A 576,716-nucleotide genomic window follows, 5' to 3' on the forward strand; every position below is an offset into this window, starting at 1 on the left:
CTTCCTCTCGCTAGGTCCCACCTCTTATATTTTCTATTACCTCCAAAATAGTGCTGCAGACTGGGGACCAAGCGTTTAACATGTGAGCCTTTGGGGGATATTCCGTATCGAAACTATGGCAAGTGGGTTTCCAGTGGACAAAATGGGTGAGTTTCTTTCTCCCAGAGGACTGGGCAAGTGCCTTGAGAATAATGTCAAAGGTGAAGCAGAGAAGGCATTAAATCCTTGAGAGAGTTGGGTTATCAGGGCCAAAGTCAATGCATGCCCAGTGTAACTGTGCTGGGTTTTCTTACCAAGGCCAAGGAGGAGCTTAATGGGGGACTGGGTCCTCTATTTGGAAGCAGGGGTAGTGTGAAAAGTCTGGGGACAGGGAATTTCCTGCAGGTTCTGAGCAGAGTGTTGGTAGCTTCTACAGTTCAGCCTGTGAGGACTGAGATCTCTTTACTTTTTACCATCTGAGTCTCCCATCACTTAGAACACATAAACACAATTCCCTGAGACCTAATGAGCCCAAATGGGAAAATAACATCCCATTTACAAAGGGCCAGCAGCCAGAGAGAGGATAATCAATTGAAAACACAAAACACATCTCAGCAAGATAGAGCTATGAGAGGAGTGTCTGAGTGGGGAAGGAGAAAGAAGGATGGGAACTTAAATGAAAAACCAGCAACCTCTCTAATGGAGAGAGAGAAATAAACAAGAGACCAAGGGTTTAAGGAAGGGAAGAGAAAGAGAAAGGAAAATGATTCTAAAGCTCCCTTCTTGATGGAGCGAAGAAGCAATCAGGAGGAAGCTGAAGCATCTCCGGAGGAAATGGGACATATTGGTGGATCCCATTATCCCATTAGTGGTGGATGCTGGTTGGGTATCTCTTCTCCGAAATGCTTGGGACCAGAAGTGTTTCCCGTTTCAAAATGTTTTCAGATTTTGGAATATTTGCATATACATAAGGACATATCTTGAGGATGGGACCCAAGTCTACTCACAATGTTTATTTACATTTTATATACACCTTACACAAATAGTCTTAAGATGTTTTTTACAGTATTTTTAATATCCCTGCATTTTGAATGTGACCTGTCACTTGAGTTCAGGAGTGCAATTTTTCTCTTGTGCTGTCATATTGGTGCTCGAAAAGTTTCAGATTTTGGAGCATTTCAGATTTTGGATTTTCAGATTGGGGATGTTCAACCTGTATCATTTTCAAATGGTACTGGAGAAGTATGTGCCAGAATGAAACAAGGAGTAATAATTTGCTCAGTAACCAAAAAGAATATAACAAAAAGAAAAAGAACAAAGAAAAAAAAATTACAGGGAAAAAGTAATTTGAAAGAATATAAATATCAATCATACACAAAATGTGAGAATGAATTCTTTAAAAGACAAACTGTAAGTTTGGCTTAAAAACCAAAACCTGTCTGTGTAAGAAGCACAACTAAAACATAGTTCAAAGATTTTCAGTCAGGTGTAGGAGTGTACACTTTTAATCCCAGCAGCTTGGGAGTCTGAGTCATGAGGATCTCAAGTTCAAAGCCAGTCTCAGCAACTTAGCAAGACCCTGACTCAAAACAAAACATAAAAGGGCTGGAGATGTTGCTCAGTGGTTAAACACTCCTGGGTTCAATCACTGGTACCAAAAAAAAAATTTTTTTTCCAAAGGAAGGTTGGAAATCAAGGGATAATCCAATTCAAGCAAAAATAAAAATAGAAGTAGAAATATTACTACTTCTTTACATATGGTAGAACATTAGAGGAAAAGTATTTGTAGCAGTAATATAAAAGATAATGCATATTAAAAAAAAAAAAAAAAAGCAGACCTGCAAGACACTTGCCTCTAATCCCAGAGACTCAAGAGTCTGAGGCAGGAGGATCACTAGTTCAAAGTCAACCTCAGTAACTTAGCAAGACCCTGTCTCAAAATAAAAAATAAATAAAAGATCTGAATTTTAACATGAATAATTCCTGTTACTTAAATTGCTCCAGAATAATCTAGACTTAGTGGTAAAGCTCCCCAGACTCAATTCCCAGTGCCTTAAAAAATAATAATAAAAAAAAGTAAAGGTAGAAAACAGTCAAATCTAAAGCAAAAACAATCAGTAATGCAAGAACAATCTAACTTTCTCCCCCACCATATATATAATGTATATGGGGAGACTTTTATATATTCTCCCATGATTCAATAAATTTAGTAGATAAAAAGTAATTAAGGACAAAGGGAAATTAGCAATATAATCAGTAAAATTGATTTAATGACTATATTTAGATAACTGATCCCCCAGACAATATGCATTTTTTGTGTGTCAATGAAACACTAACCCTCCCCCTGCACACACACACACACACACAAAAAGCACCTCAATTCTGTATTGGTCATAAAGAAAATACATTTTTAAAAAGTGAGCTCTAACAAATCAACTGATCATAAGTCAACAGAATTAGTTATAAATAATAAAATGACAAAAACACTTATTTACATGGAAATTAAGAAACATTTACAAGACAGAAAATGGATCAAAGAGGAAATTTAAAGGAAAATTGCAAGCTATAAGGAGAAGAAAGGAACAGCTAAGACTAAACCCAGGGCACACAATGAAAGCTTACTCAGAGGATAATTTATAGCTTTATATGAATTCATTTTTAAGGAAGAAAGATAAAAAAAAATAAAGGAACTAAGCATTCGTCTTAAGATATTTGAAAAAGAGCCATAACCAGAGAGAAAAGGAAATTAACAAAGATAAAAATTTACACAGAAAACAAACTATAAAAAAATAGAAGGATAAATCAAAAGGTGGCTTTTCAAAAGACTAATAAAATAGAAAAATGCCACCAAAGTCTTCTAAGAAAAAAAAAATGAGAAGAAAACTATCTAAGAGTTGAAATGAGAAAGGAGATAGAATACACATAAAGATTAAAAGAATCTTGGGAGAATGCTAAAAGAAACCTGGGGAGAACATATATGAAACCCTATTGAAGACAGATGATTTTCTTTTAAAACATTAATTAATAAAGCAGATGCAAGAAGTAGAAAGCCTGAACAGATCAATTGCCACAGAAGTGATTGGAAATGCAATTAGAAATCTATACTGAATGACTATGTAACCATGTTTTATTTGAACTTTCACACAGATAATTCTTGTGTCCCAAACTACTCTAGGCTACAGAAAAAGATGAAAGGCAACCATTTTGTGAATCAACAAAACTGTAATACTAAACCCTGATGAAAGATAGAAGAATAGAGAATTATAAACTGAGCATTGTCGTGCATACCTGTAATCCCAGCTGCTTAGGAGGTTGAGGCAGAAGAATTGCAAGTTTAAAGTCAGCCTGGGCAATTTATTAAGACCCTGTCTCAAAATAAAATGAAAAAAAAAAAGGGTTGGGAGTATAGCTCAGGGATAGAGTATTTGTCTAGCAGAAGAGAGGCCCTGGATTCCAATCCCTGGCACAAAAAAGAAAAAAAAAAAAAAAAAACCAGAAGAAAAAGAACAATTATAAAGTAATCTTACTTATGAATGGGTGTGAATTTGTAAATATAACAGAAATATGTGCCACTATTCTCTCCCCAAACCATAATAAAACAACAATAAAATTACTAAGCAGGTATAAAGCTGAAAGACAAATGGAACAGGAGTCATGGGACTTTGTACATGTGAGGCCTTGGGAGCAACCCCTAGCACCTTCCTCCACTACCACCACCAAAAGAAAAAGAGCAGAAGAGGCAATAGTCCCACAATTTTGGTTGTTTGAAAACAGATATACAAATGGTAACTGACATAAAGACCATAGAAACCTAAACCCAGACCAGAAGTGAATTCACCCCCAGAAAAGTTCAGTATTTGGAGGAATCGAGTGCCTCTGGAAATGGGGGATCCAAGAGGAATTGAAAACAGGAAAATTAACAAAAATCTATACAAGAAACTGTCAGAGTTGGGTGCTGTGGTGCACACCTGTAATCCTAGCAACTTGGGAGGCTGAGGCAAGAGGTTTAAAAGCTCAAGGCCAGCCTCAGCAATTTAATGAGGCCTTAAGCAACTTAGTGAGACCCTATCTCAAAATAAAAAAATAAAAGGACTGGGAATGTGGCTCAGTGGTAAAATACCCCTGCGTTCAAACCTCAGAACCAACAACAACAACAACAAAATTAGGCTCCCAACCTCACTTTACAAAGGCAAAGTAGCCCTCTACTCTTTCTTGGCAGAAGACTCTGGAGAGGCTAAAGTAGAGGGATTCTGGACCAGGTACATTGAAGCAAGGATACTAAATGAATAGTAGAGATTGGGAGGAAGATTAGTTACAGAAAGGTGGGACCTTTGGGCCCTTGTTGTCTTCTGTGCCTTATTTACTACCTTACTAGAAGCCATGTTTATCCCTCCAAGGAAGGAAAGGAAAGAATTCTTCTTGAGTGACCTGACCAACTCATAAGAAAAAAAACCCTAAAGATTCCAACACTTGGAAGCCCTTAAAGAAACAGAAAGTGGTACAGAAAAGCCTACCATCAGCAGGTCCACACACCTGCTGAACTCCCAATGAAATATTTAGGGCGTCACTTAACCATGAGCAGACAACCAAGGATCACAGACATGTTAGGAAATGTAATGCAAAATGGAGAGAGAGAGGGAGAGAAAAGGGGAAAAAAAGGAGTTCAGAGCGGGAAAAAGGAAAGAATAATTGTGTGTAGTGGTGCATGCCTATAATCCCAACTCCTTGAGAGACTGAGATAGGAGGATTGCAAGTTCAAGATCAGCCTCAGCAACTTAGTAAGATTCTGTCTCAAAAAAAGAAAAAGAAAAAGGAAAGAAAAAGTGCAGGCAGCAGATGAAAGGTGTTAAAAAAGCTTTCAATATCTCTAGAAAGGAGAAAATAGTGTACTTAAGAAACAATAGGAATCTGGACTTGGTGGCCTGCAACTGTAGTCCCAGCATGCAGAAAGCTGAGGTGAATGATCCCTGGGAGTTTGAGACCAGTCTGGGCAATAGAGCAAGACTCTGACCCAGCCACAGGGTGGAAAAAAAAGCAAAAAAGAAACAACAGGGAAGGCTGAGGTCAGAGGATTGATCAAGCTCAGGAGCTGGAGATTTTAGTGTGCTATGCCAATCAGCATCCTGCTGTTCCCACAAACTGGTGAAATTTTGCCTATGTATGGCCACTACACTCCAGCGTGGGCAACATAATGAGGCCCCAACTCTTAAGATAAATTTAAAGAGAAAGAAAGAAGGAACACAGAAAAGAAGTTGCTAAAAAATATTTTTAGAAAATCTTGGGGATTAGAAAGGATAGCAGAAAGGAACAATTCAGTAGAAGAGTTGGAAGAAGTACTATTAAACTTGGCAAATAAAAGTTTGGGAATCCCAGTTTAATTTGAATTTCAAATAAGTAACAAATTGCTTTTGAGTATAAATATGCCCCATGCAATACTTAGTTTGAAATTTAAAATTTCCTGGGCATCCCTCTTTTTATCAGCACCCTACTTGGAAGATGAAATTGATAATGAAATCTCCAAGAAAACATAATGAGAGAAAGACATAAAATTCAAGAATCAGTTGAATAAATATAATACTTGAATGATAAGAAGGTAAAAAAAAAAAAAAAAAAGAATAGAGGTAATAAATGATCAAGGAAATTTCTCAAAATAAGGGAGTCTATCCAGAATCAAACTCAAAGGATAAAAATTCTCTGATTCAAAACATCATTGTGAAATTGCATGGTATTGATGACAAAACAAAGAAATATCAAGCCACATACAGAGGATTAGAAATGAAAATGGTAAGCTATCTCTGTAGGAAACATAGAGGATGCCTTCTGAATTCTCAAAGTTGCTTCCAGTCTAGAATTCTATACCCAGTTAAACTGGTCATCGAATATGGAGGCCGAATAAAAAATTGTTTTCCAGGCCTCAGGATCTTCAAATCTAACTTCCATAAGTCTTTTTGTTGAAGGCATCCCATCAAAATATGATAGTAAACCAAGAAAGAAGATAAGGACTCAGAGAGAGAGAGAGAGAGAAAGAGGGATGAAGGAAATCTCTGAGAGGATGATAAAGGAGGATCATAGGATGACAGCTGTATCATAAGCCAAGAGACTCATCAGTCCTGATTGGAGCAGTACAAAAGCTCCAGGTGGAATATCTATTCCAAAAAGAGAAATTTGATAGAATATATGAAGTCTGGCAGCATTGAAAAATGGGATTTTTTATTCTGTCAGAGTCTGGCTATGAATTAGTGATGAAAACAGAGGAAAATCAAGAGAGCAAAAAAGTGAGAAAATTATTATTGCTAGAGAAAACCAAAAGCTGTACCAGAAGGAAATTTAATTATAGTTCATTGCATGACTCAGTTGGGAATATAGTTACATAGTCATAATAATAAACTGTATATTAATCAAAATTATGATATGACTGCATGGCATGAGGAAGAGTTGAGTCTGCCTGGGGGCATTCAGGTGTAAGTGTGTGTATGAGTAGGGTATATGTAGGGGAAAAAGTCAAGTTCCATAATCCAAAACAGAAATATCAAGGAAGAGTTGAATAAGTATGCCATTAAGGAATAGAAAAGCAAATAGGAGAAGCAAGGAATACTATTTGGTCTTACACATTTTTTGGAAAACTTGACTTTTAAAAACTACTTTAATAAAAAAAAATTAATAATTCTAAAATGTAACAAATTTTATTTTACACAGAATCTAGTGACATACTCAAAGAATAGCAATCATGACCACGCAGGATTTTTTCTAGGAATTTCAGGATGAGCCAATAACAGAAAATCTATTGATGTAATTTATTATGTCAATAAGCTAAATTTTGAGGAACAATCAGTGTTGAAAATATTTTGTAGAAAGTTTGATTTGTAGGGCTGGAGTTGTGGCTCAGTGGTAGAGTGCTTGCCTAGCATGCGTGAGGCACTGGGTTTGATTCTCAGCACTGCATACAAATAAATAAAATAGAGGTCCATTGACAACCAAAAATATTTAAAATTTTTAAAAAGAAAGTTTGATTTGTAATTATACATTTCTAAGTAAACTAGAAACAGAAGAACATTTATGAAATATATAGAAGACTACCAAAATTAAGAACAAACATTGAAGGGAAAAAATGGCAGAATGAATCAAACAACATTACCCTATGTAAATTTATGATTACACAAATGGTATGCCTTTACGCCATGTACAGACAGAGAAACAACATGTATCCCATTTGTTTACAATAAAAAAAAAAAAAAAGAACAAACATTATTCTAAATGGCTGAAGGAGAATGGTAAGAGAATGTTCTTGAGAGGTATCAGCTTCTGGGTCATGAGGAAATTTTTCCTGTGAAGTTATGAAATGTCAGCTTTATCTTTTCTGTAATTCCAAAAGGTAAAGGGCCACATATATTAGAAGTGCTTTTTAGAGTCCCAGGAATCTACATTTCAAACAAGAGCTCCAGGTCATTCTGTTTTGTATTAAACTTTGAGAATGCTGTTTAAGCCAATGGAAGTTACCGGAGTATTTGAACTGAGAAGCAACAGAATCAAATTTCCAAAGACCTTTTCCCTACCCTTTTGCTCCAGTGCACCCTTCTGTGACTCGTTGCAATGGAGGCTCTATAGAATTGTTTTTATAAATCAACTGCACTGTTTCCTATGGAAAAGTTGGGTCATTCGGCTCCATGCCAGAAAAGTTAGTGGAAATGGCCCTGGTTCCTGGAGCATCATGCATTACTTGATTTGCAGTAAACAGAAAGACAACATATTCCTGGGGCAGGGAAAGGAATAAATGCTGAGTCTCATCTGAAAAATCTTGAAGCTTGGATTTGATCCAATCTTGGATTTGAAAATGTGTTTGTTTGTTTGTTTGTTTATTTGTTTAATTCCCCAACAGGGAAATGTAAAATAGCTCTTAGAGGTAGTCCGTGCCAGTTTCGCAAATGCTGGAGGAAGTACGCAGGAAAAAGAATTCCTCTGCATGGATCTTAGAGCCTCGCTGGAGCTGTTCTCATTCAGACTTTGGTAACATCAGTCTAGAGAGGCAGATGGGCTTTCTAGAGAGATCCTCGGGAGTTAACAGCCACAGAATGCTATGGAACCTCTCAGCAAACTTAAAATAACCATTAAAAACTGCCCTTCTCTCAACCTGAGTCTAGAGAACAAAGGAAATGACTAAGCAACCCAGAGAAGCCTTCCCCAGCCCTGGGAGACTCGGAGCACAGAAACACAGTGGTTCTTAAAGTTAAGCATGCTTAAGAATCACCTGGAAAACTTGTAAAAGTGCAATTGCTGAATCCCTGGCCAACATTTCTGATTCTATAGAGTTGGGTACAGCTTGAGAATTTGCATTCCTAACAAACTCCCAGGTGATGCTGCTCTGCAGGACCACTGTTTGAGGACCTCAGCCTGATGGCAGGAAAAGGAAAGCCTCTCATCAAGACCTTTTTGCTTGGCCATGACCTTGAGACCCTTCTGAGGAAAAAGAACTAGGAATGCCAGCAGGATGGATGCTGGGGTCACACAGGATTTCAGGGGTATAATAAAACAATTGATTCGAGGACAAGAAATAGACCTGGGGCTGCTTGACCAGAGAGCTATATGCCTGTTTCCATCACTCTAAACCACAAACATCCAATGAGTGCCTATCATAACTATAGCTACCTGCTCTGTTGAGTATGGTTTGTTCCCCAAACTCATGCAGGAGTTTAATCCCCAAATCCATATGTGAATGATATTAAGACTTAATCTAACGAGGGTGTCCAGAGGTGAGGCCTTTGGTAGGTAATCAGGATTACAGAAGGTCATTAGTGTGGAACCCCTAGAAGTGAATCTTGGTGACTTTGTTATAAAAGAGGTAAGCATACTAGATGCACAGAGATGGACATGCCACTCCTTATCTTTTCTATGTGATGTTCTGTGCTGCCTTGGGTTTCTATGTGATGCTCTGTGCAGACCATCACCAGATGTGGCCCCTAGACCTTGCATCTCTAGAACCATGAGCCCAAATGAACTTCTTCCTTCCCTGGCCCCTCCCATATTAGAGATTGAATCCAGTGGTGTTCTATCACTTAGTTTCATCCTTAGCCTTTTTTCTTTTTAATTTTAATATTGTGATAGGGTCTCATTAAGTTGCCCAGGCTGAATTCAAACATGTGATCCTTCTATTTCAGCCCCCTAGTAGCCAGGATTACAGGTATGTGCCACCATGCCTTGCTAAAATGAGCTTCTATTCTTTATAAAGTAGTCTGCCTTGGGTATTTTGTTATAGTAACAAAAAACTGACCAACACTACCACTTATTAAATGCTATCTGTTTGCCAGACACTTCATAAACATTTGGTCTTCACAGCAGCCCTACTACTACCTCTACACTAATCTTACTAACATATTCCCATCTCAGGGCCTTGGCCCAGGTTGGGACCTTGGCCTATGTATCTTTCCTTAAGTTCATAGCTGAGGCCCCTATAACAAAAGAGATATTAATAGGAGAAAATCATAAAACATTATTTGATGTAAGTTTTACGAGATGTGGGAGCCTTTGTTAGGAAACGAAGACCTGAAGGAATTTTTGTACTAGGCTTGATGAAGAAGTGGATAGTCATGGTGAAGTCTGACCGGCTGGTGTGAGTATGATGTAATGGTAATGGATTTAGGGTTACTTAGCTAGGCTTCTTTGTTTAGATTGCTCTCAGGGTCTCTGTGTTTTTAGAGATATGGGTGTTCCTTTCCTCTGAATATAGGAAAATAGGAAGTGCACCTCCTGAATAAGGGTTTTGTGATCTACTTCAAGGGAAGCCCAGAAAATCCTTCCTAGGTTTTAGGATGTGCTGCAAGGGAGTTGGGGGAAGGTAAGCTCACCTAACTGCTTCTGCCTTTTTCTGAAATGCCAGTGTGCCACCATATTATCCTGAACCCCATCACCTGGAACATGCCTCTCCCACCCCTCTCTCCAACTCTAAGGGCTTTGCCCAAACACCCACTTGTCAGAGGATCCTTCCCACCCACCCCGTCCAGGATCTCAACCACCCTGGCCATACTTCCTGTTGCGCTTTGTGCTTTGTTTTCTCTCCTCTGCGATTGTCATGAACATTCTATGTATTTTGCTTGGTTTGCTTATTATCTATCTCCCTCATTAGCACCCAAGTACAAGGTTGAGGACTGTGTCATTGTTATAACATAGTCTGGTACGTAGAACCTGGATCTTTCTAGTATGTAGAATCAATCATTAACTGGCAACATGAACAAATGAAACTTTTAGAGGGTTGAGCCTTGTTTTGCAGGGACATTCAGAATTTGGTGACATGATGATTAAAATCCATCTGTTAAAAAGCAACACATCTGGATTGGTTGAAGCTGCTTACCTGTATGGGAAGAAAATAGGTAGAAATTAAAACAGAAGATGAGAATTGGGATGCGGGGAGAACACACTGGGGGAGAAACAGCTCAATTAGGACACCATTTACTATGACCCTGGGGGAAGTTCTCCCTCAAGTCTCTGTCCAAAGGTGGTAAGAAGCTGTTGAATGTGTCTCCTTGGCTCTTGCTGGGGGCAAAATACAGCTGCGGCAGTCAACACAGGGGGACTCCTGCTCAGTAGAGGCTCTGGAAAGAAGGATTCATTTCTAAAGCGACAAAAAAGAGTTTGTTGCAAAAGCAGCTTTCATTCAGTCAAACCATCTGACTCTGGAGGGAACTAGAACCAGGTGTCCACCCAGAGGTAGCTGCTGGCCCCGCTGGGAGGCGACACTGCTGGTGGGGGTCAAAAAGAGGAAGCTGCGCAGGAGCCCGCTTCCGGCCAGCAACCAGACGATCCCGAGGCAAAGGAAGAATCTAGACCTCTGATTTAACTGAAAAAACAGACTTAGTTGGTTTGGCCACATTGTCTGACAGAGCCTTGCCACATGGAAAAATTAAACATTTCCTCTCCTGGCACCTGCTTCTAATGACAGACTAGAGTATTGACTACTTGGCAATGACATAAATTCAGTTTGTTAATGAACCCCAAGGAGAGTCCACATGTTCTGGCCAGCATGGCTTATCTCTTATTTGAACATAGAAATAAACAGTGCCTGAGCAGTTGAGCTCACGACACTGCACACACAGACAGGTGCTCTGTCACGCTTCTTAGTGCCGAGCCCATGTGCCGAGAGAGGAAAGGAAATATAAAGTAATTTAAAAACCAACAGACTTCACCCACAGTGATCAACTGACCAGCCACTAGATTCATCCAACTGAATTCCACAAACAGTATGTGTAGAAATCGACTTAGAATAGAAAATCCTTTTTTCTAAATAAAGGCTGAGAAGAGAATGTGATGACTGTGTAATAGTGGTCCACTTTAGGCTTTGACTATAACCCTTGCTGCTCAGCCACTGTAACCTATTTTTAAAATGGATATGTTTCTTTCTCTCCTTTCTCCCTGCTCCTCCTTAATCTCTTTCCCTGCCTAATCTCAGGGGAAGAAGGATTACCTTTTTTCCCCATCCTAGGCAGATTTTCTGTCCTCCAATACACACTCACCATAGAATAAAGTAATCCAGACTTTGGGGATGGTACCAGAAGATCTGAGAAATGACCATCTCCCAAATTAACAAGTGAATTACAACTCCAACAGAGAACACGTGGAAGGCAGCCTTTGAATGACCTCTTTAAAAGTCTCCTCTTCCTGCTGGTGGGCAGAATCACAATCTCTGGGACAGGAGTCCCCTGTGTTTCCTCTCTGCTAGCAAAGCAATAAACCTTCTTTTTCCCCTTCCTCAAAACCGTGTCCTTGTTATTGAATTGGCATCAGGCACAAGGACCACGCTTTTGGCAACAATTGGACTTCCCATGTTGAAGGTTCTCAAGGCACGGAGTAGGTAATTGATAATTCTCACTTCCATCTCCAACAGAAAACCGTCAAGGACCTACTGTGTGCTGTTGAGTAACGACTATGAGTTGTATAACAGCAGTCCCAGGGCTAAGATACAGCAAGCTGTGGGGAGCCCAAGAGAGGAGGTGCCAGGCTAAAGGCTGGGTCAAGGGTAGCAGAACTACTGATAGAGGTTACTTAACACAGGGTTTCAAGGTCAAACATATTTGGGACCTGTTAAGTTGAACCAAGTTAAACCCATCATTGACTGTGTTCTTTCATAGACTAATGTGCACTTGGCATCTACAAAAGAGGACTAGGAATGTGTTTCTCAAATGTTTGACTATTGATGCCTTTTTCAGAGCACCCACATTAGAAAAAACTGCTCTAAACTCGTTTATCCAAGTGTACACATGCTGGGAAAGAAGGCTGTGGTCTGTCTCATTTCATAAGCAGATTCATTAGGTTTATAGGGAAAGGTTTTGTCACAACTGGATTATTGAGTTCTTGAAATAGAAATTAAATTTGGGTCCCCCTCCAAACAAGACTTGAGGGTGATCTTCCTGGATACACCTGACAAAACTTCAAATCAGACCTGTTGTTGGATCCTAGTTTTAATTGTTTGTGTTTGCTTTAAAGTGCTGTTTGCAACCCACCAAACTGATTTTATTAACCTCTAAAAGGTTAGAATCTGCAGTTTGGAAAACACTAAACTCTATCTAAACATAAGCATATTAAAATTTGTATATCCCTTTCCCCTCCAAAATTCTGTGTTCATTATTTTATGAGGTAAGAGAAGAGCAAAGCAGGACCTGGAGAAGTCTTCAGGCATGTTTTTCTTTTAGGAAAAGTACTAAGTACCTAGTACTGTACTTTCTTCAGGTAGTACAAGATCCTGAGTAGACCCCTGGTTTGGGAAGGGAACAGGGCGAATTGTGGTTAAAATTGTCATTAACATGCTGCTTTCAAATTAAAAGTGTAATTTCATATTCTAATCTTGTTTCGTATAAACAATTCATATCTAGTCCCTCTGTTAGTTCTAATGGGGATCACAGATGAAACCCTGGATAATGGGATTGATATGGTCTGCTGCACATCTGTAGGGCTTCTAACAGGTATAGGGGAAGACAACTGTCTTTCCCATCTCAGGTTCAGAGGCCCCTCTGTAAGGCAGATTAACAAGAGAAAAGCATACAGATTTATCTAATGTAAATTTTGTGTGACACAGAAACATTCAGAAATGAAGACCCTAAGAAAGAAGGAAACCTGTGTATTCGTATGCTAGGTTTGAGGAAGATGCGGATAGTTGTGGAGAAGCATGATTGGACCACAGGGTTATGATGTACTGCTACTGTCCTGGGGAACTTAGCAAGGTCTCTGTGTTCCGATTCTTCTCCATGATGCTTGTCTTCAGAGATGAGGCTGTTCCTTTCCTTGGGGTGCATAGAGAGCATCTCTTGAATGAAGTTTTTAGGACATCCTTCAGGGGAGAAGGGCAAGGGAAAATAAGAGTGAGCTTTCTGCTTCTACTGTATTCTCTCACATGCCCTGGGTGCCATGTTTTGGGGTAGTATGTTTGGACCCCATCAAAGGCAGGTAGCCCTCCTATAGATGCTCTCCCCTTTGCTTCACAATGAGAGTCTTAATGTCAGTCCCTTGACCTTGAACCCAGGCTCAGTTGCTGAGAGAGAGTAGACTCCAGACTCAGGCACCCATGGCCTCCTGCTGCCTGAAGAAAAACAGGAAAAATTAATGTTAAAAAAAAATTCTGTTAATACTTTTCTACCACATCAGAAAGGCCCTGGTTCTGACCTTGGGATGCAGTTTCTAAGACCAGCCAAAGCCTCCTCCTTATGCTTTGGTGCACCAAAAAAACATGTCCAGTGTCCCTTTTTTTTTTTAACTAGCCATCAAATGTGATATTTTACAAATGACTGTGGATTTTCAAGCCTTCTGTTTCAAGGGGTCTAGAAAATACTTGTATTTTCAGTTTTCCTTTTCCACAGTCTTCTCTTTTTGATTCACTTGGTTTCCTTTTGCTCATTTTGACTGTGGAGTTCCTCATTATTTTTCCTTGGAGTAATATCTGAAATATAAAATGCAATCTTGTTTGGAAAATTAAAAGGAAAATGTAAGGGCAGGTAATGGGGCTTGAGGAACAGCAGGGGGGAAGTGGGGTGGCAGAGACGCCGGAGGGACTGTAGTCCACTCAGAATGGCAAATGATTTGATGTAATTTCAAGACTGGGAAAAAAAGTGGATTTTAGTGCCCTAAATCAATTTAACTGTTCAAATGATTATTGCTCCCCTGGTGTTTATAAAGATATGGAATGAAAGGAGACAGACTCAAAAGAGTTTTCAGAAATTATTAAACCCACAAAGTCTGTTTGGATTGTGTCTGATGTTAGGAATCCTAACCTATCAACTTTACGGTCGGCACAGAATGGACAGGAGAGCTTTGTGGTAAAGAGGGTGACTCTGAACATTGCATCTGTGATTCTGGCTCCACCGCTGACTACCTGGGTGACCCTGGACAGGCAAGTCATCTCACCTGGCCAAGCCTCAGTTGCCTTCTTTTTAAATGGGAATCATTCACAAATCTACTAACCACAAAGGGTTATGGTTAGGATTTATTTAAGTAATGTATAAAAACATTTACTAATAGTCTGTCATATGTGAACACCTAATATGTTTTTGTTATGAAACTACATAAACAGAGCTGCTCTAATTAAGCCAAGATTTGGTCCTTGGCAGAGAGGTTCATAGAAGCTGTGTAAAAGAGGCCAGTTTGGTGGACCTTTTGCTCTGAATCCCAAGCAAAGCAAATTTTAGTCTAGAATAATTTGCCCTCCCAGGAGACCTTTGCAATGTTTGGAGAAATTTTTTTGTTGACCTATTACAGACTCTCCTTGATTTATGATGGGGTTATATCTCAATAACACATTATGAGATGAAAATATCATAAATTTATAATGCATTTAATATACCTAATCTACTGAACATCATAGTCCACTGTAGAGCCTGGGTTACTTCCCCTCCTCACTGAGTGGTTAACTGGGAGCTGTGGCTCACTGCTGCTACCCAGCATCATGTGAGAGTATCATGCTGCATCATCATTAGCCTGGGAAAACATCCAAGTTCAGAGTTTGAAGTACAGTTTCCACTGAATGCATAAAGTCAAATCATAAGTCAAACCATCCTAAGTCAGAATCTGTCTGTAGTATGTGGGGGTAGGTGTAGGACTCCTGGCATCTAGTGGATAGAGGCCAGGGGTGCTACTTAACATCCTACGTCACACAGGACCATCCCCACAATAAAGAGTTATCTAACCTCAAATGCCAATTGTGCAGAGGTTAAAAACAAACAAAAAATTGACCAAACACAGTCCCTTTAATATCTTAGGTCCAACAGCAAGGCTTTCTTTTATGTCTGGGAAAAGAAAGACAGAAAATGAACAGAAAGAAAAAGAAAGAAATGAAGGAAGGAAGAAAGGAAGGAAGAAAGAAAAGAAAGAAAAAAAAAGAAAGGGAACTGTAAATGAAATCTGAAGAGACAAGATAAAGAGGTCTCAATTCCCTAGGAGGCAAATCCCATTGAAAAGGGGAGTTGGGGAAGAAATAGCAAGTGCAGATATTATCTCAGGAGTTAGTACTAGAGACAGAACCCTGCCAATTAACCACATTCTGCTGCAGGCTCTCGGTCTGGAGATGAGTGGGTGGGAGCCCAGAGGCCCACAGAATGAGATTTAGTTTGGTTTAGTGGGTTTAGTTTGGTGGAGTGAGACATTTTTTATGATAATCTGTGTCCTGAGATGAGAGCACAGATATGCTGACTCTAAGGGGTGTGCTTTGACTAATAATTCCTTAGGCCCATTTGAAGGTAAATATACATCAAGGTGATCCTTCTGGAAAGGCATGTTTTGACTCAAACAAATGCACTAAGTTGTGCTGTGGTTTTCCTGCATGTGTGCGAATTAGATCCAAAGATTTTCTGGATTCCTGTTGACAAGACCCCCAAAGAGGAAACTGCATCAGAAGGTCTTGACAACTTCCCACCTTCAATTTGAGATCAAAGAATAATAAGGCAAGGACAGAGAAGTGGGCTGAGAAATGTTCCCATCAGGGTGTAGCCATTTCCCCTGTCATCCCATAAGCAGGTGTGTGTCTCTCAATTAAATGGAAGATAGACTGTTCGGTTTGTGAGATGGAAACCTATGCACTTGAGAGCCACTCCTTGCTTTTATCTAGCAAAGAGGAGATGAGGCAGCAATTAAACATGAAGGGTGCAGATGGTGGCCCAGTAGTCCTTTCTCCACAGCCTCTGTGGCATTAGCCTGATTGCCTAAGAGTCAGCCTGAGGCTTGGTGCAAGGGAGACTGGAGGATGACATGCCTGACTGAAAGAGTTGAGAACAAGACCTTTGCAAAATGGCACACGACTTTCCCATGTCAAACCAGGGAGGCCAGCGTCTCACTTGAACTGCCATTAGGGCTTATTTCTATTTGTGAAATACTCTTGAATTTTTCTTTCTTTTTTTTTTCCAATTTAAATTTCTGTGGGGACTTCAGAAAGCCTCCAACTTCTCTGATGATAATTTAAAGCTGAAGATATTTGAAATATTTGAAAATATTTCAAAAGGATACAAAAATTGGTTTGGGGAGGGGGTGGGTGGTGGCAGCATAAGGGATATATGGACCTTGTCACTCTGAGTAGGCAGGTTGAGTTTATGAAATAATGTTTCAGAATCTCCATAGGAAGTGAGTAAAAAGCACCCAGTTGTCCCACCTGAATGCTATGGCACAGTTAAGAGTGCCAAAAAATTTGATTATATTGTCACCTTTGTTGCAAGAAGGGAAGTTCAAGTGATCCTCATAATGTTGGTAGAAGTGGGTTCAAGAAAATATTTTACAACTAGAATGCTCCTCAGAGCACAGAAAATCTTGATCTTCGGGAATCATGTGCAAGCAAATGACTTTAGAAGAAACATTATATTTGGAGGAGCTCCCTAACTAACCATGATGTCATAAAGACTCCTCTCTTTAAAGCACTTAGACCCAGAAAGGCTATAATGGAACCTGGAGATCAGTACGGCCAGAAAGAAATCAACTTGTGACACCCACGTGAGCAAAAAAGGCAACAAGAAATAATGTGCGGTGGTAGAGAGCCTGGCCCAGGAAGCCCAAGAGCAGCCAGCTTCCTCCTGCCCCTGTGATCTTAGAGAGTCTCCCGACCCTTCGAGTCCCATCAGTAAAATGAGGATGGATGATGGCATCCTCTGTGTGCTTCCCACTGGGCTGTGAACATTTGAGAAAGCTTCACGAATCGTTGACTCAACAACCAGTGTCTTACTGTTCTTGTCAAAAGGTAATGAGAGTTAGAATCAAATTGTATCCTATTAAGGAAATATGTTTATAACCAAATTACTTCCTGAGAACTTCATGTTTCCTGGCATGGTCTTTCATTTCTCTCCTAATACAAAATCTGTCAGGAAACCTATGTTTTCCTGAGTAGAAAATTGCACAGCCAGTAAATATATTTTAAAACATTTTATGGCCATCTCCTTGGGTCATCTAGATGGGATCTTTTGGAGGGGTTCCTACCCAGAGGATTTTTTTTTTTTTTATTACAAGGGACAGAAACCCATTCAAGTCAGTACAAACCAGAAAGAGTTGTTATAAAAACAAAAACAAACAAGATAAAAAATACCAGTCGGTCATCTCCCAGGCACTTCTTTTAAAGTAAAGGCACTCTGTGCAAATCCCACCACAAGCCCATAAATCATAAATTCAGCCCAGTAGATGCCCCAAGTCCCCAAGTCTATCTGATAATTAACTTATGAATTGGAGGGATTAGGTTTCTAGTATATGAATTTTGGGGGACATACTCCAACCATAGCAGTATTGTTTGGGGAGCTATTCTCTGCTCTGTGGTTGGAGTAGATGAGATTTTGTGTAGGATTGGTCTGAGGTTGGTGTGGAATGAGTGGTGGGTCATTCATGGTGGTTGCTTAGCTGGAATCTGCAATTTCTCTCTACTGTCCCAGAAATGGAAAGTTCAGGCCTCCCTTCTGACATTACCTTCCTTCTAGCATTATCCCAGAGGACTGGTGGAGTCCAATTGTGTTAGTCAGTTTTCTGGCACTTACAACAAAGACCTGAGATATTGAAATTTTGAAGAGAAAAGGTTTATTTTGGTTCACAGTTTTAGAGATTTTGATCCACAATCAGTTGACCCTGTTACTATTGGACCTGTCATGAAGCAACACACCATGGTGGGAGCTCATAGCAGGGCAAAACTACTCACCTTATGGCTACTAAGCAAAGGAGGAAGAGGAAGGAGCTGAGGTCCCACCAACCCCTTCAGGCTTACCTCCAATAACCTGAAGGCCTTCCACTCAGCCCCATCACCTCCCAATAGCGCTCCCTGGAGAACCAAACCTTTAACGCACAGATCTTTTTGGAAACATTAAAATCAAACTATAGCACCCAGGGAAGGTATCACCCTTACGTTAATTAACCAAAAGGACAAAGTCCAACTTCACAGCTCCTTGTCCGGAAACTACTCTAGCAGGGGGGAAAATGCCAGGAAACCAGCATTCATACTGTGCTGGAGCTGGTCCTGAGGTTTCAGCTGTGAGAAGTCCCAGGCTCCTTCCATGCACCAAGGCTGCCTCTTTAGTCATTTTGCCATTGCCTCTGCCTCCTCAGGGGGCAGCTGTATTACTCCACTGGTGCACCAAGCTCTTTGAAGATTCCATCCCTGTTCCCCTTTCTTCCTTCAAACCCTCAGATCTCTCTGTGGTGCCATCAGAATGTGAAATATTTGTTTCAAATGCACAGGATTTTATTTTAAGTAGTATTAGTTGCAGGGTTCATTAATTAAGATATCACACTTAACTAGAATGTGAGTTTGTTCATGGTTAATCCTCAGTGCCTGGCACAGAGTAGGAGCTCAGTTCATAGTTGTTGAATGATGCGTGAATATCAACCTGCAAGGAATGGCACCCTGCTTGGCATTTTATATTTTGTTCCCAAAGTTTGTCCCCTGGGACTTTTCTCCCATCACAGACTGTATCCAGGGAAAACAAGAGCTGAGTTTCTTAGAAACAGCTCTGTCAATAGCCTCCCCCCACCCTACCTCCTCTGCCAGAAGTGGCAAGGCTGTAAACAGCTTTTATCAGAAAACTGGCACTTGGAAAATATAAAAGCAATTAGGGATCTGTGAAATGCCTCAGGAGAGCATTATTAGAGAGGTAGAAGGGAGAGTACACACATTTTGGACAAGACTTCTAAGACATAACCTTTTGGAAGACAGCATTGATTGTAAATAGTCAAGTTTAAGTTTAATCATTTGGCAGCCACTGAACTTTATATACATCCTTTTGTGTTTTGTAAGATGTTGGACTGAGGGGAATTATCAAGGGGAAAGTTTAGATATTTCTTGAGGGGGTCATTTTATATGATATTCTTCTGCCTCATGGATTAATCTCCTCAGCTGCCAAAACCAAGTACCACATACTGGGTGAGTTAAACAACAGAAATTTAATTTTCTCACAGTTTGAGAGGTTGGAAGTCCAAGATGGAGGCATTGGCAGGGTTGAGTTCCTCTGAGGCCTCTCTCCTTACATATGACCACCCTCTTGCTGCTTCTTCACATGGTTGTTTCTCTTTGTGTATATACCTCTGGGCTCTCTCCTTGGGACACCAGTCAAATTGGATTAGAGCCCATGCAGAGGACTTCATTTAACCTTACTTACCTCTTTAGAGTCCCTTCAACATATGGATTTTAGAGAGCCACAATTTAGTCAATAATACCTTACTGTTTGTGTTAGATGAAAAGTAGCATCCTTTCTTCCCTGCATGTACTCTTTCTGCCAGTTTCTGGAATTGTTAAACCTGCAAACAGGTGTGAGGACGTACGGGGGACTTTAGGAGGGAATGTGGGAATGTGCATGCAGTTCCGCGCATCTTCAGTCCAGGCATTGGATTCTTTCTTTTTTCTGTTTGTCAGAAGATAAGAAATTAGACTGGGGTAGGAGAAGACGTTTACTTAACTCCTAACAGTCTTTTCAGAAGTCTTGGTACTACGGTAAACACCCAGAGGGAGGTCACATTGCGGTATTTCCATCTGACTGTAAGACAAGGAACTGGCTTGCAAGTTCTAGGCCCTCCCCAGTCTAGGCATGTGTAACATTTCTAGTCTTTTGTCTTGGGAGGGTCTTTTGCACCTTTTGAAACTAAAGCTATTGACAAAGGAGGAACTGGAGTGGATAGTCATGTGACACTCCAAACTTGCTAGGTCCAGACTTGCTTGCTGCCATAGCCAGCCACCTGAAAGTTCCCTTCCAGGATGACCTCTGGCAGGAAGCTGAACCTTAATTGACCTACAGGAACCAGATGATTGACTTTGCTTTTCAAAGGAAAGAGATCATGTGAGAACATCTGATGTTAAAGCCCATGTCATTTTATTTTATTTATTTATTTTCTTTTGCGGTGCTGGGGATCGAACCTAGGGCCTTGTGTTTGCAAGGCAATCACTCTACCGACTAGGCTATCTCCCCAGCCCCTTTATTTTGTTTTCTAATTTATTTTTATTGTAAACAAATGCGATACATCTTGTTTCTCTGTACATGAAGTAGAGGCATACCATTTGTGTAATCATACATTTACCTAGGGTAATAGTTTTTGATTCATTCTGTTATTTTCCCCCCTACCCCTCCCATCCCTCTTTTCCCTCTATACAGTCCCTCCTTCCTCCATTTTTGCCCCCTTCCCACCTCCCATTATGTATCATCATCCACTTATCAGTGAGATCATTCGTCCTTTGGTTTTTTGAGATTGGCTTATCTCACTTAGCATGATACTCTACAATTTCATCCATTTGCCTGCAAATGCCATAATTTTATTATTCTTTATGGCTGAGTAATATTCCATTGTGTGTGTGTGTGTTTCTTTATCCATTCATCAATTGAAGGGCATCTAGGTTGGTTCCACAATCTGGCTATTGTGAATTGAGCAGCTATGAACATTGTTGTGGCTGTATCTCTGTAATATGCTGATTTTAAGTCCTTTGGGTATAGGCCAAGGAGTGGGAGAGCTGGGTCAAATGGTGTTTCCATTCCAAGTTTTCTAAGGAATCTCCACACTACTTTCCAGAGTGGCTGCACCAATTTGCAGCCCCATGTCATTTTAAAAGTACAAACTTGAACTGGGGGAATAGTTCAATGATAGAGCACTTGCTTAGCATACACAAGGCCCTGTGTTCAATTCCCAATGTTGCAAAAAATAAATAAATAAAATAAAATACAAGGAGAGAGCGAACAGGACATATGCTATTTTTGTAAATTTCCCCATTTATATTATATATGTTTTTTAAGGTACATAAAATTACACAATAGCCTAGAAGAATATGTTTTCTTGAGATGACAGGATTTCTGATGCCTTCTTTAATCCACCTAAATTTTATGCTTTTTTTAACAAAAAGATTGATATACTTAGTAATAATTTAAAAATTATTTTTTCAAGGATGAGAGAATTTTCGATTTGCTATTTAAGTCTCTCATTTATTTCCCTAGTACTTGACAAGATAGACATATATTTATTCAATGAATTTGCTCATCAGTGTCATAGATTAGAATTTAATGAATTATCTGTGTCACAGATGAAAATGACTAGAAGGAATGACATTGGCATAGCTGCAGGAAACGTATTTTCTGTGTCACTAGGGTGCAGGGGCTATGCATTCAGCTTCCAGGTCATGGTTAGACTTTTTTATTTTGGGCCACAGTGGGTACTGACCCAGGATCTCACGTGTGCTAGGCAAGTGCTCTACCTACTGGGCCACACCCCCAACCCCATACCACTAGACTTTCTAATCTCTTTCTTTTTAAAAAAATTCTTTTTTAGTTGTTGATGGACACAATACCTTTATTTTACTTATTTATTTTTTTAATGTGGTGCTGAGAATCAAACCCAGTGCCTCACATGTGCTAGGCAAGCACCTAGCCACAACCTCAGCCCTCCAATCTCTTTCCAAAGGAAGAAACTTCCTGATAGTATGAAAATTGATTGAATCTTAGTCAACCGATATCTTTTATTCGAAATGCAATTATTTTTACTTTCCTTCTTTATGAGGATGGGAAATGGCATCCGTGAGAAATGGTATGGTATATGGTATATTTTGGCCTTTTACGTCAAGAACTACTTAAATAATCAAGTTTTGTGATCATTTTATCTTTAATAAATGCTACAGTGACTGAGGCTTACATTTCCTTTTCAGGCTACCTAAATACTTTTCTCATCAAATAATAGCAAATGAAATTATTTACACAATAGAAGGAATTATTTAACATTGCTTACACAAATTTATCAAGTTCTGCTTATGAGGTATTTCTCTTGTGTTTTTGAGAACCCTGGAGGTTCTTCATAGAAAAGGACACATCTGAAAATGTCAGGGCAGTATGTGTATAATTTTCAACCAGATTTAACTTTTATAAAGGGCAGTTTAAATTAAATATTTGAAAACATTATTTACTAAAAGGGAAAATAGTTTGAATTAAAGTCAGAAAAAAATCTTAAAGAATAAATTTATAAATTGTTCCTTAAAGCTTCATTTTTTAGGGCTGGGGAGATAGCTCAGCTGGTAAAGTGCTTGCCTTGCAAGCACAGGGCCCTGGGTTGGATCCCCAGCACCACAAAAAAAAAAAAAAAAAGAGCTTCATTTTAATTTATATTTCATCCTTCTGAATTCATAAAACTCCACCATTCTTATCTTACAGACATATGCCAAAGTCTTTCTTGAACCACAGTGATTGATTCTTTCACTTAATTTTAATTTTTTTTCCTTCATAGGGAAAGTATTAATTTCCCAAAGTACATAGAAAAAATAGCAATGATAAACCCGTATGTTCTTCCTTCCTTTCTTCCTTCCTTCCTTCCTTCCTTCCTTCCTTCCTTCCTTCCTTCTTTCCTTCCTTCCTTCCTTCCTTCCCTTTCTTGTGGCGGGGAGCAGGGGGTGAATTAAACCCAGGAGCACTATACTACTAAATTACATCCCTAGTCCTCTTTTTTTTTTAATTTTGAGACATGGTCTCACCGAGTTGCTGAGGGTGTTGCTGATTTGCTGAGGCTGACCTTGAACTTGCCATCCTACTGTCTCAGTCTCAGGATGACTGGGATTACAGGTGTGTGCCACTGTGTTTGGCAATCTACACGTTTTTAATGCTATTTTGTACTCTAGAACAATTTCTTTCTTGGTGCTAAGCATGTGTTCTACCATTGAGCTATACCTTCATCTAGAATAAATTTTAATTGATTTTCTAAAAATAGTTTTTATTCCATTGAAATAAAGTGGATTTATTCATGTGTTAAGCACTTCATACAAGTATTATAACTTTTTTGTATGTGTGCGGTGCTGGGGATCCAACAAAGGTCTGCTGAAGCCAGGACCTCACACAAGCTAGGTGAGTGCTCTACTTCTGAGCCACAGCCCAGCCCCAAGTGTTATACTTTTAAGTGAGATGCTGTAACAAAATGCCAAAATACATTATATACCCAGGGTAAACTTTCTGTGGTCACATAGAGCTTTTAGAGAATGATGGGTTCTTACCTCTGGAAGGAACAGAGTCTCTGAGCACAAACTAAACAGTCTCCATGCTGCATTTTTAGGCTCAAGCTACTTAAAATTCTCTTTATTGGTGACTTACAAGGTTTCTGTCTTAAGATTCAGGGTAAATGCAGCAAGTCCTAGGTAATCTAGTTTCATTTTAAGCAAACTCCACTGACCAGGACAAGCCAAGGAGAAATACCAATAACTCAGAAAAGTGTGGTAAGTTTAAACAATGATGTACAGAAGGGCAGAAAGGGTTGCCAAATGTCCTGTACAGAAATCTGGCCAACTCCTATGAAGACTAAAGAGTATTTTTACATGTCAACTGTAGTTATTGCTGTCTGCAACTTTCGTTTATGGGTTTAAAATTTTTTTTAATTGTTTTATTTTTTAAAATTGCATAAAATGTTACAAAAGATACAAAGTCCATTTCTAGCGAATTCCATGTGCATTGTGTTTAGTTCTTTGTTTAATACATTCTTTCTAATACTAAACATTTGCCTATGCCACTACTGGAGACAGGAATTATCATAATTTCAACAAATAGAAATACAAATATCACCACGTGAGTTCTGGTTAGATGCGTTAGTTAAATGATTGTTTTCTATCACTCCTTCTAGAAATACTCTTAGATGACAGTAAAGGATTTAAAAAGGCATACAAATCACAAAAACAAAAAGAATGAGAGGAAAAAAATGAGGTAGCATCAGAAAACTGAAAGCTGGAAGTGTTTGCACTAATGATTAGGGCAAGTTTCACAGCCTTGGTGCTACTGACATTTGGGAACATATGCTTTTTTTTTTTCTATTCTTTTCTGTAGGTGCATTGTAGGATGGTTAGCAGCCTACATTGGCATTTAGTGGGCCTGCCTGTACCCACTAAATGCCAATGGAACCCTCCCACCCGCCAGTTACTGTCAAATGTCTCCTGGGGGCAAAACTGCCCCTGTTGGAGAATCATTAATTCAGGGAATAAGAAAAATCATGAAGGATTCCTAGGGGAAATCCAGAAGCAAACTTATGCTGGTGAAATAACCTCCCATAAGTTCAAGGGCTAGAGAAACTAGGAAGAAAATAAGACTGGCTAAACCTCTGTATAAAAGGCAGGCTGAATCCTCTGTATCCCCTCTGCTAGAGAATCCTTCTTTGAAAAGGCTGAGTCTGGGGGGCTCCAGACTTGAAGGTGCAGCTGAGGGTACAGGTTCCATACTGAATGTATTATATGAAAATCCAATATGCGAGCAGGATCCCAGGTCCTTGTTCCAGTCAGCTCTAAGAACATTGGTTCCCAGATGCATATTTTCCAGGCAGGAGACTGGAACATTTTTCCAATTAAAAAAAAAAAAAAAAAAAAAAAAACTGACCAAATCACATAAAAGTAAAAAAGATCTATTGTTATTCAAACTAAGTGAATTGACCAGATCACCCTAAAACCTTAAAGTTCATGAATCATCTCTCCTTCCCTTCTCCACCCATATCTTCTAATCAAAGATTTTCAGGACCTCACACTGTGCCGACAGCCAGCCAAGGAAGGCCAAGTACTCGGAGAAAGCCTCCAGTAAGAAAGGGGAAAAATTTTAAAAAACAAGAAGGAAGAATAAACTTAGAGAAATATTGTAGGGAGCCAATGAAAACTTGCAACAAGTTTTAAGTAAAGCTCTCCTTTCCAGATCTGGTTTCTATACCCTTCTCCCCTGGTTGGGGGCATAGACGCAGCCTCTTGTGCTACAAAAGAAAGAAATCCTCAATGAATGAGGAGGCCATGAAAAAGAATACACTGACAGCTTGAATGGTGTCCCCTGGCCAAACTGAGGGCAATTTGAGCATAAAAATAAAGGGGAAAGTATGAAATTGTAACTCTCAATAAAATTGGAATCCACGAGTCCACAATGACGTAAACAAATAAGGCAAAGGAAAAGAGATCATCAGTGGATACTATGGCCAGTAGGTGGAGGTTTGGTGAGGAACAGGTCACGGCAAAATCTCAAGATGTTCTGCGCAAAATACCAGTCATGTACAGAGGGAGAACTGGTGACTTTATGGTGGGCAAAAATAGGTAGACACAAAATAACAAGTGATAAAGGTTAATATTACCAAAATGGGATAGGTTGGCATTATATGCATGATGTGATGTTCTAAGAAAGGGCACAGTATGTTGTTGTAGAATCCATGGTACTGGGGGAAACATTGAACATGTAGGGTGGATGATCATCCTATGCAGTGAAAAGCTTGCACTCTGAAGATATTAGAGGCAGGGAAAGACTGCAGAACTGTTTTACAATGACCCATCATGCAATGTATGACTCCAAATAGGAGCCCTAAACCTTAACAGAAAAAAGAGGTTAGGGTTAGAATGGCTATTACCAAGAACACAAACAATAATAGATGTTGGCGTGGATGTGGGGGAAAGGCACACTTTTACATTGCTGGTGGATTGCAAATTGGTGCAGCCATTCTGGAAGGCAGTATGGAGAATCCTCAGAAAACTTGGAACGGACTCACCTTTTGATCCAGTTATCCCACTCCTCGGTTTTACACACAAAGGACTTAAAATTAGCATACTACAGTAATGCAACCACATCAACGTTTATAGCAGCTCAATTCACAATAGCTAGATGTGGAAACACCTAGATGCCCTTCAACAGAGGAATGGATAAAGAAACTGTGGTATATATACACAATGGAATACTATTCAGCCATAAAGAATAATGATATTATGGCATTTCCAGATAAATGGATGGATTGGAGAATATCATGCTAAGTGAAATAAGGCCAATCCCAAAAAAACAAAGGTCAATGTTTTCCCTGATAAGTGGATGATGAATATATAATGGGGGTGGGGGAATGAGAGAAGAATGGAGGAACTTTAGATTACGTAGAGGGAAATGAGAGGAAGGAGGGGATGGGGATATGAAAGTGGTGGAATGAGACAGACATCATTACCTAAGTACATGTATGATTACACTATGGTATGAATCTACATCGTGCACAACCATAGAAATGAAAAGTTGTACCCCATTTGTGTACAATGAATCAAAATGCAGTCTGAAAAGAAAGAAAAAGAGGTGTTGTTCGGACAGTAGGTAAAGTTTAAATGGGGTCTTGCAAAGATACCACATTTGGCACAGCTGCAAAATCAGAGCTACTTCTTGGATGACTTTTTGTTCTTCTTTTTTAGTTGTTGTTTTTCTTGTTTATTTGTTTTGCTTTTTGTGCTGAGGATCTAACCCAGAGCCTCATGCATGCTAGGCAAGCATTCTACCACTGATCTACACCCCCCCTCCTTGATTAAGTTTTAAGTAGAAACCTGTTGCTCTTCAAATTCTGTTTTTTGTTTGTCTGTTTGGTGAATTAAGTGGAGATAATATAGGGTCCACTCCTCTCTGAATTCTTGAAATTTTTAAGGGTGACACTGATTTTTGCCAGACCCTCAGTGATACAGTATTGGTTGTGATTTCCTCATCCTGATTGTGAACATGTGTGTGCATTTGATGGGGTGTTAGTTTCAGAGGTATCCCTTTGCCATTTAATTCCCATAGCTTTTACCCTTCAGGCCAGGGAAAGAGTGTGGGATGTGTCAGTTCCAACTACATTCAGAGACCAGGAAATGCTGTGCATGGGTCCTGCAGAGTCAAGGGACTCACTGTCACCAAGGCAGAACTCCATTCATTATTGAACTCCATTGCTGAGTCCAAGGTGAGGCAGAATATCATGGCAGAAAGGTGTGGTGGAGGACACTCCTTCCATCATGGTGGGCCAGGAAGCAGAGAGAGAGGTAGGGAAGGGGCTGCAGGGGAGATAAACCTTTCCAGGGCATGCCCATGGTGACCACCTCCTTCAGCCACACCCCACCTGCTTACAGTTCCCACCCAGTCAGTCCATTCAAACTAGGGTGGACTGATTAAGTTGCAGCTATCACAATCCAGTCATTTCACCTCCGAACATTCCTGCACCAACACAGGAACCTTCGAGGGATGCTATATATCCAACCATAATAATAACTCTCTGCAGGTCAAGCCCTTTGCCTGTCACTCAAACTCTACCACTCATGACAATCACTGTATCCATCCGGCTTCTGATGGTTACATACTAACCTGGACTTTATTGAGTAAGAGAGGCTGGAGATGGGGTGGGGTGATAGGCGCTATCCTATGATCTTCATTACTGGTCAGGGAGCCCAGTTGTGTAAAGACAGAACTTCATCCCTGGCCTCCAGAGGGACGTTACCGCTGAACTCTTAGAGATGGTGGTGCCACCCTTTCCAGCACATTCCCTACTGCTCTTGGTCGGTGATGTTTATTCTGGGTCCCCTGACCCTGCATAGAGCAGTTATCTGGGTCTTGCATGGTCTATCCGCTCTGGCATGCCTGCTTCTCTGAGCCTTGTGGTCCTGCTTTTTGCACCTGCTAAGACAGTTCTCACTGAGTGGACCACTGCTGTTCCCTGGCTTCTTGGAGCCATCCTAACAGCACCATGTCACCATCTCCTGCGCGATAGCGCTCCCAGTAAGCATTCTCATGGAAAGTGATGCTTTGCCTGCCTTCATCCCACGCCTGCAGAAATCCCGTGCCATGGGGTTCCCTCCTGGCTCCTGCCAGTATCTGCTGCAATTCCCTTTGTGTCTTGTCCCTTTCCTCTCCTGATGAGTATGTTGTGACTTAAACCTAGGGACTGGCCTAGGGGCCGGGATAGGAGGTTGTAGCAGATCCGAGAGGTATGGCCTCTGCATCGTCTTTAGAAGTGGAGCGTACTGGCCCAAACTGGAGGAAGGATGCACCAGTTGTGCCAGCTCAGTTCTCTAGGTGCCTTAACCCAGATGCCCCCATCCTATCATCAGCCTCCTACTTGTCAACCAGGGCCCTGGCCTTGGCATAGCAAACCTGCCTAATTTGGGGACTAACTATTTTTTGGAGCTACCTTCATCATAAGTTCTGAGTCTGGTTCTCAGCTTTCTCTGTCTCTCTGCTACAGGAGAAAAGATTTATTATATGCAACCCAAGAGGCCCTCTTGTTTTAACATTTAGCTTTTGTGAAAGTCAATTAATCCTCTTTGTCTTTAATTATCTTTTTCCAAAATATCAGTTTAGCATAGCAATCGTCACTTTTATTATTCTTGTAGTTATTTGCCCCACATTGCCCCACACTTTTATGACACCCCAACTAGATAGAGCATTTACTGCCACCAAAGCGGGTTTTAACATTTGCGCCGTTGCCTTGTGTCTCCCGTCCTCTCCCCTCAGTCTCATCAGTGACATCTTCCTTGCTGACTAGACAGCATGGGATGCAGCTCAAAATCCCATCTTAGCATTGTGTTGTCAGACCATTGCTGGTACCAGATTTTCAACCGGCTGGATATTGGCAGGCAGGAGATTGACTAGGGAGAACTCTGAGGATCGATACTTGTGGTAGAGAAGGCAAGGCAAAGAAGCAGGACTGGACAGAGAGAGAATGTGGCTGATTACACAGGGGGCTCAATAACTGAGCTAGGCCCTCTGGAATTGTCCCCAGTTGCAGAAAGGGCTCCAGCTCCCTGTGTTCAACAATCACTGAATCATGGCCACTCTGGGAGGGGTCGTGACCATGTCTGAAGCTCAAGTAATTCCCAAGCAGGCAGATGATGGACAGCTGTCTGCCAGCAGCACTTCAGCAGATGGGGGACCAAAAATCTCTACTCAGGAGGGACTTGGTGGCCCATCCAAGCATCTACCCCATCATACGCGTAGTAACAGGAACACTCAATTTTGATCTCACCAAAATGCATGCTGTGATTGGGAGAAGAAATGTGTGTGTTTTATGTGCATGTGTGTATGTGCGGATGGGGTTGAGGAATATAAAAATGAAAATCCTCTTTTTCATGATTAGTTCTCAAATATTGTCCCCCAAAATTAAAATAAAAATCTGCTATGAAATAAGTTGCACAGATGGTGTAATTTACTCAGGTGTTCCTGTCTTCCCTTTATGAAGGACACTACTTTTTTCTACCCACCAAGAAAATGTTATATTTCTAAAAGTTTTTTTTTTTTTTCCCCAATGAGTTTTAATAGCAAAGAAAAGCATTTTGCATTGAGTTTTCACCTTTTTGTCTTCCTGGACAGGATGCTAACTATCAATCCAGAGCTGGTCCTCTCACAACCTTAGTATCGGTGAAGATGGAAAGCATTCACTGGTTGCCTCTTTTTAAATTTTTATTTAATAAACTTTTTTGTTTTCAAATGCATAATCAGTTTGACCTGTTCATGAATCTCCACCAGCACCTGGGGCATCTCCACCCTTGCTGTTTTTGGTGTAAATTACTTGAGCTTTGTGCTTCCAAACCAGTTTGATGAGTCCTTTATTAAGAAGCTTCTCAGGGTTGCCCTGGCCAGGGAACCATGACACTTCTGTCTCTCAAAGATCACAGCTGGGATTATAAGCTTATATTTGAGAGCTTCCTCATAGCACTGGCCAGAAGTAGCTTTGTGGGTAAGCCACACAGATCTCTCTTGATAAGGCCTGTTCTGAACTTGGCCTTTGGCCTTCAGCCTTCTTTTGGTCCTTGATCCCAGATTTGTTCATTGAGTCTTTTTCTTTTTTCTTTTTCTTTTAATTTAATTTTTATTTTTACAGGCTGCATTTTGGTTCATTGTACAAAAATGGGGTTCAACTTTTCATTTCTATGGTATACACGATGCAGAGTCACACCCTTCGGGTAAACATACACATACATAGGGTAATGATGTCTGCCTCATTCCACTGTCTTTAACTCCCCCATCTCCCCTCATTTCCCTCTACACAACCCAAAGTTCCTCCAATCTTCTCTTATCCCTGACTTATCAGTGAAAACACTATGCCTTTGGTTTTTGGGGATTGGCTTATCTCACTTAGCATGATATTCTCCAACTGCATCCGTTTACCTGCAAATGCCGTAATTTTATTCTTCTTTATGGCTGAATAATATTCCATTGTGAATATATACCACAGTTTCTTTATCCATTCATCAATTCACCTGGTTGGTTCCATAGCTTAGCTATTGTGAATTGAGCTGCTATAAACATTGATCTGACTGAGTTATTTATAGTATACTGATTTTAAGTCCTTTGAGTATAGGCCAAGGAGTAATATAGCTGGGTCAAAGGTGGATCCATTCCACGTTTTCTGAGGAATCTCCATACTGCCATGTGCCACCTCAGGACCCTGGCCCTTGATCTTTTTCTTGTTTGACTTTCCTGAATTGCCTCCTGGTCCTCCGTGAGCAGCACTGGGAAGCTTGGAGGGCAGTGGTAACCACTGCACACCTTGCTAAGATGATGGGCAAAAAGCAGTTGCCTCTTTTTAATAAGGAATGATAATGGTCAGTTTAAAACTGTTTGACATATTTCAAATTCCATTCACATCTCCAGTTCTCACAGTAATTCTCCAGTGTCAACAGAGCAGATGTTATCCCCATTCGGTGGATGAGGAAACTGAGGTTCAAGGGGCCTATGCTTTAGAGGTGAGATCTGTGTCTAAATACTGGACAATGAATTCAACTAAAGACAGAATTCCTTTGTGTTTCAGTTGTTTGTCTAGAATCTTAAAACAACTGCTGATAAAAAGAAATCATTTAAATGTTAAATTGTGTTAACAGGGAAGATATTTTTTCTACCCAAGGGTTTTCTAAGGTACTTTTTGATAGAAAATAAGCTTATTCTGGAATAATTTCATCAGGCTTGAAGAACTTCATGTTAAATAGTTATTCTGCCTTTTAAAAGAGTTACATTGTCAAACAGTGAATGAGGGAATTAGACAATTCCATCCCTATTGGCAAATAGTATATGATTTTTGCTGGAGATTGTTGGATGCAAGTTTAGAACCTTTAAAGCAAAACAGAAATAGTGAGGAAGGTGGAGGAGGCTCCCGAGGCTGAGCAGGATCTTAGCAGTGGTCGTTGTGGAAAGCACCATCTACACGTGTTCCTTGGTATCCATGGAGGATGGGTGTCAGGATCCCCCAAAATCATGCTGAAGTCCCTCCTACACAATGGCACAGCATGTGCACATAACCTGTGCACATCCTCCTATAAACTTCATCTCTGTGTTATAATACTTAAAACGATTGTAAATGCTATGCAGACAGTTTCGCTATACTGTTTTAGGGATTAGTGACTGGAAAGAAGTCTGCACATGCTCTCTACAGATCCATTTTTTTCCCTAAATACTTTTGATCTGTGGTTGATCAAAGCCAAGCTTGATTGAATCTGGAAACTTGTGGATCCCCAAAGCTGACTGTGTGCTATGTACAGGGGAAAGCACTGGAGCACATTTGAGTTCCACTCTGCGAAGCACTCCTCTGTGTAGACTTCTCTGAACTGGTTCAGCAATTTGTCATTTCACTCATTTTTACTTTTACACTGCAGACCACTTTGGCCCTTCACTTTTGCTATAAAACAAAGAGCCCATTTTTATTTGCTTCCTTTTTGTCTGTCTTCTTTAAATAATATAAAATTACATCTGAGCACCACTAAGTACATTAATGTCAGATCTCCATTACTTGCTGAACGCTTATTAAGTAGATTGCCAAATTCTAACCTTCTAGACAAGTTTATTGCTCTGAAGCCTGAAATCACTGCCCATAGACTTTTGACAGCTCTTACATAAAAAATGACAATGAACTTGGAGCAGGGTGAAAATAAGATAGGGAAGATACAACATTTTCTATAAGTTTCAGGGTTTGGTTTTTAAAATAAACTATTTGACTTGTTTTTAAAATAGTTAATTCACATATATTGTGTTAATTCAATGGCACAAAAAGTTATCACTGAAAATCAAGTCTGCTTCTATGAAATTATAATATATACTCTGGTTTTTGAACATGGGTCCTGGCTTATGCTCCTTCCTCAAGACAGCTGTGGGAACTAGAACTTCCCTTCTTCAAGACAGGTCATAGAAAACCTCCCCCTCCCCTGCCCCATCGTCTCAGAGCTGGTCATAAAGAATTCTCTCATCTATCCTTGTCCAATGGTCAGAAGAGAGAACTCAGGGATCCTGCCCCATACTCTAGAGGAAGGGAAGCTGCTGCCCAGAGAGGCCATGGATAATCTGAATAGACAGGCTTGCTGAGCCCCCCATCCCTCCCCTGCCGTCAGGACTCTCAGCAATCATTCCTATGCAATGAAGTCTCTATAAGAACCCCAAATCAGAGAGTTCTGGGACCTCTGGACAGCTCAGCATGGTGAAGGGTCCAGGAAGGAGGAGTGCTTCCATCCCCTTTCCAATGCCCATCCTGTGCAAATGAGCCCTCAACTTGTGGGATCCGACTTGAGCTCTGTTGTCAGAACTGACTTGAATTGGACCCTAGCTGGTGTCCGCTACTGCAGAATTAATTGCTTGTTTGGTATGTGGGAAAACTCCAGAAGTCCTTGTGTTATGGTGTGAGAGTAGATGAAAAATAAGACCCTGGTTCTCACACACACATCTTCTCATCATTTCCCAGAGCTCAGTTTTCCTCTCTAGTGGAAGCAAAGTTTTTGCATTTCCCTTTTCAGAGAAATTCTCTGTATGCACAATCCTGCACATAGACCATACACAAATTGTCAGCTTGCTAAATCTACTTTCTTCGATCCAAATCAGAATATAATACAGCTAGAAAATTCCTTTCCCAGTGGCTAAGTTGTATTAAGTGGAAGGGATATGCACTTAATTATTAAAGGGCGCCTAGGTTGTTTTCAATCTTTGACTGTTACAAGCAATGCTGTAATATCCAGTTATGTGCCCCAGAATGATATTTAGGGCAATGATGATCAAATATATGACAATAATCCCATAAAGTTATGTTGCCTAGTAATGTCATACCTATCTTAGTTTGTGTAAGAATGCTCTATAATTATGTTTACAGAACAAAAATACTTCCCTAACAATGCATCTCTCTTTGCTACAGTGAACTTATTTTGGAGTAAGGAGTAAGGTAAGTTAGTAACAGAATAATTCATCTTTTACCAATTGATTTAAAAGACCTTCATCACGACTGAGATTTTTATGTGTTGGAATAACACTTCTGAAATTTTTATTGCTTTATTTATGTCTGCCTATGGAAAGATTTTAGTTATTATTGTCTTATAATGTGTTTAATATCTGTTAGAGTGGTCGCCCCTTATTATGATTATGATTTTTCAGAATTTTCCTGACTTTTACTACTTTTTTCATATGGGCCTGTTAAAATTTCATTTAGATTACCTATTTCCCCTCAAATTTCAAGTGTCTATCAAGGTTGAAAATGTGGTTATGTTGCTAGTGAAACAAATATTAAATTTTATTTAATTTTAATTATTTAAAGAGTTAGATGTGGTTAGTGGGTACTGTGTTGAGACAAGGGAACTCTAACAGGTTCTTGTTTGCATATAGAAAGGGTATTAATTTCTGAATACAAATTTTGAGCCCAGCCATTTATTCAAGTCTTCTATTAATTGTAATCATTTCAGTCCATTCTCTTGGTGTTTCCAGGCACACAATTATATAATCAGAAAGTGACAACCTCTTTACCTCTTTCCTTTTTTTTTTTTTTTTTTTTTTGTGCTGGGGATTGAATCCAGGACCTTGCACAAGCTTGGCAAGTGCTCTACCACTGAGCTACACCACTGGACCTTTTCAAATTTTTATTTTGGGACAGGGTCTTCCTGCATGGCTCAGGCTGGCCTAGGCCTTGTGATCCCCCTGCCTCACTCTCTGGGATTACAGGAATGCACCACAATCCCAGTCCCAATTAAAGTAACTTCTATTTATTTATTTGTATCTTTTAATTTGATTGAAACAGTGGTACATTGACTTCATGAAATTAATTAAATCATTCAACAAACATTAACTGCCTTTTAAATGTTAAAGAACATGGAAGATACAAAATAACTCAGACATTTTCATTCCCTTGAAAAAATTGTTTGTAGTGTGGTAGATAGGATCATCTTACAGGAAAATGTAATACAAGCCAGGCATGGTAGTACAGGCCTATAATCCCAGCTACTCAGGTGACTGAGGCAGGAGGATCACAAGTTCAAGGCCAGCAAACTCTGTCTCAAAATAAAATAATATAGCTCAGTGGTAGAGCACTTGGCTGGCATGGATTCAATCCCTAGTACTACAAAAAAGAAAATCAAAAACTAGAGAAGAGTGATACAGTACGATAAAACCCACAAGAGATACAAGTAAGGTTATGTTTCTTTGGGGAAGTAATGGCATAAGAGAGGAGTTCCTTAACTGGTGTGTGTGTGTATGTGTGTGTGAGATCAAAGGTGGAAGAGAAGGCATGGATTTTGGACAAAGGAGATGACAACTGATCTATATGAAATATCTTAGTATTATTTTTCTTTTTGATTACTCTTTATATGTGGTATAGACATTTGATAAAATATTTACATAAGATTTATCAAATCTTTTGAATATTATATATTGTATAATATAAATATTATGATAGATTATATTTTGAAATAATATATGTTTGGAAACTCAGTTCTCATTAAAATGGCACATGATAAAAATAAAAGTGATATTTTCAACTAAGGTTTTAAGTTACCTGCATATAAGGGTTGCAGTACAATTTAGCTTGTAGGTTAATTTCAAAGTAAATTTTATAGCAGGCTTAACTTTTCACTAGTAATTATTTCACACTGCAAATCCATTATACCTCAAAATGTATGATCTCTTCTTAGGAAAAGTGCCTTCACACCAGGAGGTTTTGTGTTTCATACAGAGTTGAAGAGATGAACTTAAATTTCCTTTGAAATACTTAGCTATATTGTTTCTTCAAGAAATGCTGAAATTCTAATTAATCATTCCAGCAAAACAAAAAGCCAGTGTGCATTGGAACTCTTTGATACATGATGTTAATCCTCTCATTCTCTAATATCATCTGGGTCATGATCATAAAGGCTCTAGTATTATAAAAGCTCTAGGTTAAAATGTCAACTTGTAAAGTGACCAATTTATCAAGTTATATACATACTCATTTTTAAATATTAATTGCTTATAAACTGTGTACCAGTGTGCTGAGGCTTCGATGTTCAGTGTATTTAGAGGATGGATGTATCATGATTGTCAGGGTTGTAAACGTCTACCAAATAGAAGGCCATGGACTGAGTTGAAAATGGTATATATCAGTCATATCTGTCAAATTTATCAAGTGAATTCCACACATTCTTTTCTTTATCTACTTTTTATTTCAGTGCTGGTAATCAATCCAGGGACTTGCAGCAAGTCAGACAGCATGGTCAGCCAGCATTCTACCACTGAGTTACATCCCAAGTTCTTACATTTCTTTATGGGGATTGTTCTAGGCTCAGTTGAAGGTTTTGCCTCCTACTAAAAAATGTTGTTATTGTTTTCCTTCTCTGTAAGTTGAGGATTTTTTTTTTTCCTTTTCCTTTTCTTTTCTTTTCTTCTTCTTTTTTGGCGCTTCAGATGGAACCCTGGATCTTTTATATCCTAGGCAAGCACTTTACTACTTTACTACTGAATTATCCATCCAGTCTCTTCCTCTGTAAATTGTGGATTTTCAATGGACCTAATAAATATTTCTCTTATTTTTATAGAAATATTAATTTTCCAGGCATTTCACTTTTTGAACACTAGAGCACTTCTGAAACCCTCAGCTTCTACATAGGGCTTACCCTAACATGTAGCTGAAGTTATGTCTCTGAGAGAGTGAGGATGCCAATGTAGCTCACTTCCAGGCCCAATTTCTTCATGCTCTATCTGAAATTCTTCCTTTACTTCCCCTCAAGAAAGCAGACCAGTTGGGCTGGGATATAGTTCAGTGGTAGAGCACTTGTCTGGCATGCCCAAGGCCCTGCAAAACAAACAAATAAATAAACAAAAACAAAGGAAGATGAAAGGTCAGCAAACAAAGAGATGTAGGAAGGATGGTAACAGGTTTATTGGTCAGGACAGGCACTATGCTATGCTTCATCATATTCAATCCCAAATTTCAACAGCTTAAAACAAAAGTTTTAATTATCTTATTTCTTGGATGCTACTTATGCATTGGATCGACAGAGGAGGTCTGTAAACTTTAGTGACTCAGGAACTTGGACCAATGAGCAGCTAACATTTTGAACATCGCTGTAGAAAGAAAATTCTAAGGCATCAACCCACACAACACATGACTGAAACTAGGCCCAAGATCCCACCTAACTATGGATGATCTCAAAGTGGAAAGAACTCAAAATATTTGATAAAGGAAACTAATGATTTCTATAATTGTATCGAAAATGCGGAAAGAGAAGTTTGGGCAAGAGCAGAGATGATCTCAGCACAAATGGAAACAATGTGAATGAGGAGAGATCACAGTGTTGGCTGGTCTGAATTAGTCACACTTCCCCCTTTGACTCTTTTCCAATTCAATTAGATTCTATCAACATTTACTAAATGCTTTAGAGTGCAAAACACCTGCTTTGGTAAAGATAGGCAGAAGCAAAACTGTGGATATCACATTTCTTTTAGATGTTACACTCAGGCTACTTTGAGGTTACCTTAAGAAAAACCAACAAAGATTGGACAGTGGCCCCCAAATCAAACTTAAGTATACATAAGCATTTGGACTATAAAAATAGTGTGGATAGGCATTGGGTTAATTGATACTTCAAAAGGAAAGTTAGATTCCTTCTTCATATCATTTACCAACATACATTACAGACACACCTGGCACATGACACCAAAGGCAAGAGCCACCAAAGGAAAAATAGATCAACAAACTTCATCCAAAGGAAAAACTTCACCAGTGTCTAAGAGTCATCTCATAGAATGAGAGATAATAATTGCAAACCATATATCTGATAGGGAATTTGAATTTGAAACACACATACATCCACATTCTTCAGCTTAAGATGGGGTTGTATCTTGATTAAGCTCATCATAAACTGAAAATATTGTTACATGGAAACCAAACCAACTGAACATCATTGTTAGCAACATAATCCTTCTCTTAAATTACTGGCCTGAAGCACAAGACTCTGGGTTCAATCCCCAGCACTGCAAAAAAAATGACTGGCCTGTTTTCTTTTTTTCTTTGTTTTTGGTACCAGGGATTGACTCAGGGGCACTCAACCACTGAGTCACATCCCCAGCCCGATTTTTGTATTTTATTTAGAGACAGGGTCTCACTGAGTTGCTTAGCGCCTTTCTTTAGCTGAACTCTTGACACTCTTGCCTCAGTCTCCCGGATTGCTGGGATTACAGGCAAGCGCCACCATGCCTGGCTTTCATTTTCATTCTCCTGTTTTTTGTGGTGCTAACAATAGAACCCACGTGCTCTACCACTGAGCTACCCAGTGCTACTGGTTTGCTTTCTTGAGTGGAAGGTAGAGTTTCAGGTAGACTTGAAGAAATTGGGTCTGGAAGTGAGTTCACATCGACCTCTTCATGCACCCTTCTCATAGGCTTCACTTCAACTACATGTTAGGTAGGTCCACCAGTTGTATGGAAGTTGGGTTCCAGACAGAAGCACTCCAGTGTTTGCATGGCTGACATTGGAGGGGGAGTTGCAGCTCGCTGCCACTGCCCAGTGTTGGTGGTGGTGGGGGAGATCATAGTTCATATTACTAGCTCCAGGAACGATCAAAATTCAAAAAAAGATTCAAAATCAGAACTCAAAATTTGGTATATCTTTTACTGAATGCTTATCATCTTCACAGCATCGTAAAGTTTAATATCATTAAAAGGAACCATCCTAAGTTGGGAACCATCTGTATTTAAAAACCTCTTTAAACTCAATAGTAAAAAGACAAACCAATTTTAAAATGAGCAAAGGATTCTCTGAAGAGTATAAATGGCTAGTAAGCATGTGAAAAAATACTCAACTTCATTAGTCATTAGAGAAAAGCAAATCAAAACCACAGTGAGATGCCACTTTATACCCCATAGGATTGGTAGAATTATAAGGTCAGACAACAAAAGTGTTGACAAGGATGTCAAGAAACTTTGAGCCTCATACATTATTGGTGGGAATGCATGATGCTGCAGCCAGTTGAAACAGTTTGGCAGTCCTTCAGAAAAGTTAAATACATGGGGCCAGGTGATGTAGCTCAGCGATAGGGTGCCTGCATAAGGTCCCGGGTACCATCCCCAGAACAGGGGGAAAAAAAAGATATAGCGTTACCATATGATCCAGCAATCCCATACCTAAGTATGTATCCAAGAAAATGGAAGTGTGTTCACAGAAACACTTGTACACACATGTCCATACTATTATCCGCAGCAAAGTCAGAGAAACTGCCTGGTTCCCTGCTGACTGGATTCAGCTGCCCAACTGCATAAGAAACAAGCAAATGATATAAAAGGAAAATGAATTTAAGGTAGTTTGGACAAAACAGTCTCCATTGGTCTTAAAAAAGTGGTTACAATTTATAAAAACAAATGTTGGAAAATATACACATGTAGACTTAGCTAGCTGTGCTAACCAGAGAAGATGTCACAATTCCTGCTTTCAATCCTTACTGCCACTATCTATACTTCGTGCGCAAGTTTTGTTTTGTTTTTTAAATCTCCTTTTAAGATGGAGAAAATAACAACCAGTAAGTTGAGGGAACAAACAACTTGGGTTTTTAATTTTACCAGGGTGCTGTTACAACAGCATTATTATTATTATTATTATTATTACTATTTTGGTACTGGGGAGTGAATTCAGGGGCACCTATCCACTGATCACATCCCAGTCCTTTTTTGTATTTTATTTAGAGACAGGATCTCACTGAGCTGCTTAGTGCCTTGCTAAGTTGCTGAGGCTGCCTTTGAACTCTCCATCCTCCTCCTTCAGCCTCCAGAGTCACTGGGATAATAGGCAAGCCATGCCACCATGCCCAGCAGCATTATTCTTAATAGTGAAAACATGGAAACAACCTAAACGTCCATCAACTGATGGTGAATAAACACATTGTAATACTTTTCCACATTGGAATATTACTCAGCCATAAGAAATGAGAAATTGATACATACTGCAATGTGGATGGACCTGAACACATTGTGCTAATCAAAGAAGCCAGGCACAGAAATTCACAGGTTGAATGATTCCATTTGAATAAAATGTCAGGAATAGGCAAATCCATTGAGACAGAAAGTAAATCAGTAGTTGCCAGGAGCCGGGAGGAGAGGGGCATGGGGCGTAACTGTTGATGTGTATTGTTTCCTTATAGGATAGGAAAAAGTTCTGGAATCTAGTGGTGATGGTTGCACAACTGCTAAGTCTAACACCAGTTTTATTATTGAAATACATATAACTACATTCATATATACACATTGTTAAACAAAATAGGAGGTCATTGGCATGAGGTTGTTTCTATACAAAGAGCTGTTAGGTAAGCATATAGGAACCTAACTTGGAAACACTTCTTGTAACTAATCGATTTTTAAAAAGACCTCAGGCCAATTGCAGGCAACCTGTCAGTTGGTTCCATAACTAGGGACCTCCCCTCAGAACTACTCCAATAAGACAGAAGCTTCACCATACCAAGTCCAAATAAGGCAGAAGCCTCGCTGAAGGTCATCAGGTGATTTCCAGACTTTGCTTCTACAGTCAGCCTATGGAAGCCAAATGTTCCGCTGTGAGGTGGAGCCCTCGGGACCTCTTCTGGTTCCAAGTGCTGCTTGATTCATGAACTGTTCTTTTCTTGAATAAATTCTGTCAAATTTATTTTGTCCAAAGTTTTAACAATGTACTGCATGGCAAGATAACAAGTGATTTTATCTTTTCTTTCTCTAAACTTGCAACATACCTTTGTAATTAGTAAAAGAAAATCCTGTTAAACAATTTAGATCAAATTCAAAAGCTGAAATCTTGCATTCTCTAATAATCTTTTAAGTGATCTGAGGCAGATTATATATCTATACAAAGTTCTAGAATAAGCAAAACTAAATTGTGCTGGGAAAATTTTCTGGAAGAAGTGGTTTCCTCCGGAGGGACAGGGCAGAGATTAATAGGAGTGGGCATGAGGAAATTTGCTGGGGTGACAGAATTGATAGGGCTTTGGGTTATACAGATGAGTGCATCTGTCAAAATTCAGGGAATGTATGTTTAAGATTTGTGAATTTCATTGCATATAAATTTCAGATAAAAGCCATAAACATTGAATTCAAGTTAATGATAGGAATGCCACACCATTTGGGGAAATGTACTTTAAGGTATATATTTAAATAATAAAGTAGGTTAATGAATCAATAGAGGTGACAGTTATATGATAAGGCAAATATTTTTAAATGTTAATAGAATATAGGTGGATGTGTGGAGTATTCACTGCCTTATATTTGAAACTTCTGAATAAAACATTGCGGAGAAAGAAACCCAACACTTCATATGATAGTCTTTACTTCATTATCTGGCCCTTGATTCCCCAAACTCCATCTTACTTAATTGCCTGTTTTCCCTGTTGGCATTTCCATTGGTTATAGAATTCATCTTTAGCACCTACAAATTATTTGTGCTTTCTTCCCCTTTTTATTAATGGCAACATCATTCATCAAGTTGTGAACATTTCCCAGGATAAAAATTATTCTTTTCTCCTTTCTCCCATATCCTCCAATCCAATTAAGCTCTAATTTTTTCTGGTTTTTTTCACTTTTAGTGTCCTCGCTTTTACCATTAGCACTATTCAAAATCTGCACCAATTACCAGTATCTAATGACTGTTTAGAAATAAAGTAGCATCCTAAGAATATAATTTTGCACATAATTTAAAAAGACGTAGATTTTTACATGCTTGCCTATACAATGGTTTCTGATACAGTATTAGAATTAGAATATACTGGATTCTTGGTAAGTCTTCAAACTCTGAATTCCAGTCTCACTTCCTTTCAGTTTGTATGCTAATGACTTGAAGTCAGTTTTGGATAATTTAGATGTGTGAACCTGCATTACAGAAAGCAGAATGATAAGTATTATGAATGATTGGCCTCTGCAGACAGTTGGTCCTGCTAAGTGGACTATGCTAACATTGTCAGTTATCATTTGGTGAGTATGTTACCTCAAGGCCCATCTTGGACAGAAATTATCTAGGAAGATTCACCAAGGAGTGAAATTGCTTACAATTAGATGTCCCATGGGCACTTCATTACTTCTTTTTCTTGATGGATACACAAGTGGGCTGTTGGTAACATCTACCTTACAATTTTCCCTTATTAAAGTAATTACAGCTGAGATACAGTATTTGGGAACCTTAATTATCTGGCTGTATGTTGGAATGGAACTTATTTTTATGAGGAAGAACTTGGCTCTTTCAAAAACATTTTCCTCTCAGGCATGGCTGCACATGCCTGTAACCCAGTGACTCAGGAGGCTGAGGCAGGAGGATCTTAAGTTCGAGTCCAGCCTGAGCAACTTAGTGAGACCATGTCTCAAAATAAAATTAAAGAGCTGGACATGTAGCTCAGTGGTATAGCATCACTAGTTTCAATGCCCATTACAAAAAAAAAAAAGCTTGATTTTTGCAGAAACTTCTTTTTCTTCTTGCAGCACTGGGGATTAAACCCTTGCATAGTCAGGCAAACATTCTACCACTGTACTACCTCTTCAGCTCAACAGGGGCCTACCTTCTTAAGGAGTCAGTCAGTCAACTGTTCTTCATTTAGTTGTCAGAGTACAAACGATGTTGAAGACCTCCAGATTTCCTTCTCTGTGGTAGCCAATTTTTAAAATCAAAAGTTCAAGGAAATTACTTTACAAATTCGTCCAGATATTTTAAATTTTATCTTCAGAGGAAGCCACAGCATCAGGGAGTCATATCACTGTTCTCCAGAAAAGCTTTTAGCAAATTACAGTTGTGCCATATGTCATTAGTTTACCATGAGGTCTCTAAAGAAAATGAGCTGAATTTATGATTGCATGCATTGCTGTATAGCTTCAAATTATTGACTGCCTATTCTGTCAGGATCATGCCAGGTGCTTCGAGTGCGCCATTTAAGTTCAATCTTACTCTGTGGAAGAGATGTCATCCTTATTTTACAGATCAAGGATACTGAAGCTAAGTTATACAGCTCACAAATGGCAGTAAAAGGACTCAAACGCAGGTTTGTTTGAGTTTTAAAATTTGGTGAGCTTACCCCACTGGAAATTTCCCACTTTATCACACCACTCTACAGCCTTGAGCATCTGCATTGGTACCTTCACAAGCATTTTTGCCTTTCATCTTTTTCCTGGTTTTATCCTTCTTCCTCACCTTTACTATCATTTTTGCTTCACTGATTTCCTCAACTGTTTACTTTAATACTTTCATAATAATATATTTTTAAGAAAGTGCTTAAAATTTTTGTGGATTTATATCCCATGTAAGTATAAAGAAAAGTAATTTTAAAAGCCCCTCTAAAACCCTGTAATAATTGCTTTTACCTAATGTTGTCTGGGGTTTTCTCGTATTATTTGCTTTTATTAAAATTTCAGGTTTCTGTTCCAGTGTACATGTTGCTTCAGTTATGAAATAACGGAGGAAGGCCTTCTGTATTAAACTGCTTCTGGTGTTTCTGAACAGTGAATAAACTACCCAAGGCTTACACAACACACGCATTACACTTGGTATAGACAATTACATTTGAGGAAGGAAGGGAGGTTAAAGTAGTTAATGAATGAATGTCACAATAAAAGCCACTTTAAGATTGCATTATTTGTCACTGGGTGCCGGGGTGCACACCTGTAATCCCAGGAACAATGAAGCCTGAGGCCAGGAGGGTTGAAAGTTTGAGGCCCTCCTTGGCAACTTAGGGAGACCACATCTCAAAATTAAAAAAAAAAAAAAAAAAAAAAAAAGGCTGGGGATATAGTTCAGTGGTGGAAGACTCCTGCGTTTAATCCCCAGTAAAAAAAAAAAGTATTTTACAACAAGTATTTTATTCCCTTGTTTCAAATGTGACAGAGCATGACATATAGTTTGCTAAGGTCTACTAATTGGTAAACTGGAACCATCTCTCTTTTCACTGTCCTTCAGATTGTTCTAAACTTCTGAGGGTACTTGTTTAAATTAGAAGGTGCAGGTTACTTTCTAATAGAAACTACCTTTTTTTTTTTTTTTTTTTTTAAGAAATTCCTCTTCTGTACTACCCTGCCTTTTTCTAGATGGCCCAAGCTTGTTGTCATAACAAAGGACATGGTGTCAAGTAGGCATTCAAAGGGAACATTCCGCCTTCCTGGTTTCAAGTGATTTTCTTGGTAACGTTAAGCATGGGCTGACACGGAACAATGGTTTTCCCATTTGCTCCTCTGGCTCTATGTGGCATCAGGGTGCCAAGTTCTGTGACTGCATCACATTTTTTTATCCTGGCATAACTTTTTCCTCTTTTCTGTTTGGTTAGTTTGGTCTTGCTGGGTCTTATAAAAATACTCATTTTACACTTGAAGCCACCTTTGCCTTCCAGAATCTCTCTGTTGCTGACAAGTTCAGGGGTTAATTAGGTGAGGCACAGAAAATGTCACTTGAATTCCCAGTGATTTAGCAAAATGAGGTCTACTAGGTTTAGGGTAAAGATGGAGGAGAGACACAAATTAGGTATCATTTCATGCTAGTCCGATATTATTACATGTGAATAGTAAATGTTGCACTTCCCCTGTTTACAGATTCAAATCATAGTGCAGCTCAAGTTGAGATACAGGAACAACAGTAAATATTCTTTGGAAGTTTTTCATTTCAAATTACACATACATTAAAAATAGATTGGGACAAAGATTATTTGCTTGCATTTACATCATTCAACTAGATGACTTCCTACTTCCTTCCTACCTCTGGCGGATTGGCTCCAGGATCCCCACAGATACCAAACCCACAGATCTCAAGTCCTTTATATAAATGTCCAAGATTTGCACATAATTGACACACATCATCCTATATACATTAAATCATCTCTAGATTAGATATCATGTCTAATACAGTACCTACCTACCACTTCATTTGCATAGATCATGTGTCGTACTCAGTGCAAGGCAAAGTTTTCAAGTTCAGCTTTTTGGAACTTTCTAAAATTCTTTTTTTCTGAGCATTTTTGACCCATGGTTAGTTTGACCTGGCAATGTGGAACCCATGGATATGGAGGGCCAACTACAATACAATTTTCTCTGTCATGGATTTCTTCTTTCAGGGATTTGGAGTCAAAATTTGTAAGGATATAGAGAACTGAGCTCATAAAAGTATATATATATATATATATATATACTTTTATGTATATATATATATATATATATATACTTTGATAGTGGGAGGATGTCAGGAAGGGGGAAAAACTATTAATAAGTAACCAGGCAGATGAAATTCCTTTGATAAAACATTCCAGGGGTTCTCTTATTTTTTTTCCTCATATAATTTAATATATATATATATATATTTTTTTTTTTTTTTTTCTTTTTGGCAGAGGGGCTACTGAGGATTGAACTCAGGGGCACTAAACCACTGAGCCACATCCCCAGCCCTATTTTGTATTTTATTTAGAGACAGGGTCACATTGAGTTGCTTAGCACCTCCCTTTTGCAAAGCTTGGCTCTGAACTCTAGATCCTCCTGCCTCAGCCTCCTGAGCTTCTGGGATTACTGGAGTGTACCATGCATCTGGTCTGTACTATTTATTTAGAAAAGAATTTTTCTTAATAAAGTGAGTTTATTAAATAATAATTGAGTTTTCTACGTTTACTTATCAAGAATATATAAGTGCCAAGTCAGAAAGTCTGATCAATCTGAGATGACAGTGGTGTCCTAGCAAAGACAAAGATATCAAATGATGAAGCCTCATAGTGAGTAAACACTGATTTCCATTAGATTTGGTCAAATACTGAATACAAATCTCCATTAAGTCTCTTTGGACTCCAAGGAAATAAAGAACATTTATAAAGACAGTCAGAGGGTCAGGAAACTAAAAGGAAGAGAGAGTCCCGGTAAAGCAGGATCTTGCTAGGGCCTCATCTCTTTGGCATCCTCACCAGATTGTCTGCAAGTGTTTCCTTTCTCACTAAAACCATGCTCCACCATCTACCAACTTTCCAGTCCAATATAGTCTGTTAGGTTATAATAAATGTTTCTAAGACATCAATGAGCTCCTGTGTGATCAGTAAATAGAATGAACTCAACAGTAACACAGAGTTGTTCTGGCTCCTAAGCACAGGCTCTGGGACAGCAGAAGTCAAAATTTAACCCTAAGGAGGAAAGGAAAATAATTCTCAGTCATTTCAGTTCTATTCTTAGAGAAATAAAAGGAGCATCTGCACCTGGGGCTCCTCCCTAGAGAGGTGTCCCCTGAAGTTTTGCATGACTCTGGGCCCTGGCAGGTTGCACTTCCTCCTATGCTCAAAGCTTCCCTCCCACCTGCTTTGTGCAGCACTCAAAAGAGAAAATACTGTTTGACTGCTTTTGTGTGGTTTTTAACATTCCCTCAAGCAGCCTCTACTGCTTGATGAGAGGTCACGCAGGTTATCCCTGGAGATACAATTACTGTTTTTGTTAGTGCTTTAGTTATAAAGATATATGTTTTGAGACTTTTTTCCTAAGCTTATTTTTACTGTAAATTCTGTTTTTTTAATGAACATTTTTGCAGAATGTACTGTTTTTCAGGAATATATATATATATATATAGCATTATAGTAGAAAGTCTGTACTTTATACTTATCAGACAGCTTATTATAATTAATTGTATCAGAGGAATTTTAAAAATGATTCCAAGCAATGACTGTGTTGACAATGAACCAAATTGCAAGAATTGAGTAAGATCATTTGACTCTCTTGAGTTCAGAATCTTTGAGTCATTTTAATTTGCAGGATATATTATTGGTTACTGTTTTAGAGAAGTAGAAGCTAACTTTTCATTTTCAAGGCTTAATGAACAATCATCCAAGAGCTGTGGAAGTTGAATAACAGGAAACTGCACTTGTTTTTCAAACCATTTGGCGACTGTAAGAAGCTGCTGGTCACAAAATGCCCGTCCAATAAATTGTAGTCCTATTGGCAACCCTTCACTTGAGAGGGACACAGGGATACTCACTGCTGGCAATCCTGAAGAAAAGAAGAAATTCATTAGTTGATTAATTCTCCGTCTTAAGAAACAGAGACCTCTTCTATTTTCTAGTGCTAGGAGGTCAAGGCAGAATAAGGTTTAAAACAATGAATAGTATACTATGTATTTTGCACAATGTTTTGTTTACATAACAATGTATCTTAGAAATCACTATCAGTTCACAGAGACCTTCATTTCTTTTTTATAGTTATATAGTACTCCATATTATGTGGTTTGCCATAATTCATTCAACCAGGCTTTTATGGTTGGGCATTTAGGTTGTTTTTAACATTTAGCTATTTTATATAATTCCCCAGTGTATAATACTTGTGTACACGCTTTTTGCTATTCTTGAAAGTTTTTTAGATGAAGAGGGATTACTTCATCAAAGGATAAATGCATACATAATTAGAAATTCCACTTCAAAGTAGCTGTACCAATTTGAATTTCCACCAGAAAAATGAGTGCTTCTTTTCCTACAGTCTTGCCAACAGAGTATGTTGTTGAGATTTTGAATTTTTTCCCATCCATTAGATAAATAGGAAGTAGCTCAGGGTAGTCTGAATTTCAGGTTTGAGGCAGAGAAAGCACAGGATCACAGGGCATCTTGCTATGCCATTAAAATAGTTTTCAAAAATTAAAATGGGAACAGGTCTAAAGGACTCATACAACTTGAAGTAACTTCTACTGGCCAAATTTAGGACAATTCAAGTATCAAAAACAATGACAATAATTGTTTATAATAAATTCAGTTTTGTAAAAAGAAAAAAGATTTCATTTAGAGAAATCTGCTCATTAATAAATGGATGCTAAATCTGGGTTCAAGATTACTAGGGAAGAAGATATTCACATGGTCCCAAGCATCACTTCATAAATTGCTTACAAACCATAAAAGGAAAAATGTACCTTTATAAGGATATTCTGGCAGTTAGCTCCTTAACCAAGTGGGACAAAATGATAGTAACTGTTTTGTGACATGAAAAGTATGTAGTATTTCTGCCAAAAAATGTTTAACTCAACCCAATTAGGAAGAAATTATGAATGGGATATTCTATAGGACAAGTAGACAGAACTCTTCAAAAAAAAAGAAAACAAACACTCAATGTGATTTAAGAGAAAACATTTTAACGATGGGTGATTTCTCATTAAAAGTTAAGCAGGACAGAAGAAAATGGCATGGCATTTTTTTGTGCCAAAGGTAAGAACTGTTGAACCAGAATCCTAGACCTGTAAAAAGAGTCTGTCTCTAAAAGTGAAAGGGAAATCGAGACATTTTCAGAAGGAAATCTGAGAAGATTTGCTGCCAGCAGGAACTACCCTAAAAGAATGGCCCCAGCAACTTCTACAAAAGGAAGGAAGTGATAAAAGCATCTTCATACTTTAGGAAGGAAGACTAATGCAGAAAACCCAAATATGGGTAATAAAATAGACTTTCCTTTTTCTGGAGTTTTTACATTATGTTGATGATTGAAACAAAAAATTCTAACACAGCCTGATGTGGCTCTAAAAAAAACATCAGAGGACATGGGGGGTGATATTCTAGATCTTAAAAAGATAATCATAAATGCAATATGACTGGAGAAAAAATAACACATAAAAGACATACAACATAAGAGATGTGAATATGAAATATATCAAATTATTACTGAATTATTATTTTCTTAGGTGGGACAATGAAATTGTGGTTATGTAGAATGCCTTATTCTTAGAAGATTCATGCTAACTTCTTTAGGCATGAAGTGTCATGATATCTAAAGTTTTCAAATGATCCAGTTAAGAGGTGTGTGTGTGTGTGTGTGTGTGTGTATACAGAGAGAGAAAGAGAAAGAAATGAGGTAAAACGTTAACAAGGATGATCTTAGCAAAGGGTATATCAATGTTCGCTATAGTATTATTTTTAAACTTTTCTGTAGGTTTAAGTATTTTCAAAATAAAAGTCAAAAAATACTAAGTGTATTAGTTCAGAAGGTATGTGTATGTTTGTGTGTGTGTACACACTGTGCACATAAGAATACATGCACACACACTCCTAAGTATTCCAGAAGGATAGGCTATTTCTTTGAGGGAACAATCTATCTAGAACCTAAATTCAAGACCAGGGCCCTGCCTAAAAATTTGAAGAAAATCAGAATACTCTTGAGGGATTCTCACCTGCCATATTTACAGCCTGTGTAAAATATCATCCTGGGCACTTCGTGTTCCTGTTGTCTTCTTTGATAAACTCCAAGTATGGTACTGCCTCACGCAGGGTGGTGGTGGGTGAGCAAGACATCCACGCCAGAGTTAAAAACATTCACAAAATCATTGCAATGAGGCGCCGCACCTTCTGTGCTTTGATGAAATAATTCTCATAGTTTCTGTGGGAAAAACATAGACAATATTTGAGGGACTTTATTTTTTTTAAAATAAATTCTCTTACATTAGGCTTCTTAGAGAACCACTGGATTCTTGACTTTTATGAGTAGGCCACCATTAAGATTTTTGGGGCTGGGGGTACCAGGGCACTCAACCACTGAGCCATAAGCCAGCACTATTTTATATTTTACTTAGAGACGGGTCTCACTGAGTGCTTAGCAACTCATTTTACGGAGGCTGAGTTGAACTCTCTATCCTCCGCTCAGCCTCCCAAGCCACTGGGATTACAGGTGTGTGCCACCATGCCCAGCACATTAAGATTCTTAATACATAAAGATGAGTTGTGTTCAACTCTTTTGTTTCTTTGAAAATTCATACATCTGGGCACTTAATTAATCAGAATTCACTACTAGATGCAATTTTACACATACAATCACAAAATATTAATTGTTCTAGAGACACTGCTAAACAAGAACATTCATTTGGGAGTGAAAAGATTGGATGCACAGCCATTAAATAAGCTTCCAAAAGTCATAAAGCTAGGCAGTGGTGTAAAGCAGGTAAGAACATAGGTTTCTAGAGGCTCATCCAATAAATATTCTTTCTATTATAATGTCTTATTTCATCTATTGTAAAATGATTCATTACAAGGACCCTCAAGTTTTGTAAAATTCTTATGTGCTATCTGAATTTGACACTGGGAAACACATCTAGGAAGAAGGTTCTACAAACAGAAACTGGGAAAAGCATACAGTGTTTGTCATTTTGAGTTTCATGGATAGCATAGTTTGAGAGTGGAGATATGAGATACAAGTAAGGATGCTTACTTTACTAAAAGATTAAGAGAAATGCTATACATAAAAGTGATCATATGTCAATGATGTAAAGAAAGGGAAGAAAACTTCAGATCTTTCTGAAGCTATTAAAGAAGGCTGTCAAAGGAACTAACTATTCTAATCCTCAATTTCCTCTACTGTAAAAATGGATATAGTATCTCCAGTCTCACCAAGGATCAAATAAAATGAGATAAAAATGTGAAATCTTTCTTACCCTAGAAAGATTTAGAGTACTGTAAAAATCGGATTCCTTACTACCACCATCTGACTACAGTGTATGGAGATACAAATGAAGGCATCACATGGAATTTACACAATATGTTGGGTATAGTGGCACATGTCTATAATCCCAGTTACTCAGGAGGCTGAGGCAGGAGGATTGCAAGTTCTGGTCAGTTGAGAAACTCAGTGAGATCCTGTCTCAAAATAAAAAAGAAAAGGACTAGAGATAAAACTCAGTGGTAAAGTGTCCCTGCGTTCAATCCCCCGTACCAAACCAAACCAAACTACACAGCAACAACAAAAGTTGGTATTTTAAATATTGTATTTGGGTTGGGGGTACAGCTCAGAGATAGACCTGGATTTGAGCCCCAGCACTAACTCCAAATATACAAAAATAATAGCATTCCCCAAACCTAAATTTTATAAAACTGATACTTTCTACTAATTTCCTTCCTATTTCATTTCTTTTTTCTTTTTCTTTTTGGTCTGAGGATTGAACCCAGGGTGTTTAACCACTGAGCCGCATCCCCAGCCCCCTCTTTTTTTCTAAATTTTAAAATTTTGAGACAAGGTCTCACTAAGTTGCTGAGGCTGGCTTTGAACTTGCCATACTCCTGCCTCAGCCTCCTGAGCCTCTGGGATTACATTACAGGTGTGTGTCGATATGCCCAGTCTCTTCCTACTTTAAATATGGTTGAAAAATAGCACTTCTGCTTCCATACATGATAGAGTATAGGAATGAGAGTTATCCTGTCTTCTTAAAAAACCCCCAAACTGAACAAAATATGTGAAACAACCATTTTTGGATATTAGGCAAAAGGCATCTGGGAGACAGTATACTTATGAGGAGAGGCAATGAGGTGAACCCTATCATTTCCCCAGCCTAATGCCTGGAGGTACTTTTTCAGCCCTTCATCCAGAGAGGAAAGACGCATACGCAGTTGGGGTGGAGGTAGTCTGAAGTTCAGGGAGAAAAAGATGGCAGCAATTTTCAAGGCGGTACTGAAAGGGAGAGTAGCACACAGAGAGCACAAGAGATGTGCAGAGAGATCCCTCAAGTCTCTGGCTCAGTATTGACCTGTGCATGAATAAGAAGACATCCCCAAGGTTGAGGAAAGAATCCCAAAAAGCAGGTCAAACATTTCTAAGCTCACACAGGCCTGGAAATAGTGCATGTTCCTAAAAGCCAAAGTAGAAAGACCTCAAAATGCACAAAGCATCTGGGAGAGTCTAGAGGATATGGCCTTAGAGTTAAATTAGCCCTACTCAAAGGTTTTCTGGATTCACACTAATGGAGCTTAAAAGGGAGGTTTGAAATGATCAAAAAGATTCCAAGCAACCACACCTTAACAAAGTATAACACTGTTTAAAAGAAACAACAAAAACCTGGCACATGACCATGTGAAATTCGATGTTTGGGTGTACAAATAAGCAGAAATATGATTCATAAGGGGGGGGAAGCAATTCATATAAAAGGGAAACTGAATAGAAATAACAGAATGTTGGAAATAAGAGCTAAGAACATAAAAAGGTATGTTCTGTATGTTCAAGATGTTAGAAGAAAACAAAATGATAAAGAAACTGAAGAGATAAGAAGACCTACTTGGAAATTCTAGATCTGAAAAATACAAAATATGATATAAAAAATATACCGAATAGAACTGACAGAATATTGATACTGTATAAGAAAAGATCAGTGGATCTCAAGATAATAATGGAAACTATCCAAAAGGAAGCACACACAGAAAAAAGATTAGGGGAATGAGCCATGAGACAACAGCAGCAGATTAACATACATACAAATGGTGTTCCAGAGGAGGGGAGAAGATTGAAAAAAATATATTAAGAAATAATGGTCAAAATTTCCCCAAATTTGATTAAAATTATAAACACACAGATTCAAAAAGTTCAAAAAATACCTAAGCAGAAGAAATATTCAAGAAACCACACCAAGGCACATCCTAAATTCCTAAAAACCAATGATAAAGAGAAAATCTTAAAACTAATCAGAGGGATAAAGTCACATTATACATAAGAAACTAAGATAAGAAAAACAATAGACTTCTAGAAACTAGGCAGGCCATAAGACAGTGGAACAAAACCTTTAAAGTACTGAAAGAAAATGCTTAACATCAATTTAGAATTTTAGATCCAAGAAAGTATCTTTTTCCAAATTAAAGGCAAAATAAAACCTTAACATATAAACAAAAGCTGAAAGATTTCACTGATAACAGGACAACACTATAAGAAATGTTAAAGGAAGTTCTTTAGACAGAAAACTATAACACAAGGAAATCTGAATACACACAACAGAGTAAAAGGCACCAGAAATAAATGTGTAGGCAAATATAATGCCTCTTGGCTGGGCCTGGTGGCACGCACCTTTAATCCCAGCGGCTCAGAAGGTTGAGGCAGGAGGATCATGAGTTTAAAACCAGCCTCAGCAACTTATCGAGGCCCTAAACAACTTAGGGAGACCCTGTCTCTAAATAAAACATAAAAAGGGTCAGGAATGTGGCTCAGTGGTTAAACACCCTTGGGTTTAATCTGTTACCAAAAAAAAACAAAACAAACAAACAAAAAAAAACCTCCCTTTTTCCTTGTTTTAAATTTCTTTAAGAGCAAATTTTATAGAAAAATGAAAGGCAGGAAAAGAGATTAGGAGAAAGAACTAGAAGACAGATAACAAGAAGACGACTTAAATGTGGTTAAAAAGTAATATTTATGCTAATTTTAAAAAAGATAAGCTGGGTACATGGTAATACCTGTAATCTCAGCTACCTCAAAAGCTGAGACAGAAGGATTCATAAGTTTGAGACTAGCCTGGGCAACCTAGGGGAACCCTATCTCAAAATAAAAAGGGATGGGGGTATAGCTCAGTGGTAGAGTGTTTGCCTAACATGCACAAAGCTCTGGGTTTGATTGCCAGTACTGCAAAATAAATAAAGAAATTTGAGATTCCTAACTCAAAGGTAACAGAATGATAAAATTCAAACAGAAGTAAATAAAGAAGTAAAAATGTTAAGACTTTTTCTATTTCTGGACATACAAGTTGACTTTTTATGATAAAAAATAACAAGTATCCCAAATCCCATTTTTCAAATCACTCATGTTCACCCCCACCCCATCACAAAACAAAACAAAAAACGAACAAGTTGACCCAAGTTGTAACTGCATCAGAAGCTAGGAAAACTACCAGTAATTCTTCCTTTTCTTAATAACCCCAGTTGGTAATCATGGAAGAAGCTTGCAAACTCCTCTCCTTCAATTTCTTTTTATGCTGTTACAGTGACCTATATAATCCATCAACTTTTGCCCTGACACATTCAATATGATTCTAATCAGTAATACATAGCAAATGTAACATCTTTAGCTTAATAAAGTCTTTGCTTAGAAAACTTCTTTACAATCTTTCACTTTTCCTACTCTAAGTCATTACAAGTACGTGGTCAATATGGAAAAGTGTCTTTTAATATGGAATATGATTAAATAATTTGGAAAAAAATGATCCTAACTTTGGTCCTGAGGGGATACACAGATGAATAAAATGCTTTCTGCCCTTGAATGCACAGAGTAAAACTTCAAAAAGCTACTCATTACAAAAACCATTCTTGCTTTTTCATATTTTTCATGTCCTCTAGACTCATTTAGTCTAGGGAGAAAGAATCCTATTCACAAGATCTTGAATAAACTTATATTAGAGAAAATTTAAGTAAGGGTCTCGGTAACTTGGAATTCTTTCTTGGAATAAACAAATACGTAGAACAAAGGAAAATTGAGTTGATTCACTAAATTTTTCAACAGATCACACTATAACTCCATGTTTAAGGCTCTAAAAACAAGCTAACAGCGGCTGGGGTTGTAGCCCAGTGGTAGAGTGCTTGCCTAGCACATGTGAGGCACTGGGTTTGATTCTCAGCACCACATATAAATAAATAAAATAAAGTTCCTTTGACAGCTACAAAAAATATTCAAACAAACAAACAAACAAACAAAAAAAACAAGCTAATAGGCAATAACAGCCACAGAATAAGTAATGAGGTTAAAATCTTCCAGGGTTTTGTTTAGTTTATACCAATCATTTAGCTAGAGCATCAATTAAAAAACATTTTTTTAATAACTAGCAACTGAAAGTGCCATAAGTAGGCCTTTTCTAATTCAAATCACAAGGATTTTATTTTAGTAAATATCTTGGCTTATAAGACCTGATAGACATACTAATAACTTATTCTTGACCTTTAAGAATGGGGAAATGCTTAAACTAATTGTCTTACTCTTTTAATAAGAAAAAGTTTCCCGAGAGAATTCTTCCTCGCACCACATCATTGAACCCTTCTCTTCTGGTTGCAGCATACATGGCTTCAGTAGACACATTAATGTCACATCGGTGACCTGAAAACAAAAAAAGAGATGTATGATACTTGCAAAAAGAAGTAAAATTTGGCTAAAAACTGGCAAAGATTCAGACTTTTATGACCAATACTATAAGTTAGGGAACATAATTACTAGTTTCTTTTCTCTATCAGTGACAGAACTGATCATGGAGAGAAAGAAAAACAATCAAGAAAGAAATTTCATTTGCTTACTCCCTCATCCATCATCTACCCACCCATCCATCCATCATCCAAATATTCAAACATTACTAAGCTCCTCCCATATTTCAGGTACTACATTAGATGGGTTTAACACACAAAGACAAGATACTATTCATTCAAAATAGTCAAAGTCTAGAGAAGTGAAAAGAACATCCTGAGACATTTAGATGAATAGCATATGTACAATGTTAAAATGATAAGGTAAAACGATTCACTGATTTACTTTCTGAATCATTAATACTATCTCAGGCAAGAATTCTTTATTATTGTAAGTTAAAATTTCAAATGTCATAAGAACAGCTATGCTAAAAAATCCAAAAAACTAGCTGGGCCCTGCGGTACATGTCTGCAATCCCAGCTACTTGGGAGGCAGGAGGATAACAAGTTCAAGGCCAGACTAGGCAACAGATTGAGACCCTGTCTCAAAATAAATTAAAAAGGGCTGAGGATGTAGCTCATTGATAAAGTGGCCCTGGGTTCAATTCCCAGTATCCCCCCACAAAGGGAAAAAAAAAAAAAAAAAAAAAACAACAGAAACAGCCATCTTACCATATTCTAGCCCATCAAATCTTGCCATATTTGATGCCACTTCTGATGTGCACAGTACATGGTACAGATAATTGAATAACAGTGTGGGGCAGGGATACTTCTATCACTTTGGCTCCCTCAGACTCAAAGAGATCAGCAGCTTGGACCAGAGAGATCGTACTTCGCTTGATAATTCTGGTACAAGATATTCCTTACAGAAAAAAATCAGATACAGAACTGGAACACTGGTACAGTTTTATAAAAATTTGTATACCAGGACTTCTGGCAATACCTTTGAAATATGGATTGTATTGCTGGCAGGTTGCTAGAAAGACCAAACTAAGATTGTTTAAGACATGATTAACCTGGTACTAAATATGAGCTGGATATAACAATTTAAAAATTGGAGATCTGGTTGGGGAACTCATATCTGTTAAATGTACATTATGTTCAGAGATGCAGCTAGATGCTTTTAAACATTCTCTCATCCTTTTATGAATTTATGAAGGAGAAGTACTGAAACTAGAGAAGTTAAGTAACTTTCCTAATGTTATATAGCAGGTTAGTAGAGGATTCTAGGATTCTAAACTAGGTCTGCTTATAAAGCCTATATGCTCTCATTCTTTTAAAAGAAGGTAACCTCAATGGAAGACTTTAAAGAAAGTAGCATTTCTCAAAAGTACTGGTCACCTGAGGGCAATTTTTGTCTCCTTTTCTCAACCAAGGAACATTTGTAATGTCTACAGACATTTTTGGTTGTGAGGTTGTGGTGGTGGTAAGAATGATATTTGGTATCCAGGGGTAGAGACCAATGACGCTGTTAAACTTCTTATAGTGCAGTATAGTCTCCCACAACAAACATTATTCAGCCCCAAACACCAATTGTACTGAGATTGATGTTGGGGGTAATTCTAAATGATTTCTGAAAGGTTTTAAGCATTATTATATTACTAGGTTTAATTATTTTTATTTTTAAAAGGTCAGTAATTTAAAATTATATCTACAATATAATGACTTATTTAACTGTAATTATAATAGGTATAGTAGTAGTAATAATAGTAAAGATAACATTTAATAAGCTTTACTATGCAAGGTATGCTTTTGGGCTACATCTTTTACATTAGGGATTAGCAAACTGTGGCCTGTGGGCCAGATGTTACCAGTTGGTTATTTTTTTTTGGCAGGTGGGGGGACATTATTGGGAATTGAAGCCAGGGTTGCTTTACCACTTAGTTATGTCCCCAGTGATTTTTATTTTGACACAGGATCTAAGTTGCTAAGGGTCTCACTAAATGCTGAGGCTGGCCTCCAATTTGTAATCCTCTTGCCTCAGGTCTCCAGAGTCTCTGGATTATATAGCTACTACACCTGGCCAGTCAGCTATTTTTGAAAATAAATTTTATTAGAACTGGTTATGGTGATACATGCCTATAATCCCAGTGACTCAGGAGGCTGAACCAGGAGGACTCCAAGTTTCAAGGCTAATCTGGTAACTTGGTAGGATGCTGTCTCAAATAAAATCAAAAGGGGTAAGGGAGGTAGCTCAGTGGTAGAATGCATGTCTAGAACATGCATAGTCCTGGTTTCAATTCCTAGTATCATAAAAAACAAACAAAAGTTTAATTGGAACATAAACATACTCTGTTTACATGTTTTCTGTAGCAGCTTTTTCACTATTTTTTATTTTTCACATCTGGTTCTGCTTTTGCATTATAATGGCTGAGTTAAAAAGACTGTCTAAAAAAAAAGATTTGATTTCAAGATTTTATGTTTATGGTAGCTTTATAGCTTTTATAGATAACTATTAAAGGAAAATATGTCATAGTTAAAAAAAAAAAAAGACTGTCTAGTCCACAATAATCTATTTATTATCTAGCTTCTGACAGAAAATGTTTACAGACTCTTGTTTTACATGATAATCTAATTTAATCCTCATGACTCTCTGAGGTCAATATTTTTATTATCCCATTTTGCAAATGGGGAAATTGGGTTTAGAGAGATTAAATCATATGTTCAAATCACATGGCTAATAAAAATGGCAGTATAGGGATACGAAACCAACCAATTGCCTCCCAAGACTGTGCTCTGTATTTGACTTCATAGTTTTTCTGTGGAGTAATGAAAGAAACAAGTTACCTTTGGAATTCCTATACATAGCTTGCTCACATCTGTCAAAGTGGGAAGAATAAATGATTTAACAGGTTCCTGTACTGTGGTAGAATCTTTGGGTCATGTCCAGCCAGTATATCTATAAAGGGAACACTTATGAGTGACAGATATATTATTCAACAGTAAATAATTTCAAGTGATAAGGAATAAGATAAATACCCAACACAATTGCTGTATCATCCACATATCTGGTTAAGATTCCTGGCACATCCATTGAATTTACCAGGGGAATAAGACCATGACGGGACACTAATCCATAGCTTGGTTTGAAACCAACAAGCCCACAGTGGGCAGCAGGATTTCTGGTTGATCCTCCAGTATCTGATCCTAAAGCCCTGGAATTTAAATGGAAGAATGACATATCTCTAATTATATTTGGTATCTATGCTTTTAAATGTATATTTTTAACATGTCATTTCCCTTATTATAAAAAGTAACACATACTCAGAATTCATAATGTATAGAAAACGGTAAAGAAATAATGAAATATTCTGCAAACAATGTTAACATTTTGGCATATTAAACTCCTTTTTAAATACATTTTTCTTTCATAGCTGAGATCATTCTATAGTCATAAGTTTCCATCTTTTTTGCTTATCATGAGCTTTTACTGTCATTAAAATTCCTTCAGATTTAAAGTATATATAATATTCCATCTTATAAATTGGTGATTCTCAGTATTTTAAAGCACAACCTCCTATTGATACACATACTAATTTTATATCTTCCTTTGATGCTACTTATATTTAAGATAAATCAAATTAAGGCAATTTTATAGTATGCTTCTACAACCTAAATTCAGATAGAGCCCTTTTCCTACAGAGATCAAATTTATGTAAACATTTATGTGGGTTCCAACTGAAATAATAACTATGTAACGAACGACTATAATGAACATCTTTAAACATAAATATTTGCCCATATGTCTGATTACTTTTAGGCTGGCTTCCAAGAAGTCTGCTTAATGGATGAAATGATCTGTTTCTTGTTGTGAGAATTTGTGATATATATGATCAAATTAGTTGTCAGGAAAATTCTGCCAATTCATATTCTCAACTGGAATGAATCCAAATGTTTTAATGTTTCAGTACCATCACTAAATATTAGTGATTCAAAATTTTTTTGTTAACTCACTAACCAAAATTTTGTATATGCACATTTCTGAATAATTTTTCACATTTACTTGTATTTGCATACCCAACTATGAAAAAGGACTATTCATTACTTTTTTCCCCCCATTTCTTGCAGTACAAGGGATTGAACCCTGTGGTGCTCTACCACTAAGCTACACCCCCAGCCCTTTTATTTTGAGATAGGGCTTTTATTTTGCTAAGTTGCTGAAGGTCCTCCTGCCTCAGCTTCCCAAGCAGTTGAATGGGTGTGTTCCACTGTACCCAGATGTGCCTGTTCTTTCCTCTGTCCACTCACCTACGAAGTGTGTGCTATTCTTATTTAAAAACAAAAACCAAAAAACTACCCTTGAGGACATTATGCTAGGTGAAACAGTCCAGTCACAAAAATACAAATGCCCATTTACACGAGGTACCTACAGTAATCAGATTCAGACAGCAAGTAGAGGGGTGTTACCAGGGACAGGGAGGAGGGTTAATGGTTACAGAGTTTCCATTTTACAAGATGAAAAGGGGATTATTTGTCTATTACAGAACTGCACATTTAAAATAGTTAAGATGGCATATCTTATATGCATTTTACCATAATTAAAGTAAAATTTTAAACATTATTTCAGGAAAAAAAAGTTTGTTTTTTTTTTTTCAGTAGAAAAATAGTACTTATCTACTGCAAAAATTAAAATGTAACTATATGATAGAGAATAACATTTCCCTTCACACAGTCCCCATAATGGTCATGTACTACTTTTAACATACTTTATCTAGACACTTCCAGGTAATGACTGATATCCATACCTGTGTGATTATTATTTTAATAGAAACAGGGTCACACTGTACATACTGTTCAGTAACTTGTTTTCACTTAACAATGCATCCTGGATCACTTTCCATGTCACTATATGTAGCCCTATCATTCTTTTTAGAGGCTACATAGTATTCCAAGAATCTTTCTGTTATAAAAACTATGATAGAAAGTTGGGGAACAAAACAGAATACTTTACAGTTTGGAACACATTCACTCCAAAGTTATCTTTGGTCAGTGCTTCTACAGATTATATTTAAAGTGAAGTGTTGGCTAAGTGACATTCCTAAAATAACATGACACTTGTGCTCTATAGAAAATGGAATTTATATTTCCTTTCTCACCAAGTCCATTAAGCCACAAAATCAGACTGTTGCTTTAACAATTTAAAAAGATACATTCTCTTATTAGCATTCACTGACGGCTGTGTAAAAGTGAAACCTACATTTCCATAGGAATTATGTGTCAAAATGCCATCTTCTCAAAGCACATTCAGAAAGATGGAACACTAAGTGGGCTGATGAGGATAGGAAAAAAAAAAGCACCTAATCCTGCAATTCTAACTTGTCAGAACTCTCATTAATATTAATGCAATGCTATAAAAATTCCACAGAGATAAAATGAAATGGGTTTACTTGTTAACAAGATTTCAGGAAAACTAAAAAAAAAAAAAAAAAAAATTCTAAAGAAACTAAATCTCTGTAGCTAAAGAATAGAAATAATTTATTGGATGCAATGTTTGTGAAAGAGCTTAGTTTTGGTGGATAATTAAAGAGAGATAAAATACATATAGTATTACTGAAGAAACACATTCAATTTGGTTAAAACTGAGATTGATAAAATAATAACAGCCATAATTACTTACTTTCATTTAGGTGGTTAAGAAATGCTTTAAAAATGGGACTTAAAATACAATGGATGGATTCTTACCAAATACAAATATGACAGACAAACAGAATCAGCTATTAACAAGGTTTAAAAAACTTTACCTAATGATAAATATTTTTAGTTGTAGATTTATGAAAATATTTTAAATATCCAATTGATAATATTAGGATTTTTTTTCTTTTTAAAGTCAGATTTAGCTGAAGGATAAACCATTTCTAAAAGCTCAGCAGCCTTGACCTAAAACCATGGAGTACCTAAATATCTGCAGTGAACAGACATTAAAATAAATTATTTCAAAAGTAAAATTCAATGTGGTTCATTTATGCTCAACACTTAATTCTGTAAGATCCATAAAATCTGTTTTTAAGAAAACCGGATATTATAGAGGAAGAGTTTAAATATTATTTTAAGTTAAGTTAAATGTATAAGAGCAATAGTGTGAAGGACAGTGAGTAAATGCAAAAGATATAATTTGATATATGATTGAGGCACAAATAACTGACTGAAAGAAATTCAAATGCCAGGGTATGAACTGCTCCGTTGTTGGGTTGTGCATATGGTTTGTGGACTATTTGTATTTGCATGGGTCTTAAAGTACAGATAAAAGCATCTTACGCAAAGCATGTGAACGTTGATACGGCAGCCGCACTCCCGCCTGAGCTTCCTCCAGTTATTAGCCAGTTTGAATCCTCACTCTCACCGTGGGGGATTCTGCTGCTTCTTTTCTCTATTTGTTTTGAGTAACTCCAGGGGTTTTTAACTGGTCCAAATACACCATCTGTGCTTCCAGATCTGAGATGAAAAAGTGAAGTGATTTACCTTAGTAGAAGTTCATTTATGTGAAAATCTCATCTTCTGAGACAATTATTTGTTTCTGACACTCACTGCGCTTTCCAGTTAATCCAGTGCAGCTTGAACTGGAAAGGCAGGAAGCCTGCTCAGATGTAGCTGTCACTAATTACAGTTGAGTTGGGAGATGGGAAAGGAGAACACTTGTGGTATTGAGAAAACTAGTCTGCTCAGAAGGATTTTATACCAGTCAACTAAAAATGATCTCCCTTGTAAATTAAGGTCTTTCAGTTGAAAAGAGACACATTCAAATAGTTAAGAAGTCTTATTAATGGATCCCTCCATTAATAAGAAGTTTTAAGAAAAGCATTAGAAGTGGAATATTAACTTATTTTTAAACAAATTTTATTCTTAAATTACAAAAATCAATATGTGAAGCACTTTGTACCCTTGAACCAGATGCACCTATTGTTAATATTTGGTCCCATTTGCTTTATCACTTGCACACTCTGTGTACATAAACACTTTTTTTCTGAACCACTTAGAGGTAATGTATAGATAATGTGACCTTGACCTTTAATACGCTAGTATGTATTTTGTATGCATTTCCTAAAAATAAGAACATTTTGTTATACAGTCCACAGTACAGTTATCAATCACATTAAAATTCATATCTACAATAATCTACTGTATGTAATCCAACTGCCAGTTGATTCAGTAATGTACTTTATAGCATTTTATTCTTTTCCAAGATCAAGTCTAATGGCAGGTATTGTATTTAGTTATTATTGTCTCTTTAGCCTCTTTCAATTTTCTTTTAAAAAATCCTTTATCAGTCAATAGACATTGGGTTATTTCCAGTTTGGGACAATTATCAATAAAGCTACTATAGATACTGTATTGAAAGGTCCTAGCCAGTGCTTTTGTGTACATATAAATCTTGGGTAAATACATAGGACTGAGACCACAGGGTTGTATAGTAAGTATATGTTCACTTTTATTAGAAACTACTGAACTTTTCCAAAATGGTTATACATTTTGCATTGCCTACCAGCATGTGAGAATAATTTTTAGTTGACTGGGATGATCAATTGGGATAAAATCCTTTCTGAGCAGGAAATTGCTCTGCATTCTGGTCAATAATTGATATTGTCATTTTGTCAAGACATTCTAATAGGTGTATGTATTTCAATGTGGTTTTAATTTGCATTTCCCTAATAACTAGTGACATTAAGAATTTTTTCGGGCTGGGGAGAGCTCAGTCGGTAGACTGCTTGCCTTGCAAGCACAAGGTCCTGGGTTTGATCCCCAGCACCGGAAAGAAAAAAAAAAAAAAAAAGAATTTTTTCATGCATTTATGAACTACACATCAACTTTAATGAAATGTCTATTTAAATCTTTTGCCCATTTTGTAAAAAATTTGATTTTTTCTTATTGTTGAGTTGGAAAAGGTTTTCTATAGTTTGGATACCATTTCTTTCTCAGACATACTTTTTCTTTTGTATAGATGTCACTATATCTTTATTTATTTTTATGCAGTGCTGAGGATCGAACACAAAGACTCACACATGCTAGGCAACTGCTCTACCACTGAGCTACAGCTACAGCCCTCAGACATACGTTTTCTCTGTTGCTGATTTTTCATTCTTTGGTACTATATTTTGAAGAACAGATTCTTAATTAATTAATTATTATTATCATTATTTTGAGTGCTGGGGACCAGACCCAGAGCCTTATGCAAGCACTGACCACTAAATAATATTCCAGGCCCATAAGTTCTTAATTTTAATAAAGTCCAATTTATCAAATCGTTAAATGAATTTGGTCATTACGTGCCTTTAAAAAATCTTTGTATACCAAATTCATTCTACAAAGCCAGTATCACTCTGATATCAAAACCAGATAAGAATACATCAAGGAAAGAAAACTACAGACTAATACCCCTGATGAACTTAGATGCAAAACTTCTTAACAAAGTATAAGCAAATTGTATTCAACAACATATTAAGAAGTTTGTACATCATGACTAACTTGGTTTTATCTCAGGGTTGCAAGGATATGCAAATTAATAAGTATAATTCACCACCTAAACAATAATCATAGTCATCTTAAGAGATGCAGAGAATATCTTTGACAAAATTCAGCATCCATTCATGATAAAAACACTGAAGAAATTGGGGATACAAGAAACTTACCTCCACATCATAGAGGCTATATATGACAAACCCAAAGCCAACATCATAGTGAAAGGGGAAAATCTGAAAGCATTTCTTTTAAAATTTGGAAAAAAGACAAGGATGTCCACTCTCACCATTTCTACTCAATATACTACCAGGAATTCTAGTCAGAGCTATTAGGCGAGGGAAAAAATGGGAAGGAAGAAGTCATATTATCACTATTTGCAGATGATATAGTCCTGTAGTTAGGAGATCTAAAAAGTTCCACCAGATGACTGCTAGAGCTAATAAACAAACTCAACAAAGAAGCACATAACAAAATTAACACACAAAAATCAATAGCTTTCCTATACACCAAAATGAATCTGCTGATAAAGAAATCAGGAAAAAAATTCCATTCACACTAACCTTAAAACAAACAAACAGACAAACAAATAGTAACAATAACAACAAAAAAATTAGGAATAAGACTAACCAAGGAGATGAAAAATCTCTACAATGAAAAATATAGAACACAGAAGAAAGGAATTGAAAAAGACACAAGAAGATGGAAAGACCTTCCACATTCATGGACAGAGGCAGAATCAATATTGTTAAAAACGGTCACCCTACCAAAAACAATATATAGATTCAATCCAATTCTCATTGAAATACCAATGCCATTCTTCCCAGAACTAGGTAAAAAAAAACCAAAATAGTACTTAAAATTCATTTGAAAAAAATAAAAGACCCAAATAGCTAAAGCAATTCTAAGCCAAAAAAAGCAATGCTGGAGCCAGGTGTGGTTGCCCATGCCTGTAATCCCAGAGGCTCTGGAGGCTGAGACAGGAGGATCTCAAGTTCAAAGCCAGCCTCAGCAACCACAAAGCACTAAGCAACTCAGTGAGACCCTATCTCTAAATAAAATACAAAATGGGGTTGGGGATGTGGTTCAGTAATCAAGTGCCCTTGAGTTCAATCCTCGGTACCAAAAAAAAAAATTAAATAAATAAAAGCAATAATGCTGCAGCATCACAATACTTGACTTCAAATTATACTGCAGGAGTATAGAAACAAAAACTGTAAAACTGCATGGTACTGGCATAAAAAAGATACATAGACCAATGAAAACAGAACAGAAGACACAGAGACAACCCAAAATCTACAGTCAGTCATCTGATCCTTGGAAAGGTGCCAAAAATATATAAACAATGGTGCTGGTAAAACTGGATATCCATATATAGAAGAATGAGACTAGATCCTTATCTCTCATCCTACATAAAAGTCAACCTAAAATGGAATAAAGACCTAAGAATTAGATCAGAAACTATTAAAACCCTAGAAAAAAACATAGGGTTCACACTCCAATGTTGAGGTACAGGCAACAACTTTCTCAATAGGATCCCTAAAGCTCAGGAAATAACATCAAGAATCAATAAATGAGATGGCATCAAATTAAAAGATTCTGCACAGCAAAGGAAACAATTAACAATGCGAAGAGAGAACCTACAGAATCAGAAAAAATCCTTACTAGCTACTTTTCTAACAGAGGGTTAATATCTCAAAGAACTCAAAAAAAACTTAACCACACACACACACACACACACACACACACACACACAAAACCCTAATTAACCCAATTAGTAAGTGAGCAAATGAATTAAAGACATTTCTCAAAAGAACACAAATAGCCAACAAATATATGAAAAATGTTCAACGCCTTTAGCAATCAAAACTACACTAAAGCCAGACAGGTGGTATATGCCTGTAATTCCAGCAACTTGGGAGGCTGAGGCAAGAAGATTGCAAGTTCGAGGCCAGCCACAGCAACTTAGCCAGGCCAAGCAACATAGCACCACCCTGTTTCAAAATAAAAAATAAAAAGGGCTAAGGAAGAGGCTTAGTGGTTAAGTGCCCCTGAGTTCAATTCCCAGTACCAAAATCAAAACAAAACAATACTAAGATTTCATTTCATTCCAGTTAGAACGGCAGTCATCAAGAAAATAAACAATAATAAATGCTAGAGAAGATGTGGAGAAAAAGGAACACTTTTACACTGTTAGTAGGATTACAAATTAGTATAATCACTCTGGAAATCAGTATAGTGGTTCCTTAAAAGAGTAGGAATGGAACAGCAGTATGACCCAACTATACCACTCTTTGGTATTTATCCTAAAGAATTAAAGTTGGTATACTATTGTAATATATGCAAATACATGTTTATAGCAGCACAGTTCACAATAGCCAAACTACAGAACCAGCTTAGGGGTCCATCAATGGATGAATGGAAAAGACAATGTGATTATATATTATATATACTGTATGTGTATGATACATATATAATTATACATATATATACACAATATAACAATATAATTTAGCCAATATCATTCCCCAATATTTTCCCTTTCCTTCACCTCCTCCCACCCTCTGGTCCCTTTCCTCTGCTCTACTGATCTCCCTTCAATTTTTTTGAGATCACACACACACACATTCACACACTTACACACGTTTCATTTCCTTTTTCCTCCCTAATTTCCACATATGAGAGAAAACAAGACCCTTGATTTTCTGAGTTTGGCTTATTTCGCTTAATATAGTATTCTTAAGTTCCATCCATTTTTCTACAAATGACATAATTTCATTCTTTATAGCTAAATAAAACTCCATTGTGTGTGTATGCATATGTATGTATAAGTGTGTGTGATTATACATTATATATTATATATTATATGTGTATAATATATATATTTTGAAAAAAAGAAATATTTGCCTAACTCAAGGTCACAAAAATTTTCTCCCAAGTTTTCTTCTCTAAATTTTATAATTTTAGGTTTTACTTTCTTTAACCTGGAACCTTTTCACAATCTTTGTTTTTATGATATGATGCTTTAATAGACTGCTTCTCATTATGGATTTGTCATATGTTTTCTTGTTATCAGATTCAGTTACATATTCTCAGCTGGAATATTACATAGGTGATAGTGTGTCCTCACAGAATCACATCTGGAGGCACATGAAGTCCACTTCACCTTCACTGGTGAGGTTAATTTTGATCAGCTGATGAAAGTAATGGCCTAAAAACCTATGTTTAAGTTTATTCCCATGGATTAGGTCATTAAACATATATCTACTTAATAGCAAGAGGCAGCACTGTGAACATAATAGTCAAGGGTTCTGTTTCTATGAAACAGAGCACATAGAGCAAGTTAATATCATAAATGTGACAAGTATAAGAAAAGGAGAAATTGTAAAGTGCTTTTGGTGAAAGATTGAATACTTTTGCCCCAAGATTAGGATTAAGGCAAGGGTATTTTCACCACTTCTATTCGACCTTAAACCCAAGGTCCTAACTGGTCCAGTAAGGGAAGTAAAAGAAATGAAAAAAAATAAAGCCATCTTTACTTATAGACTACATGATAATCTACATAAAATATTCTGAAGAATCCACAAAGATCAACTAGAACTGAAAAGTGAGCTTTAATAAGGTCATAGGACATGCTCAGTGGAGAAAAATCAATCATATACCTACATACAGAAATAAACATTTAGAAATTGAAAAATACACCATTTTCTATAGTATTAAAAAACATTAAACACTTGGGAAAATTAAATTATATGCAAAATTTATATTAAAGGTTCACAAATACAATTCTGAGAAAAAGTAAACAAAATCTCAATTAATGCAGAGGTATAGTGTGTTCATGGATTGAAAGACAAATATAAAGATGCCAATTCTTCCAAGTTGATCTAGAAAGTCAATACAATTCAAATCTCATCGAACTTCCTTGTAGAAAAGAAGCTGATTCTAAAGCTTATATAGAAACACAAAGGACCTAGAATATGAAAATGATTTTGAAAAAGAGGAACAAAGCTGGAGAACTCTTCACTACCTAGTTTCAAGACTTACTATAAAGTTTCACTAATCACGATGGTATGATATTGGAGTAAATACAGATAGAACAGTGACCAGAAACAGACTTAGATGTGCTTGATTTCTGACAAAAAAACAAAAAACAAAAAACAACTATGTAATTTCAGGAGGAAAGGATTATCTTTTTAAAAAATAAATAATGCAGTCACTATTGGACACCCATGTTTTTTTAAAAAAAGAACTTTATTCACACCATATACAAAAAAGTAACTCAATGTGAATTACATGTTTAAATATAAGAGCAAAAACTATAAAACTTTTAGGAGAAAAATCTTTGTGGCGATATTAGGTAAAGATTTCTTAGGACACATAAAGCATGAATATTAAGAGAAAAAATTAATGAACAGGACTTCATCAAAATCAAGAACTTATACTCTCTGAAAAGCATGTTCAGAGAAGGAAAAGCCAGAGACTTGGACAATATACTAGCAAATCACTTATTTGTAATGGACATGAATTCAAATATATGAATCTTACAGCTTACTTACCCCATAGCAAACTCATCTAAATTGTTTTTCCCATTAGTAGAGCTCCCTGATCCAATAACTTCTGAACTACTGTAGCATTATAAGGTGTACATAACCTGAAAAGTTAAGTGTTTTATCATAGGAGAGAAAACAATGAATATATAAGTCATATGCAGGAAATAAGATTTTAAACCACAATTAGCAATTAATATTGACATGGGTTAATTATTACTAGTTTAAAGAGTAGTTGTGCTTTCTTCTAAGAGTTATTTTCTTTTTCTGCTAACTGTACATGTTTTCCCAAAGACAGTCTATATACTATTTTTATAATTTAAAAACATATTTAATAGTAAGTAATACAACATATTGCATGACAGAGATATACCCAATTCACTGAAAGAAATTTCAAATCATTATTTTGCTTTGTACTTGTTTTCCTTCTGAGATATTATATCACATAAATTTTTATGTATTTCTTATTAGAAAGAGCCCTTTATTCTCAAATAAAATTTCTTCTACCTTTTGAAAAGCTCTAGTGTATATTCCAAAACAACTAATAATAGTCTATTAGAAGACCTTGAGGCATATTCCTTATAGAACATTATTTTTAGTGTGTAGTAGTCTGAATAAACTTTTTTCCTTTTCTTTTTCTTTCTAGGACCCGAATATCTTGATAAACATGTTTGCTTTTGACCTATTAAATTATAAAGAATAAAACTAAGCATCACTATTCTGTGTTACAGGAGATGGAGGAGTCAGGAAATAAAAAAATAACTGGTGAGGAGATGCTAATGAATTTTCACATCATCCATAAAAGGGGATAATGATAGCCCAGCTCACACTTACTCCCATATTTTCAATGAGCACGAGTTAGAGGTCACTTAGTGTGTTTGTGGTCAGTTGCTAAGTCTTCCCTAAATGGGATTTCTAAAACTTCTGAAGTAGCATTCATTCATAAACTGGCCTGCCTCTAAAAATAATTCTGCATTCTGAATGAGCAATAGTAAAGAGGTAATAGTTTTCCTAAGTATTTCCTTCAAAGATATAATTAGCCTGAGGTTATCTTGGTGCTTAGTATCTGAAAAATACCTATTTTAATAAAATTATTAATGTTCTCATCAGTTATTCTTTACCTTTTAACATATTTGATGCACATGTTGTCTCAATCCCAGATGTGCTAAAGTTGTCTTTTACTGCAATAGGAATTCCATCTAGATCCCCAAGCGACTGACCTGCATTAAAAAACCAACAGAGGCTTATGGGAGATGATAGTTCAAAATTTAAAGTTATTTATAATAACTACTAATTTTGGAAATAAAATTTCTTCAGAGATCAAATTTATGTTAGAAATTATTCCAGTTGAATATTACAAAGCATCACATACCTATCGACTTCACTTATTATACTTCTCTAAATAAGAGTAGGTTTTACATTTATAGCTTCACTTCCCAAATGGAGACTACTGCATTCAATTTAAACTCCTTCTCCGATGATAAGACAAATTAAGCAAAATTGGAAGTAATTTACCTTTCTTGTATCTTTTCTCTGATTCTTCAGCCTGCTTTAAGGCCACCTCTTCTGATACAGTAATATAAGCATTTAGAAACTTGGTCTTCTGGATAAGGGAGAGACATTTCCGACAGAGCTCTGTTGGTGTAATTTGGCCTTGCTTCAGTGCTGCAGAAACCTATACAAACAATTCAAAAACCGTTACTGAGTCTGTGGAAGTTTGACTATTATACTGAGGAGAAAACAAAGTGGCTAAACATAAAATTTTGAAGTTAGTCTTTGGTTCAAAAATCAAGAGAACCTATTAACCTTACACTTAAGAGAATGAATAAAGAATAATATGTCGATCAGCTTGAGTAGGAGCCTGGTGACATGGGATTCTTCTTAGCTGATTAATTTTTTGTTCCTAAGTTAGGCTTATACAAATGATGACAGTTTAAGTAAGTTATCCTGGAAAGAGTTGAGGCCCAGCCTAGGTAAAAACAGTTGAATGTCGTTAAAAAGAAAAGAAATTAGATGATTTAAGTGGTGTTGATCTTCATTAGGATCACTTTTAGAAACTCCAGATTTAAGAAAATCAGAAAGGGAATTGGAAAAAAGAAGTGAGAACAAGGATGCTAATTAGCTAGAATGTACCACGCATGAAGAGCATGAAATGTACAGTGTATAGTTTTCCTGGGTCAAAACTGCAGGTGTTGTATCTGAATATAAAATAAAGTCAACTTTAAAATTTTTTGTTAAAAAAAAAATCTTTGCCTGGCACTTCTTTTATCTCTAATGGTAACCGGGGTTTCCCTTGAGGCCACTGCTTCCATTTCCATGTATCATAGAGTCCGGTGTCCAGGAGGGCAGAACGCAGGCAGGTGTCCTCCTAGTTCCTCGATTCCTTTCTCTTCCCCTTTCTCTCAAAAATCCCAAGTCATGTGAAGTACACACCTTGGAGATTATATCACTCTCCCGCCTCTTCCTCCTTGGAGTTGCTTTCCTTCACGGACAATTTTAGCACCCAGCTCCCTGTCGTCTTCGTTACTATTGTAACTACTATCATTCTTGTTCAATTCCAACTTGAAGTCCTTTCTGTTCTCTGACCTCAGTTTGCACAAGCTTTCCTTTCCCTCACCCCAGTTACCCAGTTTGCTCATACTACAGCATGGTCCATATCTGCAAAATCTTCCAAACCTTAATTCTTGTCATTCCACACCTTTTGCCCCCTTAGCTCATTTATTTTACTACCCATGAAGCCAGCAAGTAGACAGTGACCTCAGTCCTACAATCATAAGGACATGGATCTTTCCAATAATCAGTGAGGTCAAAAGAAGACCCTCAGACTGCTCCAGATGAAAAACTCAGGCCCAGCTTAAGTCTTGATTTTAGTCTTGGGAGAGTGAGTGAAGAACTCAGCTACTCCACACCTGGATACCTGACCCACAAAACTGTTGGATAATAAGATTGTGTGATTTTAAATTGCAAAGTTCATACTCATTTGTTATGTATGCAGCAATAGAAAATAAATATATCACCTTAGAAAAATTGAGAAATCTTCCTTAGGAACCATTCTTAGAAAGTATAGAAAGTAGGATAAGGGGAAATTGTAAATACTTGGCAATATTGTCCTATAACAAACATATTTAATAATAGTTATTTAGCATTTAGATATAGGCATCATCCAAGATGCTTTGAATTTCATTTAATCTTTACATTCATACTGAGGGGTTGATATTATTTCTCCACCTTACAGATAAAGAACTGATTTCCTCCTGAGGTCACATAGCTAGAAAGAGGCAGAGCTGAGATTCAACCAAGGTCTGATCTTGTTTTCAAAGTCCATGCTCTTAAAGCACATAATACTTCTCTACACAAGGCATTAAGGCATATACTTCTCTAACAAAGTGGAGAACATTATTAGTTTTAGAAATAACATCAGAGGTTCACTTAGGAAAAGAACTGTCTTTTAAAAAGAATTGCTTTGATAAATACAGAAGTAGAGCTTTTCAGGGCTGAGTGTCTTGTGGATGGGCACTCAGTCTCTCTTTGACACTCTAGTCATGTTCTGTCTTCAGTGTCCCATGCAATTGCATGTCAAGCTCACCAGCAATGTGCACATTCCTAAATCCAGTAGTCAATACTCAATCCCCATTTGATAGCATTTCTTAGCAATACCAACATAAATCATAGTTTCCTCCTTGAAACACTTCTTCACTTGTGTTCTGGCACTTGCCAAACTGGTTTTCCTGCTTTCTCCCTGATCACTCCTTCAAGTTTTGTTTGTTTGTTTTTTTCTGTCAGCTGTACTTACTATTACTGACCCCTAAACACTGGAAAATTTTAAGTCTTCTTTTATTTTTATACTGAACTTCCAAAGTGACATAATCTAGCCACATAGCTTTAATTATCTTCTATATTTATATCCTCAATATTTATACCAATATTTATGTTTATACCAATTTATATCCTCATATCCAACCTTTTTCCTAGGTGAGCTCTAAATTTACCATCCACTTGCTTAATTAACATCTTATATATCTAGAAGGGATTTCAAAATTAACATCTCCCAAACAGATCTTTTTTCTTTTCTTCTGAGACAGGGGTCTTGCTAATTGCCCAGGCTAGTCTCAAACTTGTGATCCTCCTGCCTTAGCCTCCCAAGTATCTGGGATTACAGGCACGTGCTACCACACCCAGCTCTAAAATAGAACTCTGGAGAACCTCTTCCTTCCAAATATACTTCCTTTAAAAAGTCTTTTCAATCTTGATAAATGCCACCATTTCAGACAATTGCCAGGTTAAAAACCCCAAGTATTTTCCTTGATTCTTCTCTTTCCTCAAACTCCATATCCAACCCATCAGCAAACCCTAACTTAAAAAAAATACCCACTCACATTACTTCTACCATTGCCACCCTATTCATAATGCCATCATTTCTTGCCAATACAAGTTAACAGGTTTTCCTGCTTTCTCACTTGCTTTCCTATAGACAATAGTCTCTGAAATTTTAAAATTTTAAATCAGATCATATCCACAGACTCAAAACTTTCCAGAGACTTCCCATTGAACTTGGAATAAAACCTACATTCCCTACTATGGTCTCAAAGATTCTTCATGATCTGTCCCTTTTTTCTCTCCTCATTCACTTCTCTCCAGGAATGCTAGCCTTGGTGCATTCCTTGAATATGTCAGGCTTGCTCTTGCATTTTGGTGTTTGTATCTACTGTTTCTCCCGCCTCAATCATCATTTTCCCAGACTTTCCCAGTGCTCACCCTTCATATCTTTCAATGTCCCTATTTAAATATAAGCCAATCAGAGAAACCTTTCCTGACTAAACCATTAGCAACCCAACTAATGCCCAACTCCCCCTATAGCCTGCTTAATTTTTCTTCACAGTACTTATACATAAGTACCTGAAATTATGTAATTTACTATTTAAAAAATTTATTTAATGCCTGTTTTCTTACCAAAAAATATGTAAGTTTCACAAAAGCAGGAATTTCTGTCCAATGCTAACTCCAGTGCCTGGAACACAGAGGTACTCAATGAATGTTAGTTGAATGAATGAATAACTTGAGTTTAAAATTTAGATCCTATTCTGGTATAGGATCAATGATTAAATCTTCTAGTTAAAACCCTCAACGAGTCAACTAAATATAACATTAATTAAGCTTTCAGATTTGTATAGCCTGGTATCTGACTCCTAGAAACACTGGGATTATACCACAAAAGAAAGGTAAAATTGAGTCTCCTCCAGCTTCCTGAATGTATTTGGGTAAAATCTGCAAATAGGAATTTGACCTCCTATTTGGCATTTGACCTCCTTCTGGTACATCTTCCCAGTGCTCCTCTGTTGTCCTAAGCTTACATTACCTAAATTGCCTCAGATGTTCAGTTTTTAGCCCCTCATCCTAACTTCTTCCCCAACAAATTTTCTCCTTGTTCAATTGGTTGATTATTTCAACGAGAGTGTTATGAAGGAGGGAAATGTGATTTGGAACAGAGAAAGAACAAATTGTATAAACTTCCCGGACATCTGCACATATTTAAGAAAGAATGTATACTGAATTAATTAGTCACCAATTGGTAGAATTTGGGGCATCATTATGACAATGTGGAAAAAAATGAATGGACAGAAGATAATTTTGGGGCTGGGAAAATAACCAAATGTTTTGCATACGGTAGGAATTAATAAATAACCAAATGTTTTGCATACAGTAGGAACTAATAAATATTTGCTAAAGTAGTGATTAAGTGAAAGTGATTATGCCAAGATAACCTTTTAGTCTTCCCTTGTGTTTGTTCCCCTAAATGGTTCTTTTTTTTCCCATGAGGCAAAAGTCGTTTCTCACAATTACTCAACATCAGAAAGGATCGCACAAAAAAGAAGGGTAAAAGATAGAAAAAGGAAATAACATTTTTATAGATTAAATTTTATTTTTAAACAGGTTTTGGGTTTGTTTGTTTAAAGAACAAACTTGATTCTTTACTGGCAGCACTGTATGCCAGATGCAATTTAAAATGGTAAAATTATGATGTGTTTGGGGGAAGGAATATTTATTATTTAAAACTTGTGTATTTAAAAGTCTCATAATTGATAGCTTTCTACAAGGCTGTCAGCTAGCCCTTTCTTGTGGCAAATCTTTCCTCCCTCCCGGGGTCCCCACAAGAAAAGAGACTTCCTAGGTGGAGATACCAAAGGAAGACAGAAGACAGGATAGGTTCTCAACCTCAGAAATTACCTGGAGACCCCATTAAATTACATACTCTGGGCCTTTCCACCAGATCTGTCCTGTGGCAAACAGTCTAGTTCTAACAAGGGCCCTAAGAGACTGATAGCAGTGGTCTTCTGACAGTTCTAAAGGTAAGCTATCTGGGCCAGAAAATAAGCAGACCAGAATAAAAGTCATAACAGCAGGAATAAGAGAACAAATTCTAGTCATATTTACAAGATGGAGTTAATAAGGCTCGGTGATGTTGGATGTTAAAAATGAAGAAAAATCTCATAACCAATAGGATAAAGGCTATGCTAATTTAAAAAGACTATATTAAGAATTCAGAAAGAGCAGGATTTTTGTTTGTTTTGAAGATGGGAGCTGTAAAGGGGTGGTACTGTTACAACTTCGGTTAAAGTGAGTTTGCTGATTTTGGAAGAGATGTCCAGAAGGCTTCACAAATACAGTTTAGTGTTCAAAAATGATGTCCAGTATATGGAGACAGGGGTAGTGAATCATAGATATCTTGGTGGTAGCTGAAGCCTTGAGAATAATTTTCTAAAAATGAAAAGCCAACAATTATTCATTTGAATTTTGCAACCCACAAATTCGCCACATCCTTCAGCAACAACTGACGCAGTTGGGACATAAGTAATTAAAGTGGACCAGTAAAAATCATCCTCATCTGGCAAAGTCCATTCTGAGAGATCTTGGGTCTGGGCTTGACCCAAGTCTGAGCAAAACGTCTAATATAGAGAAGCCAATGGATGTACACTTCCACTCCACAGTTCTGCGGTGTAGACATCTCCCCTGCTGAGGGCCTCCCTCCAGAATGGGCAATGCAGGTACAGCCTAAGGCCCACAAAGTCTGAATACCCCACCCAATTCAAGGAAAGAAGGCATCTAGCAGGAACAAGATCCTTCATCGGGCCCCGGGACTCCTAGTCCACGGAGTCCGCGAATCTTTTCACCCTCCCGGGGTCTCCCCTAGGCCAGTTCCACTCACTTCTCGGAGTGTCCGGCCCAGCATGGTCTTTCGGCTCAGCCTGCCACCACAGGGGCCAGATGACAAGGAGAAACAAGAGGTCAACAGCCGCCACCAGTACTACTGGGCGCAGCCATCTTCGCTCGTCACGGAACTCTTCTACACCGCGCGCTTCGATTGGCCGAACTGCAACGCGGGGGGAAATGATCTTCGCGCACGATTGGCTGTCGCTGCACAGCCCCGCCCCCTCCGCGGCGAGGAGAGCCGGCAGGCGAGTGGAGCCCGGGCCAGGGTCGCGGCGGGACTCGGGCAGCGGTGGTTTTACTTGGCATCGGGATCCCCGGCAGTATCTGCTCGTCTCGGCAAGGGTTCCAGGACAGGATAGGAATCTAGGGAGGTTACACACCTGCTTGTTTGCTTTTTTTCTTTCTTTCTTTTTTGTTGCCTTTTAAAGGACTGTCGGGGTTTGGGGGAGGGAAAAGAATGGACAGAATATTGACTAGAACGTTACTGGAGCATTTCTGATGGGAAGAATACAATAGCAAGTCTATATATACTCTTCATTTCCTCCATTAGGTTAATTTCATTTCAGTTTTGAAATAGGTTAATGCGTTTGATTGAACCCAGGGGTGAAATTTGAACTACTCCAGGTGCGTTTTATTGGAGCACAACCACTGTTCCCGATGGAAGTTTTGAAGATTTGTGTACTGAGAAGAAATATATGTACTGCTGCCTGCTTCTGGAGAAGCAAACTGTACAAAAACTTTCAGTTAGAAAGATTAGTACTACCTCTCCAAGGAACACTGTCATGCCCGCTTGGGTGATAGATAAATATGGGAAGAATGAAGTGCTTCGCTTCACTCAGAACATGATGATGCCTATCATACACTACCCAAATGAAGTCATTATCAAAGTCCATGCTGCGAGTGTAAATCCTATAGATGTTAATATGAGAAGTAAGTTTGAAACGACTTTTTCATTACCTTTTTAAAAACCAGAATCTCATCAGGCGTGCAGTTTAAAGAGATCAGTTGTCATTTGACAACATTTGGGTTAACACAAAGAAGTCATTTAGGTTCTTATTAATACCCCTACAAATAGTTATTCCAAAAAGTTTGAAATCTCAATGGTAAGGTTATACTTTAATCTTTTACAAAAATACAAATTTGTTTCCATGCTTCCTTAAAATGTAAATTGGGACTTGAGAATTTTGTCTGCAGCAAACTTGCATGTGTACTCTCCTGGGAACTTTGTGGTAATCTGCGATATATCCCAGGCTTCAGAGGTGTGGTTATGTTTCCACATCAGTTCAAAATTTGCATTTTTGTAATAATTCCTGTCCTCTTTGCTCTTTCATTACGGTTTCCTTTATTGGCTCAATAGACAAAGCAAACAGAATATTGTATCCAGGATATGGATAACATTTTCCTCATTTGTACTATTATACTCTTCTTTCAACAGTTAAAATATACTTTCCTGTTTTCTCTTTTTAAAATCAAAATATTATCCTATTAATTTCTGCTGGGGTGGGGTTGACAAAGCTTGAAAAGCACTACATTCTTTTTTTCCTTTTTTTAAAATTGTGGGTCTAGGGATTGAACCCAGGGGCACTACCACTGAGCTATACACCCAGGAATTCACCTTCCCAACTTTTAAAATTTTTGAGACAGGGTTTTGCTAAATTGCTCAGGCTGAGTTAGATCTTGTAATCATTCTGCTTCAGCCTCCCTGGTGGCTGGGATTACAGGTGTCTACCACCTGGCACTATATTCCTACATGTATACATACTATATGATGACTATATTTATTAGAGTGCTGAAGGTTTGATTAGCATTTGTGAATTACTTTAACTTTGGAAAGTATTGACCAAAATGTCAATCTTGTTTATGAGAACTCATCTGTATCTTTTGAAGAAATTGAGAAACATCTTTTGGGATGATTAACCTTGGTGTTAATTACAGGGCATTAATTTCAGTGTTTTAAGTTAACAGCCAAATGCAGTTTAATTTAACCATGGACAGATGTTTCAAGGGACTTATGAGTAGACCTATAGTTACATTCAACATATTGCCTCATTAACAACTCTCATATATGACCTATGTGTGGTGAATTGAATTTCTTTGTTTCTATATACATATAATTACAGAATTAAGATTAATAATAGATAATCATTTTGTGGAATTTATAGAGCTGTGGAATTTGTGAAACTGTTGAGACTTTGACTTTACTTCCTTCTCGTACACTGAGAACTAGTATGATAGGTTAAAGGAGCAATTCTCAAATTTTTTTTAAGACTACTTTGCACTTAAAAATTACTGGACAATGTTATCTGTAGTTATAAATATTTACCTTATTACAAATTAGAACAAAATTTAAAATATTAACTTATTTTAAAGTACAATAACTTTACAAAATTAAGTCAGGAGAAAATATAAAATGATATAAAAATAATGACGGAGAGACAACTACATATGTAAAGCACTGAAACAGGTAGTAGTTGATAGAGGTTACAATAAAAAGTAACTATTTTCCAAAATAAGGCAAAAAGTTAGAAGAATAGCTTTGTTGTAAACTTCTGCATACTTCTTTGCTGTCTTGTTCAATAAGATAGCTGGATTTTCATACATACTTTTGTATTCAGCCTATCGAAGTATGTTATTTGAAGTAATGAAGCAAAAAACAGCCCACAAAGATAAATTGCTGGAAAAGAAAGAACCTCTTAGAGTCCTTGAAAAAGAGTGGGACAGGGGCTGGGGAGATAGCTCAGTCGGTAGAGTGCTTGCCTTGCAAGCACAAGGCCCTGAGTTCGATCCCCAGCACCCAAAAAAAAGACTGGGACATACCAAACTTGAACAAGTTCTGAATTAGGGAAATAAAGTCCAGATTCACTGGCATTAGGTCATTTTATTCCAATTTTGAATGCTGTTCTTTTTAACTTAGTGACTATATAGACTAGTGCTTTTTCCAATATCGGAACCACTAGCCAAATGTGACTGTCGAACAGTTGAAAGTGGCTAGTCTGAATTGAGAGTGCAATCAGTATAAAAGACGTAATAAGACAAAAGAGAATGTAAAATATCTTATTAAGAATTTTATATCAGGACTGGAGGTGTAGCTCAGTGATAGAGCAATTGCCTACCATATGTGAGGCCCTGGGTTCAATTCCCAGCACTTGTCCCCCAAACCCCGAAAGAATGGTGTATTGATTACATGTTAACCCAATAATATTTCGATATTTTGTGCAAAATATTCCCAACACTAATTTCTGTTGTTCTCTTTGCTTTTTGAATAGCCACTAGAAAATTTTAATTATGCACATAGCTTGCATTCTATTTCTATTGGACAGCATCTATCTAGACAATATGACGGAAGTAACTGTTACACATTTCTTTGGGTAAAGAAATTTGGCAAATGGCTTTGGAGGCTTAAAAGTATTTGTGGCTAGAAAGCTCTATTAAGAATGAATTGAAATGACTTTGTTGTGATTATCTCATTAAATTTACATTTGTGTTTTTGTTTTGAAGTAATAATTGCTGTGACTATTTGGGCATGTTGTTTTAGTTTATTCTTTATTCTTTTTACATTAGACTTGAAGGTAATTTCATTTTGCAAGATAAGCATGCACACTCTGTGTTGTATACATTTTTATTTCAGTAGAATGGCTGCATCTGGACCTTTCTTGGCTGCTGTTTAATAAAACACTGTAACACATTTTACTTTTATATAGTATTCTTGAGACATCTTAGTGTTTTATGACTTGACTGAGTTATATTATTTGCAAGTTATCCTCCTGCCCATGGATTCTTTTTGAGCAAGTGTTGTTGTTGTTGCAGAAGATATCTGAAATGGTAGCTTGGGGAAATAAAATAATGAGTAGATGATTGCAAACTTTCAGAAGCAGTTATTTCCCTTGATAAGAAAACAAGAGTCATGTCTGTTTTATTTTGAAAGATGAAGACTGGCTGTTTTTCTGAAGATGGCCACTGCAGTTAGACATAAAATAGTTAAGTCATAGCACTGGGTAAGGCAATGAATCGTTTTAAAATAGGAAAATAATACTACCAACAGGATTATATCAACAAAGTTTGGTTTTCTTTCCCAACAAAGTTTTAAAATGGCATTAAAGTCTTTGAAATTGGTGACAGATTTAGGACTTTTTAAAATTGGCCCATTTCTCTGAACAAGTCAAACCTTTGTCAGTGGAATGGAACTCTGAAGGGCCCCATTCATTTGTGTCATCAAGCAGGTTCTCCTACCAGCTAGCTGCATTCTGGATCTGGGGCTACTTTAGATAGTACCAGTGTGCTAGGGCTACTCAGCTGATATGTGGGCATATTAGGGTTACCAAGAAAATTCTAAAAACAACCTTGAACTGCTAGCTGTGTACCTCAAAGAGGACTGAAACCTTGCAACAGCTAAACTTTGACATGGCTAATTGCCTGCTTCTGTTGCTCAAACCACATAAGGGTTTCAGTGAGTAGTTGTTTGTGTTTTAGCAGTGGAAAAGAAATGTAAGACAGGAAGAGAGAAGCATGCAATTTTTATGTCACATGTGAAGGTTTTTTTTTTTCCCCCTTGATAACATGCAATTCTATCTAATTCTAATGTTAGTATAATGGCCAGCAGCTTAGATTTTTTTGGAACTATCCCAACTTTCAAACACTTTTCCATGTGTCTTGAGTTTTCATTAGGAAACCAGCTTCTTGCAAGCTATGTACCTGTCAAGGTCTGTCCCTGTATCTATCTTCCCTCCTGCTGTGATTAATTGTCATTGCTCCCAAGTCTAACTCTCCATTTGTGTTCTTCATACCATTCCCTCACTTGCTCTGGAGTTTCATTCCAGAATTGTCTCCTGCATCATGAGTGTTTCCCTTTCTACTGGATCATTCTCATTGGCATACAAATTTGCTATTATTTCTCCCCTTTTAAAAAGGAAAGAAAAAAAAAAAAAAAGGACACTGAAAAATCCTCTCTCTGTTGCCCTGTCCAGCCGCTGCTCCATCTGCCTGTTCCCCTTTGTAACACAACTGTTTGAAAGAGTTGATTCTTCTCACAGTTTCTAATTCCTTGCTTGCCGCTCTCTCATGCATACATTGTCACAGGAACTGCTTTTACTAAGGTCACCAAGGTCTCTATGTTGTTGGACAAAGTCTTGTTAAAGCCTCTAGCAGCTTCTGACCTTATTTGAAAACCTATCTCTTCCCTGTCAGTAGCATTTGGCATCTTGAAAGAACCTTCTTCCCTTGGCTTTCAGGGCATCTCCTACTTTACCAGCCAAGTCTTCTCCTTTGCTGGATGCTTCCCATCTTGAGATGTAATATTGCCCCCATCCCTAACCCCTGGCAGAGAGTGGGTGAGGGGCAAGGGGAGACTTGGAGAGGGTTGGTGATTCTACAGAATGTTGAGTGGCAGGGAGAGGTATGTGACACTGGGGAGTTAGACAGGGTGCCTGTCTCGAAGAACCGAATATGTAACAGGCATGTTCTCAGAAACATTCAGGCAGAAGGAAGAGTAACACGATAGTTTTGTGTCTTAGAAAAGGCATTTTATAGATTGAAGCTGTGTAATGAACTACTTGGGATTATTGCAGATAGAGTAACCAGTTTATTTGAACCAAAGATTTGCAGCTTTATTCATTTGATATTTATGTAAATATTCTTAGAAATAAAGTAACTGACCTGATTAAACATATCAGAATAGATGCAGCTTAGAGTCTCTCTTCCATTTTAGGAATCTTTATACTTACTCCAAAATTGTTTTTTTAGAAAGGTATTTTAGGAGATAGGGACTATCCCTTATAGACCAGTGTCAGAATCAAGTACTTTGTAGCCATGCCTTGTTTGTTTGCTAACAATTTTTTACTATACTAGTATCTTCTGTTTATTAACTTTTTTAAACTTTAAAAAAATTATTGTAGATGGACACAATACCTTTATTTTATTTAGTTATGTGGTGCTGAGGATTGTGCTCCACACATGTGAGGCAAGCGCCCTATCCCTGAGCCACACCCCCAACCCTGTTTATTAACTTTTGACAGCATTAACATTCATCTTCTTCACCAGACTTGGCACCAAGCATCTTTATTGTTTATAAAGTTCATGAATGAATAAATTAATAAAGATACTACCTTCAAAGAGCAAAATGTATAAGACTGCTAAAAATACTGAAGATAGTTTCAAAACTTGAGTTTCAAAGAGATTTCGAGTAATGGTGACTTTAGTTTAATAAGTGATCATGACTTTCCAACTGATTTTCTTTGAATGGAACAGCACTCATTGTTTTTATACTTTTCCATAATGATGTAGAATATTATACAGTTTTTGTTTTGAATCTTTATTTTGAGATTAACAGTTTACCTGGGCTGTAATCTTATATTAGTATTAAAATCATTCTGTCCTTACTTTTGGAGCTAGATAAACTGTTTTTTTGTAGGTGGTTATGGAGCAACAGCTTTAAATATGAAGCGTGATCCTTTACATATTAAAACCAAAGGAGATGAATTTCCTCTGACTCTGGGCCGGGATGTCTCTGGTGTGGTGATGGAGTGTGGGCTTGATGTGAAGTATTTCAAGCCTGGAGATGAGGTACGTTAATCCTTTAATTCCTTATTTCTTATTCCTTTTCTAAATATGCATATTTCATTTTACCTTTTTTGGAAGTATATCCTGTTACCATTGACCATTTTTCTTCTCTTTGATAAATATACTGACCTTTGGCTGTAGCCCTCATTTCCCTGGTTCAGTTACATTTTTTTTTCAAGTAATTAAAAAATAGCTTGACTATACTTGAGTTTCTAAGTTTAGTGCTTAAGAATCAAAAGACTTGAAAACACATAAGATTGGGACTATTTTTCTTGAAAGAACCTTGAAATGACAATTATTACCTCCTGGATTCAATGGTTTTAAAATAACTAAAATTTGGTGTGATTTGTCATCTGTCACTTGGAACATTTGTGCCAAGAAATTGTTGTGAGCTTGTAATAATAGCTAGCAATGTTCTGATTACTTTTTTTTTTTTTTTTTTTTTGGTGCTGAGGATTGAACCCAGGGCCTTGTGCTTACAAGGCAAGCACTCTACCAACTGAGCTATCTCCCCAGCCCCCTGATTACTTTTTAAATGACAACTAATCCCTGTGAGATAGGTACAGGTAGGCTCAGTGTGTAGACAAGGAAGTCAAACTGTTTAAAAAAGTCCCACACCTAGTAAGATTAGGTTCAGGGTTCAAACCCCAAAGACTGTGGTCTCTCTAGAACTCTTAGTAGTCAGTACTGCGGGATACACTGGCGTCTGCTTCCAGTGTGGTTTGACTTATTTCATAATCATACTAAGTAATTTACCACATGAAAATACCTCTTTTGCTTAGAGCTATCTCAAAGGGCAAATAGGTATCAGGGAACACCTTCATGCAAAACTTGGATCAGAACACAGGCCTGTTTCCTTTGAAGCTGTTTCTGTGTGTGTTTCAGGTCTGGGCCGCAGTTCCCCCTTGGAAACAAGGCACTTTCTCAGAATTTGTTGTCGTCAGTGGGAATGAGGTAACTCACCATCTCTGCTGAAGTGCCATTAGGAAGTATAAACAAAGACTGACAAATATCTCTGCAATAATTGGTTGTTTTTCAGATTAGGTTCATGTTTTATGGGCAATTTCGAGAAAGCTAAAATAAACAATAGGAATTTTTGAAAAATTAAAAAGTTCTTGGCCTCATTTAATAGCACTGCTTGCTAGAGCAGTTAGCTTTGCCTCATGGAACAGGGATTTAGATGAGATCTAGAACCCGGCTGTGTTTCTTGGTTCCTCCCAGTATTAACAGACCCAGAGGGAATATGGATTAATCATAAACAGAGGCATGGGAATGTCAAGCTGTTTTGAATAACTTTAAAAACAAGAGTCTAATCACATATAATCAGGAGACCTGACAATTTGAATAGAGAGAAAGGGGTTAATGTTGAGGAAATTGGCTACAGAAGGGAGACAGGAAGGGGAAAGGGGGTGTTATTGAGATTGGAAAAAGCCTAGAAAGATTACTTTTCAGAAAATGGGAGTATCAGAAGCAGCTAGTTGTAAACATAAATTAGAATATGTGTATGAGGGTTCAAGGTTTATTTGGGATTATATCTGGTATAGACAGGACTACTGGGATTATTGCTTGTGGTCTTTTTACAAACAGTGAAATAGCTGTATCTAATAATGTAGCCTATAAAACATTACTGAACCTCTGTGAGGCAGCTAGACAACCATTTGGAGAATATTCTTTAGTGATAATCTTGGGATAAGATGTTTAATAAACACTGAATCTGTAAGACTTTTCCACCTTTACCTCTGAAAATAGTTGGATTTCTGTGAAAGTCAGTGTGCTTAATTGTGTTCATAGGTATGCAATTTCTGCTTATTTTTTACTATTGTCTTCAAATCTAGGTCTCTCACAAGCCCAAATCACTCACTCATACTCAAGCTGCCTCTTTGCCATATGTGGCTCTCACAGCCTGGTCTGCCATAAACAAGGTTGGCGGCCTGAATAACAAGAACTGTACAGGAAAACGGTAAGTTTCTCAACAGTGGCATCTAAACCTCCCTTCTTTTCTTCTGTTCTTTGTAGTAAATCTGTCAGAAGAATTATTTACATGACCAGAGTGATGCTAACATTTGAAACAATTTCCAAAGAATTCGGTGTTGGCTTGCACTTTTTAAACCTCATTTTGTTGATTCTGTTATAAAATTTCCAGTCAGGAATTTTAAAACTGAGCTATAGAGATGTGCTTTAGGAGTCTGAACATTCTAAAATAATGCAGATTTTGTATGTGAACCTTTGGGATGGAGAGCCATAGCTTTTATCAGATTCCTAAAAAGGTTAAGAATTACCCCATTGCTGGCAGTGATGGCACACACCTGTAAACCCAGAGACTGAGGCTGAGGCAGGAGGATTGCAAATTTGAGTCCTGCCTCAGCAACTTAGCAAGACCCTTTCATAAAATTAAAAATAAATAAATAATAAAATAAAAAGGATGGGGGATGCAGCTCAGTCATACAATTTCCCTGAGTTCAAGCCCTCATGCCCCCCCCCAAAAAACAACAAAATCAAAAAAAAAAAAAAAAAAAGAAAGAAAGAAAAGAAAAAAAGAATTACCCCATATGCATTCTAGAGAATGATGTCAAGATAGAGGTGATTTTTTTTCCCTACATCTACCATTTGTGTATTTCTATGAAAATCGGATATGAAGGGACAAAACACTATTGGATATTCTTGAATGTATGCCTGTTTAAGTTAGCAACAATGCAGGGACTAGAAATGTCTGAGTTGCCCCTACTCTTTGTGGTTTCACCTTCTGTCGTTTCATTTACCAAGATCTGAAAGGGTGAGTATAGGAGAGAGAAAGAAATGAGAGACAACATTCATACAACTTTTATCATCATGTATTTTTTCTTCTTCTTATAAGTTATTATTAATTTCTTATTGTGCTCAATCTATAAACTAAATTTTATCAAAGGTATGTATGTATAGAAAGAAAGTAGTGCATGTAGTGTTCATTACTAGCTGTGATACTGGTCTTGAAGATCAGGAATGGATCCTTATTTCCCACTGTTGAAGATTAAACATCCCAGAATGCAGAGGCAAGCATAGAAAGCAAGTTTTATTTAAGAAAGTGATAACGACAGGCTTCTCCAAAGAGAAGGGGCCCCAGAGATAGGTGCCTTTGGGAAGAGATGGTCTTGTCTCTCTTGTAGATCTCAGAACCCCCGCTTTTAATCACTGCCTTCTCTTTCTTCTCTATGTTCGTGCCTAAGGGCAGGAAGGAGCAGGAGCACAGGGGTTAATCATTAGCAACCCATTGTGCTGGGGATTGTAATCCTAGAGGTTAACTGTTAGCAATTTTGTCTTTTCTTTGATAACCTGCCTTCTTCTTCTCCACCCGCACTGATCATTCATTTCCTACTTTGACTACTTGACCTTTGCCCCTGTCTCAGCTGGAGATTTAAGCATCCCTGGGATAAGCAGGAGATATATTATATTTGAGTTCATTTAGTTTGAGTTCATATCAATTCCCACTTTCTAGCTGGGTGACATACTCAATTGATTTTTTTTTTTATGAGTTTTGTTTTGAAGATTAAATGAGATCACAGACAAAGCTGGTGGCACAGATTGTAAGAGGCATTCAATAAACCAGGTGAGTGGTGCACACCTGTAATCTCAGGGACTAAGGTGGCTGAGGCAGGAGGATCACAAGGATCACAAGTTCAAGGCCAGCATCAGCAACTTAGCAAAGCCCTAAAGCAAACTAGTGAGACTGTCTCAAAATAAAAGGTGAGGGGGGTTGTAAAGCACCCCTGAGTTCAATCCCCTATACCAAAAAAAAAAGGTGGCTCTGAATAAATGGTGGCTACTATTATTATCAAGGAGATTATAATGTTCTTTGTATTTTAGAAAGTTGATATCATAGAGAAAACCAATGAGTGTTTTTTGGTGAGAAAATGAGGTACTAAGAACCATTTAATGATTGTAAGAAAAGAAAGAGCTATAGGTCAAATTATAAATTAAAATAATGTACTTTTTGTTACTAAGGCTTATGCAAATAAGATAACGAAAGTGTGTCATTCTATATTCCTATTGTTGTGAAATATTGAACTTTACATTTAATGTGTTGAATGATAGAACATTAAATTTAAAGAAAGTTTAAGCTGTATTCCTGAAAACATTGTGAGGTTATTCATCTAATGAGATGCTACCCATTAATCTTAAAATTCAAGGTAAATACTTATTCTAAAGGTCAACCTTGCTTATTTTTTAAACTTTTGTGGCCTTTTTTTGAAATTACTGTTTTGGTCAAACGCTTTGTTCAAATTAAATTCATTTCACCAGAATTTTTTCTAATGGTCCTTCTTAGTTAATAACCTTGCAAAAATTTCATTCCAGAGTTTTAGATCTTTATTATTATTGTAGGCTTAGCAAACAACATTGGTGTTTTTTTCTTTGATTCCCCTCCTTCCACATAAAACAGTAGATTTTCTATGCCTGCATGATTGTACACATACTGTTAGAGAATGCTTGTTTCTTTTGCTGGTTCAGGGTTGTCTGGGCATACTTTTGGTACGCTGTAAAAAACAATTTGGAGACAAAGATCTAGCTGTTTTTCCTTGGATACATAGGTGTGAACTCTCAATTTATTGCTGGCTTTGTGGATAATTCTTTAGTATACTGTTATTGTCTGTTTAAGCAATAATGATCTGACACTGAGAAATTGGAACCCTGGGTCCTACTCTTCATTCTGCCATTAGCTAACCAGGTGACAACATGCTGCTCCTGTTCTCTTTGCAGTTTCCTTTCAGTTACTGAGTGTAGGATACTAGCTTTGGGCAGTAGATAATTTTATGTCTTACTAGGCCATTTTTTATATACATATTTATATGTTTTATATACATATACATATATATATATATATATATATATGTTTGTTGATTTAGCCACTTGCAAGCCAAACTAGAATGAAATCCATTGTAAAGCACCTCAATAATTCATACCATGGACTTCTGCATTCTCATCTGCATAGTGACCTGTAGGATGCCTACGTCATGAGCCATAGTGAGAGCTGGGTGTCATAGTTTCTTTAGGCTGCTACAACAACAGAACATAAACTGATGGCTTATAAACAACGGGAATTTATTTCTCACAGTAGTTCTGGAGGCTAGAAAGTCAAAGATCAAGACACTTACGGATTCATTCTGGTGAGGTTCAACTTTCTATTTCATAGACAGTACCTTCTTGTCCTCACATGCTAGAAGGGGCCAGAATCTCTTTGAGATCTCTTTTATAAGGGCACTAGCCCCATTCTTGAAGGCTTTTCCTGTATATGACATAATCATCTCCTATCATCACTTGGGGATTAGGATTTCAGTACCTGAATTTTGCAGGACAGAAACATTACGACCATTTAAACCATAGCTCTGTACTTGGTGCTCCCAGAAATGTCAGTTTATTGAAGTCACTACCCATGGGTTATAATAATGGCCTGTCTCCAGTTGCTTATGAGAATCTCAAGCAATGTGAGTACTTTAAAATGTTAAAAATACATGTGTGTTGAGGTGGTCACTAGGGATGGATCCCTGGACCTCTTACATGCTAGGCAAGTGTTCTAACTAGCTTTTTTGTGCTGTGATGAAAAGACTTGACAAGAACAACAACAGAGGAGGAAAAGTTTATTTTGGCTCATGGTTTTAGAGGTTCAGTTCATGGTCAGCCAATTCGATAGCTCTGGGCTCAAAATGAGGCAAACTGTCGTGATGGAAGGGCATGGCAGAGGAAAGCAGTTCATGACACGACAGCCAAGAAACAGAGAGAGCTTTGTTCACAAGGGACAAACTATAAACCCCAAAGGTATACCCCAAGGACCTACTTCTTCTACCACACCCTGTGTGCCTGCAGTTACCACCTTTATTCCACATCAGTGGAGTAATGCACTGATCAGGTTACACCTCTCAAAATCTAATCTTTTCAGCTCTGAAAATTCTTGCATTGTCTTACACATGAGCTTTTGGGGGCACCTCATATCTAAACTATTACAAGTTATATCCCCACTAAAAATAGTCTTAATGAAGAAATTATATAATGGGATTTTATAATATGAAAAACTCATAGGTTCTAAAGTCCAAAGTGGATTTTTTTTTTCAATTTGATTATTCATTGTGATTGATGGAGCACATTTTGATTTCTCTGTACCGTTCCAATTTTTAGTATATGTGCTGCTAAAGTGAGCACACATTTTGACTTCTCTAAGCAATAATTGTTCTTTTTCTGTTAGCTATTAGCATTAAGGCTTGCTTTAGTTTGCACAAAGCAGGTCAGTGTTTGTCATCAAGGTCTAACGGTGTAGTTTTTTTTCTAACCACTTAAGGGGGAAAAAAAGCAAAATTAACAGTAACGAAAACACCCATTAGTACCTTGAAAGATTTTATAGGATTTCTTTGTTACTAACAACTTTTTTGAAATTTAGACAAAGCTTTCTAAGGATTCAGTGGTATTTACCTTTTCCTTCTTTGTTGTCTAATTGTATTTCACAACTGAGCCTCAGTGAACCAAGGGGATGATTCAGTCTTGATGTTACATGCTGTTATCAACTTTGGCCACACTTGGGCATTACTAGAAATGTCAAGTGAAAGTATTCCCTTTCTATCAGCCCATCCACGGTTTCCTTATGGTTTATTTATAGAAACACATATACAATTAGGGCTCTCAAGATGAACAGAGGGCAGGTGATGGACCTCAGTAGCAGAGTGCTTGCCTAGCATATGCAAGGCCCTGAGCAGGGTGAGGAAATTAATAGAAAAAAAAATTTTTTAAGTTGTTATATCTGATATTTTTTAATATGGTACAATCTTATGGTTTCATTTATTGATAATGTCCTGGGACTTGAATATTTCACGCTTTTCCTGAGAAAGTTGTGTACACTTGAAAATATAGTAAAGTTAGGCACACTTTTCAGTTTTTCTTTCTTTCTTTCTTTTTTTTTTTGGTACTGAGAATTGAACCCAGGGGCACTTTGCCACTGAGCTACATGAGCTACACCTTCAACCCTTTTTTAAATTTTTTATTTTGAGTTAAGTTGCCCAAGCTGATCTTGAACTTGAAAACCTCCTTCCTCAGCCTCCTGAGTCAAGTTGCCAGAATTAAAGGTGTAGGCTACTATGCCCAGCTTGAATTTCTTTTTTGAGATTAGGGTCTATTTCAGTGAAATTTTGTCAGATAAGTATAAATTAGGTGTCTGATTAATTTTGTTTATAGAATTAGACTTTACTCCCCAGCAATAGCTTATATTGAAGTTAAAATGATTACCTGGTAATCCTAACAGCTTCCTTCTTTCAGATGCCTTCTCTTGCCTGTTTTTCACCTCCCCACTCTGCTCCTGCCTCCACTGTGGGCTTTGTGTTTTTTTCATCTCCACCTGACCGCATTGTGAAGAGAAGAGCAGGGGTGGAGTCTTTGGCCTGGTAGTGTGATACAAATGAATCTTCCTGAATCCTGCTCTGTGTTCCAGGAAACCTCCTGGAGGAATAGTAGAACCCTCCCTGCTGAACTTTTACTTTTTTTTTTTTTTTTTTTTAAGAGGTTAGAAGCCATTTGCTCTTCAGTTCCTTGTAATCTAGCTTCCAGCCTTGCCATTCAAGGGCAGCAGTTCCCATGGGTTCATTAAGTGGCCAAATCCAGTGATGCTTAGCAGTTTTTATTTCAATTGATTCCTCTGAAGTATCAGGCACTGTTGGCAACTTCCTTAATACTCACTTTTTCTGTGGTTTTAAGACACTAGACTCCTTTACTTTCCTTCTTGCCTTTTTGACCATTTCTTGTCGTTTGTTTTTTTTTAAAGGCCTCCCTTCTTCCAGCCCTTTAAATGTGTTTTCCCTGTGTTCTCCATCATTCCTCTCTGTCTCCCAAGGTTGTCTCTTCTACTCCCAGCTTCTGTTTAGAGTTGGGTAACTTGCAGATCTTTATATCTAACTCTAACCTCTCCACTAAGTTCCAGTTAGATGTTCCATTTGAACGTCAAAATCAGCTTGTGGAAAACAGAACCTAAGTACCACCCCAACTCTTCCTCTATATTCCTAATGTCATTTAAGTGTTATTTACCTTAAACCTGATATTAAGGCAACTGAAACCTGATATTGTTCCTAAACACCACTCCCTCTTCTTCTCTGCACAACTTATTATTGTTCGTCTAATGTAAAATTTAGGTTTGTTGTCAACTTTGGAACAGCGACTTCCAGGTTTCTCTTACATATGAATTGTAAGATTTCAAGGCATTTTGAATTTTCTTACATAGCAAATAAGCCAAAAAATACTATCGGATTTTACTTAAGAACCCCTACTAACTAGTTCATTGTTATGTCTTTCATATGGTGTTTTAGAACTTTTTAAGTGTTCTAATTAGAAACATTTTTTACAGACTGGCTTCTGGTTCTATACATCTCAACCTTGTTTAATTTAATCTTGTTTGTTCTTCTTCACTATCACATAATCCAGTGCTAAATGCAGTAATACTTGGTCTCCTTGTATTGGTGCATTATAGTTGTACATAGTGGTGGGATTTGTTGTTACATATTTGTACATGCACACAATATAATAATATAATTTGGCCAACTTGGTCTTATCTTAATAAAATGTTCAGAGGCTTAGGTAAGTTGATTTTGTGAGAAGTAGGAACTATTCTTAGAAGGCATTCTAAAACCAGGACTGCTAGCAATAACTTAACTCTTTGCAAAAAGTGACTGTGAACCTTAACAATGTTTCCCTCTAAACCCCAAACAAATGTACTATAGTCCCTCTTTATCCATGAGGGGGTACATTCCAGGACCCCCTGTTGATGCCTGAAATCACAGACAATATTGAATCCTATATATACTGTGTCTTTTCTCATACATATATACCTCTGATAAAGTTTAATTTATAGACTAGGCACAGTTCAAGATTAATAGCAATACTAATAATAGAATAACCATAAAATATACCTTAATAAGAGTTACTTAAAACAAATGAATTATTTATTTCTGTAATTTTGTGTTTAATATTTCTGGACCACAGTTGACTTGGGTGACTGAAACTGCGTGAATAGGAGAGGACTACTGTATCTCTAAATCAGCTTCCCCTTAGTCAAATCTAGTATGACCTGACAAGAGGGCAAGTATGTAGGAGTAGAAAGAGAGCCACCATAACCAATTGTGAGGGGTTTATCTTTCTTTTGCAAAGTTTACAAAGAATACAAAGTTTACAAAAGAATATATCCTTGAAAATATATTGCTAGGGTTCCTCCCAGGACCAAGGCCTGAAGCTGTAGCTTCATTGGATTCATGATCAGTCCTCTGATCAGACTACTTTTCTTTCTGATCTATCGTACTATCACTCATCAAATGAATTCCTTCCCTCCAGCTACTTCTGTGTAAGATTGAAGAAACTACAGATTTGGGGACGGTCTTGCTACCTTCTTCCTTTGGGAAGATAAATTTCAGTACCTTGAAATTCTAAATACATCTGAGATAATAGAGGTGTTTTTATCTTGGTTCATTATGGGTTAGCTAAACCTTTAGAAACAACTTCCCTGGCTACCTTGCCAAAATGTATGAGTAGCTTTGTTTTCATGGGAAATGTGTTAAATTTCCAAACATCCTATTCACAAATGAACTATCCTGTAAATTGGGGAGTTGTCAACATGAATTACAGAGGCTTAGAAGAAGAGGTCACACAAATCCAAGCTGTCTTGGTCACATTTGGTTGATTTGTTTTATAGCTCTGTAAAACAAATTATGCTAAGACTCTTTTACTCATTTTTCCCCCCAGATTTAAAAGCTGAGAAATGAGATGTATTTTCAGCACCATCCTTATTTCTTCAAGATCATTTGTTTCTACTAATGGAAGATTTAGCCGTATTTAAATCATCTTTTTTCTTAAACCATTAGGACAAAATAGATAGCACTCTAATCTTGTGATTTGTCTTTTTTCCCCTCCATAAATATGTGATCTAGGGAAAAGCATGAAGATCTTATGGTTTCTCTGTTAGAAAGATAGAAAAATGAAATATAAGCTTAAACTGGATTGAAAGCACCAGTTGTTTTTCATTGACTCTCAAAGTATACCTCTGTGGGCATCATGTCATTCTGAGGAATCTGGGGCCTAGGGCTTCCATTAGTGAAAGAGCTGAGACTAGAACCTGAATCACCAGAGAGCCGGCCCTGGCATTCAGAGATTTCTGAGCTCAAACCAGAATATGGAAATTTGAAAGGTGATTCCCTCCTGTTTCTTATGCTAGTCTGTGGTTTCATTATTTTTTTGTTTGTTTGTAAGGCAGTTGATGACCTGCCTCAAAAGATTGTAACACTGACAACTGATTGCAAAGGACTTAGGTCCCCAAATGCTAAATAAAAAGTGTCTCAGTCATGAAAAAGAAGCCAACACTGCTTTAGTACCTTAATGTTTGTTTAGGGAGAATTCAAAGATTAAATAGAAAGTGTCAGAGTAAGATGAAATTTAGGGTTTAATAATGCATAGCAGTATAATAATTATTCATATGCCCCCCATATTTTCTACACAAGCCACTAGTGCAATCCCCACTAACTTCAAAGGAAGCTTTCTGCATGGACCAGGAAATAAGAGAGGCATGTGAATAAACATCATGACAATTTTGAATTAGAGTGCTTTTTGCAAGTATAGTATTTCTTGGGTACTTTTTAAAATATAAACCAACAAACAATACAGGACACCTTTCTTCATGTAGCAAATAGCCTTCTACTTCAGTGATGTTAGAGTGTGCAGTGTGACCCTTACAGCAGGCTAGGTAAAAGATACCCCCCCCTGTCTCCCAGCAACAGTTCTTAAGTGAAGGGCCATTGTGAGGTAAGCTCTGAAAGTGCTCTGAAGAGTCCTTAACCACAGCACTTTAAACCTTAGAGCACCAATCAGTTTACTGCTGGCTTAAAAATTTATTTTGCCCCCTGTCCTTTTGGGAGCTTTGTTCAAAAAAGTATGAGCCCTGGTTGACCTTGCCTAAAACCGAGTTTGCAGGACCAGAAAATGAAGCTTCTCCTGGGCTGCCGGTTTTTTTGTTGTTGTTGTTTGTTTGTCTGTTTGTTTTTTAAGTTGTAGATAGACTCAATACCTTTATTTATTTATTTATTTTTATATGGTGCTGAGGTTCAAACCCAGGGCTTCACAAGTGCCAGGCACGTGTTCTACCACTGAACTACAACTCCAGCCCCCTCTGGGCTTTTTCATAAGCAAACAGCATTTCCTTGGGCCTGCCCCTTGCCTCTTTTGCACTGTGGGGTGCCATCAGGTGGCAACATCAGGAACTGAAGTTGCTACTGCAGAACCACTCCCTCTTCTGCCAAGCCCTGCTGAGAAACATTTTGCTTTTTTATTTGAGGAAATGAGACTACTTTGAATTAAGAGTTATGGGGAAAGAGATAACTAGCAATAATGAGGCTAGAGATGTGTCTAGCAGTTGAGTCCTTAAATAGTCATTAAATTTGGTGTCCTTTTAATCTAGCTTTCTCTGAGAGAACTAGAAATTAATTTCATGCTTTTCTTTACTGGAAAACACTTTGATACAGACTTTCAAGTAGCCAGATGACCCCCTCGCTGAAGGTGGTAAAAATTCGTTCTTGCCCTGATTGTAGAAGATAGTGCTGACTGGATGATTTTTAAAGTCAGGAAATACTGATGAGGTATTGGCCATAGTAGAGCCAGCAGGGCATCATAGGAGGTCTCTGTCCTTGAGTACTTGCAAAAATAGCGTGGGAAGCAGAATGTGTGTATGAGTTAACTGTGTGGCAAATGCCAGTGCTCAGTGTAGATATCAGGTTGTGGATTCCATTAGATGTATTGTAGAGGAAAACTGCCTTTAAAGGGGAAAGAGACCTTAGCAGGTAGTGAAGGCATTTTGGAGCCTGGAGGAATGTGCCACGACTTGGGGTAAGGAGTGAGGGGACCAGAATCATCAGGAAAGGAATAGTAGAGAATTCAGATGATTTGATTGTTGTGAAGAACTTGAAGGAGAGTTTGACTAGCTGCATTGCAACAGGAATGGGCAAAATGGAGAGGATATTTATTGGGTGAATTAATTTTTGTTGTATCTGTGAGGCAGTTTTAATACTTTCCCCCTACTTAGGAAATACTAAAGCAATAAACTGTGTGAATTGTAGGGTCTTAGAAGAGAGGATTTTCAATTCTTCTATACTTCATAATTGATAATTCTGTGAAATTGGAAGCAACTCTTCTAGAAGGAACATAATTTGCAAGAAGAGTTCTTTTAATTACATTTAATGCTACTGATCTAAAAGGAAATAGCTGGTTTAGAAATTTTAGCAGTAACTTTTAAAATATAAAGGGTAATACTCATCTTTCTGTGATTGGATAAAAAAGAAAAAAAAAATGAAGCTAGGGTTGATTGTTGACAGCATGCATATTCCAAGATCCAGTGTACTTGTTAGAGATAGGTGGCAAAATTCTTTGCACTTTGTAATAGCCAAGACAAAAGGGAACTACAGCCAGCAGTTATGTAATTTATAGTGACAGATATATAGTACAGATACTTCCATCAGTCTTCAGAAAAATATTTTTCTGTGAGTACTCAGAATTCTCATGAAGAATTCTCTCAACAGTATCCCCTTAGCTAATGTAGTGTCAAATACCATGTAATCAATTTTTATAATATCCCTCAGCCTCCCCTGGTAGCATAACACCAAAGTGCAGTTCAGTAAATACTATTTTCTGGGCACCTGAAGCCTTACAGTTCAAGTAGGCAATTCTTTGAAGTTCTAGTTTAATTCAAGAGTAAAATATAAGTGTATGCAAAGCAGTGATTTTTAACCATTGATTCTTTTATAGATCACAGACTTCTTTGGAAATAGATGATAGGTGTAGATCCCCCTCCTTGCCAATACCTCTGTCCCTAATTATACCAAATTTTCAGTGTCATTTTAGGAAATTCACAGTTTTAAAGTGATTAGGATCTCACTCTTCCTCTATATCCCCCACCCATTTATAAACTTCAGGCTAAGCATCCCTGGTCCCAGGAGGCAGGGAGGCTGCAGTGAGTAGACTTGATAAGAGCCTGGAGCACAGGTTGATTGTACTGATAGGACACGTTCATCTGCTTTAACAGGACAATGAGATTATTTTCGTTTATGACAGTTCATGAGCTTGGCAGAACATGTCTGAACACAAGATGTTTATTCCACTTTGGCAGGAATGTGGTTAGGAATGTGATTTTTTTTTTTTTTTTTTTTTTTTTTTTTTTTAGAGATCTGCTAAGTCTAAACACTGAAAAGGGTTCAAATCTCTTGTAGAGGAGGCTGTGGTGATTTTGGTCCAAAAAAAAAAAATTGTAAGGCAGATGATGACTTACTTTTTTTCTTAACCTAAAAGAATTATTATTACTATTTTTGATATTTGGTGTTCTTGGGGAAGGGTTCATAGACTGTTTTATTTTAAGCATATATAATTTCTGGTTAATCTAAAATAAAAATCCTTGTGTAATATAATCTTGGGAAGCTGAATAACTTTATTTGCTATGAGGATTGTCATTGAGCCAGTTACATTTTGAAATATTGATTTATCCAGTTATATCTGCTGAAGATTCTCAACTGTGGTTTCTTTTGCATTACAGTGTTTTAATCTTGGGCGCTTCAGGTGGAGTTGGTACTTTTGCAATCCAGGTAAAATAATTTTTAAATATTGTGAATAGAAAAATGTTGTTTACATGAATTTATAAGTTTATAAATTCACATATTATAAATAACTTACTTTCCCTGAAAAGGCAAGAGATACAGGTCTGGTGAATATACTCTAATTTCACTTGCTTTTCTAAGAGGAACATGTTCTAATGTAGTAGGCAGTGTTAACTTATTCACTGGTTTAAACTGAGTGAGTGGGTGATATCTCATCAAATAAATAAAGAACTTTTAGCAGGGAAGACCATGCACAGTGCAGGTAGATGGAAATTTACAATTTAGTAGAAAATAGCCAATGCCGAAAACCATTGCTGATTTCCAGTCAAAATTTTTCAAGCTTTTTTGTAGAAATTGATAAGCTGATTCTAAAAATAGATAAAAACATGTAGCCAAAATACTGTTAAGATGTCAACACTCTCTCTAAATGATCTACTTATTCAATGCAATACCAATCAAAATACCATCTGCTTTTTTTTTGCATAAATGGACAACGTTATCCCAAAATGCATATGGAATTATAAGGGACCTGACATGCCAAACAATATTGAAAAAGAAAGAAGAGCACTTATACTTCCCAATTTCAAATTTTCTACAAAGCCACAGTAGTCAAAACAATGTAGTACTAGCATAAGGATAGACAAATAGGTCAGAGAAGTAGAATTAAGCATCTAGAAATGATCTGTATGTCTGTAGACAATTGATTTTCTTTCTTTCCTTCCCTTCTCTTCTCTTCTCTTCTCGTTTTGCAATGGGGATTGAACCTAGGGGACTCTACCACTGAGCTACATCCCCAGCCCTTTATATTTTTTATTTGAGACAAGGTCTTGCAAATTACCCAGGTTTGCCTTGAATTTGTGATCCTCCTGCCTCAGCCTCCCAAGTCACTGGGATTACAGGCTTGCACCATCATACCCAGCTTGATTTTTGACAAGGTTGGCAAGACCATTAAATAAGGTAAAAACAGTCTTTTCAACAAATGCTGCTGGAGCAAATAGCTATCCACCTACCCTACCTTACATCACCTACAAAAATAAAAATAAAAAACTTAAAGTGGATCAAAGACCTAAATATAGGAACTAAAATCATAAAACTCTTAAAAGAAAACAGGAGTAAAAATATCCATCACCTTAGATTCGACAACAGATTCTTAGATATGATACCTAAAGCACAGGTATAGAAGGAAAAGAATGGGTAAATTGGACTTTATTAAATTAAAAACTTTGGTACCTCAAAGGGCACTATCAAGAAAGTGAAAAAACAGTCCACAGAATTGTAGAAAATATTTGCAAATCATTGATCTGATAAAGGTCTACCATCTAGACTATCTAAAAAACTTTTAAAACTCAATAAGAAGACAAACAACCCAATTTAAAATATAGAAAAAAAATTGAAAATTTTTAAAGAATGTATTAAAATGTCCCAGAAACCCATGGAAAGATCCTTATTCTCATTAGTCATTAGGGAAATACAAATCAACACCTAGTACTAGGATGATTGTAACTAAAACAAAAATAAAATAATAAATGTTGGCAAGGATGTAGAGAAATTTGACCCTGTGTTCATCAGCTTTCTGTTAGTTAACATATGTCTGAGACAATAAAGTTAAAAAGAGAAAAGGTTCATTTTGGCTCAAGTAATAGAGATTTTAGTCCATGATTGACTTGCCCTGTTGCTTTTGATCCTGTGGTAAAGCAGTACAACATTGTGGCAGTATGTAGTAAAACTTTTTCTCAAGGCTAGGACATGAAAAAGGAAGAAAGGAAGAGACTAGAGTCCCATGATCCCCTTCAAGACTGCACCATCAGTGACTTGAAACCTTCTATGAGACCCCACCTCTTAAAGTTTCCACCACCTCCCAATCTGGAAGTAAGCCTTTAACAAAAGATCATTTAGGGGACATTCAAGATAAAACTATAGTCAAGTACAGTGGTACATGCCTATATTCCCAGCTACTCGGGAGGCTGAGACTGGAAGATCACTTGAGCATAGGAATTTGAGGCCATCTTGGGCAATGTAGTGAGATCCCATTTCAAAAAACAAACAAAAAATATTAAACATGGAATTACTGTATGATCCTTCCAATTCATTCATAGGTATATACCTGAGAGAAATGAAACATACTTCAAGCAAAAACTTATATACTGATGTTCATAGCACTATTCATAATAGTGAAACAGTGGAAATAGCTCTAAAGCTCTAATGTCTATCTACTGATAAATGAATTAACAAAATGTGGCATATACATATAATGTATTTGTTCAGCCACAAAAAGGAATGAAATTCTGATGTGTGATACCAACTTGAATGAACCTCAAAACATACTAAGTGAAAGATTCCCAATAAAAAGTCACATATTATATGATGTCCTTTATATCATATTTCTAGCATAGGCAAATCCATAGAGATGGAACGCAGATTAGTTGTCTGGAGGAGGTGGGGGGCAGATAGGGAATTACTGCTTGATGGGGGTGAGGTTTATTTTGGGGAATGATAAAAATATTCTGGAATTAGTGCTGATGATTGTACAGCATCATGAATGTACTGGAAGCCACTGGATTGTATGCTTTAAAATGGTGAATTTATGCTATATAAGCTTTACATCAAAACAAAACCATGCCCCAAGCATCCAAGAATAGGCTGGAGCCCAATGACTGTTCCTGTTGAGGTCAAATGTTCAACTGGCTGCCTCCTGTGGGAGGGAGCTTGATTAAGCCTCCTTTGCAGTCGGGGAAAGGATCTTTCCCCAACATGGGAGCTGGTGAGCACCCTAAAAGTCTTGGCTGCATCCCTTTCCTGGAGGGATGCAAAGGGATGCAGCAGATTCTGTGCACTTCCTGAGAACCCTGCTGGTGGTTATTGCTTCTTAGAGAGTGAGGGGGGTTTTATTGGGAGGCTCAGTCATATGGTGGTTTTCAAGTTCACAATCTTGAGTGATTCTTGCAATGATGTTTGCTTTGTAGTAATTTGTTAAGCTGTACATTTTTATTCTGTGCACTTTCCCATGTATTTCACAACAAAAATATTTTAATAAAATGAAAAAAATGAGTAATAGAAGCCAGGTGCAGTGGCACACACCTATAATCCCAGCAACTGGGGAGGCTGAGATAGGAGGATCTCAAGTTCAAAGCCAACCTCAGCAAGGCCCTAAGCGATTTAGAAAGATCCTGTGTCAAAAATTTTTTTAAATTTTAAGAAGGGCTGGGGAATGTAGCTTAGTGGTTAAGTACCCCTGGGGTTAATCCCTGTGCCAAAAAAAAAAAGGAAAGAAAGAAAGAATAATGGAAAAGTATCAAGGTTATAAATCACATATAAAATTATGGGGAAAATGAGAATAAATAATAGAATAACATATTTGCAGATAATAAAAGCACACAAAAAACATGCTAACAGTTCAAAATGTAACCTACTACTTCAAAACAAGTTAAAGACATTAAGAGTGTGATGCAAACATGAAGAAAAAGTAAATCAGTATTGGAAAACCTTAGGAAAAGGAGATATGAATTAAAAATCATTTCATAATGAAACTAGAAAGAATTCAGTGACAAGCACAATGCATAATATTTCCATATAGAAATAGAATGCAGAAAATAAATTACAAAAGAAACAAAGGAAAAGGTAGCAGATTTAAGAAGAAAGTATCAAATATTTGAGACAGGTAAATAAGATTTATATATGGAAAAGCAAAGAAGGGAATAAAACAGACACTAAAATCTATAATTAAAGAATATCCTAAAATTAAATGATTTGAAACTGTGTATGCATAGCCTCATCACTGCTCTAAGAATATGAACCAAAATGAGCATTACCAGTGAAAGTTGCAAGTAAACTGGCCTCTAAAGAAAAATAAAAATATTCTTTAGACATCTAGAAAACAGAGCACATGACTTATTAAAGAAATAAAATTATATTGTTGTCAGACTTTTTTTTTTTTCCCTGTTCTGAGGATCAAACCCAGAGCCTCTCGTATGATAGGCAAGTCCTATACCACTGAGTTATATCTCCAGGCCCTATCACCAGACTTTTTGATAGTAATAATTTAAATGTTTTTTAAAAAATGAAATAACATATTTAATATACTCAAAGAAGAGCAGAACAAGCATTTTGTATACAACAATACTGGCCTTCAGGTGCAAGGGCACATATCAACATGCATGGAATTGGAAAATATTGTTCTTCGGATCCCTTTCTGAGGAAGCTACTAGATAATGAGCTTCTGATAGCAAATGGTGAGGGAGACACTATTTAATGACTAGTGGCAAATGTTAAATGTAGTCATCTGTGGAACAAAACTAAATGGGGGCTTGGAAGGTGAGAGTATAGTGTGTATTGTAACTGTATACTTTGAAAAGGCAAATGTCGTATAACTTTTTTAAAAAGGGGAAAATAAAGAGAACATGTGTTAAAATGTAATGCTTTCATCGTGTTGGTAGTGATATTAGTACTATTATTCAATACTGTTATTTGTGTAATATACAATTGAGCAAATGGATATTGTATATTTTAATTCTCTCATCCGCTGTGTCTTTGAGAAGCAGAATTCTCAAAGGAGGTATAGAAGAAAGGGGATACAGATGTAACAGAAAAGGGGTTAAGTAAAAACTTTGTAGTCTCAAATTTTAATTGTAAGTATTAATATGAATTCAGAAGGTAGTTTATATTTGTATGTAAAGCCACCTCTTGAAATATCTTTTCTCACTCAAAGAATGCAGGGCTTCTTGGAGAAATGGCAGAGTTCAGATCTAGGGCACAAAACTTACAAGAATAAACCTGGAATATATTAAATAGCAAGGAAGCTATCAAAGACTAGTCTGATCATCTCAGAAGAATGAGCCAACTTGAAGAAACCCCCAAAGATGTGACAATTTGAGCTTTAAATAATAACAGTGATAATTAAATTCATGAGATTTTGATGATACTTCTTTTAAGTGGTCACTTTTGGAAGATGATAAAAAACCAATTTATTATCTTATAAACTGACTAAGGGAAATAAGTAAGCATTTGTTCTACCTTTTCTACATAAATTGTATAGCTGAATAAACCCAGTAGCTTTCAAGGGGAGGTGTTTCTCTGTGAAAGTATTCCAACTACTAAATGAAAAGAAATAGAATTTGAACCTCGCTATTTTGCAATCACTAATAAACAGATGCAGATATCGAGCATTGATAACTGCTGAGATTATAAAAAGAGTGACAATCAGACATAATGTGCCTTGTGTAGTTTTGCCAGACACTCTTCATGGTTTTGCTCAAGGGTTTGAAACTGAATCTGATCCAGTCTCCAGATCCATCTGCCAAGTTGCAGAAAATACAGGGAGCAGAGCAACATGCAGAACTGTCTCTGAGTGTGCAATCAGAAATTCCAGTGGTAAACTCTGCAGGTCAAATAGCCTGGATTTTTCTACAGATAAAATATAAGAAAAGCCTGTAATTTAAGAGAAATTTAAAAGGTATCACATTTTTTAAATGCACAAGACTATAGCATCTAGAAAATGCATATTTGATTGAGAAAATTTTATTAAAATGCAAGGAGTGATTACTGAAAAAAATAAAGAAAATAACTTTTGAGAGAGGCAGATGAGGTAGTGGTTTAGGACAGATCACATTAAAAGAACTTTTGGAATGCTTGCTGGTATTGCATTACTTTTCTCTTTTCCCTCTCTTCCTTACCTCCATTCCCTTCTCCCTCCTTCTCACCCACCCTTCTTCCTGCCCTTTTTTGTATTTAATAGATGTTTTTTGGTATTTAACAGATACAACCTTGTGGTGCCTTTGAGCAGGGATTCACAGTTGACAAAACATAATTCCCTTGTATTTTTGTGACCTTTTGCAGTTTATCTGAAGGAAACATAGGAAATTGATACTCAGGACAGAATTAAGAAAACAACTGATCTGTTATAACCTGCAACTATCAGCACACAAATTTCTTGGTGAACTTCAAGTAGCCATTCTCCAATTAGATTTTTAATTTTATGAAATTGGTATTATAGAAAATAGAGGAGTTTTAGAGTGGATGCTTTCTGGATACTTAATCCTGAATAACCATTAGAATTTAACTTTAATTTTTATTTAAATCTAGTTCTTTATTTTAAAATTAAGTCATTCTACATTTTTAAAGCCTTTACACATTTATTTAGGTCTTCTTACTCCAGAGGAAATCCCTGATCCATGTTTTAAATATAAAGTAGCCATACTTTCTTCCCTCTTAATAGCACCTTTTCAGATATTACCAAGCATCTAATAGCTGATTACTTTGAGGTACTTAAGACTGCATTAATACTTTCTGGAGATACAAATGAAGAGATGTTGCACATTAATGTTCTGAACACATTTAAAATATTCATTTTCTGAGCATGTGCAATTATTTTTCATTCCCATTGATTATAGCCATTTAACTTTATTATCATTGAAAGTGTAAATTTGAGGCCCTCATCTCTTGTCTTTTTGATCCTGGTGAGACACTGAGCCCTTCTTCAAGTAGACTGGTTAAAACTTTATGCCATCAAGGTGACTAGCTGTCTTGTTTAAGGAAAATGAGATCTCTTTCTTGGGATTTTTCTTAGTAAACAATAGTTAAATCATTTTCACTATTATTTGACAGAAGACTTCCTATAGTTCTTGTTTAGATGAAGATCTTAAAGTTCCCCAGAAATTAGTGCGATACATGTACACATGGTGCCAACTTTTTTTTTTTATGCAATCAATTTTTCTACCCTGACCCCTTTTGGCAGGTAATGAAAGCGTGGAATGCTCATGTGACAGCAGTTTGTTCTCAAGATGCAAGTGAACTTGTGAGGAAGCTTGGAGCAGATGATGTAATTGATTACAAATCTGGAAGCGTGGAAGAGCAGTTGAAATCCTTAAAACCGTGTGTATCACAGCAATGTTGCCATTGGGAGGGTAGGCACAAGGCCAGTTGATAATACAGGTCTCAGGTGGTTTGGTGGCCTCACAGTCATATTAGAATCTGCAAGAGGAATCTGAAAACATTCTGTATCAGTAGAAGTCATTCATATGGGTTCCATTTTAATTTCAGAGGTTAATACAGCACAGTGACATGATGTGATATATACTGAGGAAGTTATTTTGCTTACATAGCCTTTTGCTAATTTTCAAGTTAACGTACTTTTATTGCTGGCTAATAAGAGGTCTGAAGGCAAAATTGGAAGTGTGTTCCCTTCTGTGGCATCTGTCACAGGAAGAATATAGAGTAGTACTTGAAAACACATGCTTAACACTACACATACTTTCAGCGTTCCATAAGGATGTGAGAGTAATACTGGTAATGGAACATTGTGGATGCCCTTAGCATGTCTAGGCCAGGTTTGGTCTGGCCAGAGGGACCAAAGAGGAACAGATTCAGGAATTCCCACAAGCTCTGTTGCTCTGACTGTGGCTCCAATTTAATCTGATCTTCTTTAGCCCAGGAAAAACTGAAGCTGATAGTGCAACTAGGAGTATTTGGAAAGCTAATAGGAGAATTTTACTGCTGCTATTTCAAAGTTTCTCCATTTTTAAAATTTAGTTTTCAGAAGTCAATTATTCTTGCCCACATTGAATAGAAATATATTTTCATAGATTAAAAAAAAGGGGGGGGGGAAGGAACCCTATCTGACACTGCTTAGCCTTTCTCATCCAGCACCTCCAACTCCAGCAGTAATATGGCATTGCTCCTGGGAGCCACCAGACCATTGTGACTCCTGCTCTTTGTGCATCTACACTTGCCAGACGCTGTTCTAAACACTGGATACAGTGGTGAACAAGACACTACTCTCCTCATGGAGCTTACATGCTATTTGAGAAGGTTTTAGGGGTTAGCGCTCTGAGGAGAATTGATGCAGGGAAAGGGGAGGGTCAGTGTTGGAGAGGAGGTTGTTATAGGTGGAGTGGTTGAACAATGCCTCTTTGAGGAAGCAACATTTAGACAGAGGTTTCAGTGAACAAACCATGGTAATGGGAATTTTTTTTTTTTTTGTCCTGCTTGCTGCTGTCTCCCTCTACCTGGTAGTATAGTGCAGTGCACATAATAGGTGCTTCATAATATTTTTTTTATTAATTATCGAGGGAATATATGAGAACAGTTGTTGCAACTAGAGAACACAGTGAATATTAAGCTCTTCCATCAGCAGCAGGTGTGGCATGGTTGAGGACTCACAACTGCCCTCTGAGTGTCAGAGTCTAAGCCCATGTGGGCTACTCGGAAGTGAGGAAGTGACAGGTCTCCACAACTGGGCTTCTGGATTGTGGTAGTTTAAGTTATCTCATATTTGCCACTGCTAGGAAGAGCAGCATGACCCTGAGGCCAAGGCCAACTCGTTTCCCTCTATCTACTCTAAGTGTTAGGCATGTCTCGAGTTTGTTTCCAGAGACTAGTTGAAGGAAAGCTGGAGGACACTCAGTCTAGCCCCCCAGCCCGGTGCTCCAGTTCCCCTAAGCATCTCCTGCAAGTGGTCATGTTCCTTTTGCTTGTGCTTTTCTGGTAGGGCACCTCACTGACTTATGAATGCAGGCCATTATTGTGACTACTACTTCTCCTTCTTTTCCTCCTTCCCCCTCCTTCCTCCTGTCTCTTCTCTTCCCTCTTCCCCTTCCTCCTGCTACTCCAGCTTAAATTAAATTGATCTTTATAACTTCTGCCTGAGAATTTCAGCTCTGAATTTACCTGTAGTAATTTGTTCTTCCTTCTAAATGGCAACCTCTTAGATACTTGAACCTTAAGTTTTAGAGTAAGAAGAGGCTTTAAAATTCTTCAGTTCACCCTATCATGTAGTTGAGAAAATGAGGAACATAGGAACAAATTTTTTGCATGCTCAAGGTCACACTGTGAATCCTAAATAAGAGCTGGGTCTTCAACATGGTCTGCAGACTCCTTTTCAGACAGTGCCTATTCTATAATATTAGGCTGCCTGTAAATTTTCTTTAAGTATCTTATATTTTTTAAATCAAACTTTGGAAACAAAGTAGGAACTTTTCTAATGAGAAGAATAATCATCTGGTAAGGTCATTGTACATTTTATATCTGTTAATTTTTATTCATCTTTATTTAATTTAATCCCTTGAAAGACTCAAAAGTCTCAAAGTTGGCCAAAGTTGGTTTTAGAAGCTTTGATGTTTAACTTTATCCAGATGAATTGGGAAGTGAAAAAAAGATTTATCCAAGAGGAATTCATCAATTGATTTACTTAATTTATACATATGCATTCTCTAAATAGATCTTTATTTTCAAAAGTATTTAAAAGCTTTAGTGGGATTTTCTCCCTTTTAAGTAGAATTTAGGAATTATAGCAGTTTTAGGTTAGATTTAAGGATTTGAATATCTGTCAGTTCCTGTGGATTCCATTATGATGATTTTTTTTGACTTGTTAGAACAGAATTGAAGACAAGAGAGGGTGTTGATATTTATGCACTGTCTTGATGCAGTACATGAAACCAAAAGGTAGAGAATTCCAGAAAGTAAACAGGATGCTTCTACAAGTATTTCTGACTATGACAGGAATAAAAGCAAATTGTTCTTGTGGATGAGAACCCTATATGCTTTTCTTTCAAGTTTTTGTATACACTGAAGTATTCTTTGGGCTGAGGATATAGCTCAGTGGTAGAGTGCTTGCCTAGCATTGATAAGGCTCTGGGTTTGATGCCCTGGTACTACCAAAAAGCAAACAAACAAAAAAGAATCCTTTGACTTACACTGAATGGATTGCTTTGTGGTTTTATACAGAGCTTAGATCAGGGTTCCTCAACATTGGCCACTTAGTTCCTCAACTATTGATACTTGGGGCTGGATACTATTTTGGTGTGTGAGGGTCTATTCAGTGCATTGTAGAAACCCCACATCACCCGCAGTTCAGAACCACTTACTCACATCATTCTTAAAGTATTAAAAAATGGTAAGATTTTGATGACAAAAAAAGATTAGTCACATTTGATTTTACCTTGGAGAAAAGCCATCAATGCAGGGAGTGGCTATGTCCTTTCTGTCAAAAGAGCCATGGTGAGCTGAGTGGTGTAGTGCAGCGTGGTTTTGTGAGCTGTCGCTGAGAAAAACCCTGTAGCCGACTGGTGATAGGAGTGAAGGGGATCAGAGCCTAGCATGAAGACTGACAAGAATATTTTGTTTTGATTCTTTCCCTCCAGATTTGATTTTATCCTTGATAATGTTGGTGGATCTACTGAAACATGGGCTCTCAATTTTCTCAAGAAATGGTCAGGAGCCACCTATGTGACTTTGGTGACTCCTTTCCTCCTGAACATGGACCAGTTGGGCATAGCAGATGGCATGCTGCAGACAGGAGTCACTGTGGGCACCAAGACATTAAAGGTAGGAAGCAAAGTCTCGGTGAGAGCAAGCAGGCACCTCAGGCTACTAGAAATTGCTTTGTCACCTGGCCCTCTCTTCTCTTGGTGGCAGCATAGTGCAGCAGCTGCCAGCATGGACCTTGGAGTCACATTGACTAGTTTGAAATTCTGACCTCACTTAATGGCTATTTGACCCTGTACAAGTTACTTAATATCTCTCAGTCCAATTTCTTTACCTATAAAATGAGGCTAATAATTCTTCTACCTTATTGCCTTGTTGTAACGACTAGATGAGAAAATCCATGTGAGGAATGTGGCACAATGCCTAGTATATAAATAGCTCTTATTAAATGTTAGCCTTATTATTATCTGTTATTACCTTTTTCGATTCTATCTGATATACCATCTGCTTCCTTTCTGCCTGTGTACCTGATGGTCCTCTCCACTTCACCAGCCTTAGCACATACATCCTCTTATTTATAAAGGTGGAAACTTTATTAAGACAGCATATGGCTGCTGTTGGAATTTACCACTAATTCCCAGATTTCTGACCTTTAGAGGTCTTAGAGGCTTTTTATTGAATTTCAGAAATCTGAAGGAAATTATGCTCTTATTTCAGTGAGGCTACAAAGGCCAATGGAATGATCATGCTTTTGCCGAGATTATGGTAACTTGTCCTAACACTGCTATCCCTGTGAATGTGAAACTCTACCTATTGGTGACATTATGAAAGTTTCTGGTACTCAGTTAGTGAGATTGACCATTGATAAGCCACTGTTACCAGGGCTGTTTGAAAATACATTACTCACACTGAAGGCACCTGGTGAGTGATGAGCCTTGCAGGTTGGTACACATCAGCCTTGGTTACGGCACTGATTGACATCATAGCCTATTGTCATCACAATGGGGACAAAGGCTTATATAATTTCAGATTATAAAATTTTGGTAATTATAGATAATCGAATTAGTGTTGAAATAGAACACATGATAGAAAAAAATAAAGATAAATTCTACTCTTTTAATTAGACAGAATACTTCAGACTCTGGAAAAAGGCAGTCTTCCCACCACTGAAGTCTACCCCAGCCCTTTAGCAGCTTCTTTATACTATGGATTCGTTCAGGACTTTTTAGGGGGTGAAATTTAGGACTTTGCTCTCTTGAATTCTGTGCATGAACTAAGTATTTAGAGGTAGTATTGAAGAGCTAGTTGTGATAGAGCAGATCATAACACAGTTCACATGAAATACGTGTGGGTCACAGAGATGAGCAATCCAAGCTAGGCTTTCTGGTGTCTTCCATTTTGGTTTGATTCAGACAGCAGCCAGAAACAATGCCACAGGATACTTTGTGGCAGAGAAAGGAATCATCACTGTCCTTTATCTCTTCTTTCTCTTTTCACACAACCTAGACTTTCTAGTACTTTAAAGTACAAGTTTAACTTTTATGTAAGATTTCACAGTTTATACTCCAGTGAGACTTCTCTCACAAGTTAACCTTTAGAGTTGTCCTGAAAGTAAAGCAGGCATTGCTTCCTTTATTTTCCATTTCCCCTACTTGAAAGACCCTCATGGTCATCTCAAGCAGTTTATTTCCAGCAGTCTCCACCGTCTTTCTGAGACTGCACAAAGCCTCACTGTCATGCTTCCAGCTCTCCTGCCTGGGTTACTTCCTCTCCTGTAATGGCCTGGGAAAAAACAGACCCCTTTTATCAGAATATAAAAATTCTGCTATTACAGACCAAGTTTCACTTTGCAGAGTAGCGTGCTTGTAAAGAATTATAGATGTGGCAGTTGTGACCATTTCTGTTCCTTCTTTAATACCCTAAACAATTTCCAGAATGTTTTAATTGTAGCCCAAGAGGCCAGACCTTAGGGCAAAGTACTTGAATAGGTCTCTTGAGGTGGTCATTAACTGGGCCTACTGTCAGCTTAGGGCATTTGCTTTGCTTCTGGTATCTAGCCACATAAGTATTCAGACTGGTTTTTTCTTTTCTTTTTAAGTTAGTTGCCTAGACCAGTGTTCCCCAGCCTCTGTCATGCATTGACACACAGAAAACGATAGTATTTGAACAACATATTGAGGCTACTCTGAGCTAAAAGCCACCTATCTGGAGACTTCTACTAGCCTAGGCTTCTGTCATGTTATGCTGAGGATTAACAGGAGCCAATATCTCATCACAACTATTCTGGAGTAAGCTTGACTATTTCTACCTATTGTCCGGGGGCAGTTGTTGTTGGTGACTCTTAACTCAGAACTTTTCCAGATTGGATGATAAACTATATGGTCACTCAACTGGTTAGCCATTGCCAGCACACTAGGCGGGAAGCTTTGCCTAGGCAACAGCTTAGTTTAGTTGTTTTTTTTTTTTTCCCCTACATTCTTAAACCCTGATTTGGTATTGTCCCAGCCTTTACTTTTTTTTTTACTGGACAAATACTTATTGGATACCTTTTATATGTCAGGCATTTTATGTACATTCTTGTTTAATCTGTCCCATAACTCTGTCAGCTACGTGGTGGTGGTATTGGTTCTCTGTAGGCCAGGAAACTGACTGAAAGAGGTAGGTTGACGAAATAACAATGGTGTGTACCTGAGCTAGGGTAGCAAGGAGTTCCATTACATTGCCAGCCTTATATTTTGGTGACTTATGCCATGCTACAGGATTGTCAGGCTGAGAGTGAGCCCAGTGGAAAAGAAGTCCCCGCTCACCTAGCAGGTTGGGGTAGATGCAGGGAGGGCAGCAAGCAGCATAGTACTGATTGACCCCCACTCCCTCTGCCATTTGGTCAGACAGGTGGTTGAGATATCATGGAGAACCTCTCTTTGCTTCTGCCAAGTGGACCACCTACTTCTGGCACCTTCAACCTACCTTTGAACCCTCTTGGTGTTAGATTTTTGCCCATCTTGTCTCATAATAGATTGTATGGCTTGGTATTTGCCATAAGTGAGGCAAAAATCCAGCCATGATGTATGCAGAACTTTTACACTTTGTTTTGCCTTTAAAATTGCTGTATTCTTGTCAGAGCCAGGGGGAAAAAAATGCAATTGGGTTGTCTAAGATCATATTTTAGTACCGTATTGCCCCTAGAGCATTATTGAATTTGGTAAAAATCTCTTCTGGTACTTCTGAGCTCTTTTCAAACCTTATTAGAGAAAGCCTAGAAGTCCTATCCCCTAATTCCCCTTTCAGAAGCAATCCACTGTCAAAGACTATTTAGACTGCCATTTAAGGAGTGCTTTTCTGTGCTTACTTGTTAATCAGTCACAGCTTAGAGAAGCCTAGGTTGACATGGACGTCTCTGTTCATTTACTTCTTAAGCATTTTGGAGCATCTGCTCTCTGTCAGTCACTGTGCTAAGGTGCTGGGCATATAGCTCATATGTCAGCAAGAAATGGGAAATTGATTTGTCTTACACATCCAGAAAATGCCTTTCCCTGAATTTACATTTAGTCCAATTTTATCCTTTTCTATACTTGACTTTTTTTTTTTTTTTTTTTTAGCATTTCTGGCAAGGAGTCCATTACCGCTGGGCCTTTTTCATGCCCAGTGGTCCATATCTAGATGAAATTGCAGAACTTGTGGATGCAGGAAAGGTAGGTACATCAGGAAAACTTTTATGTGGAAACCTTGGTGTTGCTGGAGCACCTCTGATGGACTCGCCCACCAAGTCTCATCAATGGAATTCTCCAGGGGTAGGCCTGACTGGGACACACACTGCCTTACATAGCCAAGTTAAAGTGCTGTATTTTTGTCTCTGTCATCATGGAAATCATAGATGTAGACTGTTTAGTCTGGAAAAGAGTTTAACCATCTCGTTCACCCTCCTTGGCTTGCAGATAAAGAGGCAGACCTGGGGAGGTTATATGATTTTCCCAAAGGCTCTTGGTTAGACAGTGGCAGAGTTGGGATTTACAATGGACTGCTAACATTTTGGTGGTAGTTCTGAAATCATGGCACTTTGTGAGGGCCATCTCTGCACAAAGGTGAGAACACCCCTGTGAGTTCAGTTGAACTGCTCATGTAGCTGACTCAGTCTGAGGGCAGGGCTGCCCTGAAGGTAAACCACTTTCCAGATGAGAAGGGGAATCTCAATCCCAGCACAGCTGGATAAGAATTAGATCCCCCAGTCTCCTGATTCCCAAGTTAGTGTGATAAAATCCAAGGCAAATAAACAGTATATTTGAGAAGGTCAATGACCAGGTTGTGGATAAGGATTGACGAGGGTTGTGTAAAAGACAACTGATTCATATTCTCGGCTACTGGTGCCTACTTTGTGGAAAGGGACTGTTACTTAGAGGCTGGTCATCCCTTGCAGGGATCTTGGTAACTGAGTCTTCTAAGCTGACATCTGCTCATTTAGATTCTTACAGTGTCTTTAACTGCCCTAACATTCCATCGCTGGAGGAATAACCCAGAAAATAAACTCATATTCTGGTGCTGATATTTGCGTTTTTATTGAGAGATTATATGGAATTATAGAATGCAGAACATTTTATACCTTAGAGGATTGCATGAGATCATAACCACAATGATTGTCATTTTACAGATAAGAATACTAGCTTAAGGAAAAAGGAACATGCTCAGCTGGCTAAGCATGGGAGTAGATCTCAGATCTCCTGATCCCAGGATTTTTCCCCACCATTCAGCTACCTTCTTAGTGTTTGGGGCTGATTTTGGCTGAGCTTACATTGTCTTGTCTTAGTCATTTTACAGTGGCGGAGAAAGGGGTTGGAGCAGGGCCAACATTGCCATCACATGATTCATCCCTCACACTTGGAAAACCCATCCTGGAGGGATGACACCCCTACCTAGAGATCTTCTGCCTCCCCCTGCCTCTGGCTGGCCCATTTCATCATCCATTTAGATTTTGGAAAAGCAAGGTTTTAGGAAGTACTGACTGTTTTTTGTACATTTAAGTTTTTTATTCTAGTATAGCCAAGGAACTATATGATAGGACATGTCCTGTTATTATCTCCCAGATTTTTTGGTTCCAAGTTTGTGAGCCTTTTCGTAGATGTCTAGGTTTCAGTGTGTCCTGAGTAGAAACAGGGGCTCAGCATTATTGCGATTGTATAAGTTCCTCTTTGATTACAGGGGTCTCTCACATCCCATAGGGATGTTTATTTTGTTTCTAAGAAGAAGGAAATGAACTATGGTCAAATAAGTAAGTGCTTCATATGACTAAGCCCATTATTAGAGATGTCGCTGTCTTCCAGAAGTCCACCATGTGATTGTGCATGTCCTAATATCTGCTCCAAACTGTCCACATGCTTACCATTGCTCTTTTGTGTTCAAAATATTGTGACTCTCTCTCTCTACCTGGAAATTACTATTTACCCAACAAAGATGAGAGGTGATTTGTGTATATCTACCTATTAAATTTGGCAGATAACCGGTAGAATGGCTAAAAAAGTACGTGATAGAAAAAGATGTCCTTGAAATATCCTTAAAAGGAGGGTGACCAAGGAAATATTCCTCGCCTTCGATTCTCCACTCTCCTGCCCAAGCTGTTGGATTTGAGAGTCATTTCTGATGATGAAGGACTCTGGGACTGTGCAAGTTGAGAGGTGACACTGGATGCTGTAATGAAGTTGGCCATCCTTTTGCATCCCTGCTTCTCTGTGGTTGTGAGAAGTCATTGTCTGTCTACCCTGGGAAATTGGGAAAAATAACAAAGCAGATCTTACATATCATGCAGTTAGTAGATATTTGCTCAGCTGGACAAAAGCATTTAAGTTCTTCATGTTTTGGCTGGGTGCTTAATGAGTCTAATTAGCAGGTATCTGATAGAGGAGCAGTATTTGTTTTTTGATAGTGTAAAGCTAGGAAATCACAGAGCCAACTATTTGAAAATATGTATACGTTTTTAGATAAAATACTTTCACAGGATTCAAAATCCAAGAAGTAGGAAGACTTATTTCAAATAATCATCCTTTGACTCCTGTCCCTCAGTCACTGAGATTCTGTATGTCACACATAACCAGTGTCACATTTCTTGGGTATTGCAAAGACAGTCTGCTTATCCAACAGGAAAATTCCTCTCTCCAACACAAATAGATAACATGTTGTTCTGCTCCTTGCTTTCTATTTTAACAACCTATCTTGAACTTTATTTCACATTAGGATACAAAAACTTTCTTCATTATCTATATTATAAACAGCTGTGTAATATTCCTTTGTACAGGTGTATTATCAATATCATTCCAGTCTTTTTGTAGATAATGCTTCAGTAGTTAACCCAGTATTTATTTTAATTACCTAATTGTGAGTATATCCATTTGTCTTCATTGGAATGGCATTGTTGAGTCAAAAAGTACATGCATTTATAATTTAATAGTTTTGAAAATCAAGTTTGTATATTTAGTGTGTGGATTTTTTCATGAGGCCTAGCTTCTAGATTCCTTTTCTCTTTATTTACCTATTATCTTATTCTCTTGCCTGTTTTATTTCATTAGAGACTTGGAAATGTGAAGACAGTCTGGCACTGGTCACTTATAACTTAAACTGTCCCGATTGAAAATAGTACCTAGATTAACAAGTATTATTGGTGGATTCTTGTTGCTCTGTGTGGCCCAGTGAAAATGGAGAAGGCCCAGAGTTAATACCCACACTAATGAGTACTCTGAGTCACAGCAGTAACATCCTCACGCTGTCTAACCATCAGCTGTGCCTTTGCCTTCTCTCAGGGTAGCACTCAGTAGATATTTTTGGAGTTGTAGTCTCCTGCCTTTCATGTGTCCACCATTGTCAGTCCCCAAAATGATGAGGAGCTAAATGTCAAACGCACATGGGGATCTCACAATTCATTTCTCCTCTAGATCTAGACTTGGCATTGTCATCCTGAGATTGTTTTCCTTTTTTAAGGTTGGATCGTACTCTGTTGACCAGGTTGGCCTTAAACTAGGGATCTTCCCCCTCAGCATCTTGAATAGCTGGGATTACAGGAGCACTGGTGTCTAGCTCATCATGAGGTCTTGCTGGACACAGTAGGATTTCACATTCATACCCATTCCAGCCAGGCACAATTGCAGTCTGAATTTTAAGAAGTGTATAGTATTTTTATTGTAGCTTAACCAGGGGCTGGTCAGTTACATATGGTGGGCCAAATCCAATCTGAGGTCTTTATTGGTACATCCTCTGAGCTAAGAATGGTTTTTATGCTTTTAATAATTTGTTTAAAAAAAAAAAGAAAGAAAGAAAGAACATAAACCATGTGTAGCCTGACAAGCCTCAGATTCATGTTTATCTCTTTACCAAAAGTTTGCTGTTATTTACCTTAGCCTAGTAGTTAACGTTTTTAAATTGCAAAAACCGTTCATACCAAGTCCCAGTTTTTAAAGTAGAAGTAGCTCTGCTGGCAAAGTCATGTCAGGGAGTGTCCTCCCCTGCAAATGTTCCCTCTTTCCTCCATGGGCTCTGTACAGCCAAGGAATTCTGGGCTTGCAGAAACCAATTTGAATACCTCTGTTCTGCTGGACAGTCTCAAAAGGAATTATTTATAATTAGCATGTTGAGTATAGGGGGCTGCCACTGAAATTCTGCCTTGGGCCTGCGGTTTATTGGCATTTTCTCCTGAGAACAATAAATATTTCCTATTTTTATACTATTTAGCAAACCTTTTTGGGTAGAAAGTGGGACACTCTTGTCAAAAATTATATTCAGGCCAAGCATGTGTCATTGATTAGCATTGGTTAGAAACAAAAAAACAGTACTTCTCTAGTTTCTGTCCCTACCTCATCCTTATGTCACACTTGAAGAGACAGTGGCCCGAAGAAATTAAATAACATGCTCAAAGTCATGCAGCTAGGTCTCTTGACCCCTAGTTCCTTCTTCTGCTGCCTTTAAGATTGCAGCAATATTAGTTAAATAATAAATCCCTCATTCAGCCTTCATTGTTTTCTGCTTGTGTACATAATCATCCAAACATTACACAGGTGGAGTTTGAATTCTTGGTATTTTATTATATCTTCTTCTATATCCTTCAGAACTTTGAGGAGGTGGCGAGGCAGATTCATCAGACCATAGTCTGCTACTGATAAGAACAACTGTGTTTTGAGGGAAAATATTTATACATATTTGCTTATTGGTTTCGTATTGCTGTAACAAATTACCACAAACATGGTGGTTTAAATAACACAAACTTATTATCTTATAGTTCTGAAGGCCAGAAGTCAAAAATGGGTGAGCAGGCTGCGTTCTTCTGCAGGCAGGCTGGAGGGAGAAGCTGTTTCCTTGCCTTCCCCAGCTTCTGGGGGCTGCTCCTGCATTCCTTTACTTGTGGCTACATCAGTCTGCTTCTGCTTCCACTTCTACCATCAAATTTCTTTCTGAACTCTCCTGCCTCCCTCTTAGAAGGACCCGATGATTCTACTGTGCCCACTTGGATAATCCATGATGATCTCTCCGTCTTAGGATCTTTACCCGAATCGCATCTGTGAAGTCCATTTGCCATGTAAGGTAACTTATTCACAGGTTTGGTGATATGAATATTCTTGGGGACCACTATTCCACCTTCCATAAATATATCCAAAAGATAGGAAAGGATTTTGGAATATTGGTTGTCCCTGAGAAAGAAAACTAGATGTCCAGGGATAAAGTATGGGATCTTTTTATTTTGAGATGGAGTCTCATTATATTGCCCAAACTGGTCTTGAACTCCTGGGCTCAAGTGATCCTCCCAGCTTATCCTTCCCTATAGTGGTACTACAGGTTTAGAACCACCATACCGGCTCCTTTTTACTTTTTAAATATACTTATTTGCATATATGTATATATTCTTTATACAATTATTAAAACCTTCTGATTTCATGCACTTAATGACTTAATGTTCACAGGTCTTTTCAGAATCCTAGGTGACCAATCAAGTTTCTTGGTTAAGCAATGATACAGACTTTATAAAGCTTATTATTTATTTTAGCCAGTATCAGAAAAAATGCTACATAACATTTTTGAGTTCAATTCAGAGTATATACTAAGGGCCCCTAGTATTCTGCTTCAACCAGTAGGGTGCGGAGAGATCAGTTGGCCACATCAAGTTACCTTTTGAACAGTGCTATCCACTGGAACTTTCTGTGGTGATTGAAATGTTCTCTGTCTGGAACTGTCTGGTACAGCAATCACCAGTCACATGTGACTGTTGAGCACTTGAAATGTGACTAGTGAAACTGAGAGACTCAATTTTTCATTTCATTGACCACTTTTGGGAGTTTCTGAGGATTGAACTCAGAGGTGCTTTACCACTGAGCTATATCCCTAGCCCTTTTTATTTTTTATGAGACAGGGTCTCACCAAGTTGCCAAGGCTGACCTTGAACCTGCAGTCCTCCTTCCTCCCAGGTCACTGGGATTATAGGCATGTGTTAACCTCCTCACTTTTGATTAAGTAGCCACATGTGTCTAGAGGCTACTGTTTTGGGACTTTCCACCTTAAGCACTCTCTCTCTCTCTCTCTCTTTCTCTCTCTCTCTCTCTTTTGGTACAGAGATGGTATCCAAGGTTGCTTAACCACTAAGCCATATCCTCAGCCCTTTTTTTATGTTTTATTTTGAGACAGGGTCTCACTAAATCCTTAGGGTCTCCATAAATCGGTGAGGTTGGCCTTGGGCTTGCAATTCTTCTCAGCCTCCCAAATCTCTGGGACTGTAGGCACATGCCACCACACCTGGCAACACTGCCACTTTAGAGGAAAATGTAATGAGTTCTGAGGTAGGTGATTTCCCAGACCCCTCTTGAATGACCTAATTTAGCAGAGGACTGTGTTTTAAGCTCTAATTTTCATGTTGCAGCTGGACTTTGCTCCATAGAAAGTGTAATGATTAGAGATTGAATGCCAAGAACCAGTAGAAGATGGCTAGCTTGCCAGATATGGCAGGTATCTCATGAATCTCTTAACCTTGGTGCTTCTGAAGTTCTTCTGGTACTGCTGAAATTGTTTCTATGAGGAAATGTATATCAGGTTTTTCCTCTTTCTAGCTGTAAGGAGTGCCTTTTCTTAGGGGAGTACCTAGGGACAAGTACGTATTCTTTCCAAAACTCCCTTGGCAAGCACCCTCATCTGCCATCTCCTCCTATCTTACCACCATTCTTGCAGCTTCGAGTTTTCCATGGGGGGCAGGAAGTATCTAAGAAATAGCAAATTGGAGCAAAACTCACCTCTTCCTTTGTCCTCTTCTTATCTCGGGAAACTTAACGTTGCCATCTTCCCCTTTACACCAACCAACCCTGGACACTGAACCTATCACAGAGGTCAGGGCATACCTGTCTGAGAAGTAGTGCTGGGGCTGTGCCTCTGCCCATCCACAGGTGTGTGGATTGAGACTTTTACCAGGAGCCCTCAAGTCTTCCTTGGTGTCTGTCACCTGTCAGCCTGTCCTCACACTCCACCCTCAGATCTGCAGCTTCTTTGCCTGGTGGAGGATGAGGCCGAGGGGTGAGGGAAAGAAGTAGGCAGACTGACTTCCCAAACCACATCCATCCCATTTGGCAATGAAACCAGGGGTCCTGTGTCCTAATTTTGGCTCTGCTCTGATAGCTCTGACTTTACACGTACTGCTCAGCCACTGGCGCATCAGCTTCCTAATCTGTCAAAACAGGCTTGCTCAGATGTTTAGATCCATTTTGGTTCTGATGTTTTGTATTTCTTATTGGGAAAATGGGAATGGAGGGAAACCCTCTTGCTGCCGCCAGTGCTATCTGCCATGTCCTCTGGCCATCAACAATCCCTCATTCTTGTGGTGGTAAAAGGTCCTCCTGTACCTTCCCCTCAAGGAGTGGAAAGGGTTTCTGCCCCAGAGAGGAGGCTTGCCCAGCAGCCAGTAAGCTGCAAGACTGTGAGGCCATATTTAGAGAGGGTAAGGTCCCCTTTGTCCCCATGTTGTAGATGTCAGGCAGCAGGTGCTAAATCTTGGGGTCTGGCTTGGCACAGCCTTTAAGGGAGGTAAGGTATACTCAGGAGACCCCACACTTGGACCAAGACTGAACAAGGGCTCCTGCAGTGGACATCTCCCAGTCGACTGTGAGCCCCGGTGTCTGTGTGGCGGGAAGCCTGGTGTTGAGGCTGCCTGCTTTATAACAGGGCTCCCTGTGCTGGGTGGACTATAGCAGTGTCATCACATAAATGTCCCCACTTCACTATGAGTAACCTTTCTTTCCCCTCTCTGGATTTTAACTCTGATCCCTTTGTTCTAACAAACAAGCATTGGAGATCTGATGTGAGACTGTGCATAGACACTGTCTCATTATCCAGTTAATCTCCATTTGCTGTCACATATTCAGCCAACAGTGGCATTTGCCTGCCTGTAATTCGAAAGCTTTTTTTCATTGTCACTTACGGGAATCGCTGAATGACTCATTATGCCATGGTCAGCCTCCTGGGTTATTTGCCACAATGGGCCTGACCAGCCAGATCAAAGTGTGCAGTCACTGCAAGCTGCCTGGGTCATCAGTTCAGCCTCTGTGGCTCTGGGCAGAGCTCTGAAGTGAACATGGCTTGATGGCTCGGGCAGCGCATTCTGGAGTGGAGCCTGTTTTGTGTTCCTGCTCTGTGTTAGTCCTAGCACTTAGGAGGCAGGCACTTAGTCGATATTTGGAGAATGGATGCATATGTGTTCGATACAAGTTCAGAACCTGAGAATATGGCAGAAGGCTGCGGCGACTTCACTGTAGTGTATGCACATTTCCTGGGAAGCTTGTGTAAGATGCACTGTCCTCTTCCCTGCCCCTAGAGATTCTGATTTTGTTTTTCTAGCAGGTGACCTAGGACGGTGCAGTTTAAGCATGCAATCAGGTAATTCCTTTTCCAGATAAACAGTATCCCCAAAACAATGTCCCAGAGGTTCAAAAGGTTTCCCGTGGGTTATACAGAAATCAACCTGAATGCCTTTCATCCTCTGACCAGAGAATGAATAGGTTTCATCTAACATGCCAGTCACATCAGTTCTTAGTGGTTGCGATATTGAAGATTTTTGAGGTCATGCTCAGCACCCTGGGGAATTATCAATTGGTGATGTCCTCCATAGGCAGATGGAAGGGTTGGCACAAGTACTACACATCTGTCATCTTGGTGGCCTAGACACAGGATCGAGAGGCCACATCCTCAGCTGGCACAAGTAAGACAGGCCAAGATGCAGGCTGTGATGTCATTATTATCCTTGGCTTCCTTTCCCTTCCTTCTAGGTGTAGAAGTAGAAAGCTGCAGATGACAAGGAAAAGTTCAGCTTGTAGTGGTGAGAGCAGATTTGATGATGCCAGATTGATCCTGCCTTACCACGTTGGCTGTGACGTTAGCAATTTATTTAACTCAGTGCCTTGATTTCTTCTTTCATAAAATGATAATAATAGTAATAACTGCCTCAGAAGGTGGCTATGGGTTTTAAATGAGGTAAAAATATAGAGAACCCTTAGAAGAGTCCCTGGCATATGTAGTAAGGACAGAACATGCCAGGTGTTGCTTTTATTATGAGCTTATTGTGATTTGTGGCTACAGAACTTTTAGCTCTTAGGAGAAGGAATGTTTGAAGTTTGAGATGCTCTTTGGGTGTCTGGGTTCTGAGAGTCACACAGAAACACGTCTTCTCTTGTAAAAATAAAATGGTTGTCAATTGTATGAGTTGGCCTCTGACATCTTATCCCTGCCAGTGGAGCTATGGAAGGAAGGCCACAGAGGTATGCAGTGGATAATGACTAATTTCTGCTCGAAGTTTTAAAAAGGAAGAGCACAATTGCATTTTTGCATGGGAAAAGGGTGTTACTGGGGACCTACTTTCAGAAGGAGGTTGCTGGCAATTGTAATGGTATGGTGAAAAGAACCAGCAACACTAAACATCAACGAGCTGGCTGAAATGGCTTTCCTGTAAATTCTAACCAACTGTGCTACTGTTTAGCAGAGGCTCCCAGGGCAGCTATAGCCTGGGACAGTTTCTCCTGAAGGCCAGAGAACTCACATTAGACTTTTGCTTCCCACATTTTGGTTTTCACCTAAGTGACATTTATGAAGCTCCTACTACATTCTTAGGTGTTGTGGAGGGGTACAGAAGAGATGGCTCATATCACAGGTGCTTTATACTCTGGTTGAGTAGATAGCCAAATATTAAACAAATTTAAAAAAATAAAAAAACTGCTACTTACTCTGCACTATCTGTAAGGGGACCAGAGGGATATATACAGCAAGGAGCTTGGGGCACCAGGCTCCTTTGGTATTTTCCTTACAGGGTAGCCCACATGTGTTCTCAGCTGTAACAAGTGTAGCTCTGAGGGCTGCCTCGTCCCTGGAGCAGTTCAAAGGGAGAACACACTACAGGCTGGGGGATGAGGAAATGGGTGTGAGGTCAAAGCCGGGAGGGTCAGAGAAGAGGCATTTCTGGACTTACTGACTTGCACTGGCAAAGGCACCAATCTAGTGTGTTCAGATAATGGTAAGGAAACCATTTTGGTAAAGCATAGGATCTGCCTGGGGCTGAGGTCCAGAGTATTGGTCTTCTAATGCCTGTCTTGGGAGCTGTTTAGGGTTCTGAGTAGAAGAGCAACGCGACAGCATAGAGCAGAAGTCTGGTGGAACAAAGTGGAGTTGGGCCACTCCAGAGAAAAGAGAGGCCATGAGGCAAGAGTGGAGGCAGCAGGTATGGCTGGGCATGAGCTCCTCACCTAGGCAGGATGGAGAGAGACCTGAGAAAGACCAGCCTTAAGTGATAGTGTGAAGAAACTAATTACAGGTGTCATTTGCCTTGAAAGATGTGGGTATTCTGATCCGTCAGTTTCTTCTTGTATTTTACAGATTCGACCAGTTATTGAACAAACCTTTCCTTTTTCTCAAGTTCCAGAAGCCTTCCTAAAGGTGGAAAGAGGACATGCACGAGGAAAGACTGTAATTAATGTCGTTTAAATAAATACTGTATGTGGCTCACTGATTGTTGACTTTTTTATTTGGTGAGTGCTGTGGTCCAAACATTTTCTAGCCATCCCCCTCAAACATTTTTCCATATTAGATTATAAGTTCCATGATAGGCTTAAAAAAATAAACACACCTTTTTTTTTGCCAATAACTTGCCAGTAGTTTATACAAACACATCAGCACTTGGACTTGTCTGTAGTCAGTGAGAATTGCATATTCTTTTAAAGCTGCTCTTTGACATCAGCTTACAGATTGCTGTGGTACCTTCTCTTTGAGCAACTCAAACCTTGTTTTATTATCATAGTATTTATGAGATCCTAAAACTTTCAGTTTGTGAATGAAAAGTTATTTTAAAAACTTGCTCTGGACTGGGAGTATAGCTCAGTGATAAAGCACTTGCTTGTATGCATGAGTTCCTTGCTTCCATACCTGGCATCACAAAATAAATGTTTGTTAATTGAGTAGAACAAAAGCTAGTTTCTTCTTGAATTCATCAGTGAACACTTTCTAACTGGCTGCCACAGTTTGGATCTGGATGTCCCCCAAAGGCCCATGGTATTATTGGGAGGTTGTGGAACCTTTAAGTGGTAGAATTAGTAGGAGGAAGCTAGGTCGTTGGGAATGTGCCTTGGAGGAGATACTGGGATCCTGGTTCCTCCCTGCCTTTCTTTGCTTCCTACCTGCCATGAAGTGAGCATTTTCCTCCACCCTTTGCTTCCACCATGATGTGCTGCTTCACCACAGGCCCCAAAGCAACAGAGCCCAATGACATGAACTGAAACCTCCAAAACTGAGCCAAAATAAGCATTTCCTCCTTATAACTTGATTATCCCAGGTATTTGTTACAGTAATGAAAAGCTAACACAGAATATTGGTACTAAGAAGTAGGAGCATTGCTGTGACTATACTTTATTCAGAAGCCTTGGGAATTGGTTTGCATGGAAAATTTAGAAAAGTTTGGAGAAGCAGACTATAGAAAACTAGAATGCTGCAAATGGAATTTAATGGGTGAGCCTGGCGATGGCTCAAGGCTAAAATGCTGATAGGAATGCAGACAGTAAGACTTGCTGATCAAGCTGCAGATTAAGTAAAGACACTATTAGGAATTGGACCAGCAGCCATCTGGGTTAACAGTCTGGCAAAGAACTTTGTTATATTATGTCCATTCCCTGAGACTTTGTATAAGGCTAATTTAAAGGCAATGGGTTAGTTTATCTGGAGGAGGAAATTTCAAGGCAGCACAGTATTCAGACAGCAGCATAGGTATTATTGGCCTCTTTTAGTCAGATATACAGTGAGAATCAGGAGCAAAGAGAAGTGTGGAAAAATTAGGAAAAACTGCATTTCAGCCAGAAAAGAAGCTCATTTTAGGGGCCAACAAGGAGGGTGCTAAAGAGAGCAGCATAATTAATAAGAAGCCACGTACTTCGAACTTGGACAATAAGGAAGATGCCTTTAGGGCATCTCAGGAATTGATACGAGTTTTGTTTGAAGAGAGAGCCCTGGGGACACTCTGTGCACAGAGCCATCTAGGGAATTGTTTCCCAGGATTTATTTCCTGTGTTTGGCCGGAACTCGGGCCACTGCAGCAGTGGTTTGAACCAGCATGGACATGGTTGCCACCTATCATTGCCCTCATGATGCTGGTTTGGCAGGCATGCAGAATGTAGGAGGTCTTGGGTCACTGAGTCTTCCTTCTACCAAGATTTCAGGAAAGCCTGGGAGGCTGGGCAGTGGGTGGCAGGGTCAGAGTCCCTGCAAAGAGCTCCTAGCAGGGAGATTCATGAAGTTTAAGAGTGAAGCTGAAGTCACCATGAAGACCCCAGGAAGTTATACATGCCAGGTACGCGGAATACCTGTCAGGAGCTACTGGCAGGAAAGAGCCTGAGAGTGGTCGTGGGGGCTGCGACTAGTAAGTCTGTACTAGTAAGTCTTGGGTGGTGCTGTCCAAGCACTTTGGCCCTCACAGCATAACATCATGTGTCCTGGTGGATATAGCTGTAGGATTTAAGGTTTTGCCTTACTGGGTTTCGGTTTAGCTTCGTTCCAGTCCTACCTTTCTGTGCCCCTATTCCTCCATATTGGAATGGGAATATTCCAATATTTACCCTGTCCCATTGTATCTTGGAACCATATGTTCTTTTGATTTTTATAGGGGCTCACAGCTAAGAGTTTGTCTCGAGTCTCAGAGGAGACTCTGGACTTGAATTTTTGATTAGTAGTAGAACTGTTAAGATTTTGAGAACTCTTGGAGATGGATGGAATTCATTTTGCCTTGTGAAATGGAAATGAGTCTTTGGGGCCAGGGTGGAATGCTATAGTTTGGATCTGGAATGTCCCCCAAAGGCCAATCTTTGTCCCCAGTCTGTGGCCATCTGGGGAGTGGCAGAACCTTTGGGACCTAGTGGAAGCAAGGTAGGTTGTTGGGATCATGACCTCGGAGGGGATATTGGGATCCTAGCCCCCTCCTGCCTCCCTGTTTCCTGGCCTCCATCAGGTAAGCATCTTCCTCTACCGTGCTACCCTGTTGAGCTCCTCACCACAGGCACAAAAGCAATGGAGCAAACTGACCATGAACTGAAACCTCCAAAACAGTGAGCCAAAATAAACATTTCCTCCTTATAACTTGGTATTTTGTCATAGTAACAGAAAGCTAACACACTTTCATTTTGTCATAGTAACAGAAAACTAACACACTTTCATTTTTATTCCCCTGCTCTAGTGTGGTTATCATAGAAGTTTGGAATCTCTTACAGTCATCTATTAAAACCTGGCCTGTGATTTGATTGCTTGCTCTCTTAATATTCAAAGGGTTAAAGCTAAAGTTTCTAACTTCTGTAAACCCTAAGTTTTGCATAATGGCTGGGCCTCTTTCAGCAATGGAAACATGCTTCTCTGGGGACTTTTCTGTGGAAATTGCCACCATTCCAATGGAGTCCAGTTGGCTATTATCTGACCTCCTACGACTGCATTTAGGTATTTCACCAATACACCCATCGCAGTATGTACTTCAGAATCTCTAGTGTCTCATTAACATGAGTGTTTTTTATTGACTCACACCCATTATCAGACCTTTGAGACTTGTTTTGAGAAGATTTCACTTTGTTTTTTCCTGTTAGATGCTCATTTGGTAGCAGGTTTCTCTAGAGTTGTCTTAGTACAAATTTACTTCAAAAGAAAAAGATGTTTTTCCATTTGTAAATACTAACTGCTCTTAACTTCCACTTGGAGCAGTCTCAGCTCTTGTCCCAGAGGGCAGTAGTGAGGTGTCAGGTACTCAAAAGCGCGTAGGTGAGCCAGGACCTCACTTGCTGTCTTATCCGGTTAGAGGGTGGTCAGCAAAACCTTCCCTGCCGTCACACCAGGACCCTTGAGCCAGCCTCATCCTACTCTGTCAGACATTTGTTTCTAATCTGCTGGCTGACTCTTGGAAGTTTAGATGAGGGTTCTGAATGGACTATAGGAGATTTCACCAATATAGTTAACCAGAAACAAGTTTATTCAAGAGGTAAATTCAGCACAGGTTATTATAGAATATCTTACCCCACCATTCTGTAATGATATACACAAAATGCCTAAAATCAGAGCTATACATCTAAGAATGAGACAGACCTCTTGGCGCGGTTGTACATGTGCAAACATTATTTTAAAACTGAAGGTAAATTATTCTAATGACCACAGTTGCCTATGGACTTCAGGGAGGATCACATTTTAGAAATGGAAACACCTGAACAGAGAAATGGAAACAAGATTTGTTCTACTTGTGACAAGAGCACCGGTATTCAGTGACAAGGACAAAAAAGAGGAAGGAGGTACTCAAGGAAACATTTAGCAGTTTAGTTCAAAACAGAACCAACAGAGCAGCAAGTGAAATAGTTCCTTTGCATTTTTGAATTGCTTACAGCATTCGTGGGCTTGCAGAGCTCCAACATTTGACCACCACCAGCCTCAAGGGTCTCTTCTCCTTTACTTTCTGGACATGAGTGCTGGCCATCCCCTGGAGCTTTGCACACCTCTCTTTCTGCTACCAGAAGGAAATATCAGGGCTGTAGTACCCCCAGTACCTTCATATCTGAGCCTGTCCCACTCAGTAGTGCCTGGAAATTAGTTAAAAGGTCTGACTTTAGCAAAAAAAACTATAGAACATGGCTTCAGTACTTGCAGATAAGGAAGGAGAGGCTAATAAATTAGGCCATGATAATACTGTTCCAGTAGCAGCTTTGAGAAAGGCATTGAACATTCACTTGTGACGTTCTAGGGCAGTCCCTAGAATAATCCAAATTCTGCTAATAAATGTTAGCAGACATGGACATGAAATTCCATCAGTTTACTAATTTTTAAATATTAACTGAAAGAAAATAGTATTTGTGTATACTTATAATATTTCTGAATATATATAAGGCTTTCCCACTTTATTATCAATGATAATTAATGGTTCCAGAAAACATTAAGGCCAAGAACCAAAGGTACAGGCCTAATAAAGCATGTTTCTCAGATGCTCAATAGTCTTCTACCTTACAAACTTAGGTTTCTATCCTTCCCTTTAAAGTGTAAGAGATTTTTAAGTCCACAAAGTCAGTAAATTTGGTCCTGTTCTCTCCATTACTATCTTTGGAAATAATTTTAAATGTCCATATAGTCTTGAAGTCTTCTTACAACATCTTAAACACCCCAAAGCTGCTAATGATGCAACCTGTTTAAGTAGCTACTGAGAGAAAATGAAAGGCAAGAAATGAAAGGAAGACAAATTATTGGTTTAAAATTATTACAGTCTTTTGAAAAGATGAGATGATTCTCCCAGACATGGCAGTGTCATTCAAGATGGAAGAAGGTGTCACTCCATTTGGCTCCTCCATCACCACTGTCCTTTTGTGTTTCTCAAATAAGGCAGCTGGAAAGACCTCCAGAGAGATTCCCCCTGCATCCGTTCTTCAGGTTCATAGGACCATGGCTTCCCACACTTGTGTTAACTTGTCTCTGCTGATTGTGTTGAGGATAATGTGATTTTGGTCATACTGCGCACCCCCTGAAAGAAAGAAAAGAGGAAATATGACCAGGGTAAAGGAGCAATAGCAGAGACATTTTATACTAACACTCCAGAGCAAAAGCAATAAACAGGGCATAAAACTGTGTGCTCCAAGGAAACAGCAGGAAGGAAGCCCTGAACCCCTGCGGGATGAGAGGCTCAACCCCTTACAGGCCAATCTGTTACGATCTGCATGGGGCTCCAGCCGCTCCACACGGCATAGCCTACCTCTCAGGGTTCCTTTTCTACCTGATTCTTAAAGGTCAGTGTAGATCACTCCTACCATGTCTGAAACTGGGAGCAACAGGGAAAAGTCTAGAGAGGCAGAAAAGAGCAAAGAGACTACAATGGAGGCTATGGAGAGATCATGAATTTGAGCTCCTGGTGAGGAGTAAGCAGGCAGACCTGACAGTGGCAGAAAGCCTGTGGGCGTGGCTATCAGAGGGAACAAGATATTGAAAAAATGGTGGTACTAAGACAAAGGGGAGGGTTTAATGACACCCAGAAGTATGCACAGGGACAGGAAGCACTCCCACCTCTGGGAATTCAGCATATGAAAATACCTAGCAGTTAAAATACTGAGAACCATCGTACTGTAAAAGTAGTACATGAACCCTGTAACTCCTTTTTCACCAGAATGTCTGTAAGAAGACTTTCCAAGGATACTTATTTGAAACTTCTGATACTTAACTCCTTTCAATGGAGAAGTATCTTTTTACCCACAAAGGACAAGTATCATTAACCAAAAATAGGTTATGCGATTTTCTTTCCAGTATGGAATAAACATCCTTTCAGAAACCTTATCTTTTTTTAGCATAAGCCTCTGCATCAAGGTGCATCACCAGGGACTTCAGTGAAATAAAAATCTGTGTGTCTGGATGCAGGACATGACTGGTATTGAAATCATGCTTCATCATCAGGCCAAGAAGAAATAGACTTCTCTCCTCTTTAAAATCATTTGCAAAGTATCAAAAAGTTCTGAAAATTTACATGATAGACCTAAGCAGATGGGGAAGGAAGTCATCTCTGACACTTCTGTAAGAAACCAGTTTGTCATCGCTAGTAGTCAGAAGACTCCCCAGGTACAGGTGAGGTGCCTTGGGCCTCTGTATCCCCAAGTCAGCAGTAGGTACTAGCAAATCGTACACTCTCCACCAAGGCAATGTGCTCCACTGAGGTTCCAGAAAGTACTCAGGGCACAGGGCCTTGTTTTTTCAGTCTTCAAGATTATAGTAGTAGTTGTTGATTTGAGGTACCGGGGATCAAATCTAGGGGCTGTGCTGGACTGCTGGAGTCCACAATTAGAGTATTTTAACATACTTTTTGTGTGTATTACACCAATTCTAATTGGACTCATGAAGACTAGAAAGATCTTGAGAAATAATCTGAGTCATTCATTTGCCTTCGGGAAGACTTTAATCATCCCAGACTTTTTTTCTCTCTTTCTGGAAAATTAGGTATATTTCAGGGCCAGAGGTGTAGCTCAGTGGTAAAGTGCTGGATTCAACATGTGAGACCCTGGATTCAATTCCCAACAACACGAAAAACAAAAACAAGGAAAAACCACATAGATTTCTATTGGACTATTTGATACAGAAGATAGTGTGGGATGGATAGAGATTATAAGCACAAACACCTTTTTTTTTTTTAACAAGTGTTTGGAGACAGGAGGACACTGTGGGTTTTTTGTTTGTTTGTTTGTTTGAACTTACCTTCCCATATAGCAAGTATAATGGTATAAAGGAGGCCACTGTCACCAGTGGTCCTTTCATCACACACATGCCTGCCAGGATAGCTGGGAAGTGACTAAATCCTAACTTTTCTAACATTTCCAATGTTGTCACATTTCTTTGTCTTCCGGGGATTTTGAAGCTATCTTACATAGAGGAGTGCTAGTGCCACAGAGTTGATCAAATAAGAATAAAGGCCTGCGTCACTGATTCTCAGCCAGTTACATTTGAGTTCTTGGCAAATAGGACTGAGAAACAGTAATTTGGAACAAATTTTCCATCCTATTTAAAAGAAATCAGTACTATTCCCTCAAAACACAAAACAACACAAAGATATTGCCTGGAAGATATCCTTTCCCCTTCGGTTCACTTTTAGTTTTTGTGATGCAGCTGTTTCATTCACCTATGTATAGTACAATCCTGACAGACTTTTGATGATTTTTAAAGTGAGTGTGAATCAGCTTCCACTGTTATCATAAGATACGTGGTCTGGAATAATACAGGACCATCTATCCAAACAACGTCCTCCCCAAACACAAGGAGAGAAGAGAGACACTCCATCTAGTAAGTCTGAACAGCAATTTTAACAGGTTCTGGCAATTTTAATGCTCCTGGGGTAGCTCACGAAAACCACAGGCTCCTACTAAGTGCGTGGCAAAAGAGAGATGTGCTTACTGTTCTCCTTGCATGAGTGTGGGCTGTGCCCTGCTCCTTCCTCTCCAGAAGATGGCATCCTTCTCCCACATGCTGAGAAGTTCAAATTCAGTGTAACAAGAAGTTAAGTAATTATTGCAGCTGCCATACTACATATTGAGGGTTCACAAATACACAGGCCACTGTCCTTACTCATGAGGCGTGTGACTAATGAACAACCTATTCTCGGAAGGAGCTTTGGAGCTTTAAAGTGAAGCCCTAGAGAGAACCTCCTAGAGTCCCAAGTGCAGGTCAGGGCCAAGGCAGAGGTCACCATTCACTTTGGTATCCCAGGGTTCAGCACAGAGCCTGCCACCTGGTGGGTACCCAGTGAATACCGACTTGCAGAAACAAAAGGAGAAGTGCTCTAAGGATTACAGTGACCTTAACCCTGGACGTAGGGAGCTCATCACACCTGTAAGAAACATGTAGGTCTGCTCAGCCTTCTTTTGGGGACTAAATATCTTAATTTTTCTAATATTTCCAATGTTGTCACATTTCTTTGTCTCCTCTGGGGATTCTGAAGCTATCTTACATGGAATGAGGAGTGCCAGTACCACAGTTGATCAAAATAAGAACAAAGGTATTAGCCAGTTTGAATTTTGAGTAATCTTCCATTAAATGGGTATTTTGCCTGTGTATTAAGCGAAATCTGTTGTAGCAGATGTGATATGAGGGTTGTATACTATATAGTTCATTTTCTGAATGTTAGATTTATTTTCTTATATCCAAGGGAATATGTAAGATATAGTCCATGTATGTGATCTTTAGTTCCCATCTGTCCTGCAAGCACGTTGCTTAATTTGTGCTCAGTGTGTGCCCTCATTCAACTTGGTTTGTCTGCCTGTCTGAGCACCTTTCCAACTTCTCAAGTTATGATTTTAATTCCACTGTTAAGTGGGTTGTCCACTCTACCTACCTGGACCCAGAATTGACAGGCACTTCCAAACCCAAGCAGCTACCAAAACCCATGATAAAAATGTTCTTGATGAGAAGTAAAATCAAGAATCAATAAATGGTATCAAACTAAAAAGTTTTTTCACAGTAAAGGAAACAATCAGGAGTGTGAAGAGAGAGTCTACAGAGTGGGAAAAAAATATTTGCCTCCTGCACCTCAGACAGACAGGGTGTTAATTTTTAGGATATGCAAAGGATTCAAAACACCAAAAAAAAAAAAAAAATCAACAACCTGATAAATAAACAGGCAAACGCTTCACAGAAGAACTACAAATGGCCAACAAATATATGAAAAATGTTCAACATCTCTAGCAATTAAAGAAATGCAAATTAAAATTACACTGAGATTTCATCTCACTCCAGGCAGAATGGCAATTATTAAGAATATAAGTAACAACAAATGTTGGTGAGGATGTTGGGGAAAAGGTGCATTTAAATATTGCTGGTAGAACTGGTGCAACCATTCTGGAAAGTAGTATAGAGATTCTTCAAAAAACTAGGAATGGAACCACCATTTGATCCAGTTATCTCACTCCTCGATATATATCCAAAGGAATTAAAATCAGCATACTATAGTAACACAGGTATATCAATATTTATAGCAGCTCAATTCACAATAGCTAAGCTATGGAACCAACCTAGATGCCCTTCAACAGATGAATGGATAAAGAAAATGTGGTATATATACACAATAGAATATTATTCAGCCATAAAAAAGAATAACTATGATATTTGCCAGTAAATGGAAGGATCTGGAGACTACCATGCTAAGTGAAATAAGCCAATCCCAAAAAATCAAAGGTTGAATGTTCTTTCTGATATGTGGATGCTAACACACAACCAAGGGGAGGGGGGATAGAAGTTCAGTGGCTTCAACAAAGGGGAATGAAGGGAAGGGAATAGAAATAGGAAAGACAGTGGAATGAATCTAACATGACTTTCATATGCCATATATGAATACATCACAGTGGATCCATATTGTGTACAATCACAAGTCTGGGATCCTAATTAATAATAAGATAAATTCCATGTATGTATAATATGTCAAAATATACTCTACTGTCATGTATAACTAAAAAGAATAAGTAAAAACAAGTTCTTGCTGTATTTTCTGTTATCCAGAAGTGCCTTAAACACCAGATTGCAATTGTTTCTTTACCTTTACATCTTAGTTTTTAATGACAGCATTGGCCTAGAGCCCTGATTAAAGTAAAATTGAGCCAACTTCTAATGCTGATTTAGAATGGAGTATGCAGTGAAGTATGTTTACATTATCACTGTTTCATGTGTAGCAAAACAATCATGCCAGGTCTCTTGACAGGAAATAGAAAAGTGTTCATTAATAATTTAAAACAAAATTGCCCCAGATGACATGAATACACAGTCTTCATTGGCTTGTAATTGGCAACAACACTAGTTCTCTGAATTCTATTATGAGTCAGGTCAGTTTTGTTTTGTTATTCTTAAAGTATCATCAATAGTTCTTTAGTTTGGTCCTCAGATCAGCAGCACCTGGGAATTTATTAGAAAAGCAAATTTTTGTCCCCCACCCTGGAACCTACTGAATCAGGAACTGTAAGGATGAGACCCAGCAGCCTGTGTTTAATAATCCTGCAGGTGATTCTGCAAACAGATATGGTTTGAGGACCACTGACCCAACTCGCTATTCCAAGAAGCACCATCCATTCACCCTGGATAAACTTCATTGAACATGTTCTACTGAAATCATCCTGTGTTATTCCCATTTAGATCTTAGATCTTTTCAATGAAGGTCTACATGTGTATACATGAGAACTATCAATTATACTAAGATCACAGCTTTTTAGCTTATTATTTTTAAAATAAAAACAGGGTTGGGGGTGTAGCTCAGTGATAGAACGCATGTTTAGCATGCTTGGACCCTGGTTTCTATCCCCAGCACCTAAAAAAAAAAAAGGTTTGGAAAACAGCCTGTATCCAGATCCCAGCTCAGCACTCCCAGGTGTGAGATCGTGGCCAAACTGACTAATGCCTCTGAGCCTCAGATTTGGGGCTTACAATGGGAAGAGAGAGAGGAGGGAGGAAGTTCTACACAGACCTCCTAGGGCTGCTATGAAGATCTCATAAGCTAATGTATGTTTTGAACACAGTGGCTGGCACCCAGTAGGGGCTCTCTTACTGTTATGGTTTGGATTTAAGGTGCTTCCCCAAAACTCCCATGTTAATGCAGGAATGTTTGGAGGGGAAATGATGAGAGCTATGCCCTAATAAGTTCATCCTAGTTTGAATGGACAGACTGGGTGGTAACTGAAGGCAGGTGGGGCATGGCTGGAGGAGGAGGGTCACTGGAGGAGGTGCCATGGAAGGATGCATCTCTTGTGGCCCCTTGCCACCCCTCCACCCCACCCCCACTTCTTGATTCCTCCATGAGCTGAGCAGCTTTCCTCTACTGGGCTTTTCCCCCATGATGTGCTGCTCACCTAGGACCCAGATGGAGTCATCCATCTATGGGTTGAGTTCTCTGAAACTAAGCACCCCCAAAAAACTTCCTCCTTTAAGTTGTTCCTGTCAGGCATTTTGGTTATAGTGATGAAAAAGCTAACGAAAACATTTACTATTCATAATGTACTTACCAACTGCAGAGATTTTTTTCTTAACTGAAGCAAGTTACATTATAATAAAGGAAATGATCCTTACCTTTGATATCTAAAACTAAATTGGGCTTCAGCTTGCTGTGGATCCTGCCATCTGGCTTCATGCACCAGAGCTGACTGTCAACACTCTGGTCCAGCGCCAGGCCCAGCTTTGAGCCAGATGTTACCAGGCTGCCCACAATTGTCAGGCAACAGTCTTCTGCTATCTGTGTAGTGGAAAAAACAAGGCACTAGAGAAGGAGATATATTCAAGCCTCACAGCAATTATTCCTCTGGTTCTTAAATTATTGTAGTTCCTGACTTCATTTATCCTGCATGAGGCATTTCAGCTTTTAGCCAGAATAACTAGAACCAAACAACAAGGATTTATGTCCTTTATTTCAGATCATATGAGTAATGGAAAGTTCTCAATTCTTGTCCATCATAAGAGACTTCTGCCCTTGGCAAGACTCTGTATTACTGTTAAGACAAGTCTCAGGACATTAAAACTGCCCATTGGGATAGTTTTCCCTATTAGAAGTGACTGATCTGAGGCTGGGTCTGTAGTTCAATCTCTATCCTTCACCCCCACCCCACACACCTGCCACTGCTTGACGGACCTTCTGGTATATGACTGTACTTCTAATGCTATAGCACTGGAGTGGCTACTGTGTATTTTATCATTTTAAAACTTGAAATCACATTTATTAGCTTCTCTTGTCTTTCCTTCATGAGGAATGTCTAAAATTTCCTAAATAGGCATGCTATCAACTGTAAAAAGAGAAAGAAGAAACTATAAGCTCACTACAGGGTGTTTTAATGCAAAGAGTTTAAGAGTCTTTCCCTAAAATGAATCTACCCTTAATATATAAACATTGTATTATAGTCATATGTTCACATACTACTAACAGTGCAATAAAAGTAAATAAAATTTTTAAAAAAGCTCATTAAAAGTAGACTATTCTGGGCTGGGGATAAAGCTCAGTAGTAAAGCACTTGCTTAACATGTGCCAAGCCCTGGGTTCAACCCCCAGCACCTGAATCAATCAAACAATCCATCAGTCACCAAATGTACTATTCTATGTCCAGATGAAAGCATTGTGATTGTGATCATCTGTGATACTTCACTTATCTCACTGACCTAATGAATTAAAAGTTTTTAAACAACATCACCGAAACATTGTTAGAAATAACTGCTGGAAGCACCATTTTCTTGCATTATTTAAGAGTTCCAAGGTAGAAGTGGGTTTCTCTTCATGCTTCTATATTATAACTACTTCTGTTTCTCGTGCTGCTGCTTCTGTGTGTGTCTAAACAGCACTTCTATTTACAAAATGATATTTCTCCCTCATGCATGGCAGACCCAATGAACAAATGTGTCCTCCCCATGAGACTGTGTGCCTTCTGCTGACTCACGGACACCAAGTTTTTAAAATACCTGGAGCCAACAGTCAAGCCCATAAAATCAAGGAGTAAAGAAGATACCTACAATAGAAGCATGAGCTTCTCTCATAAAATCTGTCTACATTCAACTTTTAAATGTCTGTGGGGACAAGAGTGATGCAAGAAGGCGACGGGCCATCCTCCACTTCCCAGCATGTGACTATTAGGAAATGAGGGCCCCCACCCCCGGAGCCATCCCTTCACCCTTCATCTTATGCCATGAGTTCTCCAAAACAGAAACAAACTGAAAATGTTTTCTGTTGATACACTCGGGCTAGAGTTTACTTTTACAATAAGTAGATTAAGGAAGAACAGCAATCATTTACTTTTTCTATTAAAAGATAGAAACCAAGTATAAATAGAATACTCTGTCTTGGATCGGTACTAGATTTACCTCCCATTTTAAGTTCCTAGGACTGATTCTATCAAAGTTGTGAAAATTTTTCATGAAAAAACAACAAAAAAAAAAACCTTCCCATTTATTTGGAAGGTGTTCAGGAATCATGAGTAGTAGCTACTTGAAGAAAGATCAAAAGCATGATAAAGGATGAATCACCTCCTGGCAAAGGTATTCCAGACCCCTGCCTAATCCAAAAGACTTACCCTGCATTTGATGCATCCTTCCTGATAAATCCAAATCTGATCATCAGCACCAACATCTTCCATGACCTGTATTCTAAGAAGCTTCAGATCCTCTAAGTTGCCATTGGTTGACATAAATAACCCTGTTGCTTTGTTTCGAAGTCTGAAATAAATTCGTTTCTAGAAGACAAAACCCCCAGCAATAGTCATATACAAGCTATGCTTTTAAAAGCACTGAATAAGCATTAATATTCAGAAGAAGCCAAAGTGAGGTATGGATAGGGATAATTACTATACTTGAGGTTTCAAGATTTTCTCAATGATAAGAGTTTGACAACATTTCAAAGTGCCAAGGGCAGCGAGCCTGCCTGTGAACTCACCAGAACTTGGGACATACCATTCATTGTCTTATGTTGGTAGCATTTCTGAAGCAGCCACACCTCATGTTGCCCAAATACTGAGCACAAATACTGAGGGGGTGCAGGACAAGCCAATTTCAAACTTTAGAAATTAAAAGTTAACTTGCACTTTCAAAAAAAAAATTTTCAGAGAAGATTCTATTCATGGCATGGAAAAGAAAAACATACCTGAACGAAAGGTCGTAGAGAACCTATTTGGCGACAGCCACTGAATTCATACCAACTCGGTACTTCTGCTGGTGACAATAGGAACTGTCGACCTCTGTAATTGCCATATTCATAAGTAATCCATCTGGTTAGGGGGAAAAAAGGAGATAACCATAAGAAATGGAAATTTCCATTTGACAATAGGCCCTACAATTACATCTATTTTTAGAATGCTTTCAAATTCTGGACTGAACTTTATACTTTAAATATACATTGATGGAGGGACAAAACTATTTTCTAGAATACCTAAAGCAGCCATTTTTTGACAAATAGCAGATTTTTGGTATAGTCTTGAAAATAAATAGATAATCTTTTTCCTCCAATGAAACAATGAAATAAAGATAGTCTTTTAGCAGAACTCCTCAGTCCTTCCTGAGAGCTGTTCATAAAACAGTCTGTTTATGGATCTTTATAAATAAATAGTTAATATTTGCAAAGTTCTTAGTATGCAGCATTAGTAAGTGGTAAGGATTAAATAAAAAATAAATTCTTGTTTAAAACAAGAATAAAATCCACACAAATGTTAAAAAGATACTCAAGTTCCTTCCCTGCAAATGCTGGAGCAGCACACTCCATGGACTGACAGCGGGCAACCCCACGGCCCTCTTCCATCGCTGATATACCAAGGGAGAAGTCATCTAATCCTGGCATACTAAAATGTTATTTTAGCCGTCTCATTATAAAATATTCATTAGAAACTATTGAAAAAAATCACCCATAATTCTATTTTTTAAAATAACTGTGGTTCCCTCCAACATTTGATGCATACAGATAGATGATGCTTACCTTTTTTTTTTTTTTTTTTTTTTTTTTTTGTAGCAGGGATTGAACCCAGTGGTGCTTAACTACTGAGCCACATCCCCAGCCCTTCTAATTTTTTTTTTATATTTTGAGACAGGGTCTGGCTGAGTTGTTTAGGGCCTCACTAAGTTGATACAGCTAGCTTTGAACTTGTGATCCCCCTGCTTCAGCCTCCGGAGTCATTGGAATTACAGGTGTGTGCCACCACCCCCAGCTACTTATTCATTTTTATGTCCTATTCAATTTCAAAATTAGTCAAAGTTGAAAAAAAAATTTTTCCCATCTGTCAGTTACTTCTAGTCAAAGGAAAAGCTTAAGCTTTAGCTCCAAAATCAAAGGACTTGGTCTTTCAAAGGAATGAGAAAAATAAGCTCTCCTCTCTCTCATTCTCTCTCTTCCTTGCTAAAAAAAAGGATGCCCCATAAAATTTGCTGAGCACTAAGTATTCCCCTAGGGACTTCACGGGGTGTTAGACAGTCCTTACCTGAAGCTAAAAATTTGGATAAGGAGACGAAAGATAGTTTACATATGGCTTTTCCAACCAAGAAAAGTGTCATTATTAACACAGAAAAGGAGGAGCTCTATGTTCATTCATTTAAGGTAACAAAGAGGAAAATTTGATCAAACTTAATTTTTGTAAGGCAGGCACAGAGAAACAAATACCATATGATCTCACTTCTGTGTGAAATTTAACACAGTTGAACTCTTAGAAGTAGAGAGTAGAAAGGAAGTTACCACAGGCAGCAGATGGAGGGAGGGGTGCACTGTTGGTCAGTGTATACAAAGCTACAGTTAGGAACAGACAGGAGGAATAAGTTTTGTTATACATAACAAGGTAACTTTAGTGAAGAATAATGTGTATTTCAAAACAGCTAACAAAGGATTTTAAATTAAGTTTCTCAACACAGAGAAATGATAAATATTTGAGGTTATAGATATGCTAATCACTCTTCGTTAGTCATCCCACAATGTATGCATGTATCAAAACATCACTTTGTACCCATAAATATATACAATTATCTCAATTTTTAAAAAGTTTTAAATTTAATTTAAAATATTATCTTTTTTTGCCAGGTGTGGAGGCACATGCCTATAGTCCCAGCTACTTAGGAAGTTGAGGATCCCATGAGCCCAGAAGTTCAGGGCCAGCCTGGGCAACACAGTGAGACCTGCCTCTTTAAGGGGAAAAAAAAAAAAAAAAATCTATTTTATTGAATTAACAAGTAGGCAACTCACTTACATGCCACCAATAACCTTAACAGAGCGTATTTGTGTGTTGAATCCCAGGGATTGGAGATTAACTGTCTCTGCATTAAGTTCAATCTTTTTTCCTTTGAAGTTTTCTCTTTCAAAAAGAATAATTGTTGGTTCAGAAAATTCCTGTTTGAAAGCAAAAATAGTATTCTGTTATTCATCTGTTAATAATTGGAAGCTTATGTGAAAATCATCTAGATACAAAGACAAAGCACAAGACTGCCAGATGTGGCTGGCTCCTAAACTCCCTTTCCTGGGAAACCTGGATGTCTACATGCTCCAAAGCTGAAGGGAAAGCAAACAGGGGATGAGTTTCCCCACTGCACAGAAAGGCAGGTCCATGTCAATCACATTAAAAAGAGGGGGAAAGATCCCAGTCAGAGAAATGGGTATGTGCATGGAATGCCAACACTTTTGACAGAATTTATTTTCAACTTGGCCTTTTTCCATGGGACAAATGGAGGCTAAAGAGCCATGAACATAAATGGCAAGGAACAGAGGACTATGGCAGTCTGGTGTCAGCGGCACAGTAGTGTTCCTGGTTAAGGAGATGTCCCCTTGCAGCTGTTTTCAAATGTCTCTCTCTTTTTTTTTTTTTTCTGTTTTGTTAATAAGATTAGGATTCTGTATGCTCATGTTCCCAAACCTTCCTGTAGGCTTCATTGTCTAGAGGAAAGAAAACAGGATGGAAGCCCCAGTTTCAAACTGTCAATCATTTTAAAGAGCACAATAGCACGTAAGTTCACTGATTTCAGAAAAATGAAACGTTGGCAGCTTCTGTTTGTTTTCAAATTACAGACCCTTATGACCCTAGACTAAGCTCTAATGATAATATTCCTAAGATCATAAATGATACATCAAAAAAGTAGGTGGGGATTACAATTATTTCCCCACCTGCCTAAAGTTCTGTGGCAAGGGTGCGGCACTTTACTGCTTCATTTATGTGGATATGCCCCGACATGTAGGAAAGATTTTGTCCATCAGTCAACACAGCAGATTAGTGTGTGGAGGTGGTTTGCATGGTCTAGGAATTAGGTTATATAAAACATACAAGGAGGAAGCAAGACAAAAATTGTAGTCATCTGACTACTTTGCACGTTTACTGCACTTTTCTCTAAAATGGCATGCCCCAAATGTTCCAAACAGTCAAGGTTATATCAAAATGGATTAAAAAATTCTGAAGTATTAAATTACAATTAAAAATGTATAGGGCTGGGGATGCAATCTCCGTAGTAGGATGCTTGTCTAGCATGCAACAAGGCCCCCAGTTTGATTCCAAGCACTGCCTACACACAAAAATGTATAGTCTTAATATGGATAAAAATGTGTTTCCTCACAATCAAAACTTAAAAGGACATCATCTGTAAGTGTTTGAGTGATGTGAATATAGATGCCAAGCTCTGGTTGAGGAATGGCATTTGAAAACCTCAAAATATATAATTGAAGGTAGCTTTTAGAATTCTAGGCAGGTTAACTATCAGAAAGTCTTATTTCATTACCTGAAAGCTAATGAATCTTACCACATCATTCCACATTTCACCGATACTATTTTCATGTCTCAAGAACATTTTATTATTTAAACAGACAGGCAAGGATAATATAAAGCCGACTCACATATTTTTCCTACCTTTAAAATCATCAGCTACATATGTTTAAAGCTTTTTATGAGATCAGTTACCAAGAACTAATAAAAATTTACAAAACTGCAGACACACTTAGACTTAACTATCCAAACATTATCTTGCAGTTGTGTTGTTTTGAGTATTGCTTGGACTACATCAAAATGGAAAATTTCTGTCCTAAAGGGGGCACTATAACCTGGATTAACACACAGAAGTCATTTGACTGAAAACTTCTCAAACAAGAGTAATAATAGTCTAAAAAACTACCAGGAATTTCTGCAGATCAGAAAAAACATAAAAGACAGAAAATCAAATAAAGAGCAGGACAAAGGATATAAATGGGCAATTTACCAATCAGAATATGACAAATAAATTATATGATACAACTTCACTAACAGCAATGTACAAATCAACCCAATAATGAGATAAAACTTTCTACCCATTCCATCAAACTGACATGAGAATGAGACTACACAGTCGCAGAGTCCATATGGGAAGCAGGAACCAGGGCGTAGAGAAGTGGTGGGACCTGGCAGCACCAAGTGACACCCTGCACTTCCACTCCCTAGACAGCCCCAGAGGCTCCCACAGTCCACCCGATAAGCATATGAGGATTCTGTAAGTAACACAGGGTGGTGGAACACTGTACCTATCCATATGTACATACAGCAACACGGGGTGTTAAATAGTTTCATTTATAGGCATAAGGTTTATATGAATTAAAAGCCTAAATACAGAACTTTTAAAAACATACATTTTATAAGCATATCCAAGCTATATTCCAAAATCACATTATAAAGGGTGCCTGTAAATAGAGATATGATAGGAAATAGGGAAAAACAACACAGGAGAGGGTCCTTGAATTAATCCACGATGACAGTGGCCCATGACTAACCTAACACCCTGCCCCTGAAGACTCAATAAATAGCAAATGGTTCCTACGTTACAGATATATAAAGAGACCAAAAGTGACAAAGTGGAAAGCTGGCTGCAACTGTTTTCTTGTCTTCAACTTTAATCCCCAACTAAGCTCTAGTTGCTGGTTTCCTTGCTCTAACCATCAGCTATGCGGGCCATACATTTCTGAAACTCTGCGTTCACACTGATGTACTTACCACATCTATAAAACGAAGAGACTTGAAAGTTGCTCCAGGCAGGCATCCCATTGCAGAGAGACAAGGATAGTGGCCTTCTTCCAACACGTACTGATTGCCAGAGAAATTTTCTCCATCATATGCAACCCAGCTACAGTAGGAAAAACCACATACACAATATGTAATTTGAGCATTTCTACTCTATAAGTCTGATTTTTGGAGGCAGCCTGCTATGACAAACATGAGGCTTATGGCTAACTGTTCATTCTTCAAAAATATCTGGATATATTTATTGCATTTAATCTCAAGACAAATTAATAGTCATAAGTCAACTAATTTTGCATTTTGGAAATAAAACTTCCTTCTCCATGGAATGACCCCGGATTTTACTTCCCACCTCCCAGCCTTCCTTGCTTCTCTCACAGGTGCCAGCTTTGCCCAGTCAATGTAGCCTAGGAGTCTCCTATAATAATTTTTCTTCAACCATCATAGCTGTCAGTCACCAAGGTCTATTGACATCCTCCCAAAATTTCTTTCATACTTCCCTTTACTCTTTACCCTCATTTCCAACACCTCTGCACTGGGCCAGGACTCAAAAATATCACAGTGACTTAGACAAGTCACTTGTCCTCTCAAGGTCTCAGGATTATTGATAAAATGGTGATGCACTATGCTTCCCGAGAAGTTGTCCCCACACCCCCTAAATTCGACAAATGCTCATTGAGGACAATTGCATGTCAGGCATTTTCCTTATCTAGAGACACAGGAGAGAACAAAACAAATCCCTGCTCTCCTTAAGTTTATGTTCTAGAGAGTTGAGACAGGCAATGAAACCATGTGCACGTCTGGCAGTAATACATGAATCAGCGGGGATAAGGAGGAACAGGGATGGGTTGGAGCCAAGCAGCTCTGAAGCTGCTTACATCAGTGTATGTATCTGAATGTGAAGCCAGTGCTCTTTCGCTGTACAATGCTAACTGATATGGTAGTGCTGCTTAGATCATAAAGAATGAAGAATTAAAGGAACCATTACCATGATCATTAGACTTAATTTCTCATCAATTCTTGTTCATACTGCTCCAACGTTTTCCTGATCAAGTTTCCCAGACCTCAGACTCTCCTTTTTTTAATGAAGCTCTGGTAAAACCATTGTTTTCAGCATGGCCCATTGAGCCTACAGCCTTTCCCATCTTGTGTTTCCTATGGCATTCATAGAACTGAATATTTGCTTAGGGGGAGTCTTCGCAGCCTGAGTCCACCCTCCCAACCCAGGCTGGCTTCACTTCTTTCCTACAAAAGGCTCCAGCTAGGGAGGATGTTGTGCTCCTGGATGAGCATGCAACCAACTCCACTCCAGTCACGTACTTTTCTTCATCTGCCTAGTGTGCAGTGTGCCTATCCTATTCTTGTCTGCCTGTAAAACAATCTACCTTTCAAGGTACCTTGAAGATTATCTAGAGTTCAGCTCTCCTTTTATAGATGAGGGAGCAGGGATTTGGAGTACAGAACTTGACATGAATTCCTTGTACTGAGGATGACCTTCAACTTCTCAACCACTCTCATGTCCAGATCCTCTGGTACCTAGCACTCAGATGCTGCAAAATGTACTTCCAAACTAAGATGGTGGCTTCATACAGTGCCAGGCACCTGATGATTATTGCAAAATTGATGTGTGAATCCTATTTTACCCCAGTGATTCCCACTCTGCAACTCCATTGTTTTGCTCACCTCCCTCCTACAACTCTGCAGGACTTGGTAGAAAATGAATCATCAATTTGATTTGTTGTCTCTTCAAAACTTTGACTTTGACCTTGAAATTGTGGTTCCGAAAACAAGTGAATCTTTGAAAAAGCAAACAGAACACACAAAATTATTTCCCTAAAATATGTTAACATATTCAGCTTTTGAATTGATAACCCAAACATGACCTACTAACCTGTTACAGCAAACTGGTATGAATTTTTTAAATCCTTTAATTTTCTACTTCTATATTAATGATCAATTAGAAACATTGGCTGTGCCATTCATGACTATTTAATTCAGAGACATCAAAGGACAATCCATCAACAGAGGCAACTTTCTATAGAACACCCTGTTGTTAACAAGCCATGAGGCATTTTAAAGCTTTATTGTGGCCAAAAGTAATTGTTCATTAGTTCTAACATTAATAATAAACTGTATTTTGGAAACATATAGTATAGTTTTCCTCCCTCTCAATGGAAGATACTTGCTGACTTATTAGAATCATTCATATGCCAATAAAGGAGACTACAGTGGTATTTGTACCTCTGTAATTATGGCTGTCTGAACATTTCCATTAAAAAGCCTAAATAACAAATTTAACACTGCAGTTGATTTGAGAGTCTGCAATCAAAAGGCTTGAGTGAGACCATATAAAATATTTGTCTAATGCAGACACAGCAAATATAAAAATTCATTTTACCATTTATCACGATAACTATATTCTATTGTTTGAAATATTTATCTAAGTAAATTAATGTAAACTGATTCAATGTAATAATATAAAATTTAACTTTACATATTAATTTACATGATAAGAGTATAAGAAAAATTTGATGGGTCAGTGCTACCAATCAAGTCTTAAAGTTAACATATCTTATTTTAAAAATACAACTGATGTACATAAAGCCTTAATCCCTAGCACAATAAGGAGAAAAGGGAGAAGAAAGAAGAGGAAAAGAAAACAAAAAAATACAACTAGGTTTTCCTACATAAAAATGGGTAAAATTAACAAAATATCCCACATATCTGACATTTAACACATAAGTTCAGCTTTTCAGTAAAAGGTCCCTTAATTATTTAAAAAATGGAATATTTTTTGAATTACCTGGTTTCGTCTCCTTGGGCCAGTGAAAGAATCCTAAAAATTTTTGAAAGGAAGAGAAAATGAAATGAATAGATCAGACATGTTGAGGAAGTTTTCTCTTCCAGATCATTAGCAATTACTGCTAAAATAACCTCAGCTATTTCCTATAGTAGTCAACAGTGTGTGAACCAGAAGCACACATTATGGAAATCCAAAATTAATACAATAAATATTCTCATACAAATAAATAAGTCCTTACCAAACATATGGGTTGGACAGAAGAAATCTTACAATTTTTGCCTCCCCAGTCCTCAAAACTGGTGTAAAAGCCTTTATCCAGAACATACTGTTCTCCAGTGAAGTCAGGATTTTCATAGGCTACCCATCTAAAGAAACAAAAACAGTGATTGTTATCACTCCTATTTTTACATATAAAATTGTCATACAAATATGGGTAAATAAGGATCATGTGGAAAACTTCATTTGTTTTACTAATCAATGACCTTAATGTTTCTGATTCTCCATTAATCTTTAGGAATGGATTTGTTCACATGAGAGATCAAAATGGTAGGCAAAGTCTAAAAAGTCCCAGTTACTCAGGATGCTTAGGTGATGGTCATTTAAGCCCAGGAGTTCAAGACCAGCCTGGGCAAGTCAGTGAGACTCCATTCCCAAAAGACAAAAAAAGCAACAAAGAAATGATAGGCAAAAAAGTATCTTTATATGAACTCTATGGTGTCCTTACTTATCAAATCCCTATTCCTTGAGGAAGCTCCAATAAAGGTATTTCTCTGTATTTTCCTAATTCTTTTCTAAGGAAACAAATTGAACCTTAAAGAGGAACCTATTTATTTTAATAAGCAAACAAGAATTCTTTTTGTTATCAACATTAAAATATTTTTGCAGAAATATTTTAATAAGAAGTTATGTCTCTGCTACACAACAAAACACACTGAAAAAGTCAACTGCTAAAAAAAAGCAACTAATTAAGATTTTGTTTCAAATATTATTTCCAGCATGATACAATGGTATAATAAGCAAAACTGAACAAACTCACAGAAAAACTCAAAACAAATCTCTTGTGAATGTTTTCATTTGTTATCTTTTCAGTGATCTAAACTTGGAGAGGAAAATCAACAAAACCAACTATTCCTATGTTATTTCCTATCAAAGATAAAGTCCTTGAAGGGAAAACAGTTTTTCAATTCTGCTGTATTCAAGAGCGATTCAGTTAATTATTGCTCTAATGATCCATGGCTTAAAGAATAAGCCCCTGGTATTGCATTCAGAACTTTCCAAGTGCTTTCACATCTACTAAAGCGCACTTACCAAAGGCAGTGCTGGTGTGCCCAGTTTACAGATGGGGAAAATTTAAAGACATAGGAAAGTTCATTCATCATACATTCAATAAACACTGCCTGACCTTTTGCCATGTGCCAGGAACCAGACTGGCACTAAGAATACAATGAAAAAAGACAAAATCCCTACCCTCAAAAGTTCATAGATGGGTAAGAAGCATGACAAGGAATTATTTGCTGCTGCTGGTTCTGAATGGGAAGTGACCCTCCAAAATGACACAATCAATCAGGAGCCAGAGCATGACCAAACCTGAGACGGCTCACCAGGCTCTCTTTGCTTTGCCACCCACCTGCCACGTGCCCTGTGAAGTTTCCTTCCATTTACTTTTCTATTAAAGCATACTGAAAGCAGTCTGCAAACTTCATAAATAAAACAGATTCAGATTTTACCTTACTAAAGGCCAATTTAGACAAAAGCATAAGCCCAGACATCACCAGGAAATGAACAGCCACCAAGGAGAAAAAGAACGCTGCAGAAATCTCCACTGGTAGGAGTTGGCACCTGCACGCTCTCCTCTGGCACCTGACAGAAACTGCTATAAACGCCAGTCCCGGGCTCTTTCAGAAAATACGGCCACCCCATTTCTGAGCTTCCTTAGCAGTTTTTAAAACCTACTTATTATCATTATGAGGAATTAGGAGACCTTGTTCCAGCTGTGGTCAGGACATTAACTTTCAGGTGACTTTGAAGAGGTTCCTTAAGCTTTGTGAAAGTGTGTGTTTTCATTTATAAGTTAGGGAGTTGGCTAAGATCCCTGCACTGACCTGGTGAGGTCACAGGGCACATGGGTACCTGTAGTGCTGCCTCTGCACATGCAGCCTGTGGCTAACCAAACGCTGGGCACGGACAGCCACAGGAGCAGGGTGCTGTTTGGTGTGTGTGTTGGGTGTGGGGGGGGTCCTGTTTAGCAAGGAAATCTTAAAAAACAAAATAGGACTTTAAAAAAGAAAAGAAGGAAAAATTTAAATGAAAATTAAATTAAAAAGTCATATCTCAAAAATGTTCTCAGTGCGGCCTTTGTAGCAAATTAGAGAACAAAGGGCTAAAAGGTTTTTTATTCCACCTCAATGTATAGAGGCAAAAAGTCAGTAAAGAGGGAGAGATAGAAGAACGCTCCACAGGAAAGCCGGCAGTCACTGAGCCAGCCTGGGAGAAGTTTCTCGATTCTTTTTTTTTTTCTTTTCTTTTTTTTAAACTAAGAAGTATGAGTACTCCAATTCTCTATAAAACTAAAATAAACTACATGTAAGTAAACACACCACACCCAGGTAAGCCCATCTAAATCACCAAAGTTGAAACAGGAAAAGAATTTATGACGATGCTGCTTGAATTCAGGCTGCTGCTGTTCTCCAAGATGCAGCCCCAGCCAGAATCCATGAACTGTGTGTACAATGGGGTTCCGGGGAGGGAGAAGAAACCCAAACATGCCTTCTGAGGTGAGCATCTACTAAGACTTGGGACTCAAGAAAATCCCATTCTGGGGCTGGGGATGTGGCTCAGTGGTGGAGTGTTTGCCTTGCATGTATGAAGCCCTGGGTTCAATCCCCAGCACCACCAAAAAGAGAAAGAAAAAAAAAGATATGCCATACTGGCCTTATTCAAATGTATTCTGTACATGTGACTCAGGATGCCTCTGTTTAAAGGCTGGCAGGGGGCAGGAGAGAGGCAGGAGCAAGTGCTAGCGGGTCCTGGCCTGGTGAGCACAATGGCTCAGAATTACCAAACCTGCCCTTCTGTGGTAGGCCAAAGGAAAAAGAATTAAAGACAACGGCCTAATTATTTTTATCTAAGCTCCAGAAATACTTCATTTTGCTCTTAATTTTTAAGAAAATTAGCACAGACTCCATTATTTAAGCAAGAGTATATGGCACAGAACTAGAAACTGATAAGCAGAATTGTGTAAAGGAGTTTCTTTTGACTTCCCTATAAGAAATGGAATCCAGTTTCTCAAAACCTCAACTCCTAATCTCATGAGCATCCTTCCTGAAGGCTGTCTCTGTTTCAAAGCTAATAATGAGCTTCCTACCCAGGGAATTTATTACCTATGAGTTTCCTGGGAGATGCTTTCACAGAGTAAGAATTTCAAAAGAGTTTTATTTTTTCTATTGTTCTGACTTTGAATCATTGGAACAAACTAAAGAAATAAAGAACCAACTAACATGCTTATTTACCAATAAAAATAAAGCCATTAAAAATAAAACTTCTTTTCTTTGAAACTGTAAAAATGAATAGACTAGTCTTCTTCATTTTGGCATATCTTACCCTTCCCATCCTGCAAGGCCTAACTCCCATCCTAACTCCTCCAGGCCCGAAATTAATCTCTTTCTGTTGTGCAAAGCATTTAATCTCCACCTGTTTATAGCAATAATTATGTTTTATATAAATACTGTAACTTTTGTAAGGACATAATATAATGCTTTTGCACATGGTAGACCTCAATAAATATTTGTCAAATGACAAAAGGGCATGAAATAATAAGGAGGCAGCTGGTCCTGGTAAGTACAGAAGCCCTGCCTCATCCAAAGCATTAAAAGGAAGTAGTGTGTGTATGTGTGTGCCTCCCTTCAGCTTCCCCCAACACCAAAACTCAACTGCTGCAATGAGAAAAAAACCCCAAGTCAGGAAATACAACTAGAAATGACTAATCATAGAAACATATAAAAGCCACATTTTATAAAGGAAACCAATTTCAAGTAAGCAGGGACTGGGTAAAAAGGAAAGGAGACTGGCTCAGGGCATAGTAATTCCACCTGTGCTAACAGCATAATCTTCATAAATGCATAATCTACATAAAAGGGAATGCTACCCAGCATCCTCTGACCTCCTTTGCTAGGGTGAATGACTGACTTATGACTACTCAACATGCCACGTGAGCATCAAAATATACAATGTTTTGCCAGACTGAATTGGTCACTATGTTTCCCACCTAAATAACTGGTAGCTGTAAAGGCAATCTAAAATACCACAGAGCCTAGCATCAATTCAAAGGATTTCTGCCATACATTTCAGGTAACATCTGCCTTTTGTAGATCGCCAACTATGATTCTAAAATACAAGGGCTTCAGAATAGGACACAACAGGACACTGCTGAGTCTTTTGACTCAGCACTGACACTTTTCTGCTAAGACTGGAAGATTCAGAATGTTATTCTGATCTTCTGATGTTTTTCTGCCAAGATGACACCACAAGCAAGAGGTTACACAATAATCTAGTGAGCATTTCTAACAGTAAAATATTCTACATTAGGAACATCTCAAATATGTAGGGGGAGGCCCCATGAAATACAACAGGCGTGAGGCTAGACTGAGGCAAATAGACTATGTCACTCATGACATCAAAAACCTAACATCAGCCAGGCCACATATGGCAAATGCCTATAATCCCAGCTACTCCAGAGGCTGAGGTAGGAGGATCGTAAATTCAAGGCCAGCATGGGCAACGGAACAAGACCCTATCTCAAAATTTAAAATTTTTAAAAAGGGTTGGAGCTGCAGCTTGGTGGCAGTGCATTTGCCTAGCACACAGGAGCCCACGGCATGTGATGCCCAGTACCACGAAAACGAAAAAACAAAAACCCTAACATCAAACACTTCAATAGCACCACTGTCAAATTATGTCATATAACCATTTATGACAAATTAGAACAGACATCAGCCTGGATCATAAGAACACTCAGGAGGGCTGGGGCTATAGTTCAGTGGTAAGAGAGTTTGTCTAACATGCTGAAGGCCCTGGGTTTATCCCAAGCACTGGGAAAAAAGAATTATTATACAACTCTATATAACAGACACCTGCTGTTTCTGCACACCTGGCATCCATCCTCACTTTTTCTTATGTTCTGATCACATCCAAGTGGCTCCTGCAGGATGGACACTACACCTCAGCTCTAGGGGTCTGCATATCACGCAGGCACAGCCATTGTGTGCACACGATCCACACTTAGGGAATCAGAGGCAAACCTGGAACTTGTGAGGGAAAGAGAAAACCTTTCCACTTCAAACAGTGAGTTGGGAGAACAAAACCAGATGTAAAGAAAGGATGACAGGTGAAATGGGCTTGCCTAAAAGTAGAGCCAGGAAAGAAAAAGTTTAGGTAAGAGATGGGGACCAAATTCTGATGACACCGTTGGATCCCCTGCTTCAGTCATTCCTGAAGCAAAATCTTCTCCAGGACGCTTCAGTTAGCTAAGCCAAAATTTTTATCACTTGAACCAACTGAGCTTGGCTCACAGTTACTGGCCTCTTGACTGGTCATCTTTCAATAAAATCTTGATTTACCATTAATAAAGCATTGAATTGCTAACTCCAGGCAGATTGAAACAATTATTTTTATGTACAAATAATAGTGAAGAAACACTGGAGCAGGTGTAGGAACATGGGAGAACATGCGACTTTGTTCCACCCTTGGGTTTCTAATGTTAGATTACCAATTATTTGATTTCCATCTAAAGAAATTCATGACCTTCCCATGCAGATACCCAAAAGCCTACTCAAACATTTTATTACATGTTACATGAGGCTTTTGTTGTTGTTGATATTATTTGTTCTGCAGTACTGGGGACTGAACCCACTGACTCTCTACCACTGAAGTACATCCCCACCCCTTTTTGTCACACTAAGTTGCCAAGGCTGGCCTTGATCTTGCAATCCTCCTGCCTTAGCCTCCCAAATGGCTGGGATTACAGGGGTACACCATGGAGTCTGGCAATGAGAAATATTTTAAAGCAGCTACAAAAAGGCATGGCAGTAAATATTAAGTGACTGAGTTAAAGGTTAGCTGTTGAGATATTTACTCAGTAGCCTCTTCTGGGTCATGGTCTTATTAGTTTAACACAAACTAAGGCAGAACCCAGTTTAAAATCCCAAATGGATTATTTCACTTACACTCCACTCAGTACATTAATAGACTGTGTCTTCACTCCATATCCAGTCTCCTTTAAATTAGCAACAATTCCTAACACATCAATACTGGAACCTTTGGATCCAAAGTTTTTTTCACTGTACATAATCATGTGAGCATTTGAAAAATCCTGTTGAGAAAAAAAAAATTCAAAATTCAAGGGTAGTCATTTATTATTTTAAAACAAAAAACTAGTTATTAGCTTTCCTTTAGCTTACCCCTAATATGGGTCGTAAGGACTGAAGCTCTCCATTATAACCTCCCCAGTCTTTCCAGTTCTTGTATTCTCCTTCTTCTAGCAAATACTGATGACCTGCAAATCCAGGCTTCTCATAGGCAACCCAACTGCAATGGAAAGAACAGGCATAGAGCAGTGATTTTTCAGACATTTAAAACTCTCGCCATGCACACATCAGTTTCACTGACAAATACCTATGTTTATAAAACTAGATATAAATTTATGTGTTACTATTGGAATTCTCTAAAATTTAGGAAAATATGTTGAAGAACACAACCTAAGACTACAGGGGTGTGAGGGTGTGTGTGTGTGTTTCAACTGACTCAAATGAACCCCAGCAAGTAAAACTGGATAGACTTTCCTATAGTAATAATTCAAATATTAAGAGTTTTTGGTCAGCTAGGGTTGTAGCTCAGTGGTAGAGAGAGCACTTGCCTAGCATGTGTGAGGTACTGGGTTTGATCCCCAGCACCACATAAAAATAAATAAATAAAATAAAGGCATTGTGTCTATTTACAACTAAAAAATATATATATTTTTTTTTAAAAAAGAGTTTTTGACTATTTATAAGACCAGTTCCAGTGTATACATCTAGAGTAAATGGGTAAGATCTATAAAATACAAAAGATCATAAAAATTAGAAAGCAAACTATAATAGTTCAGTAGTTTGGAGCATAATTCTAATAAACAAGATTGCAGGTTTGATCAGTCTGGATGGGTCAGTGACCAGCCTTGCCGTATGACCTCCTGCCTCTTTCTCAAGTGAAGATCATAATGGGTGAGATACAAGGGTGGGTAGAGCTACTGAAATTCATCACAGCATAGAATTGGAAATATAACCTTTAGCAGGGAGACAGGACACATTTATTACTTGTTTAAGGGAAAAAGAAATCGTTCTAGTTATGCCTGTCTACTTACATGCCTCTTAGAACTTTCATAGACCCCACTGACGAAAGGGGCAAGCAACCATCTCCAGTCACTTCTGTCTCCCCAGTGACAACACTACACAGTTCTGTTTCTAGTTCCATACATTTTCCTTCAAAGAAAGGCTTTTCATAAATAACAACCTACAACAGAAATGAGATAGACCAGTACTTTGTAAGAAATTAAATATCTCAACAGTTAAACATGAAATCAGTCACTTAATATCACTAAGTCCTGGAACACAGATTAAAATTTCCTAATCATATTTTTAAAAATTAGCTAAATAATAACATCTGATAATATAGTTTAAAAAAAAAAAGCACTAGGTTTTTTATTTTTGTTTTTGTTTTTGTTTTCCTGATGTGAAATAGCACAGAGCCAGAGCATAAAAGATAGTTTTTAAATCATGGGTTTTTGTTCAATGTTGAGAACTGATATTTAGAACTTTGCTTAGGACAAACTCAGGAATCAGAATTCTAAAGTTGCTTTAAAATTTTTTAAATCTATACCATCAAACTATGTGGCTAGATGTAGGAAATAGGAGTAAGAGTGTTGGGGAGTAGGGAGAACTTATCTTGAAAGTTTCTTCTTGGCTAACTAGCAAGCAGCAACAGGCCCTGCAATTAGTAAATACAACTAAAAATTATACATTGAAGACCACAGTGAATCTTTTGAGTCAGTTACACGTATAGTTAATGATAATTGTGCCATTAGCAGCATTTTCCAGCCTGAAGGTTAGCACATGTAAGTTGGGACATCTTCCTTCGGGGACAACTATGTGTGATGGAGCTTTATATGTGAAGTCACACAAGCATCATCTTCATGGAGATGGAGTGGAATCACACACACACACACACACACACACACACACACACACACACACTTACCTTTGGATCTGTCGGGAATTCAACTTTACGTCCACCCTGAAGAGAAAAATAACATAGAAAACTGGTTTGTGATTGCTTCCTTAGCATTTTATGTTACCCACAGAAGCTGCACCTCATAGTGTGATTACATCCCAGTTTGTTTTAATGTATGTGAGCTAGTGCTAAAATTACCAACAAAGCAATGAGAACAGCCTAGACAGCCTAGAACGGACCCACATAGTGGTCTGCATGCTCAATGTGCACACAAAGTATGTTTTTGTTTTTATTTAACTGAGAAAATTTCTCATTAAGAAAAATCTGGAGGGGTGGGAGGGGTGGGAGGGGTGGGAGGGGTGGGGGGGAGGGGAAAAATATAATAAACATCATTACCCTATGTAAACGTAAAAAAAAAAAATAAATTAAAAAAAAAAAAAAAAGAAAAAAGAAAAATCTGTATTTCTCACTTCTCTTAAAAAACAATCCTAAGATCTGACACCTCTGGACCTAAACTCACACTAGCAACAACCTTCACCTTCTGCACGAAGCTCAGCCTTCAGCAGGACACAGGTTGGGGTTTGCTGTCCCATCCACCTGCTGTGGTTGAACTCCCAGCCAGTCTCACCCATTTGTATTTCCTGCCTGGTCATTGAAAGTATTTGATTTTGCAACCTACAACCTACAAAACTATTGAAATTTATACCAGAAGATCTGGAGGATTCTTGAAATTATAAACTATTAGATAAAACTATTAGAGAAAATTTAAAACATCCCAGCCAGGCAAGGTGGCACACATCTATAATCCCAGCAACTCAGGTGGAAGGTTCCCAGGTTGGAGTCCCCACAAATGTTTAGGGAGCACCTACTACAACATAGCACACACTGTGTCCCATGAGGGTACGAGGGAGACACAGCCAAACCTACAGTCTCTCCCAAGCAGAAGAGACAAAAAACAAGGCAAAATATAAGGATAAGGTAGAGGAAATACAAAGCTAAGGCCAATCTTCAGGAGCACAACTCTTACTGGGACATCTAGCCCCAGGCCCTCCCTGCCCAAGTACCACCCAGCTGAGTCTCCTGTCACAATTGGCTTGTCCTCAGAGTGTCCTGCCCTTTCAGAGCTCTGCACTCTGGCTCACACAGTGCATTCTCTGGCACCTCCACCTAAAATAATCCCACTCATGACTTAAGACTCAACCTGATTTACCATGAAGCTTCCCTAGTTGCCCCCCTTCTCTGTCACATCAACCAGAAGTTGCAATTTTATTTATCTTTCCTCCTGTTTTTCCACGCACACTTAATCCTTCACTTTCTTCACTTTCTACACCAGGCTGATGCTTTGTACACACATCTGCAGGCTTGCAAGGCTGAGGATGCCTTGGGGGCAAAAGGCAGAGTCTTATCCACTTCTTAATCTGTAGCACCTAGCAAGTTATCATTCCTATTATTTCTATCCAGCAATGGGTCCCATCCACTACAGGTTTGTTTTTTAAAAGCCAGTTTTGTTGCTTCAACATCACATCCTGTGAATTATCAACGTCAAGCTGACAGAGAGTCACTGCCTTCAAGAACAGCACATTTGATTACCATTTTCAGAGGCCGCATGGACCCAATGTATGCTTCCTCTGTATCCCAGAAGGATAAGTCAGGGTATATACCAGGTTCCAAGATGAAAGGGATACCTTGAAATCCAGGCTCTTCATAAATCAGCCATCTAAATAAACACAAGAGGAAGAAAGAAACGGACAACTCATATGAAAGTAGTTTACTTCAGTTTTTCCTCTCTCTGGTACAAAGGGCTCCAGTGGCAAGAGGGAAAAGGAACAGAGGATGTGGCCCCATACAACGTACGGTTGCAGTTAGCTGTCAGTATCAGGAGGAGCAAGCTGTGCTCTCTCCCCTTCCTGATCTTCTACTTTTCTACTTGGCTGGCTCTGCTTACTTACTTTTAATTGATATGATTAATTGCTTCCAACTATAAACATCTCTATTACTTCCAAGTAATAAAAGTAGTTATCTTTTTTGCACTGTATTTGGAGAGGCCCTCTTGGGAAATCTCAAGGCCTATTTTAAAAGGAAACCCCTCATTTGTAATCTGAGACTGGGGTGTGCCACCTAATCATTTTTCATGGTGTCAAAATTAATACTAGCTAACATCCCCCTGGAGCTCCTAAGGAGCGCTGCCCAGAATTTCATCTAATCCTCACAACAATGCTACCAGGAAGAAATACTTTTGTCCCCATTTTACAGATGAAGTTAAGTAAATCACCCCAGGCCACACAGCTGTATATACCAAAGGCAAGGCTGATCAAAGCTGACTCCAGAACCAAGCTTCTAATCATTTTTTTATGGTATTACTTTTCTCACTGCAGACAGGTCACCAAACATAATTTACTCTCTTCACAGGTACTCAGGATCATCACCGTGAGCATACTTAATGCACAGTGATGTCCCCGGGGGCTCTCAAGGTCTGTAGGGCTGCTTGCTCCCAGTCTGCAAAGGTTTTGAGTTCTTGGTTCTGATTTTAATGACCGTGCAATACCACACCCTTCTATTGGGCTTGTCAGCTGTCACTTCTGCTCCAGTCAAGGAACCAGCAGCCCCACCCTCCTCTCCTGTGCTAAAAGCAGGAAACCATAAAATCATGCCTGTTAGAACTGCCTCTAAAGACTTCAAGGTCTGCTAAATTTGCTCATTCCAGAAAGGACTCTGGGAAGGTGAGGCTGCGGGAGAAGTGACTTTTAGATGAAGGGGTGTTAAGGTGTCTTTCATGAACCTAGACTTCATAGAGATCACTTAAGCTCTCCAATCTGTTAGTGGGGTTAAAATGCCTGGCTGTGGTCCTCCACTGTGTTATACCCCCCAGACACCATCAAGAACAGGATGACCCTAAATGAAATCTTCTACCAGCAAATTGAGCCTCTTAGCTTTTCTCTTCTTTGTAGTTTGGGCTTAAGCCATGATTTTTAGTGATTTTTTTTCTTAAATATTCCCCTGGGTAAATCAGTAACTTTAGACTCACTAATTACACAGGGATTTACAACTAGAATCCTACCCAAGACCTTTCAACACACACCAAGGAATGTAGGGAGGCCAGGGGTGGTTTACTAGTGGGGATCAAAGCTAATCTACATTGTTAGAAGTCAGGGCAACATCAGACGTGGGGGTGAGCAGGGCGGGGAGGGGGCATGAATGAGGGAACTTCTGAGATGCTAGAATGTTCTATGTTTTGATCTGGTGATGGTTATACTTATGTATTCACTTTCTGAAGATTCACTTAGCTTATGCACTTATGTATATCTTTTTGTACAAATGTTATGCTTCAAAATAAATTAACTGAAGGAAAAGAGGCTTGTCTTTTCAATACCACTGTAATGCCCCTAAACCACATGCAAACAGAGGCTAAAAAGGGGATACTTTCAACTTCCTTATGTTTAAAGCAAGACCGTTAAGGATGCATTATGTATTTTTTGAAGTTCAAAGCTACACGTGGATTCTGTGCCTTAACTAATGGGAGTTGTACAATAAATTCTGTTATTATGCTAACAAGAAGTCCAATTCCTTCATAAGTGAAGGGGCTTAATTTTTCATAAACAGGATATATGGTCATGAAAAAGTTATTCTAAAATTCTGAAATAATGTTTACCCAAGTACCTTTTTATTAGGTCTTTCCTTCAACTATTTTTGAGTTCTGAAGGAATTTATTCATCTGAAACTAAAATTTCATCTTCCTGGAAGCATGTGGGTAAGTCATATAACATTTACAGAAGGAAGACAATTTGGGGTAAGAGGGGATAGTGCTTAAAAAAATAAAACAAAATCTGAAGACATAAACTGTTGTATTTGAAAAGACCGAATTCTAAGGGTACTTCCTTGGCAAAGAAGCCTGCTGGGTAACTCAAACAGACATTTATGACACAGCATGATTCATTTTGTTCCAACAAGATAAAGTATTCATGAGGCTATCAGGAAAGGGGGAAATTATCTTCAGGCAATGTTATTTCAATTTCTAAAGGTGTTCTTTCTCTTTTCCTGTGCACTTAGGTAATGAGCTTTTGACAATATACAAAAAGAAATACTACTTTATAGTCGTGCTTAAACTGTGTAACTATAAAGCATGAGTTTCTTTTTTAACAAACATAAATGTATGCAAATATATTAATGACAAACACATGGATATTGCTGAATAACAATAGTCATCCATATGCATATAAAAATATCTGTGCAATTATTCTTTTAGAAATACCCTTTGAGTCGTCTAAGAATATCCACTTGTTCTTAAATAAGTAACTTGAAAGTACCACCTAGAAAGCAAAGTTGAACATATAATATTTCCACCTGGATCCTAAGACATGGCTGAACATAAGCACTGGCCATTTATAGAAACCAACAAGATACTTAAATACGAATTAAGTATGAATGTGCCAAGCTTGAGATTATTCAAAAGAAGATGGGCTATGAATCTCAAAGGAAAAATACATATTCTCTAATACAGCCAACCTAAGTTCTTTTAACAAGTCAGTGGCAAGGAAAACAGAGATGGGGTACTTCAGAGATTAAAAGAGACTTATAGAGACAGGACAGTCAAACATATTTATATGACTTTGAACCCTGATTTTTTAAAAAGAATTTAACATTTAATTTTTATTTATTCATTTTTATATGATGCTGAGGATGGAACCCAGTGTCTCACAGTGCTAGGGAAGCACTCTACCACTGAGCTACAACCCCAGCCCTGAATCCTGGTTTTAAAACATAAAATCAAACAACTCTAAAAGACATTCCTGAGGCATTGGGAAAATGTGATTATGGCCATAGATTACATATTATCATAGATATGGTGCTAATTTTCTTAAGTATGACAAGGATAGCTAGGCAGGAGAATGTTATTACAAAGAATTTCAGGCTGAAATCAGTACAAGTGAAGGGATGTAATAGCTGCAACTTACTGTCAAGTGCTCAGAAAAAGATAACATACATATGGCAAAATATTACCCATCATTGAATCTGGTGGATGACATGTGGGTTTTTATTGAACTATTCTTTCTACTTTTGTATATGTTTGAAAGCCTTTCTAATAACAATTGGGCTCTGAGGGCTGGGGGTGTAGCTCTGTGGTAAAATGCTTGCTAAACATGCATGAGGCCTTGGGCTCCATCCTCAGTACCACCAAAACAGAAAAACTGAGCTTCAATATGGTATACTCCACAATGAAATATACATAAGGAGTATTACACAGTAATGAAAAAGAACAAAATAGAGGTATATTCGTCAATATGGGGCATCTTAGGAGAGAGGTTAGGTATGGGAATCGGGCTGGGACCAAGGTAGGTGACAATTTTCTGCCACAGTGCTGGTAATGGTCTAAGTCATGAGCTAGCTGGTGGGCCCATGGGGGCTTATTTCATTATTAGGCTCCGTCATTCATGTGTGTGTGTGTGTGTGTGTGTGTATTCTTCTGTATACATTAACTATTTCATAATAAAAAAGATCAAAGAATGGCCAGTGAAAAACAGCCCCTTCACTTCAGAACATCTGTGTCCTAGAACATGTACTGCTAACAACTAATCCTAGTCTAGAGAAATTGACCAGAGCCTGTCTTCCTTGCTTAAATGACAGTATTATACCAGATGCCATATTCTCTATGAAGTTCTAAAGTTCTTTGTTTTTATTAGCGACATGCCAGAAGTAAGAGTGTGAGGGATGCACATGGGTATGTATATACAGTACGCGCATGTGCGTATGTGGTATGTGTGTGCACATGTGCAGGCATGCATGTGTGTATGTATGCATATGGATGCCTTCACCTCTGGAAGGATGGGTGCCAAGGTTGGTCAACTGCTTACAAAGGTTTAAAAACAAATTACTCTCAGCAGAATCGAATGACAAATCTGGTTAGGAATTATTCATTTCCTTAAATAAGAATTTGACAAGACAAGTAATATTCTTGTTTTGTTTACGTGCAGAAGAGCTTAATCTAGAGTGGATGGATCCTGAGATACATATCTTAACACATTCCAGAAAAGAACCCTCCATTCATCATTACCCTATGTACACGTATGATTACACGAATGGTATAAATCTACATTGTCACAACTATAGAAATGAAAAGTTGTACCCCATTTGTGTACAATGAATCAAAATGTAGTCTGTAAAAGTCAAAAACAAATAAATTAAAAAAAGAACCCTCCACAGCAAAGACTTCTCTTGTTCCAGCTCAGCACACTGGTGCATGAACAGAGGCAAAATGAGTTTTATTTATCAGTTAAATCCTCTCCACCCACCCACACTCTCTTGGAGCTTTGTCAAAGTACTGATGTCTGATGCCTTACAACTAAGTCCAGCAAGCCCAAGCTTTAAGCTGTCATCTGACGCAGATTTCATGATCCTAACGACACAAAACAGCTAGAAAAAAGATGTCCATCACCACACAAGCCCATTATAGACTGTAAGCTAGGACAGGCTTGCAACTAGCACCTAGGAGGCAAAGTAACCTTATCACAAAGGTAAAAGAAGTTATTTAAGTGTAGTTTGATCTGCTCCAACATAGCCCAAGTCTGAGTCATGAAGCATTCCAGACGTTGAGATTAAAATCTTATGGCAAACATCCTTTTCATTCTTTCCTTAGGAAAATGACATTGCTCAACACCAATGCTTTGGGGGAGGGGGAAATGTATAGATTCCTTTGATGAGAAAAATTAAAGACAGCAAGACATAAGGGTGTTTTCTTTTGCTTAGATTCCTACTTTTACTCCTAATCCCTAAATACAAAATTGCAGAAGGCTCCCATGGCACCTCATAGCTGAACTACACCCAGTCCCCAGTCCCCCATCCTGTGCCTGGTTTGAACACCTTCTCCATGCTGAGGACTCTAAGTTTTGTCTGTGGCCTCTGCCCTGAACTCCAGCCTGATAATATTCAACTTCCTGCCCGTCTGTGTGAACATGAACTTGGCATTTCAGACTTATGGTTGTCCAAAAACAACTCATGAATTGCACTTTCCCTCCCAACCTGCTCCTCCAAGTCTTCTCCATCTCCGTACATGCTGGGGTTCCAAACCCAGGACACTTCTCAGCCCTTTGTACTCCCCCCCCCCCATACAATCTGTCAGCAAATGCTGTCAGTTATACCTTCAAAATGCACCCAAATCTGCCCATTTCCCACCAATCACATTATTTAAGCCACCATCACCTCTTGCCTGTATGATTGCAATTTCTTCCTAACTGGTTTCTTTCTTTCCACTCTACCCTCTCTACAGTCTGTTTCTACCCAGCAATCAAAGTAATCATTCTAAAATACAAAGTTGACCAAAATTCTCCAAGGATTTCCCATGCCACTTAGAGTAAATGTCAATTCCTTCCCTAAGGCCTAAAAGATTTGGCATGACAAGAGACCTCTTCCCTCACCTTCCTCCTAGCTAGCATGCTGGCCTCCTACCTTGCCCTGCAGGGTTTTTGCAAAGGCTGTGTTTTCTGCCTAGGGCATCCCCTGTCCCCTCTCCTCCATGGCAGACTCCCTCACTTCCTTCAGGTCCCTGCTTAAATGTCACCAGAGACCTTTTTTCACTACCTTATCTAAAATGGCACTGTCTCTGTCCTTGTCTATAATATATTTCTTGTAGCCCTTACCATCTGACACATTACACACTTACTTGTATTTGTCTGGTCTGGTTAGATGAGTGCAGGGACATCCAATTGGAAGTCACACTTCCTATTAAGTTACCTAGAAGTTTTTAGTTCCTGATTTCTGAGAAACAAAAATCAGACTCTATAATTTACCCAGCTGGTACTTTCTGCAAAATCAAATCATTATTCTAAGATAAGAAAATAGTAAACTAAGACTTTTAGTAATCAACAGAACCAAAATAACATGAAGGAGTGCCTTATCACTCACTGTAGAGATATTCTATGTCACTTTACAGGAGAGACTACGTATTCTATTAATAAATACTTCCGCACGTTCACTGGACATATAAATATTTCTAAATGATATGCATTCACACTGAGATAATATATTATGCATACTAGGAAACAAAAATAAAATCCTTTTTTCTTTTTCTACCTTTTTTTATCGTTTCATTACAGTTGTAAATAATGGTGGAATCTGTTGTTACATATTAGTACATGTATATAACAAAAATGAAATCTTAAAAGGAGATTTTAAATAAAATATAAAGCAGTATTGATGGCTTTTCTTCCATGCATCTCTGTGGATGCCTTTCACATGCCTTGGGCTGTGCACTCCACATTATGTGAATTCTTTTGTTTGCTTTCCAGTACTAGGGATTGAACCCAGAGCCTCATGCATGCTCTGCTGCCTGAGCTACATGCAGCCCTATGTCCTCCACTTTATTTTTTTTCTTTTTAAAAATTTGTTATTTTAAGATATACATGACAGTAGAATGAATTTTGGTGTATTATCCATACATGGAGCATAACTTATTCTAATTAGGATCCCATTCTCGTGGTTGTACATGATGTGGAGTTTCACTGGTCATGTATTCAGACATGAACACAGGAAAGTTATGTCAGATTCATTCCACTATCTTTCCTATTCCCATCCCCTCTCCCTTCTCGTCAGTCTAATCCAGTGAACTTCTATTCTTCCCTCCCCACTATTCTCAACTTTAGAGACCACATTCCTAACTGCTGTAGTCTGTACTTTTTATCCTAATTTCTCCCCTATCTGAGATATTCCCATTTCCTTCAAAATATTCTTGCAGTTTCCTGTGATTTGTGACAACATCCTAGAGGCTTTCGACAGCATTGTGTGAAAATGTGAAAGGAAGTACTGTGTGTTGGCTTCCATCCTGCCTGAATTATGGGGGTACATGCTTCAGATCACCTCCTTTGAATTACCATGAAGGTACATTTGCTACTCAGTTTTGAATGTATTGGGGTTCCTCTGATGTGAAGGAAAAAGGCCTACATTAAAAAACCATTTTCCTCCACACTTCCTCTAATAAATTGTTATTGTTTATAAGGGAAATGAATCACAGTAACACGGGTGCAAAACAATCAGGACTTCATGTATCATATTAAAAATACTTTTTAGTCAATAGTTACTTAGCAAGATAACAAATCAGAAACCAAATATCTCTAGTGTTCTCTCTAGTAATACATACACAAAAAAAGACTGATTAAAACTATATTTGAGGGCTGGGGTCATGGTTCAGTGGTAGAGCACTTTCCCAGCACGTGTGAGGCACTGGGTTTGATTCTCAACACTGCATATAAATAAATAAAAATAAAGGTCCATCAACAACTAAAAAATAAATATTTTTTAAAAAACTATTTGAAATACAATACTTACGTGCCCCAGTGCACCTCAATGGAACATGTCTTCTGCATGACACCAAATCCCTGCATTTCTTCAATGTCATCAAAGTAGGAATTTAGGAGTCCTAACCCCTCTGGTTCAGTAAATAAATCAATTTGACTAATTCTGTAATCCTGAAAAAATATATATACACATATATAATACACATATAACAATTACACCATGTATTTAACTCTACAGTAAGCTTGTTATTCTTTTTTCTTGCAACCAATTAAAATAGGCTTCAGGGCTGGGGTTGTAGCTCCAGTGGCAGAACGCTTACCTAGCATGTGTGAGGCATTGGTTTTAATTCTCAGTATCACATATAAATAAATAAAATAAAGATCCCATAGACAACTAAAATTTTTTAAAATTAAAAAAATAGGCTTTAAATGTACACTTAAAAAGCATACACTTTCATGGGACACCTGCCATTTTATCCCTATCCTATTTTTTACCCATGACTTCATAATATGCCTCTTTTGGGGCAGACACACTACTTCAGTAATGTGTCTTAGCATTACATTCAAAAAGATCAGAAATGCATTTTATGAACATTCTGGAACACCATTCTCACATCCTTTCTTGGCTTTCCTTGGTCACAGGAGTTCTGGCTACTTTGCTCACAGGCCATTCTCTAAGTCCAGAGATCCTAGACTATAGAATGACTGCCCTTGGAATTTTCCTCAACTATTGTTTTGTGACCACAAAACCTCTGGGGTAACTCTCTGTGACTAGACCTCTAGGATGTTGGTCTGGTCTAAAATGTAAAGCCAAAACGCACATTCATAGTGAATGAATCTTTCACACTTAGGTCATTGTTCCATGCCCTGCATATTCAGGTTCATCAAATACTCTTCAAAGGGCCTTTCCTGGCAGAGTGTAGTAATCAAATATTTATCAAACCCTTTCTATGCTGCTGAGTTGTGTGAACTACAATACAGAAGAAACATTACCATTTGGGTCAGTTGAGATAAGGCACTTTCAAACATGACCAAAATGAGGAATTAATGAACTAAAATGGTAACCCTCTTGAATATATGTTATGATATGTGTTTCATGTTTCAAGAAACCATGCAGATGATCTGTTAAAAAAAAATGTGTTCCTGCCTTTCAACATAATATAATTCAGAACAATTTAATCCAAGGGACTAAATCAGAAAAATAAATTATTAAACAAAAAATGTTCACACATCATTATTTAAAATAGTAAAAGAGAAAGAAAAGAAAACCTAGAAACAATTTTAAGATCCACTTAAAGAGAAAATAATTAGTGATGGCATCTAATTTATGTCTTGAATGATAAATAACATGTCATTTCAATGAGATATAATATTTAGCTAAACCTCAAACCACATAGCAACATGAAAAGCAGTTGCTACAATAAGTCTGTTGTTATCAAAACAAACAGAGAATATGCCAATGTGCTTCACTTTCTTTACCCCACCTTCCTGGATGCACCCAAATTCTCACCTCACCAGATTCCAGTGCCACCCCTAGTTGCAAGTCATTGAGCAATGTTACCCATGGGAGTGTGATCGTAGGAAAATGGTAATGGAGACAGAGAAAGGATTGGGAATTATAGCGTTAAGTAGAAAAAGCAGAACACTGCACTTGTATATGAGGATTACGGCTATAGAAGGAACAGATGAGAATACAGTCAACAAAGGGTAGAGAATCCAAAAGTGTGAAGGGAGAGGACATGTTATGAGGATGGGTTTCAGATATTTTTAAACAATGCTTTATTACCAATATTATATGTGCAATAAATAAAAATGTAGGTAAAATATTCCATTAATGAGGACATTTAGAAATAGGGTTCTTTATATTTAATTTAGAGCTTTTCACCTTATGTACTTAAAACAAAAGACAAATTATTTAGAATACCAATTATCATTTAAGTCACTCAGAAATGGGAGATGCTTTCCTCTGCCAGAAAGAGTTGCTTATTCTAATTTTGGAGCCTTCTATTGCACTTCATGACACCCATCTCTATTATGCAAACTTGGGGTTTTAATTTTTCACTTGGAAGACCAACTAATCTCATTTTTAAAAATTCTATGAGCCACAAAGAAAGATGTTGATTACACCTTGCTCATCCATGAATAAGAAATCAAGAAATTGTATCTAATCCATAAAGAGGCCTCAAATATGTCAAATAACAGTTTTTAAATTCACACAAAATTCCAGAGTTGAACTATCAACTGAAATATTTTTGGATTATGTTTCCAAAACACAATATCTATAAACTACTCAAGGCAATCAGAAATCATAAAGCAACCAAAAAGACTAAGGGAAAAAAATCTGTTCACATAGAACTTATTACAACCAGGTAACTACAAAAGGTACATTTGGGAGATGAGAACAGGGGTTCAGGGGTGAAAGATTTTTCTTACAGGTTTATTGTAAAAAAAAGAAATCTAACCAGCTGAAAAAATGTTCTACTTTGTTTAAAATATAAAAATACTTAAATAATAGAACATATATAAAGTACCAAATATTTTCCCCAATCATTTATTTCATAAAATGAACACTTCCTTAAAGTAAGAATCAATAAACATTCATACAATAAATATTTGCTATGTGAATAAAATTCAGATTTACCATAACCTACCTGGACGACGTGTCTGATTGAACCAATCACTACAGGCTTATCAGACTCTACCTCCTCATTTCTTTCCAAAATATCTTCTATTCCCCAGAGAGCAGACAATTCCAATTCACCTTCTTCTAAGGGGATGGAATGTCCTTCAAAATTTGGTTTCTCATACAAAATCCAACTAAGAATAAAACACAACAAAAACATTAGCTAGTCTTGGGAGAGAGGTTTTAATTCTAAACTATTCTGGTGTGTGTGTATATATATATATATATATATATATATATATATATATATTCATTTTAATTTATATATATATATTCATTTTAATAGTATATATATATTCATTTAAATTTTATTATTATTATTATATCAGTGACCAATTCTCTAGCAACTAAAATGGCACAAACACTCCCTAAAACAAACTTTACTGGGTATAATAAAGTCTCTGATAATTCAAGAACAATATCAGGATCACAGGAAACTTGTGGGTTATCACTGCAAACATAGGGTTACCAATATTCTATGGAATTGTCAGTTATTGGAGACTTACAAATGATACGTCTGACAAATGGATGTTTATTGTAGTGGGTTTTTTTTTCCCCCTTAGATGTGTAAAAAACATGTCTCTTAAAGGAATTTTAACATATGTTAGAGTCAAATCAATGAATGTTAATACAAAGGACCATATGTATGCTAGTGGAAAAAGCATCTTATAACTACTCTTCCCAATAACAGCCAAACACCATGAAAAACCTCATGTGGATATATGACTGTGCTGCTCTTAAGTGTTTATACTTTCAAGAGAAGAAATAAGCCAACAAAATCTGCAAAAGAAAAAAAAGCACTGTTCTATTAAAAACAAAACTTATGCAAATTTGTTTCACTACAATTTTCAGTCTTCAAATTTAAGAATTAAGTAAAATTTTATTTTGCTAATGAATATGTTGAATACATAGAAAAATATATTAAAGTACCTAAATCCTAATAGGAAAAATGTTACACATTTAATCAAATGGAGACCAAAAGAAAGGCTTACTAATTTTTAAATTCAAAAAATAGAACTCTACCCTTTTTATTTCAAACAAGTTTATAAACAGATACCAAAGATAAGTATGCCAGATCAGTGATTTTTTAAGTTGCTTTCTATTCAACTTCCTGTGCATTTGCAAGATGCAATTAAAATGGTAAAACAATTTTAGAAACTGTCAAATTGTTGATATTCTCACCAGTTTATTTATTTAATCAAAAATATTTTGTAAAAAATTATAAATTAAATTTTAGTTAAATTCACTGAACTGTGTCATATATTTTTGAAAAATCACATGTGGCCCAGGAACATGACTAGTGTGTGCATTCTGGATTGTGGGAAGGGCCTGGAGATTGAATTCAGGGAGACGCTACCACTAAGCCACGCTCCCAGCCCTTTTTATTTTATTTTGAGACAGGATCTTGATAAGTTGCCCAAACTGGTCTCAAACTGCAAACTTCCTGTCTCAGCCTCCCAATTCTCTGGGGTTATAGGTGTGCACTACCACACCCAACTGATTAGTGCAATTCTTATCGACGTCATTTAAAACTCATCAGCTAAACGTCTATTATGGGCTCTGATGTATGATTAACCAGAAGCAATGTTGTATGGGATATGTGTACTGCACTTTTCTAATTTTTCTACAATAAACACGTATCACTCTTATAATCAGAAACAAGTTTAACCATATTTCTTAAATACAAATTCCTTTTCTTACCATACACAGTATTTTCTGCATTTTACACTGATAAAGACATAATCATAAATAAGGAGTGAGGACCAAAAAGGTGCTTAAGAAGGTAAAACACACAGGTTGTGAATCAGGAAGCCCAAGGGCCACCCTTACCATCCTCTGACAACTTTCACGAGTACTACTGGAGAGAGGTTCCAAGAAGTGCAATCTTCAATGTCACTGAAAATTTCAATGCACTCCTCCGAGACATCAGGCTCAATGAATATCACCACCTACAAGAAAAAGGAAGTGGTAGCACTTTGCCTGTCAGACCAAGATGAAATCTAGACTAGAAATAGAAAATAATCTTACCTTTCCAGGTCGGGGATTGAGTTTATTTTGAATACTTCCTCTCGGTGTCTGTAATCAGATGAATAAAAACACAAAAAATAATTACAACTTTACATAGCAGTCCTCTTTTTCCCACCTATAAGTATGATCATATTTACCTCATGGCTTAACAGTTTGAAACATGTCCACCTTTATGCCAAACTTGTATTAAAATTCTTTGAGTTTATACTATTAAAAGCTTCCCCCAGCTGGGCACGGTGGTACATGTCTGTAATCGTAGAGTCTCAGGAGGCTGAGTCTGGAGGATCTCAAGTTCAGCGCCAGCCTCAGCAACTGAGTGAAGCCCTAAGCAAGTCAGTGAGACCCTGTCTCTAAATAGCATATAGAATAGAGCTGGGGATGGGCTCAGTGGTTTAATCCCCAGTACCAAAAAAATAAAAAGCTTCCCTCACCCCCAACTGTATTTGCCATTTCAATTTCCCTTCAATTAAATGTCTGAGATATTTCCACCTATGCTAGAAAATTCAGGGTCCCAAAGCCAGACCTATGTTTTATGTCAATTCACAGCATAAGAACCAACTGAAAAATTCTAATTCAGATAATATCCATGTAATCTCAAATACATAAAAAGAAATTAGAATGTACTAATAACTTATCTGTAAAGAGCTGAGTCAGTTTATGTGTTCAGACACCTTCTACCAGAATCTGTAAATACTGTGTTTTCATAGTAATATCTATCATCATTAACAACTACTGGGTCTAAATAAAAATGAGTATGGCATATTTCACAGCATAGACTGCACATGGTATATTTAATCCCCCCTTTCTGATGGACAAAATATCTTTTTATATGACTCTGAAACTAATTATTTTCAAGACCATCTGACAAGACCAGTAAAGCCAGAAACACATAAGATAATAAAAATAGTAATTATACATGTAAAAATATTACAAAACATGAACTACTTTCAATGCTGACCAGGATGCCTGCCTTTCTAAAACCTGTCTTTGATCTGACTGCTCTTACATCATACCAAAGTGGGATCTCTCCACAAGATCACAGGAAAGCACCACTGGAGCATTATTGTAAATCAAAATGGCATATACTTATATATTTACATGCACACATTAGAAGTGGACAGACCAAAGGAAACACCTACAATTTAAAGTAAAATTCAGGTAAAACATTACAATGGTTCTATAGTCAACAAAGGTTACTACCTACAAAAAAAAAAAAAAAAAAATTTTTTTTTACAAAGTCATAAAAAGTCCTACAAAAAAATACAGAACATTTTGTGTATCCTTTTTACTCCAACTAACTGAATTTTCATAGAGAAATTTTGTATATTCTGTTGTCAGATTGTAGTCAAATAACAGACATGATCTAAGAATAATTCTAAAAGAACAAAGTCATGATGAATGGGAAGTAGACGAGCAGAAATTTTGTTCTTGAGAGAAATAGTTAAGAATCTAATGATTTCTGACTGCTGTAGGCAAATTTAGTTCTAAACGTATGTTCCAGATGTCCCTAGTGGGTCCCCAAGATCCTTTCAGGATGTCCATGAGGTCAAAGCTATTTTCATAATAAGAAGAGGCAATTCCCCCTTTCCATCTCTCTCAGAAGTGTGCAGAGGAGTACAAAGCTCTGTGTGATGTATAACAACACATTGCTTTGAAGGCTAAGGGAATGTGCACTTGTTTTCTGATGCTTCAAATTTTTCTCCATTGTTAATTTCCAATATAGTAAATTCTGACAGGCATAAACCATATTTTATAAAAGCTCTTTGGGGTTATCAATAATTTTAAAATGTAAATGTACACTGGAACCAAAAAGTCTGAAACCTACAAGTCTACAAAATCATATGAAAGAGGGGATCTGTACTGCTGCTGGAAACCCATCTCTACATTTCACAAGAGCTTCCAACTCACACTCTATGCTTGGATTATTGCGCAAGCCAACACAACACACTGAAGCATTGCAGTGAATTGACCAGATAAAGGACAGAGCAAGGTGTTTTCTGCCTGGGCAATCTATGGTGGATCATGGTCCACGGTTGCCAGGTAGCTGGCTCACAGGGTGGGCCACAGGGACTCAGTTCCATTCCTGTTTATTCAGTTCCACTCTTGTTTCCAGGCGGGTAAAGTAGAGCTCAAAATCTGTTATTCTGCCTTCCTCTTTCATTGTCCTCCCTCAACTTGAATATCAAGCTCAGTGGCAAAAAGGCACAAATTCACCAGAAAAAACTGAAAAAAAAAAAAAATTTCTGGCTGGGGTATAACTCAGAGTATATGCTGAGCATGCACAGGCCCTGGGTTTAATCACACACACACATATGGAAAAAAATACTTCAGACAGATGAAGATGGAGAAATCATAAATCATAATTGTCCCTCAAAATCATATGTTGTTATCCTCTCAATAATATTTAAGGAAAGATACAATATAAACCAAAATTTTCTTGCCCCAAAACTTTGCAGGAAAAAAATGTGTTTTTTCCTGATGAAAACTAATTCCTAGCAAACAGAAAATGCTTTGGCTGGGTAGGATTTTCCAAATAGAGGAAGCTACTTCACAAATGTTCAGAATTATAAGAATAGTACTGAGCATTTTTACACCGAAGAGGTAAGAAAAAGTGTCTTATCTGCCTCTGAAATCTTAAAGCAACTTTTCTATACCTGTCGTAATACAACATGCAAATTCACATGTGCCTTAAAATATAGTTTACTTGCCCTTCAAGATCATCAATGTCTTTCTCGAAGAGTCTTTGTACCTTTTTTCCTTGGGCCCTGGCAATTCCTTGTACACAGAAGAGCTTCAAACACATAATAAATAAAAACTATTGCACACAAGCACAACAATTTCTAAAGAACAACATGAACTGCTCATCATCCTCTCTCCTCTAGCTTTATAAATACTCCAAATAAATGTTGGTACTTACCGTCGTATCTGGTAATGACATTCCACAAAAAGAAATGCTGGGGTCATACCGGCTTGATTTGAAAAGACCCATGAAGTCGGTGTCACTGTTTCCATGGTTTGGCAAGTTTGATTTAATAACACTTTCAATATGATTAGCCTTTTCCATACCATCATTGTTTTTTGATTTGGAAAATTTCGTTTCTGGCAAGTGTAGGTTGCATCGTGAATTCAGGTCTTCTTTGTTTTCCTCTTTTTGCAAGTGTTTCTCCATGTGGCTTGGACTTTTCAGATCTGAATGAGATGCATTTGATGAGTTGAAATTGAAGACCTTCAAGGAGTGGTGGGGTGGAAGACTTGGCTGCTCTTTGTCTAAGCCACAGGGTGGGGCACCCTCCGTCACGGGCTGTACCACTGAAGACCGAGACAGAGAACTGTTCTGAGAAGTGCTGAAAGAAGTAGTCATAGTGTTGACTGTCGTCACAGAGGGAGAGAAGACTTTGTCTTGTGGCAAAGAAGATAACATGCTTGAGAAAAGTGCGCTTTTTTCTAACCTTGATCTCTTAACTCCACCGCTGGTAACATCCCTGTTCTCTTTGTCATTTTTTTCTAAAGTGGCCTGATGTTCAGTTTTTCCATTAGTAGTGTTCGTGTGCAAGGACTTGAAGAGGACACTCTGCTCGGTGGATGCACGTTTGGGTCTCAGTTTGGATTTGGAATCAAGGTTCTGCATCAAATGTAAAGCAGGTAACATTTCTGTCTGGCTTTCCTTCTTCTTCCCCAAACCAAAGGTGAACACGTTGGAATCAAACACCTTTTCTAAATTGTCCTCGTGAATAGGAGGCATAGCAAAGTGAGGGGCAGGGGAGTTTGGCATCCTGGCCTTCTTTTTCTTCTGGGGCACACAAATAGTGCTGTCCATATTTTTGATAATTTCTGTGAATTTTTCCATGTCAGAGGAAGAATCAAATACACTATCATCACTACCAGCAGAAACATTCAAAAGACCCGTAGGGGTGTCCTTGCCATTCACCATGTTTTGATCTGGCCTCTGGGAAGTTTCTGAATGATTTCTGCTGGTGGGAGAGTTGGTGGGGCTGCACTCAGCCACTGAGTGTGCTTGGCTGCCCTGACTTTCAGCCTGGATGGGCAGAGCTTTCTCGCATTCTGGTGGTGTGATCTGAGGGACAGATTTTGCCACATGTTCCTCTTTGCAGTGAGTGTGTTTGGGTGATACACCCAGCACTTCCTCTTGCTGGGGAGCACAACTTGCAACGGAAACCACTTCAAGTTCATTATTGTGACAACTTGGCAACTGCACTTCTTTAACTTCAGAACTTTCTGAAATGATCTGGGAGCTCACATCCTGGGTGCTCTCCATGGGAAGAACGAAGGACCTGACCTGGACAAGGACCTTGGATGGACACTCATTTACCATAGCTTCTGGGCTATGCTCTGGGGATGAAGGAGGGTTTGCTTCTCCTCCTCCCTGTTTGGACAGGGGCATTTTCTCACTGTGATGAGAAATAGGCAAAATACGCCCATTATGGTTTTCTGACACTTTGAGATCAGTGCAGGCAAAATTACTTATGGGAACTTGAGCACATTTGTCTTTGGGAACATCCACAGGAATGGGTGCAGGCAGAGGAAGAGAAGGCTCTGCAGATGACTCATCTTGGGGCTGTGAGTCAGTCAGTGTACCCTGGGGCTCTGGAATTGAATCTTTGGCATCAAGAATGGTGGGGATATCTTGTGCTGTATCATTCATATTTTTAAGTTCAAATCTTTTGCTGTCAGCAGTCTCAGAGTTGTCCTCTCCTAAGAGTTTATGGTCCTTGACAGGAGTCAGAGCAGCAACCACTGGTTCTGAAGGACAGCCAGCATCTATTTGCACATCTGCTTTGTCATCTTGGTTAGACTGGGGACCAAGAGCTTCACCTTCAGTGGGCTCCCCTCCTGTTTCTCTGGCTACTGAGAGAATCTCTTCTTTGGGGACAGTGACTTTGGTTTCTGCAGAGGGCTCCTTCATCACCACATCATTATGGTGACTGTTTGGCATTACTTTTTTTTCTGGTTGCTCCATTTCCTTGGCTTTTTTGGCTAAATTCAGCTTTGCTCTCCCAACAAATGTCTTATTTGAGGCAGGAATGTTCCTTGTGCCTCGAATGTCAGTGTGTCTTGGGCTACTGTTCACTCGTTTATTTTCAAATAAGGAGATTTTGGTGGCAGTGTTTCCCTTATGAACTGGCTGGCTAAATGGATTATGTTCATTTCCCAAACTGTCAGGATTCTTAGGAGTTTTAAGGTTTAATTCCACATGTTTGGGTTTGGCAGGTCTGTGAGAAAAAAAGTAGGGTAGTTATTGGCTCAGTTTTAAAAAGCAAAAACAGAAGCCATTTTATTAGAAAAGCATGAAAAACCAATATCTTTCTTGTATATAACATGTTTAATGAAACTTTTTAAGCAACCCTAAATATGTCATCGATTATTTTTAATGGATGTTTTGCTTGCATATTAAGGATGAGAAGGTTGTACAGTAAGAAATTCTAAGGAAAAGGGGTTAAAAAATTTACTAAATACTAACATATATTAAAGCTTGGCAATAAAGTTAGAAGACATCACAGGACTTAAAGAATAGTAGAACAAATTTAAGTGCTTAATGCTTTCCTATACTTAAAATACATAAATGATTTCCCCAAATATCAATGACTTTTAAACTTAATTATTTTTTAAAAATCTTAAAAGATTAGATTATTTAAAATGTTCATATATTTATGAATTTTGTTCAATAATATTTTAGTCCTGTCATTCTTCCTTCATAAAAAATTTTCTGATTACAATGCATTCACTATGAAAAATTTGAGGGACTGAGGATATAGCTCAGTTGGTAGAGTGCTTAAGGCCCTGGGTTCAATCCCCAGCACTGCAAAAATAAAAAAAAAAAATTTGAAAAATACTTTTACAATCACTCATAATCCTACCACTCAGAAGATACCCCTGTTAATATTTTAGGTTATTCCCATCTTTTTATATACATAGTTAAGTACTTTTTAATAGAGTTGAAATAATTCTGTTCATAGAGTTTGGTATCTTGTCTTTTAAAAAAAAGAAAGGAAGGAAGCTTAACCTTTCTGCATGAAAGTTCATCACACATTAACCATAATTTACTTATCATTTATTCAATTGTTGGTTTTGTTACAACTTACCAGGTAAAAAGAGCTTCCCTTGTCTGTCACGTTTGTTGAATATGACTACTCCCTAATGGAAATAATGGCTTTGAATGTACACAGTGCCTTCTTTCACAAAAACAAAATGTGCTCTGTTGGGCATGTGCTGGCTCCAGTCCTGGCTCTCACACTAATTATCTATGTGAACTTGGTCAAGTTACTTTACCTCTCTGGACTCTACCTCCTCTATCTATTAAAAAAAAAAAATCTAGATGGCTTAAACAGAGTTGTTTTTATTTTCCTCCAACATATGGTTGAAAGAATCCTTGAAGTCCTTGAATGGGGACAGTGGGGACTGCAGAATAGTGGTGCCCACCCCCTTTCAACCAGAATCACTCCCACTTACCTGTTTTACATATTGCTTCCATCTAAACTTTTCTAGAAGAAAGGGTTCCAAAGATTTTGTTTTTTAAAGTTGGTCTAGTGGTTTATAAAATGGAAGAAATAAATAATAACCATTAACAGTCACTAATTGCCAAGCTCTTGAGAAATGCCTGGTTTACCTAATGTATGTCTTTGTACATTCTGTTTTAAAGTGAGGAAGTAGAGGCTTAAGAAGGTAAGTAACTTGCCTGAGGTCACACAGCTAGTAACTGCTCTCAGACACCATACTCTCACTATACTATGCTACTTCCCTTTCAAAGTCAGATTCGAATGGCCTGAAAGAGCGCCCCTGGTTCTTTCCATCTTTCTCACTTAAGGACTCAGTGAGTTATCAGGAGATCTACCAGATAAGGTGATCAGATAATGTGTTCTCATAGAACACAAAAGTGGAAAAGCACAAAAATTCCTTGCAGGTGGAGTCTCCAGAAGGGACAGGCAGAATGACTCTGGGTGAGACACCTTATCCTTCTGGATAAAATGAGAAGCCTGGGCTAGATGCCACCAAGTCCTCCCCAAAAAAGAATTTCAATTTTGGTTTTGAACTTTTATTTAAATACTAAGTTTGATATATACTCATAACTTTCTTCCAGGCATTGCTTTCCCTATTATCTTCATAAAATACTGAGGATCCCTTATTTTAGGTCCATATCTTAAATTTAAAAGCAAAATTACCTTATAAGCATTTCTTGAAAGATTAAATTATAAAACCAGTGAAATGATACAGTAAGTTTACAAATGCTATACCAATCAATAAGGGATAGCCACATAATAGGGAATATACATTTTAAAATTCTCACCAATCAGCTCAAGGAACAGTACTCAAGCCAAACATCAAAGTGTACCTTTCCATGTAAATGGAAAACACTACAGGTTAGGCAACAGCTAAGAATAGGAAACATCTGCACATTAAAGATTTACATCAGATCAAAATGCCTTTTTATAACCAGACTTTCTGTGCTATTAAATTCTGCTACCAAGAGTCACTGCAATTAACCTAGTTCAGGCTGATTAAAAGGAAGGCTGCCATAATTCATGTTGTAATGCCTTCATTAAAATGTGAGAAGGGAAAAGAATCTGGAGTCTATAAAGTCAAAGTTATTCTAAGAGGAAAATTCTCCCTCTTTAAACATATCATTTTAAGAATTTCAACATTCAGTATTTGGTAGAGAACTTGAAGAAGTAATTTTTCTAACAGTATACAAATGCATGCAGCTTTATGGTCATTTTTCAGGGCATATACAATGATTTTCTAACTCTTCAGCCTCAAAATTTTTTAAAAATATAATCTGATTAACATGGTTACTTGCAATATAGTCACAGGAAGAATTAAAGGGTCTGAAAACCCCTTTAATTTGACCCATCAAAGAGAAATGGTTCAAAGATCTAAAAAGAATTATTAATTTTCCATTTTGATAGTTTGCCAATTCACCAAGTACAAGGCACTGTGCAGAACGAAATTAAATAAACTGGGTGGTAAAGAAAAGTTTCAGGTAGAAAGTAATCAGTACTGAGAAACAGATGGTAGGTTTAGTTCAATTAGAAAGCAGCAAAGGAAGAAGAGTTCCATTGTAAGATTGGCTTCCTGCTGTTTGTTTACCCTATTCCTTAACAGTGTAACATTTCTGGTTTTGCCACCACTCTCTTCTGATTGGAAGACAGGTAAAGCGTCCTTAATCTGGTATACAGCAACTTCTCTAAACTCACACTTAGGAGGTTTCAGTGTTGGGTCACATTAGTCTTCTGCAAATAAAGAGCATCATTCACAGTTGAAGTCTCCAACACTACCGTTACAGAATAAATAGCTGACTATATCAAAGGTCTCTTAAGTTGGCAGCCCTTAAGGTAGCTCATGTTATTCATTAAGCACATCTTCCTCAAGTGTTTACCAAACAGACTTTCTACTCCAAAGCTTACTTCTCCAAGAAATCAAACAGAAAGAAACCATTCAAGAATGCTAATGTGAAAATACCAGCTCCCTTAACAAATGTGTGAATGTAGGAAAAACTTGAGCACTTTAATCATTTTCACCTGGGCTAACTGGAGTGGGGGATGGGACTTGGGGGAAGTTTTACATCATATCCTGATCCTGCCCATCTATACACATCGCGTTTACCCTCAAGGCACCAGCCTCAGTTCCTCCAAAAACCCCACAGTGATTTCTTCCTTCCTGACACTCTCCCAGCGTTTGCAGCAACAACATCCATTTGGCAGTTTAATCAGGTATCACCTCACACTATTTGATTTGTGTGCTTCTTTTGTGCCAGAGGGGGCCATAAACATTTCAAGGGTGACAGGGTGAATCACAGTTATAGTATTTTCCTCCCATGGTACCTAGAACAATACTCTGCACAGAAAGTACTCAATAAATATTTGTTAAATCAATTAACAGCACATAGTTACAGTTTGTTGTTTGGTGCCTTTTCACATAGCAAATTATTTTCCAGTAAGAACATTTTTTTTTCTTCTTCTTCACTTGGGTAACTGAAAACTGATTTTCAACCTACCATTAAAAATTGCAGGCTCCCTAACATCAGAGAGAGGAAGAGGCAACCAAGATTCTTGTAATAAGGATTTTTTTTTTTTTTTTTAAGTTTTAGGGCAATGCACTAAGTTCCACAGTGGTATGACACAAGGCAGGGCTACTGGGTCATACTGAACACATTAGTGTTTGCTCCATGAATATTTTAAGAACGTCTTATTGGTATGCCCTGTGTACATTTTGAATAAGGGTTATAATTAGCTCGTGTCAAATCATGAAGTCTTATCTCCATTATTCATATAAACAGTGAACCTCAAGGAGGTATCCTATTTTTTTTACATTCATTTAACTTAGATCTTATATTAATAAGAATTAACTGATGAGGACTCCAAAGATGTCATCTTCTTAAAACTTAACTCACGTTATTCATTAAGGACTGGGTCCTTTACTTTCTAAAGTTCAGCACAGAGAAGAAAATTCAGCATACTGACAATTCCACAAATGCAAAGACCCTGAGCTTCTCAGAGCGCCCCACCCACAGCACGTCTGCAGACACACAACTCAAGAGCAATTCCGCAGCTACTCACAGGGTCACTTTAGTGGTTACGGTCGACCTGCCCGCACCGAATTGGTTCCTGGGCTTCAAGCAGTCGGCGTCCGAAGCTCCGGACGATCTGCCCAGTTCTTTGCTTCGGCCTCCCTCTGCCCGGCCGTCGAAGTGGTTGGGGAGCGGGCCCCTCTTGTGCTCAGGCTTGAACTCCGGCAGCAACGAGCTGCTCTTGACAGTGAGCTCACGAGGGATGACCCGGGCCGCCTCCTCCCCGCTGTCGACCACGCCGGGGTCGGACGCCGGCCCCCTCTTGGGTGGGGACTCCTTGGCAGGAGCCCGCGGACCGCTGGCAAGCTGGCTGGGCACAGCCTCCGGGGCGCGGCTCCTGCCCTTCCTCTTGGTGGGGGACGAAGCCGGGAGTGGCTGTTTGCTCCGGTCCGACTCCCCTCGGAGCTGCCCTTTGGGGCCGGGGCTGGACTTGGACTCCGAGCCTGCAGCTGAGGCAACGCCCCCGTCGAGGGCCGCTCGCGGAGATTTCACTTTCTTTTCCGCGGAGATACTCTCTGTAGCCGCATTTAGCGCCACCTCGTCGTCGAACACCGCGTCGTCCCTCGCCGCGCTCTCGGGTAGCGTGGCGTCTGAGCCAGGGGAGTCGGTGGATTTCTGAGATTTCCTCCGCTTGCCCGATCTGCGAGCGCCCGATCTCTTCTCCATGTCGTCGGAATCGCCGCAATCCTCGGTTCCGGAGGTAACCACGACCGGCTCTTCCACCTGCGACACCTCAGTCTTACTCAAATAGATATCCAAAGTCAACACTTTGGAGGGATGGGCGCGATCGCCACGCGCGTCTGTGCCGCTGGCCTGCCCGGTGCTGATCTTATTCTCTGTGCACTCGGCAGGAGAGTCACCTGGCAGAGCAGATGCGCTCTCGCGGGGCTGGCTGCGGGCGTCTAGGGGCAGCAGAGAACTTTCTACAGTACCTACGCTGGGGGCTTCCTCTAGTCCTCCAGCAGACTGCTCCCGGGTGGGCGACCCCGGCACACCCCTCGCATCCCAGGCTGTCTCCTGTTCACCTCCAGCGCCGGGCAAAGGGTCCGCCCCCAGACTGCGGGAAGGCGTCTCTGCGTGCTCTTGCCTAGAGGAATTCCCTGGTGAGGAATGCAGCTGCTTGGCAGCGGTGGTGGCATCTGGGAAAGTCTCTCCTCCTGCCTGCAGAGGTTTTAATTGGGGTGAATCACTTTCATGGCACTGCTGCACGGCCGCTGCACTGCTGCTACAGCAAGGTGACAGATCGGCGTCACGGGGGACTGCCTGGACACAACTCTCTGAGTGCTCGCCGTCTGCCCCCTGAGGGGAGCCCTCCTCGCTCCTGTCTGTCTGCTTTGGTTGGCTGCTCTGAGACTCACTCTTCTCGCCCTCTCTTTCAGGGAGTTTAGAAGAGGTTATATCTTTGGAAGAGACAGATTTGACACTTGAGCTGGTGGGGCTCTCTAACCCATTTCTGGTGCTCCTTTTCCTTCCTGCAGTGAATAGAGTGCCAAGTTTCCCTAAAACAGGCTTCCTTCTGTTGTCTTCTGGTGGTTGTGCTCTGGACTGGAAAATAAAACGGGAGAGAAGATAAAATATGAGAATCTGTTTTTTTCCCCTTTAAGTAGCATATTACAGAACTACTACAAGCTAAATGGAAGTAGAGTTTCTAATTGAAAAGGAGAATGCTGTGTCTTTGTTACTTTTCTCAACAAAATCCTCATTTTACTTTTTGAATTTTTCTTAAAACACCGTGTTTTTTCGCCACTAATTACTTAGAATAGCACTTCCTTTCATTATGTTTCTTGCTTTTTTATAAAAGGAAAATTCGAAAAATCCAAATAATCACATATACAGAAGAAACAATTCCCAGTTTTCGCTAGTTTTTTTTTTTTTTTAACCTCCTTCCTCAATAAAGATGCATTTTCAAAACAGCCATGCAGCTTTTTAGCATAAACACTAACGTATCTTAGGAAGTTTTTCATGAATACCATTCTTTTTGTATAGGAGAAAGGAAGGGCTAAGAAAAACCCTTCAAAGCCTTCTCCAGAATGTTAAAAAAAAAAAAAAAAAAAAAAAAACACACACACACACACACACCTGGATTCAACAGCCTTGCAAAATGAAAACATCAAGCAAACTTGAAGAAATCCAGCACCTGGCCCCGCCCTTGGCAAACCAGCGGCGGGGAGCGGCCAATGGGAGAGGCGCGCGAGCATTCAAACTCCCGCAGCGTTCCCCCACCGCAGGTCCCACCTCTTCCGGGCTCAGCGGGAGGTTTCTCCCTCCTCCCCTTCCACCGACGTCTGTAAATAGGAGAGACTTTGTACCAAAAGGGCGCGAAGATGGAGGAGGACCTCCTCCGAACACCTGTCCCCTTGCCAAGGGCAGAAGGCAGTGAGTGAGCGGGGCTCTGCCCACGCAGCCTGCGCACCGGGCCCGCCTCTCGCACCCTACTAGGCCGCGGGTGGCGCACTGGCAGCGGCCCTGGGACCCGCCCTCCAAGGGAGAGGTCTGAGCCGCCCGCGGACGATCCTCCTGGGTCCCGGGAAGCGGGAAAAACTGAGCTTCTAACATTTCCTGGAGCAAAACGGCCGGTACCAGGTGCCCCTGCCGGAAGCCAGGAGGAACCTCAACAAATCAACACAAGCAAATCCGCCAGTGGGAGCGGCGCTCGCCTGCGTTTGCCCGCGCTGGAAAGACTGAGGCGGTAGAGCCAAAGGGCGGGCAAGAAGAGGAGGAGGAGGGTGGGGAAAGGAACTGGCGAGCCCGACCTTGACTCCATAGGAATGCAGCGCGTGCCGGATAAACGACCCCGGTGACACCGGGCTCTCAGGTGTGGCCATAGTCACTTAAGAATTAACTCTTACATCAAAACACAGAGGTAGCTGGTGTGGCCAAAAAGATTCCCCCACCTTTTCAGGAAGATTCAGGACAACATTGACTACAGGGAGATTTTAAATCACCCTAAGGCAATTCCATTTCATTTGAGGTACAAGCAGCCCGTGGAGTTTGACTATGGTGGGAAATTTTAAAAGACGGTAAAATTGAGCATGCATCTGCTGAGACAAAATCAGCAGTGTAACATCCTGTAGCCGAGCTACACACAGCTTGGTGAGGTAATGCTGTTACCTCACAGAGGGATGAGGAAAGAAAGCTAGGAAAACCAAGTGACTAACACAGTGTGTTTGTAGCAGCAATAAGTCGGAATTCAAAACCTAAGTCTTGCAATTCCAACTCGTGTTCTTTCGAATCCCTCACAGTGGGCCCCTTTCAGAGAACACAGGTGCAGACAGCACTCTGGAACCAGAGTGGGCCCAGAGGAATAGTCCAGACCACCCATCTTGAGTCAGAGCTCTTAAGGAATCGCTCAGAAACTATATTTGCTTACAAACTCCAGGCGATGCTTCAGGCCTGAGAAGCATCTGGTGGAAGTTATGGAACTCTAGAGAGGTGATAGACTAAGGTGCATCCACTCAGGAGCTTTTGTGACTGAGGCAATCTACTTTTACAATCTAACCAGGGTTTTGGGGATCCAATTCTTCAATGGTTTCAGAAATAATAGAGGGAGAATTTGATTGAATGAGACATTATTCTCCATATACATATATAACTATATGATCGGTGGGATTCCACATCATGTATAACCAGAAGAATGAAATTATACTCCATTCTATATCATGATATATGTATCAAAGTGCATTCTGTCATGTATTACTAATTAAAACATTTTAAAATTTTAAAAAAAATGGTGTGATATAAGAAAAAAATAATTAAAATAGTCTGACTTCCGAAACATTTGGATTCTTTCACAGATCAAAGGTATCACAATACATGCTTAATGAACACTATGCCCCAGACACTTGCTACTTAGCAAGTGATTTACATAGATTTTTATTTTATCCTCCCATCAGCCCTCAAGGTAGGTCTTTTTTATGCCCATTTGCCATGGTTACTTATCCCTGTCCAAGGCTCCATGGCCAGTAAAGTCTTTCTTACTCTGAATATAGAGCTCTTTGTCTTATTACTGGACTGACCATCAAACACACCCTGAAAAAGTAGCTGGAGAAAATAGGTTTGAGTCTATTGGTTGAATTCCAGTCCCTGTCAAAATAAAACAGCTAAGTGTATTATTCCATCCTGCCAATGATGTTGAAATCTGTTTTTCCCAGGCTGTGAAGATGCCTGATCAGCATTAGTATTGGCATTTCCTCCCATTTTTGGCTATAGTTGCTTTTACAGAACTAGTTGCTTACTCTTCAACTTGCCTGTAACTATTTGACTACCCCTGGTCACCCCAGGAGCAGCCTATTTATCACTTGCCATATTGTTTTGTTAAATTTCCTAAATTTTTAGAGGTTTGTTTATACACACATTCATAGCAACTTCATTCATAATAGTCCCAAACTGGCAACAACTCAAATGCCCATCAACTGATGAATGGATAAACAAATCTTGGTACATCCATACACCAAGACTACTACTCAGCAATAAAAAGAAACAAACTTTTGAAACATGTAACTGAGAAATAGGTAGACTTTCCTGGAAGAAAAAATGAGATCCTTGGTAGAAGGAGACCTGGATCTATGAGCACTGAAGAATATGGAAAACAAATCCCAGGGCGAAAAGGGAAACAACAACCTCCAGAGAGAAAAGGAGGACGATGGGTCCCAGAGAGAAGAAAAATAATGGGCTTTGAACTTTCACAACTGTTCCGACTACCCAACTGACACATTCTGCTATGATTCAAATCTAACTAAGCCCTATAAAAATCAGACCCCTCTTGTAACCAGTTGCCATTTTCCTCCTGAAAATGTGTCCCTCTGGTGCTTAATAAAGCATCACTTGTCCATGGAGGTCTGTCCCCATTTCGGTTATTTTTACTTTCAAGCATGACCAGTCATGCTTATCTCTTTAGTTAGATGACAAAACCTTCAGCATATGCCTGTACCAAATCAACTAAAACAAAAAAACGTAATTTAAATGCCACCAGATTCAAAGACTTAACACAATGTGCCTACAACAGATTTATGGGTAGACTGCTTCACTGAAAAGAAACCTTCTGAACTCCAAATATCAGATGAATGACATAGGATTTTTCAAAGAAGACTGCCTGAGAACCTGAACATTTCTTCCCAAGAAAATCATATACACAGTCACAGAGCTCAACCCTGGGTGTGTCACTGTCTTCTCCGAGAAACAAGGGGCACCCAGACTCTGGCTTTGGGGTATGTATCCTCTTGCTGTCCTTAAGTAAATCTTTGGTTGGACCTTGCTTTGGACAAGTCCTGGAATTCTTTTCAGCAATTTAAATCAAGACTTACACAAGCCGAGTTGAGGTCCCATCGCCCCCTCCTCTAAAGCCCCCGTCTGGTAACGTAAGAACATGGATGAATCTCAAAAGCATTACTACATTAGGTGGAAGCAGCCAGACCCAAATGGCTACATCCTGTATTGTTGCATTTACACATGTGTGATAATTCAAATCTAATACATAATGATAGAAAGTAGATCAATGGTTACCTGGGATCAGGGCTAGGGTTAGGGATATTGTGACTGGGAAGAGATACAAAGGAAATGTGGGAAATGTACAACATCTTGATTTTAGTGACGGTAACAATGAGTGCATATCCTGCAAAATTCACCAAACTGTACACTTATATTGGGTATACTGGTTAGGTGCTATGGGACATGCCTGTAATCCCAACTACTTGGGAGGCTAAGGCAGGATGATTACTGGAGCTCAGGAGTTCAAAGCCAGCCTGTGTAACATAGCATGACCCCATCTCTTTATTAAAAAAAAACAAAAGATAGCTGGTTGGATAAACAATAAACAGAGCTCACATAATGGACAACCTTAAATGACAGAATAATAATTTTATAAATAATCTGATAACAGCAGAGACTCATTAAAGTTTCTTGGGGGATTAAGAACAATTTATATTGGATAATCACACAGTGCCCTATAACTTTGAGGCCAGTGGATATCCCTGTGCCTCTTATGACTATAATCCTCAGTCACTGCCCCAAATAAAAACCTTTCATTTAAAAAAAAAAATAAAAAGTAGTTGGAAGTGGTGGCACATGCCTGTTAATTCCAGCTATTTGGGAACTGAGGCAAAAGGATTGCAAGTTTGAGGCCAGTCTGGACAACTTAGCAAGTCCCTGTCACAAAATACAATTTAAAAGTTTGGAGATGTAGCTCAGTGTTAGAGCACCCCTAGGTTTAACTGCCAGTACTGTCAAAAAGCAGGTGGTTGCAAGGGGTGGGGATCAATGATGGGGATGAAGCTCAGTGGTAGAGGACTTGCCTAGAAATGTGTAAAGCCCTGGGTTCAATCCCCAAAGTCCCCCCCCCACACTTATACAATAATTTGTTATATAAAATTATATCTAAGAAGTTGTTTGAAAAATAAAGCTTACCCTGAGAAATAGAAGAAATACAGTGTGTGGCACTGTCTGGCTTGGGTACATATTTCATGGTTCTTAATGTAGGGGAGTGGTCCTCAAGTCATTTCAAAGGATAAACTCATTTACAGGGAATGTAGTCTTCTCCCAAGGGACTCAGTCCCTGTAGCTCTCCAGCAGCATGGTATCTTTGAACAGGATCATCTGAGCAGGGCTCACAGAACCCCACTCCTCCTCAGTCACATCCTTAGTCACATCCTTTGGTAATACTACTTCCTGAACAGAATACACATTTCTTTTCAAACAGAGATTGTTTCTTTCCACTATTCATAGATGAAGTATAGCAGTTAGAGAATGAATCAGATGACCTCATGGTTGTCAAAAAGTGCTAATAAGTATGAGCTTTTGAATTTGGAGTCCTAAACCTAGAATGGGAGGCCACAGACCCAGAACCTTCTCCCTCAACCTCTAATCTATTAGAAAGGGGAGTTTTTGCAAAGAGACCATCAGGGCCCATCAGGCTGCTTCAGGCTCCCAGACTCCTTCCGGGCACTCTGAGTCTGACCTGGGCAGCACCCTGTCTGTTATCAGGCTGAAAGTTTTCAGAACCTATGCCATGCTGGCACTTCCTCTGTAGTTAACTTTTTACCTTGTGCCTTTTGCCCACTTTACTTAAGGCAGCCTGCACACCTCACTATGCAGAATCTGTACTTGGCATCCTCACATCCATTACCTGTGCCCTACTGGATGGGAACGATCTACTGTAGCACTGTTAAAGAAATAGCCCAGGAGTTGTGTGCCAGGACCTGTTCTAGAGTGTTCTTGTTGGTTAATATTAAATGGGACTCACTAAGGGGCATCATAAGTATTCACATATGATCAAACTCCAGAAGTAGAGGCCCAGGCAGCGCTGGTTCAGTGCCATTCTGTGAATCCCAACCCTTTTGGTATGGCAGCACCTGCTATCAGCAGATGCCACTTAGTAAACATTACCTTATACTCTTATAGATAATTTCAGAAATTTGTGCTACCTCTCCAATTTGTGGGGAACTAAAGGCCAGGACATACACATAAAAGGTTAAATTGTCAATATATTGCAGTATATCCACAATGTCTAGAAACACAGGCAAAATCATATTTATTGTAATTTGGGGTTTTGTTTTTTTATTTTTAGATTACAAATTGAAGTCATTGCTTCAAATTTAGAAGTATTGAAAGTCATGTTTGGAGGCTGAAGAAAAATATATTGAGCATATTATTTGAAAATTTAACTAACAATCTGTTTAAAAATAAGTCTTTTGTGTGTTCCCCCGCTTTCCATTCCCTGATAGAATGTAAGCCCCTTAACAACAGGAAAAATGTCCAGTCTGCCTTCTCAAGAGCAAGCCCAGAGATTTCCAAGTGGACATCAAGGATTTACTGCTACCAAAGAATTAGGAGCATCCCTCTTTTCTTCCAAGGAGTTATCAACATTCATGGAGATAACTAGAAACGCAGGCCTGTCCAAAACAGAATGAAAATCTTTCCTGCCCAAGTTAGTGTGGTCAAGAATGTGCAACCTCCATCTACCCATGGGAAGATTCTGTACATTGATGTGGCTGCTGGCACACAAACTTCAACTTCTTCAGGTTCACTGCTGGCTCTCAGCCCAACTCTGACTTGAGAAAACAGATCCAGATCTGTATACATGTCCTTACCTGTGCATCCTTTTAGAATGTGGTCACTGATATACAAAAAGAACTCTTTTTGAAACATCAAGAGTTCACTTTGTTGATTACCTTAGCTCTTAACTTCAGTTTAGCTTTGATGAGGAATGAGTTAAATGGATATTATTTTGCATAATCTGGTCATTTGGTTTTAATATGTTAGGTTCACAACATATTTGGGTATTTGATTTTTTTTTCCCTTTGACAAGGGACTTTTTTCTGAATAAATTTTAAAAAATAATTTTAGTTGTGTGGCTTCAAAAATATAAGATTTTTATTTTTATTTGTTTTTTGATGCTGGGGATTGAATCCAGGGCCTTTTTCATGCCTAGGCCAGCAAGTTACAAACCCAGCTTTCAAAATATAAGAATTTAAACTGCTTCATTCTTTATCTTTTAAAAGTAAGAACAGGGCTAGGGGATGTAGCTCAGATGTAGAGCACTTGCCTAGCATGTATGAGGCCCTGGGTTAAATCTTTAGCACCACAAAAAATAAAATGAAAATAAAAACAGGGATCATAAAATTTAGAACCATGTGACAGGTAACAAAAGAACAAAGATGAAGAGTGGGGCAGGGGAGAAAGTTCAAAGATGGGGTAGAAAACCTGATGCAGAGTTATGTTGTGAGAAACAGAAACATATAATCATGGGGAGACCTGGCTCTTAACTTCTGAAAACTTTTAGAATTAAATTCAAAATTACATTTTTCCCACAATAAGTATACAGCTGAATATAATCTCAGTATCAGGAGCAACAGATAAAGTTAAAGAAGTATCTAAATATGGATCTCTGATCCTACAGACCTAGATTTAGAATAGACATCCAAAATCAACTACCCTGCTGCCTCTCTGTTTTGTTGTCCTTATCTCTATTGCTAATAGAGATAATAGACTCAATTCACACACACACACGCAATGCAAAAGAACAAATAAAATATTCACATAAGTCTTGATCTGTTAAGTACTGGAAATTTTCATTTTAATTTTAAAATAAATATTTTTCTACTATATATAACTCAGTTTCCTCTCTCAGAATATACTAAATAAAATTTAGCTAATAGTTTCTTTCTTCTTCTTTTTTTTTTCCTTGTTTTTTTTTTTTTTTTTTTTTTTTTTTTTAATAATGGAATCTTACTATGTTGCCCAGGCTGGTCTTGAACACCTGAGTTTTAGTGATCTTCGTGCCTCAGCTCCAAGTACCTGGGACTACAGTTAGCCACTTCTTCATGATTCTGGAGACAGAACTAAGAACCTCTGTTGTTACATTTATGCTGTAATAGCAATTTCTTCCAAAGTTATTACTAAGTGAAGTACTAAGGTTTGCACCAATGACCACAGTCTATAACACGAATAAACAATAACAAGCAGGCCTCTTTTGAAAAAAACACATAAACTTGCTACACTAACTTTTTTTTTTTTTTTTTTTTTGGTACTCTGAATTGAACTTAGGGGGCACTCAACCACTGAGCCACATCTCCAGCCCTATTTTGTAGTTTATTTAGAGACAGGTCTCATTGAGTTGCTTAGCGCCTCACTTTTGCTGAGTCTAGAGCACTGCCCATTTATGATGGCCCAATTTCACGTGGTGCAACAAGTAACAAGGAATGGAGTTCTGAACTCCATTATTATTCCTCCCAGGAGTGGAACTAAGGTGGAATGCTTGTTTGTCCCTATGCTGTTTCTAACATTTGCTACCTCTTACAATGTCCACATCATCTCTGCTGGTATTTTTCCTTTTTAAAAAATCTCTTCTTTGTGTTTTCCATATTATATGACACATACTTCTCTACTTACACCTCAGCAAGTTTGTTTTTTCCTAATGCTGCCACTTCAGCCTGAACAACAATGGCACCCCACTGTGTAAAATGAAGGGTGTGCTATTGGGTGAAAGAAAGGTGACAGACCTTTTTCTTCCAACCTCCAGGTTTAATGGCATCCTAAGAAAGAAAAGCATCATTGAATATGAAAGACATTGTTTGTGAAAGAGTTCAATTTTCATCGTTCCAAAGAGTTTCTTTTTAAAAAGCAGACTCCTGGTTTCAGAAAAGAATTATCCTCAGGTCATTTATTTTTTAACAGAGTGAAACCTAATTGTTTAAGGTCACTGACACTTGATCAAATAGAAAGAAAGATAAAAGGGCTGGGAATGCAGCTCAGTGGTAGAGTACTTGCCTAGCATGTTCAAAGCCCAAGGTTCAATCCCCAGTACCACACACACACAAGAGATGGATGTATGAATTGTGGGATCATTTACTCATTCATTCCACTAATAATTGAGCATCCAGGTAAGGAGCCAGAAGTTTCTCCTTGCCTCACTAAGGAGTCTAATTTTCCCATGACACGGTCAGACTTTCTAAAAGTTAGCTCAGTAATTTTCCCCATTTGAAATTATAGCATTCAAAAAATAAGACTTTACTCATATAACATGATGTTGGTACCACTCTATAACCGCACTGATTGCATGGAGTGCAGCACACCTCTGTGGCCTGCTCACAGAGACCTGGCAGTACAGTGGAGGTAACAGGGTAAACAGCAGGGAGCCTGAGCTGTGGAGGAGCTCTGCTTTAGAGTTCAGTTAACTGTGTAAGCAGTGTGTGCTGGGTATTCTGCTGGCTCACCCTTCTTTGCCCTTATCTGTGTGCCAGGTCCCCAACCAGGATGGAATGTAGAAACTGACCCCCTTGCCCTTTGGTTTTTGTAAGATTCATCCAGCCAGGGCACTGACAGGAGATCAGAGGGTGAGGCTGGAATGAAGTCAGGGTATTTCCCCACTGTCCCCTCTCCTAGTTAGGCTGAGCTGAGCGTGGCAGGGCTTCCTCCAGGCAGCCTGTACTGCAGCTAGGCTCTCTTTCTGACTTCCAGTAAGGGCTTCCCTATTGGCCCTTCAGGCCTAGGATGAGAGTCTGAAAAGACACCTGCTAGGAAGTGCTTTATTAGTCTTTGTCTGATACAACCAGATTTCTTAGGACTGAAGCTTACATAACTTTGAGAGTTTTCTTCAAGAACAAGTACCTAAAATTCTGGAAAACATATTTAGGCACAGGGCCTCAGAAGACGACATGTAAGTCAAAAACCCATGAGCTTAAGTGTAATTATCCACTCTTGGTGGTTTCCTCAAAACCTAGTCCACACTTCTTCATTATTTTCCTCAATTTCCCAAATTACTGTGCTATCTGCTTCCTGGGTGGGACCCCAACCAACACTATGTGCCTAATTATGGGTGACAAATAACCAGAACTTTCTCCACAGATAAATTAAGCAGTCTCCCTTCACTTTCTTTTTCTCACAAAGATAACTGTCAGGCTGAATTGATTTGCTTTACAGTTAAGGTATGTAATTCTAATCTGGTGAATTTATTTTTCTTACACATAATGTGTAACTATAAGGAGATAGAGGAATTTGAAATTTAGAGCAAACATTTTTCTTATTCTACCTCTTTGGTGCATGTATATCCTGATTAACATAATCAAATGACTATCACGTTTCTAATTAAAGTTTATACAAACTGGAAAATGGAAATGCACTCACTGTGAAGTAGTTAAATTAGTTTTCTTTTTATTGACAGAGCCAAAAAAGCATGCTATTTATGCAATTTTAAAATAATGATATTGCAGGTCAAGGATCAAGAGTAATTACTTTTATGTAACTATTAAACCACTGGCGAGTCTCAGAATCTAAGTACTAAAGGACCCAGGACTTATCTTCAATTAAGTGATGCATGTATAAATGACTCGAAGAAGAAGACCAGGAATAAACTGGGGAGAAAAAGAGGGAGTAGACAGGGATAGGACTAACACAGGCTGCCTGCTTTTCATCAGGTATGGATAGCGGTCAAGTACTAGCTCTGGGGACTGATTGAGACCAGGAAGAGAGAGGGAACGAGGAGCCGGAGGCAGCTCTACAAAGAGGAATGGAAACCTCTCCAACATAGTAATATTGACTCCAGGCTGCCTGTGATGGTTAGTGATCTTGAGACCTCCTAACTTAAGGTTAATTTAGCCACATTTCAAAGTACAGCACAAAATAGTGGATTTATTTCTAGAAAATGGAGTATTTTTTATCTTTTCAACCAATATACACTGCCCAGAAATTTCCCCGTTTCCTAAAATTTCTAGTAAGAATTGACTTCCTAGCAATGCTTCTAAAATGAAGAAGCAGAAGGCATATTTTCATGAAGCAAACTCAGGAATAGTACTAAGTATGAATCAAATCATTCATCCTCTCAAAAATTCCATATGTGTCATACAGGGTATCAAGAAATTCACATAAAATGTTACGTGTGAACATACTTTGCAAAATACACAATGTTCCACGACAGTGATTGTTAACAGTCTGGAATTTCGAGGATGTTTTATAGCCCAAGTTAAAGTTACATATACTAAGTAAATCACTAATAAGATCCTTTTCAGTAGATAAGATGGAGACAAATTTAGCAGCTTCATCTGGTACAGTTTCTACAAGAGTTAATTGTCTGCAGAATGAAGTGTGGTATTGTTCATGAACACTCAACTTTAATGTGTCATGTCTAGAAAAAAAAAACAAGGCTACTCTCTTGCTAACTTTAAAATTTTTTTCTTTTTTTTTTAATAGACTATAATGTTAGCAGATACGTGGCTAGGCAGTGAACTCCTTTGGCTCACCCTGTTCACCCTACATAAAATAGGACCTCACTTTCTATAACCTTATCCTCCTTTATTTTTTTCTTCATTTCACTTATCATTACTCAAAATGTACTACATGCTTATTTGTAAACTGTATTTCTCTTTTTTTGGGGGGTGGGTACTGGGGATTGAATTTAGGAGTACTTGACCACTGAGCAACATCCCCAGTCCTATTTCATATTTTATTTAAAGACAGGGTCTCACTGAGTTGCTTAGTGCCTCACTTTTTGCAGAGACTGGCTTTGAACTTACGATCCTCCTATCTCAGCCTCCCAAGTTGCTGGGATTACAGGTATGCACCATCATGCCCGTATTTCTTTATTATCGTTTGTCTATCTGTCCTTACAGACAACGATGTAGTCCTGTTCACCTCTGTATCCCCAACCCTCCATCAGTGCTTGGTGCAAATAAGCACTCAATAAATATTTATTTACCAAATAAATATAAGGTCAATGATATTTTCCAGAAATACCTTACTCTCCCACTATCAATAAGCAAGAACCAGACAACAGTATATGGTGGAACACCTAGTAGTTGGGGAATCATTTATGACAAATCCTAAGAGCAATTTTCTGATAGGAACAAAGATCTGTCTCTAGTCTTAGCTTCTCAACTGATTTCCCCCAAGTCCAGCTTCTGAAATATTTGTCTGGATTGTTTTAAGGATCTAATGAAATGCTTGTAAAACACCTAACACATTCTCTGGGGAAAGAGACAGGGAATAGAAATAGAAACTGCTATCGTGTGAATCTGGAATGTCCCAAAGGCCCATGTGTTAAAGGCATGGTTCCCAGTTTGGTGCTATTTCTAGTTGGTAGAAACCTTAAAAGGTGAGTCCTAATGAGAGGTCTTTGGGACACTGAGGGCATGCCTTCAAAGCGGATTGTGAGACTCAGGTGTCTTCTATCTCTCAAATTCTGGCACAAAGCAACTAGCTTTACTTGACCATGCACACCCTACCATGAAACAGGCCCAGCTGATCATGGACTGGAGCCTTCAAGACTGTGAGCCATATAAACCTTTCCCTTTCTGATTATCGCAGATATTTGTCATAGTGACAGAAAGCTGTCTAACAGAAAGCATAAAAGAAATACATATTCATATTTAAAAGTCAGAATTACAAGTAAGTGCAATAAAGAAAACATAAATTATGCTTAATGCTTCTATCCCAAAACATCACTATCACAACTTTTTCTCCCTTTCTTTTCCAGGGCATTATACAACATCATTTTATACATACTAATTGGTATATTCTTCTTTCACTGAATTCATGTCATTAATGCAAGTCTGTATTAATGTTTTTAATGGTTGCAATGAATTCCATCATGTCACGGTACCACAATTCCTACAGTGGTTCATTTATGTTACTTTCAATGTACTGCAGGTTGCAGAAAACATATCTGTAGATAGTATCTACATCTACCTTTAATTATTTCCCTAGGATATATTCCTCCTTTGTAATCAGGGGAATGAAAAGGAAAACCACAATGAGGTACAGTTATATGACCAGATTTCCCAATCTTATTTCTAGATTTCCCAATTTTAATAGAATAATAATTTCAAATATTAGAGAGACTGTGGAGAACTAGGAACTGTCATTCACTGGTGATCAGAATGAAAATTGGTATCCCTGTTTTGGGAAACAGTTTAGCGTTACCTAATAGAAATGATGACATGCCTATATCCAATGAGCAGGCAATCCCACCCTTCACTATAGTCTCTAGAATAGCAGCAGCAGGATCAGTCCCAGTATTTAATTTCATTTATATGAAATTCAAGAATATAAAAACTAAGTTGTATTATCTTGGGATATAGTCATATGTGGTACGACCACAAGGAAAAGCACAGGTGTGGCTATCACAGAAATTAAGATAATGGATACTTCTTTGTGGTTTGAATCCCGATTTTCTTAATATTTTGTTATTTTGCCTGTCATGGATTTTTTTGCATTAACTTTTACTCTTTAAAATATCACATTAAGGGCTGGGGAGATAGCTCAGTCAGTAGAGTACTTGCCTTGTAAGCACAAGGCCCTGGGTTCGATCCCCAGCACCCCCAAAAAATAAATAAATAAATAAATAAAATAAAATAAATATCACATTAAAATATTATACATCTTGATTACTGAGGTTTTTGGTGCCTCCTTAAACTTTACTTCTGATGCAAGGACCTCCCTCCCCTCCTGCTAGTTCTGGCCTTGGTGGTGAGAGAGGAGTGTGATCAGACAGACGCATGGGAGGCTTATAAGGGAGCAGAAATATTCTGTTTCTTGATCTGTGTCTAGTTATATATTGCAGCTTACTTTATGATTATCCATTACACTCTACATTTATATTTATAGTGTATACACTTCTATGATTCAAGCTATATTTCACAAGAACTAGAAAACATGCATTTCTTTTTTTTTTTTTCCTAAACTCTTTTTTGTGTTTGCGTGGGGGCGCAGAATTGAATCCAGGGCCTCATACGTGCTAGGCAAGTGCTCTATCACTGAGCTACATCTCCAGCCCTTTTAAAATTTTATTTTAAGATAGGGTCTCGCTAAGTTGCTCAGATTGGCCTTGAACTTGCAATTTTCCTGCCTCAGACTCCCGAGTAACTGGGATTATAGGCATGTGCCACTGCGCCCAGCCTGGTAACATGTGCTTCTTTGGTTTCTCATGGCATTGAACATATTTTATATACTTATTGGTCTTTTACTTTCACTCTTTTATGATGTATTTTAGCTAATAGATCTTACCAATTTACCATGTGCCAGGTGCCTCATGACAGTCCTGTGAAGGGTAATTGTCATCATTTCACATCTGAGAAAAGGGCAGTGTGCAAAGAAATTCACCCAAGGTTCCACCCAGCTGGTTGGACTCAAAGATGCATTGCATTGCATTGCAAAGTATGTGCCACTTCTCTCCTAATTCCTGTTCTGCTCCTTTTGACAGCATTGACACAAACTCCCCCGGCCCTTTCATACACACACACACACACACACACTTAAATGTGAGCAGAGAAAAAGGAGCTAGGTCACATCAGACACAAAGAGCTGAGAAGCAAAGCCTGCTGCAAAGGAAGGTAGGGCAGGAAGGGGAGGCCCTGGGTGGTGAGGGGCAGCTCCAGCAGAGTCCTAAGAGCTGGGAGACTCGGACACTTTAACTGATTAGGTCTATAATATTATGCTTGTAAGGATTTTCATTTAACATCTACTATCTTATCCACTCCCTGCCTCACTTCCTTTCTACCTTTAGATGGAATTCCTCCTGTGAAATTGGGTTTTATTCTTTGCTTCCTCTGTGAGACTCTGTCTTGGGGCAGGTGGAATGGGGTGGAGGTAGCAGAGGTTGGGACTAAGCATGGGTTGGGAATGGGGAGACTGTGAGAAAGCCGTGCTCTTTCAGTTTTGAAAAGTTAAACATTTCATCACCTCTCACCACTCTGTTCCTGGCAGCAGCGAGAGCTGGGATGCCTCCTCCCTGCCTCAGCTTGTGTGTTTGGACTGCATTTTGCAAACCTCACTCCTGTACAGGCTTGAGGCGGACAAGCCTGCACACCCAGGCTTTCCTGCATTGCCCTCGTCCTCATTATGCCTGGAGACACAGGCAGCAGGCTGTGCCCATTTTCAACATTTTGAATTAAAATTCAAATGTCTTTCTCACTAGCCACTACACTATTAGTACCTGCAGCGTGATTACTAACACCATGTGCCTTCCATGTACCTTTATCTCATATCACAGAGAAACTCCAGGGAGAGACAACCTTCAGAATGATCAGCCTGGCCAGGACACCTCCTCCTGCCCTTCTCCACACCCCACCCCAACCCTCCCTACCACTGTTGCTAGGCTATCATTCAATCAATCTGCTTAGATATTAACAACTAGGCACTAATCAAATGGTTGGTCAAAATATCAAAATTTTACTTACTAAACCTGAAATGCTTTTGGAGGTTCATAGTCATGATGCTCTTGATCCTACGTGTTTAATTTTTTTTTTAATTTGGCAAATAATTTCAAAAAGGCATTTAAAAACATGATAGGAATTCTGCTAAGACTTCTAAGTGCCAATCAAGAGCTCACACCTTCATGTAAAGACTATTTGTAAGTGTGATTATTAAGCCATAGTGTCTGAAATAGCAAATGATGGGGAAAGTGTTAAGTATTAAAGCTTTAACAGGGAAAATGAAGGCAATAACGCCCAATGCTTACTCGGGGTTTTATATTTATGCCTCTGTGATCAAACTAGTGAAGCGAAGTTTAATACGTCTTACATAAACTTCTTTTTCTTAAAAGTTTACAAGATTGCTTTTTTCTCTTCACTTATTTTAATTCCCAGCCAGCACTTCTTCAATGATAGGGTTGTAAGAAGCTGAGTTGTTCCCATAAATTTCTGTGTCCTAATAAATCCCATTTGGGGAAAGTATGTGCAATACATAATAACTCGTTATACAGTGGCTGGTGAGAGCAGCAGGCAGCCAACGCCCACTGAGAGCATATTTGAAAGATAACCTACTTTTTAAAAGAGTATACTAGAGTTCTAACTTCTGCTACTATGAAGAAAAATGAAAATCAACCCTTCTCAAAACAGTGTTTCCCCACTAGTTCCATCCCCAACCCCACCACCGCCCAAGGGGCTGGATATCAGTTTGCCTTTGAGATTTGAAAAAGGGGTGGAGAGAGAAGCTGTTTTTTAACTCAGAGAGGAAAAAAGGACTAAGTTCTTTATAGCACACTCAACAACAGGTCTATAAAACAGACATCGTAGGGATGGCTGATGGAGCTAAGTCAAAAGCATTTAACGAGAGTAGCTAGCTAATGATCACCTGCAGTATTTTAAAGAACTAGAACTAGCAAACAGTAGGAATGACATGCAAGGCGTTTTCATTTCCACTTCAAGTCCAAGTCTCTGAGGTGCTCAGACTCCCACTCTATTCCCCCTATTCACAATTGCTTAGGATTTTTAAGCCCAAAGAGTTTGCTGGATGTAGACAATAAATACATTGTGAAGTTAATTGATGTTATTAATAATAGTACTACTACGTAAATTCAAAACAAGGTCTTAAGCAATGAAGAGATAACAAAACTTAGGTTTGTTTCTTACCATGTTGTTGCTTCTTTTTGCTTTCTATAGATACACCAAGAGGATATAGGGAGTAAAACTCGGTTCCCCCGGCATTACCAGTATCGATCTTCCTATTTCTCAAAACAGCCTGGTCTGGTCCTCCGCCTTCCAGTACTTAACTCTTGCCAGCTCACCTGCCAAGGAGTTGCTGTCTCCCAGAATCAGAGCTGAAGGACAGATGCTGACTGTTTATGTCAAAAGCGCTTTTAATAAGGGTGTGTTTGACTCAAGAGTTGAAAGGGTTAAAGAGGTGCGCCCTTTTGTTGGGTGTGACTCTAAACCAAAATTGCTGAAAAGACAACAGAGGAAGTAGTAGTAGGTGGTTTGGGGAAAGTTGTCGTGCATATATTAAATTATATGAAAAAAGCCTGATTACAGGAGGATGGGAAGCAAGCATTTGGAAGGGTATCTTAACTCTGATTTTCTATCTCTGGTGAACAAAGTCAATCGTCTTTAATGCTGAGTTTTTGTTCTGTTTTGTTTTAATTCCAGTTTTTATTTACTTATGCTGTTTTCCCCTACATAGGTGTAAATTATATCCCACAAACCATATCCCATATAACATTATTTTTAAAAGTATGTCCATGTAATAGGAGAGGTAAACATGATGTCCATAAGGCTTATTTTTATTTCTAGAAGCTTATAGACTTGTCTATAGAGTAACCACCAGTGTGCAGGCAGGCATATAATTTACTGCGAAAGTGTGAGGTATAGGTATTTGTGATGCTTTCAGAGTTCAAAGGGGAGGAGACCAGTGAGGGTGTGCAACCAGGGCCCACAGGAAGACACGGGACCAACCCTGAAGGATAGAATTCACGAAGCATGGGGGCGAGGAAGCCACTCCAGGCCAGGGCCCAGCCTAAAGACCCATGACCAGTTATGGGCCAGTTATGGGGCATAATGAAGGCTGGCAGAATAAGTAAGGGGAAGGTGGAAGGTGCAGTAAGGAAGATTAATCTCATCTGGGGAAGGCTGGGGAACATAGAATCTCCACAGGTTTCTGAGCAGGAACGTGACACCATTGGAATTGATGCTGGTGGAAGACAATCATGGCAGCTTCTGGTGGACCCCATGGATGAGGACCTGGGGTTAGTGAAGTGATCAGGGGCCTCGAGTGACCACAAGTAGTGGAAATGGAAGGAAGAAAAGAAAGGGATGTGGGAAAGCAGGGACTGGAAGAGAGGTGAACCCAAAGAAACTCCTGATGCAGAGTCTCACAGCCTGGAGAGGGCTGGGAGACTGGCAAAGGTCACGTGGACTTAAGGAACACAAAACCATGTCAGTTACACTCTTAAAGCTATATACATCTCTACTTAATCTGAACCCTAAATCTGTCACTTATTAAATCACAATTTTATAGGAAAAATAGAAGTAACCAGTCTGTAAATGGCATTATTGGCTCTATTATAGGACAGTGAGTTCTGCTTATTCCCTGTAAAAGACAAAAGACACAGTTACTGCCATCAGCCTCCTTCAGCATCTGACAGTTGTCATCAGCAGTTTGTCCCTGTGTGTCCTTTACAGAGGTGGCTCACGCTGGATTACCTTCGTAATGAGGACTTCACTAATAAGCATAGGTAATGACTACTCTGAATGACTGCACAGCATTTCATCATTTTGTTTAAATAAAGTGTATGAATAAAGGCTACTCTTTGTGATTATCATAATGAGTGAAATAAAAATAGCAAGCTTGTAGTTCTGTTTTTCAATAAACCAGTGAAATCCTTTTGCAAAAAAATACTTCCTTAAGTCAACACCACATGGAGAAGAGAGGCAGCCGGGCCAGTCTTATTTATTTCCAGGCTTACTTAAGGTCGTGTACTTTTTCATTAGTACATCTTTTTAAAGTACAAACTGAAAATTGATTATATATTCATCACTAGCATCAGGCTTTTCAGAGGGTAGAGAAAGGAAGAAGAATTCAACATGCCTTTTATTTCCTGTCCCCTCAGCCAAATTCCCCAGGGATGGATTCTACCCGGGGACCTTCCTCACATGCTCACTCTTACTGTGAACCTATTTCTGCCTCTGACTGAGTCCGGGTTTCTGCAAAGCCCAGGAGTATGGCTAGATGCAAAGAAAGATAAAATCACCAATGCCTGACTTTCCACCCACATTTGCTAGCCCTGCCTGTGCATATCACATAGGAAAAAGTCACACAGACATACTTCATCTAGGAGTCCCCCCATACACACACACATAGAGGGTAGAATTTTGAGAAGAAATGATAACTGTAAAGTGGGAAAATTTATTAAACTAAGGATTTCTTTATAGCTGGGTTTTCTAAAGTCCTGCTGGAGGCTTTAGTCCCTTTATAGAATACAAAATTATCTCTTTTTTTTGAAATGGGACCTCACTATGTTGCACAGACTGGTCGGGAACCCCTGGGCTCAGGTGATCCTTCTGCCTCAGCCTCCTCAGTAGCTGGGACTAAAGGGACATGCTTAGCAAAGAATTTTAAAAGCATATATATATTTATGTATTTAAAATAGGCTCAGGAAAATAGGAAGTAGAGAGCTTCAGTGGGATTGGGGGTTCAGGGAAAGAATGGAAATTTGATGGATCAAAGACTGATCTCTAGAAATATTGAGAGATTGGGACTCAAAGTAAAAAGACCAATGAGAAATTCCTAGTCTGGAATGACCAAGTAGTAAACAAGGCTGTTTTCAATTCTCTATTATGCTGTGCTGAGCTGGTCAAGGTTCACTGTGTGTACACAACTGCATTAAGATGATGGTGTTTTGGGGAAATCAAGGAGACTGGTTCCATGGACAGGGTGACTGGTGGCACAAGGCAGTGTGGGAGGAGAGGTGAGGGGAGTGGTCCTCAGAGAAGAACCAGAGTCAGAGGTGATGGGAGGACTTAGACCTTGACTTGCATGTGGAATGGGGGCTTCTATCTTTTTTATTTAACTGTTCAAGTACAGGCTGTAAGTCTTGGGGGACACCAGATATCTGTATTACACTTCTATGAACTATAGCCTTGGGTTAATTATGTCCCATGCATTTTGCTAAGCACTTTACATTCATAAACTTGTCAAATCTGAAGAAGTACAAATAATTGTCACTATTTTACAAATGAGGAAGCAAGTTCAGGCAAGGAAGGAGAGTAATTTGTCTAAGGGCCCAGAATTAATGAATAGTACCCAGTTCAAACCCAGGACTGTTGGACTCCAAACTATGCTTCTTTTTTTTTTTTTGGTGCTGGGGATTGAACCCAGGGCCTTGTGCATGCAAGGCAGGCACTCTACCAGCTGAGCTATCTCCCCAACCCTCAAACCACACTTTTTTAACCACTTGTCTCTAATGTCAGCTTCCACCACACCCTCTCCAGAAACCATTCTGTCCCTCTGTGGCCCCTTGTGCCTTCCCTCACAACCTTATTGCCTTCACCCCCCGCCTCAATCCTTTTTCTTTGTTAGCCTCACCTTCATCTCCAATTGAATTTCTGTCTCTGGAGGGCACCCAACCATCTCCAGGGCATCTCTCTCAGTACATTTCCCTGCCATAGATACCAAGTCACCTTCATTTTCAGATCAGATACTCAGCCTCCTTGAAGTCACAGGACTTATCTAAGGCCACACAGAAAGAGGCAAAGCTAGGTGCTTGCGAGGGGCACTGATGGTTCTATCTGAGGTTGGGAGTGACCAAGATGGCTGCCAGAACCCCCTCAACCATATTCCTGAAATTCCTGGGCTGTTTCAGCACTAACTACTTCCTGCTTCAACTCTTGTCCCCTTCAGTCTGTTTTACACATGGCAGCTCAGGTGAGCATTTTAAAAGCACAGTCAGATCTTATCACTCTCCTATGCAGAATCTCCAGTGGCTTCCATTAAATTCTGACTGAAATTCAAAGTTCTTACAATGACCCTTAGCTTCTGTTTGACCAGGTCCCTACCTACCTCTCTGCCTCAACTTGTCCTCCTCTTTGCTTCATTCACATCCCTCCAGCCTCCAAGGTCTTTACCATTCCTACCATACCAAAGGCTGCTGCTCTTTCTTCTGGATGCTTCTCCCAGATAGCCACCTGGTCATTCTTCACCTCAATCAAGTCTCCTCAAGAGGCCTCCAAGCCCACACAGCCTCCCTAGACCAGCACTGTCCTATCCTCATCTCAACTCCCTTTCCTGTGCCATTCTTCCTCCTAGCACCTGTCTCTCGCTCACAATCTAATGTGTCCCTCTTGCTCACTGTCTGTTTCTAGCTAGAATGGAAGCTCCTGAGAGCAGGGATGTTATGTCTTGCTCACCCTAAATTCTCAGCACCAGGTTTAACAGCATTTCAGTCACACAGTAGGTGCTTCAGAACAGAATGAACAAGTGCAGTTCACAGAGTTGTTTTAAAGTGAAAGCCTTCTAATCTGGCCTCTTCAGCCCACAAAGGCCTGAGTAGGAGAGAATATGTATCAGTCAGGTCCTAGGAGAAGGAAAGAATGGGAAGAGTAGAATGATTTGATGAGAGGCTAAAAGGGGCAAAGGAGCCAGGCATGGTGGCGCATATCTGTAATCTCTGCAACTCAGAAGGCTGAGGCAGGAGGATTCCAAGTTTGAGGTCAGCCTCAGCAACTTAGCAAGGCCCTAAGCAACTTAGTGAGACCCTGTCTCAAAATAAAAAATAAAAAATAAAAAGCTGGGGATGTGGCTTATTGATTAAGTACCACTGGAGTCAATCCCTGGTATCCAAAAATAAAACTAAAAAATAAAATAAAAGGGGCAAAGGTGTGCACAGGGCTTAGGGAAACCCCTAAGAGTAGTGTCCTAACCTGAGACTAAAACCATACCCAATGGCAAGGAGGGAGCAGCTGCCAGAACAGGCACACAGAGGACAGTGCAGGGGGTGGTGCTGGCAGGGGCTGAGGGACACAGCCAGCTTGTGGTGTCCCTCAGGAAAGGATCCAAGAGAATGAACACCTGACCTTTTTTCCTTCCCTCTCTAATCTCCTGCCAAGACCCTGCTTCAACCCCAGCAGAAAGCCAGATGACCAAGCAGAGAGAGCTGGTTGATGTCCATGCAGGACATGGAATAGGATGGGGGATGAAGTGCCATCTGGAGGAGCAAAGGAGGGCATCCAGAAGCAAAGGTAGAGGAATCGATTGGGGCAGGAGTAAGCGGGGCCTCTGCCTCTTGCTCTTTCCCAGTCAGTGAGTAGAGACAGAGGAAATCAAGGAAAGGAAGAGTGGAGACCTGGGTCACCAGAAAGACCAGCAAGGAGTATTGCAGAACTATGGAGACTCCCCCCCCACACACACAGTACTGGGGATTGAACCCAAGGGCACTCTACCCAGCTATCTCCCCAGCCTTTATTTTAGTTTGACACAGGGTCTCACTCAGTTGCTGAGGCTGACCTGGAACTTGCGATTCTCCTGCTTCAGACTCCCAAGTCTCTGGGATTACAGGTGTGTACCATCACACCCAGCAGCAGACATACATGGACTTTATAAGAGACTGCCAAGTGTGTCTAATCTCACCTCTCATGACTTCATTCTATGTCCAGTATGGTTTTGTAACTGTTCTCTTTGTAAATTTAGTATGTCAGAGACATGGTAAGCTAAACTTTCACCTCCATCATTGCAGTCAAATTTCCTTTAGCACAAAATGCTCTTACTAACTCCAGGCTGCAGTGAGCAATCCTAGTTTGGTCACAGGTCAACCAGGCCTTCCTCTGGCCTGCATGATATTTGTCTGCCATACTGTGCCAAATCATAACCACTCAATCTATAGCATATGAACTTCGAACTTCTCTTAAATCTCGGCAATCAGTTCTGCAATTATGTTTCCTTGGCATCGTGCCATTTAGAAAACAGACTAGGTTCCTAACAAAAAGGATGATTACCCAATCTCACCTTGTATGGCACCTTGGGACAAGCAACCAGTAAATAAATAAACAATTGAAATTGCTTATAGAAATTGAAAATGCTGACCTTGGCCTTCCACCTTCCAGAACTATGAGAAGCAAATGTCCTGTTTTGTAAGTTACCCCATCTGGGGTATTTTGCTATAGCAGCCCAAGCTGACCAAGACACTCAAAAATTCCACTCCTAGGTACATACCCAAAAGGACAAAAAGCATCTGCCCACACAAAAATGTATGCATGAATATTGGCAGCAGAATTATTCATAAAGAGTCAAATCACAAATGCTCATTGGCTGATGATTGGATAAACAAAATGTGACATTCTTGGTCATCACAGGAAACAAAGCAGTGAGACATGCCACAACGGGGAATAACCATGACAACATCTTGCTTGGTGAAAGCCACTGGACACAAAAGTCCACACAGCGTATACTTCCATTTATGTCCTAAGTCCAGAATAGGCAAATCCACAGAAACAGAGAGTGGTTGGGCAGTTGCCAAGGGGCTGCAGGAAGGAGGGAATGGAAAATAACTACAGGGTTTCTTTTTGGAGTGATGAAAAGTTTCTGGAATGAGATTATAGTAGTGGTTGCACAACTGTGTCAATATACTAAAACCCACCGAGTTGTACACTTTAAACAGTAAACTTCATGTAATATGAATTAGGCCTCAATTTGTAAAATAGATGATGAACGATAATGAGGTGAGACCATTCTAGCCCCCTTACTTCCCCACCCCAAGGAAACTGATCTTAGCTGTAAGTAAATCTCTGGTATTCTGGGACAAAGTAAAGACCAAATCTATTAAAATAGCAGGGAAGACTTCTTTGCTATTATTTTAGTGGAGACTGTAGAAAGGGAACTGGAAAGAGAGGAATATGGGAAGACTGAGGCCTCTAACAGGGGATGTAAGGCCTCACATCCCCTGTAAGGTTCTCTTTTTTTTTTTAAGGCCTCGTGTTCTTGAGGGACCTCAGACACAAACTTATATTTCTAAATGACATTAAAGACTCAGAGACAGTGAGACAATGACAGGAATTTTTGTCTCATATAAAATCACATCTCTTGTAACATATACAAACATTTTTAGTATACATACTCAACCTACAAAATTACATAATTATTACATTGCATTTGTGTGTTGAGAATATTCATTTGTTACAAATGGAGCTTTAGAATATTTCAGTGTTTTCATGACTCTGTTTGTGGTCTTTTTGTTGTTCTACTGTGTTCTATTCTTCAGTGCTCTCACTTAGAAAAATAGAAATAGGAATTTGTATATACCCCACAATAATTTTTCATACAACTTTGGATTTTCTTTTATTGCTTTCATTGGTTTCCTTGGTGTGGCATAATAAGGAGTCTAGAATGGTCTCGGCTTATCGTTGTTCATCATCTATTTAACAAGGATTAAAAGACTAAACAAGTTACTATTTTATCCAGAACAGTGAGTACCTGGCATATACCAACTGTGGTATGTGTAAACTTTTGCTGCTAATGTTCTGTACAATTTCTCCAAATCAAACATTACAAGATACTGAGGAGGTATTATGAATTAAATGTTTCTAAATATGTTTCTAAATGTTTCTAAATGTGTTCTTCTAAATTCCCCTGTTGGAACCCTACCCTGAAATGTGATTTAATAGGATGTGAGACCTTTGGGATATGATTAGGTCTTGAGGGTGGAGTCCTCATGCATGAGATTAGGGCCTTCATAAGAGTTACAAAAGAACTTGCTTCCCCTCTCTGGTCTCTGCCAAGTGAAGAAACAAGAAGTTAGTCACCCAGCAGAGGCCCTCAACAGAACCCAATCATGTAGGCACCCCGACCTGACACATTCAGCCTCAAGAAGTGTGAGAAATAAGTTTCTGTTGTTTATAAGCAACTGACTCTGTGGTATTTTGTTTTGGCATCCTGAACTATGAGAGCAGGGGATGTGAAAATATCTCTCTATACATATGTAACAGAATGAGTGCTGTGTGGCTCAGTGATAGAGCACTTACCTAGCATATGTGAGGAGCTGGGTTCAATCCCCAGCACCCAGGTGTTCAATTTCAGCTAAGCCCCTAAAGGATTGAGGCAGGTACTAAATTAGGGGTCCAGCCTGAGGAGGTGACTTGGACCTGAGAAAAGCACAAATGATAAAAGAAGAATTTCTAAACTGTAAGAGAAAGAAGTAGGAGGTTGATACAGAACATAGTGAAATCTGTACAACATTTTAGAGCTTTTTCTAGGTTGTCCTCCTTATTTTAAAAAATGAGAAGGAAAAAAAATGAACATGCAATCATTGAATAGGTGTAAAAGACCTTAGAGATTCATATTTAAATGGTGGAAATGATTTTTTAGTAATGTATATGCTCTTGATATTAAAGCCCATGAGAACTATGTTCATTTATTCATGGAAACATTTGTTGAGCATCTTACTATTGTCCAGTCAAGGTTTCTCTTGTCACAGGTTTATGTCTACGTAGAGGTATCACTGATTAAACTAAGCCTCCCTTAACTGTGAGCTTGGAAAAGGCATGGCCTCCTCAGTGACTCAGTCCATTTGGACTGCTGTATCAATGTCCCAGATCAAGTGGCTTATAAATAACCAAAATATATTTCTCACGGTCCTGGTGGGTGGGAAGATCAAGGACAAGTGCTGGCAGGTCATCTGGTGAAGGCCTGCTTCCTCCCCATCTTCTCACTGTGTCCTCACATGGTGGAAGGAACTACCTAGCACTTGGGGTCTTGTTTTATAAGCAATAATCCCATTCATGAAGAATCCATCCTCATGACCCATAACTTCCCTAAGGCCCATGTCCTAATTACACACATTGTGAGTGAGGTAGATTCTAACTTATGAGTTTGGGAGGGACACAAACATTCAGTCTGTATCACTATACAATATTCAAAGGAGAAGGTACAGGAAACTTACATGTACTATATAGCAATGGTATGTTTGGGGTATAAAAGGCATTTGGCTTGGGTACACTTTCCATTGATTTGTGCTCTGCCAAATGTCACACTGTCCTTAGCAGATGCATGAGAAGCACAACCCAAGCCTTCGGGCATTATCCTATATGGCAATTACTTTTAGCATAGGACTTCACAATTCAGCACGCACATCCATTTCTAGATTGTAGCCATCATCAGTCTCAGCCTAAACCATAGTTTAACTGGCTTTCTTTGGTTACAAACATAATTAGAATTAAGGTTTAGAAGGAGAGATAAGACAGATCTAATCTTAACACAAAAGCAAAACACATACACACTCATTATTTCCTTGTAATTTTTGTGCACCCTCATTATTGAAGAGCTTTCATGTGGCACTAGCCTAACAAGGCAATATGTGAAGGATTATCCTGCAATCTTCTAAAGCTACAGGAGCAATCATGAGACTGATGCCCTTCCACAGTCTGTTTTACCCAGGGGATGGCTGCATCCCAGCTTAAGGGCACAGTCTGGCACCCAAGCAGACCTAGCGCTCTGTGCCAGTGAGACCAACAGCTGTGCTCTCCTCCTTTGTACAGGGGCAGGAACTTCTGCTCAGTCATCCTCTGCCTGGGCACACACTTTCTAATGGCCACACACAGCTCCCTGCTCTGGATCAACCCAGGAACAATATAAACCCTTTTTGTGGTTTGAGATCCTTTAGAAAGGAAGAAAACCTATATGCCACTTCTGATGAGCTGCACAAAAATGGTTCCTTCTCAGTCTAACGGACAGAGAGAGACTTTAGGAAAATCTGGGCAGAAAATGGTTCCCAATAGGACAAATCTGAAGGAAGGGTAGGGCCACAGAAGGACTCATTGTCATGTCCCTCCATCTTTTTCAGTTTTTTTGGTCCTTTAGTCACTGCTCAGCTCACCAGGGGTAACTGAGGAAGATGCTTTGCTAGTTTTCTGAAGCTCAGATAAGTGAAGCTTAATTTGAGATAATCTGAAGTAATTCCTTAACTCTGATCAATCTCAATTTGTTATCTAAAACAAAAGAGCTTGAATTGGACTAGTCTTGGAAACCCTGACTCACTGTTTCAACTGCCCTTGACATTTTAGTTCCTCGAATTACAGCACAACTTTCCCCAGGAAATACCCTTCAAGGGAATATTCAGTATCCACTAAAAACACAAAGTGAACCCAAGATCTACTTCCTTCATCTGCTTCTGCCTCTAAATGTCCTCCTCCTGCCCTCCAGTATACTGTTGAACATTCCTCCTTAAAAGTGCGTATGTGATCATCATGCTAAGTGAAATAAGCCAGACTCAGAAAATCAAGGGTCGAATGTTTTCTCTTATATGCGGAAGCAAGAGCCAAATAAGGGTGTGGGGTGGCTGGATATCACAAGAATAGAAATCAGTGGACTAGAAGGAGATTGAGGAGGAGGGGAGAAGGACATGAAGGGGAGGGAGTGGGGAATCAATTTAACAAAAGTACACTATGCGCATGTATAAATGTGCCACACAGGATCCCACCATTCTGTATATCTATAAAGCACCAATTGAAAATAAATAAAAGGAAGAGGAAGGGGAATCGGGGAAGGGAGGAGGGAAGGGAAAGAGGAGGCACTGGGAACCAAAATGGAGCAAATTAAATTTTATGTATGTATGATTATGTCAAAATGAACCCAACTATTATGTACAATTACAATACACTAATATAACCCCCCCCAAAATGCATGTAACCGAAACAGACAAAAAGAAATAACCACATTTAGTAAAATGCATATATGATGGGACAGTGATTGGAACAATGTCATTTTTGTGGCTTTAAATTACCATGGGATCAACACCAAAAAAAAAATCACCACAATAGCTGAATAGACACTGAAAAAGAAATGGTGGGTCCAAAGAATTATACCTATGGTTCTTCATGCCTTGGCAGAGCTAAAGGCATAATTAAATATCTTTTTATTTGCCTTGTTCAATAATGAAAATATTATACCAAATGTTCATGGTGGGTGGTATTCTAAGTGCTTTACATGTAATAAACACATTGAATCTTCACAATGACCTGATGAGGCAGAAGAGTATCTAAAGCACAGAAAGGTGTAGAAACTAGCCCCAGGTTGCATACCTATCCAATGGCAGAGCTTGAATTTGAAGGTGAGTGGGTGTGACTCCAGAATCCATGCTTTTAACCAATTTTACATGTTCAGACTTTTCAAAGGTGATCGTGGTTCTGTATAAGGAACTAATCACACTTCATGCCCCTCTCATGGACAGCCCCTAAGAAATTCGTAGTAGGACCCAGTACCCTTGAAAACATACAAAGGAGCTGGGTTTGGTGGAGCAAACCTGTAATCCCAGCAGCTCAGGAGGCTGAGCAGGAGGATCGTGAGTTCAAAGCCAGCCTCAGCAACTGAGCGAGGCCCTAGGCAACTCAGTGAGACCCTGTCTCGAAATAAAATGCAAAAAAGGGCTAGGGAGTTGACTCAGTAGTTAAGTGCCCCTGATTCTCCAGTACCAAAAAAAAAAAAAAAAAGAAAGAAAAAAGAAAAAAGAAGAACATCATCCATTAAATTAGTTCTACAAGCTAACCTATTTTTAAGGGTGATTTATGGGGGAAGGGAAATATAATTTCACACTGAATGTCCTAATAAACTTGATAAACAATCAACATTTAAAAAAAATTTTTTTCACCTCAAGTTTCCCATGAATTAATCACTCATAAGTTCATTGCTGCATCATTCTTTGGTGTCACAGCTTCTGGGAAATTCAACCTGAGTCTGACTCAAAGTGTGTGTAGCAATCCATTATATTAAATGATCTTTTACTGTTAGATATAACTTACATAATTATAGAATGGTGGAGATGAGAGGGGCCTGGCAGCTTCTGAACTCACTCTCCTTAAATGATTCTGTCTGAGAGGGATGAATGAGATGCCACAAGTCCTAGAGCTGTGCAGCAGAGGGACCATCATGAGATGATGATCACAGGCTTTCCAGTGTTGGATGCCTTTCTCACTTTGCATACTGCTCACCCCACCTCTATGGCCTTTTTTTTCTTCTATTTGTTCTTTTTAGATATACGTAGAATGTATTTTGACATATTATACATACATGGAGTATAACTTATTCTAATTAGGATCCTATTCTTGTGGTTGTACGTAATGTGGGATTACACTGGTCATGTATTCATATATAAGTATAGGAAAGTTATGTCACTATGACATTTTTTTAATACAAAAGTAACATGTTGGGCTGGGGGGTGGGTAGCTCAGTGGTAGAGCACTTGCCTAGCATGTGCAAGGCCCTAGATTCCATCCCCAGTACAGCAAATAATAAAGTTGCATATGATTTTACTGTGATTAGTGAGTTCTAATTAGCCCAGCCCTAAGTTTAACAAAGAAATTAAAATGTTCTCATGACCTGGGACTAAGGACACTTCTTTATTCTCTGTATAGACAAGGTTAACATAGTTATATTCTACTAGTTGAATTTTGGAAATATATTTGATCTATTTGAAATATGAGTTCAGTGGTGCTTGCCTGTCACTGAGAGAAACAGGTAGCATCAAAAAACACAAAGCACCAGGGGAACAGGAGATAGGAATGTGGAAAGTAGAAAATGGCCATCACTTTTGATCTTGTAGGGGAACTCATTTTCTAATATTCTATTACATTTCATTATTAATTACTTGGTCCCTGTGGAAATGGTTGGTGATATCTCTAAAAAACATCAGAAATCCAGGCGCGGTGGCACACACCTGTAATCCCAGCAGCTTGGGAGACTGAGGCAGGAGGATCATGAGTTCAAAGCCAGCCTCAGCAACTTAGCAAAGCCCTAAGCAACTTAGCAAGACCCTGTCTCTAAATAAAATTTTTAAAAAGGGCTGGGGATGTGACTTAGTGGTTAAGTGTCCCTGGGTTCAATTCGCAGTACCAAAACAAACAAACAAACAAACAAAACCCACCAGACAATGTCTTAAGTTCTGGGAACAAGGAAATGTCAGATCCTGGGCCTCCTCTCCAGTCCTTGAGCTCAGCCTCCTCTGTCTGCCTGCCTCTTGTCTCCCTCACCTGTCCCTCAATACGAAGCCACAAAAATCTTTTTACATCACAGATTTAGTTCCATCATCTATTTCTCAAAAAAATTCAGTGACTGTCCACTCTGTTGAGGACAAACCCCATACTTTCATAACCCTGAGCAGAATGGCTCTGTTCCTCTTTGCAGTCACCCAGCCTCTGTGTGCCTATGCCAACCATCCACTAACCAAAGTAGGATGTTCTCAGTTCCAGAAGCGCACCACATGCTTGCCTGTCTCGTTATCTTTGCCCATGGGGTTTTTCCTTTCAGAATGTCACTTCACCCGCTATGCCAATCCAACTCTGATTCACACAGCAGGGCCCAGCCCAGAGGCCTCCTGCACAACCCATGTACTGACGTTCTCTTAGAGCACTCATTATTGGTAATGCGGATTTCCCATTTGCTGTTCATTTTTCCATGTACATTTCTCCTCATTCCCAGTTTATGAATTTCCTTAAAATAGGAAACATTGCTTAGACTAAAAACATTTCCAGTATGCCTTAAAAACATAAAGAATTAAGTAAAGGACAGGAGATTATTTGACAACTCTCCCCAAATTCTCCTTGAAAACTGATCCTTAAAACACTTAAGGTGATTTTTTAAAATAATTATTCTAAAAATCTAAAAGCTAAGGAATATATCTTTTTTTTTTTTTTTTTTTTTTTTTTGCGGTGCTGGGGATTGAACTCAGGACCTTGTACTTGCAAGGCAAGCACTCTACCAACTGAGCTATCTCCCCAGCCCGGAATATATCTTTATGAAAGGTCTTTTACCTGTAATTCATGGTGAGATCCAAAGATAGCTTATTATAGTGTGTTTATTAATCAGAAGAGAATTAAGAAAATAGGGATAAATGAACTCCTTTTTTTGTTTCATTTTTTTTTTAAACCTACCCAGGTTTGTCCCAACATTAAAGACAAAAGGGGATGAGAATATAACTGAAGGCTCACACACCACATGTTTAAGTATTTTAAAGTTATGAATCAAGCCAACAATAATGTTAAATAATGTTCTAATCTTCTGCCTTTTAAAAATGCATCTTTGAAGTGACCTGAAGCTCAAGTTTGCCTTCTCTTCCTTCCCTCTCCTGTCTCCATTCTTACTACCAGTGGCCTCCACAACTGCCCAGGACATCTCAGCCTGCACATCTGACTGCGTTCCGGGCATATGGTCTCCCCTTGACCAACTGTTGGGCCCATCTATACCTCCTGGCCACAGGGTCTGCCCTCAGAGGGACAAAGAAGGGAACTAAGAATTAGACCAGAAACTATGCAACTCCTAGAAGAAAAGGTAGGGTCAACCCTCCAGCATGTAACCACAGGCAACAACTTTCCCAATAGGACCCCTAAAGCTCAGGAAATAATGCCAAGAGTTTATAAATCACATTAAAAAGTCACACAGGAAAGGAAACAACAAAACATGAAAAGAGAGCCTACAGAACGAGAGAACATCTTTGCTAACTACTTTTCTGACAGAGGATTAATATTCAAAATATGTAAAGAACTCAAAAAAACCAAATAATCTAATTAATTAATGGGCAAATGAACCAAACAGATGCTTCTCAAAAGAATACAAATTGCAAAAGAATTTATGTATATAAAAATGTTCAACATCTTTAGCAATTAGGAAAGTGCAAATCAAAACTATACCGAGATTTCATCTCACTCCAGTTAGAATAGCAGCCACCAAGAATACAAATAACAATAAATGCAGGAAAGGATGTGGAGAAAAAGGAACACTTCTACACTGTCAGGATTGTACATTAATACAACCACTGTGGAAAGGAGTGTGGAGATTCTTCCAAAGACTAGGAATGGAACCACTATATGACCCAGCTAGAAAATGTCATATGATAATGATACGTGCATACCCATGTTTATAGCAGCATAAGTCACAATAATCAAACTATGGAACTAGCCTAGGTGTCCATCAACAGATGATGGATAAAGAAAATGTTCTATAAATATACAATGGAATTTTATTCAGCCCTAAAGAAAAATGAAACTATGTCATTTAAGGAAGATCAATGGAACCTGAGAACATTATGTTAAGTGAAATAAGCCAAACTCAGAATATTATGGGTGGTATGTTTTCTCTTAGATGTGGAAGCTACAGAGGAAAAAGGAAAAGAAAGATGTGTGTGTGTGTGTGTGTGTGTGTGTGTGTGTGTGTGTAATCTAGATTAGATGAAAGGGACTGGGGAGGAAAAGGGTAAACACTGAACAAAGATATTGGTCAAATTACATTGTTATATCATGTATATATATGAATGTGTAGCAATGAATACCAATAGTATGTGTAATTATAAAGCACCATTAAAAAACATGGACAAAATCTGACAACTTAAAAAAAAAAAAAAAGGAAGAAAGAAATGCCTGCAGAGAAGACCCACACATTGGTGTATACATGTTCTGCTTTCATAAATCTTTGTTCTGCCATCCCTGTGCTGGGATCTTCCCTTAAGAACTTTTCTGTGCTTATATGATTTACCTGGGACATTCTGGAAGGCAGGGCCAAGTTGCACGTTCAACCCTGCTCCCTAAAGACTAACACACCTTTCAGATTTAAGTGACATTTTCAAGAAGCTTAGTTCGGATAGCTTCTCTCCCCAAACCAGAAATCACATGATGTGCTTCCCTCTATCCCTACCATCCTACCCTCTTCCCACCAAGTCCCTCTCCTCCAGTTCCCAACCTTGCCAAGCAGAGAGCAGTCTCCTTTCACATAGAAAATCACAAAGGTTGGGCTGAAGTTCTGCAAGCACAACATGTCTTGGGTTATTTCCATTGGGTTGTTTTCAATGGTGATAAATATTGACTCAATAGTACAGGAAATCCAAGTTCAGACTGAGAGGAATTCCAGAACTCCTTAATGAGTCCAGCAACACACTGCTTAGAGTCTAGGCAGCAACACCTTTGCTTTTCCTGGTTTGCAAAGCAGGGATAATGATACCCAACTCAGGGGCTGGAGTATGGGCTAATTAATGATTGCACAGTGCTAAACATAAGGAGGCTTCATGGCACAGGCAGGTAACATGGTCCTGCGGGAGTGATACGTATTAATTATACTGTATTAGACTCCAGCACAGCTGTGTCAATCACTTTGAGGAAGATGGCCTAAGCAGAACTCCTTTATTTCATTTTTATGATTATATACTTGCTTTTGGGTTCCTGCTCTAAACTTATCTTTATAATAGTGCAGAAGTCGTTTATTTATGTTCCTCCATGAGTTCTGTGAAGGAAGGGCAGGCTGTGAGTTATTTTGAATTCTGGGTGTGTCACAGTGTTGCTTTTACCAAGCTGTTTATTGGACAGACTGAAGAGGAGAGGACTGCACCCACGCCTCAAGGCCTAAGGGGAAGAGGGAAGCGAGAAGTTTCCCTGTGCCCCAGGAAATGTCAGGACTTGGCCTGGCAGCCTGCATGCTCAGCAGAGGTGCCGACTCCCCCCACACCCACCCCAACACAGGTGATAGCTTACTGTCTCTACATCACCAGACTTTGTGGACCTTCAGGCAGAGTTGCCAAAACTGTTCTTTACAAAACTGGCTTCTAACAAAAAAAAAAAAAAAAAAAAAAAAAAAAAAAAACAGACTTTCTGCTATATCATATAGCTACAAGGCAAGTTTTTTTTTTTTTCTTTTAATTCTATCAACTGGAGCAGTGAATGAGAAAATTATATTACAGCAGAATAAAAAATCTTTAGAACTTGACTTTTAAGAAAACTTGAAGGGTTAGTTAATCCTGACAGTTACAAAACTAGAAAAGAGAAGTAATGCCCTCTATTTACTATGTCAAATTCAAATTAACACATTAGTCCAGTGGTAGCGGCTCACACCTGCCAGCCTCGGCTGGAGGAACACAAGTTCGAGGTGAACCTCAACAACTTAGCAAGAACCTGTCTGAAAATAAAACAAAAAGGACTGGGGGTGTAGCTTGGTGGTAAAGTGTCCTTGGGTTCAATCCCGAGAAAGAGAGAGAGAGGGGGGGGGGGGGGGGGGGGAGAGGGAGAGAGAGAAAGAGAGATCAAATCAAATTTCAAAACGGAACTCAAATGCCTACTCAGTGTTAATTAGTTCTTGAGAAATAAAATAATCAAGGATATTAAGTTGAAAGCATAAGATACAGAGAAAACACTTACTCATTCACTTCATAAACATTTACCGAGCACCTAGTACATGCCAGACATTGTGCTAGGAAGGGGGATATAGCAGGGAACAAAAGAGACAGAAATCTCTGCTTGTGGAGTTTATGTCAAAGGAGAGGAAACTGACAACAAGCAAACAAGCCAGCAGGGAAACAGGATGTAATGATATGTGCTGTGCAGGTAACTCATGTAGGTGGAGGTGATAGTGTCTGAGTGACCTTTCTGCAGAGGTGACATTTAGGCTAAGATGTGAAGGACCAGCAGGAATCATTCCTCTTAGGACCTGGGCAAGTGCATTCTAGGTCTCACAAACGGGTCAGGCTACATTCCTGAGGCAGGAAAGAGCTTAAGCGATTGCTTCAGGGTGGGGGTGAGTGGTAGGAGACCCGGCAGTGTGTTAGGCAGGGGCATGAGGTCAGTTCACAAAGGTCCTCTAAACCCATGTGCAGACTGGAGGTTTTTTTTTGTTGTTGTTAGTTTTTTGGTACCAGGGATTGAACTCAGGGACACTAACAACCAAGCCACATCCCCAGGCCTTTAAAAAATATTTTATTTAGAGACAGGGTCTCTCACTGAGTTGCTTAGGGCCTTGCTAAGTTTCTGAGGTTGGCTTTGAACTCATGATCCTCCTGCCTCAGCCTCCCAAGCTGCTGGGATTACAAGCCTGCACTACTGCACCCAGCTCAGACTGGAGATTTCTAAGAGTTATGGGGAGCTTGCAGAGTTATAAGCAGAAGAGTAATAGGATCTGGTTCATATATGAAAAGATGATTCTGCCTTCTCTGTACAGAAAGAACTGCAGGGAGTAAAAGGACAAAAGAAAGGGGCAGAGAGAATGAATCTGGCCAAATTATATTGTTACACTGTGTATGTTTGACAATGAAACAACAAATCCCAACATGATACACAACTATAATGCACCAATAAAAAAAATAGGGGGAGCAGAGAAACCAGCTAGGGGACAAAGTATAGTAGTTACATCTTTATCCTGGGATCATTATTTGCTTATTCTTGGGAAAACCAATGACAAATGATCAGTTTTTGTGTATTGTTTTATATGTCACTGGGAGAATAAAAAGACATCATATTTTTTGTGCATCAGAAAATTTCAGAACATGTTGAATAAACAGTCATAGGCAAACATTACCTTGCACATCTGGATTACAAATTCATGGCATTTAATTCTCCCTGGCCCTTTGAACATTCAAAGTTTCCTGTTGATTTCCTTCCATACTTGTGTCAGTATTGCTTCAAAATCACACTCTTCTCAATCACCAAATCTCCCACAGACCCATTTTTTGTGTGTGTGTGTGTGTCGGGGATTGAATCCAGGGCTGTTTAACAACTGAGTCACATTCTTTTTATGTTTCATTTTGAGACAGGGTCTCATTAAGTTGCTTAGGGCCTCACCAAGTTGCTGAGGCTGGCTTTGAACTTGGGATCCTCCTACCTCAGCCTCCCAAATTGCTGGGATTATAGGAGTGTGCTACCGCACCTGGCTCCAGATCCAATTTGGGGGAACCACTTTATATCTTTCTCCACAAGGGAAGTGACTCTGCAGCATGAATTTCTTCACATTCTGAACTTCCTCTTAGTATAGTAAGAAGTGACCTCCTCTCCAAAAGGTTTGCCCATCTGTGTTCAAGATCTTCTCAACCAATGCTCACCTTCCAAATCATTCCCCCATTCTGAAGTGCTTTTAGTATAGTACCTTCTTCTTTTTTCTCTTTTCTGTTTCTGTAACTGCCTACTTTGCCCATCTTAACAAGTCACCCTTCCCTTAACTGTGTTGCCTCTTTGACAAGCCACTAGCCTTCTCCTCCCAGGCTTTGCCTCTCCTTGGATTTGTAAATAAATCTTGGAATCCCTTTCCAGCTACACTGCCCACCTGCCTATCTTTCAACCTTCAAGAACTGTACAAATTCAGCAATGTTCTTCTTCTTGTCAAATTCAATATCATTTCATCTATTTCTTGAATTTCCTCACCTATGATTTATTTTCTACTTGTATGAACATTATTTTTTTTAAGTTGCATCATTCGCTATATCTCTCATCACTTATTCAACACTTGATAAACAACCTCCAGTTCTATGTAAGATTCCCTCACTACCATTCTTTCTCTAAACTTACTACCTATTCCACCACCCCTTATGAAAAGCTCCATGGGGTCAGAGGTACTTTAAGAGAATCTTCAGATTTGGGGCAAATGGTATCTACACATAGCATTGTGCATTGATTTTGTGGTGGCAAAAATATATAAGTATTCACTCTAAGTGGGATAATTAAAGACATCAAATTGCCTCTTATCAGGTGCAGGTCAGATTTTTTTTTGCCAAATCTTAGTCCTCCCACCCTATATTGATGATGGAACCCAGGTGTGGTCTACCATTGAGCTACATCCTCAGTCCCCCGACCCCTGCTTTTTTTTTTTTTTTTTTGAGACAGGGTTTCACTAAGTTTCCAAGGTTGGCCTTGAACTTGCCCAAGCTGGCTTCAAACTGAACTTGAAATCTTCCTACCTCTGTCTCCTGAGTTGCTGGGAGTATTAGGCATGTGTCACAGTGCCCAACTGCCAAATAAGTTTTGATGTTAATTTACCCAAAACAAAAACCTTTGGAAATCTTCAACTCCTAATTTGTTCTGCTGCTATTCCAAATCTATTTATCTATATTGCTTTCTTGTCTCTGTGTTTGCTCCCTGTCATTCTAAAACTTTCTAGCTAGTTTTCAAGTCACTACTTCAAAGTCAACATTTTCTAAAACAAACATACATATAGACAAACAAACAAAAAACTATATTTCCCCTGGAAGCAGTTTCCTTTCTGAAGAATTTCATTTGTTACCCTTTTTTTGGTGGGTGGCAGAGGTACCCAGGGATTGAACCCAGGGGCACTTAACCACTGAGCCACCTTCCTTTATAGTATTTATTTAGAAACAGGTTCTCACTGAGTTGCTTAGGGTCTTGCTAAGTTTCTGGGGTTGGCTTTGAACTTGAGATCCTCCTGCCCCAGCCTCCTGAGCTGCCGGGATTACAGGTGTGTACCACAGCATCCAGCCAAAAGTAAAATCTTGATACTTTTAGTTCCATCCATTTTTGCTTGCATGATACACATGGTCTATCATCCAATCTCTTGGCTTCATTTCATTCAACGGACTGTCTCAATTCAAGTTTGAACTGCTTGATTAGCCACCTGGGCAGTTTTTGGAATTCTGGCCTTATGGGCTTTCAAACTTATTTTCCTATATCTTACCCTTCCACCATGCCAGGAAGACCAAAGCCACGGTCTCAGAATTATTTCATTTATTGTGAAATACCCATTTTTGCTCAAGACCTTACAACAATTTCTCTGCCTGAATTTAATGTCTGGACCTTATGCAAGACACCTGAAAAAAAATTCTATTTCCTAAAGTTCCTTCCTGTACCCTTCACTCCAGCCGAACACATTCTACTTTGGTTATTTATCCTTTCATGTGTTCAGGTAACACCTTGATTCTGCCTTTCCTAATTGTAAGATAGAACAATGTAGTATTAGACGCTACTGATAGATTATATCTTATTTTGTTGGTAATTTATGTAACTGAATTAGCCAGTGTAGATCCAGCAAGTGCCTTCATTCTCTCCCACTTCTGCTGAAAGAAGAAACTCCCAAGGTACCTCATTAACAAGTAAGAAATGAATAAATAAATAGGACATCTACCGAATAAGGAATAAGGAATAAGCCACTGGCAGAATGTTAGCATTAAAATTGCAGAAGCACTAGGGATTTCTGGTGTTCTGAATGAATGCTGAGCACATGGATATCTAAATCCCTTTTATTTTATGTACTTTGACATTCTTGCCCTTCTTTCATTTTCTCCTGTACTCCCCTCAGTAATTCCTTCATTACTACTTAGACTGTGAAAATACATATGGCTCCATTTAGTTCTTCAGGTTTGAGAGTCAATGAATATTTACTCACAATCTTGAAAATGTTTGCTATTTCAAATAGCAAAATCTTTTTAAAAAGATGAAGCTAGACAAAACAACTCATTACAAGATCAGCTAACAACAGAGGAGGGTCAAATTATGAACTTATTCAACAACTCTCTGCCCCAGGAATTCCCACTTGGATATCACTCCATTCTGACTTTACAAATGGCTAGACAGCAGTTATAAATCAAGATATTTAAGGTTGTTAACGCACAGATAAAAATAAAATACAAAACAATTCATTAAATTTAAGAGTGATTCTATAAACTAAAAGAAAGAAAAATCCAACAGACAGAGGTTACCTATAAAGAGCATGTAAAAAATATAACCGATAAGTTGAATAGATAAAAAACAGAGCAAAAAGACCCGTATGGGGAGGGTATATAAATAACAAGTTAGTAATAATCAGCAATGTAATAAGATTCACCTCCCTTCCCAGTACTGGGGCTTGAACCCAGAGCCTCACACATGCTAGGCAAATGCTCTATTACTGAGCTACATCCTCAGCCCTTAAGATTTCTTTTAAAAGGCAGTATAATAATGAGATGAGTTAGTAAAACTGTTGCATAAGAAAATAGAGGTAAAAGAATATTATACATAAACTAGTACAGTTGTTTTCAAGATTTTTTTCAGTACTACAACATTTTATTCAAAAGAAATCTAAAGATTTCAGTCACATGTCAAAATTGACAAATATTTTAATTGACAAAATTTTATATATTTCTCATGTATAACATGATGTTTTGAAATATGTAATCACTGTAGAAGGGCTCAATAAAAAAATTATTTTGTATATTACCAAAAAAAAAAAAAAAAAGCTAGCTGGCTAGGAGAAGAGCTGTAATTTCTAAATAACAATATGGAGAAATTACTTGGGGTATTATTAAATTCCATGAGAAAATGAAAGCTATCAGACAATACCAAATGGGAAGGCAGGAAAACTTTTGAAATAGGATAATAATTAATCGGAATTTCAAACATAAATAAATGTTAGGACTACCACAGTTTAAAAATAAAATAGAGGCTGGACATGGTAGTACTCACACCTGTAATTCCAGCTTCTTGGGAGGTTGAAGCAGGAGGATTGTAAGTTTGAGGTCAGCCTGAGCAATTTAGCAAAACCCTGCCTCAAAATAAAAAATAAAAAAGGGTTGGGATGTAACTCAGTGGTAGAGTACCCTGGGTTCAATCTCTAAGACCATATGCATTCCAAAAACAGAAAGAAGGAAAGAAGGAAAATCAGTCAAAGAAGGTTTTTTTTTTTTTTAATATTTTTTTAATTTTTGTAATGTATGTTATTATTTTGTAAAATATCTGAAAAACAATAAACTTTTGAATTAACAAATACATTTTGGTGAAGCATTATCTAACTCCCTAAACTTCTGGAAGTTAACACTTGGAAGAAGTATTCTGATATTTTTTTTAGTTAGTTTAGGCAAAGGTTGGGAGAGAATCCAAGGGTACTCATTTGAATGGCATCATCATTAATAGGGAGATATGTTTTAAATTAAAAGTTTTAAAGTTCTAGCATCAAGATCCCTACTTCTCTCACTTTTTTTTTTTTTTTTTTTTTTTTTTTTTTTGTGCTGGAGATCAAATCCAGGGACTTGCACATGCTAAGCAAGCACTCTACCACTGAGCGACAGTCCCAGCCCTCTCTCACTTTTTAAGTTGGGCAATCTTCGTTTTAAGATTCTAATAAAGCAAAAATCAAAGAGTGAAAACGTTCCTCATTATTTAGGGTTCCTATTTGGATCATCTTGGGGAGCAGCATGTTAACTTTCAGGTTTCTAAGATCTTTATTCAAAGGCAAGCAGGGCATTAGGTTAGACAGGTGGCCTTGCAATTACTCCTTTTGGTTTCATTTGTTATAATCAGAGATGTCTCATGATCACAAGTTGTCACAAAAACTCTAAGCATTTAAGTTAGAGTTATCTGTATGTCCTCTAGTCACAAATTTCACTTTTCCCCCATGTTCTTCTGGACATTTTCTATGTTGCTGGTTGAAAATCATTAAAAATATTCCCTGGTGGCTGATAGTTAACGAATAATTAGCAAAGGACATGAATCAATGCATATCGACTTTCGGGCCTCTGCATAGATGGTATTTGACTAAAGCTTCCAAAAGAGAGAGTTATCAGGCACATTGGCAGAGAGAAATCAAAGCTCCACCAAGAAGAAATGATGGTAAAATCAATAGACATGGGAATAAACAGAATAGTTAAAATACTAAATCCCTTGAATGCAAGAAATAACTAAAAGGGTCTAAATGATGCAGTCAGCAAACTGTCAACACCAAATGTTTTATTCCATCTTCAACTGTCACTTCCCCATTTACATAGTTTTCGAAAGTATATTTATGTGTATATGCCTACACACACGCAAGAACATGTAAACATATATACATTTTGAAATCAATTACCTATCTGATTAAATTATGGGTTAGATTCTAATCGGTACCTGAGAGGAAAAAATAAATAAAAAGAATAGATGAGAAGTTTACAGGGATGCTTTGTCCTGAGAGCACATTACAAAACAAGGCTGACACACATTCTACACATTCCATTCAATAGCTTCAAAGCTAGGGTGCACAGGACAAAGCAAATATGTACTATTAGAGGTGGAGAAGAAAGGGAAGAAAATGCATCAAAGGGGTGTTCAGGTTGGTGGTGATGGGTACCTTACATTGTTCAGAGTAGCACAGAAGATTTAATACTAACACGGCATACTGGTTTTACAAAGATTTGGATAATGAGAAACCATTAGCATGAAGACCTTGGTTGGCCACTTAACCTTGCGACCTGTCAAATCTGGTACACAAAAGGCAATTCTGAGTTGTTGATTTGGAATCTGAAAGTAATCATTCCCTTCTCAAAGCATCTTTATGTAATTAATTATTAGTTCAAATAAGAACTTGGTATACTGTAAATGAACCCAGGCCAAAGAAAAGTGGCTTTTGAGAGAAGTTTGGTTCTTTTCCCAATACTGGAAGTTTTGAGAAGCCTAATCTAGAGAGGGTTAAGTCTCAGAGAACAAGAGCCTGCAGGAACTGGCTTATCTGATATTAACTCTGCTGATAAAATGCTAAACAAGGCGGGTGTTTAATATGGAGTGGGGAGAGCTAAACAAATATACTAACAGTATACTTTCAAATATATAACACTGAAATAGTCAATAAGGTATCTATAATAGTAATAGACACTAATCCATAATCATATACCTCATATTCAAACATTGTCCCAGAGATTATGGAAAAAATCAATGACTCAGAAGATTTTCCTCAGCAAGGACTTACCTCAAGGTCTCGGTCATAGTACCTGTTCCTGGAATTTTCATATCTATTCCGGGAGTCAGCGCACCGATGCCGAGAGTCGATGCTCCTGCTGCGATTGTTGGCACACCCATTACACCGGCCACAGCCACAGCCACAGCAGTTTCGACCCCCCATTGAGGTGCTGGATTAGATCAGCTTTCAGATTTTCTCCAAGAGAGAATAGCAAGTACTGTAGAAGGCAAGTAGTCTCCCCAGCTACGTAAGCAGCCAGAGAGCCTTCCAACAGTCCCAAATGGGCCCAGCCAGGGACCTTCGTTCTTGACAAACGAAGGAATCCCCAACAAGGAATTTCTGATCAAAAAAAATATTCTCTGATAATTAGGAAAGACCCTCATCAATTCAAAAGAAGACAAACCCTGAGTTTTTCATCTCTCTAACCAAAATGATGCTAAGATCCTCTCCTGATGGTCTCAGGAAAGCAAATGAGCATCACTGACCAGTGACTCCTCTTTATTATGGGGATGATGTCACCAGAGCTTTAATTTTCTCCTATATTGCATGAGCTAGTAGGAATTCAGCTTGAAATTTAAGGATGTCAGAGAACAATAACAGTAATTACCACTTACACAGAGCTTTGTATTTGCCCTGTGGTTTAGAATCATTAGTGATTCCTTACAACAAATGGGCATGCTGGTCACCACCCAGGTGTTGCTGGAGGGGAGAGACCTGTCTCCACTGGAGCTGGACACAGGATCCTAATTTAAATGCTTTCAGTCCCTGATGCTAAGAAAGTTGTGGATAATTTTAGTTTTATATGCAAGAAATTCATTTGAATAAAGGGAGTGAAACTAGGGCAAGTGAGAAGGACACTTTCAGTTCTTCTGAAACCTTCATTTACTCCCTTTGAGTATGAGACACCATAATATTATGTCAAAAGTTCCATTCCTGCTCCCTCTCTCCTCTCATACCCCCTCTAGAGTAAAGGCAGAGAAGCATTCTCTTTACTCAGCATCTCTTTCCCTCGAATAACCTCTTGACTCCCACAAATGCATAACGAATTTAAAGGTGATTGGATAACAGAGAGTTAAGGTGAATCAGGAGATGGAGAAGAATACAAAGATGATGAAATAGTCCACATGAAAACAAAACTTTTATCCACTCTAAATACCAAGGATTATACCTTATACAATATTTCCAGCAATACAAACCAAAGTAAAACCCCACAGAATAGAAAGATAATTCACGCACACCCCTCAAAGGCCAATAAGCATAAAAAAGAGCTCAACCTCATTCTTACAAGAAGCACGGCAAATTTAAATAATGGGGTGGCATATTGGCACAATAAAAAGACTGACTATAGATAGCATTCGTGAAGTGACAGGAAAGTAGTCGCAGTCACCTTTGGGAGCCTGAAGTTGATAAAATCTTTTTTATGGGCAATTTGATATGTACAACATTCTAAAATATGCATGCTTTTAATTCAACAATTCCACTTTTAGGGAATTCAGTTCACAGAAATATAATGATCTACAAAAGAATAGAGACAGTGTTGTTTATGAAAGGAAAAAAGTGGAAACAACTTATATGTGTATAATTAAAGACCGGAAAATGAAGGTACTGTATCACATTATATATAGGGGATACTACCGAGCAATTCAAAAGAGGCATATTTATAGATACTAAATAGAACAGATGCTCACAAAGATTTTCTTTTCTTTCATTTTTATTTTATTTTTGGGGTATTGGGGATTGAACCCAGGGGTTCCTAACCACTGAGCCACATCCCCAGTCCTTTTCATTTTTTTATTTTGAGACAGAGTCCCACTAAGTTGCTTAGGACCTCACTAAGTTGCTGAGGTTGGCCTTGAACTTGTGATCCTCCTGCCTCAGCCTCTCAAATCGATGGGACTACAGGTGTGTGTCACCATGTCCAGATAAAGATTTTCTTAAGTTGGAGAATTGTATGTAGCATATGATCCTTTCCAGTTTAAAATCAAACAAAAACAAAACAAAAAACCCACAAATGGACTGATTCTGCTTATATAGATGCATAGGAATAAAGCACTAAAGGATAGATACAAACTAGTTACCACTCAGGCTGAGCAGTGACTTTTAAGTCTTTATTTTGTACATTTCAGTACCATTGAACTTTTTTTTTTTTTGCAGCCAATATAATAATCAGAAGAAAAATAATAACAGACAAAGACTTGTAGTTTGGGTTAGCACAGGAAATGGGCTGGCTGATATATGTTTATATTTTTATTTATACATATGTAAATAAATAGCACCCACAATCACTACTTCAAAGGAAGACAACATGTGAACTTGGGAAGGAAGGAAAACCAAATCACTCACTGAAATCTCTTTCATCCTGGTGACCTCTGAGTGGAAAGTATCACTGGTCAATACAGAAAACCGGGATTTTTTCAAATCTTGCTGTACATAGGCCATCAATCATTTTTTCTTACAAGATCAGATAGTTAGCCTTTGAGAAAAACAACTTATATACCAAATCCCACTGTTTATAATGCTATATACTCAGTTTACCAAAACAATATCCTCCAGCTACACAATGCCCAACTATGACACTTCCTATGTATGGAAAGGCAGCTCTTGTCGCAGTGAGATCAGGCTTTTAAGAGACAAAGAAGTGCTCCCTATTTTCACTTGGATCTTGGCAATTCCATAGAAAAGTGCTGAAGAAGGGGGTGGTCATAGTTGCAAACTGCCACATTCTTTTTCTGGGGCCCACGCCTAGCTTATTTATGTACACATGTATTTGTTGAGATTTTTCGCTCTACCTATGAAAACCTCAACAAAAATAACATTCACACACTAGAGCTGAAATGGTGCCCATTGTTGTTTTTGTTTGTTTTGTTTATTTGTTTTGGGGGGCACCAGGGATTGAACTCAGGGGCACTTGACCACTGAGCCACATCCCCAGCCCTATTTTGTATTTTATTTAGAGACAGGGTCTCACTGAGTTGCTGAGTGCCTCACTTTTGCTGAGGCTGGCTTTGAACTCATGATCCTCCTGCCTCAACCTCCTGAGTCACTGGGATTACAGGTGTGTGCCTGGCTATTTTCTATTTAAAAAACAAAAGCAAAACAAACAACAACAACAACAACAACAAAAACTGAACAGATATATCCCATTCATGCAAAATTTATAAATCATGCTCCTATCATATAAATGCCATCTGACCCTTGGGACCTCCTAATTTAGTAAGAGTCTAGCAAGAATGGAGACATAAATCAGCATAGTAAGTTCTCAGTTCCAGGCACCCTCAAAGTAACTGGCAAGGCATGGGGTGAAAAAGCAATTTTTCTGGGACAGAGATGACAAAGAAAAAGCTGTCTGAACAAGATCTTAAAGGATGAAAAGTCTGCAAGTATGCAAAAAGTAGAAGGAATTTTTAATTTTTATTTTCATATTTATTTTTTTTTATTTTGAGACAGGGTCTTGCTAAGTTGCTAAGGCTGGCCTGAAACTTGCAATCCTCCTGCCTCAGCCTCCTGAGTTGCTGGAATTCCAGACGTGTACCACCCTGCCTGACGCATGGAAAAATAAAGTAGAAGGACTTTTTAAGGAATGGGAAGGATGTGTGCAAAAGCAATAGAACTGTCTGATAAGGAAATGGGAACACAAGTAGCCCTTCCAGGCAAGCAGTCAGGACTATTACAGTTCACAGCAAATCAGAGAATGGGCAAATCGGAGTATCCTAAAACTATGCATGCATACCTAGACCATTTTGATTTAACTTTCATCACAACATGGCTCAAATTGCTTCTCCATCTTCAAAAATGTTTTGAATAGGCAATACTTTCACAGAGCTCAAAAATGAAAATCTGAAAAAGTCCACAGTGAAAAGCTTGTGTCTCCCGTTCGTGTTCTCTACCTTATCACAGATACTAGTGTTATTAGTTTTTAATGTATACTTCCTTAATGTATCTACAAACAAATATTTGCATGTTTTTCCCTGTCTTTTTATACAAAATATAAAATGCTATACACATTTCCCTCTCTCTCTCTTTCTCTCTCTCTCTCTCTCTCTCTGTCTCTCTCTCTCCCTCTCTCTCTCTCTCTCTTCTTCCTAACAGTGTATTCAGACTTTTAGATCAGTAGAGAGAGATCCCAGAGACTCCTGCCACACAGACATCTATGGCTGAGAGATTGAAGCCAGGTACTGGACCTGTCTATGTTGACAGGACAGTGCCCAGGGTGAGATGGGGTGAAATGATGGCAAGATCTGACTGAAGGACAGCAGACATTTGGGACAAAGTAGGCCAAAGGGCTCAGCCATCTCTGATCACAACACTCAAAGGTAGAGAGAATCTAAAATGAAGTCCTAAGAGGAAAGTGGAATGTTGTGTTGGCTATCCAGAAGGATTGATGCTCCTAAGTTCTAGAAATAAACCACTGTGGGAAAGCTCAAACCTTATTTAATAAATGCCTCAGTCTCAGCACTAGGGTTGGGGTTGGACCTCAGGAGGTCTCACTTCTTGTAGGGTGATTTCAGAAGTGTCCTTGGTTAGGTTAGTAGCCTGGGTGGCTTAAGACACAGGGTGGGAACCTCATGATCAACAGAGCAGTACAGAGTCCTGGGGCAGCCCACTGGTGGAGGAGACGCACCCTCTATGGCCTGTGAGATAAGGCAGGGATTGGGACAGGGCTAATGAGTCTGAGGCTCCTTAAGTACTTTATATTTGAATTTACTCTGTTCAAAGAAAAGAGATGTGGTTGGGCATTGGGCATTCAGTGAAAAACCAGGGAACCTGTGTGTTGCAGCTACGAAGAGAGAGAAAAAGGAGAAACAAAGAGAGAGAAAAACGAGAAACAATGAGAGTAGGAAGGGAAATGGACAGAGGAACACCTCTCAAAGTAGTCAACTATAGGCTGGGGATGCAGCTCAGTAGTATAGCACATGCTTAGCATGCTTAGCATGAGTGAGGCCCTGGTTTCAATCCCCAGCACCAAAAAAAAAAAAAAAGAAAGGAAGAAAGAAAAGAAAAACAAAGAAGAAAGAAAGAAATCAATTATAAAGGAAACATGGAAAATGAAATTATTAGAAAATGTTTTTCCTCTCTGCTACCTTCAAAATGCTTATCAAGTTGAATTGCTGACTTATGGACGAAACTAGAAAAACCAGGAAACTGGAAAACATGCCACTTTGACAATTAGAAGATTAATTGAGCAATGTTAATGCTGTCAAACTCCATGGTGGTAGAACCATCTTGGAGATAGCTGAGAATAAAGCAGAGTTAGGAGCATCCCAACTGAAGAGTTAGACTGGAGATTCGCAGATGTCTCCTGCTTCACAGGGCAGAGATGCACCACAGACCGAGATGTGGATAAGTGACTTCTGCGAAGTGTGCCACTAGTGGCAATGTCTCTCTCCTCCACAGAGTCTAGGTACCTTCATGGTACTGGGAATTGATCCCAGGGCCTAGTACTGCCAGGCAGGTGCTCTAGCACTGAGCCCCAATCCCCAGTCCTTACTTTTGTCTTTGAGGAGAGGAGGTCTTATCTGTCCTTTTAAAATTCACATTACATGTGCCTGCACAAACATGCACTTGTAGAAAATGGGAAATAGAAACTTTTTATCCAGGTAATCAAGAGGGAAAAGTCCAAATGGCTAAAGCAAAAACAGGGATTTTGCTTGAATTAATCAAATAATTGCCATTTATTCCATTTTACTTGTTTAAATGTGGATCCACAAAGATTGAAAATATGACAATTTTATTTATAATCACTACAGTCACATACAATTTTCTAGATCAAAATAAGTGATTAGAACTGTAGGGGGATTAAAAGATTTTTATGCTGGAAATCACTGAAATGCTCATTAAGGTAATTGCACTCTTTGAAGATGCTATATTTTAATTATTAATACAGTGCTCAGTATGCTTGTTTATTTTTTTAAAGACATGCTTTAATTAATAGAGAGTATTCCTTCATGTCCTGGAAATACCTCCAGAGTGGAATTAAGACATTTTCACTACCAAAATGGATTAAACAGTAAATGTAACATAATAAGCACATATATGAAAATAAATACAATGAATTACAAAATAATCTACAATATTAATTCTCTTTTACATGCAAAGAGTTATTCAATTCATGTTTGCCATTCATGATATATTATTATGTGTTTTCATTTAATGAAACCATTTCTTTATGTTTTTCTCTCATATGAAATAATGGCCTGTTTAGAGATATAAATATTTTGCCTCTAATCCCAGTTAATCAGTAAGCTGATGCAGAAGGATTTCAAGTTGGAGGTCAACTGCACTTTGTTTCAAAGTAAAATTAAAAGACTGGGGATGTAGCTCTTGCAGAGCATACATGAGATCCTGGGTTCAATCCCCAATATGGAGAAGGAAAAAAAAAAAAAAAAAAAAAGGAGAGAGAAAAGAAATATAAAAAATAAACACATTTTTTACTCTAAAATTGTCTAAAGATTTAACACAACCACTTAAAGGAATAATTGTTTTGCATAAATAAATATACAATCCCTGGTAACTTCTACATATGGCCTAAATTCTAGTAACATTGATTTGTAGTTACACTTTTTTTCCTAGTTGCTGTACTCAAGAGACAATATTATCTTTGTAATTATAAATCCTTATTTCTGTGTACACAAGCAGGTATATTAAATGTCTTCTTATTTTAATGGAACGATTCAATATAGTATTATCATCTTTAAAGAATGCTGTTATGGCATGTTAAAATTAGCAACAAATAAATAAGTAACACAGAACAGACATAAAGAGCAGGTAAAGTCTGTTTGGGGAAATGTCAATTATTTAGCTTTAATGCACATAAAAAATTTGCACATTAGTTTGAATGGATAGGTGTAACTTAGAGGGCTAGATCAATTCAAGGAACACTCTAAGACTAATTCATGACTTTCTGCCCAGGAAGGTGGCTCTGAAGAACTGCCTCAGAAGATATGAGCCTTCCAAGAAATGACAAGGCTCACTGGAGACAGTGGAATAAAAGAAGGGTAATTTAGATGGAATGGAAGGTGTCCTGGCACCCTGGCACCCCGGCACTCATCACAGATATGAACAAGGATTTAATTAGAATCAACTTTTGTTTCTCAGTAATACTGGCCAGGGTGTTGATTTGGGGGGATTTGGCACTGCTGAACGAATTGTCCAGTTGCCCCTGCCAGCCAGGATCTTAAGAGACTTGGAATGGTCAAGATACCAGTGGGGACCTCCTCCCTTCTCCAACGCTAGGATGACAGCAGAGGGGAAAAGGTGAAGAGAGTCAGGGCTCAAGGGCAAGAGTGAGGGAAAGAAAGAGATGGAGGGATGCCCTAGGCGGGTGGGCGTGAGGGCAGGACAAGAGAGGAAGAGAGACAGCAGGCAACCCAGTTCTTCCTGCCATAGGTATGTGGACCATCCCCAAGGGGAAGGGTGTGAAAGTAGCCTAGAGAGTAGGGGCAGTGCCTGGCTGATCCTACTCCAGGTGACACTGGGAGACAGTACACTCCGCCCTTGTCACTTTCTTCTTGGAGCTCCTGCCCTTCTCTACCTTCTCTGGCTCCTTCTTGCACTGAGATCCCAGTTCATCTCTGTGTGGCTTCAAGTCTCTGCCTTTTCCAGTGTTTGACTCATGGTTTCAGCCCACGGATGGCTGGTTCCATTGCTATAGTGAGGCAGAACATCATGGCAGAGAGGGCAAGGTGCTCACCTCCCAGTAGCAGAAAGCAGGGAGAAAGGAAGAGGCCTGGAACGAGATAGCGTTCCCCCAACGACCCACTCCCTCCAAGTAGGTTCCACCTTCAGGAGTTTCTACCACCTGCCAATAATCCATTCAGCTCTGAATTCCTCTATAGATTAATCCAATGATGAGGCCAGAGCCCTCATCATCCAATCACTCCCCAAAGTCCCACCTCTGAACAATGCTGTGTTGGGGACCAAGTCTTTAATTCATGAGACTTTGGGGAACATTTTAGACCCAAACCATAGCACAAGATATATTTACTGGCCTCCTCCCTTCCCTGACCTCTTAGCTCAGCCTCAGGGTCATTCCTGAGCGCTGCACAGCAACCAGGGAACTTTGGCTGCAGCCTGGGAGGGTGAACCTGGGCTGAGACCATGTCTAGATGCCACATCAGTGCTTTGAAGAGACTGTGGATGGACTGAGGCTGAACTGCAAATCAAGGGAGGGGACACCGCAGACCCTTGTTGCCACTCTCCTCAGGGCATTTAATTTTTACCCCAATTCTGAATGCTGCCACAGATTGCTTCCTGCCCTACAGCAAACATAGGAAATTTAATTGTACTAGACCTTCAGAATTATTTTTTAATTCTAAATTATAGAAGGAATAGTTATTAAAGGACAAATATAAAACTAACTTGAAACCCTAGTGAGGGCCTATGACTGGGTTTATCAGGGATTTTTCCCTCCCGGTTATAAACTACTTCTTATAAAGAAAGAAGAACAAAATAAGAAATCAATTGGAAAGTAAGTATAAAGTACAGTAAACCAGGTTATTTAATTTTTTAAAATTTATATTTGATTTTTATTTCAACATTTTATAAAATTTAATTTTAGGGCCGGGGATATAGCTCAGTTGGTAGAGTACTTGCCTCAAAAGCACAAGGCCCTGGGTTCAATCCCCAGCACCGCAAAAGGAAAAAATTTTTTTTTAATTTTATACTTTTAGTGCTCTCATTGATGTTATGCAATTTTAGTTAGAAAACATTCTGTATTGAATTTCCCTATCCACTTTCATCATGTTCTAATGAAACATAAAATATGAGCTAATAGCCTTATCATGTCTTTTTTCTTACTGCTTCCCGTTACTAAATAATTTTCTAAAAAACATTTTGGTTTTGGTACTGGGGACTGAACCCACCACCTTGCACATGCGAAGCACACTATCACTGAGCTGTACCCCAAGCCTGATTTTCATTTTTAATTGTGGTAAAATAACAAAATTTACCATCTTAACTATTTTTAACTATATAGCAATAGTCTTAAGTACATTCTTATCGTGCAACCAAAATCCACAACTCTTTTATCTTACACTAAGTAATTTTTTTACTCAATAAATAGCATTACTAAAGCAAATGTCTTTTGCATGCATGGGGAATTTATTTCATAACAAAATATCTTCCACTACTAACCCTTGTTGATCTTATAAGCTATAAGAATAAAGATGTTAACCTTCAAAGCCTGGCAGCTCTCACTCCCTCTGTAACTAAGAAATCCTTCTCTTCTCCTCCCCTGCAGACGGGTAAGTAATGAATGAATGTAGTTCACATGACATGCACTACTCCATCTCCACTTGGGGAAAACTTTTCTTTTAAGGCAGTAGAATTCAATCAGAACTTTCTGTGCAAACATTTAGACACTTAGAAGTAAATACTGATAATAGCAACTCTACATGCCTTATAGTAGGAAGAAGTATAAATGCTTTTTATGGGGAAAAAACCACAAATTCCAAATATTGATGTGGTATTACTTTGTGTGCCTTCAAGTTAAAGCACAGCTTGTGTGGAAAGGTATATAATAGTTACAGGGCACTCAGGACAGTGAGAAAGAAGGCAGAGAGCAGCAAAGAGCAGATTCAACTCATCCATTGAGACTCACTTATTATCATAGTACTATGATATATAATATTATATCTGATATATAATGTATATTATCTATTTTATGTATAAACTCTTTCTCTCTCTCTCTTTTGGTAGCAGGGATTGAACCCAAGGGCACTTAACCACTGAGCCACATTCCCAACCCTTTTTATTTTATTTTTATTTTTTATTTTGAGACAGGATCTCACTAGGTTACTAATAGTCTAGCTAATTTCTGAGGCTGGCTTTGAACTCGCAATCCTCCTGCCTTAACCTCCTGAGCCACTGGGATTATAGGCATGTACTAGCATGCTAGCATGTATAAATAAATTCTATAATAATTATACTATACATTATCACATATACTAAATCATATAATATTACATAATATTTGTTTTATATATGACATATGTACAACATAATGTTCCTTTTAAGTTCATGTTTTTCTCTCAGATGGGTTACCTTACAGTACTTTAATTTTTTAAGTGTTTGTTTCCAGGAGACAAATGTTGGAAATGAAGTCTTACCTTTTTATGCAGCCCAGATTCTGCAGGTGAGGGACCAGCCACCTCGTTGGCAGTGTGCAATGTAAATTCCTGGAACTCTTCTTGACTTTCATTAGGTATATTCAAAACTCTATAAAAAGAGTGGAAACAGTTATGTCATTGGGATACAGAGTGCACCACCATGCCTAGCTCCTAATAGACTCTTGATGATTGCCTACCCCCACACACATTTTTCTTTGTGAATAACTCTGATTTTGTTCAGAAACCCATCCTCCATGTGCGTCAGAGGAAACTGTGTCCAGCCCTGGTGGTCAACCATGATTGGTCTAATACTGAGATCTGTTCCCCACACCGGTAACTGATTTAGGCATAGGCCCATGCTTGTCCCTCTTGCTGACATCACCACATTGATGCATGTGTCCCTGACCCTCTAGGGTTCATACTTTGCTCCACTATCTGGTGCAATTCTGACCAATGAGATGTGAGGGACAATTGCTGAAAGAATCCTGGAAAGGTCTCTATCTTAAAAGACAGTTCACAGGAAAAAACAGGTTCTCTTCCCCAAAGGCCTGCGTCATGCCTGCGCATGCTGAGTGTGATGGCCGTTTATGGCCACAAGTGGCATTAGCCAGAATAGTCTAAGGAGAAAGCAGGGCAGAGATCTGATAGTAACTCATTAATGCATTGCTGAGCGATTGAATTAAGCTGTCCTAAACTGCCCCATATCTGAAGTTCTTGCTGTGTTAGATAGTTAATGCCCTATTCTTTAAGGCACTTGGAGTTGGGTATATTATCTGCAATTGAGCATCATAACTAATGCAATGGTTGATAGTTTTTTTTTTGTTTGTTTTGTTTTGTTTGTTTGTTTGTTTAGTACTGGGGATTGAACCCAGGGTGCTCTACCATTGAGCTTTATCCCAGGCCCTTTTAAAATTTTGAAACTTTGAGACAGGTACTTTCTATATTGCTGAGGCTGATCTAGAATTTGCCTCTGGAGTTGCTGGGATTACAGGTGTATGCCACCACATCCAGCTTGATAATTTTTTAAAAAACCAATATAATTAAGGCTGGAATAAAGATGCTAGAGCAAAATTGAGGGTTTTACCTTTTTCTTTTTCTTCCTTTATTTTTCTTTTTCTTTGTCAGTCCTGTGGATCAAACCTGGGCCCTCACACATGCTAGGTAGGTGTGAGCTACATTCCCATGCCTAAATTCAAGGCTTCAAACAAAGAATGCCAATGAAGTATAAAGAATTAAAATTTCAAGACCTCAGTGTTTCATAGGAGAAACAGAAACTTTTGTGGAATATCTACAATGAGCCAAGGGAAAAAAGATAATGAGGGAAAAGTACTAACATTTCAGAATGCAAGGAGATACAAATCAACATGGTAATATCACCAAGGGAGTTATTTATGAGCACAATTTGGGGAATTCTATTCTCTACATTTTTATTTTAAAAAACATTATTCTTGTCAGGCATAGTGGTACACACTTGTTACCCTAGCAACTTAGGAGGTTGAGACATGAGGATCACAAATTTGAGGCCAGCCTCAGCAATAATTAGTGAGGCCTTAAGCAACTTAGCACAATCGTGTCTCAAAAAACAAACAAGGAAACAAAAAACAAAACAAAACAAAAAAAACAGGCTGGACATGTAGTTCAGTGGTAGAGTATTCCTGTGTTCAACTCCCAGTACCAAGAAGCCAAACCAAAACAACAAAACCCAAAACAACATTCTTTGCATTATATAAAATGTGAAGATACATTAGCAGCAATAGGCTACTTTTTGTCTTTCTCCAAATTTTGTACTACAAGAGCAATACTTACACATAATTAAAATAATTTGGACAGTATAGATGAGAACTGAAATTTAAAAATCCAATTTCATTCTGCATATGTAACCATTCTGAATAGATCACTTCTTGAAACATTTTATACCATGCATAAAAATTCAAGGGAATGTAAGTAACAATTGAGAAGTACCTTAAAGTTAGAGGCTATTATAGACCTATGGTGGATATATCCATTTTCTTTCTTTCTCTTCTTTTTTTGGGGTGGGGGGTGAAGGACGAGGGATTGAACCCAGGGATGCTTAACCACTGAACCACATCCCCAGCCCTTTTAATACTTTATTTAGAGACAGAGTCTCAATGAGTTGCTTAGGGCCTTGATAAGTTGCTTAGAGCCTGCTAAGTTGCTGAGGCTGGTTTTGAACACACTACCCTTCTGCCTCAGCCTCCTGAGCTGTGGGGATTACAAGCATGCACCACAGCATTAAGATCTATTTTCATTAATTGTTCACTAACCCTAAACCACAATGTTCATCTGTCCTGCTCACAGTTATGCCAAGAGAAACAGCAAGATATCTATCTATCTATCTATCTATAAATATATGTGTGTATATATATGTGAATATATATATACATACATACATATATATATATATATATATATATATAGAGAGAGAGAGAGAGAGAGAGAGAGAGAGAGAGACTGCTATACTTAATATTTTTCTTTTTGAAAAAAAAATGTCACCATTGACCATTGACTGGCTCAAGAGACTGCAGAGATGAGAGGGATCTACATGTACTTCTGAACCTTAATTTGAAGATGGACACTCAGAAAAGGAGCTCTCTTTCTATTAGACACTTCTGCATTAAATGATTAAATGCTGGCCAGGCTGCTCTTTCTGCACATTTTACTTGTGATTTAATCCCAGTGTGTATTTTAGGATCCTCTTGCCTGCAAGTATGCAAAATCCAACTCAGAGAAGCCTGATAAAACCAAAATTTATTAATACATATAAAACAAGAGGAGGGATTGAGCTGGTTTAATCAGTTTATTCAGTTGCTGCTGAATTCAGTGTTGGCTCTGGTTCTAGATGTCACATAAAGATATGATGATTTCAGAAGATAAAAGGACTTTCTCTGCTCATGTATCTTGCTTAGAAGTGAGGAAATCTTCCCTAGAAGTCACTACTTGTTATGAAGCCACTTTTTGTCATGCCTATACCAAACCAGTCCACTGGACCTATTCCTCTGAGGCTGGAGTCCAAAGGACCTTGCTGTCCAGAGGATGTGCACCTGAGAAAAACCAAGTTTAGGAAAGAAGGAGCAGGGATGCTGGTGTGTGCCGTCTCTTCCTAGTTCAGCCTTGAAACATGTTCCCTGCGTTTTCTACACTGTTGGTGGAGGTAGAGTTGATATAGAGATGATTGAATTTGAGTTGAATCATGGGTACTCCCTGACTAACAAGACTCGGCATCTATTCAAGGGGCATTTCTATATGCTTGGGGTCCTGATCTCTCAGGTGGGTAGGTACAGATTACACTGGTTTACTTCATCAATAGCCAGAGAAGGGGAGAAGTGTCATAGAGAGTTCCAGGGAAGGTCCTTGCTTCACCATGATTCTAAGATTGGAGATGCCATGTGCCGTATATTCAGTAACCCATGGCCTGCTTTGAGGGAGATGGAGGCCAAGGCCTTGGCTAACTTCCTTTTCCTTGTGACCCAGATCCAAGGAGTGCTGCCATGCACCTGGCCACAAATGCCATTGTTTCTGTTTGTTCTAGGACTTGGTTGGCGGGTGAGGCAAAGCCAAGAGATGTGTGGGTTGAAAGCACTTCACAAGCAGAACTCAGCTTCAGGAGAGCCAAGAGACTCAGGCCATCCCGTGAGCATTTGCTTTCTTTTCTTTCTACCACTGAGCCACACCTGCAGCCTTTTTAAGATTTTTTATTTAGAGACAAGTTCTCACTAAGTTGCTTAGGACTTCACTAAGTTGCTGAGGCTGGCTTTGAACTTGTGATCCTCTTGCCTTGGCCTCCCAAGCCACTGGGATTACAGGCATAGGACACCATGCCCTGGCCCATGTGCATGTTCTACTTCCTCTTTAGAGTGTCAATTACAGAACTCCTACTCACAGCAAACTTAATGGACAACTTTGGCTCCTGAAACTGACCTTCTTGTTGTATGACACAGAAAGTATGGGTTTACAGTCATGCTGGAGGGTCTCCCGCTAAGTTAGACAGGAAAGTACATAAGGAGAACAACCCAACACCTGCCCTCAAGGATATAAGGTCTAGTAGATATAGAGGTTCATTAGGTGGGCAGCAATATTTCAGTTCCATTAATAGTTGCATATAGAATTAAACAAGGTTAATTTTTCCTAGTCTAAAAGCCAACCTTATTAAATGTTTGCAATAGTAAAGGCCAATTAGAAAGTTTGTTAATTTTTATTTCCCAAAGAGTAAACTTTAATTTCATTCCCAGTAGACCACAGTGGTCATAAGAAAAGCTAAGCATGGTTCCCTTTGGAGAAATTTAAGATTTATAAATGTTAAAGTTTCCTTTGAAAATAGTCACTACTGGTCACTTATTAAGGAAAACAACCTCTTGGGTTAATAAAATAAAATCCCTAAATGCTGCCATACTGCATTGAAGTCTAACAGAGGATAGAACTTGTTAATTTCTAATTATAAACTTTTGTAATTCCCTCTTTAAGCACAGATATGTTATGCTGTTAGTGACACCCAGAGTTAAATACTTGATTTTGCTCAAACTTATAAATAAGTAGAACATCTGCCAGTTCATTTAATTATTCTTTATGTTTCCTTTTTATTTGGCTTACTTTAAAAAGCCAGATTGCCCTTCTCCCTGGAGAATAAGTTGGTAGCAAAATAAATGGCAAGATTGTTTTCTCTTTCTTAAGAAGAGTCACATGGTTATTCTTGAACAAACCCAAGCATTGTGACGCCTGAGGTTTATATAATGTGGTGGGTCCTCTTTAAGACAAAGAAAACAAAATATCTTACTTTTTCAAAATTGACAGTGCTGAGGTTTCTCTGAAGGCTTTGGAAAGGCTCTACATTTGAACTTCATTTGCTTCCTATAAATTTGCTTCCAGTTTTCGGAACGTTGGTTGACCTCATCAAGTCATTCCATTAGCATTTTAATGTGTGTAGCTCAGGATAAAGCAAGTAAAATGAGTTTCTTTAACCCATAATTCTTGCCTCAGAAATAACATACATGTCAAATCATTAAACAAAACAAAACAAAACAAAGATCAGGCTTAACTATCATCGATGATAGTTAATTGATGCTATACTGCCACCTATTGTCTAGCCAAAGAATTATTACATGCATTCCTGAGCCTCAAAGTTATGATTTCAAAGTTTTTGAAAGTTGCCTCCAGGTACAAAGGATTATTTCCTATGGAGATTAAAACACCACTTTTCTGAATTACGGCATTGGTTGCAAGGCTATGTAAGCTTTATGGCTACAAAAGAAGGAGAAAATTTAATTCACTAACAAACAACACTGATAGCAAGCTTAGTGTTTCTTTACCGTCACTGTCAAGTGGTGGAATGACCATTTACTGTGCAGTCTTCCTGCTGCTGACCTTAGACTCTGTGTGAGATTATGGACACTTGCCATCAGGTAATCCTAGACCTGAAAAGGGTCCTGATGCCTGCAGTCTTCTTACTGTAGATTTGCAGATACTATCCCCGAGCAACCGTGTGACTGGCAGAGCATTGAACCCACTAGTCACCAATGTTCATGGAACTAGTAGCCAGGCTTCAGTGTCAAGGCTCATGAAGAGGCATTTAATGACACCCAGAAGACAGACCATGGAAATCTGACCCATCTCAAAACAAACTATTTCCTCTGGAAAATCAAGGGTTTTGTATTAGTAGAAACTGTTCTTCTTTCAGAAATAAAAGTGCCTTTCAATTTATATTTTTCTCAGCTGATTAAAAGATGAAACGCACAGCCAGGTGTGGTGGCACATGCCTGTAATCCCAGCGGTTTGGGAGGCTGAGCCAGGGGGGTCTTGAGTTCAAAACCAGCCTCACCAAGTGAGGCACCAAGTCTGTGAGAACCTGTCTCTAAATAAAACACAATACAGGGCTGGGGATGCGACTCAGTGGTCAAGTGCCCCTGAGTTCAATCCCTGGTACTCACCCCCCCCAAAAAAAAAGATGAAATGCACAATGTTTACATAGAAATTTCAGAGGCCTGCTAGACTAACCATTAGTTGTGTTATCATGAGCTAGTTCTTAGACTTCTCTAAGGTGAATCTCCTCATCTGGAATTACAATTTAAGTAATACAAAGTGTTCCAATACTGGCACATAGTAGGTGCTCAATAAGTCTCAGCTATTTTTATTTTGCACATCTGAATGTCAGTTGACATTTCTAGAATAACTTACAAGGTATCTTGTAGATGACACTTTGAGCTAGCATATTTTTCAGGTTCAAATATGAAATGATACAGAAATGAGAATATCTGGAAGATGCCTTAGAAATAATCTAGAGATGAAACTTTATTGTTTTGCAGATGAGTTCACTGAGGCCCAGTGATATTCATTGTCCAAGGCCACATGGCAGATAGAAGTAGAGAACCCACTTGACTTTTAGCTGAGACTAATTTCAAATTCTCAATAGGTGAATGTTATGCTCACAAAATCCCCACTGGATGAGGAAATAAAAACAATTTTCCATGCTCATTTGAGCTTTAAAAATTCAAAACATCCTCAAAGTTTTAGCAATATAAAGAACCCTGCCCTGTTGATACTGTTGAATGTCAAAAAAAAAAAAAAAAAAAAAAAGGTAACAGAATGCCAAAAGCCTGCCATCTAGTGGTTGCACAAGAATATCAATCTACTCATCCCTGTTTTAGTAAAAAACAATGCTCCCTACTCCAGCCAGCCTCTGCTCTCTGATGGTATCCATTTTCCTGGGCATGTTGATGCTTTAAATGGTGACTCAAAGACTGGAAGCCATTTCTCAAAACACTGTGTGGACAGAAATGTCCAAATTTCCCTAATATCTAACCAGTACGATGCAGATCATCTCTCCTACCAAGGCTGGGGACCTTTGCGCTAGTACTCCCATTTGGTGAAATCTCAGCTTTTGGGTGCTTCAGAGTCTGTGAAACTTACCCAAACTATCTCAGGACTGGTAAGATGAAAATTTTGGTCTTGTAGGATCACTCTACATGATTAACAAACTAAGAAATCTACCCAGTAGCAGGCAGGGCTCAACAAGGTATTGCTTTCTTAGCATTGGTCCCAGAGGAAGGGTGATCCTATTCCAGGTGAGAGCAGACAGAAGCAGAGACGGAGGATCACACAACCCAGGAACCACTGCCCAAAGCCCCAGGTCGATTAGGAACACAGAGGTCTGTGCCTGGAGGAGGGGTTCGGGTTTACCAAGAGTCTCGGGTTTCGTGCATGATTTCACACGCTCTCAATTAGAAGAGCTGAAGATCATGGTTTTTTTTCTGCTTCCCCTTATAACATTCAAATTGGACAAGTTCAGTTTACAGTTGTCAAAATACAAAAGAATTTCAGTTGTGGAAATTTTCCTTTTAAGGTGACTCAAATTCCTATAATCTAATGGCAGAGAATAAAAAATGTCATTTTTCTTTTGACAGCATATATACTCCCCCTTCCAAAAGAGTAACGACCCAAGTTCAAACATCAAACTAACAATGCAAGGGAGAATGTTTTAAATTGCTGTCCTTGCTGGACTGGGCATGTGGCACATGTCTGTAATCCCCAAAGTTGGGGAGCCTGAGACAAAAAGATTGAAAATTTCAGGCCAGCCTCAGCAACTTAGTAATGCCTTATCTCTAAATAAAAAAACAACAACAACAAAAAACAAAAAAAAAAAACAAAAAAAAAAAAACAAAAAAAAGGGCTAAAGCTGGGGTTGTAGCTGAGTGGTAGAGCACTTGCCTAGCACATGTGAACACTGGGTTCAATGGGGAAAAGGCACACTTTTACATTGCTGGTGGAGTTGCAAATTGGTGCAACCACTCTGGAAAGCAGTGTGGAGATTCCTCAGAAAACTTGGAATGGACCCACCTTTTGACTCAGTTATCCCACTCCTCGGTTTATACCCAAAGGACTTAAAATTAGCATACTACAATAACACAGTCACATCAATGTTTATAGCAGCTCAATTCACAATAGCTAGATTGTGGAACCAACTTAGATGCCCTTCAACAGATGAATGGATAAAGAAACTGTGGTAAATATACACAATGGAATATTATTCAGCCATAAAGAATAATAATATTATGGCATTTGCAGATAAATGAATGGAATTGGAGAATATCATGCTAAGTGAAATAAGCCAATCCCAAAAAACCAAAGGCCAAATGTTTTCCCTGATAAATGGATGATGATATATAATGGGGGTGGGGGGATGGGGGTAAGAGAAGAATGGAGGAACTTTAGATTATGCAGAGGGAAATGAGAGGGAGGGAGGGTATGAAAAATGGTGGAATGAGATAGACATCATTACCCTATGTACATGTATGATTACACAAATGATGTGAATCTACATCATGCACAACCATAGAAATGAAAAGACGTACCCCATTTGTGTACAATGAATCAAAATGCAGTCTGTAAAAATTAAAAAATTTAAAAATAAAGATAAATAAATAAAATAAAGGTATTGGGTCCATCTACAACTAAAAAAAATATTTTTTTAAAAAAGGGGCTGGTTATGTAGTTCAGTGGTAAAGTGCCCCTGAATTCAGTACCCAGTACTGTAATATATATATGATTTATATATATAGTTTTTATAATACATACAAATTATTTTTATATAAAAATTGCTATCCTTTTGTAACACAAAACTACCATGGAGCAGGCGAGAAGGAAGAAGCCTAGCAGAAGATGGTTATAGGTACAGGGAAAAGCGATCACTCTTCAATAACCAGTGGCATTCTGAGGCATACCTGAGCCCACCTGCTCCAGTCAACCCATTTCTGATCACTGTCAAGAGACATTTGCCATCACATGTGAGCTTACTTTGAGGGGCACAACAAGATGCAGCTGCACCATAACTCTTTGCTGGACTCATTACGGGGAGGCTGAGAGGCCATGTTAGCTACCATCTTCCTTCATGTGCTGTCTTTGGGAGTGAAGGGAGAAATACCTTTCATTCTTAAGTTCCGGGCAAAGCTTTTCTTTTTCTAATCCACTGATTTTCAGACAACATGACAGTGAATCAATTTTAGTAATTAGAGAGTTTTATGAATGTATCTTCTGCAAAGTAGTTTCTCTGGCCTTTAGTTTTCTGATCTTTACCTGTCTGCATTTTTAACTGAATATAACCTACTGTATATCCTTCAGAGGAGCAAGTGATACAGTGGCAGATATAAAGACATGAAACCCGTGGCTCATCAAGGGGATGTCTATTTCCCCTTGTCTATTCCAGTCACCACCATCCTGGTTTCTGACTTCAGAACATCCTCAGTTTCATTTCTAGCTATTCTCCGCCATCAGGTATCTCTTGCTGTCTCTAACCCAATCTCACTTTGCAAAGAATTGATCTTCCTGGTGTACTTTCATATGAAAATCATTAGACGACTCAGCCCTGACTAAAGAATAAAGTCCTAACTGCATAGTCTAGTACTCAAGTGCTTCCATCTTTGGGGATCAAGTCTGTTTCTTCAAACATAGCTCCCTGATCCACCCTGTGTTCCAGGCAGTTTTTGCTCTATATATTTTAGCCTCATTAACAGCTCTTACTCTCACCTCCTGGAGTGAACTTCTTATAGGACTTCCTACCATAAGAAGGCTCCCTTTGTTTCTGCTGTGACATATAACCTCTGTCCCATCATAGATGTTCAGCAAAGGTTTCCTGGACAAGTACAAAGCTCTTTCTGCAAAGATGGTGTGATTCATGACTTCAGCAGCTGCTTACAGAGCCTGTTGCTGCTTATTGATTGATTCAAATAATGTCAATAGAAAGCTCTGGTCCAAAAAAGCACCTCCTCTTAACCACCATGGTTGCATGTTAGATGCTCTGCCTGTTATTATTTCCCAGAAGTCTATGTGATGTCACCTGCTTTGAAGTTGACTTTATAGTATATTTAATATGCATCATCTGCCTATTTTGTTTACCTTTGCCCCACCCAAGCTCACTAGTCTAAGACAACTCATGTCAATGGCAATCAATTAGTAAGAGTCTCTGAAACTCTGGGGCCTCTAAAAACCTGTCGGGAAATTCATCTGCCTTCCAGGTACTCAAAGAATTATCTTCATCAAACATTGATACTTTGTGGCTTTTCTAGAGGCAATAAAGTCTCAAGAGAAATTGTGTTACTGTTCCTTCTATCAAAGTTGTTTAACATCTTTATCTTCTGAACTCACAAATGCTACTTTTCTTACAAATCAGATACTCAACATTGTCACAGCTACAATTCAACGATTTAAAGGCTCCCCTCAAAATATTCTCCCATTATGATTGTCTGTAAATCTTAGAAAACTAGAAGTGAGAATTGAGTCTTTTAAGGTTATTTATAAGACATCTAAAACATTCTCAACATCATAGGGTGCTTACAGTAAAAAAAAAAAATAGTTTTTACTATAATGTGAAAATAAATTATTTTAAAATATGAGAGTAGGTTTTTTTTTCCTTAGTTTTTAAGTACTTCTATGGAGGTTAGTTTTTACATTAATTTTCTTGATGTTTCAACATGTTTAACTTACTCAGTTTCAAAATACTTTCGAATTGTTCAATGATTAATGTAAAATGATCAATAATTAGCACATAATTCCTAATTGCCTGAATCACATTTGGTTCTCCTACCTGCAACAGGTGGGCAAACTCCACAAGGGACAGAGTTGCTTAAGGGTAACTTTTTTTTTTTTTTTTTTGCAGTGATTAGAATTGTTATCATATTGCTAATGAGTTAGTCCAATTAGTATTTTTAACTGGTACTAATGTTACAACAGAAAACTCTAATTGAAAATCACTTCTAACATTTCTAATTAGAAATCACTTCTAATTAAAAATCAGTGGGTGTTAGGGGCACACCAAGAAACAAATCTGCTGACGGAAGGTGATGGAAAGGCTAGGAAGATGAATCTGAGACTGATAATTGTTATCTCAGCTCCCATGAATAAAAATTCTCTCCTGTGCAGAGGCAAGATAAGATTATCACAGTGTCTCCAACTCTCCATCTAGTGCAATAAAGTTGTCCTTACAGGGATGCTGGCAACAAGCTCCAAATGTCAGCCTCAAATTTCCCACAATGGATCCTGCCAAAGGGCTCTAAGCCCATCCTCCTCTCTCTCCAAACTCAAACTTTAATTTGTGGTCAGAGAGATTGACCTGCCCTTCCCTCATATACATCTTGCTTCATTATTCTTTGCTTGGGTTTCCTATTAATTCTTTCCCTGTTTCCTTTGCTATCTTCAGCTATCAAATTCCATCAAGTCTAATTTGAAAACTCAATTCTTTCAAGACTTGCCTGATTGTAACAAATTTTGTGTTTCCTTGCCCCTTAGCTATCCCATTTAAAGGAAATCCCAATACCCAGAAGGGTTATGTTCCAAAACTTTTTTGAAAGAGACTGATTTATTATATTATAAATATAAGGTTATAAATGATGTTTTGATTCAGAGACAATCCCCTGAAAGTAATTTCATGCAGCTAAAATATTACATCATAATGACACTCATGCATGTATGTATATATGTATAATGCATATATATAATGCATATGTAGTCATACATATCATTATGAATCATAGTCATTTCAATATTGGTTTGAAAGCAATAAAATAGTCTGAGAAGTAGTATATAGTTTTCTTGAGTACAAATTATTCTTACTTAGATAAGAGATTATTAAGAAAAATCATTTAATCAGAAAGAGATGATGGACGGAGAATTTTTCAGAGAATATAATGTAACTTTCTAGAACTTTCATTGCTACCAGATATTTCTTATTATGATTTCTAATTTCACATCAAGACTCATGGTTTTCCCTGTCCTTCATACAAATATTTCACTAGCTTTCCTCTTAGGTTTTATGGTCATCAACTGAGTGATGGATATTCACAGTGGAATGAATGAAGAAACAAAGATAGAAAGAGGAAGAGGAAGTGAGGGGAAAAAAGAGATTTTCCTTGGGGAAGACAAGAAAGAAGAGAGAAAAGTGTCCTGTATAAGGGGAGGATGTGTTCAGGAGGAAGAAAAGTTCCCACATGAGGCAATGATGTAGCTGCGGAAGGATACCTGAAGGCAGAAGAGACAGCACAGCACACCCGCAGCTCTCCAGAGAACAGCCCCTACCTCCCACTTGCGCCAGGCTGAGCGCCCAGGTTACCAGGATCAGCACAGGCCTCTGTACATACAGCTCTATTTTTTTTCTCAGTTTTGGAACTTGGGCCTAGGAACTTTCACGAGCTAGGCAAGCACTCTACTGCTGAGCTACATCTCCATCCCTTTTTTAAAAAAAATTGAGACAGAGTCTTGCTAAGTTCCCCAGGACGGCCTTGAACTTTGATCCTTCTGCCCCATCCTCCTGAGTTGCTGGGATCACAGATGTGTGACACTGCACCTGGCACACACAGTTGTTGATGTACAAAGAACCGAAGGACGTGCACTGTGCAGGTAAGGGAAAGTACCTTCATGAAGTATCATTTTTGTAGTTAATAAGGCAACTTCCTGTGGCTCAATCTAGTAATATTTGATAAGTGTTCATATCAGATTTTCTGTGAATATATATCAGCTTCTCAAGTCAATTATAGGCTTTTGGGGAACCAAGACCCATATTATCTTCTATCCCTATTATCTGTACTCAATGGGTATAAAATAAATGCTTTTATTTTTATGGGGGATGATATAAAACAAGTTTTTTCTTGTGCCACTGGCTGATTGAGAATCTGAGCTTTTAGCACTGGGAGAGAGTTGAGTCACTAAACCACAAAGCATTCTGTCCCAAGAAAATATTTATTTTGTTTAACAGGATTTTAAATGAGGGAGTGTTATCTCATCAGATGGAATGAACACCTGTGAGTCAGCGTCTCTATGCACACAGCAGACTTTTATTTCTGCTCAAGATTAAAGAAGGGACTTTCACAATATTCGACTGTGAAAATTGGGCATAGTCTAACAGGAAAAGCTAGCTGGGCTCATCTTCTTCCCTTAAAAATAATCTTCATATTGGTTTTATAACAGAAATGTATGAATATTGCCAATAATCCAAAAAGAAAATAAACTTGAAGAAATAAACAGGAGAATCATTGTATATATGAAAATGCTTCTAAAAATGAGTAATTCATGAAGTCAAGAAGGAGATATATAAATTTAATTCAAAATTTTCATTTCCCATATTGCTTAAGATGGAAAAAAGAAATGGCATTTCCCCAGTTTTGGCAACTACTTTTCATCGAAAAGAATGAAAATTTTATTAGCAAAAGCATTTCCTAGACTGTCATCCTTTGTTCCCTTTAAAAGAAGAAAGTCTAAGAGTTCCTCATTTAGGAAATACTCAAAGTATTTGTTTTTTGTTACCAAATCTTATATCACTAAACTTTAAATACGAGAAAATGATAATTTATTTTAATTTATCCATATTTTGAAAGCAGAAATGATTTGATGTCAAACTATTTTATGAATAATTCCAATGGATTACTATTTTATTTTTTTAATTCACTATCAAATAATTTATCTGTTCTACTATTAGAATAGGAAGATATCAACCAACCTAACTAAACAACAGGTAAGAACTTGAATTCCACACTTAATTTGTAAGCAAGATACTGAGAAAGTAAAACACATCTGGATTTATTATTTATCTGATTACAGGACCAGCTGCACACAGATGCAGAGGGAGGAAGACCTTGTGGTAACAGAGGCAGAGATCCAAGTGATGCCTCTGCAGTCCAGGGAGAACATAAGAATTTGCTGGCAACTCCCAGAAACCAGGAATCAAGGAGGCAGCCTTTCCCCGGAGCCTGCAAAAGGGACAAAATCCTGCCCACACCTTGGCACTGTGCTTCTAGCCTCCAGAACTATGAGAGAAATAAATTTATGTTGTTTTAGGTGTACCAGGTTTGTGGAAAGTTTTTAGGGCAGCTCTAGGAAAGTAGTATATTGTGCTATTCCACTGAGATGAATGTGCATTTTAAAAGAAGACTTAGGGAGAGGTTAATATTTAATGCAAAGAGAGGAAGTACCAGGTACTGCTGGCATCAATAATAACTCAGAGGAGGAGATATTTTTAGAGCAGTGGATCTTCTGACTACCTTTAAATAATGTTTGGCATATGCCAGTCTCCTCTCTGACAGTATATGTGAGGCTCAAGTAAAGTTCATTTACTAACCTTTGGAGGGAAGAAGGAAGCAAAAAGATGTGCATCTATTGCCATCCAGGGTCCCCCAAAGATACCAAAAAGCCCAGGATAAAAAAATGTTGGTTTAGGAAATAAGAAACTGTGGAATAAAGTCAAGAATTGGAGTACTAAGAATCTCTACATTAAACAGTGTGTTTCTATACCACCCAGTTCTTTAAATCCTAGCCAGTTACACCTTACATCATAGTTAATTCCTTGTGGCTAAAAGAATCAAGTGTAGAAACATCAAATCACAAAGAAGATTAGAAGTCATATTAAGGCATATTAGAAGATAATGCAGGGTGGGAAAGAACTTCCCAAGCTTAAAAGCAATTGAAATAAAGAGAAGAATATTGGTAATTTCATATGCAAAAATTTAAAAAAATCTCCCCTACATTAAAAAAATAAAGATAACAAACCAAGAAAACATTTTCAACAAATATTCCCAACAACTGGTTAAAAGTCACACCAGACAAAAGAACATACAACAATTTTCAAAGGAAGAAATAAAGGGTTAATGAAATCTTTCCAACCTTACTAGGAACCAAAATATGCAAATGAAAGTAAAAATAGGATGCAATTTTCAAATTGATGGTGTTCAGTGCTTTTACATACTACTAAGGAGTCAATTGTTACTTGTTACTGCCTTTTAGTAAGCAACTTATCAGTACTTATCAAGAGACTTAAAAATGCTAATATACCAAAACTCTGTAATTCAACTTCCTGAAATGATTCTAAGCAAATAATTAAAGGAGGATTTCAAGATTTATTTATAACAATTCTTGCCATCTTATTTCTGGTAGGAAAATCTGCAAACAACTCAACCCTTTCAGGTAATGATTACATTATTGCATAGGTCAAGTTTCTGATATGATTTTTTTTTAAAGTAGGATAAGAAATTGTGCACCAACAATATTACATATTCAGGAACATACTGAAAGGCTAGACACTAAAACCTTTCAGAGATGAAAGCAGTCATCTCTGGCTAGTTGGGTCATGAGGGATTTATATTCTTTTCTGTATTTCCAAAATTGACATACACTCTGTTCTAACAAGAAAAATATCTAATAAAAAAGTTTTAAAACTCCTAATAGGCTCCTCAGGGAAGTTTAAATAAGGATTTTGAGTGGCAGTGATAGAAGGTAAGACCCTGACGATGGAACAGACCTTTTCACATAATCCAATAAAATATTAATGCAAAGATTTTGCCTGCCAGTCTCAATTTCTTTTTCCCAATTCCTTAGGCCAATAATTCCCAACTTCAATCTTGGGCTACTCCAGGTTATCGTCAGTTATCTCAGGAAAACCTACAACTTTTTTTTTCTTGAATGGTTTCTAAGCCACCATTTGTTTTTAAGATTTGCAAGGAAAACAAGATTTGTGGGAAATTTCACCCTGTTTAAGGCAATCAAGACCTGTTTTGACATTTGTCAGAGAACTAAAAATCAATCATGGAAAGTAATTTTGTGGTGGTGGGAACTAGATTGAGGTGGGGGCAGGACAGCACAGAAATTGAAAGAATGATTTTGTTTTGTTTCCTAATGGTAATTTCAAAATCATTTATTATACTTAAAAAGGGGACAAGGAACTCATAATGAAAGAGTATCCTGATTCCATTCATTGTTTCATTTTTCAGTTCTCTGTATCTTTTCATTCTTCCTATACCTCTTTTTTGTTCTCCATTCATATTGTATAGAGCAAATTAATGAATCTATAAGATGAAATTGGGGAGATTTATAAGTAAATCTTTGCTCTTCCACATGATACTGGATAAAACCTTCTGATCTAGTATTCTACAGGGTTTTTGTTTGTTTGTTCTTGTTTTTTAACCTCAGAAGCTGGTGAATTGTGACCTGCTGGCCAGCTCTGGCACATCCACTATTTTTGTAAATAGAGTTTACTGGGAGGACCACACAGTACTTGTAATGCAGAAGTGATGCTTTACTGCTGGAATGGCAGAGTTGAGCAGTTCCAACAGACACTGTATGATTGACAGTGCCTAAAATATTGACTGCCTGGCCCTTTACAGAAAAAAGTTTGCTGACCCCTATTTTAGTTTATAAACTCCTGCAAGGTTGCTTGGCACAGTGTGTTCTTTTTATACGTCTAAAACTTTCACTGCTGAGGAATAAGCACTCCTAAAACTCTAGTAACTATTACCAGATAAATGAAATACAACATCAAACTCAAGTTTCCCAAGTTTGGATAAATTTGAAGATAGGCAAAAATTGTCCACAGTCTTAGTACAGATCAGAAGTCTTAATAATTCTTAAATTGACTTAAATTTCTTGACAATAGCTATCCTCCAAGATATCTCATATAATTCTCACCTCTCAGTATTTTATACTCTCATATAGATCCCTCTCATACAGAAGTGATGATATTCTCATTTCTTTAACTGTGTAATTACACTGTGCACTTCTGTCTGTCTCTCTCTCTGCACTTGCTGTGAAGGAAGCCAGCTTCCACATCATCTTTGGAGAGGCCACATGGCAAGGATCTGAGGCATCCAGTCAGGAGACAGTGAGGAACTGAGGTCTCCTGATAACAGCAGCATGACTGAATTTGGAAGTGGATCGTGCAGTCCTAAGCAAACCTTCGGATGACTGTGGCCCTGCTTGACAACTTCATGGCATTCTAAGTGAGAGTCTGGGTTGCTGCTCCTGAATTCCTGACCTGTTCAAATTGTGAGATGATAAATACTTGTCGTTTTAAGCCAGTGAATGTTGGGATAATTTATTACATGGCAGTAGATAGCTAATGTTCTTACCTCTGCCACCACTTACACATCCCAGTTTCCAGCTTTTAAAAGTAACCTGCATAAGGACTGCCAGACAGTGTTTCCTCTCTATATTAGATCTGGCCCAGGTCACTGTATGAGTCTCATGGACTTCAAACATATAGACATTGTATTATAAAAACTCAAAGCGTATCTCAGCCATGAAAGCAGGTTTTAATCATTTCACTCTATTGCCATAATAACTCTAGTCAAAAGATTTAAATAACTGAAATAAATGTAGGCACTAGGAAGAACACAACATTTATCCTCAGAGGGACATCCCAGCAACCAACCCCCAAAGTTCTGGGAAACTGGAGCTCAAACTTGCCAGAACACTTTAGGCTTCAAACAGCTTTTGGTTTCCTTTCACTTTGGCCAAAAAGGGAACAGTATTGACAATGTCTTACAATTGCAAAACTCTTTATAATTTGAAAGGTAATTATTTACGTACTTCACCTCTTTATCGTCATGGCAACCCTGACTTGCCTGTTTAAAGTGAGAGTCATTTTATTTTACATAAAAACAAAGGGGAGGGAGATTATCATAAGAATGGAAAAGAGCAGTTGGGTACCGCCTGCCTGTAATCCTAGCAACTCAGGAGACTGAAGCAGGAGGATCACAAGTTCAGTGCCAGTCTCAGCAATTTAGTGAGGGTTGCCTCCAACAAAATAAAAAGGGATGAGGATGCAGTTCAGTGATAGAGTGTTTGCCTAGCATGTGGGAGGCCATGAGTTGGTTGAATCCTCCCATACACCACACACACACACATACACACATATATGGAATAGAAAATAGCATCTAATTATTGCTGTTAAATATTAGGATGTTTTTCAGAGAATATGTATCCCTGGGTACACTCACCAGAATAACTTCTGTTTGGGTGACAGTGTTGCACCATGAACTCATTTATTGAAGCCCTCCAGTACCCTTTGAATTTCCCCAAGAACACACTAACTCCCTGGAAGTTGAGTACTGGGTATCCTTCACCTGCGCACCAATGGCTTTTAGTACAAGAAATTCACATAAGAGACACTTAGTAAATGTCTGAGAAGGGAAAGAGGAAGGGAGAAAAGAAGGGATTTAAAGTATAATGTGAATTTTTTTGTTTCCTTCAAGTTATGAAACCTATTATATTACAAAGCATTTTAGAGAAGGAGGAAGGGCAGGAAAAGGGAATACTGGGAAATGATATTGGCCAAATTATTTTGCTATGTATGTATGTATGTATTTTGCTATCCCACTATTATGTATGTTTATAATGCTCTAATTAAAAATAGGGGAAAAAATCCAAAGTTTTTTTAAAGAAGTTGTGTTGTTTCTCTTAATGGACCTCCTTTCATTTAAAGTTTCTGAAGTGGGCAAAATCATGTGGAAATTAGTGAAAGTACAGAAGTAAGGTAAGACAACTCTGAATTAATGGTGATTCGTTTCCCAAGGAATCTAGGTTATAAGGTACAGTTAAGAGATTCTGGTTATTCGAATGTTTCACTTTCAAAGATGCAAAAGATGAGAGGCATTTAGAAGAGAGCAGTGATTTCTGCAATGCTAGAATAAATATCCTGGTCCATTACAATTAATTAGAACAAATAAAAAAATGTTTAAAAAATGAACATACTCAGCATTCACAGCAATGTTTCCTATAAAACAGGGACTGCCCACAAGCATATATAATCTAATTGATGCCTAAGCAAACAGTGTCAAGAACCCCCCATGTCAACACAGTCTGTGGGTGGTGAACTCATTATGTCATTTGCACCTGCTGACAACATCTGGCCCTATGAGACCAGAGTGGACCCAGACCAGCTCTTAGATTTGATGGAACTCCCAGGAGCCAGCCAACCCACTATACAGTTTGTGCCTTAGGGTGCAGAAACATGCCAAATGATCCCTTTCACAAGAAAAGTCCTATCACAAAAAAATTTAAAGTGATCAAAACAAAAATAAAACATGCTGCAAAACAGTGTGACCATTTCTGCATAAATCTTCCCTTTTGTGGTATGAGCTTCTCATCTACAGCTAGAAAGATTAAGACAATAAAACAGAGCCTCATACCATTTTTTCAGGTTTGGGGTATTTGTTCAATTGGAACAAGTAATTTGTTTGTCCACATGGGTCTATAATATTATTTTAGAGTCTACCTCAGACATGATTCCCAAAATAGTTCAGAATCTGAATATTCTGGTTTACTTATTTTTTATTTATTTATTTTTTTTGTGGTGCTGGGGATGGAACCTAGCACATGCATACTAGGCAAGGGCTCTACCACTGAGCTGCATTCCCAGTCCTGAATGGTTTAGTTTAGGAAGACTGTGTGAAAAAAAGTATCTGAATTGAATCAAAGATTAAAGTTTCTACCTATGAGTAAATGCATATAATTCTTGGGCAGGTTACTGATTTTCTAGAGACAGGTTTATTCCAAAATCAGGTTTGGGGCTAGAGGAGGAGTTAAGTGTATAGTGCTTTCCTAGCATGCACTGGGTCCTGGGTTCCATCTCCAACACTGAAAATAATAATAATAATAATAATAATAGTAATAACAATAATAATAGCAAAGCAGGATTGAGCCACATGCAGTGGCATGCATCTGTAGTTCCAGCAACTCAAGAGCCTAAGGCAGGAGGATTACTTGAATGCATTAGTACTAGGCCAGCTTGGTAACACAGCAAGACCCCCATCTCCACAACAAAACAAAAACAAGCAAAAAAATAAAAACCAAGTGGTGCATTAGAAGGCTATCTGAACACCTTGTTAGGAAGACTGTGGTAGCAAGTTTCCAAAGATGGTCCTGACAATTCCCCTGTGCCTACTGCATGCTGCTTCTCAATCAAGCAGGGAATTGGGTTCCTCTATTGAGCTACCTCGTTAGAAGTAAAGATACCCTACCAGAAAGGTCACATGGAGACAGAAAGGCCATGGGACTATGTGGAGAGAAGCTTAGAACCCAGTTAACTGTAAAAACAAAGGTCCCAGACATTTGACCCCAGGAGACTTGTTCTGGTCAGCTCCCAGCTAGTCACGCCACCTTTGCTGAGTAGACAGGCTTAGGACAAAGGAGCCATCGCAGAGGTTCCTGCCTCAGAAGCTATCGTGTGCAGGAGAGTCAAGCTGATCCCACACACCCTGCACAAGCTCAAGTTGCACAGAATCATTAGAAGCAATAAATGATTATTATTTTAAGTCACAAATTTGAGGGTCAATATTGTACAGCAATAGATAACAGAAACAGGCTGAAGTCACAAAGCTTTGTACTAAAATCTATTTTTTATTAATATATCACACTTGGTCATTTCTTGAGGAAATCATCTGCAGAGAACACACTGTTTTAAAAAATTTATTAGATGGGATCTGAAATCTGAATAGGAATACTTTAGAAAGAATAGGTGATGGGAAGATTTTAAAAATAACATGTAATATATTTCTTAATTGATCTCTTACTATTTGAAATTAATAGGGTAGTAGGAGAGGGAAAACAGGCTCAACAAAGTAGTATTAAGGACTTTGAAAATTCTAGTTTAATATTAATAACTACTTTTTTTTCCCTGGTACTGGGATTGAACCCAGGGGTGCTCAACCACTGAGCCACGTTCCCCAGCCCTTTTTACATTTTTATTTAGAGGCAGGGTCTTGCTGAGTTGCTTAGGGCCTCACTAAGTTGCTGAGGCTGGCTTTGAACTTGTGATCCTCCTGCCTCAGCGTCCCAAGACTCGGGATTACAGGTGTGTTCCACTGTGCCTGGCTAATAACTACTTTCTGTTAAGTAAATGCTGTATCCCATGCACTGAACAAGTACTTTACATCTTTGCCCTGTATACTCCTCACAATGAACCAATGAGCTAGAAATTATTACTGGCATTTTACACAGATGAGGAAACTGAGACTCAAGGAGATTACTTTTCTTCACGTCACACAGTAAGTTGTGGAGCTGGGAGCTCCATCTTTAATATAAAATAGTTTGACTATTCAGTAACTTGAATGTTTAGAAAGAGATGTGTCCCATAGTAATAGCAGGTAATATTAAAAGCCACATTTTGGTTCCAAGTAAGTGGCTTCAAGTATTTTGCACCTTCACGCATTTAAACTATTGTATCTGGTCAGTCTTGTGCTACATAACTCTGGGAATATACAGGAAAAATTTTTCACATACATTTTGGACATCTGTCCTTTTGTTAGTTAATCTGATGATCCCCAAGAGTATTTGCTATGCAAAAGGAAGAAATGAGGCACCACCATCTTATCACAATGATTTATCCAGATCAGCCTTCCTGTGAACTCCAGCCTTTGAGGTGTCCTCTACCTCTGTTGGCCCTCATAGTTTCCCTTCTTCCTAGAACATACACTCTCTACCTCACAAAGAACCATCAACCTTTCTTTATTCAGAGAAGGTATAACCCTGATTAGCATGGCTGAAAACTGTGATATATTCCAACACAAAGATGGAAAATGGAAGAAACTGAAAGGAATGTAAGTCTGCCAAAGAATAAAGTTCCTAGGTTGCTAACTCTGCCATCCCTACAAATTAGTTTTTCTACTCCAAAGAATCTAAAATACTGTAAAAATCCCCATAAATAGAAATCCTTCTAATACTAAGGGCCTGGCTAGTTGGATTGTTTCTAGAACCTCAAAGAATAATTTGCATTACAAAAGATCAAAGAAAGGATACTCTTGATCATCTGATAAAAAGGTGGAGCAGCTGCCACACCTCGGAACACCTGATATGCCACTCCACAAAGATCCTTCGCACCCTTTGGCTTTGCCAAGCTGCTCTAGAATTTAGGATGATGATTCAATGACTGGAGAGGACAATGGACTGGAGGACTGAGGTGCCTGCCTTACGCCCAACGTTTCCTACATGTCCTCAGAGTAAAAGGGGAATCTATTTGGTATCAAAAGACCTTATTTAAAATGCCATCTCTGCCACGTTAACTGTGTCTTGGGCAAGACAATTTATCTGATTTTGAGATTCATCACCTGTAAAATAAGAATGATGATAACGCACCACATTTATAAAAGTTAAGTGAGACAGTACTTGTGAAATCACTTTGTAAACTACAAACCTCATTACAAATTTTAATTGTTATCAAGTCCTTTATTGTAATATTTTACTACTATAAATGACATGCATGTACTAGTTTCAAATTTCTAAAGAAAATATACTATATATTATGGTGCATTGTATTTGTTGTTTACATCAGACACATGAAATGCCAGGAGAGTGGAAATATTTAGTCTTTCGTGCCTGCCAATTTATAATACACATTGTGCCATTCAATAGAAATAGTAATTCATTCAACCACAAAATTTTTGAATGACTTGCCACAGTGAAGGAATTTACATTTTGAATGAGAAAGACGTAGAATAACAAACACAAAACGAAGTGGACAAAGAGGAAAAAGTGATGGAAGGTACTGTTTTAAGGGATGTCAGGGCAGGCCTTTCTGAAGGATAATGTTGGAACAGAGACAAATAACATGAGGCAGTGAGCCAAGCGCACATCTCAGGGAACAATATTACTACAGAGGGAACAGTCAGCAGAGAAGCCCGCGCTTGACGTGGTCTGGGAAGTCACAAGGGCCAGTGTGTCTGGAGGGGCTGAGTGAGGCAGACAGAGGCAGCCACAACAAGGGACCAGGTCATAGGCCACGTGGCTTCAGATTTCATTCTGAGTATAATGGGAAGCACTGGAGGGTTTTGGAAATAGGACAGGATTTCAGGAATCCCTTTATAGAGAACAGACTGTAGGTAGAACAAGAGTGAAAAGAGGAAGACCAGGCAGCAGGACACTGGAAACATCCAAGCTAGAGAGGACAGAGTAGGATGATAGTAGTGGTGAATGTGCTAAGAAGTGGGCAGATTCTTGACATATTTTGAAGAAGAGGCATGAGAGGAACAAAGCTGAACAGGATGATTCTAAGATTTTTGTCCTGCATTGTTGGGTTATGGAGATTTACTGAGATGGGGAACAATGTGGAAAGGGCAGGTTTTGGGGGAAGTGAATCATGAGTTGTTTTGGGATGTAAAAATCCCCATAAAGAGAAGTCATTCTAATACCAAGTGCCTGGCTAATTGGATTGTTAGGAAGGCACATTAGACATTCCAGTGGAGATGTTGAGAAGGCTGTTGGATTTGATTCTGGGAAGTTGACACCAGAAATATAAACGCAGCAATCATTGGCATGCAGATGATTTAAAGTCATGAAGATAGATAGCTCACTTAGAAAGAAAATGCAGAGAGAGAAGAGGACCCCACGGGCTGAACTCTGAGGCCCTCCATCATTTAGAGAAGGAATAACAACGAAAGTGGCAGAAAGGTTTCTTAGAAAAAGGAGAAAAAAGTTTAGCATTATGGGAAGCCAATGAGAGGAGGCCTGGAAGCAAAATGACGTTGAAGATACAAGGAGGTGAGGTCTAAGAACCAGTCACTGGCTCTGGCAGCATGGGGCAAAGGACAGCCCTGACCCGGATGTTCCCTTGTGTGTGAAAGAGATTCAGTTAGGTGACATTAGGCCCTCCTCCTCACCCTGCCTCTGTGGAGACAGTGACTTCTTCGGTTGGTGAATTTGGGCAGAGTTAATTAGGCCTGCTGGGTCCACCCACTTTCTCTTGGGAACCTGTTACTCTGCTGGGTTCACCCTCTTCCTTTTGGGAGCCAGTTACTCGTAGAGAGCAGGCATTCTTCCCTGCTTCTAAGTTAGACTTTGCCCTGATGGAGATGCCTTAGCTTTCCTGATCTGTACAGAACCCAGACAGGAAAATCATCTTATTGAATAGGCACCCCACAGAGGACTCAAGGGCCTCACAGAAAGTGTTCCAGATGGGCAGGACTCAGGAAGGATTTAAGAAGAAAGCAGGATGAGAGGAAGTGGAGACAGCAAGTATAAACTATTCTTTTGTAGGGTTTTTCTGTAAAGGGAATCTGAGAAGTGATTGGATGTCAGTTCTAGGAAAGCATGTGGGTTTTTTCTTTTTAGATGATATTACAGCAAATCTGTATACTGATAGGAATGACTGAGCAGAGAGGGAAAGAATAATAAAGTAGGAGAGAAAGGGGTTATTCTAGGGGTAAAAATCCTGAGCGGTGAGAAAGAATGGGATCAAGAGCACATGGGGAAGGTTTGACTTTAGATCTGAGCACAGACATTTGTGGTAATAGAAGATGAAGATATGGGTGCAAAGGAAGAGAAGCTGGTAATAGAAGGTGATGGGATTTCTAAATGATTGATTCTATTTTCTTGGAATAAGAAGGAAGGTCATTAGCTGAGAGACAGTGGGGTTTAAAGACATAAAAAGAGGTGAAGATATGAGAGAATAAAGGACTTAAGGAAATTCAATAGAATTGCCAGGTCAGAACCTGGGGCTCACTTGGCATAGATGATCATGAATTTAAAATGAAACTAGTAGCTGAATGCTGTGGCACATGCCTGTGGTCCCAGCTACTCAGGAGGCTGAGGTGAGAGCACTTGAGCCCAGGGGTTCAAGGCCAGCCTAGGCAATATAATGAGATTCCAGCACAGTAGTGAATTTCTATTCATATTCAGTTAGAAAACACTTAGAGAACTGTATTTGTCAATATTGGGGTTTCCCCAGGTGAATCTAGGATAGGAGGCAAGGAAATTGAGGTTATATACAAAGGAGTGAGAATATATATATATATATATATATATATATATATATATATATAATTTGGTCATATATATGTGTATGTATGTGTGTATATATAATATACAGAATATATATAATATATAGAATATATGTATGTGTATATATTATATATATATATTTACATATAGATTGATATAGATATCAAAAAGTTTACACAGGAGGGAGTTAACTGAAACAATAAAGCAAAATTCAAGGAGTGGGTTAGATTGAGGTTTTTGGAGATGACGAAATTGGTGATAATGAAATATATATAGAATATATATATAATATATAGAATATATGTATGTATATATATTCTATATATATTTACATATAGATAGATATAGATATCAAAAAGTTTACACAGGAGGGAGTTAACTGAAACAATAAAGCAAAATTCAAGGAGTGGGTTAGATTGAGGTTTTTGGAGATGACGAAATTGGTAATAATGAAAAGATCCAGGGTACAACAGTGCCTAGCGGTAAGAACGGTAGCAAATTGAGAAGCAAGGGTGAAAGGTGGGCCCTCTCCCTGCACATCAAAAGCACCAAGAGCAATTCCTGTGACGGCACTGGAAGGAAGTACAGGTGTTGAAATCTTCATCCAATGAAGGGAGAGCACTCAGGACACTGCAGAGTACCAAGGCGGCAGGTGCCCAAAGGGCTGAGGGGGCCAGTGGAACCATGGTCTGGAAAGTACAATGAGGAGCCAGGAAAACACCTCCTTCACAGAGTACAAGGTAGAACTGTGGGAGAAGAGATAGTGAAGGCTGTTGATGGCTAATAGCAGGCAGGTAACGTCCTCAGGGAAGGTTCAGGTAGTGGGTGCCTCAGCGCGGGGGATTTTCCTGATGATGCACTCCAAGTTCCAGAGGACACAGTAGAAGAACTTGAGAGTAGGGTAGAATTGGGGAGTGTCCAGAGAGCGTGGAGTAAAGACCTCAAGGACAAGGAGTGTCCCCAGAGGCTGGACTTGTGATGCTGAGGCAGGCAGGCTTGTAGGGCCTGACAGCATTAGTCCTGATGGATCTCAAGGGAAGAAGGGAATCAGTTCTCAGTGGAGCCTCCTTTTGCCCCTGGTCATATGGGCCACGTGCAGTGGGAAATGAGGATGAGGAAGAGTGTTATAAGCCCTAGGTCATTGTTAGAGATTTACTGAAACAAATACTGCTAATAACTTTTATAATTTTATTTGAATGCTCAAAAAAAGCCAATTGATTGTCTTTCAAAGACAGTACAAAATAGAGGAAAAAGACAATTCTGTGGGTGTTTTGTACTATGTGCTCTTAGAAAAGTTGTTTAGACATGAAATTTTATGAATACAAATTTTTTATAGCTTGCCAAAGGAATTTAAATTGCATTAGAGAATTCTTTGCAATGCAAATACTCCTATGCCTTGTGTCTAAAATTTACTTTTTGTATATTGGTTTTTCTTAGACACGTGGTTGTGATGGGCTGACAGATCTGACTCCATGAGAATGTTATAGGCCAGACTCTAAGGGAAATGACTAACAGACTCCATTTTGCTCTAAGACTCCATGTTATGTAGGAAATAAACTTCTCCCATGGGAACACCTCGCCTCTGTGCCCATCATCAGTTACTTGGTGTGACATGTTTAATAATATACAATGGCAACTCCTATGTAGTAAAGAATTGCTCTCTTTTGATTCCTATTGCTCCTAAACAATGTACCATGTGAACAGTGATTGTGTGGATGTTAGTAACCATTCTCTAGTTTGTACCTAGATAAGGGTCATTTTGACCCACTTCCCCCTCTGTCGATGATCTCATGATGTAAATGTGTAATTTTGAATCATAGCAACAGACACTTATGATTAATGTGATTTTTGGTATAAGAACCCCTACAACCCTGTGGTCGGGGCTGTTCTCCCAATAGCCATTTTTTGGGGCATTGTGAGAGACAGTCAACTGGCCAGCTTAATAAAGACTCTCAAATTTGGACTTCTCAGTGGTGATGGGTCTGTTCTTAAGTTGCGCCCCATAACAGTGGTGTGGTGCAGAAGAGAAGGAGGAAGCAGGACAACTAAGTAAAAATGAATTAAGTCCCAGAAAATTTCCCTAGAGCCAAACTGGCATCAGTCTGGAGCTTCAGTGCACCTCTTCACTGACATAAATAGTATGAATGCTACTTATGTCCGTAGTTGTAATACAAGTAAAAATGTTTCTGCTGCAGGAAGTTTTACATGGAAATTGCTGTGTGGATCACACATTTTTCTTAGAATATTAATCTAAGAAAGATAAAAGAAGAAGTTGAAATGACTGGACTGTGACTGGGAGGTAACTTAGCAACATAAATAGGGTTTGAAAAAATCGCATTGGTAAAAACAATCGACTCTAGCACTTTGATGAGTCAAGTTTCTCTTAGTCTGCAGGTGATATCAGTTCCTCTGATATGGCTATGATTTTTCTAAGGTCAATTCATTATTTGCTGGAGATCAAGGGGTTATTAAAAGGTAAGTGTAGGGCTAGGGTTATAGCTCAAAGGAATAGTGCTTATCTAGCGTGCATGAAGCCCTAGGTGTGATCCCCTGGGGGGGGGGGGAGGGAGTAAATGCATTGTTTCCACACATTGAGAAGTCATTACATCAAGGCAGCAAATTACCAAATGGTGGCCTGGTAGTCTGCAAGACTTTGATGAATTTATCTACAGAAATGATTCACCACCAGGGTGTTTTAATCACCATCCATCTCTGAAGGCTTTAAAAAAGCAAATACTTTTAACAGGATTGTCATTTAGAAGTGACAACATCACATCTAAGAGGAAACTCCTTAAAAAGGGTGATAATGTGAGTCACATTAGGCTTAACCACCTAATCTCCATGCTCCCAAGGCACCTTCTTGACAGCATTATCACATCCTTATCTAGCTGGTAATTAAGTTCCATTACTTGAAAAGAATCCCTTAACGGCAAGGACCATCTTTCATCATCTCCAAAATAAACACTGGAATGGGTGAAGGCATGCAATTATTGTCCCAAGTCACAGTGGCAGAAGAATGAATGAAAAATACACTTTTTTTTATTCTTCAATAAACAAAATGAAACTCTGCCAACTAGAACCTTAACAATGCTGTCACCTAAAGAGTTTCATTTGCTAATGTTTCCCAAATAATATTCAAAATAAGCTTTTAATAAGGAACTGGTGCTTCTAAAGAAATTCCAAACCCTTACATTACTGAAAAAGAAAAGAGTAGAACAGAGAAGAAATAGGTCAGAATATCAAGGGAGGGGGGAAGTAGTATGATTATTGGAGAAAAGGGCAATTATTTTTAAAAGGCTACTTCAATTTTGAAGTCACAAAGATACAGTTTGAAACACTAATGTTAGCGAGGCACTGTGGTGAGTGTGTGTAATTGCAGCTTTTCAGGAGGCTGAAGCAGGAGGATCCTGAGTTCAAGGCCAGCTCGGGCAACATGAGGAGAGCCCATCTTAAAATAACAGTAATGATATTGACAGGACAGCTAATTAGGGACCACACTGTGAAGATACTTGTTATGGTTTGGATGTGAGGTGTTCCTGAAAAGCTCACGTGTGAGACAATGCAAGAAGGTTCAGAGGAGAAATGACTGGGTGTGAGAGTCTTAACCCAATCAGTGATTTAATCCCCTGATAGGGATTAACTGAGTGGTAACTGAAGTGGTAGGTGTGGCTGGAGGAGGTGGGCATTGGGACATGGCTTTCGGGTATATATTTGTATCAGGCCGGTGGAGTTTCTTTCTCTGCTTCCTGATGATGTGAGCTGCTTCCCTCTGCCACATTCTCCTGCATGATGCTCAGTCTTACCTTGAGCCCCAAGGAATGAAGCAGGCTTTCTATGGACTAAGACATCTGAAACTGTGAGCCCTCACATAAATCTTTTCTCCTCTACAATTGTGCTAGTTGGGTCCTTAAGTCGCAGTGGTTAAAAAAGCTGACTAAAAAACAATATTTAAACAAAATTTACCAAGCGTTTTCTTAAAAAATATTAGGATATCAATTTTCATAAGTCATGCAAACAGTGACATTATATTTGTAAATAGGAGAAGTGAGTATTAAACATGAAATAAAAGTCCTATAGTTTTTTCATTTTGGATTTAGTTATGATATTTGATAATCTAGAAATAGACAATTGACTCAGACAATCAATAATAATATTAAAAATATTTAACAACCAGTTAGACACTAAATACTGGTCCTAATATACTGGTCCTATAATGAGATATAGCTATTAACTTTTTTTGAGAAATAATGAAATTGACTATATCAATATATTTTCAAAAGAGGAAGAGTATGATATATATATATATATATATATATATATATACACACACATTAGATACACAGAATACTTCCAGTTTTTCAGAAATATAAAACATACACATAAGCAATAAAAAACTAGGGAGAAAAACCCTGGCAAAATGTTCAAAAGTATATCAAAGGCTATCTCTGAAGAATGGGATTTTTTTTTTCTCTCTGCATTTCTGCACTTAGAAAATCTGCTAACAGAAAAAAAATTAATTTAAAAGAATAAAAGTAAAAATGTCTCAGTCACTGAAGACATTTTCCTTCCTTTCTCTACCCAAAAAAAAAAAAAAAAAACCTCTGGCTGTGACACTGCAGGCTCGCCCTGTGTTCCTCCCATTACCAAACCTGTAAAATCCATCATTTATACTTACTGCATGCATTTCCTCAGCATGTATCCCCACAGTTCTGACCCTACCGTGCTGCAGAAACCCAACTCACAAGTGTTTCCAAAAACCTAATAATTATTAAATTCAGTGCCTTAAATTAAATCCAATGCTTGGTCTTCATTCTTCTTTTTTAAATCATTGAATTGTACATTTCACTTATGTATTTTGAGGTACTGGGGATTATACCCAGGGCCTCTCACATAGTAGGCAAGCCCTCTACCACTGTCTATATCCCCAGTCCTTCGTCCTTCTTGAAATCACTGTAGTTTGTTACTCTGTAAATACTTCATTCTCTAAATTCTTTTCTTCCGCTGCCTCCAAGAAACTGAGATGCTGATTCCCCACTCTTTTACCAACATAGTCTGATTTTCAGGCTCCCACCTACTTCCACTTCCCACCTCAAGGTTCGGTGGCCTTCTCTTCTTCATCCTCCTCTCACTGATGTCAATCTCTGCCTTGTCTTCCCCTCAGGATCCCCTTTGAGCATCCTGGGTTGGGCAACGTGAATTATGAACATTAAAACAGGACATGTACTTAAGTCAGACATCATTCAGCCATCTGTCATTCAACAAACATTTATCGTAATCCTCTGGTGCCAAGAAATACAGTAAATGCCAGAAATTCAAAACCAGAGTCTCTGTACACAGGGTGTGGTAACCCAGGTCCGTAATTAGAGAGATTTGGGAGGCTGAGGTAGGAGGCTCACAAGTTTGAGGCCAGCCTGGGCAACTTAGCAAGATCATGACTCAAAATAAAAAACAAAAAGAGCTGTGCATGTAACTCAGTGGTAGCGTGCCCCTGGGTTCAATTTTCAGTACCCAAACAAGACGAAACAGAACAGAAGGAAACAGAAGTTGCCAGTTGCTTACTCATGTGAAAACTGAGTTCTAACGAGCAATGGGGACACAAAAGAAGTATGTGTGCATGGGCTGTACCAGAGAACAAGAGGGAGGCACCAATCCTGATGAGAATAAGAAAAATCACAAGCTGACATGAAGGCCCAGAACACTGAAAGGAAGTTTAATAGTAGGTGGATGCTAAATGTGGACATGGTAAGAGGAAAAACCTGAAACCAAGGAATTAGCCATGGATTAACAGCACAAGACACTGTCCCACCTGAAGCAGGGTTCGAATAATATTCTGTGTGCTGCTTTCTGCATTTCTTCCTAAGAAATCCTACTCTCCTAAGTCAGCTCTAGCTGTCCTAAAAGTACTCTGGACCCAAACTCCTGAGGAACCTATCCACAGGTACGGGCCTCAACCATCTTGAATCTGCATCGCATTAAAAAAAAAAAAAAGTATGTTTTCCACCACTCCATCTCCTTCACTGCCAAAAGCGATCTTATACCAAGTTTTGTCAAGGACACAGCAAAGGTAATTTATCACCCAGACATGAAACCTTGAACTGCATTCTACACTTCTGCCCCTGACTTATACCCAGTCGATGGTTAACTGGTAGTGATTCTTCCGTCATTATTGTGCTCACATATGACTCATATTTTCCCTTGTTATTGTTGCCTCCTAAATCCAGGATCTTCTATCCTGAGGCCTGAATAATGGTAATCATCTCTTCTGCTTACCTTCCCTGGTCTCCAGTGTATGCATTCCACTCTCCTGGAGGTTGGGGCCTAGTTGCCCTGAGAGGAATGACTTCCTGTTTCTATTCCAGCAAAGACTCACTTGCTCAGAAGCTTCCTCAGATCTCTCCTTCCAGTACACATGCTCATGGTTCTCACCATCCACACCGTCTTATCCTAACTCCTTCTATTTGGCATTATTAACAAGTGAGGTTTTACCCATAGTGAATGTACTAGAAAATGAAAACTTAACCAAAACTAGCTTTACAAAAAAATAATAATAATAACCATTTTGACAAAAATTTTTGCCAAGTGAATGATGTGCCTTTTTGACCAGAGCGTATGGCTAAATGTGATGTGTATAAAACTACTGCACTACACAGCTGGGCCCGGCTGGGAAGACTTCTGGAGGTGCTCATCCCTTCTTGTAAGTTGATGTTGAAAGTTCTCATCTGCTAGACTGAGGAAGGACTGCAGCATAAACCAGCAAGTGTGTTAGATTGGTGACCTCATGGATACACAATTCTAATTCCATATGGGCTAGCGTAGAGATAGCCTAGCTTCCTGTACTAAAAAGAACAGACTTCATGACAGCTACCTCTGCGGCTCACAAGGTTTTGTTTTTTGTTTTTTGTTTTCCTGCCTTGAGATTTCTGACTATAAATCAGAGCTGAGCTTGCTAGAAGCTCTTTTGATAGTGGTATAACAAGATATCTCCGGGCTTAACTTTTCCAGAGTGACCATATTGTCACTTTAACTCTTAGAAGCATTAGAGTTAACTCTCAGATTTCTTTCTTTCTTGTGGTACAACACTCACCTGATTCATGTAAAAAATGTGAACTGAATTCACAGTTATGAACACAAGTCTTTTCCAACAGGTTGAAAAATCGTTTTAAATTGATGGTTAGGCGGTTAAGACTGAGAAATGAAAAGCTGGCCCGATTCCAGCCTGGATACCACAGTTTCTCCCCACTCCCCAAATTTTCAGCTGCAGTTTATACTGTTTCTTAACTATGTTGTAAATTTTTTAATGTAAAAAACTCAATTTTTAAGAATATAAACCCCATCATTTCTTTCTCCTCTGTTGAGTAAAATAAGCTCAATGTAAATAATCCAAGAAGCAGAAATAAATTAGAAATTAAAATTCCTAGTGCAGGCCTTATAGCCTATCTCGTAGAGTGTCTGCCTCCCTTGCTCGAGGCCCGGGTTCGAGTCCCCAGCACTGTGGGTTTGTGGAAATTAAAATTCCTATCATGCTGTGCCTAGACATAACCATTGCATGTTTTTAGTGTCCATGCACACTTGCACACTCATTCACACGGACACACACAGGTTCTACAACAGAAACAAGATTAGGCTATACACTGTTTTTAAAATTTAGTAACACCGTATCACCAGTTTCTTCTGTGTTAATAAACACATACACGTTTGATGAATACCATAGTAAATCCTTGAAGGGCTTTTAGGATGGTTTTGGTTTTTTGCTTTTATAAATCGTTGAAATAAACACTCATTCCTTTATTCAAATATTTATAATTTTCCTCCTTTTTTCAAATGAAATTTTGAAGCCCCACATTTAAGAACAATGAGCAACACATTCTGAAGAAAGGTATCAGAGAGATCTGTGGCTGACATACTAAAATACAGTAGAACCAGTCTGGCAACTATCAACCCCCATCTTTTACCTCAGGCTTATATAAAATAAAACCAGAAGTCTGCAGGAGACAGAAGAGTGCCACCACAGTGAAGCTCATGCTTGGGGGTCCTTCCCCTCCCCACGGGGGAAGACGGTGCTTCTCTTTCCCCAGCAGCAAACCCAGTGAGTGAAAACTCAAGAAAACCCAGAGTGGAACTTAGGAATGCCTGAAGGACAGAAAAAGAGCATTTGCTCCCCTCATGCATACTTTTTTCTTTCTTTCTTTTTTGCGGTATGCACTTTGGGCCCTGGAGCTGCCATGGGTCCACAGTAGAGAGCATTCTTGGGAGAATTTTCCACATAAGCCCTGGAGTTTGGGGACATCCATGAACAGAGAACAGAACTGGCTTCCTGCCAGGAAAACTCTGAAAGCTGAGGGACCAAGAAAAGGGACAGTAGAAGGAACAGTCTCTAGCGGGAACAGATTAAGCTCTGAGGAGATTTCTAGATGGATAATGCAATGCTGTCAGGCCTCCTGCCCCCCTGAGACTCCTGGTGGCTCAGGCAAGGGGAGCTCAGCACCAGGAAGCCATGGTGGGGACTGCCAGAGACAGAGCTAGGGAAGGAATCCTAGGAAGACAGTCACATCACTGTTCATATCAGGGAATGCTGCAGAGTGGTGGCACCTGATAACAGGCTTTTTAAAAACAGGCTTTTTAAAAACAGGTTTTTTGTTACACAGAATTATTGTCATCCACTATTTTTTTATATGATGATGATGATGATGACAACAACCACCACCACTTTCTGAAAACTATTAAATACATTTAAAATGTATGAACATATATCTTGATGAGAAACTTGATGTTATTAAACTTTAAGAAGTTGAAATCAGGGCTGGAGGTGTAGCATGCAACAACGTGAACTTTCCAGTGGTGGAGGAAACGTTATCGGGGCTCTTATCCCTTTCTCTGCAGGCAACAAATACATAGAATCAGTCTAGAACTATTTTGAGAGGTACTTTCCAACCCACGTGACTTTAAAATGGAAAGTGCATTTATAGGTCCCATCAACCTGCTCTGAGAGTGGACTTTTCCTTTGAGAGTGGACTTTTCCTCGTCACTCTGTAAAGAGAAAGGGAAACCTTGAAAAAAGTCAAGAAAGTATTTTAAATTTATTCTCTACAACCAGTGGCGTTCTGTGGAGAAGAGAAGGATTTGATATTCTATTCCTAGTTCTTGGCAAAAAAATTCTAAGAAAGGAAGTAATTCCAGGCTCTGGAGGAGCAGAGAGCAGCAGATGAGCTTCCCTTTGGCCAGGCCTGTGGGAGCAATCCATGCCAATGCAGAAGGCAGAAAACCTTCCCAGTTCGTGGGGGTTCCTCCTCACAAGAGCAAACCAGGCACACTGCTGAGTATACAAAGAAGTTCCAATCGAATACGAGGCAAGAATCATTTCCATTTGAAGTGTTGTCTGGAAAGGTAATATTTCACTATCTCAAAGAAATGGAAGTCTTTGATGTATATAAAAGAGGTTCACAAAACATAGTTTGTTATTCCTTTCTTTTCACAAATCTTTCATTTCATTGTACTTCTTTATCCTGGTGACTGATACTAAGATTTCCTGGGACTATTAGTGGCACTTGAGGAAGGAGCACCGAAATGTTATTTTTGGCAAAATGTCAGCAAGTCCAAAACAGAAATTCTTAGATGAAACAGCACACAGAGGATGGAGAGAAACCAGGGGCTTGTTGTACCGAGAGGTGGCAGTGATATGACAGAGACTCCGACACCCTTTTCCTCCTCTACAACCAGCTCTACAACAGTCTGTGAAGTTTAGAATCGTACAGCTACACCATGGTCTCTCTGATAGCATGTGGCTTCTTTTACCCGCAGGGCTGTAAGAACTTTCAGGATGCTTAAACACAAGGCTTTTGTAATGGATCAAATCCAAATTTTGATGAAGCAAAATCCTTTTAAATTCAGTCACTTGTCTAGGAAAAAAATAATCTGCTCTGTCTGTGGTGGACATCTGTTTACTTTTGCTGTTTATTTTTTGTTTACTTTTGCTGTTTACTTTTGTCCAGAATTTTCTCTGCCTTTCTTCTAGTTATAACATGTTGGTTTCTGTTAGGGAATCACTCTTATCCAGCTCTGACTGTGTGATTCTGCTGGGACTGAGATAATGCCCAGTTCTAGAGGTGGGCATGACCACTGTGCCCAGGAGGTAGCATATACTCACCTCACCACCATGAACAGGTAGCCTAAACCACAATGAGATACAATTCCAAATCTTTCTGGAGCAACTGAGAAGAGAAGGACTCCTTTTGCAGGGGTTGCTGACTCTTGAGGTGATGAAAGTCTAGACATGGGAAGTCATGTCAAGGCAAAGAGTGTTAGCATGCTTACCAGAGAATGCTGTCTTCACAGAGGATGACAGAGTCAAGACATGACGAATGACTTCAACTCCAGGACCCAGCCATTCCTACAGCCAGGACTACCTTTAACTTTTCAGGTTTGTGAAAAGTTCATTTTGTTTCCCTCTTTTAGGATTTGAGTTGGATTTCTGTACTTGGAATTTGGAGAGTCATGAGCAACAAAAAATGTCCAAGGGCTGGGGAGAAAGTTGGTAAAGTGCTTGCCTTGTGAGCACAAGGCCACGGGTTCGATTCCTAGCTCCACAAAAAAAAAAAAAAAAAAAAAAAAAAAAATGTCCAGTTGACTTTGAGATGGACAGAACAAAGGCACTCCTTCAGCTCTGTGGGTTTCATGGTCCTCTGGTAAGAGGTGGTTATGATCCATCATAAGAAGCACTGACATTTGGAATCTCATGTGGTTCAGAACTGAAGGTGAAATAAGGAATAATAATCCTTGTTTTACTTTCTTTACTTCAACATTTACCAACTTACATTAGGCCAATGCAAACAAAGACAGATGTCCCTGATCATAATGGCAGGACTTGCATTTTCTAGTTCCTCTCAGCAGCCCAGTGCTCCGGACATCATAACCTGGCAACAATGACACCATACCCTTCAGCAACAATCCAAGCCACCCTACACACTTGTGGGGTGAAATAATAATGTAAAAACATTCATTCTTTTTCTAACAAAGTCAAATTTTAAAGTAATAGATAGAATTTAAGTGAGATGATATAATGAGGAAATTTAAGACACTGCTTTCCTCCCACTCCAAATATAGAGAAAATATGGATAGATTTAAATTTAAATATTTAAAATGAATAATTACACTCAAAAGCAAGGATGAATTTTAAGGGGCCAAAAAAGAAAAGGTAACTCCAATCATAAGGCAGGGGCCAAATATATCCAGTGGAGATTTTTTTTTTTTTTTTTTTTGGGTGCTGGGGATCGAACCCAAGGCCTTGTGCTTGCAAGGCAAGCACTCTACCAACTGAGTTATCTCCCCAGCCCCTCCAGTGGAGATGTTTTTTGTTTTTTCTTCATTGTTTTTGTTTTGTGTGTGTGTGTGGTATTGAACCCATGACCTCATGCACATTAGTCACATGCTCTACCACTGAGCCATGCTACACTTTTATAAGGTAGGCAGTACAGTAGGGTCTGTTTACATGAGTGTCACCACAAACACACCACAAGGTCACGAGGCAATAGGTTTTCAGCTCCATTATAATCTTAGGGGACCACCATCCTACACATGGTCCAAAACATGTCTTTGACCAAAACATCCTTATGCACTGTAGACATGTATGTGGATCTGCCTAAAAAACTAAAGGAAACATCAAGAATGTCAGGTCCTGATGAAACAAACCAATAGGCAAATGCTGAGCTGCCTCTTAGGTATGCCTCCACAGATGAAAGCACATATGAGACTCCCATGGAAATCAACCCCTGCTAAAGACAAGTTCGTATCAGACAAATTTCCCCAGTCAAAAGTAGGTCAACAGCCTGAAGGTGTAGCTCATGGTAGAGCATTTGCCCAAGGCCTTGGAACTGATCCCCTGATCTTAAAAAAAATGTAGGTCAATATTTGGTGAACATTTTGCTGTGGCCCCCAAAAGCCAATTCCCTCTAGAAAGCCAGCAATTTTTGTAGAAAGCATATTTTCAGCAGATTTTATTACCTCCTGTTAACATACCAGATGCTTTCTGATTACATATATTACTTATTAACTACATTTTTTCTAAAACATTTTTACCTAGTTCTTAAGATTAAAATCAATCTCCCGGGGTTTCGCATTTTTGTACTGAATACACTTTCTAATTTTTGTTCCTACTCTTTTAGTCAAGATAATAGCAAAGATATCATGTGCCTGGGGTTTGGATGTTTAGATATAAGTGTTCATTTTGTAAAATAGAGTAAACATTATTTACATTTCTGAAGAAGCAATTCATACCCTTCAATTGTAACTTCTAATACCAAGTCAATTAGACAGTATTAGGAGCAGAGCTCTTAAGAGTTCTAGCACAGAAATGGACCCTATGTACATGTATGATTACACAAATGGTATGAATCTACAAACTGTACAACCACAGAAATGAAAAGTCGTACCCCATTTGTGCACAATGAATCAAAATGCAGTCTGTAAAAATAAAAAATAAAAAAAGGAATACCTGCTGAAATGCTATGTTATCATCTTATGATCCGAAATCTTTTTTGATGCATATGTATGAAAGAGTGCAGTAGAGTGGGAAGATCACCAGACTAGTGATAGGAGGCCTGGAAACCAGCCTTTGCCTGCCTCTCCCTAGGCGGTTCACCTTGCAGCAAGTTACCTCCTCACCTCGGTTTCTAGATTTGTAGAATGGCAATAACATCACCACAACTCCAAGCCTCATAGTTTGTGAAAAGTGCTGACTGGAGAATCTAAAGGGCAGCATGGACATCTAGGCACGAGTCCTCTGATAGGACTCCCATATGACCTTGAGAAACATTACTTAACTCTGATACTTTTCACCTGGATTCTGTGATGACATCTATTGTGAGTTCCCTTGGTCAAACTCCTAGCATCTCTTCAGATTTCTGTTTGCAATCTTTTTTTTTGTTGTTGTTGGTACCAGAGATTGAACCCAGGGGCAATTAACCACCGAGCCATATCCCCAGTCCTTATTAGGTTTTTAATTTTGAGACAGGGTCTAGCTAGGTTGCTTAGGACCTCGCTAAGTTGCTGAAGCTGGCTTTGAACTTCTGATCCTCCTGCTTCAGCCTCCTGAGTTGGGATTATAGATGTGCGCCACCATGCCTGGCTGCATGTTGTTTTTTTGATTGCTTTGCAGTGCTGGGGAATTGAACCCAATACCTTGTCCATGCTAAGCAAGAGCTCTACTACTCAGCAATATCCCCAGTCCCTGCACATTGTTGATGTTTGGGACTGGGATTAAACCCAGGAGTAACTTAAACGCTGAGTCACATCTTCAGCCCTTTTCATGTCAAGACGGGGTCTGACTAAATTACTGAGGTTGGCCTTAAACTTGCAATCCTCCTGCCTCAGCCTCCAGAGCTGCTGAGATTACAGGTGTGCACCACCATGCCCAACTTACACATTGTTTTTGATGTCAACATATTTTGACTCTTCTTACATCACTTAACATTACTGTTTCCTATAGAATATCCATTCCTCCATTAGGAGTGTTTTCAAGCTATTCTTTTTTTTTTTTTTTTTTTTTTTTTTTTTTGCGGTGCTGGGGATTGAACCCAGGACCTTATGCTTGCAAAGCAAGCACTCTATCAATTGACCTGTATTCCCAGTCCTCAAGTTATTCTTGGTCACAAGTTTTAATCATACTGGTTTTGACTACAGAACAGAAAATAATGGAACACATCATACTTAGGTCCTTCATCATTCATGAAAAAGTATTTCAGATATATGCGTGGATATGTGTGTTTTTCTAGATTGCAAAGTGAGTTTCTTGCTGATGGTAAAGAACTAGAAAACTATGCTCTACATTACAGAACCAATCCAATCAAGTCACACCTTGCTTAAAATCCTTTAATGGTTTTCCACTGATGAGGAAAAAGTCTACCATCTTTAATGTGGGCTATGAGGCTTTCAAAGACCTGACTTTCTCTCAGACTCATTTTATGACGCGCAACCTCTTATTCTCTGTGTCCCAGACAAAAGGGAAACTTTTACATTTCTCCTTCAATGACCATGTTTTGGTTAAAAATGTGCTGCATATCAGATGATGTTCTAGGTGCATGAGACAGCCCTGTGAATAAGACCAACCAATGACCTGCCTCATAGAGCAGTCCCAGTTCCTGAGTGCAGCATCCTGTTGTCCACTGCTGGGTACACTTGTCACACTGCCGGAGCTCTTCTCCCCACAGTCCCTTCTGTAGCCCACATACTGGGAGCTTGTGACTACTCCTTCAGGCCATAAATCAAAGGGTCAGTTATTTCCCAACATGTTGCCATTATTTGTTGAATGATCCTGAGTTTCCAAGAATCATTCATAAAATAAGACAATGGTATAACTACTGATAGAAAATATAACTGAAAAATTCTCAGAATCTAATTTTGTATTGGTGGAAGCAGAGGTTAAACTCTCTTTATAGTAGATAACATTTATAAAACACAAGTCTATTCCAAAGCATTTATCAGTTCTTATTTAAGAGTTGCTTGTTACAAATGAATCCAACATTTCTTCCACTGTGGTGTCCCAAACGTTCTGGATGCTAACACATAATAAGGGTGGGGGAGGGAAGAACAGAAATTCATTGGATTAGACAAAGGGGAAGGAAGGGAAGGGAAGGGGAATGGGAATAGGAAAGACAGTAGAATGAATCAGACATAACTGCCCTATGTTCATATATGAATACACAGCCAGTGTAATTCCACATCATGTACAACACAAGAATGGAATCCTAATTAGAGTAAGTTATACTCCATTATGTATAATATGTCAAAATATGCTCTACTCTCATATATATCTAAAAAGAACAAATAAAAATGAATCCAACTCTATTATTTGCTCTGTGGGCTAAAAAGAGGTAAGTAGATCTTCACAATTTTAGACTTCATGCCAAGAAAAAAAATGATCCTCCTCTTTGCAACTCTGTTTATCTGTGGCAACTTATCAAGTAATTATGAACAGAAAGTCATTAGATGAGCTAGGAGCTTAGAGGAAGAAAGGGGTTCCCACCAGTCATGGCCTTGTCAAAGGACTGACTGTTATCTCAACTAGCTAATGAGAAAGAGGCTCCCCAAAGCCCCCCACACCTCCATACCGATGCTTCTGCTTAAAACTCTCTCCCTCTCACCCTTCTCTACCCGGCCAAATCCTTCCCCTACTCTCTGGCTCAGTTCACATGTCTCCTTTGTGAAATCCTTGACTTTTCCTTAAAGGACTGGACGCCTTCCTCTGTCCTCATAAATACTGCAGGTGGTATACTTTTTACAAGGCATTAAAGATAGGTCTGTCTATCCCACTAGATCATGAGTCCATGTGATCAGGAATTAGATCATATCAATTTTCTATTTCCATTTCTGCTGCTTTGTACAGTACCAGGCACTTGCTAGGGTTTATTTGGTGCTTTATAAACATTTATTGAATATTTACAGAGGCTACTGGAAAAGGGCTCTCCTAATCATTCAGTTTCCTACAACAGCAAGGCAAATCTTTCCATGACTATGTAAAAGATTCTGCCCACTTTAACAGTCAAGCTTCTCCTGTTAGACCTGTTTTTATTGCTATCCTTCTGGAATATTTTTTTGCCCATCCATTGCTAAGATCCAATAAATAAAATAAGATAAGGAGAAAACACAAATACAATTACACTAATATAAAATGTGAAATATTTTATATCATAGTTTAGATATTTTATAAATATATATTAAATATGGATTATATATTTTACAAATATATAAAAAGTGCATTGCCTCAAGTAAGATTTATAATGGCTATTATTATAAGTTCAGGTGAACATATTTAATAAATATTGCATCTTAAAGGATAGTTCTGGATAATCCAGACAGATGTTATGACAAAGAAAATTTCTTTCCAACCTAAAAAAAGAAAACACTAGAAGTTTACCTCCCTGATCTAGACGGCTATTAAATTTCTTACCATGTTTAGCTGGGTGTGGCAGTGCATGCCTGTCTGCAATCCCAGCAACTTGGGAGACTGAGATATGAGATTTGCAAGTTCAAGACCAACCTCAGAACTTAATGACACACTGTCTCAAAAAGTAAAAAATAAAAAAAGGACTGGGGATATTGTTCAGTGATAAAGTGCCCAGTACCACACATACAAAATAATAATAATTTTACCATGTCTCTATTGTAAATCCATAAAGTTGGATGCTCTCAGCAAATTCAAAACTATAACAGAGACACAAACTTCACTTTTTAAGTTCTTGGTATTTAATGACTGAGATGCAATAAGGGCACCAAATAAGTTGTAAAGAAATGAAGAATTACTTTTTTGACCTGAAAAGTTAGATAGGAAAAGTAAAGCACACAACACATACTAATATACCACTGCAAGGTAAAACACTGAAATTCCTTTAAAGCAGATGCAAAAACTGACTGCAATGTTGGACCTATTGACTCATGTCAGGTTTCTCTATATACAAAATAATCAAAGTGCTGACCCAAAGGTTTTCATTTTCCTGAGGTGAAAAGGTTTTGATAGGAAGTGGTAAGGTGATTCATCAGGCTTCTTCAGTTATTTTTTAAATGCCTAGACCCCAGTTGGAATTAAGTTGGGTATTACCAAGTATTCATATAAGTTCATTGGATCCTTCTATGCAAAATAAACTGGCTCTCTCAGCAAAATTCCTCACTGAGAAGTTTTAATGGAAAGGTGAACTATAGCGTACTCAAATAAAAAAACAACAACAACAACAACAACACTAACATCATGTTTTACCAGAGTACTAACTCCCAAATAGTTCTTCATTTATTCAGTCAACAAATCTTTATGAGAAACATACCATGTGCCATGTATCATGTTAGGCACTAAGGATGTTGCTTTTAAGCAACTTATGTTCTGCTGGACATAGTGGCCCAAGTCTGTAATACTTGGGAAACTGAAACAGGAGGCTCACAAGTGCAAGGCCAGCCTCAACTACTTATCAAGATCCTGAACAACTTAGTGAGACTCTATTTCAAAATAAGAAATAAAAAGGAGAGGGCTTGTGGCTCAGTGTTAAAAGCACCTCTGGAATCAATTCCCAGTACAAAAGTAAAAAAGTAAAAGAGAGAGAGAGAGAGAGAGGATCCAGGATGGTGGCACACACCTGTAATCCCAGCAATCTGAGAGGCTGAGGCAGGAGGGCTGCAAGTTTGAAACCAGCAAGGCTCTAAGCAACTTAGGTAGTTAATCAATCAATCAATCAATCAATCAATCAATCAATTGATAGGGCTAAGTGGTTCAGTGGTTAAGTGCCCCTGGGTTCAATCCCCAGTACCAAAAAAAGAAAGAAAAGAAACATATTCTGCTAGAGAGAAAGAGATGTGTAAAGAGACAAATGCAAGAAAGCGTTACAGGGGATGTGACAGAGGGAATCAGAAGAATTGACAAAAAGAAGGAAAGGGGTCCATTGTGCTTGGAGCAAAACAATATTTCATAAGAGAACTGATACTGAAATTATAACATTCCAGCAACTGAGAAGTGGGAGAATAAAATAAATGAAAAAGAGTTCAAAATGATCCAAGTATGGTGGCATACACATGTGATCCCAGCAACTCAGGAGGCTGAAGTAGGAGGAACATAAGTTTGAGCCAGCCTGGACAACTTAGTGAGACTGTGACTCAAATTTTTAAAATAGAAAAATAAAATAAAAAGGACTAGGAATGTAGCTCAGTGGTAGACAGCCCCTTGTTCAATCCCCCGGTACTGGGGACAAAAAAAAGTTCAAGATGGCTTAGAGCTCAGAAAAAAGATCACCCATCAGAAGTCTTTGAATATCTGAGGATATTTTAGTTCAAAAAAATGTACTTCCTGTATGTTCTATAGGAAACAGATTTTTGCTAGCAATTGCTACAATGGTTTCTGAATTCACCGGTTATTGGTTTGTTGGATTTTAAATATTATTGTCACTGCATTCTCTTAGCTTAGTATATATACTATGTGCCAAATAGCAAGCAAGGCACTAAGGTTAAAAAGATGGTATTGGCCTCATGACCCATAACTGTTAGGCCTGAGAATCTTTAAAACCTGGGAATGTGGGCAAGGGTTCAATCCATATGTTCGCTTCAAAACTTGCTGGAAAAACAATGAAAAACAAAAACTGTCATACTCAATAGAACTCAGCTTTTGGGTACTTATCGACAAACTACAAGACTGAGAACCTCTCATGACAGCATTGAGTGCTGGAGAATGTAAGACCATGTATATTTGATATGGAGACGTCAATATGGGAAGCTTCCACTGACACAGAGACACAGCAGCTCAAGATGCCCACATTTATACCAGCGAAGGGCAAAATCTGGGTTTCCTGGAATCATACAGGCAGTGGGTGACTATTACACTTTATCTCTAGTTAATCCTTTGTTACAGACGTTCCAAAGACAGAGATTATCCCTCAGTGTTCGCCGGAGTTAGTGCCGTTCCGCCCCACTGATTTCACAGAGGCAGATTCGAGGTAGCCTTTCACTGACCCTAACCATCTCAGCCGTGCACAATGCTCTGACTCCTGAACTGGGTACCTGGATCCCGCCCTTTCCTTTAACAGAGATGAGAGACCTAAAGCTGAGGATTACAGAAAGATTATGCTGAAACACTGAACTGAATCAAGCTCATTGAAGTGCCCAACCCTTATAACTCTTAAATTCTTACTTGAGGTAATTTCTGAAACAATGGTTCTAAATTCTCTTTGAGTGTATAGTTACACTACTAGTAAAAATAAAATGGTTTCAACTGTGCAGGATGAATAAACTCAGGAGTGCTAACGCACAGCTGGGTGATCGCAATGAATACTACTACCATATTGTATACTTGAGTTTGCTAAGAGAAATTGACCTTAAATGTTTTCATGAGGGAGAAAAAGGTAAACTTGTGAAGTGATGGTTATGTTAATTAGCTTGATTGTGGCAATTATTTCCCAATGTATATATGTATCAATAAACCATGTTATATTCCTTAAATACATATAATTATTCTATGCTAACTATACCTCAATAAAGGTAAAGGACATAAAAAAGAACCAGGATAAAATCAACTGGGAAAAATATAGCCGTTAAACACTGTGACCTCATATATTTGGATGTTTTTGCATACCATGATATAATCAATCAAAAAGGTCAGTGTTTCAATCATGGGAGTAACCCTGAGGTCTTGTTTTTCTGGCAGAACAAGGTGTCACTAAGTCCACAGTCTGCTCATTTGGTCAAGAGGCAATACCATTAGACCTGACCTTTCCCATTATTCATGCAAAGAGTGGCATGCCAGAGATTTTGGGTGTTGGTTTTTCTTTCACTGGTGCTAAAGATGTCAACAAGGATACATGGGTCCTCCTTGAAATGCTGAAATGAAATGACATATCCCAGCAAAAGTTGTAGAATTCTCCTTTGCTAGAGGCTGGCCAAGTCATACACATAGATGATGGTTCTAAAATTCTTTGATGTTTAACTGTGGAAGAATTCTGACGTGCTCTTGGCTTCCCACTGAGTTTGAGTTCATTCAGTGTTCACATTGAAACAGAGGTCAAAATTCTGTTTGGAAAGGATGTGTGGAGGCTAATATGTGATTGAAACCCTTTCACTGTAATCTACAAAAAGAACAATTGAGAAAATCCTGAATTGCAGTAGCAAGTTATCCAAGACCAGGAGCATTTTATTCAGCAGTTAAATAAACCAGTTCAAGGAGCTGCTCAAGGAGAAGAGAGGGGAAGGAGGTAGAAGTGGTCATAGGAACTCAGGGAAAAGGAAGTATGGAAAGGTTAAAGGCATTGGGATTTCCTGAAGGAAATGTGATACATGTGATACATTCTTCCTTGTGAGAAGAATGAAAATTTGACTCCCAAATTTGGCAGAATTGTGATGAAGACTAAAAAGAACGTCCTTGAATCTCATGCTTCACACAAGTTCATTATTAATCTTTTTATATTATTTACATTGTTTTACATTATTACATTGGATTGTCTGAGATGACTTCGGCTCATATCCACAAGACCTGCTATATAGTATTAGATTGTCCGGAATGGGAAGAGAAGGATCTAGGATGTAAGCACAGTGTGTCTGCTTCAATTAGGAGATGCTGCAGATCCACACAGTGTGTGGACTATACAACCCCAGATCAGTTTTTCTTAGGTTTCACACTTTATAGTGTTCTGGATCCAGAAATTCAATGTAATGCCCTACTTTATATTCCTTCCTCCCTCCCTCCCTTCCTCCCTCCCTTCTTTCTCTCTCTTTCTCTCTCTCTCTCTGTTTTGTGGGACTGGGTATCAAACCCAGGGCCTTGCATGTGCCTGGCAAGCAATCTACTACTGAGCTATATACTCCAGCCTCCCTGCTTTTCATCACTTTGATTAACAATGATTTGAGAAAGTATCTTTGCTATCTAGCATTTAGGGTCTTTTTCATCAACATTGGATAATGGCTTTGTGAAACCGAAAACATTGGGGGAGCAACTATAAACAGAAATGCCAAATTATTGTTGCTTATTGTTGCTTCATATAAAAACAAAACTGATGTACAAGGAAGTCCATTCTTTCCTGTTAAATACTTGGTGTGGGGGAGGGGAGAAAGGGAACTTTTTCTGGAAATGAAAATAATTACTGCTATTTTAAAATTTCTTGATCATGTAATGTGAGGCCTTTTTAACATGACCTGAAAAGCTGTAAAAGTAGAAGCAGAGTTATTTTCCTATTTGCATTTCTTGTTTGTTTTGGAGAAATGAAATTGGTGGGTGTCTAATTACTGCTTACTTCATTGTTATATTGCAATAAAAGTTTTAAAACAATCATTTTATGTTTGCTTTTGATGTATCCCTTTGTGAAGTTAGCACTTTGGGACCCGTGGAGAAATGCAACATTCACTCTCCGTCCCTCTCCCCATTTCCTCAGCAGAATGAGCCTATTAAGTTGAACTCCTGCCTTTTTAAGAAACTCACAAAATTTCGATTTGGTTCAAAATTAACACAAATGTTTTAAAACTGGGTTCCTGATACTAGTAAGTTCTTTTACTTATTAGATAAAAATGTATTTCTTTTAAAGTCATATCATATTACTTTTAAAAAGAATGGAGGAACTTTAGATTACATAGAGGGAAATGAGAGGGGGGTGCAAGGGTATGAAAGATGATGGAATAAGGCAGACATCATTACCCTATGTACATGTATGACTACACAAATGGTGTGAATCCACATTGTGCACAATCATAGAAACAAAAAGATGTACCCCATTAGAGTACAATGAATCAAAATGCAGTCTGTAAAAATAAAAATTAAAAAAAGAGTTGGTAAACAGAAATATGATCCAGCATCTTTTAATATGTTGGAAAAACTGGCAAAATCTTTCAGAAATGTTGGGAGATGTGGCTAGAAAAGTACTTTGGAAAATATACAACTAAGATATCTAATGGCATATTTTTTAAAAAATCTTTAAGGACTGGGGATATAGCTCAGTGATAATGTACTTGCCTAGAATGAAACAGGGAGTATCGCAATACCAGAACTTCAATTATACTACAAAGCAATAGTAACAAAAACAGCATGGTATTGGCACCAAAATAGACAGGTAGATCAATGGTACAGAATAGAGGACATGGACACAAACCCAAATAAATACAATTTTCTCACACTAGACAAAGGTGCCAAAAATATGCAATGGAGAAAAGATAGCCTCTTCAACAAATGGTGCTGGGAAAACTGGAAATCCATATGCAACAGAATGAAACTAAACCCCTATCTATCACCCTGCACAAAAATCAACTCACAATGGATCAAGGACCTTGAAATCAGACCAGAGACCCTGCATCTTATAGAAGAAAAAGTAGGTCCAAATCTTCACCTTGTTGGCTTAGGATCAGACTTCCTTAACAGGACTCCCATAGCACAAGAAATAAAAGCAAGAATCAATAACTGGGATAGATTCAAATTAAATAGCTTTCTCTCAGCAAAGGAAACTATCAGCAATGCGAAGAGAGAGCCTACAGAGTGGGAGAATATCTTTGCCACTCATACTTCAGATAGAGCACTAATTTCCAGAATAAATAAAGAACTCAAAAAACTCTACACCAAGAATACAAATAACCCAATCAACAAATGGGCTAAGGATATGTACAGACACTTCACAGAAGAAGATCTACAAGCAATCAACAAACGTATGAAAAAATGTTCACCATCTTTAGTAATAAGAGAAATGCAAATCAAAACTACACTAAGATTCCATCTCACCCCAATTAGAATGGCAATTATCAAGAATACAAGCAACAATAGGTGTTGGAGAGGATGTGGGGAAAAAGGTACACTCATACATTGCTGGTGGGGCTGCAAATTAGTGCAGCCACTCTGGAAAGCAGTGTGGAGATTCCTTAGAAAACTTGGAATGGACCTACCATTTGACCCAGCTATCCCACTCCTTGGCCTATACCCAAAGGACTTAAAATCAGCATACTACAGAGATACAGCCACATCAATGTTCATAGCTGCTCAATTCACAATAGCCAGATTATGGAACCAACCTAGATGCCCCTCAATTGATGAATGGATAAAGAAACTATGGTATATATATATACAATGGAATATTACTCCGCCATAAAGAATAATAAAATTATGGCATTTGCAGGCAAATGGATGAAATTGGAGAATATCATGTTAAGTGAGATAAGCCAATCTCAAATATCCAAAAGATGAATGATCTCACTGATAAGTGGATGATGACACATAATGGGGGGTGGGAGGGTGGCAAGAATGGAGGAAGGAGGGACTATATAGAGGGAAAAGAGAGGTGGGAGGGGTGGGGGGAAGGAAAAAAATAACGGAATGAATCAAACATCGTTACTCTATGTAAATGTATGAATATGCAAATGGTATGCTATTACTCCATGTACAAACAGAAACAACATGTATCCCATTTGTTTACAATAAAAATTAAAAAATTAAAAAATAAAAACTTTTAAGAGGTGAATAGTACCAAATGTGGTGAGGATGTAGGAAAATAGGAATTCACATATTTTTATAAATACACATTGGAAAAGGATTTCATACACTCTATTAAGGTTAAAACTGTACACATCCTATTACCCAGGAAGTCTAATTCTTGGCGAAAACCCTAGAGCAGCTTTTTATACATGGGCCATAAAGAGAAATGGACAAGGATGCTCATTGCTGCTTCATTTGTACATCTGGTGAGGAGGCAATTCCATTAAGCTAGATCTTTCCTCTTACACATGTTAAGAGCAGCATGACAGAGGTTTTAGGTGCTGGTTTTCTGTCTCTGGTGCTAAAGTTGTCAAAGAAGATAAATGGCTCTTTCCTGAACTGCAAAAATTGAAATTAAATATCACCTGAAAAAGCTATAGAATTCTTTGTAAAGGCTAGTAAAATCATACACATAGATGATAATGCTGTTTGATATTTAAATATGAAAGAATTATGATGTTATTTGCTTCCTACTAAATTTATGAGTCAATTTAGTGTTGATACTAAAACAGTGGTTTTTTCATGTGATATAAATGAGAAAAATTAGAAAAACCTAAATCTTTATAATATGAAACTAGATAAATGACGGAATTGCATAAAATTTAAATCCCTGTTGTAATTAAATAAACTACATCTACTTGTATCATTGCTGAATCTCAAAAAACATTGAGTATTTTTAAAAACAGTTTGAAAAAGGATAGATAAAAGCAACATGGTACTATGTACATAGATTTAAAATATTAAAGACAATAGTGTATATCACTTACAAGTAAATACACAAGCAATGAAAGTATTAAAACACGAGTTGGAAGGATACACACCAGTTTCAGTTCAACTGTAACAGAAAAAGAGGGAGTTTTGTGTTTTGGATGTGAAATTTCTCCCCAAAGCTTTGTTAACACAGAAATACTGAGAAGTGAAATGATTAGACTATAAGACCTGGAACCTAATCAGTCCATCCTAGTTGAATGGACTGATAGCAGTAACCATAGGCAGGTGGGGTGTGGCTATAGGAGGTGGGTCACTGGGGATGCCTGGAAGAGTTCATCTTCCCTGAAGACCCTTTCCCACTATCTGGTTCTCTGCTTTCTGACCCCTCCAAGAGCTGAGCTGCTTTCCTCTTCTGGGTCCTTCCCCCATGATGTGCTGACTCACCTTGGACCCAGAGCAATGGAGTCCATGAACTGTCTCTGAAACCATGAGCCCCAAATAAACTTTTCCTCCACGAAGTTGTTCTCGCTGGATATTTTGGTTACAGTGACACAAAAGCTGACTAAAACAGGGAGAAAAAGGAAATGGATGGAAGCAAACTTATAATAAGCTATAATCATTTTTTTTCTTTAGAAAGAGTGACATATGGCAAATTGTCCATAGTAATGTCTGTTAAAATCGTGCATAAAATGCATATTGAATAATATAACAATTTTGTTTTTAATTATGGCATTTGCAGATAAATGAATGGAATTGGAGAATATCATGCTAAGTGAAATAAGCCAATCCCAAAAAACCAAAGGCCAAATGGTTTTCCTAATAAGTGAATGATGATATATAATGGGGGTGGGGAGGTGGGGAGTGAGAGAAGAATGGAGGGACTTTAGATTATGTAGAAGGAAATGAAAGGGAGGGGGGTATAAAAATGGTGAAATGAGATAGACATCATTACCCTATGTATATGTATGATTACACAAATGGTATGAATCTACACTGGGCACAATCACAGAAATGAAAAGATGTACCCCATTAGTGTACAATGAATCAAAATGCAGTCTGTAAAAAAAAAAAAAAAAAAAAATTAAAAAAAAAAAAAGAAAAGAAAAGATACATGCCAGGAGCAGTGGTGCAGGCCTGGAATCCCAGCAGCTCTGGAGGCTGAGGCAGGAGAAGCAGTTCAGTCGCCAGTCTCAGCAATTTAGTGAGGCACTAAGCAACTTAGAGAGACCCTGTCTCTAACTAGAAAATAAAAAGGGTTGGGAAGTGGCTCAGTGGGTGAGTGTCCCTGGGTTCAATCCCTGGTGCCAAAAATAAAATAAAATATGAAGAAAAGACATAGATATGTATTAGCACTCTATGGGTGTATTGTGAAGTTCCAAAAGTTCAAAGGTGATCCCATATTTAGTGTACTCTTAAGATGGTAAAATAAGTAATCATTTTTAATAGTTGTAGCAAAAATAACTCAAGAAAATAAACTCTTTACGTTCCCCCTTTCAGGTGTTGACCTGGGTAATTCCTTTCGAATTGTCCTTTATCAATCACCAGGTATATACTGAGCTGTACTTAATGTTCTAGTAAGATCTCAAGTACTTCTGTACTTTCCTGTTGAAGTCTATCTCAAAAGGAACACTTAAGTGTTAAAATCAATTCTTGCTATGTTCATTCAACACACGATTGTTATACACTCCCCAAGATGGTACACTACCAATTAAGAAATTCATTTATACTTTTGAAAGAATAAGCCTGACTATTTTTTAAAATACATATTTACTTTTTAACTTATGCATAAGCACAAATTTCATGGTTCACTAACTCTAATGCACTGCACACATCCTATTAAGAAACAAACAACTGCTTTGTTTAAAAACTGCTTTGATTTCATAAGCAAACATATTTAGGAAACAACTTTAAAAATCACTTTATTTCTTCTTTGCTAGATAGGGCACTTTAACAATGCTAGAAATGAAAATCAAGGCATTCTGATGTCCAACTTTCCAAGGATTCAGCATTTCTAGAACAATCCCTTAATATGATTTTAAGAAAACCTCACAAGAACATTCCAGATATGAAAGAAAAAAAATGTTTTACAATAACTTTCAATTTTCTTGCTAAATGGACATGACACAGAAAAAAACAGATATTGACCAGGAGGTAGGTCATTGGTAAAGTGCTGGGTTAGATTCCAGCCCTGCAAAAAGAGAAAGAGAAAGAGAGGAGAGAGAGAGAGAGAGAGAGAGAGAGAGAGAGAGAGAGAGAGAGAGAGAGAGAGAGAGAGAGAGGAGAAAGAGAGAAATTATAGATATTAAGTAAACAATTAATGGATCACAGAACATCCATGAGTGTAAGACACTATTGTATGTCTAAGAAAGATAGACAAAACAATGGAAAACATGTTTCTTCAGAATCTTTGGGAAATCTCAGGGTAAAGAGGACCAAGGAGGATAAATGATGTTAATAAGTATTAACAAGTCATATATAGAGATGTCAAAGGAATATGGATGGATTGGAGATGAGACTGTTCCAGCATGTCTAAAACCCAATACCAGCCATATACCCATTCATTTGATTTCTGATAAAAGTGCTATTGATCAGTAGTCAAGTATCCTAATGACAGAAAAAGACTAGAGGAAAAGAAGAATAAGGAGGTATTACATGGCCTCATGATTCCACAAATGGAATAAGTAGTCAATAAAGAATCATAATCTTTAGGACTCAGAGCAGTGATAATAGACAAAGTGGTTTGCCTACATGAGGACCACCCATTCCTGCACACAAAGCTCAGAGGCTGGAGGTGCCACCTGTAGGTGAGTTCAGGGACGAGTCAGTATAGTTGGGGCCGTGGGGGCAGGAAGAACACCCAGGGACCTGCAACAGCACCAGTCTGCTCTCTGGTACATCCATGCTGCTGTCTTCAACAATGGTAAGGACACACAGATGTGTGCTTGCTGCTCTCATTATGAGGGCTTCAGAGAGCACGCCCACCGTTCTCCCTGGACTGCGGCAGGACACTGGTCCCTAGCAGCAGGTCTTTCCTTCCAAAGGTTCCCACAACTCCTCAGGGCTCCTCCTCTAACTAACGAGCTGGCCCAACATCTGTAATAATTAAGAAATCATCAGCATATTCCAAGGCTACACATCTGTGAATAAACAAGGTTCTAGTACAGACATTTTGTTTTGAAAGCCCCAAACTGGAGGTCCAGTCTAGACAAAAATTCAGTCACTGGAGTATTAAACACCACTGCAGAAGTAACAGCAGTAAATGTAATTGTTAGCCACTAACAGAGAAGCAGGGAGAAACCTTTACTGTCTGCTGGTGTTCAGCATGCAAAAGAATGACAATTATGCCAGGCGTGGTGGCACACACCTGTAATCCCAGTGGCTTGGGAGACTGAGGCAGGAGGATGGCAAGTTCAAAGCCAGGCTCAGCAACTTGGAGAGACCTGGTCTCTAAATAAAATATAAAAAGGGTTGAGGATGTACTCAGTGGTTAAGTGCCTCTGCGTTCAATCCCCAATAAACAACAACAACAAAAAAGAATGACAATTATAATGCCAGTTTTTGGTAGATATTATAAAAAAATAGAATTTGGAAGGCTATAATTATTCTGCATAGTGTCTTTAAAAAAAAAAACAGGGTCTTTAAAGTTTTTTGGCTCTATAAGTATTAAGTTGTTTTATACCATAAACATTTTAAAAGAAAATTTCAAGTATTCTGTACACTTTTTCTTCTCAAAGAGGATAATTTAACCTTTTCTCAATAATTCAGGATAACCATTATAAATGTGAGTCATAATTCTCTCAGTCAAGATAATGAGCAAAAACGAAACTGTGGAAATTAAACCATGATACATATGGGGTTTGAATAGTCTCAAGGTCATACATAATAATATCAAAATTCATACATAACTAAAAAGAACATAAAAAATTAAAAAGAATAATAAATCCTTTAAAAAAGATTCATATGTAATAATAACGAGATCTTTTTCTTTCTCTCATAAAAGAATTCCACCTCTGAGGTTTCTGAGAACTCATGTAAGAATCCCAAGAGCAATGAAACTTCTTGAAATACAATTATTCCAATCGCTAAATACACGATATCAATGTCTGTGTTACACTCATTTTGAATAGACCAAGAGACATTGATATATCACTCAAATACTACCTTTATACTGAAAGGCAAAGAGACATTCCTGATGAGAGAGAGAAACAAAACAAACTTCATTTAATTTCTTTCTCTCCAAATAACCAAATAACCAAAGAGCCTAACGGGTCTTAGCAGGGATGTCCTCTTAACAAGAGTGAAGTAAATTTGTGGACAATTTTATTGTCATAATGTCTTTACCCTCATCTTCCTATTTTATTTTACAGGAAAAAATTAATCCTCTATAAATATATTATGCTTCACTTAATTTTCAAAATTGTATGATCAAGGGTCTGGGGATGTAGCTCAGTAGTAGAGCGCTTGCCTAGCATACAAGGGCTTACAAGGCCCTGGTTTAGATTCCCGGTACTGAAAAAAAAGTCATGGTCATGCTCCTTCCGTGTGGTCTCCCGTGCCCTTCCTCTCCTGTGTCCTACACTCCACTCTCTACTCCTGTCATGCCCTCCTGCTTCACATTTACCTCCCCTTGACTCCCTAAGTCCCACCTGTACTCTCACCTCCTTATTCTGATTATTTGCCCTCTTATGTTTTGGTCCTGACATGAGAAAAATGATGAGGAATTAGACAATTAAAAAATATTAGATCAAGGGAGTACTGGACTCCCATCTCAAAAGGATGAGGTAGTTTTCCTATTTTATTGTTTGAGTGAATATGACAAGGGCTGGGGAATAGGCTTGAAGAGTAAAGAGAAGTACTATACACCAGACGCAAAGCTAGGGATAAATAGCAAGCTCATTTCAGTTGCTCCACTTCTTCCTTTACCCAACAAAACATCCTGCAGCCAAAGGGACTTGCCTGGGCTAAATCTCACCCCACGCGAGTGCCCTAAGGTGGTAATCAGCTGTTACCATGGAGGAACTTACCTGAATGCCCAGAGCTCCTCCGGTTTCCCTGAAAGTTGAGTTCTTTTGCTCTTCTCTTCCAAGGAAACAAGTGCACACGCAAGTGCGCACACTCTCGCTCTCTCTCTCTTTTTCTCTCTCTCTAAAAATAAATGTCTAGCAACAGCGTTTGTGGTTTAGCAGATGGGAGCACCTGATGCTGGGAATCTGGAGTACCAGTACAAAGCAAGCATGGTGTGCTGGCGGAGCTGAGGGGAGTTTGACCTTTGGCCTCAGTATCCTTTTCATCAGGCACCAAAGCCTTTGTGGATTTATTTCTTCTGGGCCCAGGGCCAGGTAACCTCATTCTCTCCTCACTTCCTGTGACCAAAAATCACTGGACAAATGGAAGTCCAGTCATTTTAAGATGATCATGACATGTAATTAAAAAATGGAGTATCTGTGTGTATGTGTGTGTGTGTGTGTGTGTGTGTGTGTGTTATGTATATATAATAATTAGAAAAAGAAGATAGATGGTCCATTTACTAAAATGGGCAAAATATTTGAATAGGCACCTCACAAAAGAAGAATTATCAAATGGCCAGTAAGTTTATGAAAAGGTGTCAAAAGTGTCCAACATCACTGGTCATTAGCAAAATATAAATTAAAACCATGTTCAACCATCACTGCACACCAGAATGACTAAATTAAAAGGGCTGACAAGCAACAGGAACTCTTCATACACTGCTGGTGGGAGTATAAATTGATACAATCACTTTGGAAACAATTTGAAAAGTTCTACTATATTCAGCATGTTTGTCCTATGACCCGGCAATTCAAATCCTGGGTTTAAACTGAATAGAAACGAGTACATACTAAGTACCCCAAAAGACATACAAGAATGTTTCACAGAACCTTTATTCATATTAATGAAAAACTGGGAATAACTCAAACATCTAACAATGACAGAATGTATCAAATAAACCACAACAGTCATACAATAGAATATTATATAGCAATAGCTGTTGCTATACAAAATACGCTTGACTCTTACAGATATAATATTGAATGAAAGAAACAAGACACATACCATATGATTCCAAAGATAAAAATAAAAAGAGCAAAATTTATCTATGGCAAATAGAGGTCAGAATAGTACCTATTTTCATGAGTGGTAGGGGAGATAACCAAAAGGAGCCTTCTGGGGTGAAAACAGTGTTCCATATTTTGAACTGAGCTGTGATTACACAGGTATATCCATATGTAAAAATTAAGCTGTACACTTAATATTTTTGAATTTTTCTCTGTGTAAGTTATACTATAATTAGAAAAAGGAAAGAAGGGGAAAGGAATGAAAAGAAAAGAGGGAGGAACGGGGAGAGGAGATCAGATCTATCATATCATGCCACGACTTTGGGCAATAGGGTTTAATATAGAAGCACTAAAAACCTTTAGTAACCTCTTTAATACTTTCTACTTAGCTACCACGTCCTTGAAATCCAGTATTTTCAAACAATACAACATTTGTTCTTTGGTAGGTCTGATCAGAACAGTTTTCTTTATGGGTTCATTTTATAAATGATTCATCTTAATGCTATTTGTGCTTGAACAATAACAGGCTTCATGGATAAAATTAATTAAACTGTTTACCTAGACCAAGGGATTATTTCCAATTAAAATTTGTAACAGGCATAAGAAAATAATAACTGCTCAAAAGGTTTAATCAAATATGTATCCTTTTCCAAAGGAGTGAGCACCTAAATTATTTTCATAGAAATTATGACATAAGGCCAATATTGAATATCAGCTGAAAAAAGCAAAACACCATAAAATTACATAAATTTACCTTTCATTACAAGAGTCAACTATATTAAAATATATGTAAAAACACAAAATGTGATAAAATGTTTTATATTATATAAATTATTCCAAAAGCCTCAACCATCTCTTTCACATACAAAAATTTCACTCTAATACATGCTTCAAATTCCTAGTTAAGAAAGAAAACTCACATTTCATGTCTGAGACAGGTAAATAATTACTATTGCAAGGATTTAAAAAAAAATGAGAGACTACAGTGTAGCTTAGTGGTAAAGCAGCTGCCCAGCAATGCTAGGCCCTGGCTCCATCCTCAGCACTACCAGGATTTTCAGGGCTGATGTCTAGCTCAGTAGAGTGCTTACCTAGCATGCATGAGAGAGAGAGAGCTGTTTTTCCAGAATATCTTGAAATTTGAAGCAACTGCTTGTTTCATAGTATATTTTTGGTGGTTTGTGTGTGTGTGTGTGTGTGCGTGTGTATGTGTGTGTGTGTGTGTGTGTGTTTGTTTTTTGGTGTTACTGTTTTGTTTTTATGGTGCTAAGGATGGAACCCAGGGCCTCATGTGTGCTAGGTAAGTGCTCTACCCCTAGCCCTGAGCTACACCTGCAGTCCCTAATTCATAATATATTTTTGAAAGACTAAACTAATTTTGACAAAATTTGGAACACAATCTGGTTGATAAAATTTTAAGCCAGGTCTGGCAATGCACACCTGTAGATTACCAATGAATGACTCAGGAGGCTGAGACAGGAGGGTACCAAGTTGTAGGCCAGCTTCAGCAACATAATGAAACCCTGTCTCCAGATTAAAGTAAAAAAGGTTGGGAATATAGCTCCAGTGGTAATGCACCCCTAGGTTCAATCCCGAGTACTGCAAATAACAATTAAATAAAATAAAAATTTTAAATTGAACATACAAAATTGATTTTTGTAAAAAAGTCTCCCTCACCCCCTTAAGAAAAAGTATATTAACCAGGCATGGTGGCACACGCCTGTAATCCCAGATACACAGGAAGCTGAGATAGAAGCATCACAAATTGAAGAGTAGCCTTGGCAACTTAGTGAGACTCTGATTTGAAATTTTAAAAAATAAAGGACAGTGGTACAGTGCTTGTCTAATATGTGCGAGGTCCTGGATTTAATCCCCAGTACCACATACACACACAAAAAAGTATACTGCAATATTGCAGTAAATGCCCTCCAACTAAAGCCAGATCATAGGTGCTCAGTTTAGTTTTATACCTGGCCCAGGGCCAGGCAGGCCACTCTCATCCTCCCTCACTTCCTGTGACCAAAAAGCACTGGACGAATGGCAGTCATGTTAAGATGATCATGACATGTAATTAAAAAATGGAATATCTGTGTGTGTGTGTGTGTGTGTGTGTGTGTGTGTGTGTGTTATTTATCTATATAATTAGAAAAAGAAGACAGATGGTCCATTTTCTAAAATGGGCAATATATTTGAACATCATTCTTGAATAGGCAGAATAAATATTGTCAAAATGACTGTACTAAGTGCTATACAGATTTAATGTCATTCCTATTAAAATTTCAATGGTGTTTTTCATAGAATAGAAACATCACTCATGAACTTCATTTGGAAATATAAGAGGTACAGAACAGCCAAAGCAATCCTCAGTCCAAAAAGTGAAGCAGGAGGCATCACAATACCAGATCTTATGTAATACTACAGAGCTATAGTAACAAAAACAGCATCATGTTAGTACCAAAACAGACATGAAGGCCAATGGTACTGAATAGAAATTGGTACAACCACTCTGGAAAGTGGTATGTAGATTCTTCAGAAAACTTGGAATGGAACCACCATTTGACCCAGTTATCCCACTCCTTGGCCTATACCCAAAGGACTTAAAATCAGCATACTGTAGTGATGTGGCCACATCAATGTTTATAGCAGCTCAATTCACAACAGCTAAGCTATGGAACCAACCTAGGTGCCCTTCAACAGATGAATGGATAAAAAAAATGTGGGATATATATATATATATATATATATATATCTCACACACACACACACACACAATGAAATATTACTCAGTCTTAAAGAAAAATGAAATTATGGCATCTGTGGGTAAATGGATGGAACTGGAGACTATCATGCTAAGTGAAAAAAGCCAATTCCAAAAATCCAAAGGTCAAATGTTCTCTCTGATATGTGGATGCTGATTCACAATGTGGGGTAGGGGAGAACAGAAGTTCATTGGATTAGACAAAGTGGAATAAAGGGAGGGAGGATGGGAATAAGAAAGATAGTAGAATGAATTGGACATAACTTTCCTATGTTCATGTATGAATACATGACCAGTGTAACTCCACATCATGTACAATCACAAGAATGGGAAGTTATATTTTATGTATGTATAATATGTCAAAATACATTCTACTGTCATGTATAGCTAAAAAGAACAAATAATAAATTTTTAAAGGATATCAAATGGCCAATAAGTTTATGAAAAGGTATTAGAAGTGTCCAACATCATTGGTCATTGCATAATATAAATTAAAGCTGTGATCAACCATCACTGCACACCAGAATGACTAAGTTAAAAGGACTGAGAAAAATACAAGTAAATAGCCATTATATAAGTGTATGAAGCAACATCTAAATCCCTAGTAATCAATAAACACAAATTACATAGCAAAAAACACTTTTTACCTAAGAAATAGAAAAGATTTTTAAAATTATAGAAGTTATTGATAAAGTTGTGAAGGAAGATTTGGGAAAGGAGTTTTAAATCCAAGTACAACTTCAGTACTTAGCCAAGGATAAACAGGTGAGAAGAAACACAAACTAGACTTTGGAAATTTAAAAAATTGGTGAAAATAGTACTGACTTTATGCTAGTTTCTATTTCTCTGCTTATGTACCATCTTTCTTAAAAGTTTAAAACTTACTAAATATTCCTATCATAATAAAGAATTTTGTTTTTCTTTTAAAATGAATAATACTGTAAAAAATACTGGTATTTCTCTTAGTTTGCCATATAGCATAGCATGAATTTAATGTTTGTACAAGATGGCTATAACCAAAATACTGTTTCTTATATGATAGCATCTTAGTCTAATTGTCAGTAAAGTACATTTTAAAAAGTTCCTTGAGAAATAAACTTGTCAAACTGAACCTATAAAGTGAAAAAAAAGTGTCACTGACAAGGCAGATGGTAGTGTTTTTTGCACACTGATGGTTGGTGCCAGATATTACTGTTGTACTTTAGAATGAATGCCCCCCATTTTAAAGAGGATTGTGCTTACAATGAAAATTTTTAACATACATAAAATTACTTATTTGAAATATATTTAAATCATGAGAGATTGCTCTTAAGTTGCTACTAATAAGGAGGCAATTCAATGAAACATTTGATAAAAATTCACACAGAATACTTAGGTTCTGGGCAATGTGGCAGCAGGTACATGAGCTTAAATTTAGTAATCATAGTTACATCCCCATCATCCAAACAACATCTATTCAGAACAAAAGAGAGTGCTAGTAATGATAAGGATGAGACAACAGGTATAAACCAGACACGTGGCCGGCATCTGGTCCCCAGACCAGAGCCTACACTGATGGCTCAATAAACACTTTAAGAGTGTTAGGTAGGCCCCTGAAATAATCAGCCCAGCAGAGAAGAGAAGATCACTGACGATATTTAGAGCACCTAAGAATTCATGGCTAACATTCGTGGATATTGAGAAGTGCGAAGAAGGCATCTTGTGCTACTTTTAGGAATCTTTATGGTGATAACCCCATCATTTCCCATGACCACAAGAATCTAAAAAGCTACTCTCTTGCACTATACCAAGTGCAGGGTGCCAGAGACCTGTCCTGGAAAACAACAGCAACAAAAAACATTTCCTATACTAAATCAATTTGGGTTAAACTAATTGTTAAATCAGTCCACCTGGGATTGAGCAGGATTTTACACAGAATTTTTTTTAAAAAAAGCTGTATGCATATCCAATGTCCTATTGAATACCTAAAAACCCTTTGGGGTAGAGGTATGGCAAGAATAAAAGTAACTAACACTTGATGAACAGAGAGAGAAGAAGAGGAGAAAGAGGAGGAGAAGGACAGAAGCAGGAGGACAGGAGGAGGGAAGGAGCCTGTAGGAGCAGTTGTGAACACAGCAGGATATACAGGTGCTCTAGGCTCAGGTAGATGGAGCCTCTTCCATCTTTCCTGTGCATGAAAGGCAGGTGGATCTTCTTTATCCTCTTTTTCTTTCCTCACTTCCCCCTGGATATATAGTCAAGATGTCTCTTTCCATCCAAAGTTAAAGCAGTTTGCAATTCCAATAGTTAATCTCACTCTGGAAACTGGGATAATTCAACACGTTCTATAAATCACTATAATTTCATGAAAATATGAAACACCAGTTACTAGATTGCATTGTATCAGCCCCTGCAGAAATGCTTTAACTAAACTATATTCCAAGTCAATACTGGAATACTTGGGAGAAGCATCTCCAAGAATGTGCTATTTAGACTATTTAAGGAACTTATTGGGGCTGGGGTTGTGGCTCAGTGGTAGAGCACGTACCTAGCATCTGTGAGGCCCTGGGTTCAATCCTCAGCACCACATAAAAATAAAATAAAGGCATTGTGTCCACCTACAACTAAAACGAAATATTTTTAAAAAAGAACTTATCACTGGGGGAGGTGGTACACGCCTGTAATCCCAGTGACTTGGGAGGATGAGATAGGAAGATGGCAAGTTTGAAACCAACCTCGGCAACTTAGAAAGGTCCTAAGTAATTTAGTGAGAGCCTGTCTTAAAATAAAAAATAAAAAGGGTTGGGATGTGACTCAGTTGTAAAAGTGCCTCTGGTTTTAGTCACCAGTTACCCCCCTCACCCCCCAATAGCATTGTTCCTTCTACCATAAAACTCTCTTAAGTTGAGGATACTTCAGAGACAATTCTGGTTGAACTACAAAGTGTTATAATTGCCTTGATGGGTCTGTGTTTATCTTAAGGAGGGAACTGTATAACAGACAATTTCTCATTTTGCCAAGAGTATGAATAAATGTGGAGCCATATTTGAGACCCAATCCTTCCCATGGTGGACCTTATGATCTGCTGGCTTAGTTTTATTCCTTATTCAAAGGGTTTCCACCTTTTTCTTTCTTGTTTTACTATGCTGATAAATCATGCATGCTACTTTGTTCTATTTCATGTCCCCTGGTAAGCCCCTTGCAATCCTTACTGGATTCAAAAAAGTTACAAGAATAACAAGGGAAGGGAAAGGAGGAAATAAAAGCAGAGCAATTGTCTCCGAATTTCAATTTTACTTAAATCAATGTCAGAATCAACCTATCTCACCTTTGCCTCCTTTAAAGAGGGAGGGTTCCATGTGGCTTGTAGGAACCCTCTGTGGGTCTCTGTGGCCTTGTTTTGAGTCCGTTTAAACTCATGCTGTTTCCCACCCTAAACAAAGTGACACTGACCACCCACCATCAGCAGGAGGGGCTCTGCAAGTCACTCCAGGAGTGATGTACCATGCTGAGCTTATACTGGCTCTCACCTCAAGCCCACATTGCAACACTGCACACCTGCAGGTAGACTTGCCTGGTTAGAAATGCAGGCTATGAACAAGGAAGTATTTTTTGTGTGTGTAATGCTGACCAGCCACATACAGGAATGAGAACCTCAATTATGCGACATCCCTAGCCCTGTGCTTAATCACACAAACTCACCAGCCCGGGTAGTCATCGACGATGCGAAACATAGATCACATGTGAAAAACTACAGGAGGAAGTTATCTGTGATAAACTTGCCAAAAACAAACCGTAGGTGTGGAAATAAAGAAGTGAGCAGAGGAAAAGCATGTGTGACAAATCACATGACACCCTCTTTAAAGAGCCTTGTTAGAAATCCACTCATTCCAGAACCTTTTGTCTGGTTTACCTTATGGTCTTTTAGGGAATGAAGCCCCGCCTTACAAAACTATTCTTATTATTCTAGTCTGTGTAAGTTTCGTTTACTTATTTACATGTCAGGATTGAGACTTTGTATGTCTGCAGTATTTGGTTCTGTAAGTAAATGATTAGTTATAATTATTTATACAAAGAATAATTTTGGGGTATGACTTCAAATAGTTATAAAAAGTATAAACAAATACAGGAAAATGAATATTCAGCTAGGTTTGGGACCCAGCTCTGCTACCAAGTAGCCATGTGCCCTTGGGAAGTACCTCTTAGGATTTCAGTTTCCTAATTCTAAGTGGGCTTGATCTGAAGTTCTCCAACTACAGTGGCCACCTAGGAAGTTGATTAAGATGCAGATTCATGAACTTCACTGCATTCATGCCCAATGTGAATTTCTCCAGAAATTCTGGAGAATTTGCTTTTTCCCTCAGGTGGATTTTGATTTGGATATTTAAGCAACACATTTTGAGAATCACTAGACTAGATGATCTCTTTACATACTTCTAAAAAATCTATAAAACTGGTTCCACGACCAGGCTAAGGTGAATTCATAACACCCTTTCCAAAAAGAGCTACCTCAAGAATCCACCTGCCCTCTTAATAGATCTGCCCTCTTAATCTGCCCTTCATGGACACAGAGATATTAAAAAAATAGAGTGGATTGCAGGATTTCCCATTAGCACAAGTGGGTATCAATAATTTTGTTTACTTAATAGCAATGACATTATGATGCTTTAATTATACTTTTCTTTTACAGTGTGGCTCACTTAAGGACAATGATTCATCAGTATTCATAATACTTTTGATAATAGTCACAGTACATTGATTATCAAGGTCTTCTGTTAGCTTTTGCATAGAAGTGGTACAGAAATCATCCCCAAACACTTAACTCTTCATTCTAACATAACTGTTAAAAATAAAATCTGAATTATTACAAAAATACAAAATGGGAAGGTATTATAACAGAGATGACATATATATTTCCACTGTATAAAGAGTCACTGATAGACCAATTTTTAAAAGTCAATTTCACCTAGAAAGCAATAGAGTATTTTCACAAAACTTTGATGATGTCAAGGAATAAAAATTTAATCCCAAACATTCTATATTAAAGCCCACATGTTTTGAAATCTGCCAGGGTTGCTGCTCATGCCTGGTCTGATTCTTCATTGAACCTAATAAGAAATTCTGTACCTCTGTACATGCTTTTAACAACATATCAGAGAATTTGCTTTTTCCATCAAAAGGAGAATTTCTATAAACAAAGCACATTCCCTATGTAGGCTCACCATTTGCAACATGAAGGCAGAGTCCTAATGGCTGCTACTCCCTTTAAAGTGCTGTGTCCCTGGTGTGGCCAGCAATGAGGCCTTGCAATTTTGACAACCAATTGCATGTGCACTGTCAACATGTCTTTTTTTGCAATGCCCAGGGTCAGCCTCCTAGATCAAAGACTAGTAGTCACTTCCTCTCCCTCCCTGGTTGCTACATGCCATTGTGCTTAGAGGTACACAGAAGCTGAAGAGGACAGCTCCTTGCTTCTTGTGGCCCTCTTCAGCATCTCAGTGGTGTTTCCTTGTAGAAATGAATGCATATCTATCTTCACTTGTTGATATACAAGGCAGTAGTTTGGATGTACTGCTCTGGCTATTCTGCTGTGACCAGGAAGGCAGCTGCTATACGTGCCCCACTGCATTCTCTCGATATATGATAGATTTGGACACCTGGACTTCTGACCACCTGGGGGCTTTCTGGCTAGCAGGAACCCACATCACCCAAGGTAGGAAATGCCAGCAAAATAATGCCCCATAGGAACAGCCAGTGATTGGCAGAACTCCATGTCTTCATACCCCAGGTCCTCTCCCTGAGAGATGGCATATCTTTGAATTCTACAGTGATGCCCAGAAATTCCCAAAGAGATTAGGCTTCATTTACCAACAGAGGAAACTGGCTTGGTAATTCCCCCTTTATGGCTGGCTTCCCTTTCCTGTCTCATGTCCTCACTCCCTATAAGAATTTTTTGGATTACCATGTACTGGCACCCTTGTCACAGAGTTGCTTCTGAGAGAACCCACCTAAGACATCAATCTCTAGTAAGGATCTGTCAGCAAAACTCTTTCCTTGGATATGGTTTTTCGTACTTAGAATTGACTGACATGTAAACGTTTTTATTAGTGTCCTTCAATATCCCCAACAAGAAGTTGGGATCTCTCAAAAAATAGAATATAAAATCTGAAAAGAGATCAACACAAACTTTTCATCTCTCCACTGGCTCATTTTTGATAGTTAAGGGAACTGAGCTCCAAAGAGATGACATGATTTACTTAAGGTAACAACTGGGAAATGGATGAACCAGGAACAGAATTTAGATATTTTGGCTACAAGTTCAGGGTTGAAAACACTGTCTTGAACCTGCAAAGCAGTATATTATTTTATAAAGTCAAAAACCACATTATTACTACATAGAAGACAGACTAGAATTTTTTTTTTGAGACTGTTTCCCAACACAGTTTTCAACCAACAATCCTCCTGCCTTAGCCTCCCAAGCTGCTAGAATTACAGTCCTATGCCCAGTTCTAATTTTTTATTTCTGAATTTTTTTTGTCATTAGTAAGATCTTGTAGGCTGCAAATAGGAGTGTCTAGACTACCTCAATTTATATTTTATGATCCTATGCTGAATTAGTTAAATGGTGATCAAACATAGACTCAAGTGTATGCATCTTGAGAGATTGCTCAAAACAGTATTTATATGATCCACTCCATGTTATGTATCCAAATTAAATGTGTAACATTTGTAGTTTTCTTCATTTCCCTTTTGCAATCATCCATGATGGGTAATCAGAAGGAATTACAGACTTTACCCTTGCCAGTTTACCTCCAGACTTTGAAGGCTCTACTTGTCATCAAAGGGCATCCCACTGAAAATGGTGGAACTATCTATTTATCATCAGAACCAACTCAACATCCATAAGCATTAGCTATTGCTATTTATTGTACTTACAACATGACAAACTTTTCCATAAAAATTATAAACTCAAGTATGTAATTCAGAGGACTTTAAGACTAGAACAAACCTTAGAATGAAAACTGAATTCACCCTTCCTATTATAAATGAAGAATCTAAGCCCCAGAAAAGTCAAACAAGGTTTGCAGAGCTAACAGTTAATAAGTAGAGATTCAAGCCTTTGGATTTCTGACCAAGGTCTTTCCTCAAATCATTTTTATTAATCCTCATTTCTGAATTCATCAACATTATTGGTACACAAATGAAATCCAAAGATTGCAATTGAAACAGCTGACATCACCTGATCACACTCTGGTGCTAATAAACTGTCAGACTCACTGAGGTGGTTAGTTCAATGCCCTTTGATCTACCACCAAGCTCTGATGCCTCAGGGAACTTGGATTTCAGCTACTCTGGGTTTCTGTCCCACACCATAACCTGGCACCTGAGCTCCAGAATCTCTTGGGAATTCAAATAGTGACCCTTTCAAATCAGAAGTTCCCAAAGGAGACGACTCTAAGGATATTTGAAATTGTTCAATGTTTGAACTTTCTGAATATATTGCTTTCAATGCTACTCAAATTTCCACTTAAGGAAAACAAAAAAGATGCATGTTAGAACTTGAACATAAACAGCTCTAAACAAAAGGTGTCTGGTGGGGTAACAACTTCTGGGGTTTTCTTTCACTAAAATAGTACAAGTCAGGACAATGTCTTTGGTTATCAAACTCCAAACATGAAAAAGCCCTCAAGACAAATGTCTTTCACAAAAACATAAAGTAGGTAAGAGTTAGACTGAGGATTCAATGGCCAGAATCTTGTAGTGAGGCAAAGTGGTGAATGCCAGTAATCCCAGCTACTGGGGAGGCTGAAGCAGGAGGATCAAAAGTTCAAGGCTAGCCTGGGCAACTTAATGAATCCCTTCCTCAAAATAAAACTAATAAAAGAAGGGCTGGGGATGTGGCTCCATGGTAGAGTGTTTCCGAGTATACATGAGACCCTGGGTTCAACCCTTAGTACTGCAAGGGGAAAATTCATTCTTTTCTACACATACAATTTTCTTAAACATGTTACATTAAAATTTTAATATTTGCAATAGTGTAATCTTTAATTACTACATAAAGATCAATATCTTGCCTTACTAATCAAGTAAATCATTTTCAATTTCATCTTTTGACTCCACTAATTTTACCCATGTTAAGTTAAAAAGGGAAGAGAGAAGTAGAGGAGGAAGAGAGGAGAAAGAAGAGGAGGAAAGACATTGCAATCAACCAGTAAAGATAAAAAAAAAAAATTGTTTTTTCTCCCCACTTCAGTCGGGTATTTGTGAACCTATTGTGGAAGGAGAACTGGCTAAAATTCTAGAGTCCTGGGACACAGTCCTGATCCTCATTAAACAGCTTCAGGCCTCAATTGCTTAATTTGTGAAATGAAAACAACCAACTCTATCCCTCAGAATTATTTGGGGAGCCCATGAGCTTCCTTTGTGAAATATATTGTCTGCAAGATAAAGGCAACCTGGTGGCAATGGCCGAAGAGGAAATATATGCAGGCACATCCAGATGCCATAATCCCAGGCAATGGGAAAGTAGAAGACCAAGAGGAGTGGGGAAGAATGCCGGAGAGACCAACAGCGACAGCATCCCCAGCCCTCGCCACTTTGCACAGGGAGATGAATAGGAGTGTACCCAGCAGCTTCAGACCAGAATTCCAGATAGGAACTGGGAAGGAATGACCAGAGAGGAGGGTAAGATGGAGTAAAGGTAGGGGCAAGTGAATCCTGCCAAACTATCCACCTGTTTTTTTAAATTTTTTTATCTTTTGCAGTGCTGGGGATTAAACCCAGGGCCTCCTCCATCCTAGGCAAGTGCTCTGCCACTGAGCTCCATCTTCAGTCCATTATCCACTCACCTTTGAAAAAAGAAAAGAGCAGAGCCCAGGGGGTGGTACACCCTATAGCTATTTAGGAGGCTGAGGCAGAAGGATCACTTGAGCCCAGATATTTGAGACCAGCCTGGACAACAAAAATGAGGCTCTATCTTAAAAAAAAAAAAAAAGAAAGAAAGAAAGAAAGAAAAGAAAATTAAAAGTGGGGTTGGGGAGATAGGGAAAAAGAGAGGGAGAGAGAGAGAAGAAGAGAACAAACAAGTCTTCCAGAAAATAATCAAGGAGAGCCCAGCTGAGGTGTGAGCCAGAGGTCCTGGGGCTTCCCAGTGCCTAGGGCCTCCGGCTTCTCAGCTACACTTCTCACTATTTCAAGGGAACCTATCACCAGGCTGGTTAGGAACCAGACAGTTGGTAGCATCAGATTCCACTGAAGAATACCCTGAGGCACAAAGAGTTGAGGTGATTTCCCCAAAGTGACCTAATTCACAACAGAGAAATCTAACATTAAAACCTAAGCCCTGGAATAAGCCTCGGTATTCTACATGAATGGGGACCCTGTCCGAAGACATGAACATTTGGTTTAAAAGATCTGTAAAGCATTAACAGCCCCAGTAGGTTTGGGGGCTGCTTTGGCATTAGTTCTGGAAAATTATAGACTGAGATTTTAGAGCTGAAGCAAGATGGAGTGAAGTTAACTGCTTGCTATATGCATCATGTCCCGTTTTAGGATTAAGAAGGAGGTTGCTGATATGAGGGAAATGCCCACAATCTATGTTCAGCACACAAAATCCTGAGAGCGCTTTCCACAAGGGAAAGGTCGTGTGTAAACATGTGGACAAAGAAGGGATATACAAGTGTATACAGAGGACTTTAGAAGTAGATGCACAAACTGCCCAAGAACAGGCAGAAAAGCATAAGGGATTAGCCACACAAGCCCCGAAGGAAAAGGGAAATGAAACAACGGAGCCAATAACATCCAAATGAAAGGAAAGAACTGAGAGCATTTTGCAGGGCAGGTCTCCCTGTCTTTCAAGAGCATGCAGGTGTTAACAAAGTGGGAGGATTTGCTGCTCCCTTCTCTCAGTTCCATTAGATTTTTGCTCATATCTCTATGAGAGTTATTTTCATTCAATTTGTGTCATTTTTTTTAAACACCAGCTTAGACCTGAACTAATTTAACTCCCTTGCCCAATTGTATACTGTCCTTTATCCTTCTGCATTACAAAGCCTCAGACCTGAAATATAATGAAAAGAGCATTCCACTTAGATTTAGATTATGTCAGTCAGGATCTCAGCAGGGAACAGATGGTACCCACAAAAGAGGGACTGCAAGTGTTTAAAGAACTGACTATATACAAGATGTGAGCAGGTAAGGAAAACTAAAAAGGAATGGAGCATCCCAGGGGCTCCCCCACAGCAGGAAGCCACTTTTACCCTTGGACCCAGAGGCAAGAGGAGGGAGCGGTACTGGAATTGGCAAGTTCTGAGCTATCAAAGAGGCCAACCCATCAGGAGCTGTGGCCTTCTATGGATTAACAAACCACAACCAAAGATTCAGCCTGACTTCTCCCCCAAAGCTTCCACTAGCCAAACCTAACTAGAAGGCAGAGGGACAGACCATGGCCTCCCCAGTCCATAAGTACAGCTCTCTAGGCACAGAGGAGGCTGGAAAATGACTGGAAGGACAAACAGGGAACATCTGGAGACTGGGGTTTAAGGTTTTACATTTTTAGAGATTTTCACTGCAGCATTAATCATGATGAAAAGCTAGAAAGAACCTGAATGTCCAGCAATGAAGGAATAAACAAGAAAACTATTTTATACATTTTACTTAAGTGGGAAGATGCTTATGATACAATGTTAAGTGAAAAATAAAGATGCAAAAGGTATCTAAATTTCTGCCTTTGTAATTTCTTTTTTTTGGGGGGGTCGGAGGGCATCAGAAATTGAACCCAGGGAACTTTACCATGAGGTCATACCTAGCCCTTTTTATTTTTTATTTTGAGACAAGGTCTCACTAAATTGCTGAGGAGTTTTGCTAAATTGCTGAGGCTGACCTTGAACTTGCAATCCTCCTGCCTCGGCCTCCAGAGTTGCTGGGATTACAGGTGCTTAAGTGCTAAATTATACAAAAGTATGCACAGAAAGAAACAATGTTAGTAGTGTTATCCATAGTTACTAAGGTTAGAGATTTTTATAACTATATGGCAAAGCTGCCAAAATAGTTAAGGCAAATGCAGATTACATCAATAAATAAAATTAGAGTCTCAATTATAAAAGAACAGGGGATGTTCACCAATTTAACCACTTGAAAGAACTGAACAGGGCATTTAACAAAATGATGCCAACCAATCAATCCTCCTTGAGAAAGATAAAGTGATAATTCAGGGTCTGGAATCCAACTCATGAGAGGAACACATGAATAGATGGGCATGTTTCTCTATTACTTTCCATAGTTCACAGCATACTTTTCCCTGACTCCCCTCCCACCCAGAAGTCTTTAAATAAGGTATTTGTAGACGTTCATATTATTATCTTTATAAACTTTAATCACTAAAATGATTATGCTTCCTCTACACCATATATTGTTCAAAATAAAAACAATTCTAAACCCTACAGCAAAGATTATTATCTTAAAATAACACAAAACTTCCAGGCATATTTTGGATTTATTTTTCTCTCATCCCTACTTTCCTGATGTGAGCATATGCATAATTTACCAAATATGTAATCTAGCCATGAGTACGTATGTAAGTGAAGTACCAAGTACTAGAAAGTGTGTGTGTGGGTGTGCATATATTTATGTATACACACACATATATACAACTTTATCTTCTGTTTGTATTTGTTTTTGTGTCACTGGGGATTGAACCTAGGGGTGCTTTATCACTGAGCTATACTTTCAGCCCTTATTTAATTTTTATATTGAGAAAGGGTCTCGCTAAGTTGCTCAGGCTCACCTTGAACTTGTGATTCTCCTGTCTTACCCTCCAGAGTCACTAGGATTACAGATATGTGCCACAGCACCTGGTTATCTCTCTTTGGATAAAGGCCAAAACAGAGCCATCAATTTAGAGAATATGGAGACATAAATCTGATGGTGAATATAAACCCTAACATCAACTGCTTTCTGAGACTCCTTTAGCAGTTAACAATGTTGAGAGTTCTTGAGAATTGTAAATCCTTCATCCCCTGTGATGTTTACGCTCCTTTATCTGATCTCAGTCCATCTGGTACATGTTTGAGCATTTTCTCTTCTTCTTTCCTATAATGGTAAGTGTAGTAACTTTCCCTGTTTTAATGGTGACTATCACAGCTTCTCTGGAAGACAGGAGACGGCAAGACTTTTCCAACAATAGAACTTGAACTGGTTGGCCAGCTCACACCCCAGGGCCTCCCACACAGCATTATCAGAGTGTTTATTCAGTAGATGAGTTACAGCAGTTTCACCTTCAGGTTTACTAACCTTCCTGAATAGGACAGACACAGTCACTGAAGACCCTCTATCAAGACCACTTTGAAGAAAGGTACCATCTGCTCAGTTACTCAGGTCAAAAATGACAGAAAACCTGATGATTCAAAGACCATTATCACTGGATAATTGCTTTTAAAATTAGAAAAGGTCTATAATAAGAGTGTGTGGTTTAAGATAAAGAAGCAAATTTCCAATTGTTCTCTCGAACTTGTATGGGTACTAATAACTACAATCACTTATGCTTTAAATAACTACCTTAATCTAAATACCAGAGCATATAAATTTTCAGTTTAGTATAATGTAAAAAGCAATTTACTCTCTCCTGTGACCTACTGTGAGTTAGTTTTGGTCTATAATGATCATTCATAGAAATGAATGCACCTTCTTAAATAAAACTACGAGTCTCTCAAATACATAAAGGACAAAATAAAATTCAATTTTGAACAGGCACTAAAAACAAATTTACTAGCTCCTATAAAGACAAAGATTATTTAAGAGATCTTCACAATCCTTTACACCATAGAACTCTACATCCTCCAAGCCCATAGTATCTCCTATAAATTTGGAGTTTGGGTCATCAGCAGGTTCTTTCCTCTTTCGGGCTGTGGTTAACCCTTATGCAAAGGGTTAACCCAATGTTTTCCATCAAGATCCCTCTACACACTCTGAATCATCCCTGCATCATGTAGTAAGACTGTGGTTTTTAGGCTAGATTGGAAATCAGGTGCAACAAGTTTAGTTAACACTTTTGTTCTCGAGTCACATTCTTGGTAAAATCATCTGTCAGGTGTTGTCAGGTAAACAAGGGTGCCCCAAGAACTACCCAAGGCACCTGAATTCTTTGTTACTGCCTATTACCCTTTTCTACAATGTGATCAGGGAGGGTTCAGACAATTAAAAATGGAAATTCACTTTCCTGGTGGTGATAGCCCTGAGAGTGAACAATTTCTTCTGAATGTTTCTGTTCTTTAGCCAACTAACTCCATGCATGCACACACACCCTCTACCAACTACTCATTCAGTAGGCTTTAGTTTCTCATGATATAGAGAAAATATTATGAGTTTTGTGTCAGGAAGAATTGGGTTCAAATATTACTCTGACCATTATATTAAGTGAAATAAGACAGACTCAAAAAATCAAGGGTCATATATTTTCTCATATATGGAAACTACAGGGAAAAAAGAAGGAAGAAAAGTGGGGGATTGTAGGGGGACCCATGAAAACAGAAGGGAGACCAGTGAAGTAGAGGGATGGAAACCAGTGGGAGGGAGTAGGGGAGATACTGGAGGATGAAAAGACCAAATTATGTTGTGTGCATGAATGAATATGTCCCAACAAATCCCACTATTATGTATAATTATAATGCAACAATAAAAAATAAGTCAAAAAATATTGCTCTCATGTACTAGTTAACTCATCTGTTCAGATTTTGTCGTCTCGATTATAAATGTGGGGGTAAGATGAACTACTTTGCAGAACTATTTTGAAGATTAAATGAGATACACTGAATATGAGAACAACTGTCACATAATAAGTACTCAACAATTGTTCATGCTCCTTGTACAATTTATTTTCAATGAAATTTCCTTATATTTCTTTAATCTGATATATAGATTGGGGATCATCTGACTGAATAGAATTTTCTTCCTCCATTAATCCCATGCCATGCCTCAGTAAACATAACCAAATCTAACTGACCATCACTTTTGGTCTTTGTTGATAAGTCACTGAGTGGCATTAGGATATAAGTTTGTGCTCTTCTTTATCTAACTCATGCAGACTTTGCAAATTAATGGAATTGTAGCCAAGGTATGCTTACATACACAAAAAGGCAACCAGGAAGCCTGTGTAAGCAAAGAAGTGAGGCATAAATTCCGAGGAGCTTCTCTGGAGGGGAAAAAAAAAAAGAAGGGAAAAGAGGCACATCCTGTCTGTATCTTCTTCCTGTCAGATACATCTAGGACTGGCTTTCCCCTTATGGATGGATAAATAAATATATATAATTGTATATATTTATATAAAATAATATATAAATATTTATATTTATATAAAATATATGTTTGCATGTATGTATATTTATTTAAGAAATCTTTTAATAAAAGTGAAATAAGCGGGAAGGGCACAGTTAAGTGCCCACAATGCACTAACTACCAAGACTTGTAGATCAAAGGACTAGGAACTTTTTACAGGGAGATTAGGACAATCAGAAAATGCAAACTGGTAGAAGTAAAAACTTGGAGCAAATGCCAGGCATCCTGTCACACTTTGCTTTTATCTTGGAAAACATATATAAAATATTGTTTTAGATTAGCTTGTTTAAACATGTTTATGGACATGCACACATAGGAATATAATTGCTCTTGTTTCAATCCAAAGTATAGTCCAATGAAGGATTCCAGATCAATAATTGAATCTTAAAAAATTGTTTTGAATAGCCAATACTAAGAGAACAGTTTTGTAACCCCACCTTTGCAGTAACTGTATTTTCTTGTTTTACAGATAATAACAACTGCTTAGTTCCTGGGAGCTAAACCATGGGGAATCAAGCCAACATGTGCAAGGCAGTAGAGCCAAGAATGGCTGGCAAGGCCTGGGTGAGCCTTCACTGCACCAACTTGAAATGTGTCAGCTCCTTGGTTTGTACATGACGCACAGATAAAGGAGACACTGTATTTCAACATAAATGTCAATAGTTGCTTCATCTATTCAATCTTCTAATAGCAGATGCAAAAATAATCAAGCTGTGCCTTCATGGGATATTTATGAATCCACCAGTATTATGAAAACGTTTGAATGACAAATCATAAATAAAATATATTACATGTCACAGCACTGTCATCACTTCAAGCCCCATAAAGGGAGCTCTTGCATACAATATGGTACAATATAGACAGACTCCATAATTTTAAGTGGCATTTTTTTGTTTTAAAATATGACTCATTCAAGGTTTACATTTGTTGTAAAACATGAATTAAGTTATTTTGGTTTATTCATTTAGGCAGTGGGTAAAGTAATAATTATAGCAGAGAAACTCTGAAAGTATCCAGTACGTCAGTAACCAGAATATAGTGTAGATACCAGCTAGATAATTAGTAAGTCAAACTAGGGATCAGTCCCACAGTTGTTGGTTGTGGAATTAGGGGAAGATTTCCAGGGACATAGTCATCAGAAGGTTGGGTGAGTCAAAGCTGAATATAGGCCAGGAGTGGAGGTAGAGTCTGCAATCCAAGAGAACCCAGGAGAACAGGTGAACAGAAATCAGAAATCTGACTTTTAGCCTGCTTGCTCTATCTGCATTACCTTCTATGAATTCCAGTTTTCTCATCCACAAAATGAGAGTGTGGGTTTATTTATGAATCTCAAGTGGAATAAATATCGACAGCAATTTATAATCTTTGAACTGTAAGGTCAACCGTAGGTGGAACCTGCCTTCGTTGCCAGGGAATCCTCAAGGATATAAATTGGGGAGAAAATCCAAAGGGGCTTCTGGAGCAGCTTTCTGCATCAACTGTTGAAGCAACATAGGAACTTTTGTTTGTTTGTTTGTTTGTGACTGGGGATTGAACCCAGGGACCCTCAACCACTAAGCCAAATCCCCAGTCCTTTTTTATATTTTATTTAGAGACAGGGTCTTGCTAAGTTGCTTAGGACCTCACTAAGTTGCTGAGACTGGCTTTGAACTAGTGATCTTCCTGCCTCAGCCTCCCAAGTTTACAGGCAGGCATGTGCCATGAAATTGAGCTCAACCTGAGAAATTCTGATTTTCCTACTTAATCCAAGTAGCAACTATAAATTGAAAGGGTCACCTTACATTCCATTGCCTGTGCCTGTCTCCCAAGGACGAAGATGGTACAAACTAGGTCAACCTCTTAATATGCTATTCCCTGATATAACTAAGGCAAAAGTCCCAGAATCAGGATCTAGACAGAATACTCACATTTATAACATGCACTTTTGAATTTCTCTTTTAGGGTTTCTTTTTTCTTCTCTGATTTTATTGTACTCATATTTCTTGGATGTTATATATTATTCTCTCCACTGCTTAACATAGGAATTGTCTAGTACCAAATATTAACTTGATTTCCAATATATATTTGAATTTCTGCTTGGGAGCTCCAGAGCCTAAATCTACTCATTGTGGGAAAATAAAAGAATCAGCACTAACCACAGTAATCAACTTGTGGTGATTAACCACAAGGACCCAAGACCCCTATTTGGCCAAATTACCAAGTCCTTTTGTGCCTCGTTTTAGCTCTAAAATGGGATAATGATAGAACATCCCTACTTCTCAGGGGTGTAATAAATTTACTGCATACAATATGGTATAATATAGACAGACTCCATAATTTTAAGTGGCATTTTATGGCTTTAAAACAATACTTTATAAAGCGCTTAGAATAATGCCTGATACAGTGTACATTAAACTGCTTCTTTCAATCAAATCTTGATGGAAAGTAATGTTTTTATAAGTCAAATGCTTCCTCTATTTTCTTATCTTATACATATGCATATTATTTTGACTCTGTACCTCAACTGCAAAATAGAGACTTATTCAGTTAAAGAATTTCAAAAGACTACCAGGAGCTTTATGCTCCTGTTTATCAACTAATTTGAAAAAATTAAGAGGAGTGTTACATATGGTGTTTTTGTATAACTATTGGCTAAATCTCTTACTTGATCTATTAATATTGCCTTTGGGATACCATAACCCTGATGTCTGATGACTGAGACTCAGTCAGGGTCACTGACCTGACATGGCGCACAACCATAATAAGCACCAACAGCTGCCAACTTCCTTTGCTCCAGAATATTTTGCCAAGCTTAATACCACGGACTTTCACTCATCATCTACGGATTAGTAAGAAGCAGAAGGCCCTTGTTAATTCTGTGTTTCATTTTTCTGTCTTAGCTACACGAACAAACTGGATTTGGCTATAACCTGGTAGTGAGAGAAGTCGGGATACTGTGAATGGACTTTGGATTCTCTGCCTGGTTTACATGGCCTTGGGGTCTCCTGGTAACTTGTCAAAATGATCCCCTAGTCTTAAGGGGGTCTCTGTGGTCATTTCATTTCCACTGATCAGGCCAATTCTGGAGATGCACAGTGCTGGAAAGACAGCATTAGGCAGGTGATCGCCATTTCAATCGAGGACTTCTCATAAATCTGAATCCATAGAGCATTTGGATGAAATATTTGGGTTAGCTCAATGCAGCTCTATATTGAGGAAGCTATAAATACACTGGTAAGACTCATAAACAATTGATTGGCCTTTCTTGCTAAACTCCCAAGTGTGACAGTCACACATACTTTACCTTGAAAATCTATTTTGGGACAAAATATTGAATTCATACTTCAGTGTCCTCTGGGTAAAAGCTCAGAATTTACTTCTCTAAGGTGAGTGTATGAAAAGACATGTGTTGATGTGCCAGGCAATTTCATATGACTGTATAGATAGTTCATGAGAACTGAATCCAGGTCCTTGCATATGCTAAGCACTTGCTCTACCACTGAGTTACTCCCCTAATCAAGACAAGTTGCTTTTAAGGAAGAACATCTTCTTTAAAAGCATAGACAGCCGGGTATGGTGGCAAACACGTGTAATACCAGCCGCTCAGGAGGCTGAGACAGGAGGATCTCGAGTTCAAAGCCAGCCTCAGCAAAAATGAAGTTCTATGCAACTCAGTGAGACCCTGCTCTAAATAAAATACAAAATAGGGCTGGGGATGTGGCTCAGCAGTCAAGTGCCCCTGAGTTCGATCTCGGGTGCCACGACACCGACCTCAACAAAAAGAATAGGCAATGCAGGACTCTCCTTATCAGCAACTCCAGAATCATTTTGACAAAAAATCAAGGAGACAACAATTTAGACTAAAGAACAATCCTTTCTGGATTCACAGATCCATCTGAAGAATGCCAAGAATCATTCATTTTCAGTCTATAATTCTAGTATCAATATCATGTTTATAATTTCAGCCAACTTTTAAAAAGCAGTTTTCCAAATTTCAAGCCCAATCTTTATTTCTAGTTTCCAAAATGTGAAAGAAGAACTGAGATAATATAATCTGAGGCTCTAGATGTTTTAAGGAACTGGAGAAAATTATGTATGCATAATCCCAAATACATGATTTTGTTTTAAATGCCACTATGAAAAGAAGTTTCCATAGTTTTTTTTTTTTTTTTTTTTTGGCCTGGAGTTGAATATAATTTAAGATGATTATAACCTCAAAAAGATTTGGAGTCTTTGATGATTTTGAAATCAGGGAATAAATTTCTCATTAATTATTCAATATGAATAAAATGTCTCCATGATAGAAATAAATTCTGTTTCTTCAAGATAATCCTCTTTTGACCTCAGTGCATTGAATTAAATCTTCTATTTCCAAAATGAAGGGGCATCATATGCTACTTTATTTATTTTCAACCACATACCCCACCCTCCATTAAACTATAATTTTAGAAGCCGGGATCACCTCTAATTTCACTGTTCTATTTTACAATATTTGATACATAATAAGTGATTAGTGTTTACTAACTATAAAAAAGTATCTAAAATTCAATTCATCCTTTCAATAAGATACAGGGGCTGGGGTGTTGCTCAGTGGTAAAGCCCCTTCTTAGCATGTATGAGACCGTAGGTTCAATCCCCAGCATCAAAAGAAAAAAAAAAATCTGAACAGGAATTTTTGCCACAGAAAAACCCATCACTAATCCTAGCAAAGCATTTCTAAAGATAAGATTGTATTGCTTTTCATAAATAGGATCTCTACATCTCCTATACAATAAATTCAATATGAAATGGAGATTAAGCAATTATTTGATAAAGTTTTTCAAGATAGATAGAAAATCATACAATTCAAGCTTCAAATGATCATCACATTTTGACCAGATAAAGTTTTTAGAAAAAATAAATCAATTTTCCTCTACTTAGACATTTCTGAAATATAAATGACCTGTTAGGTGAACTTAAAGATGGATACATGTCTTTAATGCTCATAGAAAGATGGTCATTTTTTTTTTTTCTTTTGAGATAGGGTTTTGCTATGTTGCCCAAACTGGGCTCAAATTCATGATCCTCTAACCTCAACCTCACCAAGTAGCTAGGTGGGCACCACCTTGATAAAATAGGTATTTCAAATGAATATTAGGATCTAAAAAACTAACATATTTGTTCCATTGATTTGCTCATGGACAATTCACTCTCTCAGCTTACAAATGATTTATAATCAAAAGTTAAAAAAGAAGACTGGGGATATAGCTCAGTTAGTACAGTGCTTGCCTCACATGCACAGGCCCTGGGTTCAATCCCCAGCACCGCAAAAAAAAAAAAAAAAAAAAAAAAAAACCAAGTTAAAAAAGAACGGAATGGATTTGTAGCTCAGTGGTAGAACACATGCCTAGGATTTGGGAGGCCCTGGGTTAGATCTCCAGTACAATAAAAAATGAACAAACAATAACTAAAGAAGTAAACCCAAGTCCCAAAGTTTTAAGGGTCTCCAGAAGGGTTTATGTCACTTATCACCACTCATTCATGGACTAAGTAGAATGACTCAAATGTAGAAATAGAAAATGAATAAATTGGTATAATGACAGAGACAAGTGGCAAAGAATTATTCCATCCTAAGTTTAGACTCCAAAATCACTTCAGAAAAGGTTCCTTTCAACTTTTCGAGCATAAAATTTATCTTTGGCTTCCTATACACACAAGTATAAAATATATTTAATACATATTTAATTATATAAATATATGTATGTAATTTATAAATATATATTTATTCTTTAACATGCCCATATAGTAAGACTTTTAAGTCAATGAGTGCATGAAGGGCCTCCTTCATATAGACTAATGCAGGCATTCATACCCTCAAAGGTACTTCAAAGTTTGACAGAGCTGGTTACAACTTTCAGGCTTCTGAAGTTGTTTGACTTCACCGATAAAGTAGCAATGCACTTATTAAAGCACTCTCCTTACTAACAAGGCAACAGTAATTACAACCTCACTGCCACTCTCACTCCTGCTACCAACCACCATCTTTCTTCTATCAGGCACCTGCCAGGTCTGGTGCTGGATGCTTTACATGTATAATATCCACTCCTCACAGATCTCTGTAGAGAAAGTGTGATGACTCCTGTCCTACAGGTGAAGAAGAAAGTCTTACTGTGCTGGGGGTGGAGATGAGTGGTAAGCATTTGCCTCCTTTGCCCGTCAAGCAAGAACCTGGGTTCAATCCCCAGCACCACCAAAATAAAACAACATTAAGAGGTCACAGAGCATGAAACTGAGGGTAGAGCAATAATATAACTTCTCAAGATCATGGTGAGTCATAAAGCTAAATCAAAATTTCTGGTTTGGGGTTGGGGTTGTGGCTCAGTAGTAGAGCGCTAGACTAGCACATGTGAGGCTCTGGGTTCGATCCTAAGCACCACATTTTAAAAAATAAATAAATAAAAGTATTGTATCCACCTAAAAATATTTTTAAAAATTTCTGGTTTATCAGTGGTGTAATAAAATAAACCTAAAATAACTGTTGCCCTTGGCATATGAGAAACAACTCAGTATTAATCAGTTTAATATTACATAAAACAAAAACAGACTTATCTAACTGAGCTCAGAGGCACATGCCTGTAATCCCAGCTGAGGCAGGAGGATTGTAAGTTCAAGGCTAGTCTTAGCAAATTAATGAGACTGTGTCAAAATAAAATGTAAAACAAGGGCTGGGGATATAGCTCAGAGGCAGAATGCTCCTGAGTTCAATCCCCAGTGTACCAAAACAAAAAAGACTTAATTAAATTCTTTTCTTTTCTTTTTTTTTTTTTTTTTTTTTTTCTTCTTCTTCTTCTTCTTCTTTTTTTTTTTTTTTTTTTTTCAGTGTTTGGAATAGAAATCAGGGCCTTCCTATGTTAGGCAAGTGCTCTACCACTCAGCCCTGAAAGTCCATTTTTAATCAAAATAATGCAGGGTGCTTTAAATAGAGAAAACAAAAAGAAAGCAACATTTCTATCATATAGCAAAAAAGAAACTCATATGCTAGAGATTTTGTTTGTTTGTTTGTTTTCCCCTTATACAGCTTTCCCTCTCCATTCATGGATTCTACCAATCATGGATAGGAAATATTTGGAAAAAAAATCATGAGCTAAACAGACCTCTTTTTCTTCATTTAAAACAACTGTCTGTACTGAAAATATACAGAGTTTTTTTCCTTGTCATTATTCCTAAACAATAAAGGATAACAGCAATTCATACCACTTACATTGTATTGGGTATTATAAAGTATCTAAAGATGACTTAAAGTACACCAGAGGATTATGCAGATTATATTGCAATTACTATACACCACTTTATATAAGGGACTCAAGTATCTTTGGATTCTACTATCCACTGGGGTCCTGGAACAAATCCTCCATAGATAGCAAAGGATAACTGTATTGAGTTTTACTTTGTACCCAGAAATATGATAAAACTTTAACATTGACGAACCTCCATTTCATATTCACAAGAGTCAGTGTGTTGTCTATTGTCTTTATTTTACAAATACAGAAAACGAGATTCAGAGAGATAAAGTAACTTGCCTAAGTCACACAGCCAGGACATGAATTCACTTTTGTCTAACTTAAAAACTTGCAATAGAAATTACATATGCTCAGAAAATAAGTCTGGCCACCTGGATGTCCCCTTCTCAAATACAGACAAAGGCCACAGCGAGTGCTGCATGTTCCATCTGTATCTACAAGTCCTGCACAGATGAATGAATATGGTTAGATGGCCTAAGAAGGCCACACTGGCCAAAGGCTGACCAGAAACCTAAGTGTACTCTGACTAGTCTCTTTAGATTGCAACCAGGTACACTTTCTCAGAAGTACAAGATATCTGTAAAGATGATGTACCTAGAAAAACACCAAAGACAGACCAGTACATTTAGTTTTTAGAACTAAACATACAAAGTTCATCATAGTTTTGAAAGAAAGAATGAAGTGATTTAAGACTAAACCTAAATACAAGAAACTCAAGAAGGGAAGCAAAAGTTTCTATTTTTAGTTTTACTCTAAAACATGTTTGCATTGGAATAAATTATTTAGAGCTGTGTATTATTACATTTTGATAGACAGGAATCATAAGATTAGGTCAGATAAGAGAAACCCCTATGAAAGTCTTTAAAATACTCACTGATGTAATGGGAAAAGTTCTTCAAGGTTGAGTACCTCATTATTAAGTTGCATATTTCATTAGAAATTTCAATCCATAACTAGACACAGTAAGTGTTTCAATAGATAAATGTGTGATTAGTACAAATGATTGTCACTGTGGATGATTTAACATGAGAAAATATTGTGTCTTCTCTCTTAAAACTCCTCCCCGATTCAGACCACCCTGAGCCACTAGTGGTTCTTCCCAAGTATGGACCTCCAGTGAGTGTTGGTGATGCATAGTCAGCCTCCTCCTGGAAATTCTTGTTCGTCCCCTTTTCCAACTAAGCCTCTTCACCCAATCCCCTCCAGGAAACCTCCCTGGAACACTTCTGCACTGGCATTTGGCATAGCATTTATCCACTGTTTAACTTTTGGTCTCCATAAGACAGTCAGAATTCTTTGATCACTAAGAATTCTTATTGTCTTTCATTGTTTGTTTTCTATTTCTACTTTATTTGGTAGTGGGGATTGAACCCAAGGGCACTTTACCACTGAGCTACAACCCCAACCCTTTTTACTTTTTTGTTTTGAGACAGGGCCTCACTAAATTGCTGAGGGTCTCATGAAGTCATCCAGGTTGGCCTGGAACTAGTAATCCTTCTGTCTCAGCCCCCAGAGTCACTAGGATTACAGGTGAGCACCACTGTGGCTGGAGGTTTATTTGTTTGTTTTTTAAGAGACAAGGTCTGACTATTTTGCCCAGGCTGGCCTCAAATTCCTGGGCTCAAGCAATCTTTCTGCCTCAGCTTCCAAAATAGCTTGTATTATAGGCCTGTGCCACTAGGCCCAGGTTCCTAGTTTTTGTTTTTAAATATCCCAACTCTTAGCTAAGATTCTAAATAAAAATTTTATTATATTAATAAAAATAGAATGCACAATTAATACTTTTTAAGGAATAAAAGAAAAATATGTCTAAAATGCCCATTATGTGCAAGCAAATTTATTCTGACTCACTGTTCATAAGGATGTATTTTAAAACACCTAAAGGATTCACTGGGCATTGCTAAACATACATCATTAAAAATATGTTATACCTCCTGGGCCAAGCATGTACGTAGCTTAGTGCTAGAGCACTTGCCTGTATGCTTGAGACCCCACTTGGGGTTGATTTTCAGCAGCACAACAACAACAAAAAAGAATGTACACCACCACCAAGTCACAAAAATAATTAAATATTGTCAACCAAATCATCAAAATTCTGGTACTATTGAACAGTTATACATATAGAATAAAACCCCACAAAATCAACGTAAAAATTAAAAAGCACAATAGTAATTACACTTAGAATAATTAGATGCCCCCTAGTTTTGTCACGGACTCCAATGGGGACCAGTCATTTACCATTCAGTCTCAGTTTCTCCACCTATAAAAAAGGAGTAACTATCCCTATTACTTCCTCCTCCATTCAGATCTTGTGAGGATAATGAAGGCATATCTCTAGAATGGATATCTTTACAATAAAGATAAATTAAAGATTTATTAAAAATATTACCTAAGCCCCCAGGTAGAATTCCTAGCATCATTCGTTTTGGTCATAACCCTTCACTATCCGCCCCCTCCCCCCGCTTTCTCCCTAGCAGGTTGATAATGTACACTATTGCATAAAGTCTTGGCCAGTCTAAAGACCACATGGGTGGGCACAAGTTCTCGCTGGTTCTTGATCTGATCTACAAGCTGCTAGGGACCGGATCACTCGTAGCTGCCAGGATTGCTCCCGCCCGGGACCAGTTTACACTTCTCTAGGGCAAAACAGACTCGGGGGCTTTCTTCTGCTCGGAGTGGGGTCGGTAGAAACTGGATAGAACCCAACAGGGCAGCGGGACAAGGCAAGGGAAGGAGATGAGACTGGAAGGCTCCAGCGAGGAACTTACCTGGCTTCGCCAACCAGAGCGGGGGACGGGTGAGGAACGAACACGCCACAATCTGACCGCGGAGACTGCTGCTTCTTTTTGGAGCGCCAGATGTGGAAAGTGGCGTGCTTCTTGGGGGCCTTGGACGGGCTGGACTCCCTGGGATCTCCTTGAGGTGGTGGCGACCGTGGCATCTTCTCAGCCTGCTCTCCCGATTGCTCGGACACCGTCCTCTCCCCCGCCCAGCCCTTGTGGAAGAACATACCTGGGCGCCAGCTCGCCTGCCTTTCCCAGCGCACCGTCGGACCCCGCCCCCTCGTCTCCAGGGACGGTAGAGGGTTAAAGGAAGAGGACAGAGCCGAGCGCGACCAGCACAGCAGCGGGAGCTCTCCGGGTGGAGGTGACTGCACCGCGGCGACACAACTTCCCAGAGCGGCAAGGGGCGCGATCCCAGGTGAGGCGCGCTCCGTGGGAGCCCCAGGTAGGGCCAACACGCCCCCGGTCCCCGACTGTGGGGCAGCGACACCTACTGGGCGTCCTGAGAACTGCGTCTCCTGCCAGGGCTCCGGGCTGGGAGCCAGAACCAGGTTGGGTTTGGATAAAGCCTCGGGTGCAGTTCCCATTGATCGCCCGCGGAGTTGTTGTCCGCTCCTGCCTGTGCCCCACTGGCAGAGTGAGTGGCTGCTTAGCCATGAGCCCCACCTGGGGAAGGATGGGAGAGGCACATCCCGTGCCTGACCGCCCGGCAATTAGGGCTCTTCCACTAAGGCCTTTGGGTGGCTTGGGCAATAGTCCCGAATGTTCATGTTTGTAAACAGGAGTACCTGCTCCTTTTCTCTCTCCTCCAGAGTCTGAATAACTAATTTGTACTCTCATCTCAAAAATGGATAAAAAGGATAAAAAGCAGAAGGACATTATCCACGTTCTCCAATTCCCAAAGGGCTCAATAGATCCCTCACAGTGAATGAAATGTCAGTTCCACAAGGTGCCTGTCACCTGCTCAATCTTACAATTCTGATTAAATAGTAAAGGCAACTAATACTTAATCAAAGGAAGTACACGAACAATTATTTTGGTCATCATTACAATATAAAGAACTCAAGAACCACCTCCTAAAAATACAATGCAGTACAAGTCCCTCTGTAGAGTATGACCTTCTTTCTTTTTCTCTTTGAATATCCAGCTCTTATTCCTTCTAAGAATTCATTTCTGTTTATTTTTATTTACATTTTCATCAAGATAAAACCTGCACATGGTAAAAAGGCACAAATCATAAATACACAATTCAAATTTTCACATATTTATTTGGTTGAACTGCAAAATGTTTTCAATGAAGGACAGCTGACATTGTCCTACAAAATCCTTCTGGATATGGCTTTTAAATATACCATGATAAAAGTATAGATTATCTTCAAAACTTCAGAAATCTCTTTTCTGCCCACTTCCAGTGCATTACCCTTCCCTCCTGTACCATTTAACCATTACATTACTCCAACCTCTTAATTTGGCTCTCCTGGAACTTCATTTTAATGGACTCACAATATGTACTCCTCTGTGTCTGGTTTCTTTTGCTCAGTATTAGTCTGTGAAAATCATCCATATTGGTGCTTGTAGCAGCTCTTTATTTTAAAAAAGTATTGCATAGTATTTCACAATATTAAAATGCCACAATTCATTCATCCATTCTACTGTGGATGGACATTTATTGTTTTCATATTGGAGCTATTGTAAATAAAGTTGACTTGATTCTTAGACATAAGCATTGGTTTCTTTTGAAGGAGGGTGTGTGTGTGTTCTCATCCAGGAGTTCAATCTCTGGTATAATTGGGTTTTGGTGAATTTTTTTCAACATGTTTTCCAGAATGACTTTTGTTTGTTTGTTCGTTTGTTTTGGTCTTGGGATTGAACTCAGGGCACTTAACAACTGAGTCACATCCTCAGCCCTATTTTTTATTTTTATTTAGAGACAAGGTCTCACTGAGTTGCCTAGTAACTCACTTTTGCTGAGGCTGGATTTGAACTCACAATTCTCCTGTAATCCCAAACCGCTGGGATTATAGTCGTGCTCCACCACACCAGGCCAGAATGACTTTTTGACATTTTATACTCCTTCAACTGAAGTTTCCAGTTTTTTAACATCTTCATCAATATGTGATAGTCTCAATCCTTTGGACCTTTCTAATGGGAATTTGGTGGTATATCATTGCTTTTTAAATTCATATTTGCTCAAGAAACATTTACTGAATTCATTGAGTTCAGGCCCTGGCTTGGAGAGGGGGTGGATACATAGGTGATACACATCAAAGAGTAGGAAAGTCACTAGAAGTATGTACAAGGCATTTTGGGTACTTTGGGAGGGAGGAAGGGATGTGGTAGGTAATGATGAATTACAAAGATAACTTGAGTTGAACCTTCAAGGGCAAAGAAAATAGAAAGGAGTAGGAGAAGGAAAAAGGAGAAAAAGAATAAAAGGGAGAGATGAAATAAAATAACTCATAGACACCCTTGCTCAAATATTTACATATTCAGTAATTCAGTCTCTCATTTTTGAGTCCTCCAAGCAGAACTCCTCACTCCACTCCTTCTTTTTTGCCACCAGTGAATCAGATACGTATATGTTATCTCACGGTTCACATTGCATTGAAATATTTGTTTATATAGCTATATGTCCTAATAGCCTAACAGAAACTTAAGTCAATGTAAAAAATAGATTCATTCAGACTTCTTTAAGCAGTAACTTAATTTTATTTTATTTTATTTTGGTACTGGGGATTGAACCCAGGATCCCTTTACCATTGAGCAACATTGACAGTCATATATTTTATATATATATATATATATATATATATAAATAATATGTGTGTGTGTGTACACACACATATATATATATATACATGTATATATACATGTATATTATTTTGAGACAGTTGCTTAAGGGTCTTATCAAAGACTGTAAGTTGCATAGGGTCTTGTCAAATTGCTGAGACTGGTCTTGAACTTGCTGTCCTCCTGCTTCAAACTCCCAAGTGGCTGGGATCACAGGCTTACATCGCCACACTGAGTTAAGCAGTAACTTAATTTATCAAGGGATTTTAGGTGGTTCATAAAATATCTGAGAGAGCCAGAGTCAGACTCTGTAATTTAAATATTCCCAGCCACCCCCAAAAATCTGATCTGGCAAATGCTAACCTCATCATCTCTCAACCTTAGGAGCTACTTACCAGCAGCTCTGCCACTGGCTACTCCCAGAATCAAAGACTTGTCCAAACTGATCTTATTAGAAGGTTAGTTTCCTGTCTCAACCCCTGGCACAGATATCGCTCACTTCCGGGGAAAAAAATTTAAAAGTTCTATGTAGTTATATCTGATTAGTAGAGCCTTGGTAATTTAACTGCTTCCTTGCTCCAAGGGAAATCTAGGTTTCCTGGGTTCTACCTCAGAGAATTGAAACTCATGGGGCTAAAAATTTGCCAACTTAGTACAGGTATTCAAAAGAGGCTATGTAGCCTGAAGCGTAAAGAATGGCCACTGCTGGAGGAAAGGACAAAGGGGAATAGGAACACAGAAGTGACTAACTCTATCTCAATAGTTCAGGGAAGTCATCACCAGGGAGGTGACAGATTTATGAGCTGTAGCTGATGACTAGAAATTTACCAGATGGAGAAGAGAGGGCGGATAGTCTAGGAAGAGTAAATAACATGGGTCAAGGCCCAGAATTGTGAAAGGGCCAGAGCAGTTGGTAGGGAATATTCAAAAGCTCAGTGAAGTGGAAGAAAAGGGGTAAGGGGTAAAGCAGTGTGGCAGGAGATGAGATTGGTAAAATCAGGTGGGGCCAAGTTGCTAAGCACTTGGTAGGGTATGCTTCTGAGGAGTTTGGACTTAGCTTTGTAGGCAATCTGAAGTGTCCTCCAAAGGTCCCTGTAGTAAAGGCTTTATCCAGAGCGTAGAACTATTGGGAGGTGGTGAAACCTTTAGGAGGCGGGGCCTAATGGGAATTCTTCAGGTCCTTGGGGATGTGCCCTTGAAAGGAAAACTGGGACCCCAGCTCCTAGCTCCTCCTCCCCCTCCTCCTTCTTCTCCTCCTCCTCTTCTCTCTTGCTTCCTGGCCATGAGATGAGTAGTTCTGTTCTGCCATGCACCCCCACTATGATGTGATGCCTTGCTAAAGACCCAAAACCAATGGGGCCAACTACCATGAACCAGAACCTCCAAAACTATGAGCCAAAACAAACCTTTTCCCTTTATAAGCTGGTTATCTCAGGTGTGTTATCATGATGGAAAGTTGACCAACACAGGAACCCAGCTTACATTTTTAAGAAGAGAAGTGTCATGAACAATGGGTTTTATAGAATATCCTGGATGGAGTGAATTTAGGAGAAACTAATCAAGTGAAACTATTTGAGGAAAACTAGTTAAGAAGTTGCTGCAACAAGTTGGGTGATAGGTGGTAGAAGCCCGCACTAAGGCAGTGGGGTGGGCATGGAGAAGAGGAAATGGATACAAAATAAATGTAGGGTTGGAATCACTAGGATTTGTAGTCAGTAAAGGAGAAGCCATCAAGGATGACTGAGGTTAGGTTTCCAGCTTAGACGAATAGATGGAATCATTAACTAAAAACAGGAATATAGGAGAAAGGTCAGAGTCACTGCATACAAAAATAAACTTGGTTTTGAACATAATGAGATGTGGAGGTTGTATAGGTAGAGATATCTAAGAATTCATTGAAAAATATGGTTCTGGAGGTCCTAGGCCACAGCTGCATATGTAGATTTGAACATGATCACTGAACAGATAGGAGTTGATTCCATGAAAGTAGATAAGATCATCCAGGGAAAATGTATATAACAAGGATAAAGGAGGAGCAAAGATAAAACCTTGTGGAGAACTAACACACTTAAGTGACTTTTAGGCAAGGGAGAACCTTACATATAGAGCAGGTGAAGAGGGAGGAAGATATCTGAAGCAAAATAATATATTCCTTTGGCCCAGGTCACCACCAAGACTTTACTCAGATGGAGTCTACTATCTCATAATGTCTTTTTTGTTCCATTTCCTCTATCCAGCAATCTGAGGTCCATTTCAAGTCTTCCCTTATCTAAGTTGCCAACTCCCCTTACACTATTTTTTCTTTATCTAACCTTCCATTATGTTTTTATTTTGAATTTAAATTGACATTGTGATAGATTGTAAAAATACCCGCAACTCTTTACTTTTCCCACAAAAATGCAGAGTCTATTTTCTCAATAGACTCTGGGTTTTCTCAATAGAATCTGGGTTGGTCCTAAGACTTACTTCGGCAAATGAAACATTGGCAAAAGCATTGCCAACAGAACTTGAAAGTTGCTTGCACACTGAGACTTAACTTTGCTTCTTTTGGAATCTTGCTATGTTCCTTGAATATCCTGCTGGATGATGAGAGATGTATGACCAATTTACCTCATCACCTGCAGTCAACAGACAGACAACTATTTGAAACAAGAGTGAGGCCATTTGAGACACTCCAGCCCCAGCAGAGCCTCAAATGAGTCCAGGCACATGAAAGGGCCCATTCGAGATCATTTGAGGTCATCTCAGAACAAAACTGCACAGCAGAATCATGAACTAATTAGATTCTGTTATTTAAAGGCACTAATGTTTTCTTCTTTTAAAAATATTTGTTAAAAAGAAAAGCAATGATCAGGTGTAGTCAATAGGCAGCTAACCCAATTTTGAACACCTTTGATTTCCTACCTTCTGAAATATACTATGAATGGAGGCAATAGAAAATCATGAACTACAACATAAAGATTCAATTATGGGCACACATCTGTAATCTCAACTGCTCAGCAGGCTGAGGCAGAGGATCACGAGTTCAGAGCTAGCCTCAGCAACTTAACAAGACTCTACGCAACTTAGTGAGACCCTGCCACTAAATAAAATATTTAAAAGAGCTGGGGATGTGGCTCAGTGTTTGAGTGCCACTAGGCTCAATCCCTAGTATCAAAAAAAAAAAAAAAAAAGAAATTATTTTTAAGCTACTTAATAAAAAATATATCTTAGCCTAAGTATGTATCTTAGCACAGTGTTGCAAAATAAATTATAAAGCTATTTTAAAATCATGTTAACAAGTTGGAACATGAAATTCTTGAAATGCTCTGAATGTCATGAACATTTTTATAGAACTCATACTATTTTAGGAAGATGGTGTTCTAGTAAGCCACTAAATTTCGGGCTTAATCATCTATTTACTATGTAGCAATAGATGATAGAAAACTGATGTTGGAACTGTAGAATTAAAATGAGTTCTCTTCTTCTATATTATTAAGGTTAAATAATAATCTTGAAGTCTCCAAGATGCAAATTTGCTGTCTTTGTAAGTTGATTATTTGAAATATAAAATTCCTTGTCTCAAACAGATCTACTAGTGACCACTTCATTGACCAGGCTACAGGAGTAAGTTTAACATATAATGGAGCCCATATAACTTATCTTCATAGAACATAATTATAATTACTAAGGACCTGCAACCACCATTTGTAAAACAGTTTCTATGAGACAACATATCATGTGGTGAGAAAGGAAAGCAGAAAGGCCAGGAACTCATGCTCCTATTCATTCTCCATTACTTACAGCCATAAGACAGAGGTGACTGGAAAAATTGGGACCTTAGACTACCCAGGTTCACACTCATTCCTTTTTCCTGAACCCCAGGTCACTCCTTTTATAAATTAGAATTTTCAGATATGGGGGCCAACTACTCTGTAGATCCCAAGATCATTGGACTTAGAAGTCCAGCTGTCTGGATCGTCTATCTTCAGTCACACACAAATAATAAAACATTTCTCCCCCAAATGTTTTATTTTGAAAAAATTCACATGTATATAAAAGTTGCAAGAATAGAAAGTGAAAGGAATTCTGCTTCTGGTCATAATGGAGTAACTGGAACAGAGTTGATCCTCTGTCATAAAAAAACTAGAACAAAATAAATGAAAGGAAAAAAAACTTTCCTATGTGGAGGCAGTGGGCAGCACAGGATTATGATCCATGATATAGAGAAAACAAATAAGGCAGGCACTACAATCGCCCTTGCTTTCTGCCTGGAGGTACCTCCTGCCTCAGCCTCTGGTTTGTCCCACTGCACCCAGCAGGCCATATGCATTGATTTCTCAATTTGAGATTACCAGAAGGAAGTCCAGTGCCGTTTGTATTAAGCATTTTTTTCATTTATTTGATACAGGAAATTGAACCCAGGAGCACTTAACAACTGAGCCAAATCCTCAGCCCTTTCTATTTTTTTTATTTTGAGACAAGGTCTGCTAAGTTGTTGAGGACCTCGCTACATTGCTGAAGGTGACTTTGAACTTTCAATCCTCCTGCTTCAGCTTCCAGAGCCACTGAGATTCCAGGTATCTTTCACCTTCTTATCTGCACAACAAACTACAACTCTTGGTTTATTTTACTTATTCTCATCTCTGCAAAATTTTAGATTGGATATTCTTTGGTGTGAATGTTTCCAAGTCAGGTGTCCATATACATTTATTTTTGTTACTCTTAATGTTTATTTGTGTGATTCTCAGATTAAATCCATCTTCCTCATGAGACTGTTTGATAAGGGCAGAAATTGTTTTTCCCTAGCATCAAATGTACTCCTATAACCTAGCAAGTGCTTGGTGTGTAATAGATATTCAATAAATATTTGCAGAGTGAATGAATAAAGTGTTTAATTTGGGAGAATGGCTATATTCACTCCCTGAATCTCAATGAATTGGACGGTTGGTAGGTGTATAATACATCCTTGTTGAATAAAGCAATATCCAGCACTGGAACTGGAAGTAAATGTTCACTGATCCTTTTGCATTTTCCTTGAACACTTAAAGAGCAGAAGAGGGTAGATGTGCTGGCTCATGCCTATAATCCAGCAATTTGGGAGGCTGTAGCAGGAGGATTACAACTTCAAGGCCAGCCTCTGCAATTTAGTGAGACATTGCCTCAGAAGAAGTTTATAGGGAATATTGGATTTGATCTTCAATTCACTGCCTGTAATACTAAAATTTAGTAACTATGGGGAGAATTATCACTGTGACAATAGAAGAATTAATTTTTCTTAATTTTAATAGTCATATAAAACTATCATTTATTAGGTACTTACTAAGTATATGCCTGTGCTAAATAACTTTCCATGCACTTTAAATTTCACTATTTTATTTTTATTTTATTATTACTTTTGTGTGTGGTACACTCCAGCCCTGTCTTACTTTTCAAAGTTAGATTTATTAAAGTATACTTGACTTTCAGTACAATTCATACTTTTTAAATTGTCCTGTTCTGTGCATTTTTTTTTCAGTACATCGATTGATCAATATTTATTCCTGATTAAAAATAATTTCACCTTTCTGGTTATTTCCATGGTAGAGTATAAACTTTTTTTTTTATTGTAAACAAATGGGATACATGTTGTTTCTCTGTACATGGCGTAAAGGCATACCATTTGTGTAATCATAAATTTACATAGGGTTGTTCTGTGCATTTTGACAAATGCATGTAGTTGTGTCATTATCATCATAATCATGATATCAAATATTTCTGTCATCCCCAAATTCCCTTTATGTCCCTTTATAGGCATTGTTTAATCCTCCTAACTACTTTTTTTTTGTAGAGAAAAAAAATGATGTTAAGAACAATTGAGTAATTTATTGAGGGTTACATAGTTATTAAATGGCAGAGCTTGGACTCCAAGGTCTGTCTGACTCTAAATCGCATTATTTAAGTACTTTACCATGTCACTGTTATTTTTTAATATTCCATTTATTCAACATTGAATTTCCCATTTTGTTACACATTGAAATAGTTGGAGGGCTATGACAACAGAAGAAAATGAAAATGAACCTTCAAAAATATTAAGATAGAATAAATGAATTATAATTCATTATAGGTTATATGTCAATTTAGAGGTGTTTACATCTTATAATATTAAAAACGAGTATAACTTCAGTTAATTAATATGGTAATAAGGACTGGGGATATAGCTCAGTTGGTAGAGTGCTTGCCTTATAAGCACAAGACCCTGGGGTCAATCCCCAGCACCGCAAAAAAAAAAAAAAATGGTAATCAATATTTCAGTAACTTGTGAGTTTTGCCTGTTCTTCACAAACACAGAACCTATTAGTTATTTGAATATAGAAATATCCTAGGAAAAAACTTGGGCATTGCTGAATCCCTGACATGTCAGACCCAGATGATCTTTATCCTCAAACATCTTATCATTGAGTTTTACAGACAAAATGATAATTGCATTACGATTGTGTTGGTTAGCTTTGTGTTACTGTCACATAATACCTGAGATAATCAACTTTAAAAAGGAAAAGTACATTTTGGCTCACAGTTTGGGGGATTTTAGGTAATGGTTGGTTGTCCCATTGTCTTGGGCCTGTGGTGAGAGAACACATCATGGAAGGTATCACATGGGAGAGGAATCTGCTTACCTCATGGCAGCCAGGAAGTAAGGAGCTATAGAAAGGGGCTGGATTTTCACTGTCTTCTTCAAGGGCATGCCCCCAATGACCTCCTACTACATGCCACCTCTTAAAGGTTCTACCATCTCCCATTAGTGCCATGGGCTGGGGACAAAACCTTTAACACATAGACCTTTGGGGGACACTTATCCAAACCATAGCAATGGTTTGATTTAGAGTTATGATGTAATAACAGCTTTAGTTGAACCTGCATCCTTGTTGTGGTCTGGTCTTTCTGGCTTCTAAAAACCTCTCTACCAACTGTTGCAGAACTGAACAAAACAGAATAAGCAGCATAAGCCAGAGGATCAAACTTTATCTTTCACACCCCTTTAACACAGCTAACTTTATCACACCCTTGCATGAAGTCAACCTCTCAGCTGATCCCAAGCTGTAGAGAACAACTAATTATTCTAGTTAACGTCTAAAACTTCTCTGTGTTAGAAATATATATGTCAAGCATCCTCAAAATATGTATTTCAGTAAATAAGTTAATGCCAAAGGTTTAAAAATGTGTGTGGTTTCCATTGCACAATCTGAAGTCAAATCTTTTTACCTAGATGTTTTTGTCACATTATTTAATGGTTCTCCTACTAAACTCAGTCAAAGCTCTGTGGCCCCTGATGATACTATCGTTAGGAACATAATCATCATTAACCAACTTTGAGTTCTAGGAAACACATGCTAAAAATGTTCTCTTTGTTGGTGTATCATTAATATTAATATTTTAGCAAATTTGAATGCTTAGGGAGAGTGATTCATGGGTTAATTATAGACAGTCCTTGCCAAATAAATAAAGCCTGTGTACATAGTTTAAGATTTTTCAATATGGAGACACTGTGTTAGAATGATCTTGTATCATATTCATGTTGTTATATTTTAATGGTTGAAAATTTATCCTTTGAGAGCAATTTTGTTTTAAATACAGCCAAGGGTCACCTAAGGCCAAATTTGTGGGTGAAGTTAGATGATCCAACATACATATTTCTTTCAGGGGGAGTGGTTGATAATTGTATTTATTTATAAAGTAATGTGAATCATTTCTTGTAGAGACATGTTTGGGTAGCCCTAGGATGGCGGCTGGCGTTGAGCCAAGAGGTGGCGCATAATTAGTGTAAACAGGGCGTGATCTACTTTTGCCTGATTGGTTAATGTCTCCTCTGCGCTAGTGGTCAACAGATGTTCCTCATTCTTAATTGGTACTGTGGCGCATGTTCCAACCATGCTACTTAATCTTAAACTGATTGGCTGTCTTAGGTATATAAGACATTCTCTTCACCTGGGAGGGGCTGGCAGTACGCAGAACACACCTCCAGATCACAGATCGCAGAACACAGGACTAAGCAGACAACTCTAGGTCGCAGATCGCAGAATGAAGATCGCAGAACTCAGAACGAAGAGACACCTCTAGATCTCAGGTCGCAAGTTACAGGTCGCAGGTTACAGATCACAGGACGGAGGACTAAAGCCACACCTCTAGGTCGCAGGTTGCAGGTCGCAGGTTGCAGATCGCAGAACCGAGAACTAAGAACACACCTCTAGGTTGCAGGTCACAGGACGCACCGTTAAGAAGCACCTCTGATAGAAAGCACCTCTGATAGCAGGCACCTCTAGCATGCACCTTTAGGACACAGGATGCAGGATGCACCTCTAAGAAGAAGCAGCAGACCTCTAAGAAATAGCCTTTCTGATAATAGTAGCCTCTCTGAAAGCTTAGCACCTCTAAAATTAAGCAAATTCTCTCTTCCTCTAAGCAAAGTCTCTCTTCCTCTCAAAACCTCTCTTCCTCTAAAACTAAAAAGTAAGCAAAGCCTCTCTTCCTCTATAAACTAGCAAACAAGCAAACAAGCAAGGAAGTAGCCCAGATAAAGATAATAAAAGTAGTTCATGTCCACCTCTGATAAATTACCCCAGGATTGTTGCTGTGGGCGGCAACAATTTCTCTTGTATGTTTCTTTTTCTTTTTTTCTTTTTTTTTTTGTGGTACTGGAGATTGAACCCAGGAGCATTCTACCACTGAGCTACATCCCTGGCCCTTTTTATTTTCCATTTTGAAACAGGGTCTCACTAGCTTGCTGAGGCTAGACTTGAACTTGACAATCCAAGTGTCTTAGTAGCAAATAGTTGAGATTACAGGCATGCATCAGCTTACCCAGTTTGTTTCTTTAACTGACTTTAAAGGCAATTACAAGAGTTTCTTTGATGCTTGAGTAATTACATTATTGTTCAACAAGTATGCAGTCTTCTAGAGTTCCAACTCTGAAGAAGTATAACGTATTTTATGTTTCATTATGTTTAAAACTAAGTCCAACTGTAAGTGACATCATTCAATTAATGGTGTATCTTGTAGTTAATATATTGAATGGTTGCAAGTTCATTCACAATTCAGTTAACAGTGTGACTATAGGATACAGTTGGAGAATATCATGCTGAGATAAGCCAACTCCAAAAAACCAAAGGCCAACTGTTTTCTTTGATAAATGGATGATGATACATAACAGGGGGGTGGTAAGGGAAGAATGGAAGAAGGATGGATTGTGTAAACGGATATGTGGGGTGGAGAGGGGGGTTGGGGGAAGGAAAGATAATGAAATGAGACAAAAACATCATTACCCTATGTACCTGTATGATTACACAAAAGGTGTGACTCTACTTTGTGTACAACAAGAGAAATAAAAACTTGTACCCATTTGTGTACAATTAATCAAAAATAAATAAATAAATAAATAAATTTTAAAACCCCAAAAAGCAGTGTGACTAAAAAGTTGATCCAAGGCTTTAATTCAAGACATTTATATTAACTATAAAGAAAATTTAGCAAAAGGAGATACAAAACCTATAATATAGGGTACTTTCCCATTCTTCTTTTAGAAGTTTAAAATCTGGCTAGATATATAACACTAGTAACTATGAAGTGATTCAAGGACGAAATAAAAAAAGTTGCTTTAATGAGAATTTTATCATTAGTCACTGACTTACAAATGTAATATATTTTATTATAAATTTTATGTTTGTCTTGTTTCTCCACATCTTGGCCCACTATTACTTCTCTTTTCTTCCTAGTTTGGCCTAAATAACTAACCAGAATGACACCCACCCTTGATTTAACAAGACATTCAAATTGCTCAGATGAGGTCCTGTCCTGAAACTAAGATATGATACATCTACATGCCACACATTCTTTCAGATGAGTGAGGGTTTTGCAAGAGAGGACCTAATTATTAAATGAAGAAATGAAAATGACCTTTCTTCTAATTTGCAATGCTTATTAAATTGTGTTAATTATATATTGCCTTATTTATTCATATTTGTTATGTTCTGAAAAAGAATTCAAGGATCATGAGTTACATATAGATAACACGTTATAGATAACACATAAGCACCAGCCTATGTAAGTTGACTTCCCTACCCCCAGAAACATGGGATGTAATTTCATACACTGTCATAATAGCATAATAAAGGTATCTTAAGTGTTTAAGCAGTCAACTTCAAATACTGCTTAACTTACTAGTTATGGATAACTGGTTACCTCCCTATTAGACTCCATCACCTATTTTCATGTTAATTTTCTAGTTAACTAAAAGCTCCCTGCTTCCCCCACTCCATACTGAGAATTGAACCTATTGAGCTGCATCCTCAGTCCTTTCTATTTTTTATTTATTTTTATTTATTTACTTTAAAAATTCTTTTTAGTCGTCAATGGACCTTTATTTTATTTATTTATATGCAATACTGAGGATCGAACCCAGGGCCTCATACATGCCAGGGAAGCCCTCTACCACTGAGCCACAACCCCAGGCCCTATTTTTTTTGTTTTTGAGACAGGATCTCTCTAAGTTTCCCGGACTGGCCTCGAACTTGCCACACTTCTGCCTTAATCCCCCAGATCACTGGGATTACAAGCATGTGCCACCATGCCCTGCTTACCTAAAACTTTCCTAAAGTGTTTCTCATTTCCCAGATCTCACATATAGTGACTAGTAACAAGTTACTAGTTATAGGTAATTTATCTATGGGATAACCTACTTATCTATGGGATAATCTATGGGATAATCACTATATTTAGAATCCAGAGCAATCCATGTCAATGTGGACTAATTACTCTGACTAAATGGACAGCAATTCAATTCAAAACTAGTATAATTTATGTTCTCCTGCTGATTGACATTGTCTGTAATGTGCCAACCCATTACCTAAATTTTTTTTTGGGGGGGGGGGGATGCTGGAGATTGAACCCAGGGCCTGTGCTTGCAAGGCAAGCACTCTACTGACTGAGCTATCTCCCCAATCCTCATTACCTAAATTTTATTATGAAATCCTAGACTCAAGCCTACAGTACTAGAAGCTGTCATTTATAAAAGTGAAATTAAATAAGTCACATACAAGGCATGGTTAGTTGTCCTCCCAGTATGCATTCTCCCTTTTTCAAAACATTTCCGTGATTATATTTAGGTGAGAAATGTACCTAACTAAAAATACTTGATTTCTCTATCTCTTTTTCAGATAGAAGTAAAATTTGGCACAGTTTTCATCAGTGAGTTATGGGTGGATGTCCTTGGGGAGGGTTTGCCTTCTTACACAAAATGTTAAGTCCTTTAGAGGAAACTGCTTGGCCTCCATGCTTTTCGGACTCTTCTCTTCCCTCCTGAGACGTGGATATTATGTCAAGAAGTTAAACCTGGGCTGGGGTTGTGACTCAGTGGTAGAGTGTTTGCCTAGCATATGTGAGGCACTAAGTTCGATCCTCAGAACCACATATATATAAATAAAGGTATAAAAAAATTTTTAAAGGAAGTTAAACCCATCTTATGGCCTAGAAGATGGTGGGTTGGGTAGATAAAAGCATCCCAGGACAATGATGCCCTCACGGAGCCGCCATGCACACCCTATGCCTCATGAAATGTGAAATAAATACATTTCTATTTTGGTTGTATTTTCTACCATCTGTAGTCAAATTAAGCAGACTATAATAAAGTGCCAAAAGTGAGTGCCAAAAATGGTAGTAGCCATTATATGTGAGACCTGGTAAGGGGATATGCTTTGTAAAAACTTTAGTTCATTAATAAATTAACATGAAAACAGCTGATGGAGCCTAATAGGGAGATAAAAATAATGATATAATAATTGTTATAGTTAATTTTTGAGTACTTATCAAACTCGGCACTATTTTATATGTATGATATACATACATGTATATTGTACATATTACATATAGTACATATAATTTATTATTATAGAAATCCTATGCAGTAGCAACTATTGTTATCTCTAATTTATAGGTGGGAAGAATAAAGCCTAGAAAGGCTTTATTTGCCCAAGCTTAAACAGATCATCAATAGTAGGACTAGGCTTCTCAACATTACTCTGTGTTTCTCCTTAATCTTCTAATCCTGCCACCACCACCACCTGATGTCTAGTTGAGAAGATCTTGTCCAAATGTAGAAGGACAAGATAGGAATTTGACTTAGTCTAGGAATAAATGAGCATGAAGTAGTGGCAAAGTAATGTTGCCCAAAGAGGACCAGATGGAGAAAGCTCACAAAACAGCATCCTGCTTTCTAAACAAGGTGTCAGATTAAGATATGTAGGCAAAAAAGCAGTGCAGGAGCAATTCATGATGAATAGGTGTATCTGTTAATTCCTAAAGAGGAGAGGAGTGTCAGGAACTACAGAGCAAACTAGAAGGGAAGAAATTATGGCTAGGAGACACTATATAGATGCTACTGTATATATAGAAGCCACTTGGAATTTTGATTGCAAAGAGTAGTTTATAATACTGGAGTTTTATTTACAAGGATGCATAAGTATTAAAAGATAATGAATATTTGTTAATTAAGGGGTGGTGTCAGCCAGGAGAATAGACTTCATAAGCCTGTAACTGCAAGTCAGAGAAATTAGCCAAGGGCTCAGCAGCTCAGCTCTGGCATCCTCATTACCCCCAGGCATCTCCTGGGCAGGGACTGAGTGTGGCAGAGACTGTAAGACAATCCTGTTCCTGGGAGGACCCTGGATTCCTCTGACTGACAACCTTGGTTCAATGACGCCCTAAAATTTCTTGCTGCACCTTTCTCAGGCTGCACTGGCTTCCATCCACTGGTCCTTCACCTTCTCCTTTACTTTGTTGATTATCGGCTCTCCTTCCTGGACCCATTTTCTTCAAAGTTTTCTCCTAATATTATCTCTGAGAATTCAACCATGTTGGTGTTGCTTCTGGGAAGGACCAGACTAATACAAGCGATAAATGACTCATATGAAAATGCCTCTAGCTGCCTCTACAGGTGTGTAACTTGAAAGACTGAGGCAGGAGGATTGCAAGTTCAAGGCCAGCACCTGCAACTTGGTGAGACCCTGTCTCAAAATAAAAAGAGCTAGGGATGTAGCACATTGTTAAAGTGCCCCTGGGACCAATCCCTAGTGAAAAGAAGAAGAAAGAAAGGAAGAGAGAGGGAGCGGGGAATATGCCTCTAGACTTCTTTCTCAAATTTAGATCTTTTTAGATGTTACTAAAAGATTCCACAAGTATTCTTCACAAGTAATCTCCCTTGTCCCACTCCCTTTTATTTGATTTTTATTTTAAAAGCATTTAAAGCAGTTGTAGGTTCACAGCAAAATTGAGTAGAAGGCACACAGATTTTCTACATACCCCTGACCCAAAACATGCAGAGCCTCCCCCATTATTAAAATCCCTCAATAGAGTGGAACATTTGTTACAACTGATGGTCCTGCACTGACAATTACCACCCAGTGTTCATTGTTTGCACTAGAGTTCGTTCTTGGTGTTGTACAGATTGTGGATTTGGAAAAATGTGTAATGCCATGTTTTCCCACCATTCTGGTATCATACAGTGTAGTTTCACTGTCCTAAAAATTGTCTTTTCATTCCTCCATTATCCCAAACCTTGACAACCACTGATCTTATTACTATCTCCATAGTTTTATTTTTTTCCATAAGGGAATCACACATTATGTAGCCTTTTCAGATTGGCTTTCCACCCAATATTATGCATTAAAATTTCTTCTATGTCTTAGTAATATTCCATTATCTGTATATACCACCATTTGATTCCCCATTCACCTACTGAAGGACATCTTGGTTGCTGCCAAATTTTGGAAATTTTGAAAAAAGCTGCTACAAACAACCACGTGCACATCTTTGTGTGGACACTAGTTTTCAACTCCTTTAGGGAAATGGAAATATCAAGGAGCATCCTTGCTGGGTCATATGAGAAGGTCACATTTAGTTTTAAAAGAAACTGCCAAACTGTCTTTTAAAGTAGTTGTTCCATTTTGCATTTGCACCATCAGTGAAAGAGAGTTTATGTGCCACCTTCTCACCAGCATGTGGTTTTGTCAATAGGTGAACTCTTTTTTGCATACCTTGGTCTTAAAACCACATAACACTAAAAGATTTTAACCTCTCATCCCAACAGACTTACTTAATCCAATCAATCACTTTAGTTCACTGATTATGCCTCTAAAATATTTTTTCCTTTCACCCCCTCCTTCCCATCCACTGTTATTGTCTTTCTCCTTTTCCAGTTGCTATAATAGATTTTCAGTTGTTCCCATTGCCTCCAGAGATATTGCTGGTCACATACTCTTCATACTGTGGTCCAAGGAAACTTCCAAAACTACAGAGCTGAGCATATCACATCCTCAAATTGAGATCATTCAATGGCACTTCTGTGGTTAAAGTAGGAGTTTTTGAAACTTTTCAACATGACCCACAGGAAGAAATAAATTATATATCATGATTCAATTCACATATACTCATTCAAGATATTCATGTGTATACATATATGCATAACTGATGTAAACAAACTTGCCCTTACTATTTGTGATAGTCTATTTTCTATTAAATTTATTCTATAAAATACTATTTTGCACAAGAAATTATTGCCAAGAACTAAGCTGGTTTCACAATTCAGTAACAGATGATAACAAACAGCTTGAACAATCTAGAGATCTAGAAGATGAAGTGCAAAATCCTTACTTTGGTTTTCAATCCTTTTCCTAATATAACCCCAGACAATAATTCTGGCTTCATTCACTTATTCATCTCACCAATAAACAACCACTGAACTCCGTGTCAGGCATTATGTGGGAAATTAAACAGTGAGTGAAGGCTTAGTGCCTACAGGAGAAGAGAAAGAGGTATTTGCTGGAACACAGACAAGCAGAAGTCAATTATTTGATGATAAAAAGAAATAAATGCAGAACATTAAGGCCATAGAGAGTGTACTTAGACCACTTTTGGGAGAAGTAGAGATGACTTCCAAGAGGAAGAGACTCATAAATTGACACCTAACAGATAGATAAGAGTTAATTAGGAAAAAGTGGTGTGACTCAGGAGGCTGAGGCAGGAGGATTGAGAGTTCAAAACCAGCCTCAACAAAAGTGAGGCCCTAAGCAACTCAGTGAGACTCTGTCTCTAAATAAAGTACAAAACAGGGCTCAGTGGTAGAGTGCCCCTGAATTCAATCCCTGGTATCCCTGCCACCACAAAAAAAAAAAAAAAAAAAAAAAAAAAAAAAAAAAAAAAAAAAAGTGGTGGTGAGAAGGTAGTGTTAGAGGCAGAGGAAATAGGTTGTTTATTGGTCCAGAGGCAAAGGAGGGCATAGCCTTCTTTTTTTAATTAAAAATTTTTTTCATACATGTATATAGGGTAATAATGTCTGTCTCATTCTACTGTCCTTCTCATTCCCACCACCCCACCCCTCCCCCTCAATCCCCTCTGCATAATCCAAAGTTCTTTCATTCTTCCTACCCATTCCCCACTATGGATCAGCATCCATTTATCAGAGAAAACATTCAGGCTTTAGATTTGTGGGATTGGCTTGTTTCACTTAGCATGATAGTCTCTAGTTCCATCCATTTACCTGCAAATGTTCCATCCATTTACCTGCAAATGCCATAATTTCATTCTTCTTAAAGGCTGAATAATTTTCCATTGTGTATATGTACCATATTTTCTTTATCCATTCATCTGTTGAAGGGCATCTAGGTTGGTTCCATAGTGAATTGATGTGGCTGCGTCACTATAGTATGCTTTGTGTGTAGAGGAGTGGGATCGCTGGGTCAAATTGTGGTTCCATTCCAAGTTTTCTTCAAAGGAATCTCTATCCTGCTTTCCAAAAAGGTTGCACCAATCTGCAGTCCCACCAACAATGTATGAGTGTAACTTTTTCCCTATATCCTCGCCAACACTTATCATTGCTTGTATTCTTGATAATTGCCATTCTGACTGGAGTGAGATGAAATCTGAGTTTTGATTTGCATTTCTCTAATTGCAAGAGATGATGAACATTTTTTCATATGTTTGTTGATCAATTATATTTCTTCTTCTGTGAAGTGTCTGTTCAGTTCCTTAACCCATTTATTGATTGAGTTATTTGTTTTTTTTGGTGTTAAGTTTTCTGAGTTTTTTATATATCCTGGAGATTAGTGCTCTATCTGAAGTGTGTGTGGTAAAGATTTTTTCCCATTCTGTAGGCTCTCTCTTCACGTTATTGTTTCCTTAGCTAAGAAGAAACTTTTTCGTTTGAATCCATCCCATTTATTGATTCTTAATTTTACTTTTTGCACTTTAGGAATCTTGTTAAGGAAGTCAGCAGACATGATGAAGATTTGGGCCTACTTTTTCTTCTATTAGGTGCAGGGTCTCTGTGCCTAAGTCTTTGATCCACTTTGAGTTGATTTTTGTACAGGGTGAGAGATAGAGGTTTAATTTCATTTTGTTACATACGGATTTCCAGTTTCCCTAGCACCATTTATTGAAGATGCTATCTTTTCTCCAATGTATATTTTTGGCATCTTTGTCTAGTATGAGATAACTGTATTTATGTGTGTTCGTCTCTGTGTCTTCTACTCTGTGCCATTGGTCTACATGTCTATTTTGGTGCCAATAGGGCATGGTCTTTTGCAGAATGAAAAGTGGCTGCATGTGGCTGGAGGCCCAGAGCTTAGGAGGGATACGGTATGAGATGAAGATGGAGAGGTAAAGAATGTCCTAGGAGGATACTGAAAGATACATTTGCTTTTTGAGGCCAGAAATTTTCAGATCACATCTCAGGGATCCCAACAGCACTGCAGAGATGCCTCAGGGACTGCAGGGAGAGGAAGATAAAGGCCATGGGGCTCTGGTTTCCTTATTACCTTCAACTTGAGTAGCAGCGATGCAATCATCTTAGCATTGGACATAAAGCAGTCTGGTGGAAATGTGGAAAATGGATTGCAGGAGGGCCTGACTGACAGGTATCCTAAAGTAGGAAAGCAGCAGTAAGAGAGGACAAGGACAAGTTGGGTGCAGTGGTGCACACCTGTAATCTCAGCAACTTGGGAGGTTGGGGTAGTAGGATCTCAAGTTCAAGGTCAGTCTGGGTAACTTAGTGAAACCCTCAGCAACTTAGCAAAGACCCTGTCTCAAAAAATAAAAAGAACTAGAAATGTATTCAGTGGTAAAGTGCCCCTGGGCTCATCTTCCAGCACCCCACCTCCCATCCATTGCCAAAAGAAGAAGAAGAAGAAGAAAGTACACCAAGGCCTGTGTGTGGTAGTGATATGACTAATGGAAAAAGATACCAAGGTAAGGGCTGACTGTGAGATCAGATCCAGAACGTGCGCATGGGAAAGAATGATTGGAAAACAGGCTTGTCAAAAATTTAGCATTTATTCTATGGTTACATTTTAAAAAGTGTAATCTGAATACCTTAATTAAAAAGAAAGTTAGGAGTTTTAAACTGTATTGCTTGTTTCTAAAATTCAGAAAGAAACTTTGGAAAATTACCATGTCTGCCAATTCTATCAATTAATGTATGTGGGCAAAGCATCCCACAGAAAGTTCCTCAGCATGATAGTTATTGATGAAAGTTGCTATTAAATTTTATTAGTTCATTCAAAGTAAAAAAATAAATCATCTAAACATTCTGCACTATGTAAACTAAATATGAATTACATTTTTTTTTTTTGGTACCAGGAATTGAACCCAAGGGTGCCAACCACTGAGCCACATCCCCAGCCCTTTTTTGTATGTTATTTGAGACAGGGTCTCACTGAATTGCTTAGGGCCTCCGCTAAGTTACTGAGGCTGGCTTTGAACTCTCAATCCTCCTGCCTCAGCCTCCTGAGCCACTGGAATTAGAGGCGTGCACCCACTGTGAGTTACTTCTTAAATATTTTATTTTATTTAGAAAATATTCATTGCTGAGTCAGTCGCAGAGTGCTTGCCTAGCTTATGTGAGGACTGGGTTCAATCCCTAGCACTGTAAAAAAGCAATAACAACAATGCAGTGCTGGAGGCAGCACAGTGACATGCACCACCCAGTTATTCAGGAAGCTAAAGCAGGAGGAGCAGTTGAGCCAAAGTGTTAGAAACCAGCCCCAGCAGTATAGCAAGACCTCATCTCCAAAACAAAAAGCAAAAAAACTACATTGTTGCTGGGGGTAGAATTCAGTGGTAGAGTGCTTTGCTTAGCATGCAAAAATCCCCAGTATTGCAAAAACAAAAACAAAAGCAAAACACACACACTGCTCCCTAAAATGACAGAGGACGCATAAATGCATATTACTAAGTGAAAGAAATTAGTGTGAAAAGGCTATGCTCTTCATTTTTCACATCAAATATTCTGTATAATACTAGAATGGTAGATACATGCCATTATACATTTTTCTGAACCTATAGAATGTGCAAGACTAGCAGTAAATCATAATATAAGCAATGGGCAATGGCTGATGATTGTGTTTAGTGCAGGTTCAGTTTAATAAATGTACCACAGTGGTGAAGGGGTATCAATAGTGGGAGTGGTTGTGGGAAGAAACAGGAGATAGAAACTCGGTACTTTTTGTTAAATTTTGCTGAGAACCTAAAACTACTCTAAAAAAATAAAGCCTATCCCAAGTTTAGGATATAAGACCTTAAAAGTGTGGATTCTATTTTTCAAAAAGAATCCATGTCCTATGGTTTTGATACCTAAAACATAAAGTCTAAATATAGTAACCACTAACAAACTCTAAAAAGAAATGCTTTTTTTTAAAAAGTAGCATTTCAGTCATGACTTGGGCTACTTTTGAAATTTTATTACACTTTTTCCCTTGACTACTCCTGCCCTGTGTTCTTGCTAAATCTCTTATGTAATGTTTCCCAGTCTAGACTGTAAGCAACTCTAGACCATGTATGTCCTATAGCCCTGGGGAGAGGGGATTTCCACAAGAACAGGGCAGCCCAGAGAGAGACTAGGGAATCAGACAGGTGATGGAAGATGAAGCTAGAAAACTGCACTGGAGTTAAATCAAGAAATGTGAATTTTGTTCTGTAGGAAGCGAGGACTCAGTTTTTGTAAAAACAGATCAGGGACATAATGTGAGCTGTACTAAAGAAGATAGTTCTTGTGGCAAGTTTTAAAAAGGATTAGTATGGGCGAGGAGAGGCAGAAAATCTAAGGAGGGACATAAAAATAAAAGGCTCCCTTTTTTTGAGAGTTCAGTATGTGGCAAACCTGGTGATAAATGTTCCATGTGCAACATCCCACTTAACCTTCCCAAGTCCAAGTGGCAGGTGCCATCGTTATCCTTGTTTTTCTTTGAGGAAAATGAAAACGTGGAGACTTGGAGAACTGTTAAATGAAAACTCTTGAGAACAAGGAATTTCTAAAACAAAAATTTATTGAGCCTTGGACAGATACTAGCCAGAAAAAGGACAAGGTCCTAGGTCAAGTTTCTGCAATTACCAGTATCAAAGCTAGATAGCAGTGGACATTGAATCCTATATGCCAGAATATTTCATAATAATAATCTGGGGAAGGAAGGTTTACATTGAATTTATATGGGTCATAGATAAGAGAAGTATTGCTCTGAGGAAAGCTTTGGGAAAAGCACTTGTTGTTCATTCGGAAAAGCACTTGTTTCGGCTGGACTGGTTGGGGTTTACAGTGTGGAAAATTTGTACAGAAACAGCCCAGGTGGTAGTTGTGATGGGATCTAAATCAGGTTTCCAATATAAATATTCTTTTTGTTGATTTTGCTGGCAACTGTTAGCTGATTAATTTCCCTCTTTCTCCATCCTCTGGATCTTGTAATTAATTTTAGGTCATCTCAGAATTTTTCTTTTATCACACAGAAGCTACATAAAAGTCAGGTTCTTGGACATCCATTCAGTTATCCAGAACCTGGCACTTGATTTAAGGCTCTTCTGTTGCCATCCTGAAATTTTTAATTTTTTAACCAAGGGCCTTTGTTTTTGTTTTGTATTGGGCATGGCAAATTATGTAGCCAGTTCTCTTAAAATATTTTTCCTGGTCACACAGGAAATTGATGTCAGAGCAGGAATTTAAGGGTCCATGTTTTCAGCCACTCTGTTTCACTAGCCTATGATCCAATAACAAACCGGTAAGAGAACACAAAGAAGAGGGAATGGATTTTTTTTTTTTTTTAATCAGCATTGGGAATTGAATCCAGGGGTGCTCTACTACGGAGCTGCAGCACCAGCCCTTTTTACTTTTAGACAGGGTCTTGATAAGTTGCTTAGGCTGGTTTTGAACTTGTGATTGTGCTGCCTCAGCCTCCAGAGTCACTGGGGTTACAGGTGTGCTACCATACCTAGCAGAGGGAATGGATATGAAAGAGAATATCAAAGTTTACATTGACCAAGTTTTAGAAAGTTGTTTTTTTTCTTTTAAATTAGAGATGTTGTGAGAACACCTCAGAATGCCACAAATCTCTTGAAATAGTCAGAGCTTTCCTCCTGGGGAACACCACTTATTACATCATTGAGGCTGTTGACAGGTCTTGCTGACTGGGTAGACTGTGACACCTGGTGACAATAATATGTTATTGCAAGGATTTATTTTGCTGTCTTAGGAACAGGTCTTTTAAGTTAGTATATTTAAATTCTATACTTCTCAGATTCCCCTCCCCCCCATCTTCACTGAAAAGATAGACTGAAAAACTACCTGATGGATTTCTCCTACTTTTTTTGGGGGGGGTGGGGGTGGGTAACTGGGGATTAACCCAGGGCCCACCCATGCTAGGCAAGTGCTCTATCACTAATCTACATCTCCAGCCCTTTTCTAAGTTTTATTTTGAGACAGTGTCTTGCTAAATTGCCCAGGTTGTCCTTGAACTTGCAATCCTCCTGGTCTTAGCATCCCAAGCAGCAGAGATTACAGGTATGCACCATCATACTATCTGTCCTAGTTTTAAATAAAATCTAGGGAACAATGAAATAATCTGAATTGAAGATGATTTTTAAAATATTAATTTACAGAATGCAAAATTAGAACACAATTGTGTAATAGTTATGAATGCAGCATTTCCCCCTTTTATCTGGGGGATACATTCCAAGAGCCCCAGTGGATGCCTGAAAATGTTGATCGCATCAAACACTGTACATACTCTTGGTGTTTCCTTCACATGCTTACCTATAATAAGGTGTGATTAACAATAACCAATCAAATATAAAAATTTTAACTATATTATAATAAAAGTTACATGAATGTGCTCTCTCTGTCTCAAAATATCTTCTTGTACTTCCTCTTTTCACTTAAAGGAAGACCTCTATGGCTCTTTGGCAAACCAATTGCCAGCAACGCTACTCTTGCACTTTGGAACCATTAAGTAAAATAAGGGTTACTTGAACACAAGCACTATGATAGGACTACAGTTGATCTGATAAATCTAAGCAGGTACTAAGTGCCTAACAGGTGTGTAGTATATATTTTGTTGTTTTAGCCAGCTTTTCTCTGCTGTGACTTGAAGACCTGATTAGAAAACTGTAGAAGAGGAAAAGTTTATTCAGGGGCTCATGGTTTTAGAGGTCTTAGTCCATAGAAGGCTTGCTCCATTCCTCAGGGCTCAAAGTGAGGCAGAACATCATAGTGGAAGAATGTGTGCTTCTTTCTTCCTCAAGAAAAGGGACCAGCTAACGCGATGATCAGAAAGGACAGAGAGGAGGGAGGGGGAGGGAGGGGGAGGGAGGGGGAGGGAGGGGGAGGGAGAGATCTCCATTCGCCAGATACAAATAAATACCCCAACGCCATGCCCCCAATGCCACACCTCCTCCAGTCACACCCCACCGGCTTCCAGTTACCACTAAATTTATCCCATCAGGTGATTAGTTCCCTGATTGGGTTAAGGCTCTCCCAACCCAATCATTTCTCTGAAACTTCTTGCATTGTTTCACATGTGAATTTTTGGGGGCTAACACATACAAACCATAACAATTGTGAATACACTGCACTAAGAGATGATTCATTCATGTCCCATGCAGTATAGAGCATGATAGCATAAGCGTTCATTATGATGCCTATAATGGCATGAAACTTAAAACCCATGAATTGTTTATTTCTGGAATTTTTCAATTTATTTCTTTGGAAAGTGGTTTACGAGGGGTACCTGAAACTAAGGAAAGTGAAATCATGGATAAGGCAGGTCCTCTGCATGTCTATTTCAAAGAATATTTGGTATATTCTATTAATTCACTCCCGTATGATATATTGTGTTAAGAGGTAGGTAGAGTGATCAGAAATTAGAAGCATATAGTTAAAGAGTATTATAACACAATATTTTCAATAGAAATCTACATATTAACTGTAGTAGTGATAGATTGCATATAGTATTGTGTAGTTCACATAGTAGTCATAGGAAAATGTTTCAAATTGTGTTTTACAATAAAAATATGCACACACATATTCATGTGTGATTTTAAATTTGGGAACTCCTTTGCTATTACTTAAGAACTATTTTTACTTTACCAAGCATGTAGTAATGATAACTCAAGAAATGCTTAAATGGGCTGGATCAGTGGCTTACACCTATAATCCCAGTAGGTTGAGGCCAGCCTCAGCAATTTAGGAAGAACCTGTCTCAAAATAAAAAATAAAAAGTGCAGAGGATGTAGCTCAGTGGTAGAGCATCCCTGGGTTCTATCTGCAGTACCTCAAAAAAGTAAAATCTTTGCACCATACTTTTAATCATAATCACAATCAAATGTGTGTTAAATTCTTCAGTTCGGCACATGCTGGACTAGTTGTTTTGGCTTTTTGCAACAACATTGATAGCTACAGGCAAAGAACTGAGGTAGGCAGTGTTTTTGAAATACCAAATGCTATACAGGGTCATTAAGCTCTAATGCCTCTAGTGTTCAGGTAGGACCATGCAGGGGGACAGTGACAAGCTGGAGAGGAGCATGCTCGGCCTAAAAGCAGATAGCTGTCACTGTGCTCCTAAAAGCAGATAGTTGTCACTGTGCTCCAGCTCATGTTTGCTTTGTGGGAAAGTGTGTTGCCAGATTCCAGAATAAGACAGAAATTCAGTATGTGTGTGTGTGTGTAATGTTACCAGTATTACATTTGTGGGGGGAGGGGTTAAAAACATTTTAAAGACCAAAGAGAACATCTCTACCACTCTTGCTAACTAACCAAAGTTAATTTGATCATGTGCAGCTCTTAGGTTCTTCTCCACAAATAATCATAGTTATTGAAGAAGTCAAGGTCAGTGAAGGTTAATTAGTTCCCATCTCCTGAATATAAGGTGATAATGAAGATCAATTTTACACCAAATTCTGATTCACATGCAGGTACAGTTCATAAGACCTGCTCTATAAGTCTGATAACACTCCAGCTGTCCGCCCATTTGCTACTCTCATTATTTCCTTGCAGAAAGGTTCACTTTGGCAGATGTGGCATCATTCCTAAGGCTAAATTCCATAACTCAATGAAACTATAATAGAAGACAGAAGAAAACTTAGGGATCAAGATATAGGTTTTAAGGATTTCTAATCTGTTCATGCAAGGGTGGCATGCATCTCTAAAATGTTTAGGTCAATTCACATATTTTAAATATTGTTAATTTTATAAGTGAGATACATTTCTAACATTGCAATACTTTTTATTACTGTTATTTTTTTTGGTAGTGCTGGGGATTCAAACCAAGGCCTCATATGTGCTTGGCAAGAACTCTACCACTGAGTTACACCCCCAGCCCTTGATTATACTTTCAAACAAGCCCAAAATAGAAACCCATCTCTAACATTCACTATTTTCAATAGAAAACGATGAGATGTGGATGAAGATGGTGATAACAGGCATCTTTATGACAGCTGCTTCTAGAGTGTGGTCTTTCAGCAGATGTATTGCTGCCTAACTGCCTTTGAAACATGAATTTCTCAGTTTGGGTAACTAGAATTGGAGTGTAAACAACTAGGACAAAAATCATATCATATTGTGTATGTTAAATAAGCTGAAGTATATTACAGTGATCATAGGAGTGGTTCATTTCCAACCTGTGGAACTCAGTCTTCAGCCTTTGATGTTCCTGGTTTCTAAGGAGTTTCCATTCAGGTAGGGGAGAGGCACCGTTTGAATAAGGACTTGCAAAAAGATAGAGGAACCAAAGTATGATTGTGTCTGGGAATACACTACAGAGGGGGCTGCCAGATGGAAGAAGCAGTGAGGTCTTCCCACACACAGACTATACAACTGGCACCAACTTATAGTTGTGCTGGAGACCTTCAACTGCTAGGCTGATGCTGGAGTTCCTCTGCTAATGGCAGGGCATCTCAATTCCTTTCAACTTTCCTAGCTGATTTTATCTGTTGGAAAAAAAAAAAACAAACTCTTTATAGCAGTATCTTCAAAGAAAAATAAGTAAAAATGCATTGTCACCAATTGAGAGAAGACATATATTAACAAAGGAAAATGACAGAACAAATAAAAAATTTCTCTTATTTCTAAATTTTTGCTCAAGAAGCATAATTAGCAGATGGGAAAAAAGCACAACTATTCAATGGGGACACTAATAACTGGACAACATCCAAAGGAGAGTTATGGAATGTGGGCATGTAAAGAATGGCTGAAAGATCCAACAATGTTTATCCCTGAGTGGGATATAGGTACAAGAGCAAAGATCTCATATCTGAATGTCTTTAAGAAGCAGGATTAGATGTTTCAGTTGTAGGGTGTAGATGAGAGAAGGGCAAAGAAAGACCAAGGGAGAAAGGAAGAAAATAGATCAATTAATTAAAGTTATAGGAAGTTGTATTATAGGTCAATGTAACCATTCTTCACTTACTAGGGTTTTCCATATATAGTTCCCCTCCCAACATTCAATTAGGAAACATTTCAACTATACAGCAAAGTTGAAAGAGATTGAATCCAGGGCCTTGTACACGCTAGGCAAATCGCTCTACCTTGGAGCTACGCCCCCAGTCTTAAGCACTGAGTCACATTCCCAACTCTTTTTATTTTTTATTTTGAGACAAGGTTTCACTGAGTTTCTTAGGGCCTCATTAATTTGCTGAGGCTACCCTTGAACCTGCAGTCCTCTTGCCTTAGACTCCTTAGTCACTGGAATGACAGGCATGTGCCACTGTACCTGGCTCACCCCCAGTCTTAATAAGTCTGTATTACTTTTTTGTTGTTGTTTTATAATCTCATACTATGGTATGAACCCAGGGGTGTTTTATCACTGAGTTATATCCCTGGCCCTTTTTATTTTTTAACTGAAGACGGGGTCTCTCTAAATTGCCCAGGCTGGCCTCCAACTTGCAATCCTCCTGCCTCAGCCTCCCAAGTAGCTGGAATTACAGGTGTGCTCCATCATGCAAGGTGTTTTTGTGTGTGTGTGTGTGTGTGTGTGTGTGTGTGTGTGTGTGACAGGGCCTGTTTTGTTATGCAGGTGGGATTTCAAATCCAGGTCCTCCCACCCTAGCCTCCTGAATAGTTGGAATTACAATTATTAAAATTGTGGGCCACTGCACCTGGTTTACCATAACATTTTATTGTACTTAATCACATATTTATTCTACCTCTCTCAATTCCTCTTATTTTTTGATACATTTCAAAGTAAACTCCATATTATTTGTCTGTCACTGGGAAGGTGATATACCTTAGTCCCAGGATCTTTGTTACAGAGGCTAATGACTCAGTGGGATACCAGAGGAAATTTCTACTTTGAGTAGGTGAAGTGGAACAGAACAGGCTTTCAAACTTTTCTCACTAGCATCCTAAGAAATATATTTCTGCTGGGGATGGAGGTGCACACCTGTAATTCCAGCTAATCAGGAAACTACGGCAGGAGAATTGCAAATTCAAAGGCAGCCTGGGTGATCTTGACCCTGTCTCAAACAAAAATACAAAGGGTTGGGGATGTAACTCAGTAGTAGAACACCACTGGGGTCATTCCCCAGTACCAGGGGTTAAAAAAAAGAGAGACAGGAAATACATTTCATATTCCCACTCAGTGTATGCCACATACCTATTTAGGTAAAAAGTTTGAGGAAACAATATTTACCTTTTACATATGTGTAACATGCTGATATTTTCTATTTTATTTCATTTTAGTCATATTACACTAACTTGATGACCCACTCACGAATGAAGTAATTAACCATTAGAAAATCATTGTACAATTCAGTCTCCAAGATGACTTTTCTTTTTAAAAGAATCCTGTGTTGACCGACTTGGAAGCTCAGAATCTGTAATTCCAGCAACTTGGGAGGTTGAGGATTCTGAGACAGGATGATCACAAGTTCCAAGTCAGACTCAGTAATTTAGGGAGACTTTCCATGGCAACTTAGTAAGAGTTCCAGGTTCAATTCCCAGTAAAAGAAGAAGAAAAAGAAAAAGAAAAAAAAGCTACTGCCAAGATTTTCCTTATCTTCTCAAGTATCAGGAGTCTGTTTTGAGTCTCAACCACTATTTATTTAGCATTCGTGGCATTATGGAGTGTATAATTAACAGAAAAACCTTAAATGCCTGGTAAGACTTCTGGATAGAGTCAGTTCAAATGCTTTTTAGGAGTAAACTTACTAATTGTTATTTTCAGAAATAGGAAGATAAAGATATGCACTCTTGGATAGGTGGGAGGGCTCAGTACTGACGAGTCTTCTGTTAAATACAGCTATTAATTCCTGCAGTCATTCTAACAAACTTGAAAAGAGGATCAAACAAGAAAATGGATGTAAAGGCACTTTGAAAAGGTACGTTTTAGTAATAGTATTTTGTGATGCCAGGAAGAGAGGAATGTTGTGATCAAGCTTTAGGGAGGCAATATGTCCGTATTTTTAACTTTGCTTTTATGAAACTGTTATATTAACCTCTTCAAACACTGTAACTACGTTTTGGCGCGAGACTCAGATAAAGGTAGAACCCTGTGAGCTCTGAAACATTTCTCGAGTCGGGGCTTCGCTAGGTCTGCGCATGCTCGAGAGCAGCCCCGCCTCCTCGCGGGGTTGGGTCGAATCCAGAGGGCGGGGTGCGGACCACGTGGGTCCCGTGACGTCATCTCCGGGCGCCGAGGGTGACTGGACTTGCGGTGGGCTTGCAGGGCTCCGCCGCGCTGCCGGTAGTGTTAGCTGGGTACCGGAGGGCGGAAGTACAGCTGGGCTCGGCTCCGACCTCCGCGACAGTGCTTTCTGCGGCTGCGCGGGCTTTCCGGACTCCTTGCTCCAGCGTCTCTGCAGGACAGTGTGTCAGGCAGGCAGAACCCGGTGCTGAGCGTCTTCACCAGTGCGGGAAGCCGGAGGGGAGCCAGCGCTTCGGGTAGGGAATGTATATGTGTCCCAGGGTGAGGGAATGCCTGGAGGAGGAGGGTTGGGGCGGGGGCAGGTAGATGAGGTAAGAAGGGGTGAGTGTCTGGCGAGAGGAGTGTTCCTGGGCGACGCTGGCGGGTGAAGGTGTTCCTCCCGGCAGAGGTGGGGTTGGCGAGACACCACTCCCGGCGCCCTTAGGCCGGCCTTTGCGGTCCCTCTTCGGGAGTTTGTCTGTTCCTTACTAACGTAGGAAGCGTAGATTGAATCGCAGGCTCAAGAGTTTTGTTCAGGACCTGTATTTTTTCGTGGAACACTTGAAACCATAATTCCCAGGGCAGTTCGAATGATTCTGTCCGAACTAGGTGAGTATTTCCTGCATACAATTTATCTTTTCAATGGCATTCCTTAAGTCTTATTTTAATAATAAGCAATTTTCTGTTGGTAAAGTACTTTCACACACTTCAGTTATATTTCACTTGTTTTTAAGTCATACCTAAACTTGAGGAACCTCGGAAACTGGATTGGTTCTAGATTTTTCTGAGGATTGAGGAAACATAACATGCCTTCAGTAATCAGAACCCAGGGACTTATTAAACAACAGATGAACTTCCAAGACCTTCCAGAACTCACCTGATAAATCCAAGCCCTTGAGACTGAGTGTTTGGATCTGAACTGAATTATTTAAGAGTTTCTAGCATGGTTGTTGGTTGTATTTTGAATTTTAAAATAAGAGTGTTAGACTGATCATGGTAGTTGAGAGGATTTTAGAATTTTACAACTGGACTTAGATGTGTACTTTGCTCTCTAAAGATATGCTAGTTAAAACGGAGAAAAAAGCAAAATGGGACTGTGTGGATATGGGTTTTTATTTATTTAATTTTTTGCCATGTTGGGGATTGAGCTTTAGCACTAGACTACATCTCCAGCCATTTTCATTTTTTGAAACAAAACCTCTAAGTTGCCCAGGCTGGCCTTGAACTTGGGATCACAGGTGCACCACCATGCCCTGGATGGATGTGGGTTTTTAAAACAGTGTACACACACATCAAGTTGGGGTTTGATTTATTTCACAAATACTGAGTACCTGCTACAGGCCAGGCACTGGATGAAACAGTAAACAGAATAGTAAGAATCCCTGCCTTTGTGTAATTCACTCTGGGAAAGATGTTGATACAAAATTAATGTGTCAGGTAGTGGAAAGTCCTAGAGAAAAGATAAATCAATGAAATAAATTGGGTGAGCTGGTGGTGTGGGTAGGTCCCAGTGGTGGCCATAGAAAGGATATTTGTGGAAGACCTAAAAGTGATAAAGGTGCCATGTGGAAAAGTCATCAGAGCTACCACAGAGGCCCTGAGGCTGGAGTATACCAAATAATTTGGCTAGAAAAGAATGAGTAAGGGGGAAGGAATAGTAGATACTCAGGTGGGTGAGGCAAGGTTTTATAGGGCCTTGTGGGACTGTGTAAGAACTTCAGTGTTTGAGAACTGGAATTCTTTTTTTCTTTCTTTTTTGGTACCAGGAATTGAACCCAGGGTTGCTTAAACACTGAGCTACATCCCCAGTTTTTTTTTGTTTGTTTGTTTTTTTTTTTTTTTTGAGGACAGAGTCTAAGTTGTTTAGGGCCTTGCTAAGTTGCTGAGGCCAATTTTGAACTTGGAATCCTCTTGCCTCATCTTTCCCAGTCACTAGAAGCACAGGTGTGTGCCACCACTCCTGGCAAGAACTTCAGTGTCTGAAAGAGATGATTTTTGCTTTCCATGAGTTTGAGTAAGGAGTAAGTTGACCTAACTTGTGTTTTAAAAGGGCCTGATTACTATGTTGCTTGTATACAGCACAGTCAGAAATAATGATACTGTTCTTAGGCCATTGCTTTTATCCAGGTTAAGGGTCAAGGTGACTTGGATCAGGGTGGTAAGAGTAGAGGTGGTTGGGAGTGACCAGATTCTGGACTTCTAAGCTAGAGCTGTCAAGTATGAAAGAATGACTAAGGGTAACTCCAAGATGTGTGGCCTGAGCAACTATAGAATTACCATGTAGTGAAATGGGAAAGACCTCAGAGTAATGGGGGAGAGAAGGGACAAAGGTCTGAAATCATTTTCAGTTTTGAACATGTTAAATTTCCAAGAGGAAATGTCAGTATACAGTAGTGTATATGTGTGAAACAGGTTCAGAAAAGAAATGAAAACTAAAGATTTATAAATGGTCTTTAAGGTCAGGAGAAAGATCTCCAAGGGAGTGGTTCAAGGACTGAACCCTGGAGCACTTCCAACATTTAGAAGAGGCTTACAAAATCCCCAACTCCAGGGTGAGGCCTTTAAATACAGTTACTGAGAATCATTGATCCACAGTAACAGGATAAAAGGAAATAGAAAGCAAAGTCATTAACTGAGAGAGGATGAGGAAGGAGATTTGGAAATTTGAGGGAGGAGGAGGTATGGAGTAGTAATATAGGAAAGTCAGGGCCTGTGGTGTCTGCACAGCTGTAATTGTAGTGAACTGGGAGTCTGAGTCAGGAGAAGTGCAAGTTTGAGGCCAGCCAGGGCAACTTAGTGAGACCCTGTCTCAAAATAAATGAAATGGACTGAGGATATAGCTCAGTGGTAGAGTACCCCTAGGTTCAATCCCCAGTACCACCACCCAAAAAAAAAAAGACCAGGGAAGTGTAGGAAAACTAGGCAGTACTTAGCATCCATGTTTGAGGGTGCTTGTAAATTTATTTATTTTTTGATATTGGAGATCAAATCCAGAGGTGCTCACCCATTGAGCTATACCCTCAACTCCTTTTATTTCATTTTATTTTGAGGCAGGATCTCACAAAGTTACTGAGATTGACCTTGAATTTAGGTTGTCTCATCCTCCCGAGTTGCTGAATTTACAGGCCTATGCTGCCACACTCTGCTCAGTGTGGAATCCAGCATAGATTATTAATTTTAGTTGTTTGAAAACTTATTATAGTCAGTATTTGATGTTTTAAGTAATTTCTAGGTAGTTGGGGACTTTATCAGCAAAAATAGCTCCTGGTAAACTTGAGTGTGGTGGCACACACCTATAATTCCAGCCGCTTAGGAGGCTGAGGGAGGAGGATCGAAAATTGAGGCCAGTCATAGTAGTTTAGTGAGATTTTGCCTCAAAATAAAAAGTAAAAGGAATTGGGCATGTAGTTCAGTGGTAGAGTTCAATCCCTAGTATAAATGAACAAGTAAAATAATAGATAAATAAATAAATGAAAGCTTTAGGTAGTAGGCTAGCCTTTCATGGTAGATAGTGTGAAAAGGACTGTTAATGGTGCATTTTATCTTACACTTCCATTTGTCGAATGACCAATTGGTAAACAGATATCTACTGGTACTTACTCAGTCCCAAGCCCTGAACTAGATGTATAGATAGCGCAGTCAACCAGCTCTGTCTCCTCAAGAATTTTACTTCCAGTAGTTTGCATCATTGGTTGGGATTTTTATGCCTTCTGAATTGAATGAATGGTGATAGTAGTAGTGTGTAGTGGGAAAACTTTCTTAAATAATAAGATTTGCGGACTTTATTTTTTAAATTTCCAGAATTTAAAGTGTGTCCTGATTCAGAGAAGAGTTTACCTAGATATCTTTTTCACTGTCCTTTAACAAAAATTGCAAAACCGCTTATGGGGTAAGAGACAGAATAAACAAATACTACTATGTTTGGTAGTACATGTTGTTATTGAAGCATTTAGACTGGTGACTGCTCAGGAGAAGTCTTTCTTAGTAGCAGATATTAAGCTGACTCTTAAAAGGATTAAGTTGTTCAAGACAGAATTAAAGAGTTGACCAAAAGGAAAGGGAAAGAGTGTTCCAGCATAGAGGCCATAGAAACTTGAGGAAACCATGTAACATATTGGTTGGATGCACCATTTGAGTGGGAAACCGTGTGCATTATAAGTACATCATTTATTGAGTGGTTACCATAAACTAAACACCTATGCCCTATGATAATTAGAATTATCTTTATTTTACATATGGATTTTAGGGAAAGTGGGTTTGTTGTTTGAGGACATAAAATTGGTAGGTGGAAGTCAAAGTTTAAACCCATGTTAGTCTGATTTCAAAGACCCTTCATTAATTTATTGTATCAACATTTAAACATTCTCTGTGTTCTTTATCTGTCAATCTTTTTCACCCGCAGTTCATTCTTCCTTGGGAAGATATCACCAGTTCACTCACATTCTAGGTTGAAGCACTCATTATGCCTTGGTTGTTGGCTAGCCTCTCTCTTATTTGAAGCTCTCCTGAGCACTGCTGCTAGATAATCACTTTTATTTCATCATTATCAAATCTTACAGACTATAGGTCTGGTGGATGAACTTGAGATCTTCATAATCTTCTGTGTGGTATGCTTCATGATCTAGTCTCAAAGAATAGTAATAGTTTGCATTTCTTAGTACTTATTATATGACCATTAGATCAGATACCTTATAAATTTTTTTCTTAGAACAACCTTGTAGCTTGGGTATTGTTAATTCCATTTCATAGATAAAGGAAATTGAGGCTTAGGGAAGTGACTTGCCTAGAATCATATGTGATATACAAACATTAGTGTCAACTCTTATTATCTACTATTCTTCCTGACATAAAATTTCCTAAAAGGTTGCCATATATGTTGCTCTTGCCTACTTCCTGCCTTTATTGATGCTATTTTGCCCTGCTTAAAGTACAGATAATTCTCTGCTTAATGTGTTTCAGATTAGGACTTTTTGACTTTATGATGGTGAATGTGAAATACATTCACTAGAAACTGTTCTTAGAAGTTTGGATGTTGTTGATTCCCCCCCCCCCCCATGTTATCCAGATGTGGTTTAACTGCCTTGTAATACCTGACTGTAAGCTCTAGCTCCAGTCAGTTATAGGATCACTAGGGTAAACAACTCATATTCAGCAGTGTACCGTTTTGCTGTACTATGATGTGCAGTATGTTAGGTGTAACAAATGCATCTCCAACTTAAGATAGTTCTAATTTACAGTGTGTTTATGGGGAAGTATGTATCCCCATCATAAATTGAGCAGCATCTGAATTTGTCTTCTTCTCTGTTCATATTCTGTCTTTTAAATTCCATGTACTTAAAAATTCTTTAACCACTACAGGATACATTAGCATTTAACTCCCCCTCTTCGTTATGAAAGCTTTCACAAAGTAACATTTAATTATACCATAGACATATGGATGTTTTAGGGTTGGAAGGAATGTTGGCAATCAGGGTTTGAAGGAAAATATGAGATTAGGAAATTTGATTCTTGCTTTCAATTTTGGCTCTCTCATTTATTTCATTATTAAGCAGTGCTTGGAATTGAACCCAAAGCCATGCACATGTTAGACAAGCACTGTATCACTGAACTATGTTTTATTTATTTTTAAATATTTTTTTAGTTGTGTATGGACACAATACCTTTATTATATTTTTTTAATCTTTTTATGTGGTGCTGAGGATTGAACCCAGGGCTTCACACATGCTAGGCTAGTGCTCTACCGCTGAACCACAACCCCAGTCATGAGCTATGCTTTATTTTATTCAGGCTGGCTTTGAACTTGGTATCTTCCTGCCTCAGCCTCCTGAGTAGCTGGGATTACAGGCATGCACTATCATACTTGGTTGACTGCCATTTATTAGCCACAAGGCTTTAGAAAAATAATTTTAACTCTTTCTCTCAAATTCATCATTTGTAAAATGGAATGTTTATGATCTAGTACCTGATTTTTTTATTAACTTATCTGACTTGGCTTACCTCTTTTGTGGCAGATAGTTTTGCTTGGTTCTGTAATTTTGTGTTCATGTACTTTTTCTAACATTCAAATTCAGTAAACATTTTTGAGCACATACTATAGTAGAGACACCATTCTAAGTATCAGGGGTACATGAGTGAGATATGATCCTTTTCACTAAGGAAGTGCCTTACTGTCTATTGGAGGAGATATATACAAGTAAATACCTTTAACATAAGCTTGTAACTACTAAAATAGAGAAAAAGTAGAGGTGCAGTGAAGAAAAGGAAGATTCTACCTAAGGCATGCATAGAAGAAAGGTTATTTTGAGCTGGTCCTAAAGGATGTCTAAGTTGGAAGACAAAGTAGGAAGTCTGCTTTAGGGCAAAGGGAATACCAGTATGGACAAAGGCATGGAAAGGACATGAAAGTCGTGGTATGTTTACTAGATTTGGAAATTTATAATACCTTCTGAGTAAACACCTGAAGTTTTAAAAAACTGTTGTTATTTCATATTCCCCCAACATATGCCATAAAGTAGTACATGTCAATCATTTTTATTGACTTTATATTGAAGGTTATTAGCAGTGTCAATGCATAATTGTTAGCTATAGCTTTTCTTTCCCTTTTTTCTTTTTTTGGTACTGGGGATTGAGCCCAAGAGTGTTAACCACTGAGCTGCATTCCCAGTCCTTTTGATTTTTTATTTTGAGACAAGATTTTGCTAAGTTGCTGAGGGTCTTGATTACTTGCAAAACTGGCCTTGAACTTGAAATGCTCACCTCAGTCTCCCAAGTCCCTGGGATTACACATGTGTGACATCATGCTAGGATAGGTTTTCTTTTTCTTATAATTCCTATGTGTTATATAATGCTTTCGTTAAAATCTTTTGTGTGTGTGTGTGTGTGTGTGTAATATACATATATATAAAATATATATATTTTTTATTTTTCCCTGGTTCTGGGAGTTGACCCATGACTTCAAGTATGCTAAGCAGCAGACCCTGTATCAGTGAGCTGTATCCCAGTGCCTCTTAAAGTCTTTCAATATTTTAGACTTTTATGTTTGTGTGTATAATTTAGTTCTGATCTAATTTGAATGCTTTTTTCCCATTTAACAGATGAAAAAAATAGAAGATATAAGTGACTTACTTGAAGTCACGTAGTAAATTGATAGAATGTTTTAATCACCTTTTGTATTGCTGTGACCAGAATACCTGAGAAGAACAGTTTAGATGAGGATTTTTGGGGCTCATGGTTTCAGAGCTGACTCCATTGCTCTGGGTCCAGGGGGAGGCATCACATTATGGTGCAAGGACCCAGCAGAGGAAAGCTGCTCAGCTCATGGGAGTGGGGATAGGGGTGGGGGGATGTCAGGAAACAGAGAAAGAGGAAGAGGAGAGAGAGAAAGTGGGGGGGTGGGGACCACAAGGAAGGTGCACTGTTTCTGAGCATACCCCCAGTAGCCTGCCTCCTCTAGCCTGCTGTCTCTGCCTACAGTTAGCACCTAGTCAGTCTATTCAAATTAGGATTAGAATTGGGTTACAGCTCTCATAATCTCATCAATTTACCTCTTAATATTCCTGCATTAACAAGTAGGAACTTTTACCCCTAAAAGTTCCAACTCATTCTCATTCCAACCCATAACATAGGGCTAGGTTTTGAATTGAGGCATTCTGATGTCCCATTTTTCATTTTTAATCCTGAAACTATATCGCTTATCAGGAGGGAAATTGTTTTTTTGCTTCTGGTTACAAAAGGATTATTGAAAACTTATCCTCTAATTTTATTTATCACCAATTATTTTGTATATTTTGAGTTAATTATTATTTGACTGGATACATTTTTCTCATAATTCATTGTAGATGATTATTAATATTGAAAGATTAAGGTTTTATAAAATTGAGCCTGCATATTTTGAGGCAGTAAGTAGCCTGATTTGCTGAGTTCGTTTTGTATCATGTCTACCTCATTACATCTTAAACTGTCTTGGTTCAGTCACTTTAACCCTTGAGTTCCTATAAGGAATATATATGTAAGAAACAATGGTATATGAGAAATACATTGCCAATTTATTTTTCACTTTATTTTTGTATCTAAAACTCAGCTAAAGAACTTTGGTGTAAACTGCTGGAACATAAGACTAAAACATAAGCCTGTAGTTGGGGTTTTGAGGTTTTCTCCCTTTCTTTTGTATCACTACTGGGGAGAAACACTCAGAAGAGAATTTTGCCATTTCTTTTTACTGTTCTGATACATGAAAGAGAGTCATAGAAGAGAATGACATGGAAAGAAATAATAGATTGGTCAAATGTTCTGGCACCTTAGACTGGAGAGAGGGAAGCTATATCGACATGCATGATATTTTGGTTTATGGCTCAAATGGTGTCCTGGAATCAGATTATTTCTTGAAAAGGCCAGTGCCTGAGCAGAAAGGAAGAACCTGGAGATTCCTTTACTTAAGTAATCATTCCCACTAAGTTTGAGTGTCTTAAATTATATTTTTTTCTGAGAAGAAAAATCATCCACATCAAAATATTGATAGTGACTTTTGAACTTTAAAATTGTAATTAAAATGAGTAGGGAATATAGTTCAGTGGTATAGTGCTTGCCTGTCATGCACAGGCCCTGGGTTCAATCTCTAGCAGTGCAAAACACAAAACAAAAGAAAAGGACAAAAATTAAAATTCAGTATGTTAGTAAAGGAGCGCTTTGCCTTGGATTGTTGCTTTCTTCCTGAACAGGAGGAGAATCTCAGTTGTAGTTGGTTTATTGACTGTATCATGGTTGTGGAAACCATTGTTTACTTCCTTTTATCAATTCAATTTTAGATTTACTTATTTGCCATAATTCATATTTCATTTATTCCTACCAGTAGTAAAGTTTATTTTTTATTTTTTAAAATCATTTTTAGTTGTCAATGGACTTTTATTTTACTTATTTATATGTGGTGTTGAGGATTGAACCCAGTGCTACACGTGTGCTAGGCAAGTGCTCTACTACTGCTACAACCCCAGCCCAGTAAATATATTTCAAAAGAGTAAATTATTAATGCAGTCAGGAAGTAGTGAGGTCTTTCCTGTATCCAATAAGTTAGTTTTGTGTGATATGTAAAATTAGAAGGAAATTCAATGTTTGAATTTAAACCTAACACTGTGGAACTACATGAAATTTGCATACATGTATCATTTGCTTAAAATAGGTTCTTATGGACATATTTTGGTAACAGTTAATATACTGGTATGCTAAAAAGAACATTGGATTTTTTTTTTTTTTTTGTACTAGGTGTTGAGCCCAAGGGAGCTTTACTGCTGAGGTACATCCCCAGTTCTATTATTATTATTATTATTATTATTTTAATTTTGAGATAGGGTCTCACTAAGTTGCTGAGGCTGGCCTCAAACTTGCAATCCTCCTGCCTCCACCTCCCAAGTTACTGGGATTATAGGTGTGCCCAACCATTCCTGGCCAGATTCATTTAAAGTACCAGAGTTCTTACCTGATTTGACTGTTGCACAGTATTTTTATGTTGGACAGATGTTTTTCTATCTTTTTCAATTATTTACCTGTAGGTGATATTGCATTCAACTGGACTCCAACTTTTCTTTTTGACTAATTAACTTGTGGTGGTCTTAAAGCACTTGGCATTGGTCTGGGGAAAAGAAACAAGCTCCTTGAATAGCACAGTATTAATATTAATTAATATTTGTTCATATATAAATTTTCTTGTAGTGCTGAGGATTGCATATGACTATTTAGAAGTTTTTCAAAGGATACATTATGATAAATTGTGAATTAACTGAAAGATGGGAGATTTTATTTGGATGAGTATATTGAATATTGGTATCTAGGTGCCATGTATTGAGTTACTTGAAGTGTTTATTATCAACAGTATTATGTCAGTATTTGTTCATTTAGTGTATTGTGTTGGTTAATGTAGACTATTACCACTGATGGACACTGGTATATTATAGAAATCATAAGCCATGTCCTTCTACCTATACTAAAATATTTCCATTTGCAGGTTTAGCACTGTGTTTGTGGTATAGAGAGTATTCTGAGCTCAGAATAGAAGTAATTACTATTTCACTGGGGCAGAGGATTGTGAGCTTGGTGGGGTAGGATTTGAATAGGTGAGCATACTAGGCCAGGGGAATAGTAGGACACAGAGCAAGATGTTTAGGGGACTACTTTTGCCATATTAAAGGAAGTAAATAAAAATGGAAATAATTTTGTGATTAGATTGTGGGTCAGATGAAATTTAGAATGGGGAATAAGTTTATATACAGATTTTTCCAAGATGAGCAAGTATTTTTTGCAGGAAGAATGATAGAATGACAGTATCTGGAGTAAGAGAGGTTAAATATATTGCATGGGGCAGGTGTAATTGCGAGAATGAGCCTGGGGAGTTGGCTATCAGGAATCAGATCGTGGGTGAAAGGTCCTCTTTAGGTAAACAGTAAGACTCTTCTATGCTTGAAATGATGATGTGAGTATAGTTTTCATGTTGACTGTGGTTCATTACTTGAATATATAATAAACTTTACTTGCACATGAATTTTTCTTTCTTTTTTTTTTGGTACTGAGTATTAAACCCAGGGACACTCAACCACTGAGACATATCCTCTGCCCTTTTTAATTTTTATTTATTTATTTTTAATTTTGGGGGGGGGTACCAGGGATTGAACTCAGAGGTACTCAACCACTGAGTCACATCCCCAGCCCTGTTTTGCATTTTATTTAGCAACTCTCACTGAGTTGCTTACCACCTTGTTTTTGCTGAGGCTGGCTTTGAACCTGTGATCCTTCTGACTCAGCCCCCCTGAGCCACTTGGATTACAAGTATGCCACTACCATGCCCAGCTCACATAAATTTTGAATTGGTTACTTCTTTGAATCTTTTAAATAATACCCCATTTAGAATTTTTGTATTTATTATTTGCATTCATTCTTAAAAAAATGCTGATCTTACTTTTTCTTTTAAGAAAAATTTTATTTAACAGAGGTAGGGTCTTGCCATGTTGCTCATGCTGGCCCCAAACTCCTAGACTCCAGCAATCCTTTTACCTTAACCTTTTGGCCCTGCCTCTTGAGTTGCTGGGATTATAGGCATATGCCACTGCGTCCAGCACAGTCATGCATTTTTTTTTTTAATGTGAATATTTTTTGTGGCATTCATTTTTTCCTATTATTTTGTAGCAGGTTCATTTATCCTTGCAAAGATCTGACTAATACTCTTCATTTTATTTTCAGTTTGGCTTTGATTGAATAAAGAATTTAGCCTATATGTACTGCTTCAACCCCTGGAAGAATGACAGATGACAAAGATGTACTCCGAGATGTGTGGTTTGGACGAATTCCAACCTGCTTCACTCTGTATCAAGATGAGATAACTGAAAGGGAAGCAGAACCATACTATGTAAGTATGATGATGGTGCAAATGGAATCTTTAATTTTGTCCATTTTTGTAAATAAGGTTTTAAGAACTTGGAAGCTGTTATCTAATGTTTTATATAAAACTAATCCATGTTTTGGAAAAAATTAGAAAATAAAGATAAGCAAAAAAGAAGGAAATAAAAATCACTTTTAATTCTATCACCCAGAGTATAAAACCACTGTTGATACAATATGATGCCACTTTGACTTACTTTTGTTTGTGACTTATGATAGTGAAATCATATTAAGAGTGTAGCTCAGTGGTAGTGTGTTCTTACTATATGTGAGATCATGGGTTCAATCCCTAGCAGCATATACATATAGACACTTTAAAAATTTTTTTTCTCATTTATTTATATATATATATATATACACACACACACACACACACACACACACACATTTGTATATATATATATATACATATATATAATAAATCTCTTAGTGGGATTGTAAACTGCTGTTTTTAGTAGGAAACTATTTTGAAATAATAGGTTCAGATTGGATTCTTTTGTGTTTAAGTGATTCCAGTCTGATAGTCAATTATTTTTAAAGCTCAGTGAACTTATGAATGTGTACATATACATACACACTTGTTCTTATGTTCACCAAGCTAATTAGTGTTATGTATGAACTAACATATGGTATTTGTTTAATAATATAGTCAGGCTGTTGATGTACCAAAATGGTAGAGTGTGTGTTAGACAAGAAGCCCTGGGTTCATTCTCCATCATCCTCCCCCTAAAAAATATATATGTAAAATCAGTTGTTGCATATAGACTTGTAGATTTGGGTTAATGGATTGCTTGTTTTAAAAATGAATTTCATGTGGGGTATGGTGGTGCATACCTGTAAACTCAGTGACTTGGGAGGCCAAGGCAGAAGGATCCCAAATTTGATGATAGTCTGGAAAACTTAGTAAGACCTTGTCTCAAAATTTTTTTGAAAAATTGTTTTGAAAGGGTTGAGGGTGTATCTCAGTGATGAATGTAGCTTAGTGAGTAGATTGTCTCTGGGTTCAGTTCTCAGTACTTAAAAGTCATTGGTGTATACTGGCAATCCCAGCTACTTGGGAAACTGAGGTGGGAGGGCCATAAGTTTAAGGGTGGCCTAGGCAATATGGTGATACCCCATCTTAAGAACAACAACAACACAACTAAATTAAAAACCCCATGAATTTCAGGTTATCTTCTGATTTTAGAGTGAATTTTTTTCTCTCCAGGTGCTTTTATATAGTAACAGACACATTTATGTGTCCGTCAGTTAGAGATAATACCGTGCCTATTTCATAAAGAATCACAAATAGGCAGATTTCAGTTGTGCTGGTTTTTTTCTTTTTGGGTCTCAATTACATATACTATTGTTTTTTTACTTAGAGAGGATGTGGAAAAGAGGAAATATATGTGGAATGATCAGCTATTCTTCTGTTTCAATTGAATGAAGCTTGACCTTTGCTTATTCCCTTGCCTGTCTGAGAGACAGTACTACTCCTCAGCCTATTCTAGCTACTCAGATTGCTGGAGGAAACTACTTATGGAACCTGGTCAGTTACTTTTTTGGGTGTAGGAACACACCTCTCTGCATCCTCAGCATCTGGCATGGGATGTGTAAATGGTGCTTAAAACTCTCAAAAGACTCTGGAATTCTGGTTGGAATCTTCTCTTTGAATTTTCTTACTAGAAATTATAATTTTAAAAAAGGCAGGTAATCTTGTTGCTGGCACACATACATTTAAGTAATTTTTTTAAAATTTATTTTTATTGTAAACAAATGGGATACATGTTGTTTCTGTTTGTACATGGAGTAACAGCATACCATTTGCGTAATCATACATTTACATAGGGTAATGATGTTTGATTCATTCTGTTATTTTTTCCTTCCCCCCTACCCCTCCCACCCCTCTTTTCCCTCTGTACAGTCCTTCCTTCCTCCATTCTTGCCCCCCTCACCCCCCATTATGTGTCATCATCCGCTTATCAGCAAGATCATTTATTCTTTGGTTTTTTGAGATTGGTTTATCTCACTTAGCATGATATTCTCCAATTTCATCCATTTGCCTGCAAATGCCGTAATTTTATTATTCTTTATAGCTGAGTAATATTCCATTGTGTATATATATACCACAGTTTCTTTATCCATTCATCAATTGAAGGACATCTAGGTTGGTTCCACAATCTGGCTATTATGAATTGAGCAGCTATGAACATTGATGTGGCTGTATCTCTGTAGTATGCTGATTTTAAGTCCTTTGGGTATAGGTCAAGGAGTGGGATAGCTGGATCAAATGGTGACATTTAAGTAATTTGGAAATCTCAACAGTTTTCTGTCTTTAGAAAAACTTGGATTAACTAAGTATGATTATAATTTATTTATAGAAAAATTTCCTTTATTGGATTTTTTTCCATTTTTCTTTAACATGTTAGTCTTTTATGTTTTGTTTCCAAACTAGTTTTTGTTGATTTAATTGAAACTTTAACCTTGACCTGCTTTTTCATAGTGTCTTAAGAGTATTTGTATAGTTAATCAAAGTGGTAACAACTGAGAAATAAATTATGTAAGTCGGTTTACTTTTAAATCAGACCCTGATATTTGATGTATTTCTTATGGCTAAAAAAATTCCCCTTTACATATAAATCTGCTTAAACATGAATAGATTTTTGAGAACTAGAGTGTAATGTTGTTTTCTAGCTGTTTCTAATCCCGTTGAAAATAGTGACAAGTGTTGGGGTAACTGTAGGAGGAAGATATTTTGTGTTATAGGTAATTATTGTATTTTCTTGGATTAGTACTCATTTTTCACCCAGAGGAACTTTTTTAGCTGTCAGAATTTGTGATTTTGAAGAACATTGGTTGATAGGCATATATGTAATAAATATTTAATGAAAACTGGGGATTTAAACCCATGTAGCATAATCCTGATTTTTCTTTTCAAATAATTATAAATGTGTTAGTAGTGACTGGTCTTAAGTTATAGGTGAGTGTTTTAGTGCCATTATAATTATACTCAAATATGTTTTTATTGCAAAATTAAGAAAATATTTTTTATGTATTTATTTCTCAAGTTATAGGTGAGTGTTTTAGTGCCATTATAGTTATACTCAGATATGTTTTTATTGCAAAATTAAGTTAGAAAATATTTTTTATGTATTTATTTCTCCCCCTGACCTCCTTTTTGAGACAAGATCTTGCTATGTTGCCCACCAGGCTGACCTTGGATTCCTGGGTTCTAGTGATCCTCTTGCCTCAGTTGGGACTGAATTCATGCACCACCATGTCTAACTCAGAAAATATTTTTAATGCTTAATATATTCCTTTTTATTTTTGCATTTTGATTTGTTACTTCTGCATAAATCTTCTTTCAGCCTACTTCATATAATATGTTATTGAGAATTAGGTTTTATTTTGCAGAGAATTTAAGGAAGAAAATGGTTAGAAGCTAATTTCAGTTTTTATTATTTCTGTCACATTCATATAAACTGTTGCATTTCATTTAGATTATCCAATATAAAAATGTACTAATTTGCATTCTTCTTTTGTGACTATTCTTATTTTGTGATTTGTTACTAGAGGAAATCATATGATCAGAACAATATTACCAGTCTTATGGAGCCTAAACATTACCTATCAGTCTTTCTTTTTTTGTAGTACTGGGGAGAGCCCAATGATACTCTACCACTGAGCTACTACTGAACTTTATCTCCAGCTCTTTTTATTCTTTTTTCAGAGCGAGGACCGAACTCAGGGCCTTGTGTGTGCTAGGCAAGCACTAGGAATTACAAGGTTCTGGAATTACAGCTATGAGCCACTGTGCCTGGCCCATTAGTCCTTTTACTTTTCTGTAGTTAACACTGTCAGTTCTTTTCTATTGTGACTGTTTCTCTGAGCCCTGATCTCATTCTTTATACATTCTTTATACCTCACTTTCTGTGATAGGCACTTTTCAGCCACCAAATGTGGCTATCTGCATTCACATGTACTTAATATCTCATTCTCTTTGTGTCTGTTGTGTTGCCTCTCCACCCCACCCCAACCCTCTGGCCTCTGTGCAGGAGATATTGGACCCAGGACCTCATGTCTGCTACTTAAGTGCTTACTACTAAGCCACATCCCTACCTTTCCTTGTAGGCAAAGCCCAACCTTCTGTATGTTCTGGATGCAATTTCCTGCCTTCTCAGGAAACTGGTGGTGTCTCATATTTCTACATTTGCTTTCTATTTTACTTCCAACTTCTTAGCCACTGGCTTCATCACAATATTCATATTGTCATAAATTCTCCCTAAAATAACAGTGTCTGTGACCCTGTCTTCCTGTCAACTTCTTGCTATCCTTTATAGCTAGACTTCTTGAAAAGATTATTTATACTCTTTCTCTTCCTTCTACCACTTAATTCACTGTAATCACATTTTGATACTATCCCAACAAAAATGTTTTCACCAAAGTCACTAATGATGATTTTATTTTCTGCCCAACATGGAGTCTTTTTGGATTTACATTTGCTTTATCTTTGAGTAGTATTGGATGTTGTTTTTAGCTATTTTCTCTATCTTGTGAAATTGTCTTTCTTGGTCTTCCGTGCCTCATATTCCCGGTTTTTCTTTAGCCCTTGTTTTTTCATTTGTTCCTTAATGTTGACACATATTAGGGGTTTGCCTTCTCTTTTTTCACACTACTTTCATTAAAAGCTCTTGTTCATTTTTATGTCTTTGCCAAGCATTTATATTTTTTATACTCCTCCTGCACTTTGTTTTTGTTTTTGGTGGGGTGGGGATACTGGGAATTGAACCCAGGAGAGCTTTACCTCTGAGCTATATCCCCAGTCCTTTTTATTTTTTATTTTGAGATAGGGTCTCACTAAGTTGCTGAGGGTCTTGCTAAATTGCTGAGGCAGGTTTTCCTGAGTTACTAGGATTATAGGTACACTACCATGCCTGGACAACTCCTCCAGACCTATGTATCTGTCTGTTGGAGGTCCTCACTTAGATATTTCTAAGGAACCCAAAGTGTGTTTGAAAAAGAACTTACCATCTTTCTCCCTAGAACACCAGGTCATCTGCCATTATTCCCTTTCCATTTTGTCATGTAGTTTTGTCATTCATCTAATTATTCTTATCAGAAACCTGGTAAGATTTAATGAAAGGACTCATCCTTTCATGGTTCTTTTTGATATCCCTGATGTTTGGTCAGTAACAGTCCATTTGACTACATATCTTCCAGACTTACATGATTTTCTTCATCCTTACAGCTACAGCTTAGTTCAAACCACCACTTCAAATGCATGGGTTATGTAGCAATGACCAGTTTTCCTGCTTTAGTCTTTCCTTCTTCATTTTCTCAGCCATAATTGGAGTGATCTTTCTAAAACATGGGTCTCATCTTGTCAACTGTTCACTTAAAGCCCTTAATGGCTTTTTATAATCCTTGGGGTCCTGCATATAGTTTACAAGGTTCTCCATAATCTGGCCTCTTTCCTCTAATGTACTATTCTATTCCAGCTCTCTACATTTCTGTCATATTCAACTTCTTAGACACTTGAATGTGCCCATCTTTCTGTTTCTGTGTTCACTCCATGCCTTTTGTCTTGCATTGTCCTTTATCTGCAAAGGGCAGAAGTATTTTCTACCTCTGTGCACACCCATACATCCATGTCTACCTTTTTTGCATTCCTGTTTGTCTTTTATTCTTGCCTTAAAAATATGCTCCTTGTCAAGGCCCTCCTGAGTCCCTAAGTTAGATTAAATTGCTTTACTACATATTGTTGTGACATTCCTTATTTCTTAATTTCATTCATCTCTGGTAAATTTTTATATTTAGTATGTTTTCATTTTTTAGCCTGTATACTCCAGAAGGACTGTGTGTCTCTCTAGGGCCTTCCTTATCTGTATTGCCTAGTATGATACCTGTGCACATTAAAGTGGAATAGAATTTTAGTATATTTTACTTATGTTATTATCCTAGATAAGTCTCTAGTTTGGTAACTGAAAATTGTTGAATAGAGTAGAACTTAATGTATTGGAATGCCAAAGCAGCAAGATTACCAGTTAGAAGCTAGCCTTTTTTTGAGACTCTGTCTCAAAAAATTAAAAGACAAAAACCAAAAACCCCCAAAACAAAAAACCAACAACTGGAGATGTAGCTTAATGGTAGTGTGCCCCTGGATTTGATCCCCTCCTCCAAGAAAGGGCATAGCTACCCTTTCCAGAAATATAAGTATTCCTTACAACTGTATAAAACTTTTATTCCTTTTAAGTTGTATAGACAAAAATGAATTAGTGTTTAAATCTTTGAGTATTTTATACCAGTGCTAAGTGAGGAATAAGACACAGTACAGTCCCATGGTAGCTAATAATTTCCCCAGATGTGGTTAACACTTTTCATATTAAAAGAACTTAAAAAGCCATTGAAAACATACTAAGTGAAATAAGCCAGACTCAAAAGGAGAAATACTGTATGATTCCACTTTCATGATATACGTAGTTACATTCAAAGAGAAAGAAAGTAGAATGGTAGTTACTAGGAGCTGGGGAAAGGGAGAATTGGGGAGTTACTGTTTAATGGTTAGTTTCCCTTTGGAATGATATAAAACAAAGTTCTAGAGATGGATAGTAGTGATGGTTGTACAATGGTATGAATGTAACTTATGCCACTGAATTCTACACTTAAAAATGATGTTTATTGTAGGTGTATTTTGCCACCTTAAGGAACTTGAAGTAAGCCAATGAGACATCACCTAAGAAAAACAATAGTAGTCTGAAGAGGTGTTTTTGTTTTTTTTAAAAAGCTATTGTTGCTGGGTATCAAACCCAGGACCTTGAGCTAGCCAGGCAAGAGCTGTACCACTGAGCTACACCAGCCCAACTAAGAGGAGTAGATCCAAGGCAGGTTGATGTCATTCCTTTTATTTGTTCTTTCTTTTTCATATATATATATATATATTTTTTTTTTTCTAGATAAATTATATCTGTATGTGTAATAGGTAGTCATTCTTAAATCTTAAGAGTTACTTCTTAGGGTTATTATGGATATTTATGTTAGTTATAGATTACTCCCACAGTTCAGTGTGGATCAGAAGAGTGCAACTTTATTTCAATGTGGGTTCTCCCCTAAGAATGGGTATTGGTTTTAATTATTAGTCTTGGTTCTTTGCTCCACTCAACCTTTGGCAACTCTGTTTCCTTTAGAAAATATTTATTGTGTGCCTCCAAAGTAGATACTAGTTAGTGCAGTGGAAATGCAACATTGAACAAAACAAACAAACATCCCTTTCTTAATAGAAGTTCATTCTAATGTTCTTTATTCTTTATGGTTAAGAAGAAATCCTTGTGCAATCTTGAACCTTAGGAATGTAATATAACACTGCGAAGTCAAGATCTGATATCCATGCTCTTAGACATAATATGTCTTCCTTCTTACCATCTCTATAGGTTAATATTATTTTCTGTGAAATACATTATTACTCTGTAATAATACTTAATAATCATTTTAAATTGTAGTTCTGGAACCTTACTAGACTAATAGAATATACTCCTTATTTTTAAAATACAACTAATTTACTCTGATGTTTTGATTTTGTTTTTTTTTTTTGAGAGATTGCCACATCACATTGTATTGATATGTCATTTCTGAAAGACTCCAATGAATCCTGTCTGCTATTTATTTAATAACATATTCTCTTGGCAAGTTATTTATGTAAAACAGAGGTGATAATACTTTAAAAAATATAGTTTTTCCTTATGTATAGTACTAGTTTCCATTTTTTTCTTCACTGATCATCCCTGTCCCACCACTCTTATCCCTCCATGCTAGCAACAGAGGAACTCTGTGCCTCACACGTGCTAGGCAAGTACTCTACCACTGAGCTACATCCTCAGCTCATTGGTTATTTCTTTATAAAGGATGAATTTTGATGAATTTATAATGCTATCCAACATCATGTTCACAGTGTTTAATGCCTTCCATTCCATACTAGAGCATACCAACTATCTCCTTCCTATATTCCTGCACCCTGTACCTCCTAGGACCACTGTCGTGGTCTCCTATCTAATGGGAGTCTGCTATCTTGGGTTTCAGAGAATAAATGTCAATTATTTCAACAAGAATATTTCTCTGTATATACTAGCCAACCCTGTAGTTCTACTTTATGTACTGATCAAAAGATATCCTCCTGAGTAGCCAACATGAAAGATGGGACAGAGACTCATAAAAGTATCTGAGAATAAACAACACAATTTTAACAGCAAAAGAGAGCAGATTAATAAAGCAAAAAAAAAAAAAAAAAAAAAAAAAGGTTAAGAGTGTCTGTTGCAAAGGAGGAAAAGCCTGATTTTATTTTTTTTGCCACCCTCCTCTTTTTATCTATTTGTGGGTTCTTTATAAAAATCATAACCAGTTTTGCTAAATTTATTTTCATGTTTTCTTCCTGGATCCTCTTCTGGTGGGAAAACAGACTTCCTTTAAACTATTCTAGTTAAGACTTTACCCAACATTCTTTCTTAGATTTCTTTATCTTTTCTTTTTTTTCCCCCAGTGCTGGGATTGAACCCAGGGGTTAACTACCACTGTCCTACACCCTCAACCCATTTTATTTTTTTGTTTAGACAGAGTGTTGCTAAGTTCCTCAGATTGACCTTGAACTTCCAGTCCTCTTGCCTCAGCTTCCTGAATAGCTGGGATTAGGCGTGGCTCTTCCCTAGATTTCAAGACATGATGGGAAAGTTGTGAAGTCAATTATCTTTTCAGAACAGTTTAATTAACTAAGGTGAATCATTTTAAGTTAAATTTGACAGAACTATTAAATATCCTAAATAATATATTTAATTGCATTGTATTTTTATGTAAGTGCTACAGGAAGATTACAGATAGATTTGCATCCATAATTATAGGCATGTATGTAATAAGCTATACTTTAAAGTAATGAACCCTGTAAGATAATCAAACATCTTAACCTTTAGCCTTTAATTTTCCATAAAAAGCAGTAGGTTTTACATGGAATATTCAAAATAATAAAAAGCAAAGAATCTGGTTTTTTTCCTTAATATTAAAAAGCCTGTTGTTTTTAAATATCTATTAAATAAATATGGTTTTACAAATTTTCATTTCAGTTGCTTTTGCCAAGAGTAAGTTATTTGACGTTGGTAACTGACAAAGTGAAAAAGCATTTTCAGAAGGTGATGAGACAAGAAGACATTAGTGAGATATGGTTTGAATATGAAGGCACACCCCTGAAATGGTGAGTGAATTTTCTGCATTATTAACTTTTAAGCATATGGAAGCTTTAAGAAGGTATAGTGTCCTCAAACAGTTGTAAAAAGTAGTTCTTTAAAGAAATGCTATTCTAGATTGTAAATGGTTGTAAATGAAGTTTAAACCACTATTAGACTGTTATATTAAATATTTCTGCCTTCTGTTTGGATGCAAGGGTGACTGGCCAGATTCATTTATGTTTAATATATTTTTATATGTTAATATATTTGGTTATGGGTAGGTTGTTTTTTTTTTTTTTCCAGATATAAAATTTCCCTGTTAATAAATCACCTCTGTGACACCATTCAGTTGTGTTTCTGGTTTCAAAATCTTTATAACAGTTCTTTATGTGCATATGATTACTTAAGTGATGTTTTTCAAACTGATTGCCACATTTAGGAGACTTTGTGCCATAAGCACATCTTGGTGAGGTTTATTTTAGAGTGAAATGTATTTAGGTTCTTCTAATGTAAAAATAATTTTGATATTATGTCATTTTCAAGATGGTATTGAAAATGCTAAAATTGGGCATAAAATACCCTAGTGTGCTCATCATTTTTTGTACTTCTGTTATTAGGAGTTTTATTCATGTTGCTTTCAAAAATATTTAATGAACTGGGTGTAGTGATAAACTCCTGTTGTCCCAGTGAGTGGGGAAGCTGAGGCAGGATTGCAAGTTCAAGACCAGCCTCTGCAACTTAGTGAGATCTTGTCTCAAAATAAAAAGGATTGGAGATGTAGCTCAGTGGTAAAGTACCTCTGGGTTCAATCCCCAGTATTCCCTCAAAACAACAACAATAATAGCAACAACAAAATAACTAAAATTACAGAAAAAAATGTTTAAAAAATAGTTCAAGGTATGCTGGGATATAGCTGTTGAAATGATGCTGTTTGCATGCAGTTGAATGAAAAAATTAAGACTAAGACAAGATTTAAATGGAATTTGAAAAGTGCAAATAGGTTAAAAATGGAGTTTTCTCCCAGCCTGGGAATGTTAAAGTGAGTATTTGACAGAGACTTAGGAAAAAGAAAGAAAGTAGTTAGGTAGTAGTTTTATTAAGTACAGCTGATGTGAATCCAAGGACCACTTGTTAGCAGGGTGTGAACTTTTGCAACTCACCTTGTACTGATGAAATCTTGAATTTGAGATTTTCCATAATGGTTTAGAAACATGTAAGGTGACATTTTGTATTGCATTGTGGGTCAAGTTTCACTTTTTTAGGGTTATTTGGAAGGTTGATAAAGTAGTTTTACAGCATTTTGATTTTAAATAAAAGAACACTGAGTTTCATGATTATATACTAGACTCAGGACTTTTTGAAACCTTGAGAATTTAAAACTTGAGATTAGTGAGAAATCATATAATTCTGGTAGCATAAATAAGGCAGTGTTTTGGTATTTTTTTCCCTCAGAAGAGTTGGAGATTTTGGAATGGAAAGGCAGATTGAAAGTAGTGTAAAGGAGCAATGATCAGGACAGTAATAGGGAAAGGCAGGAAGAGGAAAGATTAGTGTAACTAGAAATAGGATATATTTAGTTGCTTGACAGTTCTAATCATGTGATAGTTAGACATTTAAATTGTATTGCTTTATATGTATTATAAGATTGTAAGAATTTGTGTGACTAACATCTTTTCAGTTTTTATCATTATAGAGTTTCTCAAGAGGGTTGTTGTTTGCACTTTGAGATCAATAATTTTTTCTTTTTTTTCGGTGTGATTGAACCCAGCAGTGCTTAACCTAAGCCACATCTCCAGCACCTCTCTTCCTCCTTTAAAAAAAAAAAAATTTCATACAGGGTCTTACTAAGTGTTTTAGGATCTTGCTAATTTGCTGAGACTGACTTTGAACTTAAGATCCTTTTGCCTCAGCCTCCCAAGTCTCTAGGATTGCAGGTGTATGCCATCGCATCTAGACTGGAATGGATAATTCTTTGTTGTGGTGCTACCTTGTACATTATAGGAAGTTTAACTGCAGCCCTGGCCTCTACCTACAAGTGCCTTTACACTTCCTTGTCATGATAAAAAATGTTGCCAAATGTCCTGTGGCAGGAACAAAACTGCCCCTGATTGAGAAGCTCTGGAAAATTTGGGAAACCTCAGTTTATCTAAAGGAAAGTAATTGGTGATTGTTAAGTCATCATCTTTCAGCTGGTGTTTTATTCTTTCCTGTGTGGTTATTTTATATTTAATATGGTTTATATCTTAAAGGCTTGTATTCTAGATAACATATAAATAAATCATGCTTGGACCCATTTCTCCCTTTTACTGCAGAACAGTGATTTTGGTTTAAATACCATGTTCCTACTTTTTGCCTTCTGAAAATCTTTTATTAAAGATTGAAATTGTTCCCTTCTAAGAGCTTAAGTGAAAGTAATTGTATTCAAGTATTATTTTAGTTTTTTGGGGTGTTAACTTTTTATTTTTGATTAAAAAGTAGTTATGTCATGCTATAAATTCATTAAATATAATGACTTCATATATCTTGTCTTGTGGTATTTTTAGGTATTCCATATATATGAGAAGTGAATGACTTTCAGAGGCATGTAATCCAAAACCTCTGAACCAAGTCTTGATCTTTTCTCTTTGCTTCCAACAGTGGCAGTTTCCTTCTGTGTTAAAAATCTTCCTGAAAATTGTTTATCAGTATAAGAATGTGGGTGGTATTAAAGCAGTAGGTTTCTTAGGGTAGGTTAATACTGCGTATTACATTCAGTGTAGGAAAGCAGCTACCACGGAAGCTTTGTAAAACATGGACTTTTTGAGACTACATGTATCTTACAAGTAGAACAGAATTTATTTTGAGTAGCTCTTTCCTATACCCATACCCTATTCTTTGGAGTTTTAAATAAACTCAAGTAGAACAGGTAGGAATGGAAATCAAACACCAGTTTAGATAATTTATAAGAGGGAGAAAATGCATAAACTAATAATCGTTCTCCCTTTATGACTTTGTCCCAGAAAGCGTCCCCTAATTTAATTACTTAATCCTGTCCTTTCATATAAAGGGGCAGTTCTCAATTATAAGGGGGGGAAAAACCCCCCAAAACAGAAAACTAAAGTTCTTGAAAAATAATGACTTTTATTGTATTCAGATGGTAAGATTTACACTTTCTCTTCCTATAGGTAGGTCAAAGTCAAGAGTGTTAGCATGATTTTGAAATACTTGGTTTAAAAAAAATCGTTTAAATACTATGTAAAGTCAAATTAGCATTGATAGTAGCAAGAACAAAATATTCTTAAAATAGGTTTTGTTTTCCTGCATTATTTTGTGACCTTGCAGAGCTCACTTATTCACAGTTGTAATTTTCTTGCTTGACAGTTATGTCATCTGCAAAGAAGTAATTGCACTTTCTTTCTTTCTAACCTGTAAGCTTTTTATTTTTTCTTGCCTTACAGGGTGTCCAGATCTTATGGTACTGTGTTAAATGTGAGAGCAAATGTCTTGGGTTGTTCTTAATTTTAGGGGGAATTATTAGTCTATTTCACCGTTGAGTATGCTTAGTTTTTTTTTTTTTTTATTAATTTTGTGGAGGAAGCTTTTATCAAGTTAAGGTCATTTTCTTCCTAACTTGCTGAGAATTTTTGTCATGAATGTGTGTTGGATTTTTGTTAAACTTTCTGAGCCAGATATACATTGAGTATTTATCAGAGATACTTGAGATCAGAAGTGTTTCAGATGTTGAATTTTTTTGGATTTTGGAAAATTTGCATTTACATTCTGAGATATCGGGGATGAGATCCAAGTCTAAACACAAAAGTTTCTTTTTGAAGTACATAACACATAGCCTGAGGGTGATTTTATGCACTTGTTTTTAGTGCACCTGTATTGTGTGTGTGTGTGGTGGGGGAGGGTGTGGTGCTAGGGATCAAACCCAGGGTGTCATGCATGATAAACCTGTGTTCTAGTGAACTACATCCCCAGCCTCAGTGCACCTGCATTTTATTGAGACCTATCACACCAGCTCAGGTGTGGTGTTTTCCCTTATGGGTGTCATGTTGATGCTCAAAAGTAGCAGGTTTTGGAGCATTTATAATTTCTAGATTAGGAATGTTCAGCCTGTCCCTATGAATTTTCTTTAGCTTGTGTCTATTAATAGTTACATTCATGATTTTTCATGTTGGACCAGTACTGAATACCTTTAATAAATCCCATTTGATTGTGTTATGTAATTAATTTTATTTATCATTGAATTTTGTTTGCTGATATTTTATTGAGGATTTCTGTACCTTAAATTTGTGAAATTGTGGTTTTCTAATTTTGTACTGTCTGTTATTTAGTATTAAGATAATACTGAACTTGAATGACTTGAGATGTGTTCTGTCCTCTTGCTTTTCTGGAAAAGTGTGTAAGATGGTGTTAATTTCTTTTTAAGTGTTAAATAGAAATGAAATCATCTGGGCTAGAAGTCTAGAACTGTGCCCCTCACCCCCAGCTTTATTTATAAATTCAGTTTCCTTGATGTATAGTTCTATTCAGCTTGTCTGTTTCATCTTTTTGAGTATCAGTAGTTTGTGGGTTTTAAGATCGGTTTGTTCTGAGTTAAATTTTATGACTATAAACTTGCTCACAGTAAAATATTTTAATGAATGTAAAATCTGTAGTGATAGTTCATATTTCATTTCTTTCTTTTTTTTTTTTTTTTTTTTTATTGTATTAATGAGGATTGAGGATTGAACCCAGGACGCAGACACAATGCTAGGCACTCTACCACTGAGTGATATCCTCAGCCCTTTTTTGTTTTGTTGCTGTTGTTCTTTTTATTTTGAAACAAGAACTTATTCAGTTGCCTCTGCTGGCCTTGAACTTGTGATCTTCCTGCCTCAACCTTCTAAATAGGTAGGATTACACATATGAACCATTGTGCTATTTCCCGTTTCTTTCTTGATATTGGTAATTTGTGCCTTCTGCCTTTCTTTCTTTATAAGCTTTACTAGTGACTTACTAATTTTGTTTATTTAGTTTTTTTGGAAAGCCAGCTTTTTATTTTGTTGATTTTTTTTTTTTTGTCTGTTTTTAATTTCATCGATTTCTGTTATTTATAATTTTCTTCCTTTTGCTTTCTGTGGGTTTATTTGTGCCTTTTTTTTTTTTTTTAATCTTACTCTCTAGTTTCTTTTACTTGTTTTTGCATTGCTGGATAGGAACCTAGAACTTCTTGAATGCTAAGCATGTGTTCTACTACTGAGCTATATCTCCAGACCTGTAGTTTCTTTCCTTAGGAACTTAAGTAATTGATTTGAGCTCTTTCCTTTAAAAAATTTTGAATTTTGGTAATAGTCACATGACATAAAAGTTACTATTTTATGTGTTTAGGTTAGTAGTGTTAATTACATTCACAATGTTGCACAACCCATCTGCAGAATTCTTTTTTCTTATAATAAGCATTTGATGTTACAAATTTAGACTTCAGCAGTGCTTTAGTGCATCTCATATAATTTTTTTTTTGGGGGGGAGTGTACCAGGGATTGAACCCCTGAGCCACATCCCCAGCCCTCTTTTGTATTTTATTAGAGATAGAGTCTGACCGAGTTGCTTTGTGCCTTGCTTTTACTGAGGCTGTCTGAACTTGAGATCCTCCTGCCTCAGCCTCCTGAGCCACAACTGGGATTACAGTTGTGTGCCACCATGCCTGGTGCATCTCATACACTTTGATAATGTTGTGTTGTGTTTTAAATTCCTTATTGTGTCCAGGTTCATGCCCGCTCATTTCACATGGATTATTTTAGTAGCCTCTTAATTTGTCTATTTCCAGTCCAGTTACTTTCACTTTATGTTGTTCAGTATCATAAGTGATATTTCTGAAATGTACATGACATTGTGACTCTTCTGAGAACCTTTCCTTTTCATCTAATGTAAAACCCAACACTGTAGCATGATATATGCATAGAGTTGTCAGCAAGTCCAGTTCTCCTCAAGTAAACTAAATTACTTGTTTTCATGAATATCAAATGATGTTTTATGCTTCTTTTTTGGTGCTCATATTCTTTGCTGAATCATTTTTTGCTCTTTCCAAGCATGCTTTTTTGTCCCAATTAATTTACTCATGTCTTTCATCCTCTTTTATTTACAACTTTTAGCTTAAGTATCACTTATTTTGTGATTCCTTTAGCCAAACACCATTTCTGTGTTTGTGCCCCTCTCTATAGCTTGTGCATTTAACTATATACTTTTCATATTGCCACTGTGTAACATAATGGTTAAGGATGCTGACTCTGGAGCCAGGAACCAGGGTTCAAATCCCAACTCCATCACTTAATAACCATATAAACTTGGGCAAATTGTTTTTTGTATCTGTATAGTGGGGATGATAATAGTAGCTTTATTTCCCAACTCGTTTCAAGAATTAAATGAGTAAAATTTTGGAATGGCATTTGGTATACTTGACCACCATTGTCAAAATCAGTCCAGCCCAGCCAGAGGCATATGCCTATAATCCCAGCTACTTGGGAGACTGAGGTCTAATATTGCAAGTTAAAGTTCAACCTGGATAACATAGTGAGACCCTGTGTCAATAAATAAATAAACAAATAAATTGTTGTTCTTCTGTTCTATTTGTTACAACTGGTTAAATATCTGTTGTAGGTTGCTTGAATAGGGCTTTTATAGCTTCAGCAACAGCACATGGGAGGTACTGAGAAGATGTTTGATCAGTAAATGAATGTTAAGTAGCACCTTGCTTTTCTTTGTTTTTCTTTCTGTTTGTTTAAATATCTCAATTGGCCTTATTTTAAATTCCAGAATTGGACAATACTTCATAAAAGTGTGTTTTCCCCTCTTGCTTTTCTTTCTTTCTTTCTTTTTCTTTCTTTTTTTTTTTTTTCCTGTTTTTGGGTACCAGGGATTGAACTCAGGGGCTCTCCCCACTAAGCCACATCCCTAGCCCTATTTTGGGATATTTTGTGTTTTGTTTGGAGGCAGGGTCTTACTGAGTTGCTTAGTGCCTCACTGTTATTGAGGCTGGCTTTGAACTTGTGATCCTCCTGCCTCAATCTCCCCAGATGCTGGGGTTATAGATGTGTACCACCATGTCTGACTTGCTTTTCTTTATAAAACTGGTGCTCTGGTAAGTAAAAGAACTTGCTCAAATAGTCAAATTTGACCCATTTTTCAAGAATCTCAGTTCAGGTCTCTTTTTACCTGCTGTTACTCTTAGTTTAAAAAAAAAAAAAAATTCCCCCCCCCCCATTCTACCTATTCTAATTGGTAATGTTAATTTGTCCTAATTACAGTAGAAAAATATTTAAAATGGTGATATACCCATGAATAATTAGGAAATATGTGTTGATTTGTAGAGTGCTTCTAAGAAGATTTTATCTGATTAGAACTTTATCTTCTTTAGGGTTTTTTTTTTTTTTTCCCTTCCAGCATTGTGTATGGAATCCAGGATCTCATGTGTGCTAGGCAAGCACTCTACTACTGAGTAACATCCCTAGCCCCCAAGTCCTTTAACTTAAAAAATTTTTTTACATGGAGAATAGAAAGTGTTGATGTAACTCAAGATGTAAAAATCTCTTCTTGTAGACTGAATTGGTAAGTCAGCAGAGGGTGCTGTAACATTACATTTTTAAGGAGAGAAGTTTCTTGTTACCACAGCTTAGTTGTTGAAAATTTGTATTTGTTAGTTTCATAGAGTAATTATTTTAATAGAATATTTAGTGTACTTTTTGAAAGAATAATTTGTTAGCAAACCCTGATGGTTTAGGGCTTACACCTTCAAGTACAAAATTTAGGAACACTTTCCTTTTTGCTAAAAGAAATATCTCTAAATGGGAAGTTTTATTTTGTGTAAACTAATTTTTAGTATGGGCTGTGAAAATGAGAAGTTGAAACTTTTTTGAATTATAAAATAAAGCAAATAATTGATGTTGATTTTAAACATACATAGTAGAGTGACAGCATTTGATACTAGAACTGTGATTTCAAGAGCAAAATGTTCTAGTGAAAACATGTAATTTTTCTTTGGAAAGTGTAGTAACTTCACCATTTTGATTGTAAATACTGTAGATTCTTCTGTTATTTCTAATCTTTTTTTCAGTTTTTTATTTTTTGTTTTGCATTTTTTCTTGATCTTTTTCAGTTTTCTTTTTTTGGGGGGTAAGGTTGTGAATTTCTGGAAATTTATAAATTATTCCATTAATTAGATCTTTGGATGTGGTTTCCATGGCCTTTTTGCATGTGGTATGCCCTTGGTTATTTTTATACTTCATAATACATGAGAATAGGCTTAGGGAGTGGTGAAACATATTGCTATTCTATATCTGTTTGTATTCATTGACTCCTATAGAGTAAGGCACATTGCTTGTAATCATTAAATTATTTGCGTTTGCAATTGTAGTTTCATCCTTTTTTATTCAATGAAAAGTAATCATGATTCCACTGAATCACATGTGGTAATTTTTTAATAGAATACATTGATTTCAGTGAAATGGACCCAAGTGGTGGTTCTCTATTATAGGGATGATCTATTCAGTGCTAAAGACTGTTTGCTCTCTGATGTCAGTTCCACATGAAAAACAATTGAGTTGTCCTACGTGAGCCATTGGTGACAGAAGTTCTTGTTCTGGTTTGCTATCTGAATGAACTCCTTTCATTATATATATTATTTCATGAATATATTTGTTATTGCTACATTGTGTGCTAATTGGTGTGTGTGCATATATGTGTCAATTGTGAAGCAAAGAAGCATCAACATATATTCATTTTGAGAATCGAATTTAGGAAAGACTAGAGAAGTATAAAGAGAAAGAGGCCAGATGTGGTGGTGCATGCCTCCAGCTACTTGGGAGGCTGTGACAAGAGTATCCAAGTGGAGGCCAGCCTGGGCAACTTAGCCCCAGTCTCAAAATAAAATAGAAAAGGGCTGGGGATGTTCCTCAATAGTAGACCATTGTCCATCATGGGTGAAACCCTGAATTCAGTCCCCAGTGTAAGGGGAAAGGGGGAAGAGACAGTGTGAAAATAGTTAACACTCTATATTCAATGAAGTCATTTTCTATAGGGCAGTAGATTAAGCTGTTAGCTAGTTAGGGTCTCTTTTGGGATATAATCCAGGTTCAAATCCTTCCATTTCCTTTTCTGTTAAATTTAGGTTAGATGTCAAGAGCAACAATATAACGAACCAATGGCTACATTCTGATTTACTTACAGTTATGATATATGTGGTTTCTGTGTTGTGGATTAGGAGCCTCTAGACAAATTATATAGAATATCTGTTTAAAGTAGTTGTGCAGATTAGTATTTCTGAAAACCTTGATGCAAGTCAGATTATAGTATTGGAGAAATTCAGTAATTTTGATTTTTGCCAGATGTTTTCTTTTTATAGATTTTCTTGAATATTAATAGATCCTTCAAAAACAAAGCATCTAGAAATCAGTTAATTCCGATAGTATCTTTGGAGATAATATCCTTGCATCAAATCATTCTAACAAACCTTGCATTGAACCACTTGTGAATAATAGAATTTGATGATACATAAGTAGATGGTTCTTTTATTCTTAAGTTTTTCTGGTTTGATTTATATATATGTATATATTATATATATATATATATATATTATATATTTTAGTTGTCCATGAATCTTTATTTTATTTATTTATATGTGGTGCTGAGAATCAAACCCAGTGCCTCACACACGCTCTAGGCAAGTGCTCTACCACTGAGCCACATCCCCAGCCCATGGTTTGATTTTATTTTAAGAAATACTACAGGATAATTTGCTTCTATTTTTTAGAATGTTTTTATCTTAATAATTTATATGTATTTCACTATAATACTTAAATTTCTATCATAATCCTGAATGTACTAGGAGCATTATCATTTGCCTTCTGGGATCAATGAACTTAAAAAATATTTATCTAAGTCATTTTAAAATATGATTTAGAGAAGTTAGAATAAAGGAATAGTATAAAACAACTCTTAGCAATTTTGCAATGCATTTAAATTCAGCAACTTCAGATTTTTTTTTTTTTAATTTTCCTGGTTTTGAAAGTAACTGAAATGGGCAGTGTCTACTGAATGAAACTCAGTTGCAACTACTTTGTTCAATATTTGTCAGACATTAAAATAAGATGAATAAGATGCTAAGAAGTTCTAGCTTAGCATTACTTCCTGTTCTTGCACTTAGCAGCAATACTTGAAGAAATTTGTTTCTGTGCTGGGGATGGAACTAAGGGCCTCGTGCATACTAGGCAAGTGTTCTATCACTGAGCTATATATATCCTCAGCTCTAGACGTTTAAAAATTTTTGGCAGCTCATAATTTTGTTTTAAGATATTTTCTTTTTTGTATGGTAAATGCCAATTAAAATGATAAGTCCATTATTTATATATTTTTTGGATCTACATCAGCATATTCCATTCAGTTATCTTTGTATACAAATCTACTGTTAGCAGATACCCCCATCAAGTCAAACAGATTGTGCAAATGGCATAAAAGATGAAAGAATTTATTATACATCCTTTTAGTTAAATGGAATAGTTAGGTTTTTATCTAAAATATTTTTACAATAAATTACTAAGTTGATAAGAATACCATGTGTTCCTTCTGTCCTTAGAAATATGTTATTCACTAGTAGTTCTTGAGGTCTATAAAATTTATCCTAGGATATCATTATCTAACAATTCATTGAGATGTCTATTAAATGACCCCTTTCCCCATGTCATTAAAGTCCAGAGTACTGCTGTTTCTTTGCATTCATCTTCTGATTTGTGCAATAATGTGAAACATCTTTCCTTGGCAGTTTTCTTTGATTTACTGTTGTAAGTGGAAAATGAGAAAGCTTAAATTTTCCTTTTTTTTTTTTTTTTTTTTTTTGTTAATGATAGCTAAAAGCAGACTCCAAAGATGGGGTCTGTTTTCTTATTTTACACTTTTTTTTAAAGATGATGTAATATTTTAGGCAATAGAGTGAGAAAATGGAGGAAGGGTTCATTATTGCATTGTCCTTCAAGGCATCCCATTCTTTCAAATTTTTATTATTTTAGTCTTTTTAAATATAGTTGGAAATAATTGTTGAATGATAGTGAAATAATTCTTAGGATGTGAAATAGCAAAATGTTGCAAGAGATCACTAAATTCTGTAATATATCTTGGATTTATAAAAGGACCGAGTGAATACAGTATGTACTAGATGAAGTAAATTTTTATTTTTTTAAGCAAGGTATTTTTGTGGTACTAAAGATTGAATTCAGGGCTTCAACACATGCGAGGCAAGCTCTCTGTACATCCCCATCTTTTTTTTTTTTTTTTTTTTTTTTTTTTTTTTTTGCGGTGCTGGGGATCGAACCCAGGGCTTTGTGTTTGCAAGGCAAGCACTCTACCAACTGAGCTATCTTCCCAGCCCTGAGCTATCTTCCCAGCCCCCCCATCTTTAAGTGAGTTTTTCCTGGTCTTTTGAAGTTCATTAAGAAGGAATAGAAGAGGTTTAGAAAGGGGTAAAGTATCAATCATTAAAATTTTTGAACTACATAAAAAAGGAAACTCCTAACTTAAAATTGGGTCCATTGGCTCTTAACTGAGTTAAGGACTCTGTGGATCTTTATTGATTTATATATTCATCAGCTACATGTTGTCCACTTTGTTCAAGTTTCTATGCGCTTAGTGTTTTTTTTTTAATATCAAGAATAAAAAAAGACAATAAAAAATTTAGCTTGTATTTTATTATAATGTTTATAAAACAGATTTGATTTTTATGACAGATGGCTTTTAAGACTTGATATTTTATTTAATTTTAGAATTTGCTTACAATTATTTTTAGAAATGGCCGGGAACTGGTGAAACATTGGATTTCCTAGTCATTTTATGAGATCTCAGGTGAACTTTATCTAATAGACCACCTATGTAATTTACAGGTATTTCTGTATTAATTCTATTTGTAGCACTATTGAAAATTGGGTAAGGAGAATACTATCACTTTTGAAATTTTATGTCTTCATTATGAATGCCAAGTAATTTATTAAGTAGCCACATTCATTCTTAACTGGTTGTGCAGATACCTGAGACATATTAAAAAGAATAGATTGAATACTTGAAAAAGGGTTTATTTTGTAAACATACAGTGCATTATTTAAAACTTTTTTTTCCCTTTTTAAATTTTTAAGTTTTTGGGAGTGTTGGGGATAAAATTGCCTTACTAGTGAGTTACATTCCCAACCCTTGTACAATGTTAATAGTTCAGAGAGAATGATCAGAATTGCATAGAATCTTTAACTTGTCTATAGTCCAATATTTTTGGCTTTTTGATTTTATTTTTTGGCAGAGACCAAAATTTTTATGGTTCCAGTTTTCTTTTAGTTTATTTCTGGTTTTCAGGGGTTAATGTTAGATGCTAATAATAACTTTTGGATAAACAGAGGTTTTAAGGTTTAAAAGAAACAACATAGGTTAAAACTATTTCATTTTTTCCCAAATACATCATTCATTCTAAATTCATTCTATATAAATACATGATCTCTAGTAACTGATGATTTTTTTCACAATTATATAGAAGTAAGCAAACATAAATAACATTAACTTTTTTTTCCTTTTTTTATGGTACCAGGGATTGAACTCAGGGGCACTCAGCCACTGAGCCACATCCTCAGCCCTATTTGACATTTTATGTAGAGACAGGGTCTCACTGAATTGCTTTAGCACCTCAGCCTCCCGAGCCACTGGGAATTAAGGTGTGCGCCACTGTGCCCAGCAGCATTAGCTTTTTTGGGAGGGTTGTGGGTACAGTGCTGGGGAATAGAACCTAGCTCCTTGTCTTAGCTAGGCAAGCACTTGTAACACTGAGATGTATTTATAGCCTATAATATTTGAATGTTGGTCATTTACTCATTTTGAGGGAGATTAGATATACTTTCAGATTTTTAGCTCATAAATCTAGAAGTAACACACCAGTATTTTATATAGAAATAAAATCAGTAATGTATATAGTATGTTTTTGCCTTTGTTGGGAGTATAATTTAATTCAGATTGACTAATTAATTACCTTAGTTTATATTCTTTAAGAGGATAACTTAAAAAATGTTTGCCCATTGAAATCTTCCAGGTTTGTAGTATTCACATTTGTCTGTTGCAGAGTAATTTGTTTCACTGAATAAGGCTTATATGTTAGGAAACATTCTCTTATTTATAACTAAAGTCCAAACTTTAGTTTTAAGAAAATGTTAAAATTAGACTTAAGAAGAATATTCCATGCTTTGGGACGATGTTGACATTATCATGTGAGAAAAACAAGATATAGTGTATTTTGTAAAGAATTCTGAATCTATATTTAGATATATGTGCATAGGTAAAAGACTGGAAATTTAGTGCGCTATACTGTTAAAAGGAATAACCATTGAATAGGTGGTTTGCATGCTTCTTAGGAGCTTGTATTGGTTCTTAGAGTTTTCTGAAATTTTAAGTTGTTCTAAATTTTTAAAAAATATTTCAATTTGCTCATTATAAACACTGGAATGATGATTTTTTATTACCTTATTATAACATGCAAGCACACAGTTGGTAAAGAATGACTTCCTGTAATCCTATTGTGTATATTGAGTTTTTTGGGGAAAACTACCTGATGACTGGAAAGTATATTGGCCCAGGGATGTAACTGTAAATGTTACCTTCTTGTAATTGATCAAAAGCCCATGATATTTGGTCATAAAAACAAGTGCTGGAAATTTGTTTTGGAGTTGTAGTTACCACTTTACATATTTATTCTCTCTTAAAATATACTCTTTCATTTTTAGGCATTATCCAATTGGTTTGCTATTTGATCTTCTTGCATCAAGTTCAGCTCTTCCTTGGAACATCACAGTACATTTTAAGGTATAGTTTAAATAGCATTTCCCATTTGTCCCACTTGCAATACTTAATAAATAGAGTAGTTTTTTTTTTAAGTGAAATTATTTATTGTTTTCCTATGACACCCGTAGTTGCTAAGCTTCCATTAGTGTTTGTTTGTAAGATATTTTTTAGTTTTTCCCTAACTTTTGGCTGATCCATTTAAAGTTTTAATGTATAAGTACCCTTTTTAAAATTAGAGCTGAATCTACTGCTTTGAAAATTTATAATAGTTTTTGAAAATTTGTTTATTTAAAAAATAAAATAGAATAAAATTCCTGAGTGTAGATGTACACAAAAGACTAGGAAAGGGGACAACCTAATATTTTTGAGCAGTTCTAAGACTAACTTCATTGAAGGAGGAGAACAATTAGATAGGAGTCCAAAGATTTGATGTACCTCTCTTTTGAGAAATATTCATTTCTGTAGTGTTTAAGACTAGGATAAATTGAGTATGATCTACTTTTGTCTCACTATATTACAAATACATTGCACCTAGCCATTCTTCTGTTCTACCCTCCAATTCATTTCAAATGCTAGTGAAGAATTGAAAACTCTTTTAATTGCTCATTGGCAGTGATTCTCAAATGACAGTGGGTGATGGAGGGGAGGCATGTAGAGTTTGAGAAAGTCAGTTAGGTGTCTGATTTGCTTTCTTTAAGGGGGTACCCATTTAAAGTCAGTGCTCAAAGTCTGCTCATCCATTCTTCCTATGATGCTTTTCCTTCCTACTTTACTGTAATTGAATGTGGGTGTACATGTGCATTAATGTGTGTCTCACAGTACTGTGTTATTATAGCTCATGATTGCTACCAAACCTTACAGACTGATCATGTGATTCTGATATGTGTGAATTTTAGTTATCATGATATATTCACATATTCAAAGCAAGAATTGCATATATATACACACACACACACACACAGCAATTTATGCTTGAGAGTAGTGTGAAAATAAAACTTATTCAAATATATTAAGGATAGAGGTTATGTATTGTTTAACAAGTCTTTCCTGTTAATGTTGGAAAATAAGAATACAATATTTAGATTGTTTACTTTTGTGTGTGTGTGAGAGAGAGAGAGTGTGTGTGTGTGTGTGTGTGACAGAGACAGACACACACAGACACCCTAAAAGACTTTGAAACCTAGGTTAAAATGTGTCATAGCTATCTGTTAATTCTTTTTGTAAATATTGAGATTCCTCTCTGAGCTAGCCAGTCACTGTTCTGGGATCTTGGGATACATAGACTGATGAAGTGACTAAAAACTCAAGCATTTTAGGGTACCTAGTCCATAGTCCATAGTCCATAGTCCTCTGTAGTTATTCATTGAATGAATCAGTGGATCATAATGATAGGAAAAGAAAAGACTAAGACTTGTTTTCATTGGTATAGTTCAGTGAGTCTCGAAGCAATGTAAGGACCTCTGGGGTTGGGGGTGAGTTCCCTGAAATCCTTCAGGAGATCCATCATGTAAAGTCTATTCCAATGATAATTTTGAGATATTATTTGCCCTTTCCACTATGTTAACATTTGTACTGATCTACAAAAACAGGGGTGGTTAAAACTACTGGGGACCTAAGCATAAAGCAAAGCAGTGTACCAAGTTACTAGTGGTCATTGTGTTCTTCACAGCTATACACTTGCAGTAAAAAGAATGCTTGTTTACCTAAGACTGTTCTGGATAAACTGTTTTTTTGTTGGTGTTTGTGTGTGTGCGTTTGGGTTTTTGGTGATGCTGGGAATTGAATCCATGATATTGCACATCCTAGGCAGGCTTTCTACCACTGAGCTATTAGTCGCAATTCAAAATTCTTACTTATTATTAATCTTGACTCTTAGGTACGTGTGTTTTTAATATCTTATGTGATGAAATGGATAGTTCACATTAAGATCTTTTGTTGCAAGGCCAATATGGTTGTCCTTCATGATTTGGTTTCCAGCTGAACTAGCCATATTTTTCATCTGACACAATTTGGGTGTTCACATTTGCTTGTTACATATTTTCTTGGAAATGGATAGAACTTTTCATACCACAAAACACCTGATAATATTGTGTGCCAATAATAAAATTTGAAACTCAAAGTGAAAACTACAATTTTAGAAAACACAAATCTGCCACATGAGTGTGACAGCCCCTTTCTGGAAGAATTTTCTGATGAGACTGATGGTCATTTTAACATCTAATTTGTAAAAAATTTCATGGAGTGAAATGTGTCAACATTTGGAGATCTATATAACTCAGTGAACAAACGTTTTCCAGATGAATAGTGTATAGTGTTACAACATTATGCCTTGGGTAAATTCAAACTGCAAGTTTAGAATAAAGAATTTTAACATAACTGTATAAAGTAGTCACTGGCGTACTTTCAAATTCCACATCAGTATTATGATCAATTTTTGAATTAGGTATAGTATTAAAGAATACTCAGAGATCTGAAAGGACACCAAAATATAATTTTACCAATTACATATCTCTATGAGCCTGGATTTTCTTTATAAAATTTCAACAAAACAGTATATTGCAAAATATTGAATATAGAAGCCAATGAGATAGTCCATCTGTCTTCTATTAAGATATTAAAGGTATTTGTAAAAATAATACCAGTCATCTCAGTTTTTTGGTTTTTTTCCTTTTGTTCTGGAAGAGTTATTTTTAATGAAGATGAGATTTTTTCCGCCTATGTGATTGGATTAGTTTTGATTATTTTAGTGAGTTAATGTTTTTAAATATCTCAGTGAATAGAATCATAAATAATATGTAAATATGATAATAATGTAATCTCCATAAAAACGAGCTCTTCTTTGGTCAGTAATACTTCATGTTTTCTTCCAAATAGGAAGGTTTATTAGAGGAATCAAATTGAAGAATCTTTAAAGTAGTAGGAAAATTACATAGGATAGTTTGTTTGCTGAAGCTACCAGTGTGTCTTTCAGCTACTTAAATCTTTCTGATCCTAGTCTGTGTTGGAGGGAAATTATCACCCCAACCCACCCCCTAACCCCCTCCCACCAAATACTGTGTACTGAGTTCTCTTAAGCATTATATCATGACCTAGTTTACTCCAAAGATTGTCTCCAGGTATTTAATTAATAGCTTGCACTAATTTTGTAGGCCTGCTTCTTTGTACTATCTTGTGACTTTTGACTCCTTAATTTGCAGGTAGTACATGCTTTTTTAGTGAGGAAACAGGTTTTTTTCTTTGTCTTTTTTTGTTAAGTTTCTAGAAAATAAGTTTATTCTTTCAACATACTGTATTTATCAACAATTTTATGTTAGTTAGTGGTTAGTGCTCCAGCATGTGTTTAATCTTTTTTGATGCGGTCTTGAATGTGCTAAATGATATTTCTGTTTTAATCAGACTTCTTAGAGTTTTATTTAACAGTTGATTTCAAAGTTAATGATTTTGTGTGGTACTTAATCCTACCAGAAACCCCCATGTTGCTACTACAGAGTCTACTACAATCAGATCATAGACTGATTCTTGAAAAACAAACCAAAACCTGCTGAAAACTTTTCAGCCATTTGTTTTCTAAATTTTAACTGAATTTGATGCTTGTGATTTGAATAGATTTATAATGCTTATAGTGGATATACTTTATTGTCTATAGTAATGCTTTGCAAACTTTAACATGCTTTCAAATTACCACTGTATCAATGTGCAGATTGTGATTCTGTAGGTTTAGTGTGCATGCAGAGATGCTATATTTCTAAGTTTAAAGGTAATGTGATGCTCTTGGTCTATCTGACTACATGTTAAGTAACGAGTTTAGAGAATAATGTAATGGTCAAAGGATTTGAATTGGCATTTCTCCAAAGAAGATGTAAAATTGGTCAGTAAATATAGGAAGAGATAGTTAGCATAATTAGCCATTGGGGAAATACACAAACAAAACAATAATAACAACAAAAAACCTTACAATGATTTATCCCTGCGTATTCTAGATGGATTGTAATTTAAAAAGTTGGATAATGATACGTTGAAGAGTGTTCCTTCATTGCAGTGTTCCTTCATTGTTCATGGGAATGTAAAGTGGTACATCCTTCAAGCATATGGCATGTCCTCAGATGTTTAAACAGACTTATCGTGTGATGCAACAGTTCCACTCCTACTATTGCACTCAAGAGACTTGGAAACATACACCAACACCAAAACTTGTACATAACTTCATTATTCATAATAAGCAAAAACTGGAAACATCTCATGCCCATTCATTGACTGATGGATGGATAAACAAAATATGTCATAAAATCTGTAATATAATTATTTCATGAAAAAGAATGTATTATAAATATATTCTACAACCTTGAAAACATGATGTTAAATGAAAGAAGGAAGACAAAAAACTGCATACTGAATAATTCATTTCTATTAAATGTCCAGGATAGTGAAATCCATAGAGATAGTACATGAACTGCTTTTTAGCATTTGGAAGGACAGCATGGAAACAGTGCTAATGCTTATGAGATTACTTTCTTTGTGGGATGATGAAAATGTCATGCCATTACATAAGTGTTTATTGCACAACCTTGTGAATATAATGAAAATCACTCAAATTGTACTCTTTCAAAAAGGTGAATTTTAAGAAATGAATTATATCCTGATTTTTTAAAAAGTTTTTATTAGTACATCATGATTATATATAATTGTGGGATCCATTTTGACACAGTCACACATGCATGGAATATGATTTACTCCATTTCTGTCCCTAGTGTGTCTTCTTTCCCCTCCTTCCTTCCCCCATTCCCCTTCTTCTACTCTACGGGTTTTCCATCTGTTTATTTTTCTTTCAATTTGGTGCTTTATACATATGTACATAGTATGTACATAGCATAATTTGTCAGATTCATTCCTCAGTTCCTCCCTTTTCCTGTCCCTCCGTTCACCTCCTCAACTCTATTCCTCTACACTGATGTCCCCTGTTTTCATGGGATTCACCTCTTCCCTTTTTCCTTATACTGCTGTAGCTTCCACGTAATGAGAGAAAACATTTTATCCTTGAATTTGCAAGTCTGACTTATTTCACTTAGCATGGTGTTCTCCATTTACCAGCAAATGGCATAATTTCATTCTTATTTATGGCAAAGTGTAGATCCATTGTGTATATATTCCACATTTTTTGTATCCCTTCATCTGTTGATGGGCATCTGGGCTGATACCATAATTTGGCTGTTGTTAATTGCACTGCTATAAATGTCAGTGTGCCTCTATCGCTATAGTATGCTGATTTTAGTTCTTTTGGATAAACACCAAGGAGTGGGATAATTGAGTCGTATGGGGCTTCTATTCCTGGTTTTTTGAGGACTCTCCATAGTGCTTTCCAAAGTAGTTGTACTAATTTGCACTCCCACCAAAACATGAGTGTACCTTTTCTCCCACATCCTTACCAGCATTTATTTGTTTTCTTGATGATTGCCTTTCTAACTGGAGCGAGATAAATTCTCTTTGTAGTTTTGATTTGCATTTTCCTGATTATCAGGGATGTTGAACATTTTTTCACATATTTGTTGTCCATTTTTTTTTTTTTTTGAGAAATGTCTGTTCAGTTCTTTTCCCATTTTTTTTTTAACAATTCTTTTTTTTTATTGTAAACAAATGGGATACATGTTGTTTCTCTGTACATGGAGTAAAGGCATATCATTTGTGTAATCATAAATTTACATAGGGTAATGTTGGTTGATTCATTCTGTTATTTTTTCCCTTCCCCCCACCCCTCCCACCCCTCTTTTTCCTCTATACAGTCCTTTCTTCCCCCATTCTTGCCCCCCTCCCTAACCCTAACTCTAACCCTAAAACTAACCCCTCCCACGCCCCATTATGTGTCATCATCCACTTATCAGCGAGATCATTCTTCCTTTGGTTTTTTGAGATTGGCTTATCTCACTTAGCATGATATTCTTTTCCCATTTGTTGATTGGGTTATTTGTGGGTTTTTTTTTTTTTTTTTTTTAGTGTATTGTTTATGTATTCTGGATATTAATCCCCTGTCAGAAGAGTAGGTGGCAAGGATTTTCTCCCATTATGTATGCTTTCTCTTCATGCTCTCATTTCCTTTGCTCTGTGCAAAAACTTTTTAATTTGATGCCATCCCACTTACTGATTTTGGGTTTTATTTCTTAAACCTTCTGGGCATTGTTAAGGAAGTGGGTTCCTGCCCCAGTATGTTGCAGTGTTGACCCTATGCTTTCTTATAACATTTGCAGAATTTCTGATGTAATTTCTAGGTCTTTGATCCACTTTGATTTAACTTTTGTACAGTTTGAGAGATAGGGACCTAGTTTTATTCTTCTACATGTAAATTCAGTTTTCACAGCACCATTTGTTAAAAAGTCTGTCTTTCTCCCACAGTTTTGGCCTTTGTCCAGTATCAGATGAATGTAACTATGTGGGTTTGTCTCTGTGTCTTCTGTTCTATTGGTCTTCATGTCTATTTTGATGCCAGTAGTACCATTCTGGTTTTGTTACTATAGGTCTGTAGTATAATTTGAGATCAGGTATTTTTTGTTTGTTTTCCTTTGGTACCAGAGATTGAATCCAGGGGTGTTTTACCACTGAGCCACATCCCCAGTGCTTTTATATTTTATTTAGAGATAGAGCTTTGTTAAGTTGCTTAGGGCCTCAGTAAGTTGCTGAACTTGCCATCCTCCTGCCTCAGCTTCCTAAGCTGCTGGGATTACAGGCCTGTGCCACCACAACTGAATGAGATCAGATATTGTGATGCCCCCAGCATCACTCTTCTTGTTCAGTATTGCATTGGCTATTCTGGGTCTTCTATTCTTCCGATGAGTTTTAGGACTGTTTTTTTCCTAGTTCTGTGAAAAATGTATTAGGTATTTTTATGGGGATTGCATTAAATCTGTATAGTGCTTTTAGTAATATGACCATTTTGACAATATTAATTTGGCCTCTCTAAGAACATGGGAGGTCTTTCCATCTTCTAAGGTATTCTTCAATTTCTTTTTTCAGTGGTTCAGTAGTTTTCATTGTAGAGGTCTTTTACCTCCTTGGTTAGATTTATTCCCAGATATTTTATTATTTTTAGGTTATTTTGGACTTGAGATTTTCCTGATTTCTTTCTCAACAGATTTATTATTGGAATATAGGAAAGCTATTGGTTTTATGGGTATTGATCTTGTGTCCTGATACTTTGCTCAATTTATCAGCTTTAGAAATCTTCTGGTTGAATTTTTTGGGTATTCTAGATATAGGATCTTGTCATCAGCAAACAGATAATTTTTCTCTTTTACCTAATTGTATCCCTTGAATTCCTTCCTTTTCCTTGGTTGTTCTGGCTAGAGTTTGAAAAACTATTTTGAATAGCATGGTGAATAATGGTTAATAATTTGGCAAGCAGTGTAAATATTTAGAAAAATCACACCTAGGCACATTGTAATCCAATTACTGAAAACCATTTATAAGTAGGAAACGTTAAAATTAGCCAGAGAAAAATAAAGATGACATAAAAAGGAGCAGGGTTGCAAATGATGACTGGTTTCTTATCAAAAACAGTGAAGGTCAAAAGATAATAGAATAACATCCTGAGGTATCATTAAAAAAAATGTATTGGTAAAAATGAAACTTTGGAAATGGTAAATAGTAAATGCAAAGATTATTTCTTTTAATTTCTTTAAAGCAAGAAATTAAAGCAAGACTAGTATAATTGTTAGGAAGAGTTGATGGTATGTGTATAAGTAAAATTTTATGAGCATAGGTATTCAAAGGATAGGGACACTAAACCATTTGTTAGCTTTAACTCAAGATATCACAAGGAAAATGTAACAGTATTTCAAATTAAATGGCAATGAAAATACAACATATTAAAGTTTATGGCATTCACCTAAAGCAATGCTTGAGTGAATGAAAAGCTTTAATTTTCTATACCAAACACAATTTGATGATATCAGGAATGTAAGATTGGATGTTACCAAAGATGGTATAGCCATTAAAAGAATAGTAAGAGGTATTATGAGTAACATTATGCCAATAAATGTGATAAATGGAAACATTCAGGGAAGACAAAATTTACCAAAACTAGGACAAGAAATGACAGAAATGAATAGCACCTTGATCTATGAAGGAACTGAATTTATAGTTTCAAAAACCTTATAATGTAAAACTCCCTGAATAACAGTGTATTGATGAATTCTCTAGAGCAAGCTTTTTTCAGTAAAGAAAAAGGAACATTTCCCTGCTAGTGTTAGACGCTGGATAACTCTGATACTAAAAACTGTTGGAGAAATTACAAAAAAATTATAGACCACTATTCCTCATGAACATAGATACAGAAGCCTTATTCCTCATGAACATAGATACAGAAGCCTTAAAAAAAAAATTACGAGTGAGTTGAATCCATTCATACATAAAAAGCACAACACAAACTATGATTGAAATGAATTTTTCACAAGAATATAAGATTGAGGTAACATTCAAATATCAGTCAGTGTAATTCATTAAATTGACAGGATAAAGAAAAATCACATTACAAAAACAATAGAAATGGAGGTGTGGGGATGAACATTGATAGAATTCAATACTCATTTGTTACCAAAACCCTTAATCAAACTTAGAAATAAAAGAAGTTTTCTTCAGTTTGACAAAGGGTATTTAAGAAAAGCCTATAACTAAAATCATGCTAGACAATGATTTTTCAATGTTTCATCCTAAGATCAAGAAAATGGCAAGGATGTCTGGTCCTGTCACTTTCATAAGCATTTCTGCTATAGTGCAATATATTTTTCTCAAATCACTCTGCTGTTAAAATTGAGCAATAAAAATCACAGCACCTACAGGGTAAGCGGATAGGGGGGATACTGCATCCAACAACTTTTGGTGACCAAAAGACAGAAACCTGATAAGATCCATAGCACAGTCTCATACATATTAAAAGATTAAGCCATATGTAAATACTACAATTAACATGGCATTTTAAATTGAAAAAGATTGGAAGTTTGCTTGGGGAAATGGGAATTGGAAGAGTCAAAGCTTGCCAGCTGTTATATGGATTCAGACAAAATTGTAGCATCTGATGTGGATGTCTAGTTCCTAATGTGAAGTAGTGGATCCATTTGTGTGTGTATGTTCTGTATTCCTATGCAGTTTGATTTAACTGGTTGCAATTTGCCTACTATTTCTTATGGACATTATTTTACATAAGTATACCCAATTCACATTGGGTTCAGCTTGTTTTCTAATGTATCAGTTGCTCTGGAAAAGTATAAAAGCCTTGAACAGAAACTTTGCAGAACAACTTACGAATTACCAATCAGCACATGAAAAGGCACTCGGCATCTTTAGTCATCAGGGAAATGTAAATTAAAACCACAATGAAATGTTTCTCTACACACACTAGAATGACTAAAAAGAAAAAGACTGACAGAAAATACTAAGTTTGAGGACATGGAGTAACCAGAACTGTCATAACTTGATGATGGGAGTTTAAAATTGTATTGTCACTTTGCAAAACAGTTGGGCAGTTTTTAAATGATGTTAAAAATACACTTATACTGTATTACCCAGCATTTCTGTTTCTAGCTGTTTACTCAAGAAAGATGAAAAGATAATGTCTACAAAGAGACTGAGTATATTAATGTTCATAGCAACTTTAGTAATAATAGTTCAAACCTGGAAACAATCCTAATATCTTTTAAGAAGTCTTTGAATAAACAGATTGTGGTATATTCATTCAATGGCATGCAACTCAGCAACAAAAAGGACCTAATTACTGATGTTCTATAACATGAATGATTCTCAAAAGCATTATGCTAAGTGAAAGATGATAGATTATATAATACTCCATGTCTGGTTTTATATTATGAGATTTTATTACAGAATAAATTAATCTCTGGTGTTACAAATCATATCAGTTGTTTGGGTGGGAAGGAGGGAAATGAATGCCAGAGTGCATAAAGTAATTTGGCAGAGTGGGAGGGGAGGGTCGATGGTAATGTTCCATTACGTGGTTTCGGCAGATGATGTTAAAGCTCTACTGTGTTCTTAAAATTCATGTGTTTCATTGTATATGAATTATATCCCAGTGAAGTTTTTTTTAAAAGTTTATTGAGACTGGATGCAGTGGTTCATGCCTGTAATCCCAGCAAGGCTGAGGTAGGAGGATGGCAAGTTTGAGGCTAGCCTCAGCAACTTGGTGAGACCCTGTCTCAAAATGAATAATTAAAAAAGGGCTGGGGATACAGCTCTGTGGTAAAGCACCTCTAGGTTCAGTCCTTGGTAACACACAAACACACTTATTGAGAGAGGTGAGAACATTCATGACCTCTGCTTTGTGAACTTTCAGGGCCCTGTCACCTAAGGATATGCCAATAGGCATTATAATACTACCAAATAAATGTCATCATAGAGTCAAGGAGGAGGATATTGTGACCTTAACACTGACTTGGAGAAAGGGCAGGATTTCTGGAGGAAGTGATCTGGAAGCTGTATCTGAAGACCAAGGAGGAATTTTTTTTTTTTTGACCAGTTATATAAGTGGTTAGGTGACATATGGAGAAAGTGTGTTCTAGGCAGAGAATCGTGTGAGAACACAGATATAGGAGTATAGTGAAAGAACTGAAGGAATGTTGAAAGAAGAGATAAAACCATTGGAGCAGGCATGTGGGGTTAGTATGTGGAAGGAATAGGGTGAAATGGTAATGAAAGAGTATGCTGGGTAGGTTAACAGAGACCAAAATAATTTAGAATCTTAAAGACTTTAGAAACAGTTTGATTTTATCCTAGAACTAGAACCATGTGGAATGAAAAGAATTGAGCCAGGTTCCAAAGATTCAACAAATGTGTGATCCAAGTAATAGATGAGCAGTATCCCATAGATTTATAGGACAAAAGGAGATCATTGATAATAGGTAATTGTGTAGATTGTGTCATGGTAGAATTACAAAATTAACAGGTTTTAGTACATTGATTTTTAGCAGTTTCAATTAACTTAGGTTCTTCTAAAGTAAACTTTTAAACTATAACCTCATTTTTCTGTCTTTATGTTGAATAAACTTTTAGAGGTGACTCAGTAATAATGTTGCTATGCTTTGGCAACTTCTGCTTGTTTAATCAGATGTTGGATTTTTCATAGGTGACAAGGAAAATACAATTTTGGCTTTGCTTTATTGTTTTAACTGAGTACCTGAGTCTGCAGTATTATTAATAAATTGAATGCTTTTTTCCTTTCTCTTAACGTTATTCGCTTCTCTCTAATGTATCTGGACACATTCCAAACAGTCTGGATTAATATTTTTAATTAAACAATACAGGTAATAATATCTAAGTAAATGGAACTTTTCAAATTATGTTTGTAAAAGTGAAATTAAATTTGATTTATCATGGGTCTGACTTGGAAGATTAATGAAAGAGAGTAAACATGATGTCTGAGTTACTACCTTTATCTAGAAAAATTTGGATTGAAAAAAAAAAGCACTTATATACAATGGCTAATGCACGTTAGAAAAGATTAGAAATGTAATGAATCAAGCGTCTGTTTGTAGTTTCATTGTGAAACTTTATAAAGGACTTTCCATTCCCACCTCAAGCTAATCATAGAAAGAAGAGCATTTCATGAGTAGAAGCTGTGGGGCTTTGGCTAAGACATCTGTCACTTTCTTCTTGGCCACAATTAATTTAACTGCTTTGGCTGCTTAAGCAGACCTCTCCTTTTCCTGCTATTGCTCTCTTATGTTTCTCTTGACTTTATATAATTTATGACCTCACTGCCTTCCTTGATACAGAGGTAGACATTCTGTTGAAGGGTAGGTAAACACAGATATCTGCACTCTCTTGGTAGACCTTTCTTTTGCTGTAAACTATGTTCATTTATACTTGTCAAATACTCCATAAGCTTAGGTAGGGTGGAGATGAGTAGCTAGGCTAAGCAAAAGTTACTTACCAAATGGTGTTTTTCTTGAGGCTTCGCCGACCACTGTTTCGAGAGGTCTAACTGCTTTTTTTTTTTTTCCTTCCATAATAAACTTGTACATAAAATTTAAAGAAATGTGAGTAGTACTTAAATAGGTAAAAAAAAAAAAATTTTCCCCCTTTGGTATAAGACAATATATTCAGCCACTCATTTATAATCAAACTGTAATCAGTAGGATAGAGAAATGTATGCTATCTGAAAGACTAATCATTTTAGAGTTTACATTTATTTTTATTTGTATGTTTTGTGGTTCTGGGGAATCTATCCCTGGGTCCTCACACATAGTAGGCAAGTGTACTACATTGAGCTATATCCCTAACTCAAGGCTTAGTTTTTAAATTGACAAATAAAAATTGTATATCTTTGTTTCGAAAGTGAAAAACATTTTAAAATTTATAGATTAATTATACCAAAGTTAACATTTTCTAGAAATTATTAAAAATTGTGTCCCATGTTTATAATACACTGAACTACTTTTCTAATTCTGGGACTTTAGATTTTAGAGGTTGCTTTATAGGCTTAGAATGGAAAGTAGTTGAACTTAAGTAGAAATAACCATCATAATGCTGATTCCTTTGAATATAATGATTGATACATGTGTAATATATAATAAGTGAAGTCACAGGACGTAACTTCAGTTATTTTTATCTTCAAAGCAACTTTTAAACAGCTTTATTGAGGTATAATTGATGAATAGTAAACTCAACATATTCATAGTATATACTTTAATAAAAGTTTATACCACACTTGATATGTTCACTTACCTATTGATTATTTTGACTATTAAAGCTGTTGTGAACATTCATGTACAAGTCTTTGTATGGAAATATACTTTAATTTCTCTTAAATACATAGTTGTAGAATGACTAGGTCAGATGGTAGGCATGTGTTCACCCTTTTTAAGGAACTACCAAACTGTTTTTCAAGTAGTGACACCATTTTACACTCCCATCATTGGTGTGTGTGAGTCCCATTCTACATCCTTTCAAACTCTTGATATGGTCACTTGAAAAGCTATTTTTAAAATTATTGTACTCCTTTTCTGTGTTGTTACAAATATATGTAAGAATTATTTGGCAGAAGTACAAAATGTGATAAACAGCTTTTTAAAGTACTAGTGGTTATTGTGAAGATAAAAGATAGTTTGCTAAAAATATTGGAAAATTCAGGGATGTAGTTCTCCTTAAAAAGGCAATTTTGTGGTGTGTATACCTGTTTTTATATGTTTTTTTTTCCCCCTTTGATAGAGTTTTCCAGAGAAAGACCTTCTGCACTGTCCATCTAAGGATGCAATTGAAGCTCATTTTATGTCTTGTATGAAAGAAGCTGATGCTTTAAAGCATAAAAGTCAAGTAATCAATGAAATGCAGAAAAAAGATCATAAGCAGCTTTGGATGGGACTACAAAATGGTAACTACAGCAGTTTTTAATTTCAGAGCACCACTTTATAAAACATGATAGCAAGTGATATATTTTAGAATTGTTGGTTCAAGTTAATTCTAGCCTCCATGCCCAAATTTGCCCAGTGGCTACTTTTAGTCATACCTTACATTATACCCTCCCAATGTCCCTCTGTTCATGAATTCTTTAGCTCTAAGTGGGTCACTTAGCCCATGATTTAAGATGACATAAACTTTGTTCTAGCCATTACTGGTAGTATTTGGTTTTTATTCCACAGGTGTTACCATTTCTGGAATCACAGCTGAAAACTGTTGTTGTGTATACATGATACCTCTGCTTGGGCACAGATCCAACTTCAGTCTGTGCTTTCTTAGAACAGCAAACTTTCTTTATGCTTGGATTACTCTGACTACTATTCTTTGTGATTTAGAAAATCTTCATGGAAGTAGATAAGAGGAACATGAATCTCATCTCTGTGTTCTGCATCTTTTGGAGATCATAGGTCCTTAATATTGCCTGTGTCAGTTTCCCTCTGGTGCTTTCACAGAGTTGGTTTAAATATACTCCTTGTTTTACATGGTTCCTGTATGCACAGATTTCAGTTACCGTGATTCAGTTAGGTTATACTCGTTCACCAACCTTATAGTTCAAATTTCAGTTACTGTGGTATATTAACTATAAATAGTTACATAAAGTACAAATTTTATTGCTAACTATTTATTCCAGGAATCATTACATAACAATGGATGTGTTCATGAGCAGTGACAAATCATATTGCTTTTTACATCATCTGTCAGTGTTTTGTCACTGTGCATTTGTTATTCATGTTGCCAACAGACAGCAAAGCATGTAGATGTGTTGTTTACTTGTTTCTAACAATAAGCCCATGTAACATTTTATAAACAAGAAAGAAAAGGGGAATTGGCCAAGGAACATGAAAATGCAGTCAAAAAAACTGTGTTGGAAATGGTATTTGAGTAGAAGGTAACTGGATAGTAACTGGCTTTGGAAATGTTGAGATAGCTGCCTTTCAAGAGATATGCAGCCAGATGAGCTAAGTGAATATTAACTCATTGGCATTAATAAGGAAAGTAGGTGTGAAAAAAAGGATGAAGGTGTTCTAGAGTAAATATGATGTTGATATTCATATTAAAGGAACACTCAGAGATAGCCAGCCCATGGCTCTGAAAATACAAGTGATAAAATGGTGAAAGTTGATTAAAATATAGAAATATTTCAGTTCATCCAGGCTTAGGAATAAATAAAACATTCTAATCCTCAGTGTTTCTAATATTTTAAATTACAATATATTAAATAATAATTTTTTTATTTTTTATTTTCCTATATACATTTATAATAATTATTTTGTTTTTTAAAATTTTATTTATTTTTTATTTTTGCAGACTGCATTTTGATTCATTGTACACAAATGGGGTACAACTTTTTGTTTCTGTGATTGTACTTAACGTAAGTTCACACCATTCATGTAATCATACATGTACATAGGGTAATGATGATGTCTTACAAAAATTTTAAAAGATAATGGAGTAATTATAGTTTTTCCATTAATTAAGATTACACAGTTTCAACTTACATGATCACTTTTTCAGTGCAAACTACTTTGCAGTTAGGATATTCTATATTGTGTCTCTTTGGTAGTTGTTTTTGGCCAAGGATTTAGTCTAATATAAGTTTTTTCATGGTAGTTACAACTGTATTATTACAATGTCAAAGAGGTACTTGTAGTTATTTAGTATTTATTAAAACGTATGCAACATTCAGAGCATTATTTTAACTTCACATAAGGCACATCTTTATTATATGTACTGTAAATTACATTTCCTCATTTCTTTGTTTTAAATTGCTTAGCTTTGACCTGGGTGATGTGGAATTACTCCTTAGTTTCATGTGTGTATGTCAGGTATTTTTCAATACCTGTCAGGCACCAGACTTCAGTTACCTCATTTACATTAACAGTACAAAAATTCTTAATAAATTAATTTACAACATACATTTTTTCTTCCTGGCTTATTGAAGATTTATTGATATTTTAGGAGAGTTATGAATAAGAAGGTAGCCTAAATGGAAGAAGCTGGGGATCATATAAAGAGAAGAGATTTGAGAATAATTTGACCTCAGAATTGAAGTAAATTAGTGGGCAGAAAATTATTTTTTCTTGAAATATACTCTGGTGAGTCTGCTAAAAAGAACTCAGGGATTCAGGAGAGAATTCTAAAAATGATTGAAATATTTAATAAGTTGGGGGCATTGGAGGACTGAACGTAGAGGAAAATCCTTAATATTCATCAAAATAAAAAGAGTTATCTTGGGGGGTTGGGAAGGTAGCTCAGTGGTATAGTACTTGCCTAGCATGTACTAGGCCCTGTGTTCTATCCCCAGCACTGCAAAAAAAATAAAAATAAAAAAAAAAAATTCTTAGCTCTACTAAGCTCTACTGGTAGTTTTTAAGTTACTCAACTCCTTTGAATTTTTGTTTCTTCATCTGTATAACAAGAATAAGATATGCCTTCTAGGTATCTGTAGATTATATAAAAGACTTTGAAAGGAAGTAAAGCTGTCTTAGTAAAAGAATTGCTATTATTATTGTTGTTGTTGTTGTTGTTGTTGCTGCTGCTGGAGATTGAACCCAGGGACTTGCCCATGCTAAGTAAGTGCTCTTAACACAGCACTACATCCAAACCTCTCAATAAAAAAGAATTATTTAGAAGTTTCTTTGATACCCTAAGACAAGGTTGACAAACTATAGGCATGTGACAAATGTTATTTTCACAAATAAAGATTTCCTAGAACCCAACTATAAACATTCAGTGCCTACATTTATGCTACAATAGCAGAATAATTAGTTGTGACAGAGGTTATATGACCCATAAGCTTAATGTATTTTTATCTGTCCCTTTAAGAAAATGTTTGTGAAGCCCCAGTATCCTGATCAAACCCACAGCAAATATTTATCATTGACCTTAAACCATATCAAAAGGTCACATGTTCAGAACTTGGGCTAACAATAATCAGACATAGTCTGACAACTGACTTTGTTGATGTTGTTTAGGCATCAAGTTCCTTTTCTGTATTTCTGCCTTAGATCATATTCTTTCTTGAGTGTGACTATCATAAAGTTAACTTTACTAAGTTAGATTTTATTAAATTAATTTTTAAATGGAGTTTGAGTAGATCTAACTTAATGGTGATTGGTTATAACATACTTCATCCTGTTTGTTTTGGGCTATTTTTGTGACTATTATACTTGGTTTTATTTGTGGTGATTAAGACTGAACTTACACTACTCAAAGACCATTGAGAGGTATGCTGTGGATACTGGAGTCCTTCATAATTTATTTTCTGTATTTTTAAAATGAAGATATTTTAGCTGGGTAAATGTTTCTTGTAGAAAATATATTGTGGGATAAAATGCTGAAAAGTAAATTGATGTAAGGTATGTTTTCCATTCTGTCCCATCTGTTTGGAATGCTCTTCCTTTTTGTCTGTTTAAATTCTACTTGTCTTTTAACCTTCATGTTTATTATCACTTTCTATATGAAGCATTCTTTCCATTTTTAAAAAAAATTTTTTTAGTTGTAGATGGACACAATATTTTTATTTTTATTTATTTATTTATGGTGCTGAGGATTGAACCCAGTGCCTCACACATACTAGGCAATGCTCTACCACTGAGCCACAACCCGAGCCCATTTTTCCATTTTTTTTTTTAACTTAAATATTTATTGACCACTTAACACGTGCCTGACACTATGCTAGGAGCTAGTGATCATTCAGCACTGAGGCTAGCATAATACCCCTGGTTGGAGTGTGTCTTATTTTTGATCCCCAGCATGTAGTATGGTCTTAAAGAGAAAGTAAGTAATGACTGAGTGACTCCTTTATTTTAGTCCTTTCTGCTACCAGGAAATAATATTAACAGCTTTACATAAATGGTGTAATATTCGTATAAAAAAGGGGAAGGGCCTTGTTTGTATTTATTTATGGAAATGAAATTTATGTTTAAGAAACAGAAGTTCCTGTTTGTGAAAGATATGTCACCTTTTTGTTAGTATAATTGTAAACTTGTAAAGATTGAGACAACAGATGGAAAATTAATTTCATTCAGAATTGCACCTGTACAGCATAACGACTAAACAGAAATTTAAGCGATTTTTGAATACTTTCAAATGCTAATTTTAATTCTGAAGCCCTCTGTGAAGGAGAAATAAGAAAAGCTTATGAAACCAAGAAAACTCATTTTAAGGCATACTGTGCCTTTCAGTGTTTTTCTTTTCTTTTTTTTTTTATGAGTTTTCATTTTAGATTTTAAAATATTTAACCTCTCTGAAAGTTAATAACCGCCCCCCCCCGAAAAAAAAAAAAAAAAGGAAAGTGGCATTTTTATGCATGAGGCAGGTGTCACTACATTTACAGGCTACTTATTTTCTATTAAAGGTCATATTTTTCTTACTATTGGAGATTTGAGGAAATCACTAAAAAGTATTCCTAATACATGACTTTGTTTTTAGGCCTACCTTTTTTCTGAGTGTATATTACCACAAAGGAAGAAAAAAAGACATTAAATTCAATTGACTTACAAATTAAAGGCAAGTTTGGACTGATAAACATGTGGTTAGTCTTTTCAGCTTTTTTGGGGGGTGGGTGGGAATTAGACAAAGGGTCTTGTACATGCTAGCAAGCACTTTATCACTGATATACCCGCCCAACCCTTTTTATTTTGTTTTGAGACATTACTTGATATAGCATGCCATTTTAAATTAAAAACTGTTTTCTAAGAGGAAATAGTGATTATGTATAACAAGTTCTATAATATTTTGAAAATATATCTGATTGGTAAGTAATGTAAAAGAGAAGTACAATGGTTTCAGCTCTTCGGAGTTTCTATGATGAAGATAGGTGTGTTATAATTGCATCTCTTTGTTTTTATTAGTGGTATGTGTATATATATACATATATATATGTTTAGTTGAATGAGTATTGAAATGAGATTTTCTGTGTCTGAGGTAGAACACTGGCTCACATCTCTTCATTATTTTATCAGTTGTGTGACTGTGGCAGATCATTTTTCTTTATAAGCTGGAGTGATCTTATAGATGCAAAGGTAGTAACAGTTTACAGGAGTATTCATATATACTTATTCCAGTGATAAATTTTTTTTTCTGTTGATTCTAGATCGACTTCCTAGATGAAAGTTATTGTTGGTTTCTCTCTCTCTCTCTTGTTCCTAAGCAGAACATAGGTAGAAGGTAATAGATAACTTTCCAGAAATAACATAGTACCATTGAAAGATGACCAAAACAGAGATATGAGAGTTTTTAAACTAATGAAGCCACTACCTGTCTGTATCTTGAAACATCCAGTTCTGCCATTTTGTTAGTGTCAAGTACTGTTGTAGCTATAGGTGCCATAGAAGAAGATTCCTGGTAGAACTGCCAATAGGAGGCATAAGCACTCTTTTTGAACCTTTTGTCTCAGTGAAAGTATAGAAAATAGTGTAATAAATCTCTGTATACCAGTCACTGAGCCTTAGCAGTTACCAGCAGTCACTTTCATTTAATCTTTTACTTCCATCCTTCCCCTGCTTTTGAGTTTTGAGGAAGTTTTCTTTTTTTCCATTACATTATACTCATACATTTATTCTTTTTTTATTAATATTTTTTGTAGTTGTAGATGGACAGTATGCCTTTACTTTATAGTTTATTTTTATGTGGTGCTAAGGATCAAACCCAGTGCCTCACATATGCTTGGCCAGCACTCTGCCACTGAACTACAGCCCCAGCCCCTAGATTTTTATTCTTTACAGATGTTTTTTAAATGGTGTTTAATCAAGTATTAGAATGCCATTCATTGTTTCTCTTTTTCATGGTCACAAATCCAGTCTTCTTTATAGAAGAGTCATACACAGATAGTGGCAGTGTGGATTAGATAACCAATAATAGAACCTAGGTTGACCCAGGGACTATTCTAGCACATGGGATACTAGAGTAAATAAAACAGGCATAGTCCTTTCCCTCAATTTATAGTCTAGTGGAGTGCGAGTTAGATGTTAAACAGATTGCTGTTAAATAATATCAAATTTACAAATGGAGTCGTAGAGGAAAGAGGAAGGGATATAGACAGGTTGGTTGTGATGAACATATTCCAGGCTTGGTGTGATGTGGGCTGGGCTCAGAAGTAAGGAACTGGGAGCTGAATGAAGACTCTTTTGACAAGAGCGTGATGATCCGGAGAATGGCAAGGAGATAACACCTAAAATTAAACCAAGACTCTATCCATTGTGGTGACATTGAAATAGGATGGAATGGTAGAAGGACACTGATTTTAAGCAGGTCTAAAACAGAATCAAACTTTCCATATTAAAACTTCCCTTTACAAATAATATGGCTAATGAGTTTGGAGGGAGTAAATATGTATTTATATGTATTATCTCCTCTGATAATTGTTTGGCTCATACTTGGTAAGCTTGAGTAGAAAGTAATACAAGGATATAACAAATAAATTTTAGACATTATTTGTAGTTTGTCTGTTGTGCCAGGCTAGCTCAGATAAGGATGTGGAGTCAAGACCCTCAGACTCCGGGAATTGGGTGGAAGCAGGCTTGTGGCTGCAAACTGAATTATTGCAGGAACAGGTATACGTTTTATAGGCTTCTTGCCCAATCACAATGTGCCACAGGGGATCAGACCATCAGGCTCCTATTCAGGTTCCCTTGGTAGCACTAGGTCAACTCGGGGCAGTTTTTTACTTTCCTAGGTAAGAGAAGCAGAACGCTTTTCCCTTCAAGTTTACACACTTGAGACATTCACTGCTGCCAGCTAAGAACTGGGATTTCTCCCAACAATTATTGAGATTTTCTATTTGGTTAAAAGTGGTGCATAATAGAATGAAAATGGTTGAGGTTGATTCCTAATCATTTTAGAAACTATTGAGTGTACCTAAGTACTTTTATCCAGTTCACATCAAAAAATACTTCTAGCCTCTGAACACTATAATAGAAAGGAGGTTACTTTGGACATGGATAGTTTTAATGTTATGATAATTTCTTTTAATTACTATTTTATATTCTAAGTGTTCTTTGCTAGAGATTGAAATTAGGCTTATGGGTTAATAAAATCCATTCATATTTTTAAGTTCCAGCGTTTATGTCTCTCCTGACCTCAGGCACCTCTTTCATTGTTTCATTGTTTTGCAGAACTATTGGCACTAATTTTGTAATCCTATCTTGAAGTTTTTTTTTCCTGTCTTGTTTATCCAGAGACCTTCACTAAATTAAAGCACCATGTCTTTGTGTCTCTCTAAGCCTATGGGAGCATTATTTTCACATAAACTGTGTGTTTTCACCTTTTCCTCTGAGAAAATTATTGTTGGAAAAAGTGGAAGAAGGAAAAAAAATTTGGAGTAGTTGTTTCTTCTAAACATGGCACTGTCTTCCCCAGTAATATCTTTTACCTGTTCTTTCTCTCTTGCCAGGCATAGTTATTAAGTTCATTTTATTTTCCTTATTTTTTATGATCCTCATCTCATGTTGACCTTCTTACCATTCTGCCTCATGTATTCCTGCTATAAATTGGTTCATTTTTATGGATGTTATTTTCATGTTAATTAGTTGACAAGTAGTTATCATTTGCTTGCCTACTATATAATTTGTGCTTTAGGTACTGGAGACGCAGCAATCAGAAAAATAAGCAAAAATTCTCATAGTTACCTAGCTTAAATTCTAGTTGAGGAGGCAGACAATAAGCACATACGTAAGTAAAATATATTATTTGTCACATGATGACCAGTGCATTGGGAAGAAGTAGTAGGGAAAGATGAGAGAGCATTGCCATTTTAAATAGGACGGCCAGGGAAGTGTTCACTGATCCGATGTTATTAAGTGAAGACCTGAAGCAGTTTAGAGAATCTCATATTTATTTGGCAGGGATTAATGGCCTCATAGCCAGAGGAAACAAAGGGTATAGGCAGCAAGGTGAAGATATGCTAGACACTTTCAGAGTAGATAACATAGATTTTTCTTAACCTTTCTCTTCTAGTACACTTGTCATATTTTCCTAACCCTAACCCTAACCCTAACCCATGGAGGCCAATGTATAGTGGTGTCCCACCACTTTCCAAACATCTTGTTTTAGAAAAGCTTTTCTATATCTAGTTCTTTTCTTTTTATAAACTTTGTAGGACTTGAAGCATCCTTTTGGGAATTGGTTTTATACTATTTTGAAAGAAGTAAATAAGGTCTTAAGAATAGTGCCGTGAGGAATGGGATATATTTACGTTAAGGTGGTTAGGGAAGACCTGTTTGAGAAAGTGCTATTTAAGTTGAAATCTGAAAGATAAGAATGAACCAGTCGTATTAAAATACATGTTTTAAGAACATGAGGTAAAAAAGAGTCTGATTTTGGTCTTAGTTCAAGTTGTTGTAATAGTATAGATTTGGTGGCTTAATAAACATAATTTTTACAGATCTGAAGGCTGAGAAGTGTAAAAGATCAGGGCATCTGGAGATTTAGTGTCTGAACCTAATTATTTTTCAAAGGTTCTGTCACCGATTACTAATAGTTATCGAATCATTTACATGATTTGTGGGGAAGGCATGAACAATCAGTATATAATAAGTGGGTTTTTAGAAATTGAAAGAAGACCAGTATGTCTTAAATTGTGACCAGAAAAGGGAGGAAGGGAATGAACCAAATTAAGTAGTCTTGTAGTCCAAGGGAAAGAATTTGGTTTTTAAAGGGTAGTGGGAAGCCGTTGTAGGATTGTGAGCAGAGGATTGGTGACACGCAAAATGAGGTAAAAATACCTTCACCGTTGACTGCAGAGTGGAATAGAAACAGACAAAAGGAGAAATAAAGAGGCTTTGATAGCAGTCCAGGTGGAAGAACATGGTATAGCAGGGCATGGCAGCACTTACCTGTAATCTTAGCTACTGGGGAGGTTGAGGCAGGAAGATTGCAAGTTTGAGGCCAGTCTGAGCAACTTATTATGAGACTCTGTCTCAAAAAATAAAGAAAATAAAGAGGACTGGGTATGTAACTTAGTGGTAGAGCACTTGCCTAGCATGTGCTAGGCTTGGATTCAGTCATGACTACCACAAAAAATCAAAAACAGAAAAGCATATGGTGGATTATAGAGTTTTTATTTTGGAGGTAGAATTGACAGCCTATTTTTAGGTCTAATGTAGAGGTTGGGGTGCAAGAATTATTCCTATGATCTGTTTTGGGTAATTACATAGATGGTGCTGAATTCAGCAAGACCCTGTCCCAAAATAGAATAAAAGATGGATGGGGTATGGCTTAGTGGTAGAGCACCCCTGGGTTAAATCCCCAGTACTGAAGAAGAAAAAAATTAAAAGGAGTCAGAAGAAGAGGATGTATATACAGAGATGAAATACTAGAGAATAGGTATGGGGTGGGAAACAAAGCTGATTTGAGAGGTCATCTTTGTGACTGCAAGTTTGAGATGTTTATGAGATCTATACATGAAAATACTAAGTTAGATATTGGTAGAGGTAAATATCGTAAGTGGGTGACAGTAGGTGGAGGAGGCTTAATAGATTGGAATCTAATGCTCCCACTTTAAATTTTATAGTTTATTTTCACAGTGCCATCTTTTTTATTTCAGCTTCAGAAATATGGCAGTCATTATGTTCCAGTGACAAGGCAGTGAAATATGGAATAATCCCGTTTATTCTGGGTGGTTGGCAGTTCTGTTTATACTAACCATTCTGTGTTTTTCTTTCTATATACAGCTGAGCTAATTAGTCATTTTCATTACTTTTTTGCCTGTAGTACTTTTTGTTTGCAAGTCCGTGAATAAATTCAATCTGAGGCTGTGTGTGTGGCATTTAAGAATCTACAACTTTGCAAGAAAGTTGTGTAAAGCATATTTTGTAATCTTGAGCATTCAATTACGTTTTACTCTGGAACAAACAAGCTTTTTACTTAATACATCTTATATGTGTTTTAAATCAGTCTTTTGGTGTTCTCCTTTCTATAATTAAAAATAATGGTGGGGATGTTAAAAATTTGTTCATTTGTTGTAATACAAAGCCATAAAGATAATTTGCTATGCTTCCAGAGAAAGATTGCTCTTGAAATCACATGATTTAAACAAATAAATAAATTTTGAGGTATTTTGGATTATAGCCTCCTTCAGTTCTCTTCGTAGTTGGCAGTGAATATTGTAAATGATAGAACTTGGTGAAATAGCATGGGGGCCCACAGCTATAATCCCAGTAACTCATGAAGCAAGTCAGGAAGATATCAAGTTTGAGGCCAGCCTCAGCGATTTAGTGAGGCCCTAAGGAACTTAGCAAGAACGTGTCTGAAAATTAAAAAAAAAAAGAATTAAAGGACTGAGTTTGTAGCTCAGTGGTAAAGTGCTCCTGGATTCAATCTTCAGTACGAAAAAGAAAAAACAGGAAAAAATTTTTTGCTTGGTGAAACATGTATCTCTCCCCTGTCCCCTTCATCTTTTTTTTATTTTGCAGTACTGGGGATTGAACCCAAAGGCACTCTTATCGCTGAGCTACATCTCTAGCACCTTTTATATTTTATTTTGAGATAGCATCTTGCCAGCTTGCTGTAGCTGGCTTCAAATTTGCAATCTTACCTTGGCCTCCTGAGTAGCTGGGATTGTAAGCATGCACCATCATGCCTAGCTTGGTTATTCCACAATTCACTTATACAAACATAGGTTTGTTGGAAGTCGTTTATTGATAAAAATGAAAGGACATGAAAGGACATATATCCCAGAACACATTGTGGATAGAGAATACTTTTCATTTGTACATATGAAATTTAGTTGACTTATGTATAAATCTGTATGGCTAGGTTGATAAGTTAGCCTGTGCTGATTAGTAATTAGAAATATTTTTAAGGATCATTTAGTTTTATAGGAATATAAAGGCTTAATTTTGTAGTGTTCTCATTTTCCTTCTTCTTTTGTTTTTCACAGTACTATGGGTTGTACCCATGGCCTCACATGCTGGGCAAGAGCTCTAGCACTGAACTATATCCCTAGCTTATTTAAATTTTTTTTTTTTTTTTTTGAGAAAGGGTGTCACTAAGTGTCCTTGAACTTATGCTCCTCCTGCTGCAGCTTCTCAAGAAACTGGCATTGTAGGCTTATAGGTGTATGTCACTGTGCTAGCTAGTTTGTTTATTTATTTTTTGTACCAAAGATTGAACCCAGGGATATTTAACCACTGAACCACATTTCCAACCCTTTTTATTTTTATTTTGAGACAGGGTCTTACTAAGTTGCTTAGGGCCTCACTAAGTTGCTGTGGCTGACCTCAAACTTGTGATTCTCCTGCCTCAGCCTCCTGAGCCACTGGGATTACAGGTGTGTACCACCATGCCTGGGAAGCTTTTTATTTATTAAAATGACTTTTTTGTTTTGAAACTTTTAAAGTATTTCATGGTTTTTTTGTTTGTTTATTTGTTTGTTTTTGTGATGCTGGGGATTGAATCCAGGGCCTTGTGCATGCTGGGCAAGTGCATACTACCTCTGAGCCACATTTGCCAACCCTCATGATTCTCCTAAAAATAACAAAACGTCCGGATGTACTTACTTTTCTAATCTTTTTTTCTTCATTAGCTCCTTATCACTTTTCTATAGTGCAGTGTTTCTTAAAAGTGTAAATCATGGGCCAGAATCATCCACTGGAGACTGACTATAATTGTAATCTGGACCAACCAAAACTCCACAGCTCTGGAACAGGTTTTCTCAAACATGGCACTATTGCCATTTTGGACCAGATAATTCTTTGATTTGGCTGTGGAGGTGGAAGGGTTGTCCTATCCAGTGTATCATGGTATGATGTTCAGCAGCCCTCCTACTCGATGGATGCCACTGAGTAGCATTGTGCCCCACTCCTCCATACCCAATCCCCGAATTTCACCAAAAAAAAAAAAAGTCTCTAGACATTGCCAGATAGCCTCTGAGGAGCAAAATAAGTGTAATCAAGAACCACTACTCTGCAGAGAGATGTGATGTGAAGTAAATGGATAAAAACCTCTCTTTGGAATACCATTGAACACTTATTAAATACCTTTAAGTCATTCCAAGTTCCCTCCTGGTTACTCTACTACAACTTATATGCATTATCACTGCCTTCACAACAGCTACACAAAATGTAATTCAAAGTTCAAAGCCTCATTTATGAAGTTCATGTTTACAAAGTTTCTCATCTATTTCAGTAGCTCAGCAATTGGACTTGTGTCCACTTGTTATAATGATTCATTTAGCTGAATTTGGAACCATATTCTTTTTCAACCCAAAGGCATTTGGCATATAAACAAATTAAACAGTCGCATAACCATCTCTTATATGTAAACTTAAGCTTGTAAATTTCTTGTAAACTTAACCATGTTTGTTTCTGAGTGGCAATTATTTTATTTTTGCTGAGTGACTGTTAAATGACCAATGAATCAATAATATGCTGTTATTGTGGTAAGATCAATGCTGCTTATGTTTTTTAAGTAGTATTATGTATTTTCCATTTTATTTTCATTCGTCCTCCAGGTCACTTGATTTAGTTGTGCATATCTTAACAATACTTTCTTTTCTCTCGCCTCCCTCTTGTTTAAATTTGTTTATTTATTTTTGTAAGATCTGGATTGTCTGCTATATATTTTATATCAACAATTAGTAGTTAATGCTGGAGTTAATATGTTAACTATCCCTAGACATCACATGCTTTTTTTTCAGTGGGTGGGGGAGAAGACCTAGAAATTACTCTTGCTGAGAATTCCACAGTTTCAGGCTCCTACTTGCAACTCTGAGCCATCTCATTTACTCCATCTCTGCCTTAGTAGAGCGGTCCTGGTTAGAGGCTGTGGAGATACTGTGTGACTGTCAGATTTCTTTATGTTAATGATGCTTCCTGAACCCCCCAAATCAGTGTGAGTTTCTTACTGCTCATTGAATGCCTTCTCTCTTATTACTCTAGGAACTGTGGAAGAATCAAGAGATCCTTTTGTGTGAAAATTATATTTAGGTATTATAAAACTATGCTGGTATGTTAATTGACAAAGAATTGCAAATATTTGAAACACTAGAATACTAGAAAAACATCCACTTTTAAAGGAGCACAATAAACAAGTCTGTTAATACAAGATGCAGCATGATCAGTAAAATCCTGATCATTATCTTTAGAGTGACTTTCTACTTATGAAGCATTTCTCCCCACAAAGTCCCTTCAGGATCAGATAAACCTGTGTTCTTGGAGTTCTGTATATTTAGCTTATTTCTGTCTTTCACATTATTAGAAGGATATGAAAGTAGCTCCAACAGTGCTTTTAATCAGAGTTAAGAAATATCACTGTGTCATATTTAAAGTGTTAAGATTTTATAAACTTCCTTAATCTATAGTATCTTGTTTTTGTTAATATCTCCTTAGCTTTTGTTCTATAAGTGTATTTATGTTTACTTTTCATATATTTTAAAGTTGTTATTTTTAAAACAACTTTAAAAGTCAGAAACACTTATTATTATTTCTTTTACATGATCTTGTTGTTGTTGTTTATTTGTGATAACTGCCAGTTGAATCCAGGGCACTCTACTACTGAGCTACATACACTCTCAACCCTTTTTATTTTTTCTTTTGAGATAGGTTCAGAATTGCAGAGGCTGGCCTAAAACTTACAGTCCCAAGTAACTGGGAGTACAAGTGTACTCCAAGAGATAAAAATTATTAATTAATATTTGTCTGCCTAGACTACAAAGAAGCTGAAGAGAGGACACTGAGGGGAAATGCAGGAACTGATAAAAGAGACAATTTCATAGGCTTTCATTGAAGGGTAAAGGCTTTATATTTACAATAGAGGCCCCCACCAATATTTTTATCAATTATTTTCAGATGTTATGTTCAGAAAAATACAATAAGAGATTCAGATATTTGATTGCAGGTGAATAATATGGGAAACACTGGTAGAATAATTTATATTTTAATAAATTCTTATTTTTACTATTAGGATTCTTAGAAATCTTGATTTTTGTGCATTATAGGATATGTTGTACATATCACTTATTACTAAAAGGAACTGAATTCATACTTTTAAAAAAATTATTTTTTTGCAGTTCAGTGGAGCAAACCCAGGGCATCATTCATTTGGCAAGTGTTCTACCACTGAGCCGTGCTCCCGGCTCAATACATTTTTTTTGTTGTTTGTTTGATGGTGTAAGTTAATAAATGTTTCTTTCTTTTTTTTTTTTTATTGTAAACAAATGGGATACATGTTGTTTCTCTGTTTGTACATGGAGTCAAGGCATACCATTTGTGTAATCATAAATTTACATAGGGCAATGTTGTTTCATTCATTCTGTTATTTTTTTTCCCTTCCCTCCCACCCCTCCCACCCCTCTCACCCCTCTTTTCCCTCTATACAGTCCTTCCTTCCTCCGTTCTTACCACCCTCCTTATCCCTACCCTCAATGTTCATTGCTGCTCAATTCACCATAGCCAGATTGTGGAACCAACCTAGATGCCCTTCAGTTGCTGAATGGATAAAGAAACTGTGGCATATATATACACAATGGAATATTACTCTGCCATGAAGAATGATAAAATTATGGCATTTGCAGGCAAATGGATGAAATTGGAGAATATCATGCTAAGTGAGATAAGCCAATCTCAAAAAACTAAAGGACGAATGATCTCATTGATAAGCGGATGAAGACATATAATGGGGGGTGGGAGGGGTTAGCATTAGGGTTAGGGTTAGGTTTAGGGTTAGGCTCAATACATTTGTAAAAAATATTATTTAATCCAAAATAAGCTCATTATAAGAAATAATAAAATGTTATTTATAAAATTCTGTGTGGGCCCTGTTTTTGCGATTTATGTAATTTTAAGGACCAACTCTTTTTCACAGTGAAAACAAGTTGGTTAAAAAATTCACTACAATTTTCTGTGATATATTAGCATTTTTTCATGTAACCACCATGGGCAGATTTGTTAAGATGTATTCCATGTAGAACAGAATTTATCTGAGGTTACTTCAATTACTAAATTTCTTGTGGTATCCCAGGCCTGGATACTTTTACATACATTATCTAATGATCTCTTACAAGAATGAAATAAATATCATTACTTCTGCAAATGAGGAAATATCTCTTCTGATTCTAAGGTGAATGTAATTTTCATTATATCTGGAGGTCATTAACTATGGCTATATGTTAGAGTCCTCTCAGGGAACTTTCAAAAGGTACAGACGCCAGGGAATCAGGTGAGGAGGGTCCTGCACTTTGTGTGTGTGTGTTTGTTTTTAGCACTGGATCTCGAACCACTCCTTTGTATTTTTTTATTTTGAAACAGGGCCTTGCTGTGTTGCCCAGGCTGGTCTTGAACTTGGAATCCTCCTGCCTCAGTCTCCTGAGTCCCTAGGATTGAGGGGGGAGGGTTGTGCCACCTCATTCAGCTACATATTTATATTTTTAAAAACTCTGCTCATGATCCTAGTGAGCAGCTAAAGTTGAGAAATGTTGCATTAAGTATGCATTTCCAGTGACCTCTGGTGCACCCTTGTTTGAAATATTTGCTATTTGTCAATGATTAATCATCTGTAGTGCTTTGTAATTCACATTTTATCACCAGAAGCATAGGGCATTTGTATTAGAACAAGAGAATATCTTCCATAATAAACATTGGAAAAATTATAGTGAACATGATATAGGATGTCTTTTTTCCTTGTAGTTCTTCTAAAAATTAAAATAGATTTTTCTTTATATCATTTCTTTGGTGTACTTTCTGAGTAAAGTAAAGATGAACTTGATTAGTTGTTCATTGTGTGGCCCTCTACAAATCAGAAGGTGATTTGGCTAAGAGGAAGGGCATTTTCTCAATTTACAATAGTTTTGAAAGTAATAAAGCAGAATATTGTTTCAAGTTTATAAATGATTTAAACAGGAATACGGTTAAATAATTAGTCTTGCCCTACTATTGTCATCTATCTCTGTAAATCCCTTTTTGGCAAATAAATTAGAGTAAATATTGTCTTTTGGATTAACAGACAAAATGAAGATAATTGAAGAACTTATCTCCTTTAAAAAATTTTAACATTAGCGAATGGAATAATAGAATAAGTTACTTTTTCTTGTATTATGAAATTTTTGAGTTTTCGGTCTTATGTTATACAATTTTGAAATAAATTTGAAATAAGCTGTTCATTGGTTAGAATACAGTAGTACAGTATTTTCAGCTGCCTTTAAAATAAAGGCAGTTATTGGGATTGACTTCCAGTTCACATTTAAAGATGTTGTAATCTACAGTTACAGTGTATTGACTGGTGATGTCAGTTAAAATTTATAGTCTGCTTTTATTCAGTCCTTAGTAAGATTAGTTTTGTTCTAGTAATAGTTATTAAACATTTACAGTTTTCGTAGGTAACTAATTTTTATTTTCTCCATTTGTTATGCTGTAATAGAGCACAGTACTAATAAGCTTCTCATCTTCCCAGATTAAAAAGAAACCAAACCCCATCCTATGAATCTCTTCTGTGCTCATATGTAAACACACACACACACACACTTTTTTTTTTTTTTTTTTTTTTTTTTTGCAGAGAGGTCATGCTAGTGATTGAACAGAGCCTTGCCCACGGTAGCCAAGTGCTCTATCATTGAGATACATCCTCACCTTCCCCTAATGTAAGACATATTTAGGAAATGGAGGAATTGGGATGGAACAATTATCTTGTCTTAAGGATAGTAGAGGAGGAAATCAGATTCACTTGCCACAACTGGAGGCCTCCCCAGCCGATGGCTTAGATTTTCTTGGACCACCATTTCTATTTCCACCGCTATTTCCCACCTTTCATGAATTTCAACTGGAAATGAAATAGTTGAAATTGATGAAATGTACATGTAAGTAAATTGTACCCTGAGTGAAAAGATCCAAACTATGGTAGTTGAAAAAGCTAGAGGAAGCAAAACAAGACATAAAAGGCTTATGGTGTTGTAAAATGTTGCTGCCTGCCTAAGCCAGACTGAACACTAGATATCTTAGGGGTGATTGGGTTTGAGCAGGACCACTTTTCCATACTGTTGTTCACACTTTATGTATATAATCTAGATATAGAGTGATGTCTTGTTGAATCTGAGGTAGCCTAAAAGATAATGATAATAGAAAACAGTATGTAGCACTTTGTATTTGTTAACTCATTTATTTCTTTCAGTAGCATTATAAATATGTTATTACTATCTTTGCTTTATAGATAAAGAAATTGCGTGAAGTTTCAAAAATGCCATGTTCAGTAGCTCACACAAAGAGTAAATGGCAAAACTATGGCATAGGTACTGTGGCTCCACAGTATTGTTTTCATTAACTTGGCACTTTTGCAATTCCCTCGTTCTGTTTCCATCTGCCTAACTTACTCGTTCAATTTGGTATTCTATCAATAAGAAACTATGAGAATGTACTATGTGCCTTAAACTTTCTAGGGCTGAAGCTACAGAAGACAAAATCTTTGTCCCCATGGAACTGAGCTACGGTAGAGAGACAGTAAATAATTCAGCATGTAAATAGGACAATTTCACATAGTGATAAGTGCGTAGGAGAAAATAGCCTAATGGTATAGGAAATGATTGACGAGTGGGGCTACTTTCACTGGGATTATGAAATAAGTAAATAGGAGGAGACAACACTAGTGTTGAAACTGAAATTAATCAGAAGGAAGGAGATATGTGAGGCTTATAAAGCTGTGAGATGAAAACACCTTGACATTTTTCTAGGACATGCGCACACAAAATAGTGTGACTTGGAGTTCAGTAAGCAAGCAAAGTAGTATCTTAGTAAGTTGGAAGGTGGATCTTGAGACCTCAGAGAAATACATGAGAAGTAAATATCCTTCCAAGGGGATGGGAATTGACTGGTAGGAGTCCGCTCCCTGAGGAAGAGATATTTTATTACTGACAGTGTTTATTGTTTCCTGTATGCAAAATTGAGCAGGCACCTGTCTGTCCCAGTTGTAGGCAATAAGAGGATGCAGTGGTTTTTGTTTCAGTTTGTTTTGTTTTTAATGATTCTTGTACTTAAAATAACTACATTGTTCAAGTCCATCATGACATATTATTCTTTATGACCTATTAGAGAAATGTTTGAAAAATTTATTTATTAGTGATATGATTTGGTTTGTTTAAAAAGAGCACTTCAGATGTTGTGAAGAGGAGACAAATATGGAAGCAGAAAACAATTATGAGACTGCTGCAGTCATTGAGATGAGGATTGTTAGTGATTTAGATAAAAGCAATAGCAATAAGCACAGTTTATTGACTGGTGATAGCAATTAATTGCAGTCTAAGTATATATTGATTTCTGTTCTTGATGCCCATTTTCCTGGACTATAGGTCTTGTTTTATACGACAAAGCAGTAAATGTCTTCTCTAGTTTATCCTCAGACCTCAATAGCCTATTCAAAATTTTCCTGAGAACCATGTTTTATTACTCTTTTGATTCCCTCAAATCACAAATTCCTCTGGGTCCAATCCTACTGTCAAGTTGCATTTATATACAGGATTAAAGATTATCCTCCTCCAAGACTGGCACTCCTCAATCTGCCAACCCAGGACTCTTGAAATAGGTTGCATTGCATCATGAAATTGCTCTTGGTGGATTTTCAGGGGCCTTGAATATTTTTCAAAGCTACTTTGCTTTAGAAGCTTCCCTCAGATATATCTGTTACTTTATACCCTATGCAGTAATGCCAATGTTTTTTCTGGCTCATATAGAAATGTGTGGGTGTAGTTCTTTTGAGCAGCATCTAAGCACTGATGGATGTGCTGAGGGAAGGAGAATGTTCCTTGTCCCTAGTTCACCCCAGATGCCTGCTTAGATGTAATTCTCTTAATTTGACTTGACTCAGAAGACAAATGAGCTTGAAGATACACCTCACTTATTTAACACCTGCTTTTGGCAGCCTACCAGTAATTACTATTTATTCCCTTTTTTCCTCTCCTATTTTGCCTTACTAAGATTTTTAACATACTGCATATGAAGAAATGAATTCAAATAGGTCTATATTTGGACATGTTTTCTGATACATATCTTGAAAGTTTCTGGTTAAAGCACAACTATGTTAGGTTAAACAGGGTAAGTTTTGTGTCCCTGATTTGAATAATATGGGTGATAGATGCAAAATCTTACAAAGAGTGGATTCCCTTCCTCGTGTTTTTTTAACCATTTAGTTTTCTTTTCAAAGAACAGCTTAGTCTGTCTTTTATATCCTGTCTTAGTGATGTTCATTTGGGGAGCTGAAACTGTTGTCTTTGGCATTATAGATGTTAAAGACCAGTAAGTGAATACTATGTCTATGTAGAGGTCATCTCATCCTTTTCCTATTGTATGAGGGTCCCACCAACTGAACTGAGGTTTTGTAACAATTCTTGAAATCTCCCTATGTGTATTCCTTGTCTCCTTTGGGGAATTTTAGGCATATTTTGGCATATGAATGTTGAAAATAATTTTGCCTGAAGGCTTTTCTCTGAAAAAGCTTAAGTGGAAAAATATATAAATCCTTTAAAGTTACCTCTTTTTTCCATGAAAGAAACAGAATAAAAATCCAAACAGTCTTATGAATTCTGTACCTCAGAGATGATCTGAAATTCTCTTTTTGTTTGTTTGTTTGCTTTTGTTTTTATGGTGCTAGGGATCAAACCCAGGGTCACATCCATGCTAGGCAAGCACTTTATCACTGAGCGTGTATATTTTTACTGTATTAAAAATTTCTTTTTCAAGATCAGTATAAAAGCTTAATGCAGTAGAGAATGAGGAACATTTATAGTGGCCATTAGAATTTTTGAGGAATCCCAATTTTAATCCTTTTTAAAAAAAATAGATTTTTTTTTTCCTTTTCTTTTTTTTATTTTGGGGATTTAACACACAGGCACTTAACCATGGAGCCACAGCCCATGGTTTTTATTTTGAGACAGGGTCTCATTAAGTCACTTAGGGTCTCACTGAGTTGCTGAGGCTGGCTCAAACTTTCTGTCTTCTGCCTTAGCCTCTGGGATTACAGGCATGTGAAACCAGGCCCTGCTTAGATGCAGTATTCCTACAGACAGTCCTTCAATTTTATGATCCTTGCTTAGTAGCATTCTTAAATTTTCAAAAAGAAAACTGTTAGTTATATTGCTTGTAAGTCTGGTAGAAAGTGTATTTGTTCTTTCTTTCTCCTGATATGTGACTAATCTAAGTGACTACTAGTTTAAATTTTTTCCTACCTGTTTTTTGTTGTGTTTTGGAAGAGAACAAAATAAATTTGAAAGTTGTCGAAATTGATGTACGTATTTAATAGATACATAGTTGTATATAGTTTAAAAAATGAATAGTTAAAGATCATTATGGTGTTGTTACTTTTAACTACTATTTGTTCTTGATGGCTGAAGAAACAAATCACTAATTTTATGACTTTATTATAATAACAAATAGCATAGTTTCAATATTTAAACTGTTGCTTGAAAACAGTTCAATATGTTCCTAATTCATTAATATTTAGGAAAATAGTAAAAATTATGTTCTTAAGCTTTATTGACTAGAATATAAAATAGATACTAATTTTATAAAGTCCAGTGTGAAAGGCAGTTGGTTATATGCTCAATCTTAGAGCCAATTTTCTTTAACTTCTATTTGTAGCTTACTTGTTAGTAAACTTTACCTATAAAAGTTATTCTTGTTTAGAGTGCTTTTCATATTGCTTATAAAATGACTAAAACTATTATATGACTATAGCCTTTTATAAGAAGATTAAAAAGTAATAAAAGTACAGATCCTTTATCATGACTTTCTTCTTTTGAAACATAGTTGTCTGTCTGGGTTCATTCAGGAGGTAAAAACTATGCATTAGGTTAAACAGGGTAAGTTTTGTAAAGAATGATTAAACCATGATAAAAGAATGGCTTTAAGACACAGGAAACTATGTATGGTACGTAGGAATGATAGTGAAAGGACAAACTTTAATGGAGTCCCTTCCGTAAGGTGGGATTCAGACCTCAGTGGGGGAAGGTATAATTTATCCTACAAATTAAAGGGTACCATTTTGCCCAGGCCAGAGTTAGTCTGTAGTCTATATACAGTTGGGTAATATGGCATGTAGAGAGGGAGCACCTCTTGTGAGCCTCCAGTGTGCCTATGTAGGCAGGAAGTCTTTCGAGGGCTGGATCTGTATTGACAGGGAATTTTATTGCTAGGCAAGGCCTATGCTTCCAGTTCCTTGAGAAGATTACACATCTGAGCATATGCGTAGGGCGGCCTTCTACTTGATGTTCTTACCTCAGTACCACTGATCCACTATGCAGTAGTTGGAAACTATGGAACTGCCTTTTGCCCTGTAATCTCCTTTGAGCACTCATTGCTGAGAAACCTCCAAATGGTTGTCACTGTAGAGAATCTGAAACGTTTTGTGTCCATATGGAACTGTATGTGTTGAAGGGAGAATTTGAAACTGAGTATTATTAAGTTCATAACTGCCACAGTCAAGTTCCCTTTTTTCCCTTTCCCCCAGTTTTTGTACTTTCTTGCAGTAAATGTTTGCAAGCCTGTTTTTAATAATTATCTTTCTGCACCTTTTATCGGTTTTCTTCCTTTAGCACTGTTGACATCTGGGTTCAGGATAATTGTGTAGGGAAGCTGTCCTGTGTATTATGGTAGGTTTAGCAGCATCTCTAGCCTCTACCCACTAAACACTAATCACACATACATCTCTTCCCTCCTGTACATAATTCACATAGTGTTTTGTTTTGAGAATAGGGTCTTTCTAAGTTGCTTAGAGCCTCACTAAGTTGCTGAACCTGGCTTTAAACCTGCAATCCTCCTGCCTTAGCCTCCCAAGCTGCTGGGATTACAGGTGTGCGCTACCACACTGGGTGCCTCATAGTTTTGACAGCATGAAGGTCTCCAGATGTTAAGAAATATCCCCTGGAGATCCAAATTTTCCTTCATTCAGAATTTTCCTACAGCACTATTACTGTAACCTGTGTTGCTTTCTCTCTTAGAAGTAGTTTAAATATCTGTTTTAATCAGGGTTTGCTAGAATATTTTTTTAACAGGTTCAATTTTAATAAAGGATTCTTAATTATAAAACTTTTATTTTTAGAAGAGGCATTAGAAACTAACACCTTTAAAAAATGTATTATGCAAATTTAGGTGGAATTTTAAGCGGTTTTTGTTTCTAATAACTTGTTATTTAAATATTGTAGGGCTAGGATTAGAGAATTCCATTTTTTTAAATGGTAGAGTTTACTGTATTCATTCTTTGATTCAAGAGCATATGTTCTGCCTGTACTATGCTAGATACTGGAGATTAAATGACAGTGCACTGAGTGAAATTTTCAAGTATGCATGAAGAATCATTTTAGTTGTCACATTCTTGCCTTGAGTCTTAATGGTAAAAAGATATTTTTTAAAGCATTAAAAAATAATTCCTTCCTTTATGAAAGGACTGTATTGAAGGTGCTACTCTTAGCATTAGGATGTAGTTTTACAACAGTTGTGGTATTTGAATCAGGAGATCCACATTCTGGCCTTGTTCTTTATTAAGCATATAACAGACTGGTTTTCAGCATCTGTGAAATTGTACTGTATTAACTGGATTCAAAATTCACTAAACTATAATTTCTAATATGCTATGAGTAGTTCTCTCAGGTTGGAGTTGAAGATGAGAAGGCCTAAAAACCTGTCAGAGTCTTCTAGGGCAGGGGTATAAGAAGAAACAATTTTATTTTTATATAGTTATGAAAGCTTAAGCAATATCAGTAGATTGCTTTTAGATTGGTTGGAGACAAGTCTAGCAGTAGAGTAAGGGCTTGAACAGAGTAAGCTGGCCTGAAATTCTGGACTTCTTTACCTGCTTTACAAAGTTTTGGTTGTGATAAAAATTTCTGACTATGGAAATATTTTATTGTAAGGATTCTAGGTGAGCTAAAAAGAAATTGCTTAAGAAATAGTATACAGAATCAGAGAAAATGTTTGTAATTACATATTGGATGAGGGGTTTTGATCCAGAATATATGAAGATTGCTTAGACCTCAATAGCAAAAAGAACACAATATAAATGGAGTAAAGGATTTGATAGTTATTTTTCCAAAGAAAATGCATTACTGGCCAATAAACACATGACAAGATGCTTAGCATTATTTGTTCTTAGGGAAATACAATTCAAACCCATAGTGAGATACTACTTTACTTCATACTCACTTGGAGGACTGAGTATGAAATACAAAAAATAAAAGTGTTGGCAGTATTGTGGATAAATTGGAAACCTCATGTATTGCTTGTGGAAATGTACAGTGTTTCAGTCATTATGGAAAACAGGTTGGCAGTTCCTCAAGACAGCGGTTAAACAGAACTGCCATAAGATACAGCAGTTTCATTCCAAGGTAAATACCCAAAAGAACTGGGAACATGGTCACACAAAAATTGTGCACTAATGTCTCCTCCACCTCAAATCCTCTTACCTTAGCCTCCCAAAACACTGGGGTTACAGGAGAGCTCCACCGTACCTGTTGCATTAATGTTCTTGATAATAATATTTCTAATACCCAAAAGGTTGAAAAAACTCAAATGTTCACTGGGTGATTGATAAAATCTTATAACTCCATATGATGGAATTTTTGGGGGGCATAAAAAATAAATGAAGTTCTGATATATACTACAGGAAGAATGAACATAATGTCGTGTGGGAAAAAATAAATATAAAGATCCATTTATATAAAATATTCTGAACTCTGTTGAAACTTTAGAAAGTAAATTATATGGCATAGAAATAATGTCTGAGTAATGTTTTAATTGAACCTAAATAGTAAAAGAGATTGATTAGATTATGCTACAATAGACATTTCACAAGTACAATTATTTTTTAATTTTTTCTGTATTGAGGATTGAACCCAGGTATGTTTTACCACTGAGCTACAGCCCTAAACCTTTTTTCGTTCTGAGACAGGGTCTCAGTTAGTTACCCAACTGGCTTTGAACTCAGAATCATCCTGCCTCAGCCTTCTGAGTAACTGAGATTTATAGGGGTATACCAGTAACCTAGCACCAGTGTTCAGTGTTTGACTTTGTTTCTGTATGCACATTCTGGCTATCATTTAGCTTATGTAAGTCTGCCCTTTTATAGTTGAGCAGTTGGAGTAAGATCAGAAGAGTCAAATTATCTTTCCCCACCTGGTGTTATTTGCCATCATAACACAAATAGTCACAAGAAAAAGGTTTTTCTTATAAGAAAATGTCTGCATAAATAAGAGGAAAAATGATTTAGAAAATTTAACTTTATATGTTTAGTTATGGAAAGATAGGATTAATAAATTAGTCTTTCATGAAATTTCTAGAAGAATGTTTAAGATTTTCGTGTCTTTGTATGAGATATTCCATTAGAATGTTCAATTTCTAATAACAATATATATCATTTCAGACAGATTTGACCAGTTTTGGGCCATTAATCGGAAACTTATGGAGTATCCTGCGGAAGAAAATGGATTTCGTTATATCCCTTTTAGAATATATCAGGTAAGAAGTATTATTTTGAAAAATACTATTTGGTGAAAGCAGTCCTAGTCCAAAACTCTTCCTTAGTAACTGAAAGATTGTTTTTCAGATCCGACTTTTGTGGTAATCAAATCAGAGATTGACTTGTATGTAATTACTATTCATTATTCAAAGTTTTTGTATTTGCAGATTTGCCTACTTGCTACAATTTATCTGTGACCCCCTACATCAGTACATGAAGCATTTTGTAACCTTACACAGATGTGCAGAGCAGTTAAAAATTTGATTTGCCTGCTATACATATTCCAAGCTGACATTAAAGAAAGCAACATTCTGCCTTCTTGTTTCACCTCTCATAGTATAAACAAGCATCCTTTTCATAGTCTGTTCAGTCCATTGTTTCTTTTCGTTTTCTTTTTGGGGGTATGGGAGGTTTGCTTTTTTGTTGGTGGTTTTGTGCGTATAAAATGTACTCCAGGCATAGTATAGCTTTTAAACATAAATACACATAAAGCCAGATTATATATTTATCAGGTAATGAACGTGTAACTAAGGCTCTCAGAAACATAGCATTATTTCCCATAGGATCAGTGGTCTAGATTTGCTTATGTAATGTTTTAAGTGACTTTTTATAGAATATAACTATTAACAACAAAGAGAATGAACTGTGTTTGTTTTAGATGGTGAGTTCTCAGAGTTGTGCAACAAAATAGTAGCCTTGCAGATCTTTATTACAGCAAATGTAAAGAACATAAAGAACTACAAAATTCTGTACAATACTTAAAAAATACAGTGTGCTCGGGATGTAATATAGCAAGTACTAAATACTTATTGGAGACCTGGTTGTAACTCCGTGATTGAACAGTTGCCTAGCATGTAAGAGGTCCTGGGTTTGATCCCCAGCACCACCAAAAAAATAAATTATTGACTTAATTGTATTCTAATAAGCAAATTACCTGCCATCATGAAAAATCATGAAAGTACAGAGTGTCTGCTCTAGTAAATCATCACATACTGTATTCAAAGAGGAATATTGATTGTCTGATTAAAAATTAGTGAACAGATAAAATCTCAAAATACTGAAGGAATGAAGTATATATTTTTTAATGTTGCAGGTATAATTTCCAAGGGTTTGATATTTTTCTTGAAGTCAGGGTTGCTGTGTTCCTGGTTTGGGTCCAGCATCTAATAAAGTGCCCAGCATGTGAATTTTTAACTTGGTAAATTGTTTATCATTGATGTTCTTTTTATTTTCTTGTACCATAATCTCCGTAGTAACTTACCATAAGGCATTTCCACAGCCTAACAAATTATTTTCTTTATGGAATTTAGTTGAACAAAATATATCATTTTAAATGACTTCAAAGACATTTTCAAAGGAAGAGTTCCAAAACTGTTTTCAAATTTATACTTCCCAGCACTTAGATGGATTGTTCAATTCTAGTATTTACATTTAATAATACAGTATTTTCTTAAATGAAATTACTTTGTGTTCCTATAGGGATAGTGTTACACTAATGCTTAATGTAGGGATTATTGTCAGAATAAAAGTGCATGTATACAGAAGAGGGGTCTTCCTTTTGGTATATTATTATATTCTGATGGAAAATTGTCAGTTCTTACTGCTATTTATTATAATACAGAAAGATGTGATGCATGGGGGTTGAGGGAAAAGAGAACGTGTATGTGTGGAACGAATGGTGTTTATATAAATTCTGTAATTAGAAAGTGGAAAGATAAGAGAATTCTCAAATTTTGCTATATAAAACATGGCTGCCAGAAGGGGATCAGTGCTTCTTGTCTGAATCTCTCCTGTGTCAAGACAGTTGGGCATTTTGTTATTAAAGAGACAGAGGTTCTTAATTGACCTACATAACTTTCCTTTTGGCTTTACACCCTTTCAGTTTTGATTCTTATTTGAACTAGAGTAAAATTTTAAAAGTGTGTTGTGTAATGTTAATATAACAATTTAGATATTCCAGTTTTTGCTAATTTATCATATCCTGACTTTCTCTATTTCCCTATTTTACTTTTTTTTGGGTATCAGGGATTAAACCCAGAGGCACTTAACCACTGAGCCACATATTCAGCCCTTTTTTATTTTTTATTTTGAGGCAGGGTCTCACTAAGTTGCTCAGTGCCTTGCTGAATTGCTGAGGCTGGCTTTGAAATTGCAATCCTGCTGCTTCAGCCTCCTGAGCCATTGAGATTACAGGCATGTGCCACATTCTCGGCCATATTTTATGTTTTTAAATCTTCATTCATGCCCTGACCAAAGAAAGATGGAACCCTGTTTTCCCTTTTTTTGATTATATGATCTCTAGTTAACATTAGATTTCCGTTGCTAACTTCTGATTAGTTTGTATCTTGTTTTTTAAGGTCTAGCTTTTATTTATAGGGCATTTCGATTATTACTTTCATTTAATATTTAATGCTGTAGTCTTTGAGACCTTTAATTAGTGAAGAAGATTGAAAGAAAACCTGAAAGTCCATGTGTATTAGTATACAAATGAAGGGACCAATTTTCACTAAAATACTTATTTTACTCTGCAGAATCCTAATAGAATTCCTGTACAGCAAGGAGAGCAAGGGACCCTGAGCATGCTTGAGAGAGACCCATTTTATCATGTTGAAGTTTCAAATCTGTCTTAGGAGGTAGGAATCATCTCATTTCTAAAATGAGGAAATGGAAGGTCAGCGATTTTTATATCACTTGCTCACTATCACACAGATGAAAGAAATAGAATCTAAATCTAGTTCTGATTTGTGAACTTTTTTTTTTTTTTTTTTTTTTTTTTTGCCTGTACTAAGAATTTAATCCAGAGGTGAACTACATCCCCAGCCCTTTTAACTTTTTTTGAGACAGGTCCTCACTTAATTGCTGAGACTGACCTCAAACTTGCAATTTTCCTACTTCAGCCCCAAATAACTGGGGTTAGAGGTGTTCTCCACTATGTCCAACTCATCATATAATTTTCATTTGTACATTATGACAAAAAATGAAGTCCACCTTACATTAATAGGAACCTAAAACTTTGGAGATACTCGTTAAGACTGGCTTTTGTAAAGATTATTGTGGAACTACTACTTTTTCATCTAGAATATGTTTATCATGGGCTCAAAATGATTATAATCAAATGACAGAATTATAGTGGTAAAAATTAAATCCCTCCAGAAACTGTCTAGAGAAAATGTTACACCATGTTTCTGTCATTTACATAACAGTTTGATTTGGTATGTGAGTTTCAGGTTTGTGTTCCTGAAATCCAGGTGCTTCAGTATTAACCAGTATTCTAGAAATGAGGTTAATGGCAGGAGGTGTTACAGAATTGTAACCAATGTTATTTATAATAGCACATTTAAACAGATGGTGATTAATGAGAGTATCTGTCAGATGTATTTGTAAAATGACCATGAAGTCCTTAGATATTGGTATTTCTCTTATGGAATGAACTTTAAACATATTGTTTCAGATTTTTAAGAAGCAGTGAATTCATAAATGTTATCCTGTCTACATATTTTGAATAAAATTTTTTTCTCTCATTTGCCTTATATGAGTTTATTACTCACAACCATTTGCATTTCCATGCTCTGTGCTTTACACAGGGAATTCAAGTGGTGGTTAATATTTTTATATATATATGATATTCCTGCGAGAGCTTACAATCAAAAGGTTGAAAGAAACTAATCAACTTAAATATACAGATAGATCACTGCAACTGTGATTTCTGTGAATAGATATACAGTGCGATAAAAGTCTGCTGCCCCCTAGCAGGAATTTGAACTAGTTTGGGAGGACAGAGAAGGCTGCCTTGAGGAAGCCTTACATTTCTTAGGGTAGACAGACAATGGAAAACATTGTAGGCAAAGGGGCCTTTGAGTCTAAGGACATTCTGTTTGTCTTGAGCACCAAGAGTTGTGGGGAAAAAGTCTGCAAAGGTAAGGGTTAGACCATATTACAGTGTTTTCTCTTTATTCTGGAAGGAATGGAAAAATCTTCAAGAGAAATTTTAATAATTTAAATATCCATTCATATTTATTCAACAAAGATCATGATGCCATCTCCTTTGTTCTGCATGTTGCTTTTGAAGTTATAAACAAATTTAGAAACTCTTCTTAGGAACCACCTAACAATATTATTTTCAGTTTTAAACAAAACACAAAACTGATTAACAGTGCTTGTTTCCTATTACAAGTTCAGATGATTCCCACTTATATTTGGAAGAAGTTCTTCAGTTATATAATAGTGCAAAAAAGTGGAATTTGAGTTTAGATTTGTTCTCTTTTGTAATCATCTTTCCCATTTACTGTTTTGTGTTAAATTGTCCATTTGTCATTAAACCCCATTAATATTTTAATTTGATTGGGTTTACTAGCTGTTTTTACTTACTTTCTATTGTGATGTGCTAAAATATATTTAAGAATCTAAATATTTAGGGATTTTGGAGGAGAAAAAGTACATTTTTAAAAAGAGAAACTAGGGTGTCAGGGATTAATTGGTACTTCCTAAATTGAAGAAGGAGCCAAATTTTGGGCTTTTTTTCCCCCAGAAATGTTGATATATGAATATTGAAATGTGAAAACAGTAGAAATATGTGGCAAATTATGGCCATGTTGTTAGAATTCCTCCTCCAATGTTATAGCAGTGGTGGTGAGAAATTAATAATTCTAGTCTTCTGTTGTTTTTCATTTTGGTTGATAACTTGCAATAACATCTAGCAGAAAAGACAGAGACCAATAGGAGATTCTTATTGGTTAGTAAACTGAATTAGTAAACCGAATATTGATACTTTCAGTTAAGTTTTGATTATTTCAAAAAGTCACATTGTGTAATTTGTAATATACTTTTTGCAGAGATATTTAATATCTTTAGGAGAATGTAATACTAATATTCTCTGTTCTACATCTAGTTGTATGTTACTCGATTTAAAAATAATTTTGTACTTTTCCATAAGAAAAAAAAATTTAATCTGGTAACAAAATCTATCTACCCGCACCAACCCCGTTACTCAGGATTGGTCCTAGGGTCTAATGTATGCTAGGCAGACATTCTACCACTGAGTTATGTCTTCACCCCTTTTTACTTTTTTTTGAGGCAGTATGTCCCTGAGCTGTCCAGTTCGGCCTTGAATTTGTAATCACCCTGCTTCAGTCTCCCAAGTAGCAGGGATTACAGGTGTGTGCCACCATACCTGGCAAACTTCATACCCTTTAAGCAACTCCTATTGTCCTGTTCTATTTTTTTCTATGAATTTGACCATATTAAGTACTTCATCTAAGGGAAGTCTTAAATTACCTTTTTTTTTTTTTTTTTGGACTGCTTATTTCATTTAGCTTACTGTTTTCTAAGTTCATACAGGCTATATCAATCATTAGAATTTCCCTCCTTTCCTCCCTGCCTTGTTTTCAGTGCTGGGAATTGAACCCAGGGTTTGTGCATGCCAGACACTCTTCCACTTAGCCATACCTTAATCACCAGGATTTTCTTCTTTCTTAAGGCTCAAATCTGTCATATGAATATAACACATTTTGCTTATGCATTCATCTACCTGAGTTTCCTCTACCTTTTGACTCTTGGGAATAATGCTCCTATGAACATGGGCGTTTACCTGTTCTCAAGAGAAACAGAATCAACATGTATGTATTAGCTTTACACATGTATACAAAGAGAGGGCGAGAGAGATTTTTAAGGAATTATCTCACATGATTATGGAGACTTGGTGAGTCTTGCATCTAATCCAAATAGGTAGCAGACTAGGGAGATTCAGTGTGGAGACAGAGTTCCTAGACTGCCTGTTAGTTTCATTCCTTCTTGCTTCCAGGAGATCAGTCTTTGTTTTATTAAAATTTTGAACTGATTAGATACTCACATTGTGGATGATAATCCACTATACAGAAAATCCACCCATTTTTAAAATGTAATGCAATTTTTTGGTACTTTGGATGGAATCTAAGACCTTGCACATGCTAGACAAGTACACTACCACAGGGCCACATCCCCAGCCATGAATGTCTGCCAGTTTAAATGCTTGTCTTCTTCCAAAAAAACACACAAAGAAATATTAAAAAAAAAAAAAAAAAAGTTTGACCAATATCTGCATACCCAGCCCAGCCAACATATAAATTTAACCATAATAATTGGTGTGCAAATATCTTTTTGAGACCCTACTTGCAATTCTTTTGGGTATTTGCCTATAGGCACAGTTTCTGGACCATATGGTGTAGTTTCCAGACCATATGATGTTGGTTTTTTGTTTTTATTTCTGTTGTTTTCTGTGTGTGTGTGTGTGTGTGTGTGTGTGTGTTTAAGGAATAGCCATGTTAGCCTTAGTAGATGTGGCTATAATCCATGGTGAAATTATGAATCTTTTAATGTGCTTGTTACTGTATATCTTCTTAGGAAAAATGTCTTTTTAAGACATTTTTGTTATTGTTGTATTTTGGTAGGAGACAGCATATTGAGTTATACTGCCTATTTTGTTCTTTCAGTGACTAAAACATTGACTATTTGGGTGCACTATAATGTGTTCAGTATTTCTTATTGATGCGTTTTCTCTTTATTTCCAGTTTTTACTACTATGAACAGTGCTATAGTAAAGCTTTGTATATATTCTTTTATGTAGGAAATTAACAGTCAAGAATGGTTTCAGGGTTATAAGATAGATTTATAAAAAATAATTTTGCCAAGTTATTTTCCAAATACATATCAAGTTAAATTTCCAATGAAAATATGGGACTGTGCTTCTCCCTTTACCTCTCCCTCAGTAGAGCTTTATGACTCTGAATCTCTACAGATACAAGATGTATCAATCACTTTTACTTCATTTAGTATTTCTCACACTTAGTGAGTTTATAAATATACTTATCCTTGTCGACTGTTTGGATTTGTTTATCTGTTAAGTTTTAAGATCCTTTTGCTAAAAATATTCTTTTTCATAGTGGTAGGTGGATTTTTTTTCTCTTTTAAGAAGACCCCTTCCCAGAACACAATGTGTGAGATAGGGTTCTAGCTTTATTTTCATCCAAATAACAATTGATTGTTACCTAAATGAGAGTTAGCAGACTTTTTCTTTAAAGGAGTAGAGAGTAAACATTTTCAGCTTTGTGAACTAGATGGTCTCTTTTGCAACTGTGTGACCCTGTGGCATGAAAGCATCCATAGTTTGCTAATGATAAGCACGACTGTCCTAGTAAAACTTCAGAAACAACTAATGGGCACATTTTAGCTTGTGGACCATAGTTTGTTCACTTCTAATATAAGCTATCATTTTTACACTGTCTAAGCAGGCCACCTCTGCTTTATATTAAGGTGATTCGACTACTGGAATCTATTTCTGTATGCTCTCTTACATTTTTTTCATTATATTTAAAAATTTTTAAGTTTAATTTTTATTTTACTTTTAGTGTTTTGAATACTGTTGCAGCAATTGATTTCTCTGTTTATACTTTGTCGTTCTCATTCATTTTTCCATATGGGTCTTAAATTTGTTGTATTCAAGACCCCAATGGGTCCTTTTTGATTATAAGCAGAAATTAGTTAACTTTAATTTTCTTTTTTGCTATAATTTGCTTTACATTATCTCCCATATAAAATATGTCTATCTTATTAGAATTTTTGCTTATTATATTTTTGTTATTTTGGGGGAGGGTACTAGGGGTTGAACTCAGGGGTATTTGACCACTGAGTCACATCTCCAGCCCTATTTTGTATTTTATTTAGAGAAAGGGTCTTACTGAGTTGCTCAGTGCCTCAAAAGTTAATTCAATTTCTGTGCATTTATGGCATCAGCTAAACAAACAAGACCTTCACATTTTTTACCAACCATTTCTTTTTCTTGCTTTATATTGCATTGCTAGGATTGCATTAACAAGACCATTGGGTAATGATGGTCTTAGACATTTCTATTTGGTTTTTGGAATTAATTTAATTTTTTAATGTTTCATCATTTGTAATGCCAGTATAGTCTTTATTAATAATTTCATTATAGGATATTTATTAGGCATGGAGGCTGAATTATTTGTTAGTTTGAGATTGCTATTTTTCCTTTTTGTCCTTTAAACTTAGTACTCTGTGTTTTTAGTCCATTGATACATAGTACTCTTGTTTTTTCAGTCCGTTGATTATGACAACAGACACCCTACCTTTCCTGAAGGTTATTATCCTGTTGTCATAGTACCGATTGTACTCACCAAGACACTGTTCTTTTACTGCTTTTCTTCTCCATAAGATGAAAACTTTAGAATACTTCCCTTTCCTGCACTTCTCCAGTCTTCCACTTGCAGAGACTTAAACTCGCGTGCTCCCCTTACCAAGGTTTTACTGTAGTTTAGTATCTTCAATTTTAGGCCAATTTTAGATTTTCCTTTGCAGATTTCATCTTCAACCATACCTACTTAGAATTATATTTCATATCTGAGATGTCTGTCAATATTCTAGGTGTCAGTTCCTGAAAGAGTCTTGGTAGAAGTTTAGATGTTCCGAGGTCGTCTCTTTCTGTCTCAGAAGTAGAAAGAATTCAGCCTCTTAAATGCCATTTTTCCTCCAGTTTTGGTGATCCACATGCACAACGAGTTCACCCAGAGAGAACACTGCAGAAGTTTCCAGCTCTCTCTAGGTTAGGCTCTGCCCTAACCTCAGCAGCTGCTTAGATCAAGAGAAATGATGAATTGGATAGGAGATGAAATTAGAAAAAAAAAAATGTTAGAGTGGAATACATTAAGCTTCTATGATCCCCCAAACTCCCAAATATATTGTCAATATTTTTCAGCCTAAGAATTATATAGCATAATTCCTGGGAAAGATAACTTGGGTACTTAATTAACACCCTACCTGTCTCAGTAGCATGTTGAGAATCTGGGTTTAAAATATGATTTGCATCTCATATGTAAAGAATGATAACAAAGTATGGAATTATTGCATTTCCTTTCAGAGTACTTTACATATTTATTAAACTGCAAGAAGTCTTCTTTAGTATACATAGAGAAGCAAAGCCTCAGTACTGTGCTTATTATCTTCATGCACTTTACATTGCCCTTCACAGTAAAGGCTGCATAAAAATACAAAGTGTGTGTACAAAACTAAGCAAGTCCTAACCACCTGTGAAAGTGGTTATTCTGGGCTCATAATGTAATATATTTTAATGTTCATACCATATATTCTGTTTGGTAGAAAGCAACAGTGATACCATCTGGTCCTGCAAGTTTATTTCTGGGGGATTATTTGTTATGTTGGGACATTCTGGGGTGGAATCCAGACCTTTCACTTGCTAATCACATGCTTTTCCACTGAACTGTATCTCCCAGACCCAAAGTGTTTATTTTATTTACTATTTCAGTTTCTTCAGAGGTGTTTGCAGATTTTCTGTTTTCCTTGAATGGGGAGCAGAGTAGAAGGAGATGCCCCTTTTTCATTTCTGATTTTAGTAATTTATTTTTTATATTTTGATATTGGTGGTTGAACCCAGGGATGCTTTATCACCAAGGTAAATCCCTACCTCCCTTCTTTTTTTTTTTTTTTTTTTGTTTTGTTTTGTTTTGTTTTGTTTTGTTTTGTTTTGGAGACAGGATCTCTAAGTTGCCTGAGTTGGCCATGAATCCATGATCCTCTGCCTCAGCTTCCCATAGTAACTAGAATTATACCAGGTGCCCACCACCAAACCAGGCTTGCTTTTAGTAATGTGAATGTTCTTTTCTCCATGGTCATTCTAGGTAGTATTTGGTCAATTCAGTTGATTTTTCACATAATTTATTTTGGTTTTGTTGATTCCCCCCATGCATGATTTTTCTGTTCTCTATTCAGATTGTGTACTCACTAATATTATTTTTTCATTCTTATTTTGTTCTTTTTGTATTTTGTTAAGTCAGAAAGCTAGTTATTGAATTGAGACTTTTTTGTTTGTTTGGTGTTTTGTTTTTTGATATAGGGGATTGAGCCCAGAGGTGCTTTGCCATTGAGCCACAGCCCCAATGCTTTTCTTTCTTTTTCTTTCTTTCTTTCTTTCTTTTCTTTCTTTCTTTTTCTTTCTTTCCTTTTTTTTTCTTTTTCTTTTTTTTTTTTTTTTTTTTTTTTTTGATCCAGGATCTCACTTAAGTTGCTTAGGGTCTTGCTAAGTTGTTGAGGATGGCTTTGAATTTTTAATCCTCTAGCCACAGCCTCCCAAGTTCCTGGGATTACAGACATGTGCCACCATGCCTGGCAAGATCTTTTTTTCTTTTTAATGTAGCCATTTTCCCCATCAAGACTGCTTTTTCCTCCTATACATTTCCCTGTAAACACTGCTTTTGCTTCATCCATTAATTCTTTGTATATTGTTTCATTTTCAGTCTTAAAATATTCTCAATTTCTCTTGATTTCTGCTTTGATTCCTTTGTTACTTAGGAATGTAATGTTCAGTTTCCTCATTATTTGTGAGTTTACCAAATTTCCTTCTGTTTTTGATTTCTAATTTCATCCCATTATGTTCAAAGAATGTACTTTACATTATTGAATATAATTAAGTTTTCTGAGACTTGTTTTATGTCCTAACATACACTCTTTCCTGGAACGTGTTCTGGATATACTTTTAGAAGAAGTTATATTGTGTTGTTGCTGAGAAGATGTTTCACTGTATGTGTTAGGTCTAGTTGGTTTATAGAATTATACAATTCTTCAGTTTCCTCATTGACCTGTACAGTTTTTTTTTGTTGTTGTTGCTTATTTTGGTATTGGGGATTGAACTCAGAGGCACTTAATCACTGAACCACATCCCCATCCCTTTTTGTTTTTTTTAGAGACAAGGTCTCATTAAGTTGCTTAGGGCCTTGCTAAATTGATGAGGCTGGCCTTGAACTTTCAACCCTCTGTCTATGACCATAACACCCTGATGTATCTAATCTTGTCTGAAGTTGTGATTCTTCTACCTCAGCCTCTCAAGCCACTGGGATTACAGGCGACAGCCTCTGAATTATTTTAACATCAGTGATGATAGTTTGCCATGCTTCCCACATTTTATTTTGTGACCAGTAGAAGATATCTCATGTATAGCTCACTCCCATTTATCACTGTATTTCTGATCTTAGCAGAGTCTTCTCTACTCCAGGTCACCTCTAAAATACATAATCTTCTGTTTCTTATTTCATCTTTACCACTTTCTTCAAAATTATTAGACTCAATATCTTGGTAAAACATTTGTTCACTCTTTTCTAATTGTACATTCTAATGTATCAGAACCATTTGCTTTTAACCCCATCTTGCCATTTTCACTTATGTCCTCTACCTTCCTAGCTGAACTATTTTTAGTGGTTCTTAGTAGATTTTTCTACCTTATTTCTCTCCCTCTAATCTATTGATTTTTACATTGATGTTAATTCCATTTTATGTATAGCTTTAGACATTATGCTGTTCTCCAAGTTCCCAGTGTTTTCTTGCTTTGTTAACTCCTCAGAATAGCCATAGCTCCCAGAGTTCAGTAACTTTTTCTTGATCTCTCCATGTGTCACCAGCCCTTTATACTATGTTATTCATTCTCTCTGCACTGTTTTTTTTTTAGTCATATCCAACACCTTTATTAGTATAAACATTTCAGATAATTTAAATTCTGAAGCAGCACTACTCATGTCTAACTAAAGATGTCTGAACAGTAAAAACAAAAAAACAAAAACCCAAACCAAAAAAAAGTTAAGACTTTTAGAACAACCCTTGTTTACTTAGTAATAACATTCAGCAGGAGAACCCACTACACATATTTATTTCCCACTTAGCCTAAATAAGCAGCTTGATTACACAGTGGTTTCCCATGGCCAGTGAAAATATCTTTGAAAATCATTCATTTTTCTAAAATTGAGATGATTTTCTAAATGTTTAGTAAGAAAGGGAACAATTAAGACTTAATTACTATGAAAACAAAAATAATTATAGAATGACATTTAAACAAAAAAGTATAAAACTACATAATCCAGATTTTCATGTATATATACATATATATAGTTTCATATACATACATATATATATAGTTTTATTACCCACACATAATCAAAGTAGCCTTTCTACTTTGATAACTAAATTTTTGAAAGAAACACTAGTTCAAACATTTCTACATACAAAAATTTCAGGTTTTCATTTATTAAAAACAAAATAAGTTCTGTTGAAGTAACCATATTTACAACAAGATAAATATGTAAAACAGTGAAAAATAGAAACAGTGAATAGTCTCAATCAATAGCTTAATGACAATTTATCTTTCCAGTAATTTTTTTGTTTAAAAATAAATTTGCTTAATTTTAAACTTAAATCTATGTGCTTTTTAGTTTTTTTTTTTTTTTTTTTTTCAAAATACTTAGTTTAAATGGCAAATGGCAGGTATTAGGTTTGCACAAGCCAAGATAACATTTAAAGTTGTCTAGATGCAATAATTTAAAAAACATACAGATTCATAGCGTAGTAGGAAAATATGTAAAAAAAAGTAAGGAACTATGCCTCATAAAAGATATAAATGCACCTTATGTGAATATCAAAAACTAAATATTTTTATTTAAAAGTAGCTTCTATAAAACGTCAGTAGGCAGTTTGTTTTCCTAATGTAATATATAAGAAATATTTCTATCTCAATTAAACGGTAATATCAGTATTTCTTAGTAAAATTGTAGTATATATACATGGAAAGGTAGACATTATCCTGTATTCAAGTGTCCAAGTTGGAATTCCATTAAAACGTTTTCTATTATTTATAAGAACCACACACACAAAAGTAAAAGGATGAGGTAAGCATCTTATACTTTAAAGAAAGTACCTGAAACTTAAGATAGTCTCAATGCCTAGACTCTAGAATGATCTTTTAAAAGTTCTTCCATAATGATGAAGTATTATGGTATGTATCTGAACCACATAATGACTTCTTAGTCTTCTGAGCAGGCAATGATTTTTTTTCTGTTATTACAAAATAATTGCAATTTTGCCATCAATATCGTTCCAGTGTGGGTTCACATGAGGCACCATGCCACAGTTAGAGCAGCTACGACGCATTCAAAATCGCCATACTTTAGCCCATGTGGAAAGAATGTCCAGTCAGTTTCTTGAACCTGGCAGGTGAAAGAGGAGTAGGAGGAAACATTCCTGGTTCAAAAGAATCAAAATAAGTAACTGTCCAAGAAAAACTGCAACAGGAGAATCCAGCAATTAGGGATATTATAAGTAGAGTCCAGAATCCTAATAGTCCAGTATCTACATCATCTTCAGTTTTCAAATTCTCAGCATGCAATTCTTTAACGATCAGGTAGGTGATGGCGAGAAGGAAAGCGAGGAGAACGGCGAACAGCAGCGAACAGAGAATAGACAGGACCTGGACTGGCCACCGCCGAGCCTGGGCCGGGCTCCGCGTAGCCGCGGGGAAAATGCCATTGCGCTTATGAGGTAGGACAGGCAACCCATCCCCGTCCGGCGGGAGAAGCTGGGGGCCCCTTCTGGGCTCCGACGACGCCCCAGCCGAGAACTCCGCTCACAAGTCGCGGGCCACTTGGTCGCATCCTTCCTCCTCATCAACTTCACCTTCACCCCAACTGTCCCCCTGAGTGAAAACAGAATACACAGGCGGAGAGACCGGTGCTGCGTTGCAGAGACCGCCACACCACGGAGCCCAACGCCCGCCACTCTCTACAAACGACGTGGCGGGCTGCACTCTGTTTTAAAATACTTACTTCTTTCTGCCTTTGCTGTGACAGATGTAACTACAGAATATTAAAGCTGTAGAAGCTGGAGGCATCATCTAACTCCTTCATTTTGGAAATATGACCAGTTGGCACAGAACTGACTAGTCAGCTTGATATTTGATACTTCCGAATTTGGGTCTTGGATTCTAGTTCTTTTTCTACCAAGTATCATAAAATAAAGATATTTTCTAGTATTTTATTATGGTTCTCTTGAAGTTCATCATTTCTTTGTAAGCAGCTAACTGAATTCCCAAGGGCAAGATCTGTTTCATTTCTATCTTTATAGACAGTTTTTAGAGACTTATTTCCTCCTATAATTATTGAATTAAAAATATTTTTCTTTAGTGTTATTAAGTTATTATTTTTTAATGTAAAATTTGAATTATATTATCTACCTGTATCTTATAAAAGAAGTGGGTAAGTTGAGGCCTGTAGGGGGCAGCCCAACACAGCAAGTTTCGGATGTCCTGACTAAATAAGCTACTAGTCTTAGATTGTTTTAAACTTAAATTGTTTCCTATGAAGAGTTTTTAAAAATAAAAGTAACTTAATTACACATGTGTTTGGCCAGTATGTTAAACAACTGTCATATATAGAAATGGTAGCAATTTGATGTAGACAATATGCTGTTTTAAATTTAGAGCACTGAACGATAGCAAATGTTATTGCTATTTAAACTTTTAAAGAGCTCTAACATTTTGATTTGTCTAATAATTTTAAAATAATCTGATGCCAAATGGTATCTCTGATTTGTAGCTAGAGAAATGAAGACGTGTAAAGTTTTACTGTTATTTGAAGCTACTACAGTTATCATTAAGTGAAGTTCAACCTTTTCTCATTACAACTAGCTTGTAGCAAACTAGATCATTGTTTCACTCAATATTTGCAAGATTAAAAAAGTGTTAATAATTAAAGCAAACTATAGGTGAACAACAGTAACTAACATTTATTTTGTACTTTAATGAGTACCAGATACTGTTTTAAATATTTTGCATGTATTTGTTCATTTGATCCTTACAGTTATATGCTATTACTATCCCCATTATATAGATGATATAATTGAGATGTAGATTGGTCATTGAACATGGTCTAGGCTCATCCACCTAGTAATTAGAAGAGCCAGGATTTTAACCCAGACAATACTGCCTGGTTCTATAGCCTATTCTTTTTCATATATTACTAAAATTCATTACTTTTGTATCCCTAACCCCATTCTGTCATGACTTTCCATTTTAGATTATATTCCAGTTTTCACACACACACCTGACTTCTTATTTACTCCTCCCTTTGTTTAGCTTCCTACCTTCTGTTCATTTTCTTCTATTAGAGAAAATACATGAACAGAAAGTAAAAATGTAATTTTCTCCCTTTATGTGAAGATATTGAAACTTAATGCTAAAATTGTGGGGTGACTTGTTTGTTTTCTTTCTTGCTTGCTTGATTTCACAGAAAGTTCTTTCTGTAATCATCAACTAAGCAATTTTTAGTGATTGCATCCAAACATGAACCTTCAAATTTAGAAATAATTTTAACTTTGATATTCATACATGTAGTATGTGCAAATGGTAATGCTAGAGACAACATAATTAGTACCTCATTTTATAAGAGATTGTCAATGAGGTGATTTTAGTTACTTCACTAAAAATGAATTTTAGCCCTCTAAATAACAAGAAGCTTATTTAAAGGCTTATTTATATTTTGTTTTATTTTATGGTTATATTTGTATTTTATTTTTTAATTTTATGGTTATATTTACATCTGATGTATGTAAAAATAAACCTTACTGCCAATTGTAGGTATGTATTTTCTTTCTTTTTCTCATTTCTCACCCTGCTTAGTGTTGTGGATCAAACCCAGGGCCTCACACAGGTAGGCAAATAAGTGCTCTACCACTGAGCTACTCCCCAGGCCTCTTTTTCACCTTTTATTAATTTCATCTCTCTTAAAACATCTGAAAATATAAGTAAATATGGCAAAAAATAAACTAGACTCCAGTGGTCAGTTTTAAAATTCAGTAAAAGCTTGTAATGTAAGATGACTTAAAATGTTGCGACTGTTATAAATAGAGCCATTCCATAGCTAATTGTTTAGTGGTATTTATATCACTAAGAAAGAATTGAGTGTATAAATCTTATAAGAAAATATTTTAAGTTAAGTTTACTCCCTGATTATTATTAAGCATCTCAGATTACAGTTAATGTTAGAGTTCCTAGGGAAATTGTCAACCTTGGTAATAAATGCCAGAGATAAGCTGTACCCTCATCTTGCTGCTGCTTGATTGACTTCAGTCCTCCCATTTTTCACTGACCAATGTGGTCTTCATTTTCCCAATTTACTGCTGGCTTAATATGATCCTGGCAGAACCTATCCTTAGTCCCTGTCCACAGACTGTTCATTTCTTCACCCTTACCATTCAAAAGGAAGCCTAAATTGGCTTCTTTGTATCACTATTGCTCCCCCTCTCCCCCTTTTGGCTACTGGGGTTTTAACACAGAGGTGCCTAACTACTGAGCCACATCCCCAGCCTTTTTTATGTTTTATTTTGAAAAAGGGTCTCCCTAAGTTGCCTAGAGCCTCAGCCTCCCAAGTTGCTGGGATTATAGGTACCATGCCCAGCTCATTTTTTTCTGTTCATTTTCTATCCACAGAGAATGCTAACATTCAGAATGATGCCTTTTAGGGTGATCATTAACCTATTGACAGTTTTGTGATGTCAGAATCTGCTTAATCACATATCTATTCCAATAGTGAAAACTAATTTTTTCCCTGTTCTTCTCATAAATGATTTTCATATAATATGCCAGAATACACAGCACCTGTCAGTTAAGAACAGAATTACTGGGCTTTGATTCTTAGTAGTGGTTCCTTCTTTTGGGTAAATATGAGAATTGCTTTTGGTCTGACTACTCATACTTCAAAAACAACTACTTGCTCTTAATTTTTAGTAGGTTACATATTTAGTTATCATTTAGGAATATTAGAAAAATCTATTTTGAAAGAGAAAGACTAATATCCTCTTTTTTCTGACATGAGCGTGGACAATTTTGTTTGACATTTCATGTCAGGGTGTGATGCTCTCTTTAAAGTATATGCCAAAGATGTGGAGCCATACCTGTTTTTTATGTTTTATTTTGTTTTTTAATCTTTGAGGTCTTGAGGGCTTTTGTAAGTGCTGAGGAGATGATACAGGTATAAATATAAGCATATTTATGTGTATATGATTTACATTGCTATCACATGGATGTAGGTATTGACATACACATTCTTGAAACATCTTAAGTCATTACCTATGCAGGTTGCTTCTTTTATGATGTGTTAATGTTAAGTCTCAGTTAATAAAGTCTAAAGTAAACTTTCATTTATATTATCTAACTTCCATGATTTGGAAACATTTTACAGAATATATTCTATCTTGAACAGGATGTATTTCTCAATGGTCTGCTTAAACAAAAACCATCAATTTAAATGAAGGTTGATTCTAGTTCAGGGAGCCACTGTTATAGGGATTAGAAAGGTAGGGAAAGATCATTGAAATGACGAGTCTATTAAGTTCAACAGGATTGGATATGCATTTCAAAAACATTTGTGTAGACTGTATGTCTATCATGGGTGTGATCCTTTCATGAAACTTACCTTTCTGCATACATATGTTGTGACACAATTATGCACACAACATAAATTAATTCAAACTGAACTAGTTGTGAAATTGAGTTATACAAAATGATTGTTGAGTTCCCTCGTGAGTGATCTGTATTAGATATGTGACTGAGTTAATATAATGTGCATAGAATGTTGAGAAGTCAAATTAATGTTATTTATTGAACTTCGTTTAGTCATCCTTTACACCATATTGAATTTGTCGTCTTTATAACATGAACAGAAATTACATTTGAAATGTAGAAAATTAATATATATTAAGAAATAGCATGTTTTCAAACCTGAATACCTAGGAATCCAATGTCATGCTTATTCTTAACATTTTTTCTAAATTTTTCAAAACGTAAATAAAAGAAGCATGGTTTATCTCCCTTATACAAATGGAAAGAATTTATTTTGCTGGTTTAAATAATGTCTTTCAATAGGTCTTCCTGTCCTCTGTTTTTCTTCTCTTCTTCTCTTCCTCTTGTTCTTTTTCCACCTTTCTGACCCATGTTTTCTTCCCCATGAAATCATCCTTCTCTTCGCTAACCTGAAAAGTGTTTTTATTACATAGTAGAGCATTTCCTTTTTTAATTATTCTTGAAGTTTACTTTTAAAAGCAGAGCTCTGCTAAAGGAAAAATACCTCTATTAGCTTACATTTAAAATTCTTTTCATCATGATGAGGGTAATTATCTGTTACTTCTAAGAAGTAAGCCATAGCTAATTTCTGACTCTGTGTACATGTTTAAAGTAACCTAGAATCAGCTTGGGACAGTTCTGACGTCTGCTTATGTAATGTAGCATCCGTTTTCTTCACTAGGTGTTCACTTTAGCTACAGATGCTTCATATAAAACAGGGTAGAGTAGCTTTCAAAAGGATCTACACATCAAAGTGTAACTTGAACTCTGGTTTTTACATTGTTCAAGGAATGCTTAAGGGAGTTGAACTCATAGATTTGTTTTCCGCCCATTGCATTTTCCTTTTAAAGTTTTAATAGTTTTCCTTACATATTTTCTGTATCATATCATGTTTAATTGAATAACCTTATTACTTTGTAATAGTTTAACAGTGTTCACAATTAAATATTAGTGTAATTCATGTTTTGTGAAATAAAGGAGGTTTCTTTAACTGCAGTTAGTTCTAGGGAATGATGGTGCCACTTTTGGAACCCTAAATAAAATTCTTTGAATAAAACATCATATTTCATATTATAATACTACACTCTTTCACTCATTTCTGTAGTTTGGTTGATATTTATTCATGAGGTAAAATTTGCCATCTTTTAATACTTGGTTCCTGAAAGTATTTAAAATAACTGCTGTGATCGTAGTTTTAGCCACAATATATCTTCTTCTTTTTTTTTTTTTTTATTGTAAACAAATGGGATACATGTTGTTTCTCTTTTTGTACATGGTGTAAAGGCATACCATTTGTGTAATCAGAAATTTACAATATATCTTCTTTTGCTAGTGAATTCTTAGATGCAGAATGCCTCTTATTCAACTTCTTTCCAGTCTCCTCTCCATTTCTCATATGGATAAATTGTCACCAAAATTACAGAATTAATCTTTGTATTTGGTCCTCTCAGAACCCTATTGAAAGGTCACCACTTAAATATACTAAATAACAAAATATTCATCTATTTTAAACTTCTATTATAATAATAATATATAATAATAGTCTATAATTTGACTTGCTGATCTGCCTCTTTGGGGTTATTATCTTGAATACTGTTGGAATACATCATCTTAGTTCAGATTGTCCATACAGTCCCCTCTTCGTATGATATATTTTAAAAATTTGAATTTGGGGGGGAAGATAGGAACTTATATTGTAAATAATAAGGTTCCTAGAATAGACCATGTAAATAATAATGACATTATAGCCTGATATCAATTCTGTAAACACTAACCTGCATTATAGCATTGTTCTTTTTTAATGCCAGACTCTAATGCCAGAATTTGCAAGAAGTGTTCCCCCTCACTGTATAGTTCTTCCTTCTACTATATAGGTCCCAGCAGTGTGAGTTTGAATCCAGAGATCCCAAGATTCCTAAGCTTATAATGAAGGAAGAAAGAAGAAAGATGAGGAATTTCTTTACCCTCACTGGTCAAGGTAGTACCAGGAAAACTCAAACTATAGGAATAATGAGTCTTTAATCTGGGCAGCAGTTTACCAATAAGGACATTTCAAATGATCCAGAGACTGTTTGGTCCCTGTGTTTCATATTACCCCTTAATTGAAATTATATATTTCAGCAAACTTTCCTTTTTTATATACGCTTTTTTTTTTTTTTTTTTTTTTACTTTATTTGTTTATTATTATTATGTTTTAATGTGGCGCTGAGGATCAAATCTAGTGCCTCACACATGCTAGGCAAGTGCTCTACCATTGAACTACAACCCCAGGCCCCTCTTTTTTTTTTTTTTTTTTTTTTTTTTCTCCAACTAGCAGTTTATAATTTAAAAAAATTTTTTTGCTTCATTTTAATTTTTACAATATTAAATGAGTTTTGGTAAACAAGGTAGAGTTCCTTAAATTCCCACAGTTAAAATAGCTATGATGCTATACTTTTTAGGGGGGATAAAACCTATTTTTCTGAATCAATGAGGATAGAAATATTTCTCTGATGTTGTTTTGTGACTATTGACCTTCCTTATTTGTTTTTATTTATATTTTTCATTTTTGAAATATAATGATTGTTTTTAAAGAACTCACATGTAAAATAGACTTATGGTATGATGTATAGTTATAAATTGAATAGAAAGTTTCAGCCATCATCCCAGAAGGAATCTATCATTCATATGAGTAATATTTTTAGCAAGAACCAACAGTTTTATTAAAATCTAATTCCAATATTATAAAGGTCTCTCCTAAAGAATACCATGCAGTGGTTTGTAGAATATTCAGAGAGTTGTACACCCATCAGCACTACAAAATTGCAGAGCATTTTCATCACCTCTAGAAAAAAAATCCTATACCCATTACCATTCATTCCTCATTTCCCCCTCTCTCCAGCCCCTTACAAGTATAAATTTAATTTCTGTGTCTTTGTTTTTGCCCATTCTGGGCGTTTGAGATAATTAGAATCACATAATATATGACCCTTTGTGCCTAGATTCTTTCACTTGCATAATATTTTCATGATTTCTCCATGATTTGGAATGTATCCATACTTCATTCCTTCTTACAGCCCAGTAATACTTCATTGTATGGTGATTTCACATTTTGTTTTCCCATTCACCAACTAATAGATATTTGGATTATTTCTGCTTTTTGACTATTATGAATATATGTTGCAGTGAACATGTAGAAGTTTTTGTGGCTGTATATTTACAGTAGATTTATTTCTTGGGTGGATATTTAGGTGTAGAATGCTGGGTTGTTGATAATTTTTTGTTTCATCATTTGAAGTACTGTTAGTCTATTTTCCAAAATAGTCACACCATTTTACGTTTTGTATACAGCAATGAATGAGGGTTTTAACATCCTTCCAACACTTATTTTCTGTCATTTTAATTATAGCAATCTTACTGGTTTTGATTTGCATTTCCCTAATGACTAATGAAACTAAGTGTCTTTTCATGTGTTTGACGAGTCCTTTGTGTATCTACTAGTGAGAAATGTCTTCAAATCCTTCACTCATTTTTAAGTTGGGTTACCTCCTTAAGAATTCTTTATATATTTTGGATATTTGTCTCATCAGATACATGGTTTGCAAGTGTTTTCTTCTGTGGGTTTTCATTTTCTTCATGATGTCATTTGAAGAAGAAAAATTGCTAATTTCCATCAAGTACAGTCCATCTTTTGTTGTTGCTTGTGCTTTTGGGTTGTCATAGCTAAGAAAGCCATTTATTATTTATCCAAGGCCACAAGGTTTCCTCCTGTGTTTTCTTCTAAGTTTTACAGTTACACTACATTACTTTTTTCATATATTATTCATAGTAGTCAATGCTGTGTTTTTTAAATTCCTTGATCTGCAGATTGTATCAACCATGAGATCTGTATCACTTGCTTTTATTTGCTACTTTAAAAAATTTTTTGTGTCAGAAATAAAACAATAGATATATGTCATAAACTTTAGCATGCACTATATAAATCTCTTAGCATAGGCTCAGAAGGATGTATTGTTGCAGAGTTTTCACTAGATCCTGGTCTGAGTTTAGACCCACTGAGAAGGAAGATACTTGACGACATCAAAACAGAATTTTGCTTTTGAGGTCCGCACAGCTGGTTTTACTCAGACATTTCCTCCTGCTAGTTTGATATCTTTATTTGTATAAATTAAAAGTGCTTCTTAATTATTTTACTTAAGTGTACCATAAAGATAAATTCACATACAAAAGTACCCTTTGACTCTTAAGAAGAAAACAATTACATTAATCTTGCATTAGTATAACATTTTGGTGTGACTTTCAATGAAGTTAGCAAATAATTTAAAGTTGTTATTTAAAATGAAATTTTAGCAGGTTGGGGTTGTGGCTCAGTAGTAGAGCACTTGCCTCGCATGTGTGAGGCACTGGGTTTGATTCTCAGCACTGCATATAAGTAAATGAATAAAATAAAAGTCCATCAACAACTAAAAATAAATTTAAAAAACGAAATTTGAGCTGTGATTCTCAGTAGGACTTTGAAATCTTTTGGGAAAAAAATCTTAGAGGAATGAACATAATTATTACTAAAAATCATCAGTCTTGCACCTTTACATGTATCTTCTTCTTTGACCATTCTGCTAATAATTTTATATACAAAATTTAAAAGCAGTATAACTTTTTCAATAAATATTCTTATAAACAGTATCAAATTGATCTCAGTCCCAAGGTAGGTAAATAGTACTTTTCTGTAGTACATACTTAATGAACGGATATGAGGAGGGCACAAAGTGTTGCTTATGTTTACCCTTAGTATTTATGTGACAAAATGTATTTAGTATTGTCTAGACCAAATTATAATAAATACAATAATTTAAGACAAAATTCAAACTTCAAACTACATGTGTGAGTATAATTCTGATGTGTGCTTTTCATATCATAGTCTCATTTAAGACAGTACTACTTTGGAGATTAAATGTCCTTGACTGTAATAATGACAGCTTTTCAAATGTTAATTGTTAGTTTTTTAGTGTTGTCAGGAATATTAAAAATGAGCTTCAGACTCTCCTTACATAACTACAGAAAGTACTTATTTTCCAGTCTCCTTATTTCCCTCCATAAAGTGGCCCAGACTCCTCCAGTTCTCCTCCCAGTTCCCTCACTTCCCGTCATAAGACTGTTTACTGTAAAGGTCTTAAAACTTTAGTTTTTAAATGGTCTGTTCTTTTTATTTAATGAGGTATTGTAATTGTCAATATTCTTCAGCAAATTTTAATGTGAACCTTTTTTGAAAAGCATGTGATGCCAAATTTGACATGCGCGATTTTGTCTTAAGCCAAATATGCATGTGACAGTTTGAAGCATATATCAGATGTCACTGGTAATGTCTACCACATATCCTGTGTAAACCCCAGGTTTCTTTGTCTTTGTACCACATATTATTATTCTAATTAGAAAAATATCAATGGAAACTGATGGATGAATACTATTATTTTTCATTCTGTAACTGACACTGTAACAACCAAATACTGTTAACTTTCTTTGGTTACACATTTGATGGTGTTTAAAGAGAGGAATGAAAACTACCTCTTGCATTAGAATTTTATATATATCATATCATTTAATTATCACAGCAGTCATTCAAAGATACAAGTTTTCCGCTTTCTTCGGATTCAGAAACAAACTCCCAGAGTTGGGTGTAATTTGTCCCAGGCATACAATAAGTCATATAGAAGTTGAGTTTCCAACCAAGCTTTTGTTCATTCTACTACATTTGAAATTCTAATCTCCTTATGCTGTGGTCTTTAGCCTACCTTTTCTTATCCACTGATTTCTCTCAAGTATTGTTACATTCCTGCTGCCTTGTGAGTACTGAAATGGCCTAACCCTTTCTCCATTAAAAACAAACAAACAAACAAAAACCTATCTGTTTCAAGTTATAGCTTGAAATCTGTCTATATTCCCTCCTTTGTTCTCATCCTGTTTTTAGAAATTCCTCACTGTTTTAAAATTTTACATTCTACCGTAGTTAGCATGTTTTACTTTATACCTACTGGTATATCTTCCATTCTTAGAAAGTAAAGTTATATAACCAGTTATAATTTGTTTGGTTTCTGGTTTTGCTTTTATAACCAAGAAGTCCAGAGTTGTTAATTTTATTTTTGGGTGTACTGGAGATTGAACCCAGGGCCTCTGAGCTACACTTCCAGCCTCCAGAGTTAAATTTTGTACTCTAGCTTTATAATATTCTCTCATAGCACTTGCTGTATTTCTGTTATCTATTACCACTGTATTTTTAAATAAAAATAGGAAACAGTATTCTTGTGTAGGGGGCTGCTGGGACTCAAAGCTAACAACTCATGACTGTTAGGCAAATCTCTACTGCTGAGGTAGAACCCCAGCCCTACAATTACATTCTTCTTTATTGAAGTTTTGTTTATATTGCAGTACCTGTAAGCACTCTTAATGGAATGTTAGCAACTATGTGTGATTCACTGAAATTATGTATTAGGGTTTGTGGGGATTTTTGGTTTTTGTTTTTTTGCTAAAGACCTGCAAGATAATTTTTACTGGTGTTCATCATTGTCACCATTTTGATACCAAATCTTTCACTATTTATTATGTAAATCTTTTCAAAAATAGTAAATTTGACTTATTATTACTTTGGTACATTATTTTAAAATTGTGTCAAATGAAAATATACTGACAGAATATAAGTTTTGATGGAATTTTCAATTTTGTTAAGTTGCTTTTGTGTGTAGATAGACATGATTATAGTTTTTTGCACTGTATTAGAGTTTTAAATTACAAAGCCTAGTTTTTCTAATACCTTTCCATTGATTTTATGCTACTGATAATATAAATATAACCATTTTTGTAACTCATTCCTTTTCTAGATTTAATTCTACCAGAGTACTAATCTCATAGTTAATTTAATTACATTCTTAATCAAGAGACACTAGCTCTTTCCAGTTATAGTTTAATATAACTGACTTTTTCAAATACACCTGCAAATCTTAACAAATAAAATCCTCTGATATATTTAACCTATCTAAATTATCACATTTTACTTATAAATTTAGTAAATCAATCATCCTGTTTTAAAGAACTTTAAAACAATATACATGAAATAGCTTATGTTAACAGTTTGTTGCTGTACCTTTGAAACATCCTAGCCTGTATAAAATATAATATTTGTTTCCTCAGCCCAGTGAGGATCCTAGAATGTCTATGTAATGCCTTCCTGGAGCAAATTAAATATAATTCAGTTTAACTGTTCAGGTCATTGGAACTACTACTAAGATAATTCTATCCAAGTTTCAGTTTAATAAATTAGGTCCATTTTCCTCATTAGGTGCTGCCTGCTCTCAGTAGAAAATCACCCTGAATGCCTATCCCTACCCATGTTTTATTTATTTATTTTCTTTTTTGTGATACTAGGTTTTGAACCTAGGGCGTCCAGTGTGCGTCCATCATTCTACCAATGAGCCGCATCCCTCCTCTCCTTTTTGTTTGTTTGTTTTTAATTCTTTTTTGTTGGGGGTGTGCCTGGAGATTGAACCCAGAGGCGCCACTGAGCCATATCCCCAGCCCTTTTTTATATTGTATTTAGAGACAGGGTCTTGCTGAATTGCTTAGGGCCTCGCTGTGTTGCTTAGGCTGACTTTGATCCTCCTGCATCAGACTCCCAGGCTGCTGGAATTACAGGTGTGTGCCACTGTGCCTGGCTGTTTTTATTCTGAGATAGGGTCTTGCTGAATTGCCCAGGTTGACTATGAACTTAGGATTCTCCTGCCTCATCCTTCCAAGTCACTGGGATGATAGCTGTGTACCTGTCCACCTTTTACTATTCCTAAGTTTTACTGCCCTCTATATCACACATCTCCTGGATGTATATTAAATTTTGTCATTATCTGATTTAAATTTTTTTTCTCTTTTATAACTTGTTTTCACAGTTTCAGTGAATATAATTTCCTGTTGCTCTCTAATGAGATTCTTCCTTTTTAGTCAGTGAGCCATCTATGTGCCTTTCTTGCTGTAAATTCTTTTTTTGTGTGTAAATTGTCATTTTGAACAAACCAACATTTATAATTCACATTATATCTTGATAAGATATATATGAGCAAAACAACAGTTATCACTAATGCTCACATAGTAAGAGTTAACTACATGGTGAGTACATTTTGTAATCATTGTTTTGTTTTATGTTAGTACTTAATCCATAATATTGAATAAGCTTCCATTGAATGTTAAGTCACATTTAATAAAGGCAGTAACTGTATTTTGAACATCTAGTATGTGCTAGGCATTGTTTAATGCCTTACCTGAATTAACATGTATAATCTTTACTAAGAACCTTTGAGGTATATACTGTTAACATCCACTAATTTTTGTTTTAAATAACTCTGTCAGGTGTATACTGATAAATCAGATCCGTTGTGGTTTTATTTGCATTTTCTTAGCAGTCAGTGGTGTGTTAAACATATTTTCAGGTGCTTATTTACCATCTGTATATTCTCTGGTAAAATGTCTGCTTGTGTCTTTTGCCCATATTGTAATTAGATTGTTTGTTGTTGTTTCACCTGTTGAGTTTTTTAGCATGTTTTGTATACTGTGGGTTTAAGACCTGTGTTGGAAATGTGATTTGTAGATTTTTTCCTCTCAGTCTGTGGCTCGTCTTTTTTAAAAAACTTTTAAAATTATTTTTAAAAATTTTTGTGAGTGTCTTGCTTAGTTGCCCAGGCTGTCCTCAAACTGGCCATCTTCCTTCCTTCCTTCCTTCCTTCCTTCCTTCCTTCCTTCCTTCCTTCCTCAGCCTCCCCAGTAGCTTGGGATTATGGCGTGTGCACTATGCCTGTCTGTGGTTTATCTTTTAATCCTTTTCAGGCCCTTTTGCAGAGGAGACTTTTTTTTTTTTTAATAAAGTCCAGTTTATTGGCATTTTCTTTCATGGGTCATGATTTTAGTGTTAAGTTTAAGACTAGTTTTGAATAAGTCCTGAAACAACTTTGCCCTCCTCCATAGTAGAACATAAGTTTCTGAATTTTATCATTCTGGGGTTTTTGGTATCCAGATAAATGAACTTTAAGAGATTGAAGGTAAAAGGAAATAAAAACTTAAATCTACTACATTTGGGTAATAATAAATCAAAATGTGCACTACAGCATTCTAAAATTGTGGCGGTCCTGGTGGATGGTTGTTGGTGTGTGTTTTAAGTTCCAAATTACTGTGTGCCATGAACTTGTGCATCTTATTATTTCAAAAACTCTACAATGTAGACATCATCTCCTTTAATACACATCTTGTTTGTGTACCTGTGTGTGTAATTATTCTTATTTTTCAGTTGAGGAAACTGAGATTTAGAAAAATTAAGTCATTGTGTCCGTGTTTTCATAACAAATGACAGAACTCTTTTAAGAAGTGCCTTTCATTTTTTAAAATGTCGCAGTATGTGCCTTATGTTTCATGTTAGATTTGAACTTGATCTATGTGATTTATAAGTTTATAATATGGTTGGGCCTCTTATATTGTCGATGCATTTTCTAATTTCCAACTTATTAGAATAAATCAGCATATGTTGTTATCAACATTAATCTTGGTTAACCTAGTTGGCTATGTTTGGAATAGGCTTTTCCTTGCATTTTATTCTGTAATAAATGCAAGCAGAACTTTGCCGAAAGTATCCTTGGTACCATCTATAGAGCTTTCTCTGTACCAAATAAAACACTTCATTTTTAAAAGATTGTTGAATACACTTTTATAATAATTGCTCAGGTTTAGGAGAGAGTGAGAAAAGGAAAGGTACAGAGAAAGAGCAGGATAGTTTTCCAACAGTGGGGTTAGAGGGCAATATCTGTTTTCTAATTATGTAACTAAGATTACTTAACCTTTTCTGTGGAGCATATTGTTTTCAGGCAGTTTTATCATAGCTAAGCCGTCTCACCATTTTGTAACTAATTAGGATTTGTATGAGATCTTCAGCTTCTTGAAGAGATTTCTTTGACTTTGCTTTTTTTCAGGTTGGACTAATGGAGGAACATTTTGAGTTTTTTCTTTAAATTGGCATGCATTTCTGCCACTCACTTTCCCACTGTCTGTTGGTCCTGGTTGTCATCACATGGGCTCACTTTATTCAGCTGGCCTCTCACCAGTCATTCTGATTTTACCTCTTAACCAAATTGTCATCCACAGCAGTGCTTTCATGAGCCTTTAGAAAAAGTCTCTTTCATCATGTCACTTCCTTTGCTAAAAAGTCTTTAAAGCCTCTTCATGGCTTAGAAGATAGAAATCCAAAGTGGGTGATAGATATTTTAAATTATTACTGTTTTCCCTATTCATTTCTTTTTCTTCTCAACTCCCCTAACCCTTATTATCTTTATGTAGTTAATCAATTGCCTGGACATATTATTCTTGGTTTCAACTTGTATGAAAAACTATGAACTTTACGGACTCTTTTTTGAAACCAGGGCCTTGTGCATGCAAGGCAATCACTCTGCCAATTGAGTTATATCCCCAGCCCTGGGCTCCTTAAACTGAAGTTATCGATCTTATTTTTTAATTCCTATAGACTTTAGTTGATGTAGTGAATTAAGGTATAATCAATGCATATTATCAAGATTTTATATTTTAGTTTATATCAGCACTTAAAGCTAGATTTAAAAAAATAAAAAGCTAAATCTATAACAGTTATGCCAGAGATATTGTGGTGTACCTCTTTGATTAAAAAACAATAACAAGTATGAAAAATGATGGAATAAGACAGACATCATTACCCTATGTACATGTATGGTTACACAAATGGTATGAATCTACATTGTGCACAACCATAGAAACGAAATGATGTACCCCATTTGTATACAATGCAGTCTGTAAAAAATTTAAAAATAACAAAACCCCATGTACAAACCTCTGTATTTAATGTTTTGGTATTTGAAACTATATTCTTATATAAGGCATTACTTTGTTCTTACTAGTTTTTGTTTTTTTTTACTCCAGGAAACTTAAAATTAAAGCTTAACTTCTTAAAATGAAATAACAGTAAAGAGGAAAGAGTTTTTAAAAATATTTATTTTGTGCTTGACATGATTCCTCACTTATTCCCACAACCCAACTCAAGAAATATGGAATGATGTAAATTAAAAGTGAAAGGAACATGGTGCAAGATCATAGAGCTCATAAACAGTGTTCTTCATAGTCCCTGATTCCAGAGCCTCTTACTCGTCATGATGAGGCCTCCATTGTCATTGAGGTAGTTGAGGAAAATAAAACCATTTTAAACATGGATAAAACTGGAATGATTAGCAATATATGATGACATTATATACTATAGATTATCATTATTATACTACAGAATTTTGGTATTTGATATGTTCCCCCAGTTATTCAAAAATTCTTTTATAAGGCATTTTTTAAGAATTTCCTTCTCCAGTGCAGTATTCAGCCAGGTTTTATTTTTGCATTTTGTTACTCTCTGTAATCAGATTCCTTTTTTAAAGTTACGGACACAAAACCACTTTTATCCATATATTCTTGTTTTATATTATTTTGTTTTTTAATACCTTAACTTTTTCAAAGAGTCCTGGCTTATTGATTTTATAATGGTCCACCTCCTGGATTTGCCTGATTATTTCTGGTGTATTAGATTTATATGAGTTATCTCATTAAACATGTTTCCCAGTGATACCACATCTGTGATTTTGTGTACTTCTGACTATACCATATTAGAAAACACCTAGTAGCAACATAAAATTTAAGATCTTTTTATCTATAGGTAGCAGAAGCAAAAATTTAATTGCTTGTATCATGTTTTACTTTTTCAAATAGACAACAACTGAGCGCCCTTTCATTCAGAAACTGTTTCGTCCTGTGGCTGCAGATGGACAGCTACATACACTGGGTGATCTCCTCAAAGAAGTTTGTCCTTCTGCAATTGCTCCTGAAGGTAATGTAATTAGCAACATTAAAACATTTCATTTTCTGTTTTAAATCCTTTTTTCATTTTTTAATTTTTATTCATTTATTTAACTTTATTTTGATTTCAGAGATTGAACCCAGAGGGACTTAACCAATCACTGAACCACATCCCCAGCCCATTTTATTTTTTATTTTGAGGCAGGGTTTCACTAAATTGTATAGTGCCTCCCTAATTTGCTAAGACTGGCTTTGAACTTGGAATCCTCCTTTCTCAGACTCCTGAGCTGCTGAGATTACAGGCATGCCCCACCATGCCTGCTGAATCCTTTCTTAATGAAGTAAAATAAGCATATTTAACACTGGTTATCTCAGGAAGATATTTTCAGTATCTTGTAGGGGGAAATTGCTTGTAACAGAAACACTTCAATGAAGCCACTGATTCTCTTTGGCAAAATAAAATACATTGTTTTAAAATTATCCTCTTACCACATCTCTGATGTTGTGGGTCTTTAAAAGAGTTCCCGTAAATTTGGGGGGGGGAAATATGCATACAGACATATAGTTTAGTATCTCTTGTCCGAAATGATTGGAACCAAAAGTGTTTGATTTTTTTCACCTGATTTTAGAATATTTGCATAAGTATAGTGAGGTATCTTTGGGATAGAACCCATGATTAAACATCAAATTCATGTATGTTTCATATTTATACCTATAAACATATCCTGAAGGCAGTTTTATACCGTATTTTTAGTGTGCATGCATTTTGACTGACTTACATGTGGTCATGTATGAAATTTTCTACTTGTGCTGTTAATACTGGTTCTCAAAACATTTTGGATTTTGGCATTAGGATTGCTCATTATATATATGATATTTGTTTTTTTCACCTAATCATTACCATGTTAGCTATTGATTATATTAAGGAGAAGTTTTCAATAGCATATTACCATATTGCATAGATTTTATTTCTTATATATATAAACAAAATTTAACTTGGTACTTTAAATCCTAGTGGAAAGAGGTAAGGTTTTGGTAAATATGAAAGTAATATTGCAGTAATATTACTTTTATTATGAATATATTTTAAGTTAGGAGATTTCAAGGTTATTTACATGTGTATATCTGTATCACAGTTCAAGAATCTAAGTTAAGTGATTTTCCTAAGAAGTAGAATTAGGAACAGTGGGATTGGGGGAGAATGTTGATATTCAGCCTAAATGACTAAATGAAAAGTATGCCATTCAGAGTATGCTCAGATTCTCTCTGTGAGTATAACATTTTTCCTTCGTCAAGTATGCTTAACTATACTGGCATTTCTGTCCATATTTAGCACTTCTTAAAAAGACTCAATGGGAAGTGGCATCTGAAAGGCCATCAGAATTCATTCCAGAATGGATTAAAGAAATAGACCAATGACCACTCCTAAAAATTATTGAAGTAGGGAATTCATTCACTTTTAAAGTTATGAATATATTAATGTATCATTTATTTTCACTGATCTTTAGACTATATAGCCAGTATTTCTGATGTCTCTTATACACAGCCTCATATCTCTAACACTAGAATTCTTTCTCTATACATTATCACCTCAAATCATATTATTTATAATTAAATCATGTCGTTATTAAATTGGTTATAGTAATACCTTTGAATACTATTTTTATCTTTATCTTTTTGAGTGATTTTAGTTTTCAGTAAGTATTTTTGTTAAATTATTATTTGGAGGACAGTTCAGTGATTTTTTTTTTTTTTTTTTTAAATACATTTCAGGAATTGTATGACCATTACCATATACTGGTTGGAAAAAACTTCCATCTCCTCCACATGTTCTCTTTTACTTATTTTCAGTTAATCTCTGCTCTCTCTCTGATTACCAGCCATAAACACCATTGATCTGCCTTCTATTTCTAAAATTTACCTTTTTTGGATATTTCACATAAATTGAACTGTACAGTATATAGTCTTTGACAACTTAGCATAATTTTGTATTTTCATCCATTTTTGTTCAGTGTTTTCATGTTTATGAATATCTTTGATGAACTGTCTGTTCAAATCCTTTTCTCAACTTTTTATCATTTCTTTTATTACTGAATTTTGAGAGTTATTTACATTTTCTGGATGAAAGATTCTTTATCAGAACTATGATTTGATTTGTAGGTTTTGTTTTCAACTGTGGCTTTTATCATTTTTTTTTTTGAAGAGTAAAAATATTTAATTTTGGTGCAGTCTTATCATGTTTTTGAAGTTGTTTTTTTTTAAATTATTCTAATAGATAATACATTTATAAAATTCCATAAATAAAAATGCATATGTGAAGGAATTCAGTGGGGAAAAAAAAAAAATCCCCTTCCCAACTTTAACACACCAAACTCTTAACACAGTTATCCTCACTGGAGACAATTGGTGTTGCCATTTTCCTGTACATCTTTTTTTTTTTTTTTTTTTTTTTAGTTGTCAACGGACCTTTATTTTATTTATTTCTAAGTGGTGCTGAGAATTGAACCCAGTGTCTCACACATGCCAGGCAAACACTCTTCCACTGAGCAACAACCCCAGCCCCTACTGTACATCTTTTAATTTGAACTTAGGTTATAGAAATTTGTGGAAACTTTTGTTGACTCAGGAATAATCTTAGCTGTTCTAGTTCATTTTCAAGGGAGTCCCAAGTTTCAAGGCAGTTTGGCTTTTAATCTGCTTGGTGTCTATTTTAGTATATTATTGAGGACTCGGGAATATAAACTAGTTTTTACCATGTGAGGTAAAATTAAGAGATTATTTTTATTACTGGGGGAGATGAGATCCATAGTGATATTTTAAAGAATATTGGGGGGGGGATACTTTTATTAATTAAGAGTAATTGAAATTGAAACTTAAGTTTAATATTTAAATGCTACTTTATTGTGTTTTCCTACTTTTTTTTAACAATCTTTTCAGAAATGGATCATTTTAAATTTCTATTTAAGGTCCTTGATTATTGAGGCCATCACAGTGAAAATGAAAACCTTAGAAGAAAAATGTTCAGTAATGATCTATCACCCAACCAGTGCAGTTGTCAGCATACACAGAATGATCTGTAAATCTTAGTGATGGGTATAAGGGATTCTCTCTTGGTATACTAATGTTATATTTAAGACGTACATTTAACAGTTCTTTTTAATCTGGAACAGAACTTACTTGAAATTTTGTTTTTGTGTTTTGGTTAATTATGAATTCATAATTTCTATTCACTTTTATTTCATGGTTGCCTATCTATTTCTAGACGTATGTATTTGGGTAGAGGAAACTTACTAGAGAAGAGTGGAAAGAAATTAGGAGTTAATTTTGCGTTTGACATCTTTGAATAGTCATAGTAGAGCCTTCCATTTTTCAGTCTCAATTTTTCATCTCTTAGCTTCTTAGAGAATTAGGTTTTAGAACTCAAGTCTTCACCATTTGAACTGTTGGTTTTTCTACTTTACTGTGGTTGCCCATTTTCAATTTCTCTTCTTTAAAAAAAACTTTTAAAAGTTGTTTAAAATATAGTTTTTTAAAATATAGTTTTAAACAACTTTTAGATAGTTTAAAATATTATTCTGAAACGCTGGTATTTTCCTGACTCTTCATTCTGTGATTTTTTGTTTGTTTGTTTAGCACCTAAATCTTATCTCCTGTTCTCCTTTCTGTTATCATTCCCTGGGTGATCTTAGGAACCTGAACTTCTACTGTGTTTGTTTTGTTTTGTTAGTATTCCTGTATATAATTTTATCCACTCTTCATGTTAAATTTATTAAAATGATAACTGTAAACATCAGTCATACAAATGAAATCAATCTGATGCCTCTTATCACAATGTGTTTTTCATGCTCACTTTTGCCATTCTTCCGCTCAAACTAAATAATACATACAACAGTAACATGGCCTTACACAAAAATAGCACAAGAACGTGTAATACTATTTACTCTTGAAAAGATAATTTATTCTCTCCTACGTTTTTAGCCTGCCCTATCGTATATCCCTTTCTAAAGAACAGTATGATTTCCCTTGTAATGTTTGAAGTTGGAGCAGTGAGGTGACTGCTTTAATCCACACACCTACCTCTTAAACTATATATTCTTCAGCTGGTACTAGAACAACTAGTACTTGTCTTTGTATAGTAGAATTATGAGCAAACAGAAAGAAAAACAAAACTGCCTCCTTAAAATTGACTTTGTAAATTTTGTATGAGTACAGTTCTTTTCCTTTAAAAAAATTTACAAAACTCTAAGAAACAAAAACATAGACCAGTTATAAAACTTGAAAAAAATACAAGACTTTGAAGGCTCATGGTAAAACATTGTTTAATGCTTTAGGGGTGAGTACCTTGTAAACATCTCACCCCTCAAACTATACAATGCTCGTATTAATTGAAGGACTCAGAATTCATTGAAATGACAAATAATACCTACAGTTTTAAGATGCTTTTCATGGCATATTTCAATCCAGAAGGAAAAACATATTTTTCCTGACACCCATAGTTTTTATTTAGAAAAACTTTTGTCTTGGCATCTTCCTTTTCTTACTTCATAGTTATTTTTAGAAAATAATTGTTGTTTAAAAGCCTATGGAGAATATCCAAAAATACCAAGTCACTCTTTTAGTAAGAAGTGTTTACTATATGGTTCAGTGCACCTGTAATATTGTAAAATGTAAAGTATTTTGACACACCTGCACTCTAGTTGAAAGGGAAAGACTTTAACATTGGGTGTGTGGATAAGAACTGACAATCATCAGATGATAAAAAGAGAAAGTACTTGTAAAAGTTATGTGGGCTATTGTCTACTACTACCTACAAGAAGTGATTCAGCCATGAAGGAATATTTTTTAATTTCATCATATGAAAGTATCATGTACTAATATTTATGAAGACGTGCTTTAGGTCATTGTTCTCATGAAGTAAGTCATGACGAATTGTTTTGTGTGTTTCTTTTTTGATTTGCAAGTGGCTAGGGGAGTTAGCCAAGTTACAGGTAAGAGTAAGTAACCAAAGGTGAGCTGAGGTAAATTGTTTTTGTGGTTTCAGCTGTAGTTAAAATGACTCAGATCTAAGCCTCTATACCAGACCTGAGGTGCAATATTTCTTTCTTTGTTCATTATGAAAAACATGTTAAAGTATCAGTAGCAAAAATTAAAAATCATAGCAGTTTGCTTTTACTATGGAGATTACAAAAGATATAAACTTTGTCTAATTATATTTCATTTTCCAGACTTCCAATATAATGTATAAATACCTGATAAACCAAGATTATCAAATGTTCATTCTAATTTTTATAAATTTATTTCAAGTTTCCATTGATCAGTTCTCCATAAGTGTTGGGCTGCTTTTAATCTTATTTCATATTTGATGTTGGACAAGTGGAGCACATATGTAAGAAAAGACACAAGTTCATGGCAAATTAGTAAATACTAACATCTTTCCCACCAAGAAATACCCTCCTGTAACCACTTGGTTTTCCCCTTTCAATTTCTGGCCTTCTTCCTGAGAATATGTTTATTCCTTTCTCAACTACAGTGTAACTTTTTGTTCCCATTTAACGTTACAAGTTTCATTATTTTTCATTCATTTTCTTTACATTGTATATACTTTCTTGTGTACTGTGGATACTACGATGTGTAAATCGTATAATACAGTTCCCTGCAGTTCAAAGTTTTGGTGCAGTTGAAGTGGATAGAAAGATGTGCAGTTGTAATATGTGCAGAACTGAGGATATTCAAAGCATATTAGAAATCTTAAATGAAAGATGAGGAGAAATTAGATGAGAAGGAGAGAGGAGATCAGGTCCCATATACTCACTGTAGAATCCCTCATCAGCTACCCAACCGCTGGTTGCTGGCAGGCATATGTGAGCTAAAATGTCCCTACTCTATTTGCTGAGGGAGAAATGTTTTCCTGTCTTTCCCCCATTTATGGGCATGAAGTGTTCATCACGATCAGAATTGTTGAAAAGGTATTGAGAAACTAAGTGAAGCTGAAACTGGGAAATTAGAATATTCCATTTAGTCAGTTTAACTTAAATTAATTATAATATGCTTTATGAGAAACCATAGAATTGTAAAAAGTAAGAAAGTGTGGCATATTCATACTTTTTTCTCCTTTGCTCTATATAATTAGATTGTGTGATGAAGTGAGCTAAATGTTGTGATTGATTTTTAGTTACAAAGCAGTTAGGGATAAAACATCTAAATATCATGCTGACCTTATGAGGTAGAACCTCCAAGTGTTCAGGTAGTTGATTGATATCTTACAGTTGTCAGTCATCTGCATGGTGAACCTACCCCCCAGAAGATTTGGCATTTCAGTTTGCAAAGTCATGCCACAGAATCTTAGGACTGCAGTTCCCTAGACCTCCTCAGATTGAGAGTTTATGATAAGCTAATATTTTTTATAATTTCAGTAATACTTTCTGTACTCATTTAGAATTTGAATTAGAATGAATAGTGTCTTTCTGTATCTTCACCTGGTTTGAGTTGGGAAATTGGTTTTAATGGATCCAGGTTACTTAGTTATAAAACAAGGATGTTTCCTGTTACTGTCTCATAGTTTGGTTATAGAATTTAAATAAGCCGAAGGTATTTTTGCTGTTAGTCTTCAGTCTTTGTTTTGTTTTTATCTTATAGCTTTGTTAATGGTTTAAAAAAAAAAAAAAAGAAAATGAAAACTGTGCTCATGAAATTATGGAGTCAATTTTAAGAAAGTTTTGTTTTTGTTCATAATTCTGTACAAAATATTAGTTGGTGATATGGATTTATGATGAACTCTACATGTGAGCCAATATTGAAGCTACTTATATAGGTAGAATATCTGAAATTATGGTAAGAGTTCAGTGCCATTTATTTACTTCTTTAGAAGTTAACTTCTGAACACAATTAGAAATACTAAAACTGTGGTTCTGGTAAAGAAGCAGCTAACTTATTTCACTCGGGTATCTCCAGTCATTGCATCATCTTTATGCAACTTGATTATCTCATGTAACTTGTTAAAATATAAAAACTATTTAAGGCAAGAGGCTATGGCATGCTGTTGGTACAAATGAAAGTTTTTCATTGAGAAGATTATAAATAACTGATCATTCATTTATTTAGTGCTACTGCTATTCACATGTAACCCTGGAAGGTATATTTATACTTTACTGAGATAGTGTGACCTCAACACTGAACTGGCTCTCTAGTGAGAGCCTTGCTTTTTGGACTCATCCTAGCACTTTCTGCTCTTACTGCTTTCATTCCTCATTGATATAAGTCACAGTGGGAATTCTAAAAGTTTTCAAATATACCCCTATATGAGCCAAGATCTGCTAGAGTTGTGTTTAAATTTTTTAGGTTAGCTTAAATGGATAATTATTATATATTTCTCTTAAATTTTTCATAAATTCTAAACTTCGATGAGTCAAGTTCTTTGCCTTAATTACTTCATTCTCTCTCCATCTCTGTGCTTTTTCCCCACACATGGGCACCATTGACTAATCTTGGTGATGCAGAATCTCTTAATTTAAGCCCATTGACATATGTCTTTTCTAAAATCAAAGAAAGAACTGGTTATTTTCATTTTCCATTAATGAAGATGATGAGATTACTGGACCTAACAAAAGATGCCTCTGATTTCCCCTCAATTATTGTACTCTATCTTAATCTCAAGAAGCTAAGTGAATTAACCTAACTTTCCCAAAAGTGGATAACAGACTTTTGCACAACTAATATTCCATCTTAGCATAAAAAGCAAAATTCTCTTGCCAAAATAATATATGCAAACAAGTAAAAACAAGTCATCGCTTCATTAAAACTAGTTCTGTGGGACTTCATCCTGGCCATGTATAAGTACAATTGCCAGGAAGGTGACTAAGGCAGGAAAATAACAAGTTTGAGGACAGCTAGGGCAACAGAGTGATAAAATTTCTAAAGGACTTGGGATGTATCTCAGAGGTAATTTGTCCAGCATTTGTAAACTCCTGTATACAATCCCCTATTTGCAATTCCTAGTACTAGGAAAGCAAAACAAATAGTACAGTTACTATCTATACTTAAAGTAAAACAATCAGCTTTGTACTTATTCTGTAATTCATATTTGGCAAATATTAATGGACCCCATCATACAGAACTGGAATTATTGAGTCATCTTATAAAAGCAAACCCAAAACACTTTGAACCTATGATTTCAAAGTTTTATTAATTTTTTTTAGTAACTGAGCTTAACATCTATTACTGTATTTTTGTCTTGTCAGGAGGCTTTTCATGAGTTTATTAAAATGGCCTTATCACTTAATACAATCTTTTTTATAATTAATTATATGTGTTTTTAAAAAATCATTTATGTTCTCTTTACTAAGAAATATGATTATAAGCAAAAATCAGTATTAGTGTAGACAAATTTTGATATTCTTGTTTAAACATAATTCAGGGTTAATAAGTCAAGGCTCTGGAAATATTTTGGGCAGAAATAAGATTTTATACATGAAAAAAGATATGTGGAATATATTTACTGGTATATATGTTCATTAAATCTGTACTGCTAAGTGAATATAGATCCGGAAGAAGTTAATGTAAGTATTTTTAAATAGGTTTGTAGTTCTCTGATAAACAGCACTCTCCTTCTGTTTGTGATCATAGGATAAAAGCTCTGTAAGCTTGTATATGTTCATTTTTACTGCTACATCATGTAGTGTGCTCTTAAGATTGAGATCTCATTCCCCAGGAAGCATTTCTGTCTAAGATTAATTGCCCTTTTAAAATCAGTGTTTGATGTATTCCTTTGGCTATATCCTGGCTTGGTTTAACCCCCTTTGACCTGACCTCACTGACTATTACCTCCATGGCTGAGTCAAAATCCTTCAGCATGATGTATGTACTTCAGATTTCAGCCTGTGGTTTTTCATGTCAATGGATTCAATTAGTTGGCATTTTACTAATGAACATATCAGAGGTTAAAGAATTTGTCAGATAGAACAAAATTGTTCAGACTAGTGGTGATCAAAAAGCTCATCTCTTTGTTTAAAACTTTTTCTGAAGTACTAGTTTTCAGAAGCTTTTAATTTGCTCCTGAAGCTTAAAATATAAATAAATATGAAGCCGCAATATTAAACACAGTGGTTATATCATTCGACTGTTTTCCATATTTGTAAGTATGAACTTTAAAAGAAATTTAAGGCTGAAATTCTCCAATTAAAAGCTCCTATCCCTTGAAGATACCCATTTCTCTAGTCTCCTTTAAATTGATACTTCATTAGTCTACTTATTAATTATAAGGAGGAAACCTAAGCATCTCACTAGAAATCAAGTAACTCTTCTTAAAAGAGCTTTAGATTATATTCCTTGTTGAAATAGGGTTAGAAATAAGGATTAAAATGCAGGGATGAGGAAGCTTATGAGCCATTAGTGGTAGAAATCTCTGATAGGCAAATAATCATGGTGTAAGTTCTCAAATAATAATGTACATAAAATGTGTGTCATAAATATTTTGAAAGTTCTTTTTCCTACTTGAATGTTTTTTTATATTTTTAAAAAGAATCTTAAGGTCTTTATATTTTTAAAAAGTATCTTAAAGTATAACTATAGTATATTTGGGCTCATGTGACTTCTGCTTGATGTTTCACTGAATTTATATGTTGAGCACTATTAAATTAATCCAGAAGGTTTACATTACTTTCATATTTTTTCAAGTATTGTTTAACTTGTATAATCATTGACTAATTTTGTTGTCTTTTTCTCAGCAATGAAATTTAATCTATAATTTTTATGTATCTTTTGGTATATCTGATATTAAAAGAATTAACTTACTCCTGTAACTGTAAGTGTAAGAAGAGACTTATAAAGACGTCTTGGCTTTTGGTAGCAAATCATGACCTTCTTAAAACTTGTCTTCTGTCCTCATTTCCTTGATAAGTAATATTTTTAACATCCTGGAAGGGGTGGTAAAGACAATCACTTTATTGAATATCTACCATGCTCAGGCCCTGTACTAGACTCTACTAGCTTCTTTGCTTGGATATCCCATACAGCCTTAAAAATTAGAACTCAAAATGTTTTGTTGTTTAGGCATAAAAAACATCATTAACTATCAGTCTATGATTAGACCTCTTTCCTTTCTCATTTATATTGTATATCACCGTATTTGTTGCCTTTATACCTACATGCAGGCAACATTTTTTACATATAGGTAAGATGATGCTGTTGTTTTTAAGTTAGTAATTTTCATTGGTGACCTATGTATCTTGTGTTATGTACCTACTATGAATTACTTCCTGATTTTTATTTAATGGTTTTTGTTTCTATGTGTGATTCCTACCATTGTACTCATAAAACCAAAATCTGTCTGAATGTATTTTTTTTTTTCAAATGAAATAATTCTAAAATTGTTCACTTTAAAGTAGGTACTGGTTTTAAGAAGTGCTATGTGAACACTCTACAAAATAATGACATACACTGTTCAAAATTGTCAGAGAATACAAAGAATGGCTAAAAGAAAGAAAGAAAACAACTGTTGCAGATTAAAGGAAAGTACAGAGACCTAGAAATTAAATATAGTGTGTGAGTCCTTCTATGGTTGAAGTGTCCCCCAAAATTCATATATTGGAAACTTAATCCCAAATGCAAGAGTGCTAGAGAGGTCAGACTTTTAAGAGGAACAGTTTAATGCTGCTATAAAGGGCTTGAAGGAGCCCTTTTCCACCTTGTACAATAGAAGACATAGCACCGAAGCCTACACCAAGTGCCAGCACCTGGATCTTCAGTTCCCCAGCCACCAGAACTGTAAGAAATAAGTTTCTATTTTTTATAAATTACCCAGTCTCATATATTTTGTTAAAGCAACACAATGGAGTAAGACAGTACTAGACTGGATCTGAGAAAAAAAATTATTGAAATGTTTGGTAATATTTGAATATGGACTACCTAATAGTATTATATTATCTGTTAATATTGATAACTGTAGTGTGATTTTGTAAAGTAAAATGAATTAGAAAAATACACTATAAATTTGAAATTTTATCAAAATCAAAGTTACCCCTAACAAGTGAATATATGAAATATGTAGAACTAGTTCACTTGATTAATATCTGAAATGTTTGTCCAATTTAAAGGATTAAACTAACTTTAAAAATAAAAAAGCCCAAGTGACACTTACCTGTAATCCTAGCAACTTTGGAGGCTAAGGGCAGGAGGATTGCAAGTTCAAGGCCACCCTCAATAGTTTAGGGAGACCTGGTCTTACAAATTAAAAGGGTGGAGATAAAGCTCAGTGTTAGACTGCCCCTGGGTTTATTCCCCAGTACTGCAAAAAATATAAAATAGCCCAAGTAGGAGCTGGAGTTGTAACTTGGTGATGGTCCTTGCCTTGCATGCCCTGTACTACAAAAAGCAAAATCAAAACAAAACAATTAAAAAAAAAAAAAAACCGAGGAGAGGAATGCAGTAACATTTTTCTCAAGTTGTTTACTTTGTAGTGGCATGTTTCTTATTTTAAGTACTGAGTTCTAGATTCCCATTTTGAAACAAAGACATATGTACCAAAGACATGGTTTACTTTAGCAGTATCAAGGGGTTCCTTTATATTATTTAAAAAATAGAAGCATATATTGTTTATTGTTCTAGATATCGCCAAATTGTCTGGTGATGCTTTTTTGATATTGATGGTTGCATGAATTAAGGTGGTACTAAATATACTGCTTGGTTTACCTGGAAATATCCTTTCCTTTTTGTTGTTTTAATAACCAAAGCAGTCTTTGCGGGTTAAGCTCTTCTACATAGTAAGGGTAGCCATCAGAAACCATTCTTGGCTGGGCATGGTGGTACGTGCCTGTAATCCCATCCACTTGGGAAGCTGAGACAGGAGGATCTCAAATTCTTGGGCAATTTAGTGAGACCCTGTCTCAAAATATAAAGGGAGTGGGGATGTACTTTGGTGGTAGAGCACCTTTGGTATCAATCCCTGGTACCACCAAAAAAAATCTAAACTATTTTGAAATCATTTATTTGAGCTGTATGTTCTACAGCAACAAAATTGTCCAAGCTGTGAAAACATTTTTTCCTCAGCCAGGAAGTTTTTTTGGAAACATTCCAAGCAAAAAGAAGAGTTGAAAGAATAGTATAATGAGCACCCATATATCTAGTACATCTGTATGAAAATGTTTACTGAGTAATTATTATATATAGACACTGTGCTAGCCAGTGAAGATGCAGTGGTGAATAAGAGAGAAACTTCAGTTAATAGTTCCAAGGGAACTACTGTCTCATTCTAAGAATCCCACTGCTTACAATTATGTTGAGGGAAGTCAGAAAACAAACAAAAGATGAATACAGGGAAAATATTTGAACATATGTAGGCAGTGACAAAATGTATTTCACATCTTAAACTGTTCTGTTGGGGGATATGACAATAAAGCTAGCCTTTTGCCTTTCCACCACACTGTTTCAGTGGATTTTATGCCATATTTTATTTGCTTCCTCTTTAAAGTGTTGCTTTGGGTACACTATTTTGTATATTCAGTTGCAACTTGTGTCTGGTGACTGGCTTAAGAAAAAAACTTTACACATAAGAACTTCTACACCACTACTCTTTCATTTTTGACTCAGTGCTAAGTAGGAGGAAGATTCTGAGAATATTGAAATAGTTCAAAGAAGCATATATTAAGAATTTGAAGAGAACTATACCAAAAATGTTTTCATATATTCTAAGAAAAATTTAATACAGTAAAATCTTGGCAATCTAGAACTTTCAAAGAATGAATCATTCCAAATAATCAAGTTCTTATTTGCTTGAATACCAATTTTAAAATGTCTTGCCAAAGTACTAATAACATCCATTCTGCATTATTCTGTATAAAGCTTAATTTTTATTTATAGATGATTCATACCATTATTACCAAAACCGATCATATTAGAGCTGTGATCATAACTGTGAACAACTATGTAACAGAGTCTGCTAGAAAAATCAAACAATGAAAGCATTTTTAAGACTAGGGGTATACAAGGTAATATCTTTTCCTAAAATTGTGTTAAACTCTAACACAGTGCCTTAGGGGTTTGTTTGTGTTGTTTATTTGGTTATATTTGGAATTGGTGATTTATTTGTTAGGTTTTTATTTTTGTCATTCTTTTTTGTCAACTTTGTTGTGTTTTTGTGTCCTCTCATTTGACTCTCACCTCCTAGGACTGTGTTGCCTCTCATAGGAAGCCTAAATATTTCTTTAAAAGATCGGGTGCCAATTAAGCCATTATCATCATACATCATCCACCTCTTTTGCCAGACACTACAGCACTAGGAATTGGAAAGTCATTTTTGGGTAGAACAGAAGGAAAATGTTGGGTATTTCCCCCTCATAGAGTTCCATGAATTCCCTTTTTAAATTTTGTCTTCTATCTCCAGGAAACTGAGAGATTTTCGTTTTGAAGAGACCAAAAGCAGACACAACAAGAGTAATGCTGAAGGAGTAACAGAAAGCTTCTTAGTTTTTTTGCTTTTGTTTGTTGTTGGATTTTTTTCTTTTCACCAGAGGAGTTTGGGTTTTTCTTTCTTTGTTTTCCTTTTATAACTGAGAGTGTTTCTATTTACTTTAAAGGTTGTCAGTATGTACTACCAAAATTATGAAAACAAAAAGATAATCTTAAATTTAAGTGGAAATAAAATTTGAATTTGTAAGAAAAGCAATTCCTACATCCTTTAATTAGTGAATGGGTATTAACAAAAATCAATCAAGTTTCATGACTCTTAAGATAGTAATCCCTGAGTTAGACTCTTAGTTCCTTCTTATTAAAACTTTAACTGTTGTTCTAACATTATCTCTAACATTTCTAGAGTTATACTTGGACACTTTACTGAAAATTAACCAAAGCTCCTGTCAATTTTATTAAATATCTTCTGAAATGCTGATCTGATTTCTTGATGATTTCTAGTCACATTTGTTTTACATTTTTAAAATGTATATGGACCTACTGCATGTACTTGTCATTTTTAATCCCCATATATAATTTTTAATGTATAACTACAATAATTTGGTCAGTGAGTATTTTCTGTTTTATCCACTGTAGTTTCACTAACGTCAATCTTAGGTAAGCACAGTAATTAAGAAAGAATGAATACTTTCACATATAGCAACAGAATTTTTATCAGAATTCATTGTAACCCTCAGGTTTCTGTTTTGGATGATACATATTGCAACATGTCAACTTTCTCCATGTCTGCATTTCCTGTTCAGGGGACAAAACAGGTTTAAAATCCATTTAATTCACTAAGGATTCTGAAAAGGCAACAGATTATTTTTTCTTCATCAGTTTTTAACTCCTATTGATTATTGTTGGATTTCTTTCTTGGAATAGATGGGGAAAGAAGGAATCAAGTGATGATTCATGGAATTGAGCCTATGTTGGAAACACCTCTGCAGTGGCTAAGTGAACATCTGAGCTATCCAGATAATTTTCTTCATATTAGCATCATCCCCAAACAAACAGATTGAAGCACCAATTCCTGGCGTGGATGGAATCGCCCTGAAACAGGATTTACCAGAGCATGTCACTCTTTGATTCAATCAGGTTTGGTGGAGGCAACCTGACCAGAAACACTTTGCTGCTGCAAGCCAAGCAGGAGATTCCATGTCAGATAAGGCAACTGGGCTGGTCTTGCTTTGCATCACCACTGCTTTCCTCCACTGCCGTCATTAAACCTCAGCTTCATCGTGAAAGACTTAACAGGGCCACTGCAGGTCTTCTGTTTTCTTGTAAAATATAATGAAGCTGAAACCTCTGGCCTGAGGAGACAATGGAAATATGTGCCACTCAGTTTGTATTTCTGATTAACAAATAAACAGGGGTATTTCCTAAGGTGACCATGATTGAACTTTAACTGGAGAGAGTGGAAACATTGGTTGAATTTTCAAGAGAATTAGACTTAAGAAAGTAAAAGAGAAATTCTGTTATCAATAACTTGCAGTAATTTTTTGTAAAAGATCAAATTACAGTAAAACCCATCTTTCCTTAATGAAAATTTCCTATGTTTACAGTCTGTCTCTTGGTATGCAAACAATCTTATACTTTGATAATGAACAGTGAGAGATTTTTAAATAAAGCCTCAAAATATGTTTTGTCATTTAATAACATACAGTTTTGTCACTTTTAAAGTACTTTCTGAAACCCATACAGTAAATCACTTTTTATTCTGTTTCCATTTTTCACTGGCATGGGGTGGATGTAGGGCATAGGATAACTTGTCTCAGGAGCTATCATAGAACTTATTGCTGCCTATTTTAAAACCTGTGTTCTCTACACACTGAAGCTATAAATAATGTTAAATGTTTATCTTTGCTGTTTTATCAGTGTAAACCTGTCAAATCATAATATGCTAAGCATCTGTATAAAATAATTTTGCATATTTGGAAAAATTCATTCCTTTTCAACCTCATGTTTTTCATTATCTCCAGGACTAATATTTCACTGTGGTCCCCTGGCAGCCAGTCTTTGAAGTCTGAAGATTACCTATCTCTTGAATGCAGTAGCTTTTCCTTAACTTTACCAAAAATATCCAGAGGTTACTGGAGTTCTTACCCACTATAAGGAAAGTTTGCTGCACTTTGTCATAGGCTGCTGGGATTCTACCAACTAAACATATTTGTGTATTACCATTGATTTTTTTGTGAGTTAGCTTGCTGTCCGTATTGAATGTCAACCCATTTGAGTATGCTGAAAGACTTATAGTATCATACAAGAATGGTTTTAGATTACCCAATAAAAATGAATGCTTTTCTTATAAAAAAAAATTATATGATTGTTCAAGTGAGATCCTGCTAGTTCTGTTTTCTTTTTCCTTTTGTGATTACTACCTAATAGTAAATTTATTCACAGAATGAGATGAAGTTGTCTGGCCAAAGATCAAATATTCTGGAATGGAAATGATAAGACACAATCAGAAAGAATAGCCTGAGGTATCAATTGCAGAAAAATAGAAAAAAATGGCAGATGTAAATAAAATGAGAAGTGCCATTTTAGTAGAGGCAGGAAAAAAATATTAATCTGAGTTACGTAAGGAAAAAAAAATCCACTGACTTGTATTTTTGTAAAAGAGGTTGGTCTGAATATGATTGTTCACATTAAAAGTGTTTATCCGTCTATTCATTTGGGGATTTTCCCCCTTGCTGTTTTGACAGACTGAAGTGAGCTTCACTGAGCAAAAGGATCAGAATGCCAAGGAGTGCTAAGTGGTGAAGTGTGGTAAGAATGGTAAACCATAGTAACTTTCCACAGATGAGGCCAGTGTGAGGTGTTTGCAGTGGACTCGAGTGAGCTATTGGTCTTTATTTCCAGATATGAGAATAAATTTTGTCAAGTCATTTCCCATTTTTGCTTACTTGTTCATTATGACACCAGCATCATAACATTATTCTATAATCCCAGGTAAGTCAACCCTCCAAGGCCCCAGAGGAAGAATAAAATGAGAAACTAGTGCTGGCTTAAATATCTGTTTTTTTTTTTTTTCTCTTTATTTGAATATATTTTGTTTTATTAAAAAAATTAGTAAATGTTGTGTATGTGTTTATTTCTAGAAATTGGAAATGAAATTTATATAAAACACATTAATCATTGGAGAAACTAAAAACTATTGACATTGTCAACTAAAAAGAAAGAAATTCAGACTAAATAAACCATTGCTTATCCTTCATAATGTTAATTTTCATTTAGATGGCCTCAGTTCTGACCATGAACACAGTTAAATTGATTAGCACTATGATTCTATTATGTATATAGATACTTGCAGTGACTTGTTCATAATTCAACAATGATATTTATGACCTAATGATATTTATAAGATGATATATATAGGCCACATTTCGGAATCATCCACTGAATGGACTAGTCTTACATTATTCACTTTCAATGGAAAGTATATTGATCATTTTCTAAGATAACTATATATATATATATGTGTATATATATATGTAAGATTTGACAGTGAATGACAATAACTTCTAATGGTTATATTTCTGGGTATTTTTTTAAATAGACTATTTTCAGGTAACCCTTTTTTCCTTTCAGTTTTCAAAAGTTTGGTTAGTGGGTGTTATCCCAGAAAATGACAGTCCCACCTTTTATATACCATACTGTTGATATTTAGGTGTGAAGTGAATTGAGTTTTCTGTTACACAGGACACATAGTTCAAATACAATTGTAAAATCTTGGGATGTTATGGGAAAAAATCAAATGTGACAATAGGAAAATTTGGACCCATTTATAGGTAATCACTGGGGATGGCATCAGTTCCCATACCTCTTTGTCTCTTTGAGTTGTTGTCCTCCTAAGTTTTCTAAATATATTCTCCTGGTCTGAAAGTATTAAAAATTATGGGGGTGGAAAGGAAAAAAAAAAAGAGGCATGCCTCTTTTCAGATAATTTGAAATTAAATGACACTGTATAATTAGATGTTCATTGAACTTTTTATGATGGTGCTAAAGTGATAGGCACACAATAGGAACTGCACTTCACATTTTGTCTTTTGATCTTTCTCAAACTGGCAATATGTAGTGGGGCGTTACCCTTAAACTGGGCAGAGGCACAGAGCTGCAGCTCACAGTCGGTTATGCAGTGTATTGGGTTGCAAAGCTACGAAGTTCAGTAGATTAGTTGTATTGCACACATTTTTAGACTCAAAATATTTTCAACTTATCTAAGTCAAGGAACATTTGTACAAAAATTGATTTACTGCGTAGCCTCAGGACAAAAGGATCCTTCAGATCCTCTCATATATGAAAGTTTATTCTCCAAACATTAGCAAATAGAGCACAACTATGAAATCTATTAGACATAATACAGCCACTGTAGAGTGAAAGATTGAATTTGTAGGTCCTTTAGGTAACTCATTAAGTACTTAGGTTTTTAAATACTGAACCATTTTTGTTAATTTAGAATGTGTGAGAGTGGTAGTGAATTAAAGACAAATCAGTATTTAGGGATGTGGCTGTTCTTTGACATAATACTTGATTGCTCTGGAAGTGATTAGTTTCACTTTTGCAGCTTACCTACCCCCAGATCATAAGGATGCAACCAGGCCTTTTCCTTTGTTTTCCCCAGTTCTTATGGAGAATCAAGCAGATAGTTTGTGCTTAGGAAGTATATGAAAAGAAAAATGAACAATTAATAGCATTTAAAATTTGTTCTTACATTTTAATTGGCCTTATGTTAAAATTACCAGCGATTAAAAATAGCAAGAGCCATGTCATTTAGAAATCTATATACAGAGTTCAGTTAGTTCAGGTTGGCATCACTGATAAAGATATGCTTACTCAAACTGGCTACTTTCAGTAGGAACCACTGTGGACCAAATCCTTGCGTCAGTCCACATTCATTTAAGTTGTAGTGTAGACCGCAGCACATATCTTTTGTTTCGACATCACTCTAATTTTAAGCAGCCCCTCAAGTTGGAGCGATTCTCACCAAGCATCTGGAGGTATTTATTAATTCTGACCTTTTCATAAATGAGTCGTTAGGTCTTGATTTTGCTTCTAAGACTTCTGAAAATGAGTTGTTTAATCCATCATTTCCCAATCTTTCTTGACTATAGAATCTTTTTCTCCCCTGGTCTCACAACATCCTATTGAACTCTAATTAGGAAATTCTACGTTAAGTCATTAGATCCTAATGACTTAGTGTTTATAGCATAAATCTTATTCCTCTCTATTTGAAAGAAGCTCTCAAGCTTCTGACTCATCTCCAGTTTCTAGTCTGTTGGTTCCGGCATCCAGATGTGTCCCATTTTGTTAGTGTCACTCTTGTAATTCATTTAGCAATACCTGCCAAGTAATCAGTTGATTGGAGAAAAACCACTCCCAATCCTTAATATGACTTTTGTATTTGTGTGTGTGGTGGTGGGGATCAAACCCAGGACCTCATCACTGAGCTATATCCCCAGCCCTCAATCCTTAAGTATAAGAGTAAGAATCAAATGTGAATATTTGTTGCCTGTCACCATAAATCTAGCAAACAGAGCCCTGAAGCCGAAATGTGACATTCTGTGAATATCAACAAACACCCCAGATGGAGCTCAGCTAAGGTCAAGCAGAAAGGATCTGACTTCACAGGTGGATGGCTCTGTGGCAGTGGTACATGCAGCCAAGATTTCTCATCTCTAGCTGGATACTGTACTTATTTGGAATGTGATGACTATCTTTTTGTATTGTGCATATTTTTTCAAATATGTTGCTGAAAGCTATGTGTAAGTTGATTTTGATGTTCATGTTATTCAACTAATGGGTTTTAGCTTTGTAGAGATATAAAAACTCATTGACTTATAAATTATATGATCCGTATGATTATTGTGCAGGGCTGGGGAAAATTTTCATCCCCTGACTACCAACCTTTTTCTGGGTATACCTACTTAACCACATCTCCCTTAAAATTTTGGTCATTCATTCCGAATGCCTGCATTTCTAAACCTCATTTTATCATTGTTTTGGAATTCATTATCATGTAATATGAAATATCAACCTATCCTGATGTCTCTGGTGTACTGTAATGATGCTGGTAATCAGGTGTGACACAACATAGTGTTTGATTAATAATCCACCATTCTAGATGGAACAAAACCCATGTTATTCTTAGAGGAGACTGCTTAGAAAATCTTGGTAAAACCAACCCTAATTGCTATTCATATTTTAGGCATATTCTAGATTTTATAGCATTCTGTGTGATATATTTATTTAAACATTTATTAAGCAGATAGAATATCTAGGGTATTCTAGAAGGAAAAAGATGATCTCTAACCTTTAGGAACCTCAGTAAGAGGAGAGAAGTTGTACAAAATCTATACAGCATCAAACTTGGGAATTTCAACAAGAAAGATACGAAGAAAGAACTGAGAAAATAGATCTGAAATAATGGTTTACTTTGAGCTACTTAATTGATACCTTGCTTGACTTGAGCATAACTTGAGTTGGTCACACTGTGCTTCATTTCTTCACTGGATGCCATAGCAACCTGGTTTTCTTCTTAGCCCCTGTTGATTTTTAATTCCTAAATGTTGAAATGTTCAGGGCTCAAGCTTTGGTACTTTTTCTTTAAGTACACACTTGAGCTAATCGCACAGTTTTTTATCACCCTGCATGTGTTCTCTCCAATATTAACCTCTTCTGAGTTCCAAACTTAATACCAACCTACTTGACATCTGTGTCAGACACGTGTAGTAATTCAAATTTGAGGGATCAAAGCAGGATTCTTGTCCTTTACCCCCAAACTTGTACCTCTTCTATTATTTACTGTCTGAATAAATGCTACCCAGTCTCCCCAGTCCTGAAACCTAGGAGTCAAGTTTTAGTTCCTTTCTTTCTTACCCATTCTATGTCCATCAATAATTCCTGATGAGTCTACCTGTTTCTACCTGCTTACCACGTTTCCTGCTGCCACAGCTAAGCAGCGAGCCATCATCTCATCTGAATTATTAACAGTAGCCTCTTCCTGGTCTCCCTGCCCCATTGCTGCTCCCCTTCAGTCTTCAACATATAGTGTATTTCTTAAAACATAAATTATATCAGTGGCATTTCCTTAATCAAGACTTTTGTGTCTCCCTCTCACCCAAAGTAGACCCAAACTCCACCAACTTCTGCTTCCTCTGGTCTCAGTGAGATATCTGTTGCTCTCCTTCACCTATTCTTTTTTTTTTTTTTTTTTTTTTTTTTTTTTTTGCTTGTTTTTATTTATTTGTGTTTGTTTTTGGTAGCAGGGATTGAGTCTAGGATTGCTTAACCACTGAACCACATCCCCCAACCCTTTTTGCTTTTTATTTTGAGACCGGGTCTTGCTAAATTGCTGAAGCTGGCTTTGAATTTATGACCCTCCTGCCTCAGCCTCCTGAGTTGCTAAAATTATAGGTGGGAATCACCATACCAGTCTCCTTCCACTATTTTGTTAAACCCACACTGACTTCCTTGCCCAACTTGTCCTTTGAATTTGTCAAGATCATTCTTCGAGGGGCTTCACTCCATTTCATCTCTTGGTCTCTGAAACTTTGTTGGCCTGGCTTGCTTCCTCACTTCATCCACGTATTACATATCACCCATTCACAGAGGCTTTTCTTGAGCACCTAACCTGAAGTCATACCTGAGTCAGTCCTGTTCCTGGGCCCATCTCATGGTCCCTTTCCCTTTCTTTCATCACACTCTTCATGGTACATCTCACTCTGTGGATTTATATATTTATTAATGGCCATCATTGAATCTTTACAGTGTCCCAGACACCATTCACAATGCTTTTCAAGTATTATTTAATTTTAGAACTATATGAGATAGATGCTAATATCATCCCTATAGAAAAATAGGTATGGGGCAGTTCGGTAAATTTCCCAGCACAATGAAGAAAGTGATAGAGTAGGTCAAAACCAGGCAGAGTGGATCCGGAGTACTCTGCTCACTTCCTGCAGTTGCCTTGGCTTACTTTTGGTCTCACAACAGTCTGTTAGTTCCACAAGGGCAGGGATGCCCTTCTCATGTCCCCATACCTCTCACAATGCTTGGCATGTGACAGGGGCTTACTGAATATTCATTGAGTAAATATCTTTCCACAACTGAGCAGGTTAGGGAAACAATGCTTGAAGAAGTGGTTTGGGGACTGATCTTAAAGGGAAGAAAAAGTGATAGCTAGATAGAACCGCAAGAACAAAAGCTCAGAGGGCAGGTTGTCCATTTGGGCTGACATTTAAGTCACTCATTGGAGAGAGGGGAAATTGATAGAAAAGATTTATTCCAACAAGATTAAAGAAAACCTTGACTAGCAGGTTAAGGAGATCTTATTCAATGTGCAGTAAGAGCTGCCAAACATTCATAGCAGTTCTATCAGAACAACCATTCAAGATGCTGACTGGTGGCAGGGTGGGGAGGAGCTTAGTCTAGGAGATGATTGAAAGGAAGGTCCTGTAATTGACTAAACCAGTGGTTAACAGCAGAATGCTTTAAAATAAATAAGTAAATAAATAAAACTAAAACCTTAAACATCCAGGAAAATGGCCGAGGAGCTTCTCTGGAGCAGGATGGCCAGGTCAAAAGTTGGTTTGCCAGACCCTCTTGCCTGCTACCGCAGCCACTCAAGCCCATGAGCTCTTTGTCCTCAGACAACTGAACACCTGACCTGGACCTGTTGGAAATAAAGTCTGATGAATTTCCAACCCAAAACAATATAGTGTTAAGAGTAGAAAAGGACATCCAAGAGCAAATAGGAAATAACAATATGGAAGAAGTCCAAGGTGACGAAAATTCTATGGAACTGGGAAATTCGTTTCCCAAATAAGAATGTAGCTGGGGAAAACGGTTGTGATGTGCATAGTTTTGGAGCAGGATTAAGTATTCAGATTTGAGATGTTAGACACTGATTCTCAGTGGTGCCCACCTGTCCTTATCATCTGTGGGGCTGCTTGCAAAACCAGTTCTCTATTCTTGCCAATCCATTTAGTTCATTTGAGCTGGACCAGGTATCAAGATTTGTTACTAGTACACAAGTGGTTCTAATTTGCACCCCAGCTTGACAATTCACTACTAAAAGATTCTTAGTATAGAATCCTCCAGTGAGTACTGTGAGCTGGTAAAATAAGACTGCAGCCCAAGGAGAGATCAAAACTGGAAATAGGTGTGCGCCCACCTGGAGGTTTGAGTTGGAACCAAGTTTGGTGTGACATTGAATCAATTACACATGCTTTCACACCTGTACATCTGTCCATCCTCAGTTCAAATTTGCTAACATCTCTTGCCTATTACCATAGCCTCAGGACTGAAATCCCTACATCCACATCTTCCCCTTCCATTCCCTTTTCCCTCTGGCAGCCAGGAAAATCACTCAAAAACTTCAGGTTATGTCCACTTTCTCCTTTGCTTGAAATCTTTAAATGACTTCCTAATGCCTTTTGGGTGACGTTCCAAATCCTTATCACAATACTGTTTACCAGATCTAACTTCTCCCTACTAGACTTTTTCTCTAATTTTCTTTCTCTTCATGATCCTCAAAAGCATGAAGCTCTCAATAAAAACTCTTGCCTCTACTCTTTCTTCTCCCTTAAATGTGTCTCCTCTCCACCATTTACTTTTTCTTAATTCCTACTCATCCTTTTTCTCAATTCCTCAGAATTCCCTCTCCCAACTGGCCAACCTTTTTCTGGTAGGTTGCTAGGTATGCTGATATAAATACAAGACACCCAGTTAAAGTTGAAATAATTTTTTAGTGTTAGCATATCCCGTGCAGTATCTGGGTCATATTCATACCGAAAAGAATTTGTCATTTATCTGAAATTAACTTTTTAAACTGGAAGTCCTGTGTTTTGTCTGGAAACCTATCTAAATTAGATTTGTTTATACCTTCCTCTAACTCACTCCAGCTTGTATTAGTTGTTCCATACTTATGTTTTTTAGTGAGCCGTAAGCTCTGTGAGGGCCTGGGTTGTCTTTGTTCAGCAATGCCTAACAATGCAAAGGCATATATCATAGATGCTCAATGTTTATTAGGTGAAGGAAATCAATAATCACACCATTAAGTTCTAGAGAAAGGCCAGTACTGAAGATACTGAGACGTCTTCTGCATACAGGTGACTTTGTAGTCGGGGATGGGAAGGAGCAACAGATAGAAAAGGTGTAGAATAAAAAATGAAGGAACCGTTGGCTGGTCTGAGGGGACTGCCCTTGCTTGAGTGTCAAAAAAGAGGAAGAAGGGCAGAGCCTGGAGACAATAGAGCCAAAGAGAATTCACAAAGTGCATAGGGATCTAGGGAGGTAACAGGGACCAGGACTTTGAATTTGGCAATTAAATGCTTAGGATATTTAAGAGAGTTGTTTTGGGTCTGAGCTGTCAGGTTGCTGAGGCTCTTGAAAAATTTAGTGATGAAAGAGAGAGAGAGATAAGATTCTAACTGAACCTTAGCATAGTGGAGAGAAAATGTGTGCATATTTTACTTGTCAGAGAGACCTATCTCATTGGTGAAAGGGAAGGAACTAGTAGGAAATGAGGGTGATTATCCTCGGGGAGAAGGATAATGGATTAAGAGGAAGAATGTTTTCACAAGTAAGGAGGATGTGAGCCTTGACTGTCGCAGTAATTTCTAAACATGACTCTAAGCCCAGAGCTTCTCTGACTTTCACAGGCATGTTTGAATGCAGCACTTTCAACAAGATCCAGGTGAGGCTCTTGCTCCTGGTGTTAGTTCTCTTCTGGCTTCCATGGAACCTTTTTTTTTTTTTTTTTTTTTTTTTTTTTTAGCAGCAGCTGATATAAACATTTTAATTTGACTTAACTTTACAGTGAATTCCACATAAGGAAAACTAAACCTCCTTTCTCCTGAATTAACTGAAATATGATCAAAATACATTCTAGTTTTAATAACTCAAAATTCTTATGGGTACCTTGAGCATTATTCCCTCAATACTAAGCAAGGAATTATCTTTGAAATTTGAAACAAGATTGCTTTGGAATGTGAGGAAATAGAAAACTGCTTAAAAATGAAATGTGATCTTGATGAAACATCCATAGTGAATTACTGATCAGTTGAGGAACTATTGTTGGTTGATTCAAAGGGACTTGAGAAGTAGTCTTTTCAGACATTTTGTGGGTGTTAGTATAATTCATTATTAGTGGTTTAGAGATGCTTTCAAAGTGTTTACATTTAATAAATGCCTTTTACAGAAAACCACATGTAATTCAAGTGTACTATTTACAAAATAATTGTAGGATTTTTTCAATTAATTTCTAATTTAGAATGTATAAACTGCAATGAATATCTTCCTTTTTCAATCCCATGTGCTACTTCATGTAAAACCTCATCCGAAGATGACATTAAATAAGGACTCCACAGGCTGAATGCCTACTGCCTCCCCATGTGCTAGATCCCACAGAAAGCAAAAGGCTCAAAAAGAATCCAAGCATAAATTTTTTAAATTTTATTTTAACCTGCAGCCAGAATTCAAAATTTCTCTTCTTGTAGACTCATTTTTTAGTTTCAAGTATGTAGTACATGTACAAAGTTCAAAGCTTTCAAGAGTGAACAATGGATCTGTCTCTCCTAGCCCCTTTTTTGTGCCTCCTTCATAGCACTCCCCTCTGTTAACCAGTTTCTTCTGTATACATAGGGAACTGCTACGCATTTGTGACGTGTGTTCCTGGACACATGCACAGACACCCCACATATCCAGTGTTCTATGTGACTTTTTTCACTATATATGTCTGAAATTATCTCATATAGGACAGACACATAGTTTGTCCTGTCCTTGTTGATAACTGCATGATTGAGTATGGTTTTCCATATGTTATTTCCAAATTTTGTACTTTTTTCATTAATATACAAGTGAATATGTTTAACATTTAGGACCAATTAAGTAGGAATTTCTGTAGATGCCTATGGGGCAATTCTGCATCCCTCTAAACTGTCTCTTTACACTTTCAGAGACCATATATGGAAAGCTCTGAAGCCGTTGCCAACTTCATCCAGCTCCACAGTGCTGTCAGCCCCTGCTGGGTTTCATGGGATCCTAGACAAAAAAGCTAGGAAAACATACCATTTACTTCCTGGTTGTCACCAAACCTATCCTAAGAGTTGTTTCAAGGAACTAAGTTTATGTCCTAACACTTCCATGCCTATGGGTGAACATTAGTGCCATTCAAAACCAATATTACCATCAGCATGTTTTCCAGGTCTCTAATGATGCAAACATAGTATGCATGTAAAAGTATGCAAATCCAGTAGACACCTGGGAGGCCTAACATAACAAAAATAGTTCTGGTGTTCAAGCAGGTTTCTAGCTGTCATCCCTTGTCTGTATCTAGTCCATTACACACACATTTTTAAACATTTGCTGTGTTTCTGGCTCAGTTCTAGGTACTAAAGAGAGATTAAAATGTTCCTGCTTTCATGAAGCTCACATTCAGTGGGGAATTCTGACTCCACCTTACCAAAACAAACCAGCTCTTGACTCTCATTATCATCACTTTCTCTCAGATCTCTTTCCCTCTTCTCACCTGGCCTCCCACACCTCACCCTCTCACATAACCTGTAAACCTGGATGCCCTTCCTTGTCTATATTCATCTATTCATCTTCCGAGTGTTTTTAAATGTTTGTGACCCACAGAATTTGAAGTGCTTGGTAGGTACTCCATAAAACCAACTGAATGAAGCCCTTGTTCTTGCAAAAAAGGCTAAGCCCCCCCCCCCTTTTTTTAAATAAACTTTTATTTTGGAGCAGTTTTATATTCACAGAAAAGTGGCAAAGCAGAGTTCCCACATACCTCTCACCCAGATGCTCCTATTGCTTGCACCTTAAATTACTGTGGCATACGTGTCATAATAAGACCATATTGACACCACACATTTTTTTTATTAACTAAAGACTACATTTAATTATAGGATGCAGAGAATTAAGCTCTACCTTCTCAAGGGTAGTTTCTCTGTAAATAATTTGAAATTCTTCTGTAAGGAAGATTTATCTCTTCTTCCCTAATTATTTGTTTAGAAGACCATTTATATTATATAGAGTTCCAGGGATATGTAATGGTTTGGGTTATACTTTAATAGTAGGTAATTGATTTTCTTGCTCAAATTGTTCTAACTTTGGCTGTTGAGGACTTTCAGGTTGGTTCCTGTGGTCCTTTGACTTGCTCCCACCCTTTTTTTTTTTTTTTTGCGGTGCTGGGGATTGAACCCTTGTGCTTATGAGGCAAGCACTCTACCAATTGAGCTACATCCCCAGCCCCTCCTTTTGTTTTTTTGAACAGTTTTTATTTTCTGACCCAACATGGATATTTCTTGCATCAGTCATAAAAGCATACATTTCTCCAAGGCATCCTGGCTCTTTTTATTGGGGAGGCTTATTTCTAAATCCAGGCTTCAGCAGCACATACCTACCCACCCACTCACTCAGTCAATGAGTATTTATTTATATTTTACTCTGATGCTAATCATTGAATCAGGTGCTGGATATACAATGGGAAACAAAGCAGACAAAGTCCCTGCCTTCAAAAGCTAACCATGTGGTTTGTGAGATAGACAATGAGCAAGTCTCAACAAAGAAATACATAATTACAACTTTGGTAGATTCTCTAAAGGAAAGGGACAACTGACTGAGAGTATAAATAACATGTTAGGGGCCTGGTTTGAATCAGTCAGGTGGTTAGAGAAAGCACCTGAGTGGCTGACATCTAGGTAGAAAACTGGAAGATGAGAAAGAGTAAGCTATTTAAAGAGCAGAAAGTAGTTTCCAAACTCTGAGTTAGTAGGTCAGGACTAGCTTTTTAAAGAAAGAAGGAGAAAATATCAGAAGTATTATCTTTATAAAACTTATTCTCTTTATGTATAGGGTATGTGTTGATGTATTTACTAGTTCATGATGTAAAATGCATCTCAGTAGGAATTATGATAAAAAATAAAAACTGAAACAAAAATAAGAACAGATTGACAGCTGTGAAAAGAGGGGGGAATATACATGCTGGAGGATCTGAAAGGAAGCCAGTGTGCTTGTGAGGAATGAACACGGGATAAGAAGAGGCCCAGCAGGGCCTAGGAGGCCTCTTGGTATTTAAATTGAGAAATAATAGGAAGTCATTGGAAGGTTTTAAACAAGGAAATGTTGATATTTTGGGAAGATCTTACAGACTTCTACTTGAGAATGGAAGAAGAGAGAAAAAGCTTGGGGGCAGTCAGCAAGAAAACTTAGTGGTCCAAGGAAGAGGGATCACTAGACTGTATGGCTCACATTCCATTGTCATTATCATCCTTGTGCTCCCAACCCCTGGAACAGAGCAGACCTTCATATATATTTTGTTGAATGAAGAAATTGCACGATTGTAGTAAAGATGGAGAGAAATGAGCTGTCATATTGGAGAACAGCAAGTCTTGCTGACTAATTGGGTGGAGGAACTGAACAGGGAAAGATTAGACCACCTTTACACATCTGCACCCACTGTGCTCATTCATGCTTTCTTTCTCACTGTCACACTACAGAGGGTTAATATGAGGTCCTTTTAACTGTTTAGACTGTATTTATATCTCTGTGCTTAGTCATATTGGCCAGAAGTGGAAATAACAGAATTTTTCAAGAGAAACTGAGATTGAGTAGAATCACAAAAACCAGTTCTCTTAACAGATTTTCATACCTTTTTGATTTTATAAACTTTGATGCCAAATCTCTGAACCTCTGTTAGAATCAACCTCTGGCAAATAAAGATCCTCAGAGCAGTCCCCAAACTCCTTGGGGTTCAACAGAGAGCTGGTCAGGTATATAGCTGTGTATATGGCTGTGTTCCAAAGAAACTTTTCTGCCTGGTTGTATGTTATTTTTAAAATATATTGTGGCAAAATCTTTTCTCAAGACTACTTTTCTTGTCACTGCTGATGTCCAACATCTGTAGCTGGCTGAACACTCCCCAGTGGGTTTCCTCAGCAAAAGGCAACTATCTTTTGTCACTGTGGTGGGACTTGGAAGAGCACTGAAGAAGTCTAGGAAAGAAAACTATGAGTCCTTTCTGGAAAGTCAGGCAGGGACCAGGTATGGGTGTGCTCCAAAAATGTTGATGAATTTTGAAGAACTGATCATTTTGGTCAAATGAGCTTTATGCTATTGACTGAGAAGCCAAAGCAGCGATCAGATGTTACTGAGAATGGCACCAGCTGTGTTTTCATTGGTTAAGAACTCCTGTGTGATAGAAAATCAAACTTGAACTGACTTAAGCAAATCAAGGGCTTGCTTTGACTCATATCCTGATAACTCCACAGACTGATCTAGAATTTACATGCTCTTCATAATACCAGCACCATGTCTGTTTTGTTCATGAAGTACTACCTCTTCTGTGTGCTGGCTCCATCCTCAGGCTGGCATTTTGGGGGCATGAATGGCTGAGGGAATTTTGGACTTTATGTTATCCAGTACACCATCTGGAAAAAAAGGGATTGTTGCCTCTGGTGTTATAAGAGAGGATGAAGGAAGCTTTTCCCAGAGGCTCTAGCCAATTCAGATCTCATTGGCCTGAAGTGAGTCATATGCCTATCCTTGAACCAATCACCTGGATGATGGGTGTTCTGATTGGCTTAACCACACACAGGCACTATTTATGTCCACTTGTTAGAGAAAGGGCAGGAAGTAGAGAGGAGGTGGTTTCCTCAAAGAAAATTCTGGGTGCTATGACAGGAGAAGGGGGAAATGGGTGCTGGGGAGGCAATCTATGACTGTTTCCTACATCAGCATCATCATTTTTTTTGGTAAAGACCAAATTAGAGGCAATGCAGGTATAGAATAGAAACTTCTTCAGAACCTGGCTCTACCTACTTCTTAGCTATGTCACCTCTTCAAGTCCCAATTTCTTACACTGGAAAACATTCAAATAATACCTCAGGGAAGGTCAAACTCATTTGTTATATATATGTGTGTATGTATGTATATATATATATGTGTGTGTGTGTGTGTGTGTGTGTATAAGCTTATATATTTAGAAAAATAAAAATCAAATATGAGGTACTTCTTGTTGTATTTTCTTAAAGGGCCAAATAGAGTCAGTGCTGTTACTCAAGATGGAGCCCACATTGCTACTTAGCAGGACACCAAGTGGAAGGAGGACTTCCCTGGCCACCATGCGTGTTAGGCAAGTTAGGGCCTGTCTTGTGTCTTCACTGCAAGAAAGAAGTTTCACTGGTTCTGAACTAACCTTAAGCAGCAGGTGTTCAGGGCTGGGGCGTTAAAGTTTCAGCTTTGATTTTTCTATGAAATTGTTCAGGTTATTAAAATGTCGGCCCTATTCTCTTGTTTAAGAACTGGTTTCATTTCTAATGACACAGCACCATCGTGTCATTCCTTGATTTAGTCACAAGAACCAAAACTAATGTGTGGCTAGTTTCATGTCGTTTTTATAGCAGTTAGTACAGAGAACAACAGGCTCTTGTGAAAACAGATGTACTTGCTATCTATTTCTCTATCTGCTGCCTCCCAGACTCAGAACCCTATTTCTGACATGATTTGGTCCTCTGGTGTGGGCCTTGTGGGAGAGGCTCCATAGAGCACAAGAACCTGGCTGTTCCTCCCAGTGCAGAACCTTTTTAGAAGAAAGAAGAGTGCCATCCCCCAACCTTGTAAGAATGTGAGAAAGAGGCCTTTCTTCTCTTGAGAGAAGATTCCTAGGCATTACTGTCTCTCTCTCTCTCTCTCTCTCTCTCTTTCTCTCTTTTTTAATATTTTTTAGTTGTAGGCAAACACAATACCTTTATTTTATTTCTTTATGTGGTGCTGAGGATTGAACCCAGTGCCTCACACATGCCAGGCAAGTGCTCTACCACTGAGTCACAACCCCAGTCCCTATTATTGTCTCATATAAACAGGCAGAGGGTTCTTTGTTTGATGAGCCTCTGAAAACTTAAAGGCCTTGTATTGCATGAGAACTTGAGCATGTATTGGTCTTTCTGAAAGAAGCATGCCTTAATAATAATGCTAATTCTCAAAATAACAACACACTCTCTCCACAAATGCCTTATCATTTAAAGTGTTTCTGTAAGCATGTTAGATAACAAATGTTTATAGATAAAGAACAGAACATGGAATCTTACATGGCTTCAGAGAGTGTTACAGAATTTAATTAGAGTCTTGGACTAACTTCCGTTTAATTGCTTTATCTCTCTGTGTCTGGGTTTCTTTATGTATAAAATGCAAATAATAATAATGAGAACAATAAATAACTCATGGAGTAATAGTGAAGATTATATGAACTAATATGAAAAGTGCTTTAAAAAGCACCTGGGCCAGGCATAGTGTCACATGCCTCTAATCCCAGTGACTCAGGAGGCTGAGGCAGGAGGATGGCAAGTTTGAGACCAGCCTCAGTGACTTAGCAAGACCCTAAGCAACTTAGTGAGACCCTGTCTCAAATAAAAAATAAAAAGGACTGGGGATGTGGCTCAGTGTCTAAGCGCCCCTGGGTTCAATCCCCAGTACCAAAAAAAAAAAAAAAAAAAAAAGCAGCTGGCTCACAATTTGCACTCCATTCATGTAATGTCACCATCAAGTTTTAAAAAAAATTTTTTTTTCAGTTTTCTCAAATCAAATGCTCTCGCCTTTTTGACACACAGGTACTCAACCAACCTCCTTCCCCACACATCCTATGTCAGTTATTCATCTGATCTTTGACCTTAAGCTGTCTTCTAACATCTATCTCTGCCCAAATCAACAGACTAAGGCAAGCTTTGCCTCATGCCATCTAGCTGGCCTCCTACAGAGCCATCTAACTAGTCTATCCTCACTGCCTTTCAATGCTAAATATGACTCCTGGTGGCACTAATTTTAAAAGAATTTTTTTAGAGGTATTGAATATCTTTCTAGGTAAATGCCACTCACCTGGAAGACTGGATTTGGCAGTCATGCCCCTTGTTCTTTGTTTTGATTTGCAACGTGTGCAATGCTGTCGTCAAGCCCCTACTGGACCTTCTTAGTCTTGTTTTAAATATTTCAACCTATTCAACTAAATAATGTAACTTAATTTCTGCACTCTTAATAATTCCCATAAATGATATTGTCAAGAAAGCCTTTCTACATTTCATTTCTTTGATTCTCTTACTCATTCTTTCAACCAATTTTCTCTCACTGGTCATCTGAGCAATCCCAATAATGTTGCTGCTATTTATTGCTTTGTGTATGTACTGATTATCCCCTCTCCTAAATTGTGGATTTCTTGATGCCCAAAGCTAGAGCTTCTGTTTCTTTGTATCACTCACCAGGTTACAGCAAAGCCTATTTGAGGTTTAACTCATGGGAGGCTCTGACTACGTATGTGCGCTCTCTGGTCTTTTCCCTCTGTCTAGATCCCCTTCCTTTTCTCTAAATAGTCCCACAGGCCCTTTCTTCCTGAATTTAGGTAAGACTTCAGCAAACAAAAACAAATTTCAAGGTCAGGGACTAACTACTCTGTTCTGTATTGGGGACTCAGAGGTGATATACCCAGGAGTGTTGTTGAACCTGGCCTCCCATATGCTCTGTTGGTGTATGTGTTGGTAGATTACCTACCATTTCCTCACACAGATAATCATGTCTTCTCTTCACATCACTGTATTTTCCTTGGTCCCATTTTTTTCTCCTGCCCACCATCTCCTTCACGGGCTTTCCCCGATTCCCTTCCCCTGGCCTCTCTTCATGCCGTGGCTGTTACCCTTGCTTGATCCTTCTGCACGTCTCACTTTGGTTTCTGTTCCCTCTTATTCTTTTCTTTCACTTTCCCCCACCCACTAGTCATTTTTAACAGTGTCATCATGACTTACAGTGTGGGAACATGGTACTTACTGTCTCCCACATTACACAGCCACCCCTGGATTCATGTGACCAGCATTCCTTCCCTGAACCACTTGAGCAGGACAGAAGCTTCACTGCTGCCAGAGACCAGCGCCCAGCTCTCACAGTGAGTCCTGCCTCCTGCCACTGCAGGAAGTGAGGGTAGAGCAGAAGATGGAGGCCACAGAGAAGCACCCAAGCCTCTTGGCATATGCTGTTGGGCAGTGTGAGCTGGGCGTGACCCTAGACACCACTCAGAACAGCTTCACTCTGTTAAAGCGTGAAACCGGGAGGGTTCTCTGAAAGGAATGGCATGGGCTGCGGGGAAGAGGTGGGGTAGTACGTTTGACTGAGACCAGGGAGGTTTCTAGTGCTGACATGACTGGGCCTCCTAATCCACAAAACTCAGCTGAAACACCCAAGCCCAGTGAATAACAGGGTCCCAGTCATAAGCAGAAAACACTCTTCCCTTTTTTCTCCCTCAACTTCACACATGCAGGCTTGTGCAATCTGTTCTTATGTAAAGGTTTGCAAAATGGTCCAAAAGAAGGTCAGGTCTGGGATTTCTTAGACACACCTCCCTTTCCCAGGGTCAGCCATCAGCCAAGACAGCTGGAAGAACCTGGACGTCAGTGCGAGTGGGAGGAGGTTGTCAAGGCTGCTGGGAACAGGGCCTTCCAGGGCTCAGTTGCAGAGAGCAAGCCATGTTCTTATTTCAAACGCGCACACCGGATTTGGTCAAAGACTCTCCTTGAGAGGCAGCTGCCCTTTGAAGCTTTGGACAGGGCTGGAAATAAAGTTCTTGTATGAGAAAGGGTAGGTTTGTACCAGACCATTCTATTTCCTGCTGGTTTACTGCAGTGACTCTTTGGCAGCAGCCCTGGGGGTGCCTACAGCCTCCAGCGTGCAGCTGAAGCAGAGTGAAAGTAGTGCCCTGAGCTCTGCGAGCTCCTAGAGCTCTGCAGGCATGTCCTGCCCTTGCCTGCTTTCTGGGGCCATCTGTGAGCCAGGCTCAAGAGCCGGGTAAAACAAATTGACTGAGGAAAAGCCTGAGCCTGGCCTCTTGGCATTTTTTCAAGTCTCAGAAAGGAACTACACCTAAACCCAGCTCGCTCTTTCTTTCTCTCCAGCTGTAGGTAGTCAAGGCCCACCTACTATGGTTTGCATATGTCCTCAAAAAGCAGGTGCTAGAAACTTGAACCCCAATGCAACAGTGTTGGGAGGCAGGGCCTAAGGAGAAATGATTAGGCCATGAGGGCAGAGTAAGTGAATTAATGCCATCATCACTGGAATGAGTGCTTTAAAGGGGAAGTTCCAGCCCCCATTACTTCCCCTCTCTTTGCCCTTCTGCCATGGGATGATGCAGTGAGAAGGCCCTTCCAGATGACAGCCCCCCAGTCTTGGAATTCTAAGCCTCCAGAACCATGAGCTAATAAATTTCTGTTCATTATAAAGTACCCATTGTGTGGTATTCTACTAAAGCAGTATAAAACCTATGGGTGCATCCCACCCATAACACAGGCAGGGTAACAAATACAACTAACTCAAGATGGGCAGGTGTGGTCAAAGGTCTTGCATTTGCCCACATTGCCCAGTGTATAGTGTTGAGAATGCATTTAATAGTTATAGATCATTTTGTCATATAAATAAGCCCTGGCCAAGGTAAAGGAAAAGATAATGGGAATTTTATCAATTAGGATCAAGAATGAAAATTTTTAAAGAACTATTTTTATAAAACCTTAGCTTTAGTTGGCATCAACCAATGAGCACCAATCTCCTCTCTCTGACAGTCTTATTTTAAAACTTAATGTTTTACAATGTTACCCAGCTAGCCAGGTGTTGTAGCACACACCTGTAATCCCAGTGACTTGTGAGGCTGAGGCAGGAGGATCACAAGTTTGAGGCGAGCCTTAGCAACTAAGCAAAAATAAAATTAAATTAAAAAGGTCTAGGGATGTGGCTCAGTGGCTAAGTGCCCCTGCATTTAATCTCTAGTACCAAAAAATACAAATAAGATGTTACCCAGCCAGGCACAATAGTGCACACCTATAATTCCAGCAACTAAGGAAGCTAATGCTACTTACCCATACAAAGTATCTTGAATACATTTTTCACAGAGCTGGACTTCCTGAGTCCTTTGGTACTAGAATTGCAGATACACAGAGATGTCACAAGTATACATGTATAGTATATATTATAGAAATAGAAATACAGGATGTAAGTTCAAGATCAGCCTGGGAAACTTACAGAGACCCTGTTTCAGAAAAAAAGGGGGAGTACTGGGATGTCGTTCTGTGGTAGAGCACCCCTGAAGCTCTATTTTGTTATTATAAATAATGATGATAATAATAATGTATAATGTTATCCATACCAAGTATCTTGGATTCATGTTTCAACCAAGTCCACAGAACTGGACTTCCTGAGTCCTTTGGCCCTTGAATTGCAGATACACAGATGACCCATAGAGATGCAACTAGGAAAAATACCTTAATTTATGTCTTAATTTAAAAAACAAGAAAGAGAGCTGGTATGGAGCTCAGTGATAAAGTGCTTGGTAGCATGCAGGAGGTCCTTGGTTTCATTTCCAACACTTCAACAAAGGTCTCCACCTACAGTTGTAGATTTGTCTACTGAAAATAGAACTAGAAAGTAAAAATAAAATTTAAAAAAATTAAGCGTTAATATTAATAGTCATAGTAATAAATATACCAAATATTTATTATACATAGTTACACGTATACATATATTATTTATATAGAAATAGAATTATGATGGGGATACAGACTCAGTTTGTTTTTGGATTAGAATTTATGATCAAAAATGTTTGGTGGGAGGCTGGGGCTGTAGCTCAGTGGCAGAGAACATGCCTAGCATGTGTGAGGCACTGGGTTCAATCCTTAGCACTGCAAAAAATAAAACAATAAATAAATAAAGGCATGCTGTCCGTTTACAACTACTTAAAAAAAAATTAAAAAAGAATGTGTGGTGGGAGGGACTTTTACTTCTGGCCAGTATGAAGTAATAGAGACCAAATTTACCTTCCTGCCTTAAAAAAAAAAAAAAAAAAAAAAACCCACAAGAAAAACAGACAAAATCTACAAAACAATAGTTTCACAACACTAGACATCAGATAGTGAAGAGAAGTGATCTTTGAGAATCAGGAAACAAATGAAGTGACCCTACACTGCCCTAGCTTCCTCCACTGAGTTCACATTATTTAATAGTTACATATATTTTAAAAATATTGGCGACTTTGAAGGGTGGGTATTGGAGATTGAGGCAACTTTTATACTAGACTATAAAGTCCTGAGGACAGCAGCCACATCTCGTTCACCAAATGTTCCCAGGACCTAGTACAGAAGTTGTCACATGGTAGTTGCTGAATAAACATTTGTTGAATGAATAGTTGAATGAATAACTGAGGCTGTGCAGGAGAACAGAGATGATAGAATGTTGAAACCAAAAGCACCTCACAATTATTTTGTTCATTTCCTCATAATATAAATGAGGAAATTGTGGTCCAAAGCAGTGCAATAACTTGCCTAAAGTCTCATAGCCCCTTAGTGGTGGAGTTAGTGGGAATATTCTTCCTGTAAACTGAGACTTGTGTTAAGCAAGTTAGTAAACCAAAGCCTCAAGCTGAACAGGTGCCTTTCTTTGAAAGGTAATTGCTACAGAGCATTTGGAATTGTACTGTGTTCAGGAACAAAAATAGGTGCCAAGAATTATTGTGGGCAAAACCACTGCTTTAGTTTGGATCTGGAATGTAACTGAAAGGCCCAGAAGTTAAAGGCTTGTTTCCCAGGATGGTGCTATTAGGAAGTGGTGGGGCCTAGTGGGAGCTGAGTGGGGGTGTGCCCTCAAAGGGGATAGAAAAGCCCCATCCCAGCCCTTCCACTTTCTCCCTTCCTGGCCATGAGGTGAACAGCTCTACTGTGCCACATGCTCCCTGCTGTGATATGCTGCCTCAGTATAGGCCCCAAAGTAACAGGGCCAATCAATCATGGGTGAAACCTCCAAAACTCTTAGCCAAAATAAGCTTTTTCTCTTCTTGGGTATTTATTACAGTAATGGAAAGCTGACTAACACAGTTACCCAGGGTTGAAGATATGGCCAGACACTGGTCAGTTCTAGAAAGATGCTGAAAGAACCCCAGACTGAGCAGAGAGGCCAAAGGAACATTGTTCCTAACATGAGCCCTGGTTGTCCAGATATTCCTTGATCCCTTGCATAAGAACTTGAGCTTTGTATTAGGGCAAGCCTGTCCACTAAGAAACTCCAGAAGACCTGGGCCCTCCAGAGAGTGATCATAGGCTCAAGGACTTAACCTGCAAGTACTTCCCATGATAGTCCTGCAGGCCCTGTTTCTGTCCTGGAAGCTGAGGAAGGGTGGGCCACCAAGAGGTCACTCTCCAGGCATCTTGTCAGTTCATGAAGCACCTTCAGGCAACAAGATGTGTCCTGGTATAGAAGGACCTTTCTGCCCAGGATTGAAGGAGCCCCAACACAGTGTCCCCGTGAGGTTAGGACAGAGTCCCAAGGGGTGGGTGTGACTGCTCTCTAGGTTTGGTGCTTCATAAAGCAGTCCTGGTCTATCACTTCTCTGCCGGGGTTTGCGCTGGCTTCAGCTGGAAGTAGAAGTTGTCATCATATCCCTTCCTTTTGAGTTCCTCAGTTCGAATCACTACCTGCTCCTTAAAGTCCTTGAAATAGCAGCTTAGTGCTTCCTAAGCATTTTGTTGGGTCTGGAAAAATTCTAGCCCATGGTAATGAGAGCCAGATCTTGCTTGAGAGTTTTAAGACTGATCTAGGCCTAGTGTAGAGAATGGACTTATCCCCACTTAGAGATTCCTTCAACTACCATCCAAAGTAAGTCCATGGGACCCACGGATTAGAAGCTGATGCATAGCTCGTGTTTCAAAGACCCTATAGCTACCTCACAGTTTGATGTAGTTTTCCCAGTGACATTTGGGCTTCACCTGATAAAATGAATGACAGGGTCTGAAAGTGAATGGTGATTTAAACGTGACCTGTGGAAACTTCTTTACCCTGGAAACCCCAGGAAAGTTCCTCTAAAAGGAATCTAGCAGGAGGTTATATAGCTTAAAGGAAGTATTCTAAACACAAACTGCTATTTGATTCACACCCCACTTGGAGTGAATTTTTTCAGGCCCAGAACCCAGGTTGGGAGTGGGTCTCTGAACAAGCCCATCTCAGGACAGGCCCTGCACTTGGGCTCTGCTCCTCCTCTGCACTGACTCGTTAGTTCAAGTTACAGGCAGAAGCCACAGTGAAGAGCCTTGGAAGGGAAAGAGGCATAATCCTGGCAGCAAAGTGTTTTCTATGCACTAATTAGAAAAAGCAGCAGCAGCAAAGTTATTGTTATTCTCCATTTTACAGACCAGGAAACAAAGGTATTGAGAGAATAGTTCCAGGTGCTGACAGTCACAGGGTGAGTCAGCGGTAAACTGGGCCCAAGATGTAAAACTTGGTGCCCCCTGGGCCAGAATTGGCTCTGCCTTGGACTCTATGGTCTCGGGGAAAATGTTCCCTGTTTTATTCTAAGCAAGAGTTCTTTGTGAGACACTCATTTCATGAATCTTACCCTAAATCTATCTGCTCAACAGCCAAAGCCTCTGCCTGCCTCAGTCTCCCCTCACACTGTCATTGGCTTTCCTGAAGTCTGTACAGCTCCATCTGTCCTCTTTGGACTCATCTGTCCTCTGCGGAGTCACTGGACTCCACCCTTGTGGCAGTACATGAGACAAGGTGGTCCCTTCTACCTTTGGCATTGGCCATGCTCTCATCTATCTTTCCCATACACTATGGATCAGAAACACAGTCCTGAGTTGGGGCTCCCAGGCATGTGTCCTTCCTTCCTGCTTCGGCTGCCCACACTAGTCTGTGATTCCTTCAGGTTCAACAGCTTCTTTATCCCCTCCCTCTACCCTCTTCATCATCTCCATTTTTTGCCTGGAAAACCCTCCCCTTCCCTTATCACAAAGTCTCTAGGAATTTCAGGTTCCTCCCAACTTTTCAAGAACTAAGCTTTTCCCACTCATTTTGGAGAATGTCTTTCTACACTTTTTGGAGAAACATGGTTGCCTCTTCAGTCACAATTATTCCACAAAACTGGATTGTCCTCAACTCTTTCACCAACACCTCAAATTTATATTTAAGGTAATATGGTGGGAAGAGTTTGAAGATGGACCCAATGTTTCCTGAGTTGCCCCATGTATATATGCCCTGTATATGGGATGGACTTTACTCCCATGATTGGGTTGTTTTATGGCACAGCTGAACTTAAGAAGAGATTATTGTGGCAGGACTGACCTTCTCATAATGGGAAACTTAGTCCTATGGGAACCTCAGTCTTGTGATCACAGGGAATTCTGCTGACAAGCAAGAGCTAAAAATGGACCATTTCCCTAGTGCTTGCTTCCAGATAAGAACTCATTAGGCCAACACCTTGATTTCAGCATGGTAAGACCAGAGGAGAAGACCCAGCCAGCTGTACCGGACTTCTGACTTGAGAACTGGGAATTAATAAGGGGGTGTTGTTTTAAGCCACTAAATTGGTGGAAATTTACAATGCACCAGTAAAAAACTAAAACAGGTAAATATTTAATCACACTGGAGTTTTAGATTTTTTTTTTTTTTTTGATGTTTATCCTGATACCAGAGCCTTAGATGAGGACCACAGCCACAGCTGTGTGGATTGTTAGACAGCAGACTCCAGCAGGAGGAGCGAAGGCCACCTGGCTTGCTCTGAATATAATTCAGCAGCAAAAGGGGTTGGGCCTCTGAGGCAAAGGTGAGCTTGGCCTCTCTGTACTCAGGGGCATCTAATCAGGTCATCAGACCAGCACATAAAGAGCTCATAACCAGGGAGAAGAATGCTGGGTAAAGATCAAGAGAAGGGAAATGGTACCCAAAGGTGAACTCAAACCCTCATGGAAGAGGCGGCATTTGGTGTGAGCCTTGAAGGCCAAGTATGATTTTACTTCAGAGACGAAGGCAGGAAATTAAGAGTAAATTAGAGAAACAGTGCATTGCTTAATTGCACAGGATGTAGGACATTTGATAACATCAGGGTTAGTATGGGTTAGGATGGAAATATATTCTGGGTCCACAGTGTGAAGGTATTTGAATCACAGCACTAATTTTAGGTGATTTGGCAATGAATGAGAGACTGCAAAAAGTTTGGAGATTGGGTCAGGATAGAATTAAGGTGTATTGAATATGGAGGATGGATCGAAATGCATAAAATAGGAAATGAACGTTGTTTGCAGACCATGAGAGCAAAATAAGCAAAAATTACTCAGAGTCTGCATGGTGTTTCTGGAAGTAGGTACCAAAACAAAGGGGGGCTAGTGCAGAGATAGAGAGAGAGAGAGAGTGAGTCCAGACTTCTCCATTCATCCCAGTAGTTAAGATGAGTTGCATGTTGGCTCTAACCAATAATAGGTGCTGCCAGAAAGGCTAAAGTCAATACAGTTGTGGAGCTAAGAATAACTATAATGCCAGGCAATCAATGATAAGTCCTATGGAAAAGTCCTATGAAAGATGTAGGGCTAAAGAACTACGGGGAGAAAAAGCATCCGGCTGCAATCACATGGTCTTCAGGAAAGAATGACACGGAGGCTTATTGGTGGCAAATTTTTTAAAAAGAATAACCAAGTGCCCTGGCACATGCCTGTAGTCTCAGCTACTCTGGAGGCTTAGGTGGGAGGATCTTTGGAGCTCAGGAGTTCCAGACCAGTCTGGGCAACATAGAGAGAGCCCATCTCAATGAAAACATCAAGAGACTAGGTGTGTGGCTCAGTGGTAGAGAATTTGCCTCGTAAGACCAAGGCTTTGGGTTCAGTGCCCAACACAGAAAAATAAACAAATACATTAAAAAGGAGTCTATACATTTTTGCTGTGAACTACCAGTAAAACTTGACTTTATTCCATGTACACGCACATGCACAGGAACACTTGCATGTGTTCATTTAGCAACAGACTTTGGCTCAAATGACTTTTCCAGGGACAAGCACAGAGAAACAGTTATCCCTGCCAATGCTTAGTTGGGCTGTTCTTGAAGACAGCTTGGTAGCCATAAAATAGTCCTCTGGGCTACTCCTTAGACATTGGCTTCCTTTGCCTCCCTCCCAGACTGCCCAAGCTATGGTTGTTTCTTCCTAATCCTGATTTAATAGGGTAAGAGGCATACAACCTCGTCTTTGTTCAACCATCACCAGGCCAGTCAAGGGCAGACTAGGCCAACAGGGCTGTTCTTCCTTCCCGCTCAGTTCTGGGTAAGCACACATCTTCCACTCTTACTTTAAAGGCAGACAATTTGTTTTTATCATTTGCCAACACAGCTGAGGATGATTATTAATTAATCAAAAACACTGACTTTTAACTTCCCACGCTCTCCAGAGATGCTCCAGTGACAGCTTGCATCTGGACTTCAGAGCTGTTTAGATAGAAGTGGGCATCATGCAGCAAAGACTTGTTTTTTTCTGGTTTATTCTTCTTAAAACATAACTCTAGTTTAATCCCATTTAGCCAGTAAACTTGATTTTAAGGTGGTCTCATTTTGTGGGGTTTCTGTTGGTCCTTTTATACAGCTTCCTTTGAAATCAGAAATGCTGTGTCAGGATTTCACAAAAAGGAAAATAAGTTCAGAGCACATTTTCTGTTCATCAAAAGCTTGAACCAAAGCACACCACCAGCAGTATGTTTCCATGAATAATGAAACACCGTTGTCTTACTCTGCTTGCCATCTTATGTTCTGGTACTACCCCCCAAATTTAAGGTCTTAGCAATGAATACTGAACAGTTTCCGAGAGCAAGTTTGAAATGTTATATTCAAAGATCACGACAAACTGGATGTTGGGGTGCACGCCTATAATCCCAGTGGCTAGGGAGGCTGAGGCAGGAGGATTGCGAGTTCAAAGCCAGACTCAGCAACTTAGCCTCAGCAACTTAGCAAGGACTTAAACAACTCAGGGAGACCCTGCCACTAATAAAATACAAAAAGGGACTGGGGATGTTGTTCAGTGGTTAAGTGCCCCTGGGTTCAATTTCCTGTACAAAAAACAAAAAAAAGAAAGATCATGACAAAGGATTGTCTGATTCAGACGATCTTGCCTGAGGTTTAAACAACCAAATCCTTTTCCTCCCTCTCTAAGATGAAGCTTCTGGGCAGATGCCCTCACTTCTGTACTATATCTTTGTGACCATACAGTGGTTTTCAGTGCAAAAAGACAGGGGAGGCCAAAGACAGTTTGCCTCAAATTACACTTCAAAACTGAATGACTACTCTCAAAAGTGAGACGGGGTGGATGGTGCTGGCTTCACCACCTGGAAAAGGCTACAATAAAACACCCGATGCCTTTAGGGGCTGCTTATCCTGCTAAAGGGTTCGAAGCAAAACCAAACTCAAGAGGAAAGAATGCTGCACTTCCATTTGGTTGAGGACCCTATCTTCACAATCAGGACTCCTGAAAGGAGTACTTGTTTTTATAAATGCAGAGATCTAAAATTTGAAGAAGTATGAACAAGACGTTATCATACTATGGCCACCCATGGTTTCTCTTCCTGGTCTCTTAAACTGCACCTACCCCCCCCCCCCAACTTCTTTAGGTCAACTCCTGAAGCTACTTAGTTGGTGCTCAAACTGTCCAGGCTTTTGTTTCCTCTCTTCACTCCCCTGCCACTGTCTCCCCCTACATTTACTCTCAGGCAGTGTGGTTGTTCATTAGCATCTCTACTGGAGATGTGTAAGGAAGTAAAAGGAGACAAAACTCCACTGTCATGGTCCTTTTGCTTCTTGTCAATAGCTCTAGTAAAAGGCAGAAAAGGAAGCTATTGGCCCAGATAAGAGTTTAGATAAAATTTGGAGATTAGAATACAATTCATTAATTTACCCTCCCAATTTACAATTTAAGTTTAAAATGAATTTACAATTCATTAAGTTACCCTCCCAATCACCTGAGGACAATGGGGGCTTATCTTTTCATGCATTTTTCCAGGAAGTTAAGAGTAAAATTCTTCAGTCATTTCTAAAACAAGTCAAAATAACTTGGTGAAATAAAACTGGCATAGCAGCTTCAGAACCTACTCCATTGTTTAGCTCTGTGAAACCAGCTGCATTTGGAAATGGAGACTTACTATCTCTAGTGGTCAGGAAAAGAATTTAGCTCATTCTCAGGTTAATCTCCGCAATACATCTGAATGAATGGGTAGGATAAAGCAAATTAAATGGATAAGTTATGGTCTTTGGTTTCAAGTATAGAAAAGAATGTAAGCTAATTTAAGCCCCCAAAGTCAATGTATTGGAGACCTAGCAGGTAGATCTCATTGAACCCAAGGGTGGGACAGACCTGGAAGGCTTTTAGGACTCTTGTCCTTGTCTTTGGTTTTTAAATCTCTTCTTCATGTTTACTCCTCTCATTTGATACGCAGTCCTCTTGCCTGACCTCTCCCTTCCCCTCCAGACACAGGGTAAGGGAGCCATGGCTGACCCAGTGTCCTACATTCTCACTTTACAGAGAACCTTTCTTTTGGTGGAGTTTCAACTTTTCAAAAGAGCATATAATTGGCCTGCTCAAGAATCTCTCTGTGGCCTGATAAAGCTCTGATGGGAGGGTGGGGTCAGGAGCCTTGATATGGCTGCTGGGCAGAGAGATAGTGCTCAGAGTGTATGTGAAATGTGGTAGAACCACCCCAATGTTTATCAATCCAACAGAAGAAAAGAGACATGGTACCTGCTCCCCTCTTGCTCAGAATGTGGAGACAAACCTACATGTGTTGGAAGACAGACAATTAAAATCATTTAGAGCCAACTGCTGTGATGGAAAAAACCCTAATTAGACTGAACTTGGGAAATAACCAAAGTGGTCCAGCTTCAGTAAAATAGTAAAATTGTATTTAGGTTATGCATAAAATGGAACCCACAACACAGCAATGAAAATAAATGAACTTCAGCTACACATTTCAGTCTGGATAAGTCTCAAAAGTATAATGATGTGTGAAACAAAGCAAGTTACAGAAAAATATGTACCAGATGTCTTTACTTATACAAAGTTCCCAAACATGCTAAAGTGGACGATACCTTATTTAAGCAACAATCTAAATGACACAACTATAAGGAAGAGTAGAATAAGCTAAATTCAGGAGGTGGGTTATGTGTGAGGTGAGGAAGGAAAATATGATCAGGAAGAAAATAGAGCTTCACACATGGATAAGGTTCTGTGTCTTAAATTGAGTGGTGGACTTGATGGCATTCATTTTGTCATTATTTAATCTATATTTATGCACTCCTTTTGTTTGTATATTTTGTAACTTTTAAAACACAAGTGAATACCATTAAGCAACAGTTTCATCTAATGAAACCATTTCCCTGACCCGGGTGATGTCAATGGTATTATGCACACTTGGTGGGGGACAATAGTAATTTTGTTCATCAAATGATTTTCTGGTTTCTGTCCATGCAGCAACCATCCTGAGAAGGAAAAGTGTCAACAGTTGGATAGAGAGTGCCTGTGATACAGCCCTGCTTTTTTATGCATCTTATAACCTAGTGTCAAGCTGCAGCAATTATTCATATCTGCTTCCAGCTCAAACATCCCCACCGTCTGAAAGCTAACTGCTCACCATTGCCATCAAACATGGTTACACACTGTTTGGCAATTTCTTAAAAGGCTAGACATGGAGCTACCACATGACCAGCATTTCTATTTTCAGGTACATATGCAGAAGAACTGAAGGCAGAGCCTCAAACGGATACACTGTATTTGTACACCATTGCTCAGAGCAGCAATATGTACTATAGTCAAAAGATAGATGCAACCTATGGTAAAGGGATACACAAAATGCAATACATCCCAGGAGGAAGACCCCATGCCATTTATGTATGATTTATCAAAATGTATAAATACATTCTACTGTCATGTACAACTAATTAGAACAAATAAAAAAAATTAAAAAGAGGAAGAAGAGAATAAAAGAAAAGAAGATTAGGAAGTAGAAAGTTAAATGGTCAGCATTGTAAATCAAATGATGATCATATTGGTAAAATGAAAAACAATGTGCTCTTCTTTAAAAGGGGAAAGTGGGCAGGAGGGAGCTGGCCAAGATCTTATCACTAGATAATTCAGTTAGTCTGATTAACTTTTAAAGGAGCGAAAGATATGACTGGGTGAATATGTAGCCAAAAATTCTTATTCAAAAAGAACAAAATGGAGATATTTTGCTACTCAAATAAAGGATACTAAAAAAAAAAAAAAGTGATACATTCATGCCATAGAATGTTAACTGCCCATAAAATGAAATGACATTTTGATACATGCTATAACATTATACTAAATGAAATAAGCCAGATGCAAAAGAACAGACATCATATGATCTTACATATATGAGGTACAGAGAATAGGCAAATTCATAGAGATATAAAGTAGAATGGTGGTTATCAAGCGATAGGGAGGAGAGGAGAGTTATTGTCCAATAGGTGCAGAGTTTTTGTTGATGATGAAAAATTTTGGGGTATAGTTATATGATGATATGATATTGTGAATATATTTAATACCATTAAATTGTACATCTAAATTGTTAAAATGATAAGTGTGAGATATATTTTTACCACAACTAAAAAGATATGATTACAGAGCACTATGAGGACACATACCTGGATGGAGGAAAATGGTATGGGGGAAGGTTTCTTCCTTAGTTATCCCTGCTAATTCTGCAGGGATTCTTTAAACATAAGTTTATTTTCAGTCCAGTTCTGCAAACTACAAACATCATTTCCATTTTGATTGAAATGTTCCATCTCAATGCAACAAAATGAGAACATTTGAGCATCTACCTCGTGGAGTTTGGTGTTGTAGCCTCCAGTCTTCAGTGGAAAGAAGTCCATGGGTGCAGGGCCTCGACTTTGCCCTGGACATGGAGGTGGACCAGGGATGTGGGTAAGAAGCCAGGAAGGTGTTAGGACCATGCAGCATGCTTCACAGGTGTGGCAGCAACTGCATTCTGCTTTCGGGACTGGTGAATGATGCACCTGGGGGCCTGTTGTCCTTCAGTGTTTCAGAGGAAGTTAAGGAAAAGGGTCTTCTTCTCTTTCTTCTCCTCCTTCTCATTATTGTCATCCTCCTCCTTCTTCCCCTTCTTTTCCCTCTCCCTTTTTCTCCCCTTCTCCTTCTCCTCCTCCTTCTCTCTTTTTTTCTTTCTACTTTAAATTTATAGATAACCTCCTACCCTGATCTACCCTGGCCATGCTTCAATGAGAGATAGCCAGGAAAACATGGTAGTGAGGAAGGCCAGTGGTCTGTGAAAGGGCATATCTACTTGAAGTTTCTTTTTCTGCTCTGCAATCCCCTTATGTTATGCTGGAGCCCTTAGTGGATGCTACTAAGCCATTGCCTGTGTCTGCTTTAGGAACCCAAAAGGGGTCTTGGAGATGGCAACATGGAGACAGATCTTGAGGCACTACCCAGGAGGAGCAGGAGTGAGAGACAATACACACAACCAGGATGGATTTGGAGAACTAGGATCTACTCCCAGGGAATCCCTGGAAGGCAAGAGGAAGGGGGGATACCTGGATATTCTCACATAAGTTATTCAAGACAGGGTGGCCTTTGAGGACTGGAGAACATAGGATGTCTAGGTTGCCCTAGTCATCACTAATAGTGAACAGGCAGTGACAGAAGTGCTCAGCCCCAAAAGGACTTCCTTCAGATCCTGCCAGTCTACCAACTAATGTGTTTTGTGAATGCCTTCATACCTGGGGTATGCAGCCAACCCAACATCCCTCTAGCTATGTTGTTATTGTGCTACCACTTGTCTTTATTTTTTATGGATCTCGGAGATTTCTTTTTAGTTACAAAATCATTCTGTGCTTCTTCTGAGACTCTTAATGACACAAAAGTACATTGGAAGGCATTTTGTCAAATGCCATGTTGAAGCTGGGAGGCACCAGGCTTATAGCACTTGCCAGAGGTTTTTGACAGTGAGGCTCCCACTGGCTGAGCATGCTCTCTGCTTTCCTGTATGAGTTGGCTTCCTCTCCCAGCTGACAGTGAGCTCCCAAGGACCATTATTATAAGCTTCCTGAATAGCTGGAGATACTCAATCAATGGGAGAGCCACATTTCTCCCCTTTTCTTTTTTCTTTGTAGGAGTGCGGATGGAACTCAGGGCCTCACACATGCAAGGCAAGTGCTCTACCACTGAGCCACTTCCTCAGCCCCCACATTTGCTTTTAAGTTCCTAAAAGCAAAGGTGTCACTTAGTATCAAGGGTCAAACTCGAGTTTTATGAGTGGAAATGGAAGTATCATTTAGAATATGCTGTTAGCATATATGGCAAAATATTGGCTTTTAAAATCCTGCACATAAAGGGCTGGGGAGATAGCTCAGCTGGTAGAGTATTTGCCTCACAAGCACAAGGCTCTGAGTTTGATCCCCAGTACCACAAAAAAAAAAAAAAAAAAAAAAAAAAAAAAAAAAAAATCCTACACATAAGGTGGTAGACATCTATGGTTTTTACCTTGCATCCTTTCCTTCTTCTTTTGCTAACAGCACCCCAATTTGGCAGCGGGGAACCTAGTCTTTTACTGTACTTGAGCCCAGTGGTCTGTGAGGGATCACCCCTGTACTCTCCTTCCATGGGCAAGCAAGACAGCAAGAATGACACAGCTTCCTATCACCGTGACCTTAGGGGTATGGAGTCCAGGGGCCAGTCACAATCAACCCTACAACTTCATGCCTGTGAAGCTAGCAAAGAAGAGCTGTACACCTGCAAGGAGGTAAAGAAGGATTGCTTCGTGGAGGAAGTCAGCCTGAACTTACGTGGTCGCCATCACCCCCACATACAAGTCCTGACTGAGGACAATACCGGCTGAAATGGAGAGATTCAGATGCTGATGACATTGCTCACAGAGATTTGGTGGTAACTAAAACTACCTTAGAATACTCTTATTGCTTTAAATGGAGTTTCTTCCTCTGACAACCGAAAGAGGCTAGAATATGGTTGTCCTTTTAACAACTGCACTAAAAATTATCTTTCTGGAAAAAAAAAAATGGGCTTGGTAATTGTATTTTGTCTGTGCTGGAATCGATCAGTTATGAGCTCTGAGGATATGAGTGGAATCTTTCAAATGAGGCAATATTTGAAACTTTAAGTTAATGCTAGTTTGATAATACTCAAGCAACAATTGGGCAAAGTAAACCCAAGAAAAGTGGATTCCCATGTAGTGTTTAACTTGTAAAGAAAACATCTGTGCACAGTGGCACATGCCTGTAATCTCAGCTACTTGGGAGACTGAGGCAGGAGGATCACAATTTCAAGACCAACCTGGGCAACTTAGTGAGACCCAGTCTCAAAAATAAAACATAAAAAGGGCTGGGGATATAGCTCAATAGTTGAGTGCCTGTGTAGCTTGCCTGGGCTCAATCCCCAGTACTGAAAAGAAAGAAAGAAAGAAAGAAAGAGAGAAAGAAAGAAAGAAAGAAAGAAAGAAAGAAAGAAAGAAAGAAAGAAAGAAAGAAAGAAGGAAGGAAGGAAGGAAGGAAGGAAGGAAGGAAGGAAGGAAGGAAGGAAGGAAAGAAAGAAAGAAAAAGAAAGAAAGAAAGAAAGAAAGAAAGAAAGAAAGAAAGAAAGAGAAAGGAAGGAAGGAAGGAAGGAAGGAAGGAGAAAGAGAGAGAGAGAGAGAGAGAGAGAGAGAGAGAGAGAGAGAGAGAAAGAAAGAGAAAGAAAGAAAGAAAGAAAGAAAGAAAGAAAGAAAGAAAGAAAGAAAGAAAGAAAGAAAGAAAAAGAAAGATGTGAGAAAAACACCTTCAGTTTTTAGCATAGAAGAATTTGGGGACAATTAAACTAACTCTTCAACCTCTTAGATAAAACTACAGAAAAGAAGAGGCAAACAAAGACTGATACATTTATACTGGAATTGTAGTTAGGAATATTCTTTCCTCACCCAGAGGACATAGCACTGCCAATTCACACTGGGGTTTTAACTGCCCATTGATGGTAGGTAATGGGTTCAGTGTGGACTGAAAGACCAACACCTCACTTCACTTATCATTTCCCCTGAACTCCTAGAGAAATGACTTTTTTTTTTTTTTTTTTTTTTTTTTTGGTGAATGCGTGTAATTTTGTTGTTCTTAAGTCTTTGATGGCAGGCAGGTATGGTCCAAGCCTCAGGGAGACAAGGAAGGCCATATTTCAACTTTAGGTATGATACTGTCCTTGTGTGGCCTTGAAAAAGCCTCTTAACCTCTTGGCCTCAGTTTCCCTGTCTACAAAATAACACTCAAAATCCAAACTTAGATGCCTTATTGGGCTGCTGTGTGCATTAATTATTGTTTATAGTGCAAGTGGAAGTTGAGCTGTGTTAATTATTATTATCATTCCTGGGTCTTCTAGCCAAGTTTAAGCCAAGCCCTCACCTTGCTTTTAGTTCCTGAGATCTGACAAGATACAGCCCAAGGCCATGAGGAGGGCCACAAATCAAAGGCTAATCAGCAGATCATGCATGTCTTACTTGGGTAAGGCAAGAGGGCCCAAAGTCTCTGCTGGTTGCAAGCCTTTGGCTCTAGGGTCTGAGGCAGCCCAGAGACCCATGGGCTTTAGTAGAGCCTCATTCTAACAGACCAAGAGTTCTGAAGCTGCTGCCACACTCCTGTCCCTCGCTTCTTTGTGTACCTGCCATTTAATTTACTAAGCAGTCTGGAGATCAATAAGAGGAGCTCACCCTGTCATTAGACGAAGCCCTAAATTGCAAGTTACGGGTGGAGGAGCTTCAGAAGTGTTGTGATCGCTCATGAAGAAAGATGACTAACGCTTTCTTCTGGTCACTTATGTGGCTTATGATTTTGGTTTCTACTCTCTAAGTACAACAGTTATCAGATTGCCATGTGTCTAGGTCATGACAATAAGTATGTCCAGTGTCATTTAATAAACTTATGGATTCTGCCACTTCACATGGTCCAAGTTTCTTAGTTGAGTTTTTCCCAACATAACTTAAAGCTCAGGAGATAGGAGAGGGAGGGAAAGCTCACCTCACCTCACTAGTCGCCATCTCCATTAGCATCGGCATCTCTGTTGAATGTCCAGGGACACCATGTGTTTAACCCTTTGTAGCAAGCTTAATCTCTATGTATCCAGTGCAAGTTGGATAAACAATTTCGGCAGGTTTGGATTTTGGCCATATGTAGAACCCTATAGTTTAGATAAAAGCAAAACCAAAATACACCAGTATCCCCCAAAGCAGGGGTGTTCATCTTCTATTGAAGGTTTAAAGTCAAGCGTCCAGGGCTCAGGTGCAACCTAGTCACATTAGCTCACTATGCAGGGCCCAGTGCAGTCAGTGTTCAGGGAAATCTGAAGCCCCTGTGAGACACCAGCCTCACCCTCACAGTAAATTAAAGCCAGCTGCCCAAAGGCATGTCCCACTTTGGTCCCATGTACTGAACATCCTCTCCCAGGACTATACCCATAGGTATCTGCACTAATGGTAACTGTCTCTGTCCAAATGCAGGCCTTGCTGCCAGAACCTGGTCCCTTCTGGCACACTCAGCCCTCATCTTGCCCTGGCTCTGCAGTCCCCTGGCAAACAGGCAAGTCCTGCCTGCCTCTTCTGTGTGCTCAGCACAGCAGGCAGAGTTGGGGTGATGGTGAGTGCTAGTTAACTAATTAATGATTGTAAAGCACTTTGAAAACATAAAGAACTAGATAAATGCCAAGTATTGTTGTTATTAATGATGAGGAGGCTGTTTAGTCATCCTTTGCCCTGAACTCAGCTTATTGCCCCCACTGTGGCCGCGGGCTGATTTGTGAACTAGGATGAGAACTCTCCTCCTCCCTGCAGGCGCTGTTTCACACTGAGTCAGTGACCAAGGTGAAGGGCAGGGGCCAGGAAACCTCCTCTCCTCATCTCCCACCTGCTCTCAAAGCTCTGCCTGCTTTGCGGCTGTCAGGCCAACATTTACCGAAAGCAGGGTCTGAAACTGCCTCTCCATTTCCCATTCACCTGTTTAGTAAGTGCACTCGTGTTTACTTGAGCTTTTGATTATGGTGATTAGGCTGCCATCCCTAGCTGAGGACAGGATGGAGCTCAAGGTGAAGCCCTACTTTCCATTTAGTGAATGGACTCACTCGCACAGATGATAATGATCTCTTTTACATGTTTTTGTAGGGCTTTATTTTTCTTTTAAATGCTTTCATATCCATTTTTTCCTTTGATATAGTAACTGTTGGTTAGGGAACACGGATGTTATTGTCCCCATTTTACAGATGGAAAGCTTGAGATGCAAGGCATTATATGTAAGGCCCCAGGGCATTTATGATCTGCCTACAGGGCCAGGCTTCACCTCAGCCCTCCTGAGCAATGCCCTCTATGTATGAGGTGGCCGCAGCAGACCTCAGGCCCCTGGCATGCTGCACAAGGAAATGCTAAACACCCTCCTTAGGCTCCAGCAGAGCAAATACTTCCAGGGCGGCCTTCTCTCTGAACAGTCACTGACTGAAAGCCCTGGCTACTGGCTAGCATTTAGCAGTGCTGCATGTATTGCTTGAGGCTTGTGATCCTAGAATTTGACATCCTATAGAACAGTGGAGCCAGACAACTTTAGAATCCACTCATGTAACCACTCCCCAACCCCCTTGCCCCTCACCCCCACCCCTGGCTGCACAGATAATGAAACTGAGATCCAGAGAAGCCAAACTACCCATCAGTGATGACAGAGCCAGTTCGGGGTGAGGTCTGATGTGCACTTTCCCCTCTCGCATGGCTTCTTGCTCAACAGCCATCCGTAACTCAGCCTCCAGTTCTCTATTGCCAGATGGTGAGGTTCTCGTGTTCTTTGAGCTTTTCTGCATTTTCCAGAATTTCTTCATTGAAGGTTTTTCCAAGATTTCTTCTGAAATAAAGTACAGAAGTTATCAGAAAACAAACCACTGCTGCCTACGTATGTATAAACACGAGTGGAAGTGGAAGTGTGGAACTGCTTTTTTCTCCCCCAAACTTACCGCTCTTCCTTGGGTTGATAGTCTTCAAAGGAAGACTTTGCTGGTTTTCTTCTCCCATTTTGGTTTCCAAAAAGCAGTATCCTAACAGACCTACAGCCCGACTCTAGGTGTAAAACAACAAGGTGGATCTGTGATGCCTGGGGGTGGGGAAGAGGGTCAGCCTGAATTTACCCTGGGGGTGGGAGGGATAGAAGTGGCTTCCCCCACAAGGAGGACCCCTTGCTGCTATGATGACAGAACACGTTACCTCAGAAACCATTTTAAGGATTCTTCAATGACTATGAAATCCAAACTATTGCTCTGTTAAGATCACACACTACACTCCTTTGACGGAGACCTGTGGCCTCCTGTTGTGGCCTGAGGTGCTATGAGATTTCTTTTTTTAAGTAGTAAGTTTATGATGTGGCTATGTGTTTAAAAATTGCAACTTCAGAACACATCAAAGTTCAAATATGCTTCCAAAATGCCGCCCTGACTGGAGCAGAACTCTAAGGCACAGCAGTGCTGGCACCGTGCTCTTGCCCCTCCCTCGCCCTTCTCCATTCACAGCAGCCCCTTGAGCTGCCACTGCTGTTGCCCCCCTGGTGGGACCATGGCTTTTCTCACAGGGCACAACCAGGAGATTTGATTCTTTTCACTGACTTTTGAGAAGACATTTTATCCCCAAGAATTCTGGGGTATGTGGAGAAAGCAGAGGTGACCCAGCCAGAGACATCAGACCACTGGTCAAGTGAAAAGCAAACCAAATGTGATCTGGAAAGAGAAAATCCCCCTTGAGGTTCTCTGGCAAGAGCACAGCAATTCATATGACCTTGTGAAAAATAGGAAAATTAGCTTCTCAAAGCTGGAATCATTGCCTCTCCCTTTCTCAGCATGCTGAGAACCTAGCACACTAGGCATCATCGCATAGTCCTTCATTAATTGTCATATCAACCCAGGAACTCATTTTACAGAGGAGGAAACTAAGGCATAGGGAGGAGAAACTTGGCCAAGGACAAACAACTAGTAGGTAGTAGAACTGGGATTTGAACTGTGTTCCTGGCTCCAAAGCCTATGATCGCCCCTTTGGGTATTTAGAGACTACTGCCTGGTCACAATCTCTAATCCGATCAGCCATCTCAGTTGGAGAACTGATTGAAAGTAGAAATGGTTCTGGGATCCCTTGTCAGCCTGAAGGAATTGCTCAAGAACCATAGGACATGGGTCTCTGGGGTGCTGTTTCTGAGCATAGAGTTGCCTTATGAGATATCTGACTAGGGATGGTGCCCTTGGTGCAAAGAACCAAACCTGCCCAGGAGCTTTGCCGCTGGAAGAGCAGGACCTAGCTGGGTGTCTGCATGTAGCTCTGGGGCTCAAGGTGAAGAAAGCTGGGCATTCTTGGCAGGGACAGAGCCAAGCTTAGAATAGTTTCAGTTGCCTGTGATTTGAACACCTCCACACCCTTTCACTTCCGTCTAAATCCCTCCACACTGTAGGGATGTAGTCAACCTCACTTTACAAGCATGAAGGCATAGGTGGCGGGAGAAAGGGATTTCTGGAACCCTCCTCCATGTGTGCTTGAGTCTCCATAGGCTTTGTGCCTTTGCTAGCCTTCCTTGACTTCACCTTTAAGCACACTCCTGCCTGACATGCCAGAAAATGCAGCTCCACATAGTCTAAATGAAGCATGGTGGACTCAGCCCTGAGTGTTGGTCCTGTTCACACCTGCTCCATCAATGTAAGGATATTCCTCTCTCCAGAAGAGTGACTTTGGTGGAGTGTGGCTAGCAGGGGAGCTAAGAGCTGAAGAGAAGCATCAAGCTCGCAGTAATGCTGAGCTATAGAAAGCCTTTCATCTGGCCATGTCAAAGCACCTCTGGACAGTAATTACTCCTCACGACACCTCTGGTTGGGAGGTAAGTGTGATTACCTCATTTTTATAGATTGGGACAAGGAGGCATGGAGCTTTTAAATGACTTTCTTCAGTTGGCACATCCCTCAAAGAGCTAGGACTAGATCCTGGGGCAATTCTAGAACTGCAGAGAGTGACACTGGGCTCGCTGAGCAGAGATCAGACTCTTGTGCCCTGGTCCCCTTTTCCTCCCCATCACACACCTTACCCAGTGCGTACTAAAGATGGCTACTAGCAAGGGGGTTTCAAGAAGAGTCTCAAAGACTCAAGAAGTCAAAGGGAAGGTGAGGAGTAGAAGAGAAAGAGTGAAAACAATAAATAGCCCAGGAGGAGGTTAGAGGTTCTGTCTGACTTCCTGTAAGTATGATCCTACCAGCCACATGTGAGAGAAACCAAATGTCATGCGAAGCAGTGAAATTATCACCCTCAGAAGGTGGGGCCCTGAGGCAAAAGGTCAGAATAATCCTTTTTCTAGAAAAGCTGAAATTCTTATACTATTTTTAGAAACTCCTAGAATTTGCCACATCACCATGGTATGAAAAGAGTCAAAGAATTAAGTTCCTCATCAGTAGGGCAATGTCACCCTTCTCTCCACCTTAGCTGATGGCTTCTGAGAACAGATGTTAGAAAAGTGAATCACTCTTTGAACACACTGGGACTCCTAGAAGTTGGAGAACTCGGGTGGAGAATCAAGGCAAATGGCTATCATTACCCTACCTGTGAAGCTCAAGATTAGACTAGTGGTTAGGAGTGTGGACTTTGAAGTCATGCAGACCTGAGCTCCAAACCTGGCTCCACCCCTGCCCCCCACCAAAGCCATGTTACCTGGACAAGTGGCTTGACCTCTTTGAGTTTAGTTTCCTCATCTGCCAATTAGGACTTGTCATGCCTTCTCTCCCAGGGTGGTTGTACGAGTTATGTGTGATAATATTCAACAAACAGCAGCTACAATTATGTTCTTTAGTTTTCTATGTTGGATTTTTTTTTTATTATTATTAAAAGGATACCTCTTCTAGATGATAGGGAGGATGATTGGAGCATTCAGTTTCCTTAAGACTCTGAAACATGTCCTCTGAGCCAGTGTAGACATCTTCCAAGTCTATGAAACATGATCAACTTTGCTTGACCTAGAAGACCCTTGTTCTTCTGTTCTCCCGTCCCCCTGGAGGAGCACAAATCAAGATCACAGCCAGTACAGTCTCAGGCTTCTTCCCACCACTTTTACAGAGGATCAGCATTATTTTCCCTATTATGAACCAATGGCCTGAAGCAATGACCAAATCTTTTTCAGTACCCATTGAAAAATCTGGTAAATACCCTCTCAAAAAGGTTCACACAACCAATTATATACCAGGGCTGATCATCGTTTACAATAGTTATAGTCTATAAAGTCTCCAGAACACAGGATTAGCAACTACTGAGCTACTGCTCCCGGGATTGACCCAGGGTTAGGGTCCTACGACCCTGCAGTCACCACATTTTCGTCAACTGATACATACATAACCATATTGAAGGACTTAGTTCCATGTGTGTTTCTGTGCAAAGACTCATTATTTATATATATTATTGATTCATTAGCCAATAGCACTTTAACTCACACCTGATGGAAGCTTATGGAATGCCTGTATTTTCTCTGTAAGACATATCATACACACTTGGGTTTAGGAACATTCAAGCACTTCAGCACTAGACTTAGGGATCATTGTTAACAATGAAATCACTAACAAAAAGCACAGAGGCAAAACACCATGACACTGGACAGTCGCTTGTTTACAGTGTGAGAGCAGAAACAAGAAGGCAGTGTCACCTATTTGACCTCAGCATATGGGGTGACTCAAATTTTTTTGCTGCTCTGCACACATGCCTCTCTATAAATGACTGCGCAACTCCACAAGCATTGAATTGGGGGCTATAAATAAATTTTAGTGAGGAGGTAAATTTGCATATATGGAATCTGCAAATAATCAGGACCGACTGCACATATTCTGGGTTTCAAAGTCCATGGAAGACAATGCTTTGGGAATTGAGACAAAATGAGGTGTTTTATCATTTGAAACCCAAGGGAATCTCTCTAAAATAAGAATGAGTAAAATGTCTTTTTGTAAAGGAATGGGCTCCTTTACCAGACATTTCCATTTTTTGATACTTTATGCCTCTGAATTTTGCTCAAGGTCTAGCGATTACAGAGGCATCTGGGAAAAAAATGGACTTTTTTTTTGGTAGAAAGTAAGAATATTTGGTTCTTTCTTATATTTATTATTATTAGCAGTAAAATATTTATCTTTCCCAAACAAGTCTGATTATAACTATGAGAAAAAATATGCATATATGTAAAAATTGGAAGGAAACATGAAAAAACAAAAACAAAAACAGTTGTTGTGATAGCAGAATAGGAACTTTTTTTTATAATGTGCTCTTCAGTGTTGATGCTGTGTGATCTCAGACATAAATAAACCTAAGAAAAAGCTTCAATTAAAACAATATGTCTGGGAGCAGAAAAATGGCCAATGAAAATATTTAAACAAAGGAGAATTAATAATCTTTCATCATCTCTTCCTTAGAAATCTGTCCACGCTGGCAAAAAAGATTGAGTTCTCCATCTTGCCCATCTTTTCTGTTCCACAGGATTCCAAGGGCCAGGCTGTTCCTCTGTTGAGTGGATTTTAACATTCTAAGCACTTCAGGTGCCTCCATTCTTTTTTGGCTCATTTTGAATGGCTACATAGATTTTTATTGCATAGATTTTCTTTTTTATTTAATTTTTAAATTTGTTCTAATTAGTTATATATGACAGAATGCATTTATGCATTTTGATAAATCATACATAAATGGAGTATGATTTCTCATTTTTCTGGTTGTACATATTGTAGGATCCCATTGGTCATGCAGTCTTGTACTCGCTAAGACTGAAAAGTAGAAAACTGTATCAAGATACAAAAGGCACAGGTAACTAGTGTATCACCAGGGGAACTCTGGCAGTATGTGATTTTATACAACAATGTATGATTTAATGAAAATTACCATGGAGAAGGTCCAGAGGAAAATTGCCAGTAGGCATGTAAACAAAGTGGGTTCTAATAAGGTGGATTGGATTCAGGTGCGGCCTATAGCCTTTGGGCACCAAATGTGGTGCAATTCACAGGTTCAAATACCCTACTAAGGTTCCTCATGAAAGCCTCAGCAATCAGCCAATGCAGGTTTTTTGTTTTGTTTTTGTTTGTTTGGTACCGAGCATTAACCTAAGGGTGCAACATCCCCAGCCCTTTTAAGTTTTTATTTTGACACAGGGTCTCACTAAGTTGATTCAGGCCTTGCTAAGTTGCTGAGGCTGGCCTTGAGCTTGCAATCTTCTGCCTCAGCCTCCCAAATCACTAGGATTACAGGTGTGCACCACCACACCTAAACCAATCCAGATTTTATTGAGCACATTTTATATACCAAGCTGGATCACGTGTGGCAGTTGCTAAGAAAAATCAGACCCAGTCCCTGGTTTCAAGTCACAGCCTGCTTGGAAAGACAGGATTCAGTCATCAAAGAAACTTGAGAGAACCATGGAAGCAAGACTTGGAGCTCCTACTGGTGTTTTTCCTCCCAGGTGACCGAGAGATGCCACCTTTCAGTTGGTACCAAGTTTTGACTTGAGGGTTAAAATAATGTATTGACTTTTAGATATGTTGAATGAGACATTGGTGAAAGAACCATGTGGACATGACCACCATGTTTTAGTTCCAATTAAAGACTTAAGCGTATTCATGGTTGCAAGTACTAAGTCTTCATGTTGAGATGTAGCCAACCCAGGTCATATTGTCATGAGACTATCCCCCCCATGGGGTAGGAACCTAAAGATAAGAGCTTTACTCATGATAAAATTCCAGCCTCAGCCTGGTCTGCACATAGGACAGAGATGGACTTGAGCTGAGAGGAGCTAACACCACTCTGGATATAGATATATTGTTCTGTTTGCTGATAGATTATTGGTGACAAAATATCAAAAATGGATGGACTCTTTGGTGCCATGTAGTTAGTACTTTTCCAATTCCATATTTGTGTGGTCTTGGTGTGGTAACTGGGGAAGGAAGGAGAGTACTACTGACATCCCAGCCCCTGGAGAGACTTATATGGGTACTTGACCTCTTGGTGCCCCATGTGAGTATCACTCTATATCTGTTTACCTCAAAGCAATGGGGTTGTGAGCAATGGCTAATAAAAAGAGTTATTTGACAACTAGCAGTTTACATAATCACAACCATAACAAAAACAATAATAGTAATAATATGTCCAGGAAAAACAACAGTTTTCTGAAAATTTGAGAGTAGATTCCTGAGGCGGGAATCAACTGCCCCATAATCATCTTACTCAAGCTGCTTTTTAATAGAAGGTAATAACCAGAAATGAAACCATCATCATAATGTATTCCATGTCATAAAAAATAATCGTTGGCTAGGCCAGGCTCCCTGGAGCAAGCTTCCTCTGCCCTGCATCTTCCTGCCAGCTGCAGACTTCATTTTCACCGTGGTGGAGGAGCACCCGCCTTCCGTGTGCGGGCTTGCAGAGTGGAGCAGAGAGAGCCCATTAAGCCGATACATATTGTCCCCGCTTCCGGGCCCTGGGGACGCTTTGAACTCCAGGAGTGGGCCATTTCCTCTGTGGGAGAGAAATGCGTGGGGAGACCCAGGATGAACACATTTCCCTCCTGTTTGTTTACCATATGTGTGGCTTCCAAGCAATCTGCCCAGGATGTTAAGTGGGTAACAGCCCGGGTGGGCCTCTGTGCAGGCCCCCAGTACTGCTAGACTTGAGAACCTCTGTCGGGCTCTCAAGAAGCTGAATGCGTGGTCATTTTCCAACCTGAAAGCCTAGCAATGTGTGATTTCCTTGGAAATCAGCCTGAAAATGGACAGCTGCCTAAACCTACCAGCTGTCTGAACGTGCTAATGGCCCCACTGGCACTGGGGGAACCAAATGAGCCCTGCCTTGCCAGGTTTGTGCTGTGTGTCATCTTGACAGTTCATAGCCTGACATTTGACCTGCAGTCTCTCTGTACTCCTGGTCAGTGCCTCATGACCCTGGCACTCGACTTTCATTGAAGAAGGCATAATTCTAAAGCATCATTTCACACTTGTGCCTTTGACAAGGAAATTCCTCCTGAGTGGCAGCTGGCGAATGTTGTGGTCGCAAGGCATGATACAGCACTTTTACCTGTGTCAAGCTCTCTGGTTGACCTGTGAAATCTGGGAAGGATCCCAGTGCTCTTTAGGAAACAGCAGTCGGTGTGTGGTGGCCCTGCCCTGCATTACTCAGAGTCTCAGAGTTGATTCATTTCATACAGAGAATGGAGGAACCAGGCAGCCACCCTCTGTTACACACCTCTTTGTCACATTTAATCATTTAGAATCATCTGGCATAATTTGGATTGTTTTACAAGGTGCTATTTCAGATTTTATTTATGAAAGCTGGAGGGAACACCTGAGGCCTTTCAGAGGCCTCATAGCTGGAGCAGGGCATGGGGAGCCTCAACCACCTGTCCCCTTGCTTCTTGCAGCGTCTTTGTGGTTCCGGAGCCCCAGGTCCGCCCTTCCCCTTGGGTTGCTCAGCGGCATTCCTTTCATCTCTCAGAGGAATCTGGTGCGGTCTGTGGCTCCTTCCCTCCTTGGCAGGTTTCATGCTGCTGGTAATCCTTCCCTGCCAGCAAATCCCCTCTCACCTACCTGTTTCCTCTTCCTCTCTGCATTTGGCCTGGGCTTGTCACTTCTCTTCCTTGACTGCCCACAGTTCCGGTGGCGTGGCTTAGATTCAAAAGACCTCACAGAATCTCTGAATCTCAGAATAGAAAAAGGGCTATCACTGTTTTCTCCTCCTCTTCCTCCTCCTCTTCTTTTTCCTCCTCCTCCTCCTTCTTTTCTTCTTCTTCTTCTTCCCTCTTTGCTTTACTTCCAACACTTCCTTTGTTCCTTATAGACCTTCTCTTCAAGAAGAGCATTTACTCCACCAAGTTGGCTCCAGGAGCGGGAGGGACTGGACATTTCCCCTACTTTGCTTCCTGGTACTAAACGCCTGTGGTGATGGCTGGCAGAGGCCCTCTCTAGGTGGCTGGCCTGCAGGTGTTCCCAGCTAGGCGATGCACCTGTGTCTTCCCAGAGAGACTCAACCTGCCCCGTCCACTTTGGCAGCCAAACTGAGATGCGAAGTATATACGAGATTTCTAAAACCTAGAACAACAGCAAAAAATTTTTATGTTGAAGCTACAGTTGAAAAATCTTGGGTTAAACAAAATATATCCTTAAGATCATTTTGCCCATTTCATTGTAGTTTTTTTAATGTGATTATTGAACACTTTGACATTGTAACTGTATCTTTAACATTTCTATGGGACAGGCTGGTGTAGGTTAAGACACCAGCCTCTACTTTGCAGGGCTCCTCGGACTACATTGTGACCCCTTGACTTTGTTTTTCTTTCCTTTCCTTTTATTCTCTTCTTTTTGAGATGGGGTCTTTCTATGTTACCCAGGCTGGCCTTGAACTTCTGGACTCAAGCAATCCTCCTGTCTCAGCCTCCCTAGTTGCTCCACCAAGCCTGGCCCCCCTTACCTTTTCTAAATAACTCCAGAACACGACTGAAAGACTGATCCCTCTAGTGCTGATTTGTACCCAACAATGATGATGGGACCAATGGGGAAATTAAAAAACAAAGCGACTCTTCTGTCAGATTAGCCTATATTACAGACACCTGGGAACTGTGTTCTTTAATCTGTAATTGCTATCAATGTGGTGGCTCCAAGAAGTATGTTTAGGACTGTGGTTATTATTAGAACCAAACTTAGTAATAACCATAATAATCACGTATTGACCAAGGTTGGGTAAAATAGTCCATTAATTCATGGTACTATAGTGTGTGCTTGAAAAATTAGCTTTTCTAGGAACTAAACGGCACATGAAGTCCTGAGGGATTCGATGGGGAAGGACTGCACAGTCAAGCAGTGTTTAACTCTTAGCCCACCTTAATTCTTTTTTTTTAATAGCTTTATTTTTTAAATTTATTTTTATGTGATGCTGAGGACTGAACCCAGGTCCTCACACATGCCAGGCAAGTGCTCTACCACTGAGCCCCAACCCCAGTCCCCCACCTTAACTCTTAACCCTTAACTCTGAATGGATGTGCACAGGTGTACACGTGTGTACATAAAAATGGCTCTAGATGTGCCTCTGTATCCCATTTCTTTGTATCAAAAAACAGCTCCAGTGCATTATGCCTTCTAATGCACAAGTGGCTGAAAATCCGCCTGTATGGCTCATGACTCCACAACAGTTCCCTGGGCAGCTCAGGCGGCAGTTCCAGCACAGGCCTTCACTGCTGGAGCAGGTCCTTTGGCCCTGCCGTCTTCAGATCCTGCATCAGCCTCACTGCCCCTTACTCTTCCTGAAATGTGGACACTTCCATGGACTGCCCTGCTCAGAAACTTTCAATGAGTCTTTATTGTCTACAAAATTAACCCAAAACCCCTAGGATCTGAGGCCCTTATTTATCTGGCTTTGTTTTCCTTCTTTGACTTGATTTCCACCAGTCTACAAATGGTTCAGTCCAACTGATGGTCAGTCATTCACTCCACAGACATGGATGAAGGATCATGGTTTGTAGGACCTGGAGATACAACCAGACACCATTCCTGCCTACTGTCTAGTGGGCAATAATTACAACCAATTGTTCTCATGGTAACTGCATGGTATAGGGACCTGGAAAAGCACACTCAGCTTGCCTTATACCTTTCTTCATTTTGTTTTGTTTTGCAATACTGGGGATTAAATCCAGGGAAACTCCACCACTGAGCTACTTCCCCAACCTTTTTTATTTTTTGAGACAGGGTCTCACTAAGTTACCCAGGCTGACCTTGAACTTGTGATCCTCCTGCCTCAGCTTCCTGAGTTACTGGAATGACAGACTTGTGCCATTGTGCCAGGTGCCAGGCTCACCTTAAGTCTTTGATCTTCTCTACCTTGAGTGGTGCTCCTTGACGGTCAGGTCGTCCCTTCGCCAGAAGAACCAACCTCACAATCCACATGTGGTGGGTGGTCAGGGAATTCCTGGCAGAGATTACTGGTGACAAATGTGAAAAGTGGATGGGGGGCTGGTGAGATAGCTCAGTTGGTAGAGTGCTTGCCTCGCAAGCATAAGGCCCTGGGCTCGATCCCCAGCACTGAAAAAAAAAAAAAAAAAAAAAAAAAAAAAAATTGGTTGGGCTCATCCAAACCATGTTTCAGTGCTTCTCTTCACACCCTGCCTGGCTTTGCACAAAGCACAAAGCTCAGGACCCTGCATGTGAGCATTTTCCAATGCGTGGAGAATGCCCAGCACTGCTGCTCGGATGCTTTCCACAGAAAGCTTTTAAAATCAGAACAGGACTTAACTCAGTAGGGTACTTTGAGGAGCAACACCATTTTTCTCCTTTCTGAAATATTTAGATCCTCAGGCAAAACTCTCCCCGCAAAGGAGGGCACTGAAAGAGAATTGATGGTGTCTCCCCTTAGGGTGGTTCTGATATCACCCAGAAGGTGTCTTGACAGTAACGTGTCACCAGGGGGAGCGTGGTGGGTGGCCTTTTGAAGTCACAGTGTCCCGCCCTCGGGTTGTCAGCCAAGGAGCAGGAGGAGCAGGAACCAAGGCGATTCAGCATTACATTACCACATCCCTGAGGAGTTTCTGTGGAACCAGAGCGGTTGAGCTTCTTGTTAGCTGCTATGAGGTGTTTCAGGAGCTGAAGTGAGCATGTCCCTTAGGAAATTCTAAGTTGTTTTTTCAAGCTGGGCTTGCTGAACAATGCAGCAGTTTTTTTTTTTTTTTTTTTTCCTCTGTTGTTGTTGTTTGTATTTGTTTTTAAATATTTTTAGTTGTAGATAGACATACCTTTATTTTGTTTATTTAGTTTTTTTTTTTTTTTCATGCAGTGCTGGAGATCCAACCCAGTGCCTCATGCATACTATCATTGAGCCACACCCCGGTCCCAATGCAGCAGTTTTAAAGAGAGGTCCTCACACTACTACCAGATCACCTGTGATTCCTATGCGTCACCCCAAATCTCCCCAACCAGGTTCTCTGATGTGAGACCCAGAAGTTAGCACTCTGCCTAAGCTCCCTGAGGGACTCTTGTGCAAACTCACCCACGCATGAGAGCCCTGTTTGAGTGTGACCAACCTGACCCTTCCCTCCACTCCTGCCTGTCTCTTCTCTCACCGTCAGTCTTGCCTCCTGACCCACCTTCCCTGTTCCCCAAAGTGTATTGCCTGCCACCAAAATTGCCCACCTTGCTGTCACCCCAAACTTTTCAGAAATGTTGAAGGCATTGGTGGGGAGCTAGAGACAGAGAGGAGAATGAGGGCCCCAGGCTAGGGGAGCCTAAGTCAACCACAGCAGGACACTCTAGGCTATAGAGCAAAACTCCTGATGTCCTTGTATTTCATAATTAGGAAACAATACCTCTTTATTGCAGCCAAGGTCAACTTAAAAGTTTCCAAAAAAAGACTAAGGAAGAAAACAAAAAACAACCACAAACTTACAACATAATAATAATTTCCATATAAACGAACTTCCCTATAATCTTTTTCCCTTTCATACATTTTGTGACCGTTATGTTCTGTTTTCTCAATTTGAGCTACAAAATACTCACAGGTCTTTTACAACAAAATTGGTAAGATTTGAGTCCCGTCCTGCTCAGGAGTCTTGTCTTTGCTTCCCAGGATTCCTATCTGTTGCTTGATATAGAGCTGTTGGGATATGTTGTCACTGCCTGTGGTCCCCTTGATTCTATAAGGAGGTTTTTACTCCTTTTTAGAACTAGAGCTCACCTGTGCCCCTTTGAGGCCAGAGGCCCCCTTGACACTCCTCCAGGAAATATTATTCCATACCAAAACTGAGTGCTTTTGGTGTCCAGGGCTCTCAGATCACACACACACACACACACACACACACACACACACACACACACACACAGATAACACAGATACAGACACACACAGACATACCCACACAGAGACACAAACACACAAATTCACCATCACTACGCCTCACCCTCCGCTGCCCTGACTCCTGCTGGGGTGCAAGGTGAGCTCTGCTGCCAGCTACAGGTTCCTATCCAGGGCAGTTCCCCCACAAGCCGGGCAGGCCCAAGCATGGGTGCCCAAGCTCAGATTCTTCCTGGTCATGGTAAGTTCTCATGGCCAGAGAAGTGGGGCATGAAGCAACTGCCCTTTAATCAGAAGACATCAGCCAGGGCCACATCATTTCACCAGAGATGTTCTTATATCAAACCTCAACAAGTTGACAGTCAGGGGCTCAATCCCTTTCCTCAGGCGTCTCTGATAATGTGTCCACTCCCTGCTGCAGGGATTTCCCATAACAGGCAGGGGGACCATCTTTGTCAAGTCAGGAAAAAAAGTCCCACCATGTTTTCCTTATAGAATAGAAGTGAAAAGTTCCACCCAAGTGATTCTTCCTAAGTGCTGGGCCAACTATCATGGCTGCTCAAAATAGAGGTGGCTGGCAATTGTACAATGCCACCCTATCTCAACCAAAAAGTATGAAATAAAGTAAAATTATTTCTGACCAGTCACCCTACTTTTTATAGTTAAATAATCAAATTCCAGAATATTTCCTCACTGTTATAAAATGAGATGAATTTAAGCTATTTATTTTAAATGCTGAAAGAGCTTTCTACCTTATCTTTCTACCATTCCCACATCCTAATTACTGGTAACAAAAAATGTTTCAAATATAAATTTTTCCTAAGGCAGACTCTTAAAAGAAATACTACCTGGGCAATCCTGGATCACACTATAAATCTGGCTTTCTTACCTCATGACATTTTGTCCCTTTTCTCTATTCCAGGATCCTGTCCAACAACCCCAGTGTACAGGGATATTGACCATCCCTCCAAGAATTTTGTTCCAGAACAAAATCATTGGATTAAAAGACAGCTTATTCTGACTGGGTACAGTGGTGCACACCTATAATCTCAGCAACTTGGCTGGCCAAGGCAGGAGGATCACAACTTCAAGGTTAGCCTCAGAAACTTAGTGAAACCCTGTCTCAAATTAAAAAAAAAAAAAAAAAAAAAAAAAAAAAAAAAAAATATATATATATATATATATATATATATATATATATATATATATATAAAAACTAGGGATATAGCTCAGTGGTAAGAGCCCTTGGGTTCAATTTCCAATACCAAAACAAACAAAAAGACAAAAACCAAAACTAAAACAACAGGAACCACCCGGAACCAACCAAAATCCTCAACTTATTCTGATAAAACTAACTCTGAACAAAGGATTTCAGTAGAAGCATCTGATGTGTGTGTGTGTGTGTGTGTGTGTGTGTGTGTGTATCCAAGAGAGAGAGAGAGGAAGAAAGAAGCATGAAGAATGAATCACTAATGATGGCCTTCCTTCCTCTTCTGTGGAGTAAAGAGACTTTGACATCCTTCTCCTCACACCTCATAGTTGGATGCCTGGTTACTCTGCTCTACTGGAGGCCCAGCCCCAAATATTTCAATACTGCTGGGAATTTCAAATAGAAGGAGTTTCATATCGGCAAACTAAGGCATACTGTTTAAGACAGAAAAAATATTGATAACAGTGGAAGCTGAGTGATGAGTACATGAAACTAATCATGCCATTGTCCTTGCCTTTGTGAATGCTTGAGGATTTCCATCAGAGGATGTTTAGAAATACTCTTTAACCAACAACTGGGATGGTAACAACTTTGCAATTTTTGAATGTATGTAGATTGGAAGAGTTAGGGAAAAGATCCTATTGAATCTGAACTATGTCGCTCTATTTGTTCAGTTCAGAACTAACAGGTTCATGTTGACCACAGGAAATTAATGTAAATCATCACACAAAAATGTGCCACAAGTCCAGTTCTTTTCTCTCTAGTAAAATTACATTTTTATAATTCAGGAAGTGTAGTACTATTATGCAAAAAGGGAGGAATCTTTGTACACCGTCCAACACTCCAAGAGATTATGAGACTTTTTGTGCATGCAAACTAACCACAGTCCCAGGCTGGCTCCAGTTCTTGCCAGAATCAATCATGAAGCCTTCCCTAGCAGAAATGCAGGATCCCCTGAGATAGTCATACATGCTTTACAGACTCATGAAATTAGCATTAATTACTGTTTCATAATCTGTGAAGCCGTCACTCCATGATATAAAATCATGGTCGTCAGAACCAAGTTTAATAGAGGATTGTATGCCTTATCTCTATGATAACGTGCAAGCAATTACACAAAGCAAAACTTGACCATCCAGAAATTTTTGAGAATGAGTCATTTTTACTCTTGGTATTACTGATATCTCACAGGGAAAAAAAAAAAAAAAGAAACTAACAACAAACTTTAGCCATGGTGTTTAGGAATTCCTTTAAAAGTTGCAAACCTCTTCATCATGTTACAGTTGGTAACATGTCCTTGTCTTGGAGACAGTGAGCTTGATTCTCTAGGTCTGGAAGCTATGCTGGGGCTGTCATCTCCTACACCTTTGCACCTTCGTAAAGCTCTTATTCCATCTACTCAGGCATTAGCTGCCTCTGCTACCCACTCTCTGGAGGTTGGTTATCAGCATCTTTTCTCTGGCTCTGCCTTTTGATTTTTTGTTTCCAGTGTCCTGGGAACTGGAAATAGATCCCTTACTCTTTTAGAATTGTGTATTAAGCAGTATATAGAGTCCAAACAACTCCAGATGAGGGACTCAACTAGCAAGCCACAGGCTGGGTTTTAGCAGGGATCTTATGAAACCTTGCTGGTGGATCAGAGGTTGTGTTGTGAAAGGATAAGTTCTTATCAAAACAATGAATGATTTGGTAGGTATGACATTTCTGTGTTATATTTTGAACTCCATATTGCTTTTGCCATTTATCAGGAGTTTCCTATGTCAGATTTTACAACAGGAGATAATGGTTGAACTCAGAGATGCCAAATTGCTGAAAGGAGTTAATATCCACAGATCCAAAGCGCACAGATGAAATTATTTGTAAATTTAGGGTTATGTGTGTTGGGGGGGTGTGTTTTAGTTGGTCAAGGGATGACAAGGTGGCATAGAGGCAGGAGAGCAAAATGTAGCATTAAGAGCCAGGTCAGGGCTGGGATGTAGCTCAGAGCTAGAGTACTTGCCTAGAATGAATGAGGCCCTGGGTTTCTGGGATGGATCCCTAGCACCATGTGGGGGGTGGGGGGGTGGGGAGACCACCTCCTTTGGTAAAAGGGGACAAAGATAAGATGGTTAGTGTTCATGAAGCATTAACTCCTATTTGGGGGCAGGAAGAAAAATGACCCAGAACTGAGAATTTGTTCTTCATCAAAACAGTTTCCCCTATCCCTTTCTTCTGCTTCAGGAAAAAGAAAAAAAGAGAAGTAATATAATAAAAAAAAATGGATAATTTTACTATATAATGATTTTTAACATTAAATTTTTAAATGTTTTAAAGTACTTTTTTTTTTTTTTACTAATTAATCAATTTACTACTAATAGTTTTACAAAGTAGAATAGAAAAATGGAGGATAGAAGCCACTGAGGTACTTTGTAGCTTTGTGTCTATTTGCAAAAGAACAGAATCTTGTCTAAAATAGAACCTTAATGTATTTACAAATCAGTATGTGCCAACATCTGACACATAAATAAGCAGGAAAAATGAAAGGAAGAGGGACTGGATACTGAAAACATCATGGGAATAGAATCACCCAGAAGGCACTTCAAAGGTGACTTGTGCAGTAGGGAATACTGAGATACTTTCTTAATGTGGATAGAAAAGTCCTACAGGGAAGAAGTAAGAAATGAAAGTAATCAGGGTCAGACCAGGGCCAGGACTCCTTGAGGAAACAGTGAGCTTGGTGGATTTTTTCTTTAGTTTTATGATCTCATGAAAAGCACACTCACCTGCAAGGAAGTGCAGTCTCGAGTTGTTAATTAAACACTTATTTGGTAAATGAAAGGACAAAGCCTGAAGCTGCGACATAATTAATCTAGTGGCGCAGTTCCCCCACATCCCCAACTGTTGGTTGAGTCATTTCCAAAGACAGACAGATGGCAGCACCCCTGGGCTGTGGCTGGAAGTGAAGAATGAAGGTCAGCTTCAGTGCTAGTATCTTTCTGTTCATCAAGACCTGGGGCACTGGACACAGGCAGAACTTCTGAGGCCTAAAGTAAAAACTAAACAACAGTCAAGAAAAGTCAAGAAGCAAGAAAGTCCCTTGCTTCTACCCAGGAATAGAGAGGCCCTCTCCCTGCTACTGAGCTTCCGGGCTTCCGTGTCAAAACATGAAAAAACAAGATGGTTGGTGGTTTTCATCGTAAACATTCAGCTCCAAACAAACAGCTCCATTCGTTAAGCAGTCCGATGATCCGTTTTGACTCATGCTGCCTAGGTGGTGGAAATCCCACTGAAAACAGCAGGAGGAATTAGATGAGACTAAATTAAGTCAGGTGTCTGTGGAGATGGGTGGGAAGAGGCAGTGACTCACGGCAGGACTAAGATAAGCTGATGCTTGTCCTTATGAGCTCCAAGTGGTCCAGAGTCCATTCTGAAGTCATTGGAAGAGAGGAAGTTCGTTTTGGTAAATAGAAAGTAAACCTCATCACAGCTACACAGATGAGACTCCGGGCAAGACGCTAGAGGTCAGCGCCCAGGAACGCATGTGCCAGCCCACCCCGTGGTCTGATGCCTCAGAGACTTGCTCACATAGACATGGGGTGTTCACATGAAGAGCAAAATGAGAGGTGGGGTCAAAGGGAGGAGGAATTTGGCCATTCTTACATTTTTAAACATTGGTGCAGGTGCAGTGAAGCACACCTGTAATCCCAGCTGCTTGGGAGGCTGAAGCAGGCGAGTTCACTACTTCAAGCCAATCTGAGCAACTCTGTGAGACCCTGTTTCAAAATTAATTAAAAGAAAAAAAGGACTGAGATGTAACTTAGTGGTGGAGCACCCCTGGATTCAATCTCCAGTACTAAAAGTAGTAACAGTAACAAAATAATAGGCCAATGAGTGAGGTTTTGTAGTGATTTTTTTTTAGAAAAAAAAGTTATCATTTTTTTCTTGCTGCCTTACTTTTATTTTAGTTTCCAGAACTGAGACTATAGGAGGTTTTATGTACCCCATTACTGATAAATGATATAAGATACACTTGGGGATGGAGATTTTTGCTGTGGAAACTTCTAGGTTGAACTTGATCCATCCATGGGTCGGGAGGTTTGGGTACGGTGAAGGGTACCCATCCTGGCTGTTTGCTGGGAGGTGTGTGTGTGATAACCACCTTCTCTCCAGCAGGAGAGGGAATTTCCTGATCCTTACCCCAGCCCTCAAACCTGTCTCAGTCATCTGTCCTTCAGGGAGGTCCCAAGCCTGACTTGTTGAGCTTCCCTTCATGGAATTCTATCAGTTTTAGAGTTACTGTCACATCCTCTACGCCACTCTTACTGAAAAGTCAAGGGGACAGTGACGATGTGGTAGTGTCATAAAGAGCACCAAACTCAGAGTTAGAAGATCTAGTTATAGTCCTAGCTTTGCGCCTGAGGGCTGGTGCGCATGAGCAGGCCTACACTCCCCTTGGGCCTGACCATAAGATGAAGGAGTTGGGGAGGATCTCCAGGGTCCCTCCTGCCTTTGAGATTCTCCTAGCCTATGATGTGCTATCATCAAGGGTAGCAAAAAACTGATAGGCTGCCAGACTCTCCCGGGATATGCCAGGAGGTACTTAGAACTGAGAAGACATGACCATCTCATGACAGGAGCCAGGACTATCCAGTCCCTTTCTTAGCCACAGGTGTTCAGGTGACAGGACACTCAGGAGCAGGACCGTCAGCACAGGTTCTCAGGGAAGGAAGCATCTTCCATTGCTTCCCTGTGTTTCTCCAACCCTGTCCCTTTTAAATAATCAACTTGAAATGGGACATAAAGCTCCGCATCATATAGCATTATGATACCAAGCCCCTCTGTCCTGCTTCTCATCTCAGAAGCATCAGATTAGAACTGCCTCCTAGCAGGAAACACCCACCCCACCCCTTCCTCCACCAGGACCACTTCAAAATCTGTCCTAAAGAATATATTCCACTTTTTTTTTTTTTGTACCGGGAATGAAACCCAGGGGCACTTTACCACTGAGTTACATCCCTAGTGTTTTTCTGCTTATTTGTTTGTTTTGTTTTGTTTTGTTGGAGACAGGATCTCACTAAATTGCTAAGCCTGTCCTTGAATCTTTGATTCCTCTTGCCTCAGTCTTCCAAGTTGCTGGGATTACAGGCATGCACTACCATGCCTGGCTAAGAATCAGGACCCATTTCAAATATTATTTGGTACAAAATTCAAAAGATTCAAAAGGATATTCACGGTAAAGTGTAAGTCCTCCTCTTCCCCTGTACCCTAACCTCCTATCTCTTCTTTATAGGTATCTTTGTTTTCAAAATTCTTGCCTGTTTGTTCAAAGATATTCACTGCCGGAGTTGGTGGGGTAGCTCAGTGGTGCAGTGCTTGCATAGCACATACAAGGTCCTGAGTTCAAGCCCCAGTGCACCCCTGCAAAAAGAAGACTCAATGCATGTATATAAAACGCTGGTGTAGTCCTGCTTTTCCTTTCTCAAATGGAAACACGGTTCACACTACTGAATGCTCGCTTTTATTCTCTTGAAGTTGAATCTGGACCACTTCCATTTTAGCACATGTAGATGCCTTGTTCTTGTTCTTTTTTAATAGTAGCATGGTATTCCATTGTATAGATGATGATGATTTATGTAGCCAGTTTTCCATTAATAGACGTTTAGGCGTTTCCCAAAATGTTTTTACAGCAGAGCTGCAGCGGATGTCCTTGTACACATGACAGCGTCTTGTCGTGCACTGTCTTGTGCTCTTGGTTTCATTCCTGTGTGCGAATGTTTATCTTTTCAATGAGGTTGTGAGGGCCTAGAAACTGGGGCAGGCATTGTGCTACCCTGTGACTCCAAAATGAAATGCAGCATTACACATGTAGTTTGGGTCTCATAAGTATTGATGAATTAGTTAGAACTCTGTTGTGCCATTGACACTCTAGAGAAAAGCAAATGGTATTTAAAGTTGAAATGACCTGCCTAAATCATGGAGAACCAGCCAAAGGAAGCAACAATAAAATAGATAAAAATAAAGCAGATATTCAGAATATGCTACCAAAGTAGGCCGTTTTCCCAGTGTTTACACTCAGAAGAGAGAACCCCAATGGCTAGCCAAGTAAAGGGAGTCAACAACTCCTCTGGAAAAATCAGTCCTCTTGGGAGACAGGCATATGTCCCCATCTTTTGGAATTACATTGAATAAGTAAGTGTTGATTCCAGTTCACAAAATGGTGTCCCGGTAACCTGGAAAAGTTAAAGTTAAGCATGGCCCAAATTACCTGATGGGTGGGTAGGGAGACATTTTCTCAAGTGGGAGTCTCGCTCAGCCCAGAGGAAAATTAAAAAGGAGAAGGAAGAAAGGAAGAAGGAGGGGGAGTCAGGAGGAGGAAAAGCACACTCTGACTATATGGCAGGCCTGGAAGAAATCAGGAAAAAGAGGGAATGAGTAGATGCTTTTAATTGTCCTACATCAGCTGTCATCGGTGATATACGAAGAGAATGCTCCTTTGTTAACAAACAAGGAGGGTGTTGTTATCATATTTAATGAACACTCATTATAACCTGGTAGTATGAAATGTGTGGTCTGATTGGCTGATCTCAAAACAATTATGTCGACATCTCATAGCTTCAAGATCATACAGCTCTGCAATTTCGCAACCCATTACCCCTTAAAAACAAAATAGTTTTTCATGAACATAAATATTACATTAATCTTTATGAATCTTTTCCAGGATTTCCAAGATCCCACCTAAAGTGACTCTAGTGTTGAGACCATATATATTTATATATATATATTTTTTTGAGATAAGTTTCCTTTGCCCTCAAGGGAAAGGAAGGGGAAGAGTGTTGAATTGCTTGTTTTCTTTGCTTTCTTTCTTTTTCTTTAGTGACCTGAAGGGGCAGACCCATTTAGTCAAGGAAGAATGCCCTCATTCACTCTCATACCCACTCCTCAACCAACACAGGCCTTGTCATCAGGTTCATGAGTTGGAAAACTGCAAGCAAACACCACCAGCAGATAGGAAGTATGGATGTCACACAGCACTGACATGCAAGAGTCATTTGAAGAGCATAATTATCCAAGGTGGCACTTTGATGAGGGGATGCAGGTTGACACTCCTAAGCTTGAGTAAAGTGCCCTGGAATCTGAGTGGCTATTGAAATAGTCCACATTTCAAGTTCCTGCCTCACGCCAAAGTGCTGGCAGCTCCCTCACAACAAGGCCCACCTGGGCACCTGTAGCCCAGCCCCATGAGGCAGGGAGCCACGTGCTGAGTCATCAGTTCCTCCCAGAGCTCTGAGCCAAGATCTACGGGGCAAGGCTTCCCTGCTTCCTTTGCCACCCTAACCAAAACACCGAGCCGGACAGAGTGGCTAGAAGGGAGTGCCACCAGCTGATGTTTCAATAAGACTTTTTAATGTCAATACATCCTTATTAAAATGAGCAGCAAACTTTCCACTTATTGATTTGTAGAAATGGACTTAGAAGTCATGTGATTTAACTGCTGCATTTTACAGATGTGGAAACAGATGCAGAGAGGTTACATGTCTTGCTAAAGTCACCCAACTGGCTAAACCAGGAATAAGCCCAGTTTTCTTGATCACCTGCCCCCCCAGTACAGAGCTCTTTGCATTTTGTGACACCAACCACCCCCCCTCTCCATCGCCAGCCCTTGCCACTATTGTGGAGTGCATGCTTTTGGAATCAAATAATGATTGGTTGAAATGATTTTATGCATGCCTAAGAGATGCTGGGATGGTTGAAGGTAAAATCTGGGGTATCTCAACAGAGAATGTTTTACATAATATTTAAAAGGCAAAAACAATTTAGAACTTTGTTTCTTTATGGTCCTATCCAGAAACAAGTTTCTGAGAATATACATAGAAATGATACTGTAGTCCCATTTCAAGAAACTGATCACCTCTTCTTAAAATAAGCCACCACTTTGTTACAACTCAGTTTTTCTTTTTTTTAAAAATTTTTAAATTTTTATTTTTTTTTTACAATGCAGTTTTTCATGGCGAACACAGCCAGAGTCAACAATTATTGTTGTTGTTGATATCTGTTCTAACATTGTCCCATGGGGGCTAATATGCATATAACAAGTGGAATATTTTCTGTTAGACATCTGGACTCAAATATAGTCAGAATGTATACTGGTCTTACTCAAATAATCTTTTTGAACCAAAGATGAACATATGTGAAAGATACCAAAAACACCTATAGAAGGTTACAAAATCAAAGCTGGATGTTAGTATTTTTAATTAAATTTGATCCCTCTTAGCAGATATTAGTATAAATAATTTATTTAAAAGAGGTCAATAACATTAATCAAATTATACATTGCCTCTCCCTCCTGAGGCAAGTAGTTCTTTGAGGTCAAGGTCTTGGTCTTCCTCATACCTCATGTTCAACCCAGCCTGACCCAGTACCTGAAGAATAATAGGTAGGCAATATATGTTCCTTGAATGAACGAATGAGGGAATGAGTGGGTAAAAGTGCTGGATTTATCTTTCATTATTAGAATGACCACAAATGAGAGAAAAATAAATAAGAGAAACTCAGGATCCACATAGATCAACTTATGAAAGAATTGAAAAACAAGAGGGACAGTAGGGAAGATTTTCTCAGTGTTTTTTCTTGTGCGAGAAAAGGGTCAGAGGACACAAGAGTATATGAGCTACATTTTGTGGATCCTCCCCAGACTCTCCAGCTTGATAGTATACAAAAAAGTGTAGGTTTCAGGTTGTGTTTAAAACTATATTTTTCTTTAAAAATCTGTATGTTTTGTGGATTAACTCTGCTCTGCGGAGGTGGAGAAAGTGGTGGCCACAATATAGGAAGTTACTAGGGTACAACCAACTCTGTCACAGTTCCAGTCTGTGTGATCTGAGGCAAGCTACTACGGGATATTTTCTTTGTGCATTGAACTCAGGTTTTTCCCGGAATTAACTAATTTGTTTGACCTTCCCAGGCTTCTTCTTCCTAATATGTAAAATGGAAAAATAAATTTATCTCAAGGGGTATTTGTGAGGATAAAATGAGATAATGACTGGAACAGACCTAGTAACTTATACAGGATAAATCAAATGCAAGGCATTATTTTCATAATTATTGTATTACAGAAGCACCAGAAGCTGTATTTAAGTTCATTTTTACTTTCTGTTTCTTCTACTGGAACGATGCCATTTAAAATGAATACTACAGAGAAGAAATAGGCATGACTCATGCATCATATGTTCTTTGGAACCTTAATCTCTTGCTCTTTTCATTTATCTCATGAAGGAAATGAACCAAAGAAGGAAAAACCGAGGCAAGAGTGAGAGAAGATAAAAATTACTCTAAGAAGTGCCCAGCTAATTTCTAGAAAGCTTTATCTGCAAATAGTATGGTCAAATAGTTCAGTGTATTTGAAAAGGTCTGTGAGGCTATTGGAGTGTGCTTTAGAATCTTCCTGTATTTTCTTTTCTGAGCATTCTGCTCTCCTCAGAGTCTCAGAGTAAGAAATATACTGTAAAGGCCTGGAAGTTTTGTTCTGGTCTGGGCGGGACTATGCCCCACTGAAAAACAAGCCAACTTCATTCTGGGCCTTGAAGCTTGACAGTGTCATTTACAGAGTGACACACTCTGTAAATGACCAGAGACATTCCAGAGTTCATGACTGTTGTGTAACAACAACACTTCAAGGGTGGCTGCAGGCACGAGGCACAGCACGCCCACGTGTGTGGTGAATGTGGAGGAACCACTCCCCTGGAATGTGCCATTGCTCAAAGGCAGCCGGGCCTTCCTCTCCATCCCCACCAACCAAGCGTTGGGGGCGGGAGCAGGACAGACTGGAGAGACGACTCTATTTTCAGGGAATGACAAATTGATCGTGCTGATTGGGTGAGAGTACTTACCTGCCCCTGCTCTGGTTCCAGGGACAACCTCCAGGGAGGATTTGTTTGGTAGTGATTTGTAGGAGGAAGTGTCGCAGAGCAACAAGAACCCAAACAACATGCTACCAAAGAGGACTTTGACCAAGGCTCAACTAGAAAAGTCTCCTTCCCGTGTCCCTACAGCCACCAAGTTGCTGGAGAGGACATTCCATTCCACTGAGAGAGAGAAGGAGACAAGATGGCAGCTCTAAATTACATGTGCAATAGCCCAGGAGGCTTGTAAACATTTAAGGAGTTGATTGTTATTTTCATTCCTGACTGGTTTGGTGGTGCAAATAACAGCCCCATAAACTGCTGAAGCCTAGCTGGAGTGCTGAGGACATGCATTTGTGACCATGATCTTAAGCAAGGGATGAATATTCATGACAGTGAGTCCAAACTGCTCCCCAAGCAGGTCAGTCGGTGTGTGATCTCAAAACAGCCCCTGGATGGAAATCAAGTTTATAGACTTAATTGAAGAAAAGGACTCATGATTAGAAGCATGATCAAGAAATGTCCCTCAGGAACTGAGGGGGAGGGGAGCAGGGAATCATTGTTCTTTGGGTATAGAGTTTCAGTTTTGCAAGATGAAGAAGTTCTAGAGATCTGTTGCACAACAAGGTGCATAGAGCTAACACTACTATACTATATACACTTAAAAATGGTTAAGATGGTACATTTTATACTAATGTGTGTTTACCACAACATAAAGAAGAAAGAAAAAGAAAAGGGCTATCACAACAGAGTCTGCCCTAAAACAGCTCAAGTTAAATATATAGCTATGCTCCAAACCCCTCCTTATTTTTCCAGTCCCCCATAGGTACAGATATTAAGGAGGCAGGTATAAGTTATTCTCAGGCTTCACAGAGATCATCTGGCCACTCTTTGGGTTTCCCAGAACCACCAAGCACTTGAGGTAAGGGTTCTTTTCTTTTCTTTGCTTGATGATCTATCTACCCCTCACCCTAAGGTGATCAGGGACATAGTGGACTAAACAAAAGAGATGCTTTGCTTTGCGGCTGAGGACTGAGGAGTGTGTCTAGGCCAGAGAGGCAAGCTTAAGGATCTCTCCTCTCCCCTCTCCCCTCATGCCCCTTCCCGGCCCCCAACACCTTCTACCCCCACATGCACCAGCAAAAGGGACTTTCCCTTTCTAACCACCAGGGTCTCCAGTGGTGAGCAAAGACGATGACAAAGGACATAATGCGGTTTCTGCTCAGTTAGAAGCACAGGAAAAACTTTCAAACAGCCCTTACAAGGGAAAAAAAAAAACCAAGTACGGAAGGAAGTCTGCACCTTCAGCACAGACATTACCCTGCTTTTTTCTTTTTCTTCTAAATTTTTCTCTCCCTGTCTGTTGGAGAAGTCCAGCAAGTGCTCCCTGGTCCTCAGCAGAGCTCCCAGAGAGGTGTGGCCGAGAGTCCCTGCTAGAAAACATTCATTTACCCTCTACCACTCTCAGACTCATTTCTCTGATGTGAACAAGATTCAGACCTGGATTTAAGAGATGCTTCTCTTACTTCTAAGTGATAGAGCCAGTTTTAGAGGATTCCTTCCTTCCTTCCTTTTCTTTATTTTCAGCCAGTACGTTTAAGAGCACGTCATTCTTCAGGCTATAGATGAGCAATAATGTATTATGTTATTACGCTCAAGTTGGAAGAAGGGTTGAAACAGCTGTAACCTATCTAAGATGGGCTGAATGGTTTGCTTTGGATAATGTAATTTTCAGTCTGGAATCCACGTGTAGGTCAAAACCAAAGGAGACAAAAACTAGCAATTTGAAGCAAAACTGCTATAAATCTCCTAGGTTTTCTGTTGGTTGCAAAAGCTGTATAGCAGGTGGGCATACAGCAAGTCTTCAGATAATCATTAGAGCAGCCGTGACTTTTGGGATTCCATTGCCTGGGAGCAAAAAGGTAGACCAGACTGCTCTTCCTCAACTTTCATCTTTGCTTCCAGGAACATTGGTTAACTGTATATGGGCAATATTTAAAACAGAGAACATACCTCCTTAACTCAGAAGCATCACAGTTTTTTTTTAAATGTGCATTTGAAGCAGAAAATATGTTTCCTCTGCTTTGTAGAGAACACACAAACTCAATGCTCTAAAGTAAAAGGAATTTTAAAGCCAGTTTATTCAAAACAGCATCTGAACCTTGCAATCACCATGGTCCTTCTACCTGAGGACCACTCTGTCCTTCAACTGCAGTTGATAGTTCTCTGAGACATGCTTTAAAGGGGGTTGGGATTAGGTTGTACCTCATTTTCCTCTTTGGGACACTGCTAACTTGAGGCTGACAGAGACCTGCTGAAGCCGACACCTATCCTCCTGCTAAAGCACTAGGCAATGCAAACTTCTCTGGCACTTGGTTGGGGAATTGGCCACCCCCAAAGGGATCGAATTCTTTCATTAAAAGGAATCTGGAATCAGCTTTAGAGATGTGAGTGGTTGTGAGGAGTTAGAAGTGAGATGGATTCAGAATAATGGCAGGCCGTGGCATGGCCAGGACTCCCCATCTTCTTCCTTACTGACACATCTGTAGAACTAGTTGAGAGTCAAGTTCCTGACAAAGCAAAAGACAGTAATTTAATGCTATAAAATTTTGCAGTTTTGGCAACCTGTCCCTGGGTACAAACAATAGCAGAAACTCCTTTGGGTCCTGCCCAGCTGGGCAATAGGAGGATTGTCTAATCTGCTAATACAGGAAGCAGAGTTTGTTTCCAGTTCCAGCACGAATTTGCTAGGTGTCTTGGGCATTTCCTTTGACTTTCCATTCCTTGATTTCCCTACTTCTGGGCTGAAGATACTCAAAGCCCAATGCTATCTATTCCCTGCATGAAAAACCTCAGGGAGGAAAGCATATTGCTTTCCAGTCAGCACAAGGCCAGGGTCCTCCAGTGGCAACAGCAAGAACAGATACCAAGATCTCCGTGGGCTCTCAGGAAAACCTCAGCCCCATTGGCCAATGAACAGAACTACAGTCTTATCCTGGTTACTAAAAATGAGACATGTTCATTAGACTTGATCCTTTGATTGTACACCAGCTGTGTGCACAGCCCAGCAGTTCCATGGGTCATCTGGGTCAAAGGTGGCCCTGGGCTGGCATTCCCAGCCGCTAGGACACCTGCCTCCCAGAGTCTGTCATAGAGATGAGGGTTGCTCAGGGAGGGTGACACTTGTCAATGAAGGGCACAGGAAGCACTTCCATCAGATTTATCTTGGGATTTGTGAGCATCCATTTTCCACCTCCCTTCCACTGAAGCAGACAATCAAAAATTAGCTGTGCGTATAGACAGAATTGTGTTCTCCACTTAGGATTTGGAGGGAGCCACCGAGCAGCTTGGGAACTGGCTTGTACCTTTGGCACCAGCCCTTCTTCATGATACTGGGCCTATCTTCTGTTGGGGGCCGGAACACTTCCGTTCATCATCCTCTTCCTGGAGGCTCAGAGGAGAGCAGAGTCACACTGGTAGAACCGGTCCACTTCCTAGTGCTCCCTGCACTTCCTCAAGTATGCAAAGGGGTGGAGGGACAGCTGCTAGGATTGGCATTTCACTTGCTACACCTGAGCCAGATGTGCTCCGGAGAAGGGTCATCTATCAGCTGTCAGCACAGAAGAGACCTTTGCCAGGGCCATGATGTCCTTGTGGGACCCATTCCCAGGAATGACAAGGAGTACTGAGTTTGAAATCACATGGTCACTTTCAGAAAGAGACAGGCAAGAACTACTAACCTCATGAACTTCTCGGCTGCTTCTCACCTCAGAAGCTGGCTCACCTGCCCCTGGCCCTCGCCCTTTGGCTTGTCTGTGCTGCATGTGTGTCCCCACCCTGCACCCCCCCAGGTTAGGTGTCACCTGCCTTGTGGTGTCAGCAAGGAGGAGAGGTGACCAAGTCATGTTTTCTGGGTTCAGGGCGGTAAAAGGGCCCACACGCGCCTGTGATGGGGGGTAATCACAATGAAACTGAACACTCAAGTAGAAAGCAGAGTCCGCCCACAGGAACTGCTGCCAACCAACTGCTGCAACGTGGCTTAGTGCGGACTCGCTGCTGGGGTCAGCCTCGGCTTCCACGCGCTTGTGATTCAGTAATAACTGGAAGCACGATTGCTTTTTCACTCACTATTTTTTAACGGTTTATTCATAAAGCAATTTTTCACTTTTCACTTATTTTCAGCCCCTTTCACATCTCTCTACTCACAGCTTCTGCCTCTGCTTCGCCTTTCCCTCCCCCGCCTCTTCAGCTTAATTTTTCTTTATTCCCTTTTTAAAACTTTGAACCGTTAAAACGGTATAGAGGTCTCGAGTACTTTGCTAACCGAAATGTTTCCTTTCAATGTCTCCTTAGGGTCTCTTTCTTGGGTTTTCATTCTGCTTCTTAGCTGCCAGTATTTCTGTCCCCTGGTTCTTTTGGGGCAAGAAATTTAAATCTTTCTCACTTGTTGTGCAAGTATGACTTTGCCTTGAAAAAAAAAAAAAAAGGCAAAGAAGAAAAAACAAAAACCCCAAAACCCATTAAATTAAACATACTAGCATTCATAGCACTCAAGTCTAGCAGGGGTTTGATTTAAGCACAACCCATTATTTCCATTAAAAGAATCTTGATTCCTTTCAGATGAGTATATTCCTGGGGAAAGTGCCTGGTTCTCACAAGTTAGCAGGACCTTTGCAAACTTACTCTTTGCCAAAAGAAGCCATGATAGTTGTTTCCATACAAGCTCACCCCTCATTTCCATTTCTTTGACATCTGCTCTCTAAATTGCAAATATCTGCCTATAGCAATAATGATCAGAGTTCCAAGGAAAGAAAACCAAATAGATATAAGAGAAAATGATGGAATCTTAACTTACTACAAGTGTGATACTTAAAAAAAAAAAGCAGGAAAACAACCCAGCAATGACTTCTTGTTTTAAGGACCAAGAAATGGAGGACCAGGGAGGTTCCAGATCTTTTTTGAGAACATGCAGTTGACAAGGGGTTGAACCAGGTCTAGATCTGAGCTTCTAATCTCCTGGTTCACTGTGTTTTCTGTACTAGTAGGAGCTCATAATCTCAGGTCCCATCTTGGGTACATTTTTACACTCTGGCCCTATGAGCCCTGGAAGAAAGAAATATGTGACACCATTATTGATCCTTAGTTGGCTGGTGTCACAGCAGATCACTCTCACGTTATCAGTACTAAAACCAGGGAGGCAAGAAAGGGTTACGTGGCATGGCAGAGATTTTCTCACTGCCTCTGCCTGTGTGGGTGGGAACTGGCATTCAAGGGAAGTCGTGCTGATGGGAGGAGAGCAGGCAGAGGGGACCTTTTCTTTTCCCAAGAAATAACTACACTGCAAGACCACTGGCCTGGACGTCATTTTTACACAGCATCAGGTGCAATGCTAGGAGAGAATGAGACCTTGGCTCATTTTCCATCCTCTTTCAGAAACCCTGGGAATGCTAGTGTGGAATATTGTTTAAAATAGTTAACAAAATGTACAATAGTTGGGCACTGTGACATGTACCTATAACCCACCTATTTGGGAGGTTGGGGAAGGAGAATGGGCCACTTACTGAGACCCTGTCTCAAAATGAAATGGACTGGGGATGAAGTGCAGTGTCTGAGGCCCTGGGTGCAGTCTTCAGTACCATAAACACAATAAAACAAAACTGAAATATCCAGCAGAGTTTGTTTCACGGTATCATAGATTCTTCCTTAGAATTAGGCAAGTTCTCCATATTTCTCTACATATACAAAGCATTTCCTAGGAGGCCTCAGGAACATTAAAAAGCCTTAAGTTCTCTATCAAAACCTTCTGTATTTATGGTCCTAGGTACATGACAATGGAAATGTTTGAATTGTATACCTAGAAAGGATTTGCCAGAGTATCTTGTTCATTCTGTGCTTTCAAACAAGCAGACTCCAAGCAAGGAGATTCTGCCCCTCTGAGGAACCCAGTATGCTACAAACCATAAAGGTGGTTAGTCTTCTCAATTTAAACTCTAGTCCCTTCTGCTCTGGTTGAATTCCATTTCCCTTGTTCTGCTCCTCACCAGTGAAGGAGAACAGCTGGTTGTTGTCATCCACAGGTAAATCCCTCAGATGCCTAAAGATAGGGCGTTTTGCCAGAATTCCATGAGAACAACCCCCTTTTGTTAACACACTGGAGAGCATCTTACCAAATCACCCATTGATACTTATCTTTCACTTCCTCTTTCTTGATGGAGGTAGAGGAAAACTATAAGATGACTACAGTCATATTTAGACTGAATAAAACCTCCTATGTTCTTCCTCTTCTCCTTCTCCTTTTCTTTTTTGGAGTACTGGAGTTAGAACCCAGGAACACTCAACCACTGAGCTACCTCTTGCTAAATTGCTGAGGCTGGCCTCCAACTTGCAATCCTTCTGCCTTGGCCTTAGCCTCTGGGATTACAGACATGTGCCACCACACTGGGCAAAACCTTCTAAAATTCATAGAGAAGGAAATGTGCACAAGGCCACCTCTGGTTCAGTGTCTGTCAGACCTGGAAGAGCAAACTAGGAGAGGGTTTGTTAATTTATAGTATTCTGTGAAACTCTGTGATGAAGAGAGTATTTGCATAAATCTGGTTTAAAATAACTTTTTGGAATCTGGCTGCAGTTTCTGCCTGAATAACATGATTAAGGCTGTATTGAGATTAAAATCACTTCTCAACTTATTTAAGGAGCAGCTGTCAGCAGCATTTTGAGCAGTTGGACTTGGGGGTTCTGAGGTGTTGAAGCTTGAAAAGGGATGTGATGGGAGCGAACAATGAAGAGGCAGGCAGGGCCTACAATGCTCTGATTCCTTCTGGCTGGAAGTTAATAATGACAAGGACCTGTTACGGACAAAGGACTCCACGGCGTCTCAAAGGAAACAGGTGTCTTCAGGACTGGTTCAGTAAGCACGTTCTAACTTTTTTCCTATTCATCAAGCCTTGCAGCCGCCCTGTATGGTGCAGCCTTCCTTCCTAGACCAGATAATCCTGGAGGCCTGGTTTTACATTAAAACCCCATGCCACATGCCTCTCATTACTTCCATTCCCCTGTTCTGGCCTTTCCTCATTACCTTTCAGAGAAGGCATTGCGCAGGCACGAACACACATGTGCGAATAAGTTCTTCACCATACCAACTTGTGGGTCCTAAAGTGATTTCATTTCCCCTAAGGAGAAAAAGTATCTATCAACGTGCTCATGAAGCTCTATGATACTGTTTATAACTTCTCTCTATTACCTTACGGTGTGGTAGAGCTTTTGTTTAGTTAAGGAAAATTTCAGAAAAGGGTGACTTCTTTGGTCTTGCTTTGCCCCACGAACAGCTGTATGAAGCCTCAATCCAGCAGTATGGACTTCGGCAGGTGGACCTGGACTCTTAGAGAATATTATCTTTCCATGTAGTGTTTCATTAAACAGCTAAGTCCATCCACTAGTGTTCCCGAGATATGTAACTCTTGAGTAAAGGAGACATGATTTGCCAAGTAAAGAACGATGATTTATGGTAATAGCTGTTATACTCTGGATCTTATTGGGTTTCATTTTGAAAAATTATTACAATGGTTCTGTAGGATTTAGGAGTATAACCAGCACCCTTTGGCGCGTTTATGACAATGGGGTTCTGGTTTTCTTAACTCCACAGTTACATGTTGGCAGCATTTCAAATTTTTGGCACAGATGTTTAAGTGAATTTAAGGAAGAAATATTAAAAACAAAATAAAACACCAGGCAGTTTTAAGTATCTAAATGTAAGAAGGAGCATTATTTTCTTAACATGCAGTTAGCATGGAACCATGAACTTGGTAATAGATGTAATGGGAAGCAAGAAAACATTTGTAAAGGGCTTTTAGATGTTTTTCCGCCTCACTGAAGGCACTATCCCAAATGTATTTCTACCCACATCTACCAACTAGGACTCAAATTTAGTCGTATCTTTTCTCTGGAGACAGGGTAGGTCCTGGAGCATCCATGGACAAGCAAGTAGACTCATTCCCAGCATATGACCCTTGGGGCCCAAAGCCATGATTCCTGGATATACTAACAATGCCCAGATTCTGGTAAATCAACTCTCTGGAATTATTTGATGTGCACAAGTAGCAAATCTGCTTCCCAGGTTAAGAAGTGAAGGGGGAAGAAATAGGAGGTAGGGCATGCCCCATTGCGTGCTTCGTTATTGATTGAAGCAACACTGCATGTCACCAGCCGACAGTACCTAGACGCACCCTCCCTGGGCTCCTCACCCACCAGTAGACTGGATCTGCGTGCGTCACACACACACACACACACACACACACACACACACACACAGAATTGACCCATTTTCTCTACCTCCTCACACCCAAGCCATCAACAAAGTCACACAAACAAAGGTGGGTGTGGTTGCATGCCAGTAATCCCAGCTACTCCGAGTCTAAAGGAGGATTGCAAATTCAAGGCCAGTTTGGGCAATTTAGTAAGATCCTGTCTCAGAATAAAATGAAAAGGGCTGGGGATGTGGCTCAGTGTCAGAGCACTTGTTTTGCAGGAGTGAGGCCTTGAGTTCAATCCCCACTACTGCAAAAAATAAATAAAAATCAACAACAAAAATGCAACGAAAGCCAACAAAATCCCCCCTCCCTTTACTGGAGAATAATTGAAATGCCTTTCTTAGAGAACAGTTTTATAGCTCATAATTTTAAAAAAATCTTAAACACTGTTAAAAGTTAATGAGGGGTACAACAGATCAATGCCCAAGGGAGGTGGAGAAGATGAAGGCCTCATGGCTGGTGCTACTGGAAACAGAGTAGGGTTGGGGCAGGGAGAGGCAAATTGCATCATGTTCAAAGTGTGGTCCCGGGTCACCCTTAGAGTATGGGTATGAAGTTGCTTTCTGGCCCTCCACTCAAGACACTAGACAAGCATTGATAAAGCATGAACATTTATATTTAATTTACATTTTGACAATTTGCACATAAATAATGTAAACCGGTATGTAAACATAAGAGAGTTTTGTTGTTCTAGCAAAGTAAAAAGCCAATAACTTTGGTCAGTTTTAACTTTGAGTAGAGGAAAAAAATAAAACCACTGTTGATTGTGGGCTCAACATTCACATGTAAGAGGCCTAAGAGGGAAAGACAGATGGCAAGAGAAGCAAGTGGTCTTTGTAAAAATTCTCAAATACAAGGAAGCATGAAAGGAGACCAATGTGTTCATTGGGAATAGAGCATATTTGGTGTCAACGTCAGAAAGATGCTTTGGTTCACCTATAATCAAGGACTATGTCAAACACAGATACATCAAAAATTGCCAGTCTTGGACTGGGGTGTAGCTCAGTGGTAGAGTGCCTCGTACGTAGGAGGCCCTGGCTTCAATCCCAGCACTGCCCAACCCCCAAAAAAGAGAAAGAAAAGGGAAACAAGAACAATTGTCAGTCGCGTTAGTTCTAGAAATAGATCGGTAAGGCTTTTGGTTTTCCCTGGATTGCTCGAAATCTGTTGTTCTCTCTGCAAGTTGACATTAGTTGGTGTCAACAAAATGGTGAATATATAAGAATTGAACAGTGATGTCAGTATTTAGGAAGGAGGGAGAGGAGGAGAAAGTTCAGTGAGAAGTGAATTTTTTTTTTTTTTTTTTTAAATATCTGTGACTTGACTGTGACTACATAATCATGATGTGGCAAAACGAAAACATAGCTGTCCCAGATGATCCTTAACAGCAAAAACATGTATCACTTTCTCCCTGGTTATGTGGGCCTCACCTCTGCACCAAGGCTTCTGGGTCTTTGATAACAGGCAAGGGGCTGCCTGAGCACTGATAGTGTCAGAAAGAGGGTTTTTTTTTACCCTTGGGAAAAGTAGGTTCTTTTACATGGCTTGGCTCACAATTTAAGTGGTTATAAATATATTATATATACACATGGAATAGTGGTATAAATAGATTTATAAATATACATCATTCTTTGCTACACCTTGAGCGCCAACAGGTAATCTTTGGGCTTAGCAGAGTAGAAGATAGAATGATACCGTCTATCTTTCTGGAGCACACTGACTTGGTTTCTCTTTTGGAGTAGCAAATCATTAGATAAGACATCACTTCCTGCACTACTGAACACACTCAATGAGGTAATTGTTGTTGAACAACTTTGCAATGCCCTTTCATCTTCAATTAAATTACACCATAAAATGCAAAAACACAAATACTGAGGAAAATCTGAGTTTTACAGAAAAAAATACAATTGATGTGTTGGGGATAGGAATGTCCATTACCCGCTTTTACCCAACGATGACCAGAATACCCGTTTTTCTGTTTGTATTTTGTTTGTTTTTTAAGTGTGGCCCGAGCCTATTTACTTCAAATCCTTCCTGGTAGAGCACCACATTTGTGCAATTTTGACATAAAAAACAAAAACCAACAACAAAACAACATCCAGACTCAAGCCCCCAACCTCACACATACAAAACCACCTGTGCTTTGGGAAAGTTTCTCAGTGGTTTTAAACATGGCATTTTATCTTTCACATTTTCAGATAATACACTGGGATGCAAAAGTCAGGTGGTCACTCTGAAGGTCAAATGACTTTTGGGGTGGGGTGGGAAGACCCTACTTTTTTGGAAAGACAGGTTGGCAAAGCCTTCCTGTCACCTTTTTGGTAAAATTATGGCTAGAAAAAAAAAATTACAAACTATGAACAAAACATGACAAGATTCCTTTTCCCGTTCCTACTCAAGCTGTCATTGGGTGGTTCTTCTGCACACCTACCCCCATGGTACACAGGGCTGTTCAAAGGACACGATCCTATGAGTTAACACATCGAATGTCTAACTTTGGCAATACTGAAACCTCGTTTTCAAACCATTATTACAGAGAGAGGTTGACTGAAGTCATGTATTTATCTACTAAATCTTAGGTACTTAAACAGATGTGCAGAAATTATCTACAAAGATGGCCACAAGACAAAAATACAACATTTATACTCAAATTACAAGGAATCTTTCCAGTCATTGTAAACGTTTTTAATTATTGCTTTTTGAATGATAAATTGTATAATAAATTATGAAGGATTATCGCTGAAAAAATAATTATGGCTAGGCAATAGTCTTAGTAATGGGAAGGCTATGCAAATGTATCCACACAAATATTCAAAATACACAGGTTCAAATATATAGACATGGATGTAAATAAGTATATATAATATGTATACATATATATATATATAGAGAGAGTCTTTGCCTCATTTATGCCCTGAGATTTCAGTAACTTTGGAGTCCTTCTTTAATTCCAGAGATGTGAGGGGAACCACCTGCTATGGGGAGAGCTTTGCAGATCTGGAAGTATATACACGGGATCTGCTACAGGCACCCCAACTGGCCGAGACATAACTTAAGAAACAAACACTTGCTTTCTGAAAATCCTAAGGATCCATTGGTTCCACTGTTTCTTGCTTCACCTTTACAGGTACCAGAGGTAGTGGGTTGCTGTGGGGCAACTTCATGAGGGACAGGTCTGCAGATGACTCGTAAAGGCCGCACCCTGAGGAGAGGAGTCCGTTCCCCATGTTTCTTTGCAAAGACACTTTCAGGCCAGTTTCTTCTTTTTCTTTTCTGACCACAGCCAAAATTTCCTTCTCCACCACAGAGGTTACGTCGATGTTGTCCTCCATGTCCTCTAGCCGGTCGGCATTGTCACTAATGTCAAACTTCTCGATTTCTTCGTTGATTCGGGTTAGTTCCTCCAAGGGCAGTCCAGTGGCTGGGGCCACCGGGCAGTTCCCCTTCAGGTGAACCTTGAGGCTGCAGAGATGGATGTAGCTCTTGTGGCACTGGGCGCACTTGTGGGGCCGCTCCCGGGTGTGCAGTCGCTTGTGCAGCTTCAGGTGCACAAACTGGGTGAACTTGGCAGGGCACACCTTGCACTGGTAAGGCTTCTCTCCAGAGTGGAGTCGCAGGTGGGTCTTGAGATTGCTGGTGCTGCTAAATCGCTTGTGGCAGACCTACAGTGTGGGGACAAGAAAGGGCCGAGAAGGGAGACAGGGAAGACCAGAAGATTAAGAGTCGCCAGTGGCAGGGACAAGCTAACAGGTCAACACCCAGCAACCTGGAGGCCAGAAGCCTCCCTGTGTATGCTTACTACCAACGGTGTGGTTTTAAGCACATGAGGACGTGGGCACACTGCACACAGGCTGCTGTTCCACCCGTAAGCAGGTACAGAGCACCCGGGAGCTCTGCAGTGCCAGCGCAAGGCAGGACTCTTGTTCCGGTTTGAATCAAAGGGCTATGTGACACGAGAGGGCAGCTCCAGACACTTTCTACAAAGGTCAAAAGCTCTACCCAGAAAATACCGCCCACCTGGCATTCGTGTGGCTTTTCTCCCGTGTGGACCAGGTAGTGTTTCTGCAGGTGGGCAAGCTGAGTAAAGCCCTTGTTGCAGGTCTGGCATTTGAAAGGCCGTTCTCCACTGTGCACTCTCAGGTGGACCTGGAAGAAGCCACAGTTGTTAGCTCTGCTCTGACACCTGCTCAAAGTCGGGTGTTTACGTGCAAATGTCTTAGGAAAAGCATCAGGACAAAGTCTTAAAGAGAACAAAGCCTGTGTTTTCAGAATGCTCTGATGTGCCTGAGCTAAAAGAACAAAAGTCTCAAGTTAGCAGGGACTTTACAACTGATCTTCTAGCCCAAACCCCATATTTTTATTGTTCAGGAGAAACTCAGGGGAACTTGTCCAAAGCCACAGAGCTAGAAGTGGTGAACACAAAGCAGAATCCACACCAGCTGGGTCCAGCCCAGGTCTCCTACTGCTCAAAGGCAGTTTGTGATGTGTGGAGGGGCAGCTAAGCATGACCCTGAGTGCACCCCGCAGGTGCCCCTAGGCCTACCTTCAGGTTCGAGAGCTGGCCGAAAGTCTTGGCGCAGACGTTGCACTCATACTTTATCTTGCCGTTCTGCTTCTTAAGTGGGTAGGGAAGCGTCTTGTAGCCAGTCATGTTTCTTTTGTTTTTAATGAGATTCATGGCTTCATCACTGCTAGGGGCTGCCATCGCTGCTGAGGTAGCTTTGGGTTGCACCACGTGTTCTGACGTGGCAGCTGTGCCTGCCGTGGGAGACCCACTCGTGGGGCTGCATGTCTTGTCCTTCATGCTGGCGGCAGCCCCAGTAAGGGAGAAGGCACTGTAGGGCGCTGGGACAAGCACCTCTCTAGGATGCTCAGGCGGAAGCAACCTCCGGGCTCCGTCTGAGGGCAGCGAACTTGGGAGAGAAGCTGGGCTGACCATGGAGTGAGGCAGGCTGCCCCCACCAAGGAGGTTACCGTAGACGGGGTACAACCTCGGGAAGAGGCCAAAGTTGTTGATGCCGTTGATGTTGCTCATGGTGCTCAAGCCATTACAATTCATGCCATAGGGAGGCAACAGGAACTTGGGGTAGTGGGCATTGTAAGAGGGGATGAAGGCTGGAGGGAGGTGGGGGGCAGGTGCGTATCCTGGGTAAGAGCCCAGACCTTCGGGGCCATAGGGTGCGTTCAAGTAAGTGTAGGAGTCCCGGTGTTCGTGAGAGCCAGGAGCCAGGGGCGACAGTGTGTTCCCAGGGCTACTGTGAGGGCTGGAGCTTTTCAGGCTTTGGTCAGGGCTGCTTCTTGCTGAGGGGCTTGGAGTTGTGGAGGACGGGATGGGGGAGTGAGTAATGTAAGTTGGTCTATCCATCCCATAGGCCAGGGAAGCTTTCAAAATTTCTTCGGGCAGAGGGGCCCGGATGGGGTAAACAACCCGGGGGCAGAAGGGCATATCTGGGCTGCCATTCTTTCTAAAGCCATCCATGTCCTTATCTGAAATGTTAGAACAGTACAAGTCCTTCCCTTTGGAGGGGTTGGAGTCCAATTTTAGAATTTCTTTTACGCTGTACTCTCTCTTTGGGACGCTCTTTGGGCAGAGTTCATTTTTCTCAGCACTAGGTTGCTTTGGGTTGCTCTGTGTTTGTGCTGAAATAAAGAAGAAAGGGCGATTATTCAGAGGACTACAGAGAACTGAAGTGAAATGGCCAGAGCTGCTCCCTCTCCTGAGAGAACCTGAATGCCAACTGGTGACGTGAATGACAGGCACCTGGCTCCCAACACCCTCACTCTAGAGGGCTCGGGGCCACCCACTTGGAAGTGCTACCCCATTTCCTCCTCAGCAAAATGGGGACAACAGTGCCATTTGGATGATCTTTCCATTAGTACAAACTTTATGACAGAAAAGTTCTGCTCAAGTTGGAACAAGATAGCGTTCATTAAAATGGGGTGGAAAAATACTGGGGTGGGGGTTGTCACAGGTTAATAAAAGTCATTCTGATGTTCACAGTTTAGTTAAAGGAAATCAGTACACCCTGCAGCAAGATGTGAAAGATAAAGACTCATTTCAAGTAATAAACAGTCATCAATTTTTAACTCAATTCTTGTTCAATATGAATTTGATAAAGCCCTATTCAAAGTGACTGCACCAAATAGATCAAGGACCTGGATGCCATCCCTTATGTGCAATTGGATGACAGCACAAGCATTTCACCAAGGTTCTGGTCTAACCAGGCTCCCAGCAGTACTGTCCCCTGGAATCACAAGGCGTGACAGTCACTTCTGCCAAACCACAACAGGTACTTCCCAAGCCAGTTCAATTACTTACACCACCAAAGAAAACAGAGGCAGCTGAGAGCAAAGCATTTATTCCCAAGGATGGCATATGTTACTGGGTCAACAGACTATTTAGGAACAGGAGCAATGAGGATAGCTCCCAAATGGCTATCCATGCCACTGCCAGCCCTGTCACACAGAGCAAATGAAGCCTGCAGTTAACATCCATCAGAGCAGGGAAACTTAAAACCTCTGCTCAGCCTTCCCTGCAACAAAAGTAAAACATTAGAGGCTTGATTTGAGCCCCAGTTCCTGGAGGGCAGTCCCTGAAGCCGGTCTGCCTGCGCTAGGAAAGTGCAGCTGAAGGCCTCGGGTGGGGAGGTGCCTTGAGAAGCAGCAGGGCCCTTGGCCTGGGCATCCGACGGCGTGGAAAGTGGATGGTGCCGAGGCCTTCGCAGCAGTATCCTTCCTCGTCCTATACAACGCCCTGCCGGATTTCACTGTGAGAGCACTACAGGCCCACCACCTGATAGGTCTAGAAATGAACTCTGTGGACCTCAAGAATTGAGCTGTTCAAATCCATTCTTCAGGCTGACAGGCTGGAGGGAGGGATTCATTCCAGTTGAGAGCCCCTCAGAGTGTTATCTCCTGCTAGCTGTTATCAGTTACTCCTGGGCCAGCCAGAAGCCCCAGAATAAACAGCTCAGACAACACTATCGGGGAGGATGCGATCAGGGGGCAGTGGTGGAAAGCTTGTTGAGGGAGAGGATTTCTGAAGCCACTAAACCAAAATAAATATCCCCTTATCAGGCCAATATCAGCCTTTCAGTGAGGCCCAGCAGGCAGGAAGTTCAAATTGTCACTTTTGTTTTTTAAAGCTGAAATGGTAAAGGAAGAGAAAGACAACTAAGCTGGAAAGCTGATAGGCGAGGCATCTCACAGCCACGGGAAGGCATTTCATGAAGGTGGGGAGCGGGGGAGAAAAGGAATGATTTGAATGCATCCATGCATCCTCTGGCTTAAATTAACAAACAAACAGAAAAGTTGCCCTAATAAAATAAAAATATAGAAACTTCACCCTCATAACTTTGTGTCATTATCATGTGGCCAATTACATCTAGGTCTCAGGTTTTTTTCAGTCGCTCCGATACCCGCACGGTTCTAAAATCCATCAGGTTAAAGCAGTGGGCACGAACATTTAAGTCCATTCCCAGCACTGCCTCCAGGTTGAGACTGTGTTCTTCCTAAGCACCTTAATAGAATTCAATTAATAAACTGGCATAAAGCTAATGTCTGGGACAACAACAACAACAAAACACACCTACACACACGCACAGAGTCAGTTTCAAATTTTCTATGGAAAATATCTAGCGCAGTGCCTGATACACAGTATATCCACACTAAATGTCTGCAATCTCTGATGTCTTCGTAGATTCACACCTTCTTCTAGAAGAATATCCACAGTGAAACGTTAGCCTCTCTAAAATGTCCTACAGGTGGAAATGATGGAGTCTATATGAAGGTACATTTTATAAAATCGCCCTTCAGCAGCTGAGTAATCGGAGGAGCTGGTGTCATTTCTGACTCTCCCACTCAGCAGCAGCTTGAGTTAACATGAAAAAGAAAATCAAGATCTGTTTTTGTTCTTCAATCTTAAATGGCTGTAGGCGGAGGGAGTCATTTCAAGAGTGAACTGCTTCTGAAGGCTCTGAATGGCTTAATTATGCCGACTCACATTTTCGATCTATAATAAGAACCCCCAAGACTACAAGAAAGAACCTAGAAGTTCTGCAGTAGGCAAAACAAAGTCTGTTTTCAACTGAAACTGAGAAAGCAGATTAACATTTAGAAGTCTATAATTTGGTCAACTGTTTTCTAGATGGGTTAGTTAGATAGATGGTCAAAAAAAAAAAAAAAGGAGGGGTAGGGTCTTAAGCAGGTCTCTTACTTCTTTTCTTTTACTTAAAAATCAGGCTAATTTGTGATATATGGCTACTTTTTCTTCCTTCGGTTTGCTTCACATCTCCTCAAGTCTACCACTTGAACCCTCCCGGTCAAGTCAACCCTCCGTGATCCGGCATAGGCCTCTATTGTACTTTAAGCCTGGAAACCCAACACAACTCATTTGGAGACACAATCTTCCTATTAGGCCTGATGAAATAGTGGAAATTTTCCTGATCAGAGTCTCAATCATCAGTTGCCACACCTAAGACAACTGGTTTCACAATCAGAGCCCGAGTCTTGCTGTAGTGCGACTGGCTGTTGTTAACTCTCTTTCTTTCCTATGAATACTGGACAATGAAGGGGTGCCTGAATATGCTGAACCACCACCATTTAGAAAGGTTCTGCTTAAATAAAAGCAGATATTTGAAGGCACAAAGGTGTCAGTTCAGTGTTGCCTCTGAACATAAGCACTGAATCTTAAAACACAGTGCAAAGTCTTTCATTGGGAACAAAAATGCCAGGCCTTTAAAACTCTTCTTTAATTGGCACCGGGTGCGGGTTGTGTGCAGAAAGATGTCTTCATGGTTGTTGGGAAGTCAGTGGGGTCAGGGTCACCCCATTGGACTTACTGTTTAAAAATTTAAAAAAACAAAAAACTTTTATGAAACTCAAGGAATGTAAGGACTTGGGAAGCTGAGGTAGGAGGATAGCAAGTTCAAGGCCAGCCTAAGAGATCCTGTCTCAAAATAAAAAGGGCTTCAAGTTTCTCAAAGCTCATTATTAGAGGTTCAATAATTTTGGAGGAGGACTGTTATGTTCTTCTCCTGATGAGTTGCTTCTAAAGCAATTGGCTCTTTATTCCTGGTAATGATTTTGCTCTGAAGTCTCCTTCTTCTGACATTAATGCCGATACTTTAGCTTTCTTTTGATTAGTTTGAGCAGGGTACATCTTTTTTATCCTCTTAGCATGTACAAATACATAACAATGAATCCCATCATTATGTATAATTATATTATACCAATAAAATATGGGAAAAAAAGAAAAATAAAAAGGACTGAGGATGTTGCCCAGTGGCACAGTACTTGCCTCGCATGTGTGAGGGCCTGGTTAGATCCCCAGTATTGCAAAAATAAATAAATAAATAAGTTTTGAATAAACAAAAATGTATGGAGACTCAAGGGGAAGTGGCTTGCTATGCTGAGAAAGTGAGGAGGAACTGACATGGCCCTGACAGAATTATGTTCCAACTGTGCCTTCCTGACTTTTACCACTGGGACCTTCACATCAGGTTGGGCACATACAGCAGAAGGGCTGTTGGGTGCTCAGCCCCAGGGATGTGCCTGGCAGTTTCAGTGCTACAGAGAGAACTGCTGCCATTGGTCAGAGTAGATGACACTCCTCACGTTCATGGTAGAAGCCAGTTTGCTCTCAAATAGCCCAAGATCTTTCCCTGGAGTTTATAGAAGCACCATAGGCGTTAAGGGCTATGGACATAATTCTGTGATGTGTTCTTAAAGAAGAGGTCATAAAGCTTTTACAGCCCCAGATTTTCAGAAAATTACAAATATAGTCTCAAGATCCTAAGAAAGACCAATAAGCTGAACAGTGTGTAATAAACACACTGGACAGATGGATTACATAAAAATAGCACAAGTAATTGGTTTGTTACTAAACCAATTGGTTCCTAAAGTTGAAGTCAAAATTTGATTTATGTTAAAATTATTATTTATTCCATATATCCCAAAGGTAAAACTGTAAAGTAAAACAAATTCAGCCTTCAGATAAAGTAAGTGAGACAGCATATCAAAAATTGTTGAGTCTGGGTAAAGGGTAACTGAAGATTCCTTATACTTTTCTTAAGTTTAAAATATTATTGAAACAAATAGTTACAAAAATTTCAGCATTCAGTTTTAACTTTTGAGCTCAAAAGAGTTCATTTTAAAATTTGATATAAAATTTAGCAAGTCTAACCAAAAATATGCAATTATAGTTATGATACAGATTAGAATTTTATATTAATTCTTAAATTGATCATAGAGATCATTTGAGAATGATAAAGTGAAGGAGCACTTTACAGACAAAGGTCATGACAACATTTTTAACCAAATAAAAAAAAGTAAAAGCTTATAAACCTAAGGAACTGAAAATTTGTTAAGATAAAGTGATAGGTGGTTACGGTAATACTGATTAGGAGATCAGATTAATTAGCTTTACCTTAAGGAAGGAAGCCAAGATATGAAATCTCTAGGGTTATTCACTTAGAATATACTTGAAAAACTATGACAAAGCCTTTCTAGAAACAATCTCATGTTCCACATTAGACCTTGACTTTATATTCAAATGTGCATCTCTACATTTTTCAATGCACATTTTAGACACCAACAAATTACCACCAACAAGAGGTGATAGCTTGCATGTACTGCATGTCTGGACCAATCTCTATTAAACTCCCAACTGTCCCCTTTTGGGTAAATTAGAATTGGATACATATTTCTTCCTGTAAGTTTCTGAATTCAACACTCAAAGTAGTTCTTAATATTTTTTTAAATGGTCAGGTTTCATGATAGGGAACAGGGACTAAAACATGTTTTCCTTCTTCCTCATCCCTGGTTTAAGCCACCTACTTAGTCCCAACAGATGATGAAGCCATATAATTAAATAACCTGTTATTAGCTCATAGGGGCAGAACTGACATTACTGGCATTTTTTATTTTATTTTTTTGTTCTGTAATCCACTTACTGAGATTCATCATTGTGAGCTCTCCAGGATAAGGGTAGTGAAGCCTTTCTGCAAAGTCCCGACAATACCACACAAGAAGTTCCTGGTTGGCAGGGATGGGCTTAATGGTGTAGAAGTAGATGTTCATCCCGTTCTGACACGCAGCCAGGTTTTGCTCCCGGGCAGAGTGCGCCGGATTCACGTAGCGCATCCAGTTGCTTTTCTCCTCATTAAAGCCATCAATGAAGTGGTGAAGCTCCCCTCTGGAATAGATCTGTCCAAAAGAGAAGACAGACGTGGTGTAAGAGGAAGTCAGCCCCTGAGCACCTCTTAGCACAGACGCTGGCAGTGTGTGATCGCTGCCCCCGCCCCCCACCCCAGTGCCTAGTTAAAGAATCAAATCAGTTTGGCCAGAGTAGTCTTGAATCAGCAGAAATGAGGGTGGAGACAAGTAAGGCACATTCTGTCAGTTACCTTTTCCATTTCAGTTTTATCATCTTTTCATGTTCGGGAAAAACAGCAGAAGAATGAAACACAAGATTTCACCTAAGAAGCGGCCTCAAACCGATTAAACCACCAGAGTACTACTTTTGCTACAGCACGGTCAATGGCAAATGGGCGACGCTACTAACTTTAGTTCTGATTCTGCTGACTTTTAGTGCTTTGAGTCACTGGGTAGAAGAGCAAGCTGACTGACTGCGTCAAACTGAGTCTCAGCTTTTTCTATGGCCTCTGTACTTGCTGTTTCCTACACCCCCGCCCAAGGCTCAGACTATGCAAACATCCTCCACCCCCAACCCTCCAAGTCCTAAAGTAACACTTGTTCATATGAATACTTGGAACCGTGCCTTTTTGTGGAAACACTGGGTGGGGCAAAGGTGAACTTCACCTGCCATAACAAAGGGAGCGCTGGGACCGAGGCCAGAGTTTGACAGTCTACTAAGAAGTCACTTTTCCTCTTGATAAACACTTGTTCAGCCTTGTGCCTTGCTTTTGGGCCAAACAAGGGAAGAGCGATTCCCTTCTCTGTGGGGAGGTTGGCCAAAACACCATGCTCAGAGCCACAGTCTTGCGTTTTTGGAAAAAGAAGAGGAAGAAAGAAAGTGTGGCTCTTTAAAGGCAGTGCACAAAGGACTCATAGTTTGTCCTGGAGTAACACCACTTCTGGTGAACAGATGCACTCAGGGCACTGTAAAAAGGCAGAGGTAAGAACAGGAAAAATTCAAGATATACTCTTACTGAAATTACGTGCTAACCTTGCTCCATATCCTTCCACAGAAAGCTGCTGTCTCTCCCCTTCCTCTTAAGAGGTACCACCTTTTCTTCACACTCAAGAGCTTTCCTTCAACACACACAACCAATACCTGGTCATCTGCAACCCGAGCCTCTGAGTGGTAGGTAGGTGGGGTAGCAGAGATTTCGCTCAGGACAAACAGGACAGCAGGCTATTGCTTTCTTCTGAGTCACTCGCTGGCTATGTTAGTCTGTGAATCGTTTCTATAGTTCCCTCCAATGTTATCAGAAGTAAAAAAGGAACCCTGTCCCTTTAACACAGGCAGTAAACACCAGAATCACTTTCTTTTAAGAGTAACTTCCTGTAAATTGCGAAGGGGGAAATACATGTGGCTTCATCAAAGCAGCTTGTGAGAGCTTTTGCGGTGTGTTTTGTTAAGAGAAAATGGAACAAGGCTGGGTGAATTCGGCTATCAAGAGGGGTTTTCAAGTTTGTTTACTCTGATGTGCAAACTTCCAGGAACATGGGGTTCCATCGCTCTAGTGCTCTCTGCCGAGGCGGAAACTGCTTTCTAAAGCTACGGGTCTGGCGGTTCCAGTCAGCCTTCCACGGACTGCGATTTACTGTATCCTCATTTAAAAACAGAACCGTCCATGCCATGAAGTCACACGCACACCCCCACCAGAAAATAAAATAATGCACACGTAAAATGAACACCGCTGCCTGTCACCTCGCTGCATTTCCCTCTATTATCACAAGATTAAAAACGTGCTGACTCATAGTACAGTTACAAGAAATGTCACTGGTTTCTCAACTTGAACACCCCTTCTCTTTGACTGTGTAATTTGCATGCAAGTTTTTCTTTCCTCATAACAGATGTTCACATTCCTGCCAGCAAAATTGGGATGCTTCTAATGACACGTGAGAAGTTATCTCTGACAATATCCTTTGCATGTGAAGGACTGATTCAGATAAATCCACTTTTAGTTACTTATAGTGAAATCTTTAAATGAAATAAGTAGGGGACAGTGATGAGAGACTTAGGTGTTTCTTGTCTCTTTTCAAAATGACCAGGTATTAATGAGACTTATGTCGGACTCTGTTAATTCAGATCTTTGACTTTAAGATCAATGTACCTCTATGGCTCACATCTGAGAAGAATTTCTTGACAATAAAGGCAAAAATGTGTTCATATTTTTCTATTATAAGTCATACAGTGAATATGTTTTATTTTATTTTGGTCCTGGGGACTGAACACAGGGGCACTTTACCACTGAGCCACATCCCCAGCCCTTTTTAAAACTTCTTATTTTGAGAAAGGGTCTCATGAAGTTGCTGAGGCTGGCCTTGAACTTGCCACCTTCTTGCTTCAGTCTCCCAAGTAGCTGGGATTACAGGTGTGTGCCACCGTGCTCAGTGAACATATTTTAGAGTAATTATTAAATAAGAATTGAGGGTGTATAATTCTTGGTGAATCTATGACTGTTCTCTCTCACTTGGCAAATAGTAAAATAAATTTTCAGAAACAATAAGACTTCCTGGATTAATAAAAATCTCTTAGGAATATTTCTGAGTAATCCTCTAACAGAAGTCTTTTGTGATACTTGCATAAAAGACATTATGTTTTTTAGGCCAATTTACCAGTCAAAGGAAGCACAATCCAATTTTGACTATTACCATGCAGTCATTTATTTTAAGAATTCAGGTATGTACATTTTATATAAGTATATAAAAAATAGCTTTCTAAATTTAAGTAAGCATCTCTTGATTTAGAAAACTGAATATCCCAGAGACATCTATGGAACAAGGGAGTCTGACTTTTCTCTGTTCCCCTTTTTTATTGTGGTGCTGTGGATCAAACCCAGGGCCTCATGAATGCCAGGCAGACACACGACCACTGAGCTACATCCCAGCCCTCTGATCACTTCTAATGCAGTTTTTTTTTACTTAAGAATTCCAGGGCTGGGGAGATAGCTCAGTTGGTAGAGTGCTTGGGCCCTGGTGAGGCCCTGGGTTCGATCCCCAGTACCAAAAAAAAAAAAAGAATTCCATCTCACTGGTTCACCATGGGGGTCCTTCCTAACCCTGATATTTCAAGGGAGATTGTATAGGCCAGACTTTTTTTTACCAGATTGTAAGCATTTTCCTTACACTATGGGAGTGACTTATATACTGACAAATTTAATAGTTTTATGGTACAGATGGACTTAAATAGGGCTAGTCCTGTGGTCCTTCTCTATTCCCCTAGCTCATCTTCTACCCATCCTTCCTTAGTGACATTTCTCTTCAACATAATTCATTTATGATAACTCTTCCATTCAATTAAAGTTAACTCAGCAAGAAATCAAGAAGGGGTGAAATCTAAGGCTTGGTGACTCATTACTACTTCCTTGCAGAGAAATGCAAATGAACCTACCCTTAGAGCAAGCAGCAAACTGTTTCCTTTCATCACAAGGTCTAATGAGTTGCAAAAATCGAGATTCACATATATAGTCCATATCTCCTCCACTAAACACCTATGGACAGTACTTCCAGGGCCAAACATTGAACCAGTTTCTCTGCACTTGCTCAGAGTTCCCTGTTTCCACAGGGACCCAGCATCTCTCAGCACAGGCTAAAAAAGGAAGTGACCCTGCTCTTCTAGCTCCAGTTTTTCCTAACACTGAAAGTCCTGAAAATTCTTCCTTACTTACCCGCCAGAAGTATTTCCTGTTGGCATTCTTGGGAACTGTATCATTGGTGTAGATTTCACCTATTAGGGGTCCAAATCGTGTTCCCTTTGGTATGTATTCTTTACTCACCACTCCAATAACCTAAAAGGGATAAAATACATGAAACAGTTATTTTAACAGCAAAATGTTAACCAATCTTGTTATTTCAACCAATGGAACTGTCAAGTGGTAACATAATCAATGGAGAGCAGACATTCATGATGCTGGCGCAGGTAACAAACAACAAGCTTCACCCAAGGGGTACACCATCTGTGTGTGTGTGTGTGTGTGTGTGTGTGTGGTGTGCTAGGGATTGAACCCAGAGCTTATGGTGTGCTACACAAGTGCTCCCAACAAGCTACATTCACAGCCCTGTTTGTTTTAATTTGAGTCAGGGTCTCACCAAATTGCTAAGGCTGGTCTCAAACTTGTGATTTAAGTAGAAGAACATCTATTTAAATTTTTGATTTTTTTAAGAAGGCCACCTTTTAAAGTCTAAGGTCAAAAGCAAATACTGGATCAAGCATTAAAATAGTCTTGAGGATCATCGTCCAGTGATTGAGGATTTTTTTACTTTTATTACTACTTTTCTTGCTACGATCAGAAAGGAAAACCATTCTGCTTTAGATCAAGAACAAGATACTGCAAAATTAGATGGTCAAGATGAGACTTTTTCAGGTCTCCTCCTAGTTTCCTATTTCTCATTCTCCCTCAAACCATAAACATAGTGTACTTGAGGGGAATAAAATAATTTAAACCTCAGAAACCAAAATAACGCTCTTTAGTTGTTCCACAACGGCCAAAGGAACCAGAAAGCAAACACATTATGTTTTTTTTATTCTAGATGAGTCCCTCCTCCTCTGCCGTAGCTTGTAGGTTCTCTTTAGAAGAAAGATCCTTCAAGTAACTTTGTTCTTCCCTAACATCTTCTACTTTACAGTGGTCAAAAGTTCTCCTTAGAAATGGAAATTTATACTGAGAGAGCTGTGGGTTCTAAGGTCTGAGGAAATGACCTTCTCAGGCTGGATGCATCACGCATATGAACTTGGCAGGGCTTGGCTAGAGAAACATGTTAACTATGCTAGTTCCTCCTTGATGGTAAATTTCTTTTGAGGGGATTAAAAAAAAAAATCACCAACCACGAATCAGGAAGCAATTTATCACTATTCAAAAGAACCCCGTGAGCTGTCCTTTATGACGATTGCAGTTACAGTTTTGCTTTGCTTTTTATTCTCTCACTTTCCCATTTTTATTTTTTTTTGTTCAAAACAGACTACAAATTACTTACTGAATACCTTACTAAAATGGACCAAGGGGTGTGGGCTAGGGTAGAAGATATTTATTTCTAGTTTTTAATTATCCTTCCTGTGTAACTGTGTACCTAAAATGGCAGATGCCAATAGCTATTCAAATGGTGCACAGTGGAATCTAAGATTTTGGTTGTGATATGTACTGGGACCTCATTAATCTTATCAATAATTTCAACCTCTGTTTAATTATATAGGGAATAAGCACACCTACATTGCGTGACTGACCAGTCTTTCTCATGGAAGTTTCTTATCAGCAAATGACTTTTTTTTCCTAAAACAATTTAGTATTGAATATACAAGTTAATAGAGCATACTCAGACTGGAAAGAGAGAAAAAAAATTTCCTACACCTAACACAAGTTGAAACAAGGTTGGAGAGCTAGAGTGTTATTTTTGGTCCTCTATGAATTTCTGGCAGAGAGCTGAAAAAAGCAGATGTTCATTTCATTCTCCTCCTCTGCCTTCATTTACATCTATCTGCCCTTTCAAGAATAGTTCATCATCCTTGGTATGTCAGCACCCCCACTGGGGACAGGAGCATCTCTGAGCAGTCTCGAGACAAAAATATATACTTAAAGTTTAAGTAGACTAGGACTTCTATAGAGGTTCATTGTTTAGGATGTATTATTGAACCTAATGAATTTGGAAAATTCATGGAATTGACTTCAATGACACACAAATCATTAGACATTCACGTTTGAGTGATTATTCCATAATATTAAAATGACAAACAGGAAAAACAAATAGTGTGATTTGTTGTTGAGCCAATAATTAGCAGTTGATATTTTCAACATATCCACTTTAAAGCAGTAATTTTAAAAAAGGTACTCAACTGGTTCATCAACTTTGTTTTAAATTATAGTCTCTTGCAGACAGTGTCCTGGGAGCCAGAACTTGATTACCAACAAGGAGCATCACATTGAGGTCACAGTTTTTGTTCCAAATTGCTGTACTTCCACAGGATGGGCCTTTTGGTTTTCAGCTATCAATCTCACACTAAGAAAATACACATTGCCTTGTGACCAGAAAGAAGTTAACTAGAATCTTGTTCCTACAAGGCATCTGAGGAAGGCATGAATCCCTAACACCAACTAAGCTCCAGGATGGAGTAGTTACTGGGGGAGGAAAAGAGCAGTTCTGGAAGGAGTCTTGCCATCTATAACCTTAAAAATGGATTCTGACAGGCAAGACATGGGCACCAAGAAAAAGAGGAGGGCTGGTGGTGGAAGAGAAACCAAAGATCCTCAAGCCCCAGACAAACTGAGAACTTCATTATTGGATTATGTGTACAAATTAGCCAGAACCCTAACTGTGTAAATTTCCATTATATACAGAACTATAGAGTACACACAGACTAACTTCTATAGATAGAGACACACAACTGGAATTTTGAGGTTGGAAGGAATCCTATAGCCGATGAACCACCTATATCCATTCCAAGCCCTGTAATACTATGCACTCAATACCTTCTCGAATCCATGTTGGAGATATTATTCAAAAAGGACACAAAAGCTGCAACTCTTAAGACAGTGTGCTTCTCCAGGTAACTTTGAGGGGGTAAGTCACCAGGGTTATTTTTAATGGGAAGTGGAAAACCAAGACACAGTTCTTCCTCTGGTCCTAATAATCCAGGGGTGTATCTTAGCCAGCCCCATATTCTTGACACCTTGGAGCAAGTAAACGTTGTCAGAGAAACCTGGCATGTGCCTTGAATGTCACAGTGCTAAAAAGGCTAATTAAGGATGTGTTCACCTAACTCAAGAAGGAAACTTCACTGGAACTGACCAGGGTCCTAAAGAATTACTGCTGGGGACAAGCTGCTGCGTGCCTTCCATAAACCTTTCAGGGAAAGGACACTGCACTTCCACATGGACATGCTCCATCTGCCCCCACAGAAGCCCTTCACCCATGCTTTATGTGCTGACCAAACCCCTCTGCCACCTGCACACATCCGTCTCTGTCAGTGGCCTTAGCTACAGAACACACCCGGATGTCCTCAGCTTCCAGAAAAAAAAAAAGTGTGTGTTGGGGGGGCTTCTTTTCAGTTGTACAAAATGAAGGAGATTTCACAGCTCATGAGAGTCTGAATGGGAGCACTGAATGAAACTACAATAGTAAGAATAAATATAGGTTTGCTTGTTTTAAAGGTGAATTGCTCCTTTTAGAGGGTATACCAGCAGAACAGTGAAATTTAAGCAGAAACATTATTCAGGTCTAAATGTGGTCAGAGTATCCTTGCCTCAAATTACATATATCATTTTAATTACTAACTATCTCTACCTCCTCCCTGGATCCTACCTCACAAAATGAATCATTTGATTAAAATTCTATTTTGGCTATCAGGATATCTTCATTGAGGGGACGAGAACTCTATAGTAAATCAAGACCTTCACCCTATAATATAACCCATTTTAAAAAGGAGTGGAGCAAAGAGATGTTTTTGGAAAGTTGACTTCTTCATTACATTTCTGTTGAAGAAACTTCATAATGTCTTAGAACATCATCTCCCAAATAAAAGCTTGAAGAGGGAATTGCAGGTTATGGCAAGATACTTTTACAGATGACTTCAGTTAATAATGGACCACAATCAGGATGGACACTGCCTGAGTCTCTGGGATCTATCTACCTGATGTTTATCAGAACATGATTTCAGGTCAGACTCCCCTCGTGTGAGTGAGCAACCCCAGCTGAAGGCAGAAGCTAATACAGGCTACTGCTTCAAAAATATAAGTGTCGAAACTGAGTTTTCTGTAGTCAAGTATTCATAGAAGATAATTTCAGGAGGACAAGGGGAAAATCCCCATAAAAGAACAACCTGTCAGTTTAAAAAGTTTTAGAAGTTTTGAAAAGGATGTCTATATTTGGTTTTAGTTCTGGAAATAGGAAGTAAGAACAGCCTCATTAAAGGTGCAGAATGATTTTAAGACAAAGCTAAAAATGAAGGTCAAGATTAGAAATATGGTTTGTATGTTTTGTTTTTAAACCAAGAAGAAAAGGTGCTGACACATAGCACAAATTCATAATGAAAAATGATCTTGTTAAAAAAAATTCCCCAGTATGTCAGCAAGATAGTACATAATGTAACATCTCCTGTTATTTAAATTAATGAAAACATTTAGAGAAGGGGAAGATAAATCAGATAAAAACTATAAGTAGAAAGGTTTCTACCCTATTTCCAAGCTGAGGCTCATGGGGCTTGAAGAACAAAGTGAATAATGACAATGTAAACATTTCATCAATCCTAAATATTTCTGTCCGGCAACTGGTTTGCAGTTATTAAACCTTCAATGGCTCAACATCACCATCCTCTTTCACCACTTAAAGGGAGCTGTCCTTTCCCAACATTCAAAAAAGGGAGGAAAGGGAAACAGAAAAGTAGGTACAAATTCTAGAGTAAACTAAAGACAGCATGACATCTATTTTCTGGCTGCTTCTGTGATTAGGGACTGAGGATGTAGTATATCCCCTATGCAAGTGTTTCAGCTCAATAAAACATGGGTAAACAGGATAAAAGAACCCTGGTCTTTTATGTTAGTTTTGAAGGATCCCCTTCAGGAACATAGGTACCATCTGTTTTTTGGTTGATTAACATACTAAAATAGGGAGTTATACTTTCAGAGGAGAATAAAACCAAACAAGCTTAATAAGGGCTCAGTTTGAAATATGTTAAGACGATAAATAAAACCACAGTGACACCAAGAGGGGCCAGTGTAGCATAATCGAGAAGCACTTGTTGGAGAAGTTAGAACTTTGCACCAAGTCTCGTGTCTGCCTCTAACTATAGCCTTTGGGTGAGTGACTATCTCTCTGAACCTTGGACTAAATGATCTAAGCGCATAACTTGACTCAATTATGATTTTTACTCAAATGACAAAAATTGAAAAACTTAAGCCAAGAGCTAAACTGAAGACAAGAACATTATAATAATAAAGATAAAAAGACAAAGATGACCCACAGATTGGAGATCTTTATTTCAGTCCCAATGGACTGATGAGGACAGCCTTACACAAACGTACCTTGGGAACAGAACAATATTAGGTCAAACCTGATACAGGAAAAACCCACTATACCTCTTAAAGTCACAGTCAAACCTTCAATACCCAAACAAACGTTACATTGATTCCAACGGCCACATATTAGAGAGACTTTCTATTGAGAAGAGCATTACTTTCAGGAAGAGGTATAATTAAGACCGACCTCTGGGGTTAAATTTTTGGTAACATTCATGTACCACTACAATTTAAATTTTGCTTTTTATAAAATCTGCCACCACTCTCCCAGCATGGGGGAAAAAAACCCAACAAAACGAAAAGTAGAGCTTTAATGCAACTTAAAGCAGAATTGCTCTATTTAATTTTAGACAGCTGTGTCTCCCCCTCACCAAAAACAGTGGACTCAGACACACAAACAGGAAAGCGACAAAGTGTTTCCAAATAGGCTCCCGAATTCCTTTAAATGCTGTTCCTTGTTCCTTAGGGAAGGGGGAAAGTGATTTGACATGGCTATAGTGAATCGTCCTAGCAGCAAATCCTGGATTCTTAGAGCAAAGGACCTCTTTTTGCTACTTTCTGAAGGCAGCAGAACTGCCGGGGCTCTGTGGTAATGGTCAGAGTGGGAACCCGGGTAAGGGGTGGGTTCCTTCAACTCAGCCCAGTGAGAGCAACTGTGGTAGTCAAATTCTCAAAACAAGAGGTGGCTCTGCAAGCTATTTCACAGCCAAACATCACGCCTAGCTATAATCATTATATAAAAGGGTAAACACAAATCAGTTGCTCATTCCAAGTTTAGGTTTTCAGCCCCTTTGAAACAACAAAGAGCGAACCCACTTCAGAGGCCAGTAAGGAATCGGCCTGCCAGTCCAACCAGAGCAAAGTAGCTGCTGCAGATAAACAGTGGTTAGTGAAGTCATCCGGACAGAGGACACTTTTACATGACCCTCTTCTCGGTTTATGCCATCACTTCAGTTCATAAACACGTCAAGGTTTTGAGAATAATTTTAGAAACCCAGCTAGTAAACCTGGCTCGTTAAAAAGTATAAAGCCATCTAATGACCAAAGGGAGACAAAAGAAACATTGAGAAAAGTTTTCTCCCTTTAAAATATTGTCCAATGGAGGGCCAGTGGGTGCAGAGCTTTTCAGGAGCTCATGAAGATGTGTCAATTTGCCAAAAGATTTAACTGTTTACTAATTAGTATGAGACAGTTGAAGGCTGGAGGAAATGAGAAGGAACTGATTTAGGGAAAGAGAAAGCAATGAAAAAAAAGTACATGGAGTGATCAATTATTTACCAATACTTAGAGATTTTCATAGTTCTCAGACATAAGAGGCCTCCAGGGCAAGTGGGGAGATTTAGCACCAGGTGCCAATCTTCCTCAGCAATGAACCAGAGACTTACCTCTTTGCTGTTGGTGGCATATTTGAAAAGCAGATTCCTTGGTAAAGATGCCTCTGCCTGAACAGAAGTCCCTCCATCGGTCCCAGAATCCCAGGGGTGGTCATTCACGATGTATGTACACTTCTCTTCAAACTCAGCCTCTGTCCACAAAGTCATGTCTGCGTCCTCCATGTCCATTTTCATGGTCTCCTCAGTCCCCTCTGCCAACCCTTGAAACTTCACAGCACTGGAGCTACACTTGGGGGCAGCCTGGAAGAGAAGGGAAAGGCCTTCAGTCCCCATTGTCCTGCCGTTCCTGTGGCTCCCTCTGAGAGGCTATGACTAATACAGTAGTCCAAAGACTTTAAAAGCAGATGCAGAGTGCTTGGTACAGTTGAGTAAGAGCCAAAAAGACATATAAAGTAGATTGCCTTGAAGAAGCAAGGTTTTAAAATGCTACTTAGTTAAAAAAAAAAAAAAAAAAAAAGTGGCAATCTCACCCGGGGGAGAAGAAGAAACACCTCTGAACAATCCCTGGCTTTACCTTTCACAGCAGAAAAATGTTGTGGGCGCTGTGTCCTGTGTCCCAGAACGCCTGGGGTCATGGCCGCCAGACCCTCCGCACTGTGGAAAAGCTGCCTCAGAAAAGTGTCACAAACAAGGAGAGGAAGAGGAAGGAGCTCTGTCTGCCTCTGAATGAAGCTAAAAATGGAAAGCGCGTGTGGTGCAGGAGCGGAACCCAGCCTGCCTTTTCCAAACGGGGAAGACTGAACTTTCCCACCAGCTCCCAGCGCAAAACAACTTTCAAAACAACTGCCCCCCCCCCTTCTGCTACGCGCTCTCTCTTTCATCCTCTGGTATGGAAGGCTGAAAAGGGTTGCATCCTGCCAGCATCACTGAGCTTCAGCCTTTCAGGCAGAGACCGTCTGGACCACAGGAAAAAGAGGAGGAAAAATGCGTGAGGGGGAAAACACCCCCGCAGCTCTTTTGGATCTGTGGGCATCGCACACCAAATTGACAAAGCAGAAAACATTAAACTATTCAATAGAATTCCCTGAAGAGAATTCCTTTAGGAGCTCTCAGCTACAAATAGCACTTTCCATTTAAATCCGAAAGTGTACAAATTCCCAGAAGTCACTGATGTGCTACAGTTTACTGTAACTAAAGTTATAACAAATATAGAAGACTCAGAGCACAAGATCTGCTTCCACTTGTAAACTGGTGAGGATAGACTCAAAATCCACCCGCACACAGCAAGAGTGCTTTCCAAAGAAGAGCGATAAACAACTTCTGCAGTGTATTCCCGAGTAGATAGATGTGTTTGATAAAAATTAGGAATGAGGGTATCCTTTCCATGGAAGACGTGCTTGTTAAAATGTAAACACAACACGGTGGAAGTCCTTCAAGATGGTTTTACATTCTTCCACTTTTCTAAATATGATGCTCTTTTTTTCTCAAGTTAGATTTGAAGCTGTCTTTGCCTCAGTTAAGACTTATACTAGCTTGCCTTTATTTATTTACAACATATAGAGTCATGATACTAAAAAATGTTAAAATAAAATAAAATTGAAAACTTCAGCCGACCCGGAATAGTTATTTTGTTTGCCGGGGGTGGGCAAGAACTACTACTGAAATTTCAATGAATTGACAATTATGTCTAGAACCGAAAGGGTTAATGATTCATAAGGAAAAAGTCTTATAAATGTTTGACAGTACTAAGTGCATTAAAACAGAAGCATTTCTCCTTCTACCGCAACTGCATTATCAAAAGGAAGAACGGACGAAAAAGAAAGAGCGAAAAGAAAAGGAAGTAAAGAAAAGAAAGTTTTTAGGTCAATTTCAAAATAAAAATAAAACCAAGTTCCTTACCAAGGTCGTACCCACACGTTTTTCCAAGCAAAGATCCAACATCTGAGATAAGTCTCACGCATGTCTACCCAGTCCACATTCTCCCCGCGTCCCGGGCCGGACTGAGCAGCACTGACGCGCACCTCGCCGGTCCCTTCTTCTCTACCGCAGCCCTGGCGCAGGCTCCCGGCTCTCGGCGGACAGGTGCTGCGCGCTGCTCTTGCCTCTCCGCAACACTGGAGGGCCGAGTGTCACGGCAGCACTGTCTGTGTTAACCAGACCGGCGGCTCTTTCCCCTCCCCGATTTCATTAGCCACTCGTCTGATTCACTCCTACCAGCTGCCTGAGATGGGGGCGTGGCCATACCTGGGCTCGCCGGAGCCGCGCGCTCCCAGAGCCCAGGGCTTTCCCCCGGATTGCGAGCCGCCGAGAGCTTCCTCTCTCGCAAACGAATTTCAACATTTACTTGGAATCCTCTTACTTCCCTTTGAAGTCACTTACCCTCAACGTTTAATGGTGCTGTATTGTATTCTAAATACTCCAGATCGCCCTGCTTCCTGTCGCGGCAGAATAAGGGGGGCGCACACTCCTTAATTGAAGGAAACCTAAAAATTACCTAAAACATTGTGTAGTTCCTCAGTTTGTGTCCGCATTTACACGATACACAAAACGTACTTGGAAAGAGCAAGTTAAATTGTTTTTGTAGCTAATGTAATACTAAGTAGCTATCTAGTGGTCAAGTTATTGCCTATTAAATACACAATCGGAACCCCCCCCCCCGCCACCACCACCACACGCTTGTAAGATTCCATTTCTCCTAACTAAATACACTCAATTTTGGTAGAAGTAACATCCCTCTTTCAACTATTTGGTAAAAAAGTTAATAGTAAAAAGTTATAATCCTACAGATTAATTTTTTCCCCCTTTCCTCTCCTCCCAAAACCCATATGTAGACTTCTGTGGAGGGTGTAAGTAAAATGTGGATCATTAATTATTTCACAGTTAAGGGGAATATTGAACTGATCACTGCAAGGGGAAAGCGGTTGGAGGCAATAATTAGTGGGGCTCATTCTGAGCCTGGCTGGCTTTTCCTCCAGCCCCAGTCAGTCCTCTGTTGAAGGAAGGACATCCTGTGATGATGGCATACAATGTCCTGTTTGTTTATTATTAAGAGCGTGGACCTTGCATTCCTGCTTCTCATTACAAAACAAACCAGATGCTTTACTTCCTTCAATGGTCTTGTGCTTTCAGCAAGGAATCCTCTAATTCAGAGAAACAATGATGCAAAGGGTTCATTTATAGCAAGCACCCCTTTACAATTTAGATCACCAAAAGACAAGTCTTCCACTTTCCTGCGTGCCTCACCATATGTAGTTTAGAAAAAAAAAATCTCTTTCTACCTTAGCCTGCTATGTCTTTTCTAGTATTTTAAATATACCACGTGCGCATACACACCCACCCACATACATAAACACCCCCACATATACACACCCAGTCCCAACCTGATGATACCAACTTAGTCATACAATGAAGTGGACATTTGAGTATTTGTTTACCGAAAGAAACTGAAACAAAGCAAAGCAAAAACCCAACTCAATCATAAAGGTACGTCTGTTTATCTTTAAAAAATTTTTTTCAGGAAACTGTCCTAGAATTTTTTGTTGTTGGTGGTGGTGGCGGTGGTTGGGAGGGTATGAGGTAAAAGGTTATATGCCCCAAACGTATGTGTGTCTAAAATCCTTGTACAATCTCTGTAGCACAGAACAATTGAATTCCCACTAGGGGACATAAGTAGCACATACTCCCTGCTGGCTGTGGGTCCACCTGTTATTGCATGTTATGCCAGAGGGGACGCTAACACCAAGAGGAAACAGGGCTTTTAAACCGGCTGATGTGCTGGGGTATAAAACTGAATGAACAATTCCTAAGAGCTCTCAGAAACCTCCAAGATGATAATTAACAAGAGAAATCCAGCCTTCTCGAGAGGGTTTATTAACTGATGCTGAGTCAGCACCACAATGGACAGGAAAACAACGTAGTCATACTGAAGGCTGGCCTGCTGCTCATAGTCTCCTTGGCAGATTAAAGAGTATTTCACTTCTCTTTCAGCATCCAACTCTGTTCTGGGACCACATATGCCATGTGAGTGCCAGTGAGCCAACCACAGTGGAATAAAGGAATAGGCAAAAGGCTGATATTCCAGAGGGCTATATTAAGCCAAATATTTGCTTTAATGACTGGAAGATGCCGGTGAATCAACTCACTGTTAATTAATATCAGCCTGCACTCACCTTCTGAGGTGGTGAAATGGGCTTGAGTCTAGGGAAGACGCAAACATCAAATACCAGTGTGGGGCTTAGCCAGGCAACCCTAAAATTAGTTCCAGGTGCTCCAGCTGAGCTGGACAAGGCCACGGTGGAACTTTAAGGAAAAGAGATTTTGAGACACAGTGTTGGAATATCACATCCTTCAAATGTTTGTTGCTTATCTTAAACTGATAGGGAAATAAACTCTAAAAAAATCCCCCAAACCTCCCAGGCAACTTTTGACTCTGATCATAGGGGTCAAGGATGAGTGATAATATAATTTAAAAAATGAAGGACACAAAAAAGGAAGAAGGAATAAAGGAAAGGAAGCAGGCTCCATAACAGGGCAAACCAGGTTCATATTTTATTACTTAGGTATTGTCCAGCGTTAAACTGTGAAGCGGGAAGGAAAGGCACTGCCCTGAACTTCACTCAGCCCTTCCAGAAGACTACAGCGAGAGCTGGGAGATGTTGGCACTGTACAGCGGGGCAGAGAGCTCCGAGGCTACCCCTGTCTGGAATCTGAAGTCGCAAAATGTTTGTTTCTAAGTAATAACTTGGTGCATTTTTAGTCACTATATCATTTCCCTCCCTGTCAGAACACCAAAAAAAAAAAAAAAAAAAAAGAAGGAAAAAAAAGAAAAAAGAAAAAAACCAGCCGGTTACCTTTATTAATCAGCATTTCTCAGGCAGAGTCCTCTCATTTAAAGTGTTCACAATAGCAGCAAATCATGAATGATCCAAATTGCTCTGTCCTCAGAAATCCTGATCTGTTCCCTTTGATGGTATCATCACAGAGCTCCACAAGCTGATGTTAATTCAGCTTCAGCTACTGGGCCAGGTTCCCTCCCCGCTCCAGTCTTTGGGTGGGTTGGAAATGGCAAAGTAGGCGGCCAGATGACTCTACAGGGAGAAGGACTGATGTCGAATGAAGAGAAATTGAGCACCAAATCTGGAGACCTGACTCCGCTTGGGGGAAAGAATTTTTCTTTTTCTTACTAAGGAAAGTAAAAAGTGGGATGAAATATACTCAAGATGAAACGCGTTTTCATTTTCTAATTCAACTCCTGCTCTACCCAAACAAGGTCAATGACAGGCTAACCACATCAAGAGAACACCCCCCACCCTCTACTCCCCACTCCCTACCCACCCACCCACCCTCACCCCCCACACCCATTTCCCACTTCCTGTAAGTTAGGCATCTTCGTGCTGGTAAACATTTGGGGACCAACTGTAAGCCTGAACCTAAAAGAGGGGCACTGTGGCTTTGAAGCCCTCCCACATGTCTCAAAGCCAGGCTGAAGACTAGAGGGACACTTGGGTTTTAAACTTTAACAGCCCTTTCAACTGGAATCACTGGGCTTGGCTTTCTTGACCGCCTTCCTTTTAAAAGCTGGACCAGAAGAGCAAGTATGTGTGTGAGTGAGAGAGAATGTATGTATGACACATGCTGTGTGACAATGCGCTGTTTGTGTCACTGGTATGATATGTGTATGATATGTTTCAATGATATGTTAAATCCATTTAAAAATAGCACAGACTTCCTTCTCAGGACACAGCTCACCTCCCCAAATCATTGACAAACATACTCGGGGCCTAACTTTAGGGAGGGTGATCCTAGGGGCTCTGGGATGTTTTGAAATGTCAGTGTTTTGATTTCCTAACTAAGGGAAACAAAAAATCAAGTAAACTCAAGAACCAAAGTCAAGTTTCCTTCCCTTTCCAGGAATGAAGATAGGACAAGCACTATCCAGAGGACTTTAGAAAACCCAGGCAGGCCATGCTGTGTTCTGGAAACCACCTGTGTCATGACACCCAGGTATCATTTTAGCCCTTTAGACAAATGGTTATGTTCTTATCTCCATTTACGTATTTTTAAATTATCCAGTTTAACATCTACCAACAATTAACATTAGCAATAATAACCATCTCCATAGCATTAGTAGGGAAACCAAGGTAGGTTTCTAAAATTTGTTTCTCTTTCTAGTTAATTTTTATTATGGTGAATATTCAGACATGAGAGGATTTTAATTCCTGAAAAGGTTGTGGAAAAGAGATCATTTTTGAGCCCAGAATACATTTCACAATCTTACCTTTGATGGAAAAAGTTACCTAATCCAAGAGAAGACAGAACATGGCCCCTCAAGAAAGGAGACAGAGCAACAAGGCAGGTGCATACTTTGAAATACGGATTTTCCTTTTCTCTTTTCTCGGTTTCGGGGAGGAAGAGTATCCTCCACACTAATAAAGACAGTGGGGACAACTGTTGCTTCTCTCATCTTTTAGTGAGAGGAGAGGTTGTACTGAACGAGGGAGGGCCCATGGTGGAAATAAAGAGACAGGTCACAGGTAGGATCATTTTTACTGGAGCAAGATTAAAGAGGGCCCAGTGGGCTTAACAACTAAGGTGAAAGGAGGCTGGGAAGGAGGAGCAGAAACAGCAGCTGGGAGGCCAATTCCCAGAAGCAGGACAGGGTCTGGGTTTTGCCTGTCACAGTGCGGTTCCCTGAAACCACAGAATGCTACCAAAGGATGAAGGAAGAAATATTTTTTTAAAATTAAAAATGGGACCTATAATTTTTTCTCATCCTTTCTAAGGGAAATCCAAGGCTGTGGAGGTTTGTTTTTTTGTGTATGCTCAGGGAGTCAGGAGAGAATAAGACAGAATTGAAAGGGTTAATAATGAAATCATTTGAACTACCCCATCCCCATGAATACACACCCATGCTCCAAAGAGAATCCAGTGTCCTGCCTGAGTTGAGGGTCATAGGATCCAGAACACCACCCCATTTTCCTGCTAAGAAAACTAAGGACCAGAGAAGAGAATCAAAAGTACACTTCGCAGCCTTTTTACCTAAGTGGGTCTTACCTATCCTGTGCACCCTGGAGGTGTCAGCTCACACACAGGGCTGCTCCTCAGACATCCAGCAAAGCCAGCACCCACTCAAACCCCAACACCCAGAGTTCAGTGTTGGATCCTCACATACAGCGTTATTTAGCACCTACAGAGCCAAAGGTACAGGTGGGCTTGGAAAGGGGGACACACCTATTGTAGAACCTTTAAATGTTGGTTGGTGGGGGCATTAAAGAAATATTCAAACCAGTTCACTCAGTGCCTGGGTTTGAGAAAAGTGACCGGTCCCTTTACATGTCTCTTTTTTCACCTGAGGGGTTAAGAGGTATCAGAAGAAAGAGAAGACAAAGTCATTATAATAACAATCCTCCTTTAATAGACACATCTTATCTTTTGAAAAACTCTCTATGAATAAGCCAAGCAAGAACCCTTTTAACAGGAAGATAGCATAGAGATTCTGAAGCCATCAGCCCTAACTTATCTGGTCTCCATCTACAGCCTATTGTTTCCTCAAAGTACACGGTGGGGGGTGGGGGAAGCAGGATGCCTATTAATGCTCAATAGCTCAATAGGCATCTTCCCCCTTAAGGTGAGCCTCTGGGGGGTGAAGGGCAACACTGCATTACCCTAGAATGGGACCCATCACAGAGAAAGTAACAGCTCAGTGTCTTCCAGGCAGACTCCCCAACAGCTCCTTTTAAAAGAACAGGCGCCGTCTTTAGGAGAGCTAATCCCACAATGGAGGTCCATTAAAAGTATTAGGATGTAGACTGCCACCATGATCCTCTGGAGGAGAGCTTGGTCCTGACAATAGACAATTAAAGCTGATAAATCCAAGCTACTTGTTGCTGTTCTAATTCCTCCTAATTGTATGCTACTTGTCCCTGGCTCCCTCATTCAGGGATGAAGCAAGCTACTCTAATCTCCAGAGTACCTGACCTACTTCCTACAGGATCTTTTCAGCATTCTTTTCTTCCCATCTGGACCCCCTTTCCTCTTCTGCTTCTCCCCTCTTCCCCAAAGCTTGAAAGGAGAAGGAAGGATGTTGAAGGGTGGACCAGAAGGCTGTATCCAAGCCAGCAACGCTGGGTCTTCAGACAGTCCGCTAATTGGTAACAGCTAATCATGTTCACGGGCACATCAGTGATTAAACTGCACTTTGCATTAGGCTCAACAAGTGGCACGGGGCACACTTAAAATCCAACTGCTAGATAACCGCTAGCTGCCAAATATGCATGTGCTTATGTGTGTGGAGACATGCCTCGGTGATTCTATTTGTAGCTGACGTCTCACTAATTATGCTGCCACCACCAGCTACTCTGAGTGAAGTGCTCGCTCTCACCCAGCACCCCAAGGATATAATTCAGTCTGAACAACAGAGCTTTAAATGCCAATTTGGTGCCTGCATGTGCATGTTCCCTTCCAGAATCTAGAAAGGAACAAAATCCTTTTTACAATTCCATCTTGACCCCTGGGATATATTTTTAATGCTGAAAAATCTATAGAGCTCTCTCTTCCAATTCTTCCTTACTCGGTGTCCTGAAGAGTGGATAATCTGTCCTTAAAAAAATACAATAATCCCAACAATCAAGAATACTGTGGTGGTGGTGTACTTGAAAGAAATCCTCATTCTAGGTAAGTGTATAAAACATTTACATGAAATTATATGTTTTGGGTATTTGTTTCAAAATCTCCAGGGGTGAGGTAAGGGAACAGACGAAACAACCCAGGTCTTAAGCTGGTCTGTAGTATTCTCCTGAGTATTTTTTAAATGTGTTACCACCAACAGTTTAAAAAATAAAACATCAAATTCCAGAGATCCCAATTGACACACTGAAGGCCCTCAGGCTCTTTAACTCTGGTTTATCACCTTTGCAGTACTGTGGATGAAGTTAAATTGAGAAGACTTGATGGGAGGAAAGCATCTGTTTGCTTTGTCTGCTGTCTTGCCCCATAGAAAGAACCAGTTTCTGGGATTCCAGTCCTTTTGGGGAACATGTTTTTCAGTGCCTAGCATATGTAAGGCACCTTCAGTGCCCTTCAAGTATGACATCACCAAGTAGGTTTAATTTTGTCATTCTGATAAAATTGAAAATTGTGTCTCATTTAATGTAATTTTACAATGACCCCGCTAGAAAATGATCAAGAACCCATTTTAAAACTTCTGAGCTACAGGAGGTAAAACTACTCACATTCATCTGAATCTGTCCCTTAAGATGCATCCTCCTCTAGACAGAAGAACTAGAAACAAACAAACAAACAAAAAAGGCAGGAAACTCACTTTTTCTCCGCAGTAGTCTGAGCAAGCAAGCGGCTGGCCAGCACCCAGCAGGGGCTCAACTGATAAACTGTGTCAAACTCCAACCATTTGTCAGCTCCAAAGAGAAGAGAACGAGCTGAAAGATGGACTCAGGAAGTAGATTTATCTGCTACAACACATTAACTAGTATAAATACCAGTGGAAAAAGATAAACACATTTACTCAGCAAGAAAGAACTAATCACAGGTACCTCAGTGCTTAACTCAATGTTCCCCAAGTTTCCCCTCATCAGGCAAGTGACACCAACTTGTCTAAAGAGTCTCCCAGAATATATTTAAACAAATCAAAGGTTTATTTCCTTATTGACCCTATTTCATTAATAACTAGTTTACATAATTATAAAAAGGTTCTCCCAGACTTGAAGAAAAGTTTCTCTGGTGATAATGTCCCTCCATTCTCTGGAAGAGAGGTATGCTAAAAATTGAATGAAAACACAGTGTGTGAAATTATTTTTCAAATTGTTTGCATATTAATTTACATAGTCATTAATATAATTCAGGAATTTCTGGAAGCATTTGAGTAGCAGCACCAAAGTCAACAGACAATGCTGGGTTATTGAAGTACTCTTTTTCTAGCACAGTAGCTGGCTAATGGTCACAGTGAGGCATGGAAGCAGACACATGGCTTCAACCCCGGGCTGTGCCTCTGCAGAACAGGGCGCCTTGGGCTTCCTTTCTGCATACTCTACCATGTGAACCCATGTCTCGGCAGTCTTCTACCTACTGGGCTGAGAGCAGTCGGAGGAGGCATCCTCACAAACCCAGCACTTAACACGGTGCCTGGCCTGCACATTACATGATTGATTAATGTGCACTAATGAACTGGATTAAAAATGGTTTTCTGGTCCCACCTGTGAATGAGACTTTACTTTCTTTTTGTTTTTCTAGAGGAAATATACAGCTGTGCTGCCTTCATTTGTGGTACTTAAAAAGTGCTCCAGGCCAGAAGCCACAGACATAAAAACCAGGAATGTCTATGGGAAAGTGAAGAACCCACTTCTGACAACAGCACTTGAAAATAAGCTTGCTCACTAAAAACAAATTTAACAGATCTTTGCGGCAAAAGAGGTTTAACCTTGTACTTGTGGGGACTGCTTTTGTCCACTGTCACCTGTGTGCACACCCCTCTACTGGACTTCTTCCTAAAGTTCCTACTGCTGTCTTAGGGCCTTCCTCCTCTTCACAAGTCACTCCACCCCACGGTAATTAGGTTTAACTAGAGCAATTAACAAAACAAACTCCTTGCTGCTTAGTGGGCTGATAATTCTGATTGCAAAATTATGTTAGGATGTGCAGAGCAGTTTATAACAAAGATAAGTTATGCAACCATTTTGCATATAATCCTTTTGTTTGTGTACAAAACAGAGTCCCACATCTTAAATAATGCTGTCTAAAATTACATTTTGCTGAGCATTAAGCTTTCTCATACAATATTAACTCAGATCTAATGAACTTGATTTGGGTTATTGTTTCTAGTGCTATAGAGTTGTAAACTATTCAGACACAAATGCCTCATTTTTTTCTACTAATAAGTAAAGTCAACAGATGTTGATGTTTTTTAAAATGGAAAATTGATGGAAATGTAATCAATACCATTCAATTTCCTGAATACCTTCTATACAAAATACTAAGATTCCATGTCTAAATTCTTCATGAGCATTATCACTGTAAATGTTTTTCTGTACACACAAAAAGTAGCATCATTTCATTATTATTGCATCTTATTCAGTACTAGTGCCACATGAGATTTCAACCATGTATTTGAAGTGTTAAATACTTAAATTTCTCCTGTAGTGATTTTTATGGTAGTTCTATCCTTGGTTTTAATGGGGATAACTTGTAACATTTAACCAATATTTCATTGAGTTATATGATATGAAATCAGATTACATAACACAATTGACATTCTCAAATTTTGAAACAAATACAGACAACTCTTGGTAACCATATAAATCAGAAAATACAGAATATCAGAAAATAGAAGTGTCCAGGCCTATTAGAGAGATACTTGCTGGATGGCATCATGGCATCTGGTGTGCCCTGCTCACAAATTCCCAGCAAAAGGTTTTATACCTGAGATGGTTTAAGTGACTTTATAATTCTTTACTACCAAGTGAGCCTTAACAAAAACATTCACCACTAGCCATTTAGTATAGATTCTAGCATCTAAGTAAGTATGTCGTAAATGGAATCACAGTACAAAAAGTGTTTTATAACTCACTTTTCTCCTTACTACTGTGAACATCTTCCCATGTCTACATTATTCTTAATTGCCTCAGAGAATTCCAGAGTGCAGATATATACTGTGCTTTGTTTAACCAATGATCAAGCATACATTAATTTTTTAAAACTATGCTAGAGATCAAACCCGGGCCTTAAACATGCTAAGCACATGCACCCAGCCCTTGTGCATGTCTTTCATTCATTCCTTCATTCCATTCGTTCTTTCTTGGCGGTGCAGAGGATCCCAAACAGGGTCTTGAACATGCTAGGCAAGTTTTCCACCAGGAGCTACACTCCCATCCCCTATTTTGGACCTATTACATGGAATACTCTGGCAACGTGAGTCTGAAGTTCAGGAGTGTTCAGTCCGTGGAAAATCACAATCCCCAGAAATCTTATTTAATTTCATAAAGAAAGATACTGACTCCCAGAGTAATTTTCTTCTGCTTACCCAGTTATTAGTATTGGCCCACAGTAACTTATCGGCAATTCCCCAATCCACAAAGCTCTGAAAATTGAAAGTTGTTTGACTTTTTTTACCCACTGCCCTAGATCAACTCCCACCATGAAGATACTACAGTGATCTTTATTATAATCACTCTCTCCATTTCCAGTCTCATTTCTTAGAAATTTTCATCATTCCACTGCCCCCAGAATTACCACTCTGAATCATGGCTTTGCCACAGTCCCTCCCTCCCCACCCAGTCTCCCATGGTTGCCCTCAGTGCTGACCTGAAACTGCCTTAGTCGTCTCAGCTACTTGGTAAGAACCTTTCTGCTATTTTCTGCTGCAGAAACACTGATGTTTGAATAAGAACCCCTCACTGAGGGTACATGCATCCATATTATCTCTCCCAAATCTGAGAAGTTCTGAATTCTGAGTCACATCTAGTACCATAAGGTGTCATCAGATGAGTAGGTGAGACCTTCTTCCTCTGTTGGTCAGTGGGCCTTTGATTCCACATACAGTGACTGAGCTTGGTCACAACAAATATACTTGTCGAAATCAGTTATTAAGTCATAATCCTTTCTCTTTTCACACAAACTTAAAAATCACAAATAACTTTTAAATAATAAAATACAGGGCTGGGGATGGAGCTCAGTAGTAGCGCGCTTGTCTAGCCGCGCATGCTCCAGGCCCTGGATTTGATTCCCAGCACAGCAATAAATAAACAAAAAACATTAGCCATATATTAGCTAGGAATGGCAATAAATGAAAATAATAGTAATAGTTCCTTAATATTGTTCAGCTGGCCAGAGGACACAGACAATAAAATGACAATTATTTCTTATTTTTAAAATCGAAGAAGTAATATATACAGTGGTGTCCTTAACACTTTTATAATGTTAGTGCTGTAACTGAACCCACTTAACCCTGGGTTTAGAACGTCCATGTACATGGGCACACGAATGCCCATGTGTCACTGAGATATTAGCTGTCAGTCTCCCGTTGGCTGCCTCATGGTGAAGGGAGCAGCCGGCAGTCCGTATTCACCACTTGTAACATAGTGACTTCCCCTCCCCAGGCCCACCAGAATCAAATCTGTACACAACACAGGCCTTGTCTTCCGGAGAAGCTCAAAAGCCGGCTGGCATAAGGTTTCCTTCAAAGCACCCTGAAGTCTGTGTGGGATGAGGAGTATTGAAACCATCCTCTTTCCAGAGAAGAGCTAAATCCACCCCACTATGTTTCTGTTCTCATTTACCAGGGGCTCGCGACATAAGTGGTTAGAAGGTTGTCCTGAAGTTCCCCCACGCAGGCAGCGCCACAGGCAGCAGAAGCCGCACACACATCTGGGCAGAGCCTCCCAAATGGGACCTGCTGAAATCTAGTTGTCTTGCTCTTGAGTTTTATTAGAACTGGGTCATGGAAAAAAATCTAACTGCAGGTCCAACTGTGGGATGAGACGGGGAGTTGTTTTGTTCTTCTCTGCTTCCCCCCGCTTGTCTTTCTCCATCTGCTATAACGAAGAATAGAGAGCTCTGCTTGAGGAACGTGAGCATCTTATTCTTGGTGGGGGAGCACTCAGTTGTGTGTTGCATGTCAGTGTAGGGAGGACAGGGAAGGTCACAATTTCCAGAGCTACTCATTCACATTCTAGAACCTTGCTTAAGACCCATATATTATTCCCCAGATCATCCCTGCAGAATGATTTCAGGCATGAATTAGTTGTTATTATATTTCAGAAAGTGAATTTATTCTTGACTTCCTTTTCCTGACCACAAAACAATAGATAAGGAGTATGAAATATAGTCTTCCAGTCTTGAGTTTTACCTTTTTAATTTTTCCCCTCACAATAGGTAAAGAAGGTGTCCATGACTTGGTGTGACTATTAATACAAAAGCCCAGGCAAGGACATAAGAAAATGGACTATATTAGCCCATTGTAGTGGTACATACCTGCAATCCCAGCAACTTAGGAGGCTGAGGCAGGAGTACAAAAAATACATTGATAACATGTCATTACAATTTTGTCCCCAAAATGCTTCCAACAATAGTCCCCAAACTTTGCTACAGTCCAGAATGGGCTCGAGAGCTTTAAAATATTGATGTCCAGATTGTATCTCATACCAAATAAATCAGAATGCTGGGATGGGAGCCAGGCATCACTAATTTTTAAACTCCTGAGCTGATTCCAATGTGCTGACAAGCTTGGGGACCTCTGCTTTACTTAATCAGATACTCACCTTGTAGAAGCTCTCCATATTAAAATATTGTCTTCCCTAATGCTTCTCAGCAAAGACAATGTACTATGGTTAAGGAACATTCAAGCAACAGCTTCCAAATGTGTGGCCTAGATTGATCATAGACAATGTGCCTCAGTGCCTTCGAGATTAACAAACTGGGGCGATGAGGACAAGGACATAAGTTCCGTACTCAAAGAAGTCACCTAGGCTGGCTTGGGTCTGTGGCCACAGACTGCATTCCTAATTCCAGTTATGGGTGAATATTGTGGCTTGGAAAAGGAAAGTACCACCAAGCATGGTGATGGGTAAGCACCAAGGCAATACCTAATACCAGAGAATTGAGTTGAATTTTACATCCTACTGGAAGTGCATGAGCATCATTATCTTTATGTATTACTTTTTTGTTAGATATATAAGATATTCATTACCCTGTGTACACATATGATTACACAAATGGTATGAATCTACATCGTGCACAACCACAGAAATGAAAGGTCGTACCCCATTGGTGTACAATGAATCAGAATGCAGTCTGTAGAAATAAATAAATAAATAAATGCCTCTGTGTGTGTGTGTGTGTGTGTATGTATATATATATATATATATATATATATATATATACATATATATATAATTCTTAACATAGATGGCTTAAACTTATTACAAATTGTGATTGTTCAAAGTGACAATATGGAAGATTGTCTCAAGAATAAATATTTGAAATTAGCAAAAGCTACCATTTGGGGTATGGCGTGGTGCCTAGCACATAATCAGAGCCCAATGTGTTTCTCAAATAAACAAAAGATAGAAGCACTATCTATAGGGTAGTTTCCATATATTAATAGTGCCACTGACATTTACATTGAGCAAAACATTAGAAGATGTTAATTCTTGAAATTTCAGGATAAGTCTAAATATCTAGATATTTATAAGTCATATTTATTGGTGTAAGTTTTCTGGAAAGAAACTTAGCTATATATAAGAAGAGCCTTAAAGATTCATAACCTTTGCTTAATGATTATACTAATGGAAATATATCCACAGGAAAATAGTTTGAACAGTTATATAAATACATTTAATTGCAATGTTAACAAACTGGGAATGATGTGGGCATTCAATTTATGAATATTTGCTCAACTGATTATGATCTAGCCACATGATATGACTACTAATCAGCCATTAAACAAGTTTTGAAATAAAGGTGATATGGGAGAATGCTCACGATGTACTACTGGATGAAAAGCAGAGGAAAAAATGTACTATAATTCCACTTGTATTCTTCTCACAACCACAAAAAAAAAAAAAAAAAATTGGCCTTTTAGGTAAAAGAAAAGCATTTAAAACAATGGGAAGATGATATCTGAATGTTGACTCCCAAGTCTATTCCTCTAATTAGTCTTAATGAAGTCAGGAGTTTTGTCATAAATTTCAGTTAACTATAATCCCCATCTGACACAAACCCGCTGGTCCATATGTTGGGTCTTCCAGTTGACCAAATATAACAGTCTTTGAAACTGATTTAGCTAAAAAACATGCAACTGACAAAAAATGACAGCCATCTAGGCAATCTGAAAAGATAATCATTAAAAACAAATCCAGGGAGAGGTGGTGGATGGGGAGTGGGAAGGCTTGCATTCAATATATTTTTCCAAATTTTCTCCTCTCTTCTAGCATAAGTTAATCACAAGCACACCCACAAACAGTTTAGAGAAATGTTTTAAGGTAAAAAACACACATAAGGTGTTTGAAGCGGACTCCTTATTTTCTATTTTCCTTGCTGAGGCAACCCCTTCCACTGGAGTCAGGCAATCAGTGAAGAGAGTAGCACACAAGAGTGCATTTTTTTATCCAGCAGACATATTTAGCTTGGCTGTCTGCCAGGGAATGCTGGAAGAACGGACCGAATTAGGGGATTTACCTTCCACGTGTTTGGCACGTGTCATTTACAGTATCTGAGACGCTTCTCTTTCTCCATGGTATCTGAGCAGTGGAGAGTGATGCAAACTGCAGGAAAAGTCACGGAACTCCCTGCTGTAACTCGATACAACGTCATCTGAATTTACAAACTGGGCATATTTCTCAGATTCCGACTGGCTTGCTTTCTGTGATTGCTAAGTACAAACGGACATTATATCTATTGCTGTTGGAAGGAAAAAGTCTATAATATTTTCCTTGAATTCTGAAGATGCTTCTACTTTTAACAATCAACCCCACTTTGGAGCTGCGTATTATAAACAATTTTGAAAACCCTGATTTAGAAAACAAAACAAAACAAAATCCTTGATATCACAAGGCAATTTTAGCATCTTCATTTAGAGCTTTGTCAGGAATGGTTCTTTTAGCTATCTATCTATCATCTATTTATCTGCTTTTTGTGGTGCAGGGGATAGAATCCAGGGCCTTGCACATACTGGGTAAGGATTCTACTGCTGAACTACGTCTCCATGCCCTTATTTATTTTTAACATAGACATTCGTGGGATCTATAATCAAGTTATTGAATCTGTTCTCATTTATGAGTAAGTTTTTTTCTAATCCAAGTTGACCTTATGCTAAACTACTAGACACCTGGTAGACTCCAGTTGTCACAAGGGACCTACAGTTCTCCTTAATTTTCACGAGACGTAGAGTGACTCACCAAAGGCAGTGGCTAGTGGTTTTGTCCTTTGGTGACCTAACAATGGACAAAGGTGGGGAGCTTAACAAAGTTTCCAAACATAGAAAGTTCATCAAGCATGAATTCCAAAGAAATTGCCTTTTTTTAAATCAGAAGATAAACGAGAAGGGATAACGTAATTTTACCATGCGAGGCAAGAAAATACCTGTTGGTTCTGTTCTCTTCATAGGATGTGAGATGATGTTGTCCCAGTACCTAGAATTGGAAAGGTCACCCCAAGAGTGCACTGCGTTTTCAGGTGAGGATGTCCATCTTTGACCCAGATCCCAGCTCAGTACAGCCTATTAGAGACAATGTTCAATGTCTGATTTGGGGTGGTAAGGGAATTTAATCAGGCTTTTTAAAAGTGCATGAGTTGAGTGAAAGAGGTTTCCATAAATGCAAATTTTAATGAGTGCTTTATGAGTTGCTATAATTTATGTGAAAAGGAAGGAAGGAGAATATATACACCGCACACAGAAATGCATATGGAAGACTACACAAGAAGTTGGAAAGAGTTGGTTTCTCTGAGGAAAAGAACTGGGTGGCTGGGGATGTGTGTAGAGTTTTCATTGTATACCTTTGGCGCCTTTAGGATTTTTGAACCATATGAATATGTTTACATATGCAAAATAAAATTCAGGCAAATTTTAAAAAATTTCTTTAAATTTAAAAAAAGTAATACTGTTGCCAAAGATCTGCTAAGTCTTGATGCAAGATAATATGGTAGATTTACACATCTTTAATTGTGGTAAAATACATACAAAACAAATTGATAATTTTAATTGTTTTCAAGTGTACAACTCAGCAATATTAATTACATTCACACTGCTATATAAGCATCACATTATTTTCAAAACCTTTGATCACTCGAAACAGAAATTCTGTACCTTTAGTTCTTGGTGACTTTTATTTTGTTCTATTTTCTGTTGCTATAATTCTACCTCATATAAGTGGAATAATACAGTATTTGCCTTATTGTGTCTGGCTTATTTTACTTATCATAATGTTTTCCAGTTTCATATACATGTAGTAGTATCAGAACTTCATTTCTGTTTATGGCTAATGTTCTACTGTGTGGATGCACCACATCTTATTCATCCATTCTTCTGTTGATGGACTTGGGGGTGGTTTCTGCCTTTTAGCTTTTCTAAATAATGCTGCTGTGTACATTGCATACCATATCTGAGTCCCTGTTTTCAAATTTTTGGAGCATATATACAGGAGAATTTCTGGGGTAACATAGGATAATTCTATGTTTAGCTTCTTGAGAAAGCAAACTTTTCATACATACAGGAATTTATTCTAGGGAAATAATTATAGGTGCATCCAGAGAATTATTCATTAAGTTTTTGAGCGAAAAATATTGTTTTATAATATTGAAAAGTTGGGAACAAGTCAAATGATCAACAACATGGAATCAGTTAAATGTATTATTTATACAAGCAAATTCTATGAGACCATTTGGGATAGTGGCTAAGAGACTTGGTTCGGAGTTATCCTGCCTGGCTTAAGATCTTGTCTCTATTTACACGCTGTTTGACTTTGGGTAAAAAAATTGCCTCTCTACTCCTCCCATTACTCATCAGCAACATAGAGATAATAATAGCATTAAGTATACTGGGAGGTTGTGAAGACTAAATCACTTAGTATACAAAAAGCATCCAGAAAAGGGCCTATCAAACAAAATGTGTTTAATTAACATGCACAGATATGGTTCAGATCCTCTACAATAAGCTTGTCCTAGTTTTATAATAAATAACAATGTTGCCAAAGGTATAAAATAACAGGAAAGCACTTGGATTCATAACTGACATTTCTATAATCATTTTTATGGAAAGTAGATGTGTGTGTATTCAGAGGAAAAAAGATTAGAAATGTATACACAAAGCGTTAATCATCAATTATAACTAGGTGGTAGAAATACTATTGATTATTTCTTTTCTGTATTTTTTCACATTTTTAAAAATGAATATTACTTTTATGATCAGAAACAAAAGTTAAAGACTGATAAGGGAGGAGCAGAAGGATACTGTTTTTAAAATATCTATCACATTTTAAATATGGATTCTTAAAATTAAACACATTTTATTGTACTATCTTTTGAAATGCTGGATGCTAAAATCAAACTTGCTGAAGGAGAAACATGAAGCAAAAAATTCTCTTCTGCAAAACAGCCCATTTGATTAAAATCTTATTTAAAAAAATCTTTATTAAAATCTGGTAATCGTCTTTGATGGTAAAGTTCTAAGACTGACTTGGCCGAGCCCCACCCCCCAGCTCCCTCCTGTCTTGTGACATGATCTGTGAGCTCCTGTCCACCCGCATGATGAATTAAATGTATGACAGTTATGACAGGTGAGGAGTACATGGAGGGGCTTAACCAGCAGGGATAAGATAAAGCCCCCATTTAAGAACAAAGCCCCCTCCAAAGCTCACCCATTAATGAACACACACAGAATCTCTTTATTTGTCCCACTTGGAAGGAGCAGGCGGAAACTATAGACAATGGGGGACTAGGCAGGGCGGCTGTTTCTCCAAGGACCTCCCAACCAACTAATTGAAAATCCTTGATATTCTCTAAACATGTCTGAAAGACAGGCTCAGCTTTCATGGGCAAGGGCAAGGCTGCCTTTCAATGTTGTGTTAATACAATAGACTTAAATTTACAGCTGGACTAAGTGGAATTACTGTATGTAAACCATAATATCTATCTGCAGGGATCCAGATAAGCCTTAGAGAGACTAGTCCAGCAGGACAAATCCAAGGAATTTTGGAAGTCAATCCATTAGGATTATGGGGCAGCCCCCTGATTTTGGGAGTCATAGGCTCAATCTATGGAAGCAATGAAGTCTCAATCTTCTTTTATCCTAACCTCTTATCTGAAGGCCTATTGACCCAGTTTTTATTTAAAACAGAGAAACTACAGATGACATTATAATCATTTTCTATAATATTTACACAACATTATTGAATAGGCAGCTGGTCATGCAGTAATTAAAAACATACTTTTGAAAACCTTTTGTATACCGAAGTGTAGCCCTTTGACTATGCAGTTATAATAACCTGAACATTACTAATGACACGTGCTAAAGATACACACCAGGAAAGTGAGCTATTGGTTACAGTTTCCTCATTCAAGACTTTTAGCCACACACAGTTCGTTTCAGCTTATCTACAATACTAGGCACTGTAAAAGGAGCAAGGTTATAGAATATTCTCTGAAAATGCACTGTCGTTCGTCTAGGGCTTATATCTTGTGAATTGGTTTGTCTGTGAGAAGGTGTATACACAGTAGCTATTCAGGGAATGCTTTTTGAATAAATAATAAATAAGACCATTGACAAAAAGACTTCAAAGGCTGCAGACATCCTCCAGTCCTCAAGATAACCTCCAAGTACCCTGATGATTAGAATAAAGGCCAGGATGGGAGACCTAAGACATTCCAGCAGTCTGTGCAAGGTTAGTCCCATGGACACAGCTGTGGCTGGTGAATGTCCTACTGAGGATCAGGTAGACCAAGAGCAGGAGCATCATCTCTCTCTCACAGGTGGGGAAACAGTAATTCAGGTGATCAGCTGTCCTAGGTTCAAAAAATAATTCATCAGGGGGCTGAGGCAGGAGAATTGCTGGAGTTCAAAGCCAGCCTCAGCAAAGGCGCGGCGCTAAGCAACTCAGTGAGACCCTGTCTCTAACACACACAAACAAAAGAGCAATTCAGTGACTGAATGACTGAGTGTCAGTGAGGCTTCAAAGACTCTTGAGTCTCCTAGCTGTCCCTCTGGCCCCAGTGGCGAGTCTCCTGATCAGTGCTAGCTTAATCCAATATCTGTGAGGACTCTGGCCCACTATGCATTCTTTCCTTCTCACTAAGGAGAACCCCCTCTGGAAACATCTAAAACATAAGTACCCAGCTTGTGCCTATACTGACAGGAAAACCAGAGACAGGATTTCCCTGCTTCCAAGCTGTCAAGACAGAGGGGTGCTGCCTGTGTGCTCTCAGAAGACAAACACTAGTCTTCTGATCACTAATTTCTTTCTTTGGTTCACACAGGAGTAGAATTATTCCCAAGGTGCAACATCTGATTTGGGTCATTTGGCAGATCTCCTCCAGTTTCTGTGTTTGGACCCATTGTGAAAATAGCCATCGAGTTTTAAGAGCCCAGCAGTTCCCTGATGGCTAAGAAGCTCACCAAGAGTCTGAGCGATCGACGATGCTGCCCTGTCAAAAGGTCTGGATTTTGTCTGTCCACAGCTCAACACCCAGAGAGGACGTTTTGCAGAGGAGCTAAATAGACATGGAGGCAAACTGCTTTTGGGTCTTATCTGAATGATGATACTTAACTTTCACCACCTGGGCCAGGCCTTGCAGGGGAAACAGTCACACTCAATTATTGTCTCTTCTAGACAACTACTGTTTAATCCCACCTCCAGCTGATAGGAACTGGTGGAAAGGGAGATGCTATTTTTAGTCAGGACAGTGTTTTCCTCTTTCATCTATGAGAAAGGTACTTCCTCTTACAGTTAGGTCCATCCCAGTGCTATATTTGGGGGAAATTTTTAATACTAGGGAATTATTACCCTTTGCAGAATGAGCGAGCTTTGATCTTTCCAGGACAATTTAAATTTAAAGTTATTCTCTGTGCTGCACTCTGTTAATGGGTAGAAGTCAATAGAAGAGAGAGTACGTCCCTACAAGTCACACACTGTGACACAATGAAGAAGGATAATTTACTTTAAATAAGATTCGTATACAGGGGGAAATTAACTGAAATAACATCATAAAAGCTTCTTGACAGGTTTCTACCCTCCTTCTCAGCTTTATACTCACCCATCTTTTTATTTACTTTTGGGGGGATTGAACCCAGGACCTCGTGCATGCCAGGCAAGTGCTCTACCACCGAGCTCCACTCCCAGACCCTCATCCATCTTTTTCATCTCAGGCTAACAAATGAGTTGATCAAGGATGTGATGTAGCATGACATAGTAAACTTAAAATGAATTTCCAGAATCAACTAATAAATATTTTTGGAATTGATCATAAAGCCATTTCTTTCATATTTTCTGAAAATCCTTTTTCAAGGGACAGGAACTACTAAATTGACTCATTATCTTTATATGTGAAGGGATGGATGCCTTAGAGAAAATACGTATCACACAGGGCAGAGAGTTACATCTGATTCTTAAATATCTGAAAATAAAGAGAAACTCCTTGCCTGACATGCTAGCAATTCAGGCTTTTTACTTCAAAATGTGGCTACTCATTTTTTCATTTCATGGGGGTGGGGCACAGCAGGAGACACTTATAGGCAAGATATAAATTAAGACCAAGAAAATTCTACTTGTGAAACCAACTTCAGATCTTGTTAGTTGGTGCCAAGATTGTCTGCTCTGTAGCCAAGATGTGAAACATTGGGAGCGCAAATACTTGCTGTACAAGGCAGCCTTTGAAAGCCCAAGCACATTATTTCCCCTGGTGCTTTCTTGCCATTTGAAGAACGGTCTGGAAAGGAGGTGTTGAGTTAGTTTACATTGACCTCTGCCTGACCTGGAAGGTAGAGGTTTTAAGAGCTGAGTGGCAGTCACAGTCAGGAAGCCCCAGGAAAACAACTCAAGGAAAGGACTGCATTTGTGGGGACCCAGGATCACCCCACCATTCTTATTGTAGATGGAGGGCATCGCCTTCGCCCTTTGTGGGGAACGGAATCCATCCATCTTCATTTAGGCCTTTTTGGTGAGGGCGGGGGTGGGGTGGAAGTAGCCGGGGCTGCCATTTCCTTTGGCTCTTAAAAACAGAAACCAGCAGTGATTTTTCATTTCTACCCCCATTCCCCCCTACCCCCAGACCCCAGAACCCTCACCAAACCTTTCTAGCAGTAACCAGGGAAGAATCAACATTCTCTGAACATATTAGCTGTTCTCTGATTGGAAACCAACTGCTGGAAGCGGAGTAGCAGCAAGCCCAAATTGACAATTCAGAAAGGCATGTGTAGGGGTGTGGGCAGGGGTGTCCTGATAGGGTTTGAATTCTGTTCACTACCTTTTCTCTACTGGAACAACCCATTAATGCAATTCTCTGTAAGGAATGTTGCACTCTTAGGAAAGGTCAAGTGCAGCCAGTGTTTTTTGTACACATCCACATTACAATTGCTTTAGTGAGATTCTGCTTCCTTCACACTTGGACCAACAACTATGCAGGGCACCTGGAGCCCTGGAAATGTATTGCATCTTCTTCTGTAGTAAATATCACTGAAAAATCATTATCGAGATGTGAATTTTCATGTTATAGATTAACCATTTTATAAAGGGGTTACACATTTGCCTTCCCTGTAAGAATAAAAATGAAGACATTCAGTTTTCTGTGGGACAGAGAAACAGAAATTACCCTTGGCATTTAGATCTTAAAAAATAAAAAGAATAAGGGGATGGGCTTGTGGCTCAGTGGTAGAGTGCTTGCCTAGCATGTGTGAGGCACTGGGTTTGATCCTCAGCACCACATGTAAATAAATAAATAAAGGTCCATTGACAAGTAAAAAAAATTGAAGAATAAATACTGCACATGACAAGATATATTCACATACATATATAAAGTAAAAAAAAAAAAACCTGTAAGATTCTATAGGCAGTTCCAAATTTGAAATAATCAAGAATTTCTTTATTATCATCCTTAGAGAGTTGCAAAAATGAGATATTTAGACATTGGAGCATGAGGGTTTTTTTTTTTTAATTTAAACGGACACGTCCCACTTGCTCTCCAACACGGATGAAGGTTTTGACAACTTCACTGGTACCCATTTTTTTCCTTGCCTTATTCTGGTATTTTCCAGTTATTTTCATCTTTGTCAATCCAACAACAACAAAAAATGGATTGAGATTATTAGTTTTGGATCAGAAGAGATCCTCTTCTGATCACAGACTGTAACCGTGCTTTGAAGCTATCTACTTCACTCTCAGGCCTCTTGGATAAGTCTAAATTCTAAGTCATTTTCTAAAGTAGAAACTAAGTGTGGATGGGTCAGGGCTGAATGTGCCTGGTGGACGTCATTAACGTCTTCTTATGCTTCTGAAATGCACCAAGACCTCTGCCCCTAATTAGCTGAAAGCTTTAAGTCCATCACTCAATGTCTCTGAGCCTCAATTTCCTTATTAAGACCTTCGACTAAAGCAAGAAATAGCATGACTTATACCACAGTACTCATTGCTGGGTTATAAAGGCCAAAATTCTGGGGTTGCCAAAATGAAGAAGAGGAACTCAGACTCTAACTGCATACCAGAAATCACATTTGAAATAACAATGGGCTATGGGACATAATTATCATGCCACAATGCATATGAATTCAGCCAGAAAGAAAGACAGGGATGTCCTGGCCAGGGCAGTAACTCCTGGGCCAGGTGATAAGGACAAGGCAGATTAGGAAGACATTCTGTCCAGGTGAGTAGAGTCATTTAATAGCCTGACTAAATCAATGGACGTTTGGCTGAAAACCAAAAAGAGAAGGAAGGAGCTTGTCATTGGGGATGGGATTCCCCTTGTTTCTGTCACTGCTTCCAGATAATTTCTCATAACCCTAACCCCAAGCCCACCCCCAGTGGGGTAAGCACATGATATCAGATTGTCCACTGTCACTGGCCAAAGATTGTCTACTTGATCCCTTTTATGACTGAAGACTTTTATACCTGGCTCACTGTCTTTCCTGCAGGGACTTCCTGTTACCTCTAACATCATCTGATCTTTTCCCTTCCCAGTCCACTCAGTGGTCACTACATCATGAAGCATACTTCCTCCAAAATCTGTCTTCCTCTTCTGTCTTCCCAACATGTTTTTACTATTCTGACTAAAAATTTATCAAATCACATCAGCTCTTCCAACCCAGTGACCAATTGTCCTTTTTTTCATTTGCCAACATGTATAGCACTTATTCTCACTTCCCTGTGGTCCAACTTTGCAGGTCTGATGCATCCTCTCTGGCATGTCATTTTCAATTACACAGCCCCTGCTTTTTCATACTTAGCCCAATCCCCAATATTCCAATGAGTTCTACACACTTACATTGTCTCATCTCAGTCCCTCCAGAACCTTACTGAAGACATCCTTTCATTCCCACATTGCACTGAAATCACTGTACATGTTCAGCAATGATTTCCATCTTGTCAAATGAACAGGCGATATTCTGTTCTCATCTTGTTTATTTCTGAGCAGCACATGATGACACCATGCTGTACTTCTTGAGAAAACTCTACAGTTGACTTTCTAACCACCATACTCTCCTGTTTTCCTCTTACCTCACTGGCCACTGTTTCTGGTCTCCTTTAGTTTCCTCCTTGAAAAGATAGAGTGACCTGGTTCTCAGCTGCCACATCTAATGCTTGAGTTTAGATAACACTGTATATTAAATATATGCTGATAACTCTGGATTTTAATCTCTAGCCTGGAACATTCCTCTGGGCACCGAATTCCTACATACAGTTCCTTCCTTGTCATTCTTATTTTCACATTTTCTGGACATCTCAATCTTCACAATTCAAAACAGAACTGATACTTCACAAAACTGCTGCTGTCTTTCAATCTCAGTGAATTCATTCACCAAGATCAAACTAGATTATCAGTCATTCACTTGTGGTTTCCCCATCCTTCTATCTTCACCACCCACATCCAGGGCATTAGAGAGTTTTACTGACTTTACCTTCCAAATATATTCAAAACCCTCCAAGCACTTCTCTACCACTGCTACCCTAGCCCAAGACACTGTCACCATTTGCCTGAACTGTTGAACAGTAAGTCTACTCACTGGCCTTCCTGACCTGCCCTTGTTCCCACTCTGTTCTTCACCAATATTCAGTAATGTAAACACATAAACCAGATCACGTCACTCCAGTGATAAAACTTGCAAAGGGCTCCCCAGAATGAAGTTAAAACTCCGTATTCTCCAGAGGTTACAAACAAGACCTTGCATGTTCCCTTGGATCTCTTCTCCTCCTCTCACTTTCCCCCCTGGTTCTCCAGACTCCAGGCACACTGGTTTGGGTATTTTGCTTCTTCTTTTTTTTTTTTTTTTTGGTGCTGGGGATCGAACCCAGGGCCTTGTGCTTACAAGGCAAGCACTTTACCGACTGAGCTATCTCCCCAGCCCCGTATTTTGCTTCTTCTGTAAGAAATAACTCCTCTCCACCATTGAATCTGTGCTAGCCTTCCACCAGATCTAACAGGGATGACCCACTCATTTCATCTACAGTCTGTACTCAAAGGCCACCTCCTCAGAGACCTTCTTGTCTATCTTTATCTAAAATAGCTTGCTATTCCATAATTTTCTATTCCTTTCCACTGTTTCAGTTCTGCTTTCATGATCACTATCTTGTATTAGTATCTAAACTTATATTAATTAATGTTTATTGATTTATCTGTCTCTCCCATTAGTGTAATCTCTATTGGGGTTACAGAATGTGTGTGTGTGTGTGTGTGTGTGTGTGTGTGTTAAATCATTTTGTCTTCTGCATTTAGAACAATGTTTGATACACATAAGTACTCAAGAAATATTTGTTGGATGAAACAAATAACTGAATGAATAGATGGAGACCTGGAATATTTATACATTTGAACATGGTTTATTGAGTGATTGTTGTACACAGTGATTTCTTGAATAGGCTATTGACTATGAAATTAAAGAAATATGCTTGCTACTTTTGTGGAAAGGTCAGCGTGGAAGCAAATAGAAACCAGACTCATTTACTGTGAGGTCATAATATATTAAATGTTTGTGTTCTCCCCAAATTTCTGTGTTGAATTCCAATGTGATAGTATGAGGAGGTGGGGCCTTTGGGAGGTAGGTAGTTAATAAGAGCAGAATGCTCATGAATGAGAGGAGTGCATTTTTAAAAGGACTCCAGACACTCTTTCACAATGAGAAATTGGTTGTCTGTAAACTGGAAGAGGGCCCTCACCAGAGCCCAACCATGCTGGACCCTGATCTTAGACTTTGCATCTTCCAGAACTGTGAGAAACACCTTTCTGCTTGTTCAGAAGTCATCTAGTTTAATAGTACTTTGTCATCAAACCCAAACGTTATAACTTAGAGGCTATTCCAAAACACAGCTGACAGTTGAAAAGAACTTTTGCTAAATATTGGTGTAGGGTGGAACATAATGCAAGAAGGGAAGGAAAAGTTGCAAAGCATTTCAAGGACAAACTTACAAGACAAGAAGTGCTCCCTGCACAAGTGGGCAAGTTAAGAGTAACTGGCACAGAACTAAGAGAGGAGACTGTAAATTAATTTGCATAAAGTTCCAACTGTTGTTGTTTCTTTTTTTAACGGTACTGGGGACTGAACCCAGGAGCACTTTACTACTGAGCTACATAACTAGCCATTTTTATTTTTCATTTTGAGACAAGGTCCCACTAAGTTGCTGAGGCTGGCCTCAAACTTGCAATACTCCTGCCTCAGCTTCCTGAGTCACTGGGATTATAGGCATCTGCCACAATACCTGCTTTTAATAGCAAAATTTGAATTATGATTTTCTGAATATATCTTTCCTTATTATCTGTGTTACCTACATTTATATCATTAAAATGTGAAATGAATTTTCTTAAATCTTAAGACTTAAGATACATTTCTTTAGAGGAAAAGGGATACAAGAATAAAAACTTGTGTTTTTTGTTTGTTTTGGCATCCAGTTTCCAGCACCAAAAAAGCCAACCAAACAAACAAATAAACAAAATGAGTGATTATTATACCCAGTTTCATTTTAAAAGATGATTTACAATTCTGCTAGAAATCTTCTGTCACTGCAAATGATTTAAAATGACTTTGACATGCTTTCCTTTGAAAAAGTGAATTTGGCATTCTCTGCATTGGTATTTGTAAAAGTGATTTGTTAAAAAGTAAAATCAATATTGTACAAGAAACCAGTAGTTTTTCTTACAAATTCAGAAGAAAAAAAAATGCAAACACACACCCAATCCTACCAATTTATACTCCATTCGCTAAGCGTCCCAAATCAACAGTTGTGGTGAAAAATTAAGGACCTCTGCTTCTTCTCAGAGTCTTAAAAAAAAAAGGAAAAGAAAAAAAAAAAAGCTGCACTTCATGAATACATTTGGCAGGTGTATGAAACAAAAGGTTTCTTTCCTCCTTTCTCTACAAATACGTGAGCAAGAGTGCTTGAACATGCTTTTCTCTAAACCACTCATAAAAATTCTTGAGGTTCTTAACCTTACTGGAAAAGAAAACCTCAGATGACTATAAAGTAAATACACAGCATATTCTCAATATCATGGCCATCTTCAAGCAATTTCTCACACTTATAATGCATTTATTTTTATATAAAGCAGATGCATGTCTTTGGGGTAAACCATGCCTTTTATTCTTATGTTGTGAAAGTCCCTTCTAATTAAAACAGGAAATACAAATTTCCTTGTCTAGTTCTAAGGATAAATCCTACTTAGCACAAGCAGCTGTCTGCAATTTCTGATGAACACTTTCTGGCTCTTCTAAACGTGCACTGCTGAATTCTTCCTGCAGTGCTTTTGCATTTGAACCCATTGTCCCTGCGAGTGTACCCGCCAGGCCCAGGTATACCTTAGGCACCAAGCTAAGCAACAACCACCAACAGTGCTGCAGCTTCGAAAACTTGAAATCCAGAATCGAGGAGGCTGAATACATTCTGGAGGAGGCATTAAGTAAAAAGTGTAAAATGAGAAGTCATTCAAAGAAAAGGCTAGGGGTTGAATGCAGAAGAGAACGTACATGGATTTCTTTTGCAAAGTCATTCTTCTTTCAATGCTTTGTATTACAGCCCAAATTGCAATTAGGAAGAATCTGGTCCCACCCTTCTAATTAAAAAGCACAAGTAGTTCCTTTACTGACCACAACAAAGGGAGAACAGACTCAAACCCACTTCCTTCATGGGAGCTTCTCTCCCTGTTTCTGAGCAGGGTTGTGTGTGGCTGATAAAACAGGCTCCTGGGTCTGAAGGAATTAAAGCCCAAGTGAGTTGATTCACATGACAGTGGAGCAGACGAGTGGGGCGGTTTTTCCATCATTATCAAGGTTTGATTAATATTCCTACCAATTGCATTTTCAGACTGGCCAATTAGTTCCATCAAATCACTTACACCAGGAGAGGTGGCGAGAGGCAGGGAGGCTGGAGCGTGCCCTTCTCCTTTGCAGGGATGGACTTGTGAGTCCCAGGCCACCCTCCTGGTGCTCTTCCATTTCCCAGTTGAGGACTCCCTCACAGGAGATTGATGTAGGAAGGCCTGTGCCCTGCATCCTGCTGGGCTATGCAACAAATGCTTGGTGCTGGCAGTTTTTGCTTCAGTAATGAAATAAAACGGCTTTGTAGTTTCATGTGCAAAGAATTATGATATGAAAGTTCTTAACTTGAAAGGGTTTTCTTTTAACCTTAAATACCTCAATTTCTACTTTTATATTTGAAACAATGTGTTTTTTCCTCTAGAGAAAAAGTCATGTTCTTAAGAATGAATCAATCTCCCAATCCACTCCTATACCTGACTTTATTTTTATTTTTACTTTTTTGGTATCAGGGATTGAACCCAAGGGTACTTAACCACTGAGATACATCTCCAGCCCTTTTCATTTTTTATTTTGAAACAGGTTCTTGCTAAGTTACTTAGGACCTTGCTAAGTTCCTGAGGCTGACTTTGAACTTGCTATCCTCTTGCCTCAGCCTCTGTAGTTGCTGAGATTACAGGTGTGCACACCACGTCCAGCTTGACTTTAATTTTATTTGGACTGTCAATCACGTCTTATTGCTTAAGTCAATTTTGCAAGTTCAGCTAAGCGATACTGGTGCCTTGAAATAACAACAGGAATACTGGCAACTAAATTTTCAACAATGCCTTGAACCCCTTAGAGTCCTGGCCAGAAGATGATTTTCCATACACATAGCAAGAAAGTTAACAAACATCAACTTTTTCCAACTGAAGCAATAATTGTTCAACTGGTGAAATGTCCACAAGTTCTGCTCAAAACACCTTGTCAACTGTTTAATTAGCAAACTCTTGCAACACTCAACAAATAGAAATTGGCAAGTTAGGGAGACACATGGTCCCTTAAGTATTAACTGTGCTGATAATCTAATCCTCAGGTTTTTCAAGGGACACATAATTCATTCTTCTTTTTCTTAAGTTTTCAGATATTCAGATGTTACACATTTCCATTTAAAATGTCCTAACAAGTAAATAAAATATAAAAGAAGTATAGATAACTAGATATACTAGTGAGCCAGGTTACTAATAACATACTAGGTCCCAACCAGATTAATAATGTCTTATGTATATAATAACGCAGGACACATGTATCCTCCCAAAGTAATGACAGCATTTGGTTCACACAAATATAACTAAATCAAAGAAAACAGTCCTTTAAAAGTCAAGTCTTCTTTCTATTTCCTCAAGCTGCAAAGTTGGGTATTACAGATATATACTTAAGGGCCCCTCCCCAGACTCCTACCAGCTGAAATGATAGGAAGTTTCAATTAGCAGTGATTTTTAACTATTGAATAATCTTAGGTCAAAGCTGCATGGTATGTTTTAAACCAAGAAGTTCTGGGGGGGAAAGAGTCATCCCCCACAAGAGCCCCCTCCAAAGAGATGCCAATGTGTAGAGGAGGGCGAGCAGTCTGGGTGTGGTGAGCCAAGTTGAATGCATTAATTTGGGGGAACCACAAGGTAGAGTACTGCTTTGTGAGAATGATTTCCTTCTTTAGCTCGGAGAGGCCATGACAGACCATATGGAGAAGTGCTAGTTAGCTGATGAAAACCAGCTCGCAGATCCAATAGCAGTGTGGATCATTTCAAAATATTTTGTTCCAGGGTGTAAATGAACTGCCAGTATTCTTGATAGTGATGAGTAACATGTACAGAATGTTAAAACTCTATTCTCACTATGAATTCAAAGTACTTGTCTGCTCTCTCAAAAATCCATAGTATGCATTTGCTGAAAGAATACAAAAAGATCAAAGAAATCTATACCTTTTCCTGGCATAGAAAAATTCGAATAGCATCAAATAAAGCCTTTTGTCTCTCCTTAGAATGTACAGTTACTGTTTGTTACAATCACAACCATACAATAATTAATTAAGTTGAGCGCAGCTATTCTTAGTTGTACCTGAAGAAATAAAATGTCACGATCCTTATCTTCTTAAAGTTTACACATTAATCTGACACTGATCCTCTTAGGCTGAAGTGTTCAAGTCTTTCATACATTAGTTTGTCAAGCACAAAAGAAAACACAGTGTTGTTGTAACAGAAGAGCTACGCTTTTACCCATCTTCTGACAAATTCTTGAAAGAAAATCAAATACCACCAAAGATATGTCCTGTCCCTCCTCCAGTTCAGAATTAGTTTTGAGAGACAGACAGACATAAGGGAATGAGTAGCAATTTGATTTTCAGTTTTAAGTAGAACTACACCAAGCATACACAGAAGCTTTTTAAATACTTTTAAGAAGAATTCATTTACTTCAAAGTCAAAAGGCACCTTAGAACCCTTCCATAAAATATCCAAATTTGCATCTTCCTTTAGTTTTCTTTCTACATAACTAAAAATTGTTAGATGATAATGTTCTCTATTTAGTACTGCAATGAAGTCATGCCAGCTACCTCAGGATACCAATAGTCTTTGGTCAACCACTTACCCCGGTAGCAGGCTGGCTGATACGGCAAGCAGATGAATGATGATTGAAGATTGTGGACTTCATGAAAAAAAGACTAACACCCTGATGTCGTCCTGCAATGAAATCCCAAAGGGGCTTCTAGTCTGTAACCTTTTCCGTGTAGTCTGTAGTCTTTGTACTCTAGATTTTCATTCAGATGCCCTTGTTGCTCTGCAAACCAGGGCTAAGGATGCTCAAAGGCATGAACTTTCCACCCAAACAGAGTATTGTAAACATTTGGGGGAGGCACCAGTGCTTCTGCTAGAACAGACTATCAGAAAGGACACTGCCAAGACACTTATCCAGGGATCCTCTCCACAGGGAACTCCCTTTGGCTTCCACCCTTTGATTCAAGAACTCGGTCCCAATATAACAAATAAGTCTCCCAGAGCACTGGTCTTTTAAGGTTTTGTAAGCATCCTTAGGTGCTAATATGTAAATTCAGAAGAATTAAAACTATCAGGATACTCTAGGATAGTTTTTATTTATGTATTTGTAAATCTGTGTCTCAACGGTGTTTTCTCTTTTTAAAACTGTAAATGAAATACTGGTGAGGGTGACGTATAAAGGGAAGAATGCTCCTTTCAAGAGATTATTTATTACTTTACATTTCTGCTTTATTCTAATTTGGTTGTTTTAACTTTTAAGTGAGTTTTAGTTTTTTTCTCAGAAATCTTACTTCTGTCAGGTTAAAAAATGCATTGGCTAGAAATTCTAATTAAATTATAAGCAACAGGCTTTTTCTTATTTGGGGAAAGAGAGAACAGAGAAGAAAAAGCTGCAATGCAAAGCTCATTGACAATGTTCCTAAAATTGGTGTAAACAAAACCATCAAGTGAAGCAGGAAATGAAATTTTGGTCATTTTGTGTAAAATGAATAAACTCATTCTAAAATTAAAATCAAATCAAAATAAACTTTTAGTCAAAAAATTACCTTAAGTGGTAAATTTGCAAAAAATAATATTTCAGTAATTTTAAGGTTTGTAATAGCCTCTTGATGGTGACAGTAGATTTTTAAAGTTATATATTTTTGCCATCTATTAGGAATTAGGAATTATAAATCTGCCATCCTACCAAATAATTTATCAAACACCAACAATCAGGATATGATCTATATTCCCAAAAGGATCCAAAAATAATTGTTGATTTTAACCTGGCAGATATTTTACCATGCCACAATCTGATAGGTAAGCCATAAGTTATTAACATCAAATTGAAAATTGTTTTTAGAATTATTCATTAAATGTAAAGTTTATGAAGCATGAAAGACAAAAAAGGCATTGTTAACTAGAAATTCAAGAAGACCAGGCTTTTAACACACCAGTTATGGGACATCTATAGAGTAAAATAATCCTGCCAAAATACTTAGTTCACTTGAGAAAAAAATTTTTAAAAACTTGCTATGTCTTCATCATACTAATTTCCTAGTCTCAGGATATTTTTTACAAATTTCCTTTGGTATATCTTATAACAAATGTTTTTGAACAATATTTATAGTAATGGATTTTCATTATGGTAAAATATACATTTCCATTTTAGCTGCTTTTAACTGCAGGTCAGTGGCACTAAGTACATTCACACTGTTGTCAACCACACTACCATCCATCTCCAGAACTTCATCATCCCCAAAGCTACTAACCAATAACTCCCTATTCATTCCTCCCTACCACCAGTCCCTGGTAACCTCTATTCTATGTTTCATCTTTATGAATTTGACCATTTCAGATACTTCATACAAATGGAATCATACAATATTTATCTCTTCCTATCTGGTTTATTTTACTTTGTTAAGTGTTAATTTTTAAAAATGTAAATCCAAATTATCCAATGGATGGGTGGAAGAAGAAAGAAAACTAACTTGTTACCCTCCAAATATGCAGACAACACCATTCCCAAAATACAGAACGACCACCCACTCACCTTCTCAAAACCATTTTTTGCATTCTATAAAGAAAATTCAAGTTTCAGCATCATCTCTCCCTTTAAGGACTCAAGACTTCAGACTCTTCCTAGCCAAATCATGTTATGGTCTACTTTTTCTCCTCTTTTCCAGACAGAAAAGACAGTTATGCCAGTTATCCTAAGCAATCCTTTGCTGCATCTCACACCTGTTCAGACAACGGGTCAGTTAAACAGCTGAGAAAGTCAGGTCAGCTACCCTGTGATCTTAAAGACATTTACAGAACCAGTCCCCCTTCTTTGCCGTCTTTATTTGAAAATAGCAGTTTAGGTAACATGATTCCTTCCTTTCCTGTTTGAAGAGACAGTGAAAGCCCGCCTGCTGGGAGTCCACTCTCCAAGTCTGAGCAAGAGGCCTTCAATCTGAAGCTTAGTACCTAAGCCTGGGTCTGCAGGGGAAAGAAGACCCATCCCACTGTGTTGGTGTTTGCTGAAGGAGCCAGGTCCAGCTCAAAGAGTTAACCATTAACAAAAACCAAATTACACTTCACATATTCTTGTTACCATGATTTTCACTCCTAGCAATTGTTAAGGAAAGTTCCTGGTTTGCTGAACCTTCTTAAGTTTCTCTTTGGTTGAACCCAAATGCTCTGGATGGGAAAAGAAATGTGTGAGGGTTGAGGTTATGGAGAATGCCTAGCATGTGCAAGGCCCTGGGTTAGATCTCCAGCACCACAGAAAACACACGCAAAAGCAATAAATCTCAATACTCTATAGCCAAAAGTCTCCCAAGTAATTTTAGTTGAAAACATACACACACACTGATTCCTATGTGTGGTAGCTCTCTTCAGGCTTTCATTCTCAATCCTAGGAATGCTCTTTTTATGCTCTCTTCAGTTCACAAAATTTTATCTCGATTGTTTTTTCTCCTTCCTTCCTTTCTTTGGTGCTAGGGATTGAACCCAGGGTCTTGCACATACTAAAGGCACATCTACCCAGAGCTATATCTCCACCCCAAATCACATGACTTTAGAATTTTGTAAGGAACTTTAGCAGTAATGCAGTACATTGTTAACACCACCCAGAGATTTTATCTCAGCAGTGGTTATCACTGATTATCTTTTTTTCCTTCTACTAAACTTTCTGAAATCCGAGAGTAACCCTAACAAATGGAACAGGTAAAAGCAGAACACCTGGCTGTGGAAGCAACCTAAGGATCCAAGGCCCATGTCAGAGAAGCTCTGTCCATCAGTCCAACTCCTTCAATTTTACAGAAGTGGAAATGGAGGCCCAAGAAGATCTGGCGAGTTCTCCAAATTCATATCACACAAGTGTTGGAGCTCAAGCTTCTTACTTGTGCCATCTTCTGTACTGCTCTCCACCAAATCTTGATAGCTTGAAAATTCAAATAACTTCTTATTGTGCTTTTATAGGAAAATTAAATAAGTGGCCAACAAATTAGTGTGGTGGGGAAAGTGTGTGTTTTAGGTTCTTGATTACCAAAATTCAGATTTTCAAGACCAGAAAGAAAGAAAGAAAGAAAGGAAAAGAAAAAGATGGAAACTCAGGAGAATGAGGGACTCCTTGAATTTAAGGAAAAGGCAGCCATCTGTCATTCTTTCCTTGACTCATTTGCTCAGCAGACAGGTATTAGAGATGCCCGGTACTGAGAAAGGTGCATAGAAACACTGTGACACTGTTTCTGAGTATAGCACAAGCATGTGTGAATGTGTACACAGTCCTAGGAAGGATGTGACAGATGTCACAGAAGTGACCCAGGAGAGGAGAAGAACAAGCAGGGCAGGGCAATGCAGAGGGTGTCATCTGAGCTGAGCCCAGGATGACATCCCAGGAGCAACAGCTGGACTAGCACAGGTCACCCTCCACCCCATCCTGGCCATCCCCAATCCACACTGACCAAAGCAAAGAAGTCTTATAGAACTGTAGGATGGATATCTGGAGGCATGACTTTGAAGGCTTATTTATTAAGGAAAGGCATGGAAAACACATCCATAAGACAAAAGATATACACAGTTAGGTCAGCCACCTGAGGGGTCATGAAAGAGGAAGTTATAGATTTCAACATTTGTTGTGCAGCTCTTCTCATGTAGAAATAGTAGAGGTATCATGATTGCTTCTGGGGGTTGTAGCCAGTTTGCTTTCCAGTATCAATGTCTGTGATCTCTCTCTCTCTCTCTCTCTCTCTCACACACACACACACACACACACACACACACACACACACCTGCCTACACACCATTGCCTCCTAAAGTGCCAA

General features: G+C 38.2%; 5 protein-coding genes and 1 long non-coding RNA gene across 14 annotated transcripts; 3 read left to right on the top strand and 3 right to left on the bottom strand.

The window, feature by feature from the left end:
• Window positions 1–44,800: 44,800 nt before the first annotated feature.
• On the bottom strand, window positions 44,801–74,585 carry Qrsl1 (glutaminyl-tRNA amidotransferase subunit QRSL1). Its single transcript, XM_053743424.1, is given in 18 exon segments — window positions 44,801–46,364; window positions 48,517–48,622; window positions 48,624–48,673; window positions 48,676–48,722; window positions 54,053–54,170; window positions 54,923–54,990; window positions 54,992–55,061; window positions 55,064–55,112; window positions 57,038–57,126; window positions 57,129–57,149; window positions 57,230–57,405; window positions 60,506–60,682; window positions 67,258–67,282; window positions 67,285–67,344; window positions 67,347–67,352; window positions 68,370–68,468; window positions 68,764–68,923; window positions 74,453–74,585. Coding segments are annotated over 18 exon segments (1,566 nt in total). The 5' UTR covers window positions 74,477–74,585; the 3' UTR covers window positions 44,801–46,143.
• Window positions 74,586–74,685: 100 nt separating this feature from the next.
• Rtn4ip1 (reticulon 4 interacting protein 1) lies at window positions 74,686–118,836 on the top strand. Its single transcript, XM_047557267.1, is given in 10 exon segments — window positions 74,686–75,181; window positions 75,184–75,387; window positions 80,864–81,015; window positions 81,898–81,966; window positions 82,848–82,972; window positions 94,577–94,625; window positions 101,368–101,504; window positions 104,771–104,954; window positions 108,434–108,526; window positions 118,704–118,836. Coding segments are annotated over 10 exon segments (1,188 nt in total). The 5' UTR covers window positions 74,686–75,114; the 3' UTR covers window positions 118,812–118,836.
• Window positions 118,834–305,986, bottom strand: Crybg1 (crystallin beta-gamma domain containing 1). 2 transcript variants are annotated; one of them, XM_047557264.1, is made up of 22 exons: window positions 305,549–305,986; window positions 224,169–224,277; window positions 171,935–173,490; window positions 165,280–167,593; window positions 162,363–162,410; window positions 162,165–162,283; window positions 160,303–160,468; window positions 157,683–157,822; window positions 149,958–150,084; window positions 148,395–148,430; window positions 147,502–147,650; window positions 146,564–146,690; window positions 146,330–146,475; window positions 140,347–140,473; window positions 140,109–140,141; window positions 138,989–139,101; window positions 137,282–137,411; window positions 134,531–134,670; window positions 132,451–132,574; window positions 131,885–132,043; window positions 129,903–130,065; window positions 118,834–123,846 (listed from the first exon to the last, which is right to left on the bottom strand). In XM_047557264.1, exons 1-22 carry the CDS (start codon window positions 305,788–305,790, stop codon window positions 123,758–123,760), a joined length of 6,357 nt encoding a protein of 2,118 aa, XP_047413220.1. In that variant the 5' UTR covers window positions 305,791–305,986; the 3' UTR covers window positions 118,834–123,757. The 2 variants fall into 2 exon arrangements, with proteins under 2 accessions (XP_047413220.1, XP_047413222.1); XM_047557266.1 differs by lacking the exons at window positions 224,169–224,277; window positions 305,549–305,986 and adding an exon at window positions 189,783–189,937.
• Window positions 305,987–335,310: 29,324 nt separating this feature from the next.
• Atg5 (autophagy related 5) lies at window positions 335,311–452,691 on the top strand. Of its 5 annotated transcripts, none has more exons than XM_047558592.1 (8): window positions 335,311–335,552; window positions 346,522–346,687; window positions 355,803–355,930; window positions 369,668–369,746; window positions 382,929–383,091; window positions 407,511–407,605; window positions 436,825–436,942; window positions 451,237–452,691. In XM_047558592.1, the coding sequence occupies exons 2-8, from the start codon at window positions 346,580–346,582 to the stop codon at window positions 451,371–451,373; spliced, it is 828 nt and encodes a 275-aa protein (XP_047414548.1). In that variant the 5' UTR covers window positions 335,311–335,552; window positions 346,522–346,579; the 3' UTR covers window positions 451,374–452,691. The 5 variants fall into 5 exon arrangements, with proteins under 5 accessions (XP_047414548.1, XP_047414551.1, XP_047414553.1 ...); XM_047558595.1 differs by having other exon boundaries at window positions 407,515–407,605; XM_047558593.1 differs by lacking the exon at window positions 335,311–335,552 and adding an exon at window positions 335,768–335,904.
• A 67,319-nt stretch (window positions 452,692–520,010) lies between these two features.
• On the bottom strand, window positions 520,011–543,112 carry Prdm1 (PR/SET domain 1). Of its 4 annotated transcripts, XM_047559483.1 has the most exons (7): window positions 542,845–543,112; window positions 540,997–541,245; window positions 534,275–534,394; window positions 530,369–530,621; window positions 523,960–525,056; window positions 523,434–523,562; window positions 520,011–523,078 (listed from the first exon to the last, which is right to left on the bottom strand). In XM_047559483.1, the coding sequence occupies exons 1-7, from the start codon at window positions 542,884–542,886 to the stop codon at window positions 522,500–522,502; spliced, it is 2,469 nt and encodes an 822-aa protein (XP_047415439.1). In that variant the 5' UTR covers window positions 542,887–543,112; the 3' UTR covers window positions 520,011–522,499. The 4 variants fall into 4 exon arrangements, with proteins under 4 accessions (XP_047415439.1, XP_047415440.1, XP_047415442.1 ...); XM_047559484.1 differs by lacking the exon at window positions 523,434–523,562; XM_047559486.1 differs by lacking the exons at window positions 534,275–534,394; window positions 540,997–541,245; window positions 542,845–543,112 and adding an exon at window positions 531,712–532,414.
• A 1,237-nt stretch (window positions 543,113–544,349) lies between these two features.
• LOC124989770 (uncharacterized) lies at window positions 544,350–552,037 on the top strand. The gene is made up of 3 exons (XR_007109612.1): window positions 544,350–544,428; window positions 546,856–546,948; window positions 551,191–552,037. It is a non-coding gene; the product is annotated as an uncharacterized LOC124989770 (long non-coding RNA).
• The last annotated feature ends 24,679 nt before the right edge of the window (window positions 552,038–576,716 follow it).

The sequence above is a fragment of the Sciurus carolinensis genome, chromosome 7 (genome assembly GCF_902686445.1).
Source record: "Sciurus carolinensis chromosome 7, mSciCar1.2, whole genome shotgun sequence".
NCBI lineage: Eukaryota > Metazoa > Chordata > Mammalia > Rodentia > Sciuridae > Sciurus > Sciurus carolinensis.

Coding starts and splice junctions, on each gene's coding strand:
- Crybg1 (XM_047557264.1), bottom strand. CDS start 305,790: ATGTTCTTCCACAAGGGCTGGGCGGGGGAGAGGACGGTGTCCGAGCAA. Junction 224,278..305,548: donor GCTCTGGTTGGCGAAGCCAG/GTAAGTTCCTCG, acceptor CTCTTTTTATAG/AGTTTTGAATATACCTAATG. Junction 157,823..160,302: donor CAATCAGACACGTCGTCCAG/GTAGGTTATGGT, acceptor ATATTTTTTCAG/GATTACAGAATTAGTCAAAT.
- Atg5 (XM_047558592.1), top strand. CDS start 346,580: ATGACAGATGACAAAGATGTACTCCGAGATGTGTGGTTTGGACGAATT. Junction 407,606..436,824: donor TCCCTTTTAGAATATATCAG/GTAAGAAGTATT, acceptor TTTTTCAAATAG/ACAACAACTGAGCGCCCTTT. Junction 436,943..451,236: donor TTCTGCAATTGCTCCTGAAG/GTAATGTAATTA, acceptor TTCTTGGAATAG/ATGGGGAAAGAAGGAATCAA.
- Prdm1 (XM_047559483.1), bottom strand. CDS start 542,886: ATGTTGGATCTTTGCTTGGAAAAACGTGTGGGTACGACCTTG. Junction 534,395..540,996: donor ATGCCACCAACAGCAAAGAG/GTAAGTCTCTGG, acceptor TATCCCTTTTAG/GTTATTGGAGTGGTGAGTAA. Junction 530,622..534,274: donor ACAGGAAATACTTCTGGCGG/GTAAGTAAGGAA, acceptor TCTTTTGGACAG/ATCTATTCCAGAGGGGAGCT.